The 576,716-nt window shown below is 43.3% G+C and overlaps 3 protein-coding genes, 1 non-coding gene and 1 pseudogene across 10 annotated transcripts; 1 reads left to right on the forward strand and 4 right to left on the reverse strand.

Moving 5' to 3' along the window:
- Nucleotides 1-12,104: 12,104 nt before the first annotated feature.
- Nucleotides 12,105-358,129, reverse strand: LOC121282359 (BTB/POZ domain-containing protein KCTD8-like). Of its 6 annotated transcripts, XM_041196108.1 has the most exons (5): nt 357,316-358,129; nt 188,283-188,293; nt 152,023-152,044; nt 136,164-136,173; nt 12,105-12,516 (listed from the first exon to the last, which is right to left on the reverse strand). In XM_041196108.1, exons 1-5 carry the CDS (start codon nt 358,127-358,129, stop codon nt 12,105-12,107), a joined length of 1,269 nt encoding a protein of 422 aa, XP_041052042.1. The 6 variants fall into 6 exon arrangements, with proteins under 6 accessions (XP_041052042.1, XP_041052023.1, XP_041052030.1 ...); XM_041196089.1 differs by lacking the exon at nt 136,164-136,173 and having other exon boundaries at nt 12,105-12,529; XM_041196096.1 differs by lacking the exons at nt 136,164-136,173; nt 152,023-152,044; nt 188,283-188,293 and adding exons at nt 60,490-60,527; nt 229,906-229,913.
- On the reverse strand, nt 234,865-234,937 carry trnak-cuu. Its single transcript has one exon. It is a non-coding gene; the product is annotated as a tRNA-Lys (tRNA).
- LOC121285714 lies at nt 316,084-316,138 on the reverse strand (annotated as a pseudogene).
- Nucleotides 358,130-421,147: 63,018 nt separating the features above from the next.
- LOC121275419 (protein YIPF5-like) lies at nt 421,148-487,818 on the reverse strand. Its single transcript, XM_041183005.1, has 6 exons — nt 487,710-487,818; nt 478,609-478,663; nt 477,355-477,524; nt 450,062-450,207; nt 440,353-440,534; nt 421,148-421,310 (listed from the first exon to the last, which is right to left on the reverse strand). The coding sequence occupies exons 1-6, from the start codon at nt 487,816-487,818 to the stop codon at nt 421,148-421,150; spliced, it is 825 nt and encodes a 274-aa protein (XP_041038939.1).
- Nucleotides 487,819-517,940: 30,122 nt separating this feature from the next.
- On the forward strand, nt 517,941-540,911 carry gnpda2 (glucosamine-6-phosphate deaminase 2). Of its 2 annotated transcripts, none has more exons than XM_041192426.1 (7): nt 517,941-518,037; nt 520,118-520,262; nt 525,025-525,126; nt 526,967-527,149; nt 531,606-531,790; nt 537,141-537,315; nt 539,303-540,911. In XM_041192426.1, exons 2-7 carry the CDS (start codon nt 520,139-520,141, stop codon nt 539,365-539,367), a joined length of 834 nt encoding a protein of 277 aa, XP_041048360.1. In that variant the 5' UTR covers nt 517,941-518,037; nt 520,118-520,138; the 3' UTR covers nt 539,368-540,911. The 2 variants fall into 2 exon arrangements, with proteins under 2 accessions (XP_041048360.1, XP_041048365.1); XM_041192431.1 differs by lacking the exon at nt 517,941-518,037 and adding an exon at nt 518,058-518,190.
- Nucleotides 540,912-576,716: the final 35,805 nt, after the last annotated feature.

Here is a 576,716-nt window from a genome sequence, read left to right on the forward strand (position 1 = left end):
TACCATCTATGCTCCCACCTTACTTTTTCAAGACACTGCAACTTAGTTTCAGCCTCACACATATTGAAACTGCATTGGTCAAAGCCACAAATAATATCCAGAGTGAGTGTGACCATTTTCTTTGTTTCCTCAACATCCATGATCTCTTCAAGAACTGTGAACTTAACATTTCTCCTTCCAAACTCTTTCCTCCACAGTTTATCTTTGTGACACTATATTTTCTGCCTCTATTGCAATGCAGAGATCCTCCCCAATGTTTTCTCAGCCTATGCTTGTTTCCACTGTATGCATCGCTCACCTTTGCTTCCCTCCCCTTCACTATATGTATACTACCCCTTGTCACCAGCAGCATGGGATCAGGTTACACATGTGTACTGACAGCACCTAGCTTTATCTCACTGCCTCCTCCAATGATCCAAACTTATTGCAACAACCTCCAATGACCTGAATGTCAAGGTCTGAATAGAGTGTGGAATCTTTGCACACTGATCAATTGCATTCACCTGCAATTTTTCTCTTACCAAGGTTGTTTTGTTCCATCTCCGCAATATCTAAAATGTTGCAGCTTGTGCCCTCATCCATGCTAATCCCAACACTTCCACCAATCCTATTTTCTCCAACTTCCACTCACTCCTGTGCTGCAGTGAGTTAACTTGCAAATTGTTTTTTGCTACCATTGCCTTGCCCCTACATTCATTATTTCCTATTGTTTTATGGGGCCTGGAATGCATGCTGTATTTTTTCACTAAGTTTCATCTTGTACCCTGCTCATTCTGCTCCATCACTTGTGGTCACTCATTCAGTTATTATGCTCCTACCCTCAGCAATGTCCAGCCCAGTTCCCTTTGGTTTGTTACTGTCTTCCCTACTTTCAAAATCTTCTCTATATCCTTTTCTTTGGCCAGACCTTGGGTTGCCTATCCTTTCTCTATTTAACTCTGTTCATCTCCAGCTATTGTACACTATTTAATCCATACTAATGTAATATGTAGTCTTCCTGCATGGGAGGTATGCGAGAGAAATGTAAATAGCTGGTTACCCAGAAGGAACAAAACAATAAAAACTGGGAAATAAGGATACTAATCCAAACTGACCTTGTATACCTTAAAATGTTATATCAGTAAAAACTGGGAAATAAAGAGTTTTGGTCTGAACTGTTTTTTTTTTCTTCTGGGTCTTCTACAAGGGCCAAAAGTATTAATTTGTTTACTGACCATGTGATCAAGACAACTTCAACTAATCCTCTCAGGTGAATCCAATACCTCAAAAGTTGAAGGATCTATGGGAAGGGAAATGCAGAGCAGTGTTTTTATCCATTCATGGGATGTGGACATTGCTGGCTGGGCCAGCATTTATTGCCCATCTCTGGTTACCCTTGAGAAGGTGGTGGCTAGCTGCCCTCTTGAACAACTGCAGTCCGTGTTGTGTAGGTACTCCCACAGTGCTGCTAGGAAGGGAGTTCCAGGATTTTGACCCAGTGACAGTGGTTTGAGACTGGTGATGAAGTTAACTGTTTACCTGTTTATAATTCAGTGCTCTTTAATGTGGCTTTCCCAGATGTAATGGACACTGGTAATGGCTGTCTCCGGCACAAACCAAAGTTGAACGAGGGACCAGAAACAGAGGGTTAGTCCCCTTATTTGCCTTTTTAAGTGATATTGGTTGCAGAATAGCCAGTAGCCAGGACACCAGGGAGAGCTCCTCGTCTTCCATATAATGCAATGGAGAAGGAAGACAGGGTCTCATCCAAATTATGGCACCTGAGATTGACAGTTTCTTTTAGGAAGTTTAAGCTTTGCCTTAAAAATATCAAAATATTCATACAATGTATTTGATTAAAGTATAGGGGAGTGTTGCATTGTAGAAGTATTTGGTCCACACCTCAGTAAACTATGAAATATTAGAGCTCCCTCTAGCAGGCATTTCAAGTTAACATGTATATTTTATCAGCCTTTGCCTTCAAACCTATGGAATTTTTCACTTTTACGTTATATAATGGTACATCAAATAGGATTTGTTTAATTTTAAATTATTGGATGAAATTTAATGCCTCCTCTGAGGCAAGTTTGGCAGTGAGGGGGCATTTAAACAGGCAGAAGGGTCTGGTTTGGACCCCTCAGCCTTCCTGCCTCTGGCCGATGAAGTTCCAGGGAGGGAAGGCTCGTGGTCCAACTTCCCACCCCAATACCAATTGAAGCCCATAAGTGGTCAATTAATGCATTTGCCAAGCAGGGAACCCAACAAGCAAACCTTGTTGGGTTTGCTTGTGGGTTACTGGGTGGGTCCCTGTTTATCAGGCAATCGGAACCGGATCGAGGGACCCGGCATTGAGAAGGGGGAGGTGGGGGTTGGCAGCGCTGAAAACCACCCCCCCTGCCCTTTCTTCTGATCACCCCCTTCCCCTCAGCATGGCCAACTACCCATTCCCCACAACCCCCATCCTAACCTCACTCACCATTGGCCTAGGTCCCTCGTTGATCCTGGGCCTCTGGTGAGTTCATTGCTAGCAGCTACTGACAGCAGCTTCCACCATTCCCACTGCCGCTGCCAACAATAGAGAGCTGCTGGCTTCTGATTAGCTGTCGGCTCTCGAGGGGGCTGGATTTCTGACAATCTTTCAACCAAGACCTTAGGACAACTCATAAAGAAACATCTCTACAGCACACTCTAAGAGTGGAATTTTCCACTCCCGTTGGCAGTGGGTGTGCTTGGTGATGTGAGTAGAAAATATGGGCAGAAGGACCAAAATCAGTTTTACGCCTTCACGAAAACAGTTTGCAATCGTCCGCTCCATCCGTCAATGGCAGGCTGTGTTTCCCACCGCCGCACGTCAGGAGCCTAATTTCAATACTTTAGCATCTCAATATAAGCCCTGCTTGCCAGAACCATTCCCCCCAATGCTGGATCATCCAGGAATCACACCATGTTTCACAACAGTACATAAGCGAAGTGCACCTGGCGCACTGCACATCACTTAGGACTTTGAGGTGCGTTTGCCTACCTTGCTTCAGGCAGCACTTAAGCTCATCAGTGCCAGATTCACAGGCAGAACTTTTAGGGGAGCTCACGGACAGTTCTCTACCTACCATAAGGTGGTCATGGCTTTTCAATGGCTGCAGATCTAGGGCTTGCTTGGGGGAAAGGGAGAAGTGGCCTCAGTTAAGGGAAGAAGCTGCAGAGTGAAGTGAAGGGCGGCATCTCAGGGTATGTGTGAGAACACATGTTGATCTGTGCAAGAGGCTTCAAGATGGTGAGGGCTGAGGAGGCAATCTCCAGAGGAGATGAGGTCAGGTGGAGATGTGAGGTTGTGTGAGGGAGAGTGAGTGGTGATGTCCTTTGAGCTGGCAGTGAGTGAGATGCCAGTGAATGTGTGATGGCCTTGTGAGTGGGTGAGTTTAGAGTGATGAGATGGCTGCCTTACCCTGACAGCATGGATGAGATAATTCATCCTCTTTCTGCACTGGATGGCCAACCGCTTTTGTGCAGCATTGGCACTGACCACCACTGCCACTATCTACCAAACCGGAGTGGTGACATTGCTGGACCTCCTGCAGCCTGGACAGGAATGGAAGGCATCACAGCAGGCCTCCAAAAGGCATTCCAGTGATGGTTCACTGAACTCTTCTTGGCTTTCAGAGCCATGTCTTCACTGGAGCAGTCCTGGGCTGCAAGCATTGAGAACAGAGTGGGCGGCTGAAGTTTAGATATGGCACCCAGAGTAAAGAAACAGTGTGGTAATGGTGTGGCGAGTGATTCAGAAGCTGCCTGCCAATGAGACGGCGTGTTTCCTGTGGCTGCATAATTAAAGAGTTAGGAAGTGGATGATACGGTGCAAAAGCCTGCCTTTGTGGCTGGTGGGTAAAACACCTTTTTTCCCACCTGCTATTACACAGTGCAATTCTGGGATGTTTCCGCCCAAAGTCTTATTGTTTACAGTTAGCTGTCATATATGTGTAGTGGTGTGATAGATTTTTGAGGACAACTGTTTTTAAAACTACATTTTTGCTTTCAAATCTTCAAATGGATTTTAAAAGCCCTTTCCAAAATGTGCGGACATCTTGACACCTTTCCATGTTTGTTCAAATCTTGTCAGACTCTGTTATCTCTAGAGCTGCCTATGAAGAGAGACAATAAAATACAAAGATTCCTCCAGGGATGTTCATTGATTCTTCTAAATGGCATGAGTTTCCCTTGGCTTCTGAGAAAAAAGGGGACAGGAAAGGGCTTCAAAGGACTCCAGTGTAATTAAATTCTTTACCTGATAGGGCCATGATTTCTCTAAATGATGTTTTTGTTGTGATAAAGACAGGCTGCAAAGCCATTTTGTGCAGAACCCCAAGGATGAACTTTGAAAGACGTCATCTGAGAGGGTTCTCGGCCAAGAGAAAACAAAGGGAAAGGTATCCAGAAATCAGCTGATATTCTGTTGAAAAGAATCTAAGCAATCTTCCAGTGTCATAACCAATGAAGAACAAGAAACCTTCTCTCTCTCCAAAAATCTGCTTGACCTGCTGAGTCCAGCTGAAATGGCAAACATCAGCTAATTGACTACAGAAGCCATCCCAGCTGCTGAATACAACTCTTCAACTGCAACCTTGCTTTCCAGACAACCAACACTTCAACTGCAAATTAAGGGCCTGCAAAGTCATCTTAAAGGACTGAACTGAAGAAGAGTCATACGGACTTGCAGGGCATTTTGCTAGTGCTGTTGGGAAGGCTTTAAACTAACTCAGCAGGGGTGTGGGAATGAAGACAAAATATTAGAGAGACTACCAGGGTGCACAAGATACTATGAGGGACAGATAGCACCAGAATAGAGAATAATAAGTTAATAGGTAAAGTCGGGGCAAGGGAGAAAGTATGAGTGCACAGAGTATAATAAATAAAATTGGGGAGTTACAGGTGCAGATTGCCATGTAGAAATGTAATGTTATGGTGATAATAGAGACCTGGCTCATGGAAGGGCAGAACTGGGTGTTAAATATTTCTGGTTACAAGGTCCTCAGAAGGGCTAGGAAAGTAAGGAAAGGAGGAGGGGTGGTGATATTAGTTAAGGAGAGCATTGCAGTGCTGGGGAAAGAGGGTGTCCCAAAGGGTTCAAGGACAGAATCAATTTGGCTCGAGCTAAGGAACAAAAAGGGTGCAATTACATTGCTCGGTATAATCTATAAACCACCAACTAGTGGGAAGGACGTAGAAGAACAAGCCTGCAGTGAAATTACAGAGAGATGCAGCATTATAGTTTAGTTATAATAGGGGACTCTTATTCCCCAAATTTAGTCTGGGGCAGTGGTAATGTAAAGGGTGAAGAGGGGCAAACGTTCCTGAGAACATTCATGAGAATTTTCTGCAATAGTATGTGTCCAATCCAACAAGAAAAGATGCACTGTTGGACCTGGTTCTTGGAAATTATGTAAGCCAAATAGATCAAGTATTAGTGGGGGAACATTTAGGAGACAGTGATCATTGTATTGTACATTTCAGGATGATGATAGAAAAGGATGACAGGCAATCCAGAGTAAGAATAATTAACTGAATGAGAATCGACTTCGATGGGGTAAGAACGGAGCTGGGCCAGATAGGCTGGAATGAAAGGTTAGCAGGAAAAACTGTAGCTGACCATGGGCTACCTTCAAAAAAGAACTGGTTTGGGCAGAGTCAAGGTACATTCCATCGAAAGGGAAAGGTAGGGCAAACAAATCCAGAGCTGGACCCTGGATGAAAAAGGAAATTGAAATTAAGGTAAAGAAGAAAAAGTGCACTTATGACAGGTGTCAGGTAGAAAATACAATTGAGAACCAAAAGGAATACAGAAGATTCAGAGGGAAGGTGAAAAAGCATATTAGAGAAGCGAAGAGGGATTAGGAGAAAAGACTGGCAATCAACATAAGGGGGAATCCTAAAGTCTTATATAGACATGTAAATAGTAAAAGGGTGGTAAAAGGAGGAGTAGGGCTGATTAGGGACTTAAAAGGGAATTTACATATGGACAAAGGTGCCATGGCTGAGGTATTAAATGAATACTTTGCATCCGTCTTTACCAAGGAGGTAGATGCTAACCAGGCCATGATGACAGATGAGGAAACTCTGTTACTAGAAGGGTTCAAAATTGACAAGGTGGAAGTGTTGAATAGACTGTGAGTGCTTAAAGTTGACAAGGCACTGAGGACCGGATGAGATGCATCCAAAAATATTGAAGAAAGTGAGGGTAGAAATTGCAGGGGAACTGGCCATAATCTTTCCGTCTTCCCTAGACTTGGGCGTGGTGCCAGAGGACTGGAGAATTGCAATTATTACCCTTGTTCAAAAAACGTTGCAAGCCCAACAATTACAGACCAGCTATTTTAACATCAGTGGTGGCCAAGATTCTAGAAACAATTATTCGGGATAGAATTAGTAGTCGTATAGAAAAATATGGGTTGATAAGGAAGAGCCAGCATGGATTTCTAAAGGGGAAATTGTGTTTAACTAACTTGCTGGGGTTTTCTGAAGAGGTAACAGAAAAGGTCGATGAGGGTAATGCTGTTGATGTGGTGTACATGGACTTTCAAAAGACATTTGATACAGTACCACACAACAGACTTGTGAAACATTATTGCTCATGGAATAAAAGGGACAACAGCAATGCGGATACAAAACTGGTTGAAAAATAGGAAGCCGAGAGTAATGGACAATGGATATTTCTCAGGCCGGAGGAAGGTTTGTAGTGGAGTTCCTCAGGGGTCAGTGTTGGGACCATTGTTCTTCCTGATATATATTAATGATCTAGATCTTGGTGTGCAGGGGACAATTTCAAAGTTTGCGGATGATATGAAGCCTGGGATTGTTGTGAACTGCGAGGAGAACAGTGTGGAATATCAAGAGGACATAGAAAAGTTGGTGGAGTGCGCAGATAGGTAGCAGGTGAAGTTCAATGCGAAGTGTGAGGTGATGCATTTTGGTAGGAAGAACATGGACAGACAATATAAAATAAGGGGTGAAATTTTGAAGAGAGTGCAAGAACAGAAAGACTTGGGCATATAAGTGCATAGATCTTTGAAGGTGGCAGGACAGGTGGAAAGAGCAGTTAATAAAGCATATAGTATCCTGGGCTTTATTAGTAGGGGTATAGAGTGCAAGAGCAGAGACGTTATGCTGAATTTATATAAGATACTTGTTAGACCTCAGCTGGAACTTTGTGTACAGCTTGGGGTGTCACATTATAGGAAGGATGTGAACACATTGGAGAAAGTGCAGAAGAGGTTTACAAGAATGGCTCCAGGATTGAGAAACTTCAGTTATGAGGATAAATTGGAGAGGTTGGGACTGTTCTCCTTGGAGAGAAGAAGGCTAAGAGGAGATTTGATAGAGATGTTCTGGCCAGGGTAGATAGGGAGAAGCTGTTCCTGCTCATAAAAAGATCAAGAACGAGAGGGCATGGATTTAAAGTGATTTGCAAAAGAAGCAAATGTGATATGAGAAAAAAACTTTTTCACACAACGATTGGTTCGAATCTAGAATACACTGTCTGGAAGTGTTGAGGAGGCAGGTTCAATCGAGGCATTCAAGGGGGCATTAGATGGTTATTTGAATAGAAACACTGTGCAATGTGCAATGCTCATTTAGAGAGTGGTGCAGATACAATGGGCTGAATGTCCTCCTTCTGTACCATTAAAATTCTGTGATTCTGTGACTCGAAACATTAACTCTGTTTCTCTTTCCACAGATGCTGCCAGACCTGCTGAGCTTTTCCAGCATTTTCTGTTTTTATTTCAGATTTCAGCATCTGCAGTATTTTGCTCTTATCTTAGTGAACTGAATTTCATCTCGATAATTTCATCTTTTATCCTTATTTGCATTTAATCTTTGTATGTAGTTAGTAACTTAATCACTTTTACCTAAGTAATTTACCGCAGCAGTTTTGTAATAAACGGACCCGTACCTTGTTTAAGACTAATGCTTTGCTGCTGGGAACTTTTGAATGGAATTACTTGCTATTTATACACAAGTTCTTTTAGTTCATGGACCACTTTGAGGAAATGCCTTTTACATGGTTGTAGCACAGGTTATTTAAACATCAAATTCTAGAAAATGCTGTCAATGGTATTAGAAGACAAACAGCTAGTGAGCTTGCATGATTTCTTGGGGGTAAATTTCAGCTTCTGCAGGGTGGGCGAGGTAAATGGATGGTTGTTGGTTGATTACACATAATACGCCCTGCCCAATTTTCCTTTCCATTTATTTGTTCAGAGGCATTAAAATTAAATGTGGTCAAAGAAATTTCAAATGAACATATTAAGTGTTCCAACATTTTATCCCTTAGCCTGATTGACAAGCCAAATGTTCATTAAGTGTTCAGTTTGACCTCGATATCCTTTTGTTATTTCTACATTTCTGTGTTTGAAATGCTAATGATACCGATGAATTCGTTTTTTAATTGAAGGAGCCATTACATCTGGCCTGTAAAAAGACTGTACTTCAAAGGATTTTATGGCATTATGAACCAACGTTTGATATTCTAATCATTTATGATTTGACCTAACTGCAGATCAGGCACAAAGTGCACCTTGATGGCTAAGGCCTCTCTATAAAATGTAGGGAACAGATGGTTATTCTTGTTGGGATTGAGCAGTTTTTGCCTGCCCTTGTTTCAGAAAAAATCTCCAAAGAAAGTCAATCAAAGGAACTCAACTTACCTGTTTGACCATTTCATTGACTCTGTCAAAGCTGCTGTGTCGTTTGGATTGACTTCAAGCACTCATTTACACAGTTTCAAGATTATTATTGAGGACTTTAATTATCTCCTTCACATTGTCTGGCCTGCTAACATTTCCAATTCGGCTACCAAATGATTCCATTAATATTCACTAATTAAAGAAAGAAATCATAAGTAAAAAAATAGACAAAACTAAAAGGTTTGAAATACTTGTTTTAATTTTTAAAAGGAGATAATCCCTCTGTAAGCAAAACACATTCAACTTGTTTTTAAGTGAAGTAGCCATTTTTGAAGTGATAAAGCAAACAGACTAATCATCAAGACTTTACATTACTCATGACAACACACAGCAAAAGAGATCATGGTTATATCATTTTACAGGATTTCACCTGTATTGACAAATCTCACCTTTGTTGCAAGTGACAATGATCCTATATTTATTAAGCAAAGTTATTCTTGGAGAACTGGTTCCACTTCTTTCTTTTAAAGAGACTTGTCACTTGGAAGGTGATGGCACTGAAGAGTAAAGCTAACAGCCAATGTTAATCATGTCCCATTTTCAATTGTTTCAGCTCAGACTCCGAAACAACTACTAGCTTGCAACCAGCCTTCTTCCTCAGTGCTGGAAAAACTCCATTTAATTCAAAAATTGACAGAATATCAAAGACAAATGTGAATTTTTCTCCTACTAATTCACACCCAGCTTCATAATGGTTACTCACAGTAAATAAAAAGTGGAAATTTTAAGGACCAATATCATTATTTAAAAGACAGTAATAATACTAAAAGGAAAGAAAGGCTTGCATTTCTACAACACCTTTCCTGACCTTAGAATGCTGCAAAGCGCTTTATAGCTGATTAAATATTTTGAAATGTAGTCACTGTTGTAATGTAGGAAACACAGCAGTCAATGTGCTCACAGCAAACTCCTACAAAGAAGTTAAAAACGACCAGATAATCTGTTTTTTGTGATGTTGCTAATTGCAGTAAGCAATAAATGAAAGTTAATTGATTGGCTTCTTACCTATAAAGATGAAAAAAAATTATGGCAACTGTATGTGTGCTTTTTCTGACGCCAGAGTTTCCTGTAAGAGCACCATGGGATAGAATTTCCATAGGGGTTCTCCTGATCTCCATTTGGACCTTCAGCAGAAGGTTAGTGGAAATCCTGACCATCTATATAGGTTCTCCAAGTTTCCAGTTGATTTTTCACCAAAGCTATGCTCGGAGATTTAAGATGGATTTCATCCCTTACCATTTCAGCAGCCATATGTTCTGCACTATTGCATTTGTTTTGGTGGTTTAGGCCCATTAAAATTTTGTTCTAAGTACAATTTTAAAGCCTTCAATGGTAAATGTGTGTTTCTTAATGCTAATGAAAAATGCAGGTTTCCGTCCTGAACTTGGGGAGGGAAAGCATTTTCATAAGCAATTTTTCCCTACTTGAAAGTTTGATCACACTCCTCTCTGTTTCTGCTAAGCTAATATGCTCAATTCATTCATTACCTTCCTGGGTTAGGAGGGTTGCTCATTGCAGTTGGAGGAGTTCTGTATTATCAATGGTAATTCTTGCTCCAACCAATGGGAAACACACTTCAGTGATGTGGGAAAGAGCTTAATTCTTTCAGGATAGTTTTTTCTTAAACCTCCCTCCCCCCAACATCCTCACTTTGCAGATGAGAAAGGTAAACTGATACCCTGGAAGAAGCCTAGTTATGACAGTCAAGGGTAGGATTCATTCAGTTCTGCTGTTGACTACAGGTAGCTCAGTGGGCGATGCTGCTGAATGCTGGGACAGCATTCCCAGCTGATCTTTTCCTAGCCGTTATTTTCATTCAAAGAGTAGCAACTTGGTGAGAGATTATTTACAAACTCTTTTTTTGAGGTGTGAAGGAGTAGAACAGAATGTTATTTTCGTCGTAATGACATCAACTGCAAGTGATGCAATGATGGGCTTCAATTAATGTAATTATCAGCTTTGCTGTTTCCACATACTTGGAAGAGACATATGAAGACATGAAGCGCCACAGTGTGAACAGATTGCCATACAATCCTGCATGTGCAAGTATCAAAATAATTTAAAGCTTTTAAATTATTCTGGTTCACTATAAACTCTGGAGGGACAGCTCAGTTTAACACAACCTATCAAACCAAATTAAAACCTTTGCTGCAAAACATCAATTAAAAAACAAAATAACATTAACATCTTTTAAAAGTTGTCATTTAAAGTATGCCTGAATTCTATTAAATTTGTTTGGGTTTTGGATTGCTCTATATGAAATGCATTTATGTCAATCAATCTTATTCTTAAACCAAAGCCTATACAAAATTAGGGGAGAAGAGTTGTTCTATATATTACGTGTGGCAAAATCGCAAACATGTTGAAATGCGTCCTGGGTTTGGGCAAGCTCCTGTGCACACTGTAAACCAACTGACCTGATTTCCCTCCCACGTGCGGGAAGGTCAGATATATTTCTTTACTGGTGATCTGGATGATACTGAATCCCCACTTTTCCCTGAACCCGGACAATCCACTACGCCTGGGCACAGACCCAGGAAAATCTCCCCTAAGGCACAAAGAACACTTTCAACCTAAGCATCCATGTCCCAAAATTATACACTTTGTCTGAATTGCCCTGCTTTAATTCAATTTTAATAGCTGAGGAATGAATGCAGTTAGACATCAGATTTTTATTTTCAATTTTAACTTTTGACTGTTAAAGCATGTAATTCTGAAACTGAAAATGCTTTAAATTCTTCAAAAATATTTGAACCATCAATCTTGACGTTTAGTGCTTTTTTGTATCAAAATTATGCAAGCTATTGCTAAATTAAAAGTGAATGTTCTAAGAATTACTTTATCAAATTGGAGATTTTGGTTTTTTTGAATGGAATGACAGCCTGTATTACTGTGCTTGCATTAATGGACAGCTGCAGGAAGCTGGCAGTGGCCAAACTGTATAAATGACAACAAATGCAACGTTTTAAGTTTTCTGGAGCTGCATCACTCAAATCTTTAAGCCCATGCATAACTGTTTCTGACACATCGATGCAGTGGTGGAGAATCCATTAGTTTTGCTACTGTTATTAATCAGTCTGAGACGTGCCACAACAGATACATATTCTAACTGCATGGCCTGCCAGTAGATTAGGTGACCCTATTGGAAATGTTTACTTCCAGTGAACTACTTTTTGCTAAGCACACAAGGTATGCCTCATGTCATGTTGCGGGACTGTAGAACAAAATTTTGACTGATCAGCTGACAGATGTCCCTTAGGTTTTGTTTTTTGCAATCTTATCACAGTTCAACAGATAAGACAGAAAATATAAGATGGACAGCAGGTGACTCAAAACCACAAACCCTCATTTCAAACAGAACTCAAGCTGCAACTAGTCTTTTATTTAAATTTAAAGTCCATATTTCTGTAATAGTTCGGACTGCCAGGGGCGCTTACGCTCTGGAAACTGAACAGGTATCTTGATCTTCCTAAAATCTTGGATGCATTTTTTCATTTCATCCTCGACGCTCAGCTTTTCGCTAATTTTCTTTTTGCAGAGGCTTGAATCACGTGAATTGTTCATCAGCGTTTGAAAGAGTTCACTGTTTCTGCGTTTGTCGGGCTGCTGCATCCACTGAATGGGGGCTTTCTTGGAAGGCCGATCAAGTGTCAGGGTGTTAGGCTGAAGTGGTGCGGGCTGCGCTGCACAAGGGACATTCTCCTGCGGAGTGCTGGCTTCTGACTGGCTTTCACAACTGGAGGTGGAGAGCTCGTTACAAGATGTCCCGCTTTCCATTCCTTTTTCTCCCTTGTCGTGTTTCCTACCATCACATTCTGACTTTGGTGAGGCTTGTCTTTGTAGTCCCCCTGTCAAAGTTAGAAAAGAGCTGATAAAACAAAAAATTATTCAGACATTTCCATTACTTTGTTTCACTGCATCATGCACTGGTACAAGACAACAAGACTATACCTTCCTTTTGAAGTCACTAAGGGAAGATGTAGAAGCTCTGTGGCACGACACCCTAATAAATAGTTCACAACCACCTGAGAAAAAATGTGCATGAATTACAATCACTTTCAAAGCCTAAAGCCCAGTAACATAAGAATTTCTCAGACCTGGGTTTGTGAAAATGAGGAGCAATTGCACAATAGGCCTACGGGATAAGGCACAACAGATCTTTTTGAGGAAATACAAACAGCTACTGGGAAATGGAAGGATCCTGGTTGATCCAAACAATAATTCCCAGTGCTCCAATAATCTCCTGTGGGATTGTTCACAGGTAAAAATAGAATCTGTGTCTCTATGCTTCTCTCCTTCACTCTGCCTTCCTGTTTTTATTCCATTCTTTCAATTTCCCTCGATTCTCTTCATGTTCTTATAAGGAGAGATTAGATCAGGTGACTAAAAGCTTGGTCAGAGAGGCAGGCTTTAAGGAGCATTTTAAAGGGGGAACCGAGGGCACAAATAGAATGCCTGGGGTAAAAGTTTAACACAGATCAGAATGGGGACCTGACATGGTAACTGAAAATATGTTGCTTTTTTCTAACAACATGATTGGTCGGTTTCCTATTTTATGTGATTGGTTTTCTGAATTACTCTGTGTATTAAAAAGGATATTGATTAGGCACTCTTGCAGTAAATTATTTAAGAAAGAATTTGAAAAAAAATCTTTGAAATTTACTTGGCTGGTTTTGTGAAGCCAGGCAACCAACAAAAATGCACAAAAGTGGTATTTTATCAGCTTATACACACAAAAGTGACACTTCAGAAGTGAGAACTTTGAACAATATTGTATTGACAGATATGAAACAATAGATAACTACAGACAGAATGCACTTCAGCTGAAAAATATTGGAAAACACTTCTAAACACGAACATGGTTCCAAGACTTGCAGATCAGAGCTGCAGATTCTTCAATGGTACTTGGGAGGCCCTGGACCAGGAAGAGTGAAATTCTGTGACCAAGGGGACAAAAAAACAAATGCAGAAGCTTAGCTCCAGTATGTATAGGGCTGCAATGCTGTAATGTTCAATGATCTCATCAGAATTGTCACTGTAAGATTACTTACACTTACGCTTTCTGCTCGCACTTCTACTAACCACAATCTTAATACTCACAATATTTCCTTCTCCACTTCCCTTCAACTTCCTGCAATCACTGCACCACAATCCACCCCACCTTCATGCTCACTGCTATTGTAACCCTCATTTCCCCACATCTCATCTCACATGCACCATCTCAACTAAATGACCATGACACGTATATTTTCACAAGGATGCCGCTAGCACATTGCAGGAGAAGGTTGAGCATAACACCATACACTGGAAGAGGCTGTGTCCACCTGCACAGCTCTCCCCTGTCGAAGAAAACATGCTGGCCATCATTGGCAGGGCAGAACTATGTCTCTTGTGATTGGCAATGCTGAGGGAGACATTGGGCAGGGTTTCTACACACCTTTTCCTCTTTCTTCCCTTATTACTTCTTTCTCACCAAATACATCGTGCATGACAATTTACAGTTGCTTTTAACAACCACATTTCCCTCTTTGCTCTCCCTTCACACCAGGATCTTGGCATCTCTTTTGTTTCAGGCGCAGGAAGAGAAACCCAGCATTCGTGAAGATATGCTGTCACTCAATATAACCCTCACAAGCACTAGCTCAGATACTGGTAGTAAACATACATTAGAAACTAGCATGAGGATGGCTGTGCATCACTGGGCAGGTCTGCGAGAGCTAGAACAGAGGGATAGCTGCCAGGCTACCAGACAACAACATCAAAAACTATTTCATACGCAGAGGACTCAGATGCTGACTTCCAGGGCCCTATATACCAAAGATGGCTAATATACGTTGCAGAAAATCCTGTGCACTGAGTAGCTTGCTGGCAAGCTTGCTCACAGTGGTTCAGTGCATCAAAGAATCCAACTCCAACTGATGTGAAAGCTTCATTTAGAGTATGGAGACAATTCTGACCAACACAGAGTGAGCAGTCAGCTCTATGGACACAACAGTGGTTGCCACATTATGGAAACTCTTCTGACAACTGTTACAACTGCCATGAAAGCAGGGGACCTGTGCTGACAGGGGCGTTCAGTCACTGGAGCATGGCTTTGGCTCCATGAGAGATGCATCTCCTGTTCTCTCACAGTATGAAAGCATGTTTGCTTCCCTGTCACACAATATGTCATTGCCTTTGTTAGTGCCACATAGCCACCTCAGCCAAATTGCCCAAGCCAACACTGAGACTCTAGGCTCTGCTTGAGATTAGCCATCATAACCATCTGAAGTGTCTTCAATGGAGGCTCAGGAGCCTTCCACTATCACGGCTAGAGCTATTAAGAACACACAATTGGCACCAAAAGCTTGCACAAATGTTATTCATAAATATTTCTGCTAACTATGGGCAAGGATGGAATTCAGTTGTTTGGTAAATTTGTCTTTAACTCTGAATTTGGTGTTTATATTTGTAATGGAGGGAAGTCAAGACTCTGAAGGGTGGGCTGAAGAAAGGATGTGAGGTAGTTGAACTCAGGACTATAGTGATAAGAATTTTGAAACTGTTGGTGTAGTGGTGGTAAGAGGGATAGCTAGGGTGAAGCACTCTTCGATGAGCTGCTACCCGAGAGCTCTAGCATTCGTGGTCGATGTTGCTCTTTCTTCATTTGCTCCACCTCCTGCACTTCCCCTGCTTAGATAGTAATCAGAGCAGATTCCTCATGATGGCAAAGTAATGCAGCATACAGCAGACAACCCCAAATCTGGATACCCTCTCGGGGTTACTGCAAAAATCCTGCCGAATGGTCCAAGCTGTGGAAGTGCTGTGTGAGCAGGGTGATTATTTGATTGATGAGATTTTTGATGGCACATGGCTCTCTTTGCACGTCAACACTGCAGTTGTACCTGGTCACTTGAACGGAGGCATATGTTATTGTTCCCTAGCTTTCCTGTAACCTGATGGCCTGGGTGGTGTAAAAGTGACACAGAGGTCTGGCAAAGGATGAATGAGTCATGACTGCTGCTAGGGAATTAAGCAGAGATGTGTATGATGCACTGCTTGTGATTATAAACTGGCTGTCCTGATGGGAACACATAGGCAATCTGAATGGAGTTAGTGGTACTTTAAACCTTGAAGAAGCCTGCATTGAAGGCAAAAGTTAGTCAATGCTCTTCCTTCTTTACTTTGTTAATGGGAAAATTAATCTAGCTGTTCCTCCTGAATTGAAAGCTTTGGTGATCTCCCTTGATACAATAGCAGATTCAAACTATGAGGTGTCACTGATGTCACCGGTGAAGCTTGGAAGGAGATTGTTGCATAAAGAGTAAGAGCCATGTTGACCTTGACAGGCACTGGCCGTGGAGCAAGGTTCGAGTTGTGGCTTCAGTGTGACGTAGCTCAGTAACAACTACCTTTGTGAAGCAAAGAAAGCTCAGACATTGCACCTCAGAGAAGCTTGTCAAGAAGATATAATAATGTCTATAATTTTATTGGAAATTATTTCAAAATAGAGTTTAGTGGTGTCTGTGCCTATGTGTGTGTGGATTGAAGCCAGCTGGTCTAAAGGCTTTGACATATAGAAGAGAAGTTGGTTTGAAATAGTAATTAGATAAACGTAAGAAATTAGAAGGTGAGGTGTAAAGGGAGCAATTTGCATTTTTAAATAGACCATTCAAAAGAGTGGGTCAAACATTACACCCAACCAGGTGATGCTCAGAAACAAAGTGTTTTTTTTTTAAAGCTTACTGGTAAAGTGGGTATTATGAAAGGGTTTTATTGTTAGAAGATTTAAAGTTTAAAAAATCTAGTGACAGTGAGTATTTGTATTCAAAGAGGGAAGCACGTTTAAAGGAATGGAAAGCTGTTGGTAAAAGGACGAGGGTTCTAAGATCTAAACCCTCCAGCCTGTTTGCAAGGACCCAAAGCTGAAAGAAACTAATTTTGAATGTGACTGTCCAGGGTGTGCTTTGCCAGGTGTCTGTTTAAATCTATGTGTTTTAATGTTGCCTTACTGGGGGTCTAACTGAGAGTCAGAATAATTAGGGGATTTTTGTAGTTAATATGGTAGTAATTTTGCAGACCTATGTATGTGCTTGCAATCTTTCTTGTATTAATAAATGTTTAATTTAGTTTTATAAAAAACCTCTTGAGACTTGGTGTCTTATTACTACTGAATTCAAAGTATGCATCTCGAAACATACAAATTGCAAAAATGGGTTATGACAGTCGTTTCAAGTTTCCCTCTGGATTTGAACAACTCAGCCTTTACCATCAGCTGTGTCATAATAAGCTGAAGACCTGCTGTGAGAATGGTCTCCTGCATAATGATCTCCTTTTGTCCCAGCTGTTCCAGCTTTCTATGGGGAAGATTTAAAATGCATGCAGCAAGACTTCTATCCAGTGTATTTTCATCTGAGTGACTGGCAACCGTTATCTGCCCAGCAGAGTCAGGCAGCTAATTATTTTCAATTAAGTGCCCATTTAGGGGGAACTTGGTGATGCCATTGGGATCTTGCCAACAGCGGAGAGGCCCCCCACACCTCACTGAGACTGCAGCCTAGCCAATGTTTTGGTGGTGGTTCCCCACCACCAAGTGATTTACGACTGCTTTTAAAAGGTGTGCACCTGGTGACCAGAGCTTTGAGGGGAACTCAGAAATGAGTGCACATAATCTTGCGCAGTGCTCGCGAGCATAGCCCATAAGACATCAAGCATGAGGTGCCGCACATTCGTGGGGGGCACAGGCAAGTTGCTTTTAGTTCCAGACTAGTTCTCGACTAGCCTCGGGGTCACAGTCTGGTATGCACACTACACTGTCTGATCCACAACAGGCAGAGGCAGGGAAATCCAAGTCAGGGTAGTAGAGCTCGGGGTGGGCTTCCACTGTGCCCAGCAGGCACTCCAGAGAGGCATTACTAACTTTGGAGGCTGCCATCCCCTTTGCTTTCAGGGCCTTCTGTCACCTGGCCTGGTCCTGGTCTGTAGACAGAAAGTAGGCTGTGCTCTGGTGCACTTTAAATATGGTGCCTGAAGTGAGGAAGCGCTGAGGTCATGGAGTGGCAGGTAAATCCAAGGTCGTCCGCCAGCGATCTGGCATGTTTGTTGTGCATGCATTATTAATGAGGACGAACACACCGGCAAGCGAATGATACAGTGCAAAAACCCACCATCTCGGCCAGTGTGAAAAAAGTCATTTTTCATGCCTGCCACCGCACTTCATGCAATTCAAGGAAAAATTACACTCAAAGCCAAGGACTTTCTAGCATATGTGACTCAGTACTGCACAGAATTTCATTAAAATTACAACACAGAAACAAATCATTAGACTAAACTAATCCATGTTAGAGTTTATCCTCCACAGGACTAATAATCCCAATCCCTGTTCCCAGCTCTCCCTTTAATGCCCTTACTTTTAAGCACCTATTAAAACTCTGTTTAAGTGCTGACATGTTTCAATCACTTGTTCTGGTAGTGCATTCCATGGTCTCACAGCCCTCCATGCAAAATATTTTTCCCGCTCTCTGTCTTTTCTTTTTTGATCTCTTACATTTTACACAATTCCATAAAAATGGTGTTTATGTCACTTTGCAATAATTTCTGTGGCTCTTAACTCAAATTATGGTGGTTGAAAACCACATCGTCTTTGGCCAGATTTTTATCTCCTTGTGGAGGTGGAATGGGGTCATGAATGTCAATAAACTTTTTTTCTCTTGATGGAATTTTGAACTTCCTGTGTGTTCCTGACCCTACACCATTTTTGTATGTCCATTTTGTGGGCCTGGAACGCATTAAGTCGTGACCCAGCATGCACGTTCACTGATATTGGAGTCACCATAGGCAGTCATGGGAGAAATTTGTTTTTCCTGTGCCCTAGTATTTTTGTCAAGGCAGGCAGGTTTTGGGAGGCTTATGCAAACTCACCTGGTTTGGCAGTTTGTGAACACTGAGGGAGTTCTACTGAGGAGTTGGGAACATTTTAACAGCTAAGTGTTAAATGGTTTGACAGCTTCAAATTTCATTAGATGCTATATTATAAGTTAGATGTGTTTTTCTGTAGTGATTGATTGTCGGGCTCTGTCCTGCAATGTTAAATTGACCATTATATTGATCAGCACTATATAAGTGCTCAGGTGCATTACAAAACTTTTTCAATTAGGAAAAGTAATATTATGTATTCAAAACTATGGAAAACAGTGCTTATCTAATGCCATGATCTGAAGTGATTTAAAAGTCCACAGCCCTTTACAGTTGAAAAAGAAATTGGTCTGCAAATTTCCCTTAGGGAAAAAAATAGATACATGGTCCTGAGTTGATTTGATTGACAGGCCACCTGGTGTAGCTTATAAAAACTTAGCCATCTGTTTTTGCAGTTTAGGCTTTATTTTAAATGATCTGTAATGGTTTGCTTTGATTGTTGAGGTCATTATGAATGCTTGGCTAAGTTTCAATATCTACAGAACCACTTATCTCAGCAGGAGATTGTGTTCACCATTTGATTGATAGTTTTAAGGGACTATTAAAGGATTATATGTCTTTGATGTGGTTACTGGGTAGAAGTGTGCTTTTATTTTGACTTCTTTAGGAGGATTTAACTTTTCTTCATTGGATCAGGATTTTAAAAAAATGAATGGCTGTGTTTTCACTGACAGCTCTGTCAGGATTCTACAGGTATGCATTTTAATATCCATTTCAAAGGAGTCAGAAGAAATAGGAGTAGGAATAGGCCATTCAGCCCTTCAAGTCCACTCCACCATTCAAATGAGACCATGGCTAATTTTCTACTTCAACACCATTTTCCTGCACTATCACCATACCCCTTGATGTTTTTAATAAGAAACCTATTGATCTCAATATTGAACATACTCAATGACTGAGCCTCCACACCCCTCTTGGGCAGAGAATTCCAAATATTCACCACCCTCTGAGTGAAGAAATTCTTCCTCAACGCAGCCCTAAATAGCCTGCCCCTTATTCTGAGACTGTGTCCAGGTGTTCTAAACCCCTCAGCCTAGGGAAAAATCCTTCCTGCGTCTACCCTGCCAAGCCCTGCAAGAATTTTATATGTTTGATTGAAATTACCTTTTATCCTTCTAAACTCCAGAGGATAATTCCCATTGCTATTACATGGTTCCTGAGAACTGTACATAATGGATACAGGGTAAGGGGCTATGGGAGAGGGGGCATGGAGAATATGAGCAGACATGGGGAATATGAGGGGGCATGGGGATTTGAGGGGAATGGTGTTAATGGGGCTGGGTGAGTGGGGTGAGGGTTAAGGTGCTTAAGAATAATGTAGAGAGTTGGGCTGATGTCCCAGCGAATCAAGGCAGGCCTTCCAACAAGCCTGCCTCAACACCTGCTCTACTCCAATGCAGCCTCGGAACTCGGAAAACCTGAACTCTTCCCACCCACATCTCCAGGAAATGAAAACATGGCAGGTATAGACAGAGCTGATGGGCTCAGATTTCTGAAGATGGGAAATGGCCTGCCTCACATTTCCTGAGCCCAACATAAAAATCCATTCACTAATGTCTATGTCATCTTGTTCTGGATTTGTCAATCGGTGGAAACAATTTCTATCAACCTGTCCTATCCTTTCATAATTTTAAGCTCCTCCATCAAATCACCTCTTTGAGCCTCCTAACAATGGCAGTATTACAGTTGTGGTCTCACTAAAAAAATATAAGTTCTCCAAAGACATTAGCCTTCTGTAAATCTGCACATAAATCTAGTGTTCCATTCACTTTTATTTATGGCATTACCAACTTGAGTTTTTAATGCCTGCGAATCATCTGTTCTTCCCTATCATGCGGCTTTCTCTCCATTCAAGAATTTTTTTCTTTATTCGTTCTTGAGGTGTGGCCATCACTAGCAAGACCAGTGTTTGTTCCCATTCCTAATTGCTCTTGAAGTAAGTGGCTTGCTGGTCCATTTAAGAGGGCAGTTAAGAGTCAACCACAGTGGATCTAAAGTCACATGTAGGCCAGAATGTGTAGGATGGCAAATTCCGTCCTCTGAAGGACATTAGTGAACCAGGTGGGTCTTTACGACAATCGATGATAGTTTCCTGGTTATCATGACTGAGACTCGATTTCAATTCCAGATTTATTAATCGAATTCAAATTCCACCAGCTGCCATGGTGGGATTTGAACCCATGTCCCCAGAGCATTGCCTGTGCCTCTGGATTATTAGTCCAGTGACCTTACCATCTACCCTAGTTGTATTTCCATCTTCTCTATTGAAGTTAATGGGAATTAAAATTGAGAGAGATGTATAAAAGATGATTGATCCAACATTGCTCCTTTTATACTATCACACTAAGTTGAAATTACCTCCATTGTTGAAAGCATTAGAAAAGATTCTTACTGAAGAGCCCCACAATGAGTCAATGAAGTGTTCAGGGGGACATGACAGGAGCAGCACCAGGCATATCGAAATATTAGGTGTTAACCTGGTGAGGACACAACACAGGAGCACTTGCATGCCAATCAACTGAAGCAGCATGCGATAGAGTTGAATGATCCCACTACCAACAAATCAGGTCTAAGCTCTGGGGCAGAATTTTATGCTCTGCAGGTGGACATGCACCCAATCAAATCAGGAGTAAGATAGTAAGCGATGACATCGGGAAAGCGTCTCGATGTCATTGCACACTCACGCGGTATTTCTGTTGGCAGGCGCAAGCAAGAACTGGCAGCGCGCCCGCCGACAATTAATTGACCTATTAAGGCCATTAATCAACTAATTTAATCGTATTTTTCGCTGTCTGTCTGACCTTACAGTTGGCGGGAGGGTGAATAGGCCAGGTGGCCTTTGCATTTTTGAGGAAACCTCATCCATGGGCAGGATGAGGTTTCCAATGATAATTAAAAATAAAAAATTTTGAAACATCATTTTTAATATGTCCTGTTTGTGTGACTAAGTCACATGTGGGGTCACGTTTCCCTTATTTTTAAAATTTTTATTTTTCATTTTAAAATTCTTCAGCTCCCTAAGGCAGCTCCATGCTTTCAGGAAGCTTTCAGTATGCGTTCCCCCGCGCATGTGCAGGCTTCAGCACTTGCGCTCCTCCCACCCCCACCCTGGCAGCGCTGAGGCTCGCAGCACATGTTAATTGGCCAGCCAGCGTAAAATTGCAGTCGGAGTTTGATCACGGGCGGTGGTCTGTTTTGCAGCCATTCCCAGGCCCGCCCACTACGCCTGCCCAACGACAGGAAAATCCTGCCCCTGCAGTAATGCCACATCCATTCGTGAATTGGGGTGGGCAAATAAACAACTAGGCGGAGGAGGCTCCACAAATATCCCCATCCTCAATGATGGAGGAGCCCAGCATATCAGTGAAATAACAAGGCTGGAGCATTTGCAACTGTCTTCAGCCAGAAATGTTGGGTGGATGATCCATCTCGGCATCCTCTTTATGTCCTCAGCACAACTGATGCCAGTCTTCTGCCAATTCGATTCACTCCATGTGATATCAAGAAATGGCTGAAGGCACTGGATACTGCAAAGGCTATGGGCCCTGACAACATTCTGGAGATAGTACTGAAAATGTGCACTCCAGAACTTGCTGTGCCACTAGCCAAACTGTTCTAGCATAGCTACAACACCAGCGTCTACCCAGCTATGTGGAAAATTGTCCAGGTATGTCCTGTCCACAACAAGCAGGGCAAATCCAACCTAGCTAATTACTTTCCCATCAGTCTACTCTCAATCTTCAACAAAGTGGTGGAAGGTGTCGGCGACAAAGCTATCAAGCAGCACTTACGTCACAATAACCTGCTCACTGATACTCCATTTTGGTTCTGCCAAGGCTACTCATCTCCTGAACTCTTTACAGCCTTGGTCCAAACATAGACAAAAGAGCTGAACTCAAGAGATGAGGTGAGGGTGACTGCGCTTGACATCAAGGCTGCACTTAACTGAGTGTGGCATCGAGGAGCCCTCGAACAATTGAAGTCAATTGGAATCAGGGGACAACTTTCCAGTGGTTGGAGGCATATCTAGCACAAAATAAGTTTATTGTGGTTGTTGGAAGTCAGTCATCTCAGTCCCAGGACATCACTGCTGGAGTCCCTCAGGGTAGTGTCCAAGGCCAAACCATCTTCAGCTACTTCATCAATGACTTTCCTTCCATCATAAGGTCAGAAGTGGAGATGTTTGCTAATGATTGCACAATGCTCAGCAGCATTTGTGATTCCTCAGATGCTGAATTTATTATTTCTATCTACCTGTCTGAGGCTGCCTCCATTTTGATGCATCCTCCAGGTCTCCTAGCTGCTTCAGCAGCATCCAGCTCTTCCAATGGTGCTGCTGAGGCTTCAGAACTGCTGGCCCTCTGATTGGGCTGGCAACATCAGAAGTCTGCCACCCATCCTCAATTGGATGGTGGATCCTGAGGCAACCAATTAGGATGCTGCCTCTGGCAATACATTCAAGATAGTCCCACTGCCAGCAAGTGTGGGCTTGGGACTCCAATTTGGTGTGAACGTTGGGATCCTGAAGCCTGCTCAAAAATCAAGCCCTAAGTTTTTCCAGCTTTTTCTGATTTTTTTGGTGAGCATTAAGATAATTTATCACATATATAAATGTACGTTTGTTAGAAGGAAATATAAAGCCTTTTTTTTATATTGAGCTACTCAATTATTTATTCTTCCTGCCATGAGCAACAGACAAAAAGAGAGCATATAAGCATAAACTCAGAAGGATCTTGCACAGAGGACAAAGTTTGCTTAAACAAAGATTCTCATGCATCAGAGTCAATTATAACCCTCTTATTAGTGCAGCACATTCGATATCTTTGAAATCTTTCTTCATGAATTTACAATTCTTATTGGAATCAAACAAGTCTTATAGTGAGATCAGATGGTGACCAATGACTAACAGTGGATTGTTTTAAAAGGCATTGTTATCTAGCATATTGCTATGGATGATAATTAACCAGGCTAGTAGATAGAGGAGATCAAGAACCCACACATATAAACAAAAACTGTATCAGTAGTGAAAGCAATTTGCCAGGCGGTGATGTATTGTCACTGGACTAGTAATCTCAGAGACTCCGGGTAATCCTCTGGGGATTCAAGTTTGAATCCCACAATGGCAGATGGTGCAATATGAATTCAATAAAAATCTGGAATTAAAAGTCTGATGATGACCATGAAACCATTGCCGATTATTATAAAAACCCATCTGGTTCACTAATGTTCTTTAGGGAAGGAAATCTGCTGTCCTTACCCAGTCTGGCATACGTATGACTCCAGACCCACAGCAATGTGGTTGACTCTTAAATTACCCCTGACATGGTGTAGCAAACCACTCAGTTCTCAAGGGCAATTAGGGATGGGCAATAAATGCTGGCCTAGCCAGCGATGCCCCCATCCCATGAACGAATAAAAAAAATTCTAGGTTAATAAAACAATTAAAGTTACATTCGCCTATGGTTTTAAGACTAAGCTTAGTCTAGAATCCTTCAATGATTGACAGTTTGTTAAGCTAAATGCCTCACTCTCTCAGGGAGAGAATGTGCCCTTGCAGCTGCAAGTAAAAATGCCAGCATCAACTGGTTTTGGGATAATTGGGTTTGAAAATAGATCTATGCTGAAGGAAGCAGTAATACTGCACCTTTATTTTCTTTTATTATCATGCATCATGGGAAATTAACCATTTCCATTTTGAAAACTGCTTTCTGGCTATTCATATATTTTATGCACATCTAGCTTGTTTGTTTGCAGTCTAGCCACATCCCAGTAGAATGCTTTTCAATGTTCTGTAAAGAGGGAAGAATGCATATGCCAACATTCCCTGTATTACAGTAGCTGGGTTATTCTCAAAGTTTTGATGTTACAATTCTGAGCCACTCTGCCATTTAACAAGATACCAGGCAGTCAAAGATGCACAACAGATTATTGGGAATGTGAACATTGTTTACAATAACAAAAACAACTTGCAGTTACATGGCAACTTAAAACATCCAAATTCGTCAGAAGCATTTTTGGACAAAATTTAATACTGAACCACAAGAGGCATTATGGAAGGTGACCAAAAGCTTTGTCAAAGAAATAATTGTGAAGGCATCTTTTATTTTATTCATTCATGGGATGCTGGGCCAGCATTTATTGCCCATCCCAAGTTGCCCTTGAGAAGGTGGTGGTGAGCTGCCTTCTTGAACTGCTGCAGTCCATGTGGTGTAGGTACACCCACAGTGATGTTAGGGAGGGAGTTCTAGGATTTTGACCCAGCTTCTAGTGCCAGGCCCAATATGCCCTATTAGGATCCCCGGGAACACTGCACAAAATAAGCACTATAGGAGTTATAAAAGCTCTTCCATAGGCTATATAAAAGTTCCTCCATCCATGGAGCATTCCTTGCTCCACACTTTAAATGGACACATATCAAGGAATAGAAGTGCAAACCCAGCACAAATTTCAAGAAATTGTGTTTGCTATTCATTTAAAATATATATGTTCTCAGGATGTGGGCATTGTTAGCAAGGTTTGCTGTTCATCCCTAGCAGTGCTAGAATGGTGGAGTGGTGAAAAGGCCCTCTTACTTGAATTATTGCAACCTGTGTGATGAGAAATTGTTTGATCTTCAAAGGAAAATTTATAATCATAACTCATAGTTCTATCAGAAAAAAATTGAATTTATATCATGCAGTTTGCAAAGAAAATGTCCCCAGGTACTTAACAGTTGGATTTAGGAATAACCATCAAATCATGAGGAGAGGGATTAACAGATGAGGTGGAACACTATTAGGTGATTGAGGTGTGGATGGTTCCAGAATTTTGACTCAATGATGATGAAGAGTCAGTGATATATCCCCAAACCCATGAAAGAAGTAACTTAAAGAGGAGCCTGGAGGTAATAGTGTTCCCTACGCATCATCTGCTCTTGTCCTTCTAGTTGGCAGAGATCTGTTTTGGGAGGTCCTGCAGAAGAATCTTTATAAATTGCTGTAGTGAATCCTGTAGATTATAAACATTGAAGCCACAGTTTGAGAACGGAGGAGGGAATGTAAATTTAGACTAAGGGATGAAGCTCAGCTGTTCAGAAGTGAAAGCAAGAAGCACATTTTTATACAAAGGATGGTAGAAATTTGGAACTTTCTCCCCCAGAATGTTGTGAATACTGGGACAATTGGAACTTTCAAGACTGTGATAGATTGTTGTTAGGTGAGTGTATCAAAGGATATGGATTAAGAGTAGGAATATGGAGATGATGTGCAGGTAAGCCATGAACTAATGGAATGGTGGACTATGTTAGGCTTTGAATGGTCTTCAAGTCTTCCTAATATTCCTGTTTGATCGAGCAGACAACTTTGTCCTGGGCACTGTTGAGCTTTCTGAGTGTTGTTGGAGCTGCAACCATCCAGGCAAATCCCTGATTTGTACCTTTTAAGTGGTGGAGTCAGGCTATAGTAGCCATCTTTTATGTGGCTGCTCCAGCTGAGATTCTGGTCAATATTGATAGTAAAGGATTCAACAATAGTAATGTCATTGGGGAGGTGATTAACCACTATCTCAAAGGACTCAGCCACTTCCTGGCATTTGTGTGGTGAAAATGTTACTTGCCACTAATCAGTCCAAGCTTGTATGTTGTCCAGATCTTGCTGCGTACACGCAGATAATTGATGAAACAACTGAAGATGATTAGGTTTAGGACACTGGCCTGAGGAAATTCTGCAGCGATGTCCTGGCATTGAATGTATTGGCCTTCAATCTTAGTGCTAGATATAACTCCAGCCAGAGGAGAGGTTTTCCCCGATTCACACTAAATTTGGTTTAGGGCTCCTTGGTATTACACTTTGCCATTTTAATTTTTCTTGCATTAAATCTGGGGCCTTAGACTCAGAGAAGCACTCCAGCTCACTAACATCAAAAGGCCAAAAATAAATTGAAACGGGGCCCTCTCTACCAATTATTCTCTCAATCAGTGTCAGTTGCATGCTTGCTCTCCTGGTACACAGGACTAGATAAATGGCAGTTTAGGTTTAGTTTTGGAAACCTATTAAAGGAACAGTATCAAAGGTCAAGTAAAAATTCACTAAGATATTACTATGAATGACAGGTTACATTTATGAAGAGAAATCTGAGAAATGCTGGAGCTGAGAGCCTTGAAAGGTGATCTGATAAAGACCTTCAAGATTATGAAAGGATGATTAGGACAAGATAAATAGTGATATGTTAATCAGAGGGGACAAATTTAAGATTATCACAAAAGCGGGTGGTTAGAATGGAGAGGTAGGAGCAGGAGAAGGCCACTTGGCCCATCGAGCCTGCTCCGCCATTCAATAAGATCACAGCTGATCTGATTGTAACCTCCTGCCTAGCCCTGATAACCTTTCACCCCCTTGTTAATCAAGAATCTATCTAGCTTTGTCTTAAAAATATCCAAAGACCCTGCTTCCACTGCCTGTTGAGGAAGAGAGTTCCAAAGATTCACAACCCTCTGAGAGAGAAAAAATTCTCCTCATCTCTGTCTTAAATGGATGACCCCTTTTTTTAATCAGTGACCCCTAGTTCTAAATTCTCCCACAAGAGGTAACATCCTCTCCACATCCACCTGTCAAGAGCCCTCAGGATCTTAAAGGTTTCAATCAAGTCGCCTCTCACACTTATAAACTCCAGTGGATACAAGCTTAACCTGTCCAACACTTCCTCATAAGACAACCCACCCATTCTATGTATTAGCCTAGTAAACCGTCTCTGAACTGTTTCTAATTCCTTAAATAAGGAGGCCAATACAGTACACAGTACTTCAGATGTGGTCTCATCAGTGCCCTGTACAACTGAAGCATAACATCCATACTTTTGTATTCAAGTCCCCTTCAAACAAATGATAACATTCTACTAGCTTTCGTAATTGCTTGCTGTACCTGCACACTAGCCTTTTGCGATTCATGCACGAGGACACCCAGATCCCTCTGAATCTCAGAGCTCTGCAATCTCTCACCATTTGGATAATATGCTAATTTTTTATTATTTCTGCCAAAATGGACAATTTCACACTTGCCCACATTATACAGCATTTGCCAGGTCTTTGCCCACTCACTTAACCTATCTGTCACTTTGTAGCCTCCTTACAACTTACTTTCCTACCTATCTTTGTGTCATCAGCAAATTTAGCACCATACCATTTGTCCCTTCATCCAAGACATTTATATAAATTGTAAAAAGTTGAGGCCCCAGCCCTGTGGCACGCCACTCATTACATCCTGCCAACCAGAAAAAGACCCATTTATAGCTACCCTCTGTCTCCTGTTGGCTAGACAATCCTCTATCCATGCCAATATGTTATCCCCTACACCATAAGCTTTTAATTTCCGCAATAACCTTTGATGTGGCACTTTATCAAATGCCTTCTGGAAATCTAAGTAGAGTACATCCATTGGTTCCCCTTTATCCACAGAACACGTGACTCCTTCAAAAAACTCCAATAAATTGATTAAACATGATTTCCCTTTCAGAAAAATATGTTGACTCTGTCTGATTGCCTTAAACTTTTCTAAGTGCTCTGCTATAACATATTTAGTAACAGCTTCCAACATTTTCTCTACGACAGGTGTTACGCTAACTAGCCTGTAGTTTCCTGCTTTCTATCTCTCTCCTTTTTTGAATAAAGGAGTTACATTTGCTATTTTCTAATCTAATGGCACCTTCTCCAAATCCAGGGAATTTTGGAAAATTAAAACCAATGCATCAACTATTTCATAAGCCATTCATTTTAAGACCCTAGAATGAAGTTCATTAGGACTCAGGGATTTGTCAGTCGGCAGCCCCAACAATTTGCTCAGTACCACTTCTCCAGCGATTGTAATTTTCCTGAGTTCCTCCCTTCCGTCCATTCCCTAATTTACAGCTATTTCTGGGGTGTTGCTTGTATCCCTACAGTGAAACCCATGCCGAATACTTGTTCAGTTCATCTGCCATTTCCTTACTTTTCATTATTAATTCCCAAGATTCACTTTTGACAGGACCAAACCTCACTTTCTTAACTTTAAATATCTACAGAAACTCTTACTATCCGTCTACATTGCCAGAATTTTATGCCCTATGGGTGGGCATGCGCTCGACCTGAACAGGTGTAAAATCACATGAGATGATGTTGGTGAGCGTCGCGGCATCATCACGCACTCACACAATATTTCGCTCAGCGAGCACGTGCAGAAGTCAAAAGAGCGCCTGCCAATAATTAAGTGGGTAATTAAGCTCATTAGTGGCCCAATTGTAAGTAATTTTTCATGGCCCATCCAACCTTATGTTTAGCAGATGGGCCAATCGTCTAGACGGGCTTTACATTTTTGATGAAACCTCATCCAAGGGTGGGATGAAATCTTCGTGATGAGTTGTGCTTTCAGGTGCTTGATTGTGCTGCGTGGACATTTTTGCAGAATTTTTGTGCTTTCTTTTATTATTTGGAGGTCTGCAGCTCCCTGAGGCACCTGTCTGCCTTCAGGGAGCTCAGTGGAAGCGCTCATCAGCACCCATGGTGACGTCGGGGCCCACCCTTACCAGCAGCGCTGAACCTTTCTCTGGGCGCGTTTCACACTGGCTGGCTGTTGATTGGTCAGCCAGGGTAAGATCACGTTTCACAGCGCGATCTCAGCCAGAAGCGAGTTTTACATCCTCTTCCAGCCGTGTTGACATTGGGCGCACTCCGAGGATAAAATTCAGGCCCATATTTCCAGTTAGTTTTCTCTCGTACTCTAATTTTTCCCTCCTTATTAATCTTTTGTTATTCTTTGCTATTCTTTAAATTCTGTCCATTCTTCTGACCGGCCACCCCTCTTTGCGTAATTATGTGCTTTTTCTTTAGGTTTGATACTATCTTTAACTTTTTTAGTTAACCAGGGATGGCGGGCTCTCCCCTTAGATGTTTCCCATATTTGAAGCAGAGTCCATAATTCTTTTTTAAAAGAGATTTAGAAAATAAACATTAGAGAATACAGAGAGTAAATATCAGATGACACAAAGCTCACATGGACAAAACACTTGTACAAATTTGGCGGACTGAATGGCTTGTTCCTGTTCTCACACGGTTCCATATAAAACCCTAAAACTTAAAATGCAATATTGGAAAACTGTGAACCATTTTAACAGGCCATGAAATATGGTCAGAGTAAATTAAGTGTATTTCACTGTTTTAAATACTTAGTTGACCACAGCATCTTTAAAATTCAAAATCAATGGCCTTGAATTGATTTTGACATGTCATCATTAGTTTCAGAGTAAATGTAAAAGGCAGAAAACCACTACAAAAATGTTTCTAAGCAATACATTGTTCCACATCCAATCTATTGGTGTGAAGCGCAGGGTAATCACAGACATTGCAGGGAGGCTGAGAAACACATCAACCAGAAAATTGGTCTCCAGGTCACATTTGCACAATATTAGCAAGCCGTGGATGCCAATCAGACATCCTGATATCCTCGCAGGCCAGCGGTACTTCAAGATCCTCTGGTGGGAGAGGCAAACTTTCCTACTGCTCCTGGCTCCACGTTAAGGTTCGCAAAATAAATGAAAATTTACTGTACTTTGGTGGCCTCCAATGGTCTCTTTAAAGATCACTAGTCAGGCCACTGTAGGTTCATAAAAGCTGCAAATCGCATGGTTCATCCTGCGTTTTGCTGAAACCTGTGTTGAGTTCTCAAAACGGGCTTGGATTTTCATCCACAAGACGGGTTGTGGGAGTTGGGAAAATTCCTGGCCCGCCTTGCCAGCCATTGGAGGGAGTTCCCACAAGCTTGGGATTTTCATTGTGGCGGGGTGGGCGTGGGCGTGGAAAAAGTTCAGAGGCAGACACAGGGGCTGCCAGATGTGGAAGCAGGCTGTTTAAAAGGCCCACATCCGTGCTGTGGGATATCATCCCAGTTAAAAGAAAAACAGAAAAGCCCTCCAGACCTCAGCCCACGAACCCTCTCACTCCCCACAAACTCCCTATGCCCCATCCATGATACCTCATGCCCCCACCCACTCACTATGGCCCCTCTTGCCCCCATGCTAAGCTATGGCACTTCCTTGTCCATTCACCCACTATACATTGTACTGAAGCAATGAATCCTATAGTGATAGTAGGATGTATTAAAAAGAACCTTTAAAAGTTGTCATTCATTCATAAAAATAGCTTCTACTACAGCCCAATAATAGTGCCAAACACCCAGATACCTCTGAGGTACTGTGAATCAAGACTCTTCGAAAGCCTGGCCCAACTCCATGAAAATTGGACATGCCTATCCTTGCAATGCAGCCAGCCAATTCAGGAGTGCAGGGTGTGGGTTTTTGACTCGATGCTGCCAGCACCCTTAAAAGACACTCCTGAAAGTCAGAAAACCTTGGAATGGGGTTGAGAATCCCAGAATCGGGACCCTCCCACCATTTTTAACAGGCTCCCGAGTAAATTCAGGCCTATGCCCCAATTGGTTTATTTTAGACTGTTGCCTGGGCATAGGAATTTGCCCTCAGAAACTACTCCACTCAACTTCTATTTTTTATCCAGAAGCTGGGTGCAATGGGACCCTATTTCTCCCTCATAAACTGGAGGAAGGCTGCATGATTGCCAGCAGCCTTCTTATGGATATTAGCACAGGGACCATCCTTCATACATCTGCTTTGTAAGGAATATTATCAGCATTTAGTTACATTTTGACCACAATCACTTCAGTGGTTAATGATTTAGGAAATAATTTGAGACTGGAGCCTTCTTAAAGTGATGAAAAGCTGGTAGAGCAGTACACACAATGTAATACTTCCTGCCCAGGCAAGCCTTAGCCCTGTGCTTATATACAAATATAACGGTGCACTGCCACCCAAAAGTTGATTCTAATTTAATCTCAGATCTCTGCCAACATTTAAAATGTGAAAAGATTACAGTTAAAAACTTTGTTTCACCACCTGGGTATTGTTACAGTTTGCTTTGCACAGGTTATAATTGCATTGCAGTCAATATGAAGACAAAGCAGGTATAAGGCAATCATTGCAAAATCCTCTCCCATCATTTGTTACAACATAAACCTTGCAACTTCACTCCAGAGTTAAGTTATGCAGATTGTGTCAATGCAAACTATACAGTATACCCAGTCTTTAAAGCCCACAATCAACACATTTCTTCATATCACTTAACTGGTTCAGCATCACACTGACTCCGCTGTCTGTTTTTTGCTAAAACAATCTTTGCACACTGTAATATTAAGCTTTTTAAACAGTTTACCCAATGAAGGACAGAACAGGGATGAGTTCATCTTCTTGATATGCGATCAGAGATGGCACCTGGCTTATTTATCCACTACAGCTATAACCTACTGCGATTGAGTGAGAGTGACTGCCCTTGACATCAAGGCCACAGTTGACTGAGTGTGGCATCAAGGACCCCTAGCAAAACTGGAATCAATGGGAATCAGGGGGAAAATTCTCCACTGGTTGGAGTCATACCTAGCACAAAGGAGGTTGGTTGTGGCTGTTGGAAGCTAATCCTCTCAGCTCCAGGACACCACTGCAGGAGTTCCTCAGGGTAGTGTCCTCGGCCCAACCATCTTCAGCTGCTTCATCAATGACCTTCCTTCCATTATAAGGTCAGAAGTGTGGGTGTTCACTGATGCTTGCACGATGTTCAGCACCATTCGCGACTCCTCAGATACTGAAGCAGTCCATGTCCAAATGCAGTAAGACCTACTTGATAGCAAGGCTTGGGTTGACAAATGACAAGTAACATTTGTGCCATGCAAGTGACAGGTAATGACCATCTTCAAGAAGAGAGAATCTAATCTTCACCCCTTGACATTCTATGGCATGACCATCACTGAATCCCCCACTATTAACATCCTGGGAGTTCCCATTGACCAGAACCTGAACTGAACCAGCCATATAAATACTGTGGCTACAAGAGTGGGTCAGAGGAGCTTGAAATCTTGTGGCAAGTAACTCACCTCCTGACTCCCCAAAGCTTGTCCACAATCTACAAGGCACAAGTCAGGAGTGTGATGGAATATTCTCCACTTGCCTGGATGAGTGCAGTTCCTACAACACTCAAGGACAAAGCAGCCCACTTGATTGACACCCCATCTACAAACATTCACTCCCTCCACCACTGATGAATAGTAACAACAGTGTACCATCTACAAGGTGCACTGCAGGAAATCACCAAGGCTTCTTAGACAGCACCTTCCAAACCCACAACCACTACCATCTAGAAGGACAAGGGCAGCAGATGGATGGGAACACCTCAACCTGGAATTTCCCCTCCAAGTCACTCACCATCCTGATTTGGAAATATATCACCATTCCTTCACTTTCACTTGGCGAAAATCCTGGAATTCCCTTGCTAACAGCACTGTGGGTGTACATACATCACATGGACGGTTCAGGAAGGCAGCTCACCACCTTCTCAAGGGGAATTAGGATGGGCAACAAATGCTGGCCTAGCCAGCGATGCCTACATTGAGTGAATGAAGAAAAAGATTTACTGCATCTATCTGAATATGTGCATTTTACACTAGTGCTGAAGTGAGACTTGGCTTAGTGCATCATTCCAGCGTTTGAACCCTACTTCATGGAGTTCAGCAAGCATAGATGGGAGTTTCATTCTCTGAATGCTGGGTTGATACCTAACAGGGTATACACAGCGAATGGAAGAACAACAACAATTCTCGATTGTATAGCTGGTTGTCCTAATAGCCTAAGTACAAAACCATTAACCTATCCATGTTCAAAAGGGAAGACATGCTTCAACTGCCATTAGGCACAGGAAGGGAGATTAGTGGCAATAAACTCTTCTTTTGTTCTTGTTTTTCTCCTCCAATATTTCTCCTCTCCTCACCTCCTCAAAGTGTTGACTTCTTCATAATGGTATAGTTCCAGGAAGGCCAGTTACTCTCTAACATATCATTTAGTGGGTATAATAAGGAGTGAACTTTGATAGTAAATAGTAGCAAACTATGTTACTGTGGAAGACATGACTAGCTAGGTATCTCTTATCCTACACATGACATCCTTATGCACATACACTGAGAGGACATGGTGGTGTAGTGGTAATGTCACTGGCCTAGTAACCCAGAGGCCCAGATTGATCATTTGGGGACATGGGTTCAAATTCTACCATGGTAGCGATTGGAATTTATATTCAATTGATAAAATCTGGAATTAAAAGCTAGCCTCAGTACAGTCCTTACATGGTCTGGCCTACACATGACTCCAGATCCACAGCAATGTGATGGCCTCTCAACTGTCCTTTGACATGGCTAACAAGCCATTCAGTTCAAGGGCATTTAGGGATGGACAACAAATGCTGTCTTTTCCAGTGATGCCCGCATCCCATGATCAAATAAAAAAAATTACACTTCCAATAGAAGTCACTGCATAGAATTAGGAGCAGTTACCTTTTAGTACCTTTCTTTAAAGGCAGGATTTTTTCCTGAACTGGCAGGTGCACGCCCAACCGCTTGAGTGTAAAATGATGCACGATAACGTTGGGCGAGCATCCCGACATCGTTGCGCACATGTGCGATATTTCGGTTGGCGGGTGGGCACGGGAGTCATCCACACACCCACCAACAATTAAAAGGCCTATTAAGGCCATTAAAGTTCCAATTAAATGCTACTTTTTGCTGCCCATCCAACCTTATGGTTGGCGGGCTGGCAACAGGGCCAAGCGGCCTTTGCACTTTTTAGGAAAGGACATCCATGGGCGGGATGAGGTTTCCAACAGCAACTAAAAATAAAATATAAATTTTAACATTTCATTCAGAACATGTCCCTGCTCATGTGACAGAATCACATGAGGGGGCATGCTTTTTAACAATTTAAAATTGTTTATTTTTAGCTCTTAAACTCTTCAGTTCCCTGAGGCAGTTCTGTGCCCCAGGAAACATTTCCAGTGCACACCCACGCGCATGCACGAAGTTGCGCGCTTGCCCTCCTTCCCCCATGCAGGCAGGGCTGCCGCTCATGTTTCACATTGGGTGGGCCTTAATTGTCCCACCAGCATGAAATCACGGTCTGGCCCCAATTGCAATTGGTGGTCGGCTTCCTGACCGCTCCCGCTCGCCTCCACTGAGCCTGCCCGATAAGGGAAAATTCCTGGCCTAAGGGATAGTTCTACAGCACATCATCATCAGTGCTCCTACTGAAGCACCTTTTAAAAAATTTTTTGCTGTTTTCAGCCCAAATTTCCTGGCTGAATCAGCATTCCTCTCTCCTTTCCACATGCTTATCGTCATTAAAGCTGGCATTCCAGTAATTCAGAGGCAAAGCCTCTATCCCTGAGTTGTGTAGCCAAGAAAACAATGAGGTTTGATCCTCAAGCCTTCTCTGAGATCATGCAACTCAGCACAGATTAGAGATAAAACCTTGCACCTTTTTGATTGCCCAGCAGTGTTTGTTCAATCACTTCAATGGTAAGATCAGCATCAGCTATAAATCTTGTCCAGTCTGCACCAGTTCCAAATACCAGTTTTCACTGAATAAGCTGTATATAAAGTCTGAATTTCGGTTTGCACTGCACTGTGATCGAGGTTTACTACCTCTGTAATAGAAAGAGAAAGGCTCCTACGTGGGAAGGGAGTCCAGAGGTAAAGTGCCACCTCCACTTCTGATAACAGTTGCAAAACATTTAATTTTTCAGCAGCATTTCCCTGATTGGACACTCTGGCTAAGAAAGTTGATGGTACCTCCACTTCACAATCACAAAACAGGTATTTAAGTGTTCAATAGGGTAGTCAAAATGCACAAGCACATTCAGTGATGGAGGTGCACTATCTTAGTAAAGGCTCCCATTTGGGTGTTCCAGCTAGGCCCTGGTTAATACTGGACCAGTCAGATCCCAGAGTGAAAACTGGCTTGATAGCTCTTAATTTTTTTTTTGGAAACAGTGGGGGAAAGTTGCTAAACAAATTCACAGGAGTCTGCTGATGAACTTTTAACAAAGAATAAAACATAGTTCATTTTTTCTTGTTTAATAAATATGACACCAGTCAAAGAAAATTTGGAAAGGATTTCAAAACGAACACAAGAATATAATTCCCATTCACTATTCTTTTACCCCAGCAATAGCTTTACAGAAACAAAACCATTGAAGATTTACCACTATCTTGACACCAAGGCTTCTTGCTTGGGCTGGCACAGTTACACCCAGTTTTCTTCCGGCAAATTTCTGAGCATTCATTCAATGTTTTTTACTCAACTGGTGTCTTTCTCCGAGACACCAAAAACCACACTCTGAACTCACTGTTTTCTCAACTGCAGAGCAAACATGAGTTCCCTAAACCCAGTCCCCCTAGATGCTTTGTAGTATTTCTTATTAAAGAGCTTAGAACTCCTGTCCCCACTCACTGGTATACACACTCTGAACTTCTTTCTCTCTTTGTGTCTGTGTGTGTCACTGGACCCCTGCCACTAGGCAACAGCACAGTTTTTTTCTACTTTGTGCTTTTTTTCAAAGTCACTAAACTTCTAAACCACTTCTAACCCTTTTAACCCACATCTTTAACTTCAAGGGTTGTTAAAAATTAAACATGTATGTATCCAAATAAATCCAGAAAACATGACCTTTTTGTTGGGAGACCATCCAGACTTCCAGGCACCAAGGCTCACAGACAAAATTTAAATGAGACCAATTTTGTTTCACCTTTCTTAACACACAAATATAAATATAAATTCAACTTAAAAATTATGCATTGTTCCCATCACCTGAAACAGGCATTAGACCCTTTGCATAAGCAAATGATTTGTTGTCTGCACAAAGATTTTACCAGGTGGCCTGCCATATCCAGTTTCTTCCTCATGAGGCACCTCAGGTTTACAATCCCCCTGACAAAGTGTATGCAATTTTGCTGATGAATTCTGATGAAAGGTCATTGATGTGAAATATTAACTCTATTTTCCTTTCCACAAATGTCAGACCAGCTGAGTATTTCCAGCATTTTCTGTTGTTATTTCAGATTTCCAACATAGTATTTTGCTTTTGTAACTTTACTCTTGTTATTTCAACCTATATTTCAATATTTTCCCTTTTATATCTTCCTCTAGCTCCAAGACGCTAGTTTCCCTTTCATTCCTGATGAAGAAGATCTTGTGTACTGCTTTCATAAATAAAGAACTGTGCGGTAAATAACTTATCACCAGCAGTAATTTATTTATGTTAAATGCCCAATTTCCCTGGTTGTGTTGAAAATAATATTTTCATGTACCCAAGTTTACTGAGAAGTTTGTGCTTTCCTTACAATGAAAATGGAGTGTGTTTTTTCTTTTACTGCCAGCAGGAAAATGGGCACTTGTGGATTGGCCTTCCGTTTTACACACAGTAGAGTCAAGAGGATTATAGATTGGACAGTGTGTAGCAGAGCAATTGATTGACCACCACCCAGTTACCACACAGCTACCACAGTTTTTGCATACAACTTACCTAAATCAACATGGGAGTAATGGGCCAAAATGCTTGTCCAGATGCTGAAAATAAAGGAATGGTGAATATATGGAAATATTTTGTAATTATTATTATTCATTCACAGTATGTGGGCATGGCTGGCAAGGCTAACATTTATTGCCCATCCCTAATGCCCTCGAGAAGATGGTGGCAAGCCATCTTCAGAACCATTGCAGTCATGTGTCCGGTGAAGGCACTGTACTGTTACAGATTTAGTTGCCCAGTAGGAGCCTAGATTAAGTGATTGTCATGAGCACGGGGACCCACCTGCCCTGTTTTGTGACCTCTTTTTTAAAGATCTTCATAAATGACCTGGGGCAGAATTTTACATCCCACATGTGGGTGCATGATCGGGTGTATAATAGTGCGTGATGATGTTAGGTGAATTTCCTGAAGTCTTTGTTTCGGTCAGCAGGCGCACACGGGAGTTGGCAGTACACCCGCCGACAATGAATAGGGTTGCTAAGCCCATTAATTAATTAGCCAAGTGGCCTTTGCATTTTTTCTGAAAGCGCATCCGCAGGCGTTTCAGCCAGAATTTTTTTAAAAAATGAACTTTTAAAACAAATTTTTAACACATCCCTTTCCATGAGGGGACATTTTTTCCTTATTTTTCAATTGTTTATTTTTAATGTTAAAATCTTCAGTTCCCTGAGGCAGCTCCGTGCCCTGAGTGAGAATTCACTGAGCGCAGCCACACGCATGTGCGGACTCCTGTCCTCGCTCTCCTGCCCCGCTCACCCAGGCAGCGCTGAGCGTTGCAGTGCGAGATTCATGCTGGCTGCCCATTAATTGGCCAGCGTGAAACCATGGTCAGGGCATGATCGCAGACGGTGGTTGGTTTCATGGCCACTCCTGGGCCCACCCGCCGCGCCCGCCTGATGAGTAAAAATCCTGCCAGTGAAGATTACTATTTAAATGGAAAGAAGCTAAGGGGCATGGAAAATGAAGAGCTCTTGATGTTCAGTGGCAGCAAGTAAAGAAAAACAGATATGGGAATGTATTAAAAGGCCAATGTTGAGCAGCAACAGTGAGGTGACTGTTACTGCTTGCACTCTTTGTGTTCACCTTAACCCTGATATGAACTTTAGACCCCATATCACACCTTCACAAAGGCCACCTACTTCCACTTTGGTAACATCACCCATTTTCATTCCTATTTTAGTTCTTTAGCTGGTCTGGTCATCGTTCGACCTTTTGTTAACTCCAAACTTAACTAATCCAATGTTCTTTTAAGTGTCCTCCCAACTTTCACCCTTTGTTAAATTCAGCTCATCCAAAACCATGCTGTCCATCACACCAAATCCTGCACATCAACCACCCCTATGCTTGCTTACCTACATTGGCTGCCAGTCAGACAATACCTCAATTTTAAAATTTTTATCCTTGTGTTCATAACCCTTCATGGCCTCACCCCTCCCTATCTCTTACAACTTCTCCACCCCAACAACCCTTCAAGAAATCTGCACTCCACCAATTCTGGTTTATTATGCAACACCCACGTATCTTCAGCCCACCACTTTATACATCTAGGCTCTATATTTTGCATTTCCTTCCCTAAACCTCTCTACCTTCTTTCCTTTAAGATTCTCATCAAATCATATCTCTTTGACAAAGCTCTTTGTCACTCTCCTAATGTCTCCTTTGGTTCTTTGTCACCTCAAGACTGATTATGCTCAAGTCAAACCTTGGGTCATTTTTACGACATTAAAGATGCTATATAAATAAATGCAGATTGTTGTTATTAATAATATAGAAGGATTAGAAGCCAAAAAGCTTGTTGAAAGCAATATAGGTGAATATTGTATGGGAGCATTCCTATGACAGTGTATTGCACAACCCATTTTTCATGTAATACATGGTCACATTTAATGGGCAACCGCTCTCAGGATAATTGTTGCAACCAGTTGTGAGACATCAAGATGCTCTCTGCAGCATTTTAGGACAGCTTGACAACACCTTGCACTATGCTAAATTTGACTTAAATGGGATTTGAATTAAAATGACAAGATAAATAGGAGCTATTAAGTAGCCTTTGATGTGAAGGTAATAGAGGTAGCTGCTACAAAAGAGGACAGAGTAGCAGTATGAATTTAATGGTGAAGTACACAGCAGATGAGCAAAATCCTACAAACCCACAAGGATTCCTGAATTTAAAAATGTCCTTGAACCATGACAACTGTCAAACTTCTTTCTGAAGTTACAGGAGTTGGGGGTAAGTGAAATTTAACATGGTCTTTTTTCCCTTCTTATCTGTACTGTATTTCACAGTCAACAGCACAATGAAAGTAACTAATAGCAGCACTAATTGAAACAAACTGAAGATCTAAAGGGCAGTTTTACAAGTCTGCACTCTTACCAGGGTGTCACACTGGCATTGTGAATTGAAAACTAGAATCTGTTGCCAAGCATTTTCCATTCATTTCACCTGCAAGTTATGGACAACACATCAGAATTTTCAATTATAGAATTGTACAGCACAGACGGAGACTATTCAGCCCATTGAGTCTGAGCCAACTCTTCCAAAGAGAAATCTAGCTAGTTTCACACCCCTGTTCTTTCTCCATGTCCCTGCAGGTTTTAATACTTCAAATAATTAACCAATTTGGTTTTGAAAGTGACTATTGAATCTGTTTCCATCACCTTATCAGACAGCATTTTCTAAATCCTCCTTATGGCATAAAAAACAGGAGTGCTATGTTTGGCTGACAAAGAGAGCTTCAGTTGGAGATTGGTGACTAAGGGGGTTTGAGGGTTAAATTAAGGGTTAAATGCTATCTAAAGTCTATTCTTTCTTTAATTTAGCAATTAACTAAAAGTTGCTATTAGGATTGGAAGCACGTGAGTTTTAGGCTGGAAAGGAGAGGCCAGCGAGACCATTATACAAGGGCGCAAGAAACAGAAGCTGATACTGGAGAGGAGAGGTGAACCCTCAGGACCTTCAGGCAGTGGAGTTCAAAGTGACATCACGATTCAAAAAGTGACGCAATGCAGGGGAGGCAGCTGATTGTTAAGTAGGGTTAGGTGAGTACTTCTACTTCTACTTTTTCTACTAATTAAGCTGCTGCTGTCCATTAGCTTAAACAAAATAAGGTGAGGACTTTGGACTGTAGTGAGAGTGTTTGGAGGGAAATAAGGCCCTGGCATAGTTAGTATTCTTTAAAGGGAGTAACTAAGGAGCTTAATTTAAAGGAAGGTCATGGCAGCAGAGTTCATACCTGATATGCTCCTCCTGCACTATGTGGGAAGTCATGGACAATTCCAGTGTCCCTGGCGACTATGTGTGTAGGAAATGTGTCCAACTGCAGCTCTGGCTAACCGCATTTTGGAGCTGAAGCTGCGGGTAGATTGTGAAGCATCCGCGATTCTCCGATTGTCGTGGACAGCACGTTCAATGAGGTGGTCACACCGCAGGTAAACACTGAACGGGCAGAAAGGAGATGGGTGACCACCATGCAGTGTAGAGGAAGGCAGGTAGTGCAGGAATCCCCTGTGGCTGCCCCCTCTCTAACAGATATACCATTTTGGATACTGTTGGGGGAGATGACTTCTCAGGGGAATGCAGCAGGAGCCAAGTCCATGGTAGCACAGGTGGCTCTGCTGCACAAGAAGGGAGGAAGAAGAATGGCAAGGCTATAGTGATAGATGATTCAATAGTAAGGGGAACCGACAGGTATTTCTGTGGCCACAAAAGAAACTCCAGGATGGTATCCTCTCTGGTGCTAGGGTCAAGGATGTTTCAGAGAGTCTGCACGGCATCTAAAGAAAAACAGCTAGCGGATGTGGTACATACTGGTTCCAACAACACAGGTAAAAAAAAAGGGGTGACGTCATACAAGCTGAATATAGGGAGTTAGGGCATAAATTAAAAAGTAGGACCTCAAAGGTAGTAATCTCAGGATTACTACCAGTGCCACGTGCCACCAAGAGTAGAAATAACAGGATATATTGGATGAATATGTGGCTGAAGAAATGGTGTAGAGGGGAGGGATTCAGATTCCTGGGACATCGGGACCAGTTCTGGGGAAGGTGGGACCAGTACAAACAGGGTAGGTTGCATCTGAGCACGACCGGGATCAGTGTCCTTGGGGGAGTGTTTGATAGTGCTGTCAGAGAGAGTTTAAACTAGAATAGCAGGGGATGGGAACCTGAACAGGGAGACAGAGGAGGGGGAAAAAAGTTTAGAAATAAAGGACAGAAAAGTAAGCAGCAAAAGTGGAAGGTAGAAAAATCAAGGGTGAAAAACAAATGGAGTCATGGTGCAAAATAAAGCTAAGATGACTAACAAGGTTAAAAACACAAGTCTAAAGGCGTTACATCTTAATGGGCGGAGCATTCGCAGTAAAGTAGGTGAATTAACAATAAAAATAGATATAAACGGTTATGATATAGCTGCAATTACAGAGGAATGGCTGAAGGGTGACCAAGCATGGGAACTGAACATCCACGGGTGTTCAATACTTAGGAATTACAGATAAATAGGGAAAGGCGGTGGGGTAGCACTGTTAGTAAAGGAGGAAATCAATGCAATAGTGAAAAGGATATTGACTCAGAAAATCATGATGTGGAATCTGTTTGGGTGAAGATAAGAAACAGAAAGGGGCAGAAAATATTGATGGGGATCGCCGATAGACCCCCAAACAGTAATGGAAATGTAAGGGAAGGCATTAAGCAGGAAATTAGAGATGCATGCAATAAGGGTGCAACTGTAATCATTGGTGACTTTAATCTACATTTGGACTGGACAAACCAAACTAGCAATAATACTGTGGAAGATGATTTCCTGGCGTGTGTTTGTGATGGTCTTTTAGACTAATATGTTGAGGAACCAACTAGACAGCAGGCTATCCTAGACTGGGTATTGTGAAATGAGAAAGGATTAATTAATAATCTTGTGCAGGGTCCCTTGGGGAAGAACAACCATAAAATGATAGAATCGTTCATTAAGATAGAGAGTGAAGAAGTTGAATCGAAAACTAGGGTCCTGAATCTAAATAAAAGGAACTACGAGGGTATGAGGCGCAAGTTGGCTTTGATGGATTGAGGAACCTTACTAAAAGGGTTGACAGTGAATATGCAATGGCTAATATTAAAGGAACATATGCATGAATTACAACAATTATTCATTCCTGTCTGGCGCAAAAATAAAACAGGAAACGTGGCTCAACCATGGATTACAAAATAAATTATGGATAGCATTACTTCCAAAGAGGAGATGTATAAAATTGGCAGAAAAAGCAGCAAGCCTGAAGATTGGGAGCAGCTTAGAATTCAGCAAAAGTGGGCAAAAAGATTGATCAAGAAGGGGAAAATGGAGTATGAGAGTAAACTTGCAAGGAACATAAAAACTGAATGTAAAAGCATCTATAAATATGTGAAGAGAAAAAGTATAGCAAAGACAAATGTAGGTCCCTTACAGTCAGAAACAGGGGAAATTATAATGGGGAACAAAGGAATAGCAGAAGAATTCAACACATAGTTTGGTTCTGTTTTCACAAAACGGGACTCACATAATTTCCCCCAGATATGTTAGGCAACCAAGGGTCGAGTGAAAGGGAGGAATTGAAGAAAATCAGCATTAGTAAAAAAACGATGCTAGAGAAATTAATGGGGTTAAAGGCTGAAAAATCCCCAGGGCCTGATAATTTACATCTCAGAGTACCAAAGGAAGTGGCCCTAGAAATATTGGATGCATTGGTGGTCATCTTCCAAAATTCTATCGACTCTGGAGCAATTCCTACAGATTTGAGGGTGGCAAATATAACCCCACTATTTAAAAAAAGAGGGAGAGAAAAAACAGAGAATTACAGACCAATTGGCCTAACACCAGTAGTTGAGAAAATGCTAGAGTCTATTATAAAAGACTTTGCAACAGAAAGCATTAATGAGATTAGACAAAGTCAGCATGAGTTTATGAAAGGGGAACCATGCTTAACTAATCTACTGGGGGAGAATTTTCTCCCTGTCGGGTGGGCTGGTTGGGAGCAGGCACAGGCTGGCGCAGAGCCAATCACTGCCTGCAATCAGCTGTGCACCACCATTTCACATGGGTGGGCCAATTAAGGTCCCACATAAGAGGCTAGTGGGCAAAATTAAAGCACATGGGATTGGGGGTAATATGCTGGCATGGATTGAGAATTATTTGATGGACGGAAACAGAGAGTGGGAATAAATGGGTCTTTTTCCAGCTGGCAGGCAGAGACTAGTGGTGTACTGCAGGGATCAGTGCATGGGCCCCAGCTACTCATGATGTATATGGATGACTTGGATGGGGGAACCAAATGCAATATTTCCAAGTTTGCTGATGACACAAAACTGGGCGGGGTTGTGAAGAGGATGCAAGGAGACTACATGGTGATTTAGACAAGTTGTGTGTGTGGGCAAACACATGGCAGATGCAGTATAACATGGTTAAATGTGAAGTTATATGCTTCAGTGCGAAAAACAGAAAGGCAGAGTATTTTTTAGATGGTGGCATATTGGGAAATGTGGATGTACAAAGGGATCTGGGTGTCCTTGTACACCAGCCAATGAAAGTAAACAGGCAGGTCCAGCAAGCGATTAGGAAGGCAGATGGTATGTTGGCCTTCATTGCAAAATGATATGATTTCAGGAATAGGGATGTCTTATTGCAGTTATACAGGGCCTGCATGAGACCACACCTGGATAGTGCAGTTTTGGTCTCCCTACCTAAGAAAGGATATACTTTCCATAAAGGGAGTGCAGCGAAGGTTCACTAGGCTGATACCAGGGATGTCAGGACTGTCGCATGAGGAGAGATTGGTTCGACTGGGCCAATATTCTTTAGAGTTTAGAAGAATGAGAGGGGATCCGATTGAAACATATAAATTTCTAACAGTGCTAGATAGGTTAGATGCAGGTAGGGTGTTTCCCCTGGTTGGGGAGTCTAGACCCAGGGGCCACAATCTCAGGATATGGGGCAGGCCATTCAGGACTGAGATAAGAAAATATTTCTTCACTCGGAGGGTGGTCAACCTGTGGAATTCTCTAACACAGAAGGCTGTGCAGGCTGGGTCACTGAGTTTATTCAAGAAAAATTGATAATTTTTTGGACATTAGGAGCATCAAGGGGTATGGAGAGAAAGCATGAATGTGGCGTTGAGTTAGAGGATCAGCCATGATCATATTGAATGGCAAGCAGGCTTGAAGAGTCGAATGACATACCCTTGCTCCTAGTTTCTGTGTTTCCTCATGTCACCACCGGTAAGAAAATAGAAGTGACACTGTCAGGAGATCTGTTTTACACTACTGTTAGTTATGAAGGTGTTCATAATGTATGTGTCACCAGAGAGTGCAAGGACACCAGTCACTACTGTACAGTAAAAGGCTAGCAGTTTCAGTGGCAGTAGCAATCAGGTGTGGCTTGACAATTAGTTCAGCATCCTTGTTGATATTTTGCAAAGCTGATCTTTTGAGATGGTACTGTCAAGTGGCCATCTTCACAACAATTGCAGCAACAATTTGCATTTCTATAGCATCCTCACAAAAGCATTATCAAAGTAAATGTGATACTAAGCCACATAAAGAGTTGTTGGGATGTGAGCAAAAGCTTGGTCAAAGATTTGGGTTTTAAGATCCATCAAAGTGGAGAAGAGTGTGGCAGAGAAATAGAGAAATTTAGGGATTAATCACCAAAATTCCAGGCTGATTGGCTCTGCAATCGGGGTCTCATTGTTAGTGCATACCAAGAAATAGTGCTTTGCTTGAAGGCTGCAGTTGCTATTGGAAAGCATGGCTTCGGTTTGGCTTGACATAAGATGTCAACGGCTGGAGAAGCTAAAGAGTACCTTGACTTCCGGTTTCAGTTTTAGGGTTGCTGCTGCTAGAATTGCAACAAAGGACCTTATTGCACAGTCTCAATTGGAGCAATATTCATTCTGCTTCGTAGGGAATGAAGCACTGAGTCAGTGATGTATTCAACAGCCGAGAAAAAGTGGGAGCAGAGGAGGAAGAAACCAAAGTAAATCTAGCCAGTACTTCATTATTGCAGGTATATAGTCAAATTATGCTTGGCAGAATGAGTTTTCCTCTCACCCAGTTAAACCATATAAAAGAAAGACTTGCATTTAAATGGCATCCTTCCTGACCTCAGGATGTTCCAAAGTGTTTGACGACCGATGAAGTTCTGAAGCTTCCTTCCAAATCTGTACAAACACTTCTCCCCAAGCCCACCCAGCATCTGGGGACACTTTAGAAATATAACTACAGACTAGAAAAGTTATCATATTAACATTTGAAAATGTAAGGCCACAAAGTAAACTTGCAGTGTAAGCTATCTACACAATACATTTTCTTACCCACAATCAATCTCATTCTTTGCACAATTCAAAGTTCTAGCATTTCAAAACTACTTCCCTGGTGCAAAGCAAGAGGGAGAAAACACAAAATAATTTCAAACCTTTGAATCATTATCAATAGACCATGCAGAGCACCTGGAGACTGACAACATACCGGGAAGGGACCACTGGGAAGTTCAAGACCTCCTTAAAGACCAGCGATGGTAAGTTTTGCTTCCCTTTTCTCTCTCACTGCACTCACAGGTATAAATTCTGGCACAGTACAATATTGCACACGATTAGCAATATAAGCTGTGATTTAATTGGTGACTTGCTGCCAGAATGTTATAATATGCACCTATTTTCTTTCTGTGCATCCCTCAAGAACAAGGAACAGTTCTCTGTGGTGCTTAAGAAGATATTACTCCAGTGTACAAGACCATAAACAGAGCAGGAGTATTGGCAGCAGTGCCCTAACAAAATCTGCTGGCCAAAGAATCATAACATAGAAATTGCTAGATTGAAAAAATCTGAGGTCTGTTTCATTTGCCTTCTCTTGGTAGTTGCATTATACAACAAAATCAAGTTGTTAACTAACCATTGCTGCATTTATTGCCCATCTCTAATTGCCTTTGAGAAGGTGGTGGGGATCCACCTTCTTGAACCACTGCAGTCCATGTGGTGTAGGTACAGCCACAGTGCTGTTAGGAAGGGAATTCCAGGATTTTAATGCAGCAATAGTGAAGGAACAGCGATATGGTTCCAAGTCAGAATGGCGAGTGGCTTGGAGGGGAACTTGCAGGTGGTGGTGTTCCCATGTGTCTGCTGCCCTTGTTCTTCTAGGTGGCAGAGATGCAGGTTTGGCAGGTGCTGTTGAAGAACTTGGTGAGTTCATAACAAAAATAAAAACAGAATTACCTGGAAAAACTCAGCAGGTCTGGCAGCATCGGCGGAGAAGAAAAGAGTTGACGTTTCGAGTCCTCATGACCCTTCGACAGTTCTCAGCAACCATCATGCCATTGAATGTCAAGGGGAGGTCGTTAGATTCTCTCTCGTTGGAGATGGTCATTGTCTGGCACTCATGTGGTGTGAATTGAACTTGCCACTTATCAACCCAAGCCTGAATGTTGTCCAGGTCTTGCTGCATATGAAATTCCTATTAATAAGTGTACAATAGACCCATATAAACCCAAATATAAGGCAAAAAATACTCCCAATGGTAAAAACTCGAGGAATTTTCCAAGCATATGACCCTTACCATAGATCAATGCCCAGGCCCTCCGGTTTGCCAGGAAGGAATGGGTGGTGGGGTAGCTTTGTTAGTATGAGATGGAATAAGTACAATAGCAAGAAATGATCTTGGATTGGAAGATGTAAAATCCATATGGTTAGAGGTAGAAATAACAAGGGGAAGATGATACAGTGGGAGAAATCTATTAGCCCCTTAATAGTAGCTATAGTGTAGGACAGAGAATAAATTAGGAGATAATGAGGGCATGTAAAAAAGGCAGTACATTAATCATGGGTGACTTTAATCTTCATGTAGGCTGGGAAAATCAAATTGGCAGTGATAGCCACATGCAAGAATTCATTGGAGAGAATTTTCCCCCTGGCATGGGCTGGCGCAAACCCGATCAGCACCACCGATTGGGTCCATGTCACCATTTTACATGGGCAGGCCAATTAAGGCCTGCCCAGCATGACGCACACCCTGTGTTGTGCTCTTAAGTTTTAAAAAAAAATTTTAAAATAAAGAAAAATTAAGACATGTCCTCTCATGTGACAGTACCACATGATCTGGGACATAGCAATGAACTTTAATGAAAAAATTTATTTAATTTATAAACCCTTAATGAAACCTCACCCCACCCATGGATAAGGTTCAATGAAAAATGCGAAGGCCGCCTGGGTTCTTCACCTGCCCACCAACCTTAAGGTTGGATGGGCAGCTTTCTCAATAGGCTTAATTAGTTAATTAATGGCTTTAATAGGTTTTTGACAGTTCAGCGGGCGCGCAGCCAAATCGACTGCCTGCCTGTCAAACTGAAAATCTAAATGACACCAGGGTGCACGCTGGACATCACCCCGCATCATTTTATGCCTCGGCAAGCGGGCCCCGCCCCCAGTCGCCAAGCCGAAGATTCAGCCCATAGAGTGTATTTGGGACAGTTTCCTAGAACAATATGTTGTGGATTGAACCAGGGGTCAGACTATTTTGGATTTGGTAGTGTGCACTAAGGCAGGTTGAATAAATAATCTCAGAGTAAAGGACCCCCTAGGAAACAGTGACCATAATATGGTAGAATTTAGCATTCAGTTTGACAATGAGAAACTTGGGTCAGAAACAACTGTGCTAAACTTAAATCAGGGTAATTACAATTGAATGAAGGTAGAGTTGGCTGGACTAGACTGGAAAAGGAGTTTAGCAGAAAAGACAGTTGATGAACAATGGCAGACATTTAAGAAAATAGTTCATGACTCACAACAAAGATAGATCCCAGTGAGAAAGAAGGATTCTGGGGAGGGGATAAACCAACCATGGTTAACCAAGGAAGTTGAGAGATTCAAATTGAAAGAACAAACATATAATGTGGCAAAGTGGTAAGCCAGAGGATTGGGAAAGTTTTAAAAACCAACTAGAGATGACCAAAAAAAAAAATGAGGGAGAAAATAAACATTGAAAGTAAACTAGCAAGTAATATAAAAATAGACAGAGGAGCTTCCTTAACTATATAAAAAGGAAGAGAGAGGCCAAAGTGAATATAGGCCTCTTAGAGAATGAGGCTGGGGAAATAATTATGGGGAACCAGGAAATGGCAGACGAGTTGAATAAATACTTTGCTTCGGTCTTCATGGCAGAAGATACTAATAGCATTCCAAAAATACTAAATAATCAAGGGGCAAAAGTGGGTAGGGAGGAAATAAATACAATAACTATCACTGGGGAAAAAGTACTAGGGAAACTAATGAGGCTAAAGGCCGATATGTCCTCTGCACCTGATGGGTTGCATTCTAGGATATTAAAGAAATAGATACACAAATAGTGGATGCACTAATAGTAATCTTCCAAGAATCCTTAAATTCTGGAGTAGTCCCAGAAGATTGGAAAACTGACAATGTAATGCCCTTATTCAAAAAGTGAGGGAAACAAAAAACAATAGGCCAGTTAGCTTAACATCCGTCATTGGGAAAATGTCTATTATAAAGGATGTAATAGCAGAGCATTTAGAAATTCATAACATAATCAAGCAGAGTGTGGCTTCATGAATGGGAAATCATGCCTGACAAATTTATAAGAATTCTTTGAGGAGGTAACAAACAGGATAGATAAAGGAGAACCAGTAGATGTAATATATTTGGATATCAAAAAGGCATTTGATAAGTTACCACACATAACGCTACTTAAAAAGATAAGAGCCCATGGTGTTTGGGGTAGTATATTAGCATGGATGGAGGATTAGTTACTAATAGGAGACAGAGAGTTGGAATAAGGGTGGCATTTTCAGGATGGCAATGTGTAACTAGTGGAGTGTCACAGGGATCAGTGCTGGGGCCTCAATTATTTACCATATATATTAATGGCTTGGATGAGGGACATGAATATACTATCACCAGGTTTGCAGATGGCACAAACATAGGTGGGAAGGGAAGTGGAGAGGATGACACAAAGAGTCTATAGAGGGATATAGGCAGTTTAAGTGAGTGGGCAAAAACTTGACAAGTGGAAAATAATGTGGGAAAATATGAGGTTATGCATTTTGGCAGGAAGAATAGAGGAGCTGAATAGTATTTACATGGGGAAAGACTGCAGAAAGCTACAGCACAGAGGGATTTGGGAGTCCTTATGCATGATTCCCAAAAAGCTAATATACAAGTCCAGAAGGTAATAGGGAAGGCAAGTGGAATGTTGGCCATTATTTCAAAGGGAATAGTGTATACAAATATGGAAGTCTTGCTAAAACTATACAAGGCACTAGTTAAATCATACCTAGAATACTGTCTCCTTATCTAAGGAAAGATATACTGGCATTGGAGGCAGTCCAGAGCAGGGTCACTAGGTTGATCCTGGGGATGGAGGGATTTTCTTGTGAGGAGAAGTTGAGTAGGTTGGGCCTGTACTCATTAGAGTTTAGAAGAATGAGAAGGGACCTTATTGAAACATATAAGATTCTTAGGGGGCTTGAAAGGGTCGATACTGAGAGTTTAGGACCAGAAGGCATAATCTTAGAGTCTGGGGGTCACCCATTTAAGACAGAGGTAAGGAAGAATTTCTTCTCTCAGAGGGTAGTCAATCTGTAGAATTCTTTACCACAGAGGGCTGTAGAGGTTGAGCTGTTAAGTATATTCAGGGCTGAGATAGACATATTTTTAATCAGAAAGGGAATCAAGGGTTATGGGGAAAAGGCAGGAAAGTGGAGTTGAGGATTATAAGATCAACCATGATCTCATTGAACAGTGGAGCAGACTCGATGGGCTGAATGGCTTGCTTCTCCTATATCTTATGTATTGTTATCTTATACATCTTATGCTCTCCGTGTCCTCAGAAACTGGACATACCACCCAAGATGCAGTTGGGACCCCACGGAAGTCCTGATGCACTGAGCTCCATGGGAATTGCCTAGGAAATTTCAACTTCCGATGAGCAATTTCCCTGCTCCCAGTGACTCTCCACAAATGTCCCCAACACTGAGTTAGTGTCAGAGACTTCGGACAGTTCTGATTAATTCCCTGGATAGTTACCCAGGAAATGTTAAACATATTAAAACCTAGGCCGGGATTTACCGGCCCCACCACAGTGAGACCCGTCATGAGGGATGCAGCTGGCCAACCAGAAGTCCATTTACTTTTGACAGGACTGGAAGATCCCAGCAGTGGGAAGGGCCAGAAAATCCCAGCCCTAGCCTAACATTTGCATAATTCCAGAACTGATCTCCAAGCATTCATACTGACACCTGACTGTTGACCACCCGACTACCCCCAACCCAACCTGACTACCTCCCACTGCCCAACTACCCTACTGACCTGACTACCCCTCAGCCACCTGCCACCTCATGCACCTACCACCACAGTCACATGCCACCCAGCCCACCTACCACCTCACCCACTAACTACCCCGCTAACCTACCCATTAATTCGTTCTTCCATTCATTCATTCACTAACATTCACACTGCTGTGATGGAAAGTGTCCCGATGAAGGCTGCATTCCACAATTCTGGTAAAACCGGGCTCAGAGTACTCGGCAAGAAATGTGGAGCAGGGTTGAGATGGGGCAAAGTTCAAGTGGAGCAGCAATCCTATGATGATTGCCGTGCTGTAGAAGATCCAGGCTCATTTCCCAAATTATTTGTGTACCATATTTTAAAATGTATTTGTCTGAAAGAAATCTGTCTCACATTTGAATAAAACAATACTATCTGCTTTCACTGTCTCTCTAAGGAACCCTTTCCATAGATACACTTAGCTCTGACTAATATGTTTCCGTGGATTCATTTTGAACTTACCCCAATTCAAGCACAGGCCAGGTTAGCTCCAATCCTTTTTTCAGCTGGTGGACCCTAGGAATGGATCCAACTGCGCTAATATTTGGAAGAACCAACATTTGATGTATTCATAAAAGAATGTGCCAAATACCATGTAGCATTGGAAGACACCTGCAGCCCCATATTTAAACAAGGCACTAGACTCAGGGGCAGGTTTTAGTGAATTAAGATAGTGGGAGGCTGAACTGGGATCATGAATGCTGAGGAAATTTTGGGTAAGTCATGTTCTGGTTGGTCTGCCGAAAATACACGTTACCTTTTCCTCCCTTTATACAATTATAAAAACTAATGAAATTTAAATGTCCTTAAGATGAACAAGAATACATCACTTTCAATATAACAATTCAAATTTGCATGTGGATCTTATCAGTAAGCTACTTGAAAACACAGCAAAGCCCATGCAACTATTTGTTTCCACAAGACAAGGCCACTTTTGATCTGTCACTTTTTTGTGGGGGCTGTGACAGCTTTTTGAAATTGTTGATCAGCTTTTGCTAGTTTTGTAGGTCACTACATTGTGTAGTGTTTACCTTGGCTTTCCTGTCAATATTTCCCACTCTTGAAGCGTGTTCCCTTTAAGTTTGCAACCTGTGATCGTTTGGATGTTGTCTTTTTTGTTCTACTAAAGTTTGCTCCTGGGCTAAATCTCACTCTGCTGCACTATAATAAGGTGGGCAGCGTTTGGATATCAGCAGGCTGTGTTTGGTATTTTAATATAGGTGCTAGCTGGCTGAGTCTTGTCATAGAATCAAAGAATGGTTACAGCACAGCAGGAGGCCATTTGGCCCATCGTGTCTGTGACAGTCCTCTGAAAGAACAATTCACCTTGTGCCAATACCCTGCCTTTGACAAAGGCAACATGGGAGACTTATAAAGAAGGGAAATGCACATGGGGTACAGGGTAATTTGATAAGGTGGATTCAAAATTGGTTTAGTTGTAGGAGGCAGAGGGTGGTGACATAAGGATGCTTTAGTGACTGGGAGCCAGTGGCCAGTGGCATACCACAGGGATCTGTGCTTGGTCCCCTATTATTTGTCATTTATATAAACGACATAGATGACTATGTGGAGGGGTAGGATTATTAAGTTTGTAGATGACACAAAGATTGACCGGGTGGTTAACAGTGAGGTTCAGTGTCTTGGACTACAGGAAGATATAGACGGGATGGTCAAATGGGCAGATAAGTGGCAGATGGAATTTAGCCCTGAAAAGTGTGAGGTGATACACTTTGGAAGGAGTAATTTGACCAGGAAATATTCAATGAACGGCATGGCACTAGGAAGTTCTGAGGAACAAAGGGACCTTGGCGTGTGTGTCCATAGATCTCTGAAGGCAGAGGGGCATGTTAGTGGGGTGGTGAAAAAGGCATATGGGACACTTGCCTTTATCAATCGAGGCATAGATTACAAAAGTAGGGAGGTCATGTTGGAGTTGTATAGAACCTTGGTGAAGCCACAGCTGGAGTACTGTGTGCAGTTCTGGTGGCCACGTTATAGGAAGGATGTGATTGCACTGGACAGGTTACAGAGTAGATTCACCAGGATGTTGCCTGGGATGAAACATTCAAGTTATGAAGAGAGGTTGGATAGACTTGTGTTGTGTTCGCTGGAGCAGAGAAGAGTGAGGGGCGACCTGATCAAGGTATGCAAGATTATGAGGGGCATGGACAGGGTGGATAGGGAGCAGCTGTTCCCCTTAGTTAAAGGGTCAGTCACAAGGGGACATAAGTTCAAGATGAGGCGCAGGAGGTTTAGGGGGGAATGTGAGGAAAAACTGTTTTACCCAGAGGGTGGTGACGGTCTGGAATACACTGCCTGGGAGGGTGGTAGAGGCGGGTTGCCTCACATCCTTTAAAAAGTACCTGGATGAGCACTTGGCACATCATAACATTCACGGCTATGGGCCAAGTGCTGGTAAATGGGATTAGGTAGGTAGGTCAGGTGTTTCTCACATGTCAATGCAGACTCGATGGGCCGAAGGGCCTCTTCTGCACTGTGATTCTGTGATTCTGTGATTTTTTTACCCCTTAACCCTGCAAATGTTATGGCATTCCATGTAAGAACTATCATTGAGATTATTGGAATAAAAATAGAAAATGCTGGAAACACTCAGCAGCTCAGGCAACATCATAAAGAGAGAAAAGTTGTTGACTGAGATGCTTGGTGCACACGCTATGGAGTTACTTCTGCTCATTATATAGCCACCAGAATAAAACCTATAATATGCATAGACTCCTGTATGTCTGTTCCTTCACTGAAGCAGTGATTTAATTACTGCACTGGATGCAGCAAAGTCTATGGGTCCTGCAACACCCTGGCTGTAGCCCTGAGGACTTATGCTCCAAAACTAGCTGTACTCCTAGCCAAGCTGTTCCAATACAGCTACAACACTGGAATTTAGCAGCCAATTGGAAAATTGCCTAGGTATGCTCTCACCATAAAAAGCAGGAGAAGTCCAATCCGAACAATTATCGTTTCATCAGTCTACTCTCAATCAGAAGCAACATTATGAAAGGTGTCAATGACAGTGCATTCAAGCAGCACTTACTCAGCAATAACCTGCTCACTAATGCTCAGTTTGGGTTCTATCAGAGCCACTTAGCTCCAAACCTCATTACAGCCTCGGTTTGAACATGGATAAAAGTGCTGAATTTCAGAGGTGAGACTGACTGTCCTTGACATCTAGGCAATATTTGACCAAGTGTAGCAACAAGGAGACCTGCCAAAATTGAAGCCAATGGGAATTAAAGAAAACTCTCCACTGGTTGGAGTTGTACCTAGCATAAAGGGAGATGATTATGGTTGCTGGGGACCAATCATCTCAGCCCTCAACATCACTGCAGGAGTTCCCCAGTGTAGTGTCGTTGACCTAGCTGTCTTTAGCTTTTTCATCAATGATATCGCCTCCATCTTAAGTTTCAGACATAAGGATATTTAGTAATGACTGCACAATGTTCAGCGCCATTCACAGCTCCTCAGATATTGATGCAGTCCATGTCCACATGCAATAAGGCCTGAGAACCATTCAGGCCTGGACTGATAAGTGGCAAGTAACATTGGTGCCAAACAAATGTCAGGCAATGACCATCTCCAACAAGAAAAATCTAACCATCACCCCTTAACATTCATCAGTCTAATCATTGCTGAATCCTCCCACCCTCACCATCCTAGTGGTTACCATTGACCAGAAACTGAACTGGACCAGCCACATAAATACTGTGACTATAAGTGCAGGTCAGAGGCTGGGAATTCTCCTGACTCCCCAAAGCTTGTCCACTATCTACAAGGCACAAGTCAAAAGTGTGATGGAATACTCCCCACTTGCCTGGATGAGTGTTGCTCCAACAACAGTCAAGAATCTCAACACTATTCAGGACAAAGCAGCCTGCTTGCTTGGCATCCCATCCACCACCTTAAACATTCATTCCCTCCACCACCAATGCACAGTGGCAGTAGTGTGTGCCATTTAAGAGATGCTCTGCGGCAACTCACCAACACTCCTTCGACTGTATCTTCTAAACCCTTGACCTCTACCATTTTGAAGGGCAAGAGCAGCAGTTCCACAGGAACACTGCCACCTCCAAGTTCCCCTCCAAGTCACACACTATCCTGCCTTGGAAATATCGCAGTTCTTTCACTTTCGCTGCGTCAAAATTCTGGAAATCCCTTTCTACCAGCACTGTAGGTGCACCTATGCTACATGGACTGTGTTAGTTCAAGAAGTTGGCTCACCATCAGGGCAAATACGGATGGGCTATAAATGTTGGCCTTGACAGTGAAGTTTACATCCCAGGAATGAATAAATAAAAGAAGACCTCCAGGGCCATAGCCTTGACCTCACTGCTTCTCAGCTCCTATTACCGTCTTACACAATATTAACTGGTAAAACACAAGGCTAAGACTGAGCTATGGAAGTATTTCTTCACACAGTGATCTATACATGATAGGTTGCAAGAAGCAAAAGCTTTGGAGCCATTCACATGTCTGTTTAATGATTGTTTTCTGTACAGAGAATAAGAAAAGCTGATTGGCATTTTCTTTGAATTTACCTTTGTGCTCTTTGTCTCAGACATGAAGAAGGAAGAAAGGTTATGAGGAGTTACAGAAAGGGAGAAGCTGTCTGAGAAGCATACAATGAGATAAGACAAGAGACCAGGAAAATGTATACAAAGAGGGAGGTAATAAGGAGACTAATCTCCAGAAATAGAAGCATAAAGTTTGAGGAGCATAAGAGAGAAAAATATAGGTAAATAAAGAGTGAAGAATGCAGAAAGAATTTGACAAATGAGTGGGTTAAGAGTTTTTCCTACATTTTTCTGTGAGCAACATCTTGGGATATTAATTATATTTCATGATAATTTCATAGTATAACACCCCAGCAATGAAAAAGAGCATATTCTCTGATTTGCCATGAGAAATACCATGTCAGGTCCATTAATGATACAGTGTGACAAGCTGTTCATGGATAGAATGAAAGGTGGAATCCAAAGCACAATTAGTTCAGAATAAAAGACATATATATCAATGCAGATATAAATTGAATCACTGTGCCGAATGAAGAACTCTGTCAAGCAGATTGCACAGATCAGCTATTACCAGAATACTTTGAAAGAATGGTTGCACAATGTCAAGATAATAAAATTGCAGGCAGATTGTAGCACATGTTCTGATATGACAGCATGAAAATTAGATGATTGCTTTACTTTCAGAGACTGCAAGAGCACAATGATACATTGATGGATTAACATGCTGGGCTAGATATTATTTCTAAGGCAGGTTTGCCACAACATGATCCTATCGCCAGCAAGTGTGAAACCATTGTTAATTCAGCTCAGTTTCGATGTCCACCCCATCCGCCACACACACACCCCATACCCTCATTACCAATGGAAGGCGGTTTGGAAGGTGGTAGCCAGGAAACATGTGTCATTCGATTACTGAAACCAGAAGAAGGGACCTACACTTCTGCTTCAGACTTTAAAAGCACAACACCAACCTTTCAGCAAGATACGGAAGGAGCAGTAGGCTTCTGTGTGCCAACTGTTGGAAAGACCACCTCCCCTACCCCTAGAGTTTCCAATATGCCTGGGGTGTTGTCACCATAGCAAGTGCAACAACTGAAAGAGATCACTAATGGGTACTAAAGGCAGGAGGCTGCCTATGAGAGTAGAACAAGCAGTCAACAGGGAGGTTGCAAAGACAAACAATGAAACCTCCACTATCTCAAAAAGACCCACAGTGCCTAAGAAGAAGTTACTGACTTCATAAGGTGGCCAAGATGAGTCATAGACTTGAATGGTAATAAACTTCTGCTACCTCTCATTCTGCGACCACTCATTTGCTTCAGTCACCTCCTTATCTCTCGTGTTCTTTCCCTCTCAGCATCTGAAACTAATATCTGCAAAAAGGCAACTTCTTGAAAGATACAAAACCGTTCTTTGAACTCACTTTGCCTGGTGCAAGAGCCTCTATTAATCTTCAAAGGCATTTCATTTTAAATGTCAGGGCACATTTTCCAAGCATGTTGAAAGTTTCCATGGCACTCACAAACCTGTGCTCCCACTGTTGAAACGACACAATCAACACCATATAAGGACAAGCAGGGAAGGACCATCATCACTGAAAACCCTGAGTCCAGAGGGAGGGGAAACATCAGCTTTATTAGGCAAAGGTATAGGAAAGCATATAGGAGAGATGACCTAAAAAGAACTGTATGGGAAAAGGCTGCACCAGGCTCATCATATGTAGGACTGAGTTTAATTTTCACTATAGTGGCCCTGTCCACTGGCCAGAAGGCTGATGACAACCTGCCACGGCCTCTCCTGATGGCCCGATGGAATTAAATGTCAATCAGGCAGTTAACTGGCTGCCGTGGAAGTTCTGGTGCCTTTAGAGATGAAAAACCTGCCTCCAAAAGCTACCAACCAATCGGAAGGCTGGCAGCTCTTCATTCCCAGCACTGCCACTGGGGGAAATAGCCACTACAAGGACTGCAACAGGCCCTGGAGCAGGAGACAGGATGGGGGCCCATGAAAACATGTGTGAAGTGGGACGTGTTGCTGGGGGCAGGGAGTGATCTTTTAGTGAGGGCGGCCTTTCCACCAGGGGGCTCTCACTGGGATACAGGGTGCCCAATCAGGAGGGTCCCCCTCTTGAACTTACAGGGGGGCAATCAAGGTACAAGTGGTGGTCTCCCCATGTGGCAAAGAGCCCACCAAAGAGCTGGTGAATGCCAATGGTGGTAGGGTGAGACCCTTCATGGGCCTCCAGGTGGGAAGGTCAACATCAACTTTCCCGGCCACTGACTTAGCTGGTGGTGGTGGGGAGGGGATTGGAGGTGGGAACATGGCAGGCATTTCAAACCCCATTCCCTTCCCATTCCGGGTAGTGGGTGGGTGGGGGTTGTCAGAAATTAAACTCTGCACATAGTTTCAAATCCCTATACTTTTTCAAAGTATTGCAATGCCCTTACAATCACCTACTCTTTCTTTTAATGAAAATCTCACTGTGCTTACAGCTAAACAGGATGTTCTGCCTTTTGTATCTTGCATGAAGATAATTGCCCAGACCCACAGCTGTTATCACTTCTTTACTAACTGCACCCTGACACTTCACTTGAACCATCACTGCAAGGAATTAGCTATACAATCAGGAACATTGTAACAGCACTAATGAGAATGAAGGAATGGAACAGAGGGAGAGAACATGAGCTACATGGAGTGGGGAGAAATGACTCAAGTATCTCTGAACTAAAATCACAGAGCCCAGTCATCAAAAGAACAGTGATCGGAGGCAACAGTTTCATTTGTGGGCATGGAGATGGTTTCCATGGGTATGGTTGAAATATGGATAAGTGGGAGAAGCCCACCAGCCACATGAACTGCTGTGTCGACCTGGGAATAACAGCAGCATCAACATACCAGAAAGAGCTTCCATGGACAATGACTTTTGGCGTGGCAGCTGCTAATCATCACTTTGAATAGAATACTTTCATAGAGCTTACAAAACTTCCTTGGTACCATTAAATCTGTGATGACCTAAATCATGCATGTGCACATCTGAGCCTGAATCCAGCACCAACGTGTTGCCAAGAAATGGGTGAAAATGTTACTACCTCTACAGAAAATGACAGAGTCTGATACCTTAAGGCCTTTTAGCTGACGGAGCTTCAGGTATGAGCCCAACAGTTCTCTTTAATGAAAGCGCCAGACTTCTGGAAGCCACTCCCTCTGCCCTGAGGTGAGAGCCACTTCAGGGGCAGAAGTTTAACAAAGATTACCAGCCCGTAGCGGGGCAGCTGGTAGTGGATTGGACATACATTGCTAACGTCAACAGGTTTTGGCATGGCTCTTTAACTCAGCCGTGGCATTAGCATCCTGTTTCTGGATTTCCTGACCAATCAGAGAATGCAGACATAATGGGGACTGGCAGCTTTCAATAGGAAGATGTCTATTTATAGACAAGGGTCTGGGCCCTGATGGACTTCATCCTAGGGCCTTAAAAGAAATGGTCAGTGAGATAGTTGACGCATTGGTTTTAATTTTCCATAACTCCCTAGAATTGGGGAAGGTCCCATTAGATTGGAAGATAGCAAATGTAACTCCATTATTTAAAAAGGGACGGAGACAGAAAGCAGGAAACTACAGGCCAGATAGCTTAACATTAGTTATAGGGAAAATGTTAGAAACTGTTATTAAGAAATTTTAGCAGGGCACTTGGATAAGCTCAAGGTCATCAAGCAGAGTCAACTTGGTTTTGTGAAAGAAAAATCATGTTTAACCAACTTATTTAAGTTCTTTGAGGAAGTAACATCTATTGTGGATAAAGGGGAATCGGTAGATCTACTGTACTTAGATTTCCAGAAGGCAATTGATAAAGTGCCACATCAAAGGTTATTGTGGAAAATAAAAGCTCATGATATGGAGGTAACATGTTGGCATTGATAGAAGATTGGCTGGCTAACAGGAAGCAGAGAATGGCATAAATGGGTCTTTTTCAGGTTGGCAAGATGTAATGAGTGGTGTGCCACAGGGATCTCAACTGTTTACAATTTATATAACTGACTTGGATGAAGGGATTGAAGGAATGGTTGCCAAATTTGCTGATGACACAAAGGTAAGGAGGAAAGTAAGTTGTGAAGAGGACATAAGGAAGCTATACACAGATATAGGTAGGCTAAGTGAGTGTGCAAAGATCTGGCTGATGGAGTTTAAGGTGGGAAAATGTGAAATTGTCAATTTGGCAGGAAGAAGAAAAGAGAAGCATATTATCTAAGTAGTGAGAGATTGCAGAGCTCTGAGGTGAAGAGGGATCTGGGTGTCTTAGTGCATAAATCACAAAAGGCTAGTATGCAAGTACTGCAAGTAATTAGGAAAGCTAATGGAATGTTATCATTTATTGAAAGGATAATTGAGTACAAAGTAGGGAGGTTATGCTTCAGTTGTACAGGGAATTGGTAAGACCACATCTGGAGTACTGTGTACAGTATTGTTCACATTATTTAAGGAAGGATGTAAATGCATTGGAAGCAGTTCAGAGAAGGCTTACCAGACTAATACCTGGAATTGGTGGGTTCTCTTATGAAGAAAGGTTGAGCAGACTAGACTTGTACCTGCTGGAGTTTGGAAGAGGCAACATGATTAAAACATACAAGATCCTGAGATGTCTTGGAGAAGATATTTCCTCTTGTGGGAGAATCTAGAACAAGGGGTCACTGTTTAAAAATAAGGCATCACTCATTTAAGACAGAGATGAGGAGATTTTTTTTCTCTCATAGGGCTGTGTGTCTTTGAAACTCTCTTCCTCAAGAGGCAGTGGAAGCAGGGTCTTTGAATATTTTTAAGGCAGAGCTAGATAGATTATTGATTAACAAGGGGGTGAAAGGTTACTGGGGGTAGGCTAGGGTTGAGGTCACATTTGGATCAGCCATGACCTCATTGAATGGAGGGGCAGACTCAAGGGGCCTAGTGGCCTACTCCTGCTCCTTCTTCGTATGTTCATAAATGGAGAAAGGGTCCGGCCTCTCAAACCGAATAGCCATGCATGAAAGTGGCTGGTGCAGAGTGGAATGTTGTCAGCTACAACAGATGTGGCTTTGGAGGAGGCGGGGTTGTGGAAAATCAGAAATCTTTGCTTCAGGTAGATTAGCCGACATATTCCTGCCTCCGGATGATCTTTCCAGTGGTGGGATCTTACTGGCACCGGTACTGCCTAGTGGCCCAGGTAGCTAATTAACAGCAAGTAGGGGCAAATTGGTGACACTGCTGGATCAGGCCAAGGGTCCAGGGAGGCTTCCTTTAATTCCACCACCTCTCCCAAGAGCAAGCCTCAGAGCAAAGTTGTGAGCGTATACCATCCAGTGCAGGGAGCCCCCCACCAGAATGATGACTTAGCAGCTGTGGCCAATTTTCTTTTTCCAACTTTTTGAAGACTTCATAGGTGCCTCCACCTTGATACACCCTCGCTGTCTTCTACCTACATTGGCTGCGCCTACACCTTTACCGTTAGGGATTTGATGTGGAGGCTGTTACATGCAGCAGTCCTGTGCAGCAAACAATTAACGTGGTTCGTTGACTCCCAGGCCGCCTGTCTTTTTGGCAGTCTTGAGGAGTCTGTGTTCCATATGTATGGAGGTTGTGTGAGGTTGCTGCCCCTTTTTGATTCTTTGAGGGGGCTGCTCCCCAAGCTGTTTGCACTTCAACCCCACATTTTTTATCTTTGTGTAGTGTAATAGGTTAATAGAATAGGTATGTTAATGGGTGATGTAGACTGTGATATATCAGTATCATCAGTCATGAGCTTGACTCTCAAGAGAGAGGATGGAATATTCTGTGCTCAGGAGAGATATATCTACTCTGTAACCCATCTTATATATAATGTTAATAAATCAGTTTATAGCAAACACCAGAGTAAGACTACGCTCTGTCAAGCAAAGAAATGCCATGCATACCAGAAGTCAGCAACCATGCCAAGAGTGCACAAAGCATGGTACTAGCAGTAGTGACACAAGTCTAGCCATAAATTGGTGCCAGCAATGGAACCGCTGCAAGAAAGTGAAGGAAACCTTGGTTGCAGCACAAATTACAGACCTACTGAAGGGGAAGCCAACTGAAGAGACGTGACAATGTCCGTACTCAGTGAGCAGTCACTGCCCCTTCCAAGCCTGTCTGAATTTCTCGAGGGACCACAGGAAGCCCAAAATTGGAAATTATGTAAGAAGCACTTCCTCCAATGTTGAGCAGCATCGGGCCTTCATGCTGAAGTGAAAAAGCAGGTCAGTCCATTTATTTATTCCTTGGGACCAGTAGCTGATGACATTCTCCTGAGGCAGGGGTTGGAAGAGTCCTCTGCAGACTTTGACACCATTCTCAAAGCGTTTGACATGTATTTTAACCCAAAGTGAACATTGTGATAGAATGAGTGTGCTTTAACCAAAGGTCCCAAAGACCAGGGGAATCAGTCAAATTGTTTCTCACAGATCTATGTTGAGTTGCTAGTTCTTATGGGTATGGATGCTGAAAAACGAGCTCATCTGCGACGGCATAGTCATTGGTGTCCATGATGAAAAGCTTTCTGACTTTCTACAGACTAAGGATGACCTCACTTTAGATCAAATGGTTCAATATGTGACGCAGGCTGAGAGGGATAAACTGGGCTATAATTCATCACGACTCAGGGATGATAGATGACTCCATTGACTGGGTAAGCCCACGGCAGCGGCCCTGCAAACTCAAAAGCCTACCAAAATGGGTGAAAGGGGGGGAACCCCACAGCAGCCATTTTGAGTTGCTTACATTGTGGTGCAATGAAACAACACAGACGCAAAAACTGCCCAGCAGAAGGCGCAAAGTGCTTCCAGTGCAGGAAGAATAGACATTTCAAAAGTTTCTGCAAGTCCAACAACTTTAATCAAGGAAGAATGCAAGAGAATATTTGTGAGTCACACGCCAAGCAAGAAACTGGAAATCAGGACAAAGGTAAAATTAGAGTTTGTAGGGGAAGTAAATGGTCTCAATCAAGAATATTGGTCAGTTACAGTGCAAGTTAAAGGCTTCAATGGTAACTTTAAAATTGATACTGGAGCTAGCATTAACATACTAGCTGATAACTTCGACTGGCTTCAGTCAATATCCCTTCATCCATCAGATATCGAATTGCAAGGTCCAGTTGGCTCAAACCTTCCAAAGACAGGCTCATTGCTTCATTTAGCTACAAGGGGCAACAAATCGTGATTCTCTCTACGTTGTTCACAATCAATGCACATCCTTTTTTAATGGAGATGTTGGCATACTACTGGGAATTCTGGAAAAAACAGATGATGATCAGCATTTAAACAACTCGATACATTTCATAGAACAATCTTCGAAGCTTTACATAGAACCAATGGATTTTCAGCCAACAGCAGCTGAAGAGGTTTAGTCAGTAAGCAGTGAGATCCTTCCCATCACAGAGACACCATCTACTAGACCCCGAGTGGATATTGAGGTTATGGATCTCTCAGTTCCTTATGAAGCTAGCCCAGAGGTGGCGAATACAGAAGGCACTGCGGCAGACAGTGGCGATTTGCATTAAGGCCTTTTGGATCTGAGCTGGCTCTTTCCTGAAGAAAATGATGCTGAAGAGGCCATTGTTGCACCGAGTAATCTGTTAGGGGATGAGGTCTTAGAGGTCGGTTCGCCATTACAACCTACTGCTAAGTCCGATGAAGTCTCCGTTGTCTTTTTTAAGGCATCAGCTGCATTTCTTGTAGCAGAGCAACATTCTGATCTTTATCCTATTGAACCTACCAAAACAATGCCTTGTCTATCACTGTTTCATTATGAAGACTTTTCAGGGAGATCACCATGCTTCATCCCATGAAGAATCACACTGCCAAACAGTTGGTAGCAGCTATTTCCATGGGTGAAAGTCACTTGATGCCCATACTTCAGCCCCAGCTGAAAGTCTTCTTCCCTCTAGAGATGTCCTTCAGCACAGAAGCCAAGAAGGAATCTTCAGAGCTTCTAAAGTTCCAGAATCCTGTACAAAATATTCATCCACAGAATATTCATCTACAGGACACTCTACACAAAATTCATCTTCATTTTCTCTTGGAGATTTATTCCAATGTAGAGACTTGTTTTTATCCTCAAAAATTCTTCCTATTGCCCACAGTGGAGCAGCCTCACACAGAAAAAGTGTAGCAATGTTAACACTGCATCCAGAAAGGAAACATCTTTTCTGAAATGTCATTGAGAACTCATCTTTTCTTCATTTCCTGCAACGTCTATGGGAATGTTGTTGTTTTACTTCTCATCGTCCAGGTTCAATAGAACTTCAGATCTTCAATACTTTTCTCATCTTCAAAACAGAAGTGAATGATACAGTACAGATGACAGTCTTCATTAGAGTTGAAGATCCTTCATCTTCTCAGGTATTGAGGGAGCAGAACATTCCTCAAAAAGTCCTAAATTCTTCTCTTCCAGTTCAAGAGAGCCCAAATATGGATGTCCTTCAATCTTTTCTCTGGGATCAGTCTTTCTTTAAAAAGGATCTATGGTCCTTACAGTTCAGTATTCCATAAGTCTACACTCCAATTACCAGAAATAGTGGAAAGATGCTCATGATGATATCCAAGTAAAAGAGGAACATCTACATGTCTCCAAGACGTCTACCCAAAGAGCTGAGAGTTGATGACACTGTGGGAAGCTGAATCCCTCATAATAGTGACCTGGCTGGGATGGGGGATGATGAGGAGGAAGAGTAGGAGTAGGAGTAGGAGTGGTGTGGAATCTGTAGCAGTACAAGGAAGTTCCAGAAATACAATGTAAATAGTTAAAAACATTGTTCCATATTATTGTTAAGGAGTTGATAAAATACTTGCAGGGAGGTGTAGTGTAATGGGTTAATAGAATAGATATGTTAATGAGTGATATAGGCTCTGATGTATCAGTGACATCAGCAGCCATGATCTAGACTTTCTTTCTCAAGGGAGAGGATGGAACATTCTGCACTCGGGAGAGACATAGCGAGTCTGTTACCTATCTTATATATAGTGTTAATAAACTAGTTTAAAGCAAATACCAGAGTAGGACTATTTAGAGGAGATAGATCTCGCATACCTATGCCAGCACCGTGCCAGGAGTATGGAGAGCACTTTGGCCACCTAATGCAAGGAGGGGCAGGCAGACTGGAAGACCTCCTCATTTATCCTGCTCCTGGGCCTGGCCAAGGTTGCCATAAATAGGTTCAGGCAACAAGCAGTTGAGGGGGTTGCTCGTCCCAACTGCCTTTCTTACATTGTTACGTCTGTGCTTGGGTATCTTCGGAGAGGAAGCACACGGTGTCCGCCGACAATCTTATGGTTCTCCGCGACTGATGGGTGCTACAGTGGTTGGAATGCATCATCAGCACCCAAAATATTAATTTAATCAATTTTAAGTAGGTTTCTGTTGAAGTTTTAATTTTTGTTACTGTGTCCCTTTAAGGAACCATTAATTTGTTAACTTGTTAATCAGTTTATTTGTTTTTATTGGTATGTCTCGAAAGAGTACAAAGGGAGCCAGTTGCCAGATGCACGGCCTCAATAATGACCTGCAACTCTTGTTTACAGACTTGGGGGGTCTCCATGCCTCCTTACAGGAGTTGTCTGTCTTTCACCAGGAACTGATCAAAGTATGGAACATGGTTGCTTGATGCTGGAGCTCTCTCCTGTAGGAGCAGCAGTTATCGTCCATGAGCCGCTGTTCAGGAATCCACACATCCACCAATATGGGTGCATGTGGCTGGCTGAAAAGAGGGCTTGGGCTGCTAGGGTGACCAGGGTTGAGGATGTGCTGGATGGCAGAGGAGTGAGGTGGATAATGCCAGAAGAATGTGCATGTCATGTGTCTGTCAACGTCCAGCGCACGGTCAAAATCATCCAGAGCCTTAAAAATGTGGCGCTGGGCCCCGACTGCATCCATGGTTTTGAGCTGGCTCAAGTGGCTGGCTTAAGATTGTTCATGGACTCCCAAGCTGCCTATAATTTCTGTGATCTTGAGTAGTCCATGTTCATGTGCACATAGGTTATGCAAGGTCATGCAGCCCCTTTTTGATTACTTGAGAGTGCTGAGCCTCAAATTTTATTTGCACTTTAGCCCTGAGCTCCTGATCTTTGGCCATCTGATGCAGAGAGGGACTGGCAGATTGGAAGACCTCCTCATTAGTCTGCTCCTGGGCCTGATCAAGGTGGCCATAAACAGATCCAGGCAGCGGAAAGTTGAGGGGGTTGTTCAACCTGATTGTCTGCCTCTTTTTATGGTTTCGTCTGCACCCGGAGTCCTTGGAGAGGGAGCATGTGGTGTCAGTTGGTACAATTGAGGCCTTCTACAACTGGCGAGCATCACAGGGTCTGGAGTGCATCATCAGCCCTCAGACCATTATTTTAATTTAATTTGTTAAGCTTCTATTAATTTTTTTGATTTTTGTTTCAATGCCCCTTTAAGGGGCTGTTAATTAGTTAACTAGTTTATTTGTTTCACTGTTGTACTTGAAAGAATATAAAGCAATCAGCTGGCACACTACGTTTGTAGTTAGGAACAGAGATCTATAATACTGCATCCTGTAAAAAAACCTACCACAAGGAAAGGATCTGTGTATGGATTTGTAAATCTGGCTTGAATCTATTTAATATGGTAGCAGAGAATGGTTGCTTAAAGGTGAAGATTGGAAAATATTTTTTTTTTTGGACAGAAGATTGTAATGAGTTACTTTTCTGAAAATAAAATGGTTGCAGGCAGGTATAGTGTCAGGGTGTGATTACCCACCAATATTCTCTGAATCTGAACCTTATGACCAGCAGGAAAATTGAGTGGATATGTGGTCAGGTCTTTAGTGAAGAGAAAACAAGGCATAGTGTTGACATTGTCACTTCCTGACAAAAGCAAAATAAATAGCCCATAACATTCAAGGCTATGGGGCAAGTGCTGGTAAATGGGATTAGGTAGGTAGGTCAGGTGTTTCTCACGTGTTGGTGCAGACTCGATGGGCCAAAGGGCCTATTCTGCACTGTGATTCTGTGAATAGCAAAGATTTTGTGATGCCTGTCATGTGGACACTGATGTATATTTGGATATTCTAATATTTTTCATGGATAAAATTTGTAAGAAAGGTGATCTATAAAACATGTTTAGATTTCAATAGATTTAGGAAAATGGATGGTTATTCCATTGAAAAGCTTATCATCTACTTTAATAGACTGTATAAAAGATTGCAGAAATTCAATTTGGAACTTTACTGCTCAATGCTTACTCTCAAACTGTTGGATTGTGTTAAGTGTTGCACATGGAGAAGCCCCTGCCCTTAACTGGGATTAAATTCTCAAAGAAATGCTTTTGGATCAGATGACTGCTTTCAAAAATTGCTGGGAAAGCAGTCATTTCCAACAGCAATCTTCATTGCACACATGAGGCACTTGGTGGTGTCACAGGAGATGGAGGGTTCAATGCTTGCGGCATTGAGACCATTAAGATATGGAGTGTAGGCATCAGTACAACAGAATAATTATGGACAAAAGAAATTGCCATGGTCTCTTACGGTCTGTTGCTACCATCTATGTTGAGGGTCTCGATGTATACATCAAGGGACCTGTCTCTATGCTAAGCAAGATATTGAGACTGAGGGTTCTGGTCAAACACAATAACATGAAGTTTATCACTAGCGACAACTATATACAGGTCTGCACAGGCCTTGATCTAGCCTGGGTCCTAACAGTTACATAGGCTGATTACTTGACTATCTACCTGACTCATAATGTATACATAAAGTCTCACTGATACAAAGTCACAGACAGTAGTGAACATCTGCAGTAGAGATCACAGGCAATAGTGAACATCTAACAAGAAGCTGTACCTTTTATTCTCCAGTCTTACACATGGTGATATCACTATGCAGCTTCTTAAAAGGTACATGTTATTGTCTGCATTGGTATGCATATAATTATATCACACCAGAAATAAGGATGGAGACCTATTTGACTGATCTGGCAGATGTCAGAAATGGAGTAAAAATAGGTTAATGAACCCCAGGAATGCCGGGGGAATTATTAACCAAATGTGATTTGGAAATTTTATAGGTTAGGACAATTTCCACATATTTTTTATGCATGACACACAACGTGGAAATTTCAGAAGGTGAAGGTGGTGATTTTGATCAAGTCTGAGGGAATTGCACTGGTCACTAGAAGCTTTAGTCTGGTAATGAATGCACTAGTCACAAATTAATTTAATTGGACTGTGGTTGTACATCCACAGTATGTGGAATGGATTGGCTGAAATGATATCTGAATTCATTCAGTAGTAAGGATCGAAGTAAGGTCAAGGAATGTGTAAGTTCTACTTGCTGCAAGTTCGGGGATGACGATGTGGTAAAGTCACTGAAAAGAGTGGTGATTCCATATACAAAAAGTGGCTTATCCCAGCTAATTCATCCAGATGTAGAATTCAGTGGGATACCCTGGCTGCTGAGCAAGCCTTTCAGGAAAAAGGCAGAGATGAAATTGGGCATGGAACATGATAAAGCAATTTGTCTCTGGGTCAATTGCAAATCTACTGACTTTATAATCAGTACATTATTGCATCCTTTTAACAAAACTTAATATCTCTAGTCAGAATGTTCTAGGAGTGTTAATGGCATCAGATGATAGGAATTTGTAGGGGTGGGAAAAAGCAAATTGCCTTAAAGTTAAGTCGATAATTTGCTCATCCCTCTTGTCGCAGATTAAAAATCCCTACTCTAGGATGCAGGGGTAGTTAATGATGAGTACACAAAGCTTATTGAAGAGATTAGTGAAAAAGTTATTAGATGTAAAAAGTATCAAAGTACACCATCACAGACTACTGCAAATCTTCCAAAAGCACAAGAAATTTTAATGCAGTAGTATCTGTGGATTTAAAAATGTGGGAGGGTGGGCAGATGTAAAATTAAAATGTTTCTATTTCATGGACATGGCAATAAGATTTACTCTCTCTACAGTAATAAATAATAAAGACAAAAGAGTGTGGATAAAATTATGGAAAAATGGATAGGGACCAGGCATGGGGCACCGCTAAATTCCTAACTGACAATTTCTAACTGTTACAGAATGGAATTACTGTGAGTTCGGTGAGGAGGAGAGTTCGGTGAGAGGAGAGGGAGGTGCTCCTTTCTTTTTCTTTCTCAGCCTGCAGGAGACCAGGAGTTGAAAAGTTGCACAAGAGGGCTGAGTTTTGAAAACATCCAAGAGTGACATCACAGGAGAAACATAAGTTCAACGGCTGGTAAGAAGCTGCTGTTAGGGAAGGTCTCCAAGTAGCTGAAAATTAGAAAAATGCATTCTTTTTGAAAGAAGGAGCCACTTAGATTTTAGTAAGAAACACAAGCAATAAGGAAATAAAGTTAAGTCAAGGCCATGTAAAATGTAGTAGTATAAGTAAAATAAAGTTAACACAAGGGAAGTAAATTGAAGCCATGATAGGACAGCTTGTTTGTGTGGAATCTATGTCCTGGAATATGTGGGAAGTCCTGGATGCAACTGTTGTCCTAGACAACCACATGTGCAGGAAGTGTCATCAGAACCTTGAACTCAAGGTTTTGGAGCTTGAGCAGCAGCTGGAGTCACTGTGGCACATGTGTTTGACTGAGAGCTGCATGGATAGCACGTGCAGAGAAGTAGTCACACCGCAACTTAGGAACCTGGAGGCAGAAAAGGAATGGGTGACTGCCAGATAGTCAAACAGAACTAGCTAAACAGATAGTGAAAGAGGCCCCTAGGGTCCCACTCACCAATCAGTTTTCCATTTTGGATACTGGTGAGGGCATTGATTCCTTGGAGGCGTTCAGTCAGAGCCAGGTTTGTAGCATCACAGGCGGCTCTACTGTGCAGGAGGGGAGGAAGAAGAGGGGAAGATCAGTAGTGATAGGGGCTTCATTAGGGACACAGACAGGCATTTCTGTGGCTGTAGACGTAACTCCAGGATGGTATGTTGCCTCCCTGGTGTCAGGGTCAAGGATGTCACAGAGCGGTTGCAGGACATACTTCTGGGGGAGGGTGATCAGCCAGAGGTTGTGGTCCACATCAGTACCAATCACTGGGGTAGAAAAGTGGATGAGGTCCTGAAAGCAGATTTTGGGGAGCTAGGAAGGAGATTGAAAAGCAGGACCTATAAAGTGATAATCTCAGGATTACTCCCAGTCTCAAGTGCAAGTGAGCATAGAAATAGGAGAATTGTGTGACTAAACACATGGCTGGAAAACTGATGTAGGAGGGAGGGCATCAGATTTCTGAGACATTGGGACTGGTTCTAAGGAAAGTGGGACCTGCACAAGCTGGACCATCTACCCCTGAACAGGACAGGGATGAATATCCTCACAGGGAGATTTGCTAATGCTGTTGGAGTTGGGGTTTAAACTAGGTTAGCAGGGGGATGGGAACCTGAGGGCAAATTCAGGGCAGGGAACAGGAGATGGAAATTTAGTGAGTCACTCTGAAAGACAGAAGAAGCTCAGGTTAATAAGTGTACAGCACAGGAATTGGGCAGTGTTAAAATATATATATGTGAATGTAAGAAACATAGCAAATAAAACCGATGAGCTGAGGGCACAGGAAGATACATTGAATCATGATATCATCGCTATAACGGAAACTTGGCTTAAAGAGGGGCGAAAATAGCAGCTCAACATCCCTGGATGTAAAGTTTTCAGGCAGGATAGAGAGTGGGATTAAAACAAGGTGGGGTATAGCACTATTGGCTAAAGGAACAATTACAATTGTGAGGATATAGGTTGAGCTCAGAAATAAAGAGGCAGTCACACTGCTAGGAGTGCACTATAGATTCTCAAATAGTGGAAGGGAGATAGGAGATCAAATATGTAGGCAAATTTCTGAGTGCAAAATAGTAAGCCAATAAATAGTTGGAGACTTCAACCACTCTAATATCAATTGGGATATGAACATTGTGAAGGGTGCAGAGGGCACAAAATTCTTAAACTGCATTCAACAGAACTTTTTCAACCAGTATATAACAAGCCCAATGAGAGGGTGTGCAATTCTAGATTTAGCCTTAGAAAATGAAACAAAAATAAAAATAGCTGGAAAAGCTCAGCAGGTCTGACAGCATCTGCTGAGACGAATACAGTTAACATTTCGAGTTTGTATGACTCTTCATCAGAACTGAGGGAATATAGAAATGAGGTGAAATAAATGAGGTTAGAAAATGAAGCTGGGCAAGTGGACGACGTAGCAGTGGGGGACCATTTATGGAGATAGTGACCATCATACAGTTAGATTTAGCAACATTATGGAAATGGATGAAAATAGAACAGGAGTAAAATTTCTAAATTTGGGGAAGACAAATTTTACAAAGCTGAGAGGTGAACTGGTGAAAGTGGACTGGATACAGCTGCTAGGAGGGAAAACAGTGTCAAATCAATGGGAGGCATTCTACAATGCAAGATTCTACAGGCACAATGTAGACATGTTCCCACAGAGAAAAAGGGTAGTACTGCCAAATCTAGAAGCCCCAGTTATCCAGAAGCATACAGGTTTAAGATAAAGCAGAAAAAGAAAGCTTAATACTGCCACAGAAAGCTGAATATTGTGGAAACTCTAGAAGAGTATAGAAAGTACAGGGGTAAAATAAAAATGGAAATTGGGAAAACAAAGAGAGGATACAAAAAATATTGGCAGGTAAAATCAAGGAAAACCCAAAGATGTTTTACCAGTTCATCAAGAGCAAGAGAATAACTACGGAAAGGATAAAGCCTGTCAGAAATGTACATGGCAATTAGTATGTTGATGCTGAAGCTGTGGGCAGAATTCTAAATGAGTTTTTTGTCTCTATCTTCACTAGGGAGGGGAATGATGCGAATATTCTAGTTAAGAAGGAGGAGCATGAAATATTAGATACAGTAAGCATAATGAGAGAGGAAGTACTGGAGGCACCTGCATCATTGAAGCTGGATAAATCACCATGGCCAGATGGATTCTATCCCAGGTTGTTAAAGGAAGCCAGGGAGGAAGGATCATTTTCCAATCTTCACTAGATACAGATGAGGTACCAGAGGACTGGAGGCCTGCAAAAGCTGCATCAGTATTGAAAAAGGGTGTGAGGGATAGGCCAGCAAATTATAGGTCAGTCAGACTGATTTCAGTCGTGGGAAAATTATTGGAATCAATTCGAGAAAAAGGATAAACTGTCACTTAGGCACTGATTGATGAAGGATAGTCAGCATGGGCTTGTTAGGGAACGATTGTGTCTAACTAACTTAATAGAATTGTTTTGAGCAAGTAACAAGGAGGATTGATGAGGGTAGTGCAGAGGACGTTGTCTATATGGATTTTATTAAGGCAGACTGATCAGAAAAGTGAGATCCCGTGGTATACTGGGGAAGGTGGCGAGTTGGATCCAAAATTGGCTCAGTGACAGGAAACAAAGGGCAATGGTCGATGAATGTTTTTGTGAATGGAAAGTGGTTTCCAGTGGTGTTCCACAGGGTCCATTGTTGGGTTCTTTGCTGCTTGTTGTATATATTAATGATTTGGACTTAAATGTGGGAGGCATGATTGGCAAATTTGCAGATGATACAAAAATTGGTCGTGTAGTTAATAGTGAAGAGGATAGCTGTTGTCTCCAGAATGATATCAATGGTTTGGTTGAGTGGGTGGAAAAGTGGCAAATGGAAGTCAATCCTTAAAATTGTGAGGTAATTTGGGAGGGAAAACAAACAAGGGAATACTCAATAAATGGGAGGATATTGAGAGGGCTTGAGGAGGTGGGAGACCTTGGAGTCCAGGTCCAGGGGTCCCTGAAGGTGGCAGGGCAGCCGCATAAGGTGATCAAAAAAGCATATGGAATGCTTTCCTTTATTAAATGAGTTATTGAATACAAAAGCATGGATGTAATGATGGAAGTATATAAAATGCTGGTTGGGCCACAGGTGGCATTTTGTGTACAGTTCTGGTCACCACATTACAGGAAGGACATAATTGCTCTGGACTGAGTACAGAGGAGATTTACAAGAATGTTGCCAGGACTGGAAAATTGCAGCTATGGAGCAAGATTGAATAGGCTAGGGCTATTTTCTTAGAACAGAAGAGGTTGAGGAGTGACCTAATTGAGGTGTAAAAAACTATGAGGGGCCTAGATAGGGTAGATAGGAAAGACCTGTTTTCCCCTGGCTAAAGGGTCAATTATCAGGGGTCATAGATTTAAGGTGATTGGTAGAAGATTTGAGGGGACATGTGGAAAATCTTTTTCACCAAAGGGTGGCTGGTGTCTGGAATTCACTGCCTAAATTGGTATTTGAGGCTGAAATGCTCAACTCATTTAAAAGGTATCTGGATCTGCACTTGAAGTGCTCTAACTTGCAAGGCTATGGACCAGGTGCTGGAAAGTGGGATTAAAATGAGTGCCTAGTTTCTTTTTTTTTCTCTGGTTGGCAGCAGTCAATGGACAATGGACAGGGATTTGCCAATGATAAATTTAGAGAAACGTGTGGAGCATTGTGGTGATAAACACTGTAGCTGAAAACTCCTTCAGTAATGGGCTTTGCGAAAGAAACCATTCAGTGATTGAGATGTTCCATAAGATTTTAGCTTACAACTTGGTTGATCAGTTAACATCTGCCCTGGCACAGGCAATCCATGTATTTGGATTTGCTTCAAATGGTTGTGGGCTATAGCCTGTGTCAGTTGATCTATGGGAGAAATCCAAAAATGCCTTTTGTGATGTGTGATCATCCCCCTGGTCTTGGAAGGGACTACAATCAGATCCACCTTTACTGTGCACTTGAATGCCCAACATGCAGGGAGAAGAGCATTCATTAAGGCAGAAGGCTCAAATTCGACAAATCTTCCAGCATCGTATTAGGCCATCAGAAATAAACTTTAATCCTATAAAAGTGAGGGTCAGAATGACTGGATAGGTCTGGGTAAAGTGATGAGGTGTGATGGAAAGACAGTAATTCTCCAACATGGTAGTCCAACTATTAAGGCCCATTCATCTAGGTTAATCAGGATTGATTATAAACTTACAGAATCTAAGCAATTAGTAGAAGATGATGAAGCATCCTGTACCTCACATACTCATGTTTGACATTCTAAGGAACAGAATACAATAGATGAGGGACTGGATGATGATAAACAGTGATACAGGTGCACCGGATAGGGCTTCGTTTACTAGAGGATAATTGCTGAGACAGTTTCTAGGGTAATGTACATGCCAGAACAGTCCAATGAATGGAAGGATGTGACCATTGTAGGGAGAGCAGGGAAAGCCTGGAAAATTCAAACATTGTCTAACTGTTCTGGATGATGGATAAGTGGTAAGATTGATGTACTGGCAAAATGAGGTGAAATGGTAGAAAGCTAGTTCCCAAAGCAGATTTGAAAGTTGCTCTGGTTCTAGGAAATGATCATACTGGCAACAGAACCCCTGATTGTGGGAGGGAGGGGTCAAGTAGCAGTAATTCATAATGAGATGGGATGACAAGTAAAGTCCATAGTTTGACTAGAACAACGCCTATATAAAAATCTGGGAACACCACTAAAAGTAGGGGCCCTTATGATTGGGAAGTTTTAGTAGCTACAAACAAATCAGAAGATTTTGATAAGCGAGGCAAGTCAAAATGAGTGTGATAATTAGAAAGAACTTGGTGTCTACTTTGAAGTGCCAGTAGGGGAAGGCCAGCCTTATCTCACAGGTGGATATATATGGGGAAAAACTACTCACTCCCAGATGAGAAATGGAAGACTAAAGCAAGACTAGTGATTCAGGGTTTTGAAGAGAGTTTTGGTCATCAAGATATTAGAGTGGACTCCCTCACTGCAGGAAAGGTGATCTTGAAGATTTTCTTAGCTCTCTCAGGCACATTTGTGAGAATATAGGTCAATTGATATAAAAACACTTGTTTTTTTGCTGGGTGAAAATTTTCAGGTGTTTCTGAAACCACCAAAAGAAGTAAGTGATGTAGAGGGGAAGCTATGGAAATTAAACAAATGTGTTTAAAGGCTGAATGATACATCAATTTTATGGTATTTCTTGGTTAAGTATGTCTTGCTGAAAGTAAGTTGTATTCAGCTGTAAGTACTCCCAGCAATGTTCTTCTTGTATCACAAAGAGAAACTCACAGGCATCTTTATGCTGCACTTGGTGATTTTTAAATTTTGTTTATTTTTTCACAGGACATGGGTGTCAATAGGTAAGCCAGCATTTATTGCCCTTGAGTAGGCAGTGGTAAGCTCCCTTCTTGAACTGCTGCTGTTCATGTGCTGTGGGTACATCCACAGGGAAGGTTCCCTATGGAGTGGCTCTGCAGAATCTGAGTAATTTCTTGTAGGTAAGGTAAAAGGAGAATTTAGATTGGAAGTTAGGCTTTGTTGGGGGGTGGCGGGGGGGGGGGGGGGGGGGGTGGGGGGGGGGCGCGGTGGGGGCTTTAAATATATAGGGTCAAACATTAAGCAGAATAAGCCAGGGGTAACCTAAAATCCACAATCATAACTAGAAAGTGTTAATTGTATCTAGATAAGTCGGGTCAGGTCCAGGTCCTCGCAGAGAGATGATTTGCATCCAAAGAAGAAACTGAGCAGTTAAGGAGTTTGCTTGGACAATTAAATTGCCTATGCAGTCAGGCAAGACCCAATACCACATTTGGCATATTGGAACTTTGTACTATGATGAAATATGCTGCAGTTGAGGAGGTTCTGAGGGTAAATAAAACATTGAAGAATTTAAATTTGGAGAAATGTACACTCAAGTTTCCAGCCTTGGGTGATTTTTTTAATGAAGATTCCCATGCCAATCTTCCAGATGTGTATTTGATTTCAGCTGGATTTATCATATTCTAAGTGGGTGAAAACACAAAATCTCCTTTGGTCTGGGAAGCCAAGAAAATAAAACAGGTTAAAGTACTCTAGATGTAGAAATACTGGTGCTAGTGAAAGTAATTAACTAACAAATATACTTGCCTAACATTCTGAAGGAAATCCTATACAAGGTGCATCCTGAAAAAAGTTTCCCCATTGAAGGTTACATGGATAACTGTTCTCTCTGATGTTTATTCAGCAGAGTGTCACTGAGTAAAGGTTAAGGATTGATCTTGCTAGTATAAAGGAGATATTGAAGAGAAAGGAGATCTCTAAAATCAAATGGGCCAATGCAAATCCCAATTATTAGACTGTTTTACAAAGAGAAATGCTTGCTCCCAAAATTTATTGGCGTTAATAGAAGAGTCTTATGTTATGATGAATGTCCTGTGTTATGATGAGCTGCAAGAAACATGGAAAAAGAATTTTTTCTTTGATTACATTGTAATTATTTAAGTATGTTATGAAGCTTTTTTTGTTTAAAGGGGAATCTGATAATGGTTGCTTGATTATGTTGTTAAAGATACACAGTTGATGGGGACTGAGAGCACATACAAAGAGAATCATTTGCCCTGTAGACTCTGGACCCGTGCACTGAACCCTTCCTGTGGATCACCCAACCATGGTGCCTGTCGGCCTCCTCAGCAGGCAATTGGCCCCAGCCGATGCCTAGCAGCTGGCTTAGGACTGGTACGGAATGGGGAATCCAACTGTTTAATTAAAACAAAGCATTGCGAAGGCTGCAGGCAGGTGTTGATGTGATGTGATTTCTGCCCTGTGCTCTGAATGTCAAAGTGAAAAAAATTCAATGAAGCACGAGTAAATGGTGGGAGTAGCTATGACTGTTGATGCACCATTGGTATGTAGGAGTTAGAGGTTACGCTACCTCTGTCTTTCCAATTGTGCATTGCCTAGGATCAGAGGAGCTTGCAACACTACCACCATTCTAATTTCAAGGGCAATTAGGGATGGGCAATAAATGCTGGCCTATCCTACAATGCCCAAATCCCATGAATGAATTTTTTAAAAATGTGGCACTGAGTTCATAGGTTACTGTACTGTGGCGATCTTGGATGTTTTATTACAGTAAGTTGTGCCTCCCCATGGCCCTGCAGGGAACAGCATTGCATGCTGGCAAAAGTGCAGTTTTGGTCAAAGTGACTTGCTGAGACTATCCACCCTAAGCCTGAGGCAGTCAGCCACGAAAAATCCAACTCTACTTGGCTGCAGGTAACAGTTGTGTACTTGCGATGGAGGTACATGGAGATATGTACAGCTGAAGAACTGCCAATGGACAAGAATCCTCAACCCATTCCACTGGTAAATAGGAAGGAAATGAAAAGTTAACATCTCTCAAAAGCCCAGCTCCCTGCAAAAGGCAGTATCCAGGATGGAAGTTGGTTTTCCTTCTGAATCCATGGTAGCTGTTCTGTCACCAGCAGCAAAATCAGATCAGAAAAAATTTGGTTTGTGGGAGCCAAAGAGACTTTTCCCTGACATAACCAATGTAACCTAATCCCCATTGGGTGGGTAAAGACTTGCAGCGATATGCCAGACCCCCGATTGCTGCGTATGTTATCAATGTGTTAACGATATAGTGCGATCATTTTTGGTTTTTCTTTTTACTGTTGTATGGTTTACTTAAATAATTTATCAGATGATGTGGTTATTATGGGTAAACATCTCCTCAGATAAATTGAATAACTATCCTGAACCAGCTGTGTTTCTGTGGTGTGTATTTCCATGCTTGGTTGACATCAAGGTACAGTAATATCTTATAAGATCACCCTGGTCCTCCACATAGCCAAGCCATTATCTGCGATTGTGGTCAATCCTGGAGGTGGTTACAAAGTCGATGAGTGACTTAAAAACTTGGAATGTGCGCCCTTGTGGCATTGCAAAATTGTCAAATGCCTCCATTTAATTAATGACATGCATGAATGGATGAATGAGATTCCCACTGTCCTTAACTACTATCTAACAAAACCATAGCCAAGAGAATTAGCTTAGCAGAATCTGCAGGAATAATTAGCTCTGTTTGAACTTGATTCTGGTCTGGCACTGTGAAGGTACATGTGAGGTGTTGAATAAGTGTGAGGCCTCTGCTACCAGTGAAATACAAACAGGCCTCTGGTGATATTCGTCTGAAAATATTTTATCTTGGAAGTTAAGCAGACTTGGGCCTGGTTAGCACTTGAGTGGGAGACTGCCTGGGAATGCCAGGTGCAGTAGGCTTGACCTGATTATCTGCTTGTCTTTTCTGGTTGCATCCATGCCCAGGTGTCCTTTGAGAGGGAGCACAGTGTCCACCAGTATGCTTGAGGCCTCCTGTGACTGGTGAGTGCCACAGGGGCTGGGGTGCACTGTTACTCCCCATAATTGCATTTTAATTTGAGCTTCCTTTGGATGTTTTTGGGACAGTGCCCCTTTTTGAAGAGGTGGTTAATTGGTTACTTTGTTAATTCATTGCTCAAAGAGTTTAAAGAGCATCAGATAGAAGGCTGGGTTAGTGGTTCAAAGGCACTGAATCATGTGAATAAATCTAGTGTAACGCGGGATTTAAGCAAACTGACTGCACTAGGATTAAAAATACAAGGTTCATTTATTCCACTGGCACCAAAACTGTATAAACTCCCAAGAGAACGTGTAACTTCAAGAAACTAACCATTGATGGAGAACATTCATGGCCGATGTTCCTGACCTCTGTCCTACTCGGTGCCTCAGCTCCTCAATGCACTGACTCACTAGGCGTTTATGCTGCAGTGTCTGTCTCTGTTTCCATGGTCTGGATTTTCCCGCATCAGGCAGGTTAAGAGGGAGTGGGCAGGGGTGGTCGTCCGCCGCCTGCGATCGGCTCCCCACTGCCATTTTACGCGGGCGGGCCAATTAAGGCCTGCCCAATGTAATACGTGAGCTGTAGCACTGAGGCTACCTGTGCAGGCGGGGGGAGGAGGGAGAGTCAGGTCCAGCACTCCTTCGTGCGTGCGCGCAAAAGAGCGCTTCAGTCTCCCTAAGGCAGCTCCATGCCTCAGGGAGACTGAAGCGCTTTTTTAAAAAATAAATAAATGCAATAAAAATTTCATGAAACATGTCCCCTCATGTGACTGTGTCACATGAGATGGGACATGTTTTTATTTTTCAGAAGAAGTTTTTATTTAATTTAAAAAAGCTTTAGGAAACCTCATCCCGCTCGTGGGTGAGGTTTCCTAAAAAACATAAAGGCTGCTTGGGCCCTTTCGCCTGCCCACCAACCATAAGGTCAGATGGGCAGAGTGAAATTTAGGTTAATTAACTGGTTAATGGCCTTAATAGGCCTTTCAATTATTGGTGGGTGCGCAGCTGACTCCGGCATGCGCCTGCCAAATGAAATATCGTGAATCAGCGCGATGATATCAGGACGCATGCCCAATATCATTGTGCGCCATTTTACATGTCAACGTGTTGGGCCCGCCCCTGCAAGCTAACTGTAAAATCCTGACCAATAGGATTGCTGCTGCCTCCTTCTCCTCCAGCCCCTTACATCCCTGAGGCCCCACCTCTAGCTTTCTTCAGGACTTTGTTCCCTGTAAGTTCCCGAGGTAAGTCCCAGGCCAGATGAATCCCTCTGCCTGGCACCCTCCTGGGCTGACATCGGCCAGGAACCTAGTACCATGCAGTGAATATCCTACAATGGGTGACTCCCAGCCTCTGGCCCTGCTCCGAAGTTGGACAGTCTCCTATGCTGCTTCACTACTATCAAAGAAAAGGAAATGTGTTTTGCTTCTTACTTCACCAACTGGCATGGATCCATTTAACAATGATATGCTGCTTGGCGTATGGCCACTGGCATATCATCAGTTCTCTTGGGTAACAATCTTCCTTAGCAAATCTGTGTGACAGAGGTCCAGTCCCCTGGCTATCCTAGGTGCTTGAGGACACAGGTTCAGAGGTAGATCATGGGGGGGTGATGGCTGGCAGGGTTTCGTATATATCTCAAGCAAACCTACCCCAGCAGAGGACACAGGTTTGGAGGTAACTCATGGGGCTCAGGCTGGCAGGGTTTATATTTCAAGCAGGCAAACCTGTCCTAGTGATGGGTCATGTTGATCCTGCAACTTTGCACTGAATCTCATATATGCAACATTGTCCATGGCTCATCTCTGAATAACCCTGGAATCCATAGAGGCTCATGAACATTCATGGTGTCCTCTTCAGGCCCATCCCATCCATTCTCATCTGAGCAGGAGTGCTGCCTGTTATCCTGATGCAAGGGTTTACTATGTTGCATGGCCACATATGCAATATACCACAAATATCATTGAAAACCTGTGGTTCATACTGCAGAGCCCCTCCAGTCTTGGCAAGGCAGAGAAAGTGCATTTTCAACATGCCACTGGTTTGTCTAATGGCTCTCGTGGAAGGGGGGCTGTGTTGTTGCACTCTTCCACAGCTCTGTGAATGCCTCACTGGTGTCATTAATCAAGTATGGAGGGGATAGCCTTTGCCATCCAGGATCCAGTCATCAATCTGGCTTGGGGCCTCAGAGCTCAGGAAGCTGCAAGTTCCACAAGATATGAGGCATGAGAGGTCCCTGGGAAATGAGCATAGGCCCGAATGATTCTTCACTTGTGATTGCAAACTAGGTTATCAAGTGGAACTCTGTGGTTCACATACCATTGGCAGTCCCCAGAAGATTTAATGGCAACATGAGTGCGGTCAATTATCCCTTGCACTCTAGGAAAATGAATGATGGCTGTGAAGCACATTGCCCTGCCACCTGGCTGTCATCATCTGTGGTGAAGCTGATGAACTCATTAGAATGACAGAAGTAGGCATTGGTTATCTCTCTGCATCTGTATGGCAAACTGACTGCCACACACGTCACCTGTGGTGCCCTGGAAGGAGCCGGTGTTGCAAAAGATGAACACCACAGTCACTCTGAGGGCCACATAGGTGTTCCTGCAGCTGGCCATCAAATCCATGTGGCTGCAGGATCCATCACATTTTGGTGATTACTTTCCAGGACAGCCTCGGGCATCTCTGGCATTTCTCCTCGTACATCTGGAGACAGCTTGTCTGCATCTGAAGATGCACTGCTGTGGCCACCTCCTGTGCCTTCCCTGGATGGCTGCTGCCTGACCACCCACTGATGCTGCTGGCCTTGTGGCCTAAGTTGTTGACCAGCAAGAGCCCTCCTTTGTCATATCCGCTTCTTCCTCCTCTTGTTCCTGAGATTGCAGGAATATTGGGTGTACGAGACCCATGGGTAAATTGTGTGAAAAATACCATGGCTTTCATCTGTACAACTACTCAGCAATGAGATTTTCCATTCCCCCAACTGTCCACAAAAAAATTCCACCCGCCCCACACTGGCTGCCTCCCACTGGCATTCCTGGCAACTATAAGAAAGTTTTTGGACATGATCAGTTACATTGTGTTACAATCCTCAATTTGAAACCTGGTGTAAGGGCTGTTTCAGTAGAACTGGATGGCTTTATTACATAGGGTTGACCGAGGGCCAAGACTCGAAAGGATTTTCTCATCACGTGTTCTATTTGAATAGAATCAACTTTGCTTGATCAACATCTTTAGGTAGTCATTATAAATTCTTCTTTCTTTGATCTCTTATCAATATTGCAATGTTGATCACAAGATTGAGGTGTAAAGTGCTTGAAGCCTCTATTATTGATACTTTTTATGGTCCTGTTTGAATGACATTTCTGTAGGAGCAGCAGTAATTTTTTTGAAAAGAAGATTAATGAGTGCATTTTTTTCAGAGCAGTTCCACATATGCTATTGTTACTACAGGGTTCATTGATTTTATACACAGTGTATACTTGGTGAATGGACATGGAAAGGCCACGTGTTGGCAGGGGTGGGCGGTTTTAAGGGACCACAGGGTTGGATAGGGGGCCTTGAGTTAGCATTGAGGCTCTGATGGATTATGGAGTGGGTGGGGGGCATGAGTTGACATGGAGGGGGCCTGGATAAATCCTTTCAGCTTATCTTTCAAAAGGTTCTCGAATTCAGACCATGGCTTATGAATCCTCTGAGGGGCCATGAACCTTGAGACATCAAGAAGCTGGCCTGACTCCATGAAAATTGAAGGGAGTTAGGAGATGCCTGCCCTGAGAATGGTACTGGCTAGGCTGGGAGTACAGGGTGTAAGCTTGTGAGCCACACCCTTATCCTATGCTGGCAAAAACTGGGGGTGCTGGCAAAGGGGATGGGCATGCTCTAAGGTCTTATTGGTAGAGATCATGCAGTAAAAGTAAGCAAACAACTTTTTTGCTGGGAGAGATTTTTTTGTTGTTGTTTACTTGTTCATGGTATGCTGGCATTGCCAGCAAGGCCAGCATTTATTGCACATCCTTAATTGCCCTTGGAGATACTGGTGAGTTAAACTGCTGTCATAGGAACATATGAGGAGGCAATTCGGCCCATCAAGCCTCCTCCACCACGCAAACAGATCATGACTGATCTTCTACCTCTTCTGCTAATTTTCCCCACTATCCCAATGTCCCTTGATGTCATTAGTATCTAGAAATCTATCAATTTCTGTCTTGAACAAACTCAACGATTGAGCTTCCTCAGTCCTCTGGGGGTAGAGAATTCCAAAGATTCATGACACTCTGCATGAAGAAATTCCTCATCTCAGTCTTAAAAGAGGTGGCACTTATTCTGAGTCCATGTCTAGACTCAGCAGCCATCCATATCCTATCTATAACTTGTTTCAACCTGTGGTGTAGGTACACCCGCAGTGCTGTTAGGGAGGGAGTTCCAGGAAATTGACCCAGCAATGATACAGGAACAGCAATGTGCATTCTGGGTTAGAATGTTGAGTAACCTTGAAGTATTGGTGCTCCCATGTTCCTGCTACCCTTGACCTTTCTAGTTGGTAGGGGCCACAGGTTTAGAAGGTGCTGAACTTGAGAAAATAGCTAATGACAGGCACCATTAACATTTTGGGCCAGTCAGTTTTGCTAAAGAGAGAGAAAACACAAAGATCACTTGTCATTTTCATGGTAATGCCCTCTTGTGAAAGTGAAGCCAGGACACACTTTAATACAATTTAGATCATCTAATTTTGCATGTGGGAGCCTCTGGGGATTACACTCTAGCATTGCCACTTTAAGCTCTTTAAAATCATTATATTGAAAATATTGCGGCAAATGCTGGACAGTGCAATTACTACATAATCACTCATCTCCTCTCAAGGGGAGATGGGAAGATAATAGTACCTCATTCTTCTTAAATGGCTATTGTTGGATCAGTGGCCTGTGTAAGTTCACCATCAACACAAACGCTAAAGAAACATAAGCTGCTACATCAAGTGAAATTTACCACAGCACAGGGGGCATGGGATTTCATTTGGGCATTACACAGCCATCTGAGTTTATTTTATCTAATGTTGCACTCACAAAATTATGAGATACTTCAGGAAATGAGATTCTGTTCTGCTCACACTTTTGAGTTGCTACTTCACCCAGTTGTAAACTGACTACTTGGAACTCCTTCAGCTGTTTATATTCACAAGGAAGTTGTGATGACAACATAATATTTCTGGAGCTCTAGCAGTGAATCATGAATCCATTAGTTATTAAAAAACAACCATTTGCCGATTTAGGTACATAGATCATTAAAATATCATGAACCGGTACAGAAAACAATCAAAATGCCCGATGGAATGCTGGCTTTTGTAGAGGACTGGCGTGCAAAGGAATAGAAGTCATGCTTTAGTTGTACAAGGTCCTGCTTACTCCCACTGGAGTACTGTGAGTAGTTTTGGGCAGCACGCCTTAGGAAGGATATATTGGCCTTTGAGGGAGTTTAACAGAATGGTAGTGGGATGCCAAGAGTTAATTTATGAGGAGAGATTGCACAGACTAAGGTTGTATTCCCTGGAATCTAGATGATTTGATCAAAGTTTACTAGACATCAAGAGGAAGAGGGTAGATAGTGAGAAACTATTTCTTCTGGTTAGGGTGCCTCAGACTAGAGGGAATAGTCTAAAAATCGGAGCCAGGTCTTTCAGGAGTGAAATCAGGAAATATTTCTGCACACAAAGAGTGCTGGAAGTTTGGAACTACCTTCCGCAAATGGCAATTAGTGCTGGATCAATTGTTAATTTTTGAAACTTTGATAAATTTTTGTTAGCCAAAGGTGTTCAGGGATACAGGGCAAAAGTGAGTATATGGAATTAGATTCACCATGATCTCAGTGAATGGAAGAATAGGCTCCAGTAGGTCTATTCCTATTCCTATGTTCTTATTTAAGAGTGATATGTTTTAATAATATTTTCTCTCCATTTTTATCTTTAAATTATGATTCTCTCAGCCTTTTCCCTTTCCAGTGAAAGTCCATTTTTGTGCTGTTCCCTTGTTGATGCAAACACATTCTCAAGTTAACCACTAGGAAATGTTCTAGAGCACACCATTTATGTCCTGTCCCTGCAGCCAGTGCATGCACCACAATCCATGGCCATGCTGGAACCTTTAAAAACTGTGCACACTGACAGCACAGTCACACTTAAGCCAGTAACCGGGAGAGCCAAGCCACATCAAAGTTTGTCCCGGCTCCCTGCCCCATGAAAAATTTATGCAGGGAGCCAGGCCTGTAAGCTGACTGGCTCTCAGCCATAAAATCTGGTCTGCCAAGAGTACTTAAAGATTGCTGGCTGCCAGGAACATTATGGGCAAATAGTGTCCCTTCACTGAGGAAGCCTGTGAAGAAATTGATCAGGAGCAAAGGAGCACCACATTGTTTTGGGACAGAGAATCACCATCCTGCAAGTTTGGCTGCTGCTCCGTTCTGTGATATCTGGGGCAGAATTTTGTCCTCGGCAGGGGTGCTTGGCAGGAGCAGGTGGGAAGCAGGGTTGATCGGCACCGGGCCACAATTTCACGCTGGCAGGCCAATTAAGAACCGCCCACGGAGCTGCCTCAGGGAGATGAAGAGATATGAAATAAAAAAATGTTAAATGTAGAAATGAACTGAAATGTCTTCTCATGTGACTCTGTCACATGAGCAGGGACATGTTATTAATGAAAAATTAAAGTTTTTATTTCATTTTTATTTGCTTTTGGAAACTTCATCCTGCCCATGAATGGGGTTTCAAAAAAAATGCAAAGGCCGCTTGGCCTTGTCGCCTGCCTGCCAACCATAAAATGGGATGGGCAGCAAAACTTTTAATTTAATTGCTAACTTAATGGCCTTAACAGGCCTTTTAAATGTCAGCGGGCGCACTGCTGGCTCCGGCGCGCACCTGCCAACCGAACTATCGCGTGTTGACGTCGACATACTCAGCCGACATCAATGTGCATCATTTCACATTCGAGCAGATCGGATGCACGCCCACCTGCCGAGTGAAAATTTCTGCCCCTGATTTAGCAGAGCAAGACTAAAAGAAGCATGCAGTCCCTCATTTACCTTTGTAAGAGGCATAATGCCTATTTTATGTGACTGCCTAAGTAAGTGGCTCTGGAAAAGGGATGAAAATAATGGCAATGAAGAAGAGCTTATGCTAAAGGTTGGAAACAATGGCTCTGGTCCGTGCAATGTTGAGCTGGAGGAATTGTGGCTAATCTATGATCTGATATTGATGATCTTTATAGTTTGACTCAGTTTTCACAGAGGAGATAAATATTGAGGCTGCTGAACCATTTGAGAAGGAATAGAACAAGTAATGGAGACTATATTCAGAAAGATGGAACTGAGGAAGCTACTTGACCTATCCTATAAAATTTCTTGTAAATCTTGGGTGTGCACTAACCACGCCCCTATGTTTCAGTATTACTGGTCTCCACTTTAAGTGTTCTTTGGCTAATCATAAGGGATGCATGCATATGATTGTATAACCTGGGGCAGACTCTTCGGTTCAGCGAATGGGGCAGGACCCACTTGCTGAGGCATAAGATGACGCGCGGTGACGTTGGGTGTGCGTCGCGATGTCACCGCGCGTCATTTAGATATTGCATTTGGCAAGCGTGTGCTGGAGGCGGCTGCGCACCCGCCGAACTGTCAAAGGCCTATTAAGGCCATTAAAAAACCAATTAAACTTGTTAGCAATGCTGCCCATCCAACCTTAAGGTTGGTGGGCAGGTGAAGAGCCCACGCGGCCTTCGCCTTTTTTATGGAACCTCATCCACGGGCAGGATGAGGTTTCATGAATGTTTTTAAAGTGTTTTAAAAAGCTTTTAATAAAATTAATGGACATGTCCCAGCTCATGTGACAGGTTCATATGAGGGGACAATTAAAATTTTTTTTAAAACTTTAATCAATGTTTTATAAGTGAAAGTAATCTCTCTGAGGCACAGATTTTTGTGCTCTTCCACATGCATGCACGAAAGAGTGCACTCCCCAACTCAGGCAACCCCTCCCCCAACCGCACAGAGAGCGCTCAGCGCTTCCAGGTGCCCGTCACGCTGGGCAGGCCTTAATTGGCCCGCCCACGTAAAATGGTGGCACACAGCGGATCGGGGGCACCAATTGGCTGCATGCCTGCCGGCGCCTGCTCCCACGCAATGCCCCCGACAGGGTGAAAATTCTCCACCTGGAGTTGTAAAAATGAAAGCCCTTTTGATGTGACCTGTACACTATGATCTCACAGTTGATAATGTGAGCTTCTCATCTACTCCAAAAGTCAGAGTGATTTTCAGTCTCCTGAGATGAGGCTATTTCTAAATCAACAAGCTGATTTATTCTTTACATATAATATATAGAATATTCATAACAGCAGATTTTAACATAGAGATGAGATTTTGTGCTGTGGCAATGCAGTAAGTGGCCTGAGGATAGATAAATATTGGAAATTTTCAAAAGCTCAGGCAACATCTTTGGAGAGAGGGAAACAGAATTAACGTTTCAGCCTGTTCAGATGAAAGATCATTGACATGAAACATTAACTCTGTTTGTCTCTTTACAGAAGCTACCTGGCCTACTGAATATTTCCAGCATTTCCTGTTATTATTTCAGATTTCCAGCATCCACAGTAGTTTGCTTTTGGATTGATAAATGTACTGTTCCCACTGACCAAAAGGTCAAGAACCAGAAGACACCAGTTTAAGGTAATTGACAAAAAAAAAATAGATGCAACATGAGGAAAATCCTTTTCACATAGCAGACGATTAGGATCTGGAATGCACTGCCTTGTGTGGAGGAGGCAAATTTAATTGTAGCTTTCAAATGGCAATTGGATAATTATCTGAAGGGAGAAATTTTTCAGGGTTACAGGGCAAGGTCAGGGGAGTCGAGCTAGCTGAGTGGCTGTTGCACAGATTGGCCTCGATGTGGTAGCTATTCTATAATTCAACAATTCTAAATATTGCTCCTTAGCCTTCAAATGAATATTTGGAGCACGCCTGATGGGTGATGCCAATTTCGGGCCACCTAACAAAACTTGTTACTGGTGTATGTTAGTCCTGATGTGAAATGTGGAGCCAGGGAACTCTTTTCTCCTTCTGGCTCCCCAGGAAAATGCTTCTTAGCAAATATAATTTTACTTAACTTTGCGGCTGTGGTGCCTGCTCCTTGGTGATTAAATCTTAATGGGGTCCATACAGGTAGCAAGCCCATTGAATATGTAAATTAGGGACCTAATCCCCATTTTGATGTCTGCCCAGGACCCCTAAAGAATTTAGCAGTGAGACCAATGACCATACGTCTTTGTACTGGCCATGTCATTTGTAAATTTGTCTGCCTTGCATAAATCTTATGCCCATAAATCAGGCTCAATGCACACCTATTTCTACCCCGTTCACCTTTTTCATTTTCTGCTATTATCTCTCTCCTACTTTGTACTGAATTCTAGGTTTACACATCTTCTGATTGCAAGGCTTATTGCCCTACCGCTTATTTCTTATGTAGTAACCTGTTAATTTATTTTCTTTTGAGGTGCTCAATCTTACTTTATCCCAATATAGATATTCTAACCTAGTATCATTATAATCAACTGGGAAAAAAATGTAATGATGCTTAATGAGATAAAAAAAACTCACAGACAGCAGTACACTATGGTTGTTATTTTATAGACTTTATAAGCATAATCTAGTCAGCACTTAATCATGAATTCATTTTGATCTCATTTATCATTATGCCCCTGCTTTGTCAGCCTCCTCTAACAACCTTCTGCTCAGCTTTGCCCTGTCTTGCTCCTTTGATTCCCAATTATCTCCTGGTTCTCCTCAACGATTCCCAATTGATACCTTTCCATCTAAAAGAGAAAGTGACCACTACATGAGGAAAAAGGGGAAACAAAACAAGTATTCAAATAAAAAGCAAAATTTTGTCTTTTCTTTTCACCATTTTTTAGTTAACAACAAACTTGGAAAATAAGAACGCAGCTGAATAGATAATTCAGGGGGTCACGCCTGGTTGGAATGAATGGTATTTGATGTTCTCTAGTCCTGTATATTCCTATATCCTGAATAATAAATAAATAGAAAGTAAGGAACTTACAAGTAAATGTAAATAAATATAAAACACATACATATTTTGCTTGGCAATTAGCACTCAGAAGCTAAAACCAGCACTGGAACAGATCCAGAGTGACACTCAATGCAGTAATTAGGTACATTAAGTATTTTTCTATAATTCTGTACTTAATGGAAGATACTAAAAATGGACCCACTGCATTTAAGAAATAAATCAACATGAGTGAACTGCTACAAAATGATGTTTCCTGATATGCTAATTAAAAGATGTAGTATTTGAAACTTTTAAATTTGGCAGTATGACTAGCACGAACACAATGTAGACTTATAATATTTCCAAACCCCCAACTGTTAACAGTTTTTAAATTTATCAAATGACGTGAATGACTGACACAGAGAGCTGGATTTTCGTGCAGCTGGGGAGACTCCACATGCCTTGAAAAGTGACAGCTGGGACCAATTCCAGGATCCCTGGCGTCCTCTATTTTTGTCAAAGCGGGCTAATGGTGAGGGCTGGTGTGGGTTGCAAGACTGCACTATGCATTCATGACCTGGCTGACTCCATTGCAGGGACAGGCATTTCCTAGCCCTCTGTAATTTTCAGGGCAGCTTTTTTAAAGAGTTGTGGTTCACAGACCCTCAGAGGCGTCATGCGTCCATAATCTGGATGACGGTACCTTTTGAAAAGTAAGCTGAAAAGGCCTTACCCATGCCAAGCTATGCCCCTCTACCCACCCCTCACCTTTAATGCTAAGATATGACGCTTCCATACCAATTCACCCCATATGCAGAACCATTAATCCTATAGTTACAATACGATATGAAGAAAAGCTTTAAAAATCAGTCATTCGTTCATAACCTTCTAGTTTCTTAAAAAAACACTACTTTTACTACAGCCCGATAGAAGTGTCAATCATTCAGACTTTAAAATCACAATTACAAAAACTAAAAGTACTTTATGCCTCTTTATCTTGTATAAATAAACATTGTGCAATTGACAGAATGGACCACAAAGAAAGAGCTGTCAACCACGCAATGTTTTCCCTCGGGTGTAGCTATTTCAATAGACTAATGAACATGTGGGGTCTCAGCCAAGAATGTAAAATGAGACACTCTAATTTCTCTGCTTTTGGCTCAGCAATTGTTTTTTCATGCACTTCAGTTGCATGGCTGGAGGCATTGTTGCACTTTCAAGTTGCTCTATGAATACAAGTCCAAGTTGCTGTTGTGTGAACTTACCACTCTGCTATTATAATAGAGATATTAACTTATTTAGAACACTCCTTTAAAATGACATAGAGGAGTGACAGACAACTGTGTTAATAATTTGTACATTGGTATTCCATGGGCCAGAATTTTACTGTTGGCAATTTGGGGGCGGGGACCACTTGCCGACGGGAAAATGATGCGGGATGACACCGGGAGGAACCCCCGACGTCATCCCAGTCCCTTTAAATTTTCAGGAAGGCGGGTGGACAGCGAAATCAGCTGCCGCTCGCCAACCTGTCAATGGCCAATTGAGGCCATTGACAGGGTAATTAAAGTAATTAAAGGCCCTGCCCATCCAACATTAAGGCTGGGCAGCCAGGAGCCCCAGCAGGCTTCTGAAAGCACATGAAACCTCATCCACTGGCAGGATGAGGTTTCATGTTCCTTTTTAAAAACTTTAATAAATGTAATGTGATATTTATTAACAAGTTCCGTCTCGTGTGACATTGTCACATGAGGGGGACATGTAAATAATATTTTTATTTTTCTATTTTTTAAGATTTGTACACTGTCACTAATCTGCCTGAGACAGTATTTAGTCTCAGGGAGCAGTGCACTCCTTCACGCGCATAGTGCTTCCTGTCGGGCAGGCCGCTGGGTGGGCCCCGTTTTGACGGCGGGGGTCGGCTGTCTGCCTACCACCGAGCCGGTGGGGCCCGCATGCCCACCACGCAAAATTCTGCCCATGGTGTAAGTTTGTAAACCAAGTCTATATGGAAACACTTTTCATAAGATATTTTAACATAATTGTGAAGCTAAAATATTATTAGTTCACCCAAATAAATGAAAATTGAATGAAGTTCACTCAAACATCTGTCAATGCAGGAACCTATTTAGCATTTAGCAGAATAGAAAATTCCAATCTTAACTATTTTTCATCAGCACAAAACCTTGTTGAAACTTATCACTGATTGGAACTGTTAGTTGAAGACATAGTGAAGGGTTCTCATTGATGAAATAAACCAAACTCATTCTAAACAGTGAAAGAAATCTGTATTATATTCACATCCTTCCTAATCAGCATCAAATATAATTTGTTAAAATACCCAGGTCCGAAGTTGAATTTACCACTGCCTTATAAGACTTGCACCAAACTGATCAACAAGCTCTCAGCAAAAATAATATTTTTCTAGAAAACACACTTCAGATTCCGCTTTGCACAGTAGCAGATATTGTATTCTTTCATTGCTCCAAATGAATTAGGAAATTTCTTCAGCTATACCAATCTTGTGACTATTGTGATGCAGTTACAGGTTTGGCAAAATCTATCCATGTTTTACAAAACAGGGCAAGATGAATTATATTAACATCAGGATTCGCTAGATAGCCATTAGGGATGAGGCTTCTGACTGTTTTTTTTTTAACTTCTCTGGCTTGGAGACATTGAGGCCAATTTGCTTCCCACTGCTCCCCAAGGTCAGATCAGCTAAATCAACCTAAATCAGAGATTCAAATATTTTCTTGATTTCAGTGACCTAGAAGCAGCCAAACAACATCTTGCCCATTGAACCATTAGGTCAATGCTAATTAGTGCAATGAACAAGCCACAATTTAACTATTCAAACATTTATTTGTTCCCTTAATATTCATAAATTTTAATTTTTAGGAAGAAAATTACTAAGATAGGATTGAGCTACAATATTTGTAAATAGACAATCATACTGGATATTTTAATATTGGCAGTTGCATTTAAAACCATAATGCTATTTTGCAGAACAATAATAATTGTTAGGAGATGAATAAGACATATTTCAGTTCAAAAGCACTACTAATAAATTTGTATCTATTAGAATGTTGCCATTTTAAAGAGCATTGATAGTTTTGAATCTGATTACCATAGAGAAATCGGCCAATATATCATTATGAAGTTCACCTTTGTCACCCTGCATTGAATTATCTGATAGCACCAAAAATGAGCACAGAACGAAAACTGGAATACAATACCGGATACGAGCTGGGTCATGCTATAACATCTTCCTCTACAATCCTTAATTCCTCCATTGGCCCCTGACCCATTCCCTATTGTGCTCAGTATCCCTCTGCCAGCTCCTGAGCCATCTGGCACCTCAAAACCACATGGTCATTTTTCTGTTTACCCTCAGCCATCTGCCATTGCCAGGGCTATCTGACACTAGCAATTGTCGAGCAGCTGACATTAGTCTGCACATGGAGTAAATTATTTTGCAATCTCTCAGAAATATGTTCATTAAGGATGCTAGGTGACCAATGGCTTTATGGACATACAGATCTGCATGTAAATGAAAGAAGAAAGATTCTACAAATTCCTGTAAAGTATGCAGCAAATTAACATGCTTGCTATGAAATACATCTGCAGATCAACTGTTCAATGTAGCATAGCTACATAAGAATAGCTCAATTAAAATATTACAACAGATTAGACGTTTTTGCTCCTCTTTGTTAGCACCTAGGCCAGGATTTTATGGGCTCCAGCCCAGCAGGATATTGCAGTCCCGCCGAACTGAATGGAGATTTAAATTGCTCGCTGCATCTGCCGGGAGAGACATGCTGTGGTGGGGCCATAAAATCCTGTCCCTAGAGAAAATCATTTGGGCCAAGTTACATACATGATGTAGACTGAAGGCTAAGGATTGTAAAAATCAACTTTTAATTTACCTTAGTATTACACCAACAAATTGGTTTGTTAACAATGCAATTAGTAAGGAATGTCAATTGCACAAAGTCCTACTGGAACATAACCATATTGGAGTGTATTTGGAGCAGGTGCCAGCTGTGGCTCAGTGGTGGCACTCTTGTTTCTGCGTCAGAAGGTAGCTGGCTCAAGTCCCATTTGCGCACAAAAGCTAAGCTAACACTTCAATGCAGTACTGACACTGCACTGCCAGAGTGCTATCTTTCAGATCAGGCATTAAACTGAGTTTTATATACCCCCTCCAGTGGACGTGAAGAATCCCATGGCACTCTTTGTAGGGCAAAGATGTTTTTCCTCAGCGCCCTGACTAATATTTATCCCCCACCAACATTACAAAAACAGATGATCTCATTTCTGTTTTTGGGGCCATGCTGTGTGTGAATTGGCTGCCATATTTCCTTTCATTATGACAGTGAATATACTGCAAAAGCACTTAAATGGATGTAAAGTGTTTTGGGACATCCTGAATTTGTGAAAGATGCTATATAAATGTAAGTCTTTCCCTTTATCTTTCTGTTTGAGCAGAAGGTTATTGTAAGAAGAAAGAACAAATATAAAATTAACATGAACAACTATTTTTAAACTTAGAAAAATTGACAAAAGGTAATTGAAAAACAAAGTTCTGAAAAAAATTACAATAAAGCAAATAGCACAGTGAAGATAACTCTCTCAATGGACTGAATCTTAATCCCTAAAAATCAGGTGGGTTGGGATCAGGTGAGAGGTTAAAACTTTAAAAAGGGGAGTCAAAACTCCAAAATGTGGGGAATCCAAATTTCCTGGTTTTCTGACAAACTGTGTCTCTTGCCTATTCAGCTAGTCCCTGTCAAGATTCAGATCAAATATCTGTTATGATGCGGCAGATGATGTGTGCCAGGTGGATCAAGTCCACAAGGGAAACTTGATTGCGCTATCACAACGGCTTTGCAATTTGTAATTATTTTGAGATGCGTGCACTGAATTCTTAAGTAATAAGACCGCTATGACTTTTGGAGATTTTTTAAAACCTAAATTAAAATATTTATTAACAAAAGAAAATATTTTTCAAGCACATACATATGACTACAAATTACTACTATAATAACTCCTAAAGTTCCTAATCAACATAACTCCCAGTTACACGCCCTTTATGGAAACAGTCCACATATAGGTTTTTAGATTTTAAACAGATCCAGCAAATTAACACAATACCTTGGACAGTGGAATTCAAAATTACTTTTCACCAGCTCTAGTTTCTGTAGACAGCAGGCTTATGCACAAATGCTGGAGGTTTCATTAAGGCTACTTCATGCACTTCTGTTAGATCTCACAGTGCCTTCTCTTGACATACAATCTCATTTTCCTTTATACATCTGTCTCTCTTTTTAGTATGCAAATTCTATTGTTTCATAAATCTTTGAAACTGTATTCCCTCATAACATAAAAACTTTCATCTTGTCACTGTATATTGTCAGTAGCCCTTGGGAAAAATAAACACATTCCTTAGCTTGCCTGTCTGACTATTTGTAAATCGACTGAGATCCCTTTGAAATCCAAATCCCCCTTCATCTATCTAAAAATGCAAATTCCCTTCACACCTTACATGCTAAGCCAGCAACAAAAATAAAAATTGCTGGAAAATCTCAGCAGGTCTAACAGCATTCGTGGAGTGAAAGACAGAGTTAATGTTTCAAGTCCGTATGACTCTTCTTCAGAACTAACTGTCATAGGGACAGTCATATGGACTTGAAACATTAAATCCGTCTTTCTCTCCACAGCTGCTGTCAGACCTGCTGAGTTTTTCCAGCAATTTTTGATTTTGTTTCAGATTTCCACCATCTGCAGTATTTTGCTTTTATGCTAAGACTGCATCCATGTTTACACATTAGCATGTCAAGCACCTAGCTTCCTTTGATGAGTCAAACTTGCAGTCTACTTGACTTTAAATGTAATTAAATCATACAAACAGACAGATTCACACATACAGACAGACCTAACTATTTACCTTGTAAACCGACTTAACAATAAACCAGAAAAATATTATACCTTCATGACGATCTCTGTTCAACTCTGGGAGAAATCCATTTTCACATTATGATTTTGGCAAGGCACTATTCCTGGCTGTTTACTGTTATATAGATCTTTTGCAAGAATATAAGTGTGTGATTGCAAAAAGCTGCATCATTATTTTTGAGTAAGTTACACTGGTCCCCATGACATTTGCTGATTAATATGGTAGGTAATTCTAATAATTAAAAGACATATAACCTCATGCAAATGCTGGTCCAACATTAGATATTTTAGTTGACAATTTATGCAAAGTTGTCAACCGTGTGTTTTCCCTACTCAGTCCTGTTTGGCAACATAATAAATTATTACTAAGGAACAAGCTACTAAATAAACAGAAAAAGTAAAGAACTAGAATCATGGAAGAGGGAAGCCTACACTTTCATACTGAAAGAGAAAGATTCCTATATTTAAAAAAACAAACACTTCAAATTTATGTCTTTGATCTATTGGCTACAATCTGCTTTCAGGGTTGGCTTCGTAGGAAATCCACTGCCAATCCCTGTTCAGGATGCCCAGTTAACTTTTGTAGCCAGGTTCTGATGTTATCATCAAGAACTAACATGTTATAAAGGACCCTGCTGGCTTTGTGCAGATCTTGTTCAGGACAGCAGGAGAAAATCACGGCAAGCCAGGTCCCAGCGGCTCCAGGGTGGGTAAGTGACCCGGACAATTTTATCTTACAATGCGAGTGGGAAAGGTTAAAATGATCTCTCTAATAAAACAATTCTGTTCATCATTTATTGATCATCTTAGATCTTCTGGATGCAACTGTTTGGACAACAATATAGAGATACAGCCCTGGTGAAGTTTTATCTCACTTGCAGCACACATTAGGAATACAGAAGCATTGACTTTAATGGCTGACAAACCACTGGGGTCACATACTTGAGTTCCCAACATGTATTCCCTGTGAGTGAGTCTCTTTTACAAGAGTCCAAACCTCTCAAATCTTTGCAATGTATCAAAATGGTGTTTTAATATCTTCTTGTCCCAAATTAGGATACAAGGCAGGACCCAGGTCAAGGTGATATGGCACAAAGCCCATATACCACAAGCCCGTTTACATGTCAGCCATGTGAAGTATATAATGGAACAGGCTTGAGGTCTGAATGGGTTTCTCCTACTTCTATTTTCCTCAAGTTTTAACACCCAGTTCCAGATCATATCAGGATGAACTGAAGTGCAAAGTCACACACACTGTTCTAACACATTTTCTGATGAGCAGAATCAGCAGCATTAAAGCATCCACCAGAAGGATAGGGATTGAATTTTATGTATTTGAGGCCTAACCACCTGTATCCCATGAAGGAAACCTGAGACTAAGGACACCAATTTTAAATGGATACTATGACTGCTCTATGCTGGAATGTATCCTGAAGAAACAACACTGTAATGTAAAGGTAACTGCATTTTCCCCATTTTTAAAACAGATTTATTCACTTACTTTCCCATTGGCACTTATGTTTTCATGAGCCATGTTATCAGTAAATGAAATATTTTATTTCCCCTACTATTAATGATGCCAATGGGTTTTCCAATGTGAATCATCCTATGTTGCGTGCCTGAAAGGATAGAAAGTCTGTATTGGATGCCAGTCAGGTCAGGCTGCATAAAAGCCACTTGCCAGTAATGTATACCTGCCATCTACAGAAGAGCGAAGGGCATATTTCACTTTGGTAGACAATTAGTACAATGGGGCAGGATTTTCACTTTATCTGGCAGCAGGCCTGGGAGCGATTGCAAAATGGACCACCGCCCGCAATTGGGCCTTGACAGCGATTTCACGCTGGTGGGCCAATTAAGGCCAGCCCAGCGTGAAATGTGGCTCCACACTGGGTAGAAAGGGCCGAGCGGGAGCGGGGGTCTGTCGGCTGTGGGGGATGGGAGGAGGAGGCCACTGCACCTCACCAAGAGGGGATAGGAAGAGGTGGCAGCACTGGTCAGCAGCCATGATGTGGTGCGGCGTTCCTGGGTGCAGGGCTGGAAGAGGTTCAAAGCCATCTGTAGCTATTGGAGTTGGTGGTAACAATGAACCATCTGAGCTAGGATACCAATCATCTTCGTCTGTTAAGCATACCTTTTGTCCAGATACACACTGCATCAAGTTGGAAATTTATTGTCTAGTCTCTGAACCCCTTACAATTGGCGCACCATGACAAGACCAGACTGCGACAGGTGATTTGAGATCTTGGTAGCTTTTTGACTGGCTATCATTCACACAAGGAAAGGGAAGACCCAGGTTGTGGGATCCGTAGAACCCACCAGTTGGTTAAAGGCAATTGAAAAGATAACAGGAAAAGATTAGAATCATGTTGTGTCAATGTATAAAGAGAAGTTAGATAAAATATCTAGCAGTGTGAGGTCTAGATTTTGTTGGCAGAATGTTTAATGAAGGGAGAACTGTTAGTAATGTTACAGCAACAAATCTTTACTTGCTTACAGGTCACTCTACGTATTGGCTCCGAGTCAAGCAAAACTTCAGTTTTGAAACTTGCATCTTTGTTTTCAAGTTCCACCATGGCCTCACCCCTCTCTATCTCTGTAAATCTCCTCCAGCACCAGAAACACCCAAGATATCTGACCTCCTCTAATTCTAGCCTATTGAGCATTCTCAATTTAAATTGCTCCATCTTTGGTGCTGATGCCTTCAGCTGCCAAGGCTCTAAGGTCTGAAATTATATTTTTAAACATTTTCACCTCTCTAGCTATTTTTCCCCCTTTAAGCCGCTCCCTAAAATCTACTTTGACCCAGCTTTTGGTGATTTGGCATCATATTTCTTTGTAGCTCAGTGTCATATTTTGCCTTACAACACTCATGTGAAGCACCTTGAGGCACTTAGTTGCATTAAAAGCAGTATATAAATACAAGTCAATGATGTTGTTGTAAAGTGCTGAAGTCACGAAAAGCACCATGAAAATGCAAGGCCTCTCTTCCTTATAGACACCTCTCATACTCCCCTGCAAAATTTGGATTTTTTTCATCTACCAGGAACTCACACAAAATACAGAATACACATAAAAGAATCCATTCCACACAAAATATAAAAACTGTGCATTCTGGTTAATTTTATGCTTATAAGACTTCATTTTGATTGCTTTTTCTTGTTTTAATAATTTAAATGCCACTAAAATTATTTATTATCAGTGACCCCAACCACTGACCATGTAAGACAAAAATCACTGATTTATGCTGGCTGAATAAATGAAATTCTACTTTTATTATTTATTATTCTGGGGTTTCTACTTCGGCTTTTGGGATCAAATTCTATAACTCTGTCCATTATTCAGTGAAAATAGCAATTAAATGGCCTTTTTCTATACATTATTAAAATCAGTGAGCTTATATGGCAATTTGACTGTTAGTCAAACTTTCAGTCTCTCCTGAATGTCACCCAAGCATTAATTTAAATGGAGGAAGGCCACAGTTGTAAGTTGTGTCTGTAATGTATACTTCTTCTATTGTTGTGGCACCTGCCTCAATCTTTTTGACAAAAATAAATAGTCACAATGCAGCACCCAATAATGTTACCACTTTTTCCTGCATTTATTTTTCCTGAAATTTTGGTTCTGCTGCTGGCTGACAGAGAAAAAAATCTATATGTCATTTCTGCTTTGGCCGAGAAAATAAATAATTGCTTCATCCCATCCCCTAAGAGACTGGCAGAAATAATTACATAAAATTGTTGATCAGCTTTGGCGTTGCCTGTGGGAGCCCCATACTTCTCATGCTTACTGAACACCTGTCAAGGTTAAAATAGTGGTAAAATACTTATCACCATGTTCTTGATGTGGCCTCATCAATGACATCATCAAGTTGACGGCATTTTTAGCCTATGGCTTTTCACCCAGAAAGATATGATTGGCACCCCATCCACCACCTTCAACATTGACTCCCTCCACCATTAATTCACAGTGGCAGCAGTGAGTACCATCAATAGATGCACTGCAGAAACTCACCAAGGCTCCTTCAGCAGCATCACCCAAACCCACGACCTCTACCAACTAGAAAGACAAGGGTAGCAGATGCATGGGAACACCACTACATACACAGTTCCCTCCAAGCAACACACCATTCTGAGTTGGAAATATATCACCATTCCTTCACTGTCGCCTGGGCAAAATCCTGGAACTCCCTCCCTAACAGCACTGTGGGTGCACCTACACCACATGGACTCCTGCGGTTCAAGGAGGCAGTTCACCACCACCTTCTCAAGGGCAATTAGAGATGGGCAATAAATGCCTTGCCAGAGGCACCCACATCCCGCGTAAGAATAAAAGAAAGTACCAAGAGCTGCAGCTATGGCCAGAAGACATAGCCATACATGATATAGGAAGTGGCTGCTGTGCTGAAACTTCAAATGTCATTTTGTTTTTCCTCTCTTTAAATTTATGTGATCTAGGAGAAGCAGAATCGCTCTTCTGGGTTCTGCAAGGAAATATTGGGCCTCCACTCTCCTAATCTTCATTCTCTGCCTCCTCCCTGCATGGTTTATTGATCTCAGTGCCAGGGACATTACCACTTGAAATTCGGCCCTCTGGCCATTTAGTGGGCTCAACTAGGAGGTCAGTTAGCTACACGTAAATGAGGAATAGCAGTTAAAGTCAACTGATGGCAGACAGATCCTTTGCCCATCTCAAACTCCCGATAGACTGATCTCGACCTGAGTTATAGAAGTTACAAAGAAAGATGCTTAGAAGTTAAGAAATGTCATAAGAGTGTGAGGATAATGAAAAAGCTGTCTAACTCTGCCTTGAGTAAATTCAATGACCCAGCCTCCACTCCTTTCTGCAGAAAAGAATTCCACAGAATAAAGACCCTTTGGGAGAAAAAATTCTCCTCATCTCTGTTTTAAATAGTAGACCCCTTATTCTTAAATTGTGTCCCCTGATTCTAGTACCTCCCATAAGTGGAAACATCCTCCTGGTATCTACCCTATTAAATCCTTTCAGGATCTATGTGTTTCAATAGGATTCTCTTGGCAGGACCACTCCAGTCAGCTACCAGCAATACCATAAACAAAGTGGGATGTCATTACATGGAGAATGGTCTCAAATTATTTTTTCTGATTGCGGTGTTTTTTGAATGATTGTGGCTTCAATTTGAATGAACAGGACATTTATTTTCGCAGTCTTTTCTCTTAGAATGCATAATCTAGTAGTAGTAGATGGTATAAACAGAGATTTATCACTGAAGGAGGCCTTTGAGCTTGTGGGAAATTTGCACTCATCTCAAAGGCTGATTTCACACGATCCCATTTCTCTACTTTCTCCCATTTTCTTATAGTACTTCAAATTAATCCCATTTTATTGTTTTCTCCCCATCCTCTTTTAAATACTTTGTCAGTCAATTCTACAGTGCCTTTTTGAATGGTGTAATCCATTTACCACTGATCGTGCAACAAACTTTTCCACATATTGATAAAACTCTATTTTTCTAATCTTCCCTTTTTGGGTGGAATTTAATGGTCCTGGCAATGGGCTCATCTACTGATTAAAGAGACAGGGCAGCCCCCCCCACAGCCATTTCTGTGACCCCATCGGGATTTAGTCCCAATTAGGCAACCTGCGGGCTGCCATTGGGTTCCTGGTTCAAAGAGGGGAAATTTCCTGCCAGGCGTCTGGTGACTGGTGGATAGCCCATGTAGCAACTAAATGTATTGTCACTCCATTCTGTAAATCACTCAACATGTGATGCAACAAATAAGCTTATTGAGCAAGTAATCCTGTGGATGGGGCTTCCAATGGAGAGATCACATCTAGCGTGCAAGCACCTCAAATGTCTCCCTAACTAAAGTTTAGCCTTTTCTTCATCAAACCTGCTGCTCCATCACGTTATTACATTTGGCGATGAGGATAAAACTGACTTCTGCTGCCTACTTCGCCCTGGTCGATGTGAGTAAAACAAAGTTGAACAATACTTACCAGTCATGACGCTGTTTGGATGAATCGATTCATACAATACTAACATTGAAGATTGGATTCAGTATGTTGACTGACTCGGGTTCTATTTTGTTGCGAACAAGGTTACTGCTGAAGAAAAATGTAAAGCTATCCTGTTGACTGCATGTGGAAGCAAAAGTATAACCTAATTCGAAACCTGACTGCCCCGAACTCACCCTATTCTAAGTCACACAGTGAGTTAGTGGAACTTGTGAAATCACACTTTCAGCACTGTAATCAAGCAGCTCTTAAAGTTTAATTTGTGAGTTCATGCCCTGGGAGAGTCCATTGCTACCTTTGTGGTGAATCTGAAACAGTTAACCGAATACTGAGAGTTTGGGGGTGTCTGCGGGACAGACTTGTCTGCGCAGTCAAGGAGGACAACATATAGTGCCACTTGCTAGCCGAATCCAATGTCGATTTCAAGCATGCCCTGGAACTTTCTCTCACTGTGGAAAGTGCCACGAAAGACTCACAGGCTTTGCAGCATGTGGATAATGGCGCTGCATTCCATGTTGGGCATGAACTTTCCACTGAGTGTGGCGCAAAAAACAGAACAGCAGATTTCAAACGCGATTCTATATCCACTACACAAAGACTTAGGAAGCCTAATGGTAACATGTCAGCTAATAAGATACACATTTGCTACAGATGTGGAAGAAATCATGGAGCAGATGTTTGTAGATTCAAAGAAGCAGAATGCAATTATTGCCACAGGAAAGGACACCTGGTTATGTGATGCAGAACAAAGCATAGGCAAACAAAAAAACAAACAGATCTAATTGAACTAACTGATACAGCAAAGGCTGAGGCTACTACTACTGATGTATATTCTCTGTACCATGTGACTGCTGATAAATCTGAGCCCATTACAGTGACAGTGCAAGTGAATGGCAAGCAACTGCAGATGGAGGTGGATACCGGTGCTTCAACTACTGTTGTTGGGAAGCACACGTTCAAGTGCCTCAGTGAAAGGAGTCAACCATTGACATTGGAGCGGACGCCTGCCAAGCTGAGAACTTACACTGGAGAATCCATTCGGGTCAAAGGCATTGCTGCTGTCCCAATCTGCTACCAATAACAGACAGCCCAATAATGGTAATAATGTGATAATCGTAAATCAGGAGGGACTCAGTCTTTTGGTTCGAGATTGGCTGCAGAAAATAAAATGTGACTGGTCAGAAATATTCCATTTTGAGCCCAATGGAATTCCAGAGCTCTTGAAGAAATATGACAATGTTTTTCATGACAAATTGGGAAAATTGGAGGGCATGCTTGTTAAATTGAACTTCGATCCCCAGGCAGCAAGGCCAATTGAGGCCATTGACAGGATAATTAAGATAATTAAAGACCTGCCCGTCCAACGTTAAGGCTGGCCGGCAGGCCAGGAGACCCCCCCGGGCTTCTGATAAAACATGAAACCTCATCCACTGGCGGGATGAGGTTTCATGTACGTTTTTAAAAAGTCTAATAAAGTTTATGCCCTTTTTATTAACATGGCCTCTCTCGTGTGACACTGTCACATGAGGGGGACATGTTAATAATTTTTTAATTTTTCTATTTTTTGACTTTTCTTACCTGTCAGTAAACTCTCTGAGACAGTACTTTGCCTCAGGGAGCAGTGCGCTCTTTTGCGTGCATGCATGAAAGAGCGCACTTTGACAGATGGGGAATCCCTCCCCCCACCCCGCACAGGAAGAGCATAGCGCTTCTTGTCGGGCAGGCTGTTTGGCAGCCAATTAAGGTCAATTAAGGCCAATTAAGACTCAAAATGGCGGTGGGCCCGTTTTGGTGGTAGGGTTTGGCTGTCTGCCCGCTGCCAAGCCACTGGGGCCTGCCCGCCATCCAAGGGCAAAATTCTGCCTTAGGCATGAGTCATGCCTATCAACAATTAGAATTGGATAGCACGTCAAGCGAATATGTGGCAATTAATCCCCATAAAGGCCCCTACAAGCATACCCTTTTGGAGTTTCATCGATATTTGCTATTTTTCAGCAAACAGTGGAGAATCTCCCACAGGGAATTCCACATGTGGTTGTGTGCCGAGGTGACGTTCTCATCACTGGATTGACCAAAGCTGAACATTTAACCAACCTTGAGGAAGTATTGAGAAGATTTATGGAAGCAGGTGTGCGTTTGAAGTAAGAAAAATGCGTTTTTCATGCATCGGACATAACCTAACCAGGCCACAGAGTGGACACCATGGGGTTGCATCTTGTAAAACACAAGGTCCAAGCAATTAAAGATGCACCATCACCCTCTAATGTGACAGGGCTTAAATCCTTCCTAGGTATGATTAATGACTATAGCTGTGTTTTTTTACCTAATCTATCCATTGTACTGGCACCACTACATTTATTGCTGAGGAAGAAAGGACCACCACTGGTCACAGTAGGAAGAAGTCTTTGTAACTGTGAAGAAACTGCTTCATTCATCATGCTTGTTGGTGCATTATGACCCATCTAAAGAGTTGGTGTTGACATGTGATGCTTCTCCTTATGGTGTAGGGGCCCTTCTATCACATCAAATGGAGGACAGATCAGAAAGACCCATTGGCTATGTTTCAAGAACACTTTCCCAAGCTGAAAAGGGCTACTCTCAATTGGAAAAAGAAGGATTATCAGTTAGATTTGGTGTCAAGAAGTTTCACCAATACCTATACGGGCAACATTTTAAAATTGTGTCTGACCATAAGCAGCTGACAGGTTTGTTCAGCAAAGACACACCTGTTCCACTTATAGATTCAGTGAGGATCCAATGTTGGGCTTTGACGCAATCAGCTTACAAGTACACATTCTTGTGCCACCGTGGCTCGCATATAGTCAATGTAGATGCACTTGGTCATCTTCTGTTAACAGGTAGTCTTGTCAATACACCCATTCTACAAGAGTTAGTGTTATTGTTAAATTTCTTTGAGTAATCACCTGTATGTGCCAAACAGATCAAGAATTGGATGAACAGAGATGCAGTACCATCAAAAGTGAAAGACTTTGTTTGACAAGGATGGCCAAGAACAAAAACAGAATTACCTGGAAAAACACAGCAGGTCTGGCAGCATCAGTGGAGAAGAAAAGAGTTGACGTTTCGAGTCCTCATGGCCAAGAACACTTGTGTTTGATGAATTATGACCATTTTATCCCAGAAACACTGAACTGAGTTGTCAAGACAAAATTTTTCTGTGGGATTCAAGAGTCGTGGTCCCATCACAGGGTAGAGCTCCACAGTGCACACCCAGGCAAATCGAAGATAAAGATGCTGGCATGTAGCTACACCTGGTGGACAGGAATAGACAGTGCAGTCATGGCCTCAGCACCTGGGGACCATGGAAGGTGGGAGAGCAAGTTGGGTGGGCACTCTGCCCCCCTTTTCTCAGATGAGTGCCTGGGAGTGTTGGACGAGGAGGTGAATCACAGGCGGCATATTCTAATGCCCAGGGACGGCAAGAGAAGGCTGCCCCACCTGACCAAGAGGGCCTGGACCGAGTTCACCACCCAGGTGAGTGGGCACGATGTGGTGCGCCACATGTGGCTTCAGTGCCGCAAAATGTTCAATGATCTGCTGCACTCAGCAAAGGTAAATGCAGAAATGGTATTGAGATGTGTGGAGAACTTTAGTTGGGTGCCCATTGCTCAGAACGTTCAGGGGTCTAAGAGTGTGAATGCCAACTGGCACTGAAGCCTGCCCTGCCAAGGCTGGGGTGTCAGCATAACTACCTCAGCGCATTGCAGGGTGAGATGTGCCACAGTGACACGGCCTGCCTAATGCCCAGGTGGGAGGGCAGATGGGAACCAAGAAAGGAACTTCAGGGAGACGGAGCAATAATGAAGCTATTTTTCCCTGGCAGCAGAGGAGGAGTCATAACATTGCAGAGTGTGTCAAATCTGTGCATCCTCACAAAGCACGAAAATGATGCACTGGAGCTGGAATGCCACCAGCCAGCTCGTTCCTCTGGTTGCGTTGAGATAGGGGTCTCAGATGAAGGTAAGAGTGCAGCTGACAGGTTCGTGTGCAGTGGGTACTGGAAACAAGAAGGGCTCCTCTCATCAGAAACTGAACTGTCATAGCCAGAGAGCCCATTGAAGCTCCAATGCAGATGGAACCATGCAGCAGGTCTCCACTGTCTCCTCAGCCCGCCGAGCAAACATAATTACTCTGATGATTGAACGTACTGATCTTTTGCCTTCCTCCCGCAGATACGCCATCTGCAGGAGCAGCTGGCGACCCCAAGGACCCCCCCCATTTAGCTCCAAGGAAGACATCACACCTGCAGCAGCATCAAACTGTCACTATGAACCAGTCACCACTGCAGATATTCACACGTCAGTGGGCATTAGTTATTCGGCTCAGTGGGAAGTGCACAGTGGTGAGGGCACATGAGGAGCTGGCAGAGGCAGAGAGGTCCCAGGGTGTCAACAGTGGGAGCATAGCTGGAGACCAAGACCATGCTGCATCTGAGGCAGATGATGAGCCTCTGGAGTCGTCCATTGGGCGGCAGATGCTGGTTGTCCATCTGGATGCTCGGAGAGAACTGGCAGGGATCCATGAGGGTCTGCGTGCCATGGTCTTCGTCATGGAGGACACCAAGATGCAGCACCTGCAGATGTAAGTTGAGGCACCTTGAGCATAACAGGGACAGGTCAAAGGTGACGTTTTTATGTTAATTATTTTGACTGTTGTGTTAGGGATGGACACTTTGTGCTTTATTTGTTCATGTGAAGAAACATAAACATCTATTTGACTTAAATGGGCTGAGTTGATTGGATGGTATGAGTAGGTGCCAGATGTAGCACCGGCTTGTAAAAGTATGGCATTGTGTGGTGCTGGCATACTGGGTTGGGTTTTCATTTATTGATTGTTAGCAAAGGAGACAGTGCCATTAGCTTGATGAGGCATTGATGCTTTCGATGCCTAGCAGGTTTGCTGGATCAAAGAATCCCTGGTGTCTCTGCCTCCATGAAGATTCCTGTCCTCTGACTCGAGGTCCCCACCCTGTGCCTCTCCAGACTCTTCCTCTGAGCCATCACTTGAGTCATCCTCCATGGCCTGTGGAGCTGCCTCTCTTTCCTCAGCCCCTCTTGCCAGAACCAGGCTGTGTAGTGCAGCATGCGACGACTATGAGGTAGACATGCTCTGGAGGATACGGCAATGCTCCCCCTGATCGGTCCAGGCATCTGAAACGTACCTTCAGAAGCCTGATCGTCCTCCCCATCACCGCCCTTTTGGAGGCAAGACTCCTGTTGTATCTCCCCTTGGCTTTAGTTCTTGGGTAATGGAGTGAGGTCATCAGCCACCTCTTCAAGGGATAGCCCTTGTCACCCAGGAGCCATCCATCCACTCATGCAGGAACCACAAACAGCCTTGGTACCTGTGAGTGTCGCAAGACGTAAGCATTGTGTGAGCTCCCAGGTTAATGGGCACAAACCAGGAGAATCTGTGTCCTATGGTCACAGGCGACCTGAACATTCATTGAGTGGAACCCCTTTCTGTTTACGAAAGCTCCCTGCTGGCACCTAGGTGGCCACGTGAGCACAATATCTTATACCCTTGAAACAGGGAAAGCCAGCCATCACAGCGAAGCCTTGTGCTCTCTCCTCTTGGCTCACTTTGTCTGTCCAGAAGTGGATGAACGTGTGGACATGTCTAAAGTCACGAGTTTGATGCAACTGTGTGCAGCTGATTGAGAAACACTGCACAGATCCCCCACCGAGCCCTGCAAAGAACCGAAGGCATTGGAGTTGAGGGCTACTGTGACTGGCATGGGATGTCCGCCCACGCAATTGGAGGTGGCTTCCGGACCCATCATGTGAGATATGTGACATACTGTGTCCCTGGATAAGCGTAGTCTCCTGTGGCACTGGACCTCAGACATCTGGAGGGAGTTGGAGTGCTGCCTGAACACCCTAGCCACTGGGTAGTGGCGTCTTTGGCCTGCCCTTCCGCCTTGGCCTTCCTGCTAGCCTTGCACCAAGTGAGCCTCTGCCTCTCCTCTTAAAGATCTGTCCCTGGGGCGCTGCCCGCACCCACCTGACCTCCTCTCCCTCCTGCCTCTCTCATCCTTTTTAGGAGGTACCATCAGCAGAATTCATTATATTCATTAGATGGGATGCAGAGGACCAGTACCTTGAAAATGAAGGAGCACTGTGCGTTGTAATACTCAGGGGAACCTTCCAGGGAAGATGAGGACCTGAGATGCTGAATGGCAGGCTTGACAATCAAACGACACAACAAGAAACTCTGGGACAACTCTGTGCTCACATAGCAAAGGACTGGCAATGACAGAGAAATTGCTGCTGCTCCAGGGCCTTTTATCCTGCCCTAGGATGAGGAAATGATTGAAACATGAATTCTACCCACCCATTTTGCCAGGCTTTTTAATTACCTTAATTGGCACTTTAATTGTTGGCAGGTGCTGCTCCCATGCCTGCGCACGCCCGCCAACCTCAATATTGCACGTGTGTGCGACATTGGGGCGCATGGCCAACGTCTTTTCGTACAATTTTACGTGCATTTGGGACCTTAGGACATAGGATTCAAGCTCAGGAGCTATCATTTCAGAGACTGCTCCATTATCTTTTCAAGTGCAAGTCAAAGGTAGAATTGTACATAAACACACAATTCATATTAGGGTTAGAGAAACATCCCAACAAATGCAAAATCAACCTGTGATTAATGTTTCTCTACTGACTTCTGAGGTGTGTAATCATCCTAGAGCTGATATTCCAGACGTATCTAACAACTTTCCAAATATGGAACTACTCAGTTCCAACAGTATATCTCTTAGTGCAGCTTCAGATCCCGTTAATCCTGCTCGTGAAGCTCCTTCGGTAGAGCTATGCTGTTCTAACTGTCTCCGCTGAGCTCCTCAGAGACTTGATTTGTAATTAACAGAGACTGTACAAATGTTTGCTGGTTTCTCTGAATTTTTTTATTTTAAATGTAAGAAACTTAAAGGGGAGGAAGTTCACTAACTAGATGTAAGGTCCCTCCCTCTTGTCAATCACTCAACATGTGATGCGATTACAGGGGCTTCGACCGATAAGCTTATTGTGTGGGTAATCTTGTGGGCAGGACTTCCGACAGAGAGATCGGGTCTAGTGTGCAAACAGCTCTACATGTCTCCTGAATAATATTTAGCCTTTTCTTCACCAAACCTGCTGCTCCATTGAGTTATTGCAATTCACTTCTGAGATCTGCCAACCAATCAGAGGCTGGCAGCTCTCCAGTACTGGCAGAACCACTGAGATCAATGGCCACTGTCAGTAACATAGTATACCCGAGGTTAAGGATTGTCTTGGCACCCTGCGATGAAGGTGAGTGGAACGGAATCACTGGGGCCAATCAGGGAGGCTCTGGGGGGTGGTTGGGGGAGGGGATGTTGTTTCAGGGGTGCCTTCCAATGGGTCCATCACTTGCCATCCATAGGTCCTCCATTGAACACAGGATGCCAGAGGCAGGCCTGCCTTTGCCCACATGATGTGGCAACACCACCCTGCACCACCACTGCTGGTTCAATACCAGTGGTAGAAGGATGAGGTCCTTAAGTGGCCACTTATGGGCCTCAATTTGCTTCCAAGCCTTTCCATTACAAACTTAATGGGAGGAGTCAGGAAGGCAACGGGGTTCCACCCTGAGTTTTCCTTCCTCATTATACAGCCTCCTCCACCTTCCAACCCTCCTCCAAGTGGATGGGGACATTAAATTCTGTTCTATGTTTCTAAAGTTTATTTTGAAACCATGCTTGTTTGTTTATGATTTGTCTACGAATGGAAACAATATGGTTCCATTTTCTTATCAGCTCCATCTGATGTAAATTAGATCAATGCAATTGGGAAATTAGATGGAGATTTAATGCCAGATCTCTCACCATTTTATTTGGTGTATGAGCTGGATTTTTGGTCCCTATCAGGTTTGGAGGTGGGTGGCAGCTAAAAATTGCCCTGCAGGCCCTTGGGCCGGGTCCCTGTTTCTGGGCCATTTTTGCAAAGGAGGCATTGACAGGAAACAGGGCCACCTGCCCGCATACAGAAGGTGACAAACTAGGCTCATTAAGCACCACTTAAGTCTCATTAAACGATGCCTCCAAGTTCCCAGAGGTTCCCAGTTTATGAGCCTGGAGGTGGCCTCCCACCAGACCTGGTGGGGCCAGTGCTGCAGTCTGGCTCAGAGGTCCTCCCTGCTTGCCTGGGTGCAGGAGTAGCTACAGATTTCCTTGCAGAAGGGATTTCTGTCCACAGTGGTGGACTCACTCCAAAAGCCATCTTTTAATTTAGCTTTTAAAATATTGGAGGGAGGGTGCCTCCATTCTGAAGCACTTGCCCTCACTTGCCTTCCATTGCAACTTGCTGCTCCTTTCAGGCGGGGGCTTCTGATTGGCCCTCCAGCTTCAAGAACGCACCTGTAGTCCTTAATTGGATGGCAAAACTATCTCCAGGCCAATTAAGGGGATGTCCCATGAATATCCCAAAGAGGTGGCTACTTCTCCCAGGGGAAGCACCCAGAAACAGGCCTGACCTCTGTTTTCCACCTCTGGAGGGAAAATCATGCCCTACTTATTTCCAATATAGAAGAAAATGGGGGAAAGAAGCTTGGCAAACCGGTGAGATTTTCAATGTATGCCTAAAATATAGGCTTTATGATGTTATTTTCAATTGCACTCAATGTCAATGTTCCAGTGCACATCATGACAAAATAGTCTTTTGTTATAATGTACAATGGGAACAAATGAGTGCTAGTGAATGAGATTTATATTGAAATACATTTAAAAGGCCAAATAAGAATAATTCAATTATAGGTCTCTTCTGTGCTGCTTTTGATGTGATTCTTTTTTGCCACATAGTTTTCAGGACTGGAGTGACATAGCTCCTTTCCTGCTCCTGTTCTTACAAATCCATTCATGCCACAGGGGATTCCCTGCATATTGCTGAAAGAATCACAAAATTACAGAATTTTAACAGCACTGAAGGAGGCCATTCGGCCTATCATGTCTGCACCAGCTCTCCAAATGAGCAATATGGCCTCGTGCCATTGCCCTGCCTGAAGGAATGTGAGGTAGGGGAGGTTACAACAGAGGGGCCCAGTGCTCAACTTCCAGTATTTTGACATCTGTATCTTAGACAAGGGATATCTCTATCTGAAGATTTAAGCAGACAGAAAGAGAGCTGCCCCAATGGCACAAATAAGATAGAGCAAAGCTGTGTGATGATTCTTCAGAAACACCCCAATTACAGTAAGTTATACATGAAGGAAGGTATTGCAGAGTGGCCAACAAGCACTATAGCCTTTTTGACTGCACTCACCAAGGGCAGAATTTTGCCTTCATCGAGCGGGCTTGGTGGGGATGAATGGGAGCGGTCGGGAAGCCGACTGCCACCCACAATCAGGGTCCGACCGCAACTTCATGCTGGCAGACCAATTAAGGCCCGCCCAGCATGAAACACGCGCTGCAGTGCTCAGTGCTGCCTGCATGGTGGGGAGGGTGGGGGGTGCGAGTGCACAAGTTCGCATACGTGCACAGGTGCACACAGGAAAAGCTCCCTGAGGCACAGAGCTGCCTCAGGGAGGTGAAGATTTTGAACAATGAGAAAGAAATATTGAAAAAATGTTAACAACATATCCCCTCATGTGACTCTGTCACACGAGCAGGAATATTTTACAAATTAGTTTGAAAATGCTTTTTTTTAATGATGGATTGAAACACCATCCCGTGAAAAATTTAATTCAATTAGATCTTTAATGGCCTTAATAGGCCTGTCAATTGTCAATGGGCGCGCTGCTGACTGCTGCGTGTGCCTGCCGACCGAAGTATCATGCCAGTGAGCGATGGCATACGGACATTTGCCCAATATCATCGCGCATCATTTTAGGTTCATTCAGGTCGGACACACATCCGCCTGGCGAGTGCAACGTTCTGGCTCAAGATACTATCAAGCATACCTGAAAGCCCTAGCAAAACTATCTCATAACAACCTTGTATCACATGATGTCCAGTACATCAGCAAACCAAGTGCTGCGCTGCCCTTTTAATTGTTTTCAGATTTAATCGAATGCATGTACAATGTTTTTTTTGGTCACTTCACTTTACCTTTTCACTTCTTTCCTGTCCCCATCACAGCCCCGACGGGTCAAAATAAATTTTGAGCATTTTCAAAGGCCAGTAAAATTTTTAGCCCTTGTTCCGCTTCCCATTACAAATTCACCTCAATTACACCTTTCCAGTCCCAACTCTCTTTCATTCATCCAATGGAGATATGAATAACTACGATAACCTGCCCATAAAATAATTGCATTCAGGCAGCTGCCCATACTTTGGATGAGCTTAGCTGTCATTTCTCGTCATTCATGATTGAAGTGCATGCACACCAGAAACTCTAAGCAAATCTATCTATTTTTAATTTGCCTTTTCCTTTTATCATTTGGGATGGAATTTTACACCCTCATCTCGCCGGGGGCGGGGCCATAAAATGCCGCGAGCTGTTCAAAACGCTATTGACTTCGGCAGGACTGCAAAATCCTACCAGCAGGAGGGGGCTGTAAAATTCCACCCCTCAACTATCTAAACCACCCCCTCTGCAAATTCTCCTGACTTTGAGAGAATAGAGCCCTGGTTGCTTTGTTAGCTATGTTGAGTTATTTTAAAATGAGACACAAGGCTCGAGAAAAGTACTGCAACACACAAAAATCTGCCTCGCATCAATCAATACTTGTGCCATCACTCTTCCTTTTTGAATGCAGCCATCAACAGTTTCTCTTAGCCTTTGTTAATCTATTGGTACTGAGACATTTTTCAGTATGTACAAAGTTTGTCATGTGGAAATTTTACTTCCCATATGCCCAATCCTGACTCTGCTAGTATAAGTACTTCTGGGACTGCTGAGCACGACGGCATCAAAAGACATGATTATTATTTGCATCTGGCACAGGCTTTTGCCGCATGATCCCATTGCTTAATCTACCTCTTATATATATATATATATATATATAAATTTGATCAATAAGGCTGCCATTTCTGCATGCACCAGAGGCCCAGATTATAATCAGGGCATAAGTGGAGAGCTATGGCACATTCATTAAATTAGGTGCTGCAAACATTTTCTGTGCCTAAATGCTTCAAATCACCACATACTTAAATGCCAAAATTGTTCAGCTCCAATACATTATAAATGATTGCCTTTGCAATGATAAATTAGTTTGGTCGTTACACTTTGGTTACAATTGGGTATACCTTTGAGGTTGGCTTTAGAATATTTGTTAGTGTCAAGTATCATTGACTCAAACTGAGTTATGAATCTCAAGCAGGAAAATAAAAAAAGCTGACTACAGATCACATTTCTGATGTTAGAGACATTTACCAAACATATCAGTGCTCAAAATGCTTAACAAATAAATAATAAAGTGTAGTTATTAACGAGGCAATTACTTCTGGATACTTAGATGTTTACTTTAGAGCCTCCAAGGTGGCCCAGCTGCGGTTTTAAACTGAATCGCCTGTTAAACCCACATTTAGTGCAAGGTGCTAGGGGAATAATTTGTCAAGGTCCATTTTCAAGCTTTGCGGTTGCAATGTACAATCAGCCCTTGTGTGGTCCCATTGAGGCAAGTAGCACACAGACTTTGCAATGCCTCATCTAAATGTTTTCAGTGAGCAGCCCAGCACAGAACCTGCTGTCCTCTCTCAGGATCAGAAGCATTCTTGCTCCCACCACTGCTATTCCACTTGCTGTTCCCTCTCAGCCAGCCAGCCCAGATATAAGCTGCCCATGCTGAGATAGTGTGGTCTGAAGCTAAGCTAAGGTTCAGAGCTGCATGAGGTCATCCTGCAAGGCCATCCGCAGTTTCCTCCATTGAAAGTCAGCAGCATTTCACCAGCCATGTTGCAGCCACTGGGGGCAGCACTGTGTAGGAGCTCGAGGTCAGGAAAAGTCACCATAAGAATACACAAGGGTAAAAAGTTCAGCTTTATGTGTATTATTGAAAGTGTTGTTGGATAAGCTTGTTATGGAATGGTTTTTTTGTTGGTGGCTCTTCTTTCAGGGTTTTGACCAAACGGATGCTCTGATGCTACGTAGCAGGTGGATTGAAAGTTGGGGATTTGTAGAGCACCCAAAATGTTGGGGTGACGTCTTAGGGAAACAAAAGTCTTAACTGAGATTTTTTCAGAAGGGGCTAAGTCCCAAGGTCGGGATCATATGTGGATCCCTAGCCCACAAAGAGGGCCAGTAGGATGCCAGTGGCAAACTTCCCAGAAGTGCCTCTTAATTGGCCAATTAATGACAGTGGACAGGCGTTCCATGCTGTCAACCCAATCAGAGGGCCAGCAACTCAGAAACATGGCAGTGCCAATGAGAGAGTGCCTGCCTCTGATGCAGAAAGGGTAATGAGATGAAGGCACCTTCACTGGGAAGGAGGAAACTTCATTTTTCAGAGCGGGAATCACTCCAGTGGCAAAATTGGAGCCATGGTGTCAGTCATTGCTGTTGTTGGCCATCTCCTGATGCAATGGCTCCACCAAGGGGCTGCCTCCAAGCAGCTGGTCACTTCCCAACGTGGTAGGAAGCCATTCCTCTGCTAACAAAATACTGGTGACTCAAGAAAATTGGGCTGAATATTAAAGGGTTGTTGGTGACGGCTCACACCCATAGAAGCAAAGCTGTGGAAGAGCTGACTCGCTCCAGGCCAGCCCACTCCATGGCCATAACTCACTCGGATTGGCTGCTAGCTCCAGCAGTTCCAGCAGCACCAAGAGCGCATTATTGGACGCTATCGGGACTGCAACCAGGAATAAGATGAAGGCCCATGTATCCTGGAGTAAAGTAAGTCCAGGGTACTGGACAGGATGGGTTTGGGCAGCTTAGGGAAATGGGTGAGAGTGGGGGTGGTTTGTTTTGGCAAGCAGGCTGGTAGGGAGAAAGGGCAGGTACTATCTTAGGAAGGCAGCCCACCAGTGCATATAGGGCATTTCTCAAATATGGTATCACCCCTTCCTTCCTGATCTTTTAAAAAGTTTTTTTTTAAATTAGCACGCCCATGCCTGCCCAACTGCCCACAGCAGCCATGTGATGGTATGGGCACCATATTATCAGGGTCAACTGGCTTGTTAACAAACTCAGTTGACCCTTGCTTATTTAAATATTCTGAGCGGGCTGCTGATTAAGGCGGCTGGCCACCTGCTGTGTTATGGGGTGAGCTTGTGGGGTGGGAAGGTGTGGGGTTGGCACCCGCCCCATTTTATGTGCCCTCTGCCGAAAACACACCCAGTGGGGGCATGTAAAATGCAGTCCATTGTCATTAACTGGGTCTTCAGCTGGCTAAACTGGCTGCTTGGCTCTGTTCGATAGGCAGCCAAGCTGCCACTGTTCCCACCCCTAGTATTTTGTTCGCAGGGGAATAACTCCCTACCACGTTGGGAGGTGACCAGTTGCTTGGAGGCAGCCCCTTAGCGGGGCCATTGCATCAGGAGGCTTCAAGACCCAAAGAGATGGCCAACAACAGCAATGACTGCCATTATGGCTCCAATTTTGCTGCTGGAGCGATTCCCTCTGAAAAATGAAGTTTCCTCCTTCTCAGTGAAGGTGCCTCCATCTCATTATCCTTTCTGCATCAGAGGCAGGCACCTCTCTCATTGGCACTGCCATGTTTCTGAGCTGCCGACCCTCTGATTGGGTTGACAGCATGGAATGCCCATCTGCTGTCATTAATTGGCCGATTAAGAGAGCGCTTCTGGGGAGTTTGCCACCGGTATCCCAATGGCCCTCTCTGTGAGCTAGGGATCCACATATGATCCCGACCTTGGGACTTAGCCCCTTCTGAAAAAACCTCAGTTGGAACTTTCCAGTGGCATGACTGCGAAGGGCGTTTGTCCCGATGCAGCTCCCTGGCAGTTCATCACCCCCCACCCGCCCGACCCCCAGCCCAGCACCTGGCTGCTGGTAAAATCTCGATCTCCACTCAAGGACAGCTCATCTGAAGTGAAGGTGTCCCAGATGCCTCCTCCCTCCCTCATCTTCCTCTTCCTCCCTCTGTGCACAGATTGCTCCCTCTGCAGCACATGCTCCCTTTCTAAATCACGCTGCTGCCCAACGGGGACTGTAACTATAACCCCATTACTCTCTCCTGTCAGGCTAACCACCTCCTCTGATCTCCTTGTCAAGATGCAGTTCCATTCATTGAAATTGTAAAATATTTACAAAACTCCACCAATAGTGATCAACATTGTACTTCCACTCACTGCACCAGGAAAACAATTTCAAAAACACCTCATCTGGAAGTTGGATGGTTAGCCCTTTAAACAATGCTTGTGGTCCTTCATACAGCTGAATGCACTTACAGCTGGGAGTGTGTAAAGGAGGGCATTAACTTGAACTGTGTGGTCCAAAATGGCGATGTGCATCAAGCTAGCATAACAGGCTGTCTGACCGGCTGTTTGACCAGCTGTTTGACCAGGCTGTCATGATCTGGCCACTCTTCATGCTCCCAAAAGACCCATGGCACACCTGTGCAAGCACATGCTCAGTCAGGTAGTGGAGCAGGGGCCACACTAAAGATTTTCGTGTTCATGGGATGTGAGCATCACTGGCTAGGCCAACATTTATTGCACATCCGTCGTTCTCCCTGAGAAGGTGGTGGGGGTGAGTCACCTTCTTGAACCGCTGCAGGACTTCTGTTGTAGCTATACCTCTCAATGCTGTTAGGAAGGGAGTTCCAGGATTGTGACCCATTGCCAGTAAAGGAATGGCGATATTGTTCTAAGTCCAGCTAGTGTGTGACTTGGAGGGGAGTCTACAGGTAGGGTGTTCCCATACACCTGCTGCCCTTGCCTTTTTAGGTAGGAGAGGCTGTGGGTTTGGAACTGTTGTAGCAGCCTTGGCAAGTTGCTGCAGTGCCTTTTGTAAGTTGGGCTCTAGGAAATGTCATGGTAATAATTTTTAATCCTTAATATTGGGTTGGGTTAGATTTCCTGTTCAAAGAGCAAACATCACTGAACACAAAATCTTCATTTAGTGTTATTAATTAACCCTCAGAAAGATTCATGCACCTGATAAATTAATTATTTAATAGTGATAAAAACAAAAAAACTGCGGATGCTGGAAATCCAAAACAAAAACAGAATTACCTGGAAAAACTCAGCAGGTCTGGCAGCATCGGCGGAGAAGAAAAGAGTTGACGTTTCGAGTCCTCATGACCCTTCGACAGAACTTGAGTTCGAGTCCAAGAAAGAGTTGAAATATAAGATGTGTTTAAGATGTGGGACCACCTATTTCCATTATATAAAAAAAAATAAAAAAAAAAACCCACTAGAGCTATACCTTGAGTGCCCTACCATCCATTCTTAATTAGCACATTCATTTAGATAATATCACCAACTTTAACTTTAACACCTATGTGTTCTATTGTACTATTGTCGTTGACATCTTTTGATGATCTGCTTCTATCACTGCTTGTTTGTCCCTACAACCACACACCCACCCCCCCCACCTCTCTCTCTCTCTATCTCTCCGCCCCCCACACACACATCTTAAACCAGCTTATATTTCAACTCTTTCTTGGACTCGAACTCAAGTTCTGTCGAAGGGTCATGAGGACTCGAAACGTCAACTCTTTTCTTCTCCGCCGATGCTGCCAGACCTGCTGAGTTTTTCCAGGTAATTCTGTTTTTGTTAATTATTTAATAGTTCCTGAAAGGGGATGAAAGATTTATAGCTAGGAATGATGACATTTTATAGTAAGCCTCTTCAAAAAACAAACAAACCTTCACAGATGTTTGTGTCTGCCACAAAAAACTGTAAGCAGCCTACCATTAGAAGATGATCTCTTATAATGGAATGGAGTTGCCCTCATGCATTAATTATCAGCATCTCAACTATCTCTTACTGAGGAGTCACTTTGGAGCAGCATTTTCACTGTTCGATCTTTATGGTGAAATCATAAATGTATGTTTAAAGAACTTTCAAGATTTCACAATAAATAGCAAACAATGGTAATCTTCCCATATAAAGATATGTTATGTAAGCCTGTTTTAAATAAAAAAAATGACTGTTTATTGAATGGGCTGAAGCCACAGAAGTTTTAAAAAGACTTGTGACCTATCAACAGGTCTCAAAATGGCTGAACATTTACTTAACTACATCTTGCAATTTGCAAAGCTATCAGAACAGTTGTAGACCACCATGGGTAATAATCTTAAATGAGTGTGAATTGCCATCTCCAAACTACTCAAAGGCATTCAGACATAATTTAATTATTCAGGTGGGTGAGGACCGAGCCATTAAACTCAATCACTTTGGACAATGGGCATGGACTCAAAAGAGGGCCCCACTAACCATTTTAATCTGATCACTTCATAAAGGTCATGTGACAGTTTAAACAGACACTGACTTCCAGACACAGTGTACAAAAAGACTATGGGCAGGAATTTGCCCTTGTCAGGCGGGCGGGCCTGGGAGCGGCCACAAAACCGACCACAACGCGCGATCGGGCCTCAACCACGATTTCAAGCTGGTGGATCAATTATGGCCCACCCATCGTGAAATGTGGCTTGTCACTGGCCGGGAAGGGCCAAGTGGGGACGGGGGCCTGTTGGCCACCCAGTCCAATGGCGACCCGGTGGCCGGTTTAAAAAAGGCCCAGGCAGCCCCAAAAAGGCTGACAGGGAGGGAAGTCTGTCTGCTGTTGTGAAGATGGACTTGAGTGTGGCAGCAAACAGCAGGCACGAGGGCAAGTTGGGTGGGCACTTGGCCCCCTGCTTTTCTGAAGATTGCCTCACTGTCCCCTTAGAGGAGGTGGCTGCTAGGAGGAACACTCTTGTCCCTGGATATGGGAGGAGGGGACCACCGCATCTCAACAAGAAGGCTTGGGAGGAGATGGCAGTCCTGGTGAGTAGCCATGGCAGGTGCGGCGCACATGGGTGCAGTGCCAGAAGCAGTTCAATGACCTGCTGTGCTGAGGAAAGGTGAATACAATGTTGGCATGGGTCAGTATGCAGAATGTTAAGGTGTGGCCATCCCCCTGTGGACTTCAGGGCTGCTAGAGTCTGAGAGCCAACTGTCAATGATGCTGGAGCAGCCCTGACTGCTTAGACTGACTCCTTGTGAGGCTGCAATGGTGCTGCAGGTAGAGAGTGGACTAATCAATGCTCATCTGTCCTTTCAGGGAAAGACAAGCCATAACCAAGCCAAGAGGGCACATCCAGGCAGAGGCCCGGCCAACCTGCTGCTGCTCTCTGGTTTGAGCAAGCTGCTCTGACACACTGCACAGAGGTGAGAATTTCAGATCGTGCAACCATTCTAGTGTAGTTGCTTCACTGATGGGACCCTCGAACCTGGAGTCCCCATTAATCATTGAAAGATGAGAGGACCGTGATGCAGATCTGCATTGTCTCACCAGGGTGCCTGGCATGCATAGTGACAGTGTGATGACCTTAACTAATGACATGTCCTTGTTCTCCCTTTTAGGTTCACCAGCAGGTGTCCGATCTGCAGACCCCGAAGGACCACCCCTGACACCAGAGGACCACCGGGTGCCATTTTCACCTGCGTCACACCTTTCTTTTTCACCAGCTCGCTAAATTAGGCACCAACGCAAATACCAGCACCTCAGTGGGCATTAGATCAGCCGTTAGTATCTCGGTGCACATTGGTGAGGGCACTTCACACTCACTTGAGGTGCAGGCAGAGGCACAGAGTGGCTAGAGGCTGGCAGTCGGAGCACTGCTTTGGATCAGGACGATGCTCAGTTGAAGGCTGATGATGAGACTCTGGAGTCGTCCATTAGGCAGCAGATGCTGGATGTCCAGCAGGATGCACAGGAGGACCTGGTGGACATCCATGAGGGTATGTGGTGCCATGGTCTCCGTGATTGAGGAGTCCATGTGGAGCATGAGCATGGCCGAGCGCACTGCCTCCTCCATTGAGGTAGTGGCAACTGTCATGGAGAAGCAGCTCCAGGGGTAGAATGAGGGGTACCTGGGGTTGCACTTGGACCTGGAAGCCCTCACACAGACACTGACTTCAGGTGGGCAGTGTCACTGTGGGAGATGGATGAGGCACCCAGTATCCCATTTAGGTGCCCTTCCATCAATGGTGAGCAGGGAGTTCCAGAGCGACCTCACATTGGCGCACGAGCTGCCTGTCATCTCTGCAGGTTCCTCTCAGGGCACTCTGGATGATGGCAGCAGCTCCTCCACCCCTCTGCCAGTGACCATGGCATCTGATGAGGTTACGATGACTGGGGGGATGCCAGCCATGGTACTGGCTGCTCCCTCCCAAGTGGGGCCAGAACAGGCTCCACTGGCCAGAGGACGACCGCCAAGGCCACCAAGGCCAACAGAACAGCAGACTCAGCAGGCTGTCTCCAATGCCAGTACCGAGGGGGGAGCACCTAGATGTAGTACTTGCAAGCATAAGTTAAAGGCACCATGAGCACAAAAGCAGCAGGTCATGGGTGATTTTATGTTAATTTATGTTTAATTTATTTATACTGGTCCTGGAATGAAGACCAGAGAAGTTTGTATAAATAGTTTGGAATTGTCAAAATGAGATAAATTTTGTTTTTATTGTCTGAGTATGCGTCACCTTTTTATTTTATTGGTGTAGAGTATGCCAGTTTGTAATACTGGACATACGTGGCTTAGAACCGAATTGCACAAGTACTGAGTGTTCTTTGTGTTCAAATGAAAGGCTCCTTTCAGACATCAGGAATGGAGGAGGCAGCCCTGGCATGTGGTTGAAGCTGATCTTTGGCAGCCTAGCTGAAGGAGTGTTGGGTCAAGGCATCCCTAGTGTCCCTGCCTCCCTGAAGGATACAGAGGTCTATCTCCACACCCTCAGTGTTCTCCTCACTGTGCTCCTCTTCTGACTCACTATTGGATTCATCCTCTGGCCTGTGCAGCTGCGTCATGATTCTCTTCCTCCAGTGGGTCCTCCCTTGCCAGTGCCAGATGGTCTTCTCTACCACCGCCCTTGTGGAGGATTGACTCGTATTGTAACGCTGCTCTGCCTCTGTTCTTGGGTGGCGGAGAGGCGTCATGAGCCACCTCTTCAACGGATAGCCCTCATCACCCAGCAGCCATTCATCCTGTCAGGCTGGAGCACTGAAGAGCCTTGGCACCTGGGAGTGTCTCAGGGCATAAGCATCATGGGAGCTGCCTGGATACCTTGCCCAGGCTTGTAGAATCAGCATCCTGTGGTCACACACTATCTGCACGTTCATGGAGTGGAAGCCCTTCCTGTTGACGAAGGCACCGGGCTCACCTGCTGGCGCCTTGATGGCCACATGTGTGCGTCTATTGCACCCTGGACATGGGGGAAGCCAGCAATGGCTGCAAAGCCTCTGGCTCGCTCAGCCTGGCTGGCCTTGTCTGTACAGTAAAGAATAAAGGTCAGGACCCACTTCTGTCACCAGCTTGAAGCAACTGTGGACAGCTGATTGGGAGACTCACAGATCCCCCACTGACCCCTGGAAAGAGCCGGAGGAATAGAGGTTGAGAGTCAGTGTGACCTGCAGAGCCACTGGCATGGGATGTCCACCCACACAGTCGAAGCTGATCTCAGGCCCAATCATCTAGCAAATGAAGGTCACAGTCTCCCAGGAGAGGTGGAGCCTCCTTCGGCATTGCACCTCAGACATACTGAGGTAGCTGCATCGCCGCCTGTATACACTGGCAGCAGGATAGTGGTGTCCTCTTGGCCCCTTCTGCCTTGGACTTCCTGTTGGTCCTGCACCCCTTGTGCTTGCACCTCTCCTCTCACCTCCCTGGAATCTGCATAGGGACACATGACCTCCTCTCCCTTCTGCCCCTCACTTCCTCCTCAGAGGAGGTGCCACCAGCGGAGACCACAATCCCCATTACCAGGGTAAAAGAAGGCTGCCTGATACCTGGAAGAGTTCACATGAAATGAATCCTCTGTGGGCCTGGCTGACAGCACTGAGTCCTGAAATGAGGCCTGGAGATGCGAGGGGTGACACCCCAAACAGATTTGAAGTTGCCAAGTACCAATAAGCAACCCGCTGCAAACTATCTGCGAAATTCCTCACTACTCACACTGGAAATGCTGCTGACCCTTTTTATCCCACCCTTGGATGAGGTTTGTGAAACTGTTGGCTGGCCACCTGCCTGTTTTGTCCATGCAATGAGCAGAAAATCGCACGGGCAAGGAAAAATCACAGACAATTGGACTGTTAAGGGCCTTAAGTGGCATGTTAATTAATGGTGGGCGCTGCTCCGGCACCCGCGCACACCCGCTGAGTGAAATATCACACGAGTGCGCAGTGACGTCAGGACGTTCACCACGTTCTATCACTTGTCACCTGGCTGTAACAGTATATAATCAAAAATATGTTTATTTTACCCCAAAATAATACTGGAGGGGAAGGGTTTGCCATCAAGTGCTTTTGGTAAAAGTTGCCTGCCATGTGCACATTTAGTCCCAGAAGGGTGCCATTAGAATTATTTTTAAGGTGAAGGAATTCTCTGCTGGCATGCTTCTCAGGGATGTGTTTGCTGAAACTGGACCATTGTTTTCCTTCTTCCATGCATTTTGCATTTGTTTACCTCATGATATCAACTATTCTAAAAGGAAGCCCTGCTAAAACAACCTGGAGGCCCAACTGCAAGAGGAACGAGAATGATGTGAGGCAAAATGGTGGCTGTACTGATTCCCTCATGTTTATAATTGTGAGTGAGCTTGTCAGAATCTGTACTGGCTGCAGATTTCGGTGTAAAAACATTCCCAAGAATTAAGCAGAGCCAAACAATAAATCCATTTCTATTTATTTTGACTTCCCTAAATTTACAACTTTTGTGAGTTATGTCACAAAGTGACAAATGTGAGCTGAGTCACTTAATTTATTTTATTTTGCTGTTTCAACAACCACTTGTCACCGCTTTCTGTAATCTTGGTCGCTTGGTGTTATTGATGACACAGGAATGCTTGGGGTAGGTGCCAGTGGTGTCACAGCTGGTGGCCCTATCCAGTAAAGAAGGGCACCATGAAAGGGCTGAAGCGATCAGAGGGAGATGAGGGGGCCACCCCTCCTGTGGCACCAACATCCTCCTTGCTCCCTCTGGAAGGGAAAGACACCCCATAGGAGCAATTGTGATCACAAGGCACCATATCAACTTTGTGGGTCACTTGGGTGATGATTTTGAACTTGTTTGTTCATTTTCTTATCTTTTACAAGCCAAAAAGCAAACTTGTGTGTTATTGGTCATTATCAAAGAGTCCATAGAGTGAAGGACCAGGGGGTGGGGAGCTGGAGGGGCCTGGGTTTCACGCAGTGCCAAGGTCTGCCTTAGGAGAGGTGGTTAGCAGTGGAGACCAGAGTTTCATTCAATATGGGCTTCATTCAAATGTGTGTTTACTGGGTAACTTCCCTCTTTGATGAAAGGTGAGTGACAGTGCCCTCTATCATAAGGGCTGAGGTCCACTCAGGTGAAACATTATTGAATCAGCATGGCTTTTGTGGCCATGCCAGCCTGCTGATCGCCACAAGCCATGGGATGGCCTCAGAGGTTTTCCTTCAATACCTAGGCAATGTGTTCCTCCAGAGTTCCACCTTCATCCTCCTATTCCCTTTGCTTCCTGTCCTTCTCTGAGGAAGGGTGGCATTCCAAGTCCTCCTCTTCATTCAGCTCCAGGCCTCTTTGCATTGTTATGTTGAGCAGCATGCAGCAGATGACCACAATGAGACACTCTGGCTGGCTTGTACTGAAAACTTTTACCCAACCAGTCAACGCAACAGAAGCATATCTTCAAGATGCCAATGGTCTTGTCAATGCAGGTACATGTAAGTAGATGTCTCTGGTTCTAGCGCTTCGCTCCATCTCTGAGTGCTGGACAGGCATTAAGAGCCACCACTTCAGAGGATAACCTGTGTCACCTAGCTACCACCCATGAAGTCAGCATGTTGGCCTGAAGATCTGCAGGATCTGCAACTCTTGAAGGATAAAGGCATTGTGACAGCTGCCTAGGAACTGAGCACATACCTGCAGGATGTACTTCCTGTGGTCACAGACCAGCTGGACACTCATTGAGCGGAGGACTTTGCTGTTCAGGAATCTGGCTGGTTGGTATGTTGGTGCTTTAATGATTATGTGGATACAATCAGTGACCATGAGCCTGAGGGAAATCATCAATGGCAGCAAACCTCAATACACTGTGACTGCACTGACCCATCTGACTCAATGGATGTAGTCCATTAGAATTGGGCATCCGTGACTTGTCTGATGAACTTATCCCTGCAATATGCCACCCAATTCCATAGCTTATCCCCGGAATGACATGGATGCATAAAGTCAGTGCCTAGGAGACCTTGACAGCTGCAGGTATAGGACCACCACAGGTACTGCGAGGCCTCAGGTCATTGTGGAGAAAGCACAAAGACCAACTGCCTGAGTAGGCACAGTCTCCTATGGCACTGGCATTCTGCCGTTTGCAGATGGCTGACTCTTGGGCAATGCACACACTTTTATGGGTGGCACTTTTTCCCTATTGCGGCCCCTCACTGTGTTCCTCTGGCTTCCTTTTGACCTGGAGGATGCATTTGCTGCTGCACCTCCTCACTAATCTGTCCAATGTCAGAATAGCTTACGTTCATTTCACCAGCTTGATCTGCCACTCATTGGCCTACTTTCTTAACCCACATCTGATGCTCATGTCAAGTTAGTAGTCTCATATCACTCTCTAAAGTCCAAACACTCACTCCTCACAAAGGCAAGCCTCTCAGCACCAATGCTGATAGCTCTATGCCATTTCATGAGCAACTGACTTTAAATCTCCTGTTTTATACAATCTTTGTATTCTGCAGTCATGAACACTAATGGCTCCTCGCTGTGTTCCCAATAACTATGCCTACATGTCCCAGACTCTATGTTCCCCATGCCTCTCACTTGAAAAGTCCAGCCTGTTACACCCCATGCTGTAGGATGAGCTCCACAGCTAGCTCAACAAGCAATTAAGTGTGGGTTGCCAACTTTCCCCTTCTAACTTCCCTTTGAAAATCACGCCATGTCTCTGATGTGTCGGGAACCAGTGACACCTTATGAGTGCATGTTTTTTCGGGTCCACACATACACAAGCATGCCCACACATGAAATTCACCCACCCCAATAAGTGAAGAATTGCATCTACAAGAGCCCTGAAATACTAAAAATGTGAAGATTAAGAGCTGCAGAATGAGCATGAGTAACAATACCATGTAGATATATAAACGGATAAAGAAGTAGTCATGAAGTTAAGTAAAAAAGAAAGAACCTATAGGTGAGCATAAATGCAGTTCTCAATATGAGGACAAAGTACAAGATGTCAACAAGAGATAAAGCTAAAAACTAAGAGTGATAAGAACAACTGAATAAATGACCAGTTTAAAGAAGCAGAAGATTATGCCATGAGAAAGGAAACATAAGGGCAATATTAAAAGATAAGAGAACAAAGTTAATCTTACAAACTAAAATGATTGGAGTGAAAGACCAAAATGCTAAGCCAATTGAGGGCAAACAGGTAAGGAGCAAGCGGTGAAAAGAATAATTTGAAGATTTATACAATACACAGAACATGGGGATGAATAGGTTCTGCAGAAACCAACCTGTACAAATGGAGAGGAGTTAATTCTGGATTTTTTTGGAGGACAAATCAAAAATTTCTATTGATAATTTGAAAAAGGTATGGATAACATATTTGCAGAGTTATTGCAGACTGGTGAGGAACATACTGTGAAATTGATTCAAAGGTTGATTAACAAAATGTAACAAAATTTTTGAAGAAAAGCAAATGCATAAAGACTAGGGAATCACAATAATTCCAATCTTCAAAAAAACAGTATTAGCTGCATATATGGAAGTAAAAATTACAGTAAGTGTCCAAATATATTCATGTTCCATAAACACTGCAATGAATAATGAATCATCAAAATATTATTTAGTTGTCTGTAATTGTTATAAAATTTATTTGTTCATGGGATGTGGGCATTGCTGGCTAGGTCAGCATTTAATGCCCACCCTTAATTGTCTTTGAGCAGATGGTGGTGAGCTGCCTTCTTGAACTGCTGCAGTCCATGTGGTGGAGGTGTACCCACAGTGCTGTTAGGGAGGGAGTTTCAGGATTTTGACCGAGCAACAGTGAAGTAACAGCAATATATTTCCAAGTCAGGATGGTTTGTGGTTTGGAGGAGAATTTGGAGGTGGCAGTGTTCCCATCTATCTGTTGCCCTTGTCCTTCTAGGTGGTAGAGGTGCGGGCTAGGAAGGCGCTATTGATGGAGCCTTGGTCAGTCGCTGCAGTGTATCTTTAGACAGTACACACCCCAGTCACAACACATCGTAAATATTGAAGGTGATGAATGGGGTCCCAAGCAAGAAAGCGGCTTTGTCCTGGATGGTGTCAAGCTTCTTGAGTGTTGTTGGAGCTGCATTCATCCAGGCAAGTGGGGAGTATTCCATCATACTCCTGACTTGTGCCTTGTAAATGGAGAAGAGGTTTTGGAGAGTCAGGAGGTGAGTTACTCACCACAGGATTCTTAGCCTCTGACCTGATCTCGTGGCCATAGTATTTATATGACTAGTCCAGTTCAGTTTCTGCTCAATGGTAACCCCCGGATGTTGATAGTGGAGGATTCAGAAAATGGTAATGCTGTTGAATGTCAAGGGGAGATTGTTAGATTCTCTCTTGTTGGCACTTGTGTGGCACAAGTGTTACTTGCCTCATATCAGCCCAAGCCTAAAATATTGTCAGGTCTTGCTGCATATGGACACTGTGTCTTCAGTATCTGAGGAGTCATGAATCATGCTGAACATTGAGCAATCATTAGCGAACATCCCCACTTCTGACTTTATGATGGAAGGAAGGTCATTGATGAAGCAGCTGAAGGTGATTGGGTTGAGGACACTGCTCTGAGGAACTCCTACAGTGATGTCCCAGGACTGAGATGATAGACCCCCAATAACCACAGCCATCTTCTTTGTGCTAGATATGACTCCAACCAGTGCAATGTTTTGCCCCTGATTCCCATTGACTTCAGTTCTGCTAGGGGTCCTTAATACCACATTCATTCAAATGCTGCTTTGATGTCAAGGGCAATCACTCTCACCTCACCTCTTGATTTCAGCTCTTTAGTTCATTCCAAGGATATAATGAGGCCAGGAGCTGAGTGGACCTGCCAGAATCCAAACTGAGTGTCACTGAGCAGGTTATTACTGAGCAAGTTCTGCTTGATAGCATTGTTGATGACACCTTCCATCACTTTGCTGATGATAAAGAGTAGACTGATGGAGTAGTAATTAGCCAGTTTGGATTTGTCATGTTTTTTTGTGTACAGGACACACCTGAGAAATTTTGCACATTGTCAGGTAGATACTAGTGCTGTAGCTGTATTGGGACAGCTTGGCTAAAGGTGCGGCAAGTTCTGGAGCACAAGTCTTCAGTACCATTGCCAGAATATTATCAGGGCCCATAGCCTTTGCAGTATCCAGTGCCTTCAGCCATTTCTTGATAACATGTGGAATGAAGTAAATTGGCTGAATACAGGCATCTGTGATGATGGGACTCAGGAGGAGGCTGAGATGGATCATCCACTCGGCACTTCTGGCTGAAGATTGTTGCGAATGCTTCAGCCTTATCTTTTGCACTGATGTGCTGGGCTCCTCCATCATTAAGTATGGGAATGTTTGTGGCGCTTCCTTCTCCTTTTAGTTGGTTCATTGTTACCAGCATTCCCGGCTTGATGTGGCAGGACTGCAGAGCATAGATCAGATCTGTTGGCTGTGGGATCTCTTAGCTCTGTCCATCACATGCTGCTTCCATTGCTTAGCGTGAAAGTAGTCCTGTATTGTAACTATGCCAGGTTGTCATTTCATTTTTAGATATACCTGGTGCTGCTCCTGTTATGACCTCCTGCACTCTTCATTGAACCAGGGTTGATTCTCGGCTTGATTGTGTTGGAGTACAATTCTGCTCTCAAAAAGAGTTACATCTTACTCAAAAAGAGTTACAATTCTGCTGCTGTTGATGGTCCACAGTGCCACATGGATGCCCAGTTTTCAGTTGCTATATCTCTTCGAAATCTATCCCATTTAGCGTGGTGGTAGTGCCACATGACATAATGAAGGTTATGACTTTTCTAAATTGTTTACGGGATGTGGGCATCACTGGCTAGGCCAGCATTTATTGCCTAGGTGGTGGTGTTCCCATGCATCTGCTGCCCTTGCCCTTTGAGATGGTAGCGGTCATGTGTTTGGAAGGTGCTGCCTAAGGAGCTTTGATGAGTTTCTTCATTACATCTTGTAGATGATACACACTGCTGCCACTGCTTGTTGCTGGTGGAGGAAGTGAATGTTTTTGGAAGGGGGCCAACCAAGCGGGCTGATTGGTCCTGGATGGTGTCAAACTTCTTGAGTATTGTGGGACCTGCACTCATCCAGCCAAATGGAGAGTATTCCATCACACTCCTGACTTGTGCCTCATAGATGGTAGACAGGCTTTGGAGAGCCAGGAGGTGAGTTACTGGCTGCAGGATTCCTAGCCTCTGATCTGTTCTTGTGGCTACATTATTTATATGGCTAGTCCAGTTCATTTCTGGTCAATGGTAACCCCTAGGATGATGATAGCGGGGGATTCAGCAATGCAGTAATGCTACTGAATATCATGGAATGATGGTTAGCTTCTCTTGTTGGGGATTGTCTTTGCCTGGTACTTGTGTGGCACAAATGTTACTTGTCACTTGTCAGCCAAAGCTTGGATACTGTCCAGTCTTGTTGCAGTTGGACATGGACTGCTTCAGTATCTGAGGAGTCACGAACGATGCTGAACATTGTGCAATCATCCGCAAACATCCCCACTTGTGATCTTATAATGGAAGGAAGATCATCGATGAAGCAGCAGAAGATGGTAGGGTCTAGGACACTACCCTGTGGAACTCCTGCAGTGATGTCCTGGAGCTGAGATGACTGACCTGCAACAACCACAATCGTCTTCTCTTGTGCTAGGTATGACTCCAACCAGTGGAGAGTTTTCACCCTGATTCCTATTGACTCCAGTTTTGCTAGGGCTCCTTGATGCCACACTCGGTCAAATGCTGCCTTGATGTCAAGGGCAGTCACTCTCACCTCACCTTGGGAGTTCAGCTCTTTTGTCCATGTTTGAACCAAGGCTGTAATGAAGTCAGAAGCTGAGTGACACTTGTGGAACCCAAAATGAGCCTCAGTGAGCAGGTTATTGCTAAGCAAGTGCCGTTTGATAGCACTGTTGATGACCCATTCCATTACTTTATTGATGATCGAGAGTAGACTGATGGGGCGATAACTGTCCGTGTTGGAATTGTACTGTGTTTTGTGTGCAGGACATACCTGGGTGGTTTTCCATATAGCCGGGTAGATACCAGTTCTGTAGCTGTACTTGAACAGCTTGGCAGGTGGCTTGGCAGGTTCTGGAGCACAGGCCTTCGGTACTTGGGTTGCTGGAAAGTGAGCTTTAGTCCAGCTTTAAAACAGGGCTCATTCAGGCTCTGCTTTCAGCTAGTTAATGGATAACTGTCTTAAACAGGTTTTCAGAAGCTAGATTCAGAAAGCGTAAAAGCAAGCCATCTACAGTGCTACCTTTTCTGCACTGAGTGCTTCCTTGGGCTACAGTTGAGTGCTTTAGTTGGAGTTTGGTGTGTGAGGCAGTTCTGTGAAGAGGGAAGGAGGTGATCCTTCCATTTTCTGTCTTTCATCACAAAGAAGAGCAGGGGCCTTGGTAAGTAGGTCTTGGTGAGGATTTCTACCATCCTTAATGTTCTCTAATCTAGAGGATGTAAAAGTAAAGGGAATAATTTACAACAGGGAAAGGCAGCTTGGTCACGCGGAATGCTCCTCCTGTGCAATGTTATAAGTTAGGGACACTTCCAGTGTCCATGGTGAGCATGCATGCAAGATGTGTCACCAGTTGCAGCGACCTGAAATCCTTTTTTTTTGGATCTGGAGTAGCGGCTGGGGTCACTCTGAAGCATCCGCAAGCGTGAAATCTTTGTGGGAAGCACTTGCCATGGACTGGTCACATCACAGATAAAGAGTGCACAGGCAGAAAGGAAATGGATGACCACCAGACATAGTAAAGGCACTAGGCAAGTAGTGCAGGAGTCCGCTGGGTTTATCTCCCTCTCCAACAGATTTTCAGTTCTCAATACTGCTGCAGAAGATAGTTTCTCAGGTAATTGCAGCCAGAGCCAAGCCTATGGCCCCATGAGTGGGACAGCTGCACAGTAGAGGGTTGGGGGTGGGCGAGGGTGTCAGGGGGAGGAAAAAGTGTGGGAGATCAATAGTGATAGGGGAGTCTATCATAAGGGGAACAGACAGATGCTTCTGCGGCTGTAGACATGACACCAGGATGGTATGTTGCCTCCCTGGTGCCAAGGTCAAGGATGTCACTGAGTGTCTGCAGGACATTCTGAGGGGGGAGGGTTAACAGCCAGAGGTCATGATCCATATTGGTACCAACGACATACGTAAAAAGAGGGATGAGGTCCTGCAAGCAGAATATAAGAGCTAGGAACTAAATTAAAAAGCAGGACATCAAAGTTAGTAATCTCAGGATTACTCCCAGTTCCATGAGCCAGCGAGATCAGGAATACGAGAATCGACTGGATGAATGCATGGCTGAAGCGATGGTGCAGGAGGGAGGGACTTAGATTCCTGATCCTGGGGAAGATGGAACCTCTATAAGCTGGACGGGTTGCACCCCAGCAGGACCGGGATGAACAGTCTTGCAGGGGTATTCGCTAGTACTGGGGAAGAGTTTAATTTGAAGTGGCAGGGGCTTGGGAACTTGAACGGGGAGACATAAGAAAGGGAAACAAAGGTAGAAATGAAAAACAGAAAAGCGAAAAGCAAAAGTGAAAGGCAGAGGAAACAGGGGCTAGCAGCAAATAGGGTCATAGTGCAAAAAAGATGTGTAAAAAGACAAGTCTAAAGGCACTGTATCTGAATGCATGAAGCATTTGCAATAAGGTAGATGATTTAACAGTGTAAATAGATGTAAATAGGTATGATATGATTATAATTACAGAAACCTGGCTACTGGGTGACCAATACTAGGAACTGAATATCCAAAAGTATTTGATATTTATGAAGAACAGCCAAAAAGGAAAAGAGGTGGTGTGGCATTGTTAATTAAGGATGAAATCAGTGCAATAGTGAGAAAAGATATTGGCTCAGCAAATATAGATGTAGAATCAGTCTGGGTGGAGCTAAGAAGCAACAAGGGGCGGAAAACATTAGTGGGAGTTGTCAACAGGCCTCAAAACAGTGGTGGTTAGGTAGTGGACAGTATTAAGCAGGAAATTAGAGATGTGTGTAACAAGGCTGCTACAGTTATCATGGGTGATTTCAACCTACATATAGACTGGGCAAACCAAATTCACAATAATACCATGGTGGATGAATTCCTGGAGTATGTAGAAGATTTGTTTTAGACCAATATGCTGAAGTACAACTAAGGAACAGGCTATCCTAGATTTGATTTTGTGCAATGAGAAGGGGTTAATTAATAATCTTGTTGTGAGGAGTCCTTTAGGGAACAGTGACCATAACATAGTAAAATTCTTCTTTAGGTAGGAAAGTGAAGTAACCCAAACTGAAACTAGGGTCCTAAATCTAAACAAAGGAAACTACAAAGGTATGAGGCCTGAGTTAGCTAAGATAGATTGGGGAACTTCATTAAAAGGCATGATGGTGGGTAGGCAACGGCTAATATTTAAGGAAAGAACATATGTATTGCAACAGTTATATATTCCTTTCCAGCACAAAAACACAACAAAAAAAGTGACCCAACCATGGCTAACAAAATAAATTAAGGATAGTATTAGATCCAAAGAGGAGTCATATAAAGTTACTAGAAAAAGTAGCAAGACTGAGGATTGGGAGCTGTTTAAAATTCAGCAAATGAGAATCAAAAGATAGATTAAGAGGGGAAAAACAGTGTATGGGTAAACTTGCAAGAAACATAAAAGAGAACCTTAAAAGCTTCTATAAGTATATAAGAAGAAAAAGATTGGTGAAAGCAAATGTAGGTCCCTTACAGTCATCAGTGGTAAGGAAAATGCTAAAGTTTATTATAAAGGATGTGATAACAGGACACTTAGAAAATATCAATGGGATTAGACAAAGTCAAAATGGATTTATGAAAGGGGAATCATGTTTGACACACCTACTGGAGTTTTTTGAGGGTGTAACTAGCAGAATAGATAAGGCAGAACCAGTGGATGTGGTGTATTTGAATTTTCAGAAAGCTTTTGATAAACTCCCAAGTAAGAGGTTAGTGAGTAAAATTAAAGCACATGGGATTGGGAGTAAAATATTGGCATGGATTGAGAATTGGTTAGTAGACAGGAAACAGAGGGCAGGATTTTATGTGTCGGTGAGCGGGGGCGGGGCCTGCTTTCCAACTGTAAAATGACACATGCTGACATTGGGGGGGAATCCTCAACATCACCGCGCCCCATTTAAATTTTCAGGAAGGCGGGAGTGCAGCGAAATCAGCTGCGTGCCTGCTGTCTTGTCAATGGCTAATTGAGGCCATTGATAGAGTCAAACATGTAATTAAAGGACCTACCTGTCCAACCTTAAAGTTGGCGAGCAGGCCAGGCCCAATCCGCTTCTAGGGAGCAAGTTAGTTGCCTGCCTCTTGTTCCAGTAAAATCCAAAAGTGAGCGGGTTCCTCTTTTTGTCCATTCAACCCACCAATTGCACTTAATCCACCCATTAATCCATGCTGAAATTTCCCCGAGTGACTGAGAACATGGGTGCGTGTGAACTGCTTAAGGAGAATCAATATCTATTTATGAAGAGTAGATAAGGTCTCAATTATCTAGTTGAATTGTTTCAGACAGTCATCAGTATGGTGGATAGAGAACTGCCTGTGGATACTGTCTATATGAGCTTCTACAAGGTGCTTGTTAAGATTCCATACAACTGATTATTCGCAAAAATAAGACAACACAGAGGTGACAAGGATCAAAGATTGTTGAGAGGTAGGAGACAGAGAATAGGCTAACAAGAAAGTGCTCTGATGGAAAAAAGAAAGACCTTTATTTATATAGTGCTTTTCACAACCTCCAGACTTCTCAAAGTACTTTATAACCAATGAAGTACTTTTTGCAATGCAGTTACTGCTGTAGTGTAGGAAACAGCAGCCAATTTGCACACAGCAAACAGCAATGTGATATTGACCAGATAATCTGTTTTTGTGATGTGATTGAGGGACCTCCAACAATACAGTATTCCTCAGGACTGCACTGGAGTGTCTATGTTGATTTTTGTGCTCAAGCTCTGGAGTGGGACTTGAACCCAGAACTTTGTGACTCAAGAGTGCTACCAACTGAACCATGGCTGACACTCAGGGCATGGCAATTGGTGTACCCCAGGGATCTATTCAATGTGGGGAATTGTGAAGTCATCCAATTTGAATCTGTAAAAAAACTAATCAGAATATTTCCGCACTGATCAGAACATTTCCATATTATTGAAAGACTAGGGCCTGATTTTTACCTTTGGCAGGCGGGCCCGATCAGCGGGCCCAGGAGCATTCGGGAAACAGACCACCAACCGCGAGTGGCCCCTGACTGCGATCTCACACTGGCTGGCTAATTAACAGCCAGCCAATGTGAAACGCGCGCTTAAATGCTCAGTGCTGCCGGAGTGGGGGCGGGAAGAGGGCAGGCAATGACATTTCCATGGGCGCTGGTGAACGCTGCGAGAAAGTTCCCTGAAGGCAGAAAGTGGTCTCAGGGAGCTAGAGGCTTGAAAAAGCTGAAATGAAGGTTTCAAAAGCTGAAATAAGTGTCCATGCATCACAATCAATCACCTAAAAATATAGCCAGTAAAAATGCTGTCCACGGGAATTAATTTTCATTTTATTTCATCACGGAAATTTCATCCCGCGTGGATGAGGTTTGATGAAAAATGCAAAGCCAACCTGGCCAATTCGCCCATCTGCCAACTGTAAGGTTGGACCGGCATTGAAAAATCAGAGTGCCGTTAATGGTCTTAATTTTCAGTGGGACTTTTATGTGCACCCGCCAAGCGAAATATCTTGCAAGCCTGGGATGATGTCAGGACGTTTGCCCATCATCTTCTCGCACAATTTTACACCCGATTGATTTGGGCATGCGCCCACATAAAATTCTGGCCCCTAGGGAATGTGCAGAGGCCCACGTACAAAAATCACTACAAGCTAATGAATAGGTAATCAGAAGGCTAATGGAATGTTGTCCTTTATCCCAAGGGGGTTAGAATTCAAAAGTGATGAAATGATGCTTCAGCTGTTCAAAGCCATGATCAGATAAAGGGTTGTATTCAGTTTTAGGCACCAAACCTCATGAAAGCTATATTGACCTTGAAGGGAATGCAGCACAGAGTCACAATAATAATACCAGGCTTGAATCATGAGAACTGGTTGCATAAACTTTGCTTGTGTTCCCTTGAGTTTAGCAGGTTCAGGGTTGATATAACTGAGATGGTTAATGTAATGAAAAAAATTTGATAGGGTAAATACAGAAAAATCTATTTCCTCTGGTTGGTGAATGCAGAACAAAAGGCTATGATCTTAAAACTATGAGTCCAACCCCAAATGGAATTCAGTAGATGTCCATAAAATAGGCTGGGAGTAATGACTTACGAAAAGGGCCGAAGTAATACATCTAAGTTTGCTTATGATACACATTTAGGTGGGAATGCAAGGGGTGAGCAGGACATAAAGGACCACAAATGGATATAGTCAAGTTCAGTGAGTTGGCAACAGGGTGGTAGCTGGAGTATAATGTGAAGATGTGTGAGGTTATTCACTTTGGTTGTAAGAATAAAAAAGCAGAATTTTTTTAAAAAGGCATGGAAATTGTAAATATTGACGGTCAAGAGGGACTTGGGTGTACTCATACAAGAACACAGAAAGTTAGCATGCAGGTACAGCAATTAGGAAGATAAGTGGCCTTCCAACACTTGGGGCAGAATTTTCCCCCTGTTGCGGGGGGGGTGGGGGCGGAAGTTCAGGAGCGGGTGTGTGGAGGCGTGCCTCTGATCAGCGCCCCCAATTGGGGGCGCACCGCCATTTTATGTGGGCGGGCAAATTAAGGCCCGCCCTGTGAGACGTCCGCAAGGAAGAGCTATGCACTCCTTGTGCGGGGGGGGGGAGGGCATTCCCTGAGCCGGCAGTGCACTCTTTCACCCATGCGCACGAAAGAGCGCACTCATCTCCCTGAGGCTAGGTGCTGCCTCAGGGAGATCAGCTCCACAATAAAAAAATCTTAAAAAACAGAGAAAAAAAAATTCCCTGATAGGTCCCCTCATGTGACACAGTCACATGAGTTGGGACATGTCCATCACTTTTAAAGAAACTTTTATTAAATTTTTAAAAACCTACATGAAACCTCATCCCACCCGTGGATGAGGTTTCATACTTTTCCCAATGCCCACCAGGGTTCCCGGCCTTAAGGTTGGACAGGCAGGTCCACTAATTAGGTTAATTACTTTGTCAATGGCCTCAAATGGCCATTGACAGGTCAGCGGGTGCACAGCTGATTTGGCTGAGTCCCCATCGACCTGAAAATTGAAACAAGGCGGGGTGACGCCGGGAGTTCCGCCCGATGTCATTCCTCGTCATTTTACAAGTCGGTGAGCGGGCCCCGCCCCCCGCTCGCCAACTGGGAAATCCTGTACTTGGAATACAAGTGCAAGGAATTCTTGCTACAATTGTAGAGGACTTTGATTAGACTGCACCTGGAACATTGTGTGCAGCTTTGGTCTCCATATTTAAGGAAGGATATACTTACAACGGAGGTGGTACAGCAAAGATTGACAAGATTTTTTCCTATACTTGGAGGATGAGAAATCTGAGCCTATACTCTCTGGAGTTTACAAGAGTGAGAGATGGTTTCATTGAATCATACAAGAATCTGAAGGGGTTTCACTGGGTAGACACTGAAAGGTTGTTTCCCCTGACTAGGGAATCTAGAACAGAGGGTCACAGTCTCAGGTTAAAGGGGCAATCATTTAGGATTGAGATGAGGAGAAATTTCTTCACTCAAAAGATTATGGATCTTTGGAATTCGTTACCCCAGAGGGTTGTGAATGTGCAATTCCTATTGCTGAATTTATTTAGGGCTAAGATTAACAAAATTTTGGTCTCTTAGAGAATCAAAGGAATATAGGGAGCGGGTGAGAAAGTGGAGTTGAAGACAAAGATTAGTGATGATCATATTGAATGATAGAACAAGCTCAATGAGCCACATGATCTACTCCTGCTCCTATTTGTTACGTTCTTTTATATCTGGGAATTTCTGGGAGGCCTTCAGTGAGGATATGGTATGGACCCTTGAAGCTAAGTTATTTTTATAATTTGTATGTTTTTATTATGAGATACAAATGATCAAAAGTGTAGTGAGTTAGCAGGGAATGGATTAGATAGTGCAAGTGGAGAAAAGACTTCCAAAATGGCACTTCTGGCATGTCTTCCTTCTTCCTTAACCGAGGTTTCCCATCCACCGTGGTTGACAGAGTCCACAACCGTGTCCAACTCATCTCCTGTGCTAAAAACAAAAAAACTGCGGATGCTGGAAATCCAAAACAAAAACAGAATTACCTGGAAAAACTCAGCAGGTCTGGCAGCATCGGCGGAGAAGAAAAGAGTTGACGTTTCGAGTCCTCATGACCCTTCGACAGAACTTGAGTTCGAGTCCAGGAAAGAGCTGAAATATAAGCTGGTTTAAGGTGTGTGTGTGGGGGGCGGAGAGATAGAGAGACAGAGAGGTTGGGGGGGGGGTGTGGTTGTAGGGACAAACAAGCAGTGATAGAAGCAGGCTTCTATCACTGCTTGTTTGTCCCTACAACCACACCCCCCCCCCCAACCTCTCTGTTTCTCTATCTCTCCGCCCCCCCACACACACACCTTAAACCAGCTTATATTTCAGCTCTTTCCTGGACTCGAACTCAAGTTCTGTCGAAGGGTCATGAGGACTCGAAACGTCAACTCTTTTCTTCTCCGCCGATGCTGCCAGACCTGCTGAGTCATCTCCTGTGCCTCTGCCCTCACATCTTCCTCTCCCTCCCAGAACCATGTTAGAGTCCCCCTTGACCTCACTTTTCATCCACCAGCCTCCACATTCAAAGGATCATCCTCCACCATTTCCACCAACACGAGCAATGATGCCACCACCAAACACATTTTCCCTTCACCCCATTGGCATCCCATACGTACTGTTCACTCCAGGACACCCTTGTCTACTCCTCCATCAACTCCAACAGTTCAACCTCTTCCCATGGCACCTTGACCTCCTCCCTCCTCACCATCCAAGGGCTCAAACACTCCTTTCAGTTCACTTCACTTGCCCCTCCTTCAGTATGGTCTATTGCATTCGCTGCTCCCAATGTGGTCTCCTCTACATTGGAGAGACAAAACCTTCGGTCTGTCCACAAGCATGACCCAGACATTCCTGCCGCTTGCCATTTCAACACACCATCCTGCTCTCATGCTTACATGTCCGTCCTTGGCCTGCTGCAATGTTCCAGTGAAGCTCAACGCAAACTGGCGGAACAGCACCTCATCTTCCGATTAGGCACTTTACAGCCTTCCGAACTTAACATTGAGTTCAACAACTTCAAGACCATGAACTCTCTCCTCCATCCTCACCCATTTTTTATCCCCCTTTTTCAATATTCATTTTTATTTTCATTTATTTTCATTTTTATTCATTGTTTTATCCCCACCTTTTATCCTATTTTCAATCTTTTTTCCCACCACTGTCCCCTCCCCCACCCCACCCCCACTAGGGCCATCTGTCACTTGTTCATGTTCTTTCCAGAGCATTTACCCTTATCCTGCTATTATCACATTCTACTTTCTGACCTTAATGCTGCCATCAGTACCTCCTTTAGCCAGTTCCACCACCATGAACATCTCTTTATCCTTTTGTTCATGACATCTTTGTCAACCTCTCCTTTGCCTCCACGTATCACTAGCTTTCTATCCAGCTTCACCTGCTCCACCCCCCTCAAATAGTATATCTTTTATCACATTTTTACTTCTCTTTAGAAGAAGAGTCATAAGGACTTGAAACATTAACTCTGTCTTTGTCTCCACACATGCTGTTAGACCTGCTGAGTTTTTCCAGCATTTTCTGTTTTTGTCTCAGATTTCCAGCATCCGCAGTATTTTGCTTTTATTTTATTGGAGAAAGGACTTATTGAGCCAAATGGTTTATTTCTGCAGTGTAGTATTCTATTACAGCAGGATTCTTGAGGGTATGAGTCTGCATTGTAAGACTAAACTTAATTTGGCAGAAATTGTAATTTCATTCATGTAGGCTACAAGAGTGGCTAGTATAGGAACAGTGTAGTCAAAATGAAGACGCAGAATACTTTTCTGGGGATAAGATTGAGGCACAAAGTAGATTTTATGAATTGATGCCATCAGGGGCATGCACCAAGAGCAGATGTTTGGCACTTGGGCAAGGAGTTACTTTTCTGTTCATTATTACAATTCATAAATCTACCTCATATTACTGGGGCAAAGCAGGGGGCTCTTGCTCTCTATAATAACTAACCCATATTGCATCTGATTTGGAAGTGCCAAAAGCTGTCAGCGGGAGCTTGAAATAGAAAGCCGCTTAATTTCTAAGTACCAGCATTCCTCACCTTGGCGAGGACAAAAAGGTACAAAAGAAAATCCCTCTAGAGGGCATTACATACATCAACAAAAATAGCTAATTATATGACATCAATCACTGCAAAAATAGAATTGAAGGTTAGAGGGATAAATTTAAAAAGAGATGATCATATCCTTCAAGCAATATGAAGTTTCCTCTACTTCTGGGAGCATGGGAATGTTATCTGTGGAAAACAATTGGTAAACAATCCCCATTACTGGCATAGTTTCAAAGAAAGTAAGAAAGACTGACATTTATATTGGGCCTTTCACGACCACTGGATGTCTCAAAGCGCTTTACAGCCAATAAAGTATTGTTGAAATGTAGTCACTGTTGTAATGCAGGAGATGTGGAAGCCAATTCGCCCACAGCAATCTCCCACAACAACAGTTTGACAATGGCCAGCTAATCTGTTTTTTGTGATGTTGATTGAGGGATAAATATTGAGCAGGACACGAGATATAATTGCCCACTTTTCTTCAAAGTAGTGACATGGAATTGTTTATGGCCACTTGACAAAGCCCTTGGTTTAAAATCTCATCTGAAATATAGCACTCCCTCAGCACTGCATGGGATTATCAGTCTTGATACTTGTGTGCAGGTGCTGGAGTGGGAATTTAACCCATGACTTTTTGACTTAAAGGCCCAGATTTTTGTCCCCAGGTGAGGTTTGCCGAGTCAGGAGATTTCCCGGCTCTGTGAACCCGACCTTTAAAAACATCCACTTGCAGGTTGGATTTTCGGCCGGGGGCACAGGCTGATTCAAGGGTTGGAGCAGGACACCCGGAACAAAAGCACAGGCTGCCAGATGTGGAGGCAGGCTGGGCATAAGGCCTGCCTCTGTCCCTTGACACTGTGTTTGTAGTGATTGTAGGTAAAACCTTTCCTACTATTTTAGGGGTCACGTGATTGTAAAGATGAATCAGCCCTAAATGCAGGTAATCTTGGAGGTGGAACTTTTCTAGTCGTGGACCTGGTTCAAGCACGTAGCTTCTTTACTGTTTCAAGTAAGAAACCTGTCCGATACATCAAGTTTGTTACAGTTGGCAACTAGGAAAAATAGTTCTGACACTGCGCCTCTCCTCGCAAACATGAGTATATTGGTTCTTAAGGAAAGAAAGAAAAGTATACCCACCAGTCATGCCACTCTTCAGCAGAATCAACCCATGGAAAACTGGGGCCAGTACAGAGAGCGCCTTGGCTTTTATTCTGTGGTGAATAAAATAAACGTGGAGGAGAAGCAGAAAGCAATTATTTTAAGTGTCTGCGGGAGTGAGACATATAACCTCATCCGCTGTCTGACGGCCTTGAACGCGCCCAATTCAAAATCTTTTAACGAGCTGGTAGACCTCGTGAAGGCACATTTTCAGCCAAGGCCATCGCTAATAATGCAGAGATTTAAGTTCAACTCCAGAATAAGGGCCTTGGGTGAGATAATCGCAACTTATATCGTGAAGTTGAAGCAGTTGACTGAGCACTGCGACTTCGGAGATTCACTCAATGACATGTTGCGGGACCGATTTGTTTGTGTCGTTCACGATGACACCATTCATCACCATTTACCTGCAGAAGTTAATATTGATTTGAAGCGCGCCATGGAAATAGTGCTAGCAATGGAGAGTGCTGAGAAAGACTCACAGGCTTTGCAGATTGTGTAACATGGTGCTGTTATTCTGTTGGGGCAGGAACCTAGCACCGAGCATGGCGCGAAAACCAGAGAGGCAGCTGTGAAGTGAGAGACAGTCTCTACTGCTTGAAAACAAAAAAAGCACACTGGGAAAATCTCACCAGCGCTTCAGAAATTAACCTGTTACAGATGTGGGGGTAATCATGTACCGGAAACCTGCTGATTTAAGGAGGCAGAATGCCATTACTGTCACAGAAAGGGGCATGTAATAAAGGGTGAAATCGAGACAGCCAATCAGACAGCAGACCAAGATGATTGGAGTGCACAATATAAATGAACCAGAAGCTGCTAATAGTGATACCTATTTCCTATAAAATGTCAACGCGGTAAAAATTGAATCAATCACTGTCACCCTTCAAGTGAATGGGAAGCCTCTATTCCTGGAGGTAGACACGGGTGTGTTGACTGCAGTGGTGGGAGATCACACATTTAAATATGTAAATGAAGGTACCCAGACACTGAATCTGGAGCAAACAACGGCTCAGCTGAAGGTGTACACTAGAGAGGCAATACAGGTAAAAGTCATCATCGCCACAGTACATGTGTCCAACAGGCAACAAACAGCCCAGCTTCCAGTGATCATTGTAACAGGTGAAGGACCTAGTCTTCTGGGCCACAATTGATTACAAAAAATTACACTCAACTGCTCAGAAATTGCAAGGATCCCTCATGTCAGAGTTGGTTTCATGGGAAAATCATGAAAAGAAGCAAAATGAATATAACACCATTCTGAACAACCTGGAAAAACAGTTGGCAGAAAAAAAATCAACAATGTTCAATGTTGCAAGCAGAAGCCAAAAGATACAAGGTGACAGAAGAGCTCTAGAATCAGCTGATTGAAACAAAAGAGGCATGAGAAGGAAACTTTCCAGGATGCGAATGGGTAGTGAATCCATGGGTAGCTCAACCACTGAACTGAACCAAGTTAAGGTTTCACCAGAGAGAAATTTGGCCGACTGTGAAGTCAGAATGGAGGACAAGACAAAAACTCTGCAGCAAACAGAAGAAGAAAAGACAGAAACCAAACCTGACATGCCAATAGGCTATGGGAGAATTTTTGGCTCGTTGGGCGGACATGCGCCCAACCCAACCGACGTAAAATGATGCACGATGACCTCAGGCGAGTGTCCCATTAAATGGCGCACTCATGCGATATTTTGGTCAGTGGGCATGCACGGGAATCGACAGCGAGCCCACCGACAATTAAAAAGCCTATTAAGGCCATAGAAAATGTAATGGAAAGAACATTTTCACTGCCCATCCAGCCTTACATTTCCAACAGCAAATAAAAATAAAATAAACATTTTTAAGTTTCATTTAGAACATGTCCCTGTTCATATGACAGAGTCACATGGCTCCACATGGCTACAATTGTGCTAACCGATGCAGTTGGTAAAGCTGAGTTATTTAAAAATCCCAGAGCAAAACTTTAAACAACTGTCATAAACTATAATTTTAAGTGTTATGTTTAAGATGTGACTCTAAATTCAAGAATCAGACCGCCAGTTCTCGAGGCTTTACATTAAACTAATTGAAACATTTTATTAATTTACACAAGTTACATGAGTGGACATGTTTTATAACATTTTAGAAATCATTATTTTTTATTTTGAAAAATGTTCTTCTCCCTGAGGCAGCCCTGGAAATCTGAAACAAAAACAGAAAATGCTGGAAAAACTCAGCAGGTCTGACAGCATGTGTGGAAACAGAAAAACAAAGTTAACATTTTGAGTCCAGATGACCCTTTTTTTGCAGCACGCAGCTGCGCGCAAGCACAAAGTTCGTGCTCGCCCTCCTCCCCTCACCTCACACAAGCGGCACAGCTGCACGCATTTCATGAAGGCCCGCCAGTGTGAAACTGCAGTGCAACCCCGATCGCGGATGGCAGTCGGCTTCCCGACCGCCCGCAACCCTCCCCCCCCACCCCCTCACAGAGCCCACCCAACGAGGGATCAATCCTCTCCTATGTCTCCAGAACCCTCTCTGCAGCTGAGGAGGGTTACTCATGACTTGAAAAAGCAGGCTTATCAGTAAGACTTGGAGTAAAGAAAATCCATCAATATCTGCATGGTTGACACTTCAACATAGCATCAGATCATAAGCTACTAATAGGCTTATTTAATGAAGATAAAGCAATCTGCCTATAGCCTCTGCCAGAATTCAACAATGGGCCTTGATTTTGTTGACGTATGCGTACACTTTTACGCAGTGTCTAGGTGTGTATATTGCAAATGCAGACGCACTCAGTCGTCTTCCATTGCCAAATAGCATTGTACATGCTCCAGTGCCACAAGAAGTTGTACTTGTGTTGAATTTTCTGGACTCTTCCCCGGTCTGTATGAAGCAAATAAAGAATTGGACAACCGGGATTCAATTTTATCCAAAATCTGAAAACAGGTATTGCAAAGATGGTCGAATTCACCAATGTCTGAAGAGATAAGACCATTCTATGCCCGTAAAACTGAGTTAAGTTGTCAAGGTGGAATCTTGTTGAGGTGAACAAGAGTCTTCGTGCTTTCGCAAAGACGAGAACCACTCTTGACAGCATCATAGTGCTCACTCAGGCACATTTAAGTTGAAGATGCTTGCACGAAGCTATGTCTGGTGGCCAGATATTGACAGTGATATAGAAAAAATGGTTAAACACTGTCTCCAGTGTGAGCTACAGTAGGAGTTGCCCGTTTCAGCTCCACTGCATCCATGGGAGTAGCCTGGTCGATGCTGGGTTTGACTACATGTGGACTATGTAGGTCCATTTTTAGGTACCATGTTTTTATTGATTATTGATGTGCATTCTCAGTAGATAGATGTGTATGAAGTTGGATCACTGACATTGAGTGCAAACATTGAAAATCTGCGCCAATATTTTAGTGCACATGGCCTACTGGAAGTCATTGCTTCAGTTAATGGTACTGTCTTCACTAGAACGGAATTCCACAGAATCATGAATTTAAATGGAATTAAGCATATTAAAACATCACCATATCATCCCTCGTCAAATGGGTTAGCTGAAACTTTCAAACCTGGAATGAAAAATTTATCCAAAAGAAGGTTAGAAATGCAAATATCATATTTTCTTCTCAACTATCGTACAGCTCCTCATGCAACTATGGGTTCTACACTGTCTGAATAACTGATGAAACACCGCTTTTCTACAAGGTTAAGTCTGACATTTCCAAAATTCAAGGGGAAGTTATAGAAGAACCAGAGGAATCAGAAAGTTAATCATGATATTCAAAGCAAAGCTTGAAAATTTACTGTAGGAGAGACAGTTTTCATGTGAAATTTTAGAAATGAACCTCGTTAAGTTCCTGGTATAATTGTCTCTGAAACTGGACCTTTGTCATTCCAAGTGGAAGTGGAAGACTAGATTGTTTGAAAACATATGGATCATCTAAGGAGTTATTCCACCTGTAATTGATGTCAAACTTTTAATCCCTGAAGTGCCAGATCGACCTAGAATGTAGATATGTGATGTCTCTTTGAATTAAATAATTCTGAACTGCCATTGTCTGAGGATGTCCTTGATGCTACAGTTCCAGATCATGTCAATCCAGTGGACGAATCTCAAGTCGTAGAGCTACATCACTCTAACCGAATTAGAAAACCACGTCAGAGGCTTAAACGATTATCGCATATCCTGTGTATATATGTATATGTTGTGGATTAAGATATTTTTGTAAAAAAAAAATTAAAAGGGGAGGAATGTAGTGATTGTAGGCAAAACCTTTCCTGCTGTTTTAGGGGTCACGTGATTGTATTAATGAATGAGCCCTAAATCTTAGGCATGCAGCTATTCTAGTCAGGGATCTGGTTCAAGCATGTAGCTTCTTCAAGAGCTCTGTAAATAAAGTTATCTGTTTCAAGTAAGAAATCTGCCTGGTTCCCAAATTTATTACAGTGTTTAAATAAATAAAAAATAATTTACAAAAATTACTTCAGCCCTCACCCCTCATCCCCTCACCACCCCACACACATGCTATGCCACATCCATTGCAACCTGTTTTTTCTATTCATTCATGGGATGTGGACATCATTGGCTTGGCCAGCATCTATTGCCCATCCTTAATTGTCCTTGAGAAGCTGGTGGTGACCTGTCTTCTTGAACTGCTGCAGACCATGTGGTGTAGGTACACCCACAGTGCTGTCAGGGAGGAATTTCTGGGATTTTGACCCAGTGACAGTGAAGGAATGGCAATATATTTCCAAGTCAGGATGGTGAGTGTCTCAGAGGGGAACTTCCAGGTGGTGGTGTTCCCATGTGTCTGCTGCCCTTGTCCTTCTAGGTGGTAGCAGATGTGGGTTTGGATGGTGTTGTCTAAGCAGTGCTGGTGAATTTCTGGAGTACATCTTGTAGATGGTACACACTGCTGCCGCTGTTTGTCAGTGCTGGAGGGAATGAATGTTTGTGGAAGGGGTGCCAATCAAGTGAGCTGCTTTGTCCTGTCTGGTTTTAAGCTTCTTGAGCGTTGGTGGAGCTGCACACATCCAGGTAAGAGGAGAATATTCCATCACACTTCTGACCTGTGCCTTGTGGACATGCTAAGGGAGCCAGGAGGTGAGTTAATTGCCATAGGATTCGTAGCCACTGACCTGCTCCTGTAGCCATAGTATTTATATGGCTAGTCCAGTTCAGCTTCTGGTCAATGGTAACCCCCAGGATGTTTATAGTGGGGGACTCAGCAATGGTGGTTCACCCAGTTCACCCCTTGAATCTAGCCATCACCCCTTGATATTCAACGATGCCGTTGAATGTCAAGGGGTGATGGCTAGATTCTAACTTGTTGGAGAAGGTCATCACCTGGCAATTGTGTGGCGTGAATGTTACTTACCACTTGTCAGCCCAAGCCTGGATATTGTCCAGGTCTTGCTGCATTTGGACATGGGAGGTTTCAGTATCTGAGGAGTCACGAATGGTGCTGGACATTGTGTAATCATCGGCGAACATTCCCACTCCTGACCTTATTATGGAAGGAAGGTCATTGATGAAGCAGCTGAAGATGATTGGGCCTAGAACATCATCCTGGGGAACTCCTGCAGTGATGTCCTGGAGCTGAGATGCCTGGTTTCCAACAAACACAATCATCCTCCTTTGTGCTAGGTATGACTCCAAACTGTGGAGAGTTTTCCCCTCATTCCCATTGACTCCAGTTTTGCTAGGACTTCTTGATGCCATACTTGGTCAAATGCTGCCTTGATGTCATGGACAGTCACCCTCACCTTACTTTCAGAGTTCAGCTCTTTTGTCCATGTTTGAACCAAGGCTGTAATGAGGTCAGGAGCTGAGTGGCCCTGGCGGAACCCAAACTGAGCATCAGTGAGCAGGTTATTGCTAAGCAAGTGCCGCTTGATAGCACTGCTGATGATCCCTTCCATCACTTTACTGATGATCGAGAGTAGATTGATGGGATGGTAACTGGCCAGGTGGGATTTGTCCTGCTTTATGTGTACAGGACACACCTGGGCAATTTCCCACATTGCCGGGTTGGTGCAGTGTTGTAGCTGTAATGGAGCAGCTGGATTAGTGGCACAGCAAGTTCTGGGGCACAAGTTTTCAGGACTTTTGCCAGAATATTGTCAAGGCCCATAGTCTTTGCACTATCTAGTGCCTTCAGCCATTTCTTGATATCATGTGGAGTGAATTGAATTGGCTGAAGACTGGCATCTGTGATGCTGGGGACATCCGGAGGAGGCCAGCATGGATCATCCACTCTGCACTTCTGGCTGAAGATTGTTGCGAATGCTTCAGCCTTATCTTTTGTCCTGATGTGCTGGGCTCCTCCATCATTGAAGATGGGGAAATTTGTGGAGCCTCCTCCTCCAGTGAGTTGTTTAATTGTCCACCACCATTCAAGACTGGATGTGGCAGATCTGATCCATTGGTTGTGGAATCTCTTAGCCCTGTCTATCACTTGCTGCTTATGCTGTTTGGCATGCAAGTAGCCCCATGTTGTAGCTTCACCAGGTTGACACCTCATTTTTAGATATTCATGGTGCTGCCCTTGGCATGCCCTCCTTTTTTTTTATTTGTTCAGAGGCTGTGGGCATCATTGGCTGGGCCAACATTTATTGCCCTTTCCCAATTGCCCTTGTTCAGAGGGCTTTTAAGAGTCAACCACATCATTGTGGGTCTGGAGCCACATGTAGGCCAGACCTGGTAAGGACAGCAGATTTCCTTCCCTAAAGGGCATTAATGAACCAGATGAGTTTTTACAACAATCAACAGCAGTTTCATGGTCATCATTAGACTTTTAATTCCAGATTGTTTTATTGAATTCAAATTTCACCATTTACCATGGAGGGATTCGAACACAGGTCCCAAGAGAATTACCCTGTGTCTCTGGATTACCAGTCCAGTGACAATATCACTATGCCACTACCTCCCTCCCTTCATTAAATCAGGGCTGATCCCCTGGCTTGGTGGTAACTGTAGGGTGGGGGATATGCCAGACCAAAAGGTTACAGATTGTGCTTGAGTACAATTCTGCTGCTGCCAATGGCCCACAGCACCTCACAGTTGCCCAGTCTTGAATTTCTAAATCTGTTCAAAATCTATCCATTTAGCATGGTGGTCATGCCATGCAACATGATGGAGGGTATCTTCAATGTTAAGACCGGACTTCGTCTCCACAAGGACTGTTCAGTGGTCACTCCTACCAATTCTGTAATAGACAGATGGATCTGCAGCAGGCAGGTTGGTGAAGATGAGGTCAAGTATGTTTTTCCCTCTTGTTGCTTCCCTCATCACCTGTGGCAGGCCCATGTCCTTTAGGACTCAGCCAGCTGGGTCTATAGTGGTGCTACTGAGCCACTCTTGGTGATGGGCATTGAGGTCCCCCACACAGAGTACATTATGTACCCTCAGTGCTTCCTCCAAGTGGTGCTCAACATGGAGGAGTACAGATTCATCAGCTGAGGGGGAACGGTACATGGTAATCAGCAAGAGGTTCCTTTGCCCATGTTTGACCTGGTGCCAAAAGACTCGATGAGGTCTGGGGTTGACCTATGCCAACCCAGGCCCCCCAGCCGCTGCCCATGGTCCCAAACCCTCAATGCAAATTTAGTGTCACTCTACCCATTCCATTACCAGCATACATTCTGTGCCATCTCAATGCCATCTAATGCCAATCCATGCCCCCCACCCACCATTCTTTTCCTTCACTGTCTCCATGCCAGCTCACCTAGTACCCTTGGCAATTTCCTTGACAGCTTTAACACTGCCTGGAAACCTTTCATAGGTTTGAGATTTCTTGGATAGCTTTGACAGGTTGGACAGCTGGACAGCTCTTTAACAGCTCCTTGACAGCTGGACAGTGCCAATGATTTTGTGTGTAAAAGTGCATAATCATCTTCACTTCTAACAATCTCAAAGGATGCCTTACCTCTCCCTAAGGTGTCCCAGGATCCTATCCAAAGGGTACTTTACCTCTCATAGGAGTACGCTGGTTATCCAAACACACCCATGAAGTTCAGACCGCCTCTTACTTGTTCTATTCTGCACACACCGGATTCCACACTCCTGTTCTTCCAAAATCACAATTCAGAGGAGGCAACTGATGATTTAAACGGCCAGCTGCCTCCACTAATCATGCATGCATGAACCTCAGCCTGACTCCAGTCCCACTCCCACGAAGATGGGAAATGCCAGGTTCGGGGATGGTTCTCCTTAGAAATTTTTGCCATTATCGGGGTTTTCATCACGAGTAGAAACCTCTGTGTCGTGGCCAAAATCTGGACAAAAAGCAAGAGTGCTATTAGCTGTGCTACAGCTGATAGATCATATATGCAACAGAATTTCTATGAAACTAGAACTCGATTATGCAATGGCAGCATTCAAAAACAAAGAACAACAAAAAATATACTTAATATTCAATGTACACATGTCCATCTACATCTGATTCTCTCTTTTCTCTTTCAGATGTTGACCAATTGGTCGTGTTTTTCCACACTTTCTGTCCAATATTGTGTTCATGCGTGAATGTGATAGTCGAAGCCTTTACATTCCATATATTGTTTCCTCTACCTTATTCTAAATCTTGAGGTGCACTGTGGTTAGATTTAAACCAAGCTCTCTTATCATTCAGGCTGACCTCCCAGTTAATGGACACCATCAAGAAAAATGGCTATAATAAAGCCCAAGGCCCTCGAGTGGGCATTTATTTAATCAAATATAGAAAAAGCATATGCAGCTGAAGTAAAAATTGAGAATTGCAGTTAAAACTGATGGTCACCTATCTATAAAATCAAATGAAAAAGTAATTGTTATGATTTCATTGCTGCCCATGCAGTAGCTCCTTTTCGTTTGCCAACAGTTTTTTTCATGTTATGACTGATTTTAATGCTACTTTTTCTTTTATTTAATGGAGTGCTGTAATATAAAATTACTATCTAGTATGTTGGTTAACAATTCAAAAATACTATCAGGCAGGGTATTAATTAGCCTGGGTGCCCATGCAGGAAGAGCAGAAAAGGAGCAGAAAAATCAGCTAAGCACTGATGGGTGTTTGTCAGGTTTATAAGTGCATAACTACTCTTGATCACTGTCCAGTTATTCCTACTGGAAATTGTCCATGTATGAGCATTGGTCAAAATCGAATTAGCCTCAGTTGTTAAGCCCCAAATGACCTCTTTTCTCCCTGGCCATTCCAGTCAAGTATCATATAGTAGAATGGGTTGTGAAGGCAAGGAAATATTTAACATGGCTCTTAGGAACATATGAATGTACAAATGGAATTCCAGCATATTACTTCTTTTGCTAGACACAGAACATACATGTAAAATGATTTTCTCAGCACTTTATTTCACTGAAACTTTCTACCTTAGTAGAATGTCTCTTGATACTTGTTCTGTTTTAATCCTTGTGTTTGTCTCAGCTTTCATATTTAACAGACTTTTTCCCTCAAGTCTAACCTGGTCAGGCATTGAAATTTGGTAGTGAACTTGTATGCACACTGCTGAAGTTACATCCGGTAAGTGGTCTTTCATCTTGAGTTCACGGTCTAGATGGGGTTTCTTCAGGATCTGCCCTTTACCCTAAGAATGTCACTGTGGACTGTAATTTGTAAAAACCATTCTAATTTACTTACAGATCCATGTACATTTTACTACTCTACACAAGGTTGTACTTCAACTTCCCAGCAGATCTCAGTCACTTAGCCAAGTGACATTGCTTCATTGTTACAATAGTCATTACATCAGTATCAGGTGCTCCTGATGTTAACCCTATTCTCTACATCTCCCTATGATATACGTCATTCTACATCTCCCCTAAAGCCTCAGACCTCACTGGGTTTGCCTCTGTGGTGCCTTGAACAATCTCCCTGATCTGGTCCTGATTTCATTTCGAGGTTGAGGATGAACTGCACTTTCTCATCGTTCCATAGGAGTGTCTTCCACCTGGGTGGTTATAGAGTTCTACCTGTTTCTGCTTCATTGACTCCATCTGGATCTAAATAGTATGTCCAAGGTTCCACTGGTTTCCTTCCCAATAACACCAAGACTCTTCGATTCCTTCTGATATTTCCCTGGTCCATCTCTATTCTATAAGATCTTGGTTGTGGAGCTCTTTCTATTGCAATGCCTCCTTTCTGTTGATCCTGTATCCACACTCTCTCCCCAGGCTGTAGAACTTTTAAGTCTCCTGATTTGTGTCTTTGAAATTACCAGCTTGACTGTTTCTTTGTTGCTCCTCACATTTCCTAACTTTCTCATGATCATCTGAGTTAATGCTAAGTTGTGATGTTTGTTATAGAGCTGGAAGTCACGTTCGCAGCCGTCTTCCCATCAATAGTTCTGATGTGGAAAACATGTTTTCTAGCAGTGAGGTTCTGTAGGTATGAAGGGCTAAGTTAACATCTTTGTTCTTTTTCATTAATTCCTTGATTGTTTGAACACCTCTTTCTGTTTCTTATTGATGACTTTGAGATGTTTTCTCTGCTTGAAGTATTGGGTTGCATAATCTGGCTATCTGTTCTGGCAATACTCTTTTATTTGGATGCATTTGTCATCCTACTGTTGTGCTTGCTTAATTTCTTGTCATCTCTTCTCGGTGGCTGGTAAGTGTTTAGTAATGAGTGAAGGGTATGCTTCCACTTCCTCAAAATTTATATCTTCCAGTTTGACTCCTTCCACTGATACTCTTAAAATGCACCTGCTATCATCTGATACTTTCCTTGTATGTACTCAGTAACTGAATCATACCTCATGAGTCTCAATCTAAAACGTTAAATTCTAGGTGGCATTTTTGCAGCTCCCTTTATGTTAAGAAAAGTAACCAAAGGTTTGTGGTTGGTTTCCATTTTAAACCTTAATCCCATGACATAATCAGAGAACTTCTTGCAGGCTTATGTGGCTGCTAATGCTTCTTTCTCAACAGTTACATGGCTCTTCGCTATATCTGTGAGAGATCTTGAGGCATAATAAGTGAGTCTTCTTTGTCTATCTTTTTGAACTTGAAACAGCACTGCACGCATGATGCATACACTGCTACAATTGTTGGCACCTCTGGATCGTAGTGCACCAGAGTTTCTGGTGAAATCAGGAGATTTTTGATCTTGTCAAAAGCATTTTACTGGTCCACATTCCAGCACACCTGTTGACCTTGTCTCAACAGCTGTCATACTTGGTTGACCATCCAACAAATCTATGAAATTCTGTGATAGTTTTAGGCTGTGAGAAACCTCTAATTGCTTTGGTTTTCTGCGGGTCAGCAGTAATTCCCGAAGCATGCATAATGTGGCCTAAGAATTTTATCATGGCTTTGCAAATTCACTCTTGTAGTTTAACATCAAATGTGCTTCTTGTAGAAGTTTGAAGACTGCTTTCACTCAACAGTCATGTTCTCCCCTCAATGAACCATGTTAAAATCCATAAGGCATATTACTCCTTCCATGCCTTCCACAGCTGGAGACATAATTCTTTGGAATGTCTTAGATGCAAAAGCAATTCTGAATGTTAACTTGTATTGACCAAATGGGCTGATAAAAGCAGTTAGCAATCTGGATTCTTTGTCCAGAGGCAACTGTCAAAAGCTACTGTTAGCATCCAATTTTGTGGAGTGGGTGATTTTTGCAAATTTGGCAAGTCTTTCATCTACTGATGCCATTGGGTGTATCTTGTGCTGTATTGACTTGTGTAATTGAGTTGAGTCCACACATTCTAATTGAACCATTAGGCTTTGGTACTGTGACCATTGTAGTACACCACTTCATCTGTATGGTTACTGGAGAGATGACGCCTTGTGTCATGTGCCCAATCTCACTCTTGACTTTGTCTAAAAGGAGGTAAGGGATCTTTCTCACTGTGGAGAGACACATAGGCTTACCATTCACCCTTAGGGATACATGATATACTGTCTTCAGCTTCTCTAAGCTTGAAAATGGGGACATAAATTCATTTCTAAACACATTACTGGACTGTTCATCAGTAATTTCATCAACCTTGTAAAGAAGCCTCAACTGCAAGCATGCTTTTCTGCTTAGTAATGATGACTCCTGGTTCTGTATAACACACAGGGGTTCAATAATGTCTTTATCCTTGTAACTTAATCTTGCTAAGCGTTGGTCTATAACTTTCAGTGTAGTCCCTCCTGGGCCTTACAACTGGATGGAGGATGGCTGTGATGTGATATTTTAAGCCACTTTACTTCTTCAGATAATTCTAAAACACCTGCCCCATTATCTAGCTTGAATTCTGTGGGGTGACTACCAATTTCTAATTTAATGCTCCAATCTTCTGTTTGATTAACTTCTAGGGAGGTTATTTGTTCTTTTGCAGCTTTTCAAATTCTTGAATTTGACTCGACCTTGTTAATTTCTTTTTCTTCCTGTGAGCTATTTGCATTTTAGTTTGGCAGGCATTTTTAAAGTATCCTAACTTTCCATAGTTCTGGCACTCAGCTCCCCCTGCTAGGCATTCTCCCTGCTTGTGCAGTGTTTTCCTGCCACACTGAGAGCATCTCAAGATGGAGACTGGAGCACTTTCTCCTGATTTTGCTGGCTTTTGCTTCAATGCACTTTCTCTTTTTTGTCGAACATATTGAATGGCTTCAATCATTTTTTTTCCAAGGGACATCACTTTCTCCAGGAACAACCACTCTGTTTACCTTCCTAAGCTCAGTGTCATGCTATATGGACTGCCTTTGAGAGTTAAATCTTCCCTTGTTTGCAAGAGGTCTGATAGGGATTCACCTAAGACCCCGACTACTATATGATCACATATTAATTCATCTCTGAGGATCCCATAGTTGCAATTCTCCAGATTATTTATGAATGAATCCATGAATTCAGTAGGTTTTTGTTTTCTCTTATTGAATTTCACTGGGTCAATTATCAATGTTTTTCAAATACTGCAGTATGCATTGAATGCCTGGAGGCCTTAATCATATGAGCTTGAAGCCTCATCAACTCCCTGTCTCGCTATAACATTGCCTGCAATAGCCCCTACTGCATAGAGTATGACCTGACCATTTTGTTCCTTCTTATGCAAACCTGAAGCTGTCCTGTATCTGGAGAATCTCTTCCTCCAATTGTCCCAATGTTGAGCTTTTCACGAGCCTTTAGTGCTTCAGAACAGTTCCAGGAGTAGCAATGTAGACTCCATGCTTCTCCTAAGCTCTGGATCTTTTCCTGCTTCAGTAGCTTGGCTTGTAGATTGTGATCTGAACTCACTGCTATCTGGACTCCAGACCTATGTGCCTGCTTGTCTCTGCAGCACCCATGATGCTCCATGCTCAGGTGAGTTTTTAACTTTTTTCCTTCTTGTCCTTTTTCCAAGGATTTATATGTCTTTCAGGTCTGCAGTCTTCTCTTGGAGTTTTTCTGAGTCTTCACGATCTGCTTGCTGCCACTATGTTTCATCTTGAGTTCAGGGTTGTTAGAAACAATGTATATCTTTAAGTTTAACTTATATTTTGTATTTGGGTGTTAAGAAAGGTGAAACCTGGTTTTAGTTTCATTTAGAGGTTTTTGTAAGCTGGGTGCTGGGGAGTCTGGGCCCTCTTTGAATACATGCATTTTTAATGAGGTTTTACAACTCTTGAAGTGAATAGATGGGTTACCAAGGGGATAGTAGTTTTGTGAACTAAAAAAAAAATCATAAAGTGGAAAAAGAAACTATGCTGTTGCCCAGCAGCAGGGGTCTAGAGACACACACAGAGACAGGGGAACACAGAAGGGTGGTCAGTTAGTGTGTGTTAACCAGAGAGTGCAGGCAGAAGGTCTCATCTCTCTAATAAGAAATCCTGCAAGCCTGCTGGTGAACTGAGTTTAGGGGACTCGTGTTTGCTCTGAAGTAATAGTGAGTTTAGATTGTAGTTTTTGGATGTCTCAGGGAGCGATACCAGCTGAAGAAAAGCATCTAGCAAATGCTCTGAAGTCCGCCGGAAGAAAACTGTTTGAAACTGAGCTAACCCAAGCAAAAAACCTTGGTGTTGAGACAGTGGTAAATCTTCACTAAGGTTTTGTGTCCATAAGCGTTGCTGGGATAAAAAGAATAGTATGAGTTTGAATCATTTTCTGGTATATGTTTTGAAATCTTTCTAACCTTTTTGTCCAGTGTTATACAGTTCATTTTTTTTCTTGTTTAATAAATATTTTATTCCTTGTGTTAACAGTATACTGGCAGACTCTTGTGAATGTGTTCAGTGACTGACATCCACAGTTTTAAAAAAAACAAAAGCAGGATCTACCAAGCCAGGTTTCACTCTGGGATCTGGCTTGTCCAGTGTTAACATCAGCTGGAATCATAACAGGGTCTAGATGGGTTTCTTTAGGGTTTGACTGTTACCCTAAGAATGCTACCATAGATGTTATTTGTTAAAAAAAAGCCTTGTTTATTTACAGAGCTATATACATCTCAGCATTCTACACAATGTTGTACTTCTGCTTCCCATCAGATCTCAGTCACCTAGTCATGTTACATTATATCATAGTTACATCAGTATCTGGTGCTCTTGATGTTAACCCTTTACAGTAGCATGGCTCTTCTGTTTTATAATTTACTCTCCTCTTCCCCTCCTCTCCTAGGTTCCAGGCACCTTCTTATCCCTTGCTCAAATAAACAAGCCTTCATCAATATTGTCCCTGCCTGGCCTCCATGCTTTCCAGAAAATCAAAAAAAGGTGTACGTGGACGAAACTGGACAGGAGTGGAAACCCAAGAAGCTGAATTGTATTAGGTGTCCATTTTATATGACAATGTTGACATTCAACTTTATTGAAGTCAATGGAACTGAATCCTGGCAGAGCATATAATGGATGACCAATGCAATGCTGCGAATTTTGAGCTCCTGCCCATGTCCAATTTCACTCTCGTAAACCTAAGAAAATGATCAGCAGTTGAAACCCTCACTAACTTCCCTCTCATTAATTGAACAGTCCTGTAACCAGTTGCAGAATGCTAACTACTGTCCCATCAGCAATCAACTAACTCAGCATATACCTGGACCATCTAAGCCTGTATGTTTCAATTCTGCAGTACACTTACCAATAGAACTTTGAAGAAGCTTCCATTTCATACACCCCTGATATAAATACTGACCACATGCAGGTGAGACCCACCTCTGGTTCACTCGATCTTCAGTTTTGTTAAACTGACCTAAAATGTGGTTGAAGAGATGTAAACCTGACGTAAAACTTTGTACAACATGCATCTGACTTAGCGTTTCAATCAAAGTAATTAGTAACTGAATTGCTATTCAGTTTCTACTTTTTTCTGTATATATGAATTAACTTTTTAATGTGAACCAAGATCAAATTAAAAGTCAATTAAAATCCTCTAAAGAGCAGAGGTATATTTAAGGTTGCTACATCAAACTATCAGCATATTGAGGTGAGGGACATATTCTAATTGCTGATAAAATGTCATTAGTCTTATAAGTGTGTATTACCAGTCCATTAAATTTCTTTAATGCAGCTTCTCAGCAAAACAATAAATTACTTGGCTGACAGACTGCAAGAGAAATCAGCTGACTTCTTCAGAAATATAGGGAGCTTCAGCAAAGCAAAAAAGAAATTGGGCACCTTGGGGAAGTGCAGAGTGAAGATCTAAAGAACTAGTGCTTTAAATCAACTCTTGAATAAAATGAGTTGGTAATAAGCTATATGCTAACCTAAGCTTGTTCCAACATAGTAGACTTCATATCCTCATGGGCTTGTCAATGAGCCACTGATTGTACTGCTAAAAAGACACTAGACTAAGGATGTAGTCCTTCTATTGTAAAGTGAGATGTTTAAATTGAATCATTTTCTCTTCAGTTTTTGCAGACTGATGCTTTCCAGTGTTCTAATTTAAAATACTGTATATATCTTTTTGAATGTAACATGAGCTTCAAAATGCCACCATTTCAATGGCACTTTAATGGAGTATCGAAAAAGGAATAGGGAACACCTGGGATTAGTTACAAGACAATAATGAAACCATAGTGTTCACAAAGCACCAGGAAACATGACTAATATTGTAACACATCAAGTGCATCTGAGCTCAAAAAACAGCAGAAGACCTTGATTTAAATATTGCAATAAAGCTCCCACCTGATTTAGGCAGACACTGGCCTCCATTTCGAGGTGTGCTTAAAAAATCAAGTTTGATGGGGAACATAAACTTCCTCAGATATATTGGTAATATTATTAGCAAATAAAGTTTTCAGTGGCTGATTATCATTGTCGATCTTTTCATGCTCTGTCAGTACAAGGCTAATATTACAAAATAAGTAATTGTATAGGCGAAACTAATACTATGCCAGTTCTTGTATATAATAAATATGAATTAGGAGCAGGAGTAGGCCACTCAGCTTCTCGAGCCTGCTCTTCCATTCAATAAGATCATGGTTGATCTGAATGTAACTCAACCCCACATTCTTGTCTTCCACCGATAACTTTTCACCCCTTTGTTAATCAAGAATCTATCTAGCTCTGCCTTAAAAATATTCAAAGATTCTGCTTCCACTGCCATTAGAGGAAGAGAATTCCAAAGACTCACAACCTTCTGGGAGAAAAAAAATTCTCCTCATCTCTGTCTTAAATGAGTGACCTTTATTTTCAAATAGTGACCCCCTAATTCTAGATTATCCTACATGAAGAAGCAGCCTTTCCACATCCACCCTGCCAAGACCTCTCAGGATCTTAAAGGTTTCAATTAAGTCATCTCTTACTCTTCTAAATTCCAGTGGATACAAGCCTAACTTGTCCAGCCTTTCCTCATAAGACAACCTGCCCATTCATGGCATTAGTCTAGTAAAGCTTCCCTGAACTGCTTCTAATGCATTTACATCTTTTTTAAATACAGAGATCAGTACTGTACACAGTACTCCAGATGTGGTCTGACCAATGCCCTATACAACTGAAGCATACCCTCCTTACACAGGCAATCAATTCCCCTCACAATAAATGATAAAATTTCATTAGCTTTCCTAATTACTTGCTTTTTAAAAATTAATTCATGGGATGTGGGCTTCACTGGCTGCGCCAGCATTTATTGTCGAATCCTGAATTGCCCTTGAGAAGCTGGCAGCGAGTTGCCTTCTTGAACCACTGCAGTCCATGTGGTGTAGGTACACCCACAGTGCTGTTAGGGAGTTCCAGGATTTTGATCCAGCGACAGTGAAGGAACGGCGATATATTTCCAAGTCAGGATGGTGAGTGACTTGGAGAAGAACTTCTAGATGGTGACATTCCCACCTATCTGCTGCCCTTGTCCTTCTAGAAGGTAGCGGTCGTGGATTTGGAAGGTGCTGTCTCAGGAGCTTTGGTAAATTCCTGCAGTGCATCTAGTAGATGACACACACTGATGCTATTGTGCATCGTGGTGGAGGGAGTGAATGTTTGTGGATGTGGTGCCAATCAAGCAGGTTGCTTTTTCCTGGATGGCGTCGAGCTTCTTGAGTGTTCTGGGAATTTCACTCATCCAGGCAAGTGGGGAGTATTCCATGACACTCCTGAATTGTGCTTTGTAGATGGTGGACAGGTTTTGGGGAATCAGGAGGTGAGTTACTCCCATGATTCCCAGCTTCTGTCCTGCTATTGTAGCCACGGTATTTATATGGCTAGTCCAGTTCAGTTTCTGGTCAATGGTAACCACCAGGATGTTGATAATGGGGAATTCATTGATGGTAATGCCGTTGAACATCAAGGGGCGATGGTTGGATTCTCTCTTGTTGGAGATGGTCATTGCCTGACAATTGTGTGGTGCAAATGTTACTTGCCACTTGTCAGCCCAAGCCTGGATGTTTTCTGGGTCTTGCTGCATTTGGACATAGATTGCTTCAGTATCTGAGGAATCGCGAATGGTGCTGAACATTGTGCTATCATCAGCAAACATCCCCACTTCTGACCTTATGATGGAAGGAAGGTCATTGATGAAGCAGCTGAAGATGGTTGGGCCTAGGGCACTACCCTGAGGAACTCCTGCAGTGAAGTCCTGGAGCTGAGATGGCTGACCTCCAATAACCACAACCATCTTCTTTTCCACCAAAGTTGCTAGATATGACTCCAACCAGCAGAGAGTTTTCCCTCTGATACCCATTGACTTCAATTTTGCTAGGGCTCCTTGATGCCACACTCTGTCAAACATGCCTAGTTGTCAAGGGCAGTCACCCTCACCTCATCTCAGGAGTTCAGTTCTTTTGTCCATGTTTGAGCCAAGGCTGTAATGAGGTCAGGAGCTGAGTGGCCCCGGCAGAACCCAAACTGGGCATCAGTGAGCAGGTTATTGCAAAGAAAGTGCTGCTTGATAGCACTATTGATGACCCCTTCCATTACTTTACTGATGATCAAGAGTAGACTGATGGGGCAGTAATTGGCCGGGTTGGATTTGTCCTGCTTTTTTTGTGCGGGAGATACCTGGGCAATGTTCTACATAGCTGGGTGGATGCCAGTGTTGGACCTTACTGGAATAGCTTGGTTAGGGGTGCGGCAAGTTCTGGAGCTCAGGGGGAGGTGATGGTGTGGTGGTGTTGTCACTGGACTAGTGATCCAGAGACCAAGGGTAATGCTCTGGAGACATGGGCTGAAATCCCACCTCAGCAGATGGTGGAATTTAAATTTAATAAAAATCTAGAATTAAAAGTCCCATTGGCAATTGATGTAAAAACCCATCTTCCTAAATTTGATCCCTTGCCTCTGCTATACAGTTTAAAACCCTCTCTACCTCCCTAGTTAGGCAGCTTGTGAGGACACCAGCCGTAGCGCAGTTTAGGTGTAAACCGTCCCAGCAGTGAATTTATAGTAAACTGAACTGGGGCTACAGTAACCAGATTCAACCAGTTTTTTTTAAATTTATTCATGGGATGTGGGCTTCGCTTGCTGGGCCAGCATTTATTGCCTATTCTGAGTTGCCCTTGAGAAGGTGGTGGTGAGCTACCTTCTTGAACCTCTGCAGTCCATGTGGTGTCGGTACACCCACAGTGCTGATTAGTTACCTAATTAACTACTCAGTTCCTACAGCTGAGAGTGAGCTTACCCTGTCTAAACAGCAAGAAAGAAATAACTTGGTCTGCCTACACAGTACTTTCCAGTTACTGCTAATTACCAACTAGATTAGATTGTTAGAGCAAAATTTAAGAATAGAATAAACACTTAAATCTCCACTCTCACCAAACTCCAAGGGCAGAACATAACACTTATTGGGCCGGCACGTGCCTGACCCAACTGAGCGTAAAATGACGCGTGATGACATTGGATGAGCGTCCTGATGTCATCGCACACTCACCTGATATTTTGGTTGGTAGGCACACATAGGAGTTGGCAGTGTGCCTGCTGACAATTAAGAGGCCAATTAAGGCCATCAAAGTTATAATTGAAAGAAATTTTTTGCTGCCCGTCCAACCTTACAGTTGGCGGGCAGGCAAAAAGGCCAAACAGCCTTTGCATTTTTTAGGAAACCTCATCCAAAGGTGGGATGAGGTTTCCAACAGCAAATAAAAATAAAAAATTTAACATTTCATTATTAATATGTCCCTGCTCATGTGATAGAGTCACATGAGGGGACATGTTTCATTACTTTGTTAAAATCTTTATTCTTAGTGTTTTAAACTCTTCACCTCTTGATGCAGCTCTGTGCCTCAGGGAGCTTTTCCAGCGACCACTTGCACGCATGCTTGAACTTGCGCTCTTGCCCTCTTTCCCCCCTCCACACAGGCAGGGCAGCCACACGCGTTTCATGCTGGGCAGGCCTTCATTGGCCCACAAGCGTGACATCTCCATCCTGCCCCAAACAGGGGCAATGGTCAGCTTCCCAACCGCTCCCACCCACCCCCGCCAAGCCCGCCTGACGAGGGAAGAATCCTCCCCCAAATCATCACTCAATTAGTCGGCTGCACCCCACTTGCGTTAATAAATACTTGAAGTTTGCAACAGTAATCAAATGGAATTAAATTAACATTAGCTTTAACATATGAAATGTGTTCAGATGATACAATAAACTGTTACACCAAATAACAGCATTTCAATTTTTAAACCTTTTTTTTAAGCATGCTGCATTAAAAAGATTCACTAGCCAGATAATTTGATTGTTTAATTTTTATTTTGCCCATAACATGACGTTGATCCATAATCAATGCAATAGCCAGGCAAATACAGTGTTTAATATTATTGTACCAACCATTTAATAGATAAATATATCTGGATAAATACCTCTCATAAAATAAAGGGCAGTGCAATTTAATAGGAGTACTTTTGTACTAACGTAATGCACAGGCTATTTTCAGGCTAATAACATTGTGTACTCTCTAGATCACTAAATCTGACATGGACACCTCAATTTAAGATCGATTCATTACAGCGATAGAGTACACTAAAGATACACTAGAATGACACTAGGAATGAAAGAGTTGTGAAATAGTTCAAAACATGAAAGCCTTATTAGAATAGAGAAGAGTAAAAAAGTTTGGGCAAAGATTTCCAAAATTATTAAATGCTTTGAGAACTTAAGAATATTCCTAATCGTTGGGGTAATGGCTGAAGATTATTTGTTGGAAGAATAAAACAGAAGGTAGAAGCAACATGAGAACATGGAATGCTGTACCACACTTAGTTATTGGACCAGGTTTTATTATCAAAATAACACTGAGGCTAATGTCACTTGCCATTATTTAATAATTTAGTACAGGAACTTCATGCAAGGGGCAGGTGCATTTTTTTTCTTATGCATTCATGTCAACCATTTATTGAACATCTCAAATTTACAAGAGAATGTTATGGAAACCACCTTCTTGACCCACTGCAGTCCATGTGATGCAGGTACACCCACATTGCTGCTGAGGAGGGAGTTCCAGAATTTCAAACCATGACAATAAGGGAACAGCAATATAGTTCCTAATCAGGATGCTGTGTGACTTGGAGGGAAATTGTAGGTGGTCATATTCCCATGCACATGCTGCCCTTGTTCTTCTGGAAGGGAGAGGTTGTAGGTTTGGAAAGTGCTGTAAAGGAGGGTTGGTGAGCTGTGGAGCACATCTTATAGATGGTACACACTGCAGGTAGGGTGCACCAGTGGTACAGTGGGCAAACGTTTAAGGTGGTGGATGCGGTGACAAGCAAACCGGCTGCTTTGTTCCAGATGGTGTTGAGCTTCTTGAGTTTTTTTTTGAAGCTGCACTTATCCAGGCTAGTAGTGTGTATTCCATTCCACTGTTGTATCTTGTACATGGTGGACAGGCTGTTGGGGAATCAAGAAGTGAGTTACTCACCACAGAGCTCTCAGCCTCTGACCTGTTCTTGTAGCCACAGTATTTATGTGGTTGAGTTAAGTTCCTGGTCAATGGTGATCCCCAGGATGTTGATGGTGGGAGAATTAATGACAGTAATGCCATTGAAAGTCAATAGGAGATGGTTATACTCTCTCCTGTTGGAAATGGTCATTATTCTGGCACTTGTCTGCATGCATGGTCTTGCTGCATGCAGGCATGGACTGCTTCATTATCTGAGATGTTGTGAATGATACTGAACACTGTGCAACCATTAGCAAACATTCCCACTTCTGACTTTATGATGGAAGGAAGGTTATTGATGAATCAGCTGAAGGTGGTTGGGTCTTGGACACTACCTTGAGGAACTCCTGCAGTGATATCCCGGGGGCTGAGATGATTGACCTCCAACAACCACAACCATCTTCCTTTGAGTTCAGAATGACAGCAAGTGGTGGAGAGTTTTCCCCTGATTCCCATTGATTTCAGTGGTTGAATGCAAATATCCAAAAGTTGCTGTTGTGCCACTCTGCTAGTAGCTTAGAAAAATTGTTACTCAGCCAAAAATAGCAAAAAAAAATTGTTGCTGTCCTTGACTATTGACATGCATTGAAGTTGCTGTGTCTGTGTGGTAGACACACACAAAACTCACCACAAATATTTAGGGCTAGTATCTACAAACGTAGGTATATTTTTAACAATATGATAAGTAACCTGCCAAGCAACCTCTCTGCTACTGAAAATTAACTATTATAAAATTTGAATTCTATTTCTTCAGATTGTGGGTGGAATTTTCCGGCCCCACCCATCACCAGAATCGTCTGCTCCCATCAAAATTCGATGGACTTTTGTCTGGGCTGCCGAATTTCCTGGCCTGTGTTCCTTTGCAATAATTTTTTTTTAAAATGTCTCTTTTTCTATTCTCTCTCTTAATTTAATCTTTTGGTCCCTCTCTTTCTTTCTCCCTTTATACCTGATAATTCAAGCCTTTCCCTTCCACTGTTTATTCCCCAATTCCTTAAAACTTATTGGTAAAAGAGATATCACATTGGTCGCCCTGTCATTCAGGTCCTGGGCGCCTTGTTTCCTTCACTATGCATTTATCAGCTCACACTTTCAGCAACTTAGAGGGCAAAATAATTTAGCGCTGAAAAGTACAGGAGCGGATCTAACTAATGGCTAACACCATCTTTCAGCAAGATCTGTCACTGAGGCAAATATTATAAGATCATTTAAAATGGGATTAATTAAGTATTTGAAAAGGAAGATTATATAAGGAAACAGCAGGAAAGTGGGGCTGGAGCAGATAGTTGCAGTTGAAGCGCCCCTTTTGATAATTCTGGAGTAAACTGATACTGATAGGCATTCGAGGGATTCTCTGGACATTTTGTTTATTGGTGGAAGGAGGAATTAGAAACACTATCTTCAACGTTAACAGTAGTTAGTATTAGTCTAACTTGATATCTCATTCCTTGGAACTTATTTTATCTCTCTTCAATGTTATACCTTTTTGTGGCCTCACTTCAGAGGGTTCCTCATTTCCATTGTGATCCTATTCATCGTGCCATAAAGTAAAATCTCATCACTCACCCCAGCTGTTCTCTCTAGTTTTCCAGGTATCTCATAGTGCCCTCTCTGTAATTCCTCAGAACTGATTTAAAAAATCAGTTTTATCTTCCAAACAGTGTTGAAAAGTTAGTCAGCTGAGCTGATTCTTTACCTCATACAGCACATCAAAGCCTACACTTTGCATTTATGACAGTGAATGGTGTTGTTATCATTCATTCAGACAGGACATCGGCTATGGTTGTTGCAACAATGGTAATTACTGCTTCAGAATTTTAACCACCTTTGGATTGATTCCGTTTTATTACGACCATCACTGAAGAGACCCAGTCGGTCTCTGCACCAAGTTCCGAGTTTCAAATCACCAGACTCACAAATGTGCTTCATGACAGGTTCTTTTATAGATGGAAACAGTTTCTTAGCCAACAACTGTGTAAGTGGGATCAAGTTGCAGCTGTAGAATGACTTTTAACTTTCCTTCACTCTTGAAAAGATCCTAATACTCGGTGAATGCATTTTGTTTTGAGTTTGATGAACCTCCCATCAAAATCTCTTGTGATAGGTTTCATACATTGAAACAACTTCAATTTTGTGTTTACCAAGCACTATTTGAAATTCAGTGTTGTTTTAGGAGATATTAATACTGACTCTTTTCACAATGGCTTCTTCTCCAGCCTTACTTTTACTCCCATGTGCTCCAGTTCTCCAGCTCTGACCTTCTGCACACTCTACCCCTCCACATTCACCACTGGCGGTGGATTCCACAGGCATTTTAGTACTGTTCTCTGTAACTACCTCTTACAATTTTGCTCCATCTTGCTACCTTTATGCCCAAATTCTTAAACCCCATCTCTTCAGCCTTGTTTTGGATCATCTAGGAACGCAGGAGCAGGAGTAGGCTATTCAACACATCCAGCCTGCTCCACCATTCAATACAATCATGGCTGATATTTCACTTCAATGCCTTTTTCCCACATGTGCCTGTATCCATTTGTCTCATTGAAATTTAGAAATCCATCAATCTCTGCTTTAAACATACTCAACGACTAAACTTCCACAGCCCTCTGGGGTGGAGAATTCCAAAGGTTCATGACCCTCTGAGTAAAACAAATTCTCCTCATCTCAGTCCTAAGTGGCTTCCCCCTTATTTTGAAATTGTGTTCCCTGATTCTAGGCTCCCCAACGAGGGGGAACATCTTGCCTGCTTCTAACCTATTTCTTTAAATAATTTGTAGGTTTCAATGAGGTCACCTCCCATTCTTCAAAACTCTAGAGAATACAGGACTAGTATCCCAATCCCTCTTCATAGGAATCCCTCTTCACAGTTCCACCATCATAGGAACAAGTCTAATATCCTTCCTAAGGTAAGGGGACCAAAACTGCACACAATGCTCCATGTGCAGTCTTGCCAAGGTTCTATACAATTGAAGCAAGACTTTGTTATTCCTGAACTCAAATTCTCTCGCGATAAAGGCTAACATTCCATTAGCCTTCCTAATTTCTTTCTGCACCTGCATATTAGCTTTCAGTGATTTATTGATGAGGACACCCAGGTTTCTTTGTACATTTGGACTTTCTAATTTCCCACCATTTAAGAAATACTCTGCACATCTGTTCCTCCTACCAAAGTAACCTCACATTTTTCCAAATTATATTCCATCTGTCATGTTCTTGCCCACTCACTAAGTCTGTCCAAATCTCCTTGGAGCTGCTTTGCATCTTCCTCATAACACACATCTCCACCCAGCTTTGTGTCATCCGCAAACTTGGAAATATTATACTTGGTCCCCTCATCCAAATCATTGATTTTTATTGTGAACAGCTGGGGCCCAAGTATTGATCCTTGCAGTGCCCCATTAGTCACAGCCTCGGCACGAGAATGGCCCATTTATTCCTACACTCTGTTTTCTGTCAGTATATTACCTCCTATCCCATGTGGTTTAATTTTGCTAACCAACCTCCTGTGGAGACTTTAGCAAGAACATTCTGAAATCTCTCTGAACTTTCTAAAGCTTGCAGTTCATTTATTTCTTCCTCTGTGAAATGCCTTGGACTGTTTTGTAATTTTATAACACGATAGCTGTGATTCTTCAAATTTACAATCCCAGCAAACAGTAAAATTTGTAAAATTGGTGCTTATATAAACATAAACTGTTATCAAATGTGAGTAGGTGCAGTAGATTTTAGTATTCTTATTCATTACATTCTGATCCTGATTGCATAATCATTTCTAATACAATTGTCATATTTTTAACTGAAATGGTGTTCGTAGACAGCTCTGCTTTTTCAAATGTTAATCACAACATAACAAATGGCCTTGACATCAGAAGTAACTTATGAGACCCACACTGCAAATTGTGGGGCACTTTTTTATTGGGACAGCTTGGCATTCTTTGGAAACTCCTCTTCTTATCCTGGTTGCTACACTGTCTCAGCCACTAAATTTATCAGCTGTAGGTCACATCACATATCTCCCCATCCCTACCATTACTGTAATGCCAGCACTGAATGACATAAGGACCTAAATTTCCCAGTCCCGCCCACTGCAGGAAGTGTAGTAGGTGGGATGGATAATATGACAGGCTTCAGGCGGGAATTTCCAGCCCTGCAGCAAGCAGGACCAGAAAATCCCACCCAAAGTGCCAGTTAGTTTAGGTGCTTAGAATGTGTTGCTTAATAATGCCGATGATGCTGGTTCAATCTTTGTAATAGCTGTGGTAGTTCTTGGGGCCTGACTCTTCTACTTGCCCCATTGTGATATTATGGCATCATGGAAATACTGTGTGCAGAGCCTTCAGACAACAAAAATTGCTGCATGGGGAGAGAGAGAGGAAAAGAGAACAACACGCATGCTGATCATTAGCCAGCATTTTTTCCATCGTCGGGCGGGCTCTGTGGGGATGGGTGGGCACAGTCAGAAATCCAACCGCCACCCTCAATCAGGGCTGGACCGCAATTTCACACTGGCAGGGCCAATTAACACATGAGGCATTGCTCAGTGCTGCCTGTGTGGGGGGGTGGGGAGGAGGGCGAGAGCACAAATTTGTGCATGCATGGGGGTGCACATTGGAAAAGCTCCCTGAGGCACAGAGCTTCCTCAGGGAGATGAAGACATGAAAAATTAAAAATAAAGATTTTTGAAATGTTATAAAACATGTCCCTACTCATGTGACTCTGTCACATGAGTAGGGACATATCATTAATGAAATGTTAAATTTTTTATTTTATTTCTATTTGTTGTTGGAAACTCATCCCGCCCATGGATGAGGTTTCCTAAAAAATGCAAAGGCCGCATGGCCTTTTTGCCTGCCCGGCAACCATAAGGTTGGACAGGCAGTGAAAAATTTCTTTCAATTATAACTTTAATGGCCTTTAATGGCGGGTGCGCTGCCAACTCGGGATGCTCGCCCGATGTCATCGCACGTCATTTTACACTTAGTCGGGTCCGGCGTGTGCCTGCCCGCCGAGGTAGAAATTTTGCCCATTGTGTTTTCCTCCCACTGACACTTACGCACAAACTCAAAGCAGAACAATTCCACCTGAGCTAACAGTTTCTAGGAATTATAGTTGCAGTGTTAACAATCTTAACTGCCCCCAACCTGGCAGAAGCCTGGTGAGGGCCCAGTCACTTACCCATCTCTTATCCTGTGGCCTTCCCACTCAGTGCTGATCTTAACCTGTTATGTTGAGCAAACGAGCTGAACATTCATGGGGAGGAAGCGGGCTTCTTTGCCCTTTGGGTTAGACGTTTGAACATGGTGGCACCTGATGGCTTCAACATGGGGCCAGAGGTGCTGGGAAGGGGATGAGTCCCAGCATTTAAGTGTAAAGAAAGGAATTTTAAGCTTCCTTGTCAAGGCAGGAGTGCCCATTCAGCCCACATAAAGAGGCTTTAATCCTCTCATGCCCAGGGCTCTCTGCCCCACCCTAATCATCGCCAGTGGCACACTGCCCCACCCTTTACTGACACTGGGGCTGGATTTTATGTAGCCCATCGTGGCGGAAACCATTGTGTCCGGGCTTACTTAATCATGGGGGAGACCCTGTGTCGGTCTCCCGATGGCGGTAAACCCGACACCCAATTAGGTCGGAGGGCAGAATGGGCTGATGTGAGTTTCTCAGCCCCCACCAGTAGGATGTTAAGTAGACTCATTAATGAGCCAATTAACACCAATCATCCCTGAGCCCACCGCAAATTAGTGGAGGCTGCACAGTTTTCCCGTGCACGCAGAAGGCCGCCCAGCAAAACCTGCCAGGTTTGCCAGCAGAACCTGTGGGGTGGGGGTGGAGTAGAGAAAAGGATTAACTTTAGTAATAGCTGTAGGTTGTGATCATTTGAGTCTGGAGGATTCTTTCTTGAATCAGATTTTCCTTGTTAGGTCTTCACTTCCTTTACAATCAGGTCATCATAAGTGGCACAGCCGAAGAGCCAGTTAGCATAAGAAGCTGCTATTCCTGTGTTCGCCTTCCAAGGAGATGATAAGAGAACAAATACATCCTCTATATCCTTCAAAAGGACTGAGAGCTCTGCTGGGGATTTATGCCTTTGGCGAAAGTGATTTGGGGGAGGAGGGGGGAGGAGCAGTTGGATTGAAATTGTAAATAGTACATGAAGTTAACAGTTTGTGGGAAGACTGAACTTGGGGGGAGATATACAGGAAAGGGTTAACTCTAATAATAACTATTCAGCTTTGCATAAGGAGCTATGTCGCAGTGATGTCACTGAGAGAAGATGAGTGTAAAGCATCTTAGAGATTAGCTCCAGCTATGCTTGGTCTTACACAACTTTTGTAAATAGTTCTGTAAATAAATGCGTTTTCAACAAAAGGCGATTATCTCCAACAAGACCACTTCTAGAGTAAGAAGCTTACAAATCCCGAGATATAACCATGATAACAAAGGGGTGAGGGGGGTGGCAGGTGTGTTGGGGTGTGGGTTGGGGTAGATGCCTTGCTATCAGGCACTCTGTGCCAAGCAAGGGACGTAACATTGGACAAGGGAGTGGCCGCTGAAAGCCGCTCCTTGCCCTCGCCTCTGACCCTCTTTCCCCCTCTCTTGTGACCCCCACCTTGTGATCCTTATCTTGCCTACACTGACCTGTGGCCTGTGTTCTCTCTGTGATCCTGGGCCTCAGGTCGGTACAGTGCCGCCAGGGGTAAAATTGGTGATGAACTTAAACAAATTACACAAAGCTTCCCATATTTATTGCATCTGTTGACTTGTTGGAGTGTGAGTTGTGATGCCCAAATATGTTCTGTTAACTTTGCTGTTTCCAGTTTGTTTATTGAACTCAAGCTTGAGGTCCCTGTCTGCCTGTGGATTCACTGCTGAGAGAATCCGTGCCACTTATAATAGTACGGTCAATACTCACAGCGAAATAAAGGAGTGACATTAATAATCAGTAAGCGTATAATAGTTTGCAAACCCCAGACTGGAGGCAATCTGCCAGCTGCACCTGAGAGCACTAAGATCAGCTCTCCCTACGTGCTCCTATAAACCATGATTTTGTACATGGCTTGATTGACCGGTGTAATAGCTTACACTTCCAAAAGGAAAAAAAACATGTTGACAGGTTGTAAAGAATTACATAAGCTAAAAATGACTCTTGGCAACAATAGCCGCAAAAAGTTAAGATGCCTGTATAGCATTCCTTCCTCCATTATTGTAAGAGGAAAGTGTTATTTTAATTTTGCCCTACAAAATTCTGTGCACAGTGACTTTTTTTATATTCAAATATCTTTAATTCTTTCAGAAGATAGGCAGAATTATATTAGGCACGAAAGTGCTGAAAAACGCAAAAAATAAAGTGTCAAAACTTAAAACCTGGGGCAGAATTTTCTGCCCGACCCAATCTCCGGCGGGTGGGGAGCCGATCCCCGCTGGACAAGTGGGCCCCGCCAACATTTTAATTGGGTGGGCCAATTAAGGCCCACCCAGCGTGACAACCACCAGGAAGCTCTATGCACCTCCTGTGCGGGCAGGTAGGATTCCCCAAAAGCGAGAGTGCGCTCTTTCACGCATGTGCACGAAAGAACATACATCTCCCTGAGGCTAAGTGCTGACTCAGGGAGATGGCTGACAGCTGTATAAACTTTAAAAATAGAAAAATAATAAAATCCTTAACACGTGTCACACGAGATGGGACATGTTAATAAATTTCAATGAAATTTTAATAAACTTTTTAAACCCTACATGAAACCTCATCCCGACAGCGGATGAGGCTTCATGATTTACAGAAGCCCGCTGGGGCTCCTGGCCTGCCCGCTAACCTTAAGGTTGGACAGGCAGGTCCTTTACTTGTTTTAATTATCCTGTCAATGGCCTCAATTGGCCATTGACAGGTCAGCAGGTGGACAGCTGATCTCGCTGTGCCCCCTCCTTCCTGAAAATTTAAATGGGGCTGGATGACGTCGGGGGTTCCACCTGACATCATCCCATGTCATTTTGCTGTCAGTGAGCGGGCCCTGCCCCCTGCTCGCCGATGGCAAAATCCAGCCCCAGTATGCTATCAGTCCCCCTAGAAAATAGATCCCACACTTTAAGCACCCTATAGTACCATTGCTGTAAACTGTGTTTGTGTTTTTTAAGACCCTTCTGCTGCAATTAAACTGATAGCATTTTGGGTACATCTGCAGCTTAAATTATAATCTTCCTATCTCTTATTGATTTTTGCCATCCCTTGTCTTCATGTGTTACCAGGATACATTCATGGCCTTTTTAGAGCCTTCAGCTATTCTGGGCCTGTGTCAGCTTCAGTGAAACTATTAGCCAGCATTTGCTAGTTTAGCATTTCCGTTAAAAGTCAACCTTTTGAAATTTAGGGTGAAACCCTCTATTAATCCTTATTTAATTAGCTGGCAAAATCAGTATGGCAATATACAATATATACATTTACTCAAGACAGAAATTTTAGGAGCATAGGCATAAGCTAGTAACCATTCTGTCAATGTGCTACTCCGGCACAAAAGAATTACAGCATAAAACACAACGCCCATGTTCCTAATTTCAATGCACAGAAAATATTAATTCCAAGAGCAATATTCATTGACCATAATGCAGAAAAGGGAATTGTACAATTTAGCAAAATATGCAGATATTGCCAATTCTTTGAAGATTCATATTCATGATCTTATATTACGTCTGCCTACATATTGCCGAGTCATGATCCTCCAGGGGCAATGAGCTGAAGGTTCAATTGGCTTTGAGCTAGGCACCACCTGGGCTTTTGATTATTTATATTTAGGGAGACAAAGAACTAGCAAGTAAGTGCAGCATATTAATTCACTGTAATACCTGTACCAGCATATTCCTGACTCAATTAAATTGGCGTTTTTGAAGATCACGCTGTTTTCATTTGATCCTGTAAATTTGCCAGTCAAAATCATTTTATGCTTTTCATGATATTTTGGATCCATCCCATTAACCCAGTTTCAAATACAGAGGAATATAAAGTAGTCAGTAATTAGGGCATGTTTGATTGCATGCAAGAGGGGGAAAATGTGACTTAATTTGGAACTTTAAGATTATATTCTCAAACCTTGGCCAATGGTTCATAACTAGATTTGCTTGGCTGCCAGATGAAAATTTCATTTGTTCACCTAAATATTTGCCAGCGAAACCATGGGCAGAATCTCAACAGGACGGTCCTGCATGCAGTGGAGAGGCTAGTAACATGTTGGAAACACGACTGCTACTGGTACAAGCTTTGCTGTGGCCCTTAACTCAGCCGATTGCATTAGCAGCACACTTCCATTTTTCCCAGCCAATCAGAGGGGGTGGGCGGGATGAAATGCCAAATTTGCCAAAGGAAGGATTTTGAGTTAAAGGGACCCTGATAGAGGTCAGAATGGCTAAAATGTGCATTGATTCCTGAGGTTTGATCAACCACAGGAGTGGAAAGGAGACCTGGGAAGGCTGCTCCTCAGGTTTCTCATGCTAATCTGGAGGTCCTGCTGCTGGAACTGAGGGTCTGCAGTAAGATGATGTTTGTCAAGGATGAGAGCAAGAGATCAGCCTTTCCAACCAAGCAGGCATAGATGGAGTGACCAAAGATGCGAGCAGTAGGAGTGTAGTCCCTTGATCCTGGAGACAGTGCCCCAAGAGTATTTAGGAGGGCAGGAAAGGTGAGTGGCTTCATACTTTCAGGTGCAAATCCTCATACTTGAACTTGCCCAGCATTCTTCTGCAGAGCATTCCTCAGATTAAAATACCTTGCAGCTCCATTTCTTCTGCTCTCTCGAGGCACCTCCTTTCATCCCTATTTGTACAATCAACTCTCACACTCAACCTCATTTTTGTGCTATCTCATACCCACGCCACACAATCACCCTCCACAAATGTTGTCCTTCTTTTCTCCCCACACAATCCATTTCACACATCATTTCTCTTTGCTTTTCGGTTCTCTTGCCCCTTTCGAGTGGATTTCTGTGCCCATTTACTCTATCCAGTAGAGTAGCAGGTGGCTGAGGAGAAGATTGCTGGTGTTGCTCCTGCTGCTGCTGGTGCTATTGGTGGTGTTGCTGTTGCTGCTCCTCTTGTTCCTCACCAGAGGTCCAACGTTGAGCTGCATAAGTTGCCTTCATGTTGTAGTGAAGGCTGACAGCAGGTAAATGCAGGTGAATGAATTCCAAGAAATTGGAAATCCCCTTCAGGCAGTGAAAGCACACTCGTAGATGAAGTTTCATTGTTTGAAGGCTTCCCAGGCTGCCAGTTTCCCTAAAGAAATACTGTCCACAATGTTCTTGCCTAGCTGATATTGGCGAGTTGTAGAGAGCTCGGGAAACCCATTCACTCACTGTTCAAGCCAGCATGCAGCTTTAAATTCAAAATCTGTTCGCATATTATAATGACTTATCCGACTGCTGCACCAGGGTTCCCCACTCGCCAACAAACCCAACTGGGTTAAATAAATAAGTAGATCATGTTGGATTCTCAAGCCAACGCCACTTTTTGGGAATGTAACCATGCTGAAACATGCCCCTGTTTGGCAGTTAAAAATTGGCTTCACATTTTTAGTACTGACAATAACATAAGTTGTATTCCTGGATTGAATACTTTTTGAAGGTCTGTAATGATAACTCTTTTTTAAAACCAGATGAGGTAAAAACAACTGCCCTCAACATCAAGGCAGAATTTGATCAAATGTGGCATCAAAGAGGAAAATTGAAGTTATTAGGAATCAGGGGAAAATCTGACCACTGGTTGGAGTCGTACATAGCACAAAGCAAGATGGTTGTGGTTTTGGAAGCCAATTACCTCAGCTGTAGGCTATTGCTGCAGGAGTTAGAGCCATAGAATCATAGAAAAGCTACAGTGCAGAAAGAGATCATTTACTCCATTATGTCCTCGCCAGCCACAAAAAGAGAAAAAAACAAACTAGCTGCAAAATTTTAATCCCAATTTCCAGCACCTGGTCCATAGCCTTTCAGGTGAAAGCACATCAGGTGCAGATCCAAGTACCTTTTAAGTAAGTTGAGCATTTCAGCCTTAATCACCAATTCAGCCAGTGAATTCCAGATGCCCACTGCCCTCTGGGTGAAAATCTTTTTCTCATGCCCCCTCCAATCCTTCTACCAATCACCTTAAATCTATGCCCCCTGATAATTGACCCCTCAGCTAGGGAAACAGGTATCTCCCGTTAATGCCCCTCATAATCTTGTACACCTCAAATTCCCTCAGCCTCCACTGTTCTAAGGAAAACAACCCCAGCCTATCCAGTTGTTCCTCATAGCTACAATTTTCCAGCCCTGGCAACATTCTTGCAAATCTCCTCTGTACTCTCTCCAGAGCAATTATATCCTTCCTGTAATGTGGTGACCAGAACTGGACACAAAATTCCAGCTGTGGCCTAACCAGCATTTTATATGGTTCCATCATTACATCCCTGCTTTTGTCTTCAATACCTCATCTAATAAAGGAAAGCGTTCCATATGCTTTCTTTACCACCTTATCCACACTCCTGCCACCTTCAGTGACCTGTGGAAATGTACTCCAAGGTCTCTCACTTCCTCAAACCCTCTCAGTATCCTCCCGTTTATTGAGTAGTCACTTGCTTTGTTTGCCATCCCCAAATGCATTACCTCACACTTTTCCAGATTTAATTCCATTTGCCACTTGTCAGTCCACTCGGCCAAACCATTGATTTCACTCTGGAGACAACAGCTATCCTCCTCGCTATCAACTTCAAGGCCAACTTTTGTGTCATCTGCAAATTTTCCAATCATGCCTCCCACATTTAAGTGCAAATCATTAAAATATGCAGCAAACAGCCCCAACACTGAGCCCTGTGGAATACCATGGAAAACCACTTTCCATTCGCATTACGGCAAAAGCAAAATGCTGCGGATGCTGGAAATCTGAAACAAAAACAGAAAATGCTGGAAAAACTCAGCAGCTCTAACAGCATTTATGGAGAGGAAAAAAAAGTTAATGTTTTGGGTCCATGTGACTGTTCTTCAGAGCTGAAGGCCAGAATTTTGATGTTGGCATGCGGGAGCAGGCCTAGCACGTTGACGCATAAAATGACATGCGGTGACGTTGGGCGTGCTTCCAATGTCACCTCGTGTCATTTAGATCTTTCGTTAAGTGGGCATGTGCCAGAGGCATCAAAGGCCTGTCAAGGCCATTAGGGAAGCAATAATTAACAGCACTGCTTGTCCAACCTTAAGGTTGGTGGGCAGGCAAAGAGCCCAAGCGGCTTTTGCGTTTATCAGGAAACCTCATCCACAGGCGGGATAAGGTTTCCTGAAGGTTTAATAAAATCAATAAATAAATTCTGATAAATTGACAAATATGTCCCAGCTCACGTGACACTGTCACATGAGGGGACATGTGTAAATAACTTTTATCTTTCTTTACTAAAAATATTCAATTTGAACATAATCTCCCTGAGGCAGTTCCGTGCCTCAGGGAGATTTCTGTTCTCTTTTGCGCACATGCATGAAAGAGCAGAGGCCCCAACACTCAATCCTCCCCCCACCTGCACAGGTAGCGCTGAGCACTACCAGCCGTGCGTCCTTAATTGGCCCGCCCATGTAAAATGGTGGCGCGCAGCCGATTGCAGGTGGCAATCAGCTCCGCACCCACCTGTGCCCACTCCCAACTGGCCTGCCCGATGTTCAGTAAATTCTTCGCAAACAGAAGTAAAAATGTGATGAAATTTATACTGTTCCAGTGGGGTGGAGCAGGTGAAGTTGGATAGAAGGCCAGTGATAGGTGGAGGCAAAGGAGAGATTGCCAGAGATATCTTGGACAAAAGAACAAAGGGGCGTTAATGATAGTGGTACTGGCTAAAGGAGGTACTGATGGTGGCATTAAGGTCAGAAAGCAGAATGTGATAATAGCTGGGCAAGGATAAGCATTAAGAAAGAACAACATGAACAATTGACAGATGGCCCTGGTGGAGGTAGAGCGGGGGGAGTGGATGATGGGGGGAAAAAAGCTTGAAAATAGTTAAAAGTTGGGAATAAAACAATGAATAAAAATGAAAATGAATAAAAATAAGTGGATAAAAATAAAAATAAAAAAATGAAAATGAATATTGAGAAAAAGGGATAAAAAAGTGGGTGAGGATGGAGGAGAGAGTTCATGGTCTGAAGCTGAACTCAATGTTAAGTCTGGAAGGCTGTAAAGTGTCTAATCGGAAGATGAGGTGCTGTTCCTCCAATGTGCATTGGGCTTCACTGGAACATTGCAGCAGGCCAAGGATGGACATTTGGGCATGAAAGCAGGATGGTGTGTTGAAATGGCAAGCGACAGGAAGGTCTGGGTCATGCTTGCAGACAGACCGAAGCTGTTCCGCAAAGTGATCACCCAGTCTGTGTTTGGCCTCTTTGATGTAGAGGAGACTACATTGGGAGCAGCAAATGCAGTAGACCAAATCGAAGGAGGTGCAAGTGAAGTGCTGCTTCACCTGAAAGGAGCGTTTTGGCCCTTGGATGGTGAGGAGGGAGGAGGTAAAGGGGCAGGTGTTGCACCTTCTGCATTTGCAAGGGGAGGTGCCATGGGAGGGGGATGAGGTGTTTGGGATAATGGAGGAGTGGACCATGGTATTCGGAAGGAATAGACCCTATGGAATGCCAACAAGGGGGGTGAAGAGAAGATTTGTTTGATGGTGACATCATATTGGAGTTGGCAGAAATGGCGGAGGATGATCCTTTGAATGCAGAGGCTGGTGAGGTGAAAAGCGAAGACAAGGGGGATCCTGTTTTTGTCCATCTACCATTACCCTTTGCTTTCTGTCGCTGAGCCAATTTTGGATCCAACTCGCCACCTTTCCCAGTATTCTGGGGATTTCATTTTTCTGATTATTCTGCCATGTGAGACCTTGTCAAATGTCTTACTGAAATCCAAGTAGATAACATCTACTACACTAACCTCATCATTCCTCCTTGGTACTTGCTCAAAAAATTCTATTAAGTTAGTGAGACACGGTTTTTCCCCTACCAAAACCATGATGACTAACCTTGGGCAATCCCTGCCTTTCTAAGTGACATTTTATCCTGTTTCTCAGAATTGATTCCAATAATTTGCCCAATCCCAAAGTTAGACTGACCAGCTTATAATTTTCTGGCCTATCCCTCACATCCTTTCTAAATATTGATACAATCTGCACAGACATCCACGGCTCTGATACCTCGCCTGTACCCAGTGAAAAATGGAAAATGATCCTCAAAGCATTCATTATTTCTTCCCTGGCTTCCTTTAAAAACCTTTAAAATCCATCCAGCCCTGGTGATTTATCCACCTTCAAGAATGCCAATCCCTTCAGTGCTTCCTCTCACTATGCTTATTGTATCTAATAATTCACACTCTTCCTCCTTATCTAGAATGTCTGCTTGAACCCTGCCCACAGCTTCGATCAGCATCAACATATAAGTTACCATATACATCTCTGATAGGCCCTACCTTTTCCTTAGTTATTCTCTTGCTCTAAATGTACTGGTAAAAATCTTGGGGTTTTCTTTGATTTTACCTGCCAATATTTTTTCATATCCTCTCTTTGCTTTCCCAATTTCCATTTATACTTCACCCCTGTGCTTTCTATACTCCTCTAGGCTTTCTTCAGTATTAAGCTTTTTGTGACAGTCATAAGGTTTATTTTTCTGCTTTATCTTACCCTGTATGCTTCTGGATAACCAGCGGACTATAGATTTGGCAGTATCATCCTTTTTCTTTGTGGAGACATGTCTACACTATGCCCGCAGAATCTCAATTTTGAATACCTCCCACTGATTTGACGCTGTTTTCCCTTCTAGTTAGCTGTATCTAGTCCACTTTCACCAGTTCACCTCTCAGCTTTGTAAAATTTGTCTTCCCCCAATTTAGAACTCTTATTCCTCTTCTATCTTTGCCCTTTTCCAAAATGATGCCAAATCTAACTGTATGCTGGTCACTATCCCAAAATGGTCCCCCGTTGCTACTTCATCCACTTGCCCAGCTTCATTCCCCAAGTCTAAATCTAGAATTCTGTCCCCTCTCTTTGGACTTGTTGTGTGCTGCCTAAAAAAGTTCTCTTGAATGCAGCTGAAGAATTTTGTGCCCTCTGTGTCTTTTACAATGTTCATATCCCAGTTGGTGTTCGGGTAGTTGAAGTCTCCAACTATTACTCCCTCTCTCTATCCTGCCTGAAAACTCTATATCCAGGCATGTTCAGCTGCTATTTTTGCCCCTCCTTAAGCCAAGTTTCCATTATAGTGATGATATCATGCTGTCATGTATCTATCTGCGCCCTCAGCTCATTGGCTTCATTTGCTATACTCCTTGTATTTACATTTACATCTTTTAACATTGCCAAATTCCTGTTCTGTACACTTTTCAACCTGTGCTTCTTCTATCTTTCAGAGTCATTCACTAATTCTCCATCTACTGTTCCCTACTCTATATTTGCCCTCAGGTTCCCAGCCCCCTGCCAATCTAGGTTAAACCCCTCCCCAACAGCACTAGCAAATCTCCCTGCGAGGATACTCATCTCAGTCCTGTTCAGTTGCAGACCTCTCTTCAGTTCCAAAGGAGGGTCATATTGGATTCAAAATGTTAACTCTGTTTCTCTCTCCACCGATGCTGCCAGACCTGCAGAGTTCTTTTCCAACACTTTCTGTTTGAATGTATTTTGGGCCGACACAGATTTTTAGTCTCTCGGAGAATCAAGGGGCGTGTGGATTGGGTGGGAAAGTGGAGTTGAAGCTGAAAATCAGCCATGATAATACTGAATGGCAGAGCAGGCACAATGTCAGTACGGTCCACTCCTGCTCCCATTGCCTATCTTCTTATGTTCTAAACAGCCAGTTCTGACATAATGGGCAAAATATATGGACTCGAGCTTAAATTGCTATGAACACGTACAAGCGTGTTAAAAATGAAAATTATGACATAACTGAAATTAGGACATGTTTTCTAAATTTGGAGAAAATCCCTCAGTATTTATTGGCTTAGGTACAAAATAATGCAGCAGCAGTGGCACATCATATTATGTTATTGAGGTTTGTAATGTGTGAATGAATCACCAAAGGTCATTATTTTGCAAAATCATCTCTAATGCAGTTTAATCCATCTGACCTTTTGTTAGATTTTAGTTATTGCTGCTAGATTATTGATTTTATTCCAAAATGCAGCACAAGCTGTGGTCCTTCAAATGATAATGCAGTATAATTAATTATTGTTTTTAATATGACATGTGAACTATTATCAGTACAAAACAAACATATTGATGATGGGTCAAGTAATTACAATTCAATGTAAGTTATTTACTTTAATTGGCAAGAAGTGAAATGTCACAGATCAGAAGGCTGTAAAACAGATATAGAAGAAAGTGAACCAAACTGAACAAAGGTAAATGAGGGTACATTATTAAGACCAAAAGTACAGTGAATTTGATTGATACTTTCAAGCATGGAAACTGACATCAATCTTGCTCAGACAAACTCACAGCAGCAACAACAATAACGTGCATTTATATAGCAGCTTTAACATCATAAGATGTCCCAAGGTGCTTGACAGGAGCAATCATCAAACAAAAGGTGACTGAGACACATAAGGAGATAATTAGAACAGACAACAAAACTTTGGTCAATCAAGTAGTTTTTAAAGGAACATTTAAAGGAGAGAGATGAAGGGAGATGGAGAGGGTTACGGGGGAAATTCCAGCACTTAGGGCCTAGGGGGTGAAAGCATGGCCACCAATATTGGACAATGACAATTAAATTCGAACAAGAAGCCAGAAATTGATGAGCACTGAGATCTCAATAGGTTGTAGGGCTGGAGAAGACAAGGAAGGATGAAGTCATGGAGGGGTTTGAGCACAAGGATGAGAGCTTTTAAGTTCAATGCATTGTCAGACCAGGAGGCAATGTAAGTTGGCGAACACTGGGGTGATAGGTGAACAGGAATGGAGCGAGTTAGGATTTAGGCAGCAGAGTTTGGATGAGCTAGAATTGATGATGAGTGGAATTTGGGAAGCACAGAGAGCATTGGAAAAGTGAAATACATTACCATTCCTTCACTGTCGCTGGATCGAAACCCTGGAACTCCATCCCTAACCGTACTGTGGATGTACCCAGACCAGTTCAAGAAGCTGGCTCACCACCACAGTTACAGATTATCAACACACAATGACCTTGCTAGTGATGCTCAGATCACATGAATGAATAAAGAAAAACGTTAGAGGTAACATAAATCTATATGAGAGTTTCAGCAGCTGATAGAGTGAGGCAGGGGAGCTCACATTCAATATTACAGAGAAGGGAGTAGATGGCCTTAGAGTAGAGAGGATAAGGTTTAAGAATCTCAGTTCAGGCACGGTGGCACAGTGATTAGCATTGCTGCCTCATAGCTCCAGGGATCCAGGTTCAATTCTAATCTCAGGTGTCTCTCTGTGTAGAGTTTGCATGTTCTCCTTGTGTTTGTGTGGGTTTCCTCCAGGTGCCCAGTTTCCTCCCACTGTCCAAAGACGGGCTGGTTAGGTGGACTGACAACAGTAAATTGCCCCTTGGAGTAAGTATGTGCCCTGTGATGGACTGGCATCCTGTCCTGGGTGTACCCTACTTAACGGCCATTGCCTGTCAGGATAGGCTCCAATTTCCATGACCCTGAATTGGATGAACTGGTTCTAGAAAAGTGAGTGAGTTCAGGGTCACTTAGGTAGGTACAAATAGTCTGGTTCCAACTGAGACAGTGGCCAGAAAGGAAGTTGGAGCCAGTGACTAGAGCAGGGTCTGCAGTGGGGAATGATAACAATTGGCAGAGGTGGCTTTAGATGTGAGGGCGAGAAAATTTTGAAATGTACACATTGGATATTCTACCCAATGTGTTCCTGCCTCTGAGTAATCTTGCTGAGGTGGGGTGAGATTAGCATCAGCTCCCTGCCTGATGGCAGCAGGTAACATTATTATGAATTAAATGGCCACATGGAGGACAATTGGTGACGCTGATGCGATCTTACCAGGAGCAGACTGACCCTTCCCTGAGACCAAAACCCAGAAGGTACAACCCAGTGGTCAATTGGGGACCAGTGAAACCTCCTTCAATTCCGCCCACTCCCTGCAGCCATGGATGCTAAAGAGCAACAGCTGCTGCCACAGGCATTAGATTCTCCTCTGGGGGCCTGGTTAACTGGTCACCTCCAGAAAAATCAGGCAGGTGGGAGGACCTCAAAAAGCATCAGGATCAGGAGCTAGAAGTGGTTCCCAGCCTCCGTTTAAAATCTAAGGCAGTAAGATTCTGCCCAATGACCAGTGACTTTAGTCTTCCAAATATTTAATCGGAGGAAATTTCTACTCATCTAAAGCTAGATGCCAGATAAGCAATGTGAAAAGTCCAAGAAGTTGTAGAGATCAAGGTTGGTGGTAGCAATGTTCCCTCTAGCTTCTAGTTGCTGTGCACTGCCAGCTTGTTGCACTGTGCGGCCCCTTTAAAATCAGCACATATCTTAAAGAGAACATTAATTGTGCACAGCTTGTTTGTCCTCTGCATGACACATTCCTGATTACATGGTCACGCACCCAGGCAGCTTAGAAGGAACAGTGGCTGGGAGTCATCAACCTAAGAGAGCCTTGAACAAAAACAGAATATGTTGGAAAAACTCAGCAGGTCTAACAACATCTGTGCAGAGAATCTGTGGAAAGTTTTTCTTTTCACAGATGCTGTTAGACCTGCTGAGTTTTTCCAGCATTTTCCCTTTTTATTTCAGATTTCCAGCATTCACAGTATTTTGCTTTTATCTTAAGAGAGCCTCGAATCTGATAACCTGTTTTTGGATAATGACACCGAGGGGCTAGATGTCAATAAGAAGTGGGAATGCACCAAAAATAGATCTTTGTGATAGCACGAAGAGAATCCATTGCAGACTATTCTCTGGCAGCAACTGGACAGATAAGAATGGACCCAGGCAAGGACAATCCCATGCAGCCAGACAAATAAAGAGAGGTAAAAGCCAAAAACTGAGGATGCTGGAAATACAAAACAAAAATAAGAACACCTGGAAAAACTCAGCAGGACTGACAGCATCTGCGGAGGGGAACACAGTTAATGTTTCGAGTCTGTATGACTCTTCAACAGAACGAAGGAAAATAAATAAATAAATAAAAATAAAGAGAGGTGCCGGACGATTTAAATAAACTGATTTGATAGAAACTATCTAAATATGAGCAACTGTACAATGTATAACTTTGTGCATCTATATTAATTATGGCTGCAGCAAAAAAATGTAGCAAATTTAGCACCATGTGGTTAATTACTTTGCATAATATTAGTGACATAAAGTGAAAAAGGGGGTTTGTTGGGTTATCTGGCTTTAGTAGTTTGGGAGAGAGTGATTTGTGCTTTTGTGCTTTGTCCTTAACAGTGAGAATTCCAATTCCCAGATTTTTGTGGAGTCTTGGAGACTCTGTGGAGTTTCCAAAATGGTGAGCAGGATTCAAAACTGGAAGCCTCGTTTCCAACAAATCCAATATCTCTAGTGGGAGGAAGGGGGTGGGGCATGATTCACACATGATGGAAACCGAAGCTCAGCAGGCCCTTTGAACTCAGTGCTGAGTTCAAACAGAACCTATTATGGCTGTTGCAAGGGCCTTAATCTGCAGTGCGGGAATCACAAATTTACGGAGTAGATGTAAACATTCTGCATAAGGTCTATATAACTGTCATGACATGAAGTTATTGGAATAGCCAGCCCTTTAAAAATCAAAAAAAGGCTGCAGATATCAGAGTTAATGAACAAAACTCTGTTATAGCAGTTTCAATAGCTGCTGTTGCCATTTCCATAAGGATTCTTTATGACTGCTTGGCTGATTTCCAAAAGCTACAATTATCTCAGCAGGGAGACTCTGAATTCACAATTTGCTTAACAGCTTAAAAAGGCTAAAGGATTAGCCTTCTTTGATGTGGATTATGAATAGAGGTTTGTTTTATTTTATAAGAGAAAAAGCATCTGAGATTTTTTTAAAAAAAGCTTTGAAATGGTTTTCATAAATGGGAGTTTTTTAACTATTGAGCCTGTAAAGAGAAACCTGTATTAGATTTTTAGAAATTTATTTTACTTAATCTCCACGTGGCTCCTGAGGTGTGCCCAGGATGGATACTGAGTGTACTGGCATGAGTTGACATGAATTGCCATAGAGGGTATAAAGGGCCATGGGGGAATGTGTGGGTGGTTAGGGGGTGAGGGCTAGAAGATCTAAAACATTATAACACAACGGGGATGAAGCCCCACAGAACCAAGGTCGTTCTAACTAGCTCATCTCATCACTTGGCTGATCCCATGGTCGTCTCCGCTCTGCTTTTGCGGTCGGCTAGGCCTGACTCTATGCTGCACCCATTACCTCCCCGTCTCCCGCCTCAAGTGAAGACCACAACATTCTTACTGAGGCAGGTATGGTGAACCGGGAAATTTTTCAAATTGAACTGCCCGCAGGAACGGAAAATCCGGGCCCAAGGATGGACAAAGTATGAGTGTTACCTTGTTTGTGGAGGTGTGGTGTTGGTGCTGGTGCCAGAGTGCACAGTTCACTGTTGGTAGTTTGGGATGTTGAAGACACATGTTTTGTTGTTTTCAGTGTAGATTATTTTCAGTTGTTAAGGGTTCATTGGCTTTTTCCTGTGTAGATTTGTTCCTTTTTAATCATTTTCCTCCTCCATTTCTGAACTGGCTTCTGAAGATAGCTTTGAGTTGTATGCTATGGTAATTGAAGCAATATTTCTGTATTATGCAGGACCCATCTCTTTCTGACAGGCTCTGCACAGCAGACTATATTCTGGATACCAAGCACAGTATTTTCTTTGCTTAAAAGATTTACAGTGGGATTTCTGTCAGTACAGTGAGGTGCTGTCACATAAAATTAGTTGCTGTTTCAGTCTGTTCAATTAGTTACATAACATTATAATTGAATTAGCATTTCCAGGTATAGAGCGTTTGAGGTCATTCATTTCCTTAAATATATAACAGACAAGCTGAAAAACATTGCACTAAAATTTGCCAACAGAATAGAAACTAATTTGTGGAAATAAATATAAAACATATAACAGAAGGAGTTATTTTATTCATTGATAAATGTGATTTTTTTATGTTTGTAGGGCTTTACTGCAGTACTTAATTTGACTTGAAAGTCATTCTACATAAACTGACCTAATTAAAATATCCAGCCACAGGCCCACCATTAGTATGCGTGCAGCCCAGTATTGGTTGACCTCATAGCTTACTTCCAAGATAACATGGACTAAATAGGGAACAATTTGATTCATTACTAACATCTACTTTATTTCACTACTTCTAGGCAGGCATGATTTCCAACATATTCATTTTAAACGTACAATAACTTAGTTTCAAAATTACAGTCTAACAACTGTAATTTCACATCATACTAACAGAAAATTCAATTCTAGAGTTTATCAATTCCAGGGTTCAGTAAAATTACCTTTTTGTAATTCATATGACAATGCAACAGCTAGCAATCATTTACATTCTGTTTAAGTCTATAGCCTCAATGATATTAGTGCATGCAACTTTTTATCAGAACTTTGAAAAATTTGAAAAGTTCAGTCTTGCACACCAGATGCTGATTTCTCTTCTGGAGTTTCCTTCTTTCCTGGTTCATTAAGAGATTTGTTTTCCTGATATGCAGCTATCTCCTCATATTGTTAATTTTTTTAAAATGCTAACGTGAATCCAAACGAATAGGTAACAATTAGATTACTCTAATACAGACTTCTGGGGTGGGATCTTACCACCTTAGTCTCTGCCTCATTGGCGGGACCATTTTCGGGTTTGGAATCTGACTCTCTGGGCAGCACACCTGACAGTTGTCCTTGCCAGAGCAAACCAATTATCGTCCTACCTCCTGGCTCCCTGATTAATCAGGGAGGGAGGGCAGGATGACAGATCCATTCTGTCAAAGGAAAGATTTCTAATTAAAGGGACCAAGGCATGTATCAACAGTTCACCAGCACTTTTAGGCTGCAGCAACCGCAGGAATGGAGAGAAAACCTGGGAAGGCTGCTCCTAGTGCCTGCCACTCTTACCTGGAGGTCGTGCTGTGGGATCTGAGGGACTTTAGTGAAGGGAGCTCTTCCAGGGATAGGAGGAAAAGGACAAACTCTCCATCCAAGCAGATGTGCATGGAAGTGGCTGAGGAAAACAACAGCAACAGTGTGGTTCTTCCAACCTGGAGACAGTGCAGCAATGGGATCTAGAACCTCAGGAGGGCAGGAACATTGAGTGGCATAACACTTTCAGGTGCTTAGTCGAACACTAACTTTCCCAGCATTTTCCTGCACAGCACTCCTTAGAGCAACACACCTTGCACCTGCACTCATTCCTCTCTCTCCAGGCCCGTCCTCACATCCCCATCTCAACAGCCAACATTCACACTCACCTTCTGACTCTTGCCCTCATAGTTCCCTCCACAAATGTTGAAGGATATATGTCCTTCCCTCCTCTCCTCCTCTCCCATACAAGCATTTACAAACAACCACAACTCTGCTTTCTCACCTCGCAGGAAAAGAGAGAACACAACTAGGTGAATGGCAGAAAACTTGGACAATATTTGGGCCATTGGTGGTGGCAGAGGGCAAGGGGTTGTCTCTTCAGTATCAGGCACCTTGATGGTCACAGGCAATGTATGCCATCTGGTCCACTGGGAAAAAGCTCTTATTCCAGGAGCCTGCAGCTGTCAGCCGCAACTTGCTGTAAGAGCCTGATCTTCCTGAGGCACTGATGTTCACACATGAGGAGAGAGTTGATTGCCTGCCTGTAGCCCCTGTATTGGTGGTCTCACCTCCTTCCAACTGCATCTTGGTGTCCATCCCCTCTCCCCTGTGGAGAGGCATGTGGCTGATTGCTGCTGCAAGTATAGCTCCTATTGCTGTGGAGCAGTTGGCAGTGGTCTGGTCTCTGCTTTTGAACCTCATCTGAGGTATAAGGTGGACCTGCATAAGTTGGCCTCTTGCCATGATGAAGTATGGCAGTAGGGAAGTGCAGCTAATGCTGGGTGAAGCGCAAGACAGATAAAGTGCCTTCCAACCAATTGACAATCACCAGCAATCTCTCATTGGCCAAGATTGGAGCTCTTCAGTGTAACTGATCAAAGACTTTATTGCTGGTCAGTTTCACTGAAGAAGCTCTCCCACTGTGCACTTCACAGAATCACACAATGCCTTCGGCCCATCGAGACTGTACTGACATGTGAGAAACACCTGACCTACCCACCTAACCCCATTTACCAGCACTTAGCCCACAGCCTTGAATGTTATGACGTGCCAAGTGCTCATCCAAGTACTTTTTAAAGGATGTGAGGCAACCCGCCTCCACCACCCTCCCAGGCAGTGCATTCCAGACTGTCACCGTCCTCTGGGTAAAAAAGTTTTTCCTCACATCCCCCCCAAACTCCTGTCCCTCACCTTAAACTTATGTGACTGTCCTTCAACTAAGGTGAACAGCTGCTCCTTATCCACCCTGTCCATACCCCTCATAATCTTGTACACCTCGATCAGGTCGCCCCTCAGTCTTCTCTGCTCCAATGAAAACAACCCAAGTCTATCCAACCTCTCTTCATAGCTTATATGTTTCATCCCAGGCAACATCCTGGTGAATCTCCTCTGCACCAGTGCAATCACATCCTTGCCTCGGTGACCCTGACAAGTTGTTGACAGCTTGGGAAACATGTTCCATGGCTTGAAAATCCAGGATTCATGGCAAAAGATCCTCATAATTGGCTTCTTAACAACCTCAACAACTACTTAATTACTTTGCTGACAGAACCAGCGGTGCTTCCCACTCTCCTTCACCCCACCCCAGGGAAAGCCGCCAGAGGCAGGATCACAATGGGATGCCATCTGCACATCAATTTCTGGAACTTCCACATCCTTGCCCATGAACCTGCCCCCAATGGCCTGGGAAAATGTTGTCCCTAATATCTATGTAAACAATTTTTATTTTTACACTCAAAAATGCCGAACATCAGAGGCAAAATGAGCAGGCACATTGTATGCTGCTAGACCCTGTCAACAGGAAATTAGAGTTGTAAAGATGGGGTAATGCATGGCAAAATGAATCTCTAAGCCATGTTTGGCTTTCCACCCGCCCAAGTCAGTTGAAAACTGATAAGGAGGAATGGGGCATCTCTGCTATAAATTCATTCAATCATGCAAAAGATGCACACCTAACTCATTTTACTTGTTAAAGCATGACTATTTCCCAAATTGATTAGAATTGTTCCTAGTGGAGCAATTGTTACTTCTACCTACTCTGCAGAAAAGAAAAATGAATAGCCAAGTATGTTGTCTGTAAACCAGCTATTTGATGGATTCATTTATCATGATTCTGGTTAAAGTCAACAGGCAAGTGATAAATTGCTTTCCAGAAGTAATTTATGGTCACAATACAATAGGCTAGATAATGTCGTGGTGATTCTTCCCCAAAATTAGTCAGAAAAAACACATTTTTATGTTTTTTTTCCCTTATTATATTCTCTCCCATTTATTGAATCTAAACAGATTCAACAAACTGAAGTTGAAATAAAGTTTCAGATATACTTTGTCTATACTTCTAAAGTGTGCAACAAAAATGGAGTTGCCCTAACTTGAAGTGGGTAAAACAGAGTCAAGAGTAAGAAAGAAGAGGAATCTGATTTGTAGAGGAGAGCTTTCTTGATCATATGTCTCCAGTCTGACAAAAAAAGGGAAGCAGTGTTGGATCTGCTTCTAAGAAATGAAGTAGGGCAAGTGGAGTATGCTACAGTTGAACACCTGGCTAACAATGACCACAACATGATTCAGTTTCAATTCTGGAAAGAGACTGAATATATAGAAGGCAAAAACGCTCAACTTGGGAAGAGCTAATTTCAATGATTTAAGAGGGCAATTGCAAAGTAAAGCAGTAACTGAGCAATGAAGCACATTCAAGGGAGATATATTTCAAATACAAATTGGGCATTTCCTTTGAAGGGAAAAGTTAGAGAATCCTAATTTAATACATCCTGGATGACAAAAGAAATAAAAGTTAAAATAAAGCTTGAAAGGGGGGTTTATGATAAATGCCCAGAACAAGATTCAATTAATAACTGTGAAAGTTAAGGAATGGAAAGGAAGGATGGGTGAAGGATAAAGTAAACGCTTCACTTTAACCTGAGTTATTCAAGGAGACCCAGCATTAATTTGTTAAAGGCAACTTGATTGAGTTGTTTGATGAGTTAATAGAGAAGGTTGATCATAGTAGTGTAGTAGATGTTGTTTTTATGGACTTCCGGATGGCATTTGACAAAGTGCCATACACCCTGTTTGGTGCCTTAGTTTTAGTCAGATCAATAAGGAGATTCCTTGGGTACCAAAGTCCTGAATAAATCATCACTACCCAAAAAGGCCTGAATTACTTCTAAAGTCCAGTTTAGGACCAGTTTTTATCAATTCCACTTTGTTTACCTGATGCTTCTCTACCCCATCCCCTCCAGTTTACCCTACATACTTTCTTTGAAAGCCCACTGTGGCACTTTTCTGGATTTGCCGTGAGCCCAAATATCCTTCAGCTGTCTACTTTACGTAAATCTGAACCCCATTCTGTACTATTGATGATGATGTCACCCAAATATGCCACTGCATACCCAGAACGAACCTCAATATTTGGTCCATGAGTCTTTGGAAGGTGATTGAAGAACCATGCAATCAGGAATTCACCAAGGCCCTTAGACAGCACTTTCCAAGCCCACGACCACTACCATCTCGAAGGACAAGGGCAGCAAAAAGATGGGAACACCACCACCTGGAAGTTCTCCTTCAAGTCACTCACCATCCTGACTTGGAAATATATCACTGTTCCTTCACTGTCGCTGGGTCAAAATACTGGAACTCCCTTCCTAACAGCACTGTGGGAGTACCTACACCACACAGACTGCAGTTGTCCAAGAAGGCAGCTCGCCACCACCTTCTCAAGGGTAACTAGGGATGGGCAATAAATGCTGGCCCAGCCAGCCAAACCCACATCCCATGACTGAATTTTTAAAAATGCTGTGACAATGTACGCTTCTAGCCCCTCAAGAGCCGCAAAAAGATTTTTCTTTCTCACAGATTCTATGAAAGTGATCTGCCAGTACCTTTTAGGAAGATTCAATGTACTAAGATAATTGGCTGTCCCTAATCTCTCAATCAACTCATTCATCGATGGGTAACCATTGAATTTGGATACCATTCCAAAGGTCAGATTTTAGAACAAAAACAATGAGGCTGCACCATTCGCAATTAACCTAGTATCAAAATCCTCTTAATCTCCTAGTTGGCCTTCCTTTGTTTGGCTTCTGGGACATTGTAAAATCTGGGTGATGAAACTAGGTCACGCCTCATCATCTTTGGTCAAGAACAACACTGTTCTAATCCACAATGTACTGAGCATGCCTATATTGATCCTCAGTCAGTTCATTAGAGAGGTGAGATATTCTTTGTACCTTATGGATAAGGGCCCCTCACAATTCTTCCATCATTGAGAGACTCTTTCTCTCTCACAGCATGGCTTCAGGAGATTCACATGGTATATATACTCAGGTTTCCTTCTCTGAGATCGTCGAATCTTATTGTTCACCAGATCTCTGTAACCTCGTAAGCTCCCTGCCATCATGCAAGTATCTTGTTTTCAATTGGGGAGACAGTGACATGGTTGCTTGGTGAGAACTTCCTGACCACAGCCTCTATTGTACAGGGTTCCTTAGTTTTCCTGGGTCTTCTTTAAAGGAATCACCATTATGGGCATAACCACCTTGATCTGGTTGCTCTTCTTCACTATGTGTTCAACAATATTTTTAGATGAACTGTTTTGTTCCTCCCATTCCTCTTTAGTAATGTTGTGAATTCAATGTGGCTAGTGCCCATATATCAGCTCAAACAGGGAAAGTCCTGTAGAGGACTGCAGCAACTCCTTAACAGCAGGAATGAGATACAGCAGTCAGATATCCCAGTTTCCTTATCCTAAAGCTTTTTTTTTTAAATGCTTGACAGTTCTATTGGACCTCTTGAAAATGTGATCAGGTTGAGGATGGTACACAGACATCCCTAGACTCTTAATGTTGAGCAGAGTGCAAAGGTCTTTCATCTGTTCAGATATAGAGGGAGTCTTTGGACATTTGGGATCTTTACCCAGAAGAACATTCTTACCAATTCACCTGCTAAAATTTGAGACCCGGTGTTACTTAGTGGAATCCCCTTTGGATGACTTCTGGTATTATCAATGACCATGCAGATATATTGGAGTCCTAATGCTGGGTGACTCCATTAAGTCCATGGCAATCCTTTCAAAGGGCACCTTAATTATTGACTCCTGAGGCAGAATTTTCACCTCAGTGGGTGGTCGTGCACCCAACCCACTTGAGTGTGAAATGATACGCAATGACGTTGGGTGAGCGTCCTGACGCCAATGTGAAGTCATGCAATAGTTCAGTCGGTGGGCGTGCGCTGGAGTCGGCAGTGTGCCCGCTCACAATTTAAAGGCCTAATAAGGCCATTGAAGTATTAATTAATTTAAATTTTTCACTGCCCATCCAACGCTATGGTTGGTGGGCAGGCAAAACAAAAAGGCCAAGCGGCCTTTACACTTTTTAGTAAACTCATCCATGGGCAGGACGAGGTTTCCAACAACAAATAAAAACAAAATAAAAACTTTTACATCTCATTCATAACATGTCCCTGCTCATGTGCCAGAGTCACTTGAGGGGACATGTTTTCAGCACTTAAAAATTCTTTATTTTTGTTTTTCAGAACTCTTCATCTTCATGAGGCAGCTCTGTGCCTCAGCGAGCTTTTCCAGTGTGCACCCGTGCGCATATGCGAAGTTCCCCACTCGCCCTCCTCCTCCCCTGGACAGGCAGCGCTGAGCGCTGCCACTCACATTTCATGCTGAGCGGGACTTGATTGGCCCGCCAGCGTGAAATCGCGGTCCGGCCCCAATCACAGGTGGCTGTTGGCTTCCCAAAAATTCCTGGAGTGTGATAGTGAAACCTGGATCCACATTGCTGACCCAAATGACAAGAGGTACAAAATAATGTACTTCATGTCCAGAAGAACTGCTTCAACAGCCTCTCCAGAGAATTCCTCCTTCCCAGATGTTTGTGGACCAAGAGAAGGACTGCTCTTCTATGCGTCCATGACATCATGCAGCAATTGCTGTGCTTCCTCCCGATGCCCAGCACATTTTATCGAGAAAGGTAATTTTTAACTAGCTCATCCCAGGGCTATTTGTTTTACCCTCAATAGGATGCCCATTTATTACTCCTATTTCTTGTTTCATGCTTTGCACGCCTGGTTTATTTATCTGCTCTCACTGAAAGTATGCATATCCAATTCCTAGCGATTTATCCCACCCTTGGACCCGTACTAAAACTTGGGCACCACTATTCCACTTCCAATTGCGTTTTTTAAAAATAAAATTATTTATAAGATTTGTGTGTCTGTGGCAAGGCTGGCATTTGTTGTTCATTCCTAATTGCCTTTGAGAAGGTGGCAATGAGCTGCCTTCTTAAATGGCTGAAGTCTGTGTAGTTGTAGATTTACAGTCCTGTTAGAGAGGGAGTTCCTGGATTTTGACACTGAAAAAATGGCGTTAGAGGGAAGAATTTTCCACATGTTGGGTGGGCCATGCGGGAGTGGGTGTGGACCTAATTGCCGCCCATGATTGGGTCCGTGTCACCACTTTGAACGGGAGGGCCAATTAAGGCCACCCAGCATAATTCATGACTCCCGTGGATAGCGGGTGTGGGCGGGCGTGCACAGACCACCAGGCCCAATGGCAACCCAGCGGCCTGTTTAAATGAAGGCCTGGCAGCCTCAGAAAGGCTGCTCACAATGGCTGGGAGAAGAACACAGCAGAGGGGAAATGTTGGTGACGCAAGTCCAGAGGGTAGGCCAGTGGGGCAGTGTGCCCCTCGTTTTTCCGACAAGTGCCTAGCTATCCTTCTGGAGGAGATGGCAGCATGACGCGAGGTCCTTCTTCTGGGATGGGAGGTGGAGGCCTCCGCAACTGACCAAACGTGTGTGTGGGAGGAGGTGGCCGAGAGTGTGAGCTCCCATGATGTGGTGCGGCGCACATGGGTTCAGTGCCGCAAAAGGTTCAATGATCTCCTACACTCAAGAAGGGTGAGTACTATGTTGCCTCAAGTCACTTAATGCAGCTCCCCACCCAGCAACTCTGAGTACAGTAATGTCATTGAATCCCACATGGCATGGATCCCTCGCTGGGTGTGACAGCAGATATTGCCCATGTCCAGTCCACCCTGAGAGGGTTGAGCTAGGATGTGTTCTGCATCCTCAGCATGTGTGACACTGACACCCAGAGTATAGAATGGGGTTGAAAGTCAAGAATCTGCACCTAGACAGAGTGCTGGAACTGGGAAGTATGTCAAAGTCAGGGTGCTAACATGCTGGGAGTGGAGCTTCCAGCTGGTGGGGTACTAAACCACCTTCTGGTGTTTGCACTCCACATGCTTGTGCCTTCTTGCTTAGGAAAGTGACACCTTGTGGTGCCACGTGTGAAGGAGGCAGTATTTTGGCAATGGAGTGGGTCAGCCCTGGCTTGTTTGGGTGAGTATGTGGCAGCTGCGGGGTGACGAAGAGCTGGAGTCCTGCAATGCCTCACTCTGGCTGGGTTGGCAGGGATGCGATGGGAATTCAGGTGCAGGCTGGACTAATCAATGCTCCTCTCTCCTTTTCAGGAAAAGACTGCGCACAATTCCGCAAAGTGGATGAGGACTGGTAGAGGGCAGACCCGGTTGGCCATCCTAACGGCTTTTGAGCAGTAGGCCATGGATCTGGAGAGGAGCCATGCCCCCAAGTCCACCGGTGGTGGTGAGGCTGGGGTGCCACAGGGAGGTGTGTTTGGCGAGCACTCAGGTCACCATGTGTGTCCCTGCAACCATGACACTGCTGAATGCTCCACGACTGAAGTTAGCAACATGGATTTACCCTTGATTAAGGAAGGATGAGCGCGTAATGATCCAGCATGCAAGTTGACATTGTCTCTGCAATGTAACTAATCAAATGCTCCCTTCTTCCTTTCAGCATCACCGGAGCAGGGCCAGAAGGAGAAGACAGAGGGCCCACCTCTCACCCTTGAGGCACCAGAGCAAATGCACTCACCAGCATCACACCATCTCAGTCAGGCAGGCACCAGTGCAGATACTAGCACCTTGGTGGGAATTAGATCTTCGGCTACTGTCCCGGGGCTCGGCGGTGAGGGTACTCACTTGAGGTGCTTACAGAGACAAAGAGTGCCCAGGGAGCCGGCAGTTGGAGGACTTTTGGGGACCAGGTACATGCTCGGTCGGTGGCTGATGATGTGCTGTTGGAGTTGTCCATGAGGCAGCGAATGTTGGAAGTGCAACAGGGTATGCGGGACAATCTGGCAGAGATACATGAGGCTATGCATAGCATGGTGCCTGTGCTGGAGGAGTCCACGCAGAGCATTATCCACGCAATGAGCCTCATGGCCAAGCGCCATGCTTCCTCCATGGAGAGAGTGGCGACTCTCGTGGAGAGGGGTCTCCAGAAGACCAATCAGGGCCTCCTGGGGTTGCCCTTGGACCTGTAAGCCCTCACAGCAGCATTGGCCTTAGCACATCAGTGCCAGTCTGGGAGATGGTTTGGGCACCAAGTATCCAAGCTTGGTGCCCATCCATCTACGGTTAGCAGGGAGGTCCAAAGCGACCTCATGTTGGCACAGCAGCTGCCTGTCATCTCTGCGGGCACCTCTCAGGACGTTCCAGGTGAGGGCAGCAGCTCCTCTACCCCTCTGTGGCATCCAATGAGGCTGCAGCGACTGAGGAGAAGCCAGCTGCGGGACTGGCCGCTCCCTCCCAGGCGAGGCCATCAAATGCTCTATGGGCCAGAGGATGTCCACCAAGGTCATCGAGGCCAACAGGACAGCACAGTGAGCAGGCTGTCTCAGATACCAGTGCCAGTGAGGAGACAGCACACAGAGGTAGCACCCATAAGTGTAAATTTAAGGCACCTTAGGCACACCTTGGGTTTCTCACTAGTGTTTTTATGTTGGCCCACTGTAGTTTCTGGGAGACTGGATGTGATGTCCAACACCGTTTTTGTTTTGCTTTATGAAGTTACATTTGTTCCCTCAATACATTTTGACATGTTGCCATGCCTCAGGGTGATTCCTTACTTCTGCAAGTGGACGGGAAGCCATGATGTTATGTGTGAGTTGTTTGACATTGAGCTTTATTGAAAAGGGCCTTAATTAATGTTAGTATCCAGGCTGATTTAGCACTCAGGTATCGAGTGTGGAGTCTGTAGCCCTGGCATGTGTTGAAGGTCCATCTATGGTGTGCTAGCTGAAGGTTCATTCAATTAAAGCCTCCCATGTGTCCCTGGAGTGTGCCTGGGTCAGCGTCTACCCTCTCAGCGTTCTCCTGTGCGTGCTCATCCTCGGACTCACTGCTGGACTCATCGTGTGCAGTCGGAGTAACTGCATCCATGTCTTCCTCATCCACTGCTTCGCCCCTTTCCAGTGTCAGATTGTGGAGAGTGCACATTGCAACCACTATCAGCGACACACGATCTGGGGGGTACTGGAGTGCGCCCCCTGAGCGGTCCAGGCATCGGAAGTGCATTTGAGAAGACCAATGGTTCTCTGCACCATAGCCCTTGTGGAGGTGTAGCTCCTATTGTACCCCCGCTCAGCCTCTGTTCATGGATGGCACAGAGGCATCATGAGCCACCTTGTCATCCAGCAGCCATCCATCCAGCCGGGCTCTAGCACTGAAGAGTCCCAGCACCTGGGTTTGTCTGAGGATGTAAGCATCATGGGAGCTGCCTGGATACCTTGCCCAGACTTGTAGAATCAGCGTCCTGTGATCACACACTATCTGCACGTTCATGGAGTGGAAGCCCTTCCTGTTGACGAAGGCACCGGGCTCACCTGCTGGCGCCTTGATGGCCGCATGTGTGCGTCTATTGCACCCTGGACACGGGGGAAGCCAGCAATCGCTGCGAAGCCTCTGACTTACTGCATCTGGCTGGCATCGTCCCAGCGGAAGCAGATAAAATGCACGTCAGAATAGAGCATCTGTCACCTGTTTGACACAAGTGTGGACAGCTGATTGGGAGACTCCACAGAGATCACCCACCAACCCCTGGAAAGAGCCGGAGACATAGAAGTTGAGGGCAGCTGTGACCTTTAGAGCCACTGGTATGGGGTGTCCATCCACACAGTTTGCGGAGATCTCAGGGCCTATCATCTGACAGATGGAGGCCACTGTCTCTCTTGAGAGACGGAGCCTCCTTTGGCACTGGACCTCAAACATATTGAGGTAGCTGCTTTGCCACCTGTAAACCCTGGCAGCAGGATAGTGGCGTCTTCTGCGGCCCCTTCCACCTTGCACTTCCTGTTGGCCCTGAGCCCCTTGTGCCTGCACCTGTCCTCCCAAAGGTGATCCCCTGGGGGCTGAATGTGGCCTCCTGGCCTCCTCCCCCTTCTGGCCCTCCCTTTCTCCTCGGAAGAGGTGCCTCCAGTGAAGAGCACAACTCCCATTCCCAGGCTAAAGGGAAGGCTTCCTGAAAGCTGCAGGTCCCAAAAATGACCTTCACTGTAGAGTCCTGACCAAGGCTTTTACTCCTATCCAAGCAGCTGGCATGAGTTTTAAAGTATTCCTGCTCACTCAGGCTAGTATAAGTAACTTTCACACTTGAATACCTGAAAAATCACATTCGCGACCCCACTCACCCCTCTTATCCCACCCATGGTAGGAATGCCTCCCACCCATCTGCCCATTGAGCCCGTACAACGTCCTGAAGATTGCATGAGCTGTGAAAAATCGTATTCAATTGCTGCCTCAAGGGGCTTAACTGGCCTGTTAATTGATGGCTGGCGCATATCCGAAATTATAGCGCACCCGCCTTCCGAAATGTCGCAATGGCGCACGGTGACGTCAGGACGCATGCCCGAAGTCACCATGTGTCATTTTATGTGCCAGCGTGCAGGGCCTGATCGAGTCTTCTTCAGAGCACTCCACAGATGCTGCCAGACCTGCTGAGTTTTTCCAGCATTTTTTGTTTTTATTTCAGATTTGCAGCATCCAGTGTATTTTGCTTTCATCAGATAAATTTGTGAGTTCGAAGGTGCTGTCTTTCCTTTGTTCCCTTTATGATTTTTTTGGTTTTCTGGAGCCTGTACAATGCTAGATCTGAAAAGGCAAATGCTTGGGAGATGCAGTCAAACTTCCCCTTTCCTGTAGGCAGTATAGAATGCCTCCCTTACTTTCAATCAGGGCATTAAATCCCAGGAAATCCCTCCCCATCTACAGGCTGAGGAAGCTTTGGTATCACCCCAGCCTTTACTTCTCAAGCACCTCCCTTCATTTCAGTTCGACCTAAGTGGTGGTGTAATAAAATATGTATTAAGTCAACCATTTGAGAGCAGGATGCCTTGCCTTCCTGATGGGACCAGGCATTGAACCTCTGGGCCAGTGCGTTTTAGGAGAGACCAGTCCTGGCAAGCATCGCAATCATGAACTGTAAGTAGTTGATCTATACCTGCGGCTCCAGGTCTGAGCATCACCCACAAAGAATATTGCCTATATGCCACCCCAAGCATATCTTTCAAGAGTTCAAGAAGTATGCCTCCATATTATCTTCTGGAGTCGTTTTCTGCAGCATTACACTAGCTCCGATAGGTTCAATACGAGATGCTCTATCTGGCCCCACTGCTGCCTTAATTCACCAATCCAGGTTCACTAGTAGTTGGGTGGTCTCCTCTTGTGCAGCCCTGTGGGCTTCTTGCAGAGCTTGTGTGGTCCACACCAGTTCTCTAAACACTTCTCTGCATTGAATTTTGCATTTTCTTTCTCTATTACAGGCGCAAATCCCACATCTGAAATCACATATTATACAGTCCTACTTTTTCAGAATCTCGTTTTTCTTACAAACGGTAGTCCTCAGACAATCCAAGCTTCAAGCATTTTATTTATCCCTAACACAGCCCCAAACAAGACTACACGGTTGTTACGATCCCCGTAGAGACCGATGGCTTTTAAAAAGGAACAGAATCCTTATGATGCCAATGGAAAGTAACCACTGGACAAGATTTCACTTTTAAAAAAAACTGTAACAAACTGACTAAAACCAACACAATTCAGACATTAATTAAAAGATGAAGGATATTTCAAAATAAGAGGTAACTTCTGCTTTAAACAGCTGATACAACAAAGATATGCCTCATATAGTTACAAGCACTCGCATTACTTCCTGGACAAATGCGGCATCACTTGTAATCTCACAGCCTTTTCAACTTGGCCTTCATTTTGCAAGATCTCTCACTTCCCACTCAATCATTTCAGCCCTCGAGTTGCATTGACCAGCAGCTGTATTTCATCCGAGGGAGATAGGGTTCGCTGACATGCGCCTTGTTGGCAGGGTCACAAATGAGGGATCATAAATACAAGATTAAACGTAAGATAATTGGAAAAGAGGACATGAAAAATTTCTTCATATAGATTATGTAGAATTCATTTCCAGTGTCAGTGATTATGGCAAAAACCAAGTCAAGATTAGATCAGATATATGGATAGAGGAAAATGTAATAAATGGACATGGGAATACAGTGGGTAAATACAGATAGGATTATTTGATCATGTGTAGAATAAATTACAACAAAGCTAGTTTCAACCAAGTGGCCTCTTTCTGTGCAGTAACTTCCTTGTATTTCGTTGTATCAAGGTGAAGGGTGTCCATGATGTGGAATAGAATATTCCACTTTCTGTACAGTATTAACTCCTAAGTTATGCATTGTATAGGTTAGATGCAAAATAGAATAATTTCTGCTTCAAAAATACTTCTGAGGACAGCCTTTCATTTCTTAAAATGATGATTTGCACCATGGTGGTCAACTGTGTTAAGCATCGCCTGGTGTGGTTCGGGATCCCCACTCTGGCATAGCAGTCTCTGCCGCATTTGCTGCAGCGGAATACAGTGTGTTAAGAAGATGCACAATTCACTGGCCTCTGTTTTCTCTGGACATTCTTCTTGGCCAGCTGAGCACTTTGTTTCCGATCAATTCTTCCAATTTCCCTCCAAACAGACAGCCCCCCCAGAGGTCACAGTGGCTGTCAGCAACTATCTTCCAGTTGTCAGTATCAATATCTGCAATTGTCATAACTTACTTGCTGGTGTCTTTGTGGCAGAGGCCTGGACACCCAGGTGGTTCTAACCAGTGGCCAATTCAACATACAGAACGTCTTTGGGTATACAACAGTCATCCATCTGATGCTGAGGATACGTCTGAGACAGCAGAGGTGGAAACTGTTCAGCCTTTTCTCCTGCCTGGCAATAATTGTCCAGGTCTCACTACTGTAGAGGAGAGCACTGAGGACGCAGGCTTGGTAAACTCACAGTTTGGTGTTCTCAGTCAGATTGCTGTTGTTCCACATTCTCTTATTCAGCTTGGCCATAACAACCACAGCTTTTGCAATGTGTGTGTTGACTTCAGGGTCAAGTGACAGATTGCTGGTGATTGTGGAGCCTAGATATGTGAAACCATCAATAACCTCCATCATCACATTGTCAATGTTGATAGATGGTGGTATGGCAACATCCTGGACCATGGCATTTATCTTCCAGTTGCTGATGGTCAAACCAAACTCTTCACAGTCATGAGAGAGTCTGTCCATTTGCTGCTGAAGGTGTTCCGCAGTATGGAATGCTAATGCAAATTATCAGCACAGAGCCACTGTCTGATCAGGACTTGGCAAACTTTTGGCTTCAATCTCAGGCATGCAAAGCTGAGCAGCTTTCTGTCAGCTCTACTATTTAAGTTGACATCCTTTGTGATGAACTGAAGGCATATTAAAGAAGCAAAGAGAAGAATGTGCCAAAAAGTGTCAATACCAGAACACAACCCTGTTTGACCCCAATTCAGATCTCAGTGTTCCAAAGTTGCTTCAAAAATAAACCTTACTCCTAACTTGGAAGCCCATTTTTTTCTAGCACCAGTAATATATTTTCACTTCACACAACAGCCATCCTTCAGTGTCTGAATCAGATCATTTTAGTATCAGCTTAGGAGCTCAAGACTGGTTTAAGATTGATCAAATGTATTTCCTGAAGTTGATTAGATTCAGTGGAGAGAATTTGAACATAGAGAGGTGAAAGGATAATCTGTCAATTCCATGCACACCGCCCACCATGGCAATGCTCTAATCCAGGATGTTTGGTCACCATCTAAACCTAAATTTTACTGAAATAAAAGTAGAAAATTCTGGAAAAACTCAGAGGCTCTGGCAACATCTGTGGAGAGAGAAACAGAGTTAATATTTCGAGTCTGTATGACTCTTCTTCAGATGTTATATTTACTGACTATTTTACCATTGAGCAACAAATCTGTATTTTACCAACCGGCTTTAATATGTCCATGAAAGAAAAGGGGCACATTTTACCCTTGGAGACCTTACAGGATGCCAATTCTCAAGTTCACAAAGTTGAATGTCAGGCTAATCTTTTCTGTCTTTCTACCATTGCCTCACTTCAGCAGTGCATAGCCAAATTGCCAACCTACACGGTGCAGAAAACTTAAAGAGCTAAGCTCAACTGGTTTGGAGCATGACAACTCCTGGTTAGTGATGGAATGGCTTTGATGGAAGGCAAACAAACGTCCACCACCCAGTTCAGCTGGAAAGCAGAGCCTTTTCTGTGTTTTTTTCACTATGTTCCTGTGCCAACTGAGACTATCCCAACCAGCAGGATGGATTTGTGTGGAAATGAACAGGGGATCAACCCAAATCAATATAAATGTAAATATGAACGACCTAACAGGGGTTCCAACTTAGATAGAGAAAGCACAAATTTTCTGATTTGCTTATTTGGCTAATCATTTTTTTATTATTTAAAGCAGCAGTCTAGAGGAATATTATATTCACAGCAACACATTTCTTACAATCTTGAAAAGTCAAAATGGCACGCCTGTTGTTGATCTGTGCAGTAAGAATGAAAAACAAGATTGGCAGTGTGATAAAAGTGAAACTAACCTTCCATCAACCTAAGTTAATAAGGCTGGCATTAGGTTTTGTAAAAAAATGGGAGATTTTTTTTAAACTCCAAATCTAAACCGATGGCAAATTTGAAACCGAGCCAGGTTTAGAGTATGGATTAGCAATTTAAAATGGTGTGCTTTCACTGGATTCAACCAGAAATGCAAATTCTGGTTAGTTTTTCCTGGAGGACTTGTGAACAGCTCTCCAGAGAGGTAGGTGATGGCACAGTGATATTATCGCTGGACTAGTAATCCAGAGACCCAGGGTAATGTTCTGGGGACTTGGGTTCAAATACTGCTATGGCAGATGATGGAGTTTGAATTCAATAAACATCTGGAATTAAAAGTTTAATGATTGTTGTAAAAAACCCATCTGGCTCACTAATGCCCTTCTGGCCTACATGTGACTCTAGACCCACAGCAATGTGGTTGACTCTTAAATGCCCTCTAACAAGAGCAATTAGAGATGGGCAATAAATGCTGGCCAGTGATGCCCACATCCCATGAATGAATAAAATAAAAGTATCCTGACCAACATTTCTCCTCCTTCAATAAACACAATCAAACAGGGATTAACTGATCATTCATTCATGTGCAGTCTGCTGAATATTCCTATGGGAAGAATTTTCTGGCCGGCAAGTGGGGTAGGGTCCACTCGACGACATGTAAAACGACGCACGGTGACGTCGGGATGGTGTCCTGACATCACCACGCGCCATTTAGACTTTCAGTTTGCCGGGCACACAGCTGACTTGGCTGCGTGCCCACTGAACTGCCAAAGGCCTATTAAGGCCTGTTAGAAACTAATTAAGACAGTTAAATGAGCTGCCGTCCAACCGTAAGGTTGGGGGTGCCAATCGGGTTCGCACTTGCTCCTGCTCACCCTGCAAAACCCCCCCGGCGTGGGGAAAATTCAGCCCTATGTGTCAAATTGACATTTGCTGATGTAATAACAGTAACTGCACTTAAAAATAATGCATGGTTTGTAAAACACTTCAGGGCATTTTGAGGACATGATAAAATGTTATATAAATGCAATTAATATATGACAGGGCTGCACTTTGCTGATACAAAAAAACCAAAATACTCTGGATGTTGGAAATCTGAAACAAAAACAGAAAATGCTGGAAATGTTCAGCAGGTAGCACTGGTGGGGACAAAAACAGAGTTAACAGGCAATATTTAATTGAGGCAAAGTGGGTCTCATACACCAGCTGGAAAGCCCTGCGGCACCTCCTTTGGGAATGACCCATCAGAATTAAGTGCTGAACTGGCACTTGAGTGGCCAGTGGAGGGCCTTCCCTGGGATCAAGGACCCTGTCACCCCCCCCACCGCCGAAGAGCAGCCAGCCACGCAACGCCAATGGGAATGGTGGCAGCTGCCGGCAATGCACCCACCAGTCACCCAGGATCAGGGAGCACCCCAGGCCACAGGCAAGTGAGGACAGGATGGGAGGGGCAGGGTGGTGGTCAGGGGAGGGGGGAGGAAGTTGATATTAAGGGAATGCGTTGGCTCTAAGCAGCGTCCTGCCCCTTCCTGATGCTGCGTCCCCTGATCAAGTGCCGAATGACTTTGAACGAGGGACTCCCCCAAGATTCCTCAAGCAAATTCAACAGGGTTTTTATTTTCAGGCTTCTCTCATGGTGACTGCCCCAACCACCTCTGGTTGAATATCAGTGGTGGTGGGATGAGGCCCTTAAGCGGGCATTAATTTTCCACTTAAAGGACTATGGTCATCCACAAGCCTTCCCACCTAGGATTAATTGGGGCAGAGGTGGCAAGGCAGCCTAGCTCTCTCCCACCTGATTAAATGCTCCCTGACTCCAAATTCATCTCAGGTAAGGCATTAAATTCTGTCCAACATTTCAGGTCGATGACCTTTCATCAGAACTGGGAAAAGTTAGAGATTTAATAGGTCTCAAGCAAGTGAAAGGGGGGAGGGTGGAAAACAGAACAAAAGGGAAACTACTACTAACAGTCAGCCAGAATTAAAAGGAGATTGCTTTTCAAAGTTCAGGACAGAAATATTTAGTATCCTGGAATAAAATCATGAAAAGAAAGCAAACAAGCTCAACATACAACACACATTTATGATGGAAGTAGATTAAGGTAGTATCCAACAAAATTCAAAATCAACAGTTATTTGAGCTTTCTTGGTAACATCTAGAGCTGAGAACACAACTTTCACTGGCTAATGTCTAGGAGGGTGAAATTTTGGAAAACTGAACATCTGCAGGCAAGAGTATGGGTCTAATGGGCCTGTGCGTCCAAATGCAGTTAACATGTTTATTCCTGCAGGGCTTCAATTAGAATGCAAATTGTCTTTGCAAAGTAAAACTCACACCACAACAAGTCACTTCATTAATTATAGCCTCGTACAAATTCTCAGAAAACAATTTTAATTTTTTCAAAATGACCAAGTGTTAAAGTACGCAGCCAATAGCCAGCTCATCACAAGTATATTAAATGTCCTAATTAAATGTAATTGTTTTGCATTAAGGAGACAGAGATCCCACAGCACAACAAAAATTACCTGTGCTATAATAGCTTTATCCTAATAAACTAGTTTGACAAGAATTATTTTGTGTTCCTTCCTTGCTGTTTTCATTCCTTCCTTGAGAAAATGTGGAGATTTTGTTCACTGCTCCCATGTTCAAGATTCAGCATGTGCAGCATCACAAAGCCTAGCAGCCCACACCCACTGGAGTTGGAGCTCCAGCATGCTATGGTACAAGATTACGCTTGATTTAGATAAGGAACATTATGAATTATAGATAAATACTAAAAATCTTACAAACAGTTAACAAAGCATTAAGTCTCTAAATTTCCAAAGAATATTATTGAAACTTGAAACTAAGAAATGCGAACATATTTAGTGTTCAGAATATGGGAAGGATCATTGGAGATGTCATCCTTGGATTAGAAAAGATTATTTATTTCAATATTATTCTTGGATCGAAGTCCTGTGGCTGGAAAATAGTTTGGCACTCTGAAATTCTAAATTAGATACACATTTATCTAGAGTTGATAGTGGCTATTGGCAGAACCTCCAACCGCGGTGGAGACAGGCGACAAGCCGTGGTGAATCAGCCACTGGCTGATTTTCCTATTCATGAACATACAAAATAGGAACAGGCTAGACCACTTGGCCCCTCAAGCCTGCTCATTCATAAGATCATGGTTGATCTGATTTTAACCTCATATTCCTGCCTACCCCTGATAACTTTTCATCCCCTTGCTTATCAATAATCTATCTACCTCTGCCTTAAAGATATTCAAGGACTCTGCTTCAACCAACTTTTGAGGAAGAGAATGCCAAAGTCTCACAACCCTCTGTGAGAAAAGTTTCTTCCTCGTCTCTGTCCTAAATGGGCGACCCCTTAATTTGAAACAGTGACCCCTGAGTTGTAGATTTTCCCACAAGAGGAAATATCCTTTCCACATTCATCCTGTCTGAATGTATGAACTTCAATGGGAAGTTCATACAGGCAGTCAGTTTATACCTCCACAAAAATTGAAAGATCTGCCGTACATTCTTTATAGGTATTTACAAAATTAATCGTTTTAGTGAAAGACAAGTACAATAGATGAAATTGAAAAGTATATGAGCTGAATTTCCACAAGCCTTATCTTTCCCATTGCCATGACTACTGAGATCATGTTTACACAGTATTACCAGAGGTTTTGTGATTCTCCTGACAAAGGGCAGGTGATCAAGAGATCTTTTATGGAAAGTTCCACCATTAATTGTTCAAAATAGTTCATACAAAAACTTGGAAAAAATGCCAGGAAAAATCAGGTTGCAAAACAATTCATTGCTTTTGGGTTGTTATTATCAGTCTCCATCAATGTACAAGTGCAATTATATCACTTGTGTCTTAAAAATGTTATGTACGTCAAAAAGTACGCCAGCATCTCAAAAATATTAAGCATATCATATAAACAGGCCTCAATTTTTAGGTTCAGGAATGTGCCTGACCACATGGGTGATGTGGTCAAAAATTTAACCACATGAGAACAGGACTCAAGACACTTAACATTAGGACCCTTTGTGATCTAAACTGAATATTGTATCTATCACACATACCCTTATGTACACTACTCCAGGCTTTCGGTAGGCGAAGTAAAATACTTCAGTAAGAAGGAGATGGACATTTTCCTTCATTAAAAATGCCATATAAATAAAAGTTGTCTCCTTGGTCAGCTATCTGGAGCACTAAATGTGGCAATCAAATGAGTGCATTCAGAATTTCAACAAGCCTTTGCATGCCCTGAATGGCCCCTTAAGTAGAATGAATGATAGTCTTGTCTTGCCTTTCAATGCCCCATTGACCCATTGACCTGCAGGAATGTATTTTCCAATTCATTGCTAGTAGGGAGGTCTGGCTGGGCCACCAGAAGGATGATGGCAAAAGGGAACATGGTAGTGGGGACTTCACTTCCTAGCAATGTCCCTATGGTAATTATGGTTTTATCTAATGTATAATATACCTTTAACAAGAATGTTATAAAGGAAGGTCACATGATCTTTGTGTCCAATTGAAGAGTAGCATGGGCTACCTTAGAGGTTAGTAGTTAGTAGTGTACAGATAGAGTTTGAAGTATAAGCACATGTTTAGTTGCCGCTGAGTACATTTGTAAATAAATCAAGATTTCCACCTAAGAAGTCTCTGCTGATCAACTCTATCAATAATATCAACTCAGCCACCACTCACAACAAGTGTGCTATGAAAGTCCATAGGATCTGACAAACTGCCAATGAGGTTTAAACAAGTTAAACAGAAGAAATTAAGAGAAATGAAATCGGTAATGTACCTCACACAGCAATTGTAAGTAAAAGTTCCGTTCAAATCGTCCAAGTGATTCCCTCACAATATGCCACAATTCAGAAGAATTGATCCTTTTGATCCAGCAATAGATGATTGATCTCCCTACATTGAACATCTCACATTCTTTTTCCAAGCAAACGAGATTATGGAGAAAGAGAAGAGCCGGGCGATCCTCTTAAATACATGTGGGAATAAAACCTATGGTTTGATTTGAGGTTTGACGGCTCCCAGTGCCCCAGACTTGAGAAATTTTGATGAATTAGTGGACTTAGTGAAAGGCCATTATCAACCAAAGCCCTCAGTACCGATGCAAAGCTTCAAGTTTAATTCAAGAATTAGAGACCTGGGGGAGACAGTTGCATGTTATGTAACAAGTTTGAAGCAATTAACGGAACATTGCAAGTTTGGTACATTTCTAGATTACATGCTTAGAGATCGCTTAGTGTGCGGTGTGAATGAGGACTTGATTCAGAAGTGATTGTTATCTGAAGCAAATTTGAATTTCAAGAAGGTGCTAGAGATAGCATTAGCCATGGAAAGTGTAGAAAGAGATTCACTAGCCATACAGGGCATGCAAAAATGGCACCATTCTCCACATTGGGCAGGAAGCCCCAGCCAAGAAGGGTGCAAAAATGCAAGATTCTGCCAAGAAGCAGGAAACAGCCCCCTGTGAGCAGGAAAATGAGAAAAAATGAGTTAGTAGTGAAAACAAAGAATGATTTCAATAGATATGGAAACAAGCAGCCTTTGAACGATTGGCAGTTTAAAAAAATAGAATGTTTTTATTGTCATAGAAACGGACACATAATGAGACAGTGCAAGGAAAGAGTCAAGCAGACTTTAAACAAAAGAAAAAAAACCCAGTGAGATCTACAATGTGGAAGAGCCTGAAGCAACAAATTCAGATATTTACTCATTATTTAATTTGAAGGTTGGAAAAACAGAACCAATATTCGTAACAGTGAAAGTGAATGGTAGAGCTGTTCGAATGGAAGTGAACACAGGAGCTTCCACTACGGTAATTGGGGAATATAAGAGATTAGCATGTAAAATTAAAGTGCATGGGATTGGGGGTAGTGTATTGAAGTGGATAGAAAACTACTTGGCAGACAGGAAACAAAGAGTAGGAATAAACGGGTCTTTTTCTAAATGGCAGGCAGTGACTGGTGGGATACCACAGTGGGACTCCAGCTAGTCACAATATATATTAATTATTTAGATGAGGGAACTAAATTTAATATCTCCAAATTTGCAGATGTCACAAAGCTTGGTGGGAGGGTGAGCTGTGAGGAGGATGCTTCAGTATGATTTGGACAAGCTGAGTGAGGGGCAAATGCATGGCAGATGTAATATAATGTAGTATAATGTGGATAACTGTGAGGTTATCCACTTTGGTAGCAAAAACAGGAAGGCAGATTATTATCTTAATGGCTATAAATTGAGAGAGGGGAATGTGCAATGAGACATGGGTGTCCTCGTACACCAGTCGCTGAAGGTAAGCTTGAAGGTGCAACAGGTGGTAAAGAAGGCAAATGGTACGTTGGCCTTTATAGCCAGAGGATTCGAGCACAGGAGCAGGGATGTCTTGCTGTAATTATATAGGGCCTTGGAACATTGTGCGCAGTTTTGGTCTCCTTATCTGAGGAAGGATGTTCTCGCTATAGTGGGGGTGCAGCGAAGGTTTACCAGACTGATTCCTGGGATGGTAGAACTGACGTGTGGGAGAGATTGAGTCGGTTAGGATTATATTCACTGGAGTTCAGAAGAATGAGGGAGTGTTCTTATAGAAACCTATAAAATCCGAATAGGTCTACACAGGGTAGATGTAGGAAGGATGTTCCCGATGTTGGGGGAGTCCAGAACCAGGGGTCACAGTCTGAGGATATGGGGTAGATTATTTAGGACTGAAATTAGGATAACTTTTTTCATCCAGAGAGTGGTGAGCCTGTGGAATTTGCTATCACAGAAAGTAGTTGAGGCCTAAACATTTTATGTTTTCAAGAAGGAGTTAGATATAGCTCTTGGGGGCGAAAGGGATCAAAGGATATGGGGAGAAAATGAGAGCAGGCTATTGAGTTGGATGATCAGCCATGATCATAATGAATGGTGGAGCAGGCTCGAAGGACCAAATGGCCTACTCCTGCTCCTAGTTTCTTTGTTTCTATGTTTTTATGAACATACCTTCAAATATCTGAATAATGGTGAACATCAATTTAGAAGAAACTACTGCCCAATTAAAAACATATATGGGTGAAGACATCCAAGCTAAAGGAATAAGCAGAGTAACTGCCCATTAAGGAAGCCAATTGGTAAAGCTACCCTTGATGGTGGTAGCAGGTGAAAGACCAAGCCTCCTAGGGCAAAACTGGCTAAAGAAGATTAAGAAATTTTCCAGTTAAGAGCAAGTGAGTTACCAGAGCTATTATGACAGTATGCCACAGTCTTCAAGGATGAACTTGGGAAGATTCAGTGGCAGCAGGCAAAAACCCATGTGGATCCAGAGGCAACACCCTGATTCATGCAGGCGAGACCAGTACCTTGCGCACTTCGAGAAAAAGTTGACAATGAACTCGACAAACTAGAAAAACTGGGCATTATACAAAAACAAAAATAGCTGGAAAAACTCAGCAGGTCTGACAGCATCTGTGGAGAGGAAGACAGAGTCAACGTTTCGAGCCCGTATGACTCTTCATTGGAACCTGTGCAGTTCTCAGAATGGGCAGCGCCCATAGTCCCCATCCTTAAACTCGACCAAAGCATCTGAATTTGTGGAGACTACAAAGTGATGATTAATAAAGTGGCTAAGCTGGACAGACACCCCATATCAAAAATCAAAGACCTGTATGCCAAACTGGCAGGTGGAGACACCTACACGAAGCTTGACGTGAGTCATGCTTATCAACAATTAGCGTTAGATAATAACCCTCGGGAATTTGTCACAATTAATGTCCACAAAGGGTTGTACCAATATACACGATTGCTATTCGGTGTCTCCTCAGCTTGCACCATCTTTCAGAGAGCATTGGAAAGTTTACTGCAGGGACTGCCCCAGGTTATAGTCTATTTAGATGATGTTTTTGGTGACCGGATTCACTGAAAAAGAGCATTTGGCAAACTTGTAAAAAGTCTTAAAACATTTCTTGCAAGCTGGAGTGTGTTTAAAAAAAGAAAAGTGCACATTCCAAGTGAGGGAGGTAATCTATTTGGGTCACCAATGTATTCACAGGGCCTCAACCCGGTTGAGGAGAAAGTGAGAGTCATAAGAGAGGCACCTGTGCCAAAGAACACCTCAGAACTCAAATCATTCCGAGGAATGATCAATCATTATGGAAGGTTCTCACTCAGTTTATTCACAGAACTGGCACCCCTATATTATCTGCTCAAAAAGCACCAGTATTGGTCTTGGGAGGCGTCCCGGAAAGAAGCTTTCATAAAGGTTAAGCGATTGTTGCACTTGTCCAACCTATTAGTACATTATGGCCAGAGAAAAGAATTGGTGTTGACTTGTGTCACATCCCCCTATAGAGTAGGAGCAGTGCTCTCCCATCGGATGAATGATGGCGCAGAACTGCCTATAGGATATGTATCAAGAATGCTTTCCAAAGCAGAAAAGGGTTACTCGCAGATAGTAAAATAAGGCCTATCAATCATCTTTGATGTCGAGAATTTCACCAGTAAGTACAGCACCACCATTTTACTATCGTTAATGACCATAAGCCATCGTTAGGATTATTCAGCGAGGTCAAGCCTATACCACCCAAAGCCTCGGCAAGAATACAATGATGGGCTTTAATCCGGGCAGCGTATGAGTATACTTTCGTACACAGGCCTGGCAGGGAAATCACGAACGCCGATGCACTTAGTTGTTTGCCTTTACAAGAAAATGATGAGCACATCCCAGTTCCATAGGAACTTGTCTTATTGCTAAATTTCTTAGATTCCTCACAGGTATGTACTCAACAGATCAGAGACTGGGCAAGCAGGGACCCAGTCCTATCTCAAGTACAAGAACAAGTGCTGCATGGTTGGTCACAAGAGCCTATATCTGATTAAATGAAACTGTACTACAAGACATGAAATGACCAGCCAGGATGGCATCTTATTGTGGGGAGCACGAGTGATAGTTCCTCCAAAGGGATGAGTTCCATTGTTAATTGAACCACACAGCACACACCCAGGTATATCCTGAAAGAAGACCATAGCTCACAGCTACCTGTGGTGGCCTGGGATGGATGATGAAATAGAGAGTTTAGTAAAGAATTGTGTGCAATGTCAGCAAATGCAAAAGTTACCTTCAACAGCTCCATTACACCCTTTAGAGTGACCAAGAAGACCATGGGTGCGGGTACGCATTGACTATGTTGGACCTTTCATGGGTACTATGTTTCTGCTCATTGTTGATGCCCATTCAAAATGGATGGACATAAATAAGGTGAAGTCACCAATGTCATCTGCTACAATTGAGAAGTCACGTCAAAGTTTTGCCATTAACAGACTACCAGAAGTAGTAGTTTCTGATAATGGCACGGCATTTATGAGTGCTGAATTTCAGCAGTTTATCAGCCTCAATAGTATCACTCATAAAAACTTCATCATATCACCCTTCCTCAAATGGATTGGCCAAAAGGGCGGTTTAAACATTCAAGGCAGACACAAAGAAGTTAACTGGAGATTCCTTAGCAACCAAGTTAACGTGCTTTCTTTTCCACTATTGGACCACCCCTCACACAATGACAGGTGTCACACCTGCAGAATTATTGATGAAACGCTGTCTAGTGTGGAGATAGAGTTTGAAGTGTAAGCATATGTTTACTTGCTGCTGAATACCTTTGTAAATAAACCAAGGGTTCCACCTAAGAAATGTCTGCTGATCAACTCTACCAATAATATCAACTCAGCCACCACTCACAACAAGAGTGCTACAAGGATCCACAGGATCCAACGGTCCCCCTCTCTGTCGGTGCCCCAAATTCTGCTTCATGGTCCAATGGCCAAGTCTACCCCTGCATTGCAGGTGGGGCCCTTCATAGGCTCCAAAGCCCAGAGATCCTCAGCCAAGAACAACTCAACAGTCAGAGCAGGGCAACCTGCCTCTAATTCTGCTGAAGCCACAGGGATTTAACCATGTAGAAGTGCTCAGAAAAGTGAGAGTAAAAATTTATAGTTGCACACACATGTGCACATGGGTGTGTTCAATAATATTATATAGTTAAGCTTCTGTTGTGTATCTAAAACACATAAATATTTTCTTTTGCACATTTTGCCTGTCTTGCCCATTCTTGGTCGTAGCTGGTGAGAGATATTTTCAGCTGTTTATTGATGAATGGGGAAGGCATGAGTGGATGGTGACCAATAGGGCTCTGATAAAGGGATGTTTCATTGTTTGCCAAAATGCTTTGTGTTGGTGGTATTTTTCCTGGGAGGGGAGAACATATGAACATACAAATTAGGAGCAGGAATAGGCCGCTTGGCTCCTCGAACCTGCTCTGCCATTCAATAAGATCATGGCTGATCTGGTTGTAATCTGAACTCCACATTCCTGCCTATCCCTGATAACCTTTCACCCTCTTATCAAGAATCTATCTATCTCTGCCTTATAACTGGGCGGGGTTGGGGGGAAGTGATCAGGGCACAGGGCACAAGTGGCTTTTGACTGTGTTTGTTCAATGGGTGCTGCACTGGTAAGACCTAAGTGAACCTCACAATATTGAGGGCATCACTGGCATCCTGGTACTCTGCTGTTGAAACATTGCCTGCACCACCAGTTGCTTCCTTGTCTTCCTCCTTGTCTTCTTCCTTCTCATCTTCTTGTTCCTTGGAATCTGCTGATGAGGATCTGTGCATTTCACCTTGTTCCTGATGTAGATCTAAACTTTACTGCTATACTACGTTGTGCAAAAAGTATCTCACCATTACCATCCTAGACACCCTGGCTGATGTGTACTGTAGCAGGCCTCCAGATCTCCCCAGACACTGGAAGTGTAATTTCAGAATGATGAGGGCTTGTTCGATGACACATCTGGTGGTCACATGGTATTCATCATAATGCACCTGGTGCTCATTTATTAGGTTTCTGAGAGGTGATACCAACCATATTTTAAGTGGATATCCATTGTCACCAAACAACCAACTGATAGCTCTCGTTTCCAGGTGCAAAAACATCTGAGCATGTGGGCTTCTGGTGAGAGCATTGTGGCAAAAGCCCAGGATTCCTATGCACACCTGCATTAAGATCTTTTTGTGACTGAACTCCAGCTGCACACTGTGGTTAGTGAATACTGCTTCGTGATTGATGGATTCCTAGACTGCCATGTGTACAGTCAATGATGCACCTAGGGAAGCCAGCCAGGACCGCAAACCTGCTCCTTCTGGCTGCAGGCATCACAGGCAAGGTTGACCTAATTGCCGGCCCTGATAAAATAGAAATTAGTCATCTGTCTTATACGTTTGTGTGTGACCAACTTCAAGATCCTGCAAATGTTTCCAACACAGCCCTGTTAGGACCCAGAGACAAAGAAGTTAAGGACTGTGGCAACTTTGACAGCTGCCGATAAAGTATGGCTATGAGCTTCAGCCAGCAGCAGGTCTTGCTCCAGCAGGCTCTATATATCTGCCACCACCTCACATGACACCTTGGGCTTCCTCAGACACAGTTGTTCAGACATGTTGAAGAAGCTTATCCTCTGTCAGTGGATCCTGTGTGCCAGGTATGACTTCTTTGTACCTCTCTACTGATCCCTCTCACCTCTTGGACATTAGATCTGTCAGTAGTCCTTTTGCTGGTCATCCTGGTCCTCATCTGAGATCCAGTCTAAGGCGACATAAGCAGCACCATGCTGATCTGATATTTCAGTGCTCTAAAATGCAGGTTGGACATTCATAGGCCCTAAAGCATTGAAGAAAACATCAAAATGTGCAAAGTACTCTCTTAGCACAAATATTGTGTAGAAACCCTTTCTCACGAGCAGGTTAGAAACCAGCTGTGGGTACTGAGTATTTACTGGTATTTTGCCCTGACATAGGCCAGGATTTTCCCCTCCGCGATTTGGGGGTGGGGCCCACTCGCTGAGGGGAAAGTGACGCGGGATGACGTCGGGAGGAATGCCCGATGTCATCCCAGGCCATTTAAATTTTTAGGAAGGCGGGTGGACAGCAAAATCGGCTGTCCGCCCACCGACCTGTCAATGGCCAATTGAAGCCATTGACAGGCTAGTTAAGATAATTAAATACCTTAAGGCTCTTCATTGAACATTATCATGGGATCATTTACAACCCCTGAGAGGGCCTTAGGTTTAGTGTCTCATTCAAAAACTAACACCTCTAATAGTGCAGTACACCCTCAGTACTTCACTGATCCCACAGTGTGTGCTTAATTCACTAGAGTGGGACATGAACCCACAATCTTCTGACTCAGAGGGCTGAGTGGTATTACAGAGCCAAGACTGAAAAACTCTTAAATTGGCTACTGCATTACTAGAGTTTATACCAGCGTGACATCTGTAAAGTTTAAATTATAGATGAATAGCAGATCATGCTGCCATCACATTTACCTCTGCTAACCTTGTGAGCTTATTAAACTTCGTCTACATTGGAAGAGTTCACGGGGGCTAGGGAGTTGCCATGCACTGCCTGTACTAACTCCATCCATGCATCCTGGCTGCTATGTTAGCAGATCCCTTGCCACCTACTTGCAATATTCAATACACAATTTCACAGAAACTTATTTATGTCATTCTTTGCAGTTTGCTGCTTCTTTCTCACATGGCCTCATTGGAGCCATGCCATTACTTTCCTCCAGGCTAGTGCTGCTTTCAAAGCAATCCTGGCTTAAATGTTGCAGCTGTGCCCACTGATCTACTTATTCAACACTTACTCATACCTGGACTCCCGGGTGCATCCCAAGTATTGCTGATAAGACTCACACCAATGTACCATCCATTCACATTCTTATAGGTTCAATCAATGAGTTATGGCAGGACTTGTATTGCAGCCACAACAAAAACAAAAATACCTGGAAAAACTCAGCAGGTCTGGCAGCATCTGCGGATAGGAGCACAGTTAACATTTCGAGTCCGAATGACCCTTCAACAGAACTACTGTATTGCAGCCGATGGATGGCAGCAGGTCATAGGATTTGGAATTTTGGGGTTCATGCTTCTAAGAAATCAAATATTTTGTTTGCCTTTTGCAGAGCCTGATATGCTTGGAAAGACAGTTTTAATGGCTCACATTCTCCAGTTAAAATCTTTAACTGTAATGTGTATTTTCTATCTCGATTCTTAAAAGCTGGAATTTTATGATCCCATCGCAGCAGGGACGGGGCTGTAAGAAGCAACGAGCCATTCTAAACTCCATTGACTTCGATGGGAACGCAAAATCCTGCTGCCGTGAAATTTGGTGCTTAATTTCAAGATGTATTATCTCAGACTTCTACACAGTAAACTTCTACTGTCAACTATCTGCCCATCTTGCCAGCTTATCTATGCCCTATTGCAATCTTTCACAATACTCATCGCCATTTTCTCATACTTTCAATTTCATGCCATCAGCATTTTCCAATATTGTTTTCCGGTTCTCAATTTCTGGTCATTTTTAAACATAATAAATAAGTCCGACAGAATGCAGACCACTGTGGAGTACCACTCACAACATATTTCCAACACCTTTCCAATCTGAAAAGCTTTATCCATGTAGATTTTCTTTTCTATCTTCTGCCATTCTGTCCACATCACTGTACATCAATTTTATTTGTCATATCCATCCTGTTAGTTTCCCTGGTGAATACTGAGGCAATTATTCAATATTTCTTCCATTTCACAGTCATTACATCTGATATCTGTCATATTATCTTCATCTTATGCATCCTTTTGTGGTGCAATCCTTATTTTGATTTACTTTGAGTATGTAGAATCCTTTATTATTTAATTTTTTTATTCAATGATAATTTAATTTTGTAATTTCCCTTTGCCTTCCTAGCTGTACTTTTGAAATATTTCCTAATCTCTTTGTACACCCTTTTTTCATTGTCTTCTTTCTTGTCCACATATTTATTGTGTACATATTTCTTTAGTTTCAAATTTGTCCTTATTTCTGTATGAATCCATAGCATTTCATTATTGGCTAGTTTCTTTTTGTTTTTTGGGCTATAACTTTCTCCTCAGCTTTATTGATTACCTTTTTAAATACTTCCCACTGCCTGTTCTCTTTGTTTGTCAGTGGGCTGAATTTCCCTAAACCCCAAGTTGTCCCACCACTGGGACCAAAAGCAGATGGTGAGACTGCAGAGATGGATGGTGGAATACCAGGTGAGAATATTACCTGCGGAGTCCAATTTAGGATGATGGCTGCCGCTCGGAGCTGCCAGCCCAATAAGAGGGCTGGCAATGCAGCAGCTTCGGCAACATCATCAATAGAGAGCACTGCTGCTGAGACTACAGAGAGATGAAGAGAGCACCTCCATATTGAGGTACCCTCAAACATCAGGTAGGTTTTTTTAAATTTGTTGTGCCAGGGCCAGGTAGTCAGGCCCTGATGATCTGGGAGGAGGGCTGGGGTCAAGCCCTCCAGCAGAGGCATTGGAGTTGGGGTGGGGCCATTGCCACTGTGACGCCCCGACATGGACCATGGAGTGACCATTAAGGAAGGCCCCTCCACATGACCCCCACCCCCCCCCCACCCCCCACCTTCCCCAGGAAATTCACTGGGAGGTGGCAGTCTCTCCACAAGGTGGGGCACATCCCAACCCCAGTCAAATTCTGGCAGGAGCAGGAAGTAGCCATTTATTGGCCAATTGATTGGTTTCATTGGCTACCCACTTCCAGTTGGAGGGCAGCTGTAGCACTGCTGTTCCTGCCATTGAAAATATCCTGCAACAAGGGAAAAACATTGGGCTCTCCCTGTGCCTTCCATAGCCATTTTATGAGACTTCCTATCTCCCAACCATCTCCAGAGGGATAGTAAAATCCAGCCCAATATTTTTTCCTAGTTTATCTTCCTTAAAGCCATTCTCATTTACCCAAAATTAGCTTTTTCCAATCTATTACTTTTGTTTTTGGAGGTCCTGTGACTCAATTGGTAATGCTCCTCCCTCTGAGCCAGAAGCTCTGGCTTCAAGACCTGCTCCAGGACTTGTTGGCCATGGAAGGAGTGTTCATGACATGGCCAAGCAGCTTGATAATCAACCTGTTAATCCTTCTAACATGCCCATGGCAGGCAATAAGAGTGGGAGAGATTCCTAGTCAGCCACACTTGATGCAGTGGGGTGCCCCTCAAACTATAACCTCTTGACTGTCTCTAACAGAAAAAGATGCCCATGGTACCTTGAGGACCATGGCTATTTACAGATAAATGGACTTTGATCTTTGTATCATTTACATCTTTCTCATTCATTATCTTAAACCTTATCATGCTATGATCACTCTTGCCACTTCATCCCCTTATTGGCACTGACTCATTTCTCATTTGTGAATCCAGTCATTGTGAATTATACTCCTCTTGGACATCTTACCTACTCAGTACCTCCTGTATACCTTTTAAAAGCTCCATTTCTTTTTTCTTTTCTCTATCTCTTGTTACTAGTTTGATTTGGGGGAGTCAAATTCTCCCATAATTATTATTCTGTGACTTTTACTCATTTGCTAACATATATCTTCCCTCCCTTGCATGTCCCTTCCTGCCACTTGACATTTCAACACAGCACATTGGAGAGACCAAACACGGGTGACTGCTTTGAGGAACACCTTTAGTCTGTCTGCAAGCATGACCCAGACCTTCCTGTCGCTTACCATTTCAACACACCACCCTGCTCTCATGCCCACATATCTGTCCTTGGCCTGCTGCAATGTTCCAGTGAAGCTTAATGCAAACTAGAGGAACAGCACCCCATCTTCCGATTAGACACTTTACAGCCTTCTGGACTTAACATTGAGTTCAACAATTTCAGATCATGAACTCTCTCCTCCATCCTCACCCCCTTTTTGATACCCTTTTTTCTAATAATTATTATATATATTTTTTATATACATAGTTTTCTTTTCCCACCTATTTCTTATTACTTTAAAAATTTATTTTCATCCATTGTTTTACCTCTACCTTTTAGCCTATTTCGATCCCTTCCCCCCACCCCACCCCAACCCCACAAGGGCCATCTGTCACTTGTTCACCCTGCTTTCCACCCTTAATATCACCATTAGCACATCCTTTAGCTAATATCACCACCATTAACAGCCCTTTGACCTTTTATTTATGACACCTTTGGCAAACGCTCCTTTACCCCCACCTATCACTGGCCCTCTATCCAGCTCTACCTGTCCCACCAACCTTAAACAGCTTATATTTCACCACATTTCTATTTCTCTTTAGTTCTGATGAAGAGTCATACGGACTTGAAACGTTAATTCTGTCTTCCTCTCCACAGATGCTGTCAGACCTGCTGAGTTTTTCCAGCAATTTTTGTTTTTGTTTCAGATTTCCAGCATCTGCAGTATTTTGCTTTTATCACCATTGGAACAATTTGCAATATTACAGATTAATTTTTTTTAAGAAAAATAGCTTTTAGCATATTGTTCAATCCATCAAAGGATTGAATGTAGGATTAATGTGGTTGGTTAAAGTTTTGCAGCTGGCTTGTTTCCTGTCCAGTGTCCTTAAGGACAAAGTTTTCAACTTTTAAGCCTTCTTATATTTTTGGCCTGAAGCAATGCCTCAGGTTGTGACTGAAAACCTCAAATCCAAAATTTATCTGGTGTTGGCAGTTATGGGAATAAGGTTCTTGTTAACATAGGCATAATACAGTAATTTCCTTCCTATCCTGCTCAACCTTCTGGGCTATAAATGCTGAATGTGCTCAATGTGCATCTTTATGTCCTGAGGCAATTTTAAAAAGTAGCACAAAGTGAGTGCAGTAGTGTAGTGGTTATGTTACCGGACTAGTGATCCAGATGCCTGGACTAATAATGCAAAAGCAAAACACTGCAGATCCTGGAAATCTGTAATAAAACAGAACTGATGAAAGGTCATAGACCTGAAAGGTGGGAAGAATTTTCCATTCTGGAGACTGAGTGCAGTGCCGGCTGGGAAAGTTGGCATTATTTCCGCTGGTTGGCGGGTCTGATTAATTTGCACAATTTTCCACTTTTCGGCTCATTAATTATTGATCAACGAGGTGCTCGTTGAATCAAGTGGCAGGGCGGGCAAGGATTCACCTGCCCCACCATTACTTCATGGGGTCAAAAGTCCTGGTGTCATATTTAAATAGCACCCGTACAGACATTCACTCATTCAGGCCAAGTGTGTTATTCAGTTCTGCTTCTCAATGGTGCCCAAAGAACCAAACCCTCCACACCATGGGTTCAGTGGGGCCTCCCCGGGGATTCTCCTCCAGGCCATCCAGTAAAGGCAGGAGGTTCTCTTTCCTCGGGATGGGAGCAGGAGGTCATCGTCCCACCTGACCACGCTGGCCTCGGAGGAGGTCGCCATGGAAGTTGGCGCCCATAGTTAGCAACAAAGGATTGCTCTGCATTGCAGGAAAAGAATGAATGATCTGATGCGCTCTGCCAGGCTAAGTGAAACTTCTACTCACTCCAAACTCACACACTCATAAAGGCATCAGGCAGTCTAAGATTCCAAAGGGATGTCTACCAGCAGTTGGAACATTAGCACTGAATGTCTGTCAGCCACTTTATGATCACTAGCTCATGTAAGATCCTGTGCAAATGGTGTCTTCATCCCTTACTGGGGAGGGCTGAACAGACACAACAGGCATGCATGCTTCTGAACTGTTGTTTCATCCATAGTGCTCACACTCAATCCATCTGTCTTTATACAGGACAAGACCACCCAGAAGAAAGGAAGAGATCCATGGCCACAGAGGGAACCCCAGAGCTGAGGACGCTCTCCTCCCATAAGGAGCAGGTGGCAGAGCTCACTGGAGAGGATAGAGATCGTTCCTGCACGGAAGGTGAGATCAGCCTCTAAAACAAGCCAGTGAGGGTTCATCCAGTATACATCGGCCTTGTGGACGATGGCTGTGAGTGACTTATAATGTTGGAGTATGCCTAGTCAGTCACTAATTATCTCTTCTATCTATTCCAGCTACCAAAAAAAAAGACAGAGGAAGATCTCCAGCAAGTGCCTCAGCTCCAGACCACTGACCACGACAACTGAGGATACAGAGGAAGCACATAAAGAAGATTCATAACTGTGTTCACCTGCACCCTCCACCAGTGCAGATGCACACACCTCAGTGGGACCTAGTTCTAAAATAGGCTTGGGTTCACAATCTAGTGATCACCTTACCAACTCATGTCTACAGAACATGAAGAAATTGGCAGCTGAGGTCGCTGGCACTCGGAGGACTGCTGGAGACCAGGCCCCTCTGAGACCTAGTCCAATGACTCACAGTGTCCTGAGATCTGATGGCATTTTGGGGCTCAGTAGCAAGATGAGGCCTCTGCACTATTCATCCATGAGAGCTGGCATTTGGAGAGATGGTGCTGTCTGGATGTTTCTCCCTCTAGAGGTGGTCAAGTGCTAACCATTGACATTTTTTTTTCTCTTAATGCCACCTTGCTGTGCTATTGTCATTCTGGCATGAGTGCATCGATGTGTGCAATGGTGTTTCAGCTGCTTGAAGACGGCCATGCTCATTGATTTGTTGACACTATGTTGAAAGGATTTTACAATGTGTAGTTGCTTAAGGAGGTGCACTAGTGGAATCCTAATCACATTCCACAGCAGCCACATGTTACCTAGGCGACTGTGCCTTCCAAGGACATCTGAAACATCTCCCTCTTGAGATTTATCCTCTTCAACGTCATCCTTATCTGAGGGGATCTCTAGTTCATGGCCCCCTCTGACAATACATTCTCCCATTGCAGTGCAAGGTTGTGCAGGGCACAGCAAACAATGATGATGCAGGGCACTCTCTATGGAAAGTATTGGAGGGCCCCATCTGGCTAGTCTAAACATTGGAAACATATCTTTAAGAGGCAAATAGTCTGCCCTATTAAGGACCTTGTGGCAGAATGTGCAGCATTGTATCTCTCCTCAGATGCATTGTACGGTTTTTGAATGGGTATCATTAGCCATGTCTTCTGGAGGTATCCCTTATCACCAAGGAACCAACCCTCTAAACACCGAGCTCCAGCAAATATCCCTGGGAGTGACTCAAAATGTGAGAGCTGTGTGAGCTCCCTGGGTACTTAGCACAAACCTGCTGGATTTGCTTTCTATGATCACAGATGAGCTGGACATTCAGAGGGCAAAAACCTTTTCTATTAATGAATTTCAAAGGCTGCTGCCAGGGAGCTCTCAAGGCCACATGTGTGCAGTCATTGGCACCCTGCACTTGCATGAAGCCTGAGATCGCAGTGAATCCCACAGCTCTGGCAGCCTGGCTTATTTCAACTGCATGTAATGGTGAGCTTTACTGAAAAGGACATCTTCAGAATAAGAATAATATGTAGGAGCAGTAGTAGACCATTCAGCCCATCGAGTCTGCTCCATTCTGCAATGAGATCATGACTGATCTGATAATCCACAACGCAACTTTCCTGCCTTTTCCCCATAACCCTTGATTCCCTTACTGATTAAAAATCTGTCCATCTCAGCCGTGAATATATTTAATGACCCAGCCTCTACAGACCCCTGTGACAAAGAATTCCACAGAGTAACAATCCGTTGACAGGAGAAATTCTTCCTCATCTCTGTCTTAAATGGGTGACCCTTTACTCTGAGATTATGCCCTCTGACCCTAGACTCTCCCACAAGGGGAAACAACCTCTCAGCTAATACCCTGTCAAGCCCCCTAAGAATCTTATATGTTTCAATAAGGTCGCCTCTGATTCTTCTAAACTCCAATGAGTACAGGCCAAGCCTACTCAACCTCTCCTCATAAGAAAATCCCTCCGTAGCCAGGAACAACCAAGTGAACCTTCTTTGGATTGCCTCCAATGCCAGTGCATCTTTCCTTAAATAAGAGGATTAAAACTGTTCACATTATTCTAAGTGTGATCTAAAGAGGACTAGGTGTAGTTTTAGCAAGAATTCCCTATTTTTATACTCCATTCCCTTTGAAATAAAGACCAACATTCCATTTGCCTTACCTATTACCTGCTGAACTTGTATGCTAGCTTTTTGGGATTCATGCACGAGGACACCCAAATCCCTCTGTGCTGCAGCTTTCTTCCATCTTTCTCCATTTAAATAATATTCAGCTCCTCTATTCTTCCTGCCAAAGTGCATAACCTCACAGTTTTCCACATTATATTCCAACTGCCAAGTTTTTTGACCACTCACTTAACCTGTCTATATCGCACTGTAGGCACCTTGTGTCTTCCTCACCTCTTGCCTTACCACCTACTTTTTTGTCAACCGCAAACTTGGCAATAGTACATTCATTTCCCTCATCCAAGTTATTTATATATTGTAAACGATTGTGGCCCCAGTACTGATCCCTGTGACATTCCACTAGTTACAGCTTGCCATCCTGAAAATGACCCGCTATCCCAACTCTGTCTTCTATTGGTTAGCCAATCCTCTATCCATGCTAATATACTAGCCCCAACACCATGGGCTATTATCTTATTAAGTAGCCTTATGTGTGGTACCTTATCAAACACCTTTTGGAAACCCAACTATATTACATCTACTGGTTCCCTTTTATTTATCCTGCCTCTTACCTCCTCGAAGAATTCTAATAAATTTGTCAGGCATGATTTCCCCTTTGTGAAGCCATATTGTCTCTGCTTAATTATATTATGATTTATAAATGTTCTGCTAGTACATCCTTTATAATAGACTCCATCATTTTCCCAATGACAGATGTTAAGCTAACTGGCCTATAGTTACTGTTTATCATCACTCTCCTTTTTTGAATAAGGGTGTTACATTGGCAGTTTTACAATTTTTTGGGACTTTTCCAGAATCTAAGGATTTTTGGAAGATTACTACCAATGCATCTGCTATCTCTGCAGCTATCTCCTTTAATATCCTAGGATGCAACCCATCAGGTCCAGCTCCATTTTAAACAAAGAGCAGAGTGAGTGTGCAGACTTCATTTTACAAGAGCGGGGAGACTTCGTTTAAAAAGAGCCCAGAGAGCAGTTGATTGGTGAGTTAGATTAGTGAGTATTTCTAGTCTTTAAATTAAAATTAAGGTCTATAGTTTGTGTTTAGGTCTCTAGTCTTTATTTTCTCTTTCTTAAAAATAGCTTGTTAAATATAAGATCGATATTAGTGTGAAAAATTAATTACAATAAAGCATAAAGACTGAAGATTCTTCAAGCATAAAGAGCAGGGATAGTACAGTAATTCATTAATAAATTAAATAAAATATGATAGCGATGGCAGGATGGGTGATGTGTTGCTGCTGCAGCATATGGGAGCTGCTGGACACCAAGCTGATCCAGAGCGAACACATCTGTAGTAAGTGTTTGCAGCTCAAGGAACTTCAGATTTGAGTTAAGGAGCTGGAGTCTGAGCTGCAGACATTGTGCCACATCAGGTTGGGGAAAGTTACCTGGATACTTTGTTCCAGGAGTCGGTCATATCCCACAGATTAGGTAATTTGAATTTGGTCTGTGATTAGGTACAGGAGAATATGACTGCAGGTGAGGTAGGTATGGGGACCTGGGGATAGTGTTCAAGGAGCCTCAGCCCCAACAGTTATGAGGTTCTTATGAGCAAGCTGCATGGACAAGAGCGGGGACTGCAGGGAGGATTAGCAAACTGACCACGGCATCATAGTACAGGGATCCATTCAAATGGGGGAAGGAAATAGGAACATAGTAGTAGTAGGGGACAGTATAATTAGGGGGATAGAGAGTGTTCTCTGCAGCCATGAGCGTGAGTCCCAAAGGCTGTGTTGCCTGCCCAGTGCCAGGGTTATCATCCATGTTGGTACCAACAATGTTGATAGGACTAGAAAGGACGTTCTGCTGAAAGAATTTGAATAGTTAGGAAATAAATTAAAAAGCAGAACCTTCAAGGTAATAATCTTGGGATTACTACCTGAGCCACGGGCAAACTGGCATAGGGTAAATAAAGTCAAGGAGTTAAATGCGTGGCTCAAAGATTGGTGTGGGAGGAATGGGTTTCAGTTCATGGGGCACTTACACTAGTACTGGGGTAGAAGGGAGCTGTTCCGGTGGGATGGCCTTCACTTGAACCATGCTGGGACCAGTGTCCTGAGGAATTGCATAGCTAGGGCTGTAGAGAAGGCTTTAAAATAAATAGCGGGGGGAAGGGTTCTGGAGAGGGGATACAGAGACTTAAAAAGGATAGGGCATCATTGCAGGGCAGCTATTTAGGTAATGATACCCAGAGTGTGACAGGAAGGGACAGGGTGTACAATCATAAAAAAAAGCAGCAAATAGGACCAAAGGGAAAAGAATGGTTAAAAGGCAAATATAACGGCTCTTTATTTAAATGCATGGACAAAACAAAATAAATGAATTAATGGTACAAATAGAGGTTAATGAGTACGATCTTATAGCAATTACAGAAACATGGTTACAAGGGTATTAAAGCTGGGAACTAAATATTCAGCGATATGTGACTTTTCTAAAAGACAAGCAAGAAGGAAAGGGTGGTGGGGTAGCTTTGTTAGTACGAGATGGAATAAATATGATAGCAAGAAATGATCTTGGATCAGAAGATGTGGAATCCATATGGGTGGAGGTAAGAAATAACAAGGGGAAGAAGACATCAGTGGGAGCTGTCTATAGGCCCTTAACAGTAGCTATGCTGTAGAACAGGGGTTAAATCGGGAGATAATGAGGGCAGTAAAAAAGGCAGTATATTAATTATGGGTGACTCTAATCTTCATGTAGATTGGGAAAATCAAGTTGGGAGAGGTAGCCATGAGCAAGAGTTGATAGAGTGTGTTCAGGGCAGTTTCTTAGAACAATATGTTGTGAATCCAACCAGGGATCAAACTATTTTGGATCTGGTAATGTGTAATGATACAGGTTTAATAAATGATCTCAGAGTAAAAGATCACATAGGAAACAGTGACCATAACATGATGGAACTTAGCATTCAGTTTGAGAGTGAGAAACCTGGGTCAGAAACAACTGTGCTAAACTTAAATAAGGGCAATTACAAAGGAACAAGGGAAGAGTTGGCTGGAGTGGGCTGGGAAAGGAGTTTAGCAGAAAAGACGGTTAATAAACAATGGCAGACGTTTAGGAAAATAGTTCATGACTCACAACAAAGATATATCCCAGTGAGGAAGAATGATTGAAGGAAGGGGATAAACAGCCATGGTTAACCAAGCAAGTTAAGGGGTGTATCAAATTGAAAGAAAAAACATGCAATTTGGCAAATATTAGTAGTAAGCCAGAGGATTGAGAAAGTTTTAAAAATCAACAGAAAATGACCAAAATAATAATAAAGAGGGAGAAAATAAACTTTGAGGGTAAACTGGCAAGTAACATAAAAACGGACAGTAAGAGCTTCTTTAAATATATAAATATGAAGGGAGAGGCCAAAGTGAACATATACTCCTTAGAAAATGAGGCTGGGGAAATAATAATGGGGAACCAAGAAATGGCAGAGGAGTTGAATAAATACTTTGCATCAGTCTTCTCGGTAGAAGACACTAATAGTATTCCAAAAATACAAAATAACCAAGGGGCAAAAGTGCGGGAGGAAATAAATACAACTATCACTAGAGAAAAAGTACTAGGGAAAATAATGGGGCTAAAGGCCGTTAAGTCCCCTGGACCTGATGGGTTGCATCCAAGGATATTAAAGGCATCTGTCAACTCCCTTGTGCATTGGCCAATTGTGAGATTCTGCAAAGATCCCCATGGAGTCTTGGAAGGACCCACTGGCAAAGAGGTTCAGTGTTGCGGGAACCTTCAGAGCAATTAGCAGGCCCACCAAGTCTGTGCGACGTGAGTTCCACACCAAGAATGTGGCAAATATGCGATAGACAAGCGAAGGCACCCGCAGCTGTTTTCGTTCATCTCCATTAATGAACTGCGTCTCCATAGACCTTTGGTTATGGCAAACCTCTTCATGGATCTGGCCCCTCCTCATCAGCATCTGGGACTTCCTGGGATCCTGCTGGCTCTCAGTTGAGGGTGATGGTCTTCCCTGAGCTATGCCAATCAGCCCTTCTTTTCCTCAAATGCTATCTATCAAGAAGACAGCATTGCCTGCATTCTCTACTCCTCCGTGTATTTGTGAATGGATACAATGGAGCAATCAATGGTAGTTTCCCTTGAATGGTCTCTCTCCATATACAAGGCAGGAATGCAGTCTCTAGCCCTTGACTTGCCCACAATCTGTACATGGCATATCAAAGCTACCACTTGCAGGATCAGATCATCCTGGCTGCAACAGGTGGCTGAGCATCCTCCTCAGATGTTACTGTGCATTCCCAATGAAGATCTTAATTAGGATCAAAAGGCACAAGTCCTATAACCCACAGTCAGGCCTCTGGTGGTTGCTCTCCAGAGGCCTTGACATGCCCAGAGATCCTTCACCAATCGAATTTTTTCCAACTATTTTTAAAACTGTCATTCTTTGATGAAATCAAAAATGGTACTGTTAACTTTCCTCCATGGGACCAGCTACCAACCTTCCCTTACACCTATCAAGTTCTTTTTCCATATTCACTGCCTCTCACTCCCATTCCTCCTGTTACTATCCAGTCTCCCCCATTACCCATGATTTTATCATTGCCCATTTGGATATTGCTGTCTCCCCCGAACCCTCTAATGTTTTATCCCCCTTCCCTTTGTTGACCTGACCCTTCCCATTCCCAAGGCCACGTGTAGCCTTACTTTTTGGTACCACTGCCACCCCACCCTACCCTCCCAACCCATGAGATCATCCAATACCCGTTTCAGCTACTGACTTACATGATCCATATGCCTCCACTGAATGTGACTGCCTCACAATATCATGACTCAAACTCCCAGACCAAATTCCTTAGGTGACTGACCACACCTTGCGCACTGTACTGTGCACAACTGTAACTGCCCAGAGAGATACTCCCCCACCCAAGCCTGGGATCAAAACATGCATGTCATGCAGAGGCCCCTTTCATAGCTTGTACAGCCCAGGACAGACTCTTCAATCTGCCCCCAACTGTATGGCCTCAGACAAAGGATAGTTTCTGATCTTGTTTGGGCATTCTTATAACTCTTGTCCCAGGAGAGTCTTTCACTACTCCACTCTGTTCCTTGATTCCCCCTTCCCTCCAAACCTGCCTCTGTCTCCCCCCTCCGCTCTCATGTTTCCCCCACTCTTGTCCTGCCTCTGTCTCCCCCTTCTGCTCACATATTCCACATCTCCCCCCCATCCTACCAGTTCTGCATTCGTCTCACAACCATCCCCCCAACCCCCACCCCCACCCTCCATTGGTCTTGCCTCCCATGCCCAATCTTGGTACAGGCATCTGATATCTCATAGTAATGCTCTTAAAGTTAGGTGAAAGCAGCGTCTACTGACCTGCAAATCATGGATGAAGTGTAGCTTGCCAGGTGCGCACCACTTATGTACAGTAGTGAAACAGACCTTTCTAATTAACCACTAGCGGGACACTTAATTTGGAGAAAGAATGTAATTCTGCCGAGTTAGCCTTTATATTAGCAGTCATGAGATGCAAATGAATGCAAATGTGGTTCCTGGCATAGACCAGCGAGAAACTCGACCCACCTTTAACCTGCCATCAAAGTCAGGAGAACTAATTTCCCGCCAGTGGGAAACTGACTTTTTCCATCATACCAAATTAGTGCCCTCGCCCGCCACAATTCCATCACTGGGAGTGGAAAATTCCACCCCTTAATTCTGTTGCTCTCTCCACAGATGCCTGCTGACCTGCTGAGCGTTTCCAGCATTTTCTGTTTTTATGCCCAAAGTAATAAGCTGTGAGTTCAAATCTCACAAGTAGCGGTTTGAGAATTTGAGCTTAATTAAAAGAAAAATCTGGGAATAAAAAGCTAGTATCAGTAAAAGTGACGATGGAGCTGCTAGATTGTTGTAAAGAAGCTAACTGGTTCACTAAAGTCTTCTAGGGAAGAAAACCAGCCATCCTTGCCTAGTCTGATCTATATATGACATAAATTGCATATCAATGTGTTTGACTCTCAACCATCCTCTGAGGTGGCCTGGCATATCTCTCAGCTTTATCAAACTTGTCAAGACAGTTTGATCTGGAAAATGAATACTGAACCTGTCAACAATGCCAACAGCCCAAGGAAGATAATTTCCAGCTGGGTTTCCACCCGTCCCAAACTCTCAGGAATTTTACGGAGGGACAGGCGAGGCCTAGGCCAGCCGGCTCGCTCTCGCTCCAATTGAAGCCCTTAAGTGGCCAATAAATGGCCACTTACCGCTTCCCATCCAGCCTCAATTTTCAGGCTGTTGGGAGGAGTTCAGGGGGAGGGGAGGAGTTCAGGGGGAGGGGAGGACCCCAAAAAGTGACTTTGCTCAGGCCTTGGGCAGGAGTGGGGGGAATGTCTCCATCAATGGTCTCCTTTCAACACCGGCCAACCCCTCTTCCATGTGGCCTAGCCCCCTCAAGGGGTGTGTCCCCACCTCGCCTTTCCACCTACACCTCCATCTGGCTCTGCCCATCCCACTAATCCTAACCTTACCTCCTGTCTGAGGCCCCACATTTACCTGGTCTCCTGGACTCCTGGTATTTAGACTCTGAGGACTGCTTGCAGTCCCATTCTTCGACACTGCAGCTGCTGGGATTTGAGAACTGCCAGCCAATCTGATTGGCTGGCAGCTCTCTGAGGCGGGACTTCTGCACCAGTGAGTGGTGGAAGTCCCGCCTCCATCCGATTAACATTCCTTCAAACATTAAATGGCTGCGGGGCAGCCAATATCAGTGGTGATGCATTCCCTACCAACTCTTCAGTTAGTGGGATGGGAAACTTCACCTTCCTAAAATTCCTGGCCAATTACTTTTTTTTATTCATTTATGGGATATGGGCTTCGCTGGCTGAACCAGCATTTATTGCCCATCCCGAGTTGCTCTTGAGAAGGTGTTGGTGAGCTGCATTCTTGAACCACTGCAGTCCATGTGGTATAGATACAGCCGCAGTGCTGTTAGGGAGGGAATTCCAGGATTTTGACCCAGCGAAAGTAAGAAACAACGATATATTTCCAAGTCAGGATGATCAGTAACTTGGAGGGGAACTTCCAGGTGGTGGTGTCCCCATCTATCTGCTGCCCTTGTCCTTTTAGGTGGTAGTGGTCATGGGTTTGGAAGGTGCTGTCGAGGGAGCCTTGGTGAATTTCTGCAGTGCATCTTGTAGATGGTAAACACTGCTGCTACTATGCATCGGTGGTGGAGGATTTGCTTCAAAAATTACAAATACTCAGTGAACAGCTAAACAAAAGAAAAACTAATCAAAATGTATTTATAAATTCTGAAGGGGGCTGGATTAGGACACAATACATAATGTTGCTTTTGCATTTTTTTTGCTGAATAATACATGGTAGCCTTTAGTTGCTGATACAGACAGTCAACAAGAGCTTACATCGGTACAATGCTCTGCAGAGATATGTTTTACAGCAATTTACACAGAGTGAAAGGGTCCTGAAAGATTGGACAAGAGCAGTGACACTGTAGGAAAACTTTTTCCAGGCCAATTCTTAGGCGTGAGAGGGTCACAATGGGTCACCCTGCATGCAGTCCCATTGAGACAGGCAGCACACAAATTTTGTGCTGCCTTCTCATCTAAATGATTTCAAAGTGAAGCCCAGTGTGGAACACATTGCACACTGCTTGCACATTGTAAAGGGGAACCAGCAGCATATATAACTAGCACGTGTTTCAGCTAGCATGTACCTCTTAAAGGGAAGCTGCACCTCTGAAAGGGGAAGCTGCATCATAACGCCAGAGCACCATATTTAAAGTGCAACCGTGTGCACACATCTCAATGTTTCCAGCCCACGACGGCTACGTACAAGTACACAGGTCCCTGAAGGCAGCAGTTCAAGTAGACAAGGTTGTAAAGAAGGCATATGGAATGCTGTCCTTCATTGACAGAGGTATAGAATATAAAAGTAAGAATATAATGTTGGAATTGTAAAAAACACTGGTGAGGCCACAACTGGAGTATTGTGTGCAGTTCTTCTCACCACATTACAGGATGGACATAATAGCTCTGGAGAGTGTGCAGAGGAGGTTTACAAGAATGTTGCCAGGGTTAGAAAAGTGTAGCTCTGAGGAGAGATTGGATAGGTTTGGGTTATTTTCCTGAGAACAAAGAAAGCCGAGAGGTGACTTGATTGAGGTGTACAAAATTATGAGCGGAATAGATAGAGTGGACAGGATAAAATTGTTTCCCTTGGTGGAGAATTCTAGAACCAGGGGACATAGATTCATGATAAGTGGCAGAAGGTGTAGGGGGAACATGAGGAAGAACTGTTTTTACACAAAGGGTAACGGGTGTCTGGAATTCGCTGCCCAAGTTGGTGGTAGAGGCAGAAACTTTAAACTCTTTCAAAAAGTACCTGGATCTGCACCTTAAGTGCTGTAAGCTGCAGGGCTATGGGCTGGGTGCAGGAAGGTGGGATTAGAAAGGGCACCTGGGTGTCCTCGGGCTAGCATGGACAAGATGGGATGAATGGCCTCCTTCTGTGCTGTAACTTTTCTATGGTTCTGTAGTTCTAAGAAAGGCAAGAAGACTGCAGTCCCCCGCTTTAGTGAAGTGTCCCTCGAGTGCCTTATGGACACAGTTGAGGCCCCCAATGATGTCCTTTATCTCCACCCTGGGTGAAGTAAGCAAGGTCACCAATCCAGCATAGGAGGTGGTGGCAGCTGTGGTTAGAGCCAAACATCTGCAAAAGAGGACAGCCACCCAGTGCCACGACAGGATGACTGGTAAGTCACTCTTCTCATCACCCTCAACTCACACACTCACAAACCCATCCCACATTCACAGGGAACTCACCACTAACCCTCACACACCCTCACATCTCCATCAGGCTCATATCATCTCGAGCTCGCATCCTCATCCTGTCCACCACATAAACATTCCATACAGTGCCATGTGTCCTGCTCACACTCTGTTTCCATGCAGGAGAAGCCTGCTCGCATCAGCAGGGAGAGGTGCCAGACCAGCAGGGTAGAGCATCCCACATAAGGCCCCTCAGTCACTTTGAGGAGCATGCCATCGTGCTGACTGGTGAGGACGTGGACCATGTCTGTGGTGACGGTGAGGTCGGTAGTGAACAACATGTGAGGATCCTGCGTCACATCATCCCTCTCTCAACACAAATTTGAGTGTCTCTCTCCTGCTTTTGACTCTGCTGCCATGCACTAATTATCTCTACTTTGGTTCACAGTGACTGACACCCTCAGCCAGCCAGTCCCTCAGCTCCATCCACGTCCTCACCTCCAGCCAAGAGGACTCCTCCTCCATTGAAGAGTTGGAAATAAGCAGCTTGGAAGACCTGTCACAGCGCTTACCCACACCCTCCACCAGTGCAGAGAGACAAACCTCGGTGGGACCTAGATCTAAAGCAGGCTCGAGTTCACAATCTGGTGGTCACTGCATGGGCATGTGTCCGCAGCAGGAGGTGGCAGTTTCAGCCAAGCTCCTCGACACTCAGAGGACTGCTGGGGAAGAGGCATTTGTGAGGTCCAAGTCAGATGACGAGCCCCTGGATTTGGCCTTCCAAATCATCGTGAGGAATCAGCAGAAGGCGTGGGAACATCACGCAGAGCTGTTGGAAGTCCTCAACTGAATAGCACATGAGTTGGAGGAGTGTGTCTGTCTGCTCTTTGATGAAGTGGTGCCCAGATGTGTGCATATGGAGATCTCCATGCTGAGGATGGTAGATGCCATGGAGACCCTGGTCCAGCAGAACACAGAGATGTACGCAGATCTGCCCTCTATTGCAGTAGCCATGGGTGAGTTCCTGCAATGGCAATGCGAGAGGGAAACAGGGCACCTCGACATCCCTCCAGGTGCTCCTTCCCCTCAAGGAGTCAGGGCACCCAAAATGAGGAGCAGTAGTAGCTGGTCACCCTTTGGTCATCCACTCAGGAATCTCAGAGGCTGTTCTCTTTCCAAGTCCCCTTTGTCTGTGACTCCTTTCTCTCTGTCACCACAGAGGGAGCAGCTGGCCCACAGGAGCACAGCCAAAGCAAGCCGGCCCCAAGGCCTTGGCTCTCCAGGGGACCCACGCTGAAGTCATCAGAGGCAACAGGTCCAACCATTGCACAGGCTGCTTCCACCCCTGCTGCAGATGTCAGGGCAGCACCTTGAAGTCTATAGCATTCAAAAATTAAGAAATTGTCGGTCGCACAGGTGAACACATTTTGTCACTTTACAATCTGAACGTATATTCACTTTCACTGAATAACATATATGATGCCTTTCAGCTTCATTGACAGGCTTCACGAGTCCTTCCACTGCATCCACCCCCACTCTGCTACCCCACTAGCAGTTCAGCTGCACGCAGCTGGCCCATGAATGATTCTGGAGGGAGATGTCTGTGTGTGTGTGTGTGCGTGTGTGTGTGTGTGTGTGTGGATGTGGCAGGGCCTTTTGGAGTCCCAGCACGACTCTCGCTTCACTTTCAATTTAGCCAGCATGGTAGTGCCACAGTTTTTCTCATGCTCCCCCATCCTTTCCCCTCCCTCAGTCACCAACTTCCTTTCCCCCATCGACCCACCTTCCATTCCGTGACCTATCAGCCACAACCGCTTTCCTTCGGGGATGTCCAGGTGAATGTACAAGTTCTCTTCCTTCTTGAAAATCCCACCTCCATCCATATTCACCTCCCCAACTCCTCCTTCTCACCCCAGGGTCTGTGCACACCTCCAAGCCCCCAGCAATCACCCTCACCATCTGTTCTGCCAATATAATCGCATTCTAACCCTCCCACCCTACCATCTCGTTTTCCCCTGGCCATTCTCACCATTCCCTCATACTATGCCCATCCTCGGTTTGTTCCCCTGGAGGCAGTAATGGACTCAACAGAGCCCTTCCTGTACATTCAGCTGGACATCCCCCTACCCAACCTTGATCCACCCCCCGCAGCCCAGATTCCTTCCTGTCCCTTTGGAACTTCCTGAACCTTGGAACTCCTTCCCCCAACACCCCCCCCCTTCCCCAGACTACTCCCCCCCTCCAACTTATTCCTTCCCTTTTCCTGACTCCTTCCTCCACCCTTACTCCTTCCCCTCTCCATCCTCCTTCCTCCACCCTTACTTCTTCCCTCAGCCTTACTCCTTCCCATCTCCAGCCTCTTTCCTCCCCCCTGGACTCCTTCCCTGGATCCTTCTCCTCTCTGGACTCCTCACCTCTCCGGACTCCTTCCCTTACACCTTCCTCTCCCCTTACACCTACCTCTCCAGTTGCCGTTTTCTCCTCTGATACCCCCTCCTCCTTCTTTACTCCTTATCCCCTCCCAACCTCAGCCACCCCAACACTACTGCTCCCCTCCACCTCAACCCCCCCGACACCTTTGACTGCAATCTGATTTCACAACGTCATGAAACTGATGTTTGGCCTTCTCGCCATATTGTCCGCTCACACCACCGAGCACACCTGGCACCAGCGGACATGGAAAATTCTGCCCATTGCAACACAATCACTACATTTTCCCTGTCTCTTGCAGGGCAACTTGGCCATAAGAGGAAGGTGCAGAGCAGAACCAGAGGGGATCAGCCAGGCCTGCATAACTGGCACCCTCTGCAGAAGATGGTGCTGCACATCATGGGGCTGGCTGCAACAGAACCTGTAGCATCCAACATCACTGAGGACATTCAGAATGACAGTTCGTTCCTGCTTTATGCCCTTTCCAAATCCAACCACACTCTCAAATCACTATCTGGCATGAAGCGCAAGCTTTGGATGGTCTGACTTCAGGCCTCTTCCTTTCCACCCCACATCTCCCTCACCCCAACACTCCTGTTGTACATTTCTTCTTTCAGTCACCCAAGACCTACTGCCTGCCCAGTCATGACAGCCTCATGAGGAAGTGCAACAGCTACACCTGATTTCCGATGAAGATACGCTGCCAATTGATCTGACATTCGGAATCACCAGCTCAGATACTGGCACTGAGCATACCTTGGAGGTTGGGATCAGCATAGGCTAAGTCAAAGCCAGACTAGAGGGAAAAGATGCTTTGTATGCTAGCTAACTGGAGGCCAAGGTTGCAGATTAATTCTGTAGAGGACTCAGATGAGGACTGATGGGGTGGTGTACAAGATAATGCTGATGGCCAAGAACACCAAGATGCTTGGCGCATTGGCAGGCTTGCCAGACAGCTTGTTGTCGCTGTCAAGTCCAGCTCCAACATGGTACAGGGCATTTGCTCACAGCTTGGAGCCCACCTTTTCCTGTGTGGAAGTGCTGACCAATTCCTTGACAGCACTTGCAGATTGAGCTACGATGGAGCATCTGGTAGCAGAGGTTTCAGCTTCCACTGCAACACATGCAAAAGGCACCTAATGTCTGAATGCTGCAGTGGAAGCTCAGGCTGAGGTCATGAGATCAACACCTGATCTGCAATGCAAGCTCAAACTTTTGACATCATGGTTGCAGATCTCTGTGTTCAAGGGGACTTGCAAACGCTCAGAGCAATATAGAAACCTGTCCTCCAAAGGATTATGAGGGTTGATGAGGTGCCACCCCTGGGAAGTGCCAGTGGCTCCTGCTACCCTCTCTCAGGGTGGCAACATTCATGCTCTCACCATTGGACTTCACCAGTGCTCTTGCTGATGCCTTTCAGCCAGCCAACCCAGTTTGCTGCCACCCATGCCAAGGTGTTCAGTTCAAAGTCTTGGCCCACACGGCCCAAAGCTACATAAGGGTATCCTGAATGAACATCTGTAGTCTCCCCTATTGAAATTCAGCAGCCTTTCACCAGCCATGGTGCAGCCACTGGGAAGGAGCACTCAGACTCACAAAGGCACTCATAAGACAGACATTAAGGGAATGCACAAGTGTGTATAGTTCCATTTTGTATGTGCTATTGGGTGTGTTGTTAGATAAAGTTGTTCTGGGAAGGTGTTTTTGTTGCTGGCTTTAATTTTATGGCTTTTCTCAAGAGTACGTTGTGATGGTCCATAGCAGATAGATTGACAGGCAAGGAATTTTGAAGCAATTATGATGTTATAGTGATATTTCAGAGAGAGCAGAGTCTGAGTATTGGCTCATGGACAGCCTGTTTGGAGCAAAGGATTCCCAGACGCCCCTTCCTTCTTCATCTTCCTCCTCCTTCTCCCTCTGTGTGCAGCTTCCGACCTTTGCTGTCAGTGCCCAATTTCCAAATTATGCTGCCACCAAAGTTGGACTGTGACTCTCGCCCTCATTGCTAAAGCATGCTCTCTCCTGACAGACCAAACAACTCCTCTGACTTCCTTGTCAAGATCCAGCACCACTTCATTGGAAATCCAAATGTTTGCAAAACTCCTCCAATAATGATGAACATCATACTTAAACTAACTCCGCATTCATAAAAGTAACTCTGAAGTACCTGGTTTTCCCTTTAAATAGCGGGGATTTGAGACCTAAGAGAAGCTTAACTGAACACGTGCAGTCTGAAATGGCAGATCATGTGTTAACTCAATATTAAAGCTGTTCAACATAATGATCCACTGCCCACTCTGCATGTTTTCTGTATTCATACCCAGTCAGTAACAATGTGCCATGCAACCATGCCAAAGGTGGCCGGAAACAGGATAAATCGACAACTACTTATCACCACAACTGCCAAGTCAACAAAGAGCGGTTCAATACCAAGGAATGATGAAAGAGGATGAAAAGATGCCCAGAAGCCAGAGCAACCTCCAAATAAATAGAGTTTACTGCAATTACACTGTCTGCCATTCCTCTAACAGTACTGTGAACATGATATTAAAGGGTTATAAAGCCTCAAGACTGCCTGAACCTATGAACTTAGAAACTTGAATGGGGGGAGACTGGGTAGTAATAACAATGTAAATACATGGGATAAACTAGAATAACTTGAAATACATTGGATCAAAATTTGGGGGGAGGTGTAATAGAAGAGTCTGGCAAATATGGGGTTAACGTGGGAGTCAGTACAGGACTGCCCACACAGTGATGTAAGAGAACACGTGACCTGCATCTAGGAGTCAGCCTAGTGTTGGACAGAGCTGTGTGCGCAAGCAAATATGATGACAGCTCCTAGCTTGAACCTTTTACTGTATATATGTACATAGTTCTTGTAGTTAATACATACATACATACAGTTAACCTACTTAAGATTATGAAGACTTTATTAAGACCCACTGAATGTTATCCAATGCCCTACAACATAAGTCTTCAGCTTCTATTCCATTTTACTTACTGTGGAAAGGAAGATCATCTTATTATTCTGAGCACTTTTAGTATTCAAGTCAATGCACTTTGGAGAATATTCCCTACATTTTAGGTATTTTTTATCCCTTCAAATTTGTTTACTTTCTTGGATTCACTTTTCCTTTGGTTCTTCCTCTCACTCTCCTCTTGACATTTATGCAAACTCTGCTTATTTAAAATCTTTGTTCTTCTTCATCAAATTTAAATGGCCTTAATTCCTACCTCTGTTAATACTTGCTGTGTTACAGTAGGAAATCTCTAAACTAAAATCATTACACAGCTTCTCATGGAATATTTCTTAAAGAAAACCCTTTCTGATAAGGTAATAATATTAAAAATGAATTTCCAATCTCAGATTATTCCTTTTGCCTTGCTTGTGAACTGGGCAATTTCATAAAGCAGTTGTGAAACTGGCTCCATCTGTTCCTACCTCCTTGCAATAAAAGCTTCAAATTTCCCTCACACTAGGGAATAAACTGATCAATCATTGCAGCTTTCCAGAGTGCAGAAAATTTCAATCTGAAAAAGCATTTAACTGGGCCACCTTGTCCTTGAGCTAAGTAATGACCTGCTTTTCTACATTTGCACTTATGAAGAATATCCGCGAGTGCTCAGACTCCACTGCTCCTGCTGATTTAACCATAGGTTCAACCAGCCTTTCATACTACATGTGTAAACTCATTATTTGCAAAAATATTTAAAACAAGTCTCTGGGACCAAAACCTGTTGCTTTTCCAAAAGGATGTTTTGCATTTTTCATTTGCATTCAGTGTTCACTTTCTCCCCACCTAGTCTTAAAAGAGATTCTGAGTTGGCACCAAGAATATGAATGCTGATTAGAAACCAAGAAGTGGCTCAGTAACTGCATTAACTTAACTTGCAAATCTACTAAACTGATGGCTTGACCTGTTTTATTTGTGGTTAACCCAATGAATTCAAATTTCCGCACTCTAGGGAGCTGTAATAATCTGGCAGCTTTACAGTGCATGGGAAATTTCATTGTGACCATAACCTTGGGCCTCATCATCATGCTATGAAGCTATGAACTCTGCATGAGCATACCCAGGCTATTCACCAAAGACTCATAGATCAAGCTGCTGAGATGTCACCAATGGTCCTTAAGTAAGCCTTTAAAGGGGTGGGAAGTGGGGTGACCAAATAAGGGGGGCAATCAGAAGTAAGGGAGGGAGGGTAGCAGTGATCAGGGTCATGTAGTGTGGGTTGCAGTGGGCAGTTAAAGGGAGGATAGAGTCAAGAATTAGGCAAGCTAATGGCAGTGATGGGAGGTGGCAGATGGCAGTGGTAATCAGGGAGAAAGTCAAAGTTATGGCAGAATAGGGTATACTGGGTGAAAGACACCTTTTTCAAATGCTGGTATAATTGTTTAGGGTATCTCAGACATAGGGTGGAATTTTCTGGTCCCACTAGCCAAGAGAAGCTTGACAGGCAGAGGGATTTAATTTGGCATGAGACCAAAAATCAGCTTCCCAGTGGCACAATGAACTTCAGCAATTATGTTCTCAGGGCTTTCAGGGAGGGTTAAAGGCGGGTTGAGCTTCCTGACCTGTTCATGCATTACGATGTCATCCAGCTGACCAGAATTCAGCTCCCCCTCCAAATTAAGTTGCACACCAGTGAGAAATTAGGGTGTTCACTTTTACAACGGCATATAAGTGGCATGTGCCTGGTGAGGTAGACTTCTTCCATGATTAACGGTGAGTTGCTGCTGCATTGTCCTCTTGGGGAAGTGTCTGTAAATGCCAGCCTATGCTTGAGAGCGGGTGGTGGCACTGCAAGTGGTGTGGAGGTTGATCAAGGAAGGGGGGAAGGGTTAGCGGGGAAGGGTGGAGCGTTGGCCAGGCAATAGTGGAAGGGATAGTGCAGCCTGTCCAGGTGCCCTTTAAATATGGTGCCCAGACCTTCGACCCCATGAGGGAATGACAGCCTCCTACCTGCACCCGCCGCAAGAATCGGCGAGCTCCTCATGGATGTATATTTAATAAATTGAACAGCACAGGATCGTGCATAGTCAGCTGTCTCTCCCCGCAGCTCTACCCCCCCCCCCAGTGGAAAGCTGCCTCAGGGAGCCGAAGCCATTAAAAGTATTAAATAAAGATTTTAAAATCAGAACAAAAATGTTCAAGCATCACAGTCACCTGAACATAAACATTGGGCAGAATTTTGCCCTTGTCGGGCGGGCGCGGAGGGTGGGCTCAGGAGAGGTCACGAAGCAGACTGCCGCCTGCGATCGGGCCCCAACATGGGTTTCATGCTGACGGGAGGAGCGCAAAAGTGTGCGCGGGGGTGAGTGCAGTAAAAGGTCCCTGAGGCACAGAGCTGCCTCAGGGAGCTGAAGAATTTTGAAAATAAAAAACAAAGAATTTTAAAATGTTAATAACATGTCCCCTCATGTGACTCTGTCACATGTGTAGGGACATGTTAGAAATTAGTTCATTTTATTTTAATCACTGATCGAAGCCTCATCCCGCCCATGGATGAGGTTTCACAAAAAATCCAAAGGGCACTAGGTCTTTTCGCCTGCCCGTCAACTGTAAGGTTGGACAGGCAGCGAAAGTGTTTATTTTATTAGAAATTTAATGGCCTTAATAGATCTGTTAATTGTTGGCAGGCATTGCTGACTCACGTGCACACCCGCCGCCCAAAATATCGCGTAAGTGCGCAATGGCGTCGGGGTGCTCGTCCAACGCCATCACATGTCATTTTACGCTCGTTTGGGTCAGGCGCGCACCCGACGACTAGCGCAATATTCTGTCCATTATGAAAATGCTGTCCATAGATTTTTTTGATTTAATATCAGAAACCTCATCCTGCCCTTCAATGAGGTTTCATGGAAAATGTAAGGGCCACATAGCCGATTTGCACATCCGCTAACCTTAAGGTTGGATAGACTCACGAAAAATCGTGGACAATTACAACGTCAATGGGCTTAATTGCTCTCCTAACTGTTAGTGGGTTCACTTCCGACTTTTCTGCGTGCCCGGCAACCGAAATATCACGCGAACACGAGATGACATCGGGACACTTGCCAATGTCATCAGGTGCTCAAGGTTGGGCATGTGCCCGCATGCCAACCTGAATATTCTGCCCTTAAAGTAGCCTGTCCTTCTTAAAGGGAAGGTGTACTCCGGATACAACAACTGCTGGAACAGTGCCAGGAAGGTTTCTGTGGAAAAGGGCAGTGGTAATGGAGCAGCAAAGCAGAGAGAGAGCCCCTCGGTTCTCAAAAGTGATGCTGGTGGACTTAGTGATGGAGATTGAAAGAAGGAGAGAGGCCATTTTCCACAATGGGCCAGGAAGGTCCCAAGGCACACCATGAGGAGGGATTGAGAGCAGATAACATCGAGGCCAATTACTGGAATCTGGACCCCAGGACCTGACAGCAGTGCCAGAAAATTTCAATGAGTTCACACTTGAGTTTAAGGACAGTGGATGCATCCTCAATGGGTACCTCATAATTACTGCAGCACCAACATCTCAATCTGCTCAATACACCACCACACACACATCATTTAACTATTAACAATCAAGACCCATGATTAACATTCTGAAACAACACCCCATCTTCACATAATTACCAAACCTCTCACTGTTTCCATCAATTACAACCTACAGCAATTCAATTATGGCAGGTACATCATCAAAATACAGTGCTGTAACTTAAAACATGATGATCTTAATCCTGAACTTTATTTTTTTAATTTTTTTAAAGAAAATCATGCTTTGCTTTCTGATAATTCTAAGTTGTTCATGATCAAGAATGAACATTAAGCTGCCTGTTAGTAAAAAAAGACAGCTGATCAATTATGACATTCTATTTAGTGACACTTTTCCCTCCCTCTTGCTGGATAACACTGCATATAACCGTAGGGAGCAGAACCCAAGATCACAGCTTTGCACCCATCTTCCCTCACCCCCAACCAGAGACTCTACGATTGGTCTCCTTCCTCTCTACTCTATGGGATAGTGCTTTGAAATGCAATTGGGCACTTTATTGAATGCATTTGAAACTCCAAATATACAAACCGCTGGTCCCCTTTTATCTAGCCTGATTGTTCCATCCTCAAAAACTCTAATGGATTTGCCAAACATGATTTCCCTTTCAAAAAACCAGGTTCACTGTACCTAATTAGATTACGGTATTCTAAGCGCACTGTTACCACTTTGATAATAATGCAGTCCACCATTTTCCTGAAAACTGATGTCAGACTAACTGGCCTATAGAATGGCCAGCACAGGAGGAGGCCATTTATCTGTCATTTCTGTGCCAATTCCCTGCAAGACAACTCAGCTCATTCCCCTCCCCCTTCCCCCCACCCCAAAACCTCCCCCTTCCACCCCCCTCCCCAAAACCTCCCCCTTTCACCCCCCACTCCCCAAAACCTCTCCCTTCCACTCCCCCTTCCACCCCCCTCCCCAAAACCTCCTCCTTCCACCCCCCCTCCCCAAAACCTCCCCCTTCCACCACCCTCCCCAAAACCTCCCCCTTCCACCCCCCTCCCCAAAACCTCCCCCTTCCACCCCCCCCTCCCCAAAACCTCCCCCTTCCACCTCCCCCCCTCCCTTTCCACCACCCCCTCTCCCTTTCCTGGTAGCCCGCAGGTTTATTTTCTCTCAAGTAATGATCCAATTACCTTTTGAAAGCCATGATTGAGTCTGCCTCCACCATACTTTTGGGACTATATTCCAGATCCAAACCACTTACCGTGCAAAAAGGTTTTCCCTCATGTTGCCATTCAGCTGAAATCTGGGTCTTCTGGTTCTTGACTCTTCCACCAATGGAAATAATTTCTCTCTATCTACTCTGTCTAGACCCTTCTTGATATGAGGAACTCTATCAAATCTCTTCCAGCCTTCTCTTTAAAAATAATAACCCCAGCTTCTCTAATCTATCCATTTAACTGAAGTCATTCATCCCTGGGACAATTCTTATAAATCTACTCTGCACCGTCTCTAAACCTTCAGATCCTTCCTAAAGAGCAGTGTCTGAAATTAGGCACAATATTCCAGTTAAGGTCAAACCAGTGTTTTCTGAAGGTTCACCATAATGTCCTTACTCGTACTCTATGCCTTCAATTATAAAGCCAAAGATCCCGTATGCCTTTGTAATCACTTTCCTAACCTGACTTGCCACTTTCAATGATTTTTGCACATATAACACCGCCCCCTCTTTTGTTCCCTATTTTATCCCTCCCTCCACTTTTGCTAATGGTATTACATTTGTGACCAACCTGATTATTTTAGTATATGGGACAGCAGGGCGAGGCAATCACAGAACAGTACAGCACAGAAGAAGGCCATTGGGCCAATCGTGCTTGTAACTCTTTCGAGTACAAACACGTTTCCATCTGTTCCTATTCAGATGAAGTTACATTGTTTCATAGTTTGCCATTGTGAGATTTGAACTCTTGATCTTGGGGTTACAAGCCCAGTACCATAACCACTTGGCTATTTAGGCCAAGCCCAAAATACTACAGTGCCCAACGTGGGGCTCGAACCCAGGACCCTGAAATTAAGAGTCTCATGCCCTACTGACTGAGCTAGCCAGGCATACCAGGGCGAGGCACTGGTGTAGTGGTATTGTCACTGGACTAATAATCCAGAAACCCAGAGTAATGCTGTAGGGACCTGGGTTTGAATCCCACCATGGCAAATGGTGGAATTTAAATTCAATAAAAATCTGGAATTAAAGGTCTAATGATGTTGATTGTTGTAAAAACCTATCTGGTTCACTAATGTCCTTTGGGGAAGGAAATCTGCTGGCTTACATGTGACTCTGGACCCACAGCAATGTGGCTGATTCTTAAAAATGCCCTCTGAACAAGGGTGATTACAAATGTCCAATAAATGCTGGCCTAGCCAGTGACACCCACATGCAATGAATTAAAAAATTGGTGATAGCAGCCACCTAGGATCTATGCCATCAGGTCCAGGGATTTGCCAGATTAATCCTATTAATTTTTCCAATCCTTTTCTTTATTGATATTAATTACTTTAATTTACTCACTCTCGTTAAACCTTGTTTTTCCATTATTTCTGGGATGATTTTTGGGTCTTCTACTGTGAAGACAGATACAAAATATTTGTTTAAATATATACGGTTTCTTTATTTTCCATTATAGTTTCTCCTGTCTCAGACTCTAAGAAATCTATGTTTGCTTTTACTGCTCTATTTTTATATACTTCTAGAAGCTCTTACAATCTGTTTTTATACATTTCACTAGTTTACTCTCATATTCTATTTTCTTCATCTTTACCAATTCTTTGGTTATCCTTTGCTGGTTTCTAAAGTTCTCCCAATCCTAGTACTCTTCTTCACAACATTTTAAGCTTCTTTTTTATTCTGATACTAGCCTTAACATATTTATTTAGCCACGAGTGGATCGTTTTTCCCACAGAGTTTTTATTTCTCAAAGGAATGTATGTTCAATGAGAATTACAAAATACTTCTTTTTATGTTCATCATTGGTTACCTATTGTTTTACCTTTTAATCTAATTTCCCAATCTGCCTTAAGAAAGTTGCCCCTCCTACCTATGTAATTAGCTTTGTGTAAGTTTAAGACTCTATATTTGGGGCTTATGCATGTCACTCAGAAACTCAGTGTGAAATTCCACCATAGTATGACTACTCTTCCTCAAAGAATCCCTTACTGTGAAATTATTAATTAACCATGCCTCTTTACACAAGACAAAATCTAAAATAGCCTCTTTCCTGGTTTGTTTCATGATGTAATGTTTTAGGAAACTGACATAATGCATTCCATAAACTGATCCACCAAATTCCTTTTGTAAATTTGATTCCTCCAATCTATATTATGATTAAAGTGCCCCGCAACTATTCTTGTTACTAGTTCCTCTTATAGGCACTGTTAAGTGGTGCTATAAACTACTCCCAGTGATGTTTCTGCCCTTATTATTTCTTACCTCCATTCACGCTGATTATACTTCCTGGTCTTCAGAGCCAAAGTCCTTCCTCACAACTGTCCTTATGTTATCCTTTATTATCAAGGTTAAACATAGCCTTCTTTTCCATTTTGTCCGCATTTTTGAAACATCAACCACTCTGGGATAGTTAGCTCTCAACCTTGGTTACCATATGATCACATCATAGCAAAGACTATTGAATCAAAACAATTTATCTCTATTTGTGCCATTAATTCATCTAGCTTGTTATGAATGTTCCATGTATTCAGATAAAGCACCTTTAATCTTAACTTTTTAACCATTTTTCCATGATTTTATCTTATTCATTGACATACTATTAACTGCTAAACTATTTTCCCTTTCCTATCAATTTATCTTTACCCAAATTGCTACATGTGTCTGTGGCCTTGAAATAGATCTCCCCTCACCTGAACCCTCCCCACTTTTTATTGTAAAGCCCTATCCACTGCCCCAGTTATTTAATTCAAAGCATTTTTAATGTTTGCAAATGATAGCTAAGAACCATGTTTGAGACAGAAACATCACAAAGTAATTAATTTTCATACAAGGAACTGTACACCTGATGTGGAGGAGTGGGTTAGGTTTCATTGTTAATTTATGCTAGTTTAAATATTAAAGATGGGACATGCTCACATGCAAAATTAATTTTTAATTAATTAATTAGCACTTGGACACCCCGGGGCCATCCACCCAGGTGACTCTGGGACTCTCCAGCCGATCCCAATCCCCTCTTCTTGTGATTCCAGCACCTCCAGCACCACAGGCTGAGGAGGGTGCACCTGCCCCACAGTAGAACACCCAAAGTATGTGGGGGCCCTCCAGGTCTCTTGAGGATGCCTGCCAAAAGCCATCACAGGCAACAGGGCGTAGCAGTCAGCAGACTGCCTTTACCTCCACTGTGGATGTCGAGGATGCACCCAGACGTAGCGGTAGGTTTAAGGAAGTTAAAAAAAATTAGGAGCACAACAGTGGCATGGGTGTTCACAATGTGTATATAATGTTCACAAATGTAAGTAGAACCACACCCATTTCACTTCCCCTCTTGTGTATGCCTCCTTTTTACGATGACCTGTGTTGCTGTCAGTCAGGTGCCTCCACACACTTATCGCAGATGCCTCTATCGCAGGCCTCTCATCATTGTTGTGTGCTTCCATAGCATCACAGTGTGTGGTCCTTTTTCAGATCATTCCCAACATCAGTGATGCCTCGACCTTAACGTTAAGTACGCTTGTGGAAGGAACCTCATTCACATGCTTGGCTGGGCCATGACATATTTATTCTTGGCTGTGTAAGATTGAGGCAGAGATGTTTTCCTATCTCATCTGCATTCTTTAAGAGAGATGTGTTCACGCATGGAGAAGAGTCATATATCTTCCAACTCCATGTGCTGTCTGTCGCTTAGCAGGGTTTTCATGCTATGAGCTCGTACTCAGAGTTCGTATGTGCTCCTGTCAGCCAATTGCATTTCCAACTGTCTGAGAGTACATCTGATAAGCTGACCAATAAGTGGGAGCACGTTGCCATCTCAGAGCCTTTGAGCGTGCTCTGTCCCTCTCAGCTGCAGTATTATCCTGGCGCTCGAACCTATCTTTTCTCAACTTGTAATTGTCTTTATTGTGACCAGAAGACCCTCATCACAAAGTTGGGATGCAGCACTGTGCATCCCATCACCTAAGCACTCGTCAAGACTTATGATGCTAAGTGCAAATGGTGATTTTTGGTGGTCATCAGGGCCTTTGAGCATGTTCTGAACATGCACATATTGCAGCTTTAGACAATGTTGAGAGGAGCAATAGGATAGGGGTGAGGGTGTACTGAAGCTGAAGTCTGCTCTTTATTAGCAATGACATTGAGGGCCTCATGGTGTCTGAGTATTTTGGAGTTTGCAAGGGCCAGGACTGGCCATGATGGCATAAAACGTGTCTTAAAGAGGAGTCATTTTAATGTCCGGCACGCAAGTGGTTGAACATCGTCATCCTCAGGCAGTCCACATGCATAATAAGGTGAGAATAAAAGCAGGCCAGCATCCCTAACTGAGAGCGCTGGATGTGAATGTGATAGAGAAGAAGGTGACACAGGGGATTAAGTCATCTCAGAACAGATGCACAATTGTGAAACGTCCTCTGCTGCCTTGGCCCAAGTGTCACCTATCAGTTTCACCACCCAGCTGACACAGAATGCGTTGTCCCGTTGCTGGGGATGGATTTCCTTGAGGAGCTTTGTCAGATTGAAAGCAGACAGCTATGAGCCCATTGAGGATAATGGAACAGCTTCTGGCTCCTGTAGGCTGCTGCTGCAACTGGGACGCTGGCGAGGTGCTTGAAGAGGCAGCACCTTCTGCGTCTGATGCTGGGACTCCGTTCTCCAGTTAGCACCTCACCTCAGTAAGGACACGGGCTCCTGAAGCTTCATCATCCTTCAAAAAATCAGGACAATGTGAACCTGATATGTAACTATTCATTTTAATATCAAGGTGCATGGGCGAAATGAGAGGAATTGCAACGCTTGTGCTCATACATTTTTTTCATTAATTCACAGGAAGTGGGTTTCGCTGGCTGAGCCCTAGCATCTATTGCACATCCCTAGTTGCCCCTGAGGTGGTGAGCTGCTTTCTTGAACCGCTGCAGTCCATGTGGTGTGGGTACACCCACAGTGCTGTTAGGGAGGGAGTTCCAGATGGTGGACAGGCTTTGGGGAGTCAGGAGATAGGTTACTCTTCACACGATTCCTAGCCTAGCCATGATGGAAGGCTCTTGTCCAAGAGGATACTCACTACAACTTATCATCCTCTAGTGGAATCTGGTGGCTATCGGGGCCTCACGCACACACCTCGTCTGGCCTGTGCCCTGGCCTCTTCCCTTGCAGCCTCAGCTTCCTTGAACTCAATTCCCTCATTCCCTTTGATGTCCTCCTCATTGCAGGAGATGTGCAGCTCCTCCATGTCAACATCTGGCAAGTCCTCCCCACTTTGCAGTGCCAAGTTGTGCAGCACTCAGCCAGCCACAATGATCCATGAGATCCTCTGAGGACTGTAGTGGAGTGCTCCGCCAGATCTGTCCAGGCATTGCAATCGCATCTTTAAGACACCTATGGTCTGCTCCAGCAGTGCTCGGATAGCGGCATAAGATTCGTTGTGCCTTCTCTCTGCAGAATTCTGTGGCTGCCACACATGGGTGTCATCAGCCATGTCCTTTGTGGGTACCCCTTTTCACCAAGGAGCCAGCACTGGATCCTGTGTGGTCCCTCAAAGATGTCTGGGATCTGCGATCTACTCAAGCTGTATGGGTCGTGGACGCTTCCTGGGTATCTGACATAAACCTGCATGATAAGTTTCTTATGGTCGCAGACCCGCTAGATGATCAAGCGGAAGCCTTTCTTGTTTATATGAGTGCAGCCGATGGCACCCTGTGCCTATGGGAATCCGGAAATCGCTGAAAAGATCTGGGCCTGAATCTTACATTAGTCAGGCGCACATGATTGGTGGGCCCAGAAGCGGATGCAAAATGAGCTTCTGCCTGAAATTGGCCCCAAACGCAATTTCACCCTAGCTGGGCAATTAATGGCCAGCGAATGAGAAACACATGCTGAGAAAGCCTCAGCACTGCTGGAGGGGGGTGGGAAGAGGGTGGCCACTCACAAAGCGAGGGTGCAGGTGGGCATTTCCAGTGAGCTCCCTGAAGGCAGAGAGCTGCTGCGGAGATGCCTCAGGGAGCAGCAGACCTGGACAAGTTAAATGGCAAGAAAAAAATTCACCAAACTGTGCCTATGCAGCACATTCAAGCACCTGACAGAACTCAAAAAACATCAGTCCCCAGATATCTTTTTTTATTATATTTTATCCGGACATTTCATCCCACCCTGGATCAAGGTTTCAGCAAAAATGCAAAGGCCACCTGGTGGATTGGTCCATCTGCCAACCGTAAAAGTGGACAGGCCATGTACAATCAATTTCAATTGCTTCCTAAATGGGCTCAATTCCTATTTAATTGTCGGCTGGCGCGCTTCCAACTGCCACGCACCCGCATTGAGTGCAACATCGCGCAAGTGCACAATGAAATTGGGAGACGCACCCAATGTCTTCTCCTACGATTTCACATGCTGTTGGGTTGGGCACGTGCCCGCACAACCAGCGTAAAATTCTGGCTGGTGTGCTGGCCTGCTTGATCTCTGTCAAAGTTGATGCAATTTTGGACCTTGGCAAAAAGGGCCTCTGTCACCTCAGGGATGCAATTGTGCATGTGAGAGATCCCACAGCGGTCCCCAGTGGAACCCTGGAAGGAGCCATTCATGGAGAAGCTCAAGTACGGCGGTTACTTTCAGTGCCAGTGGCAATGGATGTCCTCCCAGTTCCTTGGCACCAATTCCTGGGGAATGTGGCAAGTGTGAGTCACCAGATCCCTGGGCATGCAGAGGCATCAGTGGCACTGTCTCTTGTTCAACTGCAGAAAAGACATGCGAGTTCTATAACGCTCAGTTTTACAAGACACCTACACACAACGTCTTTGTGAGCCTCATCCTCTGTGTCTGGAGAGGCCCTGCTGCCCCTTAGTCTCGAGGGTTTTGCTCCTGCCTTTGGTGAGCCTGGTGCCTTTGTCACAATCTTCTCCTCCTGTCCTGCCTGTATGCGAGTATGCAGGCAGCAATCCAGGCTCCATCTTGCTGATGGAGGGGGAGGATCCAGTTGTTGTGGTCCACGTCGGGAGAAATAACATAGGTAAGACTAGCAAAGAGGACCTGTTTGGAGATTATCAGGAACTAGGAACTAAATTAAAGAACAGGTCCTCTAGGGTTATAATCTCCGGATTACTACCCGAGCCACGTGCAAATTGGCATAGGGACGCGAGAATAAGGGAAATAAACACGTGGCTAAAGGAATGGTGTGGGAAAGAGGGGTTCCATTTCATGGAGCACTGGTATCAGTATTGGAACAGGAGGGATCTGTACTGTTGGGACGGTCTCCACCTGAACCGATCTGGGACCAATGTTCTAGCGAAAAGGGTAAATATGGTGGTCAACAGGACATTAAACTAGAAAGTGGTGGGGGGAGAGAAGGGTAAAACTCCAAGAAGTATGACTAGTGGGAAACAAAGCAGCAGGTTCGCGTGTGGGGTGTTTGGATTCAACTACATGGAAAATTATGAAAAAACTGAAAAGAAAGGAGAGCCCAGGAAAGGCTATTAAAATCTCCAGGACACAAAATAGGACAGAGTGCTAGGAAAGGGCTAGGAATCTAACTTCAAGCACATCAAGATAAAGAGATGACAATGAGAGGGGGGACGGGAAATACAGGACTGAAGGTGTTGTATCTGAATGCACGCAGTATACAAAATAAAGTAAATGAACTTGTGGTGCAGATTGAAATTGGCAGGTATGATGTGGTGGGCATCACGGAGACATGGCTGTAAGGGGATCAGGACTGGGAGCTAAATATCCAAGGATATACATCCTATCGAAAAGATAGGCAGGTTGGCAGAGGGGGTGGGGTTGCTTTGTTATTAAGAAATGAAATTAAATCGATAGCAAGAAATGATGTAGGGTCAGATGATGTACAATCTGTGTGGGTAGAGATGAGGAACCGCAAAGGTAAAAAAACCATAATGGGAGTTATGTACAGGCCTCCGAACAGTAGTCAGGATGTGGGGCACAAGATACACCAGGAGATAGAAAAGGCCCGTAAGAAAGGCAAGGTTATAGTGATCATCAGGGATTTCAATATGCAGGTAGACTGGGAAAATAAGGTTGGAGTGGATCCCAAGAAAAGGAATTTGCGGAATGTCTACAAGATGACTTTTTGGAGCAGCTTGTGGTGGAGCTCACTAGGGAACAGGCAATTCTAGATTTAGTGACGTGTAATGAGGCAGATTTGATAAGGGAGCTTAAGGTGAAGGAACCCTTAGTAGGAAGTAACCATAATATGATAGAATGTATCCTGCAATTTGAAAAGAAAAAGCTGGAATCAGATGTAATGGTATTACAGTTGAATAAAGGCAACTACAGAGGCATGAGGGAGGAGCTGGCCAGAATTGACTGGGAGATGAGCCTTGAAGGAAAGACAGTGGAACAGCAATGGCAGGAGTTTCTGGGAGTAATTTGGGAGACACAGCGAAAATTCATCCCTAGGAAGAAGAAGCATACTTAAGGGAGGACGAGGCAACCATGGCTGACAAGGGAAGTCAGGGACAGCATAAAAGCTAAAGAGAAAGCATATAATGCGGTGAAGAGCAGTGGGAAGCCAAGGGATTGGGAAGCCTACAAAGACTAACAGAGGACAACTAAAAACGATATAAGGAGGGAGAAGATTAAATATGAGGGTAAACTAGCCAGTAATATAAAAAAAAGATTGCAAGAGTTTTTTTAGATATATAAAGGGTAATAGAGAGGCAAAGTGGACATTGGGCCGCTGGAAAATGACACTGGAGAAGTAGTAGTGGGGAACAAAGAAATGGCGGAGGAACTGAATAGGTACTTTGCGTCAGTCTTCACAGTGGAAGACATGAATGACATCCCCAAAGTTCAAGAGAGTCGGGGGGCAGAGGTGAGTATGGTGGCCATTACCAAGGAGAAGATGCTAGGAAAACTGAAAGGTCTGAAGGTGGATAAATCACCTGGACCAGATGGATTACACCCCAGAGTTCTGAAGGAGATAGCTGAAGAGATAGTGGAGGCATTAGTGGTGATCTTTCAGGAATCACTGGGAGGGTCCCAGAGGACTGGAAAATTGCTAATGTAACCCCCCTATTTAAGAAGGGAGTGGGGCAAAAGATGGGAAATTACAGGCAGATTAGCCTGACCTTGGTCGTTGGTAAGATTTGGAATACTTGGAAGTGCATGGTAAAAATAGGGCAAAGTCAGCATAGTTTCATCAAGGGGAGGTCATGCCTGACAAATCTGTTAGAATTTTTTGAGGAGGTAATGAGCAGGTTAGACAAAGGAGAGCCAATGGATGTTATCTAATTGGACTTCCAGAAGGCCTTTGACAAGGTGCCACACACGAGGCTGCTCAGTAAGATAAGAGCCCATGGTGTTAGAGGCAAGTTACTAGCATGGATAGAAGATTGGCTGTCTGGCAGGAGGCAGAGAGTGAGGTTAAGGGGGTCCTTCTCAGGATGGCGGCCGGTGACTAGTGGAGTTCCACAGGGGTCAGTGTTGGGTCCTCAACTTTTCACTTTATACATTAATGATCTAGATGAAGGAACTGAGGGCATTCTGGCTAAGTTTGCAGATGATACAAAGATAGATGGAGGGACCAGTAGTATTGAGGAGATGGGGAGGCAGCAGAAGGATTTAGACAGGTTAGGAGAATGGGCAAAGAAGTGGCAGATGGAATACAATGTGGGGAAGTGTGAGGTCATGCACTTTGGTAGGAAGAATAGAGGCACAGACTATTTTCTAAATGGGGAGAGAATTCAGAAATCTGGAGTGCAAAGGGACTTGGGAGTCCTAGTCCAGGATTCTCTTAAGGTTAACTTGTTGCAGGTTGACACTGTTATTAGAAAGGCAAATACAATGTTGGCATTTATTTCGAGAGGACTAGAATATATAAGCAGGGATGTGCTGCTGAGGCTTTATAAGCTCTGGTCAGACCACATTTAGAATATTGTGAGCAATTTTGGGCCCCGTATCTCAGGAAGGATGTGCTGGCCCTGGAGATGGTCCAGAGGAAGTTCACGAGAATGATCCCAGGAATGAAAGGCTTAACATATGAGGAACATTTGAGGAGTCTGGGTCTATACTCAATGGAGTTTAGAAGGATGAGGGGGGATCTGATTGAAACTTACAGAATACTGAAAGGCCTGGATAGAATGGACATGGGGAAGATGTTTCCATTAGTAGGAGAGACTAAGACCCGAGGGCACAGCCTCAGGGTAAAGGAAAGACCTTTTAGAACAGAGATGAGGAGGAACTTCTTTAGCCAGAGAGTGGTGAATCTATGGAATTCATTGCCACAGAAGGCTGTGGAGGCCAGGTCACTGAGTGTATTTAAGACCGAGATAGATAGGTTCTTGATTGGTAAGGGGATCAAAGGTTACGGGGAGAAGGCGGGAGAATGGGGTTGAGAAACTTATCAGCCAAGAGTAAAGGCGGAGCAGACTTGATGGGCCAAATAGCCTAATTTCTGCTCCTTTGTCTTATTGTCTGTTATGGTCTCTCTGCAGCATCAATGAGAAACTGACATGAGCCTGCAGCATCAGCCTGCAAATGGCTTATTTCTATCAATGAATGTGTTCAAGGGCTTCATTCCAGTGTCAGAAACTATTCGCTCCAAAAATCCAGGCCAGCGCAGGGTTCATCTCAAGACGCACCTCCCTCTCCCTAAACCCCCTTTACATGACCAACAGCTATGAGATTGCTTTGGCAGGCACTTGGATGTGCTGCTTTCAGCCCAGCTAGTTGGATCCTCATTCACTGCACTCCACTATCACACTCTTTGGAAAACACATGAGGGAAAATGTTTTATCATAAACAAAGATTATTTTGGGTGGCCTGCAACTTCTCTTCTTTGAAGCTGCCAGCACCACGATTGTAACACACATCTGCAGTTGCCCAATTGCTCTGGAGTGCATTACTGTCTGGAAAATCTCCATGATGAGAACAAGCAGTTAATAGAAGGAGATCGATTAGTGCCACTCTGCAGGATTAGTCTTGCATGAAAGCACATCAGCGCTTCACTTTCCTGATTCTTTGTATTGTCATTGAAAGACTCCTAAAATGTTTCAGCTGTGCACCTCTCCTCATTTGGGAATGCACAGTTCAGTTGGGTAGCCCTTTAACCAGCCCTCCCCAGTACTTGCACTTGCCCTCCAATTCGGCCTGAGAGATCTTAGCAGCAGAATATCTCCTCATTTTAATTTTGTACTGCACCATCATTCCGAGTGGGAAGATGGTGGTGCTGAGGTCTCACTACCAGTTCAGCTTGGACCCTCCCTGTGTGAGTGTCAAAATCCCTCTCATCGTCTTGCAGGGGCTTAATGTTCGGGTTTCCCTCTCTCCAAAAACCTATCACTCCTCCCCCCTGTATTCCTTGATCCTTTTGTGATTGCGGTGGATATGCCTTTGTTACCCCGAAACATGGTGAGATCGATGTTCCTATGCCCCGTGTGGACCTCACCCCTTCCAACCTGAGGACATTTGCACAGTCTGACATATACACCCACCCCCCCCCACCTTCCGACACCCTTGAATGCCCCCACAATACTGTTTCCCCATCTAAAGGCTGCAGATGCCTCCCATGACAGAATATGCCATCTGCAGCCAAGGATGGTGCCAGAAACCCACTGACCAATGTGTGCAATGTTACAACAAACTTTCTTCACTCAGCAATCCTCCCATTCTGGCCCAAAGTCACTTATGTCATCTGTAATTGACTTCCTCCCCATCCAGGCTCTGAGGACACTTCCCCACCACACCCCCCTCCACCCCCCAGGGTCTGAGTGCAGCCTTCCCCACTCTTACCACCCCAGTGGAGCCCTTGCCCTGCAGCCCCTTCCCTTGCCTCAGGCTAATTTTCCCAATTGCTCAGTGGAGGCCTTACCCTGCAGCATATTAAAAGCCACCCCCGCCTTACCTCTGGTCTGGTAGGTAGAGACTTTCCTCTGACACCCCCTGGAAGTGATATGGTGCTGCCTGCGAAGCCTGGCGCTGATTCCCGCAAGCACTGCACAATGCAAGGTAGGCGGATGTGCCTTAAAGTCACGAGTGAGGCGCAGGTTGCCAGGTGCATGCCACATACTGCTATGGAACATGTTGGTGTAATTGGATGCTGATGTGTTCTCTTCTTCCAGTGTGGGGGAATGATTCCGGTGAGCAGCCCTTATAACAAGATGCAAATGAAGTTCCCGACATGCCATGGTGGGAAACACGGCCCGCCATTGACAGCTGGAGCAAACGCTCCCTGACTGTTTTTACAATGGCGGTAAAGAGATTTTTCCGATCTCACAATATTTTCTTCCTGTGCCCGCCATGGGCAGGGCCAGGAAATTTTGCCCATTGTTTCAACACATTGTAATTAAAAAGTTATTAGACAAATTATATACCCAAATAAGCTAAACATAATGAACTTTAGTACAGTTTTTATTCTCAAACTCTCCAAGTAAATTAAGAATATTATTTGGACACAATCCAACATTGGTTCTATTTATAGGAAAGTGTTATTGTCACCTGAGCTTGACACTCCAATTGACTCAGTCTGCTCATCCAAGTTTCCCTCAAACTACATGTTGCTCAATCAGCTGATTGTTGCATCTAGTATTCAGAGTGTCATCTGTTTATTATTCATTTGCACACAAAGCCAGAAATCCAAGACGCTAATCTATGAATCTTAAACTGCACACAGATTATAAAGCTGACTTCAAGGTCATCAATTGGAGTTACAGATGATTCCATGGAATCCTACCCTTTAAATATCCTTCTGTGTGACTGCTTAGTTCATCATTGCCTTCCTCCATACTTCTAAATCAAAGACTGATTACTCAGGGGACTCTCTTCATGGGTGAGAATGTGACATATAGGAAAGAGGACAACGTTATTTGAAGTGAACTTCATATCATTCTTTCATGTAGAAAAATGTATTTCATCAGTTTTAAAGGTCTCTGGATATAGAAGATTCTGTATTACACCAGTTCCAGTTCAGTATATGCAAACAGCTTTGTAATAGTGAGACCGTCTTAAAAGTTCCAAAACAAATGCTTACATTAAAGAATAATCCTGACTGAACCATCACATCACAGTATTGGATAATAATAATCAAACAAATTAGACAAAAAGCCAATCAAGGATGAGTAAAAGGTTTTTAAAATATATAGTGCATTTGAGGAAGCTTTTATGAAAATGGAATTAAAGTTAACATGTCATTGCATACTTGGAACTTTATTCAGCATGTGGCTCAGCCAAAGTTTCCTCAGCTTAAGAAAATTTGATACTGACATTTATAAAAAAAAAGACAAAATGTTCAGTCCCAGTAATGAAGCTGTTTTACCATCTTTCATATGAATATTGAAGTGAACTTTTGGCTTAGTGGTAGCAATCTTGCCTCTGAGTCAGAAGGTGAAGGGTTAAAGTCTCACTCCAGAACATGAAACAGGAGGAGGCCACTCAGTCTCTCAAGCCTGTTGCACCATTCAATAAGATCATGGCTGATCTGATTGTAACCTCCTGCTTACCCCCAATAACCTTTCATCCCCTTGTTAATCAAGAACCTGCCTGCCTTAAAAAATGCAAAAATTCTGCTTCCACTGCCTTTCAAGGAAGAGGGTTTCAAAGACTCATGACCCTCTGAGAGAAGAATTTTTCCTCATCTCGATCTTAAATGAGCAACCCCTTATTTTTAAATCATTCTAGATTCTCCTACAAGAGGAAACATCTTCTCCACCTCCACTCTGTCAAGACCCCTCAGGATCTTAAAGGTTCTGATCAAGTCACCTCTTAATCTTCTAAATGGCAGTGGATCCAAGCCTAACCTGTCCAACCATTCCTCATAAGACAACCCACCCATTCCTGGTATTAGTCTAGTAAAGCTTCTCTGAACTGCTTCTAATACATTTATATCTTTACTTCAATAAGGAGACCAATACAGTACACAGTACTCCAGATGTGGAGTAGCAGTTCCCTGTACAACTGAAACATAACCTCCCTACTTTTGTACTCAATTCCCTCACAATAAGTAAGAGCATTCTATTAGGTTTTCCTAATTTCTTGCCGTACCTGCATACTAGCCTTTTGTGGTTCATGCACTAGGGCACCCAGACCCCTCTGAACCTCACACCTCAGCAATCTCTCAACATTAAGATAATATGCATGAACAGCAACCCCTGATTTCTTGATCTGTTCTTCACAGGTGCTGTTTAATATACGCAGAATAAATATACAAGAGATATACAGGTGCTTTTCCTTGTCTTTGCAACTACATTGCAGCTAGCAACCTCATTTGGGGCTTCAGATGTTGGCTGCCTCAGAGCAATACTATGTCTGCATTCTAATGGTTAATTCTTTCAGCACCACAGTATAAGGGACATAAGCAATAGAAAGTGAAATACTTTCCCTTTCAAAAACCAAGCATTCCCTAAACCATATATATTACAGTTTAAGAAAGAAAAAAATTTGCATTTATAGACTGAATTCACATCCTCAGGATGTTTGAAAGTGTTTCACCAGTGAAAATATTTTTGTAGTACAGTCATCGTTATAATTTTGAGAGAAAAGCAGATTTTTTTCTTTTAAATGCTTATATTATTAGATAATATATCTCATGTGCAATCTTGTTTTTAAAAATTGATAGTCATAAATAAATGAGTATGTCCCCGAACTCCACATATTAATATTTATATTGAGTACAGTAGCCTATCTATGTCTAACAATGCTACTGTCCCCTTGTAAAATATATGTTTGTCATACCAGCTACTCTGAGTTAGATTATCAGTTTATACAAGATTAAGAGTTGCTTTGTACAATGTTCCATTTTTAATAAGAACCAGATTGAGTCTGTCCAAACTTATTTCAGATGGGACTCTAAAGCCATTTAGCTTTCCTTAGGGGCTCTATCTTGACATGGCAGGAAAGCTTGCATGTTTCTATTGATTCTGATAGCAATATTGGCTGGAGTATCATTCCTGGTAGGGACACTAAGCCAGACAAGGCAAAAGGTAGGAGTAGACCAAAAACTGTCTATCAGCCTTCTGGCAGGATTTGTGCATCAAGCTAATGAGCTGTCCCTGTAAAAACACCTCTCATTACAGAAACACTCCAGAGACAAGATGGTCTGTTAGAACCTTGCAGTTATAAACATCATAAACAACAGCTCAGAACCACAACCTGCTGGAGATAAGGCAATACAATTAATCGATTGGGTCAAATATCCTGCTATGGACAGAGAGCAGTGGAAGAAATGGGTTGCCTCACCCGCAATGTAGACACAGGAGACTAACTAATCAATGAAAGGCATTTGTGAGGTTGGATTCAAAGCTTTCACCAAAGATCAGCAATCTAGCCATCTACATCAACTAGCCCCACAAATGTTGCATTTGGAGATTTGGGAGATCGAAGTTATGGATTGAAATTAAAGATCCTTTAAAGAAAATTAAATATTTGTCTTTTTGTTGGTTACTTATTTACATATGAAAATGTAATTGCTGCTGCCTGCTGACAGGTGTTGATCAGCCCAGAAGGAAAAAAACAGTTGTAACCGAGTCACAACCTAACCAGAATAACCAGCATGTAGCTGTGCTCAACAAGACCAACCAGAAACTAACCAGAAACCAATCAGGAAGTACTTCACTTCCAATATTGTCAGCCGGGTTTAGACTACATCCAGTTCTGATTTACAGAGAGCTTGAACTGAGGACTGACTGAAGTCGAGCATTGCCCGAGCTCCAATAGGGCCACACTGGCACTCTGATGTGTCCCTATATCTCTGATATAAATGTGAGTTTTGGCCACCTGAACAACTATCACCCTAATGCTATGGGAATGGTATTGGTGAGATAGGCTATTCAGCATTGGGAAATCAGCCAGCCAGTGAGCAGCACTGCTGCCTAATGTTGCTGAAAGCTGGTCAATATGGAGAGTCGGGACAAGACTGATGGAAAGGAAGAGGAGGAGCTGGAGGCAGCAGGGAGAAAGAGGTGGCAGAGAGAAAGACGTGAAGGTGGAGAAGAGGAAGAAGTGGAAGTGGAGCAGCCTCAGCACTCGGTGAAATGTGCTGAGTGCTGTGATTTTTACCTAGATTTTATTTTAGATGCGTAATAACTCTCTGCCCTTATTTCACTAACAGAGTTAATTGCTGGGTCAAGTTGAGATTGGGGGGCAGCTATGGGACTCAGTCCACAGCCAGCGGACAAAATTGAAAAGTCCCTGGCTACTAGCACATGGGGCACTGAGATGCTTCAGGAGATAGTAGTCTGCAGCAGAATATGCCTGTGGCTCATGAGCAGTAGGATACTGAAAAGCCGGCACTTTGATAAAGCTGAACGCAGTACAAGTAACCACTCAAATGTACATCTGACTGTCAAGAATTGTCATCTTTGTTTTGTGTCTTTGATCTACTGTTGCTCCCACTTACCTAAATGACCCTCCTGCTGTATTAAAGGCTTTCCTTGGTTATAATCCTTGTTCCTCTGTCCACCAGCATGCTTCATACTCCACCTCTACACCCAGGGCCCAAGTGTGGAGGATTTAGCGAAGGAAATGAGGCCACATTTCAGAAAAAAAAATCAGAATCTGAACAAGAAGCTGCATTCTATGGGTATTATGTAACATGTTTATTTTAGTTGTGTTTGGTTTTGTCAATAACATGTTTCTATCAGTTGATTTTTACATTATTTAATTTCTGATTTTACAATAAAAGTTTGAAATCAACCACTGTCTCTGCAGTTTCTTGATCAACCATTCAGTTACAATTCTGCACATCATTCTTGGTGCACATAAGGCCTGCTTGATCATTTGGGGTGGGTCTTCTGGGAGATTAGGAATTCATGCACTTTTACAGCAGCTATGTTGACTTAATTCAATTTTTCCCCAATAAACTTGAAATCTAGCTCAGCCAGTGTCTTCACTGGATTTTCACATTCATACACAGCAATAAGGTGGCAAAGCATGGAGCGGAGTCACTAACAATAATATCACAGCTCATAAGGTTCAACCCCGGGGGCCAAACTGGAACGACTGCCTCCAAACAATCTCAGCCGATAAGCCGTCAGTTAACGCCAACAGCCTTTCAACTCGATGGAGGACGAGCGCCCGCTAGCTGGAATCAGCCGGGTTTCAACCAGCTGAGGTCAACCACCCGCTAACTAGGGATCAAACAGCCTCCGACCTGCCAATTGGCGATCAATTGGGTTTCAACTGTCCCAGAGTACAGCTGATGGCTGGACTGGTGAGTGCTTTTTCAAGATGGGAGGGCTAAAGTTTAAGTCTAGTGCTTGAAATTTTTCTTAACGGCTCAAACTACAGCTTGTTCCCACAGAATCCAACATATACATTTAAATACTAAGATAAAAGCAAAATACTGTGGGTGCTGGAAACCTGAATGAAGAACAAAAATTGTTGGAAAAACTCAGCAGGTCTGACCGCATCTCTGGAAAGAAAGACAGAGTTAACGTTTCGAGTCCGTATGACGTTTCATATGGATGTTGTCAGACCTGCTGAGTTTTTCCAGCAGTTTTTGTTGTTGTCGTACATTTAATTACATTGACCAGTACAAAATGTGTTGGCTCCATGAAAGCTAAACAGGAGACTGCAGAATGTTTGGAAATGGTGAATTGGCAAAATTTCTTTCTCGTCTGATTTAGGTCCTTGGAATTTCCTCGCAACTGTTCTCACTCTGCTATCATAACCTCGTTAGGTGAAGTATGATGGCAGAGAAAATCGTGTTCATAACTTCCCAGTGCGAGTTTTTTTCCCCCAAAGGGTTCCGCAATTCCTGTAATAACAGCATTGATTTGCAGTCCATTTCTTCATATTACATTTTTGTTACCAGTTCAGTACTCAGTACAGCACTCACGCCGAACATGTCGGAAAATTCAGCATCAGAATTCCCACACACCTGGCCTTTCAGTCGGCAAGAGGTTGGTGGTTGGAATGTCTGGTGCAAGTGGGGCTGATCTGGGGGGGTTCAAGATGGCATTGTACTTTGAAGTCCCCCAGAGAGGAATCTGAAATTTTTTATGAAAAAAATGTTTGAATCTGGCCTCCTCATTCAGTTCTTGCTGTGGAAGATGGTAAGATCGGGAACATCTTGCTTGTGCCAAATTACTGACTGAATGCCTGCGCTGCCATGTAGCAACTGAGCTTTGTTATCAGCCACATCAAAGTGCAGTTTTCCCTTGGTGATAAAGTTGTGAAGGATTCAGCAGGCTGTTCCTATACTGGACATCTTAATGGAAGCATACTGCAGATGTCTTCCAGACCTGTCCAGGCAGCAAAAATGTGCTTTCAGCACTCCTGGTATTCTCTTGATTATCAGCCTGAGAGTTGCATTTGCTTCACTGCAGCTTTTTGGGACATTCTGATTGGTGTTATTGGTTGCAGATACTTGTGGCCCAGAAGCTGTTTATGGATCTGATTCTAAAGGTCAGGGAGACCAAGGGCTATATTTTCAGGCCAGAATCAAGATGGGACTCATCCCACATACACCATCCTCCCTCCATCACCAGGAAACAGGATTTCCCAGCAGTCATCGCCTTAATTGGCCTGGAGACAGGCCTGCCACCGCCAGTGGTAAACATAGAGTGGGATGGAAGTGGGATGATGCCAAAGTAGACAGGTTAAAAGGCCTGTCTCCACTCCAAAAAAAACATCGGCCCGGTTCTTCCAATGGAATCAGCAGAGAGGGTTAAGCTATATTGGGAAACCTCACAATTTATAGAAATTTAAACCTTCTGATCAATTTAAACCCTCCCTCTACTTAACCCCTTATCCCTCTCACAAACTCACCCCCAACCTCCTGAGCCATTATTCACTTTATGAACAAAACTCACAAGCCCTATTATAACAGATGGAAGACATTGGATAGCTTATAATACTCCCTGAGTAAACAAACTCTTAAGCCCAGCTGTGTAAACAAAGTCAAGATTTGTAAAACAATTAGGCAATTGAATTGCAGCCAAGAGCCCATAAAACTCCCCAAGTAAACAAACTGACCTCAGAACTGCTTATCTCAGCAAATGTTTGAGGTGAAAGCATAAAAGTAATGCAAAAAGATAATACCTTTACACACTGTGATCATACTAGGTTACCTTTTCAAAAGTGCAAAATGTACTCTACCTTTTTATCCATTACTCTACCTTATTTAACTCATTGGAATACTTTCTCGCAATCACGATGTTGATCTTTTATTTGACAGCTTGCCAGTTGGAAGAAGTAATAATCTAGCAGACACATTGTTTACTGGGTAGTTGCGTCTTCCAGTCACAGGACTGTCAGAACTCACCTCACCTCAGATACAAATCATGCGACAGCATTACATGATGAAATGCAAAATGAAGGCAAAAGCACTTTTAAATTATTCCCAGCTCCAATCCATAGTTCACACCTCCACATAGCTGGTGTAAAACCTAACAACATCTAAACCTATCAGAGATGGGGCCTTAATAAGCCCACAATGCTGGAAATAGAATCCTTCATGGGGCTGGCTAGATTCCAGTGACTGCTCCCTCTCCCCTCTTCATGAAAATGGCTGAGGGCAGAAATGGAGATGGACTTCAGGATGCACAGCTCGATGGCCCTTTTTTCCAGCCCTGCCTCCATTTGGTCCATATTGGGACCATGAAAATCCAGCCCCAAACGGCAAAGAATGAAGACAAGTGGTTACATCCTGTTTATATTGCATTGGCATGAAGAATACTCTAATTGTTATCACAAATTATTTGCACAATGGTGAAGTGTAATCCTTTTGTGCTGAGGTAGTTTATTTGGTATTCTCAATGCAATCGACATACATCAGTTACACCTTGGCAATACCAACAAACCCATGAATCAATATGGCTTTTTCACTCTGTTGCTTTGTTGTGATTCCAAATGTTATATATTGGCCTACTCTACTGTAAAGTGTGTCAGTGACCTATAAATGTTTGATCTGCTCCATGGCTAATGTTGCAGAAATCCCCCATACATGTCTGAAATTACCCTGTGCCACAGATGCTAAGGGCATTGTCCACTCTCAAAGACCGTGGCTATGGGTCTTCATACAGCAGCTTACAGGGATGTCCATTGCCTCTTTCACGAAGTGCATACTCTGTACACAGAGATAAAAACAAAAAAACTGCGGATGCTGGAAATCCAAAACAAAAACAGAATTACCTGGAAAAACTCAGCAGGTCTGGCAGCATCGGCGGAGAAGAAAAGAGTTGACGTTTCGAGTCCTCATGACCCTTTGACAGAACTTGAGTTCAAGTCCAGGAAAGAGCTGAAATATAAGCTGGTTTAAGGTGTGTGTGTGGGGGGCGGAGAGATAGAGAGACAGAGAGGTGGAGGGGGTTGGTGTGGTTGTAGGGACAAACAAACAGTGATAGAAGCAGATCATCAAAAGATGTCAACGACAATAGTACAATAGAACACATAGGTGTTAAAGTTAAAGTTGGTGATATTATCTAAACGAATGTGCTAATTAAGAATGGATGGTAGGGCACTCAAGGTATAGCTCTAGTGGGTTTTTTTTTTAAATAATGGAAATAGGTGGGAAAAGGAAAATCTTTATAATTTATTGGACAAAAAAAGAAGGGGGAAACAGAAAGGGGGTGGGGATGGGGGAGGGAGCTCACGACCTAAAGTTGTTGAATTCAATATTCAGGAACAACACCTCATCTTCCGACTAGGGACTTTACAGCCTTCCGGACTGAATATTGAATTCAACAACTTTAGGTCGTGAGCTCCCTCCCCCATCCCCACCCCCTTTCTGTTTCCCCCTTCTTATTTTTTCCAATAAATTATAAAGATTTTCCTTTTCCCACCTATTTCCATTATTAAAAAAAAACCCACTAGAGCTATACCTTGAGTGCCCTACCATCCATTCTTAATTAGCACATTCGTTTAGATAATATCACCAACTTTAACTTTAACACCTATGTGTTCTATTGTACTATTGTCGTTGACATCTTTTGATGATCTGCTTCTATCACTGCTTGTTTGTCCCTACAACCACACCAACCCCCTCCACCTCTCTGTCTCTCTATCTCTCCGCCCCCCACACACACACCTTAAACCAGCTTATATTTCAGCTCTTTCCTGGACTCGAACTCAAGTTCTGTCGAAGGGTCATGAGGACTCGAAACGTCAACTCTTTTCTTCTCCGCCGATGCTGCCAGACCTGCTGAGTTTTTCCAGGTAATTCTGTTTTTGCTCTGTACACAGAGCTCCTCAGTAAAGTCTTTATATGATCTGTGTCACCTGTATAATCTTTGAAGGGGGGAAATACTTTCTGGGCTAAAGCGTCCTTCAATGGTGTCTGACATCTGTTGCTCATCCTCTTCCTCCATGATAATAGCATGAATAGTATTACCATAGAGAATGTGATACCTGCTCCTCAGAATGTTGTAAAGCCACACAAGGTCCTCACAAAAAAAGAACTTCTGCATCATTCCTTCTTGTTAAGAATTCTGCTAATAGTGAAGGAATTCACTCCCATTCTCTCCTCTTGTCTCTATATTGCGATGTATATGAGCTCTGTGTGATATTAGTCTGAATTAAATACCTGCTCAAGTTTTACAACAATTACAAATTATACCCAAGATAAAAACCATTAATATATTCAACACATTTAAGAAAATAACACTTTCCAAAAATGTCACTTTCAATGTTCCATCCAGGGCACAAAATATCCTGCTAATTTTGTTCAGCCAAATGTACATTGATTTGTTCTGCTGTTCTTACTTCAGAACTTGGCAATCAATACAAATTTAAAGTTAAAGCACAGACTTAACTCAGCTATTGGTTTTGTACCAGTTGTCCTGAAAAAACACTATTATACTTGGTCCTTCTATTTTGGCTCTAATTTACAAAACCCTTATGCCTAACCCTATGAGTGCAATATAATACACACTCATTGAACGTGGGCACCCACGCCCTGCCCCACAATTTTTGTAGGGTCAGAATCCTTCTGAAAGAATATGTAGTTCACTGTGCTTCAGAGGAGTTGTGAACCACAGGGGAACCCCAGTCCCAAGGGACAAAACAAAAAAAAAGTCACTTGCTCCTGAAATTCTTTCATTGGTAAACATTGAAATACAAGTAAAAATCTGTTCTCTCAGTTTCAATAATTAGATGCTATATTATAAGGGCTTTTTTGTATTGTAAGTGATTTTGCTACCGTAATTGATTGTTGGAGTTTGTCCTGCAAAGGTAAGTTGATCAGCATCGTTTAAGTGTTGAGATGCTTTAGAGTACTTTTCTCAATTGGAAAAGTGCTATTATGCAGTCAAAATAAAAACAAATGGCACTTGGGATCTCTAAATGTCATGATTTGAAGTGATTTAAATGTTTACAACCCTTTAAATTTAAAAAAAAAACCTCTGCAGCTTTCTCTTATGGAAAAAAAGACACCTGCTCCTGAAGTGCATTGATTGACAAGCCATCTGATGTAGCTTAGGAAAAAACAGGGTAATCTGTTTTTACAATTTTATTAGACATCATTGTTTGTCAACTATAATGGTTTGTTATGACAAGTTAGCCTATTACGAATGGTTAGTTGAGTTTTAGATGCAACAGAACCACTATTGTACACAAGCCGCTGTGTTCACAGTTTGATTGATAGTTTTATTGCTAGTTTGATAGTTTAAGAGCTTACAAAAAACTATCTGTCTTTGATGTGGATTCTGAATAGATGTTTGTTTGTTTTTACCGCAGATTGACTGCTTGATGGAATTTATATTTTTGAATGAGAGGTTTTTATTCAGGATGAAGCGTGTTTGAATAACAGCTCTGTCAGACTGTTAGATTTTTTTTAGTGTCCATTTAAAAGACATGGCTGTGGATAATGGGTAAGTGACTCTGGAACATGCATGGGGAGTATGGGGCGGATATTTTGGCATGAGGGGTCATGGGGTAGGACAGTGCATAAATGGGGCATGAAGGTGTGAGGAGCATGGGGATGTGAGGGGGCATGGAGGGGGCATGTGGGGTTGATGAGGGGGTGAGGAGGTAAGGGGTGAGGATTTGAGGGCCTGACATTTATCACTACAACTGAGCTGATATCCCAGTAAATGGGGGCGGGTGTTCTGGCCTCCTGGCTTCGCCAACCTCCCACTTCCATTGCTACCTTGGATCCGTCTCTGGAGACATCGGGCTCAACTCCATCCCAACCCTGCCTCCCCAGAGCAAAAGTACATTAAGCGGGGTCCCTTTCAAAGTATATGAGACTGCCAAGTTGGGAAGTTTCCCAACGCAACCTCCCTGCCTCACCCACGAATATCTGGGCCGATGTCATTAATTTGGCATGACTGGAGTGCAGCAAAAATGAGGTTTTGCCTGTACCAAATGATCAGTATCACAACTGGGCACAGGAGGCCTGCAGGTGTTGGTTCTGGAGTAAATCAGTTACACAAAAAGAATTACAAAAAATATACAAGTGTGGTAGAATCTAACATTTACAATACAACAATCATTATCAGCTTTAAAGTTATACATGAGAAATGACTATAGCTGTTGACGCTACTGTTGTAGTTAGTTTATGCTTTATTCCCTACAGTATCTTTAATTACAACAATTTGAACCTCAGTCCTGATTTTAATACTGGGTGGGTTGTGGTGGTTGGAGAGTGAAGTGAATTAGAAACTTACCTTATGCTACAAGATTGAGGTTCAGGCTATTTAAACTGTCGTTTAACATTTCACCAGCCAGTGAAGACTGCTAAAAAGCCCTCTGCTTCCATCTACGTATTGACTATGGCTTCCTGGGGACAATCGCCACCACCAATTGACAATCCCAGCAAGTAATAGTAATTGCAGTAGGCAACAGGGAACCAGTGAACAATAGCAGTCCTGGTGGAAGTGGAGTGAGAAAAATCCACCAATATTTCAATTTTAAAACTTGCACCCTCAGTTCAATTCCTTTCATGTTCTTATCACTTGCCATTTCTGTAACTTCCTTCAACCCTCTGGAAAATCTGTTTTCCTCCACCTCTAGTCTCTTGTGAATCCCCCACTACCTTAGCCAACTATTGGCAGTTATGCCTTCAACTGTCTGGGCCCTAAGAATAGAATTCCTTCTCTAAGCCTCTCTCTTCTCTTTCAAGATACTCCTTAAAACCTACCTCTTAGATAAAGCTGCCCTAATGACTCCCTCATTGATTTGATATCAAATTATGTGTGATAACATTCTTATGAAGTGCCTTGGGCCAGTTTGCTACGTTAAAATCACTATCTAAAAGTAGTTTGTTCCTGAAAACCTAATCAAGTGCTGAGGCCCTGGTAAATAACCAACCAATCCTCTAATTAGATTGAATCTACCTCCAAGTAATTCATTAAATTGGTTTGTTAGAAAACTGGACATAAGTTGGTTTTCTACCTAATTTTGAACCCGGGTCGGAGTTCCTTGGGCTGTTATTTAGCTTGTGAAGATTTCCTGATTATTTAAGTTCAGTGTTTTTGGAAAAATAAATTATTTATTCATAATAGAAATTGGGAGCCCAAGATTTTACCAACACTCACAAGCTCTCCCTGCTGTCATTGAATCTTCTATTGATTAAAACTAATGTAAGAAAACTGCAGTATAATTTTTGAATAACAGGCATTAGAATATAAATCACACTTTCTTTGCCTGAGGACAGGTTACACCATTAGGGCTGAAAAGGAGGTGAAAAACATTCTTTCTTTTACTCATCTGTTGATGTATCGTGTGAGGCTGTGAATGTTTGTTATTGATAAGGATATTGAATTCCAGCTGGAATCCTTGCAGGGGTTCATCAAACAACAACCTAATTATTAATATCTACACAGTTCAGCGATAGAATCATGTTATTTGAAACAGCTGAAATGAGTGTGTGATGAAGAACTATATCTTCATCAGCAAATTGGCTATTCAGGTGTCCAGTAAACACAATGGTGGAATCCTATCAACTGTGCGGAGGCAGATTTGGAGCCAAGTTTTAGAAAGGTGCATGTCAGATTATCTACCACCGAGCAATCTTGCCTAACAAGGGATGAGACCAGATCCAGCCACCTGTTCGGCGTGGTGGGTAGCCAATTAATGGAAAGTAAGTCACCATCTGGGGGCAGATTGATGACTCCACCAGAATTTTCCCAGCAGCAAACAGGCCCCTCACTGAGGCCTAAACCTGGCAGGTGCCTGGAAGCAGATTCCCTGTGGCAGGCTTGGGAGCCAGCGAGACCTACTTTAATCCCACCCCCATCAGAGCCATGGCTACCAGAGGGCTACAGCTGCAGCCATCCTGCAGAGGGGTTTTCAATGCACAGTGATAGCCTAGCAGCTGTGGCCATCCTTATTTTTACTGATGTTTTAAATCTTCAGAGGGTGCCTCCATCTTGATGGACTGATCTGTCACTTACCTACAGACTAAGGTTTCCTTTGTTTTCATCTTTCCCTATCATTTATCTGTCTCCTTCTCCCTTTAACCTTGGAAATGCCTTCCAAAGCGTTCACATGTCCTTTCAACATTTCATTGGCTGTAAGAATTTTTGTTGCCAATTTTGCCACCTCCTTTAATTATCAGCATATTTTAAAATATCACACATGCAAACACACACACACACACACCACACAAAATTTTCCACTCCCGCTACTAGTGTTCTCCCAATGTCCATCTACATTTCCACCTAGCATTGTAATTAATTACTCAAAATTATCCAGAAAATGTCAATATTATTAACATAATCATTTTGATGAGATTTGAAGCTGTTTGTAACCATTTAGAATGGTCATAAACTAGTACACAAACAAACCAACATACAAACATATGAATTAGGAACAGGAGTAGGCCTTTTGTCCTTTCCAGCCTGCTCCACTATTTAATAAGATCATGACTGATCTGATTGTGGTCCCTACTTTCCTGTCTACCCCCTATAGCTTTTGATTCCCTTGTCAGTTAAGGATCTATCTAACTTAGCCTTAAAAATATTCAATGACTCTGTCTCCACTGCTCTCTGAGGCAGTGAATTCAACAGACTAATGACCCTCTGAGAGAAAAAAATTCTCCTCATTCCCACCTTAAATTGAAGATCCCCTATTTTTAAACTGTGTCCCCTAGTTCTGATCTCTCTCATAAGGGGAAACATCCTTTCAGCATTTATCTTGTCAAGTCAACTCAGGATCTTATATGCTTCAATAAGATCATCTCTTATTTTTCTAAACTTCAATGGATACAGGCCTAACCTGTCCAACTTTACCTCATCCACTCATCCAGGAATCAGTCGAGTGAACCTTCCTTGCACTGCTTCTAATGCAATTATATCCTGTCGAAAATATGCAGACCAAAACTGTACAGGGTGCTCTAGGTGTGGTCTCAACACATCTGTGCAACTGTAGCCAAACTTCCCTACTTTTATATTCCATTCCCAATGCAATAAACAATTTCCCATTTGCCTTCCTAATCACTTCTGTACCCACATGCTAACCTTTAGCGATGCATGTATCAGAACACCCAGATCCCTCTGTACTGCAGAGTTCTGTGGTCTCTCCCATTGAAATAATATTCAGCTTTTCTATTTTCCCTGTGAAAGTGGACAATTTCACATTTTCCTATGTTATACTCCATCTGCCAAATTTTTGCCCATTCACTTAACCTATCTGTATCCCTGTGCAGACCTCTTATGTCCTCTTCATAACTTACCCTCCTGTCTATCTTTGTGTCATCAACAAATTTAACAGCTAAACATTTGCTCCTTTCATCCAAGTCATTGATATAAATTGTAAGTAGTTGAAGCCCCAGCACTGATCCCTGTGATACTCCAGTCGTTAATCTTGCCAAACCAAGAAAGACCCATTTATCCCTAAACACTGCTTCCTGTTAGCTAACAAATCTCTATCCATACTAAAATGCTGCCCCCCTACACCATGAGCTTTCATTTTTTGCAGGAGTCTTTGATGTGGCACCTTGTCAAATGCCTTCTGGAAATTGAAGGACACCACATCTATAGTTTCCCCTTTATCCACCTTGCATGTTACTTCCTCAAAGAAGCCTAATAAATCAGTCAAATACAATTTCCCCTTTACAAATCCATGGCAGGAATTTTTCAGACCCAACAGCGTCAGGTGTAATGGCGGGAGGAGAGGACAATGCGGCGGGAGCTGAAAAATTGGTTTCCTGCCTGCATGAAATGATGATGGGAATGTGCGCCCCTGCCTCTCATGGCGGGTTGCCATTCCCACCAGAGGCTGACGTGAAGCCATTTTGCATCCTATTAATGTGATGCAGATGAAGGCCCAGCCGGTATGTTCCCCCCTGTTCAATTATCCTCGCTGCCAGCAGGTTATCAAGCCGGTCTGGACCGATGTGGCATGGACATGTCTGGAGTAACCTGGAAGATGTCCTGGGGCAGCTTACGGAGATTGGAAGATGGCGGCCTCCAGCAACCATGTAGCCGGGAACACCACGTGCTGCAGTGAGAGGGTGGAGCACCAATCACATAGATCTTCATGCTGCAGGTGGTTGGCAGCATATGGTACTGTCGGGCAGCGATGGTCTGTACTGGGAGGGTGAAGATTAGATGGAGAGGAAAGGAATGAAGAGGTGGGGTGAGTGCAGAGGCCTACAGGGGGTTAGGTAAAGTTGGAGGTGGTAGGGGAAAGAGAGAGGCGCTGCTGAGGTTGTGGAATGTGTGAGATGGTTTACGGAGCGGGAGGGTTGGTAGGGCCATGGTAGAGTGTCGGCGGGGGCTGGGAGGGGTTTGCAGGTGTGGACAGATATGGTGGTGGTGCGCAGGTGTGAATGGACATGTTTGTGTATGAACGGGCATAGGGAGGTTTGCAATAGTGAACGGACATGGTGGGGTGTGCATGTGTGAATGGGAGGAGGGAAAGTATGATCAGCCATGGGACGGAGGGAAGGTGTGAACAGGCATGGGGAGGGGGGAAGAGGGGAAAGCGGTTCAGAGGGAGGGGTCTGTGGTGTCAACTGTGGAGTCCTTCGGGGCATTCTGAGGGAATTGTTGAAAGGAAAGGATGGTGAGGGTTAAAGTGGGCAGTGGGAGCCAGTAGGGTGATAGGGTCCTCACCCTCGTCCTGCAAATGATGGGTGAAAGGACACTGCCGGTTGTTAAAGGAGACACAAAAGCAAAACTGGATTCTAGGAGTCAGCAAGATGGATGGGGGGGCATGCCTATTGTCAAGAGGGTGGGCTCCTTGGGTAGGTAAGGGATGTGGACATTTACCTCGAGGGTGAAGGGGGCGGGTTGTAGGGTGACTGTGGAAAGACCAAAAAATCACCCCAAGAGGGTCAATGTTTATGGGGGGTGGGGTCAGGGGCAGAGGGTATGTAATACAGGGAGAGTTTGGAAGGTGTTGGACACTACCAGGAAAATATCATGCACCATGGTCACTTGCAACTATCCAAAGCCTCGATGTGGAGAGCTTGAGGTGCTGGGAGTTGGGTAATCAGGGTGGATGGACAAAGCGGCAGGTCAGTTCAACTGGACAACTGAAGCACATAGTTTTTTTTAAACCCATTTACAGGATGTGGGTGTGGCTGGCTAGGCCAGCATTTATTGCATATCCCTAATTGCCCTTGAGAAGGTGGTGGTGAGCTGCCTTCTTAAACCGCTGCAGTCCTTGTGGCGTAGGTACACCCACAGTGCTGATAGAGAGGGAGCTCCAGGATTTTGACCCAGCGACAGTGAAGGAACGGCAATGTATTTCCAAGTCATGATGATGAGTGACTTTGAGGGGAACTTGCAGATGGTGGTATACCCTTGTATCTGCTGCCCTTGTTCTTCTAGATGGTAGCAGTCGTGGGTTTGGAAGGTGCTGTCTAAGGAGCCTTGCTGAGTTCTTGCAGTGCATCTTGTAGATGGTATACACTGCTGCCACTGTGCACCGGTGGTAGAGGGAGTGAATGTTTGTGGATGGGGTGCCAATCAAGTGGCTGCTTTACCCTGGACGGTGTCAATCTCCTTAACTTTTGTTGGCGCTGCACTCATCCAGGCAAGTGGAAAGTATCCCATCACATTCCTGACTTGTGCCTTATAGATGGTGGACGGGCTCTGGGGGGTCAGGGGGTGAGTTACCTGCCGCAGGATTCATAGCCTCTGACCTGCTCTTATAGCCACAGTGCTTATGTGGCTAGTCCAGTTCAGTTCCTGGTCAATGGTAACCTCTAGTTACTTTGCTCCTTTTAAAATACCTGTAGAAACTCTTACTGTCTGCATTTATATTTCAAACTAACTTTGTCTCATACATTAATTTTTCCCTCCTTAGTTTGTTAGTCATTCTTTGGTTGTTTTTTATATTCTATCCAATCTTCTGACCCAATTCATGGAATTGTGTGCTTTTTTCTTTCAATTTGATACTATCATTAACTTCCTTAGTTAGCCATAAATAATGTATCCTTTTCCTAGGACTGTCCTTTGTCACTGTAGTGTATCTTTGCTGAGTGTCATGAAATATTTCCTTAAATGTCTTTCACTGCATCTCTAATGATCTATCCCATAACCTAATTTTCCCATTCATTTTAGCCAGCTCTATCCTCATACCCTTATAATTGCCTTTATTTAAGTTTAAAACACCAGTCTTAGACCTACTCTTCTCTCCCTCAAATTCAATCATGTTATGATCACTGCTACCTAGGGGCTCATTTACTATGAGGTCTTTAATCCTGTCTCATTGCACATTACCAGGTCTAGAATATCTTGCTTTCTGATCAGCTCTAGAACATGCTGCTCTAAGAAATTGTCCTGGAAACATTCAATGAACTCATCCTCTAGGCTACCTTTGCCGACCTGATTCATCCAAACTATGTGTGGATTGAAATTACCCATGATTACCAAGGTACTTTTCTCACACACTCCCATTATTTCTTTATGTATACCCCATCCAGCAGTGTAGTGCTGTTAGGGGACCTATAAACTACTCCCACAAGTGAATTCTTACCTTTGCTATTTCTTATCTCTAACTAAGCTGATTCTACATCTTGACCTTGATAACTAAGGCGATCTCTCACTATTGTACTAATGTCATCTGTAATTAACAGAGCTACCCCACCACTTTTTTCCTAGCTTCCTGCCCTTCAGAATGCCAAGTACTCTTGAACGTTCAGGTCCCAGCTTTGGTCACCTTGCAGCCTTATCTCTGTAATGGCTAAAATATAATACATATTTATTTCTACATGAGCTAACAATTCATCTGTTTTGTCATGAATGCTGTACTCATTCAAATGCAGAGTCTTTGGTTCTGTCTTTTTACTAATTTTTGCCACATCTGGCCTTAACTGCTGGTGCAATCTTAAGTTTGTATGCCCTGTCCCTACCTGCCCACGCACTGATTATCACTACCCTGCTCTCTTGTCTTGTCCCCTCCCCTCATGTTATCACATCTCCCCTCACTTGATCCCTCACCCTTACTATATTAGTTTTTTTATGTAAAAAGACTGACTAATGACAACAATACAGAATGTGGCCTTGCACATGTGAAAATCAGCCTCATTATCACCTGCTAAGCTCTCACCATGGCACTAACCCTGACATAAATTCAATACAGATTGTACTCAACACATGCCCTCTAAGTGCTTAGTTAGCCTTCTGAAACACCCTCTGGAGAAATCAAAGGAGCAGGGTTTCCCTTACAAATAACATAATGGAGGCCACTGGAGTTTTCACATATGTCTGATTCAATCAATTAACCCTACAAGGATAGCACTCCTCTGGCATTCTCTTTTAAGTGCCTTTAGGATTGCCTTGTATGATATTTATCATGGACACATTAACACATTCACATAAAATTTATTTGGTTTTTAAGCAAGAAAACTGGCCCTTTATTTTACACGGGTTAATGACTTCTTGAAAATAAAGAAACAGTGAAATTCTGATTGATTAATTGCATAAGCCTTGACCTCAAACAAGACAGCGTCACAAATAGATAAATAAGTATTGCTGAAAAAGACACAAAAAGTGCTTTCCATCTTTTTTTTTATTCACTGAATGTGAGTGTCGTTGGCTAAGCCAGCATTTATTACCCATCTCTAATTGCCCTTGTTCAGAAGGCATTTAAGAGACAACCACATTGTTGTGGGCCTGGAGTCACACGTAGGCCAAACCAGGTAAGGACAGCAGATTTCCTTCCCTAAAGGACATAAGTGAACCAGACGAGTTTTTACAACAATTGGCAATGGTTTCATGGTCATCATCAGACATTTAATTCCACATTTTTATTGAATTAAAATTCCACCATCTGCTTGGGCAGGATTCGAACCTGGGTCCCTGAGCATTACCTTGGGTTTCTGAATCACTATTCTAGCAACAATATCACTATGCCATCAGCTCCTCATCAGGCCAGATTCACAAGAATACCAGTTATAAAGGGAACAACTATTTATACTGCATGAGAAGAAAGTGCCAATTGGTTGGCAAGTGGACTCTGTTTGATCGAGGCATTGCCATAGAGAATGCATCAGGGAACAGTTAACTGCCAAGCTTTTGTTTAAATTCAAACCAGGCAGGTCTACTGATGTCAAATAGATAAATAAGCATTGAACAATTGAAAACTAACTTGTGCTGAAAATGGTTAAAATAAAATTCAGGCAATTTCAAGTAACCTAAAAATCCTTTATTTACAGTCCTGCTGTCTTTGTTAACCATCACTGGAATCTTCCCCCCAGGTGTGTCAACTTGGAGCCTTTGTCCACATTTTCATAACTTGCATTACCTTCTTCTGTTGCATATGCTGGCATATGTCCTCCACCCCTATTACTCTGGTATACTGCTCTTTCCTCATTTTTTCACCACCACTCAGTCCTGTCCCTAACAGATATTGTCCTGTCACATATTCGCTCCTTAAAGCAAGTTTTACTTGCATTTTCATCCTTACCTTTCCCATTTCTGACTCAATGTTTTCCTCACTCCTTTTAGTACTTTAAGGCATTCAATGTGAGAACTGCTATAAATATAAATGCAAGCTGATGTTGGAAAATAATTCATAGGTTCGAAGCTCTGCCACATTAGTTGCTATCCCATGGGTAACTGCCCAGTTTTTCCTCTCAGGGTGTGTATGTCTGGTTGCTAACCCTGAAAGTCAGCAACTGATGTTAATTTAAAAACAAACACCTTTGTTTCTACACCTGATTGAGCAAAGGAGTTTTCCCCAGTGTCATGGTCAATATTTATCCGCCAAACAACATCACTAAAATGGATTATCTGGTCATTATCACAATGTTGTTTGTGGAACCTTGCAGTGCACAAATTGGCTGCCACATTTCCAACATTACAACAGTGAATACACTTCAAAAGTACTTCAGCGGCTGTAAAGCACATTGGGATGTCCATCCAGAGGCCATGAAAAATACCATGTAAAATTCAAGTCTTTCTTTCTTTAAACTTATGAATTATTTTACTGATATATTTTGCCTCAGTCTGAATAATTAAGGCTTTTTTTTATTCTTTCATGAGATATGGGCATGGCTGGTAATGCCAACATTTATTATCCATCTCTATATGCCCTTGAGAAGGTGGTGGCAAGCTGCCTTCTTGAATCACTGTGGTCCATGTGGTGTATGTAGGTACACCCACAGTGCTGTCAGGAAGGGATTTCCAGGATTGTGATCCAGTGACAGTGAAGGAACGGTGATATATTTCCAAGTCAGGATGCTGCATGGCTTAGTGGGCACTTGCAGGTGGTGGTATTCCAATGCGCCTGCTACCCTTGTCCTTCTGGGTGCTAGAGATCATAAGTTTGGAAGAAACTGTTCAAAGGTGCCTTAATGAGTTGCTATAGTGCATCTTGTAAATTATACACACTACTGTCATTCTGTGTTGGCAATGCAGGGAGCAAATGTTAAAGACAGTGAATAGGATGCCATTCAAGCGGGCTGCTTTGTCTTGGATGGTGTTGAACTTCTTGAGTGTTATTCAAGCCACACTCTGCTAGCCAAGTGGTGAGTATTCCATCACACTCCTGACTTGTGCCTAGTAGATGGTGGACAGGCTCTGGGCAGTTAGGAGGTGAGTTACTCATTGCACGATTCCTAGCCTCTGACCTGCTCTCATAACCACAATATTTATATGGCTAGTCCAGTTCAACTCCCGGTCAATGGTAACCCCCCAGGATGTTGATAGTGGGATATTCAGCAATGGTAATGCAGTTGAATGTCAATGGGCAATGGTTTGTTTCTTTTGTTGTTGATGGCCACTTCCTGGCACTTATGTGGCAGGAATCTCACTTGCCATTTATCAGCCCAAGCTTGAATGTTGTTCAGGTCTTGCTGCATATGGACAAAGACTGCTTCAGTACCTGAGGAGTCATGAGTGGTACTGAACTTCTGCAATCATCAGTGAACATCCCCTTCTGACCTTATGATGAAGGCAAGTTGATTGATGAGACAGCTGAAGATGGTTGGCACTAGGACATGACCCTGAGGAACTCCTGCAGTGATGTCCCAGGAATAAGATTATTTATTTCCAACAACCACAACCATCTTCCTTAGTGCAAGGTATAACTCCAACCAGTAGACAGTTTTCCCCCTGATTCCCATTGACTCCAGTTTTGCTAGGGCTCCTTGATGGCACACTCAGTCAAATGCTGCCTTGATGTCAAGGGCAGTCACTCTCACCCCACCTCTTGAGTTCAGCTCTTCTGTCCATATTTTGACCAAGGCTATAATGAGGACAGGAGCCAAGTGGCCCTGACTGAACCCAAACTGAGCATCAGTGTGCAGCTTATTGCTGTGCAAGTGCCACTGTGACAGTCCAAATCTTCTGTAGGCCTGAAGCAATGTCCAAAACCTGAGCAAATGTGGTAAAACATTGCATCTTCAATACTTGGCTAAATATTCATCCCCATGATCATTTCTTTAAATCAGACAGTCTGTATTTGTATCTCTGTTTGCCTTACCTAGATATACATATGCATTCTTATAGCATTATTCATAAATACCCAGTCATAGGAGCACAGCACAGGGGAAACAAATATGTATTTGCATTGTGATTTGGTGATAAATGGGGTAGAACATGCAGAAAGACCATATTAGCCACTGTATTTAAGCAACATCATGGCATTGCCAACTAGTTGCGTCACGTTGCACAAAACTTGCAAGAAATTGGTGCACAAATGTGATATTTTGCCAGTTAAAATGTTTCTGCACAAAGCAAAATTGTGCTGATAGCGCTTTTCCCAAGCACTGTTAGACTGCAGGATGCATTAAAAACCAGAAAAAAAATTCAAGTCTTCCTACCATTGGTCTAACAAAATCTTGCAGCATACCTTCACCTGGTTGGTTCCGGGCAGCCATATTAAGACCATGGAATTAAAAGAGACCCCAAACCAGTCAGTGGCTGGTTGTTCATATTAAAAAGGGAGTCAGTGGTTACCAGGGTAGGTGGGAATGTGGAGTTGAGGCCACAATCAGACCAGCCATGATCTTATTGAATGGTGGAGCAAACGCAAGGCACCAAATGGCCTACCCCTGATCCTAATTTGTATGTTTGTATGTGTGTTACCCCGAGTGGATTCGGTGAAAGATCACCTACACCATGGTAATTGCTGATCCTTGATCATTTTGTGAACAGTTTTTATATTACTTCTCACAAACATGCCTTTTCATGATCGTATATGTACGAGTTAGACACCAAATTAAGCCTTGTGAAATATAGAGACCACAAACCAAACATTTACATGAGATCCCTATAGGACAAACATCATCCATGGCTTTGGAATGGTGCTGATTAACAATACAAAATCATCTTTTGCCTTTGGTTCCACACAACAATAATGACAACAGCTTGTATTTATATAGCGCCTTTAATGCAATCGAACATCTGAAGCAGTCCACAGCAGCATTACATTTAAAAAATTGCCACTGAGCCAAATAAGGACAGATTAGGGCAGATGACATCATGGTATTGCCAACCAGTTGCGTCATGTTGCACAAAACATCATCAAAGAAGTAGGCCTTGAAAAATGTCTTAAAGAGGAAAGATAAGCAGTGAGAGGGAGGAAAACCTAGAACTTAGGGTATAAGCAGCTGAAGGCATGACCATCAAAGATGAATCCACTAAAATCTGGGGTGCTAAAGAGGCCAGAATTGGAGGACCTAAGATATTTCAGAGAGTTGTATGGCTGCAGGAGAACAGAGATAGGAAAGGGTGAGGCCATGGAGGTATTTGAAAACAATGGTAAGAATTTTAAAATCAAGCTGTTGTTTAACTGGATGCCAGTATAGGTCAGTGAGCACAGGGGTGATGGGCAAATGGAACCACATGTGAGTTAGGACACAAGCAGCAAAGTTTTGGAAGGCCTGAGGTTCAGAGAGTAGACTGCAGGAGACCCTAGAGCTTCCTTTCCAACAGCACTGTGGGTGTACCTGCACCAGATGGACTTCCGTGGTTCAAGGAAGTGCCTCAGTACACATTCTCAAAGGCAATTAGCGATGGGCCACAGGTATTGACCTTGCCGGTGACAACCCATGATAGAATAAAAAAAGCAGCAGTGCATTGGAGCATTCAAGCCTAAGGTAAGAAAGACATGGATGAAGGTTTTAGCAGCAGATGAGTTGAGGCAGGTTCAGAGTGGGTCGATGAATCAAAGATGGAAATAGGCGGGCTTTGTGATGGTGCAGCTGTGTTCGAAAGTTCACCCTGAATCGAATACAGCATCAGCTTCCAAACAATTTGGTTCAGTTTCAGAGGGGGATAGCGTAGGTGGCTAGGGAACATAATTTCTGGCAGAGCAAAAACAATGTCTTTGATCTTCCAAATTGGAGAAAATTTCTGCTCATTAAATACTGGTCCTGGAATGTTGGTCAAGCAGCCTGACAACTTAGAAGCAGTGGAGGGTTTGATAGAGTTGATGGTGAGGTATAGCCTGGTTGGTCAACATACATGTGGATGCTAGATGAAATTGTGTGGGAATGGAAAAATAAGCCATTACAGCAAATTGGCTAACTAACAGGAGACACAGAGTCAAGATAAATGAATCGTTTTCAATTTGACAAACTGTAACTAGTGGGATACCACAGGGATCAGCACCGGGGCTTCAACTATTTACAATCTATATTAATGACTTGGATGAAGAGACCAACAATATTGTAGCCAAATGTGCTGAAGATACAAAAATAGATAAGAAAGCAAATTGTGAGGATTCAAAGAATCTGCACAGGTTAAATGGATTAAGTGAGTGCGCAAAATTTGGCAGATGGAGTACAATATAGGAAAATGTGAAGTTGTCTACTTTGGTAGGAAGAATAAAAAAAAACGTTATTTAAATAAAGAAAGATAGCAGAATGGTGTAGTACAGATCTGGGTGTCTTTGCACACAAATCACAAAAAATTAACATGCAGGTGCAGCAATAATTAGGAAGGCAATTGCATTGTTAGGTCTCCCCTTTAAGGCAAAGAGGAGGAGAGATTTCTTCTCAGAAGGTCAATAGTCTTTGGAATTCTGTACCCAGAGAGCAAAGAAAGCTGGATCATTGAATATATTCCAGGCTGAATTGGGCAGATTTTTGATCTACAGGAGAGTCAATGACTTTTAGGGGTGGCAAGAAAGTGTACTTAAGGCCACACTCATATCAACCATGATCTTATTGAATAGTGGAGCAGGCTCCTATTTCTCATCCTCTCATTCTCTCACTCTGTGACTACAAATAGATGAGGATGGAACCAGGTGCAGTCAGACCCAGCCAGATGGATGGAGAACAAGAAGGCTAATTTACTATGTCACAAGGGATGTCATGTGCGTCTTTTTTAAGAATAATTTTGGTATTGTGGCAGGAGCAGAAACCCGATTCAAGCACAAAGGAATAAACCTTTGTTATGGCTCATTTTCAGGCAGAGGAGCTGTGGTTTGTAACCTGCCAGGGCCCGTTCTTGTTGAAGCAGGCAGCAGACAAACTTAATGCTGCCTCATCATTTACCTGCCTGTAGCATTGGTCTGAGTGCGGCCAATAATGCAGGCACAGGAGGTTGAGCAGTGTGCACTGATCTCACATGGTGCAGCCAGACTGCTTCCCTTAAAGACCACCTTTCCCTCTTAAAAGGAAGCAACATTCAGTGAAAGGGAGCTGCTTCTGACTGCCTGCACTGCTACTGGCAGACAGTAGGAGAGTGACAAATGGAGCACCAGGAAAGAGAGAGGGTTCTCAGATTCATGGATGTGATGCTGCAGATTTTATTGGTGGAAGCCAACAGAAGGAGGGAGGTCATGTCCCTGCAGGGGTGGGGGGTGGGGGGGGGGGGGGGGGGGGGTGGGCAGGGTGGGGGGTGTTGGGGGGTGGAGGGGGATGGGGTGGGCAGGGGTGGGTGGGGTGGGCAGGTGGGCGGGGGTGGGGTGGGGGCATGGGGGGTGTTGGGGGGGGGTGGGTGGGATGGGGGGTGTTGGGGTGGGTGGTGGTGGTGGATGGTGGTGCAGGAGGCCTTCTAGTAACATGCTCTGTGGGGAATAGGAGCAGTTGGCTAGGGAGGTCAATGCCCCAGAGTCTGGCCCTGAGGACCTAGCAGCATTGCCCCAAGAAGTCCATAGATTTCATACAGGTGGTCTAGGTGGTGAATTCATCATCACATGACAGCTCCTATGCACTGCACCACCTCATGCTGCTCATTGTGGCACATCCCCATTGTTATGAATACATATCTCCAAGGACTGTATGTTTTTCTTTAATTGAAAGGACATTGAATTATTTGGACACAGTCTTGGGGACTGACCTAAGTTTTTTTTAAAAGGTTATAAGTTCACTTTGAACTGTGGACAAACTGCCTTTTCCATTAAACCATAAGGCTTCAGCTAAATGACCAGCACGGCACCTAAGGAGCTAGGAGCTATTTGTTTATTTGAATTTCAAATGTTGGAGGAAAACATGACTGCTTTCAGAGGCTGTGGTGATTTTCTGGAAACCATCTGACTGAGATGAGTTTCTGCTTTGAACTGTTTTTTTGGACTCAGTGAACCAAAAAAAAGAGAAGGCTGCCCAACTCATTCTCTCCCTGCCATATCTAACATTCAGTGTAGTTCTCAGCATCCAGTTAGAAATCCTTATTTCAGTATAACTTACATGTATTTGGAAACCTGTGATACTTAGGTGAGAGAGTGATCCCAAGAACATTGATCCTCCTCTGTTTTTCTCCACACCAAAGGTCTTTTGGAAAGAACTTCCAGACAACTATTGTGACTAGTGATCTGTCTACACAAGCAGGAACACCAGGTCAATAGTGTCAAAACTCTTCAAATTTTATCCTTTTTCATAAAATTTTCCCATTGGCCAAGAGATCTTTTTTTCCTTGAAACACTAACCTCTGCAGATACCCTATTGTTTTGCCCTTTGAGTGTTTGTGTGTGTGTGCATGTGTGTGTTGGGATTTAAAGGGGTATGTAGTTACACTTCCAGATTACAAATTGTATGTTAACCTGGTTTTGCAACTTGCTTGAAAAATAAGTTTTGTTTCATAATTAATCAATCACTCTGAGTTTATTGTAAAAAGCCTGGTTAAAGTTTTATTTTATTCTGGTTCAAACAATAGCAAAAGTAAACAATAAGCCATTTTGGTGAATGTAAAAAACATCTATAATTATGGTGCACCGGTGGAGTAGTGGGGATAGAGAAACAGCCATAATACCATCACCTACACAGTAGCATTCTCTTACACAAAGCACTCAGGTTTAACATCCAGATAGTCCATCTCATCCATACACACCTACTAACGCTGTCAGCTTCATGTCCACTTCCCACTGCCTCCACACACTTCCAGCTATTCACATCACCCAAACACAGTGCAACATTATCACTGACATTTTTCCCTCTCTCTTGCAGGACCAAGTAGCTCATAATCACTGGTAAAAGAGCAGAGCCAGTGGAGGACAAGCTTGACTACATCTCCTGAACTGTACACAGAAGATACATCTCTGCATCAGGGAGTTGGTTACAACAGAACCCATGTCATCCTGCATCACTGACAGCATTGAGAATAATGGCCTGTTCATGCCTTATGCCCCATCTAAACTTCCACCTTATCCTCATCCTAATCCTACTGTATCGTACGATAAGCAAGCTATTGATGGTGTGACCAATGACCTCATGATTTCCACTCCAACCCCCTTCCACCGCCTCAACCTTCCTCTTTCTACTTTTCTCCTTTAAGACACCTAAGATTTGCTATTAAACCAGCCAAGGCACCACTAGGTGGAAGAGAGAGCAACACCACAGCACTGTTTAAAAGGGTTCCTTATCACTTGATCGGGCACTTGCAGCCATTAGCTCCAACATTGACAACACACTTAGCTTAGAGACCAGTATAGAGTTGGAGTCAACATGTGGTGAGCAATTTATCCTCTAAGCTGCGGCAAGTGTATATCTGCGCAGCGATTGGGAACAGACATGTTTGCAATGTTTCCTTTAAGATGGATTAATTCATGCCCACTTAAAAGGACTGTGTAGAGCAACAAGTTGGCTGCGCATAGCAAAGAAAGTTAGAGGGAACATTGGTGATGAGTCACCAGGTATGAGTGGATTGCAGCCAGCTCATGGGTAAAGGATAGTTTATGTGCCAGCTCACTGGACAGCGAGGTTGCAGGCAAGTTCTGCTACAGGATCTCATATGAGGGCCTTGATGGAGCAAGAACACTGATGGAAATTCACACCAAGGTCCTTGGCGCATTGGCTGGTCAACCAGACAGCCTCCTGTCACCTGTCAAGGAGCACAGAAGAGGCCTGCGCCAATTTGATGGAGGGCATTGTGCAGAACTCTCCCTCTCTGCAGCTTCTGCTCCTTCTCCCAATTATGTTGCAGAACCAGAGGCACTGCAACTGTAGTCTCCATTCTTGTTGTGCCTTTTTCTGGGCAGATTGCCAAATCTTCTCCCCTCCCTGTGACGATACCGCAATACTTATTGCCAAATCCAACAAATCACCACAACACCTCTAAAAGCACTTCTCAGCACATTCCAGAAACTTTGCTATTGCATAACTCAATTTAAATCATCCGACCTGCAAGTTAGGTGCCTATCACTTTGAACAGCACCAGTGCTGGGTCCATATTGCATCTGTGCATGTTCTTTGTGAAGTGACAAGTAAATACATTGGGCGGGATTTTCCAACCCCGCCCGCCACCGGGATTGTCCGTTCCCGTCGTAAGTCAATGGACTTTTGGTTGAGCCATCGACTCTCCAATGCCGACTTCTGCCACGACAGGGCTGGAAAATCCTGGCCATTAAGTGGAACTGCGTGGTCCAAGTTTGTAAATTCTGCATCAAATCAGTTGCAACGGCTGTTTGACAACACGACCTGACAGTTGGGGAGGTACCAGTGCACTTGTGGCATGAGCCACCTTCTCAGCTGCGAACGCTGCAGGGGCCTTGCCGAAAGCTGCGGGAAGCATTGCCCGCCCCACTCGGGAGTGTCTCCAGCTTCTTCAGCTCGGCTCCAGCAGCGCTACAGAACCAAAATTCTCAGGTGGAGGTTTGTTAAAGATCGGCACAGATCTGGGAGGCCGTTCAAGGACTTTGTAGAATAACAAGAGGTTGGAAATGGGGCAATACTTTGCAAGAATGAAGGGGTCAAGGAGTTGTTTTTTTAAGGAGAGGGGTGATGACGATAGAGTTGAGGATGGCCCGGCATCTAAGGAAGCACAATGAGTGTTCATATCTCTGGCTGCTATCGATTAATGCATAGAACTTTGGTTTTCCGTACCTTTGCACCTGTCAGTTAAAAAGCTTAATGTTCAGTATTTCACTTTAGAATGTCAATGGCTGTTTTAACATGGCATCAATGTGATATTCCATTCTTTTTACCCTGGTCACATTTGTGTTGGAGTTAAGGATCTTATCAAATGCAAGAATCACCTTAGGTCTAAGACTGTAGCTTTTGACAATTATTAAATCTAAAATATTTTGGTTACATGTTTGTATAACACCTGCCTACCAAATAATTATTGTATGTGTTGCTTTGGTTGAGCTTCATTTCCACTTCATTAGATCTGATTCATTTAAATAGTCAATATCATTTTGTAACTTACAAATCCATGTTATAAGGAAACTATTGAGCCTGTTAATGAATTTCACAGTTGGAACAGTATGTAGAGATAGTAAGAGATTTCACACTTAATTGGTGTTGTTAAGTATTTAAAGAAACACTCAGTCTCACTGACTCATTAGAGTTTTTCTGTACCTCACATATAATCTGTTCCTTTTTTTAAAAAAAGGCACTGAATTTAAGAAGTGAAATGGAATATATACAGCTTATCATTTGTTTGCTCTAGCATGGTGTGATGATGTAAATCACACTAAAACACACCATCGCACATTATCATCAGAATGAAAGTGACGGTCTGGGTTTTTATCATCAAGGTGGAAGTTGGGAAAATGCTCCCTATGCCAAACTATGGCACTCCCATGCCCATGACCCACTGTACACTGTATAGAAACGATGAGCCCTATTGTAACAATAAACAACAAAAGTCATTTAAAAAGTGCTTTAAAAAGTCATTTATTCAGAACACAGACGGCCATTCAGCCTGCCGTGTCCGTGCCAGCTCTCTGTAACATCAACTCAGAAAGTCCGACTGCCCTACCCTTTCCCCGTAGCCTTGCAAATTTTTTCTTCAGGTGCTTATCTGACTTACTTTTGAAAGCCCCAATTAAATCTGCCTCCAGCTCACTCTCAAATAGTGCATTCCAGATCCTAACCACTCACTGTGCAAACAAAATTGTTTCCTCATTAAATCATACTTTTGAACATCTCGATTAAATCTCCTCTCAACCTCTTCACTAAGGAGGACAATCCCAGATTTTTTATCTACTTATGAACTGAAGTCTTTCATCCCTCGAACCATTGTCATGACTCATTTCAGCACCCTCTCTAAAGCCTTCATGTTCTTCCTGAATATGCCCAGGATTGGACATAATACTTCATCTGAGGTCAACTCAGGGAAGGTTTATCATAACTTGCTTGCTTTGTACACTATGGACGGAATCATCCCAGATCTGCACCGTGCTGAAGCGGGCAGGAAAAAAGGGCGTTTTGCCCACCGGCCGCAATGGCGGCTTTTCACACTGTATCGTTGTAATCCCGCCTCATTAATCATGCATTCCCAGGTAACACGTCATTTCGATTGCAGGTGGGCTCTCATTTTCCTGCCGTGCCATCACCTCGCTGCTTCCTCAAGCTGAGTGCCATGCTTAAAGTATAGCCATGCGTACAACTCTCAGTGCTTCCAGCGCAGGACTGCTGCACAGAAGACATGGTCCCAAAAGCAAGAAGTCTGCAGCCCCCCGATTCAATGGCACATTCTGGGAACGCCTTTTGGATACCCTGGAGACTTGTCATGATGTCCTGTACCCCGCTCTGGCCACAGGAGGTCCAGCACTCCAGCTTGGTAGGCAATGGTAGTGGTGGTCAGTGCCAATGCTGCATGGAAGAGGTTGGCCATCCAGTGCAGAAAGAGGATGAATGATCTCATCTGTGCCACCAGGGTGAGGCAACCATCTCATTGCTCTAAACTCACACACTCAAGCCCATCACACATTCACTGGCATCTCACTCCCTGCCAACTCAAGGGACATCACCACTCACCCTCTAAAACATACCCTCACATCTCCATCTGGCCTCATCTCCTCTGGAGACTGCCTCCTCAGCCCTCACCGTCTTGAGGCCACTTACACAGATCAACCTGTGCCACCACACACACACACACTGGGATACCCTCTCTTCCCCAGTACAGCTGTCACTCTGCAGCCTCTTCCTATGAAGTTGTTGAAAAGCCACCCCCAACTTACAGCTGGTCTGGTCGGTAGAGACCTGCCCATGAGCCCCCCTAAAAGAGATGTGGTGCTGCCTGCAAAGTTTGGTGCTGACGGCCACAAGTGCTGCCTGAAGCAGGGTAGGCAAACACACCTCAAAGTCCAGAGTGAAGTGCAGCTCACCAGGTGCATGTCACTTATGTTCAATTGTAAAACACGTCAGCATGCCATTGATGAGCACAGCAGACAATTGCAAACTTGTTTAACAATGCCGTGAAACTGATTTTTGGCCTTCTTGCCAAATTGTCCGCTCAAGTTGCCAAACATGCCCGCCACCAACAGACAAGGAAAATTCCACCCTATGCCTTGATTTATAAAGCCCTGGAGCCAGTATGCTTTTTAACCACTTTTTCAACCTGCCCTGATACGTTCAATGACTTGTGCGCACATATGCCAAGGTCTCTCTGTTTCTGTACCCCTCCTTAGAATTGTTCCCTTTAGTTTATATTACCTTTCCTCATTCATCTTTCCAAAATGTACCACTTCACACTTCTCTGCATTAAAGTTAATTTGCTTGTTGTCCATCTGTTCCACCAGCTTGTCTATGTTCTCTTGAAGTCTACAACTACTCTGGCAATTCACAAGCGTTCCAGTTTTTTGTCATCTCCAAAATTTCAAATTGTGCCCTGCACATCCAAGTCTATGTCATCAATATATTTCAAGAAAAGCAAAGGTCTAAGTATCAAAGCCACGGGAACCCTATACGTTCCTCCAGTCTGGAAAAAAAACATTCACTGCTACTTTCTTTTTCCTGTCACTCAATTAACTTTGTACTCACACTGCCACTCTCCTTATTCTATGAACTTCAATTTTTCTGACAAGTCCATTCTGTGGCAATTTCTCAGACGTCTTTTGAAAGTCCATATACAGCACACCAAACATCTCTTTTACCACATTAAAAATCTTAATCAATTTAGTTAAGCATGCTTGACCTTTAACAAATCTGATCTGGCTTTCCTTTATTATTTTGCACTTGTCCAAGTGGCTGTTAGTTGTGTCCCGGATCATCGTCTCTTAAAGCCTTCCCATGATTAAACTGACAGGCCTACAATTGCTGGGTTTAACCTTAGTCTTTTTTGAACATTGCAACTTTCCTGTTCTTTGGCACCGTCTTGGTGGATTGGAAGACAATGCCTCCTTAATTTCCACCCTTACTTCCATCAGAAAGCTTGGATGGATCCCATGTGGTCCTGGTGATTTATCAACATGTGGCATCACCAGCCTATCTAATACCTCCTCTTTATCAATTTTTAGTAATCCAGTATCTCAACTATCTCCTTTTTCACTGTGAGACGGTCAGCATCTTATTACTTGATAAAGACTGTTATAAATTACTCATTTAGTACCTCAGCTAGACCCACTGATTCCATGGGTAGATCCCCTTTTTACTCCCTAATTAGTACCACCTCTTGCTACTGTTTTATTATTCATATGCCTATTGAAGACTTTTGGATTCTCTTTTATGTTAGCCACCAGTCTCTTCTCATACTCTATGTAATTAAAAAACACAATTATCTCATCCTCCCCACCACACACACAGATATACAAGCACCTTAGACTACCACAGAGCACATATTTAAAAATCAGTTATTTTTAAAATCTTGCATAAGTGTCAGCATTCGCTCTCACCTTTGGGTCAGAAGTCATAGGTTCAAACCTGACTGGGAAAACTTGAACACATTTCAAAGAGATCACTGCACTTTCGGGGGTGGCATCTTTGGGGTCAGAAGGAGAACAGCAGTTTTGCTCATGTCCGGGTGAACATTTAACCATCAACCAACACCTAAAAAAGCTGAGACCTTTCATTTCATTGCTGATTGAGGGTCCTCACACTGCACAAAACAGTTGCTGCATTTCCTACAGTATAGTGAGTACACTTTGAGAGTACTTTATTGGTTGTAAAGCTCTTTGGGTTGTGAAAGGCGCTATATAAAGCTGAGTTTCTTCTTGCGTGCAAGTTTAATGTTCAAAGTGCCAGGTCACACTCCACCTCTAACCACCTGTTAGGTAGTCTGCTATCTAAGATGCCAAATTATAACATTTAAATACTGACACTGGGTTTGTGCACAGCAGTTTGTAACAGTTGCTATTTTAAACTTGGTATATTTAATGGTATCACAACATAATGCAGCTGGAGATTACAAAAATGGATGCTCATACTTTCTGGAAGCACAGAACTTGATAAAGAAGACCATCTGCTGCACCATCAGATTGCACAATATGTTGCATGCTCCAGTTACTCTTTCTCGGTGTAGATTAAGGGTCTAGGGTGAACATGGGACTGAGTAAAGTACCGTCCATACAGTGATGTAAGAGAACACATGCCCCACACCTAGGGGTCAGTCTAGTGTTGGACAGAGCCTTGTGCACAAGCAAGAATGGAGACAGCTCCTAGCTTGGTCACTTCACTGTGCTTAGCACTTGTAGTTAATAAATACATCCAGTTAACCGACTAAGAACTACAAAGACTTAACTAAGACTCACTAAAGGGCATGCAACATCCTACAACATCATGGAAGTTTAGGAAAAACCTAAAACCCCGCAAAAAATGCAGGGGAAAGTTAAAATCATTCAAGGCTAATGAAAAATTCGAAGAAGCATTCTGGCCTGACGAAAACCTCAAGAAGCAGATGAGCAGAGGAAAATCACCAGGGAAAAGCTTGAAAGAAAGGCTTGGAAACTGAATGCAGACTTTTAAAATTCCTCACTGCCACAGAAGACTCCATGGGATTTCTTGGAAGCCCAGCTTCAATTCCCAGAGTGCAGAGTCAGCAGACCTAGCAGGCAAAAGCTAAACCTTTTAAATTCCAGGATACAGCAAGTCCTCAGAAACTTTGAAATAGTTCAGTGGTCAGAAATTGCCATTTCGAAACTCCATTGTAAAAACCAGATTCCCAAGACGGTGTCTGAAAATGTAGTATTTGTGCTTGCTCAGAAAAGGAAATAAATAATTGATTCAGTAGAATCGCAACTAAAGAATCAGTTTTAAAGACCAGCAAAGGCCAGGATTTGATGCTTTTGTGACCCTAAAGCATAGTGCTAAAATGGAAAAGTTGATCCAAGCAGCCATTGTTTAAAATTTTTTCAGGCCTGAGCGTGAACGCCATTACAGCGGGACCCCATCAAGGCTGGCAGGCACGGGTAAAACCTTTGTATTCAAACAAACAGTGGTGCCATTTTGAATTTCAGAAACTTCTTAAAGTTGAACCTATACTTTAAAATATTTAACCATGGATCAAAAATCTAATACCAAATCAGTTTGGACTCATCCAAGGGCCAGACCTAATGGAAAATTGGATTTTCTGGAGGAGTGCTTTTAAATGAGCAGAGGACATCAGGTCTAAGTAGGATGTCAGAAAAAGTCCAGATTAATACCTTTTTACACTGTTTTGGTAAATTTTCTGATGAAGTAACCCTAATGCACTGGAATTGATGAATTCTCAATGAGCTTCAGCGAAATATTAAAAACCTTTGACAAATATTTTAATCTTCAGGTTGAGGAATGCACAGAGCTTAAAAAAAGGCACAGAAAACCCTCAGTGAAGCGCCAAAAGGATAAAAGGCAATGCTTGAGGCAGGGACCTTTCTTAAGAAGTCTCAAAATATATCTTTTTGGAAATGCTGACACATTACCTGAACTGCAACAGCAGATGATATTGCAGAACAAGCAGCTGGCTATGAATGAAGGAAAGCTATCTGCTGAACCCAAAATAAATAAACTCTGCAAAAGGAAAATGAAATAAGATCTGAAAATGTTTGCATCAAAGCTGAATAGGAAGATTTGAAACACAAAATTCAAGGTGAGTATACATCTTCAAAAACACACAATAAACTAAAGTCTTCAATGAATCAAACAGTTTGAGAACTGAACAAACAAATTTCTAAGGTGTCACGAAGGTACAAGGAGGAAATAATGATTCTGAATTCCATTGCTGGCAAATTAATGCAGGACTTGGAAAAACACAACCAGCAGTACAGCCAGACACAACAGCAGGCAGAAAATGCACTCAAAGAAGTTGCAGCCTTGGAAGACTCTTGAAGAACCAAAATGTGTCACTAGAGAGCTAAAAAAGATGTTGAATAGTACTTTAGAGAAAGTTACTTTGGAAGTATCAGTAGTTGCAAGGGCAGAGTGACAAGACAAGAGCTGAACAAGAAAATAAACAGTTGAAATAACAGCTAATTGTCCTTCAAGATCAAATTCAGAAAGAGCACATAATCCTTCAGCAGCAGGAATGAATAAAGACTGCCTTGAACACCAGAATGGAGGAACAGCAGAACAAACCCGATAAGACTCTGTTAAATTACAGGAAAACTCAAAACAAAATAACTGAACTTCTCAAAGAAAAAGGAAACTTGTTGAAGGGCCTTCACATGCAATAAGGATCCATCAAGGAAAAGTTTGTTTCTCTGGATAATTACTAAGAGAAGCAAAATGCATTTGATGCTTCTCTGAAAGAGCTGAAGAAGCAGTTGGCAGAGAAGACTCAGGCATGTTCAATATTCCAGGAGGAAACCAAGATGTACAAGAAAAAGAAGGCAAAGCTCAAGAAACTGGTTGGTCATTTGGAAGAAAACTTGGAAAAGCATCGCATTTCCAAGGAGATGAAATCAAGGAGCTAGAATGGCAAGAGAAAGTAGAAGTTCTCACAAAACAGCGTGAGGAGTCTCAAAAACATTTAGCAGAAGCACAATGACAGAATGCAAGCTTGAAGGATAGCACAACGGAATTATGCTCTACCAAAGAAAAATTGATCAGTGTAGAGAATCAACTTTCACATACAAAAGATGTGTTTGATAAGGAAAAATGAGAACTAATGAGAACACCAGAATGTCGCTCATAGAAAGCAGACCACTTGAAAGAGCACCTGAAATTAACGGCCAGCCAGCATGAAAGGCATGCTGAAAGACTCAGCGCTGCTGGGGTGGGGGTAGGAGGAGGGCAAGCACTGAAGTCAGCATGGGTGTGGGGGATGCGCAATTAAAGCTCCTTGAAGGCAGAGAGCTGCCCAAGGGAGCTGGAGAGTTTAAAACCATCAAATACAGATTTTAAAATGCAGAAAGAAATTTCCACACATCGGACACACTCACCTAAATATATGGACTATAAAAATTCTGCCCATTTTTATTTTTTTTTTAAATTAATTTCAGACACCTCATCGTGCTGTTGGATGAGGTTTCCTCAAAACCCAAAAACTACCTGGCCAATTTGCCCGACCGCCAACCATAACATTAGATGGGCAGCAAAAAATCCAGGTTAATTAATATATTAATGGCCTAATAGGCCTCTTAATTGTCAGTGGGTGTGCTGCCAACTCTCGAGTGTGCCCTTTGGCTGAAATATCTCGCAAGTGCGCGATGATGTTGGGATACTCGCCTGATGTCATTGCGAGTTACTTTACGTCTGGGTGTTTCGGGTGTGCACCCGCATGCCGAGCGAAAAATCCTGCCCATAAGGTTAACGTGGGATTGAGTAGAGTACTGTACAGTACTGTCCACACAGTGGTGTAAGAGAACACATGACCCGCACCTAGAAGTCAATCCAGTGTTGGACAGAGCTGTGTGCACAAGCAAGCATGGAAACAGCCCCTAGCTTGTACCCTTTATGGTATATATGTACATAGTTTTTGTAATTAGCAGATACATACAGTTAACCTATTTAGGACTATGATGACTTCATTAAGACCTACCAAATGGTATCCAACCCCCAGGATATGATGAAGTTTTAGCAGTTTGTTACAACTGAATGGCTTGCTAGGCCATTTAAGAGTCAAACACATTGCTGTCGATCTGGAGTCACATATAAGCCAGACGAGGTAAGGATGGCAGATTTCCTTCCCCAAAGAACAATAGCGAACCACATGGGTTTTTATGACAATCGACAATGGTCAATTTCATGGTCATCACTAGAATTTTATTTGCAGATTCTTATTGAATTCAAATTCCACCATCTGCCATGGTAAGATCCAAATCCAGGTCCCCAGACCATTACTAGCATTACAGAGCATTACTCGTCCAGTGACAATACCACTACCCCACCACCTCCTTCCTCCACCACTGTGTGGGCGGTACTGCACACAGTCCCACATTCATCCTATATGTGCAAAACCTTAATACTACTATTCCTCCATGTTGAAAACAACTTGGATGAAGCACTGATGGTGGCAAGGGCACAGAATGGTGGGCAACTTCAATGTCCACCACCAAGAGTGGCTCAGTAGCGCCACTACAGACCAAGCAGGCCCCCTAGCCAAACTGCTCCAATACAGCTACAACACTGGCACCGACACAGCAATGTGGAAAATTTCCCAGGTATGCCCTGCACACAAAAAGCAGGACAAATCCAACCCAGGCAATTTTCGCCCCATGAGTCTACCCTCAATCATCAGTAAAGTATTGGAAGGGGTCATCAACAGTGCTATCAAGTGGCATTTCCTTAGCAATAACCTGCTCACTGATGCTCAGTTTAGGTTCCACCAGGGCCACTCAGCTCCTGACCTCGTTACAGCCTTAATTCAAACAGCGACAAAAGAGCTGAACTCCAGAGGTGGGGTGAGAGTGACTGCCCTTGACATCAAGGCAGCATTTGACTCAGTGTGGCATCAAGGAGCCCTAGCAAAACTGGAGTCAATGGGAATCAGGTGAAAATTCTCTGCTGCTTGGAGTCATACAAAGGAAGATGGTTGTGTTTGTTGGGGGTCAATCATTTCAGTTCCAGGACTTCACTGCAGGAGTTCCTCAGGGTTGTGTCCTCGGCCCAACCATCTTCAGCTGCTTCATCAATGACCTTCCTTCCATTATAAGGTCAGAAGTGGAGATGTTCGCTGATGATTGCACAATGTTCAGCAACATTCACAACTTCTCAGATACTGAAGCAGTTCATGTCCAAATGCAGAAAGGCCTGGACGATATCCAGGCTTGGGCTCACAACTGGAAAGTAACATTTGTGCCACACAAGTGCCAGACAATGACCGTCTCCAACAAAAGAGAATCTAACCATTGCCCTGTGACTTTCAATGGCATTGCCATCACTGAATCCCCCACAATCAACATCCTGGGAGGTTACCATTGACCAGAAACTGAAATGGATGAGCCATATAAATATTGTAGCTACAAGAGCAGGTCAAAGGCTAGGAATCGTGCAATGAGTAAATCACCTCCTGACTCCCCATAACCTGTCTACCGTCTGCAAGGCACAAGTCAGGAGTGTGATGGATGGTTCCCCACTTGCCTGGATGAGTGTAGCTCCAACAACACTCAAGAAGCTAGACAGTATCCAGGGAAAAGCAGCCCATTTGATTGGCACCCCATCCACAAACATTCACTCCTTCCACCACCGACGCACACTGGGTGCCATCTACAAGATGCACTGCAAGTACTCACCAAGGCACCTGTCCTCACCAAGGCTCCTTAGACAGCACCTTCCAAACCCATGACTGCTACCATCTAGAAGGACAAGGGAAGCAGGCATACGGGAACATCACCACCTGGAAGTTCCCTTCCAAGTCCCTTAACATCCCAATTTGAAAATATATCGCTATTCCATCACTGTCACTGGGTCAAAATCCTGGAACTTCCTCCCTGACAGTACTGTAGGTGTACCTACACCACATGGACTGCAGTGGTTCAAGATGGCAGCCCACCACCGCCTTCCCAAGGGCAATTAGCGATGTGCAATAAATGCTGGTGTAGCCAGTGATGCCCACATCCCATAAATGGATTAAAAAAAAGCTATAAACTTTGGATTTCTGTACACTCTAGGATAGTTTCAGATGATGGCATTGTATGGAAGAGAGTTTGACAGCAATAAGAAGTGATTTTTTTTTTTTGGTTACTACAGGCCATTGAGGTTCAGTTACAGCAAATGTTTTGATCGTGGCATGAACATGGAAGTCTGGATAAATCTTGTACTTTCAATCATGAAAGACTAACTGCCTAGCTCCATCTCTCTGATGTTATAAAAAGCAGCGGATTAGGGATGCTTGCCTGTAGTTATCAAAGTCTGACTTTGATCCTTTCTTCTGGGCAGGCGCAATTGTTACCTGTCTTCCATTTGAATGAGACAATGTTGGTATACAGAAACAGTTTAATTAGGCGATATAAGCTTTTTAAAGATAAATTCAGATTACTTAACAGCTCATATCATTTTGATGTTATTCCTAATCACCTGCTTATTGAAGTTTTATTCAAACAATTTGCATTTGGATCCATACCCAATAACTACAGGGATTTTTAAAAAAATAAAAACTTAACATTGCTTTTGCACATCTAGGCAGTATTGAGGGTGAAAGTAAATGAGACTGGATTGAGAAAATGATTTTACAGGCTATTCTGCACATTTGGAGTCATCTCAAATGCAGTTGGGATTAGCCCCTGATCACTGAAAGCTACAAATGAAAGGTCAACATATCAACATCAATTCAATATCATCCTCACTGGAGAAGAATAAAGCATAAAACAGCTCACAACTCAGGAAATCTCAATTGATAGGCAAAAGCAAGATTCCCGCAGCATTGAAAATCACTTTTGTTTTCCAGTTGGGGAGACATTGTGTATATATAATTATTTCTGCAGCTGTGGCCTCCTAACAAAGAATGCATGTTAATTTAGTTAGTGATTTAAAATACTTCTGCTATTAAGTCATACCTATTGCAATCATAAATACATGAGTTGCTTCTGATGAATTGGTTCAAAAGTGCTTGAAGAAAAATTACTTGTAGATAGTAGAGATAGTAGATTGAATCAAAAAACAGTAAGACAAAAACAAAAAAACTGCGGATGCTGGAAATCCAAAACAAAAAATAAAAAATACCTGGAAAAACTCAGCATCGGTGGAGAAGAGTACAGTTGACGTTTCGAGTCCTTATGACCCTTCAATAGAACTAAGCAAAAACAGGAGAGTGGTGAAATATAAGCTGGTTTAAGGGTGGTTGAGTGGGGGGGGGGGGGGGGGGGGGAGGGGGTGGAGGCGGGGGTGGGGGTGTGGTAGGGGGAGAGAAGGGTGGGGGGTGGTTGTTGGGACAAGCAAGCAGTGATAGGAGGAGATAACCAAAAGATGTCATAGACAAAAGAACAAAGAAGTGTTGAAGGTGGTGATATTATCTAAAAGAATGTGCTAATTAAGAATGGTTAGCAGGACAATAAGACAACTTTCCTCACAGTTTATATCCAATGTAAAACAAGATGAAAACCTGGTAAGATGCATATATATGTTTACTACATTACATGGACCTATAAAGATGTGTTTTTTCATATTATGACAGTGTATGGATTCACTATTTCACACAAAACAAACCCTCTACAAATGATCATTTCCTCAAATTCTGTTCTGAGGGGCTTCAGTATAAAATTCTGCAATATTTGTATATTTGTAAAGCCAAAGCCAACCTCAGAGCTGAGGGTCAATACAACCATACTGGCAACACGTACATTCCTCTTGTCTAACCACAGCCTGCACCCCCATCCCCACCAGAAAACATGAACACACACATTCAATCTTGATCAGCTTCCACCACACAATCATCACTAAACTATCAACCCAGAATAACCAGCTTCTTAACCTAGTAAACATTATGTTATGATATAGAAGGTGGTAATTGCCAGGCTGACCAAATCCCACTGGGAAACTTGGCCAAGATATCAAAACAATTTGCAATTTGTATTTTTATTATGGGAAAGTATGTGCACTGAAGTCAGAAGTAAAGAGACCACCACCACTTTTGGAGATTTTAAAGATTAAATTAAAACATTTATTAACAAAATAAAATAAAACTTAAACACACAAGATTACAGTTACACAGTTAAATTTAGTCTTACAACATTTCCCAAAATATTTCCCAAATAAACACCCTTTTCTAGCCAACAGTCCAAATAGATTCTTAATCTACAAAACATCCAGTAATAATACCACAAGGCACCTACTGTTGCCAAGAGGGAGGTATTTCACAGCTTCTCCCTTCTTCTCACCTGCCAATGGAGTTCCAAAACTTTTAACAAAACCTTGCTTTCCGGAGCAAGCCTCTGGAGTGGCTAAAGGTTGATACTTCATAGTATGCTCTTTGGGATCTCACATGGCCACACCCTCATACAGCTTTAATCTTTTCTTAAATATATTTTCTCCCCTTTTATTCTTTAAATCTATTGTTTTAAATTTTATTTGAAACTCAAACCGCTCCAAATATAAGGGGCAGAATTTTGCCCTTGGCAGGCGGACTCAGCTGTGGTGGATGGGGGCTGTCGGGAAGCGGACTGCCATCTGTGATCAGGGCCAGAAGGCGGTTTCACACTGGTGAACCAATTAAGGCCCGCCCAATGTGAAAGGCAGCTGGGGAAGCTCCAGGAAGGTGCAGGTGGGGGCATGTTGTCCACTGGGTCCAATGGCGACCCGGCGGCTGATTCAAAAGCAGCAACCCGAGGGAGGCTGCTTGCATTGGAGTAGCAGCAGCGACATGCCTGCGATCCACGAAGGAGAATCCATGCAGGAGGTGAGGTCGGCAGGGCAGTCAGCCCCGCGTTTCTCCGACGAGTGCCTCGCAGCCCTGCTGAAGGAGGTGGCAGCCAGAAGGGACACCCTTGTACCCAGGGACAGGAAGAGGAGGCCACCACACCTCACCAAGAAGGCACAGGAGGAGGTGTCATCCAAAGCAGCCACGACGAGATAAGGCGCACATGGGTGCAATGCCGGAAGCACTTCATTGATCTGCTATGCTCAGGAAGGGCGAGTACCATATTGGCATGTGTCAGTGTGGAGAACAGTTAGGGGCTGACCATCCCCACCTTGGGCTTCAGGTGTGTTAGAGTCTGAGTGGCACCTCTCAATGATGCCAGAACTGGCCAAGGGGCTGAGCCCTGGCTGCTTGGACTGAGTGCCTTGCCAGTTGAGGGTCACAAATTGAATGTGGCATGCAAGGTGCTCCTCAGTTGGGGTTGGCCAGGCTGAAATGGTGCTGCAGATATAGAGTGGACTAATCTATGCGCCTCTATCCTTTCAGGAGAAGGCGACCATAACAATATTAAGAGATCGCAGACTAGCAGGGGACCCCCCAAACCTCCCCATCCTCACTGGCTATGAGCAGGAGGCCTTGAAGCTCGAGTGGTGGCATGCACCTCGATCAACTGCCCACAGTAAGGCTGGGGTGTTAGACGAAGGTAAGAGTTCAGTGCACTGAGGTGAGAATTTTGTATAATGCAACCATTCTACTGTAGTTTTTTCATTGATGCCAGCCTCGAACCTGGAGTCCCCATTGATAATCGAGGGATGAGGGCACCGTGATGCAGATCTCCATTGTCTTACCAGGGTGCCTGGCATGCACAGAGACAGCCTGATGACTCTCACTAATGACATGTCTTTCTTCTCTCTTTTAAGTTCACCAGCAGGTGTTTGCACTGAGGACTCTGAAGGATCACCCTGACCCTGGAGGACCACCATGCTCCCCAAGCACCTGCATCACACCCGCTCTGTCAAGCAGGTACCAGCGCAGATACCAGAACTTCGGTGGGCATTAGATCTCTGTCTAGTATCTCGGTGCACATTGATGAGGGCACTTCACACTCGCTTGAGGTGCAGGCAGAGGCAGAGAGTGCACAGGGCACTGGCAGTCGGAGACCTGCTGGGGACCAGAACGATGCTTAGTCAAAGGCTGATGATGGGCCGCTGGAGTCGTCCATCAGGCAGCTGATGCTGGAAGTCCAGCAGGGTGTGCGGGAGGATCTGACGGAGATACATGAGGGACTGTGTGCCATGGTGTCCGTTGTGGAGGAATCCATGCAGAGCATGAGCAATGCATTGACCCTCTTGGCTGAGCGCAATGCCTCCTCCATTGAGAGAGTGGTGACTGGCATGGCGAAGCCACCCCAGGAACAGAATCAGGCGTTCCTGGGGTTGCGCTCGGACCTGGAAACTCAAACAAATGCAATGACCTCAGATGGTCAGTGTCCGTGTGGGAGGTGAATGGGGCACCCAATATCCCAGCTAGGTGCCTATCCATCAGTGGTGAGCAAGGGGGCCCAGAGCAACCTCACGTTGGCGCACGAGCTGCTTGTCTCTGTGGGCTCCTCTCGGGGCACTCTAGATGATGGCAGCAGCTCCTTTGCCCCTCTTCCAGTGACCATGGCATCTGATGAGGCTGCAGCTTCTGGGGAGATGCCAGCTGTACACTGGCCGCTTCCTCCCAGGCAGGGCAAGCACAGGCTCCACTTAGCCAGAGGATGCCCGCTAAGGTCATCAAGGCCAACAGGACAGCAGAATCAGCAAGCTGTCTCCAATGCCAGTGCCAGTGAGGGGGGGAGGACCTAGACCTAGCACCCGCAAACATAAATTTAAAGCAGAATGGGCTTATCATGGGTGATATTTTGTTCCCCTGCTTTGCTTTGAGTTTTTTAATGGTGTAATAAACAACACCGATTAATTTTAGCTCAGCAATCTTTCACATGCAACGTTAAATGAGATTTGATTTTGTGCTATTGGCCTGAGTGTGCTTCATTTGTTCGGTAAGCACAGAGCAGGCCATTATGTAATAATAGATGTTGGTCTCTTGAAAATGTATTGCACAGGCATAGAGTGTATGTTGATGGCCAAGGAAATGTTCCCCTCTGGGGTTGAGTATGGAGGCTGCAACCCTGGCATGATGTGGTGGTTCTTATTTGGTAGGCTATCAGAAAGATCATTGGATCAAAGTGTCTTGGGTGTCCCTGCCTCCCTGCAGGTTACCCAGTTCTGCCTCCATGCCATCAGTGTGCTCACCGTGCTTGTCCTCGGACTCACTACCGGACACATCATCTGTGGCCTGTGCAGCTGCATCAACATCCTCTTCTTCCACTGGGCCTTCCCTTGCCAGTGCCAGATTGTAGAGAGTGCAGCATGCCACCACTATTAGTGACACCAACTCTGAGTGGTATTGCAGTGTGCCCCCTGCATGGTCCAAGCATCAGAAGTGCATCTTGAGAAGACCAATGGTCCTCTCTACCATCACCTTTGTGGATGCATGACTCCTATTGTAACGCTTCTCTGCCTCTGTTCTTGGATGGCAGAGAAGCGTCCTGAGCCACCTCTTCAATGGATAGCCTTTGTCATCCAGCTGTCATCGACCTAGCCAGGATGGAGCACTGAAGAGCCTCAGCATCTGGGAGTGTCTCAGGATGTAGGCGTCCTGGGAGCTGCCTGATTACCTTGCACAGACCTGCAGAATCTGCATCTTGTGGTCACACACTATCTGCACGTTCGTGGAGTGGAAACCCTTCCTGTTGACGAAGGCTCCCAGCTCACCCACTGATGCCTTGATGGCCACATGTGTGCGTCTATTGCACCCTGGATGCGAGGGAAGCCAGCAATTGTTGCAAACCCTCTGGCTCACTCAGCCTGGCTGGCCTCATCCGTGCAGAAATGAATGAATGTCAATACCCATCTAAACAGCTTCTGTCACTAGTCTGATGCAACTGTGGACAGCTGATTGGGAGACTCAACACAGATTCCCCCACTGAATCCTGGAAAGAGCCGGAGGCATAGAGGTTGAGGGCCACGGTGACCTTCAGAGCCACCGGCATGGGGCGTCCAGCCATACAGTTGGAGCTGATCTCAGGCCCAATCCACTGACAAATGGAGTTAACGGTCTCCCTGGAGAGACAGAGCATCCTTCGGCATTGCACCTCAGGCATATTGAGGTAGCTGCTTCACCTCCCTGGCAGCAGTATAGTGCCGGCTTCTGTGGTCCCTTCCACCTTGAATTTCTTGCTGACCCTGCACCCCTTGTGCCTGCGCTTCTCTTCCCACAGGTCACTCCCCTGGAAGCTGCATTGGGACACCTGGCCTCCTCAATCTTCTGCCCCTCTCTTCCTCTTCAGAGGAGGTGCCTCCAGCAGAGACCACAATCCCCGTTACCAGGGTTATGGAAGGCTGCCTGTTCCCTGGAAAGGCCCACACACTCTGAATCCTCCGAGGGCCTGGGAGGCGACAATGAGTCCTGAAATGAAGCCTAGAAATGCTCAGAATGAAGCCCTGAAGCGAGATGAAGCTGTCCAGTTCACATAAGCAACCCGCAGCACACGGTCTTAAAGCTCCTCATTGCTCACATTAACAATGCTGCTGACCCTTCTTATCCCGTGAATTGTGGCCTGCCCACCTGCCCGTTTTACACGTGCAACGGCCAAAATTCGCATGGATTACATAAAATCGGTGACAACTGGTGTGTCAAGGGCCTTAACTGGCCTCTTAATTAATGGCAAATTTACCTCAGTCTCCTGTGCATGCCTGCCAAGCGAAATATCACAAGAGTGCACGTTGATGTCAGGACGCTCAGCCGATGTCAACGCGTGTTATTTCACGCTTGAATGGGTCGGGTGTGCGCCCACCCGCTAAGCAAAAATTTCTGCCCAAGACCTTTCATGTTTCCATCTTGTTTTTGCTTTTGGGTCAATAAAACATGATTTCCCCACTGCTTGTTTACCTATGGACTCCTGCAAAATGCAAATACCTTCCCCATCACCTTTTAATTCCCCTTTGAAATTCAAACAAACTCTCAACTTATCTACAAATGCAAATGTTAGCTTGTCCATTTCCATTTCGAAATGTCTGCTTTTACACCTTAACCCTTTGATGATTTAAACCTTGTAGCCTGACTGTCTTCAGTTTAATTAAATCACACACACACACACACACAAACACACACACACACACACACACACACACACGCCTGCTTCAGTAACCCATAGTAATATTAGAGAAAAAAAATGATATTCCTTTACAACTACAGCCCTTACCAAACATATACAGCTTTTCTGAATCAATTAGCACTGGTGTCACACAGAAAGCTAAACTTTGACTGATAATGGACACTGGTATAAAGGTAAATAGAGTTAGGATTGGCCAAGCGCCATAAGAAACAGAGTAGCTGTTCTGCTGTCAGTACCTTGTTAATGTCCTTTGTAGATTGTTGTGGATTTGGGGTGTTCACATGATTGACAATTTGCAGTATTATTTTAGTTGGCTATTTACTAGCCATGCTTTGTGAGCCCTGAATTCTTTTCCTATCTTCGTTGTCATCATCGTGGCTGTCCCTTGATTTGAGGATGATGTCTACTTAGGACTGGGAGTCTCTACCATGGGTCTTCATGTGACTGAACAGGCCAATTCTCGGCCTACAGATTTTTGGGTTCATGGGAAGGACGTCCCATGAAATAGTGGGACCTAGAGTACAGGCTTTGCTTCCTTTTCTTTCCTTCTCTGCCGCAGCTCTACCTCATCATTAAGGCGTCAGGGATCAAAGCGTGATTCAGCTTGATGGACAAGTTGCCAGCATTTTGAACAATTGGTGGCAAGTTCCACCCAGTCACTAATGTCAATGCTGCCACACATTAAGTAGAGCTTAAGAGTGTCTTTGTCTTCCCCTAGAATGCTGGCCATTTGAGTGCTGAGAAAACAAAACTTGATGTGGGAGATGCTTTTTGGCCATCTGACACAGTGGCAAGCCCATCATGGTTGATTTTGCAAAAGATAGAGCTGAAGCATTTGCTACAATCTTCAGCCAGAAGTGCCGAGTGAATAGTTCATCTTGGCCTCCTCTGGAGGTCCCCAACATCTCCAGTGCCAATCTTCAGCCAACTCGATTCGCTCCATGTGATATTAAGAAACAGCTGAAGGCACTGGATACTGCAAAGGCTATGGGCCCTGACTATACTCTGGCAATAGTACTGAAGACTTGTGCTTCAGAACTTGCCACGCCCCTAGCCAAGCTGTTCCAGTACAACAACAACACTGGCATGTACCCAGCTATGTGGAAAATTACCTAGGTATATCCTGCACACAAAAAGCAGGACAAATCAAACCTGGCCAATTACTGCCCCATCCATCTACTCTCAATCATCAGTAAAGTAACAAAAAAGGGTATTCAACAGTGCTATCAAGCAGCACTTGCTTAGCAATAACCTGCTCACTGACGTCCAGTTTGGGTTCTGCCAGGTTTACTCAGCTCCTGACCTCATTATAGCCTTGGTTCAAACATGGACAAAAGAGCTCCAGAGGTAAGGTGAGAGTGACTGCTTTTGACATCAAGGCTGCTTTTGACCGAGTGTGGCATCAAGGAGCCCCTGCAAAGTTGGATTCAATAGGAATCAGGTGAAAACTCTCCACTGATTGAAGTCATACTTAGCACAAAGGAAGATGGTCATGGTTGTTGGAGGTCAATCATCTCTGCTCCAGAATATCATTGCAGGAGTTCCTCAGTGTCTTTGACCCAACCATCTTCAGCTGCTGCATCAATGGCCTTCCTTCCATCCTAGGTTAAAAGTGGGGACGTTCCTTGTTGACTGCACAATGTTCAGCAACATTCGCAACTCCTCAAATACTGAAGCAGTCCATGTCCAAATACAGCAAGACCTAGATAATATCCAGTCTTGGGCTGGCAAGTGCAAGTAACATTGGTGCCACACAGTGTCAGGCAATGACCATCTCCAACAAGAGAGAATCTAACCATCGCCCCCTTGACGTTCAATGGCATTACCACCACTAAATTCCCCACTATCAACATCCTGGGGGTTGCCATTGACCAGAAACTGAATTGGACTAGCTGAATGCTGTGGCTACAAGAGCAGGTCAGAAGCTAGGAATCCTGTGGTGAGTAACTCAACTCCTGATCCCCAAAGTCTGTCCACCATCTACAAGGCACATGTTAGGAGTGTGATGGAATGCTCCCCACATGCCTAGATGAGTGCAGCTCCCACAACTCAAGAAGCTTGACGTTATTCAGGACAAAGCAGCCCATCTGATTGGCACCCCATCCACAAACATTCACTCCCTCCACCATCGATGCTCATTAGCAGCAGTATGTATCATCTGTTAGATGCACTGCAGGAATTCACCAAGGCTCCTTAGAAAGCACCTTCCAAACCCATGACCACTAGCTTCTAGAGGGACATAGGCAGCAGATAGATGGGAACACCACCACCTGGAAGTTCCCCTCCAAGTCACTCACCATCTTGACTTGGAAATATATCGCCATTCCTTCACTGTCACTGAGCCAAAATCCTGGAACTCCCTTCGTAACTACACTGTGGGTGTACCTATACCTCAGGGACTGCAGTGGTTCAAGAAGGCAGCTCAAGGAACCACCACCTTCTCAAGGGCAACCAGGAATGGGCAATAAATGCTAACGCAGCCATCGAAGCCCACATTCTGTGAATAAATAATTTTTTTAAATTGCAGGAATTTTACATAAATGCTTGTGGAGCTGACCTCAAGAAGGACACTAGCTTTTGTTCGGCTGTCCTCCCATTGAATCCAGAGGATTCCCCAGAGGCATTGCTGATGGCATTTCTCTAATGCTCTTATGGTGCCTCTGATACACAGTCCAGGTCTCACTGCAGTACTGACTGTGGTGACGACAAATGCACTGTACACTAGGACTTTTGTTGACTTGGGGAGGTCTTTGCTGTCAACATTCACAGGTGTAGTCTGTAGAAGATTGAGCTGGCACAGCTGATCCAGCATTGGATCTCCTCATCAATGGTGGCACTTTGAGAGACGTGACTGCCAAGGTATGGGAGGTGCTCAACATTTTCCATAGTCTCTCCTTCAATATATATGGGAGGTGGAATATTTGATTGACTTTGTTCAGGTTGATATATGAGTTTTGTTTTGGCAACATTCAAGGGCAGGCCAAGTCTCTTTTATGCAGAATTAAAGAGATCAAGAGTGGCTTGCAAATCTGGTGCAGAGTGAGCAACGACACTATAGCCATCCGCAAACTGTATGCCTATGATGGTCAGTTTAGTTTTGGCATGGAGGTGGCTGAGGTTAAAGAGTTTTCCATCTAGTCATTTGGTAGTACAGAACTTGAGCATTGCTAAAAAAAGAGACACGTCAAAGCTTTGTGTCTTGCATTCATCATGACACTTTTCAAATATAACAATATGAAGGATAAACAGCAACTTATGTTGTATGTGAAGAGAGTGCTGATTGGTTAGAAAGTGGACTCTGATTGGTCGAGGGGTTGCCATGGAGAATGCACTAAGGATGGTGACTGTCAGTTAACTGCCAGCATTGTTTGATCCTGATTGGCCCTGAGGAATAAGTCAGCAAATGGCTGTCACTTATTTTGTTTAACTGAAAAGCTTCGACATGTGTCTTTTCTCAGCAATACTCAAACTTTCCATCTAGGCAGTATTAAATATTCACACCAGGGGGCAGTTGACCTTGATGAGGTGAATAGCCATTGTCAAGTTGATTATAACTCATACGGGGGCAATCACACAGCCCTGTTTGACACCAGTCTGGATTTTGAAGGTGTTGTTTCACATCTCCCACTCAAGACAGTTGCAGTCATGTGAAGCAATTACAGGATTGTGATGAAGTTTCTTGAACATCCAAAGCTTTAGAGCACAATCCACCGAGCCTCATGATTTACTGAATTAAATGCTTTGGTCAATTCATTGAATGCAATCAAGAGTTCCTGGTGCTGGTCCAAACATTTTTCTTGGGTTTGGCCGGTAGCAAAGACCATATCAGAGGTTCTTCTGGAAGGTCTAAAGCCACATTGTGTCTCTGGGAGGAATTCCTCAGCCACAAGAAGTAGATGATTCAGGAGAATGCGTGTCAGGATTTTCCCTGCTGAGGGAAATACAAGAATACAAGAATTGGGAGCAGGAGTAGTCATGTGGCCCTACGAGACTGCTCCGCCATTCGATAAAATCATGGCTGATCTGATTGTGGCCTCAGCTCCACTTTCCTGCCTGCCCTCCATAACCCTTAACTCCCTTGTCTATCAAAAACCTATCTAACTCTACCTTGAATATATTCAATAACCCTGCTCTCACTCCTTTCTAGGGAAGAGAATTCTGCAGACTAATGACTCTCTGACAGAAAAAACTTAAAATAAGAACATAGGAATTAGGAGCATGAGTTTGCCATTCAGCCCATCGAGTCTACTCCAACTTCAAACAGATCATGGCTGATCACCTACCTCAATGCCATTTTTCCTCACTATCCTCATATCCCTTGATGTTATTAGTATCCAGAAATCTATCAATTTCTGTCTTGAACATGCTCAATGGCTCAGCTTCCACAGCCCTCCGAGTGAAGAAATTCCTCCTCGCCTCAGTCTTAAATGGCCTGCCCCTTATTCTGAGACTGTGTCCCCTGGTTCTAGGCTCACCAGCCACGGGAAGCATCCTATCTACATCTACATCCCTGTAAGAATTTTGTAAGTTTCAAAGAGATCACCTCTCATTCTTTGAAACTCTAGAGAATACAGGCCCAGTTTCCTCAATCTCTCCTCAGAAGACAATCCCACCATCTCAGGGATTAGTCTGGTGAACCTCCTTTGCACTCCCTTTATTGCAAGAACATCCTTCATTTTCACCTTATTGCAGTCTTAAATGGGAGACCCATAATTTTTAAACCATGTTGGTTCTAGAGTTCCCCCACAAGTGGAAACAACTCCCAGCATCCACCTAGTCAAGCCCCCTCATGATCTTATATGTTTCAGTAAGATCACCTCTCATTCTTCTAAACTCTATTTTTTCTATAGGCCCAACCTGTTCAACTTTTCTTCAGCTAACCCCTTCATCTCAGGAATCAGTCAAATAAACTTTCTCTGAACTGCTTCTAGTACATTATATCAATTCTTAAGTAAGGAGATCAAAACTGCACACAGTACACCAGATGCAATTGCACTAAGGTCCTGCACAGCTGCAGCACTGCTTCCCTTCTTTTATACTCAATTCCCCTTACAATAAATGGCAACATCCCATTTGCCTTCCTGATCATTTGTTGTACCTGCATACTAACTTTTTGTGATTCATGTACCAGGACACCCAGATCCCTCTATACCATAGAGTTCTGCAGTTTCTCCATTTAAATAGTATACTGCTTACCTATTCTTCCTGCCAAAGTGGACAAGTTCACATTGTCTCACAGTAAACTCCATCTGCCAAAATTTTTCCCACTCAATCTATCTAAACCCATTTCAATAATTTCCACAGCATGATTTATCTTGAAGATAATTACAATTGTCACATTCCTGAAGTCAGGTGGAGGTCTTTTTCCTCTCAACCCCGTAGGATGAGTGCATGGAATCTTGTTGGGAGCAAAAGCCCACCAGCTGTAAAGAGCTCAGCTAGAATACCATCGAGGCCACAGGCTGTTTTTCATCCATTTGATTGCTTGTTGCAACTCTCCCATTGGTGGGTTTCACCCATGGATTCTCCTACAGGGTACTGGGGGCATAGCCTGGAGAGTATCAGCTGCCACTGCAGATTCATGGCTGAGGAGTAGTTGAAAATGTTCTTTCCAGCGTTGATGGATGGCATTGTCACCTTTAAGAAGAGAAACTGTGAGTGAAGGAGATTTTGTCCATTTTAACTTGGTCTACAGATGGCCAACTTGTGACACTCCTTCCACGAAGCACAAATGATTCAGCTTTTTGACCATGCGTTGCCATTCAATTAGATCATGGCTGATCTGCACCTTAACTCTATTTACAGTCTTTGATTCATAGCCCTTGATACCTTTAGCTAACAAAAATCTATCTACTTCAGTTTTGAAAGTTCCAATTGACCCAACATCTATCACCTGGTCTGAAGAAGAACCATATGAACTCGAAACGTTAACTCTGTCTTTCTCTCCACAGATGCTGTCAGACCTGCTGAGTTTTTCCAGCACTTTTTGTTTTTGTTTCAGATTTCCAGCATCTGCAGTATTTTGCTTTTATCCATAATGTGCTCCCCAGGCGACCTAGCTCTAATTTTAAGATCATCTCCCCTTTTCCTTGATTCCCCCAGTCGAGTGAATAGATTTTCTTTATCTACCCTATCAAATCCCTTTACTGCACTTCAAGATTGTCCTCAATCTTCTAAATTCAGGGGAATACAAGTCGGATTTAAGATACCAGTCCTCATGAATTAATCCTCTAAGCCTTGGTAAGCATTCTGAATTGTGCTCCAGTTGAGTGAGTCTCATATTTGGAGAACTATGAACTGGTAGATCCTCTGCAGACTTGCAGCATTTCTCACAGATTGTCCAGAATCTAGAAAGCACTTTCATCATCTATTTGCATCCTCTTATTTAGATATGGCAGAACTGTGCTGTCTATCTTTTGGTGAGGGAGCTACTTAATAAAGCCTTATCTTTTTACATTTATTATTATAAAGAAGTGGGGTTGAGTCCAAGACAGGGAAAATTGTAGAGTCAATGCAAAAAGGTACGCCTGATAGGTCACACAGTACTTTCTCCCCATGAACGTTGTTATATTCTTATTCTGCACCATTCGAATGACATACCTCCCTCACTGCAACCACAGCCTTCCTATACTTTTCTAATTAATAAAAATTATGCCTAGTGACATCTATTTTTTCTTCTTTAACCTTGTTTATGATCTGTATTGTAGCTTTTAGCCTGTCACCTATATCCCGCAATTTTGAAAAGTCAGCAACATCACATCTTTTTCCTAGCAATGGAAAAATGTAGTACTTAGGAACCCGCAGAAATGTGTGGAATTAACCATGCGAAAACAGACCAGTTCTTGCTTTTTACTGACCACAGAAGCAAGCAGCTTTAATCATATTTATCCACCCTGTTCCCATATTCCTTCATCCCATTGCCATAATCTACTTATACAATCTAATCTTGAATGTTAACATGTTTAAGCCAGTAAATCTAAATGTAAATTCCACAGCCTCACAGCTCTCTACAGCAGAGATATTCATTTGGAAAGTTAACGAGGGCCATTTGGAAGTTTGGAAAATTTTATCTGGGCTGCAAGTAGAATTTTAAAAAATACTTACAGGGCTGAATTTTATGCACCTTGACAGTGAGTCTGACTCCTTTTGAAACATGTAAAAATATGAGAATCATCCAATTAACAGTCACTCGGCTGAGAGCTGGCCAACAGCTTCAGGAGCTGGTGGGCAGTGCACCCAATTGGCAAATGAAGGTGGGATATCCAGGCACAGAGGGGGCAGGCTGTGAACCAGAAGGAGGTCAGTGCCACTCACTGAAAGGGACCCCTGGCATGGGACTGTTAGGTGCACCAGGAGAGATAGGTTTGTGAATTAGAAAGTTGTTTGCAAATCTGAATTTATTTAAAACTTTGCAGAACGTAAGTGATCATTTATAAATGTGCATGGCTGTTCTTATAGCTGAGAAGCACTCAGTACCTTTACTAGGGAAGAAAAAATATTGGAATGCAGCTGAGCCATTACCTTGATGACTATCAATTGTTTAGGGAAATATTGAACATCAGGCTGCTAACTGTCTTTGTCTCTCCACAAGTGGCTGAGAAAATGGGGAGGGAAAAAGATCAAGGACAGTCCCAATGTTTGACAATAACCCCCTGTGAGCCCTCCTCCAGGCTGTAAGTGACAGGCCGAATGTCCTCATGCCTGCTGACAGGAAGAGGAGATCTCCCAGCCTGACCAAAGCAGCCTGCACGGAGGTCGCAACAGAGGTCAGCATCTTTGGGGTTATCCAGCCTGGATTGAGTGCCTCAAATGCCTCAATGATGTTCTGAGATCTGCAAGGCTGAGATGAACATATTTATAAGGTTGAATGCTGGCTCCATTATGGGATAGTCTAGTGTGTTACCCAAGTGTGTAAGGTGCCGTGATGCACACATGCATGGCAACAGGGGTTATGAAGGGGTGGTTGGGTGGGGTGGGCAGTGCAATGCCAGTTAGTTGGCAGAGAACATTGAGAAAAGTGTGCTGTTGATAGAGTTGTTAGTGGTCATACACATGAAGGGATGATTGTGGCACAGAATTATCATTATCACAATGTCCCTATTTAATTGCAGAAGAAGAGGGCACACAATGAGAAACAGAAACCAAAAGTAGCTTGCCAAACCTGGCCATACTAACTTCCATCAAGGAGGCGGAGCTGCAGTTGGCTGCAAACTGCTGGAGCTGGGCCATTGGTCGAGGCAAGTGAGATTGCAAGGGAACATTTTTATAATATCAACAAACATGTGTTAAAAGGGCTGGAAACGGAGTGAGCAAAATGTTTGGCAAGTTGTCAGGAATAACTCCTTGATGGTTAGTGATTTTGAAGGCTTTCATTCATTGGGGAGGAACGTGCGACTGGATGTTGAAAGTTGCAAGGTTCAAACACTGAGTCACATCTCACAATGGTTCCAGTGGTTTTAGTGAGGAAGCTTGTCTCAGTTCACTCACCTTGAAGTTTGAAGATGCCCATAACTTTCCTTAATTCTGTTTCCCTCACAGTTGAAACATCAGTAGCTGCTGCTGCTAGTCTCCAGGGTCCAACAGTAAGCTTCAAACTGTGCAGCATCAAATCCTTGTTTCATTACCAGCACCAGTGCAGATACATACACCTCAGTGGCGATGAGCACCTCAGATGTTAGGGAATCACAAAATGATAACAGCACATCATACCTGCACATGTCACTGCTGGACACTGAGATGGAACAGGCCTCTAGCAGTCAGATAAGTGCTGGAGGCAACCAAGATGCTGTGATGTCTGCCTGGAAACGTCCATTAGGAGGCAGATGCTGGACGTCCAGCGTAGGATGGGTGGAGATGTGGCGGAGATACCAGAGGTTGCACATACTAACACGGACTTTGGAGGAGTCCAACCAGGCCATGAGCAATGCAATCACCAACTCTACAGATCATTCTGCTTCTTCCATTGTAATAAAAGCAAAAATCTGTGGATGCTGGAAATCCAAAGCAAAAACAAAAATACCTGGAAAAACTCAGCAGGTCTGGCAGCATCTGCGGAGAGGAACACAGTTAACGTTTCAAGTACAAATGACCCTTCAATAGAACTAAGTGGAGATGTGGCGGAGATACCAGAGGTTGCACATACTAACACGGACTTTGGAGGAGTCCAACCAGGCCATGTGCTTCTTGCCACCCCCCCCACCCCACCCCCACCCCCTTAAACCAACTTATATTTCACCTCTTTTCTATTTTTACTTAGTTCTATTGAAGAGTCATTTGGACTCAAAACGTTAACTGTGCTCCTCACTGCAGATGCTGCCAGACCTGCTGAGTTTTTCCAGGTAATTTTGTTTCTGCTTCCTCCATTGACAGATTGGCGACTGTCATGGTGGGCCAAGCCCAGCAGATTATTGAAGTAATCATGTGTATACATTCTGAACTGCAGTCCATCGCCTTGCCTCTGAGTTCAGGGGCCCAGAGCCCGAGTAAGAGAGGGATGAGGAGCCTGGAGTCACAACAAGCTCCTGATCCCTCTCAGGAAAGCAGGGAGGGCAAAATGGACCTCATAGTGGAGGGTAAGCAGCAGCTGACACCATCTGGAAGCATCTCTCAGGTTGTTTCTAATGGGGCCAGCCTCTCCTCCACCCCTCTGCCATTTAGATGCCTTCCAGTACTGCATCGACAATTGGGCATCCTGCTGCTGTTCAGGAATCCATTGGGACCCTTACATCCTCAGGCAACCAGAGGGTGGCAACAAAAGTGATCGAAAGCAAAGTGGCATAAGGACCAGCAGACTGTCTCCACCGCAGCAGGCAGCAAAGGGGCAGCACCAGGTTGCAAAAAGATTCAAGAAAACCCTACAATAGCTACACATGGATGTATTTATCCTGTGTGAGATATACACATTTTTAAGCTTTTCTCTGTACAGAAATGAATGGTATTTTCCACATTTTACCCTGCTGCTTTTGTTTATGGACTACAGGCAGGATTTTGAGGTTGGTGGGCAGGCCCGGGAGCAACCTTGAAACAGTCCTCCGCCTGTGATCGGCCCCCGACTACAATTTCACACTGGCGGCCTTTGCAAACTAGGCAGGAAGGTGCGGGTGGAAGCAGAGGCCTTTGGCCGCCGAGTCCAATGGCGACCCGGCAGCCGAATTAAAAACAGCCCAGGCAGCCCCTGGAAGGCTGCCACAGAACGATGTGTATTCAGCGTTCCCAATGGAGTCAAGTGCGGCTGGACACAGCAGGCGGGAGGCCAAGTCCAATGGGCACTCGGTCCCCTGCTCTTCCGACGAGTGCCTCCTGGAGGAGGTGGCTGCCATGAGGGACACCCTTGTCCACAGAGATGAGAGGAGGAGGCCACCATACCTCACCAAGAGGGCATGGGAAGAGATAGCAGTAATGGTGAGCAGCCATGACGTGGCACAGCGCACATGGGTGCAGTGCCGTAAGCACTTCACTGACCTGCTTAGGAAGTGTTGGCACGGGTCAGTGTGCAGAAGTGTTAAGGTGTGGCCACTCCCCCAGATCTCAGGGGTGTTAGAGCCAACTGTCAGTGACGCCAGAGCTGGCCAAGGGGTTGAAACTTGGCTGCTTGGACTGAATGCTTGCAGCTTGAGGGCCACGACTCGGATGTGCCCTGGGAAGTGTTCCTCAGATGGGATTGGTCAGGCTGCAATGTTGCGCAGGTACAGAGTGGACTAATCAATGCTGCTCTGTTCTTTCAGGGGAAGACGAGCCATAACCAGGCAAAGAGGGCATAAACAAGCAGGTAGCAGTCCAACCTCCTGCTGCTCAGCAGATTCGAGCAGGACACCCTGGAGCCCTAGAGTTGGCTCCCCGTGCAACTGGGCTTGGAGAGGTGGGGTTGCCAGATGAAGGTAAGAGTGCAGTGCACAGTACACCAAGGTCCAGTTACTTTTGACCTAAATCCCCCAGTAAACAGCATGCTGGGCGCTGCCCATGAAGTTTTTATCAACCCAATGATACTGCCCAGTTCCCAAGCGGAAACGGGAGGCACAGCATCTCCCGGGTAAGTCCAACAAGCATAGTAGGGTTGTGGGAAGGAAAAGACATGCCCCCAGTTTACGACAGTAGCTACCATATTCAGGTAAGTTTTTAAAGGTACAAGTCTTTTAATGAACGAGTGTGAGTTAGTAAATGAGTGAATTAATGGGTGAGTGAGTAAATGGGTAAGTAGGTGAGGTGAGTAAGTAGGTGAGGTGAATAGGTAGGTGAGTGGGTGAGGTGGGTGAGATGGGTAGATGCTGATGGGTTGTGAAGTTACCCAGCTATTAGACCAGGTGATAAATTGTTTAACATTTCCAATGTAAGTATCCAAGTAAATCGCACTGTAACGGGGCAGTATCACAGACAATTGCACCTCACTATCTCTGAAGAGACTCCATCGACCCCTGTGGATGGCTGATACCAAATTCAAAGGAAATTATTCAAAGGCCATATCCATTTCATGAGCCAAGCCTGACCAATCAGGGCTGAGTTGTCTGCTAGGACAAAGGACCCTGCAACTTTCCTTTCAAATTCATAATAGAACATTAGCAATCTCAGGAACCCAGTCAAAGGAATATACACCCTGTGTCAAAGCCAAAATAGAGAGGTGGAAGTTATGTGACAGAACCCCACCCAACCCCCTTGCTAACTGGGAGAACCAGTTATACTATCTTGCTGGACTATAAGGCAGTCTGCCATCTCCCATCTACCAAGCAGCAGCAACGAAAAGGGGCACTATCCAGATTTGAATCCATAGCCCCATCTACACTGTTTATGCTAGAGCTTCTAAACTTCTATACCATCGCATACAAGACTAATTCATCTCTATGTGCCTATCTTATCATGGAAGTCATCTCTACTGGAAAAGTGAATAGTCCAGCATCAGTTTTCAACCTGCCAACCTCTGTGAAGGAATACACCATTGGACTATGATTCTGGACTCTGGACTGCCCTCCCTCTGCAGCCCCTTGCTCTTCAGCCTCTTTCACTCACAACCTCTCTCCCACTCCCTGCTTCCAACACTGCCTCTCTCGCTCGCTGCCTCTCTTTTGCTCGATGACCCTCCTACTCCCATTCGCCACCTTTCTCCCACTTTCCGCCTCTCTTACTGTTCCTCCCACTCACCACTCTCCCCCTCACTGATCCTCCCACTCACTGATGCTCACATTTGCCAACCATTCTGCTCATTAGCTGCTTCCCTCTCCCAAGCCTTAATTGTGAGTGAGGGCTCAGGAGGTGGGTAGTGAGAGGAAGGAAGTGAGTGAGGGAATGAGAGGCAATCCAAATGGGAGGGTCAGGGATGTAAACAGCAAGTGGGAGGGTCGAAAAGGGAAGCAGCCAACAGGAGAGCTGGGAGACGATCAGCAAGCATGACTATCAGCGAGCAGCAAGGAAGTGGCAAGCTCATCTCGACCTCCTGACTAACCCCCAACCCAGCCTGACCAAATCCCACCCGACTACCCTCCATCATCCGTCTACCATGCCCAACCCGACCTGACTAACCCCCAACCTGACTACCCTGCTGACACATCTCACCCACCTGCCACCCTACCCACCTGCCACCCGGTACCCAGGGAGCAGGAGAAAGGCAGCGAGGGACGAGCACACTGCCTTCCTGCCCATCTGACATGGTCCCCATGAAATGGGGAGGTAGGTAAGGCGACCAATAGCTTGCCGCCCCTTAGGCCTATCGAGGCACTTAAGTGACTGATTATTGCCCAGGAAAGAAAAGGGGCACATATTTAGGCATGGAGGGGTGCGACCCCGTGTCTGGAGCCCCCCAGAGGTGCTGACGTGCTGATCTGTGTGGGAATTGCCTGGGAAGTTTGAATTTCCAATGGGCAGTTCCACTGCTCCCAAGGACCCTCTGAAAATGTCTCCAACCCTGAGCTAGAATTGGAGACTTTGGACAATTCTGTGGGACTTACCCCAATAGTTACATGGAAAGGTTAGATATAAAAAATCGTAGCCTAACTCCTGGGTAACTATAGAACCGACCCCAACCCTCACCCGCCCTGACTACTCTCGCAGCCTCCTGCCTAACCCCCCGACTCCACTTGACCAAACCAACCCGACTACCCCACCACCTGACTACCACCCCTGACCTGACATGACTAACCCCCAACCTGATTACCCCTCTGACCCATCTCACCCACCCGCCACCCTACCCACAAGCCATCCTACTCATCTGTCACTCTATCCACCAGCACCCTACCCACCAGTCACCCTACCCACTTGCCACCCTATCCATTACTCACCCTTATCACCAGTTTCCCTACCAACCCTACCCATTCACTCACTCATCCACTAACCTATTCACTAACATTCGCATTGGATCTCTAAGCTTGCCATACAGCAGCTAGTGCTGTGAAAAAGGGTGTTTTCTCCCAGACACAACAGCACTGAGATGGAGTTCTCCAATTGAGGCTGTGCTCTGCATTTCTGGTGAAGCCAGGCTCAGAAGACCCCCAAGAAATGCAGATCAGTGTCAAGAGAGTGGCAATCTGACTCTGATTACCATTTCATGGAAGGTCCGGTTAATCTATTATACCGGGAGGAATCGCAAAAACAAATTGACAGCACAAACAAAAGTATAGAGGGAGAATAGGGAAATCTATTTTTAGTTCTTAGGCAGGACCTCGGGATTGAGGATGACTTGCTTCCAGTCCTGTTTGATCGGTGCTGAGCTGGCTGTGCGATCTGCAGACTCTGCCAACATGCAGGGCTGGTCTTTCTTGAATGTCGGGCCTAATAGGTGTTTGGAGGCTTCTGCACTCTCTTCAGCATCTTGACTTTACCTCTGTTTGCTCCAGATGAGATCTCTTGATATGTATGGTGCTTTCCCAAATACACCTTCTCCATTTTGGTCAGTCATAAGCCACGGGCTCCCATGAGTCAGCGGGAATGTTTGACCTCTTCAGGAATGCTTTAAGGATGTCTCTAAATTGTTTCCGCTGTCCCCCTGGGAGACCCTGCAGTAACTGAGTTCCAAGTAGAACAGTTACTTCAGGAGTCTGATGTCAGGCATACAAATGACAGGGAAGGGCACTACATGCTGGCCTAATCAGCAATGCCCACTTCCCATGAATGAATGGAAAGAAAAATTTTGCACTTAGCGGAGGTGATTTTGACTGATTAGTGCCTCAATACTGTGCATGTTAGCTTGGGAGACAATGCTGCTTTTGGACCACCTTTCTTGCCACTGGATTTGGAGGATCTTGTGAAGGCACCACAGGTGAAACTTCTCCAGGGCTTTGAGATGCCTGCTGTAGCTTGCCAAAGTCTCTGAAGCGTAAAAGAGCATGGAGATCACTGCTGCCTAGTAAGCCTGGTCTTAGGCTCAGGTGTGAGATTCTAATCCTCAAATACTTATTTCTTCAGTTGACCAAAGGCACATTGGGGATAATGATGACTTCCGTCAACGATGTTTGTTTTCATTGAGAGGACGCTACCAAGATACGGAAAATGGTCCACATTTTCCAGGGGCAACATCTTCTGGTTGGTGAGTGGGGGCAGGGCTTGCTCGCCGATGCGTAAAATGACGCAGGGATACATTGGGCGTATGTCCCGACGTCCCCCCAAGTCATTTAGATTTTCAGTTCGGCAGGTGCGCAGCTGATTCAGCTGCACGCCCGCCGAACTGTCAACGGCCTATTAAGGCCATTAAAATACTAATTAATCTGATCGATGGGCCTGCCCGTCCAACCTTAACGTTGGCGGACAGGCCAGGAGCCCAGGCGGGCTTCAGAAAAACATGAAACCTTATCCACTGGTTTCATGCAGATATCTCAATTTTTATTGAAGGTCTCAATAAAAGTTAGGGACATGTCTCAACTCATGTGACAGAGTCACATGAGGGGACCTGGCAGGGAATTTTTTAAAAAACCTTTATTTAAAGTTTCAAATTGGAGACGATCTTCTTGAGGCAGCACTTTGCCTCAGGGAGATCTGTGCGCTGTTTCACATGTATGCACGAAAGAGCACACCCCCAGCTCAGGGAATCACTGCTCCCACCCGTACAGGGAGCGCAAAGCGCTTCCTGGAGGACGTCACGCTGGGCAGGCCTTAATTGGCCCGCCCACACAAAACGGTGGCATCCCAACCCCCTTCCGACCAGGGGCGCCGAGCAGATGATTGCTTGCCTGCAGCTGCTCCCTCACCTCCCCACCCGGTGGGGGGGGGGAAGAGTTGCCCCAGGATCTCACCATTGATCTTAATTAATGGTGCATGTGTTGTGCTGTGGGAACTGGTTGGAAAAGAAACTTATGCAAGTTTTAATAGGGAAATGGAACTTGAGTAAATAGTTCTAGTGTAGAATTAGCACCATCACGGGCACAATGAGATGAAACAGCCTGATTTTATTCTGAAATTTTGCGGATTCTAAAAAAACAAACAGGAACAATGAAGGAATGTTGCCCACATCCCATTCAAAAAAATTCAAAAAAAGTGTTTTTTGTTCAAAGTCAGTGAACGTCTGTACTTATAAAAATCTTGTCAGAAATAAAAGGCACATTTTGGATAGTATGGGAGGTCAGAATATTCTAATCATGCCAATTACAGGTGCTTAAGGTTTCTGGAGACAAATTCTGTCTTGGAGTTAAATGTTGTTTAATGCATTCTTCTGGAACTGAACATAAGAACATTCATGCTTTGGACAAATGCTGCAAGGAGGTAAAATGAAGACTCTATTCACCTAGAGCTACAAGTAGAGCTTTCAATCTCAGGTAAAATATTGTCAGGTGAGAGCTTACCTCAGAACAAGATACTCAATTAAAGAATAAATGGGCAGTCAAATGAACAATGCTGTGCTCCTCAGCTGTGAGATGGAGGAAGGTGGGAAGGTCTGAATAAGCTCAGGTGACAGATCCAATAGCAAACTGAGTCTCCTGATTATCTTTGTCTTATTTCTCATCACTGGCAACATTCCCCTTCATCTTTGATCTGTTATTAATCTCTTTAAAATGAAAAGTGATGCCTCTCCTACACTGTGTGGTACTGTAGGATTAAATTTCTATGAATACTAAACTGCCCTTATAGTGCATCATTGATGCCAGTGTCACACTGAGAATTTTGGTATGCTGATTCAAAAAACAGTTCTGGCCCACTGGCAGGCGCTGGTATCTAACAAAAGCATCTCCAAGAAACAACCTTCATTTGTTATTGCTCTTCACCCACAGTCATAAAAGTGACTGCTGCTGCAGACCCTATTGGATAGAGTTTTACACCGACAGGATTACACCGTCCTGCTGAAGCCAATGGACTTTTGAACAGCTCGTCGCATTTTATGGCCACGTCACGTCACAATGGGGCCAAAATATTCGGCCCAATGTCTTAAAAAGCACCCGATTTCAAACAGTTTCAAAAATTCTAATAATACAAATAATTGCCTTTCAATTCGATCAGTTGAATGTTATGTAAGGCCTTGTCAATCAGTAGAACTTAAACACAATGGGGAACCAGTAAATAGGTTTTTTTGTGTTTAAGTGCACCTGGGAGCGCTAGACACTTTGGATAGGCATTGTTACTGCTGCTTCAAGATTACCTCACTGAAGAAATATTACCAGCTCAGCATCAATTATTTTTAAAAATATCCTGCTGCCAATTCCATTTCAATCTTTGTTTATCGTAAAACTGCAGTGAATTAGTTGTCACGCTTTTGTCTTTGACAGAATCTGACATGCTGCGTTTAGTGTTTATTGCAAAATAAAATTATAAGAAACATACTGGGCGGAATTTTCACTTCAGGGGCAGGAAGCAAACAACGGGACTGTTTCTGGGTTGTGAACCCTGCTGGAGGGAGTCACTCTTTGGAGTTTTGATGGAGGTGTCCTCATAATTGGCATAGAGGCAGGTTTGTTGTCCAATTAAAGGCGGGGGAAGGCTCTCAAAGTTGGAGGGCCAATCAGAAGCCTTCCAGCTTGAGATGGACTGCCAGTTGTAATAGATGGTAAGTAACTGAGAGAGCGTGACAACATGGAGATGCCATCCCACCAACTTTGTGAAAACTTTAAATAAAAAAAAAATTCAACAGCCAGGCTACCAATGTGGGTGGTGGGGTCGAGGGTGGGGGAGGAACTCCCTTTACAGGGCAGCCTTTAGCTGCAGCTGCACCCAGGCAGACAGTGACAAATTGTAGGTTTAAATTCAAACCAGGCAACTTGACTCTAGTCAAGGCATTGCCATGGGGAATGAACCAGGGAATGGCTGTCACCCTAGCTTTTGATTAGTTAAAAAGGTGTAATGTGTGGACATGCTCCTTCTGTCTGCAAAGGGTAAGGCAATGTGTGTGAACATATGTAGCTTTTGATTTGCATGAGACACACTGCGAGCCCGACTGATAATCTTAGATTGATTGTCAGTGTAATTTTTAGCACAATCAGGATTGTTTAGTAAGTGCTATCCCAATTGCAGAATCAAAACAAATGAGTCTTGCAAGCATGGGTTGGTTGGGTGTGGTCGGTACTTTGCCTGATGCAAACAGCTGAAGGAACGTGCTGTTTGATATGATCCACCAGTTGTTGAAATGTACAGCCTACATACCTAGCATCACACTGCACTGAAATTCATATATCACATTACTCATTTGTGTGATAGGCACAATATCATTTTGGCTTGATGGCAGCATCCTGATACTGAAGAAACCATGCATGTTGCTATTGCATAGTATCAGGGTCAAATGCCTGTTGCTCGTTTTTTAAAATATTTTGTGTGAAAGTCCAATGATTTCTACAGACAAGGTCGTAAAGGTCCAATGATACAGTTGATGGGCACAGGAAGGAAGATGGTCAGGGGAAGAAATTTAGAGCACAACAGAGTAGAAGCCAGAGCTAAAATAATCACAGAGATGAACAAAGCTAAGTAATAACATTGGGTGAGGAAGAAATGAAGGAAGTAAGGTAATACATTCAAAGAAATAAGCACAGAGTGGAAGAAGCATACATTCTGGGACCTTTTTTTCATTGATTCACGGGATGTGGGCTTCACTGGCTGGGCCAGCATTTATTGCCCATCCCTAGTTGCCCTTGAGAAGGTCGTGGTGAGCTGCCTTCTTGAACTGCTGCAGTCCATGTGTTGTAGCTACGCTCACAGTGCTGTTAGGAAGGGAGTTCCAGGATTTTGACCCACCAACAGTGACGAAATGGTGATATATTTCCAAGTCAGGATGGTGAATGACTCGGAGGGGAACTTCCAGGTGGTGGTGTTCTCACCTATCTGCTGCCCTTGCTCTTCTAGGTGGTAGTGGTCGTGGGTTTGGAAGGTGCTGTCTAAGATGCCTTGGTGAATTCCTGCAATGTATCTTGTAGATGCTACACACTGCTGCTACTGAGTGTCAGTGATGGCGGGAATGAATATTTGTGAATGTGGTGCCAATCAAGTGACCTGCTTTGTCCTGGATAGTGTCCAGCTTCTTCAATGTTGTAGGAGCTGCACTCATCCAGGCAAGTGGGGAGTACTCCATCACACTCCTGACTTGTGCCTTGCAGATGGTGGACAGGCTCTGGGGAGTCAGGAGGCAAGTTACTCATCGCACGATTCCTAGCCTCTGACTTGCTCTTGTAGCGACAGTATTTATATGGCTAGTCCAGTTCAGTTTCTGGTCAATGGTAACTCCCAGGATGTTGATAGTGGGGAATCCAGTGATGGTAATGCCATTGAACATCAAGGGGCGATGACTGGATTCTCTCTTGTTGGAAATGGTCATTGCCTGACACTTGTGTGGCACGAATGTTACTTGCCACTTGTCAGCCCAAGTCTGGATATTGTCCAGGTCTTGTTACATTTGGACATGGACTGCTTCAGTATCTGAGAAGTCATGAATGGTGCTGAGCATTGTGCAATCATCGGCGAACATCCCCACTACTGACCTTATGATGGAAGGAAGGTCATTGATGAAGCAGCTGAAGATGGTTGGGCTGAGGACACTAACCTGAGGAACTCCTGCAGTGAAGTCCTGGAGCTGAGGTGATTGACCTCCAACAGCCACAACCGTCTTCCTTTGTGCTAGGTATTATTCCAACAAGCGGAGAGTTTTCCCCCTGATTCCCATTGACTCCAGTTTTGCTAGGGCTCCTTGATGCGACACTCAGTCAAATGTGTGTTTTTTTACTGAAGGGTGCAATGCCACCAGAGGCCACCATTCCTGCTGGCACTGGCAGCATGAGGAACTGCCAGCCTCTGATTGGCCTGCACTTCTCTGTGAGTTGGACCTCTGTCAATGCCCCAAGCAAAGATGGCCTAAGGAAGAAGAAGCTTATGTCATTTTTTACTTTCTTGGCTGTCTGGTGGTTACTTTATAGGTTAGCTTATCCTCAGTATGTTCTCTGTGAATACAGTGTGCTGTATTGGAACCTGTTGGCAATAGCAGTCCCATGAAAAAGTGATAGCGCAGCAATGTTTACTTTGCTGTTCCAGAAATCACAAGTTTTTAAAAATATATTTTTGAGTTTACTGTGCCCAACATTGATAGTAACAATAACGGATCTTTGAATGCCAAGGCTGGATTTTTCCCCTGCTGGCAGGAAACAGAAGTGAGGAATGTTTTAATGCCAGAAACCCATATCCAGTGAGAAGCTGACTGTGTTTCAGATTTTCCCCTAGGTGAGCACTTAGTTGCTCGTTTAAAGCCAGTTGGGGCAGGAATAGAGTTGGGTTTCACATGCTCGAGGCAGCCATCACTGAGGCTGCTGGTTGTCCTGAAGGAGAGAGTTTGTACCAAAGCCTTCCACTGCACCATATGGAAGCAAGATGTCACAGAGGAGATGGAGGCCTGGCACTCATGAGTGAGAGGTGGAGGGTCCTCTTCTTGGAGGGGCAGGAGCAGGACATAAGAAAAGAGGATGGATTGGAGACAGAGAGAGATTATGCTGAACAGAGAGGTGTCCCTGCTGCATGACGAGGTGGTCTCCTCCTGCCCCTCCCACAATAAGCTGCCCCCTTCCAGGATCTCACTGTCCTCAAGGTCTACATTTCTCTGTGGGGCAATGTTATGGAGAGCACAGCAGAATATCATCATGACCAGAACTCTTGCCGGAGGTCATTGCAGATCACCAGCTGAATGCACCCGACACCAAATCTAATGCCCTCTGAATCCACAATGCCCCAACAGTTGCGAATCTGATGTGTTGTCCAGCATCAGTAAAGAGGGCATCTGTCACCTTGGTGATGCATCAATGTGCTGCCATTTGTGGGATGCCACAGAACCCTGCATGACTAGCCATGTCCAGTTATCTTCACTTCTGCCTGTAGATTCTGTTCTCAGAGTAGTGTGCCCTTCTCCTACATGCCCTCATCCATCTCCTCTGGCTCTACCTTCCTGTTCGGGCTGCTGCTCCTTATCTCCAGCGGCCTGGAATTCTGAGGGTGCAGCACCCATTTCCAGGTGCACCTTTCCTGGTGTTCAGGTGGATTCAGACAGCCGTGCCCACTGCTCTAATGTCACGCAATGTCAGGAGGGCAATGACCGTGTGAACCCGTGACCTTTGTAATTTTGGCTTCTTCCCTAAAAAGTGTCAGGATGCTGCAGCAGAAAACCAGTGGGTACCCTCCCCCACCCCCACACCAAAACAGCTCTGTGGGGGAGACCCAACATAATCAAGTGCCCTTCAAGCACTTAAGTAGCCACCATCAGGCCTCCCCTGTGATTAATGTCCCTGATGGCAGATTGAACCTGAGCAAAGAGACTTCTGGGTAAAGCCATCCAATTTCTCCTTCCCATTCAGTTTCTCTCTTCACTTTCAGTACTCTATATAGTTTAATTGCAAGACCACTGGTAATATTTTTTACTCCCAAGGCATTTTATTATAATGATTAAAATATCTAGCCTCAGCTTCAGTTACTTACTATTCAATGGCCTACATTAAACTTCCCTGAATACTTTTAAAATCCATTATATAATAAAGTATCTTATCACTGGTGTGTTCAATAATACAATTTCTTTCACTCGTGCAGAAGATCATCAGAGTGATATTGAGTTATGAAGGCTATGCACATTCCATTGCCTTGTCATTCGTACAACATCATACATATAAATGTCTCACCCTTCTTAATCAAATCACTTTATGTTGTTGATTTTTATCACTTCCATGCATTATTTCAATCAGTCTAAGCGTTTGGTTTCATTATTTTTCCTGCTTAGTAATTTACATCACAACTTCTTTTTAGGATGAAAGATCCAGACTTTTTCAGCTTAATGGCCAATAACTGTATAGATAATGGCATCAGGATGAAGACCTGTCAATGTAATCTTCCAACTAATTCTCCTCAGAATACAGCTGTCCATCAGTGCATCAAAGCAATGCTGCTGCTTTCTATTTGCCCAGAGACAGCTGCCAGAATGTTGCTATCATTCAGCAACTTGCAATGACCTGCTGAAGTCTTTAATTTACAAGCTGTGACAAAAATGTATCTTGTACAGCTGAACTATTGATATATACACAACCATTCATTTATAAAAAAGATAAAAGTGTGACCCAATATCTACATTATGAGATTTTAAAAAAATGAATAGGTCTTTACATTCTAAAAATATACATGATAAATAAGCAGTAAACAAATTTAACAGTTCATGGTTTTTGTTTGCCATTGTACATAATTCACTACATCAGTGAATTGATCACTGATTTACTAGTGATTGTATCACCTATATAATTCTAACTTTAAAAATCTCACCCAATTATCGCTTAGCAGAGAGGCACCAAGAATGGTACACAGTCTTCTTCATGGATTTATATTTTCATATTTATTCGCTGCCATTCTTCATGCAATTTCTTGGCCACGCCTTCAGCTCCCAAGACTCATTATAATAATTATATAATTCTAGCTTTCAATATTTAATAATCTAGGGGTTTAAAATAATCTCATAAAGAGGCAAATATGATCATGCAGCTTTTTAGGAACAATATAAAACCATTAAGCGTAAGTCTATTTTTGAGAGCTCAAATCTACCAACTACTTTCACACCGTAGCACTCAGCCTTAACTCTCTCGGGCCCAGTTGTACTGCCCTCTTCAATGTCTTCCAAAAACCTTCTTCCATAAATGTGTTATCCTTTTGGATGAGCAAATTCTGTCTGACGCCCCTTGCTGTTAAAATACATATTTCTGAGAATTCCATTTAAGGATGGTGATTGATGCTGTTGCAATGTTGCTGTATTGCAGTGCGCTTACAGAGGTGGGGTGAGACTGGCTGCCCTCGACATCAAGACAGCATGTGACTGAGTGTGGCACCATGGAGCCCTAGCAAAATTGAAGTCAATGGGAATCATGGGCAGAATTTAGCCTTTGTCGGGTAGACTTGACAGGGGCGGGCAGGAAGGTCGGGAACCCGACCACCGCCCACAATTGGGGCCAGACCAAGCATGAAACGCGAGCGGCAGCGCTCAGTGCTGCCTGTGCTGGGGTGGCGAGGGGGCGGAGGGTGAGCGGAGCAAGCGTGAACTTCGAACATGCGCGTGAGTGCGCGTTTGAGAATCTCCCTGAGGCACAGAGCTGCCTCGGGAAGATAAGGAGTTTTCAAAAAAAAAAATTAGCAAAATGTAATAAGTCACATGAGTAGGGACATATTATAAGTAAAATTTAAACAATTAAACTTTTTATTTTATTTTTATTTGATGTTGGTAACCTCATCCAGCCCGTGTATGTAGTTTCCAAAAAAATGCAAAGTCCGCTTGGTCTTAATTGATACTTTTAATTGTCAGCAGGCACATTGCCAATTCCCGCATGCGCCTGTTGGCCGAACTATGGCGTGAATGCACATTGACTTCAGGACACTCGCCCGACGTCAACATGCATCATTTCACGCTTGAGTGGGTCTGGCGCACGCCCACCGCTGAGGTGAAAATTCTGTCCCATGACAAAACTCGACACTGGTTGGAGTCACACCTAGCATCTCACCAAGACTGCTTCGACTGCACCTTCCAAATACATGCTTCTGCAACCCAGAAGGGCAAGGTCAGCAGATGCCACCCACCTGCAAGTTCCCTCCAAGCCGCACACCATCCTGGCTTGGAACTATATTGCCATTTCTTCACTGCAGCTGGGTCAAAATCTTAACAGCACTGTAGGTTTACCTACACAAGATGGACTGGAGCTGTTCAAGAAGGCAGATAAGAGCCACCTTCTCAAGGACAATTAAGGGAAAGCAACAAATGCTGGCTAAACCAGTGATACACACATTCCATGAATGAATAAAACAAAAATCCTAAGGAGTTGTTGATGGTCTGATACTTATGCATCTATTTTTAAGACAGGCAAAAATCACATTGACCTAGCACAACCCATAGCTTTACTTACATTGCCAGTTAAAGGTGCAAAATGCACCATATTGAATAGGAGTGTCAGTGTCAAATCGAATTAAAAAATATTGGCTTTAGTGCAGAAAAAAGCAAGTTGTAGCAAATGATTGTTTATCAGACTGGAGGAAGGTAGATAGTGGCGCTCGCCAAGGTTCAGTGACAGGATCATTGCATTTTTGATATATATAAAGGCCTTGGACATCGGAATATAGAATAACATACTACAGTTTGCCAACGATACCAAACTTGGCAGTATGGAAATCAGTGAGGATGATACTAATCAGCTGAAACAGGGCATAGGTAGATCAGCAGAATGGGCAGGCAAGTGCAAAAAAATTTAATACAAAGCAGTGTGGTGATGCATTTTGGCAGAAGGGATACAAAGTGGCAATGTAGACTAAATAGCATAATTCTAAAGAGTCTAGAGGGTCAGAGGGACTTGAGGTTCATGTGCAGAGACCTTTGAAGCTGTCTGTACATATTGAGAGAGTAGTCAGCAAAACACATGGGCCAGGATTTTTCCCCTCAGTGATTTGGGCGCAGGGCCCGGTCGCTGAGGGGAAAATGATGTGGGATAACGTCAGGAGGAATCCCTGAGGTCATCCCGGGCCATTTAAATTTTTAGGAAGGCGGGTGGACAGCAAAATCAGCTGTCCACCCACCGACCTGTCAATGGCCAATTGAGGCCATTGACAGGCTATTTGAAGTAATTAAAGACCTGCCCATCCAACCTTAAGGCTGGTGGGCAGGCCAGGAGCTCCAGCAGGCTCCAGATTATTGATGAAACTTCATCCACTGGCAGGATGAAGTTTCATGTCCATATTTTATAAAATTAATAAAGCTTATGTGGTCTTTATTAACATGTCCCATCTTGTGTAACATTGTCACATGAGGGGGACATGTTAATATTTTTAAATTTTTGTCTTTTTAAAGTTTTTCGGACTGTCACTGGTCTCCCTGAGACAGGACTTTGTCTCAGGGAGAAGTGCGCTCATTTGCATGCATGCGCGAACGAGCGCACTTTGACAGCTGGGGAATTCCCTCTCCCCCCCCCCCCCTCCCCCACACAGGAAGCGCATAGTGCTTACCGTCAGGGATGCCGCTGGGCGGGCCTTAATTAGACCGCCCGCTCAAAATGGCGGGGGTCAGCTGCCCGCCCGCCGCCAAGCCGGTGGGGCCCGCACACCATCCAAGGACAAGATTCTGCCCATGGGATCTTGGGTTTCATAAATAGAGGCACTAAGTAGAAAAGCAGGGAAGTTATGCTGAACTCTTTCGAGTACAAACCCATTTCCATCTGTTTCAGATGAAGTTACATTGTTTCATAGTTTGCCATTGTGAGATTTGAACTCTTGATCTTGGGGTTACAAACCCAGTACCATAACCACTTGGCTATTTAGGCCAAGCCAATATATGGTCCCCAGATAAGGGACGTATCAGATATTAAACTGATAAGAACAGATACTACACTGCATAAAGCTCTGGTTAGGCCACAACTGGAGTACAGTGTACAGTTCTGGTCACCAAATTTTAGGGAGGATGGGAAGGTCCTTGAGAGGAGATTTTCCAGAATCGTACTAGGAACGGGGGATTTTATCTACAAGGTTAGGTTGGAGAAGCTGGGGTTGTTCTCCTTGGAACAACGGAGATTGAGGGAAGATTTGATAGGGATGTACAAATTTATGACATGTTTAGATAAGGTAGACAAAAAAAGGCTGTTCTCATTAGCTGACGGTACAAAAGATGTGGGTAGTAGGGAGTGGGGGAGATGTGAGGAAAAGCTTTTCTTTACTCAATGAATGGTAACAATGTGGAACTCGCTGCCTACGAGGACGATGGAAGCAGAGATGAATATGATTCCATTGGGCACTTGAGGAAAATAAACTTACAGGGCTACAGTGATAGAGTGGCCTGGAAGGAAAAAATAGTTTGGACCAGTACTCTTATTTGCCAATTTTACTGGTGTTCCATTTTAAGGTATATAAGACCATTTCAGACCAGTATTCTTATTTCCCAATTATTGCAGTTTTTGCCTTCCTGGAAAATAATTGTTCACAACGACACAACATATGCGTGTGGTAGCCTGAGGTGCAGTACACCTTTAAGGGAATGTGAGCAGATTAACCATGTGACTATATTACCCAATTGCTGGGTAACACGGGCTACAATGTTAATCAGTAGTTTAGAATAGGGTCTGGTTGGAGAAGCGCACATGTGCTAGTGCTCTGTTACTTGTGTTAATAAACAGCATGTGCTTCATTTTATATTGGTCTCTGCTTCTGCAGTATATTGTGTACCAACTCACTCACCAGTAGATAGGTGTGCAACTATGTTCGCTGAGTGAAGCGACCTGACAGAAGGAATGTATCAACTGGCCACGAGGAAAAACATGACCAGTCGACAACACCAAAGAAAGCTGCGGAAATTAAACAGAAGTAAATCAGCTATACCTTGCAAGGCGAATGTAAGTACAACCTTCATCATAGTTATCGAAGCTATCTCCCTCCAGTATGCCACAGTTTGGCCATATCGAACCATTTGATCAGCCGACTGATGACTGGTCACATTTTATTGAATGCCTTGCATTCTTCTTTGTGGCCAACAACATATCGGGGTAGAAGGAGAGACGAGCAATCCTCTTATTGACGTGGCAGTAAAACATACTGCCTAATTCGTAGCCTAATGACAACCAATGCCCCAGATTCCAAGAGCTTTGATGAGTTAGTAAATCTTGTGAAAAGTCACTTTTAGCTGAAACCCTCGGTAACAATGCAACATTTTAAATCTAATTCAAGGTGTCGCACCCCTGGAGAGACAGTCGCTTGCTATATTGCAGCCTTAAAACAACTGACAGAGCATTGGGTGCCATTAGGCTACGGATTAGGCATGTTAAGAGACCAATTAGTATGTGGGATCAATGAAGATGCCAATTCAAAAAAGAAACAAATTTAGACTTTAGCAAGGCGCTGGAATTGGCACTCACAATGGAAAGCACGTCAGGGATTCAGAAACAATCAGGGGAGCACAAAGTGGTGCTATCCTTCATGTTAGGAGGGAGGCACCAATTAGAAATGGCGTGGAAATGCTGGGCTCCGTGGAAAGGTGGGAAACAGCTGTCATTAACAGACCAGCAAAAAGCAATGGTTTAACGGATAAAAACCACAATAATAATGGCAGAAATGGAACCAGACAGCCTGCAAGTGAATGATAATTTAAAAGAATCCAATGTTTTACTGCCATCGTAATGGGCACATTACGTGATATGGTAAAGACAGATTAAGACAAGACTTTAAGCAAAAAAGTAGAAATCGTCAAATCCACATAATAGAGGAACCAGAAGAAACAGTCAGATATTTACTCACTACACAACTTTAAAATGGGTAAAACAGATTCAATCTATGTGACAGTAGAAGCAAACAGAAAACCCATCCAAATGGAGGCGGATACAAGGGCATTCACGACAGTTATAGGGGAATATATGCTCAAATATCTGAAAAAAGAAACCATTCATTAAATCTGGAAAATTCAAAAGCTAAATTAAAGGTGTATACTGGTGAAGAAGTATATGCAAGGTTCCAACACAGTATGGAAATCAGTTTGTTAATCTACCCCTAATAGTGATAGCAGACAGAGGACCAAGTCTCCTCAGAAGGAACTGATTAAGAGAGATTAATCTTGAGAGACTACTGAGATCTCAATCAGAAGTAGGAAATGTTACTGTTTGGAAAAAGGAATATGTAAAGACTCAACAAATGGAACTCATCGAGGTAATGCTTCAGGACAGAGTTTGAGTTGAAGTCAGTAACGTCCAAAAAGAAAAAGAAAACCTGCTGAAGGACTTTCACATATTGCAAGATTCCCTCAAATCCCAATTTGTACCACTAAAAAGGTATGAGGAAGAATAGGAAGAATTCAGCACATCTCTGGGAGAGATGAAGAATCAATTAGCTGAGAAAACACAATGCTTAATTCTCCAGGAAACAACTAACAAGTATAAAAAAAAATGGAAGAGCTGAAGAATCAGCTACATGGAAGCCAAGAAGTTTTAAAAATAGAGACCCCTGAGCTTTCAAAGGAGCTAACAGATGAGGAAATGCTGGAAGACTCGACCACTAGGTTCACTGAAATTGAGCTCACACCTGAGCCTAGTCTGGCCAATAGGGAAATTGAAAAGAAAGCCAAGATTAAGGTCAGCAGTGCCAAGAAGAAAACCCATCAAAAGAAGACACACAGGGAGAAAAAGCAGAATTACTAACAAGGCCCCATTTTTTTTTTTACACAACAGGAATCTGATCATTCCGTGTTGGATTTAGCCTTGCCCAGCATCCTGCTTTTGACAACCTTCCTGACAGTTAACCTTCATGTTATTGTTGAACTTGGAGGGGTAGGACTGCTACTTTGGATGTTGAAGCATTGAAAGTGCTGCAGCAAGAGATGCAACAAAGGGAGGTGGGTCTATTTGAGACTAAAGTTTAAGCCCCCATCAGTAAAAGCAGACAAGCAAGCTGTATGTGGGAGATTGCAAACTGAATCAATGCAACATGAGGGAGAAGTTTGCTTCTATCATGAGGAAGTTGAAATTGACTCTACATTTTATTTTATACCGGCCCATCTTTTGAAGCATGGTTCTTTTTTAAGCTAATCTAAATATTTGCATGAGGCCAAGCATACCAGCAGCATTACAAAATTATATTTCCTCTTATGTTGCCCATTGGAAAACTGGGCAGCCAGCAAATCAATCACACAAACAAAAATCCATTTTTTGGCCCCATTGTTTACTGTCTGCAAGGCCAAGGAAAATGGGCTGTTAAAAGTAGTTCATTAGGAAAACGTAAGTATGTATCTTTCATAGAGACAGGTTATAAAATAAAATTGGTTAAAATTGCTTAATTTCCCCTTCCCTGTCCCAAACCCAGTTCATACTAAGCCATCCCAGGAAAATAAATTAACCACAATTCATTTACAACTGTACTTTCAAAATTCAAGGGGCCGAGTGGCCTACTCCTGCTCCTAATTCATATGATCGTATGATATTCCAACTGTTCAGCCTTTGATCCTCCATTCGCCATGATATTTATGCAGCTCCCCTCATCTTCACTTTTGATTTCTAAGTTCATTAAAGCCATTAATTTCTCTCACCCTGGCCTTTTCCTCGGTACAGCCATCACATCTGCTCCCTTAAGTACTAGAGATGCAGATTTCAAAGGATATGGCAGCCAATTGGGTTAGCCATTTACTGCCAGAACTGGCTGGACCAACTAAAGCACTATTGGGTCCTGCTAGCATTTGCTAAAACTGTTCACTATTCCAGGATCATCCTGGAATATGAAGATTCTTACCAGTTTCTTTTCACTCCTGCAAACTCTCTTCTTAAGCTCCTCTCTGCTATCCTCTCTGTAAGGAATATCACGAGAAGGGAAATGTATCATGCGATCTAGTTTTATTTTCACTTTTGCTAGGAGCAGAGCACATACACACGCACACACACACATAGAGCTCTGATGCCTTCAAGCTTTATACCTATATATTACTGTTGTCATGCCTAGTCTTAATAAATGAACCCACAATGTGTTTATCAAATCCTTCATGAGCGATTGGTGCCTTGTGTCTTGTGGAGTAAATAAGCCCAAGATATTATATCATTCTAATAACATGACATGGTGATCAGCGGTGGTAAAACAGGTGGCAGCAAGATAAAGTACAGGTACAATTTGGTGAACAGCCTTGGATTGTGCTACATGGCATGAGACGACCCTTGACCTTTTGGTCAGACTGCAAATAAGTCTCAGTGTTGGAGAGTGTTGAAAATGCAACGTGCTTTAGAGACACAGCACTGAGCTAGTTCTCAGGTAAAGAGCTGGTAAGCTGACGGATCCATCGTGGTGAGATTGTATTGCATAGCCTGTCAGTCCTGAGAATGGAGAGAGCATCAAGAGGACCAGCACTAGGTTAGTTCAGTCGGGAAAGGTGAGTGACCAGAGTGTGGCCCAGGTCGATAGTGATCAAGGGAGAGGCAGACAAAAACATCGTCATAACAATCGGGCCAGAGAAAGTTGCAACTATAACGGGTTTCTTCGGGAGTTCCTCAACAATAAATTGAAAAAAGCAAAGATGCCATTACTCTGTGGTACATTCCCACCACAACTTGTCTCTGTGGGCGGAGCTTCAGAAAAGCATGCAAAAGCGGCTACAGTGACACTCATCCCAGGTACTGAGGAGGAAGGAAGATCAAAGGGGTATTGTCAGAATGTCCGTAAGATTCCCCAGCTTGAATTGGGCTGTAGCTGACCTACTATCCAAATTCAAACTGTTTAAGCAGGGTACAGAGCTATGATTTCTTGATTTAAGCGTGTCTGAACCAGACTAGCAAGACATAAAAATTTGCCTAGCAATTAAGATTGAAGGTCTACACAGGCTGAACACATGATTAACAGAAGAAGTGCTCAAGGATCTACAAAAGATATGGGCTATGTTGGCAGACCAGTTCAGAACCAGATTAAACTTCCGTATTCATCAGCTAGAATTCATGTCATTTCGACAACAGCCTACAGAATCCATAAACCACTTTGTCAGCCGATGTAGAGGAAAAGGTACGTACTGTGATTTTCCAGGCACAGAGCTAGCAGACAGAATTGTTGAGTTTGTAATCACATCCACTCCTGAAGAAGCATTCCAGAATGATCTGCTAGTCAAGCCCAAAACATACAGCATCGAAGAGCTGCTCAAGGATGGACATAATTATGAAATAAACCTTGCGGGTAAACAATGATTACAGGTCATAAGTACAACCCCAATTGTTGATGCACTCACCTAAACACCCACAGCTAGCAGGACATGTGGATGGCATGGCCTTCTGCATGGACCAATAAAATGCCCAGCTTTTTGACAATTCTGCAAGGCGTGTTGCAGAAAAGGCCATTGTCAGCAGCTGTGCACTAGAGCAAAGGCTGATGCAACTACAAAGAATCATGCATTGATCCAAACAGACCATACAAAAAGTACCTTTAAGCAACAAGGATGATCCCGTCAGAAACATATACATGTATATATATATATATATATATATATATATACACGTGAGGCAATTGACAAACAAGAAAATGACAAAGATGTGCACGACGAGATGAAGAATGGCTGAGATTAGGTACAATCTAGGCAGCCAGATGGTCACATCAAATACACTTAGCAAATTGCCAAACCCAGTAAAAACAGGACACATTTCCTTAGCTCTACAAGTTGACTTAATTAACATCAAACTTGAAAAGATGTTCTCCAAATTGATTTGGTACATTTTGCAAACACAAATGCCAGCAGCTACAAAAAGAACTGGCAAAAGATTCTACACTACAGAAACTGTGGAAGATCAGCATAAAGGATGGCCTGATTTAATTAATCAAGATCTACACATTGTAATGCTACATCTGAGAGTGACAGCTTTAAGTGCAACAGTAAGTATGCCCAAGGTATTATATCATTATAATAATACAACACCCTCTACCCTCGCTTCTGGAAAGAAGTGTGAGAAGCTCATGGACTTGTAAGACTGAGACAATCAGATTAGCTGCCTCTGCCACTTTTCTCTCTTCCCCCATCCCACCCTGCCATGCTCCCTGCCGCCCTAACTATGAGCTTGCAACATTTTCTAGTTTCTCTCCTATCTTCCAATGAGCTCGTCTTGTCCATGAGACCCGCCTCCTGCTCCCTCAACCCTATTCCCTCTAACCTGCTGACCACCCAAATTCCCTTCCTGGTCAACACACTAGCTGACATTGTTAACAGTTCTCTCATGTATTGACACTCTCCCTTCAAGTCTGCTGTCATCACACCTCTCCTCAAAAAAAGACCACTTCACCATAACATTCTTTCAAATTACCACTCTATCTAAAATCTCCTTTCCCTTTCCAAAGTTCCTTGAACATGTCATTGTGTCCCAAATGCATTATTATCTTTCCTGAATTTCCATTTTTGAATCCCTCCAGTCAGGTTTCTGCCACAAAGTACCAAAAGAAGTCTAATTAAAGGCACAAATGACATTGTATGTGACTGTGTCAAAGGTAAACTAAACCTTCTTAGGCTTCTTAACTTTTGGTGGGACTTGACAGGGTCAAGAAGGTGGTGGGGTGCTGCCATCTTGAACTGCTGTTGTCCATATGTTGTAGGAACACCCATGGAACTGTTAGGAAGAGAGTTCCAGGATTTTGACCCAATGACAGTGAAGGAACGGTAATGTAGTTCCAAGTCAGGATGGTGTGTGACTTGGAGCAAAACCTGCAGGTGGTGGTGTTCCCACGTATCTGCTATCCTCATCCTTCTAGATGGTAGTGGTCATGGTTTGGAAACATGCTGTCAAAATGAGTCTTGATGAGTTGCTGCAGTGCATCTTATAGATGGTACACGCTGCTGCCAGTGTCCATCAGTGATGGAGGGAGCAAATGTTTATTGTGGTAGATGGGGTGCCAATCAAGCAGGCTGCGTTGCCATGGATGGTGTCAAGTTTCTTGAGTGCTGTTGGAGGTGCACTGACCCAGGAAAGTGGAGAGTATTCCATCACACCCCTGACTTGTGCCTTGTAGATGGTGGACAGGCTTTGGGGAGTCAGGAGGTGAGTTACTCATCACACGATTCTTAGACTCTGACCTGCCCTTGTAGCCACAGTGTTTACATGGCTAGTCCACTTCAGTTTCTGGTCAATGGTAACCCCTAGGATGTTGATAGTGGGGGAATTTCAGTGATGGTAATGCCATTGAATATCAAGAGGCGATGGTTAGTGTTATAATATGCCTTTAAAGGATAGCAGCATGCCATCGCTAGAATGGAATTGTGTGTCATGTGATCTAGTCTCAGTTTCATTTTGATGTGTGAGCAGAATAAAGCATACACCGACCTGCTGATGATGTCCTCAAACTTTCTATCCATGTATATATTTTCTTATGTGCCCAATAAGTGAACCCACAATGTTTTTACTCAATCCCTTATGAGTGATTAGTCCCTTTATATTGCTATAGAAACACAACATGGTGTTCAGTGGTGGTCAAATAGCCTGGCAGCAATATTAAGCAGAGATATGTCTTGGTGAACAGTTTTAGATCATATTATTTACTTATTATTTATGTATATTATTTATTAATATGAAGTGGATGAACATATTGTTCTGTCCACTATTTCCAAAAAATAACTATAGCTCAGAAAGGAACATTGGCAATGTTAGTGGACCAACCTTTAACATATTTCCATTCTTTCTTCCACCTGCTATTTTAATATGAGAATTAACTTGCTTATTTTAATTGGGCTAACACATCTGTTAAAATAGCAGACACAGGAATGCATTAAGCATTCATCCACTGATCTCACTTGAAATCAATTCTAGGCTCATGTGTTCAGCTAACAGAAAAGGAGAGACAGCTAGTGTGAGCAACTCACTCATTGCATCATTAATTTTCTTTTCAAGTTGGATGTTTATGACGATTTACCAAACTGTTATGTAGACACCGAAATATTAAGGAAAGGTTCATATTATTTTTCAAGCATCAATAAATCTGAGACGTAATGGCCTTATGTGTCTTTTTATTAATACCCGCTATCAGAACCTTCCTGTGAGCCTAATTCTGACATTTATCTCATGAAAAGCAAACCTGAAAATGAGGCTGTAAACCTTGAGCTAAAAATTAATCTGCACTAGTTTCCAGGTGCAGAGGCAGTGTGGTGGGGGAGGCTGAGGGCACAGGGGTTGAGTGTGGGAGGGTTGGGGGGGGCGCGGTGTTGGGAGCCATTGGAACTAGTTGAGCAAGACAGTTTGCAAACTTTGATGAAAAAATAGATGCTCAAAATTCTCAGAAGGTCTGGCAGGATCTGACCTGAAACATTGGGTCATAACTTCCAAGCTCCAGGGCATCGTATTTGGGAGGATACCCCAAAGATGCACTAGGGAACCCCTCCCTCGTCCCACATAAGTTCCCAGATAAGGTTTGCAGAGCAATTTCCCAGGAAGAGCAAACTTCTAATGGGCAATTGTCCTGCACTGGGAACAGTCTGAAAAAGCAATTCAAATCGCAAACTTCGGATGATTTTGACTGTCTTACATCAGGAGTTAACCAGAAAAAGTTAGAAGAATTAAAAGCTCTTCTAGTTTCTGAGTAACTATTGTACAGACCTACACCAACCCCACCTCTTCCCCACCACGGGAAACCCCCCCGCACTCCCAAACATCCAGGGGACTTGCTCATCCCCAACTACCCCAGCCCACAGTACTCCCCCACCACAACCCCCCCCCCCACGGCCCCCACCACCCCCATGGGACCCCCATCCCCTGACTCTCCCCCAACCTCCCACCCTGACACTCTGGGGACTACCCTCCCCACCACCCCCGACTACCCCCCTGGCAGGACTGCGTCCACCTGCAAGGGACTACAAGCCCCAACGGAAACTCCCCAATCCAAGGGGATTCCCCTCACCCACCATGGGGAGTCTTTTCCCACTCCATGGGATTTTCCCCCACCCCTGGCCAGGCCTGACACACCCCGTCCCCACCCCACTACTGCTGCCAGGCCGAACACGACACCCTCCACCAGGCCCAACTCTCACCCCCACCCTCACCCCCAAGGCCCGACCCACGACCACCTCACCAATCCTACTCACCTTATATACTTATCTTCAACCTGGCTTGTCAAGGACCATTAAATCTGGCTGGACCTTTAAACTCATTTGAGGCTGAATTTTTCGCTGAGTGAGCGGGCGCTTAACCAAACCCACTCGAGCATGAAATGACACACGATGACGTCAGGCGAACGTCTGGATGTCATTGTGCACTCACACGATATTTCGGTTACGGGTGTGCGCGGGATTTGGCATTAACAGGCCTAGTAAGGCCATTAACGTGTTAATTGAAATCAATTTTTCTCTGCCCGTCCAACCTTACGGTTGGTGGGCAGGTGAATTGCACAGGCGGCCTTTGGATTTATTATGTAACCTCATCCACGGGCGGGATGAGGCTTCCAACAGGAATTAAAAATAAAGAAAATGTTGAAATGTCATTTATAACATGTGCCTGTTTACAGGACAGAGTCACATGAGGAGACATGCTTTTAACATTGGTAAGATTTAGCTCTGTGCCTCAGGGAGCTTTCATTGCGCATACCCGCATGCATGCATGACCTTCCATGCTTGCCCTCCTCCCGCCCCCACCCCCACAGTGCTCAGCATTGTAGTGCGTGTTTCACACTGGCTCGCCGTTAATTGGCCAGCCAGCGTGAAATGGGTGTCGGGGCCCGATTGCCGCCGGCAGTCGGCTTCGCAGCCGCTCCTGGGCCCGCCCACTGCACCCACCCAAAGACGTAAAATCCTACCCCTGGTTTCCGGCAGCTAGTGCCATAAAAAATGGGGTGCGGCTTCCTTTGCTGCAACTGTACAGCCTTCAACGCTGGGCCCCGGGAACGAGCTGCATTGCCCAGATCATCGCCCAGCCTGAGTCAGAAGGTCAAGCGAGATAAGAACTTTTGAACAGCGTGGCAATCCAATTCAATTGTAGCTCCATCGAAAGTTATGGTCCATTAACTATGCTTCCCTCATCACAGATGCTGCCAGACCTGCTGACCATTTACAGCATTTTCTGTTTTTATTTCAGATTTCCAGTATCTACCGTATTTTGCTTCTGTCTTAGGGTTGAGCACTCCAATTGCCTGATTGTAGTGTCCAGCCAAGGATGGCCCATGCTGCTGGCTGTCTGCACACACAACAGGAGGCCTAACAGCACACCAGCAAGCCTACAGCTCTTAAAGGCAGTTTGCCACTCTAATTGAGAGCTGCATTGACTTAAACAAAGCTGCTGACTACACTGCATCTGGCAGTAAGAGAATTTTTTTTAAAATGGAGCAACAGGGAAGAGAGTAGGCTCCCAGAGTCATGGATCCAATACTGGAGGCCTTCATGGAGATCCAAGGCAGGAGAGGACCGTGGATGCGGCTGCAATGTTGGGAAAGTTCAATGACCTCTCACACAGATGATCAAGGTCAGTGACTGCATCTTCACATGATTCTTCTCCCTGCCACAAAACCAAATTGTCATACTGCTGAATGCAGTTCACACCCAAGACTTACCCATTATCAGTTCTTGCCACTCGGGTTTTAAAGCTAACAATCTGGATGCTTCACCTCAGCCTCATACTCACCTCTAGTTGTTTCCACATACCCCCAGCTAAATGCCATGCAACACACTCAGTAACAGTCTGCCCTCTCGCTTGCAAGGAGATCACACACAATAGAAGAGACCAGGGCGGAACTGGCAGAGACAGACATGTCTGTGTCACCTAAGCCACACAGAGGAGAGGGTGTACCACATCGTGTTGCCAGCTGTAACAAAGCTTGATGCATCTGATACTCCAGAAACATTTGGAATGACGGTATGTCCCTACCTTAAGCTCATTCTCAGATCCTACCTCATCCTCATCCTGCATCTAGCATGAAGTGCAGGTTCCTAAAAGTTTGACCATGGACCTCTTGTTTTCTACCCCAACCACTTTCCCTCACCCCAACCCTTACCTTTTGTTTTTCTGATTTCAGATACCCAAGCTGTACAGCCACAGCAACCTCAGGAGAAAGGACAAGAGCAACATCATACCATTGTTGAAGAAGCCACTTGTTTAGATACTGACACTGTGCAAACTTTAGACCCAGTATAGGCTTGGAACCTGCATGTGGTAAGTAACTGGGCATGAGTGGTCACAAGCCAGGCCAGGTGGAAAGGATAAATGCAAGTTCTAGCTCCTTGGAGGGCGATATTGTAGATGAGGTCTTCTACAGAGGACTGAGCAGAGGACGTGGGCTATCAGCAGCAGCAGAACTGTACTCAACCACAATCTGTAACCTCGTGGCCTTGCATATTCCCCACTCTACCGTTACCACAAAGCCAGGGCACAAACCCTGGTTCAATGAAGAGTGCAGGAGGGCATGCCTGGACCATCACCAAGCATCCTAAAAATGAGGCGCCAACTTGGTGAAGCTACAACACAGAACAATTAACATGCCAAACAGCATAAGCAGCAAGTGATGCACAGAGCTAAACGATCCCACAACCAACAGATCAGATCTAAGCTCTGCAGTCCTGCCACATCCAGTCGTGATTGGTGATGGACAATTAAACAACTCACTGGAGGAGATTCCACAAATATCCCCATCCTCAATGATGGAGGAGCCCAGCACATCAGTGCAAAAGATACAGCTGAAGCATTCACAACAATCTTCAGCCAGAAGTGCTGAGTGGATTTTTCATCTCGGCCTCCTCTGCAGGTCCCCAGCATCACAGATGCCAGTCTTCAGTTCATTCCAAGTGATATCAAGAAAGGGCTGGAGGCACTGGATACTGCAAAGGCTATGGGCCCGGACAATGTTCTGGCAATATTACCGAAGGCTTGGTCTCCAGAACTTGCACTGCCCCTAATCAAGCTGTTCCAGTATAGCTACAATGGAAAATTGCCCTGGTATATCCTGTACACAAAAAGCAGGACAAATCCAACCCAGCCAATTACCACCTCATCAGTTTACTCTCGATCATCACTAAAGTGATGGAAGAGGTCATCAACAGTGCTATCAAGTGGCAATTGCTTAGCAATAACCTGCTCACTGACACCCAATTTGGGTTCTGCCAGGTCCACTCAGCACCTAACCTCATTACAGCCTTGGTTCAAACATTGACAAAAGAGCTGAACTCCAGAGGTGAGGTGAGAGTGACTGCCCTTGACATCAAGTGCAGCGTTTGACTGAGTGTGGCATCAAGGAGCCCTAGCAAACTAGGAGTCAAGACGAATCATGAGGAAAACTCTCCGCTCGTTGGAATAATACCTAGCACAAAGCAAGATGGTTATGTTTGTTGGAGGTCAATCATCTCAGCTGCAGGACATCACTGCAGGAGTTCCTCATGGTAATGTCCTAGGCCCAATCATCTTCAGCTGCTTCATCACTAACCTTCCTTCCATCATAAGGTCAGAAGCGGGGATACTCACCAATGTTCAGCACTATTTGAGACTCCTCAGAGACTGAAGTAGTCCATGTCCAAATGCAGCAAGACCTGGGCAATACCAAGATTTGGGTTGACAAGTGCCAAGTAACATTCATGCCACACAAGTGCCAGGCAATTACCATCTGCAACAAGAGAGAATCTAACCATTACCTATTCACATTCAATGGCATTACCATTGCTGAACCCACCACCATCAACATCCTGGGGGTTACCATTGACCAGAAACTGAACTGGATTAGCCATATAAACACTGTGGCTACAAGAACTGGCCTAAGGCTAGGAATCCTGTGGCGAGTAACACACCTCCTGACTCCCCAAAGCCTGTCCACCATCTACAAGGCACAAGTCAGGGGTGTGATGGAAAACTCTCCACTTGCCCAGTTGAGTGCATCTCCAACTCAAGAAGCTTGACACCATCCCAGATAAAGCAGCCTACTATATTGGCACCCCATCCACAAACATTCACACCCTCTACCACCGACAAACAGTGACTACAGTGTGTACCATTTACATGATGCACTGCAGGAACTCACCAAGGCCCCTTAGACAGCACCTTCCAAAGCCATGACCACCACCATCTAGAAGGACGAGGGCAACAAACACGTGGGAACACCATCACTTGGAAGTTCCCCTCAAAGTCACTCACCACCATGACTTGAAAAATATCGCCCCCGTTCCATCACTGTCGCTGGGTCAAAACCCTGGAACTCCCATCATAGCAGTACTTTGGGTGTACGTACAGCACATGGACTGCAGTGGTTCAAGAAGGCAGCTCACCACCACTTTCTCAAGGGCAATTAGGGATGGACAATGAATGCTGGCCTAGCCAGGGATGCCCATATCCCATGAACAAATGAAAAAAAACTCCAGTGAGGCAGAATACAGGAGAATGCTGTTGAACATGCACACTAAGATGCTTGGTACATTGGTAAGCTTGCAAGGCAGTCACTTTTTACTGTCAAGGGGCAAGAAGGAGTCTGGTTCCAATTGGCAGAACCCTCACGGGTGCCCATCATTTCCCCTGTGGCCAACCATAAGACATCTATTTCTATCCCATTCCAAGAAGGCAAGTCACTATTCGCTCATTAGACCAATGACTAATGCAGGTTTGTCACCTCTTCAGATGGAAACCAATTAAGAAATCATGATCAATCTCAGAATGGATATCCAACTTCACCATGACCACAGCATGGACATATACCATGCTCATTAACTGGTAGATGAAGATCCAGAGTAACAACAGCTTCCTGCTTCCCTCTAACCCAGGTCCACCACGATGCTGACTCCTCCACGTGGAAGTTAAACAATATGTTGGTGGAAGTCAAGCCCTTCCAGCAGAAAGCTGGAAAGGGACATTGCCCAAGCTAAATTTAACATCCACCAGAAACCCCAGCTACTGATATGGTTCATCTTTGGGTCAGAAGCCCTTGAATTTTCCAAACAATATCTGTGCAAACTCTGAGAATCTGATTTCTATTTGTTGATGCACTGTATAAAATGTTAGATCGAGTTTCTAATAAAACCCTTCACAGCATCTGATGCAAGCCAACATTAAAAGCCATTAAGGACATGGTAGGAAAGATACCATTACATTTCTCTGGCCTAATGGGTTAATTAGCAGCTTATGGAAATATAGGCAGGAGCTTTCCGGCCGCATTGGCATCAGGTGTCATGGCGGGTTTGGGGGGAAGGGCACAATATGGTGAGGAGGCCAAAAATCGGTTTCACGACATCATGAAGCCAGTTTGCAATCGTCTGCTCCACCCGCCAATGGTGGGCTGTGTCTCCCACCACCAGGAACCTAATTTCAATACTTTAGAATCTCATTATAAGCCCTGTGCACTGGAATCATCATCCCACACTGGATCATCTGGGCACGATCACGGCAACGTGTTTCACAACTATACATAAGCGACATGCATCTCCCTCAGGACTTTGAGGTTGGCCTGTCTATCTTGCTTCGGGCAGTGCTCGCAGTCATCAGTGCCAGACTTTGCAGGTAGCACCACACCAATTTAGTGGGGCTCATGGACAGACCACCAGACCAGCCATAAGGTGGGGGTGGCTTTCCAATGTCTGCAGGGCTTGAGCTTGCTTGGGGAAGGAGAAGTGGCCTCAGGCAAGGGAAGAGGCTGCAGGGCGAGGGCTGCAATGGGGAAGGGGGTATTCCAGGATGCGTGTGGGGGCATATGTTGATCTGTGCAAGTGACCTCAAGATGATGAGGCTGAGGAGGCAGTCTCCAGAGGAGATGAGGCCAGATGGATATGTGAAGGTGTGTGTGAGAGAGTGAGTGGTGATGTCCCTTGAGTTGGCAGTGAGTGAGATACCAGTGAATGTGTGATGGCCTTGTGAGTGTGTGAGTTTAGAGTGATGAGATGGTTGCCTACCCTGGCAGCACAGATGAGATCATTCATCCATTTTCTGCACTGGATGGCCAACCTCTTTTGTGCAGCATTGGCACTGACCACCACTGCCACTGCCTCCCAAGCCAGAATGGTGAGACTGATGGGCCTCGTGTGGCCACAGCTGCGGTAGAGAACATCGCAGAGGGCCTCCATTGTGCCCAGAAGGGCTCCCAGCGATACATTACTGAATTGGGGAGCTGCAGTCTTCTAGGCTTTTGGGGCCATGTCTTCACCGGGGTAGTCCTGGGCTACAAGCATTGAGAAGTGGATGCATGGCTGGCCTTTAAATATGGAGCCCTGCGTGAGGAAGCAGCAAGGCAACAGTGTAGCGGGATAATTGGAGGCCGCCCGCCAGTGAGATGGCGTGTTTTCTGTGGATGCATAATTAATGAGGCGGGAATGGAACGATACAGGGCAAAAACCTGTTATTGTGGCCGGCAGGTAAAGCAACCTTTTTCTCGCCTGCAACCACACTTTGTGCAAATCTGGGACGATTTCATCCACAGATTTCAATGCTTTAGATGAAGAGATGTGCTTCCCAAATATTATTTACTTGTAAATTCTGCAGCCTATTGCCTCCATTATACAAAAGCCTCTTGCAACTTTCTAGTATTTAATGTTTCCACTCTGTTTCTTCAGTCATTTTCTCCAGCATATAGTAGCTGGTTTGATGCAGTAATATGGGCAGGGCAATTCATTGAAATACCTGCATTGTCCAGATTTAACTTTGAATTGTTTAAGAGTGCACAACTTACTAGGGTGAGATTTATAGTTTGTGCAGGTGTTTTCCCTTGTTGAATAACTATCACATTATTCTAGGCATTGTATGATCCTCTAGATAAATAATTGGTGAGGAACTGGAATCTAACATTTAAAAATATGATTCATAAAGATATAAATTTAAACTTGAAATTATTCTAGTTTCACTCCCTAAACTGGGTGTGCTAAATTAGTTAGCCTCAGGTGAAATTAGGAGTATTGCTCTTGAGATGTCTCCAGTGGTTCATTTGAATCACTGCTTAGGTAATTTAACAGTGGTAAAGATGGGCAATGCAATGCAATGAGGATGCTACAGCTAGTGTTTATATTTATGCTGCATTCCATCATTTATGCCAAGCAAGATTTGGGAATCAAGGGGCAGCTAAGGTAGTTCCTCATTTTCAACTGCCAGCCATCTATTTGTCAGACAAGAAATGGTTGACAATCACCTCCAATGTGTCGATGTAACAAACAAAAGTGATTAAGTAAAACTTCTTAGAGATTTTTACCACAGAGATTAAAAATAAACATTTCTATTTTACCACAGTCTAATAATGTTATCCAGTCAGGACATTATCAATTTTAACACTTAAAACTCATCAAAAAACTAAAGCCTCTTTTAAAACTACCTTACCTTGGTGCTATATTAGCCTCCCTGTCGACAGTATTGGAAGAGCCTGCTATGCATCAGGAATAATTTTGCAAATAGTTCATTGTAACCATTTCTTTTCTATAACCCCAGCGGCAAAACAGTATTGTTTTCTTTCAATGATCACTGCTTGTATTTCAATTCCAGAATGAGCAATTATGATGAATTTTTGTTCAGAGTACAAAAGTGATTCTCATTAGGATAACTGGCACTCATCTGGAACATTATAAGATGAAAGTTTTTGTCCACAATAAATACTTGTTTTCAGAAGGCTTCCATCTCTGCAATATGTGCTGGCAGATATACAAGCTTAGAAGAGTGAAGATGAGCAGGCAGTTTAGATAAAGGGAGAGGTGATTTTAGCCCTGCCTCACCAGCAGAAACTGGGGGCAGAATTTTACAGCAGCGGGATTTTACGTTCCCACTGCAGTCAATGGGGTTTATAATGGCTCGCCGCATTTTACGGCCCCGTCCCCACTGAAACAGGACCATAAAATTCTGCCCTGGATGTCCAGTCAGTTAAAATCACCCAGGTCACATACCTACTCTGAAACTGCCACATGATGACCCATTATTTTAATTTATTCAAGCCAACAGGTGGCAAGGATTCCCAGCTAAAGAACATAGGAAATAGGAGCAAAGGTACGCCACACAGTCCATCGAGCCTCCTCCACTATTCAATATGATCATGGCTGACCTTGGATCTCAACTCCATTTTTCTGCCTGCTCCCTATATCCCTTGATTCCCTGAGGGACCAAAAACATCTGTCTCAGCCTTAAATATATTCAATGGTTGAACATCCACAACCCTTTGGGATAGAGAATTCCAAAAACTCACAACTCTATTAATGAAGAAATCTCTCCTCATCTCAGTCCTAAATGATTAGTCCTTTATCCTGAGACTGTGCCTCCATATTCTAGATACCCCAGCCAGAGGAAACAACCTCTCGGTGTCTAGTCTGTCCCTTGAGAACCTTGTTTATTTCAATGAAATCGCCTCACATTCTTGCAAACAACGGAGAATATAGACTCAATTTACTCAGCCTCTCATCTTAGAACAACCCTCTCATTCCAGGAACCAATCTAGTGAACCTATGGTATACAATTCAAATATATCTTTCCTGTAATGTGGAGACCAAAACTGCACATAGTATTCCAGATGTGGTCTCACCAAAGCTCTGTACAACTGTAGCAGGGCTTCTTTATTCTTATATTCCAATCCCCTTGCAAAAAAAAAGCCGAGGGGCATTTGTCTTCCTAATTACTTGCTGTACCTGCATGCTGACTTTCTGTGTTCCTTGTACAAGTAAGCCAAAGTTCCTCTGAATATCAACATTTACAAGTTTTATGCCTTCTTAAAAAAATTCTGCTTTTCTATTCTTACTACCAAAGAGAATAACCTCACACTGCTCCACATTATATTTCATCCACCACCTTGTTGCTCACTCACTTAACTTGCCTATATTTACAGCCTCTATGTGTCCTCCTCGCAGTTTGCATTCCCGCCTAGTTTCGTATTGTCAGCAAACTTACACTCTGTCTCTTTGTCTAAATCATTAATAAATATTGTAAATTACTGTGGCCCTTGCTGTGATCCTTGCAGCACTCCACTAGTCACAGATTGCCAACTGGAAATTGCCCCATTTATCCCAATTCTCTGTTTCCTCTACCCATGCTAACATATTACCCCCAGCTCCATGAGTCCTTGTCTTGCGTATTAACTATTTGTATGACACCTTATTCCATGCCTTTTGGAAAGCCAAGTACTGGCTCCCCTTTATCTACCCCACTGTTTACATCCTCAAAAACCTTATAATAAATGTGCCAAACCTGATTGCTCTTTTGTAAAACCATGTTGACTAAGTGTGTTGATTTTCTAAGTGCGTTGTTAAGGCTTCAATAATAATAGATTCTAGCACTTTCCCAGTGACTGATGTTAGGCTAACTGGCCTGTTCTCTGTTTTCTCTCTCCCTCCTTTTTTGAAAAGCGGTGTTACATTTGCTGATGTCCATTCCAGAATCTGGGGGATTTTGGAAAATCATAACCAATGCATCCACTCATTCTGCAGCAAATTTCTTTTAGAACCCCAGGATTTAGATGATCAGCTTCTGGGAATTTGCTAGCTTGATCCTTTCTAACTTGTGTATTTTGACTAGAAAGTCTAAGCAGGAAGCAGATAAGCTACAAAGGAAGTGGACTAGGGCCAGAAGAGACTCCAAATAGTAAATTTATGGTATTTAAACAAAAAATTATTTTACTTTTCTTGTGAGGCTGGAAGGATGAGGAGTACTCCTCCAGATCCCACAAAGGAAACTTTGTCTCCATTGCCATAATCTCAGATCTTCTCCACTACCCCTCTCCCCCACCCCTCTCCCCCACCCCACCCAATTGTGGGATCCCAGGGAGATGGCTCAGCAGTTGATCCAGCCAGTTGTTACCCAGCAGATTGTAATTTTTTGCTGCTTTTCATTTTCTTCCTACATAACTTAGTGGAAAGTTGGCAGACAGAATTTAAATGAGACCCCAGGGGTGGCCTCATTTTTGTACTTGGTGTTCAACAGCTTAACTTGGCCTGCAGTTAAACTGGAGCTAGGGGGACAGTAGAGGCAGGTGGTTTTTGGGAAGTTCTGGAGGTAACTAGTAGATATTTGGCAGAGAAACAAATTGAAGGATATGATAGACAATTTGGTGCAGGGATGTTCAAGTTCCTTTGATCCAATCTTCCTTGTGCACTCCTGGAACTCCCTTCTGAATAAGCACGGTGGGTGTACCTGTAACACATGGACTGAAGCGGATCAAGAAGACAGCTCACCTCCACTTTCTCAAGGGCACTTTGGGATGGGCAATGAATGCTGGCCTGGCTAGCAAAGCCCACATCCATTGCATGAGCTTCTTTTGCTGTTGCTTAAAATTTCTAAATTTTCCAGGCATGGAGAATTGAAAAAGTCTATTCTCTTATTGATAGATTTAAATAAATAGAAGAATAAGCAATCATTCTGTCGTTAGAGATTTGATAAGATTTTCCATTCCTTTGGAGACTTTGGGAAAATCATTTGCAACAGTAGGGACCCCAGAAGGGGAGGTTCAGGTGGAAACTGCGGCAATCACAATGAATGGGAGGAGGCAAGCAGAGCAGGTGATTGTGTAACAGATAACCTAAGGTAGCGGGAGACAGCGGGTGCTAGTAACCAATCTGACAAACAGAGGGCAATAGTCAGTGCAGGGCCATGTCAGGATGGGTGACAAAAGTAGCAGATGGCACTGAGGGCAGAGCACACCATGTCAAGAAGTGAAGACTACCAGCAGTCAGCAGAAAATGGAGAGGAAGGAACACGAGATAAATGATAAAGGTAAATGAGGGGCAAACACCTGGCTAGGATGCAAGTTTGAATTTTTGTCTATGAGCACTTGGTTTCATAACATCTGGTGGTTTCATTTCTTTTCTCTATGTAGGCATTTGAATTTTTACAGATGGTTGCTCAACTTTTTATATGTCAGCAAACAACAGTGTACATGATGTTGCCAGCACGGTCAAATCCTGTGATTTTTTTTATGTTTAAATGCTGTGAGTCACATTCTAATAATTGACAAAATAATTTGTCAAAATAATTTATAAGAATAGAAAATGGACATGATAGATAATCTTGATTCTGCCCAAATCAAAAACATTATAGCTATCCATGGCTCACTCATTGATTGTGGCCTATGGATTCTGCATCCTTATTCAGCAGCTTTAACTTCATTAGAACAATGAATCAGTCAGGTGGACTTCAGTGTCTATTCTGGTCCTGATAGAATAGTCCTAGCTATAAGTTTACACATAGGAACATTCTATGTTCCTGTCTGTTCATTTACTTAACAAAATAAGATCAACAACAACAGAAAATGTAAATAATCTCAATAACTCCACCATCTCCTATTTCTAGTTCTAGCATGTTTCAATCACTGCCTAAAACAAACCACCATTTTACCCATTCAATAGGGAAAGGATGTGAGAGATCATTTCCCCAGTGTAATGCTTCATAGCTATGTAAACTGAAAGAAAACAGAAAAAAAATCCATTCCTGAAATCCCCCCTTCCCTAGGTGTTGGATCCCGTGGATCCTCATCGCCAGTTTGTTGTGAGTGGTGGCTGAGTTGGTGCTTTTGATAGGGAGTTGATCAGCGGACACTTTTTAGGTTGAAACTCTTAGTTTATTTACGAAGGTACTCAGCAGCAACTGGACATGTGTTTACACTTCAAATTCTATCTCTTCACTATTAGTTACTAACTACTGAGGTAGTCTACACTACTCTCCTTTTGGATACTAAGATCATATGATCTTCCTTTATAACATTCTTCTTAAAGCTATATTACACATCATATAAACCATGATTGCCACATCACGGAATCACAGAATCACACAGTGCAGGAGAGGCCCTTCAGCCCATCGAGTCTGCACTGACATCCCTCCCTCTTTCCTTGAAAATGCATTTTATATTCACAATTACAATTTTCTCAATATAGCAAAATATTTACACTATAAGTAATTTATAAATTCAGTCTTTCTGGGGGTTTCCTTATGGTGTCGACCATCTCAGCTTTAAAATTTCAGATGCCTTGTCAGGAATCTCCTTTTCCAGAGTTGTCTGAATATCAGGTGCTTCAGTGGGCACCTACAGATCTGTATCCTCTACTCTTAAAGGAACATCAGGTATGTCTGTACTGGGTTGAGTTCTCTCAACAGGAAACACTGACCCAGTTGTGAACACATGTGGAATCATTTCTTGGTGCATAGTTTCTCCCTTCCTTAGATGATCCACATGTCTCCGTATGACTCGGTCTTCTACCTTCACGTGCACTTATTTCACCTGGTAACCATTTTGGTCCTTCTTCAAAATTCTTTATGTATACTGTTTCTCCCGTGGTAAATTTCCTCTCATAACTATGCCAGTGATATCTAGTTATATAACTTCGCTAACTCCTTTCCACCTTCCCCTAAGTTTGGCTGTATTAAGCTCAATCTCGTCCTGAGATGGTGTTTCATCAACGATTCCGTAGGTGTGACACCTGTTGTTGTGTGGGGGGTGGTCCTATAATGGGAATGTGAGCATGCTAGCTTGGTTGCTAAGGAACCTCCAGTTAACTTCTTCACACCTGCCTTGAATGTTTGAACTGCCCTTTAGGCCAGTCCATTTGAGGAAGGGTGGTACAATGAAGTTTTTACCTGAGTGACACCATTGAGGCTGATAAACCACTGAAACTCAGCACTCGTAAATGCCATGCCATTATCAGAAATGGCCACTTCTGGTAGTCCGTTAATGGCAAAACTTTGATTTAACTTCTCAATTGTAGCAGAAGACGTTGGTGACTTCATCTCATATATGTCCATCCATTTTGAGTGGGAATCAACAATCAGCAGAAACATTGTTCCCATGAAAGGTCCCACATAGTCAATGTGTAACCACACCCAAGGCCTTCCTGGCCACTCCCAAGGGTGTAACAGAGCTTTTGAAGGTAACTTTTGAAATTGCTGACATTGCACACAATTCTTCATTAAACTCTCTATTTCACCATCCATCCCAGGCCACCGTAGGTTGATGCGAGCCATGGTCTTCATTCGGGATATTCCTAGATGTGTGCTGTGTAGTTCAATTAACAATGGAACTCTTCCCTTTGGAGGTATTATCACTCATGCTCCCCACAATAAGATGCCATCTTGGCTGGTTGTTTCAAATCTGCTATTGAAGTATGGTTTCATCTCATCAGATGCAGGCTCTTGTGACCAACCACGAAACACTTCTTCTCATACTTGAGATAGGGCTGGGTCCCTGCTTGTCCACTCTCTGATCTGTCAAGCACATACCAGCGATGAATCTAAGAAATTTAGCAACAAAACAAGTTCCTGTGGAACTAGAACTTTCTCATCATTTTCTCGTAAAGGCAAACAACTAAGTGCATTGGTGTTTGTAATTTGACTGCCAGGCCTGTGTATGAAAGTATACTCGTGTGCTGCCAGGATTAAAGCCCATTATTGTATTCTTACCGAGGCTATGGGTGGTATAGCCTTGTCCTCGCTGAACAATTCGAGCAATGGCTTGTGGTCCGAAACAATAGTAAAATGGCAGCCGTGTATGTTCTGGTGAAATTTCTTGACACCAAAGATAACTGACAGGCTTTCTTTTTTTATCTGCAAGTATCCTTTTTCCACTGCAGTGAATGCTCTTGAAGCGTATCTTATAGGCCATTCTGTGCCATAGTCCATCCGATGGGAGAGCACTGCTCCCACTCCGTAGGAGGATACATCACATGTCAACACCAATTCTTTCTTCTGGTCATAATGCACTGATTGGTTGGACAAGTGCAACAATTGTTTGACCTTTAGGAAAGCTTCTTTCTGGCGTGCTTCCCAAGACCAACGTTGGTTCTTTTGCAGTAGATAATATAGGGATGCCAGTTCTGTAGACAAATTGAGTAAGAACCACCCATAATAATTGATCATTCCTAGGAATGTTTTGAGCTCTGATGTGCTCTTTGGTGTGGGTGCCTTTCTTATGGTTCTCGCTTTCTCCTCAATCAGGTGGACACCCTGTGAATCTACCCAGTGGCCCAAATAAATTACCTCCCTCACTTGGAACGTGCTCTTTTCTTTTTTTAAACATACTCCAGCTTGCAAGAAACATTTTAAGACTTCTAAGTTTGCCAAATGCTCTTTTTCAGTGAATCCCATCACCAAGACATCATCTAAATAGATGGACTACAATCTGGGGCAGTCCCTGCAGTCTGTCTATCTAGATTAGCTACTTTATTAACTGTCAATTTGTAGTCTCCACAAATTCGGACGCTTTAGTCGGGATTAAGGATGGGGGCTATGGGCGCTACCCATTCTGAGAACTGCACAGGTTGTATAACGCCCAGTTTTTCTAGTCTGTCCAGTTTGGTGTCGACCTTTTCTCGTTTTGTGTAAGGTACTGGTCTCGCCTGCATGAATCAGGGTGTTGCCTCTGGATCCACATGGATTTTTGCCTGCAGCCCCTGAATCTTCCCAAGTTCATCCTTGAAGAAGACTGAGCCACACTGTCATAGTAGCTCTGGTGACCCACTTGCTCTTAACTGGAAAATTTCAGCCCATTCTAACTAAATGTCCTTTAGCCAGGAAGCTTGACCTGCTACCACCAACAAGGGTAGCTTTACCGATTAGCATCCATCATGGACAGTTACTCTACTTATGCCTTTAACTTGGATGTCTTCACCCGTGTATGTTTTTAATTGGGCAGTTGTTCCTTCTAAATTTAACTGATGTTCACTATTATTCAGATGTCTGAAGGTATGTTCCCCAAATACTGTAGTGGAAGCTCCTGTGTCCACTTCCATTCGAAGTGGTCTCCTATTCCCTTTCACTGATATGAATATTGGTTCTGTCTTTCCAATCTTCAGATTAAACAACGAGTAAACGTCTGAAGTTGTTGCTTCAGGCTCTTCTACATAATAGGTCTCATTGGGTTTTTTCTTTGTTTAAAAGTCTGCTTGACTCTTTCCTTGCACTGTCTTATTATGTATCTATTTCTATGATGATAAAAACATTATTTTTTAAACTGCCAATCGTTAAAAGACTGCTTTTTTCCACTTCTATTGAAATCATTCTTTGTTTTCATTGCTAAGTCATTTATTTTCAATTTCCTGCTAGCAGGAGCTGTTTCCCACTTCTTGGCAGAGTCTTGCATTTCTGCGTCCTTTTTGGCTGAGGCTTCCTGCCCAGGACGGCACCATTTTGCAAGCCCTGAATGGTTTTTGAATCTCTTTTGGCACTTTCCTTGGCCAGTGCTATATCTAGCACCTTCTTGAAATCCAAATTTGCTTCAGCTAACTATCGCTTCTGAATCATGTCCTCATTCATGAACTAAACGATCTCTAAGCATATTATTTAGTAATGTACCAAACTCACAATGTTTTATTAATTGCTTCAAACTTACCACGTAGCTTACAACTGTCTTCCCTGGGGCTCTATTTCTCAATTTAAACTTGAAACTTTGCATCACTGCTGAGGGCTTTGGTTGATAATAACCCTTAACAAGGTCCACCAATTTTTCAAAATTTTTCTAGTCTAGGGCACTGGGTGCCATCAAACTTTGAATCAAGCCATAGGTTTTATTCCCACATGTATTAAGAGGATTACCCCCTCTTTTCTCCCGTAATCTCGTTTGTTTGGAAAAAGAACGTGAGACATGCAATGTAGTGAGGCCAATCATCCATTGCTGGATTGAAAGGATCAATTCTTCTGAATTGCGGCATTCTGTGAGGGAATTACTTCAACGATTTGAATGGAATTTCTAATTACAATTACTGTGCGAGGTACACTGTCAATTTTGTTTCTCTTGATTCCTTCAGTTAAACTTGTTTTATCCTCGTTGCCAGTTTGTTGGATCCCGTGAATCCTCACCACCATTTTTTTTGTGAGAGATGGCCGAGCTGGTACTATTGATAGAGTTGATCAGCGGACACCTCTTAGGTGGAAACTCTTAGTTTATTTACAAAGGTACTCAGCAGCAACTAAACATGCGTTTACACTTCAAACTCTATCTCTACACTACTAACTACTAACTACTGAGGTAGCCCATGCTACTCTCCTATTGGATATTAAGATCATGTGATCTTCCTTTATAACATTCTCCTGAAAGATATATTACGCATCATATAAAACTAAGTTTCTGTCCTGTGAGCATTCAAATAATATTTACCTGCTAATTACTGGGTACCCAAAGAAAATACCATTCACAGAGACAACAGCACAGAAGGAGGTCATTTGTCTCACTGTGCCTGTGAAAATGCTGGTCCTGGTCATGGACAAGTTATACAAATCCAAGAAAGGCTTGACAACACATTTACAGTTTACGATCTCATAGGCCTGAATTTTTCAGATGGTGGTGGTCTTCTTTACCGTCATCCAAAGAGTTGACAGAGAACATGCCCCAGCCGACTCTGATGCCCTGCAGCCAATTTATCCTCCAGCGAGCGTTAAGTGGCACAGGCGGGCTTTTCACCCCTCACTTGAGGGAAGTCTCACCTTAGAGATTGATTGGCCAGCAGCTCTCCAGTCCTTGCAGTGGCAGTGCTGCAGTGGATAGAAAAGGAAATTCAAGAAGGCTTCAGAGACTAAGTTGGGGAACCCGAGGGCTCAGGTCAGATCAGGGTTCCCAGGATGGGGAGGATAGGGAAGGGCTGGAGGGGAGGGGGCAGGTGGCACAAGGTTGGGTGATTTGGGGAGAGAGGAAGGTCAGGTGGCCACCGGACCTTAAGGGGGGCGGCTCTGAACTTCAGAAGGAAGCTTCTGATGAAGGACCCCCACCCCCCACCCCTGCCCCGAATCCCGAATGTAACTCTGATGTATTTCAGGCTGCTCCCTCAGAGGTTCAATCTTCCTGCCAGCCTAAAAATTGAGGCTGGGTGGGAACTGACCCTTAAGGATCTCATTTGGGGTAAGGGCAGGCCTCCCATCCGAGGCCTTGCTTCCCCCCACAGCATAAAATCGCTGTGTGGTTGGGGTGAGTGGAACTTGGAGGGAATGCCCTCCTTTCAATTTTATGCCACCCCCAACAAGAACCTAAAGACCTGTTGGTGAGGGAGCATGAAATTCAGGCCATAATTTTTAATCAATTTCATACTCAGTTTATCTTCTCCCAACTTATCTCACTTTCAATATATTTATTTATTTATTTTTATCCATTCATGGAATGTCAGCATTGCTGACCAGACCAGCATTTATTGCCTATCCCCAATTGCCCTTGAGAAAGTGGTGGGAGCCACTATCTTGAACTGTTGATGTCCCAGTGGTGTAGCTATACCAAAAGAGTTATTAGGGAGGCAGTTCCAGGATTTTGATCCAGGAACAGAGAAATAACAGCAAAATGGATGGTGTGTGACCTGAAGGAGAACTTGCAGGTGCTGATTTCCATAAGCATTTGCTGCCCTTGTCCTTCTAAGTGGTGGAGAACACAGGTTTGGAACATCTTGTCGAAAGATCCTTTGTGAGTTCCTGCAGTGCATCTTGCAGATCGTACACACTGCTGCCACTGTACGCCAGTGGTGGGGGAAGTGAATATTTGAACTGATGGATGAGGTGCCAATAGAAAGGATTGTTTGTCCTAGATGGTGTCGAGCCTCTTGAGCCTCTTGAGTGTTGTCGGTGCTGCAAGTTTCCAGGCAAGTGGATGGTATACCATCACTCTCCTGACTTCTGCCTTGTAGATGGTGGACAGGCTTTGGGAAGTCAGGAGTTAAATTAGTTATCATAGAATTGTCTGTCTCTAGCCTGCTCATGCAGTCAGGCTAGTCCAGTAAGGTTTCTGGTCAATAGTAACCCCTAGAATGTTGATGCTGGTGAATTCAGTAATGGTAATGCTTTGAGTGTCATAGGGAGATGGTTAGGTTCTCTCTTGTTGGAGATGATCATTGCCTGGCACTTGTGCTGCCTAACCATTGCTTACCACTCATCAATGCAAGCCTGAATGTTGACCGGGTCTTGCTGCATATGGGCACGGACTGCTTCATTATCTGAGGAGTTGCAAATGGTGCTAAATACTTCAATCATCAGCGAACATTCCCACTTTTTACCTGATGATGGCAGGAAGGTCATTGATAAAGCAGCGGAAGATGGTTGGGCCTAGGACACTACCCTGAGGAACTTCTGCAGTGATGTGCTGAGGCTGAAGAGATTGTCATCTAGCAATCACTACCATCCTTTTTTGTCTTACAGATGGCTGCAACCAGTGGAGAGTTTCCCCCACCCTCGATTACCATTAACTTCGGTTTTATTAGGGGTCCCTAATGTCACATTTGGTCAAGTGTTGCCTTGATGTCAAGTGCAGTCACTCTCACCTCATCTTTGGAACCTGCTCTTATGTCCATGTTTGGATCAAAGCTGCAATGAGGTCTGGAGACAAGTGGCCCTGGCAGAACTGAACTTTTCTGTTCAGTGAGCATAATCTGCATCAGTAAGCAGGTTATTGCTGAGTAAGTGCTGCTTCTTAGCACTGTTGATGACCCCCTCCATCACTTCGAACCATAGAAGCATAGAACACTACAGCACAGAAAACAGGCCATTCAGCCCTTCTAGTCTGTGCTGAAATATTATTCCACTAGTCCCATTGACCTGCACCTAGTCCATAACCCTCCAGACCTCTCCCATCCATGTATCTATCCAATTTATTCTTAAAACTTAACAGTGAGCCCGCATTTACCACGTCAGATGGTAGCTCGTTCCACACTCTCACCACTCTGAGTGAAGAAATTCCCCCTAATGTTCCCCCAAACCTTTCCCCTTTCACCCTAAAGCCATGTCCTCTCATGTTTATCTCTCCTAATCTAAGTGGAAAGAGCCTACTCGCATTTACTCTATACCACTCATAATTTTGTAAAATTCTATCAAATCTCCCCTCATTCTTCTATGCTCCAAGGAATAAAGTCCTAACCTGTAACTCAACTCCTTAAGACCCGGCAACATCCTAGTAAATCTTCTCTGCACTCTCTCAATCTTACTGATATCCTTCCTGTAGTTAGGTGACCAGAACTGCACACAATACTCCAAAGTAGGCCTCACCAATGTCTTATACAACCTCACCATAACATCCCAACTCCTATACTCAATACTTTGATTTATGAAGGCCAGTATGCCAAAAGCTTTCTTTAAAACCCTATCTACCTGTGACGCCACTTTCAGGGAATTATGTATCTGAACTCCCAGATCCCTTTGTTCCTCCGCACTCCTCAGTGCCCTACCATTTACTGTGTATGTCCTACCTTGGTTTGACCTTCCAAAATGCAACACCTCATACTTTTCCGCATTAAATTCCATCTACCATTTTCTGGCCTATTTTTCTAGTTGGTCCAGATCTCTCTGCAAGCTTTGAAAGCCTTCCTTGTTGTCCACAACGCCTCCAATCTTAGTGTCATCAGCAAACTTGCTGATCCAATTCACCACATTGTCATCCAAGTCATTGATATAGACAACAAACAACAATGGTCCCAGCACAGATCCCTGAGGCACACCACTAGTCACAGACCTCCAGTCTGAGAAGCAATCATCCACTACCACTCTCTGTCTTCTCCCACACAGCCAATTTCAAATCCAGTTTACATGGATACCAAGTGTCTGAACCTTCCGAACTAACCTCCCATGTGGGACCTTGTCAAAGGCCTTACTAAAGTCCATGTACAACATCCACAGTCTTTCTTGGTAACCTCCTCGAAAAACTCTACAATGTTCATTAAACATGACCTACCACACACAAAGCCACGCTGACTATCCTTAATCAGCCCTTGGCTGTCCAAATAATTATATATCTGATCTCTCAGAACACCTTCCACTAATTTACCTACTATTGACGTCAGGCTCACTGGCCTGCAATTACCTGGTTTACTATTGGAGCCTTTCTTAAACAACAGAACAACTTGAGCTACCCTCCAATCTTCTGGCACCTCACCCGTGGCTAAGGACATTTTAAATATTTCTGCCAGGGCCCCTGCAATTTCTACACTAGTCTCCTTCAAGGTCCGGGGGAATATCATGTCAGGCCCGGGGATTTATCTACCTTTATTAAGGCAGCAAGCACCTCTTCTTTAATCTCTATATGTTCCATGACACTACTGCTTGTTTCCCTTCCTTCCTTATACACTTTGCTGATAGTTGTGAGTAGACTGATCTCAAGGGCAATTAGAGATGGGCAATAAAAATGCTGGCCTAGCCAGCGATGCCCATATCCTGTAAAAAATAAACTGACATTCACCTACCACTCAGAATGGGAATGTTTGTAGAGAATCACTCCCTACTCACCAGCCCCCCCCATCCCCACCCATCCCATTGGTTGTTTAATTGTCCACCACCATTCATGGCAGGGTTTGGCAAGACTGCAGAGCTTTGATCTGATCTTTTGAGGCGCTGCTTCCACCATTAAGTTTGTGTGTAGCCTTACCTGGCTGATACCTTATTTTTAGGCATGTCTTGTATTTTAGGCACTCCCAAACTGTGCCCAAGCCCTCTGGATTTAGTATATCTCTACAGGAGTGAGACATGTACTCCATAGTATCAAAGAGAAGCTGAAATTCAGTGATGAATGTTTGCATATGTGTCAGCCATCGTAAAGAAGAATACTTAGCTGCAGTCACATTAGTTAAAACACCATAGTCAGCTCCTATCTTCACAAATGGTGCTTTGGGATTTGAACTGTGTTCCTCTCCGCAGATGCTGCCAGACCTGCTGAGTTTTTCCAGGTATTTTTATTTTTGTTTTGGATTTCCTGCATCCGCAGTTTTTTGCTTTTAGCTTTGGGATTTGTATTTGCCAATCAAGACCCACATATAAAAGTTGCTGTGTTCAACTCTGGCTGCAAGACATGTGCTGACTTTGTTTACATTATGGTGCATTGCCACAGCACTGCATCTTATAATTGGATAGTGCGCAACTTGAATAATGAGATGGAGCACAGAAGTGGTCCCAGCCAAGTAGCGCATGAGAGAATGTAAATATTCTATCCTTTGTCAATGGCAGTTAACCAGTTCCTGATTTGCTGTCCTCCCTTCTCCAATATAGGTATGTTTAATAGGCCATCTAACTTTATATCATTATCCTTTCTTACATGTTGCTTTGCAGTAGGAAAATGTTCTGTTTCCATTTTAAAGATGAATTAAAGTGTCCCTGATTGTGTGGGTGCCCTCAAGATCAAAGAGTGTAGAATCAGATTTTATAGCTCTACACTACTACTCAGGCTTACATTTTTATCCTATGCCTGCTGCAATGTTCCAGTGAAGCCCAACACAGCCTTGAGTAACAGCACCTCATCTTTCAATTAAGCATTTTACAGCCTTCTAGAATCAGCAGTGAGTTCAAAAACTTCAGACCATGAACCCTGTCCTCCATTTTCATTTCTTTTGCCAAGCGCCAATCTGTATCTCGTTTCTATGTTTTGCTTTCATAGGGAGTTTTCCTTTATTCTGGACCACTGCCTTGTTTCTTCCGCCATTCCCACTCTTTTTGCCTTTTGTTCAGTGACATCTTTGTCAATTAACCTCTCCATCCTCTAACCTATCCCGGACCTTCCCTTTTGGTCCACCTGACCTTCCCTCCTTTTCTGAACAGCATAAAAGCCATCACATTTCTAACTCTTTGCAGTTCTGAAGAAGTCATATTGGACTCAAAACATTAACAAAAACAAAAATACCTGGAAAAACTCAGCAGGTCTGGCAGCATCTGCGGAGAGGGACACAATTAACATTTCAAGACTGAACTGTTGAAGGGTCATTCAGACTCGAAACGTTAATTGTGTCCCTCTCCGCAGATGCTGCCAGACCTGCTGATTTTTTCCAGGTATTTTAGTTTTTTTTTTGGATTTCCAGCATCCGCAGTTTTTTGCTTTTATCAAAACATTAACTCTGTTTCTCTCTCCACAGATGCTGCCAGACCTGCTGAGTTTTTCCAGTGCTTTCAGTTTTTATTTCAGATTTTCAACATCTGCCATTTTTTGCTTTTATTTTAGCATTAGGTTTTGACAGCCCCCAGGCAATTTTGGATTAGGTATCCTACCCCATCTGCCTCTTTCTTCTAAGAATTTGTATTGCTACCTTTATTTTTATTGATGTTTATAGTCACAATGATGGTTTGGTGGTCTGTTAAAGTTAATGACTTGCTAGTTGGAGCATATAGAAACATAGGAAATAGGAGCAGGAGTAGGTCATTCGGCCCTTCGAGCCCAATCTGCCATTCAATATGATCATGGCTGATCCTCTGTCTCAACGCTATACTCCTGTGCTCTCCCCATATCCCTTGACACCTTTAGAGTCCAGAAATCTATCTATTTCCTTCTTAAGTATATTCAGTGACTTGGCCTCCACAGAGCTCTGTGGTAGAGAATTCCACAGGTTCACCACCCTCTGAGTGAATAAGTTTCTCCTCATCTCAGTCCCAAATGATCTATTCCAAATGCCCCTTGTTCTAGACCCCTCAGCCAGTGGAAATATCATCCCTGCATCCAGTTTGTCCATCCCTGTCAGAGTTTTATACGTTTCAATGAGATTTCCTCTCATTCTCCTTAACTCCTGTAAAAAAAAGGCGTAGTTTGCCCAATCTCTCCTCATACGACAATCCTGCCATCCCAGAAATGAGTCTGGTGAACCTTCGCTGCATTCCCTCTATGGCAAGTATATCCTTCCTTAGGTAAGGGGACCAAAAGTGCACACAATGCTCCAGGTGTGGTCTCACCAAGGTACTGAAGAGCTGCAGTACCTTGCTCCTGTGCCCAAGTCCTCTTGCAATGAAGCCAACATACCATTTGCCTTCTTAACTGCTTGCTGCACCTGAATTCTTGCTTTCAGTGATTGGTGTACAAGGACATCCAGGTACCTTTGTACATCAACATTTCCCAATCCATCACCATCTAAATAATACTCTGCCATTCTGTTTTTCCTACCAAAGTGTATAACTTCACACTTATCCATGTTATACTGTATCTGCCATTTATTTGCCCACTCACTCAGCTTGTCCAAATCGCTTTGAAGCCTCTTAACACCATCCTCATTGCTCATATTCCCACCAAATTTCATGTCATCAGCAAACTTGGAAATATCACATTTGGTTCCCTCATCCAAATCATTGATATATATTATGAATATGGGGGCCCAAGCACTGATCCCTGTGGTACCCCACTAGTCACCAGCTGCCACTCCGGAAAAGACCCATTTATTCCTACTCTCCATTTCTTGCCTGCTAACTAATTCTCAATCCATGCCTATGTATTACTTTCAATCCCAAGTGCTTCAATTATACACACTAGCCCCTTATGTGGGACTTGATCAAAAGTTTTCTAAAAATCCAAATACACCAGATCCACTGGTTCTTCCTTATCTATTCTGCTAGTTACGCTCTCAAATAACTCCAGTAGGTTTGTCAAACATAATTTCCTTTTCATAAATCCATGTTGACTTTGTCTAATCCCATTGATATTTTCTAAGTGTCCTGATATCACATCATTTATAACAGGCTCTAGCATTTTTCCCACTACAGAGGTTAAGCTAACTGGTCTGTAATTCGCTATTTTCTCCCTCCCTCCTTTTTTAATAGTGGGGTTACATTTGCCACCCTCAAATCTGCTGGGGCTGTTCCAGAATCTACAGAATTTTGAAAGATGACAGCTAATGCATCCATTATTTCCATGGCCACCTCCTTTAGTACCCTGGAATGTAGATTAGCAGGCCCTGGGGATTTATCGGCTTTCAGCCCCATTAATTTTCAAGCACTATATTTTTAGTAATACCAATTTCCTTCAATTCCTCCTTCTCACTAGACCCTTGGTTCCCTAGTATCTCTGGGAAGTTATTTGTGATTTCCTCTATGAAGACAGAACTAAAGTAGTTGTTTAATTGTTCTGCCATTACCTTGTTTTCTATTATAAATTCTCCCATTTTAGACTGTAAGAGACCTACTTTTGTCTTCACTAATCATTTTCGTTTTACATACTTAGAGAAGCTTTTACAGTCCTCATTTATGTGCCTTGCAAGTTTACTCTCATATTCTATTTTTCCCCTCTTAATTAATCTCTTGGTCCTCCTTTGTTGAATTCTAAACTGCTCCCAATCCTCAGGTTACTTTTTCTAGCAACTTTATATAACTCCACTTTGGATCTAATACTATCCTTAATTTATTTTGTTAGCCATGGCTGGGCCTCTTTTCCTGTTGTGTTTTTGTGCCAGAAAGGAACATATAACTGTTGCAATGCATACATTTGTTCCTTAAATATTAGTCATTGTCTATCGACCGTCATGCCTTTAATGAAGTTGCCTAATCTACCTTAGCCAACTCATGTCTCATACCTTTGTAGTTTCCTTTGTTAAGTTTTAGGACCCTAGTTTCCGATCGGACTACTTCACTTTCCATCCTTATGAAGAATTCTATCATGTTATGGTCACTCTTCCCTAATGCGCCCCACACAAGATTATTAATTTAACCCCTCTTATTGCGCAATACCAAATCTAGGATAGCCTGTTCTTGCTGCTGGCCCTTATTTCCTCTGCCATCTACTTTTGCTTTCTACTTTTATGTTTTTTATTTCTATCATTGTTTCCCTCTCTTGTGTGTGCCTGCTTAGGTTCCCATCCCCCTGACAACCTAGTTTAAACCCTCCCCCATAATACTAGTGAATACCCCTGCGAGGATATTGGTCTGAGTCCTCTAGGATGCAATCCGTCCAGCTTGCACGGGTCCCATCTCCCCCAGAATTGGTCCCAATGCCTCAGGAATCTAAATCCCTCCCTCATACACCATCTCTCCAGCCACATATTAATATGGTCTATCCTCCTATTCCAGATCTCGCTGGGAAACCTAAGATTCCTACTGTCATGACTCACTGGGGTTAGTGCACTATATCAAGCCCCATTGTTCCCCAAGCCACGACAAATGTGAAAAGTTTGATCAAACCACCAGATTGTCGCAGTTCTACCTAACTGTTTAATGTAGGTGAACAGAATATGAGCACCAGGTTTGTAAACTTAATAAGTAAATAACTGTTTATTGAACAAACTGTCATTAACCAGTGGCAAATGAAAGAAATGTGAACTGTTAATTTCTAAATCTATAGCTTAAACTCTACCCCTTCTTAAACCCTTATACTCACACATACAAGATACATAAGACACACAAAAACATGGATTTTAAGGGTGGGATAAAACAGTTCAATAGCACCAATTCTGGAGTACAGCATTTGATGGGTTGAATTTGATTCATGTCTTCCAAATTCTTTTCAGTTCTTGTTGATGACACTAAGCAGTCTTCCAGCACTTTCAGTTTGTAGTTCACTGGTTGAACGCTTGCTTTTCAATGTTTCTAACAGTAGTTTTCCCCTTTGCCTCTTGAGTTTTCAGAGAGAGATCAGGTTATCGAGATATGAGGGGAAAAAAACCAGCCAGCTATTATTATGGAATTACTGGAATCTTCCACACAGAGGCGAAAGAGGTTTTAGGTCTTATTCCTTTCAGGCTAGAAGCTATTCCGCTGCACTCACACAAAGCCTAGTCACCTGGTCAGGAGCTAATTTAAATGCTATTGTCAGGCACTCCCTTGATCCAGGACTTCCTCCTGGCACCATCCTGTCTTTCATGGCACACCCTGTTCCAGGACTGCAACATTGTATATATATCTGTCATCCTGTTCCAGTGGATGTCTTTCAGCTGCAGCCATTGTAAGTTTACCACAGTCCAACAGAAAATAAAAAAGATATGTTCTTTACAACAGTCCAACAGAAATGGAAAGCTGTGTTCCTTACACTTGAGGTCCTGCTTTTTAATTTATTTCTTAGCACCCTATATTCTGCTTTCAGGACCTCATCCCACTTTTTACCTATGTCATTGGTACTAATATGGACATCAACCTCTGGCTGTTTAACTTCCCCTTTCTGAGCAGCCGCTCAGTGACACCCTTGACCCTGGCACCAGGGAGGCAACATACCATCCTGGTGTCACGTCTGTCACCACAGAGATGTCTATCTGTTCCCCTTATGATAGAATCCCCTGTCACTATTGCTCTCCCACTCTTTTTTCCTCCTCTCTGTGCAGCTGAGTCACTCATGGAGTCATGGACTTGGCTCTTGTTGCATTCCCCTGAGAAACCATCTCTCCCAGCAGTATCCTAAATGGAAAATCTTTTGGAGAAGGAGATGAACCCAGGGGACTCCTGCACTACTTGCCCAATGCTTTTACTCTGTCTGGTGGTCACCCATTCCCTTTCTGCCTATGCACTCTTTATCTGTGGTGTGACCACCTCACTGTACATGTTTTCCACGAAGATATCATCCTTTCAGGTGCTCCACAGTGACTTCAGGCACAGCTCCAGCTCTGAAACACAGATTTTGAGTAGCTGCAGCTGGAGATAATTCCTGCACACGTGGACGCCAAGGGGCACTGAAAGTGTCCCTGACTTCCCACATTGCACAGAAGGAGTATTCCATTTGCCCAAGCTACCCTGCCACGAATTACCCTTAAATTGCTCCCTTTACTTTTACTTCCTCTAGTTTAGAGAATATTAAGGACAGAAGAAATACTTACCAGGTCCTACTTACCATTGTTCTTATTGAGGAAAGTTAGAAAATGAAAAGATGACCTCCTTCCAAAGCAGCCCAAAGTAGCACTCCATAATCACATAAAATTGTATCGAGTAATATTGTAAACAGTTGTGTCAACTTAAAAACCCAGTTTACATTGGACAGACCAAATCTGGTCATTAATAGCAGAAGGCCATCAGATTGGAATACCAACAAGGTAAGAATAATAACAAATGTAAGTTCCTACTTCATTCACAAAAGGACCTCTTAAATCTAATTTGAATCCCACATTGCTGAGTTGTCCTTGTATTGAACACTGTCTGGTCTTTGGTTATGATGCATTCCTTTGGCTATGATGTACATTTATCAAGAGGCTGCAATAGGACAATGGACTCTCTACAGGTGATGCTTGGTGATAGCTTACAGCCAGCTCTCTGATTAAGCAGAATGTACCTTTGCAAGTCCTGAGGTTATGCGAAGCAAGTGCAAGGTAAATGCAAGTTCATGCATTAATTTATTGAAATTGGGGGGTTGCATATAAAATGTTTTTATTTTGTCTTGGCTCATTAATTTAATTTATAGATTTCTTTCTTATTGTTTCTATTTATTGACATTAGAATTCTGGATCAATAACTTTGGAGATTTCCTTTGCAACAGGGAACAATATCATAAACACATTTTGTGTAAACATGTTTTGTTCCGCATTGGACCAAAGGAAATCTTCTAATGTCCTACTTTTACATTTTTGTGCATAATAATATAGATTTTGTGTGTTAGGACCAGTTTCCCAGGGCTCAGTTGATTGTCACAGGTAGCAGCCAGGACAGATTCTGTGTCTCTGATGCTCAATTGTGTAAACCAATGACAAGCATACTGACCTAGCTGATCTCAATTGTGGATGTGTTACAAATGTCCTCCCTGAGAAGATCAGTCAGGTTTTCTGCTACTTAACATTTTTCAGAAACTCTTATATGTGGAAGTCAGATGAAGACACATAAATTAAATGTAGACTAGATTTGTCCCATTTGTGATTTCCCTTCAACTTTAAACTTTGTCACTCACTGTTAAGACTTATATATGGGTAATAGCCACTAGGGTGAGATACAAAAGGGTAACTGTTAACCATCAAGCCAACAACAAAAGCAGAGGGGGCAAGGTCACTGAATATTTTTAAGGCAAAGGTAGATAGATTCTTGACTAACAAGGAAGTCAACAGTTACCAGGGGTTGGCACGAACATGTAGTTGAGTCCACAATTAGATCAGCCATGTCACAATTAATGTCGCTAAATTATATATAGGAATATTAAGTACTATTTTTACAGTAAGGGAGTTACATCGTTACAGCCATGAACTTAGAATGATGTTAGGTTTTTAACATGCATGATTATATTTTGTGAATCGGCACTGTACCAATCAATTGTTGATTGAAAGAAAATGCATGTACATAGTGTACATCCAATGAAATAATTTTAAAGTATGGGGTTGGGTTTTGACTTTTTGAAATATGGGCAGCATGGGACCGAAAAGTTTTAGTGGCCTGTCTGGCAGGGGTCTTTTCACACAGCCATTGCATCTGACCTCCAGGTTTCCTGATTAATTAGTCTCACAACCCACATGAGACTAGTTCAGCTGAAATATGTAAAGTGACCAAGTAGGATGAAATTTGAAAGATTATCCAAGTGTTTGAACAGCGTAAGAAGGTGCAGCAATGGAGTCACAATGTTGCAAGACAGGGCCTCACATCACAAATACCACCTGATGTGGGCTGTAAGGACCCACAGGGAGATTTTCTTTCCCGCAAATGGGAGGAAAACGCATACCTCAGAAAATAAGAAAACATGGTAGGAAATCGCTGAGGAGGTGAGAAGTAGGAATGTGATGCCACACTCCTGGATACAATGCCAGAAGAAGTTTAATGACCTAATCTGGTAAGAAAGGTGAGTGCAATAGCACTTTCAATTATATCAGCTGTACATCTAACCCCGACTTCCCTGTCATCCCAAGCCTACTCCTGCACATCAATCTACATACCAACTTATTTTGATGTGCATCCTCTGCCCTCTGTCTATGCACCTCCTCACATCCCCATCTGACCATCACCACTGACACTCACCCTCATCGTATTGCAACATCACACCTTTCCATCATAATGGCCCTCCACAAATGCTGCCCATCCATGCACTCAACACACTTCATTAAACTTACTCATGGGTCTCTTTTCCCCATTTCAGGAGAGGAGAGCAACAGGGAGAGGCAACAAACCGAAGGCAACTGTCCAGTGATCCCCATTCTGACAGCTACAAAAGAAGTGGTTCTGGAGGTAGAGTAAGCTGATTCTTAGCATGCTTGGCCATCAGAGATGGAGAAATGGGAGCGTCCCAACCAACTGGTGACAGGATTAAATATAACACAATCACTTGGGATATAACACTCACTTATGTTGACTTGATGCCAGCAGCCAGTGAGATATAATGATGTGCATAATGATGACTTAGCAGTGTCTGACTTTGACAGTTCTAATTCATGTCTTTCATCAACCGTAGGTCCTTCAAGCATCTCGCAGGAAGTGGTACAAGAGGATGATGAAGACTCAGCAGTCACACACTCTGTGGATGCACAATCACAGTGCACATTCACCAGCCTAGACACACACACCTCATTGGGACTTACCTGCATGAAGCATAGACACGGCAGCAAAACAAGTACATACAGGCTCTCACAGTACCTTTAGGAAAAAGTTAGATGCCTCTTGTATTCAAAATAAGATGTCAAAAATATAATGTGGGAATTAATAACAGAAGTGTTTCCTTGCAGTTGCAAACATTAGAGTTGAGTTTTAGTAGTCACAAATCAAATATAGGCTTTATGATATTAAGAATTTGAATCTAATCTCTTATTGTTTATTGTGGCTGAAATTGAAATTGCATGTTATATCTGTGTATTCCTTATACTACTCTGCTTGAGCTCTTAGACTAAGACAAGTATGTATGGGACTATATTTCCCCATTTTGTTTTTGGTTTGGGTTATGCCTCTCTTTGCTCCCCACCAACTCCAAATCTTTATTTATGGCCATGCCTTTGATTGAACCTCTGCAAGTGCTTGAGTATGCAATAAATTGTTGTATTTTTAATTCATTCTACAGTAGGGCTAGAAAGTGGCAAGGCGAGAAATCACGATGTGTGTGATATTAGCATTCAGACACTTAGCATGCCCATATTACATTGTCTTCTATTTTAGTAGGAGTTAAAATAGCAGAGAAATTAATGCCGTACAATTGCAATAGCCTTTTTTATACTCTATTAACACACACACTGATTTCTAGGCTGTAGGTTGTTAAAGCTAAACTGGATCTAATTTGCATTAATTATAATAACCATAAGGCTGAAACGATTGTTTGGAGTTTGGAGAGAAATGAAACATGAAAACCATTGTCAGAAAAATGCAGAGTATTCCATGAGGACTTTGTAGAATCATTGGGTCAGATTATAACGTGCAATAAATATAAATGCTCATTAACATTTGAAATTAGATTTTATGTCGTGGTAATCTTTAAGCATGTACAAACTAATGTGTGCCGAGGGACAAATAAAGCAACACAGCTGACCCCTCCCTCCAGTACATACCTGAATGAAAAGCCAATTGAAACACATTTCTGAATGAACAAAAAGTTAATCACACACCACATGCATGAATCATTTGTTCCCAATTCACAATAGTTGTTTCCAATGAAAAATAACATCAATTTCACAATGACTAAAGTGAAAAGTCAAGAGCAAGGCTGAAATGGCGAGATAAATCAGAAGGTAACCACTAGTTAATGTCAGCCTCAGAGTCCTATGAAGAAGGAAAGGCCGAAAGGGTTAAAAGAAGGATGAATTAGAGTATCAGACTATGAGATAAAGTCTTCATTTCAGCACAGTGCAGTTTCTAAGGAGAGAAGATGTGTAGAGCAAGATCTCTGAAACTCATAAGAAATAAAATGAATATTCAAAGCAACACCAGCCCTATTGTAAAGCAGAGGGATGCAAGAAAGGGATTGTCATCCATACATGCTGATGGCTAAAAGTGAAATAGGGATGGACCCCTGTGAAATTCATGCATAAATTTACATCTAAAACTGCTAATCTCGAACATTTCTGACGAAAGATCACCGACCTAAAACGTTAACTGCTTCTCAATCCACGGATATTCCCTGACCTGCTGAGTGTTTCACAGAATTTTCCGTTTTTATTTCCGATTAGCATCGGCAGTAATTTGCTTTTGATTTCATTGTTTGGCTAATATTTTAGCTTCAATTACTGGGCAGCTGTGATTTCAACAGAATCCCTGGTCGCGGTATAGCTCTATATCAAACTTAAGTCGCTGCCCAGTTCACATGAATGATATCCCACGGTGGCTTGTCCCGTATACCCACACATATATACGTCAAGTATGCATTTATGTGCAGAACGAATACGGATTTTAATAGTTTGCATGCTTGATGGCTTTGCTTATATTCGGAATTGCATAGATGCCGGCTCAATTGCTCGACATCTGTTTACTATCGGTAGCAAGGAGTGCAGCACTATTACGAGCGCATTCGGGCATGCACTGCCTGAAGACCGTACAAATAAATCATCCGGTATTGCCTGGTTAAAAATTACAATCGGGCCAATAAGAACCAAATAAACGAATAGACTGTGACTGCGAAGACCCTGTGGAAAACGGGCCGAAATGTTTTCGCGCTTCAGTAGAGATGCTACGATGCTGAGGAGTCAGGATTCTGCAGTACGGGGTTTCATTATCGATTTCTCAACTGAAAGACGATATTCTGGCAAATCCAAAGTAATCCATACACCAGACTTTTCCTGAGCTCTTTAGTGACCTGAGTCTTCTGACTGAGAGCCGTTAGTGCTCCCTCCCCTCTCTCCAGTGTTTGCACTCAGACAGGTTTCTGTTTGGGCTAACAGAAGCTGACTCCAGTCCTACCAGCATTTAAAAAATCAAATCCTCTGCTAGGTTCCCCATCCACTGGTTTGATCAATTCTCTCACAGGCCGGAAAATTGGAGCTGGGCCGAAAACGATCAAATGCGCCGAATCTCATTGGGAAATTATATATCATGAGCCAAACAGTAATTTTCTTTACATATATTACTCCGCCGGCTGCGATGTCATGTTAACGGGGATTCTACATCAAGTCAACAAGAGAGAATTATTTTGTCTTATAAATTTGGCGAGGTAATGATGCTGGGGGCGCCCTGTTCCCAACTCCTGTTGGAAATCCCCACCCTGTCGTAAATGGATGGCCCTCTTTCTGTTCTATGTGCTCAGTCCTAAATAAACTTTTCCTTTGCTTCTCACATCCCAGACGGAAGCGCTTGGGATCATTAATCTGCAGTAAATGGTGACTGCCCGCCTGGGGAGACGTGCTGCTCCAAGCTTTGTCTGATTTAAGTCAATGTTCAAGGAAGGCAGAACTGAATCCTGCTTCATCGGTGTGTTTAACTGGTACATGCATCAAAAACCAAGGAAAAGGAGCCATGACAGTTATTGTAGAGAAAAGTTCATGAAATATTAATCGCATCGCTCGATAGTAAAAATGTGAGTTGACCTGGAACTTCACACACACACACACACACTAATCGGTTGTCCCATTCTCACATTGCCGCTAATGTGGGATTCGGGATAAGAGGTTGTTCCCCCGGTTTGCTGTTAAGTAAGGTCCCACCGCTAAATAAATGTAAGTAAGTACAGTTAAGAAAAAGAAAAGGTTCAAACTCACGGAAGAAGATGTACTCGGTGTAGCTGCTCCACATCCTGTCGTCCCTATACTGGTTGATGAAGGTTGCGGTCCCGGTGGAGTTACAAGCCACCATGTGAAAGCCGGCCTCTGACAGTCTGTCAAACGCTTGCTCTAGGTAAGTGAACTTCAGGTAAAAGCGGGACGTGTACTTCTCCGGGGGCCGATCAGGGTCTCGGCTCTCGTTCAGGGTGTCCCCGAAAACCTCCTTGGTCAGGGCGATCCTGCCACACACCATGATCCTGGCCACCCGGCGAAATTTGGCGTCCGCCTGGTTATCCCTGACCAAGGTGTAGGAGCCGCGGTAGCCGATGGTGATAAAACCTGACCTCCTGTCTGCTGCCGCCGAGTAAGGGACAGTCTTGGCCAGCAGATCACTGCTCTGGGAATTCTCTTCAATGTCACTCTGGCAGGTCTCGTCTGTCACCGAGCTCTGCTTGATGACCTTGGGCGTCAGGAATCTGACCAGCTCGCTCAGTTGGAAATGCTCAGCCTCCCTGAGCAGCCTCTCCTTCTCCGGGAAGTGGTCGGGTAGGACCAGCTGCTTGTCTCGGAGATAATCCAAGATGTACCTGAAGAGGAAGCCGTCCCGGTCCAGGAAATAACGGCCCCTGTTGTCCCTGGGAAGCACCTTGTCGTTGTTCTTGGAGAACAGGTTCGCCAGGAGGGAGTCAGAGACACTGAGCAAGGTGTCGTGCTTGGTCACATACACCTGCCCGCCAACGTTCAGCTCCACCACCTCGGGGAACGAGCTGGACATCTCACTGATGGGCAAGACGCTGTCGCGGACAGCCATTTCTCCTGGGGAGGAGGCTGGCACTTGTGATGGGGACCAGGAGCTGGGAGACAGTGTGTCCGCTGATCTCACCTCCCAGGCGAGAGTCTGCACATTCCTCACTTGGAAGGGAACGCGGCGACTCCTCTTGAAGGCGACGGGAGGACGGAGAGGGCGAGGAGGAGTGAATGGTGCATGTGTGTGGCGGAGAAAGACAGCCTCGGAGACTGAAGTGGACCAATTCCCAGCATCATGATACAGGAGAGAGCCTGGGGAAGCACCCTGACGTCAGTCAGGCTGCAGGGAGGGGACTTTGCAAGTCTGGATATCCAGAGAATTTCCGCCTGTAGCCGTGTTCTAATCTGCCAGCTATAATTAAAGTTCATATTTAGTGGAAACTTTAGCGTGAAGATATATTTGAACAATCTTTCGAAGTTTCAGTTTTCCTCTTTGTATACAATGCTTTCTAAAATCGACTTGGAAACCCGACATGAATGAATTCAATTTAAAATATCATATCGATCGGACAGTCTAAACGGGACATGGTGCTGCTGTGGGGCGCAGTGGAAGTTTTTTTTTTCCGTGTAGAGTATTGCATACTTACAATGTTGGACATCACATTTGTAGTTATAACCGATCAGCTTTGTTTATCCAAAAACTTTCCATTATCTGACATTATGTTTCACATTTCGACGTGTTGTGTGTGCTAATTGTTTTACTAAGTTGGGAAGGTTTCTGAACGTTATTGTGTGGTTAAAATTCGAAAGTATTAGCGCCTTAATCTGTTGAATGAATTTAAAAAGCTCCTTGGAGGCGCAAATATTTGAAATGGCTTGAAGGAGACGCCCGGGGTGTCAATAACAGTAGATTAGCAACAATATATACCCCAATGGAATTGTAAATGATTTATATCGAATCAATAACCACCCGAAGGTTTTGTGTTTGTTTGAGAGAGGCAGACAATGTGGTTTTAAACTGCTGAATGCAAATCCTATAGGAAATGTCATTGCTTGCCCACTCAAGAATTATTGTTTTACTGTACTAAAGCTGCACATTAACAATGATTTAAGACAGGTCCAAAAGTAACAAGTTGGTCTGTGGCGTTGTGTAACTTTCAAATTTCAGAATGAAAATTAACTTACAAAATGAAACTGTAGTCATCATACTCCACCCATGTATCGTAATGACGCCATAACAATGGATAAAAGTAAGAACCAACATGGCTTTCATTGAACCGCAATCCTGCCTTTTTACTCTTTAAAGACTAAAATAGTTAGAAATTATATATATATGGCTTAGGGAGAGGAGTGGGTGAGAGGAGTACACATCTGCCACTGCATTTCAAATGTAATTCATCATGTGGCGAGTTTCAAGCAATTTGAAGTGATAGAGAGCAGTAAACGTCTAATATTCTAATCACGCGACACTAATAGCATTTGGGTGTGTGGATTTCGATTGTACATAGGGCCGGCCCCTGATCTTGTCGGTAGCACAATAGGGTTGCAATGAGGAAATGCCAAGCGCATCCTCAGAGGAGATGAAGCAGTCGGTGACTCACTGCTCTTGAGCGCTTCGTAGCGACCGGTTTTAGAACAGCATTAGATAGAGCCTGGCAGTTTGACGCTCAACAGGTTATGTGGTACGGAAGACCGAAAAAAGGAACAAAATTATTAATACAGCGAAATAAGACAAAATACATTTAAACGGGTATATACAATATTTGCAGGTTTTATTTGGATAATTTCCGAAGTCTTTAATTATATTACATATATTTTGGTCTGTAAAAAGAACACAGAACACATTTAACCCAAACTTGCACTGTATTTTACAGTGTCGCTTTTCTCATTCCTGTGTATTTATAACTGGCTCCATTCACAACAATATTCGGTGCTATTTTGTAGCCATAGTCGTTGCATTGAGAACTGAATTACTTAGCTAGCATGATAATCAAATACGCGAAATTTATTGTATGAAATACCACTTTACTGTCAGCAACAGAGGTTTTCCGAATACATTTCAACCGGCCAAAACTCTAGCAGGAGCCATTAACTGAGTATCACTTAACATTCATTTACAAGAGCATTATGTAATTTACTCATAAGTCACTGTCCTCTTTTTGAAATATGACAGACATTTGGAAGCAGAAATGCACATTTGGTCCATTAAAACTGAACTTGAATTCAAAACTTGGCATTACGTAATTACTGCTGCCTGATTTCCCTTCTCTGTTTTACTCTTTTCAATTGTGTTGCTTTTGGTTTCCTAGTTCAAAACTCCATCTTGACTCTTTCAAAATGGCCGCTTTCTCCCAATAGAACACGAGCTGTTTATATTGTCTTAAACTGTCCTCAGTTTATACAATCTCTGGAGGCGGACAGAGGTGAATAATTTAAAGAACGAGAAAAACATCCCATGTGTTCCCTGGAGGTAGGGTTGGCAGGATGCATTAAAAATATGATCTATTATTCAGCCATGACTGGTTCATCTGCATTCACATTTGTGTTTTTGAGCTCCACCAGGATCAGTAAAAATAAAAGCATATTCAGTCTGTATATTGCCTTTCATGTGTTCTAACACACTTCACGTAGGCAATGGATGGGACAAGTCAACTGTTGGAAAATTTAGGAAAGTTGGTTGGTTGTAAGGTGTTTAAAGGTATGGAATGAATGTTTGGGAGAGAGCTTTAAAGGATAACATCAGGACGGATTAGGTGTCAGAGAACCATAGAAAAAAGCCTGAGGCCTCCAAGTGGAGAAATTTGCAAAACTTTGGTGGGGCAAAGCATAGAGATTTTATGTGAGGACAAAGGTATTCAGTGCGGAACCAATGGTTATTAACCTGATAATTGAGCAAATGGGGTAGAAATTCAATTCTACCAATTTTCGTAGATAGCATGCACCCCAGCTGAATGGTCAGAAGCAACTCAATATCAAAGCTATATCCACACTAGTACTTCTAGCAGGGACCCGCTGGATAGTGTTCAAAAGCAGTAATCCTGGCTGGAGTAGTCACTGCTCTTTCTTCAATAGTGCCAAAGCTTTTTTTAGATCTGTTTGAACAAGCAACCGTGATTTTGGTTTAATCTACAGCTGTCGTCAATACAAGTGACTTGTACCCACAAACTTCCCATTTAAAGACGTGTACTACCACCGAACCAAGCTGAAACTTAGCACACTGAAACTAATTTTAGAGTACAAGTCACTTGAATTGATGACAGCTGTAGATTAAACCAAGATCATGGTTGCTTGTTCAAATAGATCTAAAAGAAGCTTTGGCATTATCGAAGAAAGAGTGGTGAGTACTCCAGCCAGGATTACCGCTTTTGAACACTATCCAGCAGGTCCCTGCTAGAAGTACTAGTGTGGTTATGCTTTGATATTGAGTTGTCTCTGGCCATTCAGCTGGGGTGCATACTGTCTACGAAAATGGGTAGAATTGAATTTCTACCCCATTTGCTGTAGTCCAGGTTGAAACCAGTAACTCATTGCAGACCAGGGACTGAATCTGGCCACCTTGCTGCATGTTGAATTCAGTGATTTACATATGAACATACAAACATAGGAAATAGGAGCAGAAGTAGGCCATTCGGCCCCTTGAGCCTGCTCTGCCATTCAATAAGATCATGGCTGATCTGCTTGTGTTTCTAGTTCCACATTCCCATCTACCTCTGATAACCTTCTTTCCTAACAATAATCTATCTACCTCTGCTTTAAAAATATTCAATGACCCCACCTCCATCACCTTCTGAGGCAGAGAGTTCCAAAGTCCCACAACCCTCTGAGAAAAAAAAAAAATCCTCATCTCTGTCCTACAAGTGCGACTCCTAATTTTAAAACAGTGCCCCCTAGTTCTGGCCTCACCCACAAGAGGAAACATTCTTCCACGTCCACCTTGTTGAAACCATTCAGGATCTTGTATACTTCAATTAAGTCACCCCTCACTCTTCTAATCTCCAGTGGAAACAAGCCCAGTCTGTCCGACCTTTCCTCATAACCCACTCATTCCAGGAATCAATCTCCTCTGAAATGCCTCCAATGTATTTATGTCCTTCCTTAAATAAGGAGACCAAAACTGCACACAGTATTCGAGATGTGGTCTCACCAGTGCCCCGCATAACAGAAGCGTGACATTCTTACTTTCATGTTCAGTTCCTCTCATAATAAAGGATAGCACTCCATTAGCTTTCTTGATTACGTGCTGTCCCTGCATATTAATTTTTTGTGACTCATGCACGAGAACACCTAGACCCCTCTGCACCTCAGAAGTCTGCGATAGTTCTCCATTTAAGTAATACACTGCTTTTTTAATTCTTCCTGCCAAAGTGAACAACTTCACATTTTCTCACTCTATACTCCATCTGCCAGATTTTTGCCCACTCACTCAACTTATATATATCTGCCTACAAACTCATTATGTCTTCTTCACAACATGCTTTTCTACCTATCTTTGTATTTTTTGCAAACTTAGCTACCATGCCTTGGCTCCCCTCATCTAAGTCATTGATGTAAATTGGAAAAAGCTGAGGTCCCAGTACAGACCCCTGTGGGAATCGACTGGTCACATCCTGCCAATCAGATTAAAGACCCATTTATGCATACTTTTTGTTTTCTGTCAGCCAGTCATCTTCTATCCAGGCTAATACGTCACCCTACTCCATGATTTCTATACCTTTACATAATAACAAGGGATGCCATTTCAGAAGGGGAAGAGTGGCAGTAACAGTGGCATCTTGTGGGGTGTACTTTTTATCGGATGATTGCACAGCAATATTAATGATGGCTTTGGAGCATTCTATGAGACAGATTGCCTCAACTCACCATCTGAAGGAGACAGTCTGTTCAGAAAGATGGCTTAAAGTTGTGGACTGGGGAAAAAGTAATTAACCAAGCTCTTTATCCACAAAATTACTGTGGTGATGTTAGCATCCAAACATTTACATTTATGACATTCCCTTATCAACACACATCTTAGTTGGATAAAAGACTAAGCAAGGGAATGTCACTAAGGACTCATCCAGTAACAACAGCAAAAATCTCTTTTTGGCATTTATTATTATTTTGCTTGTTTCCAATTTCAATGTGACTTCAAGCATGTCCCTTGCCCAGATTTAGCCAACTTACTCTTAAGAAATATCTAGCATGGTTGACAGGGAGATAAGTTCAGATCACATCATATTTCCATTGTCCAGATACCTAAACAAAATCAATAGACAGAGAGAATATATCATGTTAATATTTGTGGAGCAAGTAATTAGATTATTTTAGAGTTGTGTAGAATGCATGATGGGGGGATGGTTGGAACTGAAGAAGAGTGCATAACAGACTGACATCATCACAATCACGCTAGGCTATATTCAGATAATGGTAACTGTAGGATAGACCTGAGAGTATTTTCTTCTTTCATCTGCCTTTGTATCGAAGCTTACCGCAGGTGCTACAAGACCATGTTTGTCATTAAGCTTTTCTATTTCAGCTGCTGTATCTATCAATCAATTGTCACTTTTCTATTTAAACCTTCCTATAAGCAGTTCCATCAACTCAGCTTTGGCATTTCTTAATTTTCCTAATGTTGATTCACCCTATTGAAAATATTGATCTTCACTACAACTGCCTTGCCAATTACAATCTTGGCCACACAAACCTAGTTTGTGCTAAGGATGTGATGTACTGATGAATCTTCTCTTGGGTGAGACACTAAGCACAACTTCACATGTATGTAAACAATCCTATTGTATGCTTTGTAAAAGAGCAGGGACTTCTTATGGCATTCTGGCTAACATTTATCCCTCAGTCAACATTGTCTAAACAGATTAAATGGTCATCACTGGTTTTGGGGCCTTGATGTCCCCATAGACTTCCATGTTTGCTTGTAAAACAAAAGAAATTAATTGGCTGTGAAGAGCTTTTGGGATTTCCTGAGGGCGTGAAAGGTGCTACAAAAGTATAAGTTCTTCCTTTGTTTCTTTATACTACGATAGGAAAATTAGACAAGATTATACTTCTTGCAAGTCAGCAGAGCAACTATATGTTTCAGTCCTACTCTGGCTCCCTCCCACAAATCTTTCTCCGGTACATGGATGATTACTTCAGTGCTGCTTCATGCTCTTGTCGGGACCTCGAAAAATTTATTAATTTTGCTTCCAAACTCCACCCCTCCATCATTTTCACATGGTCCATCTCTGACACTTCCCTCCCCTTCCTTGACCTATCTGTCTCAATTTCTGGTGATAGACTGTCCACCAATATCCATTACAAGCCTACCGACTCCCACAGCTACCTCGACTACAGCTCCTCACACCCCGCTTCCTGTAAGGACTCCATCCCATTCTCTCAGTTCCTTCGTCTCCGTCACATCTGTTCTGATGATGCTACCTTCAAAAACAGTTCCTCTGACATGTCCTCCTTCTTCCTTAACCAAGGTTTTCCACCCACGGTCATTGACAGGGCCCTCAACTGTGTCCGGCGCATCTCCCGCGCATCCGCCCTCACGCCTGCTCCTCCCTCGCTGAAACATGATAGGGTCCCCCTTGTCCTCACTTATCATCCCACCAGCCTCTGCATTCAAAGGATCATCCTCCGCCACTTCCGCCAACTCCAGCATGATGCCACCACCAAACACATCTTCCCTTCACCCCCCCTGGTGGCATTCCGTAGGGATCGTTCCCTCCGGGACACCCTGGTCCACTCCTCCATCACTCCCTACTCCTCAACCCCCTCCTACGGCACCTCCCCATGCAAAGGCAAAAGATGCAACACCTGCCCCTTCACTTCCTCTCTCCTCACCGTCCAAGGGCCCAAACACTCCTTTCAAGTGAAACGGCCTTTCACTTGCATTTCCCCCAACTTAGTCTACGGCATTCATTACTCCCAATGCGGTCTCCTCTACATTGGAGAGACCAAACACAAACTGGGCGACCGCTTTGCAGAACACCTGCGGTCTGTCTGCAAGAAAGACCCAAACCTCTCTGTCGCTTGCCATTTTAACAGTCCACCCTGCTCTCTTGCCCACATGTCTGTCCTTGGCTTGCTGCATTGTTCCAGTGAAGCCCAACGCAAACTGGAGGAACAACACCTCATCTTCCGACTAGGCACTTTACAATCTTCCAGACTGAATATTGAATTCAACAACTTTAGATCCTGAACTTCCTCCTCCATCCCCACCCCCTTTCCGTTTCTTCCCCCTTCCTTTTGTTTTTTCCAATAATTTATATAAATTTTTCTTTTCCCACCTATTTCAATTATTTTTAAATCTATACCTTTTATGCCCTGTTAGTCTTTCCACCCCACCCCCACTAGAGCTGTACCTGGTGTGTCCTGCCATCCATTCTTAATTAGCACATTCTCTTAGATAATATCACCACCTTCAACACCTCTTTGTTCTTTTATCTGTGACATCTTTTGATTATCTGCTCCTATCACTGCTTGCTTGTCCCTACAACCACACCCCACCCCCCGCACTTCGCTCCCCCCATCCCACCCCAACCTTAAACCAGCTTATATTTCACCCCTCTCCTAATATTATTCAGTTCTGTTGAAGGGTCATGAGGACTCGAAACGTCAACTTTTTTCTTCTCTGCCGATGCTGCCAGACCTGCTGAGGTTTTCCAAGTAATTCTGTTTTTGTTGTAGCAGAGCAACTACAATTGCTTAAATGCAATTATTTTTAACTAGTCAAGACTAACCTTCCAATTTAGCAGTTTGTCTTTATAGAGCACATTTAATTTAAAGACAAATCTCAAATAGTACGAGGAAAATGAATGACAGGAAATGCACAGGTTGCAATCAGATAGGTTGGAAAAGTGACAAGGGCAACCCCAAGTTCTGAACAATGGAGGAGAGGCATAGGAGGAAGTTGTAAGATCAACCATTTTAAACACTGTGGGAAGGTTGGGAAAGACAAAGACGAAGAGGAAATTTTGATTGAAGGCATTCCTCCATGCAAGACAGTTGCTTTATTTGAAGTAACTAATGTCTATTAGACTTCATAACACAAAGGAGAGTTTTTGAAAGAGCTGAAGGCAATAACACTATATTGTGAGGATAAAGCAATATGAACAATGATGGTGATGACATACAGATGATAAGGGAAATCAGAAATGTTTGGAGTTCAGCAACTGATATGGGGCTCCACCCTTCCTCAAATAACAGGCTGAAATCATTACAGTATTAATTGTGGTATTCTTAACTGGCAATAGGTGAATTGCTCATTTGGGGAACCGATGTAGACACAATGGGCCAAATGGCTTCCTTCTGTGCAACAACAATTCTGTGATTCTGATTCTGTGATTCAGGTGTTCACTGCATTGACAGGATAGATGATGTAGTCCATCTGTATCAATGGCTCAACTATTGCAAAGCTCAGGGAAATATATTAAATATAAATATCATCATTGCTAGCATCCTTGAGACGTCAGTGCATATGCATTTCCTCAGGAACTGTAACCTGTGGCTCCTGAAATCATTTAAATGTCCACTTCATAAATCAGCAGATGAATCTTGGAGAATATTATCTGGTACCAGCAATTTTAACGTTTGAATAACCTTTGAAAAAGACTTGGTTTAGACGCATTTAAGTTCCTTAGTCGGAAGAAATAAGAGATACTGTTTCTTCATTGTAGTAAAGCGAGAAAAAAGCAGTTTTCTTTTACATATTACATATTACACTTATTACACTTGTAGCCATGATCGCACGTTTCCACAGCTGTCAAGGGCTGGTTGCAGATATTTAAAGTAGCTGAAATTATATAATTTACAGATTAATGATGAGATGTTCCAAGACAACGGAAAATGTTCTAGGTATTTCACATCAAACAATAATGTTTTTAAAAAAACATTTTATGCTCAAACAAATGCAACTTCGAATGGTGAATTTTATGATTTTGCTTGTGTGCCCCACACCCACCCCAAAATATTCCAGGGATATTACAGTTTTGTGATCTTTGACCAATGACAGTTTTTAATGGCAGGAATGAAATTAAAGTATCTCAAGTATATTTCTGCTAGATAGCTCTTTGTCTGAAATGAGGGTGAACTTTTGTGAACTAGAGTTATTTCATCTGTTATACCTAATCTCATTTAATTAAATTGCAGTTGAAATTAGTCAGTACTTTATTCTGGTTTGAGAAGTTAATTGCAAATCCACCACTGATACTTACAATAAATATCCTACTGAAGTGAAATAAATGAAAGTACTACACTGAAATTATTATTACAATATATTGAAGTTACATTGACAAAGCTGTACTATTTGTATTTTCATTGATGGCAAAGCTAATGCATCCACCATTTTAGAAGTTTGTTGTACTTGATTGCAAATGGTGTGACATATAGCACTGCACCATGAATATACTCCAGAACTTGGAAACATAACCTTTAGCAACATTCAGCTTGAGTTATGGGGAGTCTCCTCAGGGAAATTTTATGAACTGTGGAAGTTTACTTTTTATATCATGCTTTATTTTTATTTTTTCCATGCCTAGTGGTGAGCATCAACCTCCACATCTATGCATCAAGTAGATCATACTCCAGGTTGTTTCCATAACAAAATTCCTTTTTACCTCAACAACTTAGTCTGACTAACAACCAGGAGAGCCATCTATAGGCATGACAGAAGATTGTCATTCTATTCCCATCAGTGTGAGTGTCCCACAGACAACGGAGAACAGAGCTGTAGTTTTCTGGTCATCAGGGCTGTGATGGTAGATTGGGCAACTCCATTCCCATAAAAAGCAGGCACTTTGATGGACTGTAAGCCCTGCCTTTCAAGAATACTACTTCCTGGGGCTTTCATGATATTTAGAACAATAAAATAGGTCCGTTATCTATTGCAATAAAATTGTAGCCTGGAGAGAGCAGAAACAGCAATCTTTAAACTGTTTGGAGAAGGAAGCATTTCCCCCACTGCTACTGGGTTCAAAGTTTACAAAACCGATGAACTGTCAGGAAAAGATGTGAGACATTCAATAAGTTACTCTTAACAAATCACACATTTCTTTGATATCTTCAAGTTTTGAAATAAAAGCGGCATAACATTAATTGTCATTTCTAGCATGTTTATAAATATTTTGCATATTATTGTTAGGAAATTGAGATAGTCTAAGTGAGTTATATTTGTGGGTGTTAGGAATGAGTTTTAGGTTTAAAGTTTAAGTTTTGTATTTCTGTATCTGTATGTTAAGAAAGGAAAAATGGTGTTTTATTTCACTTTAAAAGGCTGCTTGCATTTCTAATGAAAAGTTTACAACCCCTATAAAGTAAAAGTAAGCACACAAGAGTAGAAAAAATAATGCTGTTGCCAAGCAAATGGGGGTGGGGGGGTGGGGGGCAGATAGACAGGTTCCTACCACAGACGTACACACAGAACTAAACAAACAGTAGTTTTAAGTTTAGTTGAAGCCAGGGCCCCAGAGATTGGACACTGGGAGATGGAACTTCAGATTTCCCAAAAGGACAAAAAGGTCCCAAGTATAGAAAAGCCCCCAAAATCTGGGAGAGTGGGAGAGAGGAAAGTCCAAATGAGACCTTGTAGTCAAAGGAAGGACAGGAACCTGGGAAAAGGTCCTGTTAAGTGAAATTAAAATGAGGGGCAGAGGAAAAGTTTCCAAGCTTCAGATTTAAAGTGAGAACAGCTTGCAAGAAGCAGGAAGGTTCAAAGAGTCAACTGAAGGTCTGTAATTATTTTCTATGGGCAGGTAAAGCAGTGGTGTACTGTTAACACTGAGTTGGTGAAAGAAAGTGATTGGAAGACAGCTTGAATGCATGTGGTGACCCAGGGAAAAGGAATATTAGAAGGAGAGTTTAGGAGAGGATAATGGGAGCCTGTAGACGTACTGTACTTGGATTTCCAGAAGGCATTTGATAAGGTGGCACATCAAAGATGATCATGGAAAAAAGTGCATGGTGTAGTGGGTAATATACTAGCATGGATAGAAGATTGGCTGGCTGGCAGAAAGCAGAGAGTATGCATAAATGGGTCTTCTTCTGATTGGCAGGATGTGCAAGTGGAGTTCCACAGGTATCTGTACTGGGACCCCAACTTTTTATGATTTATATCAATGACTTAGATAAGGGGAGTGAAGACAGGTTGCTAAATTTGCAGATGACACAAAGGGCTGTAGGAAAGTATGTTGTGAAGAGGACATGAGGAGGTTGCAGATGGATATAGATAGGTTCAGTAAGTGGGCAAAGGTTTGGCAAATGGAGTTTAATGTGAAAACACTTTGGCAGGAAGAACAAAAAAAGCAGAGTATTACTTGAATGGAGAACGGCTGCATAATTCTGAGGTGCAGAGGGATCTAGGTATTCTAGTCCATGAGTCACAAAAAGTTAGTATGCAGGTACAGCAAGTAATTAAGAAGGCTAATGGGATGCTATCCTTTATTATAAGAGAGATTGAACATAAAAGTAAGGATGTTATCCTTCAGTTATGCAGGACATTGGTGAGACCGCACTTGAATACTGTGTGCAGTTTTGGTCTCCTTATTTAAGGAAGGATGTAAATGCATTGGAGGCGGTACAAAAGAGGTTTACTAGATTGATACCTGGAATGAGTGGGTTGTCTTATGAGGAAAGGTTGGACAGACTGGGCTTGTTTCCACTAGAGTTTAGAAGGGCGAGGGGTGATTTGATTGAATTATACGAGGTCCTGAATGGCCTTGATAAGGTGGATGTCGAAAGGATGCTTCCTCTTGTAGGGTAGCCCAGAACTAGGGGCACTGTTTTGAAATTAGGGGATTTAGCAGGGTTGCTAAAAGTATTCAAGAAAGAAAAAACTGATACTTGCATTTATATAGAGCCTTTATGATCTGATAAATGTGTAAACAGATTCACAACCAATGAAGTAATTTTCAAATGCAGTCAATCTTGTCGTGTAGAAATGGGTACCTGAGCTGATTTTTACTTTTTAGCCCAAGCACACTGGGCTCTTACCACTGAACCAGCTAATCATAGGTCACAGCCTGAACCTGGAAATTTCCTGATCTCTGTGGCTCAGTATGTATAGCCAATGAGCTATTGAGGGGCATTAAATAATAATTTTCACACAGTAGAAAATTACTTATTGAAGAATCATTTGATGAATTTTAAATTAATTCATTTTTATCTTCAAAGATAAATGATGAATTCATTTGAATTTATTTATTTGATTTATTTATTTTGTTGCTGCCATGATTCTCATCTCACCAACTAGATTTATTTTAGCAGGCTAGATGGCTAGAGTGTGGTGCAGAATAATACCAACAGCACCGTTTAATTTCCCATACCAGCTGTTGTTGAAGGCCTACCTCCTTATCTTGCCCCACGTTTGATGCACAGTCAATCTATATAGTCAGTTGTCTCTCTCTCTCTAATGGAGAGAGAAGCCTATGGTCCGCTGGGACCTTTACTAGATCTAAGAGTTCGGACTTTTACTCTGGGTATCAATGGCATACAACAACTTGAATACAGTTTGCACTATATTACACAAGTAAGCAATAGTATATATTGACAATATATGGTTACTAGTATCCCCAGGTGCCGGAGTTCATCCTGGGTGGTCGATCCGCTGACAAGCCCTCTGTGCCCAACTTCTGAGTGACTGACCAGGTATCTCATAGCCTACTGCAGCAACAATATCCCTGTGTGCTCTTTCTTTATACCTTTTTTGTTATGGCCCTCTGCCATATAAGATAAATCCATTTAATAGGTTTGTAATTACCTCACTGTGCTTCCAGCACAACACAGTGGGCTCACAGTTTCTTCTCCAGATGCCTCCTGTCTGGCCTCCTGCAGAAATTTCAAGGCCCCACTCTTAAGCGAATACAACCACTCCAGTTGCAGGTCCTTATTTCTGATGCTGTTATCATTCACCGAGGCTGGCTGAAAAAGCCTGTTCACAGACCTTATTTTTGCAAGACTGTTAGTTCCAGCAAAGCTGTACCTTAGCTAAATTAACCATCATGCATTTCTCTATGCCAAACTGCACAGTCTTAGATATCTTCAGTCTCAGGTTATCAATGTTCAATCTTCCACCACCTGACAAAATTAAGTTCACAGGGCTACATCATAACAGGTCTATGCACATTAATATGAAAGTAGTTACATAGTTAAAAAATGGATGTTGTTAATAATGTATTCTCTGATATATTGGCTTACATCCTTCATGGACTATAGCTAATTACCCAACTTGCAATCGGGTACAGCATGGTGCTCGTTATCTACTAATTTGTATTCAGCATATTCAAAATGAAACAAATGTTTCTTCAGCAAAATATATTGAAAGCATAGTAGGAATTGAATGAAAATATTTCAAGCAAGTGACACAACTCCAAGGCCAGAATCTTTGGGTTGGACCCCACTCGCTGACTGGTAAAATGATGCGCGGTGATGTCGGGCATGTGTCCTGACGTCACCGCACGTCATTCAGATCTTCAGTTTGGCAGTTGCACACCCGCCAAACAGTCAAAGGCCTATTAAGGCCATTTAAAAACTAATGAAAATAATTAACGGAGCTGCCTGTCCAACCTTAAGGGCGGCCTTCGCATTTATCATGAAACCTCATCCATAGGTGGGATAAGGTTTCACGAAGGATTTATAAATCAAATAAATTTTTTAATTAAAATTCAATGGCATGTCCCAGCTCCTGTGACACTGTCACATGAGGGGACATGTCTGAAAATCTTTATTTTCTCTTTATTTAAATTTTTCAAAATGAAATTAAACTCCCAGAGGCAGCTCTGTGCCTCAGGGAGATTTCTGCACTCTTTCCTGCGCACGCGCGAAAGAGTGCAGGCCCCGACACAGCCTCCTCCCCCCACCCACGCAGGGAGCGCTCAGCGTTTCTGAGTGCGTGTCACGCTGGGCAGGCCTTAATTGGCCCACCCATGTAAAATGGCAGCGCACAGCCAATTGCAGGCGGTGATCAGCTGCGTGCCCACCCGCGCTCGCTACCGCACAGCCCCCCCGATGGGAGAAAGTCCTCCCCCAACTTTTAAAAGTACATTGTATTTCCTAAAGGATCTGAATATGATTAGAACTGAACGCTTGTATGATCATTATAAATTAATGCAATTATTTTCAACTTAAATACATACTTTGTTTACCAGTTTGTGCAGAAATTATGTAAATGTAATATTTTGTTAAATATCATCACCTCACAATACAAGAGAATATAGTATTTTTTTATAAATGTGGAAGCCTCGTGTAGAATTAGATTGGATAGGATTAATATTCCGTTTACGATGCATCTGCTACTTCCCTTCCCTGCCAAATTTGCAGCTGCTTTGAATTTTCCATTAGTTCAATAATTCCTCACAAGTATATCTAGCTGCAGGAAATATCATTATTTCAGTTTACTTTAAGATATTAAACTGTTTTTTTTTTCCTGAACTGAATTCAATATAGTCACTGTTTATTGTTAGTCGGCTTTAAGTGAGTAGCATTACCATTACGTCCTACATAGCAGTATAATAAATAATTATGAATATCCAATTATATGAATGTAAAAATGCATCATCAAGAACCTTCACATTGTATTGGTTCATAATAATATTATCAATTACGTAATTCACTTTCTTCTCCTGGTCATTCTGTAGCCAAAGTTCATGTTACCTCTCTATTCCATGTCCAACCATCATTCCCTCAATGATCATTTTTCTTTATTCTTTCAAGAGAATTGGGCGTCACTGGCAAGGCCAGCATTTGCTGTCCATCCCTAATGGCCCTTGAACTAAGTGAATGGCTGGGCCACTTCAAAGGGCAGTTAAGAGTCAACCACATCGCTGTGGATCTGGAGTCACATGTAAGCCAGACCAGATAAGGAAGGCAGATTTCTTTCCCTCAAGAACATTCGTGAACCAGATGGGTTTTACAACAACATTGGTTTCGTGGACTAGCTTACAATTACAGATTTTATTAATTGAATTTAAATTCCACTACTTGCCATAGTGGGATTCACAGAATCACAGAATTTTAACAGCACAGAGGGAGGCCATTTGGCCCACCGGCTCTCCAAATGATCATTACAACCTAGTGCCATTGCCCTGCCTTTTCCCCATATTCCTGCACATTGTTTCTATTCAAATAATCATCTAATGCTCTCTTGAATGCCTTGATTGAACCTGCCTCCACCATACTTCCAGACTCAAACCACTTGTTGTGTGAAAAAGTCTTACCCATGCCCCCAGGGAATTAGCCTCAGTCTCTGAATTACTGGTCCAGTGATATTATCACTACACCACAATCTCCCCCGTTTCTGTCTGCCAGTCTAGGTCATGGTCTACTGCTACTATCAGCCTAAGCCATGGCTATCTGCTTCTTTCTCAGCTACACTTGATGCAACAGCCCCCAGGTATCAATTTTAGTCAAGTTGTGACTCAAAAGCATTGTTAAAAGTTGCATGATGTATACCATACACTTGCACACATGGGGTGGAATTTAATTCCACCCTCAGGAATAGGTTGAAGGGGTGGTGGGAGAGGCGGGGGAAGGGGGGGGGGTGGTATTGCCCATAAAATCATGAGGGGAAGGGGTAGTTGTGGAGTACTTGCTGCCTTCCTGACTCCCTGCAATTCAGTCAGGGGTGTAAAAGGTTGATGATGTCCTTCCCGCCTGGAGGCCAGTTGAGGCCCTCAGTTGACTTGTGGAAGCTGCCCAGTAAAAGCTGGCAGCCTCCTTGCAGGCTTGTTAGTGGTGGCGGTGGTGGTGGTGGTGGAGGTGGCAATGTTGTTCTCTCAATTGGGCACCCTGTTGATCATGGAAGGGACACTAGCAACAAGGGCCGTCCTTTCGGAAAGATCTTCCCCCACCCCAGCACTTTCAACAATGACGACCCCTCCCCCTTGCTCAGGTCTGCCTGAGCGACCACCACAAGTACTGCAATCTGGGGCCTCCTGGTCTTGGCTGGGTGCAGTCCCAGCAGTGGCGCCTACTCCCTGCTGGGATGGACAAGCTGCTGGCCCTCCAATTGGCAGGCAGCTGTCCTTCAAGGGACAGAAACCCTGAAGATAGGCAGCTAACTGCCTGATGGGCATAGAATTGCTTCAAAGCTTCCAGAAATGGTTGCAGCGGACTTGCCCAAGTTTTTCAGCTCAATTCAGCCCATGGTTTTTGCTTTTGCTCAAAATGATAAAAAGTGAATCAATTTAATCAAAATGAATTCAATTAAACTGTTCTGATAAATTTGTTCATTGCAGAAGTTTTACTTTTTAAAACCTATTATGTATATCGCTTGGATAATTAAAATTCTTCAATTCTTCTTTTCTTTGTGCTTAACCATAGTGTTATCAAAATTATGACTCAGAAAAAGCAATGTAACCCATTGTACATGTTCTGGTGCAAGGTCTTTAACTGAAGTTATCTGCTCTGATTTTATTTCTCTGTTTGTTCCCATATCCATTTATCAACTTCCCTTTTAAATATTCTATAATCATAGAGTCATAGCATGATGATGGCACAGAAGGAGACCATTCAGCCTGTTGTGTCTATGCTGGCCTTCTGAAGGTGCAATATACCTAGTGCCACTCCACTGTCTTCTTCCCATAGTCTTGAAAATTTTCCCTTTTCAGATAATAATCCAATTTTCTCTTGAATTGGTTGGAACTGCAATTGAACCTGCCTCCACCACTTTCAGGCAGTGCATTCCAGATCCTAACCACTTGCTGCGTTCAAACATTTTTCATCATGTCATATTGCTTCTTTTGCCACTTACCTTAAATTTGTGCCCTCTGGTTCTCGATTCTTCCACCATTGGGAACAGTTTCTCCCTATCTACTCCATCTAGACCTCCATGATTTTAAGTACCTCTATCAAATCTCCTCTCAACCTTCGCTTCTCCAAGGAGAACAGTTTCAACTTCTACAATCTTTCTATGTAACTGAAGTTTCTAGTTATCGTTTTAAATATTGCTGTGGCATTTTCTTTAGGTACTTTTGGTGGGGGGTGCTGGGGGTAGGAGGGGGTAGGCGGGGGTTGGGGGGGTGGGGTTGAATTGACCCAGCACTTTGGATGTGGGTTTGGAGACACAGGGGCCTTGACTGCCTCCCCTATACATTCCTGCCTCCTTGCACATTTACAGAAGGAGGCTTCACTGTGGTGATGGCAATATACCATCAGCAGGGGGAAGTTAATTAAAATAGTTGAGGATAGGGATAGATAGAATAGGGGTTTTCACTGGACTCTCCATTCTCCACAGAAGCAGCTGGGATTGCAGCTCTGTGCAGAACTCAGCAGCTCACAGGAGTGAGTGCACACCGGGAGGTCTCAACTGTAGTATAAAGGATTAATAGCTATAATGTTAATTGTTAGAGTGCATCATCAGTGATGTCACATGTTGTCAGATAATTGCAGGTCGAGGGAAGAAGGCTGTGATGGATTCCTGCTAAAGTCTGCCTCTGTAAATAGTGTAAATAGTTAATAAATGTTCACCAGTTTGCAACAGCATGGTTTCCAGCTCTCCTCTATCGAAGACAGCCAGAGCTCAGTCATGACATTAATACACCAGCCACTTGATATTTACAGTCTGTGGAATTCTCTTCCTTAGAGGGCAGTGGAGGCTGGGCCATTGAATATATTCAAGGCTGATTTCGATAGGTCTTTGATCGGCAAGGGGATCAAGGGTTATCGGGGGGCAAACAGGGAAATGGAAATGAGGTCACAACTAGATCAACCATGATCTTATCAAATGGTGGGCCAAATGGTCTACTCCTGCTCTAATTCTTGTGTTCCCACGGGGAGAATTTTCTCCCCATTGGGCAGGGTTCAGGAGTGAGTGTGGGCAGGCGCGTAGCTGATTGTCGCCTGCGATCGGCTGCACGCCGCCATTTTGTGTGGGTGGACCAATTAAGGCCCCCCCGGCGTGGCGCAAACCCAGAAGCGCTTAGTGCTACCTGTGCGGGCGGGGGGGATGGTGGGAGGGAGAGTTGGGGCCTGCACTCTTTCGCGCAGAAAAGGCACAGATCTGCCTCAGGGAGATTAGTTTAATAATAAAACATCGCAAAAAAGAAAAAAGAAAATTACTCAGACATGTTCCCTCATGTGACATTGTCACATGAGCTGAGATATGTTTCTGAATTTTCAGGACACATTTTATTTAATTAATAAACACTTCATGAAACCTCATCCCGCCCGTGGATGAGGTTTCATGCAAAATGTGAAGGCTGCCTGGGCTCTTCACATGCCCGCCAACCTTACGGTTGATGGGCAGTCCTGAAAATCAGTTTAATTAGTTAATTAATGGTCTTAATAGGCCTTTGACAGTTTGGTTGGCGTGCAGCTAACTCCAGTGTGCACCCGCCGAACTGAAGATTGGAATGATGCGCGGTGACATCGGGACCCATGCCCGACATCACCACGCGTCATTTTATGCCCCGACATGCCGGGCCCGCCCACCTGCACGCCAACCAGAAGATTCTGCCCTGTGTGTTATTGTACGTACAATTTAACCAACTTGCTGGAAATGGAAAGGCAGCGATTATTCGCAGGCGCAGGCCTGTCATTGCAGCAGTCTCTTATGGATTCTGCTGCCATTGAGAGTGATCTGGTCAAAGAAAAGCCTTATAGTGCCTTCAGTCTCATCTCCTGTTCCTTGGTTTGCTCTTTTTTGTCTCCCAGTCATTGCAGCTGCATTCCCATTGCAGCCAGAGTGAAGGTTGCTAGCCTTCCTGACATCCTGGTTCCTGACTGGTCCTCCCACCTCCTCAGCCTGCCTGCTGCCCATAATTGGGTGGCAACCCCAGAGGCGAGTGCTTAATTGGCCATCTTCCATAAGATTATAGGTGGACTCCCCATTTTACAGTGAACCTACAGATCTACAGATGAGACCTACAGATGGTCCCCATGATAGATCATTTTCAGACTCTGGAAAATTCAGCCCATGTATTCTAAAACATTCCATATTCTAATAAACCTCTGTGTGTAAAACTGCCTTCAAACATTCGTTATAATTTTGCTGAATATAATCCTGAGGTCTTGCTTTTTTGTATTTGATGCACCAAGTTAATAGAAATAATCTTTCTTTACTTTCCTCTCAAAACCTTACATAATTTTTGAAAACCTCAGTTAGATCCACCATTAATCCTGAAGGTCTAGTGATAAAGGCTTCCTTTTTTATCCTTTCTTCTTAACTACAATTGTTCATTCTTGGCATGATTTCAGAAAATCTCAAATCCACCCTTTCATTGACTCTCACATGTTTCAGATAATGGAGTGTCCAAAGCATCACTCATACTGTGGTCCAGTCAATGTCTGGTACAAATCAATACCACTTTCTTACCGTAAAGCCAATGTCCCTATTTATAACACATAAAGCCTCCTAATGCCTGCTACAAGTTAAGTTCTTTCCATAGATATTCCCTCAGCTACAATGATGCTAGTCACTCTCATTAGCAGAGGAATGTGCACATACTAATCAATATCTGATTGTAATTTCAGGTCAAACAACGCAACAACAAGAACTTACTTTTATATAGAAACTTTAATGCAGAAAAACATATCAAGGTGTTTCACAGGAAGATATCAAACAACATTTGACACTGAGCACACAAGGAAACATTAGGACAGATGAACAAGGTAGGTTTTAGGGAGTGTCTAAGGGGAAAAAAGAGAAGTAGAGAGCCAGGTTTGAGTACCGAGTACCGCCTAGAGTCAAGGGAACTAAAGGCACAGCCGTTAATGGTGGCATGTTGAAAATTGTGGATGTGCAATAGGTAGAATTGGAAGTGCATAGGTTTCTCAGACAGAGATAGGGAGCCCATAGTAGGATTTGAAAACAAGATCAGAATTTTAAAATTAAGGTATTGTTGGACTGGGAGTCAAGTAGGTCAGTGAGCACAGGGGTAATGGGTGAACAACACTTTTTTGGGGCTCCCCTTTTCCTTCAGAGACCCTTCCCACACTCAAGTTCATAACACCAGATTCACAAGTGTATGGCTTGAACAGAATGACCAGCAAGACAAGTTTCTTCTGATAATACACAATTGCTTTATTGTATCACCCACAGCCCCACAGTATAAAACCCAAAATTTAAAACAGCTCGATCCCAGTACCTGACACAAAGTCACCACATCTCAAGCTTAAACTTACAAAAATACAAACTCCACACAAAGTGACTCAGTTTACACTTGCAAACACAGGCAAACAGTCTTGTCCTAAATCCTTAAGAAAAAGCCCTCAGACCAATATTACCAAGATATGGCTGAAACAAGTTACAAGGTACCAGAAAAAAAACACTAAATTTTCACCCCAAGCCTTCATAAAACCCTCAGACCAATATCACTACGATTTAGCTGAAATTTACAACTCCAGCACTCCTGATCTATCTGGTGTTGACGATAGGCCTGAGTCAAGATGGCCAAACTCGACCCTTCTTCTGACTGCAGCCCAAAACCATCAGGCCAATATCACCATGATATGGCTGAAAATACTTACAATCCCCAGCACAGCTGGTCTGTCCAGTGAGGATGTAGGCCTGAGTCAAGGTGACCAGCCCTAACACTCCCAGCTGCAGCCCAGATACTCAGATCTGCTCTTCTTTTATAATAATTTAACTCAGACATGTCAAAACATATTTCCTGTTGTTCCAATATTCATTTAGTTGATTCCACATAAAGTCCAAACAAATGTCATTAGCTCCTGCTGTTGAAACAATAGAGGGTTTTCCATGGAAGGTTTATCCAGATGAATATTATCACTTCTCATTGTATGAGCAAATCTCCTGCTGTTTTAGGTGGCACAGTAACAGCACAGTAAAAGCACTGGGCTCCAAAGTTAATGAGGGTTTGAAGACCCTATTCCAGTGCTAGTGTCTGTGGTGCAGGCCTTAGTTGTATAATTCCTTGAGTGCGTTGTATTGATCATATGTCCTTTGTGCCAAAGATAAAAACAAAAAAACTGCAGATGCTGGAAATCCAAAACAAAAACAGAATTACCTGGAAAAACTCAGCAGGTCTGGCAGCATCGGCGGAGAAGAAAAGAGTTGACGTTTCGAGTCCTCATGACCCTTCGACAGAACTTGAGTTCGAGTCCAAGAAAGAGTTGAAATATAAGCTGGTATAAGGTGTGTGGGGGGGCGGAGAGAGAGAGAGAGAGAGAAGTGGAGGGGGGGGGGGTGTGGTTGTAGGGACAAACAAGCAGTGATAGAAGCAGATCATCAAAAGATGTCAACAACAATAGAACAAAAGAACACATAGGTGTTAAGGTTGGTGATATTATTCTAAACGAATGTGCTAATTAACAATGGATGGTAGGGCACTCAAGGTATAGCTCTAGTGGGGGTGGAGGGAGCATAAAAGATTTTAAAATATTTAAAAATAATGGAAATAGGTGGGAAAAGAAAAATCTATATAATTTATTGGAAAAAAAAGGAAGGGGGAAACAGAAAGGGGGTGGGGATGGAGGAGGGAGCTCAAGACCTAAAGTTGTTGAATTCAATATTCAGTCTGGTAGGTTGTAAAGTGCCTAGTCGGAAGATGAGGTGTTGTTCCTCCAGTTTGCGTTGGGCTTCACTGGAACAATGCAGCAAGCCAAGGACAGACATGTGGGCAAGAGAGCAGGGTGGAGTGTTAAAATGGCAAGCTACAGGGAGGTTTGGGTCATTCTTGCGGACAGACCGCAGGTGTTCTGCGAAGCGGTCATCCAGTTTACGTTTGGTCTCTCCAGTGTAGAGGAGACCACATTGGGAGCGACAAATGCAGTAGACTAAGTTGGGGGAAATGCAAGTGAAATGCTGCTTCACTTGAAAGGAGTGTTTGGGCCCTTGGACGGTGAGGAGAGAGGAAGTGAAAGGGCAGGTGTTGCATCTTTTGCGTGGGCATGGGGTGGTGCCATAGGAGGGGGTTGAGGAGTAGGGGGTGATGGAGGAGTGGACCAGGGTGTCCCGGAGGGAGCGATCCCTATGGAATGCCGATAAGGGGGGTGAAGGGAAGATGTGTTTGGTGGTGGCATCATGCTGGAGTTGGCGGAAATGGCGGAGGATGATCCTTTGAATGCGGAGGCTGGTGGGGTGATAAGTGAGGACGAGGGGGACCCTATCATGTTTCTGGGAGGGAGGAGAAGGCGTGAGGGCGGATGCGCGGGAGATGGGCCGGACACGGTTGAGGGCCCTGTCAACGACCGTGGGTGGAAAACCTCGGTTAAGGAAGAAGGAGGACATGTCAGAGGAACTGTTTTTGAAGGTAGTATCATCGGAACAGATGCGACAGAGGCGAAGGAACTGAGAGAATGGGATGGAGTCCTTACAGGAAGCGGGGTGTGAGGAGCTGTAGTCGAGGTAGCTGTGGGAGTCGGTGGGTTTGTAATGGATATTGGTGGACAGTCTATCACCAGAGATTGAGACAGAGAGGTCAAGGAAGGGAAGGGAAGTGTCAGAGATGGACCACATGAAAATGATGGAGGGGTGGAGATTGGAAGCAAAATTAATAAATTTTTCTAAGTCCCGACGAGAGCATGAAGCAGCACCGAAGTAATCATCGATGTACCAGAGAAAGAGTTGTGGAAGGGGGCCCATAAAGAGACAAGCATAGCTGGGGCCCATGTGGGTACCCATAGCCACACCTTTTATTTGGAGGAAGTGAGAGGAGTTGAAGGAGAAATTGTTCAGCGTGAGAACAAGTTCAGCCAGACGGAGGAGAGTAGTGGTGGATGGGGATTGTTCGGGCCTTTGTTCAAGGAAGAAGCTAAGGGCCCTCAGACCATCCTGGTGGGGGATGGAGGTGTAGAGGGATTGAACGTCCATGGTGAAGAGGAAGTGGTTGGGGTCAGGGAACTGGAAATTGTTGATGTGACGTAAGGTGTCAGAGGAATCACGGATGTAGGTGGGAAGGGACTGGACAAGGGGAGAGAGAAGGGAGTCAAGATAACGAGAAATGAGTTCTGTGGGGCAGGAGCAAGCTGAGACGATCGGTCTACCGGGGCAGTTCTGTTTGTGGATTTGGGTAGGAGATAGAAGCGGGCCGTCCGAGGTTGGGCGACTATCAGGTTGGAAGCTGTGGGAGGGAGATCCCCAGAGGAGATGAGGTCAGTGACAGTCCTGGAAACAATGGCTTGATGTTCAGTGGTGGGGTCATGGTCCAGGGAGAGGTAGGAGGAAGTGTCTGCGAGTTGACGCTCAGCCTCCGCGAGGTAGAGGTCAGTGCGCCAGACAACAACAGCACCACCCTTGTCAGCGGGTTTGATGACAATGTCAGGATTGGACCTGAGAGAATGGAGTGCAGTAAGTTCAGAGAGAGAGACAGGTTAGAATGGGTGAGAGGAGCAGAGAAATTGAGACGACTAATATCGTGCCGACAGTTCTCAATGAAAAGATCAAGAGAAGGTAAGAATCCAGAGGGAGGGGTGCAGGTGGAGGGAGAATATTGGAGATGGGTAAAAGGATCCGTTGAACTGGGAGAGGACTCCTGCCCAAAGAAGTGAGCCCGGAGACGAAGACGGCGGAAGAAGAGTTCAGCATCATGCCGAGCCCGAAATTCATTGAGGTGAGGGCGTAAGGGTATGAAACTAAGTCCTTTGCTGAGCATTGAACGTTCAGCATCGGAGAGGGGAAGGTCATGGGGTATAGTGAATACACGGCTGGGGCTGGGATTGGAAGATGGGGTGGGGACGGAGGGATGGGCAGGGGTGGAGGGTCCTAGATAGGTGTTGGTGTCGATGAGTTGTTGGAGCTTGCGTTTCTTAGCATTTGAGAGAAAGAGAAAAAGTTTCTTGTTGAGGCGTCGGATGAGCCGAAGAATAAAATGAAACTGGGGGCACGCGCAGCTTTGAAAAAGGGTACGGCGGTGCTGCTGGAGGGAGAGGTCGAGTGTGTTCATATGGCGGCGCATGGCACTGAGTGTGGATTTCAGAATGTGACGGGAACAGCAGTCCGGGAAACGTTTTATGTCCCGGAGGTACCTGTAATCCTGGGTGGGTTCGAAACATGAGGGGTGGAATTTCAGTTGAAATCCACTTGGGGTAAGTCAGAGACGGAGACAGTCACTGAGAAAGGAGATATGGCTGTGAAAGCGGGTTTTAGTAAACACCTTGTCAAACACCAGGAGGGAAATGGAAAGCAATGAAGGTGAGCAAGGCAAAAGAGAGGTACGGAAATCTTGTCGCAGAAAAGAACAAAACTTCTTCCAGGAGGTAGGCATTTCTTGAAGAGCAGTGGCAGTCAATTAAACACAGAGATAAAAACAAAAAAACTGCAGATGCTGGAAATCCAAAACAAAAACAGAATTACCTGGAAAAACTCAGCAGGTCTGGCAGCATCAGCGGAGAAGAAAAGTGTTGACGTTTCGAGTCCTCATGACCCTTCGACAGAACTTGAGTTCGAGTCCAAGAAAGAGTTGAAATATAAGCTGGTTTAAGGTGTGGGGTGGGGGGGGGGGCGGTGGTGCGGAGAGAGATAGAGAGAGAGAGAGAGAAGTGGAGGGGAGGGGTTGTGGTTGTAGGGACAAACAAGCACTGATAGAAGCAGATCATCAAAAGATGTCAACAACAATAGAACAAAAGAACACATAGGTGTTAACGTTGGTGATATTATCTAAACGAATGTGCTAATTAAGAATGGATGGTAGGGCACTCAAGGTATAGCTCTAGTGGGGGTGGAGGGAGCATAAAAGATTTTAAAATATTTAAAAATAATGGAAATAGGTGGGAAAAGAGAAATCTATATAACCTTTGTGCCATTGTATTGAGTAATTAGGCTTCTTGATTGCATTAGGTGATGGTAGGTCATGGCATTTCCCTGGTACTATTGTTCCCTGATAGCAGTCAGTCAATGTCCAAACACTTTTGATGAGTCACTGTTTTTTCACTAAGATCAGAATTTTTACTTTGGCGGGCAGGCGCATGCCCGAACTGTTCAAGCACAAAATGACGTGTGTTGATGTTAGGCGAGCGCCCTGACGTCAACACGCAATCGCGTGATATTTTGATTGGCAGGAGCACGCGGGAATCAGCGCACACCCGCTGACAATTAAAAGGCCTACTAAAGTCATTAAAAAGATAATTAACTTACATTTTTTGCTGCCTGTCCAACTTTACGATTGGCAGGCAGGCAAAAAGGCCAAGCAGCCTTTGCACTTTTTAGGAAACCGCATCCATGGGTGGGATGAGGTTTCCAACAGCAAAATAAAAATAAAATAAAATATTTTGCATTTCATTTATAACATGTCCCATGAGGGACCATGTTTTATAAAAATTTTTAAATCTTTATTTTTTTAAAAAAACTATTCATGTCCCTAAGGCAGCTCTGTGCCTCAGGAAGATTTTCAAACACGCACTCGCATGCATGCACAAAGTTCACAATCTCCCTTCTCTGTCCGTACAGGCAGCGCTGAGCACTGCCGTTCACGTTTCATGCTAGGCGGGCCTTAATTGGCATGCCCGACAAGTGCAAAATTCTACCCTAAATGTCCGAATTAACCCCGACAGCCTTGCCTTCAGCAGTGTCTCTCAATCCTAACCAAGGATGACCTAAGCAAAAACTCACAACGATAACAGATGGTGACAGCGGTAAAGGAAATGGGAAACGTGCTGTGTAAATGGCCCAGCGACTGCAAAAGCAGCAAGCAAAACAACTGCAAGGAAAGGACAGTGCAGGAACAAAAGTGAACAGAACTTGAAGAAAGGCTAGAGAGGAGAAAAGCCATGGAGAAAATATTATCTTTACCAGAGTGCTTTGAATACGTGGAAAGCCTGGATGAAGCCGAGAAATGGTAGGTATAGAATTGCTTTGGGACTACAAAAGAAGTCTAGTAAGGAACATGTCAGTACCCTTCTCTATGCTATAGACAGTTGTGTAGATGTGTAGATGATGTAATGGTCAGATAGAGCAAAAATGAGAAAACAACAACATATGAAATTTTATAAAAGATTTTGATGCATGTTTCAGCCTTAGAAGGAACACAACCATAGAAAGAACAAAGTTCAATAGACATACCCAAAGGTCAGGACTGAGTGCAGATCCCTTCATTAACAATTTATATTGACTAGCTGAGAATTGTGCATATGGGTCCTGAAAGACAAATAATTCAGTATTGCATTGTTGTAGGAGTCTTAGAGGAGATTTGTCGAGGGAAGATTTTACACTCACAAGGGCTGTGCAGTTAACAAGACAGGCAGAAGTGAGAAAGCAAAAATATGTATTTATTCAAGGTGACAGGGAGATTTTGTGGAGAAAAACAACTGACAGAGTGTAGGTTTCAGGACACAGGAGAGGCAGTGCATCTACTCAAAAACAGGCAGAGTTAAGGGGGTATGGTGGTTGCTTGTTAACTCAATGTTCTCGTTGTGGCAGGAAAAGGCTGCATCGACGCAAAGCATGTCCCACAAAAAATGCGGAGTGCCATTCCTGCAAGAGGAGAGGATATTCTAAGACTGTTCACCACAGCAAAAAGCTCCTAGCTCAGAAATGTAAGGAGGAATCAATTCAAGCATGTAACATTCAAGAAATTGAAGATGTAAAAGGCAATGAATGTCATTCTTGGGAGAAATTACAGGATCTAATGAGAACAAATGGAGCGTAGGCATTATGGTCAATGGAGATAAAGCAAAGTTCTAATTAGACAATGGAGCAGGAGTTTCAGTTCTTTCAGACACAGAATAATGGCTAAAGTGGGACTTCCTCCAGCCGTTGACCATACAACTCGACAGTCCAAGAGGCATTCAACTGAAGGGGATAGTTGACTGCTATACTTCAGTGCAAATGAAGAGAAATCACAAGAACTTTGCATGTGATCCAAAACCGAGAGTGTTCAGTGTCAAACTAAAAAGCATGCACAGATCTACAGCTCATCTTTCATGCAAAACCAAGACAAGCCAAAAGAATTGAGGACAGAATTTCCAAACTTATTTAGAAGTCTTGGGAAGCTGAAAACATCCTATTACATCATACTGAGACAATTAGAAGTTCATGACTTTGTGAGGTGATGGAAAATCTTTGATTGCCTTGGTTTTTTTGAGGATCAGCCATGGTGCCTGGTGTATGAATGATGTGTCCCTAAAAATATAATGCTTGTTTGTGAGGACACATATTTACCAATAAGAGTCTTGCTTCTTGCAAGCATTGCAACACTACACTCACTCTGGCAAGCCAGTGTGCTTGTTTATCCCAAGGAAAGTTCCACACCCACTTTTACAGAAAATGAAGCAAGAAGCTGACTCAATGCTGCATCAGGGAGTAATTTCACCTGTAACCAGGCCTATGTGGTGATGTTCAAGTATGGTTCTAGTCCCAAAACCAAATGGCTTACTGGAAATCTGGGTTGACCTCACACAGTTAAACAAAGCTGTGGAAAAAGAAATCCACTCAATGACATCGATGGCTGAGAGTCTGGCAAAGGTAGCAAAAATCACTATTTTTACCAAAATGGGTGCAACCAATGACTTTTGGCAACTATTTTTGGACAACCGTTTGGGAGATATTGCTTGAATCGACCATCCTTTGTTCTTGCACTGGCACGAGAGACTTTTCAGAGGATGATGACGGGCATTCTAGAAGGATTAGAAGGGGTCATCTGTCACATGGATGACATCCTGATCCATGGGTCCACTACATTGGAGCAGGATGCCAGAGTGAGTGCAGTGTTGCAATGTTTGCAAGAAGCAAGACTCTTATTGGTAAATATGTGTCTTCACAAACAAGCATTATATTTTTAGGGACACATCATTCATACATCAGGCACCATGGCTGATCCTCAAAAAAACCAAGGCAATCAAAGATTTTCCAGCACCTCACAAAGTCATGAACTTCTAATGGGAAGGTGACTGTGGACTCAACTTCCTGCTCTTCTACAGATGCTTATGCCCTGCTCAAAGCATATAGACATAGTAAGGGGTAAGGAGGATGAGTATCATGCAAATCAAACTAGAAACTATAATCAATGCCATAGGGTACATAACTTACCAGAACACCAGGCAAGGGAATCAGTATGGCTTTGTAACCCAAAATTGCAAAAGCCAGGTTTCGGACAAAGCACTACAACTGCAACCTTATATTGTGGAGACTAAAAATGGAAAAGTGAGAAGAAAAAGAAACACACCCATATATACAAGAAGAAGACCTTCAGTTGAATTGGACCAGTTACCCAGAAGATCAGGAAGATATCAGGAACAGTGAGCTGGTATTTTCTGATGATTCACATACTCTACCGAGTTTGAGAGAGACCATGGAGAACTTGAATCCTAAACATTCTCTGAGAGAGCTGAGAATAAGGTTGGGGAGATTAATGAAACCACCACAATGGTTATCTCTGTGAACCAGGGGCAAAGGCATAGACTTCAGGGGGAGACCATAAGACCATAAGACATCGAGCAGAAATAAGGCCATTTGGCCCATCGAGTCTGCTCTGCCATTCAATCATGGCTGATAAGTTTCTCAACCCCATTCTCCCACCTTCTCCCCATAACCTTTGATCCCCTTACCAATCAAGAACCTATCTATCTCGGTCTTAAATACACTCGATGAACTGGCCTCCACAGCCTTCTGTGGCAATGAATTGATGTAGGATAATGTAAATAATGTATTCAATAGTCAGATACTTGGGGGAGATGTAGTGTAAAAGATTAATTGTAAATAGACAGTCTTCATTATTAGTGATGTAATATCATTTGGCAATAGAGTATGCCAAGAGATAGTTCTATGTGAAGCCTCATGCTAAACCTTGTCATGTACATGCTTAGAAGAATTTTTAATAAAAGTTAAAGTTTACCTTGCCTTGTCTCCAGCTGTATCTCTCGATCCTAACCAAGGACAACCTAAACTAAGCCCAACAATAATGATAACAGACCACCCTATCAAGCCTTCCCTTTTATTTTCCTAACCCCTTCTCTCTTCAACTTGCTCAAAATCTGTCACATTTCTATCTTTCCTCTGTTCTGATGAAGGGTCATTGACTTGAAATGATAAATCAGTTTCCCTCACCTGATCTGCTAAGTATTCCAGCATTTTCTCTTTTTATTTCAGGTTTCCAGTATTTTCAGTATTTTGCTTTTGTTCTAACCTTCTCAAAACCTCTGCTTATTGCCCATCCTGAGTTCCCCGATTAACTTAGTGATGGGTCTTCTCTGTGAACTACTGCAGCCCTTGTGAGGTGGGTGCTGTTGCTCCCATGATGGAGTTAATTAGGAAATTCCAGAATTTTGTTTTAGCACTGATGAAGAAATGGCAGTATATCTTGAAGTTGAGATGCAGTGTGACTTCCAAGAGAACTTGAAGTTGGTGGTGTCCTTCTGCTCTCCTCTTGTACCCTGCATTCCCCTACACTATTGCACTTCTCTTTGGTTCAATCCTCACATCACTTCCTCCTCTCACCTCTATCTACTGCCGCTTCTTAATGCTGTACCCTTTTTCCCCATCACAGATCACTTGTGGCCTTCCCTCATCAGTGAGAGGTCAAAGAATCAATTAGCATAATCTTACACCCCTTATCATTATCCTTCTCTGTTTTAACACCCTACTTTGCTCAGCTCTGGTTGACATTATCCTTCATTCACTACCTGTTGCATTACCCCATCGCTGTATATTTCTAACTACCTCATTGCATTGTCTTCTCATCCCAGCATGCAGACCCTGGCTATACTCCATTCATTCCCCTTGCCTCCTTGCAGTTCAGCTCTATGTTCCAGTATCCCTTCATCAAAGCTATACTCCTTCATAAACTCTGTAGCATTCCTATATAGTCACGTTACTCTGAATTAATGCTGGCTTAGCATTTTTTTTATTCAAGGTGTTGCCTTAGAAATTTGGGAGTGCTCATTTTTGTGCAAACGAGAGTTGGAATGAAGTGCTAATATCTAATGTCCTTTAGGGAAGGAAACATGCTATCCTTGCCTGATCTGGCCTACTTCAGACCCACAGCAATGCCCTCTGAACAAAGGCAATTAGGGATGGGAAATAATTGCTGGCCTAGCCAGCAATGCCTACACCTCATGAATGAATAAAAAAAAGTCCTGTGCCAGAATGATGAGGTCCAAGAGGGTATTGCACCTTTGACCTCAATGTAACAGAGCAACAGTCTGCCAAGTAGGAAAAAATCTAGTCACTGCTAACGTTGCAATAATCCTCAGAAGAGTGTTCAGGATGTTGGTTCCGGGACGGGGAGGATGAGACAATACAGACTGGAGGTCAAGGCCACGGTTTGAGTCATGGGTCAGTCTCAGATCGTGGGAGTGCTTAGTGATGTGGGGGAGGGGAATCAGGGTGAGAGGATGATTGAGGGGAATAGGCTAATCATGGTGGCAATCTAGAAGGATGCTAAATGTGGGGTAGGGAGAAGCATTCCTGCTCCCCCTGACTCCATATTCAGCTAAGTTAGCAAGGCATTAAAACAGAGAAGGATCTGCAACTGATAATGGGTGTAAGATTATACTAATTGATTCTTTGACCTCTCACTGATGAGGGAAGGCCACAAGTGATCCATGATGGGTAATAAAGATGCAAATTGAGAAGCAGCAGTAGATAAGAGGTGAAGGAAGGAAATGATGCAAGGACCAAATAGAAGAGATGAAGCCAATCTCGAGGGCTGGTTTCCCTGTTTGCAGATCACAAGGGGATCCCAAGCAGGCTTTAGACTAAGAGATAAAAACAAAACACTGCGGATGCTGGAAATCCAAAACAAAAACAGAATTACCTGGAAAAACTCAGCAGGCCTGGCAGCATCGGCGGAGAAGAAAAGCGTCAACGTTTTGAGTCGCATGACCCTAGACTCTCTAGTTGCAAAGGAACAAATGCCTGCTTCAGGCTTGGGTGTAGGATGCCATTTGTTTGTCCTTATATATTCCAATACGATGGTTGATGTACTTCCTGCTGGAAATACATGCAGGCTTCCTGTCCATCACTTTGATATAATAGGTGTCTATGCAGCACCAAAAAATGATGCAATTTCTAGGCTTATAAAAATATAAATACATCATAGCACTATCAATGCTTTTAAGACTAATTTCTGACATGCACCCTGTACTGGGTAACTGTGAAGTGAGAAGTCACCCATTGGGATGAAGAACAGAAGCAGATGTAAATGGGAGTCTCATATTAAACCGGCTTCAGGATGCCTGAAAAAAAAAGGGCACAATGTAAAAGACCGAGCAGAATAGATCACCAAAGCAACAAGAATGAGTCCAGCTAGGCCAGCTGAACGTCAATTTGAACATCTGATACATTATCTGGTAGACACTGAGAGAAAACATATCATAGAAATCACAGAAAATGTATGACACAGAAGAAGGCTATTTGGCCTATCATGACCATGCTGGTGGTGAAGAGCTGCCCAGCCTAATTCCATCTTCTTGCATGAGATCTATAGCTCATAGTTCTTTTAGTGGTAATTTAAGTAGTTTTTAAATGATGTGAGAGTTTCTGCCCTTACCACCCTGTCAGGCAGTCCTTTCCACCTTCTGCGAGAGAAGAAGTTTCCTCATCTCCTCTCTAATCCTGCTACCAATTACTTTAATCTATACCCCTCTGGTTTTTGATCCCTTTGCTAAGATGGATAGCTTGTCCCTGTTTACTCTATCCAGGCCCCTCATAATTTTATACACCTCAATTAAGCTATTTGTCAGCATTCTCTGTTCTGAAGAAAACAACCCCAAACTGTCCAATATTTCCTCATAGCTGGGAACATCCTTGTAAATCTCCTCCACACCTTATCTAATGCACTAATATCTTTCAATGCAGTGACCAGAATGTATGCAGTACTGTAACTATGGTCCAACTAGTGTTGCAAACAGTTCTAGCATAACCTCCCAGAGCTTATACTATGCTTTGGCTATTAAAGGAAAGCATGACAAATGCCTTCTTAACCACCTTAAGGATCTGTGGACACACACTCCAAGGCCCCTCTGTTACTCTACACAACTCAGTATCTTCCTATTTATTATGTATTGCTTTGCCTTGCTGCACCTTCCTAAATATATTACATCACACATCTCTAGACTGAAATCCATTTTCCACTTTTCTGCCAAACTGACCAGATCATCTATGTCTTCCTGCAGTCTAAAGCTTTCTTCCTCAGTGTCAACCACATCTTAATTTTTGTTAGATAAACCACAAAGCACCAACCACACAGAAGGGATTGGATAACGCAAAAATATGTAGGTTAATTTATTAAGGACCTGAGAAGTTGATAACAGTATTACACAGTTGTAGAACTTGTACACAATCTGAGTTGGGAGCGGGATCAGAACAAAACTGAGGCTAAGACTGTATCATATGATACTTTGCATAATTTCCCCTCTCGTGATATGTACAGAAAATATAACCACAACCACCTAAAGGTCCACCACAAAAATTGATATGAAATACAATTTAAAAAAAGGACCAAATGCTGAGCCCTGCAGAACTCCACTAGTAACAGATAGAGATTCAATCACAAAGACACCCACCAAATATTACCCTCTGCTTTCTACCACTAAGTCAATTTTGGTTCCAAATTGCCACCTGCCCTTGGATCCTAAGGGCTTTTATTTTTTTTGACCAGCCTGCCTTGTGGGTCCTTGTCCAAAGCCTTTCTAAAAACTTGTAGACCACACCCACCACATTGCCCTTATGAACCTTATTTGTCATCTCCTTGATATTTCAATCAAGTTAGTCAATTATGACCTTCCCATAACAAATCTATGCTGACTTACCTTGATTAATCTGTCTTTCTAAATTAAGGGCTATGCTATCCCACAGAATTGATTCCAAAAAATTGCCCACAACTGAAGTTGTGAGCGAGAGCCTTTGAAACCAGGTGGTGACCAAGGACACAGTGAGGGTGAGGGAGGACAGAGGAGTACACAGAGAGAGGGCGAGAGAGAAGAGCAGTAGCGGGGGAGATGGAAAAGTAGAAAGGGACAAGGTGGGGGAGAAGGAGGATGGAGAAATCGGAATGAGGATTCAGGACATGCATAAAAAAGGATTATGAGGGGAGTTCAACAAAGGTTTCAGTTGGAAGAGTTAGAGGACCATTGCACGAAGGCAATCCTGAGGTAATGGCAAAAAGTTTTCAGGGCAGCAATTCTCTTTAAATGGATCCCTTCTGCTGTATTTATCTGTTCCTGACAAGGTTATGCCTCTTTTGGCTGCTTGTAAGTTACACCAACAGAAATTGTGTCTAGTTGGACAGAAATGACAGGGATTTTGATACATTACACCAAATATTTCATTTCCATGTATGCATTGATGAAGGAGCAGGTGTGAGAAATGCTCTCCAGCACCCAGATCAGGACATTCACTAGAATGAAAATAAAGCAAGCCCCCGATGGAAACGTTTATCTTGCCAACAACAAAATGGAGGTTTAACCCATTGGAGTCATGTCACTTGGCAGTATGGACAATGTTACAATCTCAGCAAACAAAACCAACATTGTTTGACAATTAGGGCAAGTATGGCAGAGAAAAATACACTTTCATGGCCTAATTCAAATCCAATGTTGATATCTGCTACCGAGCACTATGCATGAATAGAAATTGCAATTTAATGCCATCTGATGTGTCCCCATTTCGAAGACAAAGTGCTGTATAAATGTAAGATGGTTTGAATTTAATTCAGATCAATATATTCAAACTGGATTCAATTACAGATGTAAACAGAATATCTCCATGCCTGCTGCATTCAAATCAGTCAAAGTAAGCAATCAAGCCAACTGATAATTTAAGGATAACCACAGTATTGGCATGATTAAATGGAGTGTGATCTGATAGGGTTGGTTAATTAATGGATGACTCAGCCCATTGTGCAGCATCTGTGTGAGCACGTAAATCAGCAGTAAAGGTGCTGATACCACACATGCTGCCAGATTTATGGCAGTGTAACGAGGTGCTGAAATCATTCAATCAATGGGATCTAAAGGCTAATGCTCAACTTCAGTCAGGGCCGAAAACTTTCAATAGCTTCAATAAAATGGAAAAATTAAGCTGATAGGGCAGGATTTTCAGATCGTCAGGCGGGCTCGATGGGCGGGCCCAGGAGGGGGCGGGAAACAGCCCACCGCCCACCCTCGGGCCCCGACCGCGAATTAAGGGCCAGCCAGCGTGAAGAGTGCGCTGAGAAGCTCAGCAGTGCTGGGGTGGGGGTGGGAGGAGGGTGAGCACAAAAGTCTGCACGTGCATGGGAAAGCACGCACTGAAAGCTTCCTGAAGGCAGGGAGCTGCTTCAGGGAGCTGAAGAATTTAAAAATCAAAATTAAAGATTTTGAAAATCAGAAAAATATGTACCCACACAGGAGTCATTCACATGAACAGAAATATAATAAAAATTATGTCAAAGTGTTTTTTTAAATTAATGCCCAAAACCTCATCCCATCCGTGGCTGAGGTTTCCTAAAAAATCCAAAGGCTGCCTGGCCGATTCGCCAGCCCACCAACCATAAAGTTTGATGGACAGCAAAAAATACATGTTAATTAATTGATTAATGGCCTTAATAGGCCTCTTAATTGTCGGCAGCCATGCTGCCAACTCTCACACGTGCCCGCTATCCGAATTATGGCGAGAGTGCATGATGGCATCAGGTTGCTCGCCCAACGTCATCGCACAATATTTCACACTCGGGCATGTTGGCCTCACGCCGAATGGAAAATCCTGCCCATAGATTCTGTAGTAGACGTTTTGTTACATCCATGTGCTGAATAAAAATTATTGCAGTGCTTTGTGCTGACACATTTTTCTAATCTCCCTGACACTCGTCCAGGCTTTGGCAACCATTTCTTTTCCTGAGGAGCTTTTTTTTTAAAAAAATTGCCAAAATAAAAACCAACTGGAGCTGTAAAATGAAAATTTGTAATTTCTAAACCAAATACTAGAAAAATTGCCAAGTTTCTCTGGCAGAATGCATAATTTGCATGTATAATAAATGATATACAAGTATTGAATTTATGCATTATTAAAAATAAAATATTAAAATAGACCTAATACTGAATTATAATTTTTAAAAAACTTTTTTTACTATAATTTTGTCAATAAAATCACCTTGAAAACAAACTTTAATTTAAGATGTTTAGAATTAAGACAGTTTTTTGGCTTTTAACTCTCATGATAAAAATTGCTTCTAATAACATTCAGAATAACTTATTGTCTCACTATATTAGAAACAATGATTGTCACAACCATGAAACCTGTTCCTCGAACCAAAAGACATTATCTATAACTATAGTGTATTATACTTTAGCTATACCACTCGAACAGGTTTATTTAAAGTACGATGATGTTTTTAGTTAAAATAATCATTTGAAACCATAAACTGCAGTATAATGATTAATCTTTTATTCCCATAATAAAAACATGGCTCTTACTTTTCTTAACTGAATTTTTCTTGGGCTTTCTCTTTTTAACATGATCCAACTGGAAAGCATTGGGAGCTGCAAATGAGATGCTAAAGAGCCACATGTGGCTCTGGAGTCTCAGTTTGCTAACCCCTAGACTAGTCAGTTCAATGTCAGGGGTAGCCAAGTTTCCAGTTCATAAACCTTACACTTCAGTGCAGTTCTATTGGTAGAAATAATCACTTGTGTTCACAAGTAGGTGAATTGAAGAACATAAAGGTCCATATTCCAACGGTAAAGCTAAGATATTATCCCCAAGAAAAATACGATTGATTTATTGCAACGTTTATTTTGTGGGTAGGGCAATAAGATCTTGATTTAAATATTTTAACTCAAGTAAATGGTAATGGGGTTTATCCTAACAGAAAGATTACAATATTAACAATAAAATGGCCATCCATATGGTAAAGCATGGCCAAAAAACATCTTATCAGACATGATTGAGCCCTCTCCATTGAATACAAGGCAACAGTTATTTAAGGAAACATTTATTTTTTAAAAATTCTTTTCTATAGCTCCTTGAGGTCAGCGAATATGACTGCCAAAGATTTTTTTTTCATTTTTTTGTATTCATGGTCAGCCATGAGAATGGTAACCATTTCAAGATTAAGGTTTTGTGAGGTTCAATACCCAAAAGTTAGTCACCCTCTGCTCCAATATTTATCCGTTTCTATCTCAGAAGAATGTACCCTACTGTAGCAGTGTGACTGTTTTCTATTTCTCAAGCTAGGGGGCAGATTTTGAATTTTGTAAGGCTGACCAGTGCTGCCCACGTGCCTGATCTGGCATAAGAGATAACCCCGCGGTTGTAAGGTTGAGACCTCATTGAACCACAACAGTGAACAGCAAATGTCAAATGACCATCACAAGGCAGCTCACCAGGTCTGAGCTACAAAACACAGTACTGCCTGTGGCGCAGTGCTGAGAATAATTGGAATCCTTTATCTTAATTGGCCATTTCATCTTTAAATCAAGAGCTTTTGGCCATGATGGGGTTCCAACTTAGAATTAGCCATGTGCTAATAAAAGTGGACAATTACTGGTTTAAAATAATGGTAAAGGCTGTAAACTTGTAGGAGGAAAGACAAGACAAAACCAATAAGCAAGTAAGCCACTGCTTTCATAGAAAATTGGGCAAATTTAATAACTAGGTCACATTGCAGGATATGACAGGACATAGCTACAAATTAGAATGGGATGTAAACCAGATACCTGAGGCAGATTGATCCAATGAGGTTTAGAGCGTGATGTTCCTGGGCTAATGATCTATTGCTGATTGCTTGATTGACAATAGATTGATTGTTGGTGAACTGATATGTTTGTGGCTACGTTGTTGCTGTGCATATAAACTGTTCTGGCTTGGCCTAAATAGCCAAGTGGTTATGGTACTGGGTTTGTTAACCCCAAGATCATGAGTTCAAATCTCACAATGGCAAAACTATCAAGAGTTCAAATCTCACAAAGGCAAACTATGAAACTTCATCTGAAAAAAAAGATGGAAATGTGTTAGGCTTGGCCTGAATAGCCAAGTGGTTATGGTACTGGGTTTGTAACCCCAAGATCAAGAGTTCAAATCTCACAATGGCAAACTATGAAACAATGTAAATTCATCTGAAACAGATGGAAATGGGTTTGTACTCGAAAGAGTTACAGCTGGCTGTGCAATGAGATCAAGAGTTCAAATCTCACAATGGCAAACTATGAAACAATGTAACTTCATCTGAAACAGATGGAAACAGGTTTACTCAAAAAGAGTATCAAGAGTTCAAATCTCACAATGGCTAACAATGTAACTTCATCTGAAACAGATGGAAACAGGATTGTACTCGAAAGAGTTACTGGGCTTGCAACCCAAGATCAAGAGTTCAAATCTCACAATGGTAAACAATGTAACTTCATCTGAAACAGACAGAAACATGTTTGTACTTGAAAGAGTTATAAACTGTTCTGTTATGTGCTTATCTTTGCTGAACTAAGTCACCTGGAGTGAGATTTATGTATGCAGAGAAACAATTAATTATTTAGACTAATGTATTTATGTCTATAGTTAACAGTACTCGAGTTTAAGGCATGGTACCCCCTCCCTCGCCAGAGAAGTGCAGCCTGGTCTGACAGAAATAAGGGATAGGGAGGTACTTTGAGAAAGGAGTTCTCACGTCCAGATTCTATTCATTGTGATACCAGGTAGCCCTGCGGTAAGGCTGGGGATGACATGTATGGGCTGATAGCAACCTGCACTGCTTTTTGCTCCTTCATCATGTGTGAAAGAGATGAGTTCCGTGAGAAAACTGTTATTGTTAGTAACTAATTGCAAGTTGGTCAATTTTCACCATTCAGTGTTAGCACCATGGCTACATTCAGTTCTTCTAGAAATATACACTTCCCTAGCTGTTCTCCAAAACAGAATAGCACAAGCGGGGAATTAAGCTAGCAGGCAACTGAGAGCTCAGGATCATGCTGGTAAACTGACTGAATGTGGTCTTCCCAATGCAGAGGAGACCACATCGATTACAGAATATCTCTCTTCAGTCTGCAAGTGTGACATGTCATTTTAATTCTCTGCCTCATTTCCACTCTGACCTCTCTGGCTTTGGCCTCCTACACTCTTTTCCAATGAAGTTTTTTGATTAAGTGCTTTACTACCTTCCAGATTCAGCAGTAAGTTCAGCTATTTCAGACCAGAACCTCTGCTCCCATGTTTTTAGATGGCCATATGGATGATAATTCTGCTGTTCTCATTTACACCTCCTCTCGAGCAATCTTTTGTTTCTTGTCCTATTACCATGTAATTTTGCCTTGCACCATCATTTCTTTTGTCATGTAACCTTCCTGCCTTCCACCTTTTGTTCTTTTGTTCTATCCCTCCTCTCTCCTTTCCCCACTCTGTGCCTGAATAAAACCTCCTCAGTCTTAATTGTTTTCAGGCCTGACAAAAGATCATCAGCCATTACTTTGTTTCTCATCCACCAGATCCTGCCTGACCCATTGAATATTTCCAGCATTTTCTGTTTCTGTCACAGATTTCCAGCATACGCAATTTTTCATATTTCTAATGATGAATTGTGGTTTGCCTCTGATAAATGGGTTCAGTCTCTCTCAGGTAACGAATAAAGGCAGCATGACCTTAAGTCACAACTGGTTGTGTAGAGTGATATTATTTCAGAAATTTATTTACATGTGGCCCACACTGTGCTTAATTAGTTAAAGAATTCATCAGTTTGCTTGTAACAGATGAATAAAGTTAAACTCTTATTACCTGCTTTTTTTAAATGGTATGGCTGAATCTTATATGAACAAACTAAAATATAATTGTATTTTTAATTGATTTTTCACAAACACTGGTTTGGATTTCCCTATGCTATCCCGGCCAACATTGTTTAGGATAGCCATGGAAAATGTGGGCAAATCGGGGAGAAAGCTGCTGCTTGCTTCCACTCTAACTTTCCTATTTTCCTTTCCCCATCTCAGATGTAAAGATTGACAGCTGTTCCTCCTCTGCCTGCCAGATATGAAGAATGGAGGTGGGGCAGGGCACCCTTCTTGGTGTCACTGATATAGACAACCTCAGGATCATCTATAAAACGGATAATGGCAATGGCTGGTGCAATGGCAACAAGCCCCCTGCCCCCCATTTTTGGTTGGAGGAAGAGGACCTGCTAGCAGCCATTCCCCCAAAAATGTCCTAAACACTACCCTGTCAGCCTGAGGCCTTCAACAATAACAACTTATATTTTGCAGCTTGACCATAATAGAAAATTACAAGGTGCTTCACGAGAATATTATGAAACAAAGTATGACACTGAGCCACAAAAGGAGATGTGTAGGGAGGAAATTCCAGAGCTTGAAGTCTAGGAAACAAAAGGCACAGTCACCAATGGTCAAGTGATTGAAATCATGGATGCTCCTGAGCCCAGAATTAGAGGAGTGCAGATATAATCAGAGGAAATTACAGAGATGAGGATAAGAATTTTAAAATAAAGGCGTTGCTTGACCAGGAGCCAATATATGTCAGTGAATGCAAGGGTGATAGGGAAGCAGGACTTTGTGCAAGTTAAGACATGGGCAGCAGAGTTTTGGAAGACCTCCAGTTTATGTGGGAAACCAGACAGGAGTGCACTGGAGTAGTCATGTCTAGGGGTAACAAAAACATGAATGAGTGTTTCAGCAGCAAATGAGCTGGGACAGGGTGAAGTCAGCAATGTTACAAAGGTACATAGGCGATCCTGGTGATGGCATGAATGAGGTCAGAAGCTCATCTCAGGTCAAATATGACACCAATATTGTGGCCAGATAGTCTTAATCTCAGACAGTTGCCAGAGAGAGGGATGAAGTTGGTAGCGAGAGGATGGAGTTTGGAGTGGGGACTGAGAACAAGGGGCAGGATTTTACGGGATTTTACGTTCCCACTGAAGTCAATGGGATTTATAGCAGCCCGCCGCATTTTACGGCCCCGTCCCCACCGAAACTGGGCTGTAAAATTCTGCCCAAGCGCTTCAGTCTTCCCAATATTTAATTGTTGGAAATTTCTGCTCATCTAATACTGAATGTCAGAAAGCAGTCTAATAAATTAACAACAGTGGCGGAGTTAAGAGACTTCTGCAAAAATAATTGCACTGCTGCCTCTTTAATTATGTCTCTCACCTCCTCTGCCATTGAGTTGTGAGAAAGAAACTAGAATAAACCTGCAAGGATAGGAGTGCTGGAAGAATGATGCTTCATGCAGAACAGGATGTGAGCAGTGCATTTTGGACAAGTTTGAAGCTTATTGGCCATAGGTAAAAGAAGACCAGCAATGAGCATCGGAGCAATCCAATCAGGAGATGGCAGTAGTATGGATAATGGTTTCTGTAATTGAGCAGCTAAGAGTGAGGTGGATGAGAGCAATGTTTCAGGGATAAAAGTAAATGGCTTTACTGATGGAGAGAATGTAGCATTTGAAACAACACAGGATTGGGTAGCATTTCAAGGCTGCTCATGGGACCTCATTGAACCTGTGTAAGAAAACAGGGTAAAAGATCCAGGCAGTGACTCTGAAATTCTGCAAGAGCTTCCCAGTGTCTCACCATAATTCTGGCAGCAGATCAGCAGAACCCACAAAAGGGTAATGTAAGTCATGTTCTGGGTTTCTGCTGCTTCTTTGGGAGATCCATTAGCCTATCAGAAGAGTTACAACAGGAAGCGGTGAGAACCCACATGGAATTTCATGCCCATTGCCAAGAGGGCTGGGTTGTTGGTGATCACTGGGAACTATGAGCAGTGTTTAATCTGGGTGACAGGGGACTTACTCACTGGCTGGGGAGTCAGCGAGAGTGCCGCATCGCCTCTGTTGGGGAAGGCCTGCAGTATTAAGTGCCCATCAGGCACTTAACTGGCCAACGGAGGCCTTCCCTGGGATTTAGGACTCGGGAGCAAAAATCCTGCCCCCGAGAGCTGCTGGCCAATCAGAGGCCAGCAGCTCTCCATTGTTCGCCAGTGCCACCAGAATGATGATAGCAGCCGGCAATGCACCCAGCAGAATCCAAGAATCACCGAGGGACTCAGACCACAGATGAGTGAGGGAAATATGGGAGGGTCAGGGTAAGAGTCACTAGCTGGAGTGGTGAATGAAGGGGTGTCAAAAGAAAGGGCAGTGAGTGGCTTTCAGGGGGCACCCCTTCCCAGTGCCAATCCCTCAATCAAGCACTGAGTGTCTGACAATGAGGAGCATGCCCAGGAGCCTGCAATGTTGGGTTTGCTTTTCGAGTTTCCAGCATGGTGAGTCCCCAACCGTTGCTGGTTGAATACCAGTGGTGGTGGGATGAAGCCCTTCCAGACCTTCAAATACTCTCCGGTTGGGAAGGCTATCCACCAGCCTTCCCACTTGGACCTAAACGGGCAGAGGTGGGAAGGCAGCCGGATCCCCACCTCAAACCTCCTGCCTGATTAAATGTCCTCCCCGCTGCCTAACTCACTGCCAGTTAAGACCCGTCCTGCGTGTTGGTTTTCTCAATGTTCAGCTGAAGGAAGTTGTGGTTCACCCATCAGACCAGCAGTCTGACAGCAGAGAGAGTCATGGAGATGAGTGAACTGATGAAGGGGTAGAGCTGAATATTCATCATCATACATATAAAAGCTAATGGTGCCATTGAAAGGCCATCTAAAGATGAGGAAAAGAAGCAGGTCAAGGGTAGGTCCTTAGGGAAGTGACCATGTTGGTATTGTGGAGAAGGGAATGTGGGTTAAAATCCCCCCACTTTGAGAATTTGAATTCAGGTTTTTTTTACATCTAAAAACAAGAAACTGGTATCAATACAAGTGACCATAAAGCTGTCAGATTTTAGAAAAAACACACCTGGTTCACTAACATGCTAAAAGTGTCCTCATCCAATCTAATCTATATGTCATTCCAGTCTTACACCAGTGAGGCTTTCTGTTAACTGCTCTTTGATGTGGTCAAGGAAGCCACTTAGTTACCAACCTGCTATTCAGTGGTTCAAGAAGTATATCTATCAGCAACTTATCAGGGAACCCATGGATGGGTAATAAATGCCAAATTTGCCAGTAATGTCCCTGCCCAAGAAATGAATAAAAAAAAGTTGGCTGAAAAGGTGGGGGAAGCCTGCTTCCCTAAGCCCAGGAAGCCACAACCATATTGTATGATCATCAGGAAGTTACACTACCTGAGGTCAGGGCACACCACCACTGCCTCTGCGCCACCCCCACCCCCCACCCCACAACCCCCACCCTGAAAATGTAGAAGGATGTACTGCCTCCAGGAACTGCCAGCCAATCAGGGAGCAGGAGCTACTGTAGTCAGTCCCTGACGAGAAAAAGCAGTGGAGGCTGTGGGGGAGGGGGAGGGGGAGGTGAGAGGCAAATGGGGCTGGCTCTTGATGCTGCGGGAGGAGGTTCTCCATGGGGTGCAAGGTGCCCAAACAGGATGGGCCCCCAACTGAGCCCACAGTCAGGTCGCCAGGGTTTAACTGGCAGTCTTGCCACATGGTATGGGCACCCCTTGCTGATGGTAATGGTCATTTAATTGGCCTGAGGGTGGACAGGCTGCCTGATCCCTACCTCACTCCTTTGAAAAGCCATGTGGAGGGGGGTAGGTGATGGACACAGAGCTTCTCCCCAGCCCCTGGCCATGCTACCTGATTTTATGCTCCACCCTGCCTGCGCCAGCTCCCTCCCATGAGGGCATAAGATTCCAATCATATTCTCAATGGAAAACTAGTGCAACTGAGCAAAATGTAACATCATGTAGAATTACAGAAATTATAAAATGCAGATGCATCTTCCCATGCCATAGTCGATAATTTAATGTGACTATCCCAAGTTTTAATTTAATTAGGAAAGTTAACAGACAAAGTTTCAAGACTTAACAGCATGACATCAAGTATCTCATCCAGACTTTGACCGAGAACTGATTTTTGGGAATATTAGCAAATGAACCCTTAGGGGGGAGATTTTCAGCTACTGTCATAAAAACAGGTGAGTAGTTGAAAATCTGCTGGCTGCCCTGTCCACCCATTTTCTCACCTGGATCAACTTTCAGACAGAACTGTAAATGCGTGCCTTGCACTCCTGCCCCAAACAGGCAAGAAATTTTAAAAATCCAAATCGGGGGCCAAAGCCCATTGTAGCCCTGGGACTTGTTATTATATTAAAAGAACTTCATATGTTGTTGTTAGCACTTCGATTGTAATTTTCGAGGTGATGAAACAGGTAGAGCATAAACGTCACATGTCTGAGCACACTCTCCAGGCAATGAGAGGCCTAAACCTAAATCCTTAAAGACACCATTTTACCAAAAGATAGGTTTTTTGGATGCTTTTAAAAGGTTTTTAGCAGGTTTGGAGCAAGTGAGCAAGGGCAGGTGGCTGTTGCAGGAACAGAACTGAAGGATCCAAATTGGAAGGCAGAGCACTGTCCAAGCTCTGCCCAGCTGGATAAAGAACTTAAGGACTGTTGATGAAAAGAAGTACTGAGCAGCATCAGCAGAGAATGTGCAATGTACTGACAGGTTCACCAAACATATTGACCACAATTGCAGAGAGAATGGAGCAGTCCGATTCAAGCATGAGCATCTCAATGTTGCAGGGCAATTCAATGCCTTCTTGTATGGATAACGTGGCCAAACCTGTGGAACATCTGACATTGCGGTCACATGAGTCAATGCAGGTCTTGAGCATGGCTACGCAGAGCCTGGATGCCAACATATCTGCTGGCTTAAGCAGAATGATCGTTGCCTTAGCCTAGGCCTTACAGGCTGACCAATGTGCTGTCCAACAGAGTGATAGCAGTGAAGTGAGGTGTGCCATGAGGTGGATGGTGACGAAACAGGACCTCATTGTGGCATTTTCACTCAAAAGGCTGCCACTTCTCACCTGTTGTTCCTCCCCACCGCACCCCACCACCACCCCTACCGTCAGTCAGTGCCTCATATGCTGCCTTATTTCCCAATGGCTGAGCCTGTCCCTGCACAGGTGCAGGTGGAGTAGTCTTTGGTGGGGCCCTCACAGGCTCCAACCCTAAGGTTATCAGCCAAGGGCATCTCAGCAGTTTGCGTAGCAATCTGAACAAGCGGGCCCTGCCTTTGCTCAAACCACAGGAGTTGCACCACATAGAAGGATTAGACAAAAGAAAAGTAAAGGTTTGTAGTTGCACAAGATATGTACACGGGTCTATGAGAAAATGTTGTATTTTGAAATTTCTGATGTTTACTTCATCACCACTTCCCTGTCTCCTCAATTCTTGGGTGTTGGAGGGCAAGTTGTCTTTTAATTTGTTTGGTGAATGTGAAGACAGGAATTGACCTATGAACAAGAGTTCAGTGCTGGGTGGATGTTAGCAGGACTGGGTTGTGTCAGTGGTATTGGAGTGGGTGAGTAAAATGACTGTTACATCTGTTTCTGGCATTAGTCCACTGGTGCAACTTTGACTAGTAAGTCCACCCTGGGCAGCAACAAGAGCAGCATAACCCCTATCATTTTCCTTCTTCTCCTCGTCTTCCTCCTCAGAATCATTTGTAAATGATTTGTGTTCTGAGCCTTTTTCCTCACATGTCCAAACCTCACTGCTGCACAATATTGTTCAGATTGCAGCACACCACAACAATTTTGGACACCCTGGCCAGTTCATACTAAATGGCATCTCCAGATCCATTTAGGACACCTGAAGCATATCTTTGGTGTGCTGATGGTTTGCTGAATCACCCATCTGGTGATGATAATAGATTAATTGTAGCACTGTTGGGCTTCATTGGTCAGGTAGTTGATGGATATCATAAGCCATGTTTGAATTGGGTAGCACTTGTCTCCTAGCAGCGTAAGATGTCTGTACAGGTCCAAAAAAGGTCAGACAGTTTGGACTGCCACAGGATAAAAGCATCACAGCAGCTTTCCAGGGATCAAGAACACATATGCAGAAATATCTTTCTGTGGTTCCACAACCGCTGCACACTGATGAAGTGGAAGCCCTTGCCGTTCACAAGTACTGCTGGTTACATACAAATTAGAAGCAGAAGTTGGCCACTCAGCCCTTCAAGCCAGCGGAGTTACATAGATTGCCATGTGTATACAATCAATGATGTCTGGCATCTGTGGGAAGTCAGCCAGAGACATAAGCCCTGGCTCTTGTTCATTCTGACTATATCATCACAGGTGAAATTTACATAATTGCTGACCCTGAAGAACAAATTATAAGTTTCCTGCCTTATGCATTTGTCGTTTGTCCTGGATATGTCTCTAGTAGAATCTTGGAAGGATCCAGAGGCAAAAAAAGTTGAAAAAAATGATGATTTTGAGATCCACTGCTAAGGCAGCTATGCTTCTAGAAGGCTGCAGAACTCTGTTACCACTTTGTTGGATCCTAGTCACCAGCTTATTGAGACTTATGGATCCAGATTGCACACTTGTTTTGGAATGGCCAAGTTGGTACAATAGATAGAATAGGTCAGTAGACACTTCTTAGGTGGAACACATTCTGTTTATTTACAAAGGTGTGGTAAAGTGGAGTGCTATGTACCTTTAAGAGAATGTAGTTAGTTGACCATGTGACTGTATTTACCAATCTTCACACAGCACGGGCTCTTGGGTAACTGTAAGTCTAGAGCTGGAGGTGATTGAAGAAGCACACATGGTGTTAGTGTTCTGTTTTTAGTTCCAATAAACCACCAGTGTTCATTCAACTAATCAACCTCTCTGCCAGTATTGTTTCAAGCACTAACTAATGTGTTAATATCAAGAGCGCAGCTAGTGTTTACCGGACAAAGTGAACCTGATAACCAAAAACATAAAACTGGCAACGAGGATAAACTAAGTCAATTGATGGAAATCAAGAAAGACGCGGTAAGCCAGGTACATTACTTTGCCACTATCTTGAAAGCGCAGTTAGGTATGCCGCGGTTTGGGCATCTTGAACCATTCGACCCTGTTTCTGATGACTGGTCTCATTATGTTGAAGGCCTAGCGTTCTTCTTTACCGCGAACAACACCACGGGGGAGGACAAGAAGAGGGCGATTATTTTGTCCACGTGTGGGAGCAAAACATATGGGCTGATTCACAGCCCCATGTCACCTAACACCCCCGATACCAAGATAAAAGCAAAATACTGCAGATGCTGGAAATCTGAAACAAAATCAAAAAATGCTGGAAAAACTCAGTGGACTCTAAATGTTAATTCTGTCCTTCTCTCCACAGATGCTGTCAGACCTGCTGAGTTTTCCAACATTTTTTGTTTTCGTTACCCCTGATATGAAGACTTTCGACAAGTTAAATAAACATTCTAAAAATTCAGCTGAAGCCAAAGCCCTCAGTCACTATGCAGCGTTTTAAATTCAACTCGAGGAATAGGCTTCCAGGAGGGACAATCACTGGCAATGTAGCTGCTTTAAAGGAATTAATGGAATATTGTGAGTTCGGAACTTCAATTCATGACATGTTGAGAGACCAATTGATATGCGGAATCGGGGACGACGCTATTCAAAAGCAATTGCTGTCTGAAACTAATCTGGACTTCGGTAAAGCATTAGGATTGGCAACAGCCATGGAGAGCGCTGTTAGAGACTCGGAGGCAATAAAAGATACACATACTGATGCTGTCCATCTTGTAGGGTGGGAAGGGCCAGTAACAAAAGGCGAGAAAACATCTGACTCCGCAGAAAGGCAGGGAACACCCACTATGTACAAGCCATTGCAGAACAACAGTACTACAGTGAAAAGCCACAACATTAATGAGAGAACTGCATCCAGGCAGCTTGCAGGTGATCGACAGTTCAGAAATATCAAATGCTTTCTTTACCACCGCAATAGTCACATAATGCGACACTGTCAAGGTAGGGTGAGGCAGCATTTTAAAAATAAAAAGTAGAAATTGTGAAATCTGTCTCATTGAAGAATCAGAAGAAGTGGAATCTGATATCTATTCATTATACAACCTGAAAGTGGGTATAACTGAGTCAATCCAGGTGGTCATTAGAGTCAACAAATAACCCATCAAGATGAAGGTTGATACTGGGGCATCAATGTCTGTCATAGGAGAACATACGTCCAGATACTTGAATAAGGGAGTCCATCCTTTAAGTTTGGAACAATTGGACACTAAACTAAAAACTTATACTGGTGAAGAAATGAGAGTGAAAGGGATATGTCAAGCCCTGGTGCAGTATGGGGTATGCAAATTTACCCCTTATAGTAGTAGTTGGGGCGGGCCGCAGTTTAATTGGTTGCTACTGGCTCAATGGGCAAACTGCAATGAGCCGAAATTTTTCAAATCAGAACAAGAAACTTAAAGGAATTGTTACAAAAGCACACTTCCATTTTCAGTGATGAGCTAGGAAGGATTCGTGGGCTACAAGCCAAAATCCACCTAGACCCTAATGCAACCCCCAGATTTATCAGAGCCAGGCCAGTCCCTTATGCTGTACGGGAAAAGGTCGAGACCGAGATAGGCTGGAAAAGTTGGTTATCTTACAACTGGTGCAATTTTCTGATTGGGCGGCACCCATAGTACCTGTGCTGAAGCCAGACCAAACTGTTCGTTTATGTGGTGACTAAGTTAACTGTAAACAGTGGCCAAACTTGATAGACACCCGATACCGAAGATTACGAATTATATTCAAAATTGGCAGAGGACATCACAGATTCAAAACTCAATATGAGCCACGCCCACCAGCAGCTAGAGTTGGAAGAAGGCTCGAGGGAATTCGTGACCATCAATATACATCGAGGATTGTATCAATATACTTGAATACGCTTTGGGATCTCATCGGCGTGTACTATTTTTCAGAGTACCATGGAAAATCTGCTTCAGGGAGTGCCCCATGTTGTTGTTTATCTGGATGATGCCTTAGTCACTGGACGAACTGACAAAGTACATTTAGCTAATTTGGAGGAGGTGCTGAAACACTTCTCACAAGCGGGGGTGCACTTGAAGCAAGAAAAGTGCCTTTTCCAAGCCAAAGAGGTAGATTACATAGGGTCAACATGCGGGACCTGCATCCCATGGAAGAAAAGGTCAAGGCTATTCACGAGTCACCTGCACCAAGAAACACTACAGAACTAAAGGTCTTCTTAGGCATGATAAACCACTATGGGCGATTTCTCCCAAATCTATCAACCATACTGGCTCCATTATATGCATTGCTTAAGAAAAACCAGAAATGGATTTGACAATCTCCGCACCAGGATTTGTTGCTGAAGGTAAAGCAATTGTTAGGATCATCGGCCATACTGGCCCACTTTGACCCAAAGGAAGAATTGATTTTAACTTGTGATGCATCCCCTTATGGAGTAGGGGCTGTATTTTCACATTGGATGGCGGATGGCTCCGAACAACCCATTGGTTATACGTCTCACACTCTCAGTGCTGTAGAGCAACAATATTCTCAAATTGAGAAGGAGGGCTTGTCTGTTGTGTTTGGTGTTCAGAAATTCCATCAATACCTCCTCGGTCGCCATTTTCACATTAAATCCAGCCATAAGTGTCTGCTGGAATTATTTGGAGAGGGAAAGTTGATAACCTCCATCACATTTTCCCACATCCAGAAGTGGGAACTGATATTGGCTGCTTACGAATACACTTTTATTCACCGTTCGGGAAGCCAGATCGTACACGCTGACACGCTGAGCCACCTCCCCTGCCAGATAACAACATGAAGGTTCCAATTCCCCAGTAACTTGTTTTAGTAATAAATTTTTTGGATTCCTCCCCTGTCCAGGCCAAGCAAATCCATGGGTGGACAAATCTAGATCCACTTTTATCTCACATCTGGGAGCAGGTCTTGAATGGATGGTCAGGCGAGCCAAAGTCTGATGCCGTGAAGCCCTATTTCAATTGCAGATATGAGCTCACCTCTGGGGAGCATGGGTTATCATGCCCCCGAGAGGGCGAAGGCCATTACTGGCTGAATTACATAGCGCTCACCCTGGCATTAGTAGGATGAAGGTGCTCGCACAGAGCTACTCGTGGTGACCAGGGATGGACTCGGACATGGAAACCCTAGTCAAAAGTTGTCGTCAATGCCAGCAGGTACAAAAGCTACCCCCCTTAGTTCTATTGTGCCTCTGGAAAGGTCCAGGATGGCCACGGTGACTTTGTGGGGCCCTTCCTTTACTAATAGACACCCACTCCAAGTGGATGGATGTCTGCAAAGTCCATTTACCCATGTCTGCTGCCACCATAGATCGCCTGCGACTGTGTTTTGCAGTGCATGGGTTACTAGAGGTGTTTGTATCAGACAACTGGACTGCATTTACCAGTGGGGAGTTCCACAGATTTACAACCCTCAACAGAGTGACTTATATCCAAATCTCACCTCACCACCCCACCTCTAATGGTTTGGCTGAGTGGACGATCCAAACTTTTAAGCCTGGGATGAAAAAGCTGGACAGAGATTCGATCAGTACCAGCTTGTCATGGTTCCTGTTCGCATACTGGTCGATGCCACACATGACCACCCATAATGCCCACGCTGAATTACTAATAAGAGACTTCTCCGCACCTCTTATCAGGCCGAATTTAATGGGGATAGTGGAGGGAAGCCAAGAGTTCCAGGAGGCTGGATATGATGGCCATTATCATGAAAAAAATTTCACAGTGGGAGGCACAGTTCTCATGAAAAACTTTGGAGATGGGCCCAATTGGCTATTCAGTGAAGTGAGTGCCATGACAGGACCTCTCTCCTATAATGTATCAGAATAGTTAGATGGCACGTGGATCATTTTGGGAGAAGAGAGACAGTCCTACAAGAAGGAATGCCATCATCATTTGCGTTTGAGTCTGTACCGCATGTGGAAGAAATGCCACACGATTTGGAAAAACCGATGGGGCCTCTTGGACCTGAGAAAGCCAAAGACACAAACTTGCCCACTTCCACCGAAGAGCCTGGTGGACAGTTGACTCCTGAGAAGGGGCCTCAGAAAAACCAGCCGAGGCTGTTGAGCTACGACGCTCGACACATCCAAGGGAGCCTCCTGAGAGGCTTAACTTGTAAATAATTATTCATGTAAATAATTGGGATGTTGTGATGCTTGTCAATTATACTTTCAAATAAAGGGGGAGGGATGTGGTAAAGTAGAGTGCTATGTACCTTTAAGAGAGAATATAGTTAGTTAACCATGTGACTGTATTGACCAATTGCTACACAGCTTGGGTAACTGTAAGTCTAGAGCTGGAGGTGATTGAAGAAGCACACATGGTGTTGATGCTCTGTTCTTAGTTTCAATAAACCACCAGTGTTTGTTCAGTTAATCAGTCTCTTTGCCTATATTGTTTCAGGCACCAACTAATGTATTAGTACCAAGGGTGCAGCTAGCATTCACCGGACAAAGCAAACCTGATAACCAAAAACATTAAAAAAAAGTATTCAGCAGCTAAACTTGTGTGCTTTCAACTCAAACCCTATCTCTACACTACAGACTCTAACTATAGACTACTGACTACAGAGGTAGCCCGTACTACTCTGCTATTGGAAACTAAGATAATGTGATCTTCCATTACAACATTCTTCTTAAAGGTATTTTACACATCAGATTACCACACACTTGATGCAACAAGTTGAGGCTCTTGAAACTGTTCCAACATGCCGAGGAAACTCAACATCTGCTAGTCGACTTTGCATCAGGGGTAATTTCTCCTGCAAGCTATTGCCCTCTCTGATGTCCAGATGCATCTGACCAAATTTAGAGTTGTCAGTGAACAGTCTGAATATCTGGCAGTTGCTGCTGCTGCTGCTGCTTTTTCTGGTCACATTGCTAAGACAGCCAAAGTGGCACCTTTGCTGCTGTGATTCAGAAAAACTCAAGTGTAGTTTGTAAACTCTCAACAAAAATACTGAGAACAAACCCTTTCCCAAGGGTAGACAAGAAAGCGGCTGTCAGGACTGAGTATTGCAGTGTTTTCAGGAATTTTAATCAGCCCCCTCAATCCCCTTTGTGTTTTCACCTTGCTTTTATTGGCAAGTGTTATGAAATTAGCAGATGTTCCACTAAATTTGAAAATCAGTTGAAATATTGCTCCAATTGAGCAATTAGCAAATAGGCAGTCCGCCTCTCCTGAAGGGAACCCTAACGCATTCCAATTAAACATGGAAGTAGACAAGTTGGAGCTGGCTACCATATGCTCACATTTTTCCTGTCTTTCATCCTCCACCCCCACCCAATCCCACATGCTCATTGTGGTTAAAATTCTCCTCTGGCATAGCAGATCTGCTGTACCCCTCTGACGTGCCACTGATTTTTCCATGTCAGCACATACATTGTTTTAATATCCATTTTATATATTCAATGGTATTTTAATGTATGTTTAAAACTTCTTTTCCATTCCATGGCTATGAAGCCAGGCAGCTTCAGGGGCAGTATTAGCCTATTTTTTAAATGGCTACAGTATAGGCTCCACAGAGATCAGGTTTTGAGCAAGGCTGAGAAGGCAATTTGAGTTGTTCTTCCTCCTCAATCCTACTTTGTTCCACTGTTATTGGCACTGAAATTGATAGCACTGACAACTCTAAATTTGGTCAAGTTATTCGTCGTCATCAGTTGTGGTTAAGCTTCCTTCCATTAGTGGATATGAGATATCACTTTACAAACATAGTAAATGGCCACCTTTAGCTCATAGATGGATTTTTATTCCCTAGAGCGGACTAGTTAACTTGTAAATTTACAAAGGTCCAATACACAATAACAATATAAAGTGAATAATTCCTGGCAATACTGGCTTGCATTTTGCACTTTATGGCAAAAGTAAAACCTTGAGTGAAAATGCAAGGCATGTGCTTTGTGTTCAGTCTGGAACCAAAAATAGGACTGTCCTGTATCCCTGCTACCGCCCCTCTCTCTGACCCCAATCCCAACCACCCCACACCTTCCACCATTATATTGCATCCCTATTTCAACCAATTACGGCGCAGATTCAGGATTTTGACCACATTGGGCCTGAATTTTTTGGTTGTCAGGCGCACACGGTTGGCGGGCCCGGGAGCGGTGAGGAAACGGACGCTTTGACCGCAATCAGCCCCTGACCATGATTTTGCGCTGGCTGACCAATTAACGGCCAGCCAGCATGAACAGCACACTGGAAAGCTCAGCACTGCCGGGGTGGGGGTGGGAAGAGGGCAGACGACGACATCAGCGCGGGCACAGGTGAGCGTTGCGAGAGAGCTTCCTGAAGGCCGACAGCTGCCTCAGGGAGCTGTAGACCTGCAAATAATAAAATAAAGCTATAAAAAGCTGCAACAAAATGTCCATGTATCACAACTGAACACCTGAAAGCATACCTCATAAAAATGCTATCCACAGATATTTATTTTTATTTTATTTCTTAACAAGATTTCTTCCCACCCTTGAATGAGGTTTGATGAAAAATGTAAAGGCCGCCTGGCTGACTCGCCCATCCGCCAACCATAAGGTTGGACGGGCCACAAAATATCACTTTATGGCAAAAGTAAAACCTTGAGTGAAAATGCAAGGCATGTGCTTTGTGTTCAGTCTGGAACCAAAAATAGGATTGTCCTGTATCCCTGCTACCGCCCCTCTCTCTGACCCCAATCCCAACCACCCCACACCTTCCACCATTATATTGCATCCCTATTTCACAGACAGTTGTGCTGTTAGTGGACTTAATTGCCCGCTTAATTGTCAGCGGGTGCACTTCCGACTTTTGCGCGCACCCGCCTTGCGAAATATCACGTGAGTGCGTGGTGACTTCCCAACCCTCGCCCGATGTCATCTCGCACAAATTTACGCCAGATTGGGTCGGGCACGCATCCACCCATGGGATGTAAAATTCTGCCCATGGAGTTAGGCCCAAAGGAAAATCAGCAACTGTATGAAAATAGCTCAGATACGGTAAATCTGGAACATCACTTCACTATAAATCAAAACAGAAGAACAAAGGAGAAAAGGAGAAAACTGGTAAAAAAATAAAAAAAGGACAGATGCCAAGAAGAATATTATTTCACAAAGTGCTGTCAACAGTCAGTCAATTATTTATGGTACAATAGTGGAAGGAAAAGTTTTAAATTAATTCAAGATCTGCTACATGACATGAATTATCTGACGATCATTTATGGGTGAATGAACTAAGATGGGCTGAATTGCCTCCTTCATGCACATTTATCATGTAAAATTGTAATGGCCTTTTTCACTAGTATCTGTCTTTTGATTTTATCACGGCCTCCTTTTACCTGTATTTGCTTTATGATCTTGTAATGGCCTCTCTTTATCTGTATTCATCGACTGACCTTGTCTTTTGCCCTCTTTCATTTTTATCTGCCTTGTGAAACTATAAAAACAAAAAGTGACTGATCTTTAATTTTCAGTTGTATTTTAAATGCTTTACATTATTCTTGTTCCAACAATGTTCTGCCATCCCAGCCTCTTCTTTTGAAGGTGTTCACTCTTTTGATCAGTATGGTTTCACAGGTGCCAGTCACCTACCTTGTCCAAGTGGTTGTTATACATGTGCCCTGACAGTTTGTCAGCAGACTATTTGATAAAAGGAACATAACAAACATCCAACTTCTATCCTAATTCAGTGTTCATATTTGCATATTTCTAGCATGAATTGAGGTATAGGAATCAGATGTGAAATAGGTCATTACATGGTCATTCATAATTTATCGCTAAATGTTTTGATATGTGGGTAAAGTTTGAACTAAAGGTTCAGAAATCTTTAAACACAGTTAAGTAATTCCTCATGTTTCAGGCTGAAATGTATTGTCCAAATGCAAGTTTATTACTCAGACACCAGTAGCATAATAACTAATACAGTCTTAGAATAAATTCATACAACTTGGTTTCTTGAAGACCCAAGGTGATCAAACTTGGCCTCTATAGATATTGAACTCCTGACTGTCCCTGATATATTTTTCCCTTTCTTTGTGAGTTATATCACATGATACCCAGATATTGAAGTGAGTTCCTCCTTGTCCACCCTCCAGAACTGAGATGATGGCCGTCCTTGATAGTTTAACTGTTAAGCAGTTAATATCACAAAAGGTACAAGATGATCTAAACAATCTCAAATAGTTAATTGTTACTGCTTGGATATTTCCATTGTTCTAGCCAATATCAGATACTCGCACCTGATGTGGGATGTAGCCAACATGTCTGCTGTAGTTACTACTCCCATTGTTCTGGCCAATAAGCATGTTGATACAAATTCCAATTCCGGTGATCACATCGAGATATGATTAACTACAGGACTCAGACAAATTTAATAATAAATATAAAAAAGACTTTCAATATTTCAATTGCAAGGTGGTGTTCATACAAAACAGATTTCTGTAAGCCCTTGGATAGATTTTCCATTCCTCAACAATGGGGATACTGTAGCAATCACTGTCCCGAGCAGTATCAGCTTGGCTTCATTATTAGTAACCTTGGTTCTGATTTGGGTTTGTGCCTAAAATGGGATTTTAAGCATAAATCCAGGCAGACACTTCTCTGCAAGGGTAAGGGAGCAAGAAAGTATTGCACTGTGCTTTCATAGGTGATTTCCTTCAGATGAGGTGTTAAAAGTGAGATTTGGTCCACATGTTCACATGGATATCAAAGTCCCACATTACTTAATGGAAAAGCAGGGATCTTTCATAGTGCCCTGACTTAGGGTGACCAGATTTTCAAAATTAAAACCAGAACACATTGAAAAGCCTTGGGAAGGTGAGTCTCTGTGATGATTGACATTTTGGGCGACCAATGGCAGCAGTCTAGGAGAGGAGCAGTTGAAAGTAGGAAGTGATGTGATGACATATGACATCTCCCAGGGGAGAATTTAGATATAGAAAATAGGAGCAGGACTAGGCCATTCGGCCCTTCAAGCCTGCTCCACTATTCACTACGATCATGGCTGATCATCCAACTCAATAGCCTGCTCCTGCTTTCTCCCAAACACCCTTTGATCCCTTTCGCCTCAAGAGCTATATCTAACTCCTTCTTGAAAACGTACAATGTTTTGGCCTCAACTACTTTCTGTGGTAGCAAATTCCACAGGCTCACCACGCTCTGGGTGAAGAAATTTCTCCTCATCTCAGTCCTAAATGGTCTACCCCATATTCTCAGACTGTGACCCCTGGTTCTGGACTCCCCCACCATCGGGAACATCCTTCCTGCATCTACCCTGTCTAGTCCTGTTAGATTTTTATAGGTTTCTATGAGATCCCCCCTCATTCTTCTGAACTCCAGCGAATATAATCCTAACAGACTCAATCTTTCCTCATATGTCAATCCCGCCATACCAGGAATTGGTCAAGTAAACCTTTGCCGCAATCCCTCCATAGCAAGAACATCCTTCCTCAGATAAGGAGATCAAAACTGCACACAATATTCCAGGTGTGGTCTCACCAAGGCCCTGTATAATTGCAGCAAGACGTCCCTGCTTCTGTCAAATCTTATCGCTATGAAGGCCAACATACCATTTGCCTTCCTTACCGCCTGAATTTTCTGAATGTCGGGCAGGCCGGCATTTTACATGGGCAGGCCAATTAAGGTCCACCCAGCATGATGCATGGCCAGTAGCAGCGCTTAGCGCTACCTGTGCTGGTGTGGAGAAGAGGGAGAGCCGGGGCCTGCACTATGCGCGAAAGAGCTGCCTCAGGGAGATTAAGTACATATTGAAATTTTCTAATAAAGATAAAAATTACTTACACATATCCCCTCATGTGACAATGTCACATGAGCTAAGGCATGTTTGTCAACTTAGCAGAATTTATTTATTTATATTATTAGACCTTCAGGAAACCTCATCCCACCCATGGATGAGGTTTCCTGGAAAACACAAAGGCTGCTTGGGCTCTTCGCCTGCCTATCAACCTTAAGGTAACTACGCTAATTGGTTTTTTAATGGTCTTAATAGGCTGCTGACAGTTTGGCTGGCCCGCATCCACTTCCGGCGCACGCCCACTGAATGTAATATTTAAATGACGTGGGCTGACGTCAGGATGCAGGCCCAACATCCCAGAATGCCGACATCAAAATTCTAGCCCCGTTGTATGTTCAACCAGAGTTGGCAACACTCTTAAGGCACCCAATAATTGAAGACAGTTAACAGAGAAAAATTATGTGGTGCACATGATAAATAAAACTGGGAGCCTTTAAACTATTATTTCAAACTGAAGATTCAATAGACTTTAGAACAAATTTCAACTCAATGAAAACCCAAGGGTCCAGCTTGCATGGGCTGCTTTCAATAAAAAGCCTGTGCGGAAATGCCACCTTGGTCAGCCTTTACCTCTCAGTAAAATCCAGTGATATCCCTCATTATCATTGCTGCAGCCAACGCTTAAATCAGTAGGTATAGGCAGTAATAACAAGCTGGCCTCATACACAGGACATACATAGCACAGAACATCCTGTGGAACAACTCGCCTAGCCAGCAGTGAATGAAATGCTGAAAGACAAGAAATGGCTGAAGCAAGACTGCGGCAACCACTGAGCATCTAGGCAGAGCCTGGATCCCTGTTTACCGCCTCTGACTCACTCAACTCATCAGTCAGTACTGTTATGATTCCAGCTGATGTTACTACTGGAAAGCCAGATCCCAGAGTGAAACCTGGCTTGATAGATTCTAATTTGTTTTTGTTTAGAAACGTGGACAGTGGCTACTGACCAGAGTCACAGGAATCTAATGAACTCTTAACAAAAGAATAAAACATTTATTAAACAGGAAAAGATTAACTATATTACAATACCCCTTCACCCACAACTATACCTTAACAGAAATATATAGATTCGCAAGGAAAACACAAGTTACAAAAGCTACCTTATACTCTATCGTTCACAGAAAGTACACAGTCCATGTAAATCAATTGGCAACCTGTGGTCAGGCACATCACACTCTGGAACCAAGTGACAGGTGCCACCTCAAAACAGATGCTATGGATCTCTCTTCAACTCCCCTCAGATGGCTAGTCACACCATGAGCCAACCAGTCTCCCTGAACTCTGTCTTTCACCCAAGGGTGTCCAATCCTCACTCTTGAAGAACTGACTTTGGAATCTTCTCCTGAAGCTTTCTCTCAGACACCTTCCACAAGGGTCTACCTCTAGGATTTCGAACTTTCCTTCTGATGTCCCTCTCCCCTGGATCACCACATGCATTCAAGCTTCATTCTATGCACTCTCTCTCAAATGCTCAGCCATGCCAACAGAACATCACTACTTCACATGCCCAAAGTAAAGAGTTACAGATCTTCAGCTATCTCCTTAGATCTTTTGGCTTCTTGTAAGTCTATATTGCCTTAAATCTGCATCCTGCAGCTTCTCCCTTTAAGCTTGGAGCCTTTCTCTAATCCTCACACTTAACTTCCCTTAATAAGACATTTTCCAGCTTCCTGTTCATTCAAGAGTTGAAAACTTCATTAAAATGCAGCCATCTTTTAAAAGAAACTGAAACTCACATTCCCCTTTTCTTAATACATATTAAAGAAATACATATTAAACTTCATTCCTAACACCCATAAACCCATAAATATAACTTATTTAAACTCTCTGGTTCCCAACAGTACTCACCCACTTCCCAATGCCATAGACTCGCAGGAAGCCCAAGGCCCCCAGTGATAATCCATTTAAGCCCAGAGACAGTAAAATATGATTCAAAGCACAGGGCAACCTCCTACTTTTCCACTTCCATTTTCTCATAGCATGCCTTTATGACTTTCCATGAGCCCATCATCCCCTCTGATTGGATGAAGCCCCCTCACATGACCTACCAGCCAAAATTTTTTTTTACAGGCCCACTAACTGGTCGATTTCTGGATGTTAGTCCAGCCTTTTTAAGGATTTACAATTTATAAGGAATCTGTTCTTATGTTTGACTGTACTGGGTATGCTACCAATAGATATGAAATGGAATGTGTGGGGTGGGTTAAAAGGGAAGGGACTCAGTGGAGCTGAAAACTCAGACATTTGAACAATCTGGAGAAAACTGTTGGGACAATGGGGCGTTCAGTGAAAACTAAGATTCTCCTGGATAAACTGGGACATCTGGCCATCTTAACCTGACTAACATTCCTCCCTCAGCCACATCCCCAAAAGCAGATTATCTGATCACTCATTCATTTGCTGTTTGTGAGAGCTTGCAGTCAGCAACATGGCCTCCATACTAGCAGGCATGATAAGTATAATTGTGCTTCAAAGTAATCCATTGTTTGTAAAACACTTCTTGCTCTGCATTTTGGCCAGCTTATGTCTCTTTCCCATAGAAACAGTGATAAACATGTTGCCTCCTGCAAATAATGCATTTCTGACTCCCCTGATATAAACAATTACATTTACATTTTTTCTATTCTCTTCAGGGACAGGAAAAGCAATTATGGTCATCCTGTCCAGAAAATACAATCTAAAGTGTTATTTTATCAGATTTGCCTCTGGTAGAAACGTTGAGGGACTCTGGTTCTGTCTGTTTCCTGCTATGTGTAGTGAATGGATCGAGCACTCAGCAGGTGCCACACTGTACTTTCCTGGAATAGCATTAAGGTTCTCACCACACTTAAAGACCAAAATTGCAATGGCATAATGAGGACCCCGCCTTTTTGTCAAAGTCAAGGCTCACTTGAAAACCAGATCTCAAGCCGTCAATAAGTGAGGAAGGATAGGAAATCAGGCCTCAGGTTGGAGGGAGGTAAGAATGGCCAAGATTGGACAATTCTTAGCTACCTTTGGGGGATTGGTATCTGGTGGGGACTATGGAGTAAGGGTAGGAAGCAATCTGTGATCTTTAAATGCAAGGTCTTCCTGCCATGTTGTGCTATGCGAATTCAGTGTGTGACAAGTGAAATGCCCGAGGGGATTGATAAGCAAGAACTGGTCCTGCAAGAAGTGCAGGACCCAAACTTAAATAAAACATTTTCTTATTTAACTGTTGCCACCTTATGAATTTTCTCAGGATTTGCTACCATAAATTCTCTTGTAAGTGATGGAATGATTTAATTGGTTAAAACCTGTGTTACAGTTAATAATTTGGAATTGTTATTCTCAGATATCTCCAATTGACTCAGCATCCACAGCCTTTTGAAGAGTTTCCCAGTTTCCATTAACTTTTATACGGAAAAAAGGCTTCCTGATTTCACTCCTCGTAAATTTCATCCCTGAACCAATTGGGGAAAATGTTTCTCATATCCTTGAAGTGCAGAATTTCTGGAGTGCAGAGATGAGGACAAATGCCAGAAGCCTGTTTTAATTTTAGTCTTAAGTCTAAAAAAAAAATCAATTTTCAGTTCTAAGAACATAAAAATTCCTAGGTCAGGCAGCATCTATTGAAACAGAAAAAGTTAATGGGTAGAATTTAATGCTCCTGATCACTGTCCACCCTTTAGACCGACCCTCCTCCGACCCCTCACCAGGGCCTGCAAGACTGGCCCCGCTGAGCCTCTGCTGGGCTCCTGCAACAATTCTCCTCCTAGGACTGACTGTAGACTCAGAAAGCAAAAAACAGTAAAAACTGGGAAATAAGAATACTGATCCGAACTGGTCTTGTATACCTTAAAATGGAACACCAATAAAAACTGGGAAATAAGAGTACTGGTCCGAACTGTTTTTCCTTTGTGGGGTACCGACTGTTGTCACCGTTCCCAATGGCACTATTACCGATGAGTGGCCGGCATTCAACTAACTGATACCCCTCAAAGGCAGGACATCTACCCTGCAGAACCCAGGAACCCTCGGACGGCAGGCCATAGACTGCCTGACTGGGATTTAATCCCATCAGTGCTCCTGAAAATGGTCACAGCAGGGTTGCCACCAGTTCTCCAACCGATGGATGGGCCCACCACCAAGACCATTAAATTCCAGCTTTTCTAGTCTGATGGAAAGGATGCAAGTACTTCAACCTAGAGCAATAGGCCATAGGTGGTAGTGACTTCTTCCTGTCTATAAAACTAACAATGACCCAACTGTTAGTTTAACCTGGTTCACAGAACTTTTACCTCTGTCTCAGAATATTGGCCCACAAAATAACCCATAATCTAATTTGACACAAAACAGGATCTGTCGGAACTTCCATAAAAGCTTCCATATTTGGTCCTGACTGCTGAGTCCAAAGAAGGACCACAAACTCCGTAGTAGACTTCAGACTGCTGATGCTGCTGAGCAGAAAACCGCACATGATGGAATTAACTCGACTGTGATCTCAGGCATGTTATGGTACCTCCAAGGCAAATGGTACAATACCTTCAGCAACCGTTGGTGCATATCAAGAGAGCTTCTTTAGTAGGCCAGACCTTTGAGGTTTCCATCACATTTCTGATTGAGTTATAATGTCACAACTGAAAAACATCCATGGATTTTGAGGGCCATAATCTTTTTGTGCAACTTAGAAGCTAACATCCGTTCCATTCTATTTACTGTGATCAATGTGACAGCCAATGCAATTTATCAGGAAAAAATTGCTGTCAAATAGAGATAAGGCTATTAGTGCTCACTGATATTTATGAGTAAAAGGTACAGCAACTTCAAGCGAGAAGCAGATGCTTGGCTAAGTATGAATATCCAAATTTGCTGTCTAAGAAGCACCATTCTGCCATTGTTTTCGTGAAAATGACATTTCACCCTTCACTTTCCCATTTTCCAAGGAACTTATTATATTTGTGCATTAATTTCCCGCTAACTTCACCACAATAATTTAAGTCTTGTCATCACAACTTATGTAACAATGTGATAAGTATTCTTGATTGCTAATCAACCTCTCATTACTTTATCATTAACCCAAGTTCATTCCTTTAGGTTTTGGATTTTTCAGGAGGTTTTAGGAATCTAAAATGTTACTTTGTTTTTCTTACTTTTCCTTTCTCTTTTTGTCCAAACTTTCTTTCTCTCTCCATACCTGACTTCACATTGATTTTTTAAAAATTCTTTCATGGGGTGCAGGTCACTGGCAAGGCTAGCATTTTTGCTCACTCTTAAATGCCCTTGAGCTGTGTGGTTTACTTGGCTATTTCAGAGGGCTGTTAAAAGTCAACCACATTGCTCTGGGTCCACAGTCATATGTAGGCCAGACCAGGTAAAGACACCAGGTTTCCTCCCTTAGGGACATTAGTAAACCAGGTGGATTTTTATGATAATCGATGATACTTTCATGGTCCCCATCACTGAGACTAGATTTGTATTGAATATTTTTAAGGCAGAGTTAGATAGAGTCTTGTTAGGTAAGGGAATCAAATGTTATCGGGGTTAGATGGGAATGTGGAAATCAAAACACAAGAAGATCAGCCATGATCTTATTTGAATGGCTGAGCAGGCATGAGGGGCTCCTGTTCCTTATATTCCAGATTTATTCACTGAACTCAAATTCCACCTGCTGCAATGATTGTAAATTCAGCAACATTACCACTACGTCACCATCTCCCTTTAATTCACTTGCTTTCTCAGTCTTTCCTATGTTTATTCCCCTAACCTTAAATCTCATTGTTTAAGGAGGTATCCCTGTAGATTTGCCCCATTCATTCAGCTCCTAGATACTTTGCTTCCTCACTACACCATTATCAGCTAACACTTCCAGCAACTCAATTAGCAAAAAAAATTTGAGCTAAAGATTTCAGGGAAAGTTTAACTAACAGCTGATGCTGCTGATACAGCAAAATCTGGCTCATTATCATCTATTGTATTATGACAACTGAAGCGTTCTCAAATTTTCCACATTTTTCATATCATCAACAAGGATATGACTTTTGGACTTTTAAACTGCTGAGTTAAGTGTAAAGCCCTGCAGACAGGAGGCTGGGCCCATGAAGGCCTGGGGCTGCACATGCCGGGCTTATTGAGTACAGTGTGGATTGTTTTGCCTGAAACAAGACGATGAGAGGAGACAGAATATGCATTCTTCCCTCTAATACAATCAACCCAGAGAATGACTTCACCTCACACAAAACTGAAGCCCATCAAAATCTTGCATAAATAATCACTCACAATCAATTCAATTATGCGAACTCATCAATACTCCACACATACAATGGCTTTCAGTTCAAAGCTAGTTTACTAGGCAGGAAGACAATGATAAACATCATGCGAGCCCATTAAAAACAACGAGACAATCACCTAAGGAAGCCCACCAAAGTCAAGCAAAGAACTAACCTTAATTTGGATTCTGATAAGAAATTCGAAATACAGTATAACTGGCCAGTCTGTTACGAGGGAGAGAGAGAAAAACCAGCTAGCAGAAGGGTGAGCAGTTTGGAAAGCTGACACAGGGCAGTGAGCAGTCGGGAACAGTTGAAGCCGAGTTTAAGCAGAACGGGAAACCAGCAAGCAGGCAGTGAGCAATTGGGAGCAGTTGAAACAGAGTTTAAGCAAGAAGATCTGGGGGTGGCAGGCTCAACGGAAGACAACAAGGCCACAACCGCAGCCCTCCACGAAGATCGACCACCCACAACCGTGTCCTCCACTCAACTGAAGAGCCTTCGCAGATTCCACAGACCAGGACCGCGTGTGGATGGCAGGCCCCAGAGGACACAAACAGCGTGCCCCAAACTGCAACTGGCTTACCTGGCTGAATTTTGAATTGTCAAGGAACCCTGGTTGGTGAGCATGATCCCTGTCCTCTCCTAGTTCAATTTAGTTAGGTTTTGGGGGTGGGACAAGGGTAACGGGATTAATAGCGTGATTTTTCCCTCATTATGCTGTGTGTTCCCCATTCTTAACTAAGTGTACTTTTTAAATCTATATAATCTCAGTGTAATCCTAATGTTATAAATTCATTTGTGACTTCAATAAACTCAGTTTTTCTTGCACCAAAACCAGTTGTCTACTGCACTTTGTCACAACCCCCAAATAAGTCCAAGGTCTAGAACCCAGGGAGTGGGAGCGATTCAAACCACTCAGAAGTCAGAGGTGAAACTAACACACACCACCACCCACTACACAATTAACTATGCAATGTATAAATCGTCATGTTCTCTCTTTGTGGTCATATGTCTTCAAGGTGTTATATCTTGTGATGGGAGCTCAGAACTGAATGAATCCTCTGTGACTGGCTCCTTTGCTGGCAAACTGTGTTGTTTTAACTCATTAAATTGCAGTAAGTCTCCAATGCACAATTTAGTAAGGGGAGCAAGCTGATCTGTGCCTAAATTCCTTGGGCTTAGGTAAGTAAAATGTGACCCTATGGAAAGGAAATATACACTCCATAATGAAGCTCTATTAATACAGATATCTCAGTAACATGTGGAAAAACTTGGCAAGCCCAAAAGCAATACAGTGTGCACAGGCTTTAAAGGTAACTATGTTTTTATTATTATTGAATCTCAAAATTGCATTAAGGAAAACATAATGTATATTTAAAACAAAACTGAAACTGTACATTTAGCATTGAAATCACAAACTTAGAAAACTGTCAGAAGTGCAAAGATCCCATACAGTAAGGCACAAGGGTAGGCGACAAGAAGCTGTTGTCCTTCCATTGCCAATGTAGAGATAAACATTTTTGAGGCTGATAGACTGCACCATCCAATGACAATCAAAGCGAGCGGGATTCCAATCACTCCCCTGTGATTAACAAGAAAGAGCACGTTATGTCAGACCTAATCAGCCTCACAATGCCAAATCCAAATATTAAATAAATCTTCTGCTATTTGCATAATTTCTTTCAAGTTTGGCTGCATTTCAGTCTAAGAAAACAATAAAGATTAGTATACTGAAGTGTAATCAATATGGGGAAAATGATGAGGATGGTGGGTTTTGATTTCTTCACTTCAGCCAATGCAGCTGCTGCAGGAATCAAATGCAGAAATCAGAAAATAGGTTAACTCAAAATAGGAGTAGGTTTTGTGAGTAAAATGTAATAATTAGTTTCTTTCTTAAATCTAGAGCCTGGAAATTATAGAGGAAGATGTTATCCTATGAATATCTAACACAATTGCACTGAGGCAATAACCTGCTCATTTTAAATGTGTTAACAATTCCATTAAAATAGTTAATAGAGCAATTTGATATTAACAATCATACAGTAACACAGCCTGCAGTGATTTCCAGGCTGATGAATTATTCAACCATTGGTTTCACCCTTTTTGCAGGCAACTTTTTTTCTTTATTCATTCATGAATGTAGGTGTCGCTGGCAAGGCCAGCATTTGTTGCCCATCCCTAATTGCCCTTGAACTAAATGGCTTGTTAGGTCACTTTATAGGGCAGTTAAGAGTCAGTCACATTGCTGTGCTGTGGGTCTGGAGTCACAGGTAGGCCAGACCAAGTAAGGACAGCCGATTTCCTTCCCTGAAGGACATTAGTGAACCAGATGGGTTTTTGTGGTGATTGATGATTGCTTCATGATCACCATCACTGAGGATAATTTTATATTCCAGATTTATTAATTGAATTCCAATTTTACCAGATGCCATTTGAATCCATGTCCCCAGAACATTAGCCTCAGCCTCTAGATTGCTAGTCCAGTGACATTACCACTATGCCACCGTTTCCCCAACAACTCACACAAAATGCAGTTAGTTATTTCTGTTACAAAACTTAATGTTATTTTAAACTGTGAACTTCTCTCCGTTCTTAGTCATTTCCCCTGAAGACTGCATTGCCACCCACCACAGCTCCATCACTGAAATGATGCTGGCTACAAAATTCAACTCCTTAGTGTGTGGTTTTGTAGCACTTGTTTGGCTTCAAAATGGCATCCGGTGCAAGCACGTACATCTCATGCTGTAACAGATGATATCTGAAACATCTTCCAGTTTGCCATTAGTTCTTTAACAAGGGAGGTCACTATAAGGCTCTGCATTCGTACATTTCATTTTCTTCTGCCTCTGGAGTGAATATGCTGCTTTATGAAGATTTCAGGTTTTCTTACGGTGCAGGGTGCCATTGCTAACCATTGTCTGCTTTGAGATATGCCATAACCGAAAAGGATTTCAATCCCTCAATGTTCAGCTGGTGTGAGACCATAGGCAGAAGGAGAGTATCATGCAGGTCAATGTCCATTATCCTGGCAACAGTCATGATGCCTTCATCCTGTCTGCTACCCTGTGCTACCCTGATAAACCAGTGGGTGGCTATTGGGTGGCAAAGAACTATCCACTGACAACATGGTTCATGACTTCAGGGCACAAGCAACTTGCATGTGGGTTGTTTGCACACAAGAAAAGCCATACTGCCACATGAATTGTTTTAAAGCAGACCATTGGTATGCTAAAATAATGCTTCTGCTGCCTAGAACACTCCAGAAGAGTCCTATAGTATGTGGCACATTGGCTGTGAAGAGTTGCGCTGCATACTATACAATCTTACCATAACGAGGGAACAGCCCTTACCACTAGCTATATGGTAACCAGCTGAGGAGGAGGGTGAAGAGGAAGAGGAGGAGGAAGAGGAGGCAATCAGCATATCGCCTATCTGCTGGGCTGTCTGAACGACTCATTGAACAGCAATATCAGTAAACATAAGCCCAATTACCCATTCACCAACAATCCCATTCCTTCCCTTCCCTTTTGTTCATTTGGGGAACAATATAAAACAAAAGCCAGCACAAAATACGCATTCCAATCCAATTTATACATCCAGCCATGACATATTTTATACAAATGTCTAATCACCCTTGTGCATTCCCTTAGTCTTCCACGTGCCTTTGCCAAGCCTGGTGCTCCTACACAAAGCTACTCCAGTTGCGGGAAAGCTATGAATTTACAGTGGGGAGGGTATGCAGCTGGCCTTGCATTGTGACGTTGAGCAGCTCTCAGGCTGTACCACCCCCACATGGGCAGCAGCAGTTTGGGCTGCTGGCTGACAGGCAACAGCAGCAAGGGTGGAGTAGCGGGGATTGGAACATGAACGCTTGTCATCTTGATAGAGGGCAACAGATTTTTGCTTCAAGGAGTCCACTGTCACTCTACCGGGGCAGCATCTCAGCCACCTTAGTAATCCGTTGGAGGGTAGATTGCTGGACTGCTGTGACACTCTTCAAGACCCCATGAGCACTGGAATCAACAGCCATGACAGCAGCAGCCTAAGCCTGCATGGTAGCAATTTGATCTTACATGACCTCAGTCTGAGCTTCCAAGGCAGCATCGAAATATTGGATGGCTGTTGCTTTTGCAGCGAAGGAAGCTGAGCCATCAGCCATCACACACAGCGTTATAGTTCGATTCTTAAGCACGCTATTGTAATTGGCCACCATTTACACACTGGGAGGGATGAGTTTCAACCTCTGTGCAAAGCCCAGTAACAAATTTAGAGCCAGACGGTTCCATGTTCCTTAACATTGCGCTGAGGCTTTCTAACAGGCCTGCCAATGCACTAAGCATTTCATGTGTATGCCCATCAGCCTTCTTCTGTAGTCCAATCCATCAAAGTGTTTATCTGAGTCCGATCTGCAGCAGAACTCATGTGCAACCTTGCCCTCTGGTGAGTTAGTACCTGTGCTACACTTGCATCCTGTCTTGGCTGCAGGTCACTCATGCCCGCGGTCTTACCATACATATATCCCACCTTTACAGGCAGAATTTTGATGCCAGCATGCAGGGACGGGCCCGACACACCGACGTGTAAAATGACGTGATGACGTCGGGCGTGCACCCTGACGTCACTGAGTGCCATCGCGATATTTCGGTGGGCGGGCGCTATGAACTCTGAGGTGCACCCGCCATTAATTAACGGGCCACTTAAAGCCTTTGAGCCATTAATACACCCGATTTTTCAGAGCCCGTGTGATTTTCAGAGCGTTGCATGGGTGCAAAGGACAGGCGAGTGGGCCATATTTTTAAAAACCTCATCTATGGCCGGGATTAGAGGGATGAGTGGGCTCACTGATACTAGTTGTTAATCATTTACTTTAGAAACTTACTGCTTGTTTGTGTGAATAAGAGAACTGCAAATCTCTTCAGAGCTGCTTTTACAGGGATAACAGGTTTCAGGTCAGGACTTTGGAGTAAACAACATTCTTGGGGCCTTGCAGGTTTCAGGCAGCCTTCCCTTACCCTGGGAATAGGGTCTATGCTCTCCACTGGAGGCACCTACTCTGAGGAGGAAGAGAGGGCCAGATGAGGCAGGAGGCCAGGAGTCCAGATTCAGCCTCCAGGGGAGCCACCTATGGGAGGACAGGCCCAGGCACAGGGGACACAGGGCCAACAGCGAAGTGCAAGGCAGAAGGGGCCACAGAAGACGCCACTATCCTGCTGCCAGGGTTTACAGGCAGCGATGCAGCTACCTCAATATGTCTGAGGGGCAGTGCCGAAGGAGGCTCCGTCTCTGAAGGGAGACAGTGATCTCCATCTGTCAGATGATAGGCCCTGAGATCAGCTCCAACTGTGTGGGTGGGCAACCCATGCCAATGGTGCTGAAGGTCATGGCTGCCCTCAACTTCTATGCCTCCAGCTCTTTGCTGGGATCAGTGCGAGGTCTCTGCAGAGTCTCCCAGTCAGCTGTCCTCACTTGTGTCAAGCTGGTGACAGACACTCTGTTCAGGCGTGCATTGACTTTCATTGATTACCACTTGGACGATGCCAGCCGGACACAGCAAGCCACAGGCTTCGTGTCCATTGCTGGGCACTAGGGTGCAATTGATTGCGCACATGTGACCATCAAGGTGCCAGGACTGAGCCGGGTGCCATTGTCAACAGGAAGGGCTTCCACTCCATGAACGTGCAGATAGTGTGTGATCACAGGATGCTGATTCTACAAGTCTGTGCAAGGTACCCTGGCAGCTCCCACGACGCCTACATCCTCAGACACTCCCAGGTGCTCTTCAGTGCCCCAGCCTGGCTGGATGGATGGCTGCTGGGTGACAAGGGCTATCCCCTCAGGTGGTGGCTCATTACACCTCTCCACCATCCAAGAACAGGAGCTGAGCAGCGGGACAATAGGAGCCACATCTCCACAAGGGCTTTGGCAGAGAGAGCCAACAGTCTTCTCAAGATGCGCTTCCGATGCCTGGACCATTCAGAGGGCACACTGCAATGCCCCCAAGATTCTTTGTCACTGATAGTGGTTGCATGCTGCACTCTCCACAATTTGGCGCTGGAGAGGGGGATGCATTGGAGGAAGAAGATGTAGATGCAGATGCTCTGGCTGCAGACGATGAGTCCAGTAGTGAGTCCGAGGATGAGCACTGGAGAACGCTGAGGGGATAGACACTGACCCAGATAACCTCCAGGGAGGCAGAGATGCCCGGGAGGCTTTGCCCAATGATCCTTCAGCTAGCCCACCACAGATGGGCTTCCAGCACATGCCAGGGCTGTAGGCTCCATACTCGATACCTGAGAGCAACATCTGCCTGGTTAGGAACATTGACCATGTGCCTCGTCAATAAAGCTCAATGACAAACAAGTCACTCAAAACTTCATGGGTTCCTGTATGCCCGAAGAAGTAAGGGAACACCCTGAGCCTTGTTGAGAATTAAAACATTTAATGATTTCATGCTACAATACAGAAATGAAAGTGCATTAGAAAGTGTTAAACAGTACACCGAATGAGAAGCAACACAAAATCACCAGTGATAAGCCCATGTTGTGCCTAAGGTGCTTTACACTTACGTTTATGGGTGCTACATCTAGATGCTCCCCCCTCACTGACACTGACATTGGGGACAGCCTGCTCACTCTGCTGTCCTATTGGCCTTGATGACCTTGGCGGGCGTCCTCTGGCCCGTGGAGCCTGTGATGGCCCTGACTGGGAGAGGGCAGCTAATGGCACAGCTGGCATCTCCCCGGTCACTGCAGCCTCACTGGGTGCCACAGTCACTGGCAGAAGGGTGGAGGAGCTGCTGCCCTGATCCTGAGTGCCCTGAGAGGAGCCCACAGAGACGACAAGCAGCTTGTGCGCCAACATCAGGTCGCTTTGGACCTCCCTCCTTACCATTGGTGGATGGGCACCTTGCTGGGTTACTGGGTGCCAAATCCATCTCCCACACTGACACTGGCCAGTTGAGGTCATTGCCGGTGCGAGGGCTTGCAAGTCCAAGTGCATCCCCAGGAAGCTCTGATTGTTCTCCTGGAGGAGCCTCTCCATGAGATTCACAACCCTCTCCATGGAGGAAGCATTGCGCTCGGCCATGAAGGTCAATGCGTTGCTGATGCTCCAAATGGACTCCTCCATCACAGAGACCATGGCACACATTCCCTCATGTATCTCCCCCAGATCCTCCCGCAGACCCTGCTGGACTTCCAGCATCTGCTGCCTCAGGGACGACTTCAGAGGCACATCATCAGCCACTGACTGAGCATGTTCCTGGTCCCCAGCAGTCCTCCGACTGCCGGTGCCATGGGCACTCTCTGCCTCCACCTGCACCTCAAGCTAGTGAAGTGCCCTCACCACTGTGCCCCAGGACATTAGCCAACGATCTTATCCCCACCAAGGTACTGATATCTGCACCGGTGCCTGCCTGGCTGAGATGGTGTGATGCTGGTGCATGTATCTCTTCAGGGCCCTCAGGTGTCAGTGGTGGGCCCTCTGCCTCCTCAGTCCGGGCATGCTCCGGTGAGGCTGAAAGGAAGAATAAGGACATTTGATTAGTTGATGTCATAACACTGTTAATGTGCACGCCTGGCCCCCGGATCAGGATGCGCTCCTCCTTCTATAATCATTGGAAAACCCATGTTGGATGCTGAATTCAATAAACAGTCAACAGTGAAATGGTTGTAATGACAGACATTGTGACCTCAGTGCACGGCACTCTTACCTCCCCCGGCACCTCAACGTCATCGCTACAGATTGACCTGGGCGTGTGGCGCTTTTCCAGTTTGAGAGCCTCCTGCTTGTATCTGGTGAGTATGAGTAATTGGGCCTGGCCTCTGCCAGACCACATCCATCCAGCGTTATTGTGTGCAGTCTTCTCCTGAAAGGAGAGAGGAGCATTGATTAGTTCACCCTGTACCTGCCTTGCCATTGCAGCCCTGTGACACCCACCTGAGTGAAACGTGCAGGGTTCATCTGATTTGTGAGCCTGGAGCAGCCGCACACTCACTCCAGGCAGCCAGGGCTGATCTCCTTGCCCAGAGGCTGCCTCCATCACATTTGCCACACACTGAATGACCTTCCAAAGAAAGGAAGCACTACCGCTTAGAATGACAAGGGCAGTAGATGGGTGGCTGCCCCACCATCTGGAAGCTCCCCACCCAGTCAGTCAGCATCCTGACTTTGAAATGTTTTGGCATTCAAGCACTTCGCCGAGGTACAGGTCCTTGAGGTCACCCCCAACACAGTACTGTGGGTGTTAGTGCACCACATGCAGCGGATACTGTTGCCCTCTCAGGGGCAACTAGGCATGGGCAATAAATGCTGGCTCACCCAGCAAAGGCCGCATGCCATGAATGCTTGAATGCACTAACTAAATTCAGAGTTGGGAAGGTGCCGTGGAGGCCAATCCAACTGCGGTGCTAAGTGACCTGTGCCAACACGGTGCTCATCCTTCCTGATTGCAAGAGATCGTTGAACTGCTTGTGGCACTGTACCCAGGTGCATCGCACCAAATCGTGTGCACTGACCCTTTCTGCCACCTCCTCCCAGGCACGTTTTGTTATGTCGGGAGATTCTCCTCCTCCCGTCCCTTAGTACGATGATCTCACATGTGCTGCGACCTACTCGAGGAGGGCAGCGGGGCACTCATCCAAGAATCTTGGGGCACAATGCCCAAACTGCTTTCTGAGAGCGCTTTCGGGCATCTTCTGTGCGCCATTGTTGCCAGCCTTTGGAAGGCTGCCTGCGCCGTTTTTAAACAGGCCGCCATTGGACCCAGTGGTCATTGGACTCCCCCATCGCCCACCCCCTCCCGCTGGTTTTGGGAGCCGCGATTCACGCAGAGCAGGCCTTAATTGGCCCGCCCGCGTAAAATGGCGGTGCGGAGCAGATTGCGGGTGGCGATCGGCTCCGCGCCCAACCATGCCCGCTCCCGCCCAGCCCACCCGATATGCTAAAAATTCTCCCCTAATGCTATCCTCTAAGCTACACAGTATTGTCATGACCTGAGCTGTTGCTGTGAGCATGAAATTGAGTGATGATGTTTCTTCTTTATCACTCTTTTGTTACTCTTCCACCACTGCTTGAACAAGTGGCAATTTTTGGGTATTTGAAAGGATAAAGGCACAAGGGTAGGGTTGTGGTGAGGGAGAAGACAAAGTGTTAAGATCCCCATGGAGACTGACAACTTGTCAAAAGAAATTTGAACTTCTGGTTAATAACTAAATGAATGACACAATAGAACACAAAGCACTATTGGCTAAACACTACTTTTGTAGGAAAATCATACTTTAAACTATAGCACGAAACTTTTAACACAACTGAAAAATACACAAACATTGTCCTTAAAGCAGATATTCAATTCTCCCAGAATCAGCTCGCAAGGGTTTACTTCTGACCTTTTCCATTCTTTGCCAGAAAGCTATTAACTCCAGAACTTTCTTTCACGGTGCGGGTTTTTCTGGAGACCTCTCATTCTAGCTAAAGCTAGGCAAATCTTCCAGCCTCACTTAAACTCAATGGCCTGAATCTTCGGCTCGGCGTGCGTCCCAACGTCACCGCGCATCATTTAGATTTTCAGTTCGGCGGGCACACTGCTGAGTCAGCTGCGCGCCTGCCGAACTGTCAAAGGCCTATTTAGGCCATTTAAAAAGGCAGTTAAGCAATTACCTGAGCTGCCCATCCAACCTTAAAGTTGGCAGGAAAGGGAAGAGCCCAGACGGCCTTCGCATTTTTCATGGAACCTCATCCATGGGCAGGATGAAGGATTTTAAATTTTTACACAAATTTTTATTAAAATTAATGCACATGTTCCAGCTCATGTGGCAGTTTCAAATGAGGGGACATGTCACAAAAATTATTTCTCCTTAAATAAACTTTTAAAACTTAAAACTTATCTCGCATGCACATAAAAGAGCGCACTCCAAAATCAGGCAACTTCCCCTCCCCCCTAGCACAGGGAGCGCACAGCACTTCTGGGTGTGCATCATGCTGGGTGGGCCTTAATTGGCCTGCCCATATAAAATGGCAGCACGGACCCAATCAGGGGCGCAGATTGAGTCCGCCCCCGCACAATCTACCCAACGGCGGGGGGTAGTTCTACTCCATAAATTTGGTCTTTCCAAACCAATTGTGAGTTCTCATCTGCATTCCTGAGCAATGAAGCATAGAAACTTTTGACCTTTACCTGCTCTCCCACCCGCTGCCACCCCCAGACCGTGGCAAACTGAGTTAAGAGTTTTCATAAGAAATAAGAACAGGAGTGAACCATTTGGCCCCTCGAACCTGCTCTGCCATTCAATAAGATCATGATTGATCTTCTTGTGTTTCAATTTCCACATTCTCATCTAACCCCGATAACCTTTGACTCCCTTGTCTAACAAGAATCTATCTACCTCTGCCTTAAAAATATTCAATGATCCCGCCTCCACCACCTTCTGAGGCAGAGAGTTCCAAAGTCACACAACACTCTGAGAGAAAAAAATTTTCCTCATCTCTGTCCTAAAAGAGTGACCCCTAATTTTAAAACAGTGTCCCCTAGTTCTGGACTCACCCACAAGAGGAAACATCCTTTCCACATTCACCTTGTCAAAGCTGTTCAGAATCTTGTATGCTTCAGTCAAATCACCCCTCACTCTTCTAAACTCCAATGGAAACAAGCCCAGTCTGTCCAACCTTTCCTCATAAGGCAACCCACTCATTCCAGGTATCAATCTCGTAAACCTTCTTTGTACCGCCTCCAATGCATTGACATCCTTCCTTAAATAAGGAGACCAAAACTGCACACAGTATTCGATGTGCGGTCGCACCAATGCCCTGTATAACTGAAGGATAACATCCTTACTTTTATGTTCAATCCCTCTCATACTAAAGAATAGCATTCCATTAGCCTTCTTAATTACTTGCTGTACCTGCATACTAACTTTTTGTGATTCATGTACTAGAACACCTAGATCCCTCTGCACCTCAGAATTATGCAGCCATTCTCCATTTAAGTAATACTCTGCTTTTTTGTTCTTCCTGCCAAAGTGAACAACTTCACATTTCTCCACATTAAACTCCATTTGCCAGATCTTTGCCCACTCAACCTATCTATGTCCATCTGCAACCTCCTCATGTCCTCTTCACAACATACTTTCCTACCTACCTTTGTTATCTGAAAATTTAGCTACCATGTCTTCACTCCCCTCATCTAAGTCATTGATGTAAATCACAAAAAGTTGAGGCCCCAGTACAGACCCATATGGGACTCCACTCATCACATCTTGCCAATCAAAAAAAGGCCCATTATGCATACTCTCTGCTTTCTGCCAGCCAGCCATTCTTCAATCCATGCTAATATGTTACCAACCAAACCATGTACTTTTATTTTCTGTAATAATCTTTTATGTGGCACCTTATCAATCGCCTTCTGGAAATCTAAATACAGTACGTCTACAGTCTCCCCTTCATCCACTGTGCATGTTACTCCTTCAAAAAAATGCCAATAAATTGGTTAAACATAATTTTCCTTTCACAAAATCATGTTGACTCTTCCCTATTACCTTGAGCTCTTCTAAGTGCCCAGATCTAACCTCCTTAATGATCAATTCTAATAATTTCCCCATGATAGATGTCAAGCTAACTGGCCTATAGTTTCCTATTTTCTGCCTCCCTCCCTTCTTGAATATAGGGGTATTATTTGCTACTTTCCAATCTGTTGGAGCCTTTCCAGCATCTAGTGAATTTTGGAAAATTAACACCAGCGCATTGACTACCTCATTAGTCACCTCTTTTAAGACCCTAGGATGTGGTTCATCAGGACCTGGAGACTTGCCAGCCTGCAGCTCCATCAATTTGCTCAATATTGTTTTCCCATTGATTTCAATTTCATCAAGTTCTTTTCTCCCATTCACTTCCTGATTTGCAGCTATTACTGGAATGATTTTTGTTTCCTCTATAGTGAACACAGAAGCAAAATATTTGTTCATTTCTTCTACCATTTCCTTATTATCTACTATTAACTCCCCCACTGTCACTCTTCAGGGATATCTTAGAAATCCTTCCACCCTCAAAGTCCATTTCCATGGCAATATGAATCACATGGACCTTGCATCCAGGTAGAATGCTGATTAGCTATCCTTGAGAGCACAACTCTCTTTCATCCTAGAACAAAATGGACAGTTTAAAGCATAATTGTTTACAACTCGAAATTCTCAACACTTTTCTGGAAATTTGGAGACTCACAGTCTATCCATTTTAAACACACAGGCTGCTGCCATTGTCTCCAAATGTAAATAATATGGGTTCCCTTTAAACTCTAACAAACCACCCAGCCTTTTGCAAGGCAGGTTTCAGAATAGCTCACATGTCCCACATTCATTTCACTCTAAATTAAAGATGCTGTCCCAAACCATAGCCATCTTATAAACCTTATAATTATAACAAAATTAAGAAGTGCATGCTTACATCATCTGTAGCTTGCAAATCAGAAGAGATTGTGGGATGAAGTGGGATCTGAGGAGTATAAGGTATGAGGATACCATCAGCTTCTAGGATTTCAGTCCCACAACTGTCATGCCCTCGGCTATGAATGTTCCAATGATGGCAAGCACTGTCTCTTCCATGGGGGTAAAGACATGCAACTGCACCTGCCTCCCACCAGTTAGGTTAAGCTGCCTCCAATTATGTGTCACCTTACAAGAGAGAGGGAAGTATATTGGTGAGTTTGGTACAATTGCTTGAATGATAAGGCTGTCATGGTTAAATTGCTGTCAAAATGTGGAAGCTATGAGAAATGGGTTTGAAGCTTGCAGCTGCACTAAGTGTGTGAGTGTGAGGTGGGGCTATGAACATTAGCTCGGAGTTGTGATTGCTAGAGATTGTTGGTATGGGAGTAATGAGAGTGTGGTGCATTGAGCAGCATATGTGGCTAGTGGTACAGTTGGTGGAATATGGCATTTTTGGTGCAATTACTGAGCTTGACCATTTTTGTGGGGTCATTGAACTTTTTATGGCACGGCATGCAGGGCTTCAGAGTTTGATCCCTGGCATTAACCACAATAGCTACCTGATTCCTCTGCCTGCATAAAGTTGGAGTTGAGGGCATCCTGTACCCCACCCAACAATGGATGGATCACATCTTCGCTTCTCCTCACCTCTTGCACCAAGGCCTCTTTTGCAACGGCAGTGAATCTTGGAGCATGCTCTCTCCCCTGTTGCACCATAATTCACTCTTCTTGCTGCCCTGGCTCTCTTTCATAAACAATTTTAGCACCTACACCAGCCAGAATACGTTTTCTCTTTAAAAAGTGCAGGCTGCCTTTAACTGGTTACTAACCTCGCACAGGGTTTGGCCCCCTCCTAACATGTGCAGCCCTTCACCAACACATTTAATGCTGGCTGCACATGGTAATCATGCAAGTTAGCAGATACCACAAAGTTGGCATGCTGCACACATAGGAAGCAATGGGCACAGGTTAATCATGGAATGGCTGCATCTATTTTCAGGTACTTTCAAATTCCTACTCCTGGCCCCCAGGTAACTTTTATGAAGCACTATCGGTATATGATGGACTGATTTTGACTGTGTAAATACTTGTATGAAATTGTTTCTCCGACTGGATAAGAACAATATTTAAGGGGAGTCAAGCCTGTACCAATTTGTGCAAAACTGTGGTGTTCTCACTAGAAATTAGAATCACTTAGGACCCTTGTATTCAGCAGAGACAGGGTATTTTTATTTTGTCAGTGAAAATTGAATTTGAATCCAGATCCTGTGCTGACCCACTGCATTAACTTGTTTCTCCAAAATACAGCATTTTTCTATATTATATGGGTCTTATATTTGTCAAACATACCATATGTTACTGTCACCCAGTGCCTTCTTAAACAACTTTTTATACTGAAGCATGGCAAATTCCCACCAGTACTCCTTGGCAATTATCTGTCTTACTGATAATAGAACAGGAATAAAGAATACATCTATAGGTGAAAATCCATTAGCCAACAGAGGGTATAATGGTTATGTTTGCACAACGCTGATGTGCAGGGTGACTATTCAAATGCAGATAATATAACAGAATCAATCTTTGCAGGAATCTAATCTCCAAAAGTCATGTTTGTGCAATCATAGCAGCCGCAGTGACTGATGTGTTTGCCTATCGGATCTGAAAGAAATGATGATATTATGCCATACGTGGTTTTCATTTGTTTTTTTTTAAGTCTTTGCTGCTGAAATTATTCATATAAAAATGGAAAGGAATTCCATTTGGATTATCCTCTTCAAATGACTTGCCAGGTAGTGTTTAATGGTACTGTTATATGGTAAGTCATGATTTGACACTTGCTTAGAATAAAGTTTATCTATGTCCATGTGTGCATACAGTTGTGCAGAGCATGTTTAAAGAAAGATTTGCATTAATATGGCATATTTCCTGACCTCAGGGCACCCCAAAACACTACAATCGGGTAGTTGTTTTGGAAGTGTAGTTACTGTTGTAGTGCAGGCAATATTTCACAAAGGCCACAAACAGCATTATGATGATTATCAGATAATCTGTTTCTAGTGATGTTGGTTGAGGTATGGTGCAAGGAGATTTAAAGGTAGGTAAAATAAATAAGAAACAGGACAGAGAAAATAAATAAAGTGTAATTATATTCCATATCTTGGATCACTATAACATGGTGTGCGACTTCAACTGCGACCACCTGGCACAAAATGAGTCCAAAGGGGCAGTTACTTATACCCTCCAATCCCACTTCCTTCTCGCTGTATTCCCGTGATAACCTGCTCTTTTGGCAGGAGAGCAGGACACCTGCAGGAAAGAAGCACCACCTTAAGTTTTACATATGCAGATCAGGTCAAATGATATTATCAGGACCCCATCTGTAATTCCAACTTAAAGCCTGAGTATGGGGGACTGTCAGCTCCCATGCCAGGCAAAATCTGTCAGGAGCCAGATCCTGGGCCTGAAGAGGTCAGAAAGTAAGTTTTAAATTTGTTTTCCAGCTTTCTTTGTTGGGTCCAGATGGGCATGCGTGCGGCTTCAGGGCTTGGAAGGCTTGGGCCTCCCTTGCACCAGGCTAGGCCACTCCATCCCCGACAGGCTCGATTATGCAAGATCCTTCCAAATTGATTGCAACAAGACACATCACCGACTGCTGGGCGCTGTCCTCACAGATCTCAGGCTGGGCCCTCTGGCTGCTTGTTGGCAATCGCACTTGCCTGATTTTTAATTTAGTGGGAAGTTGGGCAGGGGACCACAGCAAGTTATTTTAATAAGGCTCTGCAGTTAAGATCGGCAGAGCCGCTATTCACTCCTGGCCTTGCTGACTGGGTTTTCTCCATGCTACCACACCCCTCCACACCAATCCCATCTCACCATTAATATCAGAACTATGATTTTTTAAGTGCAGCAATGAGTTGTACAACGGCAGTTCTGTCTGGGTTAATTCAAAATGTTTACACAGTCTGGTTTCACAGTGGTAAGAGTAATGCCACCTGCTATTATAGCTACTAATGTTAAAGCTAGTTCCCTTCTAACAGTTAAAAGTTCACTGGCAGTGAGAGATCTGTAAGTACAAGACCTGCACTTGTGCTTAAATGGAGCTGTACTTTGGGTAATGGTGTGAGCAGATGGTACAATCCAATGGCATCCCCATGCAGGACTCTCAAACCATTGGACAACACTCCAACTGCAACATACATTTGTGGCTTTGGAGATCTCTGCCATAATGTAAAGTTGGGATATTTCCTGCATTATCAATATTGTGAAAATATTTACATAATCGCTACACCACCAACTAGGGTCCCTAAGATCAAAGCCGCCAAGACAAGCTGTAAAGTGGAATTCGATGTATCTGGCAATTTGTGGGGTAGCACTAGAAACTATGACCATGAAAGCTAAGGGATTGTTGTAAAAACCAAACTGGTTCATTAATTTTCTCTTGCCCTGATTTAATCTGCTCTAAATGTGATATTAAACCACACTATATGGTTGACTCTCAGTACCCTCTCAAGTGATCTAGCAAGTGAATTATTTGTAGAAAACAATTGCTTCAAAGCACATCAGGGCAATGAGACAAGCAGTTTTGCTGACAAACAAAACATGCCAGTGATCTCAGTATCATCATTGTACATATAAAGACTGACTAATAGCATTGCCTAGGTGCCCTGAAAATACCAGGTCCAGTTTTAATTCAGGAGTTATCCTATATTTTATATAGAATTTTGGCTAGGTAAAAATGCTCAAATTTCAGTTGTTTTCTGTAACTGTTAACTAAAAGGCATTTGTTTCTGTCTTTCTCCACATATAGGGACATACACTGCTCCATCTGAGACCTCACTATGTTAAATTGCGTCAGGTATTTGCTCCTGGTTGTGGATGCCCTGTTGGCCTTTAAACTATAGCTAACTAAATTATAGATCTTTTATAAAACAATGATGGGTGAATTTATAGGTTCCCATAAGCTACAAATACATAATATGGATCAAATTATTGTATTGACTAACAAGTGTCAGAAGAGGTAAATCTTATCAGGGCAATAGAAATAGTAATATAAATCATTGGTGCTGGAGCAGACAATTGCCAATACTTAAAATCAACTGAAATTGCTTCAGTCATTCCGTTAAATGGAGGTGTGCCTGCAATCTCACATCAGTGCCTGCAGTCTAAAGATCAGCAGATTATTATAATAGTTGTCACTTTAGAGTGCCCTGCCAGTATCATTCTCACTTTTCTGCTTTTTTCCGATACTTTAGAAGCCACTTTTATGCCTTTGAAATTGATTTTGATTGACAATCACATGGCTAGAAGCTGCCCAAATCTGGGATGAATATGGAAAGTTTTCTCTAGTTCGGTAGTTCCATTGTGTTGAGGCCAGACTCCATCAAGCAGCAGGATGTATTTACTGAAGTATATAAGGCACCTCAAAAGGTTCTTGTTATTTGGGCTCAAGAAATTAAATTTTAAAGTAATAAGATTTAATTGTACTTTTAGCCTTCTGGTTTATTCACTTGTATAATTCAACAAGTTTCAGCTATTTGGACTGCAGCATGGAGTTTTCACCAGTTTAGAGAGATTGGAGCACATGATAGATAGCTTGTAATATTTCAGATGCATTCCGGTTTCAAGGAGGGCTAGCTGCTTTCCTCGTGCCAATGTTATGTGCCAATATTAGACACATTTGGTCAAGTTTCAGCTTACTGGCAGTGTGAGCTTGCCTATGCAAGCTGAATTTTGACGAAAACATGGGCAGGGTTTCTCGCTCGACATGCAATCGTGCGCCCGACACACCCGAGTGTAAAATAATGCGCGGTGACGTTGTGCGATATTTTGGTTGGCAGGCGCGTGTGAGAGAGTCAGCAGCACGCCCACTGACAATTAAGAGGCCTATTAAGGCCATTAATGCATTAATTAACCCAGAGTTTTTGCTGCACGTCCAACGTTACGGTTGGCAGGCAGGCAAATTGGCCAGATGGCCATTGAATTTTTGAGGAAACCTCATCCAATGGCAGGATGAGGTTTCCGACATTCATTTTTATTTTAAATTAAAATGTTTGGGCGGAATCTATGGCCTGAATTTTTCCTGCGTCGGGCGGGCTCTGCGGGAGTGGGCCACGCGCGATCGGCTCCACGCCGCCATTTCACGCAGGTGGGCCATTTAAGGCCCACCCAACATAAGACACGAGCAGTAGTGCTCCATGCGGGCTGGAGGAGGAGGGAGAGTAGGGTCCAGCGCTTTTTCGCACATGCGTGGAGCTGCCTCAGGGAGATGGACATACTTTTGAAATAAATAAGTAAATGGTATAAAAATTAAATATGCCCCTCATGGGCCATGTTTTCATATTTCAGAATTTTAAAAAATTTAATTCATAAAAGCTTTAGGAAACCTCATCTCACTCGTGGACGAGATTTCCTAAAAAAAGTAAAGGCCGCTTGGCCTTTTCGCCTGCCCGCCAACTGTAAGGTTGGACGGGCAGCATAAAGTTGATCTTAATTAGTTCATTAATGGCCTTAACAGGCCTTTTAAATATCGGCGGGCACGCTGCCGACTCCAGTGTGTGCCTGCCGAACGAAATATCACAAGAAAGTGTGAAGACATCAAGATGCACGCCCAACATCATCGCGTGTCATTTTACGCGCCGCATGTCAGGCCCACCCCTGCACAACGACTGAAAAATCCTGGCCTATATGTTTAGGTGAGCGAGTCCAATGTGTGGAAATTTTTTCTGCATTTTAAAATCTTTATTTGATGGTTTTAAATTCTTCAGCTCCCTGAGGCAGCTTTCTGACTTCAGGGTGCTTTCATTGTGCGCACCCCTGTACCCACACTGACTGCAGCGCTCGCCCTCCTCCCACTCCCACCCCAGCATCGCTGAGAATTTCAGCGCGTGCTTCATGCTGGTTGGCCGTTAATTGGCCAGTCAGCGTGAGATCATGGTCAGGGGCTGATCGCAGGGGACTGGCTGTTTCCCGGCTGCTCCCAGGCCTGCCCACCGACCTCAAAATTCTGCCCCACGAATATGGGGCATTCTGAAGAAACTTGAATTGTAACAGGTATTTTAAAGTTTGCCTGCTAAAATAGTCTCTCGGCTTTGTAGGAAAAAAAATTAACACAAGGTCTTGTGAAGTAGTGGACAAATAACCCTTTCAAAAAGCTTTGCAACTCTCATTTTCCATCAAGTTCTACAGCTGGAAAATACAACTCAACAATAAATAAAATGCTGTTGTAAACTGATCACTTTCCATGGTTGGAATTGTCCAAAATTTTAACATGAGAGTTTTTAAGAGAGTGAATCGGGAAAATCTATTTCCTCTGGCTCATACTCAGTAAAGAGGGGTTATCAATTTACAATCGGTACAAAGGTAGTTCTGAGAAATTTCTCTGCACAGAAGTGATGGTTGGAACATAGAACGTTTTACCATGGGGAATGCTTGAGGTAGAAACCATTTTATCTTATGAGTGAAAACTGGATAAATATTTAAAGTGATGGAAAATACAAAGCTATGAGGAGAGAGTAGGGCAGTAAGATTAGTTTTGGATTGCTCTAGCAAAAAGCTGCCACGGACATGTGTGCCAAATGGTCTCCTTCAGTGCTGTAAGGTTCTTTGGTTCATTAATTTGGCGCATTACTAAATGTACATGTGGTTGAGGTAAGATAGGTCTATTGTTCTCAGTTGCACAGCACAAAATGCAGACAGAAGGACAGGGACAATTTAGATTTAGGCACCTTTGGACTTCATTAGAAACAGAAAAAGTCTATCTTTCATTGATGCTGCATGGGTAAAGTGAGCTGCATTATCAATATGGAATGTACTATTCTCCACATGATAGTCAAGTAGTGAAATGGATTACTTAATTCACCTTTAACACCAACCAAGGTCAATGTTTACATCATTTTTAAATATGTAACAGGAAATCTCAGTAATTATTTTTTGAAATTTTTTGTCAGCATTTTATATTGGTTTATTTATTGCTGGAATGGTTCTGCATTTTGTTTAAGTGCATTTGGAGAAAGATGTATTCATTCAATGACTCTGTTGGTGTAACTGTATAGCATTCAGTACAGTACGGTAACACACCTGATAATCAGGATGTTTTGTTAGCGTGGTGGCAATTTTGCAGAGATGTTTACAGGATACACTGCATTTGTCCCTGTTATTTTAATGACAAATGTTCCAAATATTTAATAAAATATTGTGGAAAGTGCTCAACAGGATTTCTCATGACAACTGAATATATTGTACAAAATATTCCACTGGCAGAATGCTGTAAATACTGAAAGGCAGCAGCAGTTAAGCCTTTTCAGATCCAGCACATTCTACAGTGCAGAATAGGCTAGCTCTAGGACAGGAAAAGGCACTTTTTTTTTCCATTTCAGAAGCAGCAGGATGGAAGAATTAGCAATTAGATTATGTAAGATGAAAAGGGAGTGTAGCACCTGAAATAATTGACCCTCTATGTGATGGGCTCCAATAAATGTAATTAAACTGCCTGTTCTCTAATACCAACTAAAAACTCATAGACAGAAATATTAGGAATGACATTTATAATCAGCAATGGCGGTATAGATTGCAAAAGCTTTTAAATATATCAAGCAGGGTTCATTTTTAAGGGAATTGTATTACAAAATTAGTAAGTAATGGCAGATCAAGCTGGTACCTTTGAAAGATTGTGAAGTTAACTTTGACGTAAAGAAAACAAACTTATGTCACAGGAACAGGAGTAGGCCATTCAGCCCCTCAAGCCTGTTCCACAATTCAGCTAGATCATTGCTGATCTGTATCTTAACTCCATCGACCCACCTTAATTCCTTAACCTGTAATATTGTTGCTTAACAAAAATGTTTATCAATCTCTATACTGCCACAAAATTGCCCACCAATTTTGCGCAACACCCCAAAATTAAATCCTGTGTTTAGATGTTAGCTCATTAGAGTACAACTTGTTCATTTCCTTTCATCATTAGTTCACAAGGTCACCAGAATAAACAAAAGCACCACCTAGTACTATTCTGGGAGAATTTCAGTCATTTGCTATGTTGATTTCAAGAGCTAGTTCAAAGTTTGACAGAAATATTTAGCAGTTTTGCAAAATCAATTTTGCATCAATCAATCACAGATGTATACCCATGATTATTAATTTGATACTTACTGGAGTGAAAAGAGGACTGCACAGCCAGAGAGAATGATCATTGGTAGGAGACAATAGCCCAGGACACTGGCCACACAGCCATATGAGACCCCTGTAACACTCATCAGGTTCAGCAGTGCATGCATCGCCAAACATCCCAAAACACTGATTCCATAAATGTATCCAAATTGTACCTTACCCGCCTGTAATAAAAAGTAGAAATAAATCATTCATCAATATAATTTAGGATCTATTTTTTTGCTAGTCTGGATATAGAGAATGGGAAAGTTGAACAGAAATATGATTAAAAAGAACAATTTGAAATTTATGAAGTTAAAAGATTGCAAAAATATTGAACAGTGCTGGGAATTAGGGAACTACCCTTTTGCATCCAGTCTAGACTGGTGGAATCCTCTCTTTGTTCAACATGCAAAGCAATTTAATAGAACAATGGCAAACAAACTTCAATAAAAGTGTAATCTACTACACAAAGGAAGAAATAAATGGGGGATAAGATTACACCACTTATGCTGACAAAATGTTAAAAATCGAAGAGATCCTTAGGTCAAAGTCAACATGACACTAAATGGAGGTTAATTAAAGACATTGTTGTGCAAAAAAAACGGGCAATGCAAATTGGAATCTATTTTGTACCTCATGCAATTTTCTTTTCCTGCCACCAGTTCTTCACCCATGGATAAAAGTTAATATTACCCCCACTATATCATAGAGTCATAAAATACAGGAGGAGGCCATTTGACCCATCCTGTCTGTGCTGTCACTTTGAAAGAGCTACACAAATAGTCTCACTTCCCTGTTCTTTCTCCAAAGGTCTGCAAATTTTTCCTTTTCAAGTATCTGTCTAATTTTTCTTTTGAAAGTTACTGTTGCATCTGCTTTCACAATTATTTCATATAATTCATTTCAGATCATAACAATTACTGCAAAAAACAAAACAGATTCTGAATAGCTTAAACACTTGAGTATAAGTTGTATAATCATACGTAGGTAATCATAGAGAAATGGCAGAAATATTAAATAATTATTTTGCATCGGTATTTATCAGGCAGATAAAACAAGTAGACTTAACATTGAATGATGAGCTGAGTAATGAGGTAAGTGCATTTAAAATTAAAAAACAATGTATTGTTATGAATATGTCATTTCATGATTCTTATGTTTTAGGGAAATAACTTTTAGTTTTGGGAACTGAATTTTTAAATGGGAGGTAAATGGGATAGGCTGGGTTTGGGAAGTCGGTAAACAAAGCCTTAATGTCTACAGTTGTCTTCGTAAGAGGTATAAATTATCCATGTGGTCCCAGCTCAAAGAAAGAATTTAAAGGGTGGTCACGGGAAAATCTTAGTGTCCACATATTTTTCAGATCAAAGAACAGGTTTGAAATGGGAGATAATTAGTTTAAATCTTTATCTGGGACATCCCAGATGTTCCATGCTGCTGTGGAAATAGATTACGGGAAGGCAGTCATTTGTTTTGGGTTTAATTTGTGTGTTTTCTCACAGAAACAGTTGGTCAGCTTGGAAGACTAAGGCCAGAATTTGACATCCTGTGGGCGGACTTGTGCCTGCTACGTCCGGCCACGAAGTAGTGTAGGGTGACGTCGGCGAGTGTCGCCCACTCGCGCGTTATCTCGCTCGGTGGACACGCGTGGCAGTCGGAAGCGTGCCTGCCGACAATTAAGTGGGCAACTGTGTCCATTAAGGAGGCGATTGAAAGCAATTTTTTTGTGATCCGTCCACTTTCATGTGGGCCTATCGGCCAGGCGGCCTTTACATTTTTGCTCAAAACTCGATCCAGGGCAGGTTGAAATCTCTGTGGGGAAATAAAATGAAAAGAGATACCCGGGCACTGTTTTTTTTAATGAAGTATGCTTTCAGGAGCTTGATTGTGCTGCATGGACATATTTTGCAGCATTTTTGTTGTTTTATTTATTATGTGGAGGTCTGCAGTTCCCTGAGGCAGCTGGCAGCCTTCAGGGATCTCACTGGGAGCACTCACCAGCACCCCTGGTGACATTGGCGCCCACCCACTTCCCGCCCTCACTAGCAGAGCTGAGCCTTTCTCAGCATGCATTTCACACTGGCTAGCCATTAATTGGCCAGCCAGCGTGAAATCACGGTCGGGGCCCATATCCTGTCGCCTGCCGATCACGCGTGCCTGACAAGCGAAACATTCAGGCCTATGAGAAAGCAATGGTATAGCTGCCAACTACCAGAATAAGGGGCATAGTGACATTTGGGAATTAGGGGTGTTATTCATCTGGAGTCACTAAGCAGGAATTGCGAGTGGAGCCCACGCTAGGAATGAAAAGTCCAAATGCACAAGGAATTAAAATTGCAAGATCTACCTGGCCAAACAATAGGAAGAGATCGACAGTGGAATCCTCGCAGAGGAAGAACACTGGAAGCCTAAGTGCCAGACTGAGAAGCTGAGGAAAAGCAAAGTGAATTCCTAAGACCGTGACGCACCTGGGTTTGGTCTCAGGAGAAATGAAGGAACCCTCAAATCCTATAACCCTGGAACTCTCGGGTGGAAAAAAATAGAACAGGGGGTGTCCCGCTGAGATTCTTGTATGTGAATATTAAGGGTTTATGAAATGTAGTATGAAGTTAGTAGGACTTGCTTTGTTTAATTCTTGGACAGCAAAAGGTTTTGCTTCAAATGTGAAATCTTGTGGCGTGATTCTTTCAGTTAAAAACTTGAGGTTTGAATTTCCTTTTAAAAGTTAATCGTCTCCCTCGGGGAGATAACACCATCGACTAAAGTAATCAAATTCAAAGAGAATAAGGCGCCTGGCCAAAATAGATGGATTACATACACGCACTTTAAAAGGATCTAGGGATGAAATAGCAGAGACATTGCTACACTATTTAATAATTTGTTAGAAAAAGGTACAGTGCCAGAGCCAATGTTATTTCTATACTTAAGAAGGGAGACTGAACATGCCCAGGGAATTATAGACTAGCTTAATATCGGTGGTCATAAAAATAATGGAATCCTTACAAAAGAAGAGAATAGAAGAACATCTAGAAAAGAAAAATACAATAATGAATAGTCCACATTGGTTTCAGAGGGGAAAATCTTGCTTGACCAAGCTTATTGAATTTTTTGAATTGGTAACTGACAGAAGACAATGGTAATGCAGTTGATGTAATTTTTCTGGATTTTCAAAAGACCTTCAATAAGATGCCTCAAAACAGACTAATGAATAATGTAAGAAAATACAGAGTTAGGGGACAAATGGCACAATGGATTGCCAATGGCTTCAAAACAGCAAGCAGAGATTGTGAGTAAGGGTCATAATTCAGAATAGCAGAGGCCAGGGAGTGGTGGGGGCGATGGTGGCATAGTGGTAATGTCAGTGGACTAGTAATCCCATAGCCCTGTATAATAAACCAGTTTTGGGGACATCAGTTCAAATCCCACCATGGCAGTTGGTGGAATTTAAATTCAAATTGATAAGCTGAATAAAAGCTAGTCTCAGTAATGGTGACCATAAAGCAATCATAGATTGTTGTAAAAACCCATCTGGCTCACTGATGCCCTTGAGGGTTAATCCTTACCTGGTTTGGCCTACATGTGACTTTAAAATCAAAAACACAATTTCTAAATTTGCAGATGACACCAAATTTTGGGGGGATAGTCAATACTGAGAGGGACTGCAAAAAATTACAAGAAGATATTAATAAACTTGCAGAATGGGTAATAATTGTCAAATGAACTTCAACACCAAGCACCCAAATAACAGAGGCCCCCTCCCTCACCCCAAGCTCTCAGGAAGGCTGCCTGGGTTCAATAGGTGGTCTTCCCAGAGAGTGGAGGGTTCAACCATCACTAGTAAAATGTCAGTGCTGATGGGAAGAGACTCTTATTTGGCTACTGAAGTGGCTAATTTGACCTCAGGGCGGAAGACCCATTCTCCACTGTCCCCCCCTGCTGGTAAAATGGCATGGAGGTGGGCAGACAACAAGCACTCCATCCCTGCCATTCCTCATCATTTTACACCCCACGCCACCCCACCAGCCCCCCAGTTCAACCCTGGAGGGCTGGTAAAATTCAACATAATATTTCTACTTGTGGTGAAAAACATAACTAGAGGCCATAAATATAAGAGAGTCACTAAAAGATCCAATAGGGAATTTAGAGGGAACTTCTACACCCGAAGAGTGATGACAATGTGGGACTCGTTATGGAAGGGAGTGGTCGAAGTAAATAGTGTAGATGCTTTTAAGGGGAAGCTAGACAGCCATAGGAGGGAGAAGGGAATAAAGGGTAGGATAGGTTTGGATGAGGAAAGATGGGAGGAGACTTGAGAGGACCATGAACATTGACATGGACTGGTTGGGGTGAATAGTCTGTCTCTGTGCCTTATATCCTATTCAATCCTATGTAACCTATATAAACCAACAAGATGGAAAAGCAACTGGAGCATTGCTGAAAAAAAGAGAAAGGCTATCAAAGCTTTTCACCTGGCATTTATCAGGGTAGACACAAGAATGCCAAATTTCTAAAGGAGCAACAGCAGTTGGTTGGCAAGTCAACTCTCATTGTTTGAGCCATTGCGATGGAAAATGTGCCAGGGAATTATTGTCCCCAATGCTTTTGTTTAATTCCTAAATAGGTGCAATGCCTGGACATGTTCCTTTTGCCTGCAGAGGACAGGTCCCTCCATATGAATATATGTAGCTTCTAGCAGGCATAAGTGAGCTACATTGTGAGCCCGACTGATCATCTTAAATTGGTTGTTAATGTAATTCTTAACACACTTGGGATTATTCAGCAAGTGATGTCCAAATGTGGAATCACATCTAACATTAGACATTATATTTTGAGTTTTGCAAACATAGGCTAGTTGAATATGATCAGTACTCTGCCTATTGCAAACAGCCGCAGGGACATGCTGTATGATATAATCCCAGTTATTGGGATGTATAGACTATGTACCTGGCATCGCATCAGCCTTGAAGTTCCTATACCACTTTACTCATTAGTATGATCAGCAGAACATCTTTTTGGCTTGATGGCAGCATCCTGTTAGTAGAAAATACCACTTGCGTTGCAACTAGATCTCATCCTCACCAGTCTACCTGCCACAGGTGTATCTGTCCATGACAGTGTTGATAGAAGCGACCACCACACAGTCCTTTTGGAGACAAACTTCCATCTTCACGCATATTGTGTGGCCCTACGACCATGCTAAATGGGACAGATTTCGAACAGATCCAGCAGCTCAGACCTGGGCATCCATGAGGTACTGTGTGCCATCAGCAGCAGCAGAGTTGTACTCAACCACAATCTGGAACCCCATGGCCCAGTATATCCCTCACACTATTACCATCAAACCAACGGACAAACCCTGATTCAATGAGGAGTTCAGAGAGCATGTCAAGAGCAGCACAAGGCATATCTGAAAATCAGGTACCAACCTGGTGAAGCTACAACAGAGGCCTCTATGCATGCTAAACAGCGGAAGCAGCATTCTACAGACAGAACTAAGTGACCTCATAATCAGTGGTCAATGCTCTGCAGTCCTGCCATACCTGGTTGTGAATTCTGATGGACAATAAATCAACTAACTGGACAAGGAGGGTCCTCGAATATCCCCATTCTGAATGATGGTGGAGCTCAGCATTCCAACGCAAAAGACAACTCTGAAGCATTAGCAACCATCTTCAGCCAGATGCTGATCCATTTTGGCCTCCTCCTGAGGCCTCAGCATCACAGATGCCAGCCTTCAATCAATTTGTTTCACTCTATGTGATATCAAGAAAAGGCTGAAGGCATGGAAAAAGCAAAGGCCAAGGGCTGTGACAACATTCTGGCAGTAGCACTGAAGACGTATTCTCTAGAACTAGCCACTAGCCAAGCTGTTCCAGTACAGCTGCAATGCTGGCATCTACCTAACAATGTGGAAAATTGCCCATATATGCCCTGTTCACAAAAAGGACAAATTCAATCCAGCCTACTCTCAAGCATAAGCAAAGCAATGGGAGGTATCATTGACAGTGCTATTAACAACTGATGCTTAGTTTGGTTTCAGCAAGATCATTTGCTCCAGATATCTCTACAGCCTTAGTCCAAACATGGATAAAAGAGCTGAATTCCAGAGTTAAGGTGAGAGTGACTGCCCTTGACATCAAGGCAGCATTTGACCAAGTGTGGTATCAATTAGGAAAATTGAAGCTAACTTGAGCTGGGGTAAAAGGTTCAACTGACTGGAGCCATACCTAATCCAAAGAAAGATGGTTGTGGTTTTTGGAGGCCAATCATCTCAGCCCCAGGACATCACTGCAGGAGTTCCTTAGTGCAGCACCCTAGGCCCAAACACCTACAGCTGCTCCAATGAACCTCCCTCCATCATAAGGTCAGAACTGGGAATGCTCTCTGATGATTGCAATCTTCAGTACCATTTGTAATTCTGCAGATACTGATGCAGTCTGTGCCTTAATGCAGTAAGAGCTGGACAACATTCAGGCCTGAGCTGATATGTGGCAAGTAACTTTTGCACTACATAAGTGGCAGGCAATGACCATTCCAACAAGGAAGAATCTAACCACTTCCCCTTGGCAGTCAACAGCATTACCATCCTAATGGTTACCATTGACCAGAAACTTAACTGGACCAGCCACATAAGTACTGTGGCTACAGGGAAAGGCCAGAGGCTGAGAATTCTGTGGAAAGTAACTCACGTCCTGAACACCAAAGTCTCTGCACCATCCACAATGCACAAGTCAGGAGTATGATGGAATACTCTCCACTTTCCTGGATGAGTGTAGCCCCCTACAATACTCAAGAAGCTCCAAACTATCCTGGACAAAGCAGTCCCCTTGACTGGCATCCCATCCACCACTTAAACATTCACTTCCTCCACCGCTGACGCACAGTGGCAGTAGTGTGTACCATATACTACATGCACTGCTGCAACTTGACAAAGCTGCTTCAACAGCATCTCCCAAATTCATGACCTACACCACCTAGAAGAACAAAGGCAGCAAACGCATGAGAACTCCACTACCTGTAAAGTTCCTCTCTGAGTCACACACCAACACCATCCTGAACTGGAAATATATTTTCGTTCCTTCACTGTCACTGGGTCAAAATCTTGAAACTCTATCTTTTACAACACTGTGGGTTTACCTACCCCACAGATTGCAGTGGTTCAAGAAGGCAGCTCACCGCCACTTTCTCAAGGAGAATTGAGGATGGGCAACAAATACTGGTCTTGTCAGTGATGCTCACATCTCATGAATAAAATAAGAAAAACTGTTCAAATTAGTGAAAAATAAATTTTAAACAGGAATCAGGACATTAATCACACACAGTGATCAGCATATGTGATGAAATTCTGGATGGGGTAGTAAAGGTGCAAACTCAAGAATATTTTAAAAATAGTTGAATGATATGATATTGATGAGGCATATTAATTGTTTTCTTTGGATGGAAGATCTAAGGTGTGAGGTATGGCTTTTCTCATCTACATCTATCTTATAAGCCTATGATGTAATGCTCTTAACTGAAACTGGTTTGGCTAGTTCTCAAACTGATTCCTAACATCTGCAGTCATTCATTTGCCTGAAATTGTTGTATATATTGTTGCTTTAAGAACCTGGAGAGCACAAATGAGGTGCATCAAATATCCTTTTTATCTTATGGAGGCAATAACAGTTCACAAAATCCAAGTGCAGTCTGATTTTCAATTCTATCCCTCCAGAAATGAAACCCATTGCTTTGTTTATTTTTTTATCAACTTGCATCATTACTTTTAGTAATTGATCTATATCTACTCTCAGATTCCTTCCTTCCTCTAACCTATCTAGAAAGCTTTTCCAAGGAGTATGTGCCCTCTTTATTCTTCTCATCAAAATGTGTCAACTTACACTTATCCAAATTGAAGCTCATGTGCCTGTTGCATGTCTATTCTGCAAATTTATTAATGTCTTTGTCTATTTTGTCATAGATCTCCTCAGTATTAACTAACCCTCACAATTTGGTGTTGTACACAAATTTTTAAATTGTGCTTCTGATTCCTGAGTCAAAATATTTCTGCAAATGGAGGACAGCCGTGGTCCCAGCACTGATCCTTTTGGAGCACCACTAATGACCTTTGCCAGTCTGAGTAACTACCTTTAACCCCTATACTTTGCATCCTGTTTTGTAACCAGCTTGCTATCCATTCTGCTGCATGTCCCAACTCCACATCGTCTGACCTTAGTCATATGCCTACTGTGAAGTACCTTATCAAAGAATTTTTGGAAATCAAAAAGATTACTATTAGCCTTGTCTATACTTTCTGTCACTTATTTAAAGAGTTCAATATGATTTGTCAAGCATGATCTTCCCTTTTGAAATTCATACTGACTACACTTAATTATATTTTCAGTTTCTTGATGTTTTGCTATTACATTTTGAGTAAGAATTCCATTATCTTTCCTACCACTGATACTAAATTAATTGATCTATAGTTCCTTTGGCTTGCTCTATCTCCCTTTTTAAATATAGGAATCACATTAGCTGTACACCAGTCCTCTGACACTACTCCCTTTTCTAATTAATTTTTATACTTGTGTAGTTGTCTTTTCCCCAACTTCTTTTTAACATGCGCAGGTGCTATCCATCTGGACCAGGGGTTTTAACTTCTCTAAGTTTAATTAGTTTATCAATTATCTCTCCTTTTTATTTCAAATGCTTTATATCCTTTTTGATCACTTCTTCGAATATCATGCCCACTATTTTGGTCTTCCTGGTGAAAACTGAAAGAAAACAATTGTTTAATATTTCTGATCTTGAGTGTGATAAAAAGGCAAAAGGAAATGTTCTCTCAGTATGCCATTAATAAACTCAGGGGTGATTTGATGCATGCTTGCCTTACCCAACCCAGAAGGAAAAAACAATTTGGACCAGTATTCTTATTTCCCAGTTTTTACTGGTGTTCCATTTTAAGGTATACAAGACCAGTTTGGACCAGTACTTTTATTTCCCAGTTTCTCCTGTCTTTTCGTTCTGGAAATGGTCATGCATACGGTTTTCCATCTGTCAATTATACTGCACAGGAAATTGAGGAGGGCACTCTCAATTTCCCGCTATGTGCAGCCAGTGAGTGCGGTCTTATTACATGTGTCTGCCAGTTGTAGTAAAGGACCCCTCTGCCTTGTAGCTAACCAGCACTATGCCTAATCTCAGAGCACTTGATGCTGACAGCAGACAATGGTGGTTAAAGTGTTCCAGACTCTGGCAGTGACATCCCTCATTTTGATGAGCAAAAAAAATCAATAAACAAATTTCAAAGATAGTGTTCCCACTAAGCCTGATGCATGATGACATAGAGCTACTTACATTCATTATGATACATTGATAGATTGGCTTACATTTTATTGAAATTCAAAATGCATGTCTGTTTCTTTCTCTCATAGCGTAAAGACTTTGAAAAAGAATGCAAACCAAGCTCAAATTTGCCTCACAAGAAAAAGAAAAATCATTTCTGCAGCCTGCCATACAAATAACATGAGCATTAAACCAGTCGCTTTTTCATGAGGAACAGCCTGAGGCAAGCAATGACATTTCTACAAGAATAAAAAGAAAAGCAGTTCTGGTGATTATCATAATGAAGCAAATTATGATATATAAAAAAGAAAAGAGGAAGCAAGCAAAATGCCACATGTAAGTAAATTACTTTTCCTGTCATTTTCTTTGCAGTGACATTTTAACGCACCAGCAACAATGTGGCTCCAAATGCCAAACAGAAAACTATTGGTCCTGTCAGATCAGTCTCATTCATAATGCTGCCATCTGCTGGTTTCATCGGATTCAGAACTGTTAATGTTTTCTGCCAGATGTGGTCAAAGTTGATCCCAATTTCTGCGAAGAAAACCAGCCTGATTTAGGATTCCACAAAAATAATTTGGTTCTCTGCTTCTATCAATTCTGATGCTGTCTGAAACTCTCATAACATGTTTTAGATTGGCTATCATTCTTTGATTAAAGGCTGCAAATTTGACACTCAACAGTTTGTTTTTAAGTAGGTACCATTCAATGACAAAGATCAGGGCTGTGGGTTATTTGGTTGAATATGTCAAGTTCCATTTTTACTATCTAGGGAATTTTTGAATTTCTGCTGTGCACTGGACTTCATGTTGCATTATTCCATCCATGTTTTCATGAAAATTGCAAGTCTTCATAATAAATGAGACAATTTATCCAGAATATAAGTCCTGTTATTTTTAAATATTTTTATTACAGTTTAGATTTTATTGCCATTTTGAACAGATGAAAACTTAAATCAACATTGATTGATGAACTTCAAATACTCAGTTAAGGTTAAAAGGGTGCAAGAGCTCCACCTGATGGTGATCTATGTTGTAATGGTCACAAAAGCTTCCCTGAGCTATTGGGCAGAATCTTCTGATCGACGTGCGCCCCGCACGCCAATGAGTAAAATGATGCGCGGTGACTTCGGGCATGCGTCACGACGTCACCATGCATCATTCTGATCCTCAGTTCAGCGGGCGCGCACTGGAGTTGGCTGCGTGCCTGCCAAACTGTCAAAGGCCTATTAAGGCCATTAATCACCTAATTGAAGTAGTTGTCAGGGCTGCCCGTCCAACCTTAAGGTTGGCAGGCAGACGAAGAGCCCAGGCGGCCTTTGCATTTTTCATGGATCCTCATCCAAGGGATGAGGTTTCATGAAGAGTTTATAACTTTAATAAAAATTTTTATTAAAATTCATTGACATTGTCACATGAGGGGACATGTCCGAATATTTTTTTAAATTCTTTTTTTCAAATTTTCAGAAGCAAATTAATCTCCCTGAGGCAGCTCCGTGCCTCAGGGAGATTTCTGCGCTCTTTCGCCCGCACAGGTTGCGCTGAGCGCTTCTGGGTGCGCCCACGTAAATTGGCAGCACGCAATCAATCATGGGTGGTGATCAGCTGCGCGACCACTCCCACCCAACCCCATTATGCACAAGATGTTGAAGATCCAAATCAACTATTTCATCACCTTTTCTAAATTCAAAGGGACAGATCATGCTGAATGTTGTCATTTGTTTAGGATTTTATTCTGCATAACTTGCCAAGTTATAGATGTCCTGAGGAGGGGTCTACACCAAAAATGTTAATCTATCATTTCTCATTATAGATGTTGAATCTGCTGTGTATTTTCAACACTTCCCATTTTTACTTCACCATGTCATAAGTTTGCTTCATAAATGGAACAAGATGCCATATTTTATTAATACCATTGAGTGTATTTTATTGAACTTCTTGTTATTTGGTGTCAGCAGCAAAATAGTTACAATATATTACCAATCAATTTTAATTAAAAATAATAAATACCATAAATCTCAAAATGGGTCAAACAATGAATTATTTAGGAGGTTCAGCGGCTGTCTTTTTTTAATCTGGCAAATGTCAGCAATATCCTACAAACACCAATTAGATGATCGACCAGCTAATCTAATTTTTGTTTGGAATGTGTTGGTCAAGGAAACAGTCTTGGTCAGGCTGCAAAGTGAACTCTGGTAATCTTTGAACAATCCAGCCACCTGAAATATGCAGATAGATCCATCTGTTTAACTATCATCTGAAGGTCAGCATCTCTGTTAATACACCACCTTCAGCTTGGATTATGAATTTGGGTCTTAATATAGGCTCAAAGTCACAACCTTCTAACCAAAGCCAACATTATTACCAACTCAGCCAAGCTGAAACACATCACACAGTGCAGAAGTGTGTTACTCAGAAGTTTTCAAGGGGCTGTAATAATAACCTCTTTAGCCTTAATTCTCCAATGTTCATGGAAAATTTTAACAGCGATTTCAAAAATGCACAAGACAATTGTTGTTCATCTGAGAGAGAGATGATTGGGAGGAACCTAAGAGAGGAGCAGTAACTCTGTCCTGATGTTCTGTAATCTTGTATATAGTTAGTTGCATAAATAAAAGTACTTTTAAGGAAAGATCTTTGCCTCCAGCCAGAACTCTTACTAGAGTTAGACACCCAATGGTCTTCTGAGACAACTCAACAATAACTGATGGTGACAGCAGTGACTCCACCCACAGAGAAACAGTAACAAACGGCAGGAAAGAGCCAAATGAGAAGCCTAGCAGGAGCAGGTGAAGGATTTCAAGGCCAACCCAGCAGCCAGACCAGAGAGTGAACCCACAAGGACAGCCCAGCAACTACCACAGAAAAGCAGCATGGGAAATGGGAACCTTGATCCAGGGTGAGCAACCACTTGTATATTACTGCTCCCAAAATCATTCCAGAATGTGGAGAACCCATGACAGGCTAATCAATGGCAAGCATGTTCAAAGAGTTCTCTAACTTTAACTTTAACACCTATGTGTTCTTTTGTTCTATTGTTGTTGACACCTTTTGATGATCTGCTTCTATCACTGCTTGTTTGTCCCTACAACCACACCCCCACTCCACTTCTCTCTCTCTCTCTCTCTCTCCGCCCCCCACACACCTTAAACCAGCTTATATTTCAACTCTTTCTTGGACTCGAACTCAAGTTCTGTCGAAGGGTCATGAGGACTCGAAACGTCAACTCTTTTCTTCTCCACCGATGCTGCCAGACCTGCTGAGTTTTTCCAGGTAATTCTGTTTTTGTTTTTGTAATCAATGGCAAAACTGGAAGAGATAGAAACATAGAAACATAGAAACTAGGAGCAGGAGTAGGCCATTTGGCCCTTCAAGCCTGCTCCACCAATCATTATAATCATGGCTGATCATCCAACTCAATAGCCTGCTCCCGCTTTCTCCCAAACACCCTTTGATCCCTTTCGCCCTAAGAGCTATATCTAATTCCTTCTTGAAAACATACAATGTTTTGGTCTCAACTACTATCTGTGGTAACGAATTCCACAGGCTCACCACTATTTGGGTGAAGAAAGTTCTCCTCATCTCAGTCTAAATGGTCTACCCCATATCCTCAGACTGTGACCCCTGGTCTGGACTCCCCCACCATCGGGAACATCCTTCCTGCATCTACCCTGTCTAGTCCTGTTAGAATTTCATAGGTTTCTATGAGATCCCCCCTCATTCTTCTGAACTCTGGCGAATATAATCCTAATCGACTCAATCTCTCCTCATATGTCAGTCCCGCCATCCCAGGAATCAGTCGGGTAAACCTTTGTTGCACTCCCTCTATAGCAAGTACATCCTTCTTCAGATAAGGAGACCAAAACTGGACACAGTATTCCAGGTGTGGTCTCACCAAGGCCCTGTATGATTGCTGCAAGACATCCTTGTTCCTGTACTCGAATCCTCTGGCTATGAAGGCCAACATACCATTTGCCTTCTTTACCACCTACTGCAACCGCATGCTTACCTTCAGTGACTGGTGTACAAGGATACCCAGGTCTCATTGCACATTCCCCTCTCTCAATTTATAGCCATTCAGATAATAATGTCTTCCTGTTTTTGCTACCAAAATGGGTAATGTCACATATATCCACATTATACTGCATCTGCCATGCATTTGCCCACTCACTCAGCTTGTCCAAATCACCCTGAAGCATCTCTGCATCCTCCTCACAGCTCACCCTTCCAACCAGCTTTGTGTCATCTGCAAATCTGGAGATATTACATTTAATTCCCTCATCTAAATCATTAATATATATAGTGAATAACTGGAGTCCCAGCACCGATCCCTGCGGGACCCCACTAGTTACTGCCTGCCATTCGGAAAAAGATTTGTTTATTCCTACTCTTTGTTTCCTGTCAGCCAACCAGTTTTCTATCCATCTCAATACACAACCCCCAATCCCATGCACTCTTATGTGGGGCTTTGTCGAAAGCCTTCTGAAAGTCCAAATAAACCACATCCACTGGCTCCCCCTCATCAACTCTACCAGTTACATCCTCAAAAAATTCCATTAGATTTGTCAAGCATGATTTCCCTTTCATAAATCCATGCTGACTCTGTCCGATTCTACCACTGTTTTCCATGTGCTCAGTATTAAATCTTTTATAATGGACTCTAGAATTATCCACACTATCGACATCAGGCTGACTGGTCTATAATTCCCTGTTTTCTCTCTGCCTCCCTTTTTAAATAGTGGAGTTACATTAGCTACCCTCCAATCTGTAGGAACTGTTCCAGAGTCTATAGAATCTCGGAAGATGACCACCAATGCATCCACTATTTCTAGGGCCACTTCCTTAAGTACTCTGGGATGTAGATTATCAGGCCCCAGGGATTTATTGGCCTTCAATCCCATAAATTTCCCCAACACCATTTCCCTACTAATACTGATTTCTTTCAGTTCCTCCCTCTCACTAAACCCTGTGTTCCCCAACATTTCTGGTATGTTATTTCTGTCCTCCTTTATGAAGACAGAACCAAAGTATGTATTTAGTTGGTCAGCCATTTCTTTGTTCCCCATTATAAATTCCCCTGTTTCTGACTGTAAGGGACCTCCATTTGTCTTCACCAATCTTTTTCTCTTCACATACCTATAGAAACTTTTACAGTCAGTTTTTATGTTCCCTGCAAGCTTACTCTTGTACTCTATTTTCCCTTTCTTAATCAATCCCTTGGTCCTCCTTTGCTGAATTCTAAACTGCTCCCAATCCTCAAGTCTGTTGTTTATTCTGGCCAATTTGTATGCCTCTTCCTTGCATCTAATACTATCTCTAATTTTCCTTATAAGCCATGGTTTGGCCACTTTTCCTGTTTTACTTTTGTGCCAGACAGGAATAAACAATTGTTGCAGTTCACCCATGCGCTCTTTGAATGTTTGCCATTGCCTATCCACTTTAAGTAACATTATCCAATCCATCATAGCCAACTCGCGCTTCATATCATCGTAGTTTCCTTTATTAAGATTCAAGACCCAAGTCTCAGAATCAAGTACCTCACTCCCCATCTTGATGAAGAATTCTATCATATTATGGTCACTCATCCCCAAGGGGCCTCGCACAACTAGATTGCCAATTATTCCTTTCTCATCACACAATACCCAGTCTAGGATGGCCTGTTCTCTACTTGGTTCCTCAATGTATTGGTCCAGAAAACCATCCCGTATACACTCCAGGAATTCCTCCTCTACGGTATTGTTAATAATTTGATTTTCCCAATCTATATGCATATTAAAGTCACCCATAATTACAGATGTCCCCTTATTATATACATCTCTAATTTCCTGTTTAATGCCATTCCCAACATCACCACTACAGTTTGGAGGCCTATAAACAATGCCCACTAATGTTTTTTGCCCCTTAGTGTTTCTCAGCACTACGCATACAGATGCCACATTGTTGGAGCTAATATCTTTCTTGGTGTAGCTATGCTTCGGGTCTTATGATCAAGAATAACAAAGACCAGATTAGTACCTTGTTGTACGCTGTCAGTAACATTGCAGGCAGGGGCCAGCCTCTTACAAGGATGTCATCGGAGCCTTTAACTCACACTTTAATCTCTATCAAATCATCATGGCCAGTATTTTGCAACCCCCACTGCAGCGTGTCTCCCCCGGAGGGTGCGGTGAGCCATTTAAATCTCCATTCAGTTCGGTGGGACCATGGAAGGGGCTGTAAAATGCTGGCCCATCATAGAGACGGCAAAATTTAATCAATAAAGCTAAAGACCAGGTGAAGAAATCAATTAATTCACAAATAATCTCTATGATTTGGCTGACAATTGAGTACAGAATATTAAGACGATTTGATAAGAGGTAGAACAGAGATTGGTACTTCAGAAGTAACTCTGTTAGACTTTGTACAATCTTGGAAAGATTTGACACTAACTAAAGTTGCTATTGGCTAGAAAGGCTGAAGAGTGAAGGCAGAATCGAATCTTTGTAAGAGGTGAGAGAGAAATCCTGCAGCCAGTTTATTGGGTGCAAAAATGAAAGTACATTGCAGCAGCAACCAGGGAAGCGTGCTGAAAGGGCACCAACTGCCATATGTAAATGTCCCCACCATGGTGGGGAGAAGATCCACAGGGGTGAAGAATGTAATAGCAGAACTGCACAGTGCCATGAGCGTGGCAAGGTTTTTTTTTTATTCATTCATGAGATAGGGGCTTCGCAGGTTGAGCCAGCACTTATTGCCCATCCCCAGTTGCCCTTGAGAAGGTGGTGGTGAGCTGCCTTCTTGAAGCGCTGCAGTCCATATGGTGCACCCATGAGGTACACCCACAGTGCTGTAGGGAAGGGATTTCCAGGATTTTGACCCAGCAACTGTGAAGGAATGTTGATATATTTCCAAGTCAGTTTGGTGAACGACTTGGAGGGGAACTTCCAGGCGGTGGCATTCCCATCTATCTGCTGCCCTAGTCCTTCTAGATGGTAGTGGTCATGGGTTTGGAAGGTGCTGTGGAAACAGCATTAGTGAATTCCTGCAGTGCATCTTGTAGATGGTGCACGCTGCTGCTACTGTGTGTCGGTGGTGGAGGGAGTGAATGTTTGTGGATGTGGTGCCAATCAAGCGGGCTGCCTTGTCCTGGATGGTGTCAAGCTTCTTGAGTGTTGTGGGAGCTGCACTCATCCAGGCAAGTGGAGAGAATTCCATCACCCTCCTGACTTGTGCCTTGTAGATGGTGGACAGGCTTTGGAGAGTCAGGAGGTGGGTTACTCATTGCACTATTCCTAGCCTCTGACCTGCTCTTGTAACCACAGTATTTAAATGATTAGTCCAGTTCACTTTCTGGTCAATAGAAACCCCCAAGATTGATAGTGGGGGATTCACTGCTGGTAGAGCCATTGAACATCAAGGGGCGATGTTTGGATTCTCTTTTGTTGGAAATGATCATTGCCTGACACTTGTGTGGCGTGAATGTTATTTGCCACTTGTCAGCCCAAGCCTGGATATTGTCCAGGTCTTGCTGCATTTGGATATGGACTGCTTCAGTATCTGAGGAGTCGTGAATGGTGCTGAACATTGTGCTATCATTAGAGGACATCCCCACTTCTGACCTTATGATGGAAGGAAGGTCATTGATGAAGCAGCTGAAGATGGTTGGGCGGAGGACACTACCCTGAGGAACTCCTACAGTGATGTCCTGGAGCTGAGATGACTGACCTCGAACAACCACAACCACCTTCCTTTGTGCTAGGTATGACTCCAAACAGCGGAGAGTTTTCCCTCTGATTCCGAATGACTCCAGTTTTGCTAGGGCTCCTTGATGCCACACTCTGTCATCTGTTGCCTTGATGTCAAGGGCAGTCACTCTTGCTTAACCTCAGGTGTTTGGCTCTTTTGTCCATGTTTGAACCAAGGCTGTAATGAGGTCAGGAGCTGAGTGGCCCTGGCGGAACCCAAACTGGGCATCAGTGAGCAGCTTATTGCTAAGCAAGTGCTGCTTGATGACCCCTTCCATTACTTTACTGATGGTCGAAAGTAGGCTGGTGGGGCGGTAATTGGCTGGCTTGGACTTGTCCTGCTTTCTATGTATAGGACATACTTGGGTAATTTTCCACGTGGCTGGGTAGATGCCAATATTGTAGCTGCACTACTACGGCTTGGCTAGAGGCACGGCAAGTTCTGGAGCACAAGTCTTCAGTACTATTGCCTGAATATTGTCAGGGCCCATAGCTTTTGCACTATCCAGTGCCTTCAGCCATTTATTGATATCATGTGGAGTGAAGCAAGTTGGCTGTATACTGGCATCTGTGATGCTGGGGACCTCCGGAGGAGGCCGAGATGGATCATCCGCCCGGCACTTCTGGCTGAAGATTGTAGCAAATGCTTCAGCCTCATATTTTGCTGTGCTGGGCTCCTCCATCATTGAGGATGGGAATGTTTGTGGAGCCTCCTCCTCCAATGAGTTGTTTAATTGTCCACCACCATTCACGATTGGATGTGGCAGGACTGCAGAGCTTAAATCTGATCCGTCGGTTGTGGGATCGCTTAGCCTTGTCTATCACTTGCTGCTTATGCTGTTTGGCACACAAATAGTCCGGTGTTGTAGCTTCACCAGGTTGACACTCATTTGTAGGTGTGCCTAGTGCTGTTCCTGGCATGCCCTCCTGCACTCTTCATTGAATCAGGGTTGACCCCTGGCTTGATGATAATGGTAGAGTGGGGGATATGCCAGGCCATGAGGTTACAGATTGTGTTTGAATACAATTCTGCTGCTGCTGATGGCCCACAGGGCCTCGTGGATGCCCAGTCCTGAGTTGCTAGATCTGTTCAAAATCTATCCCATTTAGCACATTTGTAATGCTACACAATACGATGAAGGGTATCCTCAATGTGAAGCCGGGGCTTCATCTCCACAATGACTGTGTGGTGGTCACTCCTACTGATACTATCATGGACAGATGCATCCTGGTTATGTTAAAACAGTATGTTGTTCAAAAAACCCTGTGTTTGCTAAGTGAAAGGAAAATTATTTTCAAAGGAGGTCTATAAGAGAAATATAGGAAACAGACAACCAGAAAATCATCTTTCTAGGGAAAATAAAAGAAAACAAAAGCCAAAACATTGAAGTCAATGGATGTCGTGTAGACTTTAAATTGGATACAGGGGCTAGTTTTATCTGATATATTCAGTGGCTGAAAAAATTTATTCTGCCACCTTCATAATCTATCTCCAAGGTTCAAGCTAAATGTCAAAGGTCAGCTTGATGCAACATTAAACTACAAAGACAGCAAAATCTTTGAGACACTATAGGCCTGAACTTCCTCGGAGTGGCAATCAGTGTCGGATTGACACTCCCTGCCCAATTGCTTAGGTTAATTGTTTTCCCCGGCCTGTCTTGCCCAATCTTCCGACTCAGGCAGGGCGAGATCCCCGTCGCCCAGTGTCAAAGTGCAGCAGAATTGAAATGAAGGAGTCCACGCCCCCTTTCCAGGTAAGTTTAAAAGGCCATTGAAATTTTAAGGTCCTTAGAAACCTATAAAATTCTAACAGGACAAGACAGGTTAGATGCAGGAAGGATGTTCCCGATGGTGGGGGAGTCCAGAACCAGGAGTCACAGTCTGAGGAGACGGGGTAGACCATTTAGGACTAAGATGAGGAGAAATTTCTTCACCCAGAGAGTGGTGAGCCTGTGGAATTCGCTACCACAGAAAGTATTTGAGGCCAAAAAATTGTATGTTTTCAAGAAGGAGTTAGATATAGCTCTTGGGGCGAAAGGGATCAAAGGGTATGGGGAGAAAGTGGGAGCAGGCTATTGAATTGGATGATCAGCCATGATCATAATGAATGGCAGAGCAGACTCGAAGTGTTGAATGGCCTACTCCTGCTCCTAGTTTCTATGTTTCTTAACAGGCCAGGGTGAAGGTAAGTGCCTAAGGTAAGTGGATTGGATTTGGGGAGGGTCAGGGGGTATTGGATATTGTGGGTGGGGGATCAGAGGTCAGTGGGGTTTGAGGTTGGTGGGGGGCAGATTTGAAGCCAGAGGGGGTTGGGTCTAGTCAGTGTTGGGCCTCTGGGGGTGGGAGAGGGGTAGTCAGGTGAGCCTCGGGACGAGGGTTCAGACCTTGGGTGGGGTAAGGGCCTCGGGTTGCAGTCCAGTCGGGCCTGTGGGGGTGTGGGTGAGAGTTGGGTCCACCAGGATGGGGGAGGAATCCTGTGCAGGCGCGGAGAATCCCATAAGGAGGGGTTAGTGGGAGACTCCTGAGGAGATCAGAGATTGGGAGAGTCCCGTGGAGGATGGGGCTAGTCGGGATGTGGAGGGAGACCCTTCAGGGGGTCGGAGGTGTGGGTTTAGTCCAGTTTGTTGGGTAGTCAGGGGCAGGTGAGTGGTTGTGGGGGATTGGAGGGGTGGTGGAGCTCATTGGAGGTTGGGTAGTCAATGCTTGGGGGAGTCCCGTGGAGGGTCAGGGGGATGGGGGGTCATTTGGGGTCTGTACAACAGTTACCCAGAAATTAAAAATGGCTTTAATTCTTCTAACTTTTTCTGGGTAGCTATTGGTGTAACCCAGTCGGAACCATCCAAAGTTTGTGATTTAAGTCACATTTTTGGATGGTTCTCGGTGCAGGGCAATTGCCCAGGGGAAGTGTGTGCTTCTAGGCAATTGCTGTGCAAACCCTTACCTGTGAACTTCCAAAGGGGACTCCCCATCGCATCTTTGGGGTACCCTCCAATCCAGTACTGGGGAGCTTGGAAGTTAAGGCCCTATATGTCATTCAGAACAAGGAATGTTCTTTGTTGAGCAGAAAAGCCTGTATAGAAGCTAATCCTTAAGGTAGGTGAAGTCAAAGAATGAGATGATAAAGCTTTCATTGAGGAAGTCAGGGTATTCACAACCTTAGCTGCTCAATATTTGCCAGCAACAGAGCGAAGTTGCAAAGGTAAGATGAAGGATGTATGCAGGTTTGCACATCCTTGATGGATGGCCACAGTATATTCCTATAACCACGTCCTGAGGCAATACTTAAAACAACATCTTCACATTAGCATCATAGATGGCCTCCTGGTCTGTAACAAGCAATCGGTGGTACCAGGAACACTCCACCTGGGAGTCCTTCAAAAGATTCACCAAAGTCATCTTGGTGACACCAAGTATCTGACCAGGGCACAACAGTCTGTATGGTGGCCAGATATCTCACCTTCTATTGAAGAATGCTCTCCAAATGTGTCACCTGCGCCATTCACAGGCAGGAGCAGAAACAGTCTCTCCTGCCCTCCTCTTTCCCACCCAGGCCATGGAAACACCTTGGTATGGACCTATTCGAATTCAAAGGGAAAGTGTTTCTCATCGTTGTGAATTATTATTCCCACTGACTAGAGGTGCAAAAGCTACATGGCATTAGTTCTGAAGCCATTATAAGCTCCCTAAAGAGGATCTTTTCCACACAATGGCATTCCGGACACAATTTGCCAATGAGTATTCCCAATCCTTTACAGCATCACGTGGATTTGTCCATGTCACAAGTTTGCCGAAGTGCTCCCAGGCCAATGGACTGGCTGAGAGAGGGGTACGTGCCATTAAAGGCCTATTCAGAAAAAATGAAGACTTTGAGCCACCCCTGTTCAGTTATCGCTATACACTGTTGCAGAATGATTCTGTCCCATGAGGGCCTTTGAAAGGCTGCAGGCTAAGAACTCAACTTTTCTTTCTTCTCCATACATTGATACTAAACACCATGGTAGAAGACCATGGTTGTGCCAGATAAAGGGAAAGAAATTACAGAGCAGACAAGCCTGCACTTTCAATCAATGACACATGGCTTATGACCTTCCCATTCTTGAAAGGGAGAGATGACGTGGGTTAGAGACCAGCAGCAAGAAGCTACCATAATGAAGAATTTACAACAAACAAGATAATATCCATTCCAGACAGAAACTGGTATCATCTGAAGAAACAGGAGTGCCCTGATTTCAATGATAGGAAACCATTAGTGGGGTGGGCTGCATACCCTGATCCTTAGGAGGACATCATGCCTGCAGAACCACTAATGAGGGGAACAAACAGTGATCAGGGAATGAGTTTGGAATGAACAGATCCACAACAACTCAAAAGGAACTCTGCACATGTTCAAACCACCAAGGAGACTATCCCTTTAAAAATAGAGACTTTGGGGGAGGTGTAGGAGGATGTGTATATAACAATATAGGGATAAAGACTTGGGGGAGAAGGATGTAGAGTAAAGGGTTAACTCTAACACTGCTCTAATAATAGCTACTGAGCAGGTGCATAAGGAGCTAAGTCAAAGTGATGTCACTCAGAGAGAGATGGGTGAGAAGAACCTGAGAGAGCAGCCATAGCTCTGTCATGATGATCTGTGACCTTGTCTCTAGTTAGTTAGTTAAGGAAAGATCTTTGCCTCCAGCCAGCTCTTTTACTGGACTAAGACACCTAGTGTCTTTTAGGACAACCCAACAATAACAGCCTGAAAGTCCAATTAGTCCAGTTTATCAATTTCTGTCCCTAATTTGGACATGCCAACAATCCCATCAAAGACAGAAAACTACTCAGGCTTAGGAACATGTGAGGAAATTCTTCACCTGAGAATATTTGTTTTTACATTTTAACCCTATTCTGAATTCAAACAGAACAGCCAAACAGATTCTTCTGTTTGTAAGCATGCAAGTTATTACAGAAGTGAGTGAAGTAACCAATTGAACATGTTGTCTAGCCTCAACTTTTCTAAACATACATTCTAAGCTAGAGCAGGGCTCCTTTGTCAGAGAACAAAAAAGAAATAACAATGAAGCTGCCACCCAAGTAAATGACTAACTGGAGCTCTTAGGAGTGAGGTTAAATAGATTTATAATGCCCATCCTTGCATTTCTTATGTTCTTGGTGTTTATTGCAGTCATCACATAAGGCCAATAGCTGTGATAATAGAACTGCCAGTTGATTGATTTGATTTAAAATATATGTGAAAGTAACTTACATGGATAAAGGTATCATTCATGAAAAGCTGTTAAGACCAAATATACTATTCATGAAAAGCAAGTTGCGCAATAATGCCTTTCCCCTTAGCAGTAAATGGCAAGATATATCACGAAAATCCATGAATATGATTTATTAAGGAGGAACAAAGCTGGTAAAAAGTAGAGTCAAAAGTTATGTTTAGGTCAGCATCTTTGGAATATAAATCATAGATCTGTAAGTCTTTGCAAAGTAATTTGCTTATGCTATCCATTAAAAATTAATTTGATGAATGATTAGGTGCAGTTAATTAGTTAAAGATGTAACACAAATTGGTTTAATGGATCATTCTGATCCTTTGTGGCTTGATTCTAGTTCAAATTGTTGTATGGACTTAAAATGTTTATATATTGACAGGGCAATTTTTCCTGGATACATTAGACGTTAAAGGGCCTCTGATGTAGCTAAAATGGAATCTTAAGCTAACATGCCAGTTTAGCCCATGTTTAATGCAAAGCACCACCTTGATAAGAGTTGAAGCTTGTGCTAGAAATGACAACCCAGAGGATCATTGAATTGCATGCCTGTACTCATTAAAGAGGCTACATCCCCGTTCATCATTGCTGGGTCAAAATCCTGGAGCTCCCTTCCTAACAGCACTGAGTGTACCTACACCAGATGGACTGCAGCAGTTCAAGAAAGTTGCACTAACCAGAAACTGAAATAGACCAGCCATACAAATACTGTGGTTACAAGAGCAGGTCAGAAGCTGGGAATTCTTTGATGGGTAGCTCACCTGCTGACTCCCCAAAACCTGTCCACCACCTACAAGGCACAAATCAGGAGTGTTATGGAATACTTTTTACTTGACTGGATGAGTGCAGCTTCCACAACACTTAAGAAGCTTGACACCATCCAAGACAAAGCAGCCTACTTGATTGGCACCCCATCCACCACCTGAAACATTCACTCCCTCCACCACTGACACACAGTGGCAGCAGTGTGTACTTTCTACAATGTGCACTGCACACAACTCACCAAGGCTCCTTCCTCCGCACCTTAAAAACCCGTGATCTCTACCACCCCAAATGACATGGGCAGCTGATACATGGGAAGGCCACCACCTGGAAGTTCCCCTCCGAGCCACACGTCATCCTGACTTAGAAATATATCACCGTTTCTTCACCATTGCTGGATCAAAATCCTGGAACTCCCTTCTGCGGGTGTACCTACACCACATTGCCTGCAGCGGTTCAAGAAGGCAGCTCACCACCACCTTCTCAAGGATAACTAAGGATGGGCAATAAATGCTGGCCCAGCCAGTGATGACTACCCGAAAGAATAAATAAAAAAATGTCCTGCTGATGTCTGTTACGTGCTATCTTATCCTGGAAGTGGCGATTGTGAATGAATGGACTGACAGACGTGTATAAGTGCGTGTGTGATGACCCCCCATGATTGAAGAGCTGTGAGCTGTATATGAAGTGTGAGTAGTGGCTGTGAAAATTCAATATTGTGGGGTGTGAATATTGAGTGAATGTTGGTGTATAGTTAGATGGTGGATGAAGTACGTTGAGGTTGTGATGCTGGTGACGGAGGTGCAGTTACGGAGTGATGTGTTTGTGAGATAGGATCTTACCTTGATTAGTTATGTCAAGGTGTTATATTTCCTGCAGCACTAGAGCCATGTCCTTGAGACAGGGCTCATGGTTGTCACCTCCTGGGCAATCCCTCTCAATGTGTTTCATTCATTGTTTCTGTGGCTTCCTTCCCCCATGCTGGTAGAGGACATCCCTCCTCCTTAGGATCTCCTCCACTGGAACCTCTAGTGCTGTATTCAAGAAATTGTATGCTCTCTCTCTGTCTCTGGGCTATCCTCAAATGTTCATTTGACTGCCAACCAACATGCTCCATAATTTCAATGGAAATGGCTGCATGGAGTCTACATATACTGTTTCACCAACATTGTTCCTAGTCAGTGCTAGAGTACTAAATGTATGGATGCCCATTTTAGTGCCTTCAAATATATTGAAATCACGAATTGCGCACTAAATCCAGACTTTCAAACAAGCGTTTCTTATTAGTACAGCACACATTCAGTGCCTGTTTTCACCCTTTCACTGAAAAAAGCTCCTGCATATTTTCTTCTTGATGCATCCATAGGTAAATACGATAATTTTGTGGCTAGTTTGGCTAACTTGATAGCATTTCCACCTGTGAGCTGGAAGGCTGTAATTTTCATCATTCCACTATTAATGACAACTCCTTCAGATGCCTAGGTGTTAAGTTCTGGAATTCCGTCCCTTAAGCTCTCTACCTCCTTCTCCTTTTCTAAAACACTCCTTAAAACCTATCCTTTTAGCCAAGCGTTTGGTCACCAGTGCTATAATCTTCTCATGTGGTTTGCGATCAAATTTAGTTTGATAATGCTCATGTGAACTGCCTTAGGGCATTTTACTGTGTTAAAGGTGCTAAATAAATGCAAGTTGTTGTTGTTGTTCAACCCCTGCACCAGGTTGCTCATATATAATATAGACTGATACAATTGATGCAGTAGTTTCCTGTTCGCTTTGCAAAAAATCTTTATAATTCTAAAAACCTCTACAAAAGTTTATCTTCCTATCCTCTGGCACTGTACCATAGTCCCATCCCACCTTCACATGTCTGCATTCAGGCACAGCAAAGAAGTTAGACCAGAAGGGCCTAATTTAAATGGTGAAGTCACTTTGCATGATGTCAGTGCAACATGAACAACATTTTCACTGTGGGCTAAGGGCCACTGAGTTGAAAGCTGATGCCAGGCAGGATCCTGCCACAGGAACATCTTGTGATCCCACAAGGAAAGCTTGGGCCCTCCCTCCTCATCCTGACTCCAATCATAGATTTTCTCAATACCTAACGAGCCAGAGATCAGCATGGAATTCAGGCAGTGGCCTGACACCATTCTTGATTTTTTGATTCACGTCCACTGGTGATGATGTCATAAAACAAAAACAGAATTACCTGGAAAAACTCAGCAGGTCTGGCAGCATCGGCGGAGAAGAAAAGAGTTGGCCTTTTTGAGTCCTCATGACCCTTCCACAGAACTTAACTTCTGTGGAAGGGTCATGAGGACTTGAAACGTCAACTCTTTTCTTCTCCGCCGATGCTGCCAGACCTGCTCAGTTTTTCAAGGTAATTCTGTTTTTGTGTTGGTGATGATGTCATTCTCACTGAATTTGGGCAGGAGTCAGTAGTGAGACATGCCATTGGGGCCTGAGAGGTAAAATCTCCCACCACTGATGCTTTGGGTGGGGTGGGGTGGGGTGGCACAGATTAATTATCACCCACTTAAGTACTTCCAATTCATGACCTCAGTTAAAATCAGAGCTTAACAGTAAAGAAGAAGTGAGCGGCATCACCATTATTTTATGTAATGTGGAGGCTGGTAGAATGTATGTTGCTTGCTTTGCTCTTTCACCCATACATTCTTCATTCACTTGTAGCCACATAAATACTGTGGCTACAAGAGCAGGTCAGAGACTAGGAATTCTGCGACGAGTTACTCATCTCCTGACTCCCCAAAGCCTGTCCACCATCTACAAGGCACAAGTCAGGAATGTGAAGGAATATTCCCCACTTGCCTGGATGAGTGCAGCTCCGACAAGAAGCTCGACACCACTCAAGGACAAAACAACCTGCTTGACTGGCATGGCATCCACAAACATTCACTCCCTCCACCACCGACACACATTGGCAGTAGTGTGTACTATCTACAAGATGCACTGAAGAAACTCACCAAGGCTCCTTAGGCAGCACCTTCCAAACCCACAGCCGCTGCCATCTAGAAGGACCAAGGCAGCAGACACATGGGAACACCACCACCTGGAAGTTCCCCTCCAAGTCATTCACCATCCTGACTTGGAACTATATCGATGTTCCTTCACTGTCGCTAGGTCAAAATCCTGGAACTCCCTTCCTAACAGCACTGTGGGTGTACCTACACCACATCGACTGCAGTCGTTCAAGAAGGCAGCTCACCACCACCTTCTCAAGGGCAATTAGGGATGGGCAATAAATGCTGGCCTAGCAGTGACACCCACATCCCATGAATGAATTTTTAAAAATCACCTGTGCTACTTAAATAAAACCACATGTTGGATCAGAGTTTAAGGGTGGAATTGTCCCAGATCTGCACTAAGTGCGGTAGCGGAGTAAAACAACGTTTTACCTGCCGGCTGGCAGTTTCTCACGCCGTATTGTCCCAAACCTGCCATATTATCACAGAATCAGACAGAATAGAAGAGGCCCTTTGTCCCATCGAGTCTGCACCGACATGTGAGAAACACCTGACCTGCCTACCTAATCCCATTTACCAGCACTTGGCCCATAGCCTTGAATGTTATGACGTGTCAAGTGCTCATCCAGGTATTTTTTAAAGGATGTGAGGCAACCCGCATCCACCACCCTCCCAGGCAGCGCATTCCAGACCATCACCACCCTCTGGGTAAAAATTTTTTTCTCACATCCCCCCTAAACCTCCTGCCCCTCACCTTGAACTAATGCCCCCTTGTGACTGACCCTTCAACTAAGGGGAACAACTGCTCCCTATCCACCCTGTCCATGCCCTTCTTAATCTTATACACCTCGATCAGGTTGTTCCACAGTCTTCTCTGCTCCAATGAAAACAACCCAAGTCTATCCAACCTCTCTTCATAATCGAAATGTTTCATCCCAGGCAACATCCTGGTGAATCTCCTCTGCATTTCCTCCATTCTAATCACATCCTTCCTATAATGTGGCGACCAGAACTGCACACAATACTCCAGCTGTGACCTCACCAACATGACTCCAACTCCAACATGACCTCCCTACTTTTGTAATCTATGCCTCGATTGATAAAGGCAAGTCTCCCATTTGCCTTTTTCACCACCCCACTAACATGCCCCTCTGCCTTCAGAGTTCTATGGACACACACACCAAGGTCCCTTTGTTCCTCAGGACTTCCTAGTGTCATACCGTTCATTAAATACTTCCTTGTCAAATTCCTCCTTCTAAAATGTATTACCTCACAGTTTTCAGGGTTAAATTCCACCTTCACTTATCTGGCCATTTGACCATCCCATCTATATTTTCCTGTAGCCCAAGACATTCAACCTCACTATTAACCACCCAGCCAATCTTTGTGTCATCCGCAATCCTACCCCCCACATAGTCATCCATGCCGTTTATATAAATGACAAATAATAGGGGACCCAGCACAGATCCCTGTGGTACGCCACTGGACACTGGCTTCCAGTCACTAAAGCATCCTTCTGTCATCACCCTCTGTCTCCTACAACTATGCCAATTTTGAATCTACCTTATCAAATTACCCTGTATCCCATGTGCATTTGCCTTCTTTATAAGTCTCCCATGTGGGGCTTTGTCAAAGGCTTTGCTGACGTCCATATAAACTACATCAACTACACTAACCTCATCTACACACCTGGTCACCTTTTCAAAAAATTCAATCAAATTTGTTGGGCATGACCTCCTTCTGACAAAGCAATGCTGACTATCCCTGATCAAACCTTGCCTCTCCAAGTGGAGATAGATTTTCTCCTTCAGAATTTTCTCTAATTATGCATTCCTGGGAAACATACTGTTTCCATGTCGGGCAGGCTCTCATTCACCCGCCATGCCAAGACCACGCTGCTTCATCTGCCAAGTGCCATATTTAAAGTACTGCTGCACGCATACACCTCAGTGCTTCCAGCCCATGACTGCTGCGTGGGAGACATGGCCCCGAAAGGCAAAAAGACTGCAGCTTTCAGGTTTACTGGCGTGTCCCTCGAGCACCTTTTGGATGCAATGGAGGCCAGCCATGTCCTCTACTCCCACTCTGGCTGCAGGATGGGCAACAATATCAATAAACTGGCTTGGGAGGCAGTGGCAGCAGTGGTGTAATAATTATAAGTTAAACCATTTCTTACTGTTATGGGGATCATGTGACAGTACAGACGAATCAGCCTTAAGTGAAGGGAATCTTAGCATTGGGGTTTTTTAGTCGTGGTTTTGGAACAAGCATGTAGCCTCATCTGGAGTCTGTAAATAATGTTTACTGTTTCTTACAAGAAACCCATCCTGCACTCCAAGTTTATTACAATTGGGATAAATAGCACTGACACAGCACCTTGCAATGTGACTGTGAGTATTTCTTTTTTTTTTAAAGGAAGAAAGAAAAGCAGTATACACACCAGCACTGCCTTTCAGAATTGACCCATAAGACTCATCCATCAAGGACTGGAATCAAGATTGAGCGATTAGGTTTCTACTTTGTAGCTAACAAAATTCGGTGGAGGGGAAACAGAAGGCAATTCTCCTAAGTGTTTGTGGGAGCAAAACCTATATCTTAATCCATAGCTTGACAGCTCTGAATGCACCAAATACCAGATCCTTTGCTGAGCTAGTGGACCTCATGAAAAGATATTGTCAGCCTAAACCCTCAGTGATCATGCAAAGATTCAAGATTAGCTCTCGAGTAAGGACCCCTGGTGAGTCAGTCATGAAGTTAAAGCAGTTAACGGAGTACTGTGACTTCGGTGATACTTTAAATGACATGTTGCGAGATCATTTGGTTTGCAGCATAAACGACGCGCCATTCAGCACTGTTTGCTTGCAGAAGTTGAGATAGACCTGAAGCGTGACATGGAGATAGTGCGAGCAATGGAGAGTGCTGAGAGGGACTCGCAGGCTTTGCAGAGTGTGTAACATGGCGCCGTTTTGCAGCTAGGGCGTGAACCTGCCATCAGGCGTGGCGCGAAGATCAGGGAGGTTACCATGAAGTGGGACACGGTCCTGACCACTAGAAAAACCAAAAGAAATGCTGGAAGCAGCTCAGCAGAACCCAGAAGTTAAAATGTTACCATTGTGGGGAAATCATGCACCCGAAGTCTGTAAATTTAAAGAGTCAGAATGCACTACTGCCATTAAAAAGGGCATCATGTTAAACAGTGCAGGGCTAGATCAAGACAGCCATTCAGACATCAGGTCAAGTTAAATGAAGTGCACAATATAGAAGAGTCAGAAGTTACTGAGGCTGACGTTTATTCCCTACACCATCTGAAGGCCAGGAAAACTGAAATCACTGTTACACTTCAAGTAAATAGAAAGCCCCTGCTCATGGAGGTTGACACAGGTGCATCAACCACAGTGGTAGGAGAACATGCCTTTAAATACCTCAGGGAAGGTACCCAACAATTGAGTTTGGACAAAACTGCTGCTCAGGTAAAAACATATACAATACAGGTGAAAGGCATCGCCTCTGTACCTAGACCATAAAATCATACAATGTAGAAGCAGAAGTAGGTTATTCAGCCCATCGGGTCTGCTCCACCATTCAGTGAGATCATGGCTGATCTGATAATCCTCATTTCCACTTCCCCACCTTATCCCCATAACCTATGATTCCCTTACTAATTAAAACTCTGTCTATCTCAGCCTTGAAGATACTTAGTGACCCATCCTCCACAGCCCACTATGGTAAAAAAAATCCACAGGTTGACTACCCTCAGAGAAGAAATTCATCCTCACCTCTGTTTTAAAGGGGCGCCCCCTTACTCTGAAATGATGCCCTCTGGTCCTAGACTCTCCCACAAGGGGAAACAACCTCTCAGCATCTACCCTGTCAAGGCCCCTAAGAATCTTATTTGCTTCAATACGGTCGCCTCTCATTCTTCTAACCTTCAATGATTACAAGCCCAACCTACTCAACCTCTCCTCATAGGAAAATCCCTCCATACCCGGGATCAACGTGGTGAACCTTCTCAGGACTGCCTCCAATGCCAGTATTTCTTTTGTTAGATAAGGGGAAACAGTATTCTAGGTGTGGTCTAACTAGTACCTTCTATAGTTTTAGCAAGACTTCCCTATTTTATACTCCATTCCCTTTGAAATAAAGGCCAACATTCCATTTGCCTTCCCTATTACTGTTGAACTTGTATGTTAGCTTTTTGGGATTCATTCACAAGGACTCCCAAATCCCTTTGTTTTGCAACTTTCTGCAGTCTTTCTCCATTTAAATAATATTCAGCTCCTCTATTATTCCTGCCAAAGTGCATAACCTCACATTTTTCCACAGTATATTCCATCTGCCAAGTTTTAGCCCACTCACTTAACCTGTCTATATCCCTCTGTAGACTCCTTGTGTCATCCTCACCACTTGCCTTCCAACCTATTTCTGTGCCATCCCTCAAACTTCCCTCATCTAAGTTATTCATATATGTTGTAAATAACTGAGGCCCCTGCACTGATCCCTGTGGCATTCCATTAGTTACAGGTTGCCATCCCAAAAATACGCCCCTTATCCCAACACTCTGTATTCTATTAGTTAGCCAATCCTCCACCCATGCTGATAAAATATCTCCAAACACCATAGGCTCTTATCTGATGAAGTAGCCTTATATATGGTACTGTCTCAAGCACCTTTTGGAAATCCAAATATATTGCATCTACTGGTTCTCCTTTATCTATCCCACTTGTCATCTCCTCAAAGAATTCTAATAAATTTGTTAGGCATGATTTCCCTTTCATGAAGCCATGCCGACTCTGCTTGATTAGATTATGTATTTCTAAATGCTCTGCTTTACACCCTTCATAATAGGCTGTAAGATTTTCCCAATGACCTATAGCTTTCTGGCCTATAGCATAGGGATTGTGGGTGCTGCCAATTCTGAAAATTGGACCAGCTGGATTATTCCTAACTTCTCCAAACGACACAATCCCACATCTCCCTTTTCTTTTGGAGCATAAGGTCTTGCCTTAAAAAAAAATGGGGTGTTGCTTCAGAGTCCACCTAGCTTGCATACCTTTGACTTTCCCCTACTCATCTCGGAATACTCTGTCATACTTTTTCAGCACCTCAGGAATTCCTCCTGTCCTGACCTAAAATTTTTTTGACCAGTTTAGTTTGATTTCTTTCAACCAATCATGGCCTAGAAGGCTAGCTTCTTCTCCTGATACAACAATGATTGCCAGCTGAGCTGTCTGTCGCCTGTATGATACAGGTATGATCAAGGATTCAAAGAAGGGGATAAGCCAATCATGTTTATTGTCCCCCTCCCTTTTTGAATGAGGTTGTTACATCGGCCATTCTCCAATCCTCGGACTTTACCGGCATCTAAGGATCCTTGGAAGAGTACTGCCAGTGCATCCACTATCTCTGTAGCTACTTCCTTTAATATCCTAGGATGCAACCCATCAGGTCCAGGGGACTTATCAGCCCTTAGCCCCATTAGTTTCTCTAGTACTTCTCCTCTACTGATTGTTTTTGTATATATTTCCGCTCTATCTTTTGCCCCTTGATTATTTAGTATTTTTGGAATGCTATTAGTATCTTCTACCTTGAAGACTGAAGCAAAGTATTTATTCAACTCCACTGCCATTTCCTGATTCCCCATTATTATTTCCCAGCTTCATTCTCTAAGGGGCCTAAGTTCACTTTGGTCTCGCTCTTCCTTTTTATATATTTAAAAAAGCTCATACTGTCTATTTTGATATTACTTGCTAATTTACCCTCAAAGTTTACTTTCTCCCTCTTTATTTTTTGGTTATCTTTTGTTGGTTTTTAAAACTTTCCCAATCCTCTGGCTTACCACTAACCTTTGCCATATTGTATGTTTTTTCTTTCAATTTAATACTGTCCTTAACACCCTTGGTTAACCATGATTGGCTTATCCCCTTCTTTGAATCCTTGATCATACCTGTATCATACAGGCAACAGACAACTCAGCTGGCAATAATTGTTGTATCAGGAGAAGGAGCTAGCCTTCTAGGCCATGATTGGTTGAAAGAAATCAAACTAAACTGGTCAGAAATTTTTTAGGTCAGGACAGGAGGAATTCCTGAGGTGCTGAAAAAGTATGACAGAGTACTCCGAGATGAGTTGGGAAAATCAAAGGTCTACAAGCTAGGTGGACTCTGAAGCAACACCCCATTTTTTTTTAAGGCAAGACCTGTGCCTTATGCTCCAAAAGAAAAGGGAGATGCGGGATTGTGTCGTTTGGAGAAGTTAGGAATAATCCAGCTGGTCCAATTTTCAGAATTGGCAGCACCCACTATCCCTATGCTGAAACCAAACCAAATCATTCGCATCTGTGGAGATTATGAATTAACAATAAACTAGGCTGTGGACTAGACAAGTACACAATCCCAAAGATTGAAGATCTGTATGCTAAACTTGCAGGAGGAAGATCCTGCACGAAACTGGACATGAGTCATGTGTATCAACAGCTAGAGCTGGACAAAACATCAAAAAGTTATGTCATCATAACTGTGCACAAAGGCCTATACCAATATACATGCCTACCCTTCGGTGTGTCATCTGCCTATGCAATTTTCCAAAGAACCATGGAAAGTTTGAAAAAGGACTTCCGGAGTTGTAATGTACCTTGACAGGACCCCCAGAAGCCGAGCATGTGGCAAACCTGAAAGAGGTTCTGAAGAGATTTTTAAAGGCTGGCGTTCATTTAAAAAAAAAGCCCACCTTCCAAGCAAAGGGAGTTATGTATCTGGGTCATCGAGTAGATGCTCAAGGGTTGCATCCATTAGAGGAGAAAGTCAAGGCAATCAAGGAAGCGCCCTCTCCTTCTAACATCACAGAGCTCAAGTCTTTTTTGGGCATGGTAGACTACTTCAGTCGATTCTTGCCTAATCGGTCTACAATGTTAGCCCCTTTACACTTATTATTGAAGAAGAGCCACAGATGGCCCTGAAAGGCACAGCAAGAGGAAGCTTTCACAAAAGTCAAAAAGCTTTTACATTTGTCGTGTCTGCTAGGGCACTATGACCCATCTAAGGAATTGATACTCACTTGTGATGCATCTCTCTACAGAGTGAGTGCATTATTGTCACACAAGATAGAGGATCGATCTGAAAGACCGGTTGGATATGTATCCAAAACCACTTCTGCAGCTGAGAAGCGTTATTCACAAATTGAAAAAGAGGACTTATCTATCATATTTGGAGTAAAGAAGTTCCAGAAAGATTTGCATCGTTGATACTTCACCATAGTGTCAGATCACAAATCACTGCTGGGTTTGTTTAGTGAAGATAAGGCAATCTCACTGATAGCCTTTGCTAGAATTCAAAGATGGGCTTTAATTTTGTCAGCATACGAGTACACTTTTATGCACTGTCTGGGTATGCATATGGCAAATGCAGACACCTTCAAGTCACCTTTCTTTACCCGATAGAATTATACATATTCCAGTATCACAAGAGGTAGTACTGGCTTTGAATTTCCTGGGCTCCTCATCAGTCTGCGCAAGACAGATAAAGAATTGGATAAATTGGGATCCAATTTTAGCAGGAGTCTGTGAACAAGTGTTACAAGGATGGTCAAATGCACAAGTTCCTGAAGAATTAGAACCATCCTTTGTATGGAGATCTGAACTGGGTTGTCAAGATGGTATCTTGTTATGGGGAGCAAGAGTAGTTATCCTTGTGCAAGGAAGAGAACCATTATTGGAAGAACCCCATAGGGTGCATCCTGGTATTTCGAAAATGAAGATGCTTGGACAAAGTTATATCTGGTGGCCAGGTATAGACAGTGATATTGAAGAAATTGTGAAAAACTGTCTCCAGTGCCAGCAACAGTGGAAGTTGCCCGTTTCAGCTCCACTGCATCCGTGGAAGTGGCCTGGTCAACTCTGAGTTAGACTACGTATAGGAAACCAGGGTAGTCAGAAAGTGAATCACGATATTCACAGTAAAAGTCGAGAGTTTACTATGGGAGACACAGCTTGTGTACAAAATTTTGCAACTGTACAAAGATGGGCCCCTGAAACAATCTTCTCTGAAATAGGATCTTTATCTTATCAAGTTGAAGTGGAAAACAGGATTCTTAGGAAACACATGGATCATCTCAGAAGTCAAGAAGCCTCCAACAACCAGTTAATCCACCTGACATCGAAGTCGAAACTTCAACCCCTGAGGTGCCAGTTTGACAAAGAATAGACATACCAGATCTCTCTGTTGAAGTAAATAATTCTGAACTGCCATTGCTTAGGGGTGTCCCTGAAGCCGCAGTTCCTGTTCAAGTCGATCCAATGGAAGAACCTCCAGTTGTAGAATTGCGTCATTCTACCCAGTTCTGAAAGCCTCCTCAAAGGCTAAATTTATAATGGCATGAACTGTATATGATTGTATATAGTATGGGTTAAGATGTTTTTGGAAATAAGTGGGTAAATCAAAATTAAAGGGGGAGGAATAAGCTAAACCATTTCTTACTGTTATGAGGATCATGTGACAGTACAGACAAATCAGCCAGAAGCAAGGGGAATCTTAGGGGTGGAGCTTTGAAACAAACATGTAGGCTCATTTGGAGTTTACAAATAAAGTTTACTGTTTCTTACAAGAAACCCATCCTGCACTCCGAGTTTATTACAGCTGGTCAGTGCCACACCCTGCAAAATAGGACAGCCACCCAATGCAGAGGATGAATGGCCTCCTCTGCTTTGCCAGGGTAAGGCACTCTTCTCAACACTCACCTCACACTCACAAACCCACCACACATCCACAGGGCCCTGACTCACTACTAGTTCAAGGGGCATCACCATTCACTCTCTTACTCACCACCCACACATGCCAGGCATACTTATCATATCACTTGGCAGGCATCCTGTTTACACTATCTCGATCTCTATCCATGCAGAACAATCACACAGCAAGAGGGAGAGGTTGCAGACTGGTGAGGGAATGCTTAAAATCAAGGTCCTCACAGACTTTGAAAACAGAGCCATTCAGATGGCCGGTGAGGACCTGGATGGTTCCTGTGCTGACGGTGAGGTCAGAGGTGCTCGACCAAGTGAGGATCCAGCAGGGCAACGTCCATCAGACAACCATGCTGTGAGTGATGTGTCCTGTTTCACAGGCCACTGCCATGCACTAGTTATCTCTCCTGCTTTCGCAGGCACATCTGGGAAATTGCCAAGAAAGCCCATGACCCGGAACCTCAAATCAAGTCCGAGGGAAGCTCAGAAGATGAATCTGCTGAAACCCTCCCTGAAGTCCCATCACGGCACTCACCCACACCCTCCACCAGCACAGACACACACCTCGGTAGGACCTAGCATTAGAGTAGCCTCTGCACCACAATTTGATGAGCATATCGCACTTTCTGATCCACAGCAGGTGGCAGCAGGGACTTCCCAGGTTCCCGGCATGCTGGAGGCCAGAATGTTGCTGAGTCTAAGTCAGATAACGAGCCTCAAGACTCTATCATGTTACAGTTGCTGGAGCTGCAAAGGCAAACTCGGGAACATCAGGAAGGGATGTCTGCTGTACTCCTCAGATTGCAAGGCACAATCGAGGAGTCCATCCGCCTTCAGTCTGAGGTGATAGCACCGGCATGTCAACGCACCGACGTCAACACAGGTAGGATGGCGGCTGCCATGCAGGCCTTGGTCCGGGATGTTGTTCCTGCATTGCTACGTGGGCTGAACTCTATTGTCAATGCCATAGTTGGCCTCCAACAGTGTGTACACGAAAGGAGTGCCGGGTAGCTCGATCTCACTCCAGCTACCCCTTCTCCTCAAGAAGTCAGCCAGGGGCCCTTGGGCACCTATAGGGAGAAGGATCAGCAGGTGTGCCTCCTGGGGCCATCATTCTGGGTGACTCTGGGAGTGTCCAGCCCATCCAAATCCCCTCATCCTGTGACCAGCAGCTCCAGTCCCACAGGCTAAGAAGGGCGCCACTGCCACACAGCAGAGTATTATTTAGATGGTGATAGACTGGGAAATGTTGATGTGCAAAGGGACCTGGATGTCCTTGTACACCAATCACAGAAAGCAAGCATGCAGGTGCAGCAAGCAGTTAAGAAGGCAAATGGTATGTTGGCCTTCATTGCGAGAGGACTTGAGTACAGGAGCAAGGATGTCTTGCTGCAGCTGTACAGGGCCTTGGTGAGACCAGATCTGGAGTATTGTGTGCAGTTTTGGACTCCTTACCTAAGAAATGATATACTTGCCATAGATGGAGTGCAGCAAAGGCTCACCAGACTGATTCCTGGGATGGCAGGACTGTCATATGAGGAGAGATAAAGCCGACTGGGCTTGTATTCACTGGAGTTCAGAAGAATGAGAGGGGACCTCATTGAAACATATAAAATTCTGATAGGGATGGATAGACTGGATGCAGGGATGATATTTCCTCTGGCTGGGATTCTAGAACAAGGGGTCACAATCTCAGGATATGGAGTAGGCCATTTAGGACTGAGATGAGGAGCAACTTCTTCACTCAGAGGGTGGTGAACCTGTGGAATTCTCCACCACAGAGGGCTGTGGAGGCCAAGTCACTGAATATATCTAAGAAGGAAATAGATAGATTTCTGGACTCTAAAGGCATCAAGAGTTATAGGGAGAAAGAGGAAGTATGGAATTGAGAAGGGGGATCAGCCATGATCATACTGAATGGCAGAGCAGGCTCAAGGGGCTGAATGACCTATTCCTGCTTCTGTTGTCTATGTTTCTATGTTTCTATCTCACATATTTGCACCGAGACTATTTGTATGACCAGCCACTAATAGTGGGACTAATTATGACTTTTTGTCTGACCATCCCTCCCTTTGGACAAAGTGTCCACTTTTAGCATCTCAGTACAACAGCATGTCTAAAATCAATAACTCACTGTATGGAGAAATACAACGGTAACTCTGCATTTGTTGTGTAGATTGCAATGTTCCAATCCTAGGAGTTAGCATTTTAAATTATTACCTTCTAAAAGTGATGCTTCATCATCAATGTCACCATATATTTCAGAAGATGGGCTAAAGGGAGTGTAAATCTCCTGGGGCTGTAAGATATGTCCTGCATAGAGCTGTGAAGATTGTGTCATTTCTGGAGGAACAAATACTTTGGGCCGTGGATGACCATCCTCAAATTCACTGTAAGACATACACATAGAAGAACCAGTCCTCATTAAGGTGAAAATATTAAAACCTATAACAATTAATTTAAACGTGAATAGAAGGAAGTAGTCAACTGTGTCAAAGAAAAAACAATAGGCTGAATTTTTGTCTTCAAGTAAGGTAGCGGGAGTTGGGAAAAATTCCTGGCTCGGCCTGCCCACCTTGGGATAAAGTGCCAGCAAGGACGAGATTTCCATTCTGGGGAAGGAGGTGGGTGGGTGGAGTCTGGGAAAACATTCAGAGATAGCCACAGGGGCAGCCGGATGTTGAGTTAGGATGTATAAAAGGCCTGTCTTGGCGCTGTGGGACTTTGTCACAGTTTAAATAAAAGCCAAAAGCCACTTCAGCCCTCATACCCTGCATACTTCCCATGCTCCATCTATGCCCCCACCCACCTGCTATGGCCCCTCATGACCCCCATGCCAAGCTATGTACCCCATAAAACCCCTTTGGCCCTCAATGCCTCCATGCCCATTCACCGGCTATACACTGTATAGGAGCAATGAACTCTATCATGACAGGAAGATGTGTAAAAAAAGCTTAAAAACTGTCATTGATAACTTTCCACTTTCTAAAAAATACTTATTTTACAACCTAATAAAATTGTCAATCATCCAGGCCCTTTGAACTGTCAATAGCAGAAAGCACTTGAAAGCTCTTTATCATGTATAAATAAACATTGTGAAATTGGCAGCATAGATCAAAGAGCTGGAAGTGTCAATCAAACAACATTTTCCTTGGGGCTCAGGTATTTCAACAAGCTAATGGATTTCTGTGCTCTCAGCTAAGCCTCATTATGTATTCTTGGCTGAGAGTCCAGGCTTCCATTAGAGTCTAAAACTACTGAGCTAGTTGGCTAATCTTCTAGGGTGTTGCCCTCTGAGTTAAGACCAAGTTCAATATTGAATGGTGTTGCCAACTATGATTAAATGTATTCCTGGAGGTTTCATCACATGACTTGTCCCATGCTCCATCCATTAGTTAACCAACACATCCATTCTTGTAGCAGATAGGATTTATTCCTTCCTACTAAAATTAGGAAGCACAAAGACTCACTAACCAATTGAGTGATGCTTGACTGTCAGCTAAACAGTCTTTTTTGCCCGTTTTTATACCTGGTAAAAAGAAATGTCCAGAGAAAATGACAAAAAAAATCAATCATTTTAATATCCTAATTTTTTTACCAGGGTTGCACACAGCAGTATCCTGGAGATTGATTGATCTTCAATTCCTTGAGACTCAAGGCCAATCCGGGAGGGTTGGCAACCCTAATCAAGTCCATTAGCTGCATGGCAGAGGAGATAACTGGATCAAGGAAGGGAAGGTGAAAAGAGACAAACTGCATAGGGAAAAGTGACAAGGGGGAGAAGAAAAGAGGAGGGGTGGAGAGATGAAGGAAAAGCGGAGAAGAGGAAGGGAATGGGGCATTTGAGAAAGGTGCAAGAGAAACAACAGTGATCAATTTTTGTATGGATACACCAGTTTTGAGTGATTTGTGTACTCAGACACTCAAATCTTTTTGCACCAGAACTCTGACTGAACTCTCATTAAGTTTTATATAGGCTGATTATTGGGTTTCATAATGGGCCTGAACTTGCTTGGATTGCCACTTTGCTCCTAATTTTTTACCTGACTTTTTTCCATCCTGTTTGGCCTGACCTTCTGACTCAGGCAGGGTGAGATCTGAGCAATGCAGCACTTCCCCAGGGCCTAATGTCGAAGGGCAGCCCAGTCGAAGGGAAGAAGGCCACGGCCACCTTTTTACAGCACCAGCTGCCGTAAACCAGCTAAGCTAAACATCCACTGAAGTTTAAAGGTGCTTGACATGCATAAGGGTTGACCCTTAAATATCCCCTGAAATGGCCTAGCAAGCCAATCAGTTGCATCAAACTGCTAAAAAGTATAAAAGGAATGAAACTAGACGGACCACCCAGCATCGGCCTAGGTACCAGAAACAACAATGGTAAAATGCAGCCCTGTCAACCCTGCAAAGTCCTCCTTACTAACATCTGGGGCCTAGTGCCAAAATGGGAGAGTTGGCTCACAGACTAGTCAAGTAACACCTGACATAGTCACCCTCACAGAATCATGTTTAGATTCTCTCTTGTGGGAGATGGTCATTGCCTGGCACTTGTGTGGTGCGAATGTTACTTGCCACTTGTCAGCCCAAGCCTGGATATTGTCCAGGACTTGCTGCATTTGGTCATAGACTGCTTCAGTATGAGGAGTCACGAATGGTGCTGAATATTGTGCAATCATCAGTGAACATCCTCACTTCTGATCTTATGATGGAATGAAGGTCTTGGTCATGAGACCATAAGACGTATGAGCAGAAGAAGGCCATTCGGTCCATCGAGTCTGCTCTGCCATTCAATGAGCTCAAGACTGATCTGATAATCCTCAACTACACTTTCCTGACTTTTCCCCATAACCCTTGATTGCCTTACTGATTTAAAATTTGTCTATCTCCGCCTTTAATATATTTAACGACCCAACTTCTACAGCCATCTGCAGTAAAGAATTCCACAGATTAAACCTTCTGAGAAGAAATAACTCCTTACCTCTGTTTTAAATGGGTGACGCCTTACTCTGAGATTATTCCCTCTGGTCCTAGACTCTCCCACAAGGGGAAACAACATCTCAGCATCTACCCTTTCAAGCCCCCAAAGAATCTTCAATGTTTCAATAAGGTCGCTTCTCATTCTTCTAAACTCCAATGAGTACAGGCCCAAACTTCTCAATCTCTCCTCATAAGAAAATCCCTCCATACCCAGAATCAACCTAGTCAACTTTCTCTGGACTGCCTCCAATGCCAGTATATATTTCCTTAGATAAGGGGACCAAAACTGTTCACAGTATTCTAGGTGTGGTCTAACTAGTGCCTTATATAGTTCTAACAAGACTTCCCTACTTCTATATTCCATTCCCTTTGAAATAAAGGCCAGCATTCCATTTGTCTTCCCTATTTACCATTGAACTTGTATGTTAGCATTTGGGGATTCATTCTCAAGGACTCCCACATCCCTCTTTGCTGCAGCCTTCTGCAGTCTTTCTCCATTTAAATAATATTCAGCTCCTCTATTCTCCCTGCTAAAGTGCATAACTTCACATTTTCCCACATTATATCCCATCTGCCAAATTTATGCCCACTCACTTAATCTGTCTATATCCATCTGTAGGCTCCTTGTCTCATCTTCACCACTTGCCTTCCCACCTATTTTTGTATCATCCACAAATTTGATGATAGCACATTCACTTCCCTCATCTAAGTCATTCATATATATTGTAAATAATTGAGGCCCCAGCACTGATCCCTGTGGCACTTCACTAGCTACAGGCTGCCATCCTGAAAATGCCCCCTTTATCCCAACTTTCTGTCTTCTATTAGTTAGCCAGTCCTCTTTCCATGCTAATATACTACCCCCAACACCATGGCTCTTATCTTATTAAGTAGCCTTACATATGGTATCTTATCGAATCCAAATATATTTCATCTACCGGCTCACCTTTATTTATCCTGCTTCTTACCTCCTCAAAGAATTCTAGTAAATTTGTCAGGCATGGTTTCGCCTTCATAAAGCCATGCTGACTCTGCTTTATTATACTATGTATTTGTAAAGGCTCTGCTATCACATCTTTTATAATAGATTCTAATATTTTCCCAAGACAGATGTTAAGCTAACTGGCCTGTATTTACCAAATTAGTTTATTGTCCCCCTCCCTTTTTGAATATGGGTGTTACATTGGCAGTTTTCCAATCCTCTGGGACTTTTCCAGAATCTAAGGTTTCTTGGAAGATTACTACCAGTGCATCCACTATCTCTGTAGCTACTTCCTTTAATATCCTAGGATGCAACCCATCAGGTCCAGGGGACTTATCAGCCCTTAGCCCCCATTAGTTTCTCTAGTACTTTTCCTCTACTGATTGTTATTGTATTTATTTCCGCTCTATCTTTTGCCCCTTGATTATTTAGTATCTTTGGAATGATATTAGTGTGTAATACTGTGAAGACTGAAGGAAAGTATTTATTCAACTCCTCTGCCATTTCCTGGTTCCCCATTATTATTTCCCCAGCCTCATTCTATAAGGGGTCTATGTTCACTTTGGTCTCTCTCTTCCTTTTTAGATATTTAAAGAAGCTTTTACTGTCCGTTTTTATATTACTTGCTAGTTTGCCCTCAAAGTATTGTCAGGGCCCATCCACAACTATCAACCTCCTGGGGGTTACCATTGACCAGAAATTGAACTCGACTAGTCACATAAATACTGTGGCTAAAAAAGCAGGTTAGCGGCGAAGGATCCTGCAGCGAGTCACTCACCTCCTGACTCCCCAAAGCCTGTCCACCACCGACAAGGCACAAGTCAAGGGTGTGATGGAATAATCTCCACTTGCATGGATGAGTGCAGCTCCAACAATACTTAAGACACCACCCAGGACAAAGCAGCCTGCTTGATTATCACCACATCCAGGAACATTAACTCCTTCCACCACTGACGCACAGTAGCAGCAGTGTGTACCATGTACAAGATGCACTACAGGAACTCACCAAGGCTCCTTCCAAACTCACAACCACTACCGTCCAGAAGGACAAGTGCAGCAGATACATGGGAACACCACCACCCACAAGTTCCTCTGCAAGCCACTCACTTAACCTGACTTGGAAATATATCGGCGTTACTTCACTGTCATTGGATCAAAGTCCTGGACCTCCCTCCCTAACAGTACTGTGGGTGTACCTACACTACATGGACTGTAGTAGTTCAAGAAGGCAGCTCACCACCTTCTCAAGTGCTATTAGGGACAGTCAATAAATGATGATGTAGCCAGTGACACCCACATCCCATGAATGTATTTAAAAAAGACCAAGGAGAAGGTAAGTGTATAAGGTAAGTGGGTAAGATTTTGGAGGGGGGGTGTGGATTTTAGCGGGGCTCAGGTTGGGTCACAAGGGGTCAGGTCGGGATGTTGTGTTGGGTCGGGTGGGTTCAGCTCAGGTTGGGGGCAAGGTTGGGTCTCGGGGAGGTTTGGTTTAGGCCTTTGGGGTGATGAGGTTGTTGGTTCGGGCCGGGCCGCATTTGGGAGGGGTGGGGAGCTGGATGGGTCAGACCAGAGATGGGGTGGGCTTGGGTTGGGTCAAGCTGGGTCGGGTCAAGCCTCTGGGGTGTGGGAGTCAGCTCAGACCTCTGTGGAGGGCGAAAGTCAGGCCTGGCTGATGTGTTAGGTGCTGGTGGGGGAAAGATTACCTACAGAGATGGGTGTAAATCCCGTGGGTTGGGGAGTTTCTGCTGGGGGATGTTTTGGAAGATTCCCAATGCATGGAAATTGCCCGGGGAAGTTTGCACTTCCGAGCAAAGGCCATGTAAACCTTACCTTTGAACCTCCGAGAGGGTTTCCCCAGAACATCTTTGGGGTAGCGCCCCCCCCCCCCATATGATGCCCTGGAACTTGGAAGTTATGGCCCATTCTAAACCTCCTGAGATAAACCTAGAATTCCATTAACTTTTTTTTTTAATAGAGCTGCTGCAGTGAACTTGTATCCCAAATCCCTCTGCTCTTACAAAACATCTAGCCCACTTCCGTTAAGAATATAATTACTGCTGTTTGTTTTTTAAATGAGAATTACACTTCACGCTTACTAATACTGAATTGATTTCTGCCACGTCTTAGTCCATTCTCCCAAATTCTGCTCAGTTCAGTTGTATTGACAACTGGGCCCTATATAGTGAGTCATTTTTCATTACTGAAGTAGAACTGATGAAAGATCACAGACCTGAAAAGTTAACTGTTCCTCTCTCCACAGATGCTGCCAGACTTGCTGAGTATTTCCAGCATTTTGTTTTTATTTCAGATTTCCAGCATCTGCAGTATTTTGCTTTTGTATCTCCGGTTCATCCAAAAGCCTTGCTATATAATGACTTTTGGTATGTATATGGAATAAAGTTGTAATGATATTACAAAACATAAGATCCTCCCACTCATACATTTGCATTGTTTTAGAAGAAAGTAAATTTAAAATGATTAGAGTTCTTATGGACAAAGCATCCTGAAACCACAACTAGAATCATAGAATTGTTACTGCACAAGAGGCTATTCAGCCTGTCATTTCTACACCTTTTCTTCGAAGGAGCAATTTACCTTGTGCCACTCTTCCTCCTCCTGCCCGTAGCCCAGCACATTCTTCCTTTTCAGATAATAATCCAATTCCCTCTTGAATGCCTCATTTGAACGTCAACCGCACTCTCAGGCAGAGCAATCTATTAATGCATTCATCAAAGGCTGTTTTTTGAGTAGCACGAAGGAAGCTCATTATTGCTCATTTTAATTATTTAATATGTGTGCTAAAACATATGCTTCAGCATGAAATCAGCAGGCTATCTAATAGGGAGGCACATATATTAATGGAGAGTAGTATTTCTTAAATGCAATAAGCATTCATCCTTTAAATGACACACAAGAAACTTGCAATAATGCAGTTTTCCAATCAGGGTAAGTAAAGTTTATCAATAATGCTATGGAAGCCCTGTTGCTAACAATAACAGAGTGGAGGGGCAGATTGTATGAAGTTAATAGCCACTACCGTGTCACAAAGTTCCTGTTGCAATAGGCATGTATGGTGGATTTGATATGAGTTACTGTTGTCCCCAACTTTGGCACTACTGGAAGGATATCAAGAAGAGGATAGAACTGAGAGCTCTGCACAGGCAGGCCAATCTCATTATTAAGCATGACAAGCACTTCCAACAAGTAGGCATGTAATAAAACAAACAATTCAGATTGAAAGGTGCTAAACAGTAACATGAGGTTACCCAGATGCTGTCCTGGCATGATAAAACCAGCCTTTGCATGAATGAGGAGACTTCGGATATACAGGTTGCTTACAACTAGGAAGTGCTTGTGGTAACTTGTGTTCGCAGGAACAGGTTTGAGGGTTTATCTATAATAGGAATATGGATCTATTATTTGTGACAGAAAGGAAGCCTGGAAAAGGTATACAGCAGTGTTAATCTTCTTTTGTAGAAAAAGATGGCCCAGAATCATGATAAACAGATTCACACTAATAATGGCTCCGAACATTTGATGCCCTGCTTTCTTTTGCAGAGACAAAACAATTTTCTGTGTTTCTTAGTAGAATAGCATCATGAAAGCAGTTTTAGATAATATGGCCTAGATTTTCAACCTCCAGGCAAGTAGAGGGAGATGGGAAAATTCCAGGCATCTTGGGAGAAAGTGCCCACAAGGATGGGATTTTCATTATGGAGGAGGCGGGTTTGAGCTGGAGTCAGGTCAACTGACCTGGGAAAATGTTCAGAGGCAGCCACAGGGGCTGCTGGGTGTAGAGGCGAGTTTGTAAAATATCATTTTAAGGATGGATGCTAACTGCATTTAAGAAATACTATTCTGTAATAACGTATGTGTCCCCCCATTAGATAGCCTGCTGATTTCACACCGAAGCATATGTTTTAGCACACATATTAAATAATTAAATTGAGTGATAATGAGCTTCCTTTGTGCTACTCAAAATCAATCTTTGATGATTGCACTAATAGATTGCACTGCCTGAGAGTGTGGTGAAGGCAGGTTCAATTGAAGCTTTCAAGAGGGAATTGGATTATTATCTGAAAAGGAAGACTGTGCAAGGCTACAGGAAGAAGGTGGAAGAGTGTCATAAGGTAAATTGCTTATTCGAAGAGCCAGGACTTCATCCCAGTTAAAATAAATACAGAAAGGCCCTCTAGCCTCTACCCCACCCCCTCCCTATGCCCAATTCATGCAATCTCATACCCACCCCCTATGGCCCTTCATGCCCCCCATGCCAAGCTATGTCCTACCCAAACAACCTCTTTAACAATAAACTTTATTAAATTTGCAGCATCGATTAGAGATAGCTGTCAATCAAGCAATGTTTTTCTTGGGGCTCAGGTGTTTTAGTATTCTAATCGTAGCTGGGCTCTCAGCCAAGAATGTATAATGAGGCTTGGCTGAGAGCCCAGAAATCCATTAGCCTGTTGTAACACCTAAGTGCCAGGAAAACATAGCTTAATTGACAGCTCTGACTCTCTGAACTATGCTGTCTATTTCACAAGTATTTATTTTTAGAAGATAAAGGCCGGGATTTTCCAGCCCCGTTGTGGGCCGGACCCACCGCGGGCGAGGTGGTGCCCCAGCCAGAAATCCATTGACTTACGGCAGAACCAGAAGATCCCAGCAGCGGCGGTTGCAGAAAATCCCGCCCAAACAGTTTGCAATTTCAGCTATTGATATTTTAAAGGGTCTGCATGATTGAAACTTTTATAGGGCTGTAGTAAAAAGGAATTTTTTTAAGAAAGTGCAAAGTTATACATGAAAGACATTTTTTTCAAGTTTGTTTTACATATCCTACTGTCCCCGTATGATTCACTGGTTCTATAAGTATAGTGTATAGTGGGTGAATGGGCATGGAAGTGCCTGAGCTTGCATGGGGGAGCATGAGAAGCCACAGGGATTTTTTTAGGGAGGCATACCTTGGCATGGGAAATTCCCTTCCAAGAGGTCCCCTGATGCAGACTATGGTTCATGAGACCTCTGCAGTGCCGTGAATCATGACATGTTTAAAACCTGGCCTGACTCCAGAAAATTGTGGAGGACTAGAACATGTCTTATCTCCACAATGGAGTTGGCCAGGTCAGGAGTGCAGGGTACTGGACTGTGGCTCAATCCAGCCCAGACCCTTAAATGGCACTCCTGAAAATTGGAAACCCTGGGAATGGGGTTGGCAATCCCGGAAATGGGTCCCAGCCGCCATTTTTAAAGGGCCCCAGAGTCATTCCGACTCGGTGAAAATCTAGGCCTATGTATAAACATTGATTTATTATTCTTGATGGACAACTTCAAATTCAGTAACATAGTTGAGGTAATCTATATGGATTTTCAAAAGGCCTTTAGTAAGGTACCATGCAGTGGACATGTGACCAATGTCAGAACATGTTGCCTCAGGAAGCAAGCAGCATAATAGATGGAGGTCTTTAAGGTTATGAAAGGGTTTGATAGGATAGACACAGAGAAGATGCTTCCAATAGTGGAAGAGACCAAAAGTAGCAACCATAGAGATCTAAATCCAATACAGTATTCAGAAGTAACTTCTTTACCCAGAGGGCAGTTAGAATGCGGAACTCAGAAACACAAGGGATACTCTCAGACTTGTAGACATTTACAGCACAGAAGGAGGCCATTCAGCCCATTGTGTCCATGCCAGTCAACAAAGATCTAACTACAATAATCCCAATTTCCAGCACTTGGCCCATAGCCCTGGAGGCAATGGAAATGCAAGTGAATATCTCAATACTTCTTAAATGTTACAAGAGTTTCTGACTCAACCACCCTTTCAGGCAGTGAGTTCCAGATTCCCACCACCCTCTGGGTGAAAATAATTCTCTCCAATTCCCCTCTTAGCCTGCTACCTCTTACCTTAAATCTATGCCCCTGGTTATTGACCTCTCTACTAATGGAAAAAGTGCCTTTCTATTGACCCTATCTATGCCCTTCATCATCTTGTATACTTCTATTAGGTCCCCTCTCAACCTTCACTGCTCCAAGGAAAACAGCCCCAGCCTATTCAATCTTTCCTAATAGCTCAGACCCTCCAGCCCAGGCAGCATCCTGGTAAATTTCCTTTGCAACCTCTCCAATGCAATCACATCCTTCCTATAATGTGGTGACCAGAATTGCAATCAGTACCCCAGTTGTGGCCTATCCAGCATTTTATACAGTTTCAGCATAACTTCCCTGTTCTTGTATTCTATGCCTCAGCTAATAACAGCAAGTGTCCCAAATGCCTTCTTAACCACCTTACCTAACTGCCCTGCTACCTCCAGGGATCTTGGATATGCACACCAAGGTCCCTCTGATCTTCAGTACTTTCCAGGTTCCTACCATTCATAGAGTAATCCCTTGATTAGTTTGCCCTCCCCTATTTGAAGCAAATAGAATAATTGCATTTAAGGGAAGCTAGGTAAACAAATGTGGGAGAAAAGAATAGAAGGTGATGGGTTAGATGAAAAAGGGTGGTTGGAGGCTCATATGGCATGTAAAGAATGACATGAACCTGTCGGGCTGAATGGCCTGTATCAATGCAGTACCAAACTACGTAAAATTAGGTAACTATCTAAATTGTCTTACCTACTTGAATCTGGATTGCTGCTCCCTCCATAGTCATACATGGTTTGTTGTTGGTCATTAATATCATAATTTGATTGGTAAAAATCTGGATTAAACTGTTCAAAGGTAGACATTCTGAAAAAGTCCCTGGAAAACAGCGATAATATAATTAAATCTTCCCTGTCAAAATCAAATCTCATCAGCAGATTATCCTGGTAGGACCAAATATAAAACTCTCAATAGTTCAAGTAATCTTCCTCAGAGCTGGAAGATGTGAAATGGTAGTAAAATTATGGCCAGAATTTTCCTCTTGGCGTGCAAGGGTGGGCCCTGCACGCCGACGTGTAAGATGACGTGCAGTGACATCGGGCGAACGCCATCACGGTATTGAGCCGGGCGGGCGCACAATGTTCTCCGATGCACGCCCGCCCTTAATTAATCATGTACTTAAGGCCCTTGAGGCAGCAATTGTCTGCAATTTCTCAGGGCCCTGCGATCTTCAGGACGTCGCACGGGCGCAACAGGCAGGCAGGTAGCAGACATTTGTATAAACCTCATCCACGGGCGGGATAAGAGAGGTGAGTGGGGTCGCAAATGTTATCTGTCAGGTATTTAAGTGAAAAGTATTGATACTTGCCTGTGTGATCAGGAATACTTCAAAGCTCATACCAGCTGCTTGGACAGGAGTCTTCAGGTCAGCACTCTACAGTAAAGTTCATTTTTGGGGCCTGCAGCTTTCAGGAAGTCTTCCCTTAGCCTGGGAATGGGAGTTGTGCTCTCCACTGGAGGCACCTCCTCTGAGGAGGAAGGGAGGGCCAGAAGGGGGAGGAGGCCAGGAGTCCACATTCAACCTCCAGGGAGCCACCTTTGGGAGGAGAGGCGCAGGCACAAGGGGTGCAGAGCCAACAGGAAGTAAAAGGCGAAAGGGGCCAAAGAAGATGCCATTATCCTGCTACCAGCGTATACAGGCAGAGAAGCAGCTACGTCAATATGTCTGAGTTGCAGTGCCGAAGGAGGCTCCATCTCTCAAGGGAGACAGTCACCTCCATTTGTCAGATGATAGGCCCTGAGATCTTCACAAACTGTGTGGGTGGGCACCCCAAGCCAGTGGCAATAAATGTCAAGGCTGCCCTCAACTTCTATGCCTCTGGCTCTTTCCAGGGCTCAGTAGACGGTCTTTGCGGAGTCTCCCAATCAGCTGTCCACCCTTGTGTCAAGACAGATGCTCTGTTCAGGCATGCATTGACTTCCATCCACTACCGCTGGGACGATGCCAGCCAGACACAGCGAGCCAGAGGCTTTGCAGCAGTTGCTCGGATCCCCTGCATCCAGAGTGCAATCAACTGCACACATGTGGCCATAAAGGCACCAGCGGGCGAGCCTGATGCCTTCGTCAACAGGTAGGGCTTCCACTCCATGAATGTGCAGATAGTGTGTGATCACAGGATACATATTCCGCAAGTCTGTGCAAGGTACCTAGACAGCGCCCACGATGCTTACATCCTCAGACACTCCCAGGTGCTGAGGCACTTCAGTGCTCCAGCCCGGCTGGATGGATGGCTGCTGGGTGACATGGGCTATCCCCTCAGAAGGTGGCTCATGACAACTCTCCGCCATCCAAGAACAGAAGCTGAGCAGCGGTACAATAGGAGCCACGCCTCCATAAGGGCTGTGGTGGAGAGAACCATCGGTCTTCTCAAGATGCGCTTCCGATGCCTGGACCGCTCAGGGGGCACACTCCAGTACCCCCCCAGATTGTGTGTCATTGATAGTGGTTGCATGCTGCACTCTCCATAACCTGGCGCTGGAAAGGAGTGACACAGTGGACGAGAAAAATGTAGACACAGTTGCTCCGGATGCACACAATGAGTCCAGCAGTGGGTCCAAGGATGAACACGCACAGGAGAATACTGAGGGGGTAGGCGCTGACCCAGGCATACTCCATAGAGGAAGGGACACTCGGGAGGTTTTAATCCAGAGAACCTTCAGCTAGCACACCACAGATGGAACTTCAGCACACACCAGGGCTGCAGGCTCCATACTCGATTCCTGAGTGCTAAATCTGCCTGGATAGTAACATTAACTAAGGGCCTTATCAATAAAGCTCAATGTCAAACAACTCAATCATAACATCATGGCTTCCTGTCTACTTGCAGAAGTAAGGAATCATCCTGAGGCATGGCAACATGTCAAAATTTATTAAGAGAACAAATGTAACTTCATAAACCAAAAAAAAACGGTGTTGGACATCACACCAAGTCTTCCACAAAGTACCATGGGCCAACAAAAAAGCACCAGCGAGAAACCCGTGATGTGCCTAAACTGCCTTAAATTTACACTTACGCGTGGTATGTCTTGGTGCTGTCCCCGCGCTGGCACTGGCATCTGACACAACCTGCCCACTGTGCTGTCCTGTTGACCTCCATGATCTTGGCGGACATTCTCTGGCCCATGGAGCCTTTGATGGCCCCGCCTGGGAGGGAGTGGCCAGTGCCACAGCTGGCATCTCCCCAGTTGCTGCAGCCTCATCAGATGCCACGGTCACTGGCAGAAGGGCAGAGGAGCTGCTGCCCTCATCCGGAGCACCCTGACAGTAGCCCGCAGAGATGACAGGCAGCAACTGCACTGACGTGAGGTCGCTTCGGACCTCCCTGCTCACCGTAGAAGGATGGGCACCAAGCTTGGATAGTTGGAGTCCAAACAATCTCCCACACGGGCAATGACCAACTGAGGTTAATGCCGCTGTGAGGACTTGCAGGTCCAAGTGCAACCCCAGGAGGCCCTGATTGATCTCCTGGAGAACCTCTCCACGAGAGTTGCCACTCTCAACATGTAGGAAGCATGGTGCTTGATTATGAGGCTCATGGCATCGGTGATGCTCCACGTGGACACCTCAAGCACGGGCACCATGCCATGCATAGCCTCATGTATCTCCACCATATCGTCCCACATACCCTGCTGCACTTCCAGTGTTTGCTGCCTCACGGACGACTACAGAGGCACATCATCAGCCACTGAGCATGTGCCTGGTCCCCAGCAGTCCTCCGACTGCCTGCGTCCTGGGCACTCTCTGTCTTTGCCCACACCTCAAGCGAATGTGAAGTGCCCTCACCGCCGTGCCCCAGGACACTAGCCGAAGATCTAATTCCCACTGAAGTGCTAATATCTGTGCTGGTGCCTGTCTGGCTGAGATGGTGTGATACCGGTGAGTGGATTTCCTCTGGGACCTCAGATGTGTGAGGTGGGCCCTCTTCCTCCTCCTCCCAGCCCTGCTTCGGTGATGCTGAAAGGAAGAAAAAGGACATTTGATTAGTTACAGTGCAGAGACAATGTCAACTTGCATGCCGGTCCCCCAGATCATTATACGCTCATCCTTCCATAATTAACGGTCAACCCATGTGGCTAACTTCAATCACTGAGCATTCAGCAGTGCCATGGCTTTTGGGACATACATGATGACCTGAGTGCTCACCAAACATACCTCTCCGTGGCACCCCAGCCACCGGTAGACCTGGGCACATGGCGCCTCTCCAGATCCATGGCTTGCTGCTCAAAAGGTGTCAGGTTTGTCAAATGGGCCTGGCCCCCTCCAGTCCGCATCCACTCTGCGGAATTGTGCGCAGATTTCTCCTGAAAAGGAGAGAAGAGCATTGATTAGTCCAGCCTGTACCTGGATTCCCATCGCATCCCGGCCAACCTGCAGTGGGTCTGCACCGAAGTGCTGCTTTGGACTGCAGCAGAGTGCTTAAGTTGGAGTTTGGTAGCTGAGGGACTTTAAGGGTTAATTTCTATCTAAAGTCTAGTCTTTCTTTAATTTAGTAATTAACTAAAAGTTGCTGTTTGGGTTGGAAGAAAGTGAGTTTTAGGCCAGCTTTAAAATAGGGTCTATACAGGCTCTGCTTGCAGCTACAACTTGTTAAGTAGATAACTGGCTTAAACAGGTTTTCAAAGGGTAGATTCAGAGAGTATAAAAAGAGACCATCTTACAGCACTGACTTTGTCTGCACCGGAGTGCAGCTTTGGGCTGCAGTAGAGTGCTTAAGTTGGAGTTTGGTGACTGAGGGAGATTGGTGAGGAGGGAACGAGGTGACCCTTTGAGTACCATGAGTACGGTAGGGTAAGAATTTACTACTTTTATCACTTATAGTTTTTATGGTCTTATTTTATGGTTCATCATTTGTAAGGGCTATATTCTTTAACAACAAGGAGCAGGGAAGAAGGGCCCTAGAGTAATTGATATTATTTGATATTAAGTATCTTCCAAAGGGTTTAATTTATTTTAAAGGGGTAAAATCATAGCAGGAGAGCTCAAAGCCGTGCTGTGCGCCTCCTGCTCTATCTGGAAAGCCGGGAACATTTCTATGCCCAGGGCCAGTATGTGTCCAGGAAGTGTCTCCAGCTGCAGCTCCTGGAAGCCTGGGTTTCGGAACTGGAGCGGCAGCTGGGGACACTGTGGAGCAGCCACGAGATGGAGAGTATCGTGGATAGCATGTATGGAGAGGTGGTCACACTGTAGCTAAGAGTCCACAGGCAGGCAGGAAGGGAATGGGTTACCACCAAGCAGAGCAAGAGGACTAGGCAGGCAGTGCAAGAATCTCCTGTGGCTATTCCCCTGCAAACAGATATACCACTTTGGATACTGTTGGGGGGAATGGTCTCTCTGGGGAAAGCAGCAACAGCCAAATTTGTTGCACCATGGTTGGCTCCGCTGCACAGGGGAGGAGTAAAAAGTGTGGGAATGCAATAGTTACAGGGGATTAAATTGTAAGGGGAATAGATAGGCATTTCTGTGGCCGCAAACGAGACTCCAGGATGGTGTGTTGCTGTTGAAGGGTCACGAGGACTCAAAATGTCAACTGTGCTCTTCTCCGCCAATGCTGCCAGACCTGCTGAGTGTTTCTGTTTTTGTGTTGGTATGTTGCCCCCTGTGCAAGGGTCAAGGATGTCTCAGAACAGCTATAAGGCATTCTGAAGGGGGAGGGTGAACAGCCAGTGGTCATGGTACAAATTGGTGCAAACAAAATAGGTAAGAAAAGAGATGAGGTCCTAAAAGTAAGATATAGGGAGTTAGGAAGTAAGTTGAAAAGTAGGACCTCAAAGGCGGTGATCTCAGGGTTACTACCAGTGCCACGTGCTAGTCAGTGTAGAAATGGCAGGATAAATCGGATGAATACGTGGCTGAACAGATGGTGTGAGGGGGAGGGTTTCAGGTTCCAGGGAGCTTGGGACCACTGCTGGGGGAGGTGGGACTAGTACAAACTGGACAGGTTACACCTGGGCAGGACCGGGACAGATGTCCTGGGGGAATATTTGCTAGAGTGGTCGGGGAGGGTTTAAACTAAAATGGCAGGGGGATGGGAACCTATGAAAGGAGTCAGACGAAGGGGAATCAAGGACAAGAACAAAAGACAGAAAAGGGAATAAGAAAAGTGATAGGCAGAGAAATCAAGGGCAAGAATCAAACAGGGCCTCAGTGAAAAATAGTGGGAATGGAACAAGTAATGTTAAAAAGACAAGCCTTAAGGCTTTGTACCTTAATGCGAGGAGCATTCACAGTAAAAAGTGGATGAATTAAAAGCAAGTAGATGTAGATCTAAACAGGTATGATATAGTCGCGATTATGGAGACATGGCTGCAGGGTGACCAGGAATGGGAACTGAACGTCCAGGGGTATTCAGTATTTAGGAAGGGCAGACAAAAAGAAAAAAGTAGTAGAGTTGTATTGCTGTTTAAAGAGGAAATCAATGCAATAGTGAGGAAAGATATTAGCTCTGACAATGTGCAATCTGAATGGGTAGAGCTGAGAAACACTAAGGGGCAAAAATGTTAGTGGGGGTTGTATATAGACCCCCAAACTGTAGTGGTGATGTTGGGAATGGCATTAAACAGGAAATTAGAGATGCATGCAATAAAGGAACATCTGTAATTATGGGTGACTTAAATCTGCATATATATTGGGCAAATCAAATTAGTAACAATACCATACAGGAGGAATTCCTGGAGTGTATATGGGATGGTTTTCTGGACCAATATGTTGAGGAACCAAGTAGAGAAGAGGCCATCCGAGACTGGGTATTGTGTAATGAGAAAGGAATAACTGGCAATCTAATTGTGCGAGGCCCCTTCGGGCTGAGCGCCCATAATATGATAGAATTCTTCATCAAGATGGAGAGTGATGTAGTTGATTCTGATACTAGGATCCTGAATCTTAATAAAGGAAACTACAATGGTATGAGGTGTGAGTTGGCTATGATGGATTATGAAACATTACTTAAAGGGATGATGGTAGATAGGTAATGGCAAACATTCAAAGAGTGCATGGGTGAACTGGAATAAATGTTTATTCCTGTCTGGCGCAAAAGTAAAACAGGAAAGGTGGCCAAACCATGGCTTACAAGGAAAATTAGAGATAGTATTAGATCCAAGGAAGAGGCATACAAATTGGCCAGAAAAAACAACAGACCTGAGGATTGGGAGCAGTTTAGAATTCAGCAAAAGAGGACCAATGGATTGATTAAGAAGGGGAAAATACAGTATGAGAGTAAGCTTGCGGGGAATATGAAAACTGACTGTAAAAGTTTCTATTGGTTCGTGAACAGAAAAAGATTGGCGAAGACAAATGTAGGTTCCTTACAGTCAGAAACAGGGGAATTTAAAACAGGGAATAAAATAATGGCTGACCAACTAAATACATACTTTGATTTTACCTTCACAAAGGAGGACACAAATAACATACCAGAAATGTTGGGGAACACAGGGTTTAGTGAGAGGGAAGAACTGAAAGAAATCTGTATTAGTAAGGAAGTGGTGTTGGGGAAATTGATGGGATTGAAGGCCGATAAATCCCCAGGGCCTGATAACCTACATCCCAGAATACTTAAGGAAGTGGCCCTAGAAATAGTGGATGCATTGGTGGTCATCTTCCGAGATTGTATGGACTCTGGAACAGTTTCTGCAAGTTGGAGGGTAGCTAATGTAACCCCACTATTTAAAAAGCGAGGCAGGGAGAAAACAGTCAGACCAGAGGACCAATCAGCCTGACATCGGTAGTGGGGAAAATTCTAGAGTCCATTATAAAAGATTTAATAGCTGAGCACTTGGAAAACAGTGGCAGAATCAGACAGAGTTAGCATGGATTTACGAAAGGGAAATCATGCTTGACAAATCTAATGGAATTTTTCGAGGATTTAAGTGTTAGAGTTGGTGAGGGGGAGCCAGTGGATGTGGTTTATTTGGAGTTTCAGAAGGCTTTCAACAAAGTCCCACGTAAGAGATTAGCATGTAAAATTAAAGTGCATGGGATTGGGGGTAGTATATTGAGATGGATAGAAAACTGATTGGCAGACAGGAAACTGAGAGTAGGAATAAATGAGTCTTTTTCCAAATGGAAGGGAGTGACTAGTGGGCTACCACTGGGAACAGTGCTAGGACCCTAGCTATTCACAATGTACATTAATAATTTAGATGAGGGAACTACATGTAATATCTCCAAATTTGCAGATGACACAAAGCTGGATGGGAGGGTGAGCTGTGAAGAGGATGCAGAGATGCTTCAGGGTGATTTGGACAAGCCGAATGAGTGGACAAATGTATGGCAGATGCAGTATAATGTGGATAAATGTGAGGTTATCCACTTAGGTAGCAAAAACAGGAAGGCAGATTATTATCTGAATGGCTAACAATTGAGAGAGGGGAATGTGCAACGAGACCTGGATGACTTTGTATACCAGTTGCTGAAGATAAGCATGTAGGTGCAGCAGGCGGTAAAGAAGGCAAATGGTATGTTGACCTTCATAGCGACAGGATTCGAGTACAGGAGCAGGGGTGTCTTGCTGCAACTATACAGGGCCTTGGTGAGACCACAACTGGAATATTGTGTGCAGTTTTGGTCTCCTTATCTGAAGAAGGACGTTGTTGCTATAGAGGGAGTGCAGCGAAGGTTTACCAGACTCATTCCTGGGATGGCAGGGCTGACATACGAGGAGAGACAGAGTTGGTTAGGATTATATTTGCTGGACTTCAGAAGAATGAGGAGGGATCTCATAGAAACTTATAAAACTCTAACGGGACTAGACAGGGTAGATGCAGGAAGGATGTTCCCGATGGTGGGCGAGTCCAGAACCAGGGGTCACAGTCTGAGGATATGGGGCAGACCATTTAGGACTGAGATGAGGAGAAATTTCTTCACCCAGAAAGTGATGAGCCTGTGGAATTCACTACCACAAAAAGTAGTTGAGGCCAAAACATTGTATGTTTTCAAGAAGGAGTTAGCAATAGCTCTTGGGGTGAAAGACATTAAAGGATATGGGGAGAAAGCGGGAGCAGGCTATTGAGTTGGATGATCAACCATGATCATAATGAATGGCGGAGCAGGCTCGAAGGGCCGAATGGCCTACTCCTGCTCCTAGTTTCTACGTTTCCATGTTAACCCAGCCAGAGTGGGACATTGCAGGACTCCAGCTCTTCGTCACCCTACAGCTACCGCACACTCACCCAAACAAGCCAGGGCTGACCCTGCACACCCCCCACCACCACCCACCACCCCCCCCCACCCCCCCGCCACCCCCACCACATTGCCCAAATGCTGCCTCCTTCACATGTGGCACCACAAGATGTAACTTTGCTAAGCAAGGAGGCACAAACACGTGGAGTGCAAAGACCAGCAGATGGATTGGTGCCCCGCCAAGTGGAAGCTCCCCTCCCAGCATGTTAGCACCCTGACTTCGAATTACTTTGCAGTTCCAGCACTCTGCCTCGGTGCAGATCCTTGACTTTCAACCCCATTCTATACTCTGGGTGTCAGTGTCACACATGCTGCAGATGCAGAACACATCCTAGCTCAACCCTCTCAGGGTGATCTAGACATGGGCAATATCTGCTGCCCCACCCAGCGAGGGATACATGCCGTGAGGGATTCAATGACATTTCTGTACTCAAGTTGCAGGGGCAGGGGCGGGAGAAAGGGTGACGGCTGCATTAAGTGACCTCAGCCAACATGGTGCTCACCCTTCCTGAGCACAGGAGGTTGTTGCATCTTTTACGGCACTAGGCCCATATGCGCCACACCACATCATGGGAGCTCACACTCTCGGCTACCTCCTCCCATGCATGTTTGGTCAGGTGGAGAGGCCTCTGCCTCCCTTCCCTCACAATCAGGACCTCCTGACATGCTGTCACCTCATCCAGGAGAGCAGCTAGGTACTTATCCGAGAAGCAGGGGGCACACTGCCCCTATGGCCTACCCTCCAGAGTTGTCTGATGCACAGTAGCCCTCTGCTGTGCTTTTCTCCTGGCCATTGTCAGCAGCCTTGCAAAGTCTGCTAGGCCTTCTTTTAAACAAGCTGCTAGGTCGCCATTGGACCCGCTGGTCTGTTCACACCCGCTGCCGCCTGCCCACTCCTGCTATCCTTGGGAGTTGAGAAATACATTGGGCGGGCTTTAATCGGCCTACCTGCGTAAAATGGTGGCGCGGACCTGATGACGGGCGGTGATCGGGTACCTGCCCGCCAGCACCCGCTCCCGCTTGGCCTGCCCAACATGGGAAGAATTTGCCCATTTGTTACCAATCAGGTGACTCTCCTAATATTCTTTACTCACACTCACTGCAAGAATCAACTTTCATAGGCAAGCCCACATTTTCTATGAACTGAAACTATCTTACGCACTAAATAGCTGCAATGATATACTTTAGGACAATCTTCCCTTGTGCTACTAAACTACACACCATAAGCAAAACAGATTCCTTGTAGATCCTTCTAATATCTGATAGGTAAGAAAACACCATGTTGACAGACCATACAGCTCAGGCTAAGACTATTCATATTTAAACATTAATTGAAAAACAATTATGGGGCGCAGAGTCATGTTTCTGATATTCTCTCCCAATAGGTGGGGGCTCTGTGCCATGAGGACAAACTTGTAAAACTACACCTATAATATTTATCTTTTTATGATTGTGGAAGATCAGATATTTGCCCTATTTCAAATAACAAAAAGGAAATAAAAACAGAAAATGCTGGAGATACTCAGCAGATTAGGCAACATCTGTGGAAAGAGATGAAATGAATATTCAGTGAACTTTCAGCAGAACTCTATTTCTCCCTCCACAGATGCTGACTGACCTGATGAGTATTTACAGCATTTTTTGCTTTTATTTCAAATTTCCATAATCTACAATAGCAAAAAAGAAGCATGACTAAAAACACTGATTACAGTTACCAAATGCTTCATTTGGAATTACTATGAGGAGAATAAGTACTCCATAACACTTATTAAATTTTCAGTGGTGATTATCTGACCATTTGCAGTTAATTGGTAGGAAATACTTTGTTAGTGATAACATAATCAATCTTTTGGCCTATATAGCCTAGAATATCAGAGTTTGAAAGATATTAGTCCAAGGTATTTCGCAAAATTCTTTTTCTATGGAATGCTGTTTCAATCTATTCCTTTACTTGGACTGTTATAACAATAACCTTGTGAAGTGGAAAATCTTCGGCAAACAAAGTGAAACAAGGGCAATACTTGAATAAAACCAGTGGATGATCATAACGAAGCTGCCCATCGATATGAAATAAATCCCTGCCTTCACCCTCTCCGATGTGTAATGTCAGTCTGACAACATCCTATTTATGGCTTTCCATACCCAATTCCACTATTAGGGATGGATAACAAATGCTGGCCTTGCCAGCAACACACATTCCACGAAAGAGTAAAAAAAAATCTCATTTTGACCTTCAACATATTCTTTTCCTAACTGCAACATTTTTCATCACCTTATTCAAAGGGAGGAGATTTTTAACCATATAACAGAGATGTTTATTGTAATTTTGCTGCAATGTGCTCCGTTATTGCATACAGGTCACTACTTTTCATTCTTTCAAGGTTGGTTAGTCCATCCTCTCAGCTGACACCCAACATCCTTCTTGCAAATTATGTTTCAAAAGCTTCCAATCTCCGCTTCCCCACTTCAGCATTAGCAAGCACTCGGCAATGAAGAACAATTGTCTGAATACGAGCCTCCTACATTCTGTATTTCACAGACTATAATGAATCTTTTGTCCTCAATTGTGGACTGCAAAATCGCTAATGTAACCCCCCTGTTTAAGAAGGGAGTGAGGCAAAAGACGGGAAATTACAGGCTGATGAGCCTGACCTCAGTCGATGGTAAGATTTTAGAGTCCCTTATTAAGGATGAGATTTCAGAATACTTGGAAGTGCATGGTAAAATCGGGCATAGTCAGCATGGTTTCATCAAGGGGAGGTCATGTCTGACAAATCTGTTAGAATTCTTTGAGGAGGTAACGAGCAGGTTAGACAAAGGAGAGCCAATGGATGTTATCTACTTGGACTTCCAGAAGGCCTTTGACAAGGTGCTGCACAGGAGGTTGCTCAGTAAGATAAGAGCCCATGGTGTTAGAGGCAAGGTACTAGCATGGATAGAAGATTGGCTGCCTGGCAGGAGGCAGAGAGTGGGATAAGGGGATCCTTCTCAGGATGACTGTTGACTAGTGGAGTTCCGCAGGGGTCAGTGTTGGGACCACAACTTTTCACTTTATACATTAATGATCTAGATGAAGGAACTGAGGGCATCCTGGCTAAGTTTGCAGATGATACAAAGATAGATGGAGGGACAGGTAGTATTGAGGAGATGGGGAGGCTTCAGAAGGATTTGGACAGGTTAGGAGAATGGGCAAAGAAGTGGCAGATGGAATACAATGTGGGGAAGTGTGAGGTCATGCACTTTGGTAGGAAGAACAGAAGCATAGACTATTTTCTAAATGGGGAGAGAATTCAGAAATCTGGAGTGCAAAGGGACTTGGGAGTCCTAGTCCAGGATTCTCTTAAGGTTAACTTGCAGGTTGATGCGCTAGTTAGGAAGGCAAATGCAATGTTGGTATTTATTTCGAGAGGACTAGAATATAAAAGCAGGGATGAGCTGCTGAGGCTTTATAAGGCTCTGGTCAGACCACATTTAGAATATTGTGAGCAATTTTGGGCCCCGTATCTCAAGAAGGATGTGCTGGCCCTGGAGAGGATCCAGAGGAGTTCCACGAGAATGATCCCAGGAATGAAAGGCTTAACATATGAGGAACGTTTGAGGACTCTGGGTCTGTCCTCAATGCAGTTTAGAAGGATGAGGGGGGATCTGATTGAAACTTACAGAATACTAAAAGGCCTGGATAGAGTGGACGTGGGGAAGATGTTTCCATTAGTAGGAGAGACTAGGACCCGAGGGCACAGCCTCAGTAAAGGGAAGACCTTTTAGAACAGAGATGAGGAGAAACTTCCTTAGCCAGAGAGCGGCAATCTATGGAATTCATTGCCACAGAAGGCTGTGGAGGCCAGGTCATTTAGTGTATTTAAGACCGAGATAGATAGGTTCTTGATCAAGCAGGCATGGATGGAAGTGTCTAAGGAAGTCAGCAGCAGGAGTACGGTTCCTCAAGCCTGAAGAGAGTGCACCACGAGGATTCAGGACTCCAGGAAGGCAAGAAAGGTAAGGAGCATAATCCTTTCAGGCATCAAACCCCATGATCTGGCATTCCCAGCAGTCTTCTGCACAACTCACTTCAGAACAACATTTTCAGTTTTTATATCTTGCACTTCACTCATTCCTCACTCTTGAAGCACATCCTCACATCTCCATCTGAACAGCCAATATTAACACTTACCCTCATCTTTGTGCTATTCTCACACCTATCCTACATAAATGTCATTCTATCCTCTCCACATAATCCTTATCTCATACCCATTGCTCTGCTTTCTTACCACGCAAAAACATAATTAACTTTTTTGAGAAAAATTTGGCACTTTGTTCGTGGATTTTCTATGTTTGAAGTAAAACACAATCTTTGTGACACATCAATCTTATAGTGCTATAGAACTACAAATAAATCAACTGATTTCAGAAAAAAATCAGTTCCTTATTGTGTACCTTAAAATTTTCCAACAAAACTAAAAAGGAGATTATTTAAAATGACAATACACATTTTAAAACTAATTGACCTCACTCAACTTTAAAGTTTTCTGTCTTTGGGAATCAGATTACCACATGCAACATGAACACCTGTTTCTGCCAGCAAACCAATATTGGCCATAGGCCAAATCCGTCATGACTAAGAAATACATTTATTTTAAACACTACATAAGAAACACATGATTGTTCAAATAAATCCATAATGTAGAAAACTTCTAGCCTCATAATTTGGACCAGTATTAATTGATGATGTAAAAAAATCAAGATATCATTAGTTTTAAAATAAGTCTATAAAATGCAGTTCTCCAGAGTCTAATGCGTCTACTTTTTTTGTCATTTTTAAATTTTTACACATGCAGTATTGCTATGACAAACCCAGAAGCAGGCTTAACAAATATCTGACATAATTTTACGGAATTTGTTAGTGGCGTTGACATTTCTACTAATAATAATCTTACCATTTTTGACTGCCAAGCCCTTGCTCAACAACTAAATAACAAAGATATATTTCCAAAATCTTCATTGTGAAATTGTTAATCATACATACCTCAGATAAAGTAGAATATTCACGCCAGTGAAGAGGAAAACCTTTTCTTAGGCAGTATTAAGAAAGTATATTGAACAAGCAGGGACTAAACATTGACTGCTAGATGAGACAATCTTAATGCTATTTATAAAGCTCTAATTATAGACTTCAGTCAAATAGGTAGCCAAATATAACAGAGACTGTCACTTTCAATTTAAAACCCTCTGTAAACACTTTAAATTTAAATGTAATCATTTGGATTTCTTCAAACTGTGGAATTGCAAGCTTTCATCATGTCACCTACTGCATTTATTTATCTAAACTATTAAAGAATTAAATTATTAGAAATATTTCTAAATGTCCATATAATTATTAGACTACTCCACTCAGTTTTACAAATAGGATTCCTCTCTAAATTAAATGGAGAGAGGTAACACAAGGGAGAAAATATGAGACAAAAATAGAGGAGAAGTGAAATTTGATAAATTAAAATCAAGAGTATTCCTCAAAAGGTTCAAGCAAAAGTGAATAAATAATTTATAACCAGCAATTGTTACTTGTGAATTTCTTTTTCTAGGATAGCTATTATGGAAAAGAATCTATAGGAGCTGGAGGAGGCCATGCAGTTCCCCAGACGTGTTCCACCATCCCATCAGATTACAGCTGATCTCTTACATCAAACTCCACTTTCACTAAGGAAATCAGCAGCAAGAATACATAACATAGGAACTAGGAGCAGGGGTAGGCAATTCAGCCCCTCGAGCCTGCCCCGCCATTCAATACGATCATGGCTGATCTCAACAAGAAACTTTGTCTCTTTCTTTCAGGTGCAAAGGAACACAAGCTCCAACAACTCATCGACACCAACACCCATCCAAGACCCTCCACCCCTGCCTGTCCCTCTGTCCCCATCCCGTCTTCCAATCTCAGCCCCGGCTGTGTATTCACCATAACCCTGACCTTCCCCTCTCTGATGCTGAATGTTCAGTGCTCAGCAAAGGACTTAGTTTTATACCCTTACGCCCTCATCTCAATGAATTTCGGGCTCGGCATGATGCTGAACTCTTCTTCTGCCACCTTCGTCTCCGTGCTCACTTCTTTGGGCAGGAGTCCTCTCCCTGTTCAATGGATCCTTTTACCCGCCTCCAATATTCTCCCTCCACCTGGACCCCTCCCTCTGGATTCTTACCTTCTCTTGAGCTTTTCATTGAGAACTGTCGGCATGAAATTAGTCGTCTCAATTTCTCTGTTCCTCTCACCCACTCTAACCTGTCTCTCTCAGAACTTGCTGCACTCTGTTCTCTCAGGTCCAACCCTGACATTGTCATCAAATCTGCTGACAAGGGTGGTGCTGTTGTTGTCTGGCACACTGACCTCTCCCTTGCAGAGGCTGAGCGTCAACTCACAGACACTTCCTCCTACGTCCCCTTGGACCATGACCCCACCACCGAACATCAAGCCAATGTTTCCAGGACTGTTACTGACCTCATCTCCTCTGGAGATCTTCCTCCCACAGCTGCCAACCTCATAGTGTCCCAAACTTGGACAGCCTGCTTCTACCTTCTACCCAAAATCCACAAACAGGACTGTCCCGGCAGACTGATCATGTCAGCCTGTTCCTGCCCCACGGAACTCATTTCTTGCTATCTTGACTCCATTCTCTCTCCCCTTGTCCAGTCCCTTCCTACCTACATCCGTGATTCCTCTGACACCTTATGTCACATCAACAATTTCCAGTTCCCTGGCCCCAACCGCCTCCTCTTCATCATGGACGTCCAATCCCTCTACACCTCCATCCCCCTCTCTGCTTCTTCCTCGAACAGAGGCCCGAACAATCCCCAGCCACCAATACTCTCCTCCGTCTGGCTGAACTTGTTCTCACAGTGAACAATTTCTCCTTAACCTCCTCTCACTTCCTCCAAATAAAAGGTGTGGCTATGGGTACCCGCATGGACCCCAGTTATGCCTGCCTCTTTATGGGGTATGTGGAACATTCCTTGTTCCAGTCCTAATCCGGCCCCCTCCCACAACTCTTTCTCCAGTACATTGATGAATGCTTTGGTGCTGCTTCATGCTCTCGTCTGGACATGGAAAAATATATTAATTTTGCTTCCAATTTCCACCCCTTCATCATTTTCACATGGTCCATCTCTGAAACTTCCCTTCCCTTCCTTGACCTCTCTGTCTCAATTTCTGGTGATAGACTGTCCACCAATATTCATTACAGTCCTACCGATGCCCACAGCTACCTCGACTACAGCTCCTCACACCCCTCTTCCTGTAAGGACTCCATCCCATTCTCTCAGTTCCTTCGCCTCCGTCGCATCTGTTCTGTTGATGCCACTTTCTCTGACATGACTTCCTTCTCCCTTTACCGAGGTTTTCCACCCCGGAGGTTGACAGGGCCCTCAACCGTGTCCGGCCCATCTCCCATGCATCCGCCCTCACACCTTCCTCTCCCTCCTAAAACCATGATAGGGTCCCCCTTGTCTTCACTTATCACCCCACCAGCCTCTGCATTCAAAGGATCATCCTCCGCCATTTCCGCCAACTCCAACATGATGCCACCACCAAACACATCTTCCCTTCATCCCCTGGCAGCATTCCACAGGGATCATTCCCTCCAGGACATCTTGGTCCACTCCTCTATCACCCCCTAAACCTCAACCCCCTCCCATGGCACCTCCCATGCAATCGCAGAAGGTGCAACACCTGCCCCTTTACTTACCCTCTCCTCACCGTCCAAGGGCCCGAACACTCCTTTCAAGTGAAGCAGCATTTCACTTGCATTTCCCCCAACTTAGTCTTCTGCATTCGTTGCTCCCATTGCAGTTTCCTCTACACTGGAGAGACCAAACGCAGACTGGGTGACAGCTTTGCAGAACACCTTCAGTCTGTCGGTAATCATGACCCGACCTCCCTGTCGCTTGCCATTTCAACACTCCACCCTGCTCTCATGCCCACATGTCCGTCCTTGGCCTGCTGCATTGTTCCAGTGAAGCTCAGCGCAAACTGGAGGAAGAGCACCTCATCTTCCGACTAGGCACTTTACAGCCTTCCAGACTGAATATTGAGTTCAACAATTTTAGATCACGACCTCGCTCCTCCATCACCACCCCTTTCCAATCCCCCCCCTTTTTTCCCAATAATTTATATAAATTTTTCTTTTCCCACCTATTTCCATTATTTTTAAATGCATTTCCATCCATTGTTTTATCTATACCTTTTAGCCTATTTCGAACCCTTCCCTTCACCCCACCCCCACTAGGGCTATCTGTACCTTGCTTGTCTTGCCTTCTACCCTTAATTAGCACATTCCTTAAATAATATCACCACCTTCTACAACTCTTTGTCCTTTTGTCTGTGACATCTTTTGGCTACCCCCACCTATCACTGGCCCTCTATCCAGCTGTACCTGTCCCACCCTGCCCCCCCCTCCGCCCTTCAACCAGCTTATATTTCACCTCTTTTCTATTTTTACTTTCTTCTGTTGAAGAGTCATATGGACTCAAAACGTTAACTATGTTCCTCTTCACAGATGCTGTCAGACCTGCTGAGTTTTTCCAGGTATTTTTATTTTTGTTTTGGATTTCCAGCATCCGCAGTTTTTTGCTTTTATCTTCATGAATCTTAATCTTAGGTAACAACCCCTTCTGTAGCAACCTATTGTATGGTACCTTATCAAATGAATCCACTATCTCTGCAACCACCTCTTTTTAGACCCTAAGATGTAGGCAATTCAGTCCAGGGGATTTGTCAGCTTTTGGTCCCATTAATTTCATCAGGACTTTTTCTTTTCTAATATTAATTAATTAGTTTAAGTTCCTTAGTCTCAATGGACCCTTGCTCTTTCGCAATTTTAATCTAATTTCCCAATCGTTCTCAACCAACTCACCTTTCCCAACTTTGCTATAAGCTTTTTCTTCCCCAGAAGACTTTGCTTTAAAATTACTAATTAACTCAATCAGCCCCCTAGTTCATTCCTCAATGTTATTCTAGAGAACTGTTTTGAATGCATTCCATGAACTCACCCTCCAATTTACTTTTGTCAATTTGATTTGCTCAGTGTATATGAAGATTAAAGTCCTCAGGACTTGAGCAATAACCTTGTTTCGTGGTCCTCCGATTTGCTGATTTATACTCTGTCCAACATTGATTACTGCTTGGGTGACTACAAAATACTTCCAACAATGTTTTCTGTCCAAGTTATTTCTTAGTTCCACGCATACAGTGATCTTCTGTGCTAGGATCCTATCTCACTACTGCCTTTAGCTCAACTTTTATTACTTGAGCTACCCCAACTCCTTTTCCATTTGGCCTATCTTTTCTTAAAGTTAAATACCATAAAATATTTAGTTCATTTCGTCATCCTACAATCAGGACTCTGCAATGACTACTTGATCAAATACCTTTATCTCCATTTGTGGCATTAATTCATCTATTTTATTACGAATTTTTTGTGGATTCATGTGTAATTTTAACTATTTACTCTTTTTGCTGCTGTGGCCCGAGTTGCTAATGTTGTATTTTCATTGTTAAACTCTCCATCCTTTCCTTTCACAATCAGCTTGATTTTACTGCATTCACTACACTGCTCTACAGACTTGATTCATCTCTACAGACTTATGAATTTATTCTTACCTGAATCCTCCCTCCTCCTTATTAGTTTAAACCATATTGTTGATGGATGTCTCATCTGTTTTTTTTTGTTTGTAATCATGGTTATAAGCAAAATAATTATAATTTTAGCTTCACTGATAACTTGGTAAATGCATTGAACATGTGGACCTAAGCCACAACTCTCAGGTTTGATTCCCAGTCAATACTCAATTTGCTAATATCAGGCAAGGAGTTGTTTAGCTACAGTTGACCTTTGATCAAAACAAAAAAAAATCCAATATTTTCACTGTTAATCATATGTAGCAAACCTCCTGTAAAATGCTCTTAAGTGGATATCAGGTGCGGATTGCATTGTGTTCCAGTGCCCCTTCCCACAGCCAAAAACCCAAGCAGCATTCATCATCCAGACTCATACATGAAGAAAGACTCTGAATAAGGACAAAGAGTATAAGTTGTTTCACCCCAGCACGAGCTAGCATTTTACGAAAATAACAGAAAAAAAACTGAGAAAATTGAAAAATAGGACAACAGTATTGACGGATACAACGTAAAGAACTATACAACTACATTGCCTGGTCTAATGCAAGAAAACTTCTAAAACTGTGTGGGGTGAGATGATCAAACTCAAATGACAAAGATTGTACCTTTACAATAATATTCTTGATCTTCTGGTGCTAAAAGAATATTTACAGATTGCTGATGTTAACTTTATTGGAACATCTCTAACGCTGACTACATCTTAACCGTGAGGTTGTACAAGAAAGACCAAGATCATGAGACGTTAACGCACATCCTGTGATGATGTATACTCTGTCTCATTAGCATATCACAGTTAGAATTAGTCCCTTATACTATATTTACAAGACGTCCTACCTGAAAAGACCCTTTCTTACCTTGCTAGAGATAGATGTTTAAGATCAGCTTCAACTCATGATGGTAGATAGGGTCCAAATACCATTGAAAGATAAACACATCTGTTGCCAACATTGGGCCCAATATCATGATCCTTCTTGTTGGAAAGAGCAGACATTATCACACCAAATGTACACAGAAGATACTCAGTTCTACCAGCTCCTCTCATTCATTAAAACAATGGGCGGAATCATCTGGTCCCGTTGGCGTGGGTGTCTTGGCGGGCAGAGGGGGATGTCAATTCAGTGGAAGGGGCAGAAATTGGTTTCCCATCAACATGAAAGAACAGCAGGATCATCCGATGGTGCTCACCATGACGGAATGCAAATCCCACTGGAAGCCAGCATGAACCAGATTTGCATCTCAGTAATGGGATGCAAAGTAAGGCCTGACCGAAATTGTCCCCCCATGTCAGATTTACTGTTATGCCAGCCCAGAACACAACTTGACAACTGTGACGTGCAGAAGCCAGGACTTATCAATAGAGCCTTGCTCAGTTCGTGGATATCGAAAGAGCAGAAGATGCTGGAGCCCTACAGTTACCGGACCCTGGAAGAACATGTGCATCTCATGCAGGGTGTATGCTCATGGACATGGATCCGCTGCGAAGCAGCTCTCGAAGGGTGAGAGGTCTCCTTGACGTCTTGGGTCTGTTTCAGAACATCATGGTCTTGGCCATGGGCTGCTATGGATGATCAACGAGGGGGGAGAGGAAGTTTAGCTGTATGTGGGAGAGGTAGGTGTACTGGGTGGTGGGGAGGGTGAGGTTGGGGGCCCTGGGGTGATGAAGGTGAGGTTGGGAGGGGTAAGGAGGGAGTATGGGGAGGTGGGTAGATGGGTGTAATGGGGGAGAGTGCAGCAAGTGAGGAGGTGGGTGTAAAGTGGGAGGAAGGTGTAAGGGAGGGAGTTTGGAAGTGGGGGCAAGGTGTCCAGGGGAATGAGGGAGTTCGGAGAGGTAAGATGTCTGGGGGGAAGAGGGAGTTCAGAGGGGGGAAGGTGTCTGGGGGGACGAGGGAGTTCGGAGGGCTAAGGTGTCTTGGGGGAAGACGGAGTGCGGATGGGAGAAGGTGTTTGGGGGGAGGAGGGAGTTCGGAGGGGAAAGGTGTTTGGGTGGAGGGGGGAGTTCAGAGGAGGAAAGGTGTCTTGGGCAACGAGGGAGTTTGGAGGGCTAAGGTGTCTGGGGGGGAGAGGGAGTGCGGAGGGGAGAAGGTGCCTGGGGGGAAGGAGGGAGTTCGGAGGGGGAAGGTGACTGGGTGGAGGGGGGAGTTCAGAGGGGGAAAGGTGTCTCAGGGGAGGAGGGAGTTTGGAGGGCTAAGGTGTCTGGGAGGAAGAGGGAATGTGGAGGAGAGAAGGTGTCTATGGGGAGGAGGGAGTAAGGGCGGGGTGATATCCAGGTGAACATGCAAGGTGGTGAGCGGGAGGGGGGTTCTGTGGAGTCAATGACTGTGTACTGGGGAGCAAACTGAGGGAGGGTGGGGTTGGAGGGAATGGTGGGTGAGAGAGTGGGCAGAAGGAATCAGTAGGGGATTAAGAGTGAGCCAGTAGCAGTAGAAGGGATGGCAAAATTGGTTGGTGGGGACTCGTGGCAGACATGGAGCCTGGGGATGGGTAGGAGGAGTTCAGGGAGTTCAATGTGGATGGGGGTGGGATTCTCAGGAACTCATGGCACTGCGTGGAAAGTTTGTGTGGTGAGTGGAGCCATGGGCGGGATGAGGATGTGAGCTCCAGCGGATATGACGCTGATGGAGATGTGAAGATGTGTGTGAGAGTTAATAGTTTTGTCCCTTGAGGTGTGATGGGTTTGGCGGTCTGAGAGTTGAGGTGGTTGACTTACCCTAGCGGAACAGATGAGATCATTCATCCTCTTCCTGCACTGGATGGCTGACCTCCTCTGTGCTCCAGTGGCGCTGACCGTCACTGCCACCGCCTCCAAGGCTGTAATGGTGACTCTGGTGGACCTCCTTCGGCCAGAGATGGAGGACATCATGGCGGCCTTCCACTGGGTCCAGCAGGCGCCCCAGAGCGGTGTCACTAAATTTGGGGGCTGCCGTCTTCTTTGCTTTTGGGGCCATCTGTCGCCTGCAGCAGTCCTGGTCTGTAGACATGAAGTAGGCTGTACTCTGGTGTGCTTTAAATGTTATGCCTGGAGCAAGGAAGTGCTGAAGTCACAGTGTGGTGGGCAAACCCCAGCCCGCCCGCCAGTGATCTGACATGTTTCCCATGAATGCATTATTAATGAGGCGAGACACACCAGAAAGGAGATGAAACGGCGCAAAAATTCACCATTGCAGCCAGCAGGTAAACTGACTTTTTTTCACACCCGCTACTGCACTTTGTGCAAATAAAGGATGATCCTCCCAATGTCTTTGCTATACTCTCCAATTCCTTGCCTGGCACAAAGACCTTGATTAACAAAACTTCCTCATGTTTAATATTGGGGCAAGCACTCACTGTCTCCATTAGCCTTTCTGGTTGTCTCTTTTGTTACGCTGAGAGGAACAGAAGCTTTGTGAGTTGTTTAATATCAATGGTGATTACCTGAGCCACATTTAATCTGTTACCAGGACCACATTTGACTATCTTGGAAAAATTCCCTGTCATCAAACTTACTTTATCCCTAATTCAAAGCTCATGTGATATTTAAATTGAGTTCAACAATTGTGTGTGACAGGAACATAATAAAAATATAAATGATAAAGATCTTAACAAAATAAAGCATAAAATGAATTCAGCGCAGAGGGGCAAAGAAGTGCGCCTTTTTCTACCTATTGTCAGCCTCCAGTCGCTGTAAAAAAACATTAGTTGCTTACCAGATATAAAAGGTAACTTAGAGATGACAGCGAGACTTCATCTGTGGGCTCAGAGCATTCCAAAGAAAATTGAGTGTGACGTAGCAGCAAAGAAGGTAAGTGATTGGTTGGTGAGCATTTTCTTTTTTCTTACCAGAGGGTTTTAATTAGGGTAATTAGAGCATTAATTGAAATAATAAAAATATAAACACCAGCAGGGCTAGAGGCATTAATTAAAATTTAATGAACAAAGTAATGAATTAGCTAATTAAAACACAATAAGGATGGCAGGGCAGGTAATGTGTTGCTGGACACCAGTGTGACCCACCATGTCTGTAGCTTGAGGAAGTTCAGCTCAGAGTTCATGAGCTGGAGGTCAAGCTTCAGTCACTGTAATGCATCAGGGTAAGGGAAAGTTACCTGGGCACTTTGTTCCAGAAAGCAGTCACACTCCTTCAGCTAGGGTCTTCTGATTTTGTTTCTGGTCAGGGACAAGAGGGTGTGGCTGCGATATGGCAGGTAAGGGGATCGAGAAGGTAGAAGTGGAGGAGCCACTGGCCCTTGCCATTGTCCAACAGGTTTGAAGTTTTTGCAGCTTGTATGGGTGAGAGTGGGGCTGCAGGGTGGATTAATGAACTGACCATGGCGCAGTGCTGAGGGGAGCTGTTCAAGTGTGGGGGGTAAACAGAAATGTAGTGGTAGTAGGGGACAGTATAATCAAGGGGGTATTCACAGTTCACTGTAGCTGAGAACATGAGTCCAGGAGACTGTGTAGCCTGCCCAGTGCCAGGGTTCGTGACATCTGCTCAAGGCTGGAGAGGAAATTGAAGTAGGAGATGGAGGATCCAGTGGTTGAAGTCCACACAGGTACCAATGGCATAGATAGGGCTAGGAAAGAGGTTATGCTTAGGGCCTATGAGCAGCTCAATGCTAAAGCAGACACAAAGGCAATAATATCTGGATTATTATCTGAGCCATGAGCAAATTGGCATAGAGTAAATAACATTAGAGGGTTGAATGCATGGCTCAAAGATTGGTGTCGGAGCAATGGGTTTTGATCTCTGGAGCACTGAAACCAGTGCTGGGGTAAGTGGGAGTTGTACCTTTGGGACAGACTTCACCTGAACTGTGATAAGGCCAGTGTTCTGATGATGGATATAACTAGGGTGGCGGAGAGAGCTTTAAACTAAATAGTAGGGCTGTGAGATCATGTGAGGGGAGATGTGGTAAAATTAAGAGAAAGAACAAGGCAATAGAGAAGGGCAGTGACATGTTTAATAATAACCAGAGTGTGGCAGGAAGGGATAGAGCATATACACCTAAGAGTTCAGTAGTAGATAAGGCCAGAGTTTGCAAGAATTGTTAAAAAAAAAATCAGAATTAAAGGCTCGGTATCTGAATGCACACAACATTCCATACAAAATGGATGAATTGATAGCTCCAATAGAGATAAACATGTACGACTGATTTCAGAGGTGTGGGTGCAAGGTGACCAAGGCTAGGACCTTAATATTCAAGGATCTTTGACATTTCAGAAGAACAGGAAACTAGAAAAGGTGGTGGGGTAGCTCTGTTAATTAAGGATGACATTAGTACAGTAGTGAGAAATGACTTTAGTTCAGAAGATTAAGATATTTGGGCAGAGATAAAAAATATCAAAGCTAAGAAGTCATTTGTTTACAGGCCCCCTAACAGTAGCTACACAGTAGAATAGAGTGTACAGGAATAAATAATGGGGGCTTGTAAGGAAGACATTGTAATAATCATGGGTGAGTTTTACCTTCATATAGATTGGACAAATCAGATTGACAAAGTAGCCTGGAAGATAAGTTTATAATGTATTCAGAACATGACCTTTGAACAGTATGTTCTAGTGCCAACCAGAGAACAAGCTATTTTAAACCTGGTATTCTGCAATGAGATAGGATTAATTAATGGCCTCATAGTAAAGAGGCCTTTAAGTAACAGCGATCACAATATGATAGAATCGAAAGGAAAAGCGTACAACACTGCAAAGATTAGTTGTAGGGTTGGAAGATTGGACAGATTTTAGAAACCAGCAAAGAATGACTAAAAAATGAGAGGGAAACTAAGAGTATGAGAGAAAGCTAACTAGAAATATAAAAACAGATAGTAAAGGTTCATACACATATATTAAAAAGAGTAACTAAAGTGAGCATAATTCCTTTAGAGATTGAGATTGAGGAATTAATAATGGAAAACATGGAAATGGCCTAAGTGTTGAACAGGCATTTTGTGTCTGTCTTCACTATAGAACAAACAAAAAACACACACAAATGGTAGAAAATCAAGAGATAAAGGGAGAGAATAACTTAAAATGATCATCATCACTAGGGAAAAGATAGCTTCCTGGCCCCAGGAGCAGTTGGAAGAAGTGTAGTGTCCCTCCAGTGGCAGGAGGTAGTTGATTTCTTTCCCTACCCACCCCCAACCGATCTATTTTCTATGTTTTCGCAGCTTTGAAAGAGGAATAAGAAATTCAGTGGGCTAGGAGAAGAGGGTAGCCATGCACCAGAGGGAGGAGCTACTGGAGGCTCAGAATGTAATGCTACAAAATGAAATTGTGGCACTCTCAGATGGGGTAACTTATTTAATTGTATATTACTTACATCTCCTTCTGTGGCTAAAGCAGCATCGAATGGGAAACCGATGCGCAAATTTGCTTTTGCCCAATAGCCTCCCAGAATAGCACTAATTATTTTTCATCATTGCAGCAAGAGTGTAAACGGCAGCACAACTGGAGCCCATAGAACATCGAAGCAGAGTCACCCCAAGTACTTACAAACCTTGAGGACACAGCCAGCGACCTGCACAGACCATTTGTTGGCACGATAATTAACTTTAAATGATTTTCAGAGCATTGGCTGAATTGTGAGCTACAACTGCGTGTAGAAGTAGATCAATGCAACATTACTGACTGCAGTGTTACACTTGTCTAGTGTCAATTCCCTGGAATTAAACCTTAATAATTCGTCACTGGAAATATATATTTTCTTATTTTAGAGGTGGAATACTGATTTGTTCCTGATTTTACTTACAGGTGTACTTGGGTGGAATTGAGATCCTTGAGCAACTCTGGAATTCTTTCCATGGCCAAAGGATGAATTCTTTATTTGTTAAGTATCTGGCTGTTGACATCTGGGGCTCTGAAATGCTTTGGGAGAAGTTGGTCTACATTATGGGGTTTCAGGCCTAAGTGTTGGTGGGATTTGTGGGTTTTTGTTGTGGTATTGTCACTAGACTAGTAATCTAGACACCCAGGGTAACGGTCTGGGGACCTGGGTTCGAATCCCGTCACGGTAGATGGTGGAATTTGAATTCAATAAAAATCTGGAATTGAAAGTCTAATGATGACCATGAAACCTTTGCTGATTGTTGTGGAACGATTGGGGTTCCACAGGGCTCGGTGTTGGGGTCCTTGCTCTTTGTTGTATATATAATGATTTGGACTTAAATGTGGGAGGCATGATTGTCAAATTTGCAGATGTCACCAAAAGTTGATAGTGAAGCTAATACCTGTCGACTCTAGAATGATATCAATGGGTTTGGTTGAGTGGGTGGAAAAGTAGCAAATGGAATTCAATCCAGTGAAGTGCGAGGTCTTGCATTTGGGGAGGGCAAGCAGAGATATGGAGTACACAATAGGCGGGCAGACATTAAGAAGGGTAGAGGAAATGAGGGATCTTGGAGTGCATTTCAACAGGTTTCTGAAGGTGGCAGGACAGGTGGATAAGGTGGTAAAGAAAGCACATGCAATGCTTTCCTTTATTGGATGAGGTATTGAATACAAAAGCAGAGATGTATTGGTGGAACTGTCTAAAATGCTGGTTAGGCCACAGCTGGAATTTTGTGTACATTTCTGGTCGCCACATTACAGGAAGGATATAATTGCTGTGGAGAGAGTGCAGAGATTGACAAGGATATTGCCAGGGCTTGAAAATTTCAGCTGTGAGAGAAGATTGGAGAGGCTGGGGCTGTTTTCCTTAGAGCAGAAGAGGCTGATTTAATCAAGGTGCACAAAATCATGGACGGCTTAGATAGAGTAGGGAGGAAAGTCCTGTTTCCCGTAGCAGAGAGGTCAATCAACAGTGGGCACAGGTTTAAGTTGATTGGTAAAAGGATGAGGGAAATATTCTTCATGCAGAGGTGCCAATGACATAGGTAAACCAAGAGATGCAGACCTGCAAGCTCAGTACAGGGAGTTAGGAGATAAATTAAAACGCAGGATCTCAAATGTAGTAATCTCAGGATTACTCCCAGTTCCACATGCTAGCGAGAGCAGGAATAAGAGGATAGACCAAATGAACACATGGCTGGAGAGATGGTGCAGCCGGGAGGGATTCAGGTTCTTGAGGCACTGGGACTGGTTCTGGGGAAGGTGGGACCTGTACAAACCGGACGGGCTGCACCAAGGCAGAGGTGGGACCAGTGTCCTTGCAGGGGCTTTTGCTAGTTCTGTTGGGGAGTATTTAAACTAGTGTGGCAGGGGGATGGGATCCCAGGAGTAGGATCAGATAGGTCAGGTTCAGATCAGAAAAATGGAGGTAGAACACTAGCTAGGGACATTGCGATAGACATGGAGCTACAGGAGAAGCAAAGTTTAAAAAGTGTCCAGCAAGGGAAATTGACGGGGTTGAACTATTTATACTTCAATGCAAGGAGTATTACAAACAAGGTAGATGAGTTAAGGGCACAGGTGGACACATGGCAGCAGGATGTCATTGATATAATGGAGACCTGGCTAAAGGAGGGACAAAACTGGCAGCTAAATATCTCTGGTTATAGTCTTCAGACACGATAGTGTAGGAGATAAAAAAAGGAGGGGGGTAGCACTAATGGTTAAAGAATCAATTCCAGTTGTGAGAAGGGCTGATATACTGAATGGGTCAACAAGCAAGGCTTTATGGATTGAGCTTAGAAATAAAAAAGGGGCAGTCACACTACTGGGAGTATACTACAGACCCCCAAATAGTGAAAGGGAGATAGAAGAGCAAATATGTAGGCAAATTTCTGCTTGTAAGAACAAGAGGGCAATAATAGTAGGAGACTTCAACTATCCTAATATCAACTGGGATTCAAACAATATAAGGGGCACTGAGGGAGAAAAATTGATGCAGTGTGTCCAGGAATTTTTTTTAAATCAATTAGTGACAAACCCAATGAGAGGAGATGCAATTCTAGACCTAGTCTTGGGGAATGAAGAAGGGCAAGTGGGTGAAGTGACGGTTGGTGACCATATAGGGACAGTGATCACAATTCAGTTAGATTTAGCATTACCATGGAAAAGGACAGAGATAAGGCAGGAGTAAAAGTCTTTAACTGGGGGAAGGCAAATTTTCCAGAAACGAGAAGGGACTTGGCTGAGGTGGACTGGACAGCACTGCTGGAGGATAAACCAGTGGAAAACCCGTGGGAAGCACTAAAAAGCGAGATCCTAATTGTACAAAGTAGACATGTCCCCTACAAAAATAAGAGCGGTACTGCCAAATCTGGTTGTCTATAGGAATACAGGGGAAGATCAAACAGAAAAAGAAAGCATACGATAGGCACAAAGAACTAAGCACTGCAGATAGCCTAGACTAATATAGGAAATGCAGGGACAAAGTAAAAAAGGAAATAAGGAAATCAAAGAGAGGGCATGAAAAAAGATTAGCAAATAAAGTTAAAGATAATCCAAAGATGTTTTACCAATACATTAATACTAAAAGGTTAGTTAAGAAAAAAATGGGACCTATCAGAGATGAAGATGGAAACTTGTACGTAGATGCAGAGGCTGTGGGAAGGGTTTTGAATGTTACAAAGGAAAGGGAGGATGTATAGTAGTCCAGGGGGAACACTGCGAGATATTGGACAGGATAGTCATAAAGAGAGAGGATGTACTCGAAGGGTTGAAATCCTTGAAAGTTGATGTCGCCAGGGCCAGATGGATTGTTTCCAAAGCTGCTGAAGGAAGTCAGGGAGGAGGTAGCAGATGCTCTGAGGATGATTTTCCAATCTTCACTAGATACAGGGGAGGTACAGGAGGGCAGGAGAAATGCAAATGTAGTTCCATTGTTTAGAAAGGGATCAAAGGAAATGCCAAACAATTATAGGCCAGTTAGTCTTACATCGATAGTGAGCAAATTAGTAGAATCAATCCTGAGAGATAGGATTAACTGTCATGTGGAAAGGCATGGACTGGTCAGGGATGGTCAGCATGGATTTGTTAAAGGAAGGCCTTGCCTCACAAATTTGATTGAATTCTTTGAAGAAGTGACAAGAAGGGTTGATGAAAGTAGTGCAGTGGATGTTGTGTACATGGATTTTAGCAAGGCATTTGACAAGGTCCCACATGGCAGATTGGTCAGGAAAATAAAAGCCCATGGGATTCAGGGTAATGTGGCAAACTGAATAAAAGTTTGGCTTTGTAACAGGAAACATAGGGTAAAGGTCAATGAATGCCCTTGCGAATGGAAAGTTATCTCAAGTGGTGTTCCACAGGGCTCAGTGTTGGGACCCTTGCTGTTTGTGTTATATATTAAGGATTTGGACGTGAACGTGGGGGCACAATTGGGAAATTTGCAGATGACACAGCGTAGTAGTGGATAGTGTATAATCTCCAAAACAATACAGATGAGTTGGTGGAGAGGGCGGTAAAGTGGCAGATGGATTTTAACATAGAGAAGTGTGAGGTCATACATTTAGGGAGGTCAAACAGTTACGGGAATTACAAAATAAATGGGAATATACTAAGAGGGTTGGTGAAGTGAGAGATCTTGGCATACAAGTACACAGGTCCATGAAGGCAGTAGTTCAAGTAGACAAGGTTGTAAAGAAGGCATATGGAATGCTCTCCTTCATTGGCAGAGGTATAGAATATAAAAGTAAGGGTATCATTTTGGATTTGTATAAAACACTGGTGAGGCCACAACTGGAGTATTGTGCGCAGTTCTGGTCACCACTTTACAGGAAGGATGTAATAGCTATGAGAGAGTGCAGAGGAGGTTTACAAGAATGTTGCTAGGGTTAGAAAAGCGTAGCTGTGTGGAGAGATTGGATAGGTTGGGGTTATTTTCCTTACAACAAAGAAGGCTGAGAGGTGACTTGATTGAGGTGTACAAAATGATGAGGGGGATAGATAAAGTGGACAGGATAAAATTGTTTCCCTTGATGGAGAATTCTAGAACCGGGGACATAGATTCAAGATAAGTGGCAGAAGGTGTAAGGGGGACATGAGGAAGAATGTTTTTACGCAGAGGGTAGTGGGTGTCTGGAATTCACTGCCCAAGTTAGTGGTAGAGGCAGAAACTTTAAATTCTTTTAAAAAGTACCTGGATCTGCACCTTAAGTGCTGTAAGCTGCAGGGCTATGGGCCGCGTGCAGGAAGGTGGGATTAGAAAGGGCACCTGGGTGTCCTTGGGCTGGCATGGATAAGATGGGCCGAATGGCTTCCTTCTGTGCTGTAACTTTTCTATGGTTCTATGGTATGCCCATGGTTTGTGAACAATGGGGGTGCTGCGAAGCCAGCTCTTTTGCCACTAAATTTGAACGCTGTCAAATGTACCCACTCAAATGCTCATTTAACAAAATTGTTGTCACCTACTTTGTTCCGTCTCTGATCTACTTTCTTTTATCTCTCTCACTTGCCTGTTATTGGATGTTCAATTTGTGCTGTGCCTGAAGGCTTAAATTAATCTTTTTCTCCTCTCCACACCAACATTCGTCATCTGCCATTCCCCCACTAAATGCAGAGAAATTAAGAGAATGAATAGCTATATCTCAGATAAAATACAAGGCCTCAACATAAAGCAACGATTTCTGGAGATGAATTAGGTCGAAAATGCTGTAAAGTGTTTATTTACATGACTTATGTAACGTTTAATTGTTTTCCCAATAAGAGCTTCAAACTTACAGCTACAGTTAACTGTGTCTTTCAATTTCTTCACTAGTTTTTCACAATTGCATATATCACCCTCCTGATGCGCAAGGCCTTGATTTGCTCGGGGTGGGCTCACAATATATTTCCCTTTAAGAAATTGAGCTCAGCCGGGATAGGCAAAAATGAAAGAAATGACAGCTGCTTTTTCAGCCGGGTGGAGCCGCGGTGGCTGTCTCCGTGCGCTAACAGCTGACCGGTAGCAACCAGCCTCAGTTGTTTCCAACAGCGCAAAGTCAAACTGCTGGGCAGCCGACTGGTCTCTCGGCCATTGCGGACAGGCTGTCCCGGGGGTTTGGACTGTGATGCCCGATAAGGTGCTGGATTCAGGTTCAATCGCAGCCTTCAAGAGGGAATTGGACAAGTGCTTGTCCATCCTCACAAACATCTTGGGACGTGTTTACATGTTTCAGGGGTGTAATTAGTACAAACAGTGTTGTCCCCAGTGAACACATGATGAGACCAATTCCAGAGCCGCTCTCAAGCACACCGGCCAGGCGCAGACCGGAAGTGACGGCGATCCTCCCTGCCGCGTCATGTGACCGGTGATGGTGTCATGTGACCAGGCAGCGGAGCTGGGACCCTGAGCGAGTGAGTATTGGGATTCCCGGGTTCAGGGCTAGGACCGCGGGCTCAGGGGGATGAAGCTGACCCCCTGGGGTTTATCCTGCCCGGCAAGTTCACCCACGCTTGGGGACTAAGTGGCGGTGCTTGTGTGTGGGATCTGCTTCTCCTGCAATACCGGTAGGAAAGCAGCTCAAACCGAGCTGGCTGTGTAAATCGTCAGGATGAAGCGCTTGTGTAAATACAGCTGCAGAGCCATTGGTCTGTGAGATTAAGGTTTTCAGTGATTTCTTGCCGATATTAAAATAAAGGTCAGGGCTGAAGCTGTGATATCTCCCCACCCCGTCTAGTTTTGGATTTGGGAAGAGATACCAATCCTAGGGTGCAGCTGGTGTTGTGACATTTTTGGGGGCATTTGTGGACTTGCCCAGAAACTGGAAATTGGGGAAGAGCAGAATCTCAATGATCTACCCATATCAATTCCCTGGGGTGTTTGCATATTGTTCCAGCTGGTAATGGTGACATTGGGTGCCTGCCTCAGCTGAAGGAGGAATTAAGCAGCAAAATTTAATTGCTGGTGAATGTGACAGTCAAGAGAACAAAGTGGAAAATGGTGCTGCTTTTCTCTGGGGGCTTATTTCTAGAATGTAATTTGTTACTCTGCAATCACTTGTGTCCAGGAAATTGGCCTTTCAAAGCTATAATCACCCCTTCAAACCATTAGCAATGCTGGATGTCAGGGAAGTACAGGTATATCCTTTGTGCCCAATGTTACCAAGGTACAGGTAGAGGAAAATACATACTTTGTGTTTTTCCCATTTGAATGGTGTAACCTGACCCTTTTGCGAGTAGGCAATGCTTGTACAGCAGCCTCTAATTTAACAGGAATTTAAGATAGATGGAGGTACTTGGTGCAATAAAAACAGAAAAAGCTGAAAATACGCAGCCGGTCTGGAAACATATATGGAGAGCGAGAAACAGAATTAAATTTCAGAACTGAAATCATGACTCTGTTTTTGTCTCCACAGAGTTTCCAGCAACTTCCACTTTTACCTTAGCATTTGCAGCATTTTGCTTTCATATTAATGTGGCATTTGGTTCACTAATGCCATCCCTAATTGTTGTTCCACCTCACTTTGAGCTCTTTGTCTGTCCCCAGAATGATTCCATTTTGGGGCTCTGATCTTTCTAATGTCTTGCCCCATTTTTGTTCAAAAGGTGATTATTTTTAGGGGGATCATTACTAGGGCATGCAGTAAGAGGAGCAGTTCCAGTTGGCAACCAGTTTGATAATCACATCAGATGTAATGAGTGAAATTTAATGCTAAATCTGCCTCAATTTTTATGACTTAACCCTAATCCTAGGCCTCTTATTATACCAATGCAATTTTGTTCGATTTCCCAGAGCTGCCATCCTTCTGGTTTCGACAAAATTACCATATTTTCCTTTTGAATTATGTGCATCTATTTTCATGGTGTTTGAAACTGGACAGAAACATTTGTTAGTGTCCTTAGTTGAAATTTATCATTGAACTATCCGTTTGATTTCAAACCTAGATTACAGGACATTGTGCTGAACATCTCTATCATCTGCCACCTAGATGTTTCAATTGTGTAAAATTGTTGACATTGACAGACACCATATCCGAGCTCTCTGGTTTGAAAAATGTATCCAGTTTCTAAGCATTTGTTCATTTTTACCTGATTGTGTCATGTGGTCCCTTGCTTTTCTATTCAGTGATCCTATTGCAAACAATGCTATGTCTAATTAAAAGTTCTGCATGTATACTGAATGTTATTGGAAAAGTGATTAAGGGATAGAAATTAACTTCAAAATGATATCAAAACCTTAAACACTTAGAAAATTAAGATTATGCTTAAATTCCTTTTCACATACCACATTGTGGCCTCGGTTGTATGTAAGTTATAAATCAGTTTCTGTTTATAGATTAAAATGCCATTGCCATAAGCAGATTTTTTGTATTCAAATTCGTTTTTTTGTACCAGAAGTCATTACTGTATAATTATAAATGTTTGCTATGTAATCTTAACTGTTGAATGGTTAGCTTTCATATTGACCCAACAGTGACATAATCTTTCCCTGTAGACAAAAGCATTTCTCATCACAATGCGTTTGGTCATCCTTGAAGACTATGATAAGGCCAGTGAATGGGCAGCCAGATACATTTGTAATTCAATTGTTCGGTTCAAGCCTGGTCCAGGTCGTTATTTTACTTTAGGTTTACCCACAGGTATGTATTTCTTTTCCGAGTGGATGTAAGTATTGTTCTATTCAACTGTTATTTGAATACTTTAGTAGCAGGATTTAAATTGATTAAAACTTTATGATGTATAAATTATAATGTAACAGATTTTGTGGTGGATCAATATATTCTAGGTGAAATCTCTCTTAATACTGAGAACTTTGTAGGCAAGAGGGATGATTCTATGACTGGCCAGAAGGACTGCAGCAGCGTCTTCCAGTCTTGTGGATTCCCCCGAAATTTGATCTGTAACCTGTCATCTCATCCAAATGTCTGCTGTCCATATTGTGTTCCACTTCAAGCCCTGCTCGCCATCACCTTTTTTGATTTGCTTCAATTGGTTCCCGGTCCCTCAATTACTCTGATTTTAAAATTCTCATTCTTGTATTTAAATCTCCTCATGACCTCCCTAACTCTGTTATCTCCTCCAAATCTGCAATTGCTCCCCTGGACTTTCAGTTTCTTTGACTTTAGCTTCTTGTGCACCCTGAACCCACTTGTTTCCCTCAGTCCCCCACTCCGAACTGTTGGCCCCACCATTGACATCTGTGCCTTTAACTGCTTCAGCTCCCTTCTCCGTTATTCGCTCTGCAAACTTCTGCACTTCTTGGTGCTTCACCTTTGAGCAAGGTTCTTGTCACCCTCCTATTATCTCCTTTGATTTGGTATCATTATGCTTCTATGAAGTGCCATGGATATTTTTCTTTGAAGGTGCTTTAAAAATGCAAACTGTAATGTATTATTTTCATCAGGTGTGTCTGATATGGAATTGAAACTACTTAACAGGTCCTACATTTCCAAAACTTATTTAAATTTTGAATTTTCATCCATTATTAAATAAACAGCCAGGATAACATTCAGAAATGTGTTAATAGGTGAAGACAGACTTGTAGCTCTGTTGTTGGTACACTTTTTCATTCTAGATATAAGTGTATATTGTTCAGTGGAACTTGACGTGTAGCCTTGGCAAAACAGAAACCAATGTTAGCCAACTGGCTAAATAATGTGAAATAAGTTTGTAAGGGAATTTACCATATCCAGGGAAAGTGGGACTATGGTCATTCACAAAACTGAAGTAGAACACTAAAATATATATTGTCATAACTTCTGCCAAAATAATTTTGAGAAGAGGATTGCCTTGTGCCCATGCATCTCTATCTTGCTATTAAAGAGAGGAACATTGTGCAATAGGAATGTTCCTGTGAGGTAACTAAGGCCACACTAACAAAAGAAATTTCTGAGATTGTCACAGTCTCTTCTTGCTAATGCTAATCCATCACCCTAAATGGATTCTAATGAGACTTGTGAATGTTTATTTTATGAAACTTGCCGCAAAAAGAACTTATATACTTTTAATCATTCACATAACGGTGAACCCAAGGACAATTAAGGACATTAAGATCTATGAGCCAAGCACATTCTTCTTCCATAACATTATCCAGTTGATTTATGCCTGTGGTTGTACCCACAGTTTGGCTAACCTTTTTATGATGAGGTGGAAGGATTATGAGAAATTATTCCACAAAATGGATGTGGTATCAGAAAATCCAATTTTGTAGGTAATTGTTATGTTCAAACAAACCTCAATACAACCTTAGCATGTAAGAACAAATGATAAATGAGACTGGCTGAGGATGAAAGAATCATATGTTGGATTGACAGTTGAGGCGTTCCATTTGATTGGGCTTGTCTGCACGTGGATCAGTTAATTACCTTGACCATCTGTAAAAACTTGCATTGGCATAAAATCTTTTGTGTTTGACAAAATGAAACTGTACACTGGTCAACTTATAGTACAGATGATGATGGCACTGAGACCTTTTCATTTTTCGTTATATAACAGTATAAGCAGAAGTTAATGATTGTTCTAGTTTTTAACCACAAGCAGACCATTTGAATTGCCGAAGATGCTTCCAGTTATAGATCAAATAATGTGCAAATTCATAAAACCCTATTGCACAGAAGGAGGCTACTTGACCTATCATGCTTGTGCTGGCTCTTTTGTGCCCATAACCTTGCTCTTTCCTCTTCCAAGTATTTATCTAGCTACCTGCTGAAAATTACACTTAAATATACTCCCACCCCCCACCCCTGCCCCTTTTGCTGCATTTGTATATTAAAATTACTGTAAATTTGTTACTGACCCTTCTGTCAGTATCTATCCAAACCCTTCATGATTTCGAATGCCTTTTATTAAGCTGTCCCTTAATCACTGCTGTAGGGAAAACTGTTGAGTTACTTGCTTTCTTCACACAAACTCATCAATCATACACACACAGGATTGGTCAACTATAATGTAGGTTATTTTATTAGAAGACTGGTACTAACATATGTAAGTTACAGGAGAATTCAGCCAACATGTCTAACCTAAAGGTTTACACCCACCCAGCCCCTGCTGGTCACATGCTCATTTTACACCCTGGTTCTGCAATGACATGAATACAATTTGCATATTCTCCTAAAGCGATATGGCAAAATACCCTTTTTTCCAAAAAAAATGTACAGTAAGAGTAAATATACATAGGATGGTTGTGAAAACTCTTTACACAAAAGATGGACACCCATTCATCATTGAAGAGTCTGCATAAACTATAAGTGGTTTACTAATCATTCTGAATCTTGTGATGGTATAACCTTACTGAGATCTAGACTCATCACTCCGTTGATCTTGAATTGCAAGTGCATTGGCATCCTGTTATCGTCATAGTGATGGTTGCCTTCATTTGTGGTCTTCCACAGTTTCACTGTCCGAGTTCATCTTGGAATGTGTCCTTGATGCATTTGGAGTGCTGGGTGATGGACTGCTGGACAATTCCCTCATCTAGCTTTTGCTTTTTCATAACATCGACCCATTCGGTGTTGTGACCTTACGGGATTTAAGCACTCTGCACACTTTAGATGCATCAGCAGGAAACCAGCTTTTCTGGGTGCATCAAAAATTAACTATTACAAATGTGAAGTCCCATCCCTTCAGGTTTTGAATTTTTTTGGGGAGCTTTTAAAAATATTCCTTTTGCTTACTGTCTTATCTTTTTCTCAATCTAATCTTTCTTTTCCTTTTCTTTACTTTTCTTTCTATATCTGATTTAACATTGACTTTGCACATTGCTGTTCACTCCCCATTCAGAATCCTGCCTGTATTTATTTCCCAATCCTTACTCTTATTGGTTAAGGAGACACCCTGTAGGTTGTTTTGTTCACTCGGGTCCTAAAAGCCTATTTTATGTTTAAGTTGAAGGGTGCAGCAATAAGTCTAATGGAAGGAAAATCTGGCCCCATAAATTTTACCTGTTCTAATATAGCCTTTTTTTTTTGTAACCTCCTATATAATCCAATTTTATACTCCTGCTGAATCTTGGTTCGTGCTGTTAATTCTCGTTATGGACTCCATTTATTAATTTTTCCAATGCTGCGATTAGTTGCTGATTAAAATGGGAAAAATACAAAAACAACTGTAAATGTTTCAAATCTGAACAGAAAACTGAAATTGCTGGTAACAATTAACATGTCAAGTCAGCATTTGTGGGGAACTTGAATCTTAAATGTTAACTTAGTCATCTGTGGAGATGACTTCAGTTTTTCCACAACTTTCTATTGTGGTCTGGCCTGAATATCACAATGCTGTTGAACGCTATTTCAAAACTTAGAATGTGGAGGATGACATTTGCTGGGTCCATTGCCACCTGACACAACTGCCTAATTTGATATTTAGTGCTTACCACAGCATAAACCTATATCGGAGTATGCCAGCTAATATTGGTACTGCCTAATTTTGGAGTTAAAATTACTGACACTCTTAAATCTGCCAAGTAACTTTGATTTGGTTATAATGTGCACTTTTTAAATATCCCCTGAAATAGTCAGTAATATATTTGGTTCCAATTACATTTGATAAAGTCTTGAACTAACCAAATTGCAGAAGAGTTCATTGTTAATCTTATTGCTTACAGTTTGTCATAATGCTACTTTAATTGGTTCGCATCCATGGTCAGCAATTGATTTGGGATTTGAAGCTTTGTGTTGATTGTTCAGGTTCATACAGAAATCAGCCTCTAGTGCCCTGTACAGGTGATCTTATTGGCAACTTCAAGGAACAGGCTTCAACTGGAATGGCAGAAGCAGCTATGGGATGCCCAAACTATCCATTCAAATGTGGCTGTGCACCACATCAGTCTAGTTCCATTTTAATGTAACCTGCACCTTGCTACTAAGCTGCCACTTGCATTCACAACTGCAAGAGCTAGATCGCACAGCCATGTCAGATCAAAGGGCAAAATGCATAAACGTTCTATTGTAAATGATTTACAAACTATCCATGCTTGAGCACATTGTAAGGCAGCTGTATCCTTGGGCATTCAGAATTTTCACAATATTTTGTCCCTCAAGGTGGAGAGCCGCTGGTGTATACGTTCTTGTTCTCCGTGTGTGTGTGTGTGTGTGTGTGTGTGTGTGTGTGTGTGTGTGTGTGTGTGTCCCCACCCCCACCAAGGCAAGGGAGCAGGGAGCAACATAGGAGGGGGGAAAGAATGCATGGGAGGAATGAAATGGGGCATGGGAGGGATGTGTAAATGGAAGTGATGGGATGGGGATAATGTGGCAGGTATGAAAGGAATAGCATAGGGCTGGAATGGAAATTTAAAGCAGTACTATCATATTAAAGTTACTAATTTCATCACATTTTTTTGGGTTTCTATGAGTTCAAACATAAATTAGACATTTCTTTCTATTTTGTAATTTTATCTTCATTTAGGGAGCACACCTGCAGGGTGTTACAAAAAGCTGATTGAATATTATAAGAATGGTGACCTCTCTTTTAAATATGTGAAGACATTTAACATGGATGAATATGTTGGTAAGTAAGTCACTTGCTGTGAAATTCTAGAAAGTAACCATTGACTGTTGCATAAAGTTAAATGCATTTTGTAGCAGTTTAGCAGAATGTGAGTTAGAAATTGACTAACAGAATTTCTGCTTGTAGTCTTGAAAGATATTAGTTTAGGCATAAGACTAGTTTACGTAGAAATAAACAGTTGTATAGGAAATGACCATTCCAAACTTTAAAGTACTATGCACTTGTTACAAAATTCAGAGATTTTCATTGGATACTCTCTGGCTTCAGCATCACTAATCTTGCTCATAAGTGAACCTTGTATCTGTTTATGATGAGTTAACCTTTGCTACCTGATATCTAATCATACAGAATGAACCTTGTATCTATTTATGATGAATTAACCTTAATACCCGATATTTAATCCTGCAACTGTATAACACTGAGATTGCTCGTTGTTCCCCAGCAGCCATGAGGACTAGATCGTGTGGCCTTGCACTCTCCATCTGCATTTCTGCTTTCTGTAATACTGGCTCATGCACTTTGTCGTGAATAAACCAAGAAACTGATTTATATATAAAACATGAGTTGATTGTAACCTATTTTGCATTGCTGTTCGTAACACAGCATTATTTACTTTATTTTCCATGTGAATTTCCAATCTTATGTTACGATCCCAGCTGATAATACTGGACAAGTCAGATCCCAGAGTGAAACCTGGCTTGATCGATCCTAATTTATTTTTAGAAACCATGGAGGAAAGTTACTGAACAAATTCATAGGAGCCTGCTGATGAACCTTTCATACACAGAATAAAATATTTATTAAACTATATTACACTAGACAAAAAGGTTGGAAAGATCTCAATATGAACACAAGATGCTTCAAATTCACACTAGTGTACCCCAGCAATATCTTTACAGACCCACAAACCAGTGAAGAGTTACACCAGCTTGACACACAAGCTTCTCGCTCTGGTCTGTAAACGTTTTTTCTCCGGTGAATTCCTGAGCATTCATTCAATGCCTTTCGCCCAACTCGTATGTCTCCCCGAGACACCCAAATCACACTCCAAACTCACTGTTTCTTCAACTGCAGAAGAAACAAATAGACAAAAGCAAATGGGTAGTTGCCAAGAGTTTGGATACAACAGATGTCTCGGAGTGAAGCAAGGATGATTTGCAAAAGCTGAGCCTGTATGCAAAATAAGTAATCCTTGCTGCTTCATCCATGCCAAGCCCTCAAAATTGGAAATACTGAAATTGATTGGTCATAATGAGTATTTGCTTCCATCCCCTCTTCAAATTTTCACAACCTAACTATTTATTAAACCAGTTTGCTGTAGAAAATATTTTTAAAAAAGTTTTGGTTAAATATTTGCTGTGTAGATATTTACTAAGCTATGGTAAACTTATTAAGGAAAATGTAAACTCTGAGAATGTCACAATTGTGTATTTTTTTTTTCAGTTGTATTTTTAAAAATGGAAGACTTCTGTGTATCCATTTGTTACAGCCCACATTGCAGTGGACATGCAAGAATGATGTAGGGCAAGGAATGTACTTTGTAGTACACTCCTTGGAATTGTTCATGTTCAATCTTAAAATATAAAAAAAATGCCCTGACGGATAAGTTTCTGTAAGGGAAATAATGTTTGCTTTTTTTTTTGTCCTAAGGTATGTGTACTTTACATTTCTGAAATTGGAGGTACACTGGTTTCCTTAAGGAAGGGTAGAGAGTGAATGCTTTGCTTTTATAAACTGATTATTTACAACAGTTCATTTGTAATAGTTCAGAAATGTAATCAATCTCTTTTTTAAACCCAAGTTGAATCACCTTTTTATTTTTGTTAATTTTGGCTTTTAGCACTTCCAAGAGATCATCCAGAAAGTTACCACTCCTATATGTGGAATTCCTTTTTTAAGCATATTGATATAGATCCAAGCAATGCTCATATTCTTAATGGCAATGCACCAGATTTGCAGGCAGAATGTGATGCATTTGAACGGAAAATTGCTGAAGCTGGAGGAATTGAACTCTTTGTTGGAGGTAAGGTTTGTATATAACTGTATATAAACCACGCCATTAAAATTATGAATGGTATTATAGGATAAAGCATGCTGTTAAAATAATGGAGGCTGTAGCAGTATCCAGACTTTTGGATAAACATTCTGGTTTCAGTCAAACCTTTTCTGAAACAGAAGAGCATCAGTATTTGTACTTTAATTGAGCTACATGATTTGGATTGGATTACCTTTTGCAAAATGACTTTCAAGGTTGTTCTAATAGGATTGTTATTTAAAACTCCACTAAAGGAAATGGTCATAGTGTACTATATAGGTTTTTTTATGGTTTTACAGCTAAGCTATACACTTCAGTTTGAATTTATTATAGCTCTGGAACTGGGTCAGCAGTGAATGGTGTGGCTATAACCTCCGCTTGTCACCACCTCTGCAACAGGACCTCAGGAAAAGTGCAAATTTTGATTTGGTTTGTAGATGTCTTTGGATCTGCTGTGTTCAAATGTGGAGGCAATAAACATATTGGAACCATTGCCAGTGTGATGTGCTTGAAGTCCGCAATTAACAAAGCTCCGAAATGTGTATTAAAACGTTATTGTAAACACTTATGTTACTACACGTGATTCCAAAGGACGTTCGTTGAATCGACCAACATTCCCACTCACCATCAAAAGGAATTCAGAAAATGAAGCCGTCCATTCCCTTACTGGAAGACTTAGACAACATTAAAACTTGAGGTAATAAGTTGCAAGTAACATTGTTGCCACACAAGTGCCAGATGAGAACCAACTTCATTAGACAACAAAGTGATGGGAAGGTGTTGTTGACAGCGCTACCGAGTGGCACTTAGTCAGCAATAACCTGCTCACTGATGCTCAGTTTGGGTTCCAGCAAGGCCACTCAACTCTTGACCTCATTACAGTCTTGGTTCAAACATGGACAAAAGAGCTGAACTCCCGTGCTGATGTGAAAGTGACTGCCCTTAACATCAAGGCAGCATTTGACCGATTGTGGCATCAAGGAGCCCTAGCAAAACTAGAATTGAAGGGAACAACGGGGAGGCGATGGCATGATATTGTCGTTGGACTAGTAATCCAGATTCAAATCCTACCATGGCAGATGGTGGAATTTGAATTCAATATAAAAAATCTGGAATTAAAAGTCTAATGATAACCATGAAACCATTGTCGATTGTTGTAAAAACCCATCTGGTTCACTAATGTCCCTTAGGGAAGGAAATCTATTGTCCTTACCTCGTCTGGCCTACATGTGACTCCAGACCCACAGAAATGCAGTTGACTCTTAAATGCTCTTTGAAAAAGGGCAATTAGTAATGGGTAATAAATGCTGGCCTAGTCAGTGATGCCCCATCCAATGAATAAAAAGAATCGGGGAAACTCCGCTGGTTGGAGTCATACCTATCACAAAGGGAGATGTTTGTGGTTGTTGGAGGTCAATCATCTCAGTTCCAGGACATCACTGCAGGAGTTCCTTAGGGTAGTATCCTAAGCCCAACTATCTGCAGCTGTTTCATGAATGACTTTCCCTCCATCATAAGGTCAGAAGTGGGGATGTTTGTTGGTTTTGCATAATGTTCAGTATTATTCGCGACTCCTCAGATACTGAAGCAGTCTCTGCCTATATGCAGTAAGACCTGGACACTGGGTCAATCACCAGGCTTTGGCTGATAAGTGGCAAGTAACATTCATGCCACACAACTGCCAGGCAATGGCCATCTCCAACAAGAGAGAATCTAACCATCTCCCCTTGATGTTCAGTGGCATTACCATCGCTGAATCCCCATCATCAACATCCCCATTATCCTGGGGTTACCATTGACCAGAAACTGAACAGGACCAGCAATATAAATACTGTGGCTACAAGAGCTGGTCAGGTGCTACGAGTTCTGTGGAAAGTAACTCAAACTCACTTCCTGACACCCCACAGCCTGTCCACCATTTACAAGGCACAAGTCAGGACTGTGATGGAATACTCTCCACTTGTCTGGATGAGTGCAGCTCCAACAACACTGAAGAAGCTCGACACCGTCCAGGACACAGCAGCCTGCTTGATTGGCATCCCATCCACCACCTTACACTCCCTCCACTACCAACAAACAGCAGCAGCAGTGTGCACCATCCACAAGATGCACTGCTGCAACTTGCCAAGGCTCCTTCAACAGCACTTTCCAAACTTGCGACCTCAGCACCTAGAAAGTCAAGGGCAGCAGGCGCATGGGAACACCCACCACCTGCAAGTTCCCCTCCAAGCCACACACCATCCTGATTTGAAACTATTGTCTTTCCTTCACTGTCGCCGGGTCAAAATCCTGGAATACGCTAACAGCACTGGGAGTGTTCCTACACCACATGGACTGCAATGATCCTAGAAGGCGGCTCACCACCATGTCCTGAAGGGCAGTTAGGGATGGGCAATAAGTATTGGTCTAGCCAGCAACACCCACATCCAGTGAGCAAATATTTTTTAAAAATCACGTCACCATTCAGTGGCATTACTGTTGACAAATCCATTACCATCAACATCTTGGAATGGTCTTTTTCCATCAACTCATCTGGTCCAGCCGCATAAATTCCATAATTTCTGGAAAAGGTCAGAGGCTACAGCTGTTGGCTCACCTACCAACTCCCAAAGCCTCTCATATTATTCCCTGGAATTTAGAACAATGAGGTGATCTGATTGAAACATAAAATTCTTAGGGACCTGACAGGGAAGGTGGTGAGATGATGGTCTCCTTGTCTGAGGAGTCTAGAAGTAGGGTTCACAGTCTCAGAATATTTAGGACTGAGAAAATTTCTCCAGTCATAGTTATGGATCTTTCGAATTCTGTACCCTAGAGAGATGTGCTCCATTGTTGAAGACAACATGATAAATTTTCGAGTATTAAGGGATACGTGGATAGTGCATAAAAGTCTAGCTGAGGTGAAAGATCAGCCATGTTCTTATTGAATGTCTCTTAGGGTCAAACCGCCTACTGCTCTCATTTCTAATGTTCTTGCCTACAAGACACAAACCAGGAGAGAAATGGAGTACTCTGCACTTGTTTGGGTGCTTCATCTGCAACAACACAAGAAGCTTGACACCATCCAAAACAAAGCAACCCACTTTATCCACTAGCCTGAATATCAATTGTCTCCATCACTCTTGTATCTTGGCTGAAGTGTGTGCTTTCTACAGGATGCACTGCTCTCAAAGACTGCTTCAGCACCACCCAAGCCTGTGACTTACGTCACCTAGAAGGGCAAGGACTCCCAAGTGGAAACACCACTTTCAAGTTCCCATCCAAGTCACATAGAATTCTAACTAAAGTTACCATTCCTTCATTGTCACTGGCTAAAAATCCTGGCACTCTACCTAATAGTTTTGTGGGAGCACCTTCACCAAGTGGATTGCAATGATTCAAGAAGACTCACCAACTTCACGAGAATAACTGTGGGTTGGCAAGAAATGTCAGCCTTGCTAGTTTTGTCAGTATCTTGAGAATGAATTTCAAAGGAGACAAATGGAAAGAAAGATGGTACGCTCCTTGTCTTCTCTTACAGAAAGACTTTCATTTCTATAGCACCTTTCGTGTTCTCAGTATACCCCAAAGTGCCTTACGTTCAATGAGGTACTTGCAAAGTGTTGTGATGGCACGGCAGCTCATACTGCACAGCAAGAGTTCCAAAAGCAAAAATAAGATGACCAGATAACCTGATTAATGGCAGTTGAGGAATAAATATTGGCTAGGGCATCAGGGAAAGCTTCCATGTTATTTAAAATAGTGCCATAGGATCATCTTTGACAACACAGGGGTAAACAGAGCCTTGTTTTAATATCTCGTGCAAAAGACGGCATCTCAACAGTGCTGCACTCCCTCAGTGCTGCATTGGAAGTGACAGCCTGAATTATGAGCTCGAGTCTCTAGAGTGGGACTTGAAACCAACAACCTCTGACTCGGGTGTGAGTACTACCCGCTGAACCACAGCTGAAACAATGATGTGAAAATGAGTTTGTAAAAATTTTAGGCTTGAATGATTTGGTAACATGTGATGTAACTCTGTGCCACATCATAAGCTACCTATGTCCTAGCTAAATATCCTATTATTTGCAAATATGATTTTTGTTGCATATTTACAAAACACTATCTAATGCTGATGAGCGCTACATTTATTGTTAAACTTCTTATTGGGAATACATTTCTGGATTATCAGAATGAGAGAACTATTTAATGTGATCATTGTAGTACAGGACATGAGTATGTTCATTAATGCATTTTGTGCATTTTAAAAGTGAGTTACTAATAAATATTTAAACTTGTCAAAACATGTTTAGTGGCATTTCTAACAGTTTAACAGTTGTTGTCTTTCATACCTTCATTTTAATATTGCTGTATACTTCAATCCTTATCCAAAAGTACGTTATGTTGTATTATGTTTCTAGAGCTCAGTTTATTACTTGTATAAAATTATTTTTATTCCAACTAGGTATTGGTCCTGATGGACACATTGCTTTCAATGAGCCTGGATCTAGCCTGGTGTCAAGAACAAGAGTGAAAACGTTAGCCAAAGAGACCATTCTTGCCAATGCAAGATTTTTTAATGGTGATCTGTCAAAAGTACCAACAATGGCTTTAACTGTGGGTGTTGGAACAGTGATGGATGCTAAAGAGGTAATGTATAGGGATCAATGACTTGAAGGGTTACGAATTAGCATGGTAGTTGGATGTTGCATCAGTTTTGGGGGTGCACTGAGTGCAGGCTAAGCATTTCATTAGTGCCTTATTTCTGAGGTCTAGCGGTGGGTTACACTCTAGTCTAGAAATTATGCATAACACAAAGGGAAAAGATAAAATGCTATTTCTTAAAAACAATGTTCAAGGGTTGGATTGGAAAGTGGGCTGAGTAGAATCCAAGAGAACTTATGATTTAATAACTTTTTTTTCCCTCTGAAATGCTGCAAAGTATATGGCTGTATTCAGTATTTAAGAGATGTTTTCTATTGTGGTTCACTAGATGTGTTCTCTCTCGCCCACATGGTTCAACACTGTGCTTATATCAGTGTTACCTAGCACAAAGGAAAATGGTTATTGTTGTTGGAGGTCAGTCATCTCAGCTCCAGAACATCACTTCAGGAGTTCCTCAGGGTAGTGTCCATGGGCCAGCCATCCTCAGCTGCTTCATCAATTACCTTCCTTCCATCATAAGGTCAGAAGTGGGGATGTTCGCTGATGATTGCACATTGTTCTGCATCATTTGCAACTCGGATACTGAAGCAGTCCATGTCCAAATGCAGTAAGACCTGAACAATGTCCAGGCTTGGACTGACAAGTGGCGAGAAACATTCGCACCACACAAGTGCCAGGTAACGACCATCTCCAACAAGAGAGAATCCAACCATTGCCCTTTGATATTTAACAGCATTACCATCACTGAATTCCCTGCTATCAACAACCTGGGGATTACCATTGATCAGAAATTACGCAAGACTAGCCATAAAATTTTGTGGCTACAAGAGCAGGTCAGAGGCTAGGAATCGTATGACGAATAACTCACCTCTTGACTCCCCAAAGCCTGTCCATCATCTGCAAAGAACAAGTCAGGAGTGTGATGAAATACTCTCCAATTACCTGGATGAGTGCAGCTCCCACAACACTCAAGAAGCTTGACATCATCCGGGACAAAGCAGCCCGCTTGATTGGCACCACATCCACAAACATTCATTCCCTCCACCACCACTGCACAGTAGAGCAGTGTGTACCATCTACAAGATGCACTGCAGGAACTCACCAAAGCTCCTTCAACAGCACCTTCCAAACCTATAACCACTACCATCTAGAGGGACAAGGGCAGCAGATAGATGGGAACACCATTACCTGGAAGTTCCCCTCTAAGTCGCTCACCATCCTGACGTTGAAATATATCACCGTCCCTTCACTGTCGCTGGGTCAAAATCCTGGACACCTCTTCCTAACAGCACTATGGGTGTACCCAATCCACATGGATTCCAGCTGTTCAAGAAGGCAGCTCACCACCACCTTCTCAAGGGCAACTAGGGATAGGCAATGAATGCTGGCCCAGCCAGCGAAGCCCACATCCCATACATGGCCTTTTTTGATCTCACAAAAGCCTTTGACTCTGTCAACCACAAAGGCTTATGGCATTTCTTCAAATTTGGCTGCCCTCAGAAATTTGTCACCATCCTCCACCTGCTTCATGATGAGGTGCAAGCGGTGATCCAGCAACGGAACCCACAAACTCTATCTCAGTAAAAACTGGGGTCAAACTAGGCATTGCACCACAACTCTCTTCAATTTCCTTGTTGTAATACTGCACCCTCACCTCCAGCAAATTATCCACAGGCGTGGAGATAATCTCCAGATACAGAATAAATGGGAAACTGTTCAACCAATGCTGTCTTCAATCCAAAACCAACCTCAGTCATAGAGCTTCAATGTACAAATGTCACTTGTGTGCACTCACTCAGAAACTGAGCTTCAGGTCATTGTTGACTTCTCCTCTGAAGCATGTGAGAGAATGGGCCTTTTACTAAACACCCGGAAAACTAAGGCCCTCTTCCAACCAGCTCCCGCTGCAAAATATCTCCCCTTGTTGATTAAGATCAATGCTGGGACCCTGGAGAACATTTCCAAATCTTGGGAGCCTCGTCTTGCCGAAGGCAGAGATGGATGACAACAATTCATCATCACCTCAAATATGCCAGCTCAGCTTTTGGCTGACTGAGGCAAAGAATATTTGAAGACCAGGATCTCAAATCTGAGACTAAGTTTACTGGGCATCAGTGATCCTTGTGCTCCTTTATGTTTTAATGAGTTGGGCAACCTATAGCAGGCACCTCAAAGCACTGGAGAAGTACCACAAGCAAGATCCTTCAAATCCTTTGTCAAGAAAGGCGGTCCAACTGCAGCATTTTCTCCCAAGCTAATGTGTGCAACATTGAGGTGCTAAGCGCTCAAAACCAGTTCCGCTGGGTGAATCATGTCATTCATATGCCTGACACCAGACTTCTGAAGTAGCTGCTTTACTTGGAACTTGGTCCTGGCGGGAAACTCCCAGAAGGACAGCAGAAACACTTTAGGGATGTCCTCAAAGCATTCCTGAAGAGGTTAAACATCCTCATTGACTCATGGGAGACCTTGGCCAACCAAAATGGAGGTTTATTCGGTAAGTCATGGAACACCGAGAGACTCCGGAAACGTGCAGGGGCAAAGTTGCAGCAACGAAGGGACCACTGAACCTCCGAACCAAGCCCTTCAAGCCACCTTCTCCACATGTGGCAGAGTCTGCAAATCGTGCATTGGACTTATCAGCCATCTTAGAACTCATCTAATTGGAGTAGAAGCAAGTCATCCTCACTCCTGAGGGATTGCCTAAGAAGGGTAGGAGCTTTTGAACATTGATATACTTAAAGTGTATACTAAGAATATATACCCATATTTGCAACTTAAAGAGGGAGGTGGTTGCATATGGGTTATATATGAGTGATACCTTCTGTTGGAATTCTTCCTGGTAATCCCACTCTCTTGCCCCAAAGATAGATGATCCAGCAGCAGTATCACACTTGTGGTACTCGATTGCTGTACTGGTGAGAAGGAAAAATGAAAACTCACCCCTCTTTCCCATCTTACATACCTCCCTCCCCACCATAATTCAGTGCGGTGTCGAGTTTAAACTCTGAGGCAGCTCAGCGAGGTAGATTTTGGGGGAACTGATTTGACAATAGCAGGAGCCAGGACTAATGTCAGTTGGGCAAGAGAATCATGGATTTTTCATTTAAAGTAGATATGATTTTAACAGAATCATCTTGTACTTCATTTTCATTGAGTATATACAGTATCTTCCCACCAGATTAGGTATGGTGGGCGTAGGTAGTTATGTTGCATTTGTATTGCTATCAATGCAATAAAGATCCCTACACTCATTGCAAACAAGCTATTCCACAGAAGAAAAATCTGATTCCGTTTCTTCATTTTTATGCAAAGCAGCAGCCTCCTGGAAGAATTACATGGCCATCAGGTTATTTTTGGATTTGCATACCAAGATACTTTATCGGAGGTTGATGATATTTTGTCAACTGTGAAAATCTAAGTTTTTTTTCTAACTCTTAGCCATCTGACTATGCAATCTCTTGTGTTGCTCTGAGCTGTCTTCTGTTTAAAACAATGGTTTAACAACCTGGAATGCTGAACGATAACAGTTCCAGTCAGTGTATAAATATCTTGGGATTTTCCACACACAATGCAAAGATACTGTGCCTCTTCGCTCCTTAATGGAATAATTTTCATTTAATTGGTGTATAAGAATTGCACATTGAGATATTTCACAAATATACAGAACTAAGTAAACTTTATCAGGATTGTGAATGGTATCTTTTTTTCTTTGCAAGCACTATCTGTGTGTATTTATATTAATAGCATCTGAGACTTTGGAGCTGCACCAAATTGTGGGATCAGCCTTGCATTCATCAAAGTAGAAGTAATAGATTGGCTTCCCATGGCTCCCCTGAGGATAATGCTATGACAAATAAGTTCTCCATGTTGTAGTCTTGTTCCAAGGACTAGTGATTTTGGAGAACAGCCATGAGCAGTACAATAACTAACTCTATGTGGAAATGTGTTTGCTAAAGGAGTGGGAGGTGGATTGAGGAAAAGTGAATGTGGTTATTGAAATTAAGTAGTGACAAGGACTGTTGGTCACTCCAGAAATGTCAATGTTATTTCTGAATGTGGTACTGTTTCCTGGTTACCAGAGTAAGGGATATAACAAAACATATATAAAAGCTTCCAGAGAAGGAAGCGGATCAGCTGGAAGTCAGGTTGAAGTTGGAATCGGCCACACAGGACCCTTCTGATGAAGGGTCACAAGGACTCGAAATGTCAACTGTATCCCTCTCAGCAGATGCTGTCAGACCTGCTGAGTTTTTCCAGGTATTTTTGTTTTAGTTCTAGGAAAGAATAGGTTTGAGGCCCCACAAAAGAGCGTTCAGGGAGTTACGTTGAAGGACCTCAAAGATTGTAGTCTTCAGTATTGTCCATGCCATGTGCCAATTATTATGGATTTGAGGGGATAAGCACATGGCTAAAGAGAGAGGTGAATTTCATAAGGGTTTTTCTAATCACCTGCCTTTACTTCGGAACAGTTATGGAAACCCACGTGAAAATGGCAAACACACAATTTATGTAATGTTCTAAGCTTTTTGTGACTCTTCTCCCAAAGTTGTGGCAGACAAGTGAGCAGGAAAACTTACAGAAACTCACTTCCATGATGTAGAGAGCAAAAGTTCAGATAGAAAGGACTTTGGGACTTGGTATCAGATGGGCAATTATTCTGAACAACCATGACCCATATCAAAAACAACTTGTATTTATGTAGTGTCGTAGCATTAATAAGTGTTCAATGGTGCTTCAGAAATACATGTAAGGAAAATGACTTTCAACCTGAAGAGGAAGGGTGACTCATATTCCTGATTGCTCTTCACACACTTTTGATTCTCTTTTATTTTAAGCAATTATCTAATTATGTTTTAAATTAAATGCACCCTACTTCTACTTTGTGGAAAAGAATTCTACAATCTAACCACCCTCTGAGGTCTTTTTCCTAACCTTCCTTTTAATGATTTTAAATTTTTACTCCCTTTTGATCATTACATTAACCAGTAGAAACAAATTTCTCTATGAAACAATGCTATATACTGCAAAACCATATTTGGCAATTATACACCAATTAATTAATGGGCATAAGATTGGTTTGGTAGCATGAGCTAAAGATGGGATTTTATGATCTGCATTGTTTTGATAATCATTTAAGAAACAGATCTGAGTTGACCTTCGTTGAAAGAAAATTGTCCTTTTTAGTCCATTCCTTTATACACAGATGCTAATTTATTAATGAAACTGTTAATACAGCTATATATTAGGCTTTGCCTAGAAGAAACAGATGATGTGAAGATTAACTGATCTAAATTATATGGAACTCAATTAGTCTTGACATTTATATTTGAAGGTCATGATCCTCATCACGGGAGCACACAAAGCATTTGCATTGTACAAGGCAATAGAAGAGGGAGTCAATCATATGTGGACCGTTTCTGCCTTCCAGCAGCATCCACATACCATCTTTGTTTGTGATGATGATGCTACCTTAGAGCTTAAAGTTAAAACAGTGAAGTACTTTCAAGGTAAGTAAAGACGCACAAGATAAGAGCTGGATGTGATTGAAGCTGAGCATAAGCAGTCAAATGTTCATCCTTAGCACTCTCAGCATTGCGCTTTGCACAGCACAAATTCATCTGAGGAATTCAGGCACATGTTTCCCACAATTTTCCATTCAATCTCAAATAGAAATATATTCCTTGAAGTCTAAATTCATAGAGGTAACTCCTTGTAAAAGTTATCTGTGCGTGGTGGTGTTGTACTGCACGCCAGCACTGCTGTCACCATTTGAGGCTGTTTGCATCTGTGGTGTTTAGGGCGATGGGCTCCATGCCGCCTCATTGACATACGTGCAGGATCGCTGGATATCTACCTCCAAATTTGACTGGGGAAAATAATTTTAATTGTAAAAACCACAAAATATCAATAGAGCAGTATTTCTGTTTCATGAAACAGGTACACTGTAGGCTTATTTTGGTAGGAAATGAAAGCAACACCGGTAATGTAATTTGCTTTTTTTCTGTTTGGCATCCAAATTGAGATAGCAAGAAATACATAGATACAAAACTACCAAAACCCTCCTCATCTTGAACCATTTTAAATTGATTTTTTGCAGCTTCTTTGAATTGAGTTCCCTCATGCTTTGCCAAAACAGCAAACTGATAACCTGCTACCTGCCAGTCCGCTGCCAACTTTTTGCCTGCTCAACCTATCTATATCCCTTTGCTGACTCCTTATGCCCTCTTCACAGGTGATCACCTCCCCAGCCAAAAACAGCTGCAGTTCTTATATTAAGGAGTGCAGTGCTCACTGCACAAGCTACCAGCCTGATCCGGCAGGTCCATTGTTCCCTTGTAGGGTTGGTGGGTAGAGTGATGGTAAAGAAGAACATCTAATATTCAATCTAGTTCAGTCCTTTTATAATTTGTAAACATGACCTGTGGTTCTGCCTAAATTATTCAGTTGACATAATTGAGTCTGCATTAAGACAATGTAGTGTCTTCATTATTTTATAAACCTTAACTAAACCACTTAAGAATGTGCTTCTCAAAAGCATAGAAACCCAGCTCATTGATCTTATCTGGTTAGCTAAAGTTTTTAAAACTTGGAATTAATCTTGCAGCACTCCTGTACCCTTTCCAAAGACTGTGTATTACAGTACAGTAGAAACTAATTTCAGAAGATTTTATCTTTCACTTCATTCATGTTTGAATTCTGCAATGAATCATGTTCATATTTCTTTACACCAGCTTTATTTGTCATCTCTATGTTCTAATGCAAACCCAGAACTGCAGGAAATATTGAATTGTGTTATAATTGTCCTCATTGATACCTTTCTTACCTTCAGACTTAACTCTTTCAATGCACTCCTTCTTCCACCCTCTCTGAACTTAAACTCATCCAAAACCTTTGGTGCCTGTCTCCTAACATACACCTGTTCACTCAACAGTCTTGTGCTTCCTGATCTATATCATCTCCCAGTTAACATCTTGATTTTAAAAAAATTCCCATAATTGTTTTTCAAATTCCTCTATCGCCTTACCCCTTCAACAATCCTCTTAAGATATCTGCACCCTATCCATTCTGGTCTCATCGTTCATCACTTCACCATTTGCTGCATTGGCCCTAAGCTCTGAAATTCCTTTCCCAAATCTCTCCGCATCTTCCTTTTCTTTAAGACACTCCTTAAAACCTGCTTCTTCGATTAACATTTTGATTACCTATTCAAATATCTCCTTATGTGGCTCAGAGTCAAGTTTATACATATAGTTCTTTCAACATGTGCTTACGTTACTTGTAAAGTTTTGTGCCAGACTGGTAGTTTGATTTGATTTACCTTTTACATCTATGATGCACTAATTCACTGGCAGATTTGTTTGGTGCAATCATGATTTTAAACAATTAACAATAAATGGTTGATTAGAAAATTGTGTTTCTAAAACACAAAGCTATTAAGTTGCACTATTTTGTAAGCAAATTTTGCTTATTGATGAACCTTTTGTTTCTCGTTAGGTTTAATGCATGTGCACAACCAGCTTGTGGAGCCATTGCACAGTGTGAAAAATTACAACGATTAAAGAAAATGAATAAGAATAGAAACTTTCCTGTTATGTACAGTTGAGTAGAATACCAAGGGCTTGGTAAGAATTCTATGCAGCCTGTTTTTATATTGATAACTTGCTGTAATTTAAACAATTGGTTGATTTTTGTGGAAAGTAGTACCATTCAAAAAATTCTTCTGAAGTCCCAAATTTCTCTTTCTTCGGTGAGTACTTTTATTACTTGTCTTAAGTGATCATAGCAGTGAAATCTTGCAAATCATAGATGTAAGGAAAGATTAAGTAATTTAACAGAGTAACCAGTACCATATGCAAATGATTATCCCTTTGTTTACAGTGTACCATACTGAACATTCCAAAATTGTGAAGATTGCCTTGTTCCTCTTATTTCAGAATTAAAGTTTGCAAACTAGAAAGACCAATCTGTGTGAAATATACTCTAAAGGTTTCCAGTATTCTAAGTTTCCTTAGCATGTGTGGAAATGTTCCATTTAGTATTTAAGTTTCTTCATCCCTGCATTGACAAAATGAAGAAATTGACTCAAATCTATACAAATATTTATAAAAACCAATATTTTTCATTGTACTACAATCTAAAGAGCATGGTGCTATTTATACATTCATGCCTCTATCACCTATTAAAATGACAAGTGTTTGCATAATTTTATTACTTTTGAACCATGTTTATCATTGGTGAAATTAGTGTTAAAATGCCGAATTATAAATCTTAAATGTTTTGCAAAATATGTACCAAGTGAATATTTTGTGAGCTGATACCATGCTATTAAGTTGTTAAATCATTCTGTATATGTTATAGATTTCCTGTCACATTCCAAATATTCATCGCTTTACTAAATGCTCCATTTGTTCTTTCACTATATGGTAATAACTGCTTTTTTAGTTTCCTGTGTACATTGTACTATTAGGACAAGTTAATGTGAACCTTGTTGTTTTTAATCATGATTATTAATTGCAACAGTATTAGTTACTAAATTAGAAACACTAGGAAAGCTATTTATGCTTTTGTAATTAAATAGCTGCAGAAGTACAAATAACTTTAGGCATTTTAATGTACTGTGGAAGCATTTCATTTACATGTTGGATTATTTCAGAAACTCTAATTTGGAATCTTTCACATATTTAACCATTTAATTGTAGAAAGTGATGACTCTTTGATTTCCTAATGGTGCCTGTCCAGTATTATAAAGTACCTGCTACACTAAAGGCTTCATCATGTTCTTATAAATCGGACCACCGATACTTACAGATTGTGACAATACAACTTCAGAAAGCCAAAACATTCTTCTTTACAGGGCAATCAATTCAAGCTCATAAGAATTCAAGGACTGCTAATTAAATTTAGTCTTGACAATATTTTTTAAGATGTTCATATCAGTACATGGCATATACCTGTCTGTTAAAGCAGGCTTTTTTTTCTGAGGGACAAAGTTGTGTTATATAAACATATATTGTACTGTTGCGCCATAGATTATCTTTATGCCTTAATCAAACTAAAGTTGATGCATAAATGTTTCTGATCTCAGTAAAGGCCTTTAATAAAATTGTTCTGTGCTTTTTCATTGAATTCTTCGATTTAGAATGAATTTACATTCGTATAACATCTTTCATGATCTCAAGTTGTCTAAAGCGCTTTGCAGCCAATGAAAATACTTTTGACGTGTATTTCTTGTAACCTAAGAAACACGGCAGACAACTTGCACTCAGCAAGATCCAATAGAAAGCAATAAGGTACATGAGCAGATAATCTGAGATGTTGGTTAAGAGATAAATGTTAGCCATGACACTGGACAACATCCCCCGCCCCTGTGTACCATGGGATCCTTCACATCCACTTGATTAGGCAGGCAAGGCCTTGGTTTAACATCTCTTCCAAAAGACAGTGGATAGCTGGGCATGAATTGCCTGCCAACCCTCAATTGCTGGCGGACATCTTATTTGTATCGAACAGTATTACTAATAGTATTGTGAATAAATGTTAACTACTCAATGATTTCATAAAGTAGAATTTTTTTTTCCACACTTGTTGACAGGAGTGGGTGCTGCTAGGAAGACCACATTTCTCATCTGTTCCTTATTGTCTAATGGCCTGCCCCCATTAAACTTTTAACATGACCGAAAATTTCCTGACACAGCCCCCTAAGTAGACACTTCATTCTCCTGGAACCTGTCCAAAGCTATTCTCAGCTCCCAAAGGCCTGTTTCCTTTTTCCTTTCCTAACTGAGTAATTTCTAACCCCTGAACTGACTTTCACTGTGAGGTTTACACTGGAGATACCTTCCCTCTAACCCAACATAGGGGAATCTTCTACTACTTTAAATCCTCATGAACTTGATCCTTTTGGTGCGAGTAAGAGCCCCCATCCATATTGTTTATGGTGAACAATAGGGTCAGCATTTTTTCTGCTTCAGGCGCAGAACTAGCTGTCTTCATTTCCTGCTCTCTGCAACTCGGCTGCAAATTTACGCATGTCTGTGAGCTTCAAGGATCTTAGGAACTCATTTACCCAATACTATAATGGCTTTCTATGGACTTTTCCCCTCTCAAAGCTCATCCCCATGACTATGAATCACATGGCTTTGTATTCAGGTAGAAACGCTAAACAGTTGCTCTCTAGACCTCTAACTCCATCCTATCTTGGAATTAAACAGACAATTTAAAGTACAACCATTTATAAAGCCTTACATTCCTAAAGCCTCCCTGTGAGATTCAGAGTTTAACACTTTACCCACAGTCAGTTGCTTGGACATTTGTTCTTACCATTGTCTACAGTTGTGAGCATGAAGCACCTCCTTTCCAGTAAGACAGCCTGGGACCCCTTTAGCAACCATGCCGCCATACAGTCGTCTTGTCAGGGAAAATTTGGAGCAGGTCATGTGACCTCCCTTCATTCCTCCATTATACTTCAAATTTAAGAGAGTGTCCCAAAACATAACTTCATAAATTTTTGTATTTGTAACAATAACAATTGAGTTGGTATAACCTAAATGGATAAGTCTTACAAGTTATGAACAGCGATGGCAAAGTAAACAGTAATGTAAAAGTAAAGTACTGATAATGCTGTAAATCTGAAACAAAACCAAAAGTGCTAGAAATACTCTACCGTCAGGCAGCTTCTGTGGAGAGAAACAGAATTAACATTTCAGGTCGACTTGAAACATTGGGCCATAACTTCCAGTGGAGTGACAATTGAATCAGATAACTACTCTGTTTGTAATTTCTTAAGGACCCTGGTGAGTCAATTGCAATGTACATTGCAAAGTTAAAACAGTTAATGGACTACTGTTACTTCAGTGATACTCTAAACGACAAGCTCGCGAGATTGTTTGGTTTGCGGTGTACACAATGATGCCATTCGGCACCGTTTACTTGTAGATGTTAACATAGACCTGAAGCGCACCATGGAAATAGCACCAGCAATGGAGAGTGCTGAGAGAGACTCGCAGGCTTTGCAGAGTGTGTAACATGGCGCCGTTCTGCAGTTGGGGCAGGAACCTGCCATAGGGTGTGATGTGAAAATAACCACGATGTGGGACACGGTCCCGACCAGTCAAAAAAAACAAAGAAATACTGGATAGTGCTCACCGGTAATTCAGAAATTAAAGTGTCACCGATGTGGGGTAATCATGTACCTGAAACCTGCCGATTTGTGGCTACTGTCACAAAACATGGCATGTTGTAAAACAGTGCAGGGCAAGATCAAGACAGCCATTCAGAAAGCAGGCAAGTTAAGGGAAGTGCACAATATAGGATGAACCAGAAGCTGCTGATACTGATTTCTATTCCCATAATCTTAAGGCCAGAAAAACTGAATGAATCACTGTTACTCTTAAAGTAAATGGGAAGCCTTTAGTCATGGAGGTTGACACAGGAACATCAACCACAATTGTTGGAGAACACATCTTTAAATACCTAAGTTACAGAGTTTTACAGCACTGAAAGAGGTCCTTTGGCACATCATGTCCGTCCTGGTCATCAAGCCCCTGTCCACTCTCATCCCATTTTCCAACATTTGGCTCGTAGCCTTCTATGCTATGGCATTTCAAGTGTTCATTTAAATACTTAAATGTTGTGAGGGTTCCTGCCTCTACCACCTTACCAGGCACTGAGTTCCAGATACCCCCACCCTCTGGGTGAAAATTTTTTTCCTCAAATCCCCTCTAAACCTCCTGCCCCTTACTTTAAATCTACTCCCCCCTTGATTATTGACCTCTCCACCAAGGGGAAAAAATTCTACCTTATCTATGCTTTTCACAATTTTGTATACCTCAATCAGGTTCCCCTCAGCTTTCTCAGCTCTAAGGCAAACAACCCCAGCCTATCTGGTCTCTCTTCATAGCTGAAACAGCATCCTGGTAAATCTCCTCTGCACCCTCTCCAACATCCTTCCTATGGTGTGGCGACCAGGACTGCACACCATACTCCAGCTTGGCCTAACTAACGCTTTATCATAACCACCCTGCTCTTGTATTCAATGCCTCGACTAATAAAATATCCCATATGCCTTCTTAACCACCTTATCTACCTGTCCCGCTGCCTTCAAGGATCTATGGACATGCACATCGAGGTCCTTTTGATCCTCTGTACTTCCTAAGGTCTTACGATTGAACGTGTACTCCCTTGCCTTGTTAGTCCTCCCAAAAAGCATCACCGCACACTTTTCAGGATTCAATTCAATTTGCCACTGTTCTTCCCATCTGACCAGCCCATCTATATCGTCCTGTAGTCTAAGGCTTTCCTCCCCATTATTTACCACACCACCAATTTTCATGTCATCTGTGAATTTACTCATCATACCTCCGACGTTCATGTCTAGATCATTAATGTACACTACAAGCAGCAAGGGATCCTGCACTGGACACACGCTTCCAGTCACAAAAATAACCTTCAACCATCACCCTCTGCCTCCTGCCGCTAAGCCAATCTTGGATCCAATTTACTAAATTGCCCTGGATCCCATGAGCTTTTACCTTCTGTGAAGTGAAGGTATGTAGCCACTGAATCTGGAGCAAACCATAGCTCAGCTGAAGATGTATACTGGAGAGGCAAAACAGGTGAAAGGTGTCGTCTCTGTACCTGTGTCCTATAGGCAACAGACAGCCCGGCTTCCAGTGATTGTTGTAACAGGCGAAGGACCTAACCTGGGCTGTGATTGGTTGAAAGAAATTAAACTCAAATTCCCAGAAATTTTTGATGCCAGAACAGGGTCAACTTCTGAGTTGTTAAAAAAGTATGCCAAGGTGAGTTGGGAAATAAATAAAAGATCTACAAGATAAAATATACGTGGATTCTGAACCAACACCCTGGTTTTTTTAAGGCCAGACACGCTATAGGAGAAGGTGGATACAGAATTGTGCCGCTTGGAGAAGATTGGAATTTCAGAATGGGCAGCGCCTTTGGTCCCTGTGATGAAACCATTATCAAACCATTCGCATCTGTGGCAATTACGAATTAACTGTGAACAAGGCTGCGAAATTAGACAAATATCCAATCCCAAGAATTGAAGATCTGTACGCTAAAATTGCAGGGGGATGATTCTACACTAATCTGGACATGAGCCATGCATACCGACAGCGAGAACTGGACAACACATCAAGAGGGTATGTCACTATTAACAGGAACAAAGGCCTGTACCAATATATAAACCTGCCCTTCGGCATATCATCTGCATCTGTGATTTTCCAAAGAACCATTGAAAGCCTATTACAAGGACTCCCCCGAGTTACAGTGTACCTGGATGACGTCCTGATCACAGGATCAAAGGAAGCAGAACATTTGGAAGAGGTTTTGAGGAGATTTTTGGAGGCTGGTATATGATTGAATAAAGTAGCATACTTTTCAAGTGACTGAAGTCACGTATTTGGGTCATCGAGTGGATGCCCAAAGGTTGCATCCATTAGAGGAGAAAGTCAGGGCAATCAAGGAGGCGCCCTGTTTTACCAGTGTCATTGAACTCCAATCTTTTTTGAGCAAGGTAAACGATTATGGTTACTTCCTGTCTAATTGATCTACAATGTTACACTTATTATTGACGAAGAACCAATGATGGTCCTGGAAGGCACAGCAAGAGGAATCCTTCATAAAAGTCAGAAAGCTTTTACACTTGTCATGTCTTCTAGTACACTATGACCCAGCAAAGGGATTAATACTAACTTGTATTGCATCTTCCTATGGAGTGGGAGTGGCATTGTCACACAAGATGGAGGATGGATCTCAAAGGCCAATAGAATATATATCCAGAACCTTCTCTGCAGTGGAGAAAGTTTGCTCACACATTGAAAAAGAAGGCTTATCCATCATATTTGGAGTAACGAAGTTCCATCAATATTTGTATGGTCGACACTTTGCCACAGTGTCAGATCATAAGCCACTGTTTAGTGCGGATAAAGCAATTTCAATAGCCTCTACTGGAATTCATAGACGGCTTTAATTTTGTCAGCATATGAGTGCACTTTTATGCACTGTCCTGGTATGCAAATCACAAATGCAGACACCCTCAGACGTCTTCCTTTGCCAGGTAGTGTTACACGTGTTCTAGTGCCTCAAGAAGTTGCACTTGTGTTGAATTTCCTGGACTCCTCATCAATCTGTGCAAAGCAGATAAAGAATTGGACAAACCAGGATCCAATTTTATCAAGAATTTGAGAACTGATATTGCAAGGATGGTCAAATACACAAGTCTGTGGAGAATTAAGACCATTCTATGCTCCTAAATCTGAACTAAGTTATCAAAATGATATCTTGTTTTGGGGAGCAAGAGTTGTCGTCTCTTTGCAAGGAAGAGAACCACTCTTAACAGAGCTTCATAGTGTACATCCAGGCATTTTGAAAATGAAGGTGCTCACACAAAGTTATATCTGGTGGCCAGGTATAGATATAAAAAAATTGATGAAACAATGTCTTCAGTGCCAGCAAAAGCAGAAGTTGCCCGTTTCAGCTCCAATACATTCGCGGGAGTGGCCTGGTTGACCCTGGGTTAGGCTACATATAGACCAAGTAGGTCCATTTTTAGGCACCATGTTTTTAGTGATCATCAATGTGCAGAATGGATGGATGTGTATGAAGGGATATCACTTACACTATGTGCAACTACTGAAAAGCACCACCAAAGTTTTAGTGTACACGGCCTACCAAAAATCATTGTTTTGGATAGTGGCACTGCTTTGAAAAGTACTTAATTCCAGAGATTCATGAACCTAAATGAGATTAGACATGTCGGAACAGCACAGTATCATCCCTCATTCAATGGGTTAGCAGAAAGAACTGTACAAACCTTTAAAACAGGCATGAAGAAACTATCCTAAGGAACGTTAGAAACACAAATTTCAAGATTCCTTTTCAACTATCGCACAACTCCTCATGTAACTATGGGTTCAACACTGAGTTACTTATGAAATGCTGCCTTCATACAAGATTGAGCCTGGTACTCCCTAACTTAGAGGGTAAGGTAGAGAAAAACCAGAGTAGTCAGAAAGTAAATCATGATGTTCACAGTAAAGGTCAAGTATTTACTGTGGGAGAGACTGTTTTTGTGTGAAGTTTTGGAACTGGACAGATTTCCTGGTACAATCGTCTCTGAAACATGATCTTTGTCAAACCAGGTGGAAATGGAGAACAGGATTGTTAGGAAACGTGTGGATCATCTCAGAAGTAGAGAGACACTCCAACAACCAGTTACTCCACTGAAATTGAAGTGGAACCATTGATCCCTGAGGTGCCAGATCGACAAAGGATAGATATACCTGATGTTTCTGTTGAAGTAAATAATTCTGAACTGCCATTGTCTAAGGATGTCCCTGATGCTGCAGTTCCTGGTCAAGTCGATCCAATGGAAGAACCTCAAGTTGTAGAGTTGCGTTGGTCTACTCAAATCAGAAAACCACCTCAAGGACTAAATCTATAATTTCATGAACTGTATACATTTGTATGTGATATGGGTTAAGATATTCTTGTAAATAAAGGATGTAAAACAAAGTTAAAGGGGGAGGAATGTAGTAATTGGAGGTTAAACCTTTCGTACTGCTATGGGGGCCATGTGACTGTACAGATGAATCACCCTAAGCATGGGGAATCTTAGGGGCGGCGCTTTTCTAGCCTTGGTCTTGGTACAAGCATGTAGCTTCATCAGGAGCTCTGTAAATAAAATTTACTGTTTCTTACCAGAAATCTGCCCAGTGCTCCAAGTTTATTACAAATGCTAATACTGGAGGCAAATAGAATTACAAGTAAAGATTGCAGGCAACATTATAAAATGCTTTAGGGTTCAATTTATATGAAGTATAAGTCATTTGCTAGGAAAATATATTGGGTATTAAGGATCCAAAGGGAAATCTTCATGTAGAGACAGGCTACAGCTGAAATATTTAATACTTTATGAATTTATATGTTAGTGTTAACAAAGGAAGTGGATAATGTAACAGGTACACTAGAAGAAGAGAGAAGTTATGAACATAACAACAATAGATAAAGAAGATGTACTAAAAAGATAAGCATTAATGAAATTTGGTAAATCACCTGGTTCAGATCGAATGGATTCTAGATTACTGAAAGAAGCAAAGGGTTGATTAACAGAAGCATTGTCACAATCATTCAGTCCATATTGAATGCAGGAGTGTCATTGCAGGACTGGTAGGCTGTTAATGTTATCTCACTATTGAAGAAATGGAAGGGGTATGAATCAGGAAACTATGGGTCAGTCAGCCTAACGTCCGTGTTATTAGGAACTTATGTTGAACCATTATCAGAGACAAAATAAACTTCATTTGCAAAGGTATGGGTTAATCAATGAGAGCCATTGTGGATAACTAGCAGAATAGATAAGTGGATGTGGTGTATTTGGATTTTCAGAAAGCTTTTGATAAACATAAAAGGTTTGTATGTAAAATTTAAGCACATGGGATTGATGGTAATATATTGGCATGGATTGAGATTTAGTTAGCAGACAGGAAACTGAGAGTAAGAATAACTGGGTCTTTTTCAGAATGGCAGCTGGTACCTAGTGGAGTACCACAGGGGTCAGTGCTTGGGCCCCAGCTATTCACAATATATATCCAAGTTTGCTGATGACATGAAACTTGGTGGGAATGTGAGTGGTAAGGAGGCTGTTACGAGGCTTCAAGACAATTAAGACGAGTGAGTGGGCAAATCCATGGCAGATGCAATATAACATGGATAAGTGTGAAGTTATTCACTTTGGTAGGAAAAGCAGAATGGTAGAGTATTATTTAAATGATGGTAGATTGGGAAATGTTGATGTACAAAGGTGTCCTTCTACACCAGTCAATGAAAGCAAGCATGCAGGTGCAGCAAGCAATTAAGAAGGCAAATGATACGTTGGCCTTCATTGCGAGAGGACTTGAGTACAGGAGTAAGAATGTGTTACTACAGGGCCTTGGTGAGACCACACCTGAAGTATTGTGTGCAATTTTGGTCTCCTTCCCTAAGAAAGGAAATACTTGCTATCGAGGGAGTGAAGCAAAGGTTCACCAGACTGATTCCTGGGATGGAACGATTGTCGTATGAGGAGAGATGGGACCAACTAGGCCTGTATTCACTGGAGTTTAGAAGAATGAGAGGAGACCTCATTGAAACATATAAAATTCTGACAGGGATGGACAGACTGGATGCAGGGGTGATGTTTCCTCTGGCTGGGGGGTCTAGAACAATGGGTCACAATTTCAGGGTATGGGGTAGGTCATTCAGGACTGAGATGAGGAGAAACTTATTCACTCAGAGGGTGGTGAACCTGTGGAATTCTGCACCACAGAAGGTTGTGGAGGCCAAGTCACTGAATATATTTAAGAAGGAAATAGATAGATTGCTAGACTCTAAAGGCATCAAGGGGTGTGGGGGTATGGCTTTGAGATAGAGGATCAGCAATGATCATATTGAATGGTGGAGCAGGCTTGAAGGGCTGGATGACCTATTCCTGCTTCTTGTTTCTGTGTTAATGACAAATAGTGTCTAATTAACTTGATTGAACTCGGAGGTAATGGAGAATGTTGATTATCAATGATTTGGATGAGGGAGCCAAATGTAACATTTCCAAGTTTGCTGATGACAAAACACTGGGTGGGAATGTGAGAGGTGAGGAGGATGTTAAGAGGCTTCAAGAAGATTTAAACAAGTTAAGTGAGTGCAGTTTTTTTGCAGTTATGCACTTTCAGAATGCATTCAACAAGTGCCACTCTGGAAGCTTATTAAGATGGAAACCCATGGAATCAATGGAATGGATACAAAATTGACTCAATGACAATAGGCAAAGGGTGGTAGTGGATGAATGCTTTTCAGACTGGGAGGGGATTTACTTTGCGGTTTCCCAACCATCAGTTATGGGTCCATTCCTCTTCCCTTTTTATAAATGACCTAAATCCGGGTGTAAGGAGAGCAGCATTATAGCATTTGAAAGATAATACGGAACTTGTTAAACTGTGTGCATATAGTGCAGTATAGTGAGGGGGATTAACACTGTTCTCTGCAGCAAAAAGCAAGAGTCCAGATGGCTGTGTTGTCTGCCCGGTCCCAGGGTTTGGGACATCTGCTCAGTGCTGGAGAGGAACTTGCAGTGGGAGGGGGAGGATCCAGTTCTCGTGGTCAATGTAGGTATCAATGATGTAGGTAAAACTAGGAAAAAGGTTCCGCAAAGTCTGTATGAGGAGCTAGACACTAAATTAAAAAGCAGAACCCCAAAGGTAATAATCTCTGGATTGTTAACTGAGCCATGTGAAAATTGGCATAGGGCACATAAAATTAGAGAGATGAATACATGGCTCAAAGACTGGTGTGGGAGAAGTGGGTTCCAGATCATGAGATACTGGCACCAGTACTGGGGAAAGTGGGAGCTGTACTTTTGGACAGTCTGCTCCTTGACTGTGTTAGGACCAGTATTCTAGCAAGCTGCATAGCTGGGGAAGTAGAGAGAGTTTTAAACTAAATAGTTGTTATAAGGGATCAAATTTGGGAAGATATGGTAAATCAAAGAGCAGAGAAAAGGCAAGAAAGAGAGGTATTAATGTGGGAAATGCTAGGACATGACAGGAAGGGACAGGAGTACAGGGAGTACAGATCTAAGAGTAAATCAGCACATAAGGCTGGAGGTTACAAAAATAATAAAAGGACAAAACTAAAGGCTCTGTAACTGAATGCACATAGCATACAAAACAAAATAGCTGAACTGAAAGTGCAAATAGAAATAAATAAGTATGATCTGATAGCCGTTACAGAGACATGGCTGCAGGATGACATATTGGGACCTGAATATTGAAAGATACGTGGTATTTATGAAGGACAGGAAGCTAGGAAAAGGCAGAGGGATGGCTCTGTTGGTAATTGCACAATAGAGAGGGATGATCTAAGTTCAGGAAACCAGAACGTAGAGACGGTTTGGGTTGAATTGAGAAAAGATAAAGGCAAAAAGTCACTTGTGGGACTGTACAGGCACCCTAACAGTAATCATACGATAGGACAGTGTATAAAGGAAGAGATAATAGGAGCTTGTCAGAACGGTACTGCGATAATCATGGGGGATTTTAATCTGCATATAGAGTGGGAAAATCAGGTAGGCAAAGATAGCCTAAATGAGAAATTCATAGAATGTTTTTGGGATAGTTTCTTAGAACAGTAGATTCTGGCACCAACCAGAGAGCAGGCTGTACTAGAAGTGCTATTGAGCAACAAGGTAGGATTAATTGATGATCTCATAGTAAAAATGCCCCTAGGTAATAACGATCATAATATGATTGAATTTTATATTTGGTGTGTGGGAGTGAAGAGTGGGTCTAAGACTAGTATTTTAAACTTAATAAGGACAATTATGAGGGCATGAAAGCACAGGTAGCTAAAGTGAGCTGGCAAATTAGGATAAGGGATTGGTCAATAGAGATGCAGTAGCGAGTGCAAAGATGGATGACAGGTCAGAAAATTGGATGGAAGATGAAAATACTGCAAAGAAAAGATTGATAAGGAAGGAAAAATTAGAGTATGAGAGAAAGCTAGTTAAAAAAATAAAAACAGATAGTAAGGGATTATGGCCTGAGTCTCCTGGTTGGCGTGGGGAGGCAGGCCCCGCTCACTGACACGTAAAATGATGCACGGTGACGTCGGGCGTGCGTCCTGACATCACTGCATGCCATTGCGTTATTTGGGAAGGCAGACGCGCTATAAGATCGGATGCACACCCACCATCAACTAATGGGCCAGTTAAGTCCCTTGAGGCAGCACTTAAATTCGATTTTTTGCAGCCCGAGCGATCTTCAGGATGCTGCACAGGCGCAACAGGCAGGCGGGTAGGAGACATTTGTATAAACCTCGTCCACTGGCGGGATAAGAGGGGTGAGTGGGGTCACAAATGTGATGTTTGAGGTATTTAAATGTGAAAGTTACTTATACTTGCTTGAGTGACCAGGAAGACTTCAAAACTCGTGCTAGCTGGGCTTGGACAGCAATAAAAGCCTTAGTCAGGACTCGACAGTAAAGACCACCTCTGGGGCCTGCAGCTTTCAGGAAGCTTTCCCTTAGCCTTGGAATGGGAGTTGTGCTCCCCACTGGAGGTACCTTCGCTGAGGAGGAAGGGAGGGCCAGAAGGGGGAGGAGGCCAGGAGTCCACACTCAGCCTCCAGGGGAACCACCTTTGGGAGGAGAGGCGCAGACACAAGGGGCGCAAGGCCAACAGGAAGTGCAAGGAGGAAGGGGCCGCAGAAGACGCCACTATCCTACTGCCAGGGTTTACAGGCGGCAAAGCAGCTACCTCAATATGTCTGAGGTGCCGTGCTGAAGGAGGCGCAGTCTCTCAAGGGAGACAGTCACCTCCATCTGTCAGATGATAGGCCCTGAGATCTCCGCAAACTGAGTGGTTGGGCACCTCATGCCAGTGGTTCTAAAGGTCACAGCTGCCCTCAACTTCTATGTCTCCAGCTCTTTCCAGGGGTCGGTGGGTGATCTCTGCGGAGTCTCCCAATCATCTGTCCACACTTGTGTCAAACAGGTGACAGATGTGCTATACAGGCTTGCATTGACATTCATCCACTACCGCTGGGACGAGGCCAGCCAAGCCAGACAGAGCGAGCCAGAGGCTTCGCAACGATTGCTGGCTTCCCCCGTGTCCAGGGTGCAATAGACGCACACATGTGGCCATCAAGGCACCAGCGGATGAGACGGGTGCCTTCGTCAACAGGAAGGGCTTCCACTTCATGAACGTTCAGATAGTGTGTGATCACAATCTGCAGATTCTGTAAGTCTGTGCAAGGTACCCAGGCAGCTCCCACAATACTTACATCCTCAGACACTCCCAGGTGCCGGGGCGCTTCAGTGCTCCAGCCTGGCTGGATGGATGGCTGCTGGGTGACAAGGGCTATCCCATCAAAAGGTGACTCATGACACCTCTCCACCATCCAAGAACAGAGGCTAAGCAGGTGGAGAGAATCATCGGTCTTCTCAAGATGCGCTTCCGATGCTTGGACTCCACAGGGGTCACACTCCAATACCCCCCAGATCGTGTGTCGCTGATAGTGGTTGCATGCTGCACTCTCCATAATCTGGCGCTGGAAAGGGGCGATGCAGTGGACGAAGAAGATGTAGACACAGTTGCTCCGGATGCACACGGAGTCCAGCAGTGAGTCCAAGGATGAGCACGCACAGGAGAACACTGAGGGGGTAGATGCTGACCCAGGCATACTCCAGGGAGGCAGGGACACTCGGGAGGCTTTAATCCAAAGAATCTTCAGCTAGCCCACCACAGATGAACCTTCAACACACACCAGGGCTGCGGGCTCCACACTCGATACCTGAGTGCTAAATCAGCCTGGATACTAACATTAACTAAGGCCCTTGTCAATAAAGCTCAATGTCAAACAACTCACTCATAACATCATGGCTTCCTGTCCACTTGCAGAAGTAAGGAATCAACCTGAGGCATGGCAACATGTCAAAATTTATTGAGTGAACAAATGTAACTTCATAAAGCAAAACAAAAACGGTGTTGGACATCACACCACATCTTCCACAAAGTACTATGGGCCAACATAAAAGCACCAGTGAGAAACCCGTGATGTGCTAAAAGTGCCTTAAATTTATGCTTACGGGTGCTATGTCTGGGTGCTGTCCCCTCACTGGCACTGGCATCTGAGACAGCCTGCCCACTCTGCTGTCCTGTTGGCCTCGATGACCTTGGTGGATGTCCTCTGGCCTGTGGAGCATTTGATGGCCCCGCCTGGGAGGGAGCAGCCAGTCCCACCACTGGCATCTCCCCAGTCACTGCAGCCTCATCGGATGCCATGGTCACTGGCAGAGGGGTGGAGGAGCTGTTGCTCTCATCCGGAGCGCCCTGAGAGGAGCCCGCAGAGAAGACAGGCAGCTGCTCTGCCGACATTAGGTCGCTTCAGACTTCCCTGCTCACCATAGATGGATGGGCACCCAGCTGGGATACTTGGTGCCCTAACCATCTCCCACACTGGCACTGACCAACTATGGCCAATGCCGCTGTGAGGGCTTGTAGGTCCGAGCGCATCCCCAGGAGGATCTGGTTGTTCTCCTGGAGAAGCCTCTCCACGAGAGTCGCCACTCTCTCCATGGCGGAGGCCTGGCGCTCAGCCATGAGGCTTATTGCATCAGTAATCCTCCACGTGGACTCCTCCAGCATTGGCACCATGCCACACATAGTCTCATGTATCTCCGCCAGATCATCCTGCAGATCCTGCTGCACTTCCTGCTGCTTCACGGACGACTCCAGAGGCACATCATCAACCACCGACCGAGCATGTATCTAGTCCCCAGCAGTCCTCCAATTGCTGGCACCATGGGCACTCTCTGTCTCTGCCCACACCTCAAGCAAGTGTGAAATGCCTTCAATGCCGTGCCCCGGGTGTCTCTAGCCAAATATCTAATTCCAACCAAGGTGCTAGTTTCTGCACTGGTGCCTGCCTGGCTGAGATGGTGTGATGCTGGTGAGTGCATTTGCTCGGGGGTCTCAGGGGTGAGAGGTGGGCCCTCTGCCTCCTCCTCCCGGTCCTGCTCCAGTGATGCTGAAAGGAAGAAAAAGGACATTTGATTAGTTACAGTGCAGACAATGTCCACTTGCATGCCGCTCCCCCGGATCATTATGCACTCTTCCTGCAATAATCAATGGTAAAGCCATGTTGCTAACTTCAATCATGGAGGATTCAGCAGTGCCATGGCTGCAGGGACACACATGGTGACCTGAGTGTTCGCCAGACACACCTCCAGGCAAACTCAGCCTCACCATCACCAGTGAACCTGGGGGTATGTGCCTCTCAAGATCCATGGCCTGCTGTTCAAGAGCCATTAGGATGGCCAACTGGGCCTGCCCTCCACCAGTCCACATTTGTTCAGACACAAAAACAAAAATACCGGAAAAACTCAGCAGGTCTGACAGCATCTGCGGAGAGGAACACAGTTAACGTTTTGAGTCCCTATGACTCTTCATCAGAACTAAGGAAAAATAGGAAAGAGGTGAAATATAAGCTGGTTTAAGCGGGGTTGGTGGGACAGGTAGAGCTGGATAGAGGGCCAGTGACACATTGTGCGCAGTCTTTTCCTGAAAAGGAGATAGGAGCATTGGTTAGTCCAGCCTGCACCTGAATTCCCGTCGCATCCCTGCCAACCCAGCCAGAGTGGGACATTGCAGGACTCCAGCTCTTCGTCACCCCGCAGCTGCAGCACACTCACCCAAACAAGCCAGGGCTGACCCCATCCCCATTGCCAAAATGCTGCCTCCTTCACATGTGGCACCACAAGGTGTCACTTTCCTAAGCAAGGAGGCACAAGCATGTGGAGTGCAAAGACCAGCAGATGGATTGGTGCCCCGCCAACTGGAAGCTCCCCTCCCAGCATGTTAGCACCCTGACTTTGACATACTTCCCAGTTCCAGCACTCTGCCTAGTTGCAGATCCTTGACTTTCAACCCCATTCTATACTCTGGGTGTCGGTGTCACACATGCTGCAGATGCAGAACACATCCTAGCTCAACCCTCTCAGGGCGGACTGGACATGGGCAATCTCTGCTGTTACACCCAGTGAGAGATACATGGCATGAGGGATTCAGTGCCGTTACTATACTCAGAGTTGCCAGGGCAGGGGGTGGTTTGTGGAAAAGGGTGACGGCTGCATTCAGTGACTTGAGGCAACATGGTACTCGTCCTTCCTGAGCACAGGAGATCATTGAACCTTTTGGGGCACTGGACCCATATGCATCGCACCACAGCATGGGAGATCATACTCTCGGCCACCTCCTCCCACGCACGTTTGGTCAGTTGGGGGTCTTCTGCCTCCCGTCCCCCGGAAGAAGGACTTTCCAATGCACTGCCACCTCCTCCAGGAGGGCAGCTAGGCACTCATCAGAAAAACGAGGGGCATGCTGACCCGCTGGCCTACCCTCCAGCCTGGCCTGCCCGATGGCCTGCCTCCGGACTTGCATCATGAACATTGCCCCTCTGCTGAGCCCTTCTCCTGGCCATTGTAAGCAGCCTTTCCAATGCTGCCAGGCCTTCATTTACACAGGACGCCAGGTCGCCATTGAATCCGGCAGTCTGAGTGCGCCCGCCGCTGCCCACCCGCTTCCGCTCTGCATGGGAGTTGTGAACTATGCTGGACGGGCCTTAATTGGCCCGCCCGCCTGCCCGTGTAAAATGGCGGTGCGGAACCGATCGCCGCCGGCGATTGGCTCCGCGCCTGCACAGCCCGCCCGACATGGGGAAAATTCTCCCCATGAAGCAGGAAACTACAGGCAGCTTTTATTAAGAGTGTTATAACAGGGAACCTGGAAAAAAATCAGGGTAATCAGGCAGAGTCAACATGCTTTTGTGAAAGGGGAATCATGTTTAACCAATTTTTTGGAGTTCTTTGAAGGAGTAACATGTGCTGTGGATAAAGGGGAATTGGTGGATGTTCTGTATTTAGATTTCTAGAAGGCATTTGATAAGGTGGTAGGTCAAAGGTTATTGCAAAAAATCAGAGCTCATGGTGTAGGGGAAACATATTGGGGAGAATTTTCTCCACGTCAGGGGTGCTGAGCGATCAGCTGCGCGCCGCCATTTTATGTGGGAGAGCCAATTAAGGCCCGCCCAGCGTGATGCGCGCCTGGAAGTGCTGAGCACTCCTTCTGCAAGCGGGGGGAGTTGGCTGAGTCGGGGCCTGCGCCACATGCGCGCAAAAGAGCACGGAAATCTTCCTAAGACACAGAGCTGCCTCAGGGATTTTAATTTCATTTTGAAAAATTTAAAAAAGAGAAAAAAAATTCAGACATGTCCCAGCTCATGTGACAGTATCATGTGACTTTTAATTAAAAAACTTATTTGAATTATAAATCCTTCGTGAAACCTCACCCCGCCTGTGGATGAGATTTCATGATAAACGCAAAGGCCGCCAGGACTCTTCCCCTGCCCGCTCACCTTAAGTTTGGACAGGCAGCTCAATCAATTACTTTAATTAGTCTTAAATGGCCTTAATAGGCCTTTGAGTGTTCGGTGGGTGCGCAGCCAACTCTGGTGCGCGCCTGCCAAACTGAAGATCTGAATGACACACAGTGATGTTGGGATGCACGCCCGACATCACCATGCATCATTTTAAATGTCGGCGAGTGGGTCCCGCCCCCGCCCGGCGACCTGAAGATTCTGGCCATTAGCATAGGTAGAAGATTGGCTAGCTAACAAGAAACAAAGAGTAGACATAAATGGGTCTTTTTCAGGTTGGCAAGATACAATGAATGGTGTGTCGCAGGGATCAGCGCTGTGGCTTCAGCTTTTTATAACCTATGTCAATGACTTGGATGTAGGAACTGAAGGTGTGGCTGCTAAATTTGCTAATGACACCAAGATTGATAGGATAGTAAGATGTGAAGAGGACACAAGGAGGCTACAAACGGACATAGATTGGTTAAGTGATTGGGCAAAGACCTGGCAAATGGAGTATAAGGTGGGAAAGTGTGAAATACTCCATTTTGGCAGGAAATTTTTTTTTAAAATCATACTATCTAAATAGTGAGAGATTGCAGAGCTCCAAGATGCAGAGGGGTCTGTGTGTCCTAGTGCATGAATTGCAAAAGTATGCAGGTACAGCAAGTAATTGGGAAAGCTAATAGAATGTTATCAAATATTGCGAGGGGAATTAAATGCAAAAGTTCAGAGGTTATGCTTCAGTTAGGGCATTGGTGAGACCACATCTGGGGTACTGTGTACAAAATTAGTCTCCTCATGTAAGGAAGGATGTAAATGTATTGGAAGCAGTTCAGAGAAGGTTTACTAAACTAATACCTGGATTGGCTGGGTTGTCTTACAAGGAAGAGGTGAACAGTCTAGGCTTGTACCCAGCGGAGTTCAGAAGAGTAAGAGGTGACTTGATTGAAACATATAAGTTCCTGAGGGGTCTTGACAGGGTCACTTGTGGGAGAATCTAGTAGTCGGGGCCACTATTTAAAAATGAGGGGTGGCCCGTTAAAGGACAGAGGTGAGGAGAACTTATTCCTCTCAGATGCTTGTGAGACTTTGGAGCTCTTTCCTCAAAAGGCGGCAGGACCAGAGTCTTTGAATATTTTTAAGGCAGGATAGATAGATTCTTGATAAGCAAGGGGGTGAAAGGTTATCGGGGGTAGGCAGGAATGTGGAGTTGAGGTTACAATCCAATCAGCCATGATCTTATTGAATGGCGGAGCATGCTCAAAGCACTGAGCGGCCTACTCCTGCTTCATATTTGTATGTTCATATGTATGTTCATATGATATGGAACTTGGCAAAGTAGAAAGCAATGAGCAAGCAGTGACAGATAGGAAGGCAGAAATCTGGCAGGTGGCCTTCAGTATGGAGAAATGTGAAGTGGTGCGCATATGGAGGACTAATTTGAAAGACAGTATACAATGAATGAAATGATTTTGTAAAGTGTAGATGAGCAGAGAGACCTTGGCATCCATATACACACCCTTAAACATGGCAGAGAATGTTGATAAGATGCTTTCAAAGCATATGGGTTATTTAGAGAACAATACAATATGAAAGTAAAGAGAATAGAATATAAAAGGTAAGAGATAATAGAGGCTTTCAAGTTGATGAGAGGTTTTGATAGAGCAAATAGAGAAAAATTATTCCCTCTGGCGAGTAAGTCAATGGCCGGAGGTCATAGGTTTTATATCATTGGCAAAAGATCTAGAGATGAGATGAGAACAGATTTCCCTTCAGAGTTCTCATGATTTGGGCCGCTGTACTTGAAAAGTGGTGGAAGCTGTTCTCATAAATAGATTTAAAAAGGAGTTGGACAGATACTTATGGATGATGAATTATCAGAGGGTTACAGACAAAAAGCAGGAATGTGGAACGAAGCACCACTGTCAGCACAGGTTTGATGGGCTGAATGGCCTGCTTCTCAGCTGTAACTTTCAGTGATTACATAAAGTAGAATCTATAAATTATTTCAAACTGGAAGTCATTGCAGGGAACAGATGATTGTCAAATTTTATAGGAAGACAGCATGCTAGTGAAGCGAAGCAGCTTGTGGAAATTACTAATGCAGTCTTCATAGTCTGTTTTTAAGTAGGAAGATGCATTTGTTGCTGTTCCAGTGGGTGAGATCATCATTGTAATATTCTGATATGGTTACCATGAAATTCCAAGTAAAACACACCCAAATAGTAACAGTTGGATGCTGTAAATTCACAGTGAATGTAAAGTGTTGCAAATCTGGGCTGCATTTGTCTTTTTTGTTAAAATTGCACAAAATTACATTTATTTTTTAATATAAACATGATTCCTAGTGAAAAACTACACAGAGATCTCAGATCAGCACAGGGAGGTTTCATGAAAATCACAACATTTGAGCCCAGAGTTCCACAAACTTATGACAATTCAATGGTTGATGGAGTGCTGTGTTATATCGGGAGAAGACAGCATGCCATTGATTTTGAGAGGAGTTGGATGCCCATGTGTATCCTCACTGTCAGGTCAACAATGTGAAGAAAATTGGTATGACGCAGTATTGAGAGAATGCTGATAGAGGCGCAGTCTTTTAGATAAGATGCTAAAATGAAACCCTATCCGACTTCTCAGGGTGATGCAAAAGATCCCAAGGTACTACTTAAAGAGCCTAGGAACTTTTCAGTTGACAACTAACAACTAAACAGATGAAAAAAAAACAAAAATACCTGGAAAAGCTCAGCAGGTCTGACAGCATCTGTGGAGAGGAACACAGTTGACGTTTCGAGTCTGTATGACCCTTCATCAGAACTAAGGAAATAGAGAAATGGGGTGAAATATAAGCTAGTAGAGGGGAGTGCGACAGGTAGAGCTCGATTTTACCTAAACAGATGATCCGGTCATTATCTTATTGTTTTTTGTGGGAGCATGCTGTCCACAAATTCACTGCTGTTTTTCTCCACATTACAACAGCGACTATATTTCAAAGTACTTAACTGGCTATAAAGTGAGAAATGTTGATGTACAAAGAGACTTCAGCGTCCTTGTACACCAGTCACTGAAAGCAAGCATGCAGATGCAGCAACCAGTTAAGGAGGCAAATGATATGTTGGCCTTCATTGCGAGGGGACTTGAGTACAGTAGCAAGGATGTTTTACTGCAGCTGTACAGGGCCTTGGTGAGACCATACCTGAAGTATTGTGTGCAATTTTGGTCTCCATACCTAAGAAAGGATATACTTGCCATAGAGCGGGTGCAGTGAAGGCTCACCAGACTGATTCCTGGGATGGCAGAATTGTTGTATGAGGTGAGATTGGGCTGACTCGGCCTGTATTCACTGGAGTTTAGAAGAATGAGAGGGGACCTCAATGAAACATTAAAAATTCTGACAGGGATGGACAGACTGGGTGCAGGGATGATGTTTCGTTTGGCTGGGGGGTCCAGAACAAGGGGTCACAATCTCAGGATATGGGGCAGGCCATTTAGGACTGAGATGAGGAGAAACTTCTTCACTCAGAGGGTGGTGAACCTGTGGAATTCCCTACCACAGAGGCTGTGGAGGCCAAGTCACTGAATATATTTAAAAAGGAAATAGATAGATTTCTAGACTCTAAAGACATTAATGGGTATGGGGAGAGAGTTTGACTTTGGCATTGAATAAAGAATCAGCCATAATCATATTGAATGGGGGAGCATGCTTGAAGGGTCAAATGACCTACTCCTGCTTCAATATTCTATGTTTCTATGGAACTTCCTAATGTCATGAAAACTGCTATGTAAATGTAAGTCTTTTCTCTTTTGCAGGGAAGGTTAAAACGTTTGCGTCCTGAAATGTGAACTATCCCTGCAATGTCATAATGCAACTTGTGTTGAAATGCACCATGGTGTTATGTGTGCATGATACCATTGTAGCAAAAATGGTACATGGATGTTTTGACTCACTATTTTGAACGTTGTTTTCCAAGTAAGACAGTACGAATCTTGCAAGAAAGTAAGACTGTTTACACAGGTGAGTGGGAATCTGAATAAAATGAAAGCTAATGGGGAAAGTTACTTGTGAAATATTAAATTGATATTTCACAAACATTACTCCATGGAAACCATCTTAATAAATGTTAAACTTAGCTTCAAATGGTGTATGGCATTCAATTTACAATGCCAGTATTAATATTCATTAAGTGTGGACATTTATGAAGTGTATGAATTGCAATCAGGCTACGCAAGTTTTTTCAAAGCTATAACGTGTTTTGTGTGCTTTAATGGTTGTTTCACAACTTCAGAGCAGCAGTGATATGTGAGCACCGTTAGGATCAACATAGCTAGATCCATGAATAAACGTTCTAGTTTACATATTTAAGATCCAAGTCAGTGTGCCTGGATTCGGTATTAAAAGTTTCTTTTGACCTAATGCAAGAGACTGAACTGAATATTGATTTCCATAGACTAATGGCAGACTTGCACTTTTTGCTAATAACCTTCTTTATAAGCTCCTCAATTACCATAGAATTTTTTTCATGATTAATGAATTGGTTCTTCCCAATATCTAAAAATCAGGTGATACTGTATATTAATGCACAACTATGACATGTATTCTTTGTATTCAGTGGAAATTATTCATTGCACCATGTGCTAAAATTAATTACCAGAAAAAATCTGATCTAAAATTGCTGACAGCACCTGCTCGATTAAAGTCAATGGGCACTTGATCACAATGAGCCCTTCTTTTGTTAAGAGAGATTTTGGCTGGCTTCCAAACACTATTTTATAATGACAATTTAATGCACTTCACCGACAATGTAATTGCTACCATAAATAGCTATAAAAGTCTGACTTTAATATTGTGGAGACAGGGAGTTTGTTCTTTCTCCTGTAATTTTCCTTGGGCTATTTTCTCCTCCCATTTACTCCTCTTCAGTTTTTATTATTGACCCTTTTCTATCTTAGTTTATTTGGTGCTTTTGCGAAGAATGAAGAGATGTATAACAAAAATTTTAATGTGGAGTGGGGCTAAAATTAATTCAGAAAAGACTCCACGGGCAGAATTTTGCCCTCGTCAGGTGGGCCCGTGAGCGGTCGAGTGTCACATGAGCAGGGACGTGTTAAATATAAGTGTTAAAAGTTTTAATTTTTTAAAATCGCTGGTCAAAACCTCATCCTACCCATGGATGAGGTTTCGCCAAAAATGCAAAGGCCGTTTGGCCTTTTCGCTTGCCCGCCAACCAAACGGTTGGCACTGAGGTAGAGAATCAGCCATTATCATATTGAATGGCAGAGCAGGCTCAAAAGGCCGAATAACCTACTCCATTAATAGGCTGCTTAATTAATGGCGGGCGCTGCTCCCACATGTGCCTGCCGACCAAAATATCGAACGAGTGCGCGACGATGTCAGGTCACTCGCCCGACGTCATCACTTGTCATTTTACACTCGTTCGGGTTGACACTCGCCTGACCGATGAGTGAAAAGTTCTGGCTCATGTGTTTACCACCTATTCATTTTTTATTATTTGAATATGTAAAATAGAATATATTGCTCTATGCAAATGTTGTAAATATCACTAAAACTAAGGTCATATACATAAAAGAGTTTTTACTGTTAGTCAAATCCAAAACACAAACAAAACTCAAAAGAACAGGCATTGATATAGCACTTTATGTTATTTTCAAGATATCGCAAGGCACTGATGTTCTTCCACCAAAGACCCCTTGTGAAAATTCCAGGCAATTACATATGGGCAGGATTTTACATCCAATGGGCGGGCACGCGCCTGACCCGATCCGGCAAAAATAGCATGCAATGATGTCGGGCGGGTATCCAAACTTCATCGCGCACTTGGGCGATGTTTCGGTCGGCGGGCACACGCGAGAGTCGGCAGTGCGCCTGCTGACAATTAAGAGGCCCATTAAGGCCATTAATCAATTAATTAAAAACTATTTATCGCTGCCTGTCCAACCTTACGGTTGGTGGGCAGATGTTTCGGCCAGGTGGCCTTTGGATTTTTTAGGAAATCTCATCCATGGGCAGGATGAGGTCTCCAACATTAATATAAAATAAAATGACAGCATTTTACTGTCTTCGTTCATGTGAGTGAGCCCTAAGTGGGGACATGTTTTGCACATTTTCAGAAACCTCGTTTTTGACTTTAATATTCTTCAGCTCCTGGAGGCAGCTCCCTGCCTCCAGGGAGATGTCAGTGTGCACTCCCCCATGCATGTGCAGCCTTTTGCGCTCGTACTCCTCCTGCCCCCGCCCCGGCAGCACTGAGCTTTTCAGCGCACCTTTCATATTGGCTGGCTGTTAATTGGCCAGCCAGCATGAAATCACGGCCGGGGTTCAATCGCGGGCATTTCCTGGCCGCTCCCAGGCCTACCCACAGCGCCCACCCAATGACCTGAAAATCCTGCCCCATAATAAAGTTACCTTAAAGTAGAGTCTAGACCAGGTTTGTCTAACCTTTTCGCGTGGCGGAGGAGGGGGGGTGGTTGGGGGGTGGGGGAAGTGCGCATTTCAAAATTTTTCTCACCCAAGCGGCTGATGACCAAATTTCGGAAAGATAAATTTGGTACAAGACTAAACATAAATTTGAAAAAAAATAAATTGAGGTATGAAAAGAAACAACTTGCTGAGCTAAAAAACAATGAGTAGTAAAAAAAGATGAACATAAGATTGTAACAGGGTGAGAGTGTGTGCGTCTGACTCACTCTCAGGCTCAGGGTGCTCACTCACTTGTCCTCACCCAAATGAGAGCAGATGAGAGTGCATGATAGTCTGTGTGGGTGAGGCTAAAAGAGAATCCTGATACTGGGAGTGGGACAGACTTATGAACACACTCTGCCCCTGCACACACATTCCTCACACACATACCCCCTCTCTCCATCACACTCTCTCTCTGTCCCTGCTCTCCCCCCACACTCACAAACCCCTCACACTCTCTCACCTCTCCAAACAAACTTTCACCCCCCCCAAACCCTCTCACCCCGCACGCACACTCTCACCCCCACAACACTCTCTCACCCCCTCAAACTTTCTCACTTTTCTGCACAACCACACCCCCTCTCACACTCTCTTCACACTTTCTCTCTCTCTCTCTCGCACCCCCCCCCACCCTCACAATCTCCCTCCAAATTCTCCAGTTACCCACTTACTCAGACGCCAGTGTGCCATTGCCGTGTGCTCTGCTCCGGCTTACCTGGCCCTGCTTGGGCTGCCTCATGCCCCAATCAGACCTGCCTGGGCCCCATTGCCTGGCGCCTCTGCTCCCTGGGGCCTATTCCCTAGCATCTTCTCTCCCTGGGTCCCACTCCCCGGCATCTCTTACTAATTTGGCCTTACTCCCCAGCCCTCAGTTCCTGGGGCCCTCGACTCCCCAAGCTCCACTCTTTGACTCCCCAGGCCCCGCTCTTTGGATCCCCGGGCCCTGCTGACCGGCTCCCCAGGCCCTGCTCACTGGCTCCCTGGTCCTTGGCTCCCCGGGTCATGCTCCTCGGCTCCCCAGGCACCGCTTTTCAGTGCCCGGGCCCTGCTCTTTAGCTACCCTGGCCCTACTCCTTGACTCACCGGATCCTGCTCATTGGCTCCCCAGGGCCCGTTCCTCGGTTCCCTGGGTCCCACTCCCCGGCTCCCTGTGCCTGTGCTAGCTCCTAGGTCCATGGCTCCACAGGCCCAAAATTATCGGTACTGGTGTTTGTTGCTCCTCCATTCACAGGTTGTTTCTCTCCCACATTTGCTGCTGATAGACTTAAACAACCTATGATTGGAGGAGCAGCTCAATGCAGAATCCTTCATTCAAACTTTGATTGACATTTTGAAAACTCGCTCCGGGGTCCACATAGAGGGGCTTCGCGGGCCGTACCTGGCCTCTGTTTATTGGACGAGCCTGGTCTCGCTCAGGTTCTATCTGGAGTCCTCACATGCTTGTAAACTGCTTGCGCTTTACTTTTGTAATTTGAGCACTTCACAGCAACACTGTTGAATTAGCACTCTGTTTTATTGTTTTGCCTCTCATTAGTATATGCTGCCCTACTGCAACTGTTTAGCATTTCTGTCCCTTCTTTGATACATGTCTGATCATCATCAGGACTCCTACCTCCTTTCCCTGTACTACCTCTGAATCTCCTTTTTCTTGCCTTGTCTTGTAGCTATTTTGCTACCTTGATCTGCTACTGTTCCCATTTCTCTCTTCCTCTTCTCCTCTTATTTTCCTGCCTTTCTCCACGAGCAATATATCAAAACCATTAATATTTTGTGATCTAAAACATCGCCAAGCTTAAGGTTTGAAAATAATTGGCCACATTTTTATATAAAGTATTAACGGCTAAGATATGTTTGGCACATCTCCAAGTTGTTCCACAAAATTCGAAACTGGGCTTTTAAGATACATTTCAAACACATATATTGTGTGTACCAAACATGAATTCCTAATTTCCCAACTACTATGAAATAAAGTGATCAATTAGAAGTCAAAATCTTTTGAAGATTAGATTTAGTGTTTAATTTTAATGGCCTTACTCTTAGCGATCTATATTTCTAAATGAGTTCAAAATCCATTAGCAATTGAGGAGACAAATGTTTACCATCGATTTAAATAATGAACAAGGTTCCTGAATGACCATATTATACCGTTATTTTTGTAATGGTATTCTTTTCACTCGATGTTACATTAACACATCAAGTTTTTGCTTGAAGTTGTTCTGCTAAGACAACCTCACCATTACAACATTCAATTTTAGATTTTCCATTCAGTTTGAGTCCAACCCAGATTGATACTATAAAATTTATCCTGTTTATACATGGTAGTGAGATAAATTTGGGTGGTCTGCTTTATAGGAATGTGAAAGATAAACAATAGAAAAATCCCAATATATAACTTGTGATAGTGGAACATAATTAGCATTAAGAGCCAGGAGTAGCAAAGACTTAACTGGGCACAGAACTCCATCGCTAAAAATGGGATTACGACTATTACTTATGTGGAGGATTAAAACCAACATAGACTTGTTTGGTTGGGTGGCCTCTCCATGTTGTAATGTCTATTTAATTCTATGTGATGAGCGCTACATTATTTAGCTACAACTAATGACAATAGTTTAGTTTTACTTCAATCACCAATAGCTTTCAGTCACTCAAGTCTAGACCAGTTAAAACACTACATTAATTTAACTGGAATAAATGTTTTAGGGCAGAAATTTTTGCTTGGTGGGCACGCGCGCGCTCAGCCCTCTCAAGCGCAAAGTGATGCACATTAACCTCGGCCGAGCATACCAACGTCAATGTGCAGCTGCACAATAGTTCGGTTGGTGGGCACATGCCAGAGTCGGCAGTAGGTCCGCCGACAATTAAAAGGCCTGTTAAGGCCATTAAATAATCAATTAACCTAAATTATTTTCTGCCCATCTAACCTAACGGCTGGCGGGCAGGCAAAAAGGCCATGCGGCCTTTGCATTTTTTGGAAACCTCATCCACGGTTGGGATGAGGTTTGCAAATCAAATAAAAATAAAAGCTCTACAATTTAATGAATAACCTGTCCCTGCTCATGTGACAGGGTCACATGAGGGGACGTGTTTTATTACATTTTTATTTTCTATTTTTAACAATATTTCTTCTCCCTGAGGCAGCTCTGTGCCTCAAGGAGATTATGAAGTGCTCACTTGTGCACGTGCGTGAAGTTTGCGGTTGCCCCACTCACCCTCCTGCCGTCTGCCACTCCTGTTTCATGCTGGGTGGGCCTTAAATGGCCTGCCAGTGTGAAAACGCATTCCGGTGCCAATCATGGGCAGCAGTCGGCTTCCCGACTGTCCCCTCCGAGCCTGCCTGCCAAGGGAAAATGTCTGCCCTTAAGGTTAGTTGAATTTTATCTAGTAACAGTACACAATACATTCAGTAACCACAATGAAATATGGGTTTAGCAAGCATTAGCTCACAATTTATATTTAAAACATGGTCAGTGAATTTCCAATGTTAAGGCTATTTGTGCAATGGTTATATCAATATAACATCATTCAGTACCTCCTTAGCGTCAGCCAACTCTGTTCTCTTCTGGTTTTAGCTTCTGGATGTGTCTCTGGTGAATAGTCTTTCTTCCTCACCTGGTGTGTAATTTTTCTATTGACTGTTACACTACTTAAGCACTTTGTAAGTTATGTTTTAGAATTACATTGGAACACACACCTAGATCTAAAAAGTATAACCTTTGTGAAACCTTATAACCTAGATTCACTCCTTTCCAACTTGCCAAGATCTTTCTGAGACTAAGTACCTAACCTTATTATGAACATTGAAAAAGAAGTAAACTATTCAGCCTGTCGAGACAGATCATCTCTATCTGACTCCCTAGCCCTTACTATCCTTAGCTAGCAAAGAATTGTTGAGTTCGGATTAAAGATCACTAATCAAGCTACTACCTTTTATCATTGCTTGTAAGAATGTTTGTTTCCTAATCTCTGTCCTGAGCTCTTGGTTCTTATGTCCCTTTGACTTGGACTACCCCCATGAAAAATGTTTCTCATTATCTCCCCTATCAATTCCATTCACATTCCTAAAAACTTCAATCAAGTCACCCCCTTACTTAATCTTCCATAATTCCAGGGAACATAACCCTAACTGATGTAATATCTCCTCATAATCTAACCCTTTGAGCCCTGGTAACATCCTGGTGAAACTGTGCCTCATCTCTTCCAATGTGTGGTGTGCAGACTGTACACAACATTTCAGTTGTGGTTTAATTATTACTTTGTATAGCTATGTCAAAACTTAATGCACTTTATACTCTAGCCTTCTAATAATAAAGGCTAGCATTCTATTAACCTTTTAGACTATTCCTAGCTTTTCATCATTTAAATAATAATATTTAAAACATACCTTTTTTGGTCTAAATTGAATATTTATCTGTATTAAAATTGATCCGCCACAGTTTTACATAGCTACTCTATCAACTTGTTTTGTAATTTCTTGCTCCCATCTTTGACAAACCTGGCTTTTTGGCTCTCTATTACATTTTCTAAGACATTAATAAATATATTGAATAATTGAGGCTCCATCACAGACCCACATTGAATACATACCCATCATCCCACTCTCTGTCTTCTACCACTTAACCAATCTCCTAACCAGATCAATAATTTCACGAGCCTTTCGTATCCTATTAATACCTGTGTGATACGTTTAGCATGCTAAACAGGAAATGATTTGAGATGCTTCAATATACAATCCCACCAGCTGCAACACTGTCCTGTTCTTTGTTTTTATTCAAAAACATTTGATGCAAAAAGTACACTTTTTTGTTTGGTCAACCCCATCTGCTCCTCATGTCAAGAACTGCCCTTTACACTGAACACTGCAAGTATAAAAATAAATTAACCCTAAGGTTTGATACACTACAGCTTCTCTGCACAACATTATAACACAGAAAAAACAGAATTTGGTTGTCTTTCTCAAAGACACTGTAGTAATACGAACATACAAATTAGGAGCAGTTGTAGGCCATTCAGCCCCTTGAACCTGCTGGTCCATTCAAAAAGATCATGGCTGATCTGATTATGGCCTCAACTCTGCATTCTGCTTACACCTGATAACCTTTGACTCCCTTGTTATTCAAGAATCTATCTACCTCTGCCTCCACTGCTCTCTGGGGAAGAGGGATCCAAAGATTCACGATCCTCTGAGAGAAAAAAAATCTTCTCATCTCAGTCTTGTGTGGTACACCCCTTATTTTTAAACTGTGTCCCTCAGTTCTAGTCTCTCCCAGAAGGGGTAACATCCTTCCAGCATCCATCTTGTCAAGTCCCTTCAGTATCTGATATATCTCAATAAGATCACGTCTCATTCTTCTAGAGTTCAACAGATACAGACCCAACCTGTTCAACCTCTCCTCATACGATAATTCTCCCATCCCAGGTATAAGTTGAGTGACCTTCTCTGAACTGCTTCAAAAGCATTTACATCCTTTCATAAATAAGGAGACCAAAACTGTAAAGAGTTCTCCGGGTATGGTCTCACTATACAACTATAGCAAACAACTATACAACTATAGCAAAACTTCCTACTTTTATATTACATTCCCCTTGCAACAAACAACAACATTCCATTTGCCTTCCTAATTACTTGCTGTACCTGCATGCTAACCTTTTGTGTTTCTTGTACCAGGAAACCCAGATCATTTTGCACCTGAGTTCTGCAATCTCTCACCATTTAAATAATATGCTGCTTTTTTATTCTGCCTGCCAAAGTGAACTGGTTCACATCTTTCCACAATATACTCCATCTGTCAAATTTTTGCCCACTCACTTAACCTATCTATATCCCTTTGCAGACTCCTTATGTCCTCTTCACAACTTAATTTCCTTCCTGACTACCTGTCATTGGCAAATTTAGCAACCATTTGACCCCTTCATCCAAGTCCCTGAGAGAGATTGTAAATATTGAGACCCCAATAGATATTGTGGGAAAGGTTTTTGCTCTATTGGTTTGGAAGAGGATGTTTTCCAATATATTGAGTATTATGAGAATGGGGTGTAGCCAGAAGCAACCATAACAAGGACATCTATCTCAACATTAATTTAGAAGCATAGGACACAAGAAATTGGCCCGGACTTTGCAGTCAACAGTGAAGGAACAGTGCTCACTGCAAGAACAGCTGGCGATAAAGATTTAGCAACCCCTAGAACTCAGACTTCCTCTAATAAGGCACCACCTTGCCCACACCACTCCTTTACCTGCAGTGGGGGTGGGGGGGGGGGGGGGGGGGGGGGGGGCGCGGGAGTGTGGCGGGGGGTGGGGGGCATACCATGCGGGAAACCCAGCAACTTTAGCTGCATGGGCTGGTGTTGTGCAAGCGGTGGTGGGGTTGGGGCTGGGGGCTGGGGGGTTGGGGGGGTTGGGGTGGTGACGGATGGTGGGCAAACCTCCTTTGTGGATACCCTGAGTCCTTCAGAGGTATCCCCCACTCCTTCCCCTTTACCCTGCTCCCCTGGCCTCTCAAAGCTGTCCCCCAAAACCCTCATCCCTTAACTGAGACCCCAGACTTACTTAGGCTCCTCAATGTGGTGGGACTTCCTATAGCCTCAGCTGTGGTCCCCACTCCCAGCTGGTGCAGCTGAGGTTACAGCTACAGAGCTGCCGGTCAACTGAATGCTGGCAGCTCTCTAAGGTGGGACATCTTCTCGATATAGGGGTGGAAGTCTTGCCTTAAAGCAATTACACTGCTCCCAACGTTAACTTGGTGTGGGCAGCCATCAGGATCATGGGCGGGTTCCCCACACTTTTGAACCAGAGGGTGGAGGCCGGGGCAGTCCGTAAAATTCAGCCTGATGTATCTTTGCCCGACCTTTGGCAAGTAACCTTTGTGCCACAAAGGTTACTTGCCAAAGTGCTTTTAGGGAAGGAGTTCCAGGATCTTGACCCAGTCACAGTGAAGGAGTGACAATATAGTTCCAAGTCAGAATGGTGTGTGACGTGGAGGGGAACTTGGAGCTTGTTGTGTTCCCATGCATCTACTGCCCTTGTCCTTCTATGTGGGAGAGGTCATGGCCAGGATTTAATGGCCCCATTGCGGCATGTCTCCCCCAGTGGATGAGCGAGCCATTTAACTCTCCATTAAGTTTGGCTGGACCATAATATCTTGGCGGGTAGGAGGGGCGGTAAAACCCTGGCCCATGAGTTTGGAAGGTGCTATTGAAGGAGCCTTGATGAGTTGGTCCAGTCATCTTATGTAGATGGTACATGCTGCTGTTACTTTGTGCCAGTGGCGGAGGGAGTGAATGTTTAAGGTAGTGAATAGAGTACCAATAAAGTGGGCTGTTTTGTCCTGGATGGTTTTGTGCATCTTGAGTGTTGCTGAAGAAGCACTCTTCCAGGAGAGTGGAGAGTATCCCATCACACTTCTGACGTGTTCCTTGTAGTTGGTGGATAGGCCAGGTGGTGAGTTACTCAATGCAGAATTCCCAATCACTGACCTACCCATGTAGCCACAGTATTTATATAGCTGGAGCAGTTAAGTTTCTGGTTAATTGTAAGGACCAAGGATGTTGATGCTGTTGAATATCAAGGGGAAGTGGTTAGACTGTTTCTTGTCAGAGGTGGTCATTGTCCAGCATTTGTGTTGTGAATATTACTTGCCACTTATCAGCCCAAGCCTGAATGTTATCCAAGTCTTGCTGCATGCAGGATTTTGAACAGTACTGAGCACCTTGCAATCATCAGTGATCATCCCCAGTTCTGATAATAATTATGAAAGAAACATGATTGAAGGAGCAGCTGAAGATTGGTTAGCTAAGGGCACAATCCTGAGGAACTCCTGCAGCGATGTCCTGGAGCTGAGAGAATTGGCCTGCAACAGCGACAACCATCTCCTTTTGTGTTGGGAAGACTTCTTCATCTGATTTCCATTGATTTTGATTTTGCAAGGGCTCCTTGATGCCACACTTGATCAAATGCTGCATTGTCATTGGCTGTCCCTCGATTCAAGGATGACGCCTGCTCAGTGCTCCAAGTTTCTGCCATGGGACTTCATGTGACTGAACAGGCCGATTCGCAGTTCACAGATCTTGGGGCACATGGGGCAGGATTTCCCATGTGGTAGTGGTATCCGGAATGCAGGGCTTGCTTCCTTTTCATTCCTTCCCTGCTGTCACTGTGCCTCATCATTAAGGTGTTTAGATTCAAAGCATGATGCAGCTTCCTTTTTATGCATTCTTGGGGAGTAGGCTTCACCATCTGGGCAAGCATTTATTGCCCATCCCTATTACCCTTGAGAAGGTGGTAGTGAGCTGCCTCCTTGAACCGCTGCAATCCACGTGGTGTATGTACACTCACAGTGCAGTTAGGGAGGGAGTTCCAGGATTTTGACCCAGCGACAGTGAAGGAACAGCAATATATTTCCAAGTCAGAAATGCGAGTGAGTGAGGAGAAATTCTAGGTGCTGGTGTTCCCATCTATCTGCTGCCCTCAACCTTCTAGATGGTGTTGGGATGGTCGCGGGGTTTGGAAGGTGCTCTTGAGGGAGGCCTGCTGAGCATCTGCAGGGCATCTTATAGATGATACACACTGCTGCTACTGTGCGTCATTGGTGGAGGGAGTGAATGTTTGTGGATGGGGTGCCTGTCAAATTGGCTGCTTTGTCCTGGATGGTGTCAAGCTTCTTGAGTGTTATAGGAGCTGCACACATCTAGGCAACGTGGAAAAATTCTCTAGGCAAGTGGGGAGTATTCCACCACAGTTCTGACTTGTGCCTTGTAGATAGTGGACAGATTTGGGGAGTCAAAAGGTGAGTTACTTGCCACAGGATTCCTAGCCTCTGACTTGCTCTTGTAGCTACAGTATTTATATGGCTAGTCCAGTTGGTGGGAGTTAGGACACAGGCAGCAGAGTTTTTGGTGTCTTCAGGTTTAGGAAGGGCAGAGTGTGGGGGGCCAGCCAGGGGTGCAGTGGAATAGTCAAGTTTAGAGGTGGCAAGGGCATGAATGAGGGTTTCAGGTGCAGGTGAGTTGAGGCAGGGGTGAAGTCAGACAATGCTGCAAATGTGGAAATATGCAGTCTTAGTGATGATATGGATATGTGTTCGGAAGCTCATCCTGGGGTCCAGTATGACTCCAAGATTGCAACTTGTCTGGTTTAGCGTCAGGGAATTGCCAGGGAGAGGGATGGAGTGGGTAACTAGGGAACAGAGTTATTATCAGATAAATCCATATCAAATATTACATGTGGGAGAGAGACACCTAAACAGCTGAACCTATAGCATGATCATGGGAGGAGCAGAGACAGGCTGGTGAGCAGGGAATGCTGCTGTTTATATTGATTTTTTTGTGAAACTTGTTGCAACTTATTTGAAATCAGGTCATGAACATCCATCTGAAGGTCTAATTTCCTTTATTTTTTTTTAGGTTTTCTATCTTTGATTAATTTTCAAAGCTAGCAATTATCCCAAAAAAATACCTGTTTAGTGCCATTTCCCTGTCCTTTCCTCATCTTGTTTTACATTTTTATTTTCAAATATTTATCCACTTCCCTTTTAAAATTAAAAGCTATTACAGATTCTAAGGTATTGTTATAGTCAGGAGGGGAGTGCTGGAATGGCTTCCCTCTTTTCTACTGCTTGATTGATTGCAACAGATGTCTTTAAAAGAAAATGCTTGCCAATTCAGTGAGTGTTTAACTGTTTAAGTGCTGTCACTGTAAAAGATGCGCACAGACTGGTTTTCTTGTAAGTTATTAAAAGAAGTGAGTAGTATTTATTATACTTAATGCCTGATCTAAATAAAAATAGCAACAACGCTCCAACTGTCACACATGCACACATTCAAGAGTTCACACGCACAAATAAGTAATTTGCAAAGTGGGAGGATAGGGTAAGTAGTTAAGAGTCCAAAAAATGTCAGCTGTATACAGATCTTGTAGATTGAAGGAGGTATCAATCAGTAATTAGAAGGGAAAAGATTTGGCATATGGAGTATAATGTGGGAAAATGTGAAATTGTTCATTTTGGCAGGAAGAATAAAAAGGAAGCATATTACCTAAATCATGAGAGATTGCAGAGCTCCAAAATGCAGAGGGATCTGAGTGTCCTAGTGAATGAATCACAAAAATAATAGAGTTCTTTAACATTGCATTTATAAATGAAATGAAGTGAATGTTATGTACGCAGACTTTCTGAGGGTGGTCATAGGATTCTTATTCATAAAAATAAAGCATGATATTAAAAGAAATATGGTCACAAAGTTAGGAAGTTGGTTAAAGGCAGACAAAAGTTGTGATTAGTAAATGTTAACACTGTTGGAAGCATATAATATAAATTATATGGACTGTTATAAGATGCACAATGTGAAAAATGCCATAAGAGACAAAAAATAAATTAGATGGTTTCAGGCTGGACTCAAAGGTCTTCCTGGATTCTGCATCGTGATGATTTAAAGATGTTGACAGATGAGTTATATCTTTGCTTCTGCTGCTGGATTGATTCTTAAAAACACTGCCTGTAGCAAGTGGATGGGCAAACAACAGGAAGGGCTCAAGCTTGTAGGATTGATGCAGAGAGAAAGAGAGAGAGTATCCAGTCAGGGTATTTCTGCTTCCGGGTCTCCTCTTGTTCTATTCTCTAGCCTGGAGAATAGCAGGTTCTTAAAATACAGAAGAGCGTTAGTTGGGTCATCACATGATCCCTTCTCACCAACTGGCAAGTTACCCAAACAAGTTGATTCCAGGAATAAAAACAGAAAATGCCGGAAAAACTTAACGGGTCTGGCTGCATCTGTGGACAGAAACAGAGTGAACATTTTGAGTCTGCATGTGGAGTTTTTCTAAGATTTTCTGTTTTATTACAGATTTCCAGCATCTGCAGTATTTTGCTTTTACTTAAGTTGATCCTCCATCCATGGTTTAGACATGATTAGATTATGGTTGGAAAAGTTCCTTTCTTAGTCAGGGTCAGTAGTCCAAAGTGACTGTGTCTCATGGCTTGTTCCACACTTAGCTAAATACACAGATGCTGCCTGGATGTTTTATGGGTCAGGAGATGAGCCATACACATGCCTTTAATGTGGCTGTCTCTATCTTCTAGACAGACTGACTCCATTTTATTGGCTTTGGAGTAGGAAACAGTAATACAAATATTTGGCCATCTTAGGAGCTGCTGTTTTAAGATACTGAAATGTTGTTTTAAAACTCACCCAGTGATTTAAGCCTAATAAATAAAGTTACTCTGATATAAAGCATGGCTTTATAACAATATAAAATTATATTAACCTTATCATTTCTTTTTCACTGGTATTAATACCTTTTAATTACTAATTGATAAAAACTTAGGATCCCATATCATTTTTATAGCTTTATCAAGTCTTGTTAATCTTAATCTCCAGGTCTTTCTGCTCTTCTACCCACTTTGGTTTAATTATTTTTTGCATATTTCTCCTTATTCTTCCTCCAAAATGAATCTTTATTTCCTTACATGATATTTCACTCACCATTGACCTATCCAATCTACTAACCTGTCTATTCATTTCTCTTGTCATCTAAGCCCATCTAGAGAAACAGTATCCAGTCTGTTGATGCACTTGCCAGATGGCCTCTTAGGAGCGAAAATTACATGTGACAAGGCCTTCCTTATAGTGGCAGGTCTGCCAAGTTGGGAAATTTCCCCACTTGAGCTACTGACCTCAGCTGTGAAAATCCGGCCCATAATAGCCTAGCTCTCACTTGTATTACCCACCTGATATCTGTCATATGCACCCTTTTTCTGCTTCACCTCTCTATCTCTTCTGTCATCCAAGGAGCTATAAATTTGTTTGTCCCACCATTTCCTCATGAGTGTACCAAAACTATGTCCTCTTTAAAGGCAGTCCATTGTTCCATTACAGTTTTGCCTGCCAATCTTTGATTCCAATATATCTGGGCCAGGTCAGTTCTCATGCCATTCAAGTTGGGTCTCCTCCAATTAATTACTTTACCCTGGATTGCTCCTTGTCTTTTCAATTGCCAACTTAAATCTTATGCTATGATCACTGTCCCCTAAAGGTTCTCCTACTGACACTTGAATCAGTTGACCCGTCTCATTCCCCAGAAGCAGATCCAGCAATGCCTCCTTCCTCGCTGAACTGGAAACATACTGCTGTAAAACATTCGCCTCAGCACCTTAGAAATTCTTGCCCCTCTGTGCTATTTACACCATTACTATCCCAGTGTGTATTAGAAGAATTCAACTCTATAACTACTCTACAATTCTTGCACATTTCTGTAAATGTTGTTCTTTGTAAATTTGTTCCTCTATAACTTTCCCACTATTTGTTATCTATACACTATACCCAACAATTTAATTGTACTGCTATTTTTTCTTAGCTCTAGCCAAATAGATTCTGTCCTTGACCCCACTAGGGCACCCCTCTCTCTCTAGCACTGTAATGTTCTCCTTAATCAATACTGCTCCCCATCCTCCTTTCTTACCTTTCCTGAACACCTTGTAGCCAGGAATATCTGATTTTTTTTTGCGCTTCAGAGGGAAGTGAAGAAACAAATAAGAGAAGCAAAGAGAGAGTCTAAGAGGCTGACAGTTAAGATAAAAGGGAATCCAAAAGCTTTCCATCATAAGCCCACCACCATAGTGTGAGGGTGGTCAAAGGACTGGGGCCAGGTAGGGACCAAAAAGGACATTTACAAATAGAGGCAGGGGGCATGGCTGAGGTACCAAATGAGTACTTTGCATGTCTTTACCAAGGAAGAGGATGCCTCCCAATTCAGTGGAAGAGAAGATAGTTGAGATATTTTCCTTTGATATAGGTGTGGTGCCAGGGCATTGGAGAATTGCAAATGTTACACCCTTGTTCAGGAAATGCTGTAAGGAAAATCCCAGTAATTAGAGGCCAATCAGCTTAACCTTGGTCGTGGGAAAGCTTTTAGAAATGATAATTCAGGAATTAACAGTCACTTGGACAAATGTAGATTAGTTAAGGAAAGTGAGCACAGATTTATTAAGGGGACATAATGCTTAACTAACTTGCTTGGGGTTTTTGATGAGGTAATAGAGTTAATGAGGGTAATGCAGTTGAAGTGGTGGCATGGATTTCCATAAAGCATTTGGTAAAGTGCCACATAACAGGCTTCTGAGCAAATTTTAAGCACATGGAATGAAAGGTACAATAACTGCATTGATGCGAAATTGGCTTTGTCCTGGTTGCTTTGGAAATTATTAGGCCTTCTTACCCTTATCTATCACCCATGGCACCTCATACCTTCCATGTCAACTCAATGCCAATTTGTACCCCCCACCCACTCACCATGGTCCCTTGTATCCTCCATGCCAACTCCTTGGCTACTCACCCTGTACCACCATGGATAGCCCTCAAGAGCCATGAGAAAATGAAAAAAATAAACTTCAAACAATCTAGGACAACTCTCACTCCTATACACCTGATAGTGAAAAATAACTTTCATTCATAAAACCCAATCAAAGCTTTT

The sequence above is a fragment of the Carcharodon carcharias genome, chromosome 1, assembly GCF_017639515.1.
Source record: "Carcharodon carcharias isolate sCarCar2 chromosome 1, sCarCar2.pri, whole genome shotgun sequence".
Classification (NCBI taxonomy): Eukaryota; Metazoa; Chordata; class Chondrichthyes; order Lamniformes; family Lamnidae; genus Carcharodon; species Carcharodon carcharias.

Excerpts from the sequence above, each read along its gene's own strand:
- gnpda2 (XM_041192426.1), top strand. The coding sequence starts at position 520,139 with ATGCGTTTGGTCATCCTTGAAGACTATGATAAGGCCAGTGAATGGGCA. Across the intron at positions 525,127-526,966 it reads TAACATGGATGAATATGTTG|CACTTCCAAGAGATCATCCA; the intron begins GTAAGTAAGTCA and ends TTTGGCTTTTAG. Across the intron at positions 537,316-539,302 it reads AACAGTGAAGTACTTTCAAG|GTTTAATGCATGTGCACAAC; the intron begins GTAAGTAAAGAC and ends GTTTCTCGTTAG.
- LOC121282359 (XM_041196074.1), bottom strand. The coding sequence starts at position 358,129 with ATGGCTGTCCGCGACAGCGTCTTGCCCATCAGTGAGATGTCCAGCTCG. Across the intron at positions 159,682-357,311 it reads GAGTACATCTTCTTCCGTGA|GCCACAAAAAGGTATAACAT; the intron begins GTTTGAACCTTT and ends CTCTGAAGTGAG. Across the intron at positions 18,236-159,643 it reads ATTGAAGAGAGATAAAATAA|AGATCAAAAAAGAAAAGACA; the intron begins GTTCCAAGGAAT and ends GTAAAATGTAAG.
- LOC121275419 (XM_041183005.1), bottom strand. The coding sequence starts at position 487,818 with ATGTCTACCTTTGAACAGTTTAATCCAGATTTTTACCAATCAAATTAT. Across the intron at positions 477,525-478,608 it reads AGTCAAGCATCACTCAATTG|TGAATTTGAGGATGGTCATC; the intron begins GTTAGTGAGTCT and ends TATGTCTTACAG. Across the intron at positions 440,535-450,061 it reads TTGGAGCCACATTGTTGCTG|GCGGGTAAGGTACAATTTGG; the intron begins GTGCGTTAAAAT and ends TTTTTATTACAG.